Source organism: Gopherus flavomarginatus, chromosome 1 (assembly GCF_025201925.1).
Source record: "Gopherus flavomarginatus isolate rGopFla2 chromosome 1, rGopFla2.mat.asm, whole genome shotgun sequence".
NCBI classification, from domain to species: Eukaryota; Metazoa; Chordata; order Testudines; family Testudinidae; genus Gopherus; species Gopherus flavomarginatus.
The window spans coordinates 119318942-119895657 of NC_066617.1; the positions used below are offsets into that span (position 1 = coordinate 119318942).

At 44.5% G+C, this 576716-nt stretch overlaps 11 protein-coding genes, 1 long non-coding RNA gene and 2 pseudogenes across 40 annotated transcripts in view; 7 read left to right on the forward strand and 7 right to left on the reverse strand.

Moving 5' to 3' along the window:
- PEX26 (peroxisomal biogenesis factor 26) overlaps positions 1 to 7070 on the forward strand; it is a 14226-nt gene extending 7156 nt beyond the window's left edge. Inside the window, exons 3-5 of the mRNA XM_050937366.1 lie at positions 1 to 202; positions 1993 to 2139; positions 3032 to 7070. The exon at positions 1 to 202 is cut by the window's left edge and continues 112 nt beyond it. Of these exons, the coding sequence (XP_050793323.1) occupies positions 1 to 202; positions 1993 to 2139; positions 3032 to 3135 (453 nt within the window). The 3' untranslated portion in view covers positions 3136 to 7070. The remainder of the gene's footprint in view (positions 203 to 1992; positions 2140 to 3031) is intronic.
- Positions 7071 to 19731: 12661 nt separating this feature from the next.
- Positions 19732 to 22483, forward strand: LOC127043226 (tubulin alpha-8 chain-like). The gene is made up of 5 exons (XM_050937057.1): positions 19732 to 19802; positions 19910 to 20132; positions 20223 to 20371; positions 20795 to 21475; positions 21983 to 22483. Exons 1-5 carry the CDS (start codon positions 19758 to 19760, stop codon positions 22274 to 22276), a joined length of 1392 nt encoding a protein of 463 aa, XP_050793014.1. The 5' UTR covers positions 19732 to 19757; the 3' UTR covers positions 22277 to 22483.
- Positions 22484 to 31489: 9006 nt separating this feature from the next.
- LOC127043224 (tubulin alpha-8 chain) lies at positions 31490 to 42497 on the forward strand. Of its 3 annotated transcripts, none has more exons than XM_050937054.1 (5): positions 31490 to 31733; positions 37256 to 37478; positions 39271 to 39419; positions 39963 to 40643; positions 41724 to 42497. In XM_050937054.1, exons 1-5 carry the CDS (start codon positions 31725 to 31727, stop codon positions 42015 to 42017), a joined length of 1356 nt encoding a protein of 451 aa, XP_050793011.1. In that variant the 5' UTR covers positions 31490 to 31724; the 3' UTR covers positions 42018 to 42497. The 3 variants fall into 3 exon arrangements, with proteins under 3 accessions (XP_050793011.1, XP_050793013.1, XP_050793012.1); XM_050937056.1 differs by having other exon boundaries at positions 31490 to 31727; XM_050937055.1 differs by lacking the exon at positions 31490 to 31733 and adding an exon at positions 32221 to 32302.
- Positions 42498 to 51183: 8686 nt separating this feature from the next.
- On the forward strand, positions 51184 to 82122 carry USP18 (ubiquitin specific peptidase 18). 2 transcript variants are annotated; one of them, XM_050967859.1, is made up of 11 exons: positions 51184 to 51283; positions 58645 to 58860; positions 60434 to 60530; positions 64799 to 64944; positions 66713 to 66792; positions 70848 to 70994; positions 73103 to 73198; positions 74024 to 74194; positions 75356 to 75487; positions 77984 to 78033; positions 78537 to 82122. In XM_050967859.1, the coding sequence occupies exons 2-11, from the start codon at positions 58698 to 58700 to the stop codon at positions 78583 to 78585; spliced, it is 1131 nt and encodes a 376-aa protein (XP_050823816.1). In that variant the 5' UTR covers positions 51184 to 51283; positions 58645 to 58697; the 3' UTR covers positions 78586 to 82122. The 2 variants fall into 2 exon arrangements, with proteins under 2 accessions (XP_050823816.1, XP_050823827.1); XM_050967870.1 differs by lacking the exon at positions 75356 to 75487.
- Positions 60606 to 63657, reverse strand: LOC127058235 (uncharacterized). The gene is made up of 3 exons (XR_007776319.1): positions 63591 to 63657; positions 63085 to 63244; positions 60606 to 60692 (listed from the first exon to the last, which is right to left on the reverse strand). It is a non-coding gene; the product is annotated as an uncharacterized LOC127058235 (long non-coding RNA).
- A 12-nt stretch (positions 82123 to 82134) lies between the features above and the next one.
- Positions 82135 to 95853, reverse strand: LOC127058876 (prostaglandin-E(2) 9-reductase-like). Of its 3 annotated transcripts, XM_050969330.1 has the most exons (10): positions 95773 to 95853; positions 94318 to 94469; positions 91321 to 91488; positions 90387 to 90503; positions 89508 to 89585; positions 86406 to 86528; positions 85427 to 85536; positions 84954 to 85119; positions 83722 to 83804; positions 82135 to 83246 (listed from the first exon to the last, which is right to left on the reverse strand). In XM_050969330.1, exons 2-10 carry the CDS (start codon positions 94402 to 94404, stop codon positions 83204 to 83206), a joined length of 975 nt encoding a protein of 324 aa, XP_050825287.1. In that variant the 5' UTR covers positions 94405 to 94469; positions 95773 to 95853; the 3' UTR covers positions 82135 to 83203. The 3 variants fall into 3 exon arrangements, with proteins under 3 accessions (XP_050825287.1, XP_050825279.1, XP_050825296.1); XM_050969322.1 differs by lacking the exon at positions 95773 to 95853 and having other exon boundaries at positions 94318 to 94677; XM_050969339.1 differs by lacking the exons at positions 90387 to 90503; positions 95773 to 95853 and having other exon boundaries at positions 94318 to 94677.
- Positions 95854 to 100867: 5014 nt separating this feature from the next.
- LOC127058850 (aldo-keto reductase family 1 member C3-like) lies at positions 100868 to 303426 on the reverse strand. Of its 8 annotated transcripts, none has more exons than XM_050969224.1 (11): positions 303316 to 303426; positions 151368 to 151508; positions 146224 to 146391; positions 144720 to 144836; positions 144011 to 144044; positions 143443 to 143510; positions 140620 to 140742; positions 138984 to 139093; positions 103434 to 103599; positions 102437 to 102519; positions 100868 to 101157 (listed from the first exon to the last, which is right to left on the reverse strand). In XM_050969224.1, exons 1-11 carry the CDS (start codon positions 303322 to 303324, stop codon positions 101118 to 101120), a joined length of 1059 nt encoding a protein of 352 aa, XP_050825181.1. In that variant the 5' UTR covers positions 303325 to 303426; the 3' UTR covers positions 100868 to 101117. The 8 variants fall into 8 exon arrangements, with proteins under 8 accessions (XP_050825181.1, XP_050825191.1, XP_050825250.1 ...); XM_050969234.1 differs by lacking the exon at positions 303316 to 303426 and adding an exon at positions 158770 to 158880; XM_050969293.1 differs by lacking the exons at positions 144011 to 144044; positions 144720 to 144836; positions 146224 to 146391; positions 151368 to 151508; positions 303316 to 303426 and adding exons at positions 286673 to 286706; positions 287510 to 287626; positions 289016 to 289179; positions 293224 to 293347.
- Positions 175439 to 347473, forward strand: LOC127058943 (aldo-keto reductase family 1 member B1-like). Of its 3 annotated transcripts, none has more exons than XM_050969470.1 (10): positions 175439 to 175626; positions 179663 to 179830; positions 181175 to 181291; positions 182065 to 182142; positions 182860 to 182982; positions 184780 to 184886; positions 185727 to 185808; positions 186283 to 186312; positions 189435 to 189517; positions 347381 to 347473. In XM_050969470.1, exons 1-10 carry the CDS (start codon positions 175561 to 175563, stop codon positions 347382 to 347384), a joined length of 858 nt encoding a protein of 285 aa, XP_050825427.1. In that variant the 5' UTR covers positions 175439 to 175560; the 3' UTR covers positions 347385 to 347473. The 3 variants fall into 3 exon arrangements, with proteins under 3 accessions (XP_050825427.1, XP_050825417.1, XP_050825407.1); XM_050969460.1 differs by lacking the exon at positions 347381 to 347473 and adding an exon at positions 212352 to 212453; XM_050969450.1 differs by lacking the exon at positions 347381 to 347473 and adding an exon at positions 190510 to 190549 and having other exon boundaries at positions 186283 to 186366.
- On the reverse strand, positions 196446 to 355478 carry LOC127058826 (perilipin-3-like; annotated as a pseudogene).
- LOC127058910 (aldo-keto reductase family 1 member B1-like) lies at positions 209217 to 381061 on the reverse strand. 7 transcript variants are annotated; one of them, XM_050969395.1, is made up of 10 exons: positions 380896 to 381060; positions 376077 to 376244; positions 371406 to 371522; positions 369726 to 369803; positions 368525 to 368647; positions 365259 to 365365; positions 365003 to 365084; positions 364513 to 364596; positions 363534 to 363616; positions 209217 to 209786 (listed from the first exon to the last, which is right to left on the reverse strand). In XM_050969395.1, the coding sequence occupies exons 1-10, from the start codon at positions 380959 to 380961 to the stop codon at positions 209744 to 209746; spliced, it is 951 nt and encodes a 316-aa protein (XP_050825352.1). In that variant the 5' UTR covers positions 380962 to 381060; the 3' UTR covers positions 209217 to 209743. The 7 variants fall into 7 exon arrangements, with proteins under 7 accessions (XP_050825352.1, XP_050825334.1, XP_050825363.1 ...); XM_050969377.1 differs by lacking the exons at positions 363534 to 363616; positions 364513 to 364596; positions 365003 to 365084; ... (4 more) ...; positions 376077 to 376244; positions 380896 to 381060 and adding exons at positions 211503 to 211585; positions 212460 to 212543; positions 212947 to 213028; ... (4 more) ...; positions 228359 to 228526; positions 233017 to 233268; XM_050969386.1 differs by lacking the exon at positions 209217 to 209786 and adding an exon at positions 361661 to 361812 and having other exon boundaries at positions 380896 to 381059.
- LOC127058892 (estradiol 17 beta-dehydrogenase 5-like) lies at positions 255050 to 419593 on the reverse strand. Of its 3 annotated transcripts, none has more exons than XM_050969361.1 (9): positions 419409 to 419593; positions 417369 to 417536; positions 416667 to 416783; positions 414698 to 414775; positions 412764 to 412886; positions 411038 to 411147; positions 410634 to 410799; positions 408901 to 408983; positions 255050 to 255340 (listed from the first exon to the last, which is right to left on the reverse strand). In XM_050969361.1, exons 1-9 carry the CDS (start codon positions 419493 to 419495, stop codon positions 255301 to 255303), a joined length of 972 nt encoding a protein of 323 aa, XP_050825318.1. In that variant the 5' UTR covers positions 419496 to 419593; the 3' UTR covers positions 255050 to 255300. The 3 variants fall into 3 exon arrangements, with proteins under 3 accessions (XP_050825318.1, XP_050825325.1, XP_050825309.1); XM_050969368.1 differs by lacking the exons at positions 408901 to 408983; positions 410634 to 410799; positions 411038 to 411147; ... (3 more) ...; positions 417369 to 417536; positions 419409 to 419593 and adding exons at positions 256654 to 256736; positions 258368 to 258533; positions 258772 to 258881; ... (3 more) ...; positions 265144 to 265311; positions 267203 to 267358; XM_050969352.1 differs by lacking the exon at positions 255050 to 255340 and adding an exon at positions 407323 to 407613 and having other exon boundaries at positions 419409 to 419592.
- On the forward strand, positions 317913 to 338220 carry LOC127058958 (aldo-keto reductase family 1 member B1-like; annotated as a pseudogene).
- LOC127058825 (perilipin-3-like) lies at positions 349314 to 355472 on the reverse strand. Its single transcript, XM_050969102.1, has 7 exons — positions 355047 to 355472; positions 353177 to 353372; positions 352287 to 352369; positions 351666 to 351915; positions 350917 to 351104; positions 349759 to 349887; positions 349314 to 349664 (listed from the first exon to the last, which is right to left on the reverse strand). The coding sequence occupies exons 1-7, from the start codon at positions 355104 to 355106 to the stop codon at positions 349314 to 349316; spliced, it is 1257 nt and encodes a 418-aa protein (XP_050825059.1). The 5' UTR covers positions 355107 to 355472.
- Positions 419594 to 439060: 19467 nt separating the features above from the next.
- Positions 439061 to 467781, forward strand: BPGM (bisphosphoglycerate mutase). 7 transcript variants are annotated; one of them, XR_007776511.1, is made up of 6 exons: positions 439061 to 439110; positions 444818 to 444913; positions 445779 to 445971; positions 447974 to 448625; positions 463344 to 463579; positions 465714 to 467781. XR_007776511.1 is itself a non-coding variant. In XM_050969528.1 (5 exons), the coding sequence occupies exons 3-4, from the start codon at positions 448025 to 448027 to the stop codon at positions 463523 to 463525; spliced, it is 783 nt and encodes a 260-aa protein (XP_050825485.1). In that variant the 5' UTR covers positions 439061 to 439110; positions 444818 to 444913; positions 447974 to 448024; the 3' UTR covers positions 463526 to 463553; positions 465714 to 467781. The 7 variants fall into 7 exon arrangements, 2 of the variants coding, with proteins under 2 accessions (XP_050825485.1, XP_050825497.1); XR_007776509.1 differs by lacking the exon at positions 445779 to 445971; XR_007776510.1 differs by lacking the exon at positions 445779 to 445971 and having other exon boundaries at positions 466576 to 467781.
- The last annotated feature ends 108935 nt before the right edge of the window (positions 467782 to 576716 follow it).

The following is a 576716-nucleotide window of genomic DNA, read 5'->3' on the forward strand; positions in this document are numbered from 1 at the left end:
TTGCATCTGTTGCATGTGTTGCTTCCCCTTGGACAATTTGTGGAGGCAGAGGAGCTGGTACAGGGCTGTGACGCTCTCAACAAAGAGCAACAACTTGAGGCCCTGAGGACCATTAATGAGAGGAGGTATCAGTGGGTGCAACAGGAAGAGACGCAGTCAGCCCCCGAAGAGCAACCAGCCACAGCGAGGGAGAAGCTGTTAAGTAGGTGCTCTCTCTAACCCTCACAATCCTGCTTTCCTCTTCCAAGGCGTAGAAGAAGGAGCCACTGAACTTGGGCCAAATCACTCTTTATTTGTATTTAGACTTATGTTAAGTGTTTTACCTACCTGCTCTTGGTGCTTTCACTATAGTTAAAACTCACAATGTCAACATGCAGCTCAACACATACCATCTACTGATTGCCTCTCCCTCTCACATAACGACTACACTACAGGGTTATGCTAGCATAGCTACAGCTCCATGTCAATGTTTTGCTAGTTTCCATAGTGTAGACATGGCCTTAGTGTGCTGGCTTAGTGGGTATTAACTGTTAACTAACAATATTGCCAGGGGATGTTCCTTCTGACCTCTTACATGGCATGTGCATAAACAAATGCTCTTGCTCAATATGAGTTGCAAAGACAGTTTATCTTTCACATTAGAAAATTGCCTTAGTCTTTGCCAGTTTTTAAAATATACTACAGAAGAAATATGTAAAAACATGCAATTAAAACTTAAGACAGATGACATTTCCTCTAAAGGCTTATGTAGCTGCCAGTGTGAACTTTCTACTATCCTCCCCATGAATAATTTTCTTGTATTCTCATTTTTTGAGCCCATGTAGTAGAATATATGGGTGGGAATTAAGCACTTATTAGACCTAAGAATTCCCAATTAATCCAGGTATTCTTGTCTCCAGGGGGCTCCAGCACCTGGCTAGGGCATCCCTCCCTTATGGGACACTAATATTGATAATTGTATAAAGTTCTTTGGGTACAAGCTTCCTCTTCAGTAACAACTACCATAAAGCTTTTAGAAAGAAAGCAAGCAAGCAGGAAAAGAAAGCAACACACCTCTGTTAATAGCGGTCCAATTAGGAAGTCATGTGGATTGCAGGAGCCAATGTGATGTTACATCCTTGCTAATAGCAGACAGGCCAGGAGTGCTTGAGGAGCCCAGGGATGAACACAGCATTCCTCCTTCTAATAGCTGCCCGGTCATGGGGTGCATCACTCACCAGCGGGCTGGCACGTCCTCCTGGCCACTCTGGAAATTAGCTGGAGGCCATCACCCCCATTCATGGCTTGCACATCATCACTCTGTCTCCACATCTGCCAGTGGTCACTCTTACAGCCTCAGGAACCACAGCACCCTCTTCGTGACTTGACCGTCCAGCTGTGTCACTATCCGTGTTCCCCCCTTCTAGGGGTTAGTATCTCAGTCCACCCACTACTCCTGGCCCAACCCAGGGAGTTTACAGATAGCAGCCTCTTGCTGCAACTCTTTTTAATTTCTCCCAATGCTGTTAAGTTTCCCTGGGCTACTTCCCTGTAGCCCCAGCACCTTCTTCTCCCTAACTTCAGGGCATACAACCACGCAGCTCCAGCAGCTAATCAGGAGCTCATTCTTGCTCCCCTTCTCTGTGAGTAATTGCTCTGTCCAAAGTGCCATAGGTCTTTTTGCCTACTAGAGACACAGTCCTCACTCCTTGAGCTCCCAGCAGCAGCTTATTCTACTCTGCCCTGCAGCTCCTTTTATGTGAGCTTGCTTGGCCCTGATTGGTTGTTCCCTGCAACTCCTCCCTGATTGGCTGCACTCACACAGCCTCTCTGGACCACTCGGAGGACTCACCTCCCACTGCTTGCTGCTGCAGTTAACCCTTCCTTGTCCAGTGTGGGGCAGACACCCTATCACATGCTCCATTGAGATAGCTTTTGGAACCCAGCAGCTTTTCTATGCCGTCTTATTTTCCTTGCCCCTTCCTTTAACCACCTCTTGTACTTGTATTCCAGGCTCTGTGTCCCGAAAGTTATTGACCATATTAACAGTGCTGCGTAGAGCACTGGGATCCATGTCAAGCCACTTCTGTTCCAGCCCTTACAAAAAGATGCTCTTGGCTGCTCTCATAGTATGCCTTGTGGTGGTGAGACTAGACCCGGGTATGTGTTTAAGGCTTCTGAATGTTATTTGTTATCTGTCTTATGGTTATGAACAAGAAACCGGGAATTGCTAGGGTTGGGCTTGGAAAAGGAACATTTATTCAAGCCTCTCCCTTTAGGAGTTACTGTGAGATATGGTACAGGAGTGGTAGGTGTGCGGGATCTCACAGCTACTATTATTTCCAGCTTTTTCCACTAAAAGGTCACTGAAGGGAGATGTGTAGGACAGCTGGCTGTAAATAAACCTATAGCTACTGCATCCGTGGCCTTTCCTAACGAAAGGTACTGTCAGAAAGTGTTCTGAAGCACAGGCTGTGGGCAGTTCGCAGCTATCCAGTGCCAGACTCTGCCTCTGTCAGAGAAAGATGCTGCAAAAGTGTTGGCTGTGGGAAATACAGAGTGGTAAGAATGGTTGTGACTGGTGAACTTTAGAAAAGTAATTTAGCTCTAACCTCAGCCTTGATCCACTTAAGCTACAAGCCAACCCAAAACTACCCTAAAAGGCACTCATTAGCATTCAGAAAGTCTGTGGACATAGATCCCCGCCTCCCTTTTGTAAGGAGAGTTTCCAGTGTTTCTGCTAGTCCTAAGAATCTTCATTACTGAGGTACATGCTCAGTACCCCCCTACAGAGGGGACTTTTGAATCTTCAGTGCTGTTCTGTCAATCAGCCTTTGGAGGGTGAAGCATAGGTCACTGGGGAGGAGAGCAGCACCCTCTTCTCTATGCCCTGCAGCTTCTGCTAGGTGAGAGTCTGAGCACTCACCTCGGCAGGAATAAAGAGAAAACAAAGCTGATGGCTTCCCTTAACCCGAGTGGGGATCAGCTCCTTCTGAGTTTATAAAGAGAAGGGTAGCAAACATTAATGACATACTTTCGTTTTATTTTACAGCTGCTCCCACATCCCTGCCCTTCCTTTACAGGCTGGTCCAGCTCTGCCATCAGGCATGGATGGCTGTATTTTCTCCGTTCTATAGGCCTCCAGTTCAAGATTAAGTGGCTTTACGATGTGTTGCAAATCTTTTGTCTCTGTTGCTGTGCAAGTGGCAGTTTGTCTTGAGGATTTTAATCAGGCTCTACAAGGACTCCTGAGACCAATGTACTAATTCAAATGACCACACATGGGCTCCCATGCAGTGACATCTTCCTCTTTTGTCAGACTAAGAACCTGGCCTAGTGCTGTCTGGATTTTGAAACTGTCTCTGCTACTTGTCTCCCTGCTATGGAGCTCTGCAGCACAGCACTAACCCTGGAGGAATGTGCACATACAGATTTTTAGCCCTCCTTCTCTAACCCATGTCTTATTTAGATGTCCCCTGAAAGTGGTTGCTTGTGGTGTGGGTCCCAAGTGAGAGTCTGTAGCCAATGGCAAAGAACAATGACAGGCATTCTGAGAGACTGTTCCATCCTTGCAAATGTTTTTGAAGTTGTCCAAGAAGTGGGAGTGGAATTTCAGAGGGTATGGTTATGAAAGATCTCAGAGTACCAGGTCTACACGGAACCCTAGGAGCCAAAAAACTGTCCTGCCTTGGCACCCTTTAAATGCCCAGTTTCTGCAGCATCTGATTTGCGCCAAATATGTGAAACACTGTAAAATATTGCAAACTGAAATTGGAGCCCATTCTGTTCTGAGGGCCAGAGTTTCTGTTGTGACCCTGATGTGTCTTGGCATAGTCGTTCTCACTTTGGATTTAACAATCGTGGCTAGGCAAGCATATCAAGGTGATGGGATTCATTAGAAAGATGGATCCGTCAGCCCATTCTGTTGCCTGTCTGCATTGAGCACAAGCAATTATAGACCTTTCTGTCTTTCAGAAGATCATGAATACTAAATATTTGACACTGGATAAGTTAAAATAGGGGACAGCAGAGAAATGGAGATGGTGAGAGGCAAGAGCCAACAGAGTTGCTCTTGTTAATCTTAATATGCGTCGTATTTATTGAGTCTGACCTGCCGCATTACTTGAATTGTCATGTAGTTTCACTGCATACTTTGTGTCTGTATATCTTCCGTTGACATGCTTTCTATTTACATATTTAGATTTAAATATACAAGACTCCTAGCCACATGCCTAGACCTCCCAACAAGTATTTAGAATCACAATCCACAGAGTAATCATCCAGCAGCAAAACTGCACTCTTTCATACCAAGAGTAAATTAACAGGCCTCAAAATACATTTCCCCCTCTATCCAAAACCCTAGACCCCAGTCCTCCCCAAAAGCTCTAGCACATAGTGTTCTGATGGTCAACAGATCAAAGCTACTTCAGACTAGTGGTTGGGGGAGCGACTTCCAGGGTCAAAGGGCCCTCCTGGATAATACTTTGCAGCAGTTCCTGCCCCCATACCAAGTTGGCTTCACAGCTCAAGTGTCCTAGCTGGTTGTAGCTTTAACGGTATAAAACAGGGAGATACGTGATTATTCAGGTAGACAAGACCCAAACCACACCCTGAACTCCTCACCTCCCTGATAACTAAGAGGCATTCAGTGCAGATCCTTGTGCAATGTCCTATAACATGAGTCCTCTACAAAACATCCCACACGGCCTTCTGCCTTTGCAGTAACCATAGAAATAGCTGTGGGAGCTATTTCTAATCCTTCAAAAATGGCAGCAGCACACAGGTATCACAACAGCTGGCTGCATGCACTACAATGGTTTGTTAGCGGTTCCTCCTCTTAAGAGAGTCTGAGATTCCGTCTTCACTGCTAAACAACGCATCTGTTTTTCTGTGGCATAACTAACATGAACTATCCTGTGAAATCCTAGTGGAGACAAGGCTCTGTCGTGTTATTGAGAGGTAAACCAGGCAAGGTCAATGATGCAATGGGGGTTGGTAATATGAACAACTTTGCCTACCTCTCACTCAGAAGAAAGTACAGGAAGCTTGTTTCCATTAGGATATTACAGCGAGATAACTATTGTGCATTTATCTTTGCTGTGGAAAAACGTGTAGGCAGTTAAAACAAAGCCTTGAAGACCTTACACATGTTATTGTTTACATGCATCTGTAATGCACCTATTGCCATCATATCTCCATGAGCTCAGTCACAGATTCATCATTTCAAAGACTTTCAGCATAAAATAATCATATCCAGACTCTAAGGAGAAAGGCTCTGGGCTTGTCTACGTCGTGTGGCAATGGGGCCGTGATTTCTAAAATGTACTAGCTTGCACATTAATTGGTCTGTGTATTCCCTTCTGGTATGCACTAAAAGTTCCCTACCATGCTTTAACATAGTTCTGTTTCCAATAGTACTACGTTAAAGTGCACCAAGGAACTTCTGGTACACACCAGCAGGGACTACATGGTCTGATAAGTGTGCAACATGTTAGTGAACTTTAGAAATCATACTCCTGTAGAGTGCACTGCCAGACAACTTAGACAAGTCCTCTCTGTAACTCTTCTAAGAATGACTAGTTTGTACTTCCCAGTCTCATTGCAGGAGCTAGCTATGTACATACCTTTATGATCTAGTTACAGTGGTATCTGAGGGTGTCAAATTCTGCTTACTAATCATGTAGTCTGTCTTTCCGCCATTAATTAGGTGCCAGTTCGCATTTCCTCTGGCTCATTGTTGCAAATTTCTGTTTGTAGCCATGCTTGTGTATTGGGATCTTGTTCTGTGAGGAGCATACATGATGCTCTCGATTTCTGCTTAGAGGTTGCTTGATAATGTCTTAACTGTTCATTTCCATGGATCTTTTTAATATGTGTGAGTGATGCATAGATTAGCCACCTCAAATGTCTCCTAGTAATTTTGTATTTTAATTTGAATGTTTTTCATTGTGTTTAGCACAAAGTGAGACAAAGGATGGTGGAAACAGAAAAATATCACTTATGCAATTCTAATGGTTTTATTCATTTAATTTTAAATACTTAAGTAATAATTTTTATTCTGAAACTTATGTAGTCTCTTATTGTGATGCTCAATCGGGCTGGTCACAAAACAGTCTTTCATAACACTAGCATATACTATTGATAGGGAAACCCTGCCCTTGACCCTACTTACCCAAGGCCCCAGGCTTTTTGCTGAGAATAGAGTAAGAGTAGGCCCAAAAGCCTTTAGCTAAGAGCAAGAGTTTTAACTTTTGCTAAACTTGTTTTTCTGTACCAAGGGCATGCTGAGGCAGAAAGATGTGGTCAGGGCCCCAAAAAGAGGAACTAGAATTGGATAAAGGGGAACCAGAATATCTGTTAAGTTACAACAGCTGAGCCTGCTGTCAGGAGTACAGAAAAGGTGCTGGAATGGTCAAACCGCAGACTTGACTGGCAAAGACAATAACAGGAAAAACGATAGATAGAGAATTAATTGGTCAGCTTGCTTATCATCAGCATTATATTCCAAATAAGGCAAATAACATATATAACCAGCGTGCTACGTTTTGCGGTTTTAACCTTTATAAGCTTGGTAAAATTTGTAATATGTAGAGCAGCCAGCCTCTTGCTGTCTCTCCCTGCATATATGCTTGTATGAAATAAAAGAGCCTTGGGCTGTCTGATCTAAATTCAACGGTGTGGTTGATTTTCCACAACATTATTAAAAATATTTACATTTAGTGCATTGAATTCTTTGGAAATATGTTTCACTGCAAACAGCGGCCCTGATTCTGCAAGCATATGCTTTAATTAGATGAGTAGTACCATTCAGTTCTATGGGACTAATTACCCAATTAAATCTACTCATAAGCTGTGACCCTGCAAACACGAATGCATGTATTTTCATATAATGGATCAGAGTATTGAATATTTTTTTGCATATCTTCCCAGATGCTTTCAATTAAAGATGCAACATATATTGTTCATATGTTAAACTTTTTAATATGAAGCAGTATTTGTCTATTCATGATTTATATATGTTTGTATATACTTAACTGGCCAAGAATTTACAGAAACATGCAACAAGGAGTAAAGTATTCAATAATTCTTCATCTGTAGTTTCATTATTTTCCCCTATCCCTTACCACAATCAAAGAGCTTGTTTACCTTATGGGAAGATGCCACCATACATACCGTCTGTAGATGTGATAATTCTGCCACCAAACCCTTGCTGTAGGGGGGAGGGTGTCATAGTATAATTCCCAATTCTGAACCTTAGCGTCCAAAATATGGGTACTAGCATGAATTTCCCTAAGCTTAATTACCAGCTTAGATTCTGTAGTGCTGCCACCAATCAGGACTTAGAGTAGAGTGCCTGATAAACTCTGGTCTCCCCCAAAACCTTCCCTGGGGACCCCCAAGACCCAAATTCCTTGAGTCTCACAACAAAGGGGAATAAACCATTTTCCTTCCCCTTCCTCCCAGCTCCTTTCTGCCCTGGGTACACTAGGAGATCACCGTGATTCAGACTCCTTGAATCACCACAGAGAGAGGAATGATACCCCCCCTTTTCCCTTCACCCAGAGGCAATACAGATTCAAGCTGCGTGAATCTAAAACAAAGGGATTCCCCCTTCTCCCCTCCCTCCTGGTTAAGTACAGACTCAATTCCTTTGATCCTTAACTAGGAGAAAAAAATCAAACAGGTCTTAAAAAGCAAAACTTTTAATAAAAGAATAAAGAAAATCACTGTAAATTCAAGATGGAATATTACAGGGTCTATCAGCTTCTAGAAATTGGAGAAAAAGCCGCCTCCAGCAGAAATACAATTTAAAATACTTCCAGCCATATACACATTTGCAAATAAAGAAAAATAAAAAGACTATACCGTCTTTCTACCTTTATACTTACAAAATTGGAATAGAAGATTAGAGAGCCTGTAGGTACGTGTGGTCACTCTCAGAGCCCAGAGAGAACAAAGCAAAACCTAAAAAACACAAACAAAGGCTTCCCTCCGCGGAGATTTGAAAGTATCTTGTCTCCTGATTGGTCCCCTGGTCAGGTGGTTGGTTCCCTGTTTGTTAACCCTTTACGGGTAAAAGAGGCGTTAACCCTTAACTATCTGTTTATGACAGAGGGGTGTTTGCACTTTTTGCTGAGTATCTCCAGGCATAGGAGCTGGAGATGATTCTGCTGCTGTCTGACTTCCTGTTGTAGGAGGCTGAAGATATTGACACACATTCCCTACAGGGAATTGAAAAATGCCAGGGGAGAAGTACAGCAGCATCTGTACTCAACTGCTTTGAAGTGGAGCCTTTGGAGAGCAGGCTGTAGCCAGGACCGGCTCTAGGTTTTTTGCTGCCCCAAGCAAAAAAATTTTTTGGGTCTCCCTTGCACTCCCCTGCTGGCCCAGCCCTGGGTTCTCCCCCGCTGCCGCCCCAGCGCTGGGCTCTCCCCTCCCTGCCACCACCAGTGCCCTTCCCCCACCCCCTTGCTGCCTCAGCCCTGGGTTCTCCTCCCCCCACATCCCGTGCTGCCCCAGCACTGGGCTCTCTCATCCCTGCCACCACCAGTGCCCTTCCCCCACCCCCCTGCTGCCCCAGCCCTGGGTTCTCCTCCCCCCACATCCCCTGCTGCCCCAGCACTGGGCTCTCCCCTTCCCCCGCCTCCAGTGCCTTCCTCTCACCCCCCTGCCACCCCAGCCCTGGGCTCTCCCCTCAACCTGCACCCTCCTGCTGTCCCAGCCCTGGGTCACTGGTAACTTGCTCCCAGGGCAGGTCATTCAGCAGGAATTTTGGATGTGCACAGAACATACACAGGATTGGTTCCCATATGGTTACAGAACTGCAGTAAAGTGGAATTTTCAGCTTGTGTGATTGGAGGATATCTGGATGCATATTATAAGACTGTCCTCTATAAATGAGGAAAAGTTGAGGTGCCTTTATTATTCTTTTGTTCCACTCTTTCTTTCTATGGGGAATTTGCCAATGCAATATCACTGTCTTCCTTTTAAACAAATACATTTTAAAAAAGGCAATAACTGTTGAAAATAGCAATTCCAGTCCTAAAAACCACTGGGAAGCATTTCTTGCTCGATTTCATCCTACTTTTTCTACAGCAAGTTACAGTGGCTCAGTATATTTGATTTGGGAGAAATGAAGTAACAGCCACCTGAATTGAGCTTGACCACTCCTGAATTTTGAGGGTGTTCAAATCTGGAAGGCAGGTGCTAGATTCCCTTTCTGAATATTAGCTATATCTGGAAGGGAAAAGTCAATTTCTGCTTCCATGGCTCAGAAGTGGAAATGGTCCTAAGTGCCTGGTACTGTATCTAAAGCTGCCCAGGTCCAGAGCCACCCCTCCCTTACTTTTCATTTTAAATTCTAGTGGGATCCATGTACCTCTCTTGCTAGGCTTCAGATAGGAGGGGCACTGTCCATTTAGTCCACCCAATTCCTTCTTTGGGGACTGCGAGGTGAGGTCACACCAGTATTACATATTCAGTCTGAGGAAGTCTTCTGAACGGGATATCTGGGGCAAAGCCTATTCCTTGAGCACACTTGTTCCCCATTCACAATGCCACCCCTTTTTGACTCTCAGCAAGCTGCAGCATGGCTCAGATATCTCACGGTCTACCCCTCCCTTTCCTGTTGATAGCTGCCAAAGGATTGCTGGGAAATGTAGTTCTTTCCCTGCTCCAGGCAGGGCTCTATAGGCAGGGAGCTAGGCAAGGAAGTACAGCTCCCAGGGTCCTGTGGATTGTCAGCTCCCATGCTGGATCCCCAGCTGCTCCATGGCTCTGCTCTTGAAGGGTTGTGAGAAGGGAGGATGTGAGTGGGGAGGAGAAAAAAAAAAAAGGATAGACTGAATGCCACCCCCTGCAAATGTGTCGCCCCAAGCACCTGCTTGTTTTGCTGGTGCCTAGAGCTGGGAGGAGGATGAAGCTTGGTGACTTTTTGTTGTGCACAGGTGATCAAATAATCTACCACTGAGATCTCTTGATACATTTCTCCTTCCCTTCACTGACACATTTCAATCAATAGAATTTACAACACGCTAAATAACTCAATTACCATCATTCCCCTCCAGTTACCTCTGATGTTACATAGGCCCAGATCCTCAAAGGTATTTAGGTACCTAGCACTCATGAAATATCTGGACCTCAGAGCTTGTCTACTTGGCATTTTACAGCACTGCAACTTTCTCGCTCAGGGGTCTGAAAAAACACCCCCCTGAGCGCTGTAAGTTTCAGTGCTGTAATGTGCTAGTATAGACAGCGCTAGTAGCTGCAACTACACAAGCCACGTTGCCAGTGAAAACGGGCCGATACACAACATAAAAATGACCTCAGCAGTTGACATTGCCCTGACTATAATTATAATAATTAGATATAACAGTTAATAATTTTGCTTAATTACAAACAGATTTCTTTATGTGCAGCATATTCACCACTTAATGAGTTTTAACTATATTTAAAGTTAGTAACAAGTGGGGCTGTCAGTTAACTCATGCACTTGACTCAAAAAAATTAATCGTGATTAACTCCACTGTTAATAGAATACCAACTGAAATTTCATGCAGTAATAGTGCAAGAGTTAAGCACAGGAATGAAAGATACATTAAATTGAAGGGAAACTAAGGGGGAAGTTTATGGGAAGACTACAGTTTCCCAGCTCACAATTTGACCAGAGGCATGACTTTTTTGTAAGTGGTGACCATCCGGATTTCCAGCTGAAGTAAAGAGTTGCTGTGGGTGGTTAGCCCCTCTGACAATCATATCCCAAGATACCAAGGTATTCTTCTGACAAGTGTTGTGAAATCTTTAAGAGCCTCATTTCTCTGTCTATTTTTAATGCCTTCTTTTCTAGTGCCATCCGAAGGTAACACTCGTAGTTTTCTATGAATGTAGCAGTAACACAAGTTAAACTCAAGCTAATTGATACTCCGTGTTCACACCCATGCATGAAAAAATTTACAAAATTACCCAATTCACTTCATGGTTTGATGCCTTTGCTTTTCACTTGATTAATTGATAATCACAATTGAGGGCAGTGGAAATAAACCAGAAAAAAAAGTTCCTGATGGATTTTGTAACATACAGTCGACAAAGTTTATATTTTTGTTGGTGCTTAGACTTATCAGCTGTTTTCCTAAGTCCTGCAATACAAAAGCCAGAAAATATCCCAGTATTAATGAATCCTTTAAAAATAGAATGTGTCTACAGAACAAAGAGTTTTAAGATCCAGTGCAGATATCAACCTATCTTTCACTGATTACAAAAAAAAAAAAAAAATAAAAAAAAATACTGCTTCAATGCTTTCAGCTTTATGACTAAGGCTGCGATTTAGTCACGGTATTTTTAGTAAAAGTCATGGACAGGTCACAGACAATAAAAAAAAAGTCACGGTCCGTGACCAGTCCATGATTTATACAATAAATAACCTTGACTGACTCTTGGGGGGGCCACTGTTAGGTGAGGGGGGGTGCCCCAGGGGCCTGCTCCTGAGGGGGTGGCAGTGGCACCAGCTGCCTGGAACTGCTGGAGCACAGTCTGCTCTGGCCACTCCAAGGACTGCTGCTGGGGGTCATCGCTGGGGGCCACTGGAGGAGCGGCTGCTCTGGCTGCCCCGGGGTTCGCTTCTTGGGCTATTCCTGGGGCTGTTTGAGCAGCTGGCCCTGAAACCAGCTGCTTTAGCAGCCCTCGGATCAGCCACACTGGCTGCTCCAGAAGTTATGGAAAGTTACAGAATCCATGACTTCTGCAACCTCCATGACAGACACGGTGCCCTATTCATGACTGATTGGTATTCTACAGCTCATGATCCTGAGTGCAGAACAGAGAGTCTGGGTTTTCCAGGGATATTCAGCAAAAGCATCAAAACACCATTGGCCAGATTTTGATTTTGGTTACACAGCTGCAAATCTGGATTACCTCCATTGCCTTCAGTGGAGTTGCTCTGGCTTTACAATGGTGTGATTGAGATCAGAATCTGGCCCCAGTTGTCCAATGATGATTTTTAAACAAATTAACTCCAGTAAAGTAAGATCACTCCAGAAATAACATTTTAGTTTTCAACAGAATTCAGTGAGGTTCTCGCTTGGTTACAGATTCTTCAGTAAAAGAAAATATTCCTGAAGGCGGGTTCCTTTCCAAATGTTCTAGCAAGGATAAAGTTGTACACAATGGAAAACTGAATATATTTATAGGCTTTACAAATAACTTGGTAATCCATAGGTGCTGAGAAGGAATCCCACACCTTTTGCCTATATCTTCTGTGTCTTTTTTCAGTCATGCTGCTTGATGTATCAGCTTGACTTTTTGAAACCAACACAACCATTTTAGAGAACAAATCAGTCAGGAAGCCAGTTTACAGAAATGACTACTAATTTTGGGGGTCCACTTCGAATATTAAGTGCCTGATTTTCAGAGATACTGAGCACTTTCAGCTGCCATTGACTTGGCAGTTGTGGATGCTTATGTCTGAAAATCAATCCCTGTTTCTCAAGTTGGGCACCCAAGAGATCCAAATTAGTGGACACTTCTTTACTCATTTCAACTCTGAGGAAGAGAACCATTTCAAAGAATGAAGATGAATGGAAAACACCTCTCTAATGGTGCTTGTGGTCAGAATACTATTAAAGATATAGAATAAAGTGAAAATAATACTATTTTATCTTTTAGTTAAAGTTGAATAGTAATAATATTATTTTATGTTTATCTAGTTCCTTTAAAGCACTGTGGGATACATGGACTGTAGATTGGGCTGCTCGCCATCAAAAAGGTATAAAGTAGAGCTGACCAGAGAATGGCAATTCTGTCTTGCAAAAACTTTTGGGGTTTCAAAATTTGTTTTCATTCTTAATTGGAACGAGAACAAAAACCTTTCAAAAGTTTTCATGAAACAGAATAGTGTTGAAATGTCCATTTTCCGATTGAAAAGGTCAGGTTTCCAGTTCAGGTCTCTCTCTCTCTCCACCCTGGACCTCAGAATCCTTCCTGATGAAAAAATTGTTGAAATCAATACATTTCCAGGAAATGTTTCAGTTTTGATGAAACAACATATTCTGATGAAGTATATTTAGTTGAAAATCTTCCAACCGGCTCTAGTATAAAGGATTCGTTGGAAGGAAAATTTAGTCAAGAATGAATGCAGGGTACGGGGGTGGGGAATAAGTGTGGGGGATTCCTGGAGAGAGAGAATGAAATTTGGGGTGTATCTGGTTACAGGGAGGTGGTTGTGTGTGTGTGCGTGTGAGAGGGGTGGTTAGTGATGCAAATAGGTAAGGGGTGGTGGAAAGTGAAGGTTGCCTTGGGGAGATTGTGACCTCCTCTCGGCACTGTGATGCTGTAGGGCACCAGCTGGTGTGGGATGCATGGCATGGGCTCCCTCCTACCAAGCTGCTTAGAGTGATACAGCAGTGGAAACATCACTATCCAAAGCTGCTGCTTCTCCTCATCCAAAAGGGAAGTCAGCACCACTAGAGGCACTATGGTAAGGATGAATGCAGCAACTTCCCATTCAAGGAGGGAACAAGGTATTCTGGGAACCTGAGGACACGACATTGTATTCTCTCTACTGCCTGCTCTAGAGCTGGGCAAGAGGGAGAGGCTCGTGGTTGCTTTTTGCTTCAGTGTTTTGAATCTGGGATGGGGAAGGAAGGGGGTGAATGGGACCAGAGATTGATGTCTTTGATTGATAGACTATAAGGTCTGCAAAGACCTAGTAATTCACCTTGAGTAAACCTTTTAGAAAAATATCCAGCCTTGATTTAAAGACTTCGAGTGAGGGAGAATGTACTACACCTCTGGCGAAGGTCTTCCAATGTTTAATGACCCTCATTTAACAACTTATGCCTTATTTCCAGTATGAATTCTCCTAGCTTCAGGTTCCAGCAATTTTATCTTGTTACGCTTTTGACAGCTAGATTGAAGAATCCTCTGGTTAGTATCAGATACCTTCTTCCTGTGTAGGTACTTAGAGGCCATGATCAAGTTGCCACTGTAAGGTGTGTCCTCCAGTCCTGGAATAATTCTTGCAGCTCTTTACTAAATCCTCTGCAATGCTTCAATAATTGGACCAAGTCTGGCATACACAGGGTTTGGATGCCCCTGGCCCCAGACCCTGTGATGCACTAGGTGGGGGCTTTTTATTCTGCTCCATCTCATAACAGGAGAACTGAAATGCTGGATTTGAGAAACTAACCCTCACACGCGCAAAGGGGATGAAGAGGCAGATATTATTTGAGGAGGAACTACTACTTCCTTTTCCACCCCCCTCTCCCTCCAACACACACTTAAAAACATGCTGGCAAGGTTTGCATTTTTAACTGAGGCGTGAAATTTTTTTAACTTAATAAAATTTTAAAAGTACACTGTACCCTCAATATATCCAGATGACACATGATGAAATGCCTGTAATCTAGAAAATGACAATGTTAAGTACATTTGGATTATTACAGGGTATGTGTACATGTCACTTTTTTATTCAATCCATAACAACTTCAAGCAATACCAAGGTAATAAATACATACAGATTAAAACTGACAAAATTACATCTGATTAAGGAGAAAAAAACTATATTTCTAAATTGTATTGTTATTTTTGGCAATACAGAGGGAAATCCAGGAGAGTGGTGAGACAGTTCAGTGTGCAGAGAAATAGTTCATGGACATGTACAGTCTACATTTTCAGAAGGGGTTAGTGATGTTGGGTCCTCAACATGAGACATCACCAAGTCCGAGTCTCAGAAAGGGCTAAATACTCACCCACAGAAAAATCAAGCTCATTAAAGGGTCTTAGTTTGTAACTCCAACAGTAGAGGCATCCAAAATCATTAGCCACTTTTGAAAATTTACATCATATTAGAAGATGTGAGCACCCATTCAATGGTGCCCATAGTCCTAGTTATGACATCATACCCCTGCTGATCATCAGTGGTTTGTGTCACAGACCCCTGACCTCACTGACAGGACAAGGGAGAGACTCTTGCTATTTATCAGAGAAAGCACATGAGATTTATGATTCTGTGTCTTTACTTTAGTAGCATAGAATGATTCTCATAATAGGAATTTAGAAACAACACAAAACTATGAGAAATGTAAAAGAGGTCATAATTTCTGGAACATAATTAACAAACTATTTTTTTCTGATTATTTTTAACTTAACTTCTCATTTATGTCCCGTTCATCCTTCTGATTCTCATCTAAACTAAAATCCCTTTACACTGTGCTGGCAGTATAAAGCAGCCTTAAAGTGGGTGTAAACATCATTTATTCCCACTTTAAGGCTGTTTTACTCTGCCACAGTGGGGTAAAAGGGGTTTAGTTTAAATGAGAATCATGCCCAGTCTGAGTGTGAGAAGGGTAGAAACCCCTCCAAAACATAGTGTGAAAGAGAAATGGGCAAAAGACCTGATTCAAAGCCTACTGAAATAAATGGAAGCACTCCCATTTCAATAAGCACAATTGAATTAGCCATTATTCCATGGAAATGCTCATGCTTACAATTAGCAATAGCATATTCTGTCCATAGGCCTCCTGAAGGACTATGATGGGAAGAAAACATTTCCAATTAATTCCCTTTCATTTTGGTCCCTACAAATATATTTAAATTCTCTCCTAGTACAGGGCTTTGCTCTGGAGATCCATCCCCCACCACACACAGCTTCATGTCTACTTAGATGGACCTAACAACATGTGCAGACTTTTGGTAGTGAGTACATATGAAAAACAAGAAGGTGGCTGCTACCTGGAAGATAAGACTCTACCTCAGTACAGATGAAGCCTAAACCAGACTGTGCTCTAAATGTCTACAAACTGTATAGGGTCTGGTCTTCTAGTACTGCAGTGCAGGTACAGTTAATAAGAGCAAATGTGAACCCCAGACTGTTAGACAGGGAATTCAATATACAAGTTTGAAGTAGGGTCAGGATTTAAATATCCTACAGAGATCAGTTTACTATGCCTGGGACTCCGAGGAAGGTCCACTCTCTTCATTGTTAAAGGAACAGTAACTTATTTTAAAGCCATTTACTTTGAAACCCCCCATTTCAAATCTGTTGCTTCTCTTGGCATTTCTCCTGTGTCAGTCAGAGCATTTCCAAATTGCCACAAGTGTAGCGAAGAAATGGGTTTTATGCAGATCTGCTCTGCCATAGGGAGCTGATTCAAAAGGTAGAGATAAGATATTCACTAGAAAGAAACAAGATCTGATTAGGGGAAAAGGAGGCAGATCTGCAGCCTTTATGAGGCACAAGTCCTATTATGAAATGAATAACTCTCCAGAACAAGTGCCCTGCTGTGTGAGAAGATATAGAAAGGTTGATTACCAGGAAACAGCTCTTGTCTTCATCTGAACTGGGTAGAGGTTTGTTTTTTTTTTTTTTGATGAATGAGCTGGCATATTCAACTTACCCCTCTCCCCTGATATAATGTGACCCGATATAACATGAATTCGGACATAACACGGTAAAGCAGTGCTCGGGGAGGGCAGGGGGCGGGGGCTGTGCGCTTCAGCGGATCAAAGCAAGTTCAATATAACGTGATTTCACCTATAACACGGTAAGATTTTTTGGCGCCCAAGGACAGCGTTATATCGGGGTAGAGGTGTATTTACAGCACTGTGCTCATTATAACAGCAGGAGAAGACATGGGCCAGAAAACAGAATGAAATCCTACCTCATCTGACTCTTTCACTCACTAAAAAACAAAAACAAAAATCTTATTTGTGTTTAAATAAAATAGAACATGGCTTCACTCCTAGCTTTGGGTTTGGTTCTTGAAAACCTGAGACATGGTCAATAAGGTTTTATAAAATCAAATCCACCCCTGGTTTGGGCATCTTTAATTAGCAGGGAGGCTGAGATGGTTCTTCAAAACCTTGAGAATACACAGCGTGTTTTTGTTTTTGTCTCCAGAAACACATTCCAAAGTATAATGGTCAGGATCTCTGTGCTGTGGAGAGGGATGAGAAAAAGAAACTCTTCTTGACAACCATTCAGCACATTTGTAACATAGAATCCTTAGGAGAGCATGGTTGAGCCAGCCATGTCTGATTCCATTTGTTTTATAACCTGAACATGACTGAGCCAGGTCAGCATTCAGATAGGAAGGTTCCAAGGAAAATGGAGTCTGTGGAAGACATGCACATCTTTTGAGTATCAAATTGTTGCTTATAGACTACAGCCTGTACCAATGGGAGAAAACCCGAGTTTCTGTTAACTCAGTAGATAGCCTTACTTCTTTTCAGTTCAGAGATCTGGGTTCCAGGTCTTGCTGGAATGGATTTCTTAGAAATAAGGATCATCTTTCATTTAATGTTTAATTTAAAAACAAATCCTGAGCCCAGAATGTGCCACACTATTGGGTGTGCAAGCCTCAAAAGCCTATAGCCAGCCTATCCTGGGGGAAAGATGACATAATCCATAAATGGGGGCTGAGGGTGCCCTAGATATATACTGAACATACCCTGTACAGTCCTTTGTGAATTGTCCCTCCATGCTAGAGCCATGAGTATGAAGGATAGGAAGACACTTTCCTTGTTATCTCATAGGTGACATGCAGGGTCTCTTGCTCTTTCCTTTGGAGTAGTTAGTAGTGGCCACTGCTAGATAAGAAGCTAAATGATGGTCCACTGGTCTGATCCATTATGGTAATCCCTGTATTCCTATTTCTGCTACATGAAGAGGAAGGTAATTGAGAAAGAAGTAGTGATACAATTCAATATACCTCAGAATTCTTTGATCTGTATCAGTCTGGTGTCATACCAGGTTATAGATCTGGAACTGGATTGCTATTGATGGGAGACAGTCTCCTTCTAGTAATGAACAAGAGTAAGATGTCCATACAGATTCTATTAACTCTCTGTAAATAGATTCTGATGCCATTGATGATGAGGTACTGTTGCTTCAGGTAGAACTGCAGGCTCTTAGCATAATCGTTCTACAGTGGGTTTGCTCCTTTCTCTGGTCCCAGAGAGTAATGCTGGGCTCTTAAGTGTGGCTTTGCTCTGAGAGTCATTCTAAAACAGACAGCATGAGCTTCATGTTGGTTGTTTCATATAAAATTTGCTTAATTTACAAATAAAAAGATGTTTCTTCTAATTGCCAGCCCTGCAAACTCAATATGGAAATTGACAGACAAGCTGGGTTCTATCTTTCCTGCACAGCATTACAAGTAACAAAGGTTCTTTTTTTAGATCAAATTATGCTTTCACTGATATCCCAGTGAATTTAGTGGAGTTGCACAGGGGTATATAAGGTTTAATTTGAAGGCATGTCACATAGCTGTCACAGCACAAGAAAGAACCCACCTTGATTATCAGATCTCAGGCTGAATTTTCAGGGCTGGTAGTTGGGGGGAAAATCCCCCCACCGTCAATCATTTCATTTGTAAGATTAGCAAATTTAAACAGACAGCAACATGGAGCTGAGGATGATATTTTTCCAGACTGAATTTCAGAGCAGAGATGCACTGAGACCAGTTCCAATCTGTTCAAGGCTTTTATCTTCAAAGAGTGCCTCTCAGCTTATATAATAAAAGGGCAGTTAATGGCTTGTCTTCACTGCAAAGTTAACTTGAGTTATAACTGGAGTGTGGTTGTACTTTTAGCTCAACTTGGTTCGTCTGTCAGGGAGTATAGGCGAAAGCTTGAGTTAGCACAACTCATCCATGACTGCTCTGCTGTGGGAACCCAGGCTAGCGCCACTTGAATTCCCCCATGTGCACAAGCAGGACAGAGAAGTTCTACCATAATTAACTGAGAAACAAATCATATTACACCACAGCTTGCAGCATTGTAAAGAACCATGTGATAGCCCCCAGAAGTTTTAATGCCATACGAGTGAGTGGAGCATCAGCATGGACACAAGAGATTGAGTGTTGTGTGACAGTGTGGCTGCTCTCATTTGAGCTAGCTTAACTCCAGAGGAGTAATTCGAGTGTAGATAATGCAAGTTCACGCTGCAGTGAAGACATAACCTAGGACTGACTGGGAAGTGCTTGCTAAAATATCTTATGTTTGAATATACCTCATCCAGCAGCAGTGCTCACCCAAAGGGCTTTTTATAATTCATACTCTTTGGTGGTCTATAGTGCAACATTCGGGGCAAGAGACATTTATTTTGTTTGGCATTTAATTATTTTTGTTGTGTGTTTTAGTTTTATGTAATTATAGTGCCTTGCTGACATGGCAATAACCACTTTGGAAATTAGTTAAATATATATACGTGCTTGCTCAAAATATGCTTCAATGACACTGACTGCACAGCCATGTCTAAATGGGCAGGGTGCACACCTGTAAATGTGTGAGTATGAGCGCTCAGGAGATTAGTTTCACATGTGAAAGATCTTAAGTGCCAAGAGAATGAGGCTGAGTCAACAACTCCTTGAGCTGGGCACTGATGAAAGCAGTTTTTCCCATCCTCCAGTCCAGCCTCCTAGTTGAGGGCTAAGGGCTCAGAAGACACCTCACCCCTGTTGAGTTATATATAGTTAGAAAATGCTGCATGCTGTGTCAGGTCCCAGCCAAGAATAAAAATAAATGGATCTTGCACATGCTGTTCATTTGGGATCTGTCACAGTGTATACATGTTTATGTGCATATATGTATGCGTATACATGAGGGCATGTATTTGGTGTACACAGGTTTGTGCATGAGTGCCTGAAAATCTCCATTTTTCTTTGTGATTTGCTGTTTAAGTCCTTGTGTAGCTCTGCAGAAAAATACATTCACCATCCTATTTGTAAATAAGAGCTGGAACTTCTACTACGGGCAGAGAACAGAGGCTAGGCCCCATTTCCATGGATCCATGTTGGGTATGTGAGGTTGGAGACTTCAAACCAGAGGTTGGTTTGGGATTTCTGAATGCAGCTATGACACATATGTGACTATCAGGAGGGAGAAGGGTTGATGTGTATTAATTCTTCTGACTTGTGCTCTGTTCTCCCTACAGCGTGAGTGCATCTCTGTTCACGTTGGCCAGGCTGGAGTTCAGATTGGCAATGCATGCTGGGAACTTTTCTGTCTGGAACATGGCATTCAGCCAGATGGCACCTTCAAGAATCAGTCCAACAAGGTCAACGATGATGATTCCTTCGCCACATTTTTCAGAGAGACAGGCACAGGAAAGCATGTGCCACGGGCTATTATGGTAGACTTGGAGCAAACTGTAGTAGGTCAGTATAGAATTAACAATGGAAAATGGAAAAGATCCTACTCTTATGCGGGTCAGGGTTGGGGTCTTATGGTTTCTCTTTCTTGGACAGATGAAGTGCGGACTGGCACTTACCGTCAGCTTTTCCATCCAGAACAGCTAATCACTGGAAAGGAAGATGCAGCTAATAACTATGCCCGTGGTCACTATACCATTGGCAAAGACAGAATTGACTTGGCATTAGATCGTATCCGTAAACTGGTAAGTGATAGTACATCAGAAACAAGATTTGGGGCTGGTGGCATGAGTAGGTGAATAGGACATATATGTCAATTGGCAGCTCTTGTTTCGCTCCCAGTAGGGTCATTGGTTCAGAGTAGATACTGATTTTTATTGTAGGTCAGTTCCCAGATGGATGGAAGACTCAGACAGAAGCCTAAAATGTAGGTTCCTGCAGCTTAAATACTTCACATTTATCACTGTAACAGCAAACCAGTAGTGATATCAGTCGAGCCCACACCATTATGTGAGAGGTTGTTATTGAGTCTTTTCCCAGGAAGACCTGGGCTGATCTCTGTGCTGTGTTTTGATGTGTACAAATGTCACAGCTTCAATCTCAGGATGCGCTCATGGAAGTCTCAGAGATTTAGACTGATTCCTTTTGTTCTCTGTTTGGCTTTTCAGACCGATGCCTGTTCTGGGCTACAGGGATTCCTGATTTTCCACAGCTTTGGTGGGGGCACTGGCTCTGGCTTTACCTCCTTGTTGATGGAACGCCTCTCCCTGGATTATGGCAAGAAGTCCAAACTGGAGTTTGCCATCTACCCAGCCCCTCAAGTCTCCACTGCCGTAGTGGAGCCGTACAACTCCATCCTGACCACTCACACCACCCTGGAGCATTCAGACTGTGCCTTCATGGTGGACAACGAGGCCATCTATGACATCTGCCGTCGCAACCTGGACATTGAGCGCCCCACTTACACCAACCTTAATCGTCTCATCAGCCAGATAGTCTCATCAATCACTGCCTCTCTGCGCTTCGATGGTGCCCTCAATGTGGATCTGACAGAGTTTCAGACCAACCTGGTGCCCTACCCTCGCATCCACTTCCCCTTGGTGACATATGCACCCATCATCTCCTCTGAGAGAGCCTACCACGAGCAGCTGTCAGTGGCGGAAATCACCAGTTCCTGCTTTGAACCCAACAACCAGATGGTGAAGTGTGATCCCCGTCATGGAAAATACATGGCCTGCTGCATGTTGTACCGCGGTGACGTGGTCCCCAAAGATGTCAACGTAGCTATTGCTGCCATCAAGACCAAGAGAACTATCCAGTTTGTGGACTGGTGTCCAACAGGCTTCAAGGTAAGAGGGACAAAGACACATTGGCACTGTATATTAAAGGGACATAGTCAAGTAGTCCAGCCCAAACTGTGATTTCAACTCTTGAACATTTTTCATTTGTGAGAAAAGGGAATGCTTAGAAGTGTGTGCGTGTGTGTGTGTGTGTGCATGTGTGCGTGTGTGTGCATGTGTGCGTGTGTGTATAATCTTCAGTTACTACTTTGGAGAATGAACATGCTACTTACACAGCCTCTTAAGCAGTCTCTGCGCTCCCTGATCTCCTATCCAGTTTTGGTTGCTCTCCCTTGTTCTCATGGATTATAGCTGAGAAATGAATAGTTCCACATGGATGACTTTTGCCATTATGGTAATTTAATAGTGTGGTTTCAGCCTCCTAATCTCTCTCTTTCCAACCATGTATGAGGCTACTCTGACTTTTCCACCATGTTTATTTGACTTTTGTTTTCTCTCTGGATCCTCTTTTCTCCCTCATTCTTTTTCCTCCCTCTTTCTTGTTCTTATTACTAGGTTGGAATCAATTACCAGCCTCCCACAATAACACCCGGAGGAGACCTGGCCCAAGTGGAACGTGCCGTCTGCATGCTAAGCAACACCACAGCCATCGCTGAGGCCTGGGCGAGACTGGACCGCAAGTTTGATCTGATGTATGCCAAGAGGGCATTTGTGCACTGGTATGTTGGTGAAGGCATGGAGGAAGGGGAGTTTGCAGAGGCCCGAGAGGACTTGTCTGCACTGGAGAAGGACTACGAGGAAGTGGGAACGAACTCATTTGGAGAAGAAAATGACGGGGAGGAATTTTAAATACATTTTGCCCCTTGCTGCATGCAGGATTGTCTTTGTGACTTTTTACTGCCTGTGTCTTCATTCCTGTTTGTTTTATACACACAACAATTCCCATAGACTGAATATTATGAGGTCCATGTTCCAAGAATGCTCTTTCCTACTCCTCAAATCACGGGACAATGATCATATGAGATATGTCCACCTGCTCCTAAGTCATAATTCCTAGGAAGACAACAAACCTTAGATATCCTGCCAATGCATCCTGGGAGAAAATTTCTTTTTGAGCCGAGTCCCACTGTATTATAATGTAATATTTACTATAATTTATTCATCTAAGGATTCACTCATGCATCTCCAATATCATTTGACAAGTTTTATTTGTAATATTTGCTTTAAAATGCTCTATACAGTTGCGGCAGTGAGACTTTGAAAAGACAAAGGATTGCTGTTGCAGGAACCAATGTTACTGAGCAGCAATGCTTATCCATAGGTTCAAATTAGTTGGAAGATAAGTCAATAAAGCCTTACTAGTTTACAATACTATGAGATCCCTCAGACTATTTCCTGCTCTTTCAAACATTTGATGTAGGACTCCCTGTTGTAGCTTTCTGAAAACTGTGTAAATGCCTCAGACAGGGCTTTTGCAAATGACAAAGGGGCTGATTGCTCCTTTATATTAAGTTCCCTTTATACTGTCTTTGTGCTGTAAAGGGCCTTAAAGTTAGATTTACCCTTCCTTTTGGATCCCTTATCACACTAGAGCATATAAAGTGGCCTTAATATAAACAAGACTCATGCCCAGAATTTTTAAATGTTCATGTGCTCATTATTATTAACATTAAAAAAATACATCTATGACACTAGTCTTCATTCATGATCACTTATATGCAAAATAATAGAAGCTGTTTAACCTGATGGAGTCAAACCAAGATGGCGTTTACAAAAGGAAAGTCACACTTCTCTAACCTAAGCGGATTATCTGAAAAAGTTGGCATAGTAAATAAACAACTATTAAAACAAATAAATAATCAAGTTTTAAACAAGACATTGCCACTTCCCTCATGATCAACTGATGGGAAACAGAGATGTAGAGAGAGATTAATACTGAGAGGCTTCTGGATATATTTTTAGAAATCATGCACAGAAACGTTAAGAACATTAAGGTTGCAAAGTCAACCACTCAAAAGTTAAGAAATGCCATAATTAAGATGGTCTGTGCTACATTAATTCATCCCCCACCCCTTGTGCATATGCATTAAGATATTGTCTTTAATTACATGATCGCATCCTATTTTTCCCACCGAACTCCTGCCTCATTCAGTGCACAGGACGGACAGTGCTCACTTAATGAGCAGCTATTTGATATTTTGTTTTCTCCTAATTCTTTAATGTGTGGCCCCTGGCCATATTTACTTCACAATATTAAATCCTGTTCTTATGACAGAATTATTCATTTCTTCATGGGCTTTCCTTATGCACTTATCATTGTAGTATCAGAGTGCTTCACATATATTAAATTAAATTATTTTCACAACAACTATGTGAGCTGAAGGGATGGCATCATCCCCATTTTACAGATAAGAAACTGAGGCACAGAGTGATTAGGTCAAAAGTTTCCACCAAGTTTGAGATGAACAGGACCTGATTCTTCAGAGGACTTATTATACAGACCTTTCTGTGTTCAAAGCATAGCTCCCACTGACTTCAGTTGTATCTTTGAATGCTCAGCACACCTGCAAATCAGACCTCAGGATGTCAAGTTGGGCACCCTGAAAATGAGGAACACACAGTTAGTGGCCACCTGTGAAAAGTTTGGCTTAAGTGAATTGCCCAGAGTCACATAGGAACTTTGTGGTAGAGATATAATCCAATTCTACAGGGCAGCATTCAACTGTCTTAACCATGAAACTGTTCTTTCTCTTCCTGCAGTTCCTTGTCTCATTCACTACAGACCTTCCAACTCTTGCAACAAACGAGGAAGGGTCCCATAGACAAAGTGTCCTTTACTATACAACCCTGATTCATCCCCAGAGCAGTTCTATCCTTCAGTACACTGAATGAGGGAGAAGATTTCATGCCCTGGTTAATAGGCCAAACATAATAAGCTGGAAAGCTTGATGTGGACCCCGGGCCACTAGTTGCCCATCCCTGATTCAGGGCTTGTCTCTACTTACTGGGGATTGATGCTGTGGCGATCGATCCACCAGGGGTTGATTTAATGGGTCTAGTGAAGACCTGCTAAATTGACTGCTGATTGCTCTCCCATCAACTCCGGTATTCCACTGGAATGAGAAGCATAACATAAGTTGAAGGGAGAGTTTCTTCCATCGACCCAGTGTGGTGAAGACACTCCTATAAATCGACCTAAGGTCCGTCGACTCCAGCTATGTTATTCACGTAACCCCGTAGTGTAGACTTGCCCTTAGATGATTGATCTACAAGAGAATGGCATGCATCTGGGACAACAGAGAAGTATCAGCCTTTCATGAGATAAAGATGTAGTTTACCAGTGCCATCATGCTAGCATATTATAATCCCGCAACCAAAAGTAAAGTGAAAGTTCAGTAGGTTTAGAGGCTATATTGGGCCAAGATCAGGAGGACAGTACTTAAAAGCCTGTATGTTGTACAAGCAAGGTACTTTCAAATTCAGAGGTCTGATACTCCCAAACAGAGAAAAAGGTTTTAGCTGTTGTGTGGGTGTCTGGACAAATATGTCTCTATGAGACTGAATTTGGTTTTATTACACATAGTAAATCACTCAAGATTATATTCCACCAAAATCAAAATCCTTGCCAGAAGTGACAGATGGGAATTAAGGTTGTTACAATATTGATTAAAAATTTTATTCCAACAAAGTATATGCATCAGTGCAGCTGGTGCATTATCAAGACTATCTCCTAGAGCATATAAGATTTGTAATCCGGCAGGAGAATATGTCTATTTTATAGTTTACACTGTTGTTCCCCACATTTTTCCTCCTTAAGGGGTAGAAGCAGCTTCTGAAAGAGATCCAGACATTATCCACCTTAGACACATTTAGGTGTCATTAAAGTGAATTTGTATAGTGGTGCCCAAAGATCTTTACAAACAGACATTGAAAATTAGGACACGAAGAGCTACCGGTGCTGTGTGGATGAAACCACACTGGAGAATGTTAATGGCCAGTGTAGACACAGAAGCAGAACCCACGTCTGCTGCATGTCCATCCTGCCAATTACTGTGCCTTTGGCCAAGGCCAAATTTTATATCCAGTACAGAAATATCATTAATACCCTGTTGCCATGGTGGGCCATTTGTTGGTTCTTGTTGATTATTGTTCCCAGTGGCAGGAAGTGTCCTTAGTGAAAAGGTTACACCATCACCATTCTTAATAACTTTGAGAACATAGTGGAAACATATGAGATATCTAAACTCTTTTTCAGTGACAATGATTCTCAATTTTTGTCCAAGGAATTTTGGTATTTGTTACTGGATAATAGTATTTTGCAAGCCAATGGGAAGGATGAATGTCAAAATAGAACACTTTGCCGCATACTTAGAATAGTGCTTAAAAAAAGATAGAAAACATGAATTCTCACATTTTTTGGCATATCATAATGCATCCTATATGATCATTGAGAAAAACCCAGCAGGGCTACCCTTTGTTAGGAGGTTCCATACAAAAACACCAAAAGTCTGAACAGTTTTAACAGAATAGACTGTATAGAACAAGAAAGAGACTACAAGAGAAACAACAGTGGAAATGTTGAGACCAAGAATACATTAATCATAGATGAAAACTGTCATAGTACCTGGTATGTAACTGCAACTGAGAGAGCCAATCTCAGGTCAGCAGGGACGGCTTTAGACCAATTCACCCGATTCCCCTGAATCGGGCCGTGCGCCCAAGCCCCAGTATGGTGTACTGGCAAGAGTCAGTGTGCCGCACTGGGGTGGCCCGGCTTCCCCAGGGGGCAATTTAAAGGGCCTGGGGCTCCTGGCAGAGGCTGGATGGTGCCCCACTGCTTCCCCAGGGCTCCCTTGGCTATTTAAAGGGCCAGGGTGGTAGAAGCAGGGGAGCCCCAGGCCCTTTAAATAGCCCCCAGAGCCCTGGGGTAGCCGGGGGGGGGGCTCCAGCTGCATCTGCCGCCCTGGTCCTTTAAATAGCCTCTGGAGCCCCACCACTTCCCTAGGGCTCCCTTGGCTATTTTAAGGGCTGGGGCGTCAGGGCCACCCAGAGGATTCAGGGGGCCTGGGGCAAAGCAATTTTGGGGGCCTCTTCCATAAAAAAAAGTTGCAATGCCATAGAATACTATATTCTAGTGGGGGCCCCTGTGGGACCCAGGGCCTGGGGCAAATTGCCCCACTTGCTCCCCCCGGGTGGCCCTGTGGGGCAGTAGAAGCAGGGGAGCCCTGGGCCCTTTAAATAGCTCTCAGAGCCCTGGAGTAGCGGGGGGCTCCAGCTGCCTCTGCCACCCCAGTCCTTTAAATAGCTGCGGGATGCCTGCTGCTTCCCCAGGCTCCGGTGGCTATTTACAGGGCTGGGGCAGTGGAAGCAAGGGAGCCCTGGGCCCTTTAAATAGCCCCCGAGCCCCGGGCTGCTGCTGCTACCCTAGTGGGGGAGGGAGGAAGAGGGAGCACTTACTGTACAAGGTGGGCTGTACCCCCTGCCCACAGCCAGCCCCTGCTGCACCCCCTGCTCGCACCAGCCCCGCACCCCCTGCCCACAACCAGCCCCTGTGTCCAGCCAGCCTTGCACCCCCCTTTTTTCACATTTTTTTTAGTCATCCCTGCTGGGGCCCTGCTGAAAATGTTCCAGTTGGGCCCCGCACTTCCTAAAGCCGTCTCTGCAGGTCAGACTGTCAGAAAACAGGGCAGACACCCCACACTGCTGGTGTATTCTGTAATTAGATTTCATCAAACCAGTAATAAACATGCACTCCTGAACTATGTATTAGTTCCACAATGAAGCCACAGACAATCCCCTTAAGCTCTCCAGGCCCTTTTTACCACCCAGACAAACTGGGCTTTATACTGAAAGGTTATTAAAACTGAAATCACCACACACTAGGTTCTTCCAAACCCAAAGGATCGGTCACTTACTGCAGGTCAATGGATGCTTTGGATCCCACACCAAAAACAACACTGATAGCTGATAAATTTTTAGTTTACTAAAGAAATTGGTTAAGAAAAAGAAATGAGAGTAATTCAAAGGTTAAAGCAGGTAATGTTCATAACAGGTGAGTCAAAGATTGTAAGTCCAAAATGATAGCAGAGATGGGTTTCTGCTTAGGTCTCCATAAATGTCTCAGGACTGCCCAAAATGGCTTTGGGGACCTCTACTTGTATCTGGGACACCCTCTGACAGCACTGAAATAGATCAGAGATCTAAAGGATCATTTCCAGGATCCAGTATTTTATAGATCCTTCCCACAGAAGATAAGCCTAAAATAGTTAGGCAGGTGTTCCTAGCACAGCATGGGCTCTTGTTTTGTTGACTCAGCACAGACAAAGTTTGCGGATATCCCATTGTCCTAGACAATGACCCATGCTTTGAAGTTAACAACCTTCTCATCTAAAGTTCTAAGGTTCAATTGTGGTTGGTGGGGCATCCAGTTACAGAGACATGCAAAGGGAGGAGGTGTTGCCTTATATATTAAAAATGTATACACTTAGACTGAGGTTGAGATAGAAATAAGAGACAGACTTATTGAAAGTCTACGGGTAAGGATAAAAGGGGTAAAAAACAAGGGGGATGTCATGATAGGGGTCTACTACAGAACACCAAACCAGGAAGAAGAGGTGGATGAGGCTTTTTTTAAACAACTAACAAAATCATCCAAAGCACAGGACTTGGGGGTGATGGGGGACTTAAACTACCCAGACATCTGTTGGGAAAATAACACAGCAAGGCACAGATTATCCAGCAAGTTCTTGGAATGTATTAGAGACAATTTTTTATTTCAGAAGGTGGAAAAAGCTACTGGGGGGAAGCTGTTCTAGGTTTGATTTTGACAAATAGGGAGGAACTGGTTGAGAATTTGAAAGTGGAAGGCAACTTGGGTGAAAGTGATAATGAAATAGTAGAGTTCATGATTCTAAGAAATAGTAGGAGGGAGAACACAATAAAGACAATGGATTTCAAGAAGGCAGACTTTAGCAAACTCACATAGGTAGGTAAAATCCCTTGAGAAGCAAGTCTAAGGGGAAAAACAATTGAAGATAGTTGGCAGTTTTCCAAAGAGACATTATTAAGGGCACAAGAGCAAACTATCCCACTGCATAGGAAAGATAGGAGATATGGCAAGAGACCACCCTGGCTTACCCAGGAGATCTTCAATGATCTAAAACTCAAAAAACAGTCCTACAAAAAGTGGAAACTCAGTCAAATTACAAAGGATGAATATAAATAAATAACACAAGTATGTAGGGACAAAATTAAAAAAGCCAAGCCACAAAACTAGATCAAACTAGCTAGGGACACAAAAGGAAACAAGAAAACATTCTACAAACACATTAGAAGCAAGAGAAAGACCAAGGACAGAATTACTGTTACTCAGTGAGGGGGGGAAGACAATAACAGAAAATGTGGAAATGGCGGAGTGCTTAATGACGTCTTTGTTTCAGTTTTCACCAAGAAGGTTAGTGGCGATTGGACATCTAACATAGTGAATGCCAGTGAAAATGAGGTAGGATCAGAGTCTAGAAGAGGGAAAGAACAAGTCAAGAATTACTTAGACAAGTTAGATGTCTTTAAACCACCAAGGCCTGATGAAATGCATCCTAGAATACTCAAGAAGCTGACTGAGGAGATATCTGAGCCATTATCTTTGAAAAGTCATGGAAGACAGGAGACATTCCAGAAGACTGGAAAAGGGCAAATATAGCGCCCATCTATAAAAAGGAAAATAAGGACAACCCAGGAAATTACAGACCAGTCAGCTTAACTTCTGTACCCAGAAAGATAATGGAGCAAATAATTAAGCAATCAGTTTGCAAACACCTAGAAGATAATAAGGTGATAAATAACAGTCAGCAGGGATTTGTCAAGATCAAATCATGTCAAACCAACCTGACAGCTTTCTTTGACAGGATAACAAGCCTTGTGGATGGGGGGAAGCAGCAGATGTGATATATCTTGACTTTAGTAAGGCTTTTGATACTGTTTTGCATGATCTTCTCATAAACTAAGGAAATACAACCTAGATGTGGCTACTACAAGATGGGTGTATAACTGGTTGGAAAATCATTCCCAGAGAGTAGTTATCAGTGGTTCACAGTCATGCTGGAAGAACATAAGAAGTGGGGTCCTGCAGGGATCGGTTCTGGGTCTGGTTCTGTTCAATATCTTCATCAATGATTTAGATAATGGCATAGAGAGTACACTTACACAGTTTGCGGACAATACCAAGCTGGGAGGAGTTGCAAGTGCTTTGAAGGATAGGATTAAAATTCAAAATGATCCGGACAAACTGGAGAAATAGTCTGAAGTAAATAGGATGAAATTCAATAAGGACAAATGCAAAGTACTCCACTTAGGAAGGAACAATCAGTTGCATACATACAAAATGGGAAATGACTGCTTAGGAAGGAGTACTGCGGAAAGGGATCTGGGGGCATAGTGGGTCACAAGCTAAATATGAGTCAACAGTGTAATGCTGTTGGAAAAAAACAAACATGATTCTGGGATGTATTAGCAGGAGTGTTGTAAGCAAGACATAAGAAGTAATTCTTCCACTCTACTCCGCGCTGATTAGGCCTCAGCTGGAGTATTGTGTCCAGTTCTGGGTGTGACATTTCAGGAAAGATGTGGACAAATTGGAGAAAGTCCAGAGAAGAGCAACAAAAAATGATTAAAGGTCTAGAAAACATGACCTATGAGGGAAGAGTGAATTTTTGTTTTTAGTTTGGAGAAGAGACAACTGAGAGGGGGACATGATAACTGTTTTCAAGCACATAAAAGGTTGTTACAAGGAGAAGGGAGAAAAATTGTTCTTCTTATCCTCTAAGGATAGGACAAGAAGCAATGGGCTTTAATTGCAGCACAGGCGGTTTAGGTTGTACATTAGGAAAAACTTCCTGTCAGAGTGGTTAAGCACTGGAATGAATTGCCTAGGGAGGTTGTGGAATCTCCATCATTGGGGATTTTTAAGAGCAGGTTGGACAGGTATACTTAGTCCTGCTTTGAGTGCAGGGGACTGGACTAGATAACCTCTCAAGTTCCCTTCCAGTTCTGTGATTCTATAACACATTTAGTTACAAACATCCAGATAATTAGTTTTCCTGAACAATGTGACATCAAGTAAACTCTTATCCCAACACATATTAAGGTTAATTAAGAACAAAGATAGCAATCGCACGAAACAGGCGAAGACAAAAACATCATCATTTCACTAGCTTTCATGTGTTTAAAGCAATTGTAATTACTGGGCACATGCCAAGTACAGGTAATACGATAACATCCCCTTTTGTTCTGTTCTAACAAGTCACTTGGTACATTTAATTCTTCCTTGAGGGTGTGACCTTAGCTGGCTAGCTGTCAGCTGTCAGTGCCACAGCAAGTTAGAGCTAGAATTCTTGAGACCAACCAAGTTGCATTGGATCAAGAACACCAGAACTAACTATTCTTCAGCCATTGCATTAAAGCCTTATTGTTTGCTGGAAAAACATGGGAATCAAGTAGCTTTAAAAAAATGGACAGAAAGAAAATCTCATATGGAATTCTTCCTTTGTAAAAGCATTTGTTGAACCAGAGATATTACTCTCCATAGTCAAACCAGGGGAAGGAGGCTTGGAAGCTTATGTAGAGTTCCAAAATGTAGACTGTATGTACCAGAAACAAAAGGGAACTGATCAAAATGAAATCCTCTCAAATATCTAAAAAATTATGAGTGGAATTAAAGGAAGATATAGTTAGATGCTGGGTGCCAGCACAGGCTCAATAATTTACTAACTGATATTGGGTGAAGGTAGTCTACTAAAGTTTAGGAAATATGTATTTAAATGGTTATTGTTTAAATGTCATGTTAAATCTAAACAGTATGGTTCTAAAGAAAGGAGGGAATGTAGACTCTTCTGATTCTAAGGAGTTAACTGTGCTGTACTGCTTGTAACTTGAGCTCTGACACTGAGACAGGTGTCCTCTTTCCTAAGCTCAGCCTGGAATAGAAACAGCAGACAGTAAAGCAGTAACTGGAAGCAAGACAAGTATCTTTGTCTGTACATCTGCCCATCCATCCACTCCTTTGCTATAAACACTGCAATGAGAAGTGATTTCTCTCTCTCTATTTGGGCAGATCAGTTGGACTGTGGCCCTCATGTTGCAGGGCACTGCTGATGTTCCAGCTGCCTGCATATCCAGAGAGACGCAGTAAAAGTAAATCAGAACATGAGAGGAGAGGCAGATGGGAGAAAGGACAGAAGGGAAGCCATAGAGGGGACTGGGCAGCAGCTAAGATCACTCTGTGATACAGCACTCTTTAAAAATGGTAAATGTACGTATTCTCTCTCTCAATTTTTTGTTCTATTTCCCTGTCCCTCTTTTTCCCATTCATTTGTTCTTTCACACTTGCTTGTTTGCAGGCACTGGAGGGTAGGAATGCTTCTCATGTTCATGTAGCGGTTATTTGTGAAGGAATATGGAATTTGGATTGTAATTGAATACTGTGGTGTATGGTTTGAATTGTTAGAGTGTGTGTGTGTTTGGGGGCGGGCATTAATGGTTAGTGGGTGTGGAATATGGGCAGATTCTGGATACACTCAGATGTAGTGTGTATGTAGGGATTGTAGTGAAAGAATATGGGATACTTGGGGTAGGGATGGATTTTTGTGTGTGTGTGTGTTAGTTAGTAAGGAGCTGGTGATGTAATAGGGCAGAGGTGGGAGGATTGTGACCTATTCCCTACCCTGCACTGTGACACTGAAGGATAGCAGCAGGTGTTTGGTGCATGGCTCAGGCCTCTTCCTATCTAACAGCTCAGAGTGATACAACCGTGGAGAGAGCAGTATCAAAGGCTGCTACTGCTGACTGAGACAGGAAGCAAACACCACTGGCGACAGTATGGTAAGGGGGGACTATGGGAACGCCACACTCATCAAGGAAACAGGAGGATTCTAGGGGTGGGCAGAGTCAGGAAGATCTGCGATCTGCCCTATTGTGGAGCTTGATGAGGGTAGGAGGATTCAGATTGTTTTCTGCTTCAGTGTCTGGATTCAAGGCGGGGAGAGGGGGGATGAAACTAGAGATGGATGCCACTGGACTTGGTCAGGACTTCCTTGTGCCACATTGGATGGGCAGGGTGATCCTGGCCCCAACCTTGCAATATGGCACGCTTTTTGCTGCTGAGTGAGTTCTACATCTGGGCATTTTATTCTGCTCCATCCCTTCAGAGGCAGATTGAAACCCTTAAGCCTTGGAACTTGCCCTAATATGGTGAACCTGCTTCTGTAGGAGGGCAAGTGGAAGAAGAGGAAATCTGAGGATGGATGAACCCTTCCTATTCAATCCCTTTTCCTTGCAAACAGCTATGCTAGCAGACTAGTAAGACAAAAAGACTAGGAAATCCAGATGACATGAAAGTAACCATGACAAATAAATTTTGGCTTCATTCATCTTCTGTGTATATGGACATACATGCTACTTTTTCCACAATCCATCACTTCAATCATCACAAACGCAATTCAACCAGACTAAAAATAAAGAAATTTGCACCCGATTAATCCAGAGAGCTGGCATTTGGACTCTACAATCTTAAAATATGTGAGCATTCCCCCATCACCATGGGTCCAAGGCAACTTCAAGGGTGCCCACAGCTCCAATTATGGCATCAGACCTGTGGTGATCATCAATGGTTTGTGTCACAGAACGCTGACATCACTAAGTAAAGGGGAACATGTGAGATTCAGAATGCATCAGATTCAGGCTGGGAAAAACATACTGAGGCAAATTCAGCTTTGGTAGAACTCCAGTTAAATCAATGGCATTACAATGAAGATTTTAATTTGGTTCTGTACCTCTTAACTATTCTGTGGCTTCTGTTTGTGATCCTGTGTCTTTATTTTAGTAGCATAGAGTGGGTCTGATATTGAACAGTATGAGATTTGATAGTTGCATATTATTTGTAAAAGCAGCAAAGAGTCTTGTGGCACCTTATAGACTAACAGACGTTTTGGAGCATGAGCTTTCGTGGGTGAATACCCACTTCGTTGGATGCATGTAGTGGAAATTTCCAGGGGCATGTATATATATGCAAGCAAGAAGCAGGCTAGAGATAATGAGGTTAGTTCAATCAGAGAGGATGAGGCCCTCTTCCAGCAGCTGAGGTGTGAAAACTAAGGGAGGAGAAACTGGTTTTGTAGTTGGCAAGCCATTCACAGTCTTTGTTTAATCCTGAGCTGATGGTGTCAAATTTGCAGATGAACTGAAGCTCAGCAGTTTCTCTTTGAAGTCTGGTCCTGAAGATTTTTTTGCTGCAGGATGGCCACCTCAAGATCTGCTATTGTGTGGCCAGGGAGGTTGAAGTGTTCTCCTACAGGTTTTTGTATATTGCCATTCCTAATATCTGATTTGTGTCCATTTATCCTTTTCCGTAGAGACTGTCCAGTTTGGCCGATGTACATAGCAGAGGGGCATTGCTGGCATGTGATGGTGTATATTACATTGGTGGATGTGCAGGTGAATGAACCGGTGATGGTGTGGCTGATCTGGTTAGGTCCTGTGATGGTATCGTTGGTGTAGATATGTGGGCAGAGTTGGCATCGAGGTTTGTTGCATGGATTGGTTCCTGAATTAGAGTTACTATGGTGCGGTGTGCAGTTACTGGTGAGAATATGCTTCAGGTTGGCAGGTTGTCTGTGGGCGAGGACTGGCCTGCCACCCAAGGCCTGTGAAAGTGTGGGATCTTTGTCCAGGATGGGTTGTAGATCCCTGATGATGTGTTGGAGGGGTTTTAGCGGGGGGACTGTATGTGATGGCCAATGGAGTCCTGTTGGTTTCTTTCTTGAGTTTGTCTTGCACTAGGAGGCTTCTGGGTACACGTATGGCTCTGTTGATCTGTTTCCTTATTTCCTCGTGCGGGTATTGTAGTTTTGAGAATGCTTGGTGGAGAATGCTTGGTGGTCTCTGTCTGAGGAGTTAGAGCAGATGCGGTTGTACCTCAGTGCTTGGCTGTAGACAATGGATCATGTGGTGTGCCCGGGATGGAAGCTGGAGGCATGAAGGTAGACATAGCTGTTGGTAGGTTTTCAGTATAGGGTGGTGTTAATGTGATCATCACTTATTTGCACCGTGGTGTCTAGGAAGTGGACCTCTCATGTAGATTGGTCCAGGCTAAGATTGATGGTGGGGTTGAAGCTGTTGAAATCGTGGTAGAATTTTTCCAGAGTCTCCTTCCCATGGGTCCAGTTGGCATTGAGATTTGTTGCATGGATTGGTTCCTGAGTTAGAGTTACTATTGTGCGGTGTGCAGTTACTGGTGAGAATATGCTTCAGGTTGGCAGGTTGTCTGTGGGCAAGGACTGGCCTGCCACCCAAGGCCTGTGAAAGTGTGGGATCAGTGTCCAGGATGGGTTGTAGAGTCCTCTAAAGTCAAAAGAAATCATTTTAGAAATATACTTAACAAAATACTTATTTTTGTGAGTGTTTTTAATTAACTTAACCCTCCCCACCAACTATGATGTTCCTCCCTCTACACTTGTAGGTGTTTGAATGTTCCTTTTAAAATGGGAAATAAACAAGGCATTTAATTATTGGGAGTTTCTTGAAAAATTATTAAAATCTCTCAGGGCTTCTTATAAATTCACCTGCAAATCCCACCTCATCTTGCATACCAATCTATGGCCGGAAAAGGGTTTTATTTTGGTCCTGAGAATTTTTTTATTCTCCACTTGTACAGAGCTAGGCTCTGGAGACCACTCCCACCACACCTGGATGCACACATGTGCAGGCTCCTCATCTACTTAGGTGGACCTAACCTTACAACTGGGCTTGCTGCAGCAAGTACATCTCAGAAATAACAGTACAGATACAGCTAGAGGATTTAAATCTACCTCAGTACAGTTAAGACCTACACCAGCTTGTGCTCCACATGACTGCAAACACGACAGGGTCTGCTTTTATCAAAGAGCAGTGTGGCTAGAAGGCCTGATCCAAAGCCTACTGAAGTCAATAGGAGTCTTTCCACTGACTTGGGCTTTGTATCAGATCCACAGTTAGTAAGAGCAAATATGAGCCCCAGACTCTTAGAAAAGAGATTTGAAATATGAGTTGAGAAAAGGGTCAGGATTTAAATATCCTATCAGGATCAATTTACAATGCTAGGGACTCTGAGGAAATACTATGCTTTTCACTGTTAAAGCTATAGTGACCTATTTTAAAGCAGTTTACTTTGAAAACCGTGGTTTCAAATCTCCTGTTTCTATTGACATTTTTGTCCTTTCGTGTTAGAGCATTTCCAAACTGTAGCTGGTCTGAGGTTGAACTGGGATTGGTGCAGATCACCTCTGACACTGGGAGTCACCAGTGCAGGCTGGCTGAGAGGAAGAGCTGAGATATTCACAGGAAATGGTCAGAGTTTCAAATCAGAGGGACTGAGAACTCTGAACTCTGAACAGTGGGGAGGGGAGCAGATCTGTGGTCTCTATTAGTCATAAATCAAGCCATGAAACTACTAAGTCTCTCAGAGCAATCGCCCAAGTGTGTGAAGAAATGGAAAGGTTTAAAAGGTTGACTCACCTGTAGCTTCTCGAGGAACAGTGGCTCTGTGGTGGGTTTGCTGCTTTGTCTTAGCGGGTTATGCTGGGCTTTTAAATGTGGTTCTGTTCTGCAAGTCGCTCCGTAAGAGCTGTATCAAGGGCTCAGCATGCTTCTTGTCTTTTTTGATTCAACAACATATTTGCCTAGTTTACAAGGAAAGAGCCCCCCCCCCCCGAGCATCTGTGGCACATCCCAGGGCTGTCTCCCTCCCCCCCCCCCGCAAGATTTAGTCAGGGGTATACAGTACAAGTAGGTCACATGAATTTTTGTTTACTGCCTGTGACCTATCCATGACTTTTACTAAAAATATCTGTGACTAAAATGTAGCCTTAATTATATCCAATAGCAGTGCTTTCCTAGATGGACCTTTGAAATACATTCTTCTGTGCAGACCATTGGGGCAAGAAACATCTGTTTTGTTTAGCATGTAATAGCTATTTTTATTTTTTGTTTTACTGTTCTCTAATTAAAGTGTCTGTCTGCTATTGTAATAACTATGTTCATAATTAAATATTTAAGCCTGTGTTCACAATATGATGTGATGATGCCAATGGATGAGCCATGTGTAAACATGCAGGGTATAAGTCCATGGGTATGTAGGAACTCTCAGGAATATTTGTTTCACATTTGGAGAGTCACAAGACTTTTCTTGATGTCAGCTCTTCTCAGTCTCCAGCCCAGCCTGCCATAAGAGGGTTAAGGGATCAGAAGACACTGCACCCCTCTTGAGTTACATATGGTTGGAAAATGCCACACCGCTGTGTCAGGTCCCAGCTAGGAATAAAAATAAATGGATTTAGCACATGCTCCTCAGCTGGACTTTATCATAGTCTGGATAGGAGCAAGATAGCATACGGTGTACATGTATGTATTTCTATGTTTGTATGTGTATACATGTATATGAGGGCATGTATCTGGTGTGCACAGGCATGAGTGCATGCCTGCAAATTTCAAGTTTTCTTTGTGTTTTACTGTTTATTTCCTTGCATAGCTCTGCAGCAAAACACTTTAACCTTTGTATTTGTAAACAGCCTTTGCAACTTTTACTGCTGGCAGAGAACAGTGGCTAAGTCCCAGTTCCATGGGTCCTTGGAAGTACACTGCTTCTTGTTGTGTATATGATGTTAGGGAATGCAAACCAACTCAGGTGGAGGTTGCTTTCAGAGATCTGAATAATAATGTACCAGACACTAATAACTATTAAGAAGCAGAAGGAGGAGCAATGTGCTTTGGTTCTCCTGACATTTCCTCTTCTCTCTACAGCGTGAGTGCATCTCTATTCATGTTGGCCAGGCTGGAGTTCAGATTGGCAATGCATGCTGGGAACTCTTCTGTCTGGAACATGGCATTCAGCCAGATGGCACCTTCAAGAATCAGCCCAACAAAGTCAACAACGATGACTCCTTTAATACATTTTTCAGTGAAACAGTCACAGAAAAGCATGTGCCACGGGCTGTCATGGTGGACTTGGAACCGACAGTAGTAGGTCAGTACAGAATTAACACTGGAAAATTGAGAAGAGCCTTCTGTGTGTCTTCTGTGTGTCAGTGTTGTGTTTCTCCAGTCTCCAGTGTATCACGGGAACAACTCCGTTTTTGTATCTTGGTCTAATCACTAGGCTGCGATAAAATTAGTCAACCTAACACTTTTAGTGCCCGATTCTATTCGTAACTCCATTATCTCAATAAGGAGAAGATACCTACAGGATAGTTAGGGTAGAAACTTCAGCTAGACTAAACTTTGATAATGGTGCTACTACCTTTCAACATCCTGGATCAATAAGGTGCCATGCTTAAATAGCTATCCACTTAGTTTTACATCTGCTCTTCATAAGAGTGTCTAAGTCTTTGATTTTGTTTGTGATATTTTTCATTGCTGTCTAGGTGTTGCTTTCTTCCTACTCAGATCAAAGACAGGAGAATGAAGTGGTGGGTTTCCTGAGAATTTCCCACCCCTTTTTAGGGGGGAACCCTCATTTTATTCCTGCAAATCTCGCTGTTTTCTGATGGCTTGTCCTCAGAACAGACAGGTGATTTCTTCTCTGTCTGGGTACAACTTCCATAAATTGATGAACTGCTAAAACAAAGTGACTGGCTTAGAAAACAGCCTTCATTTCTCCCTCCAGAAAGTAGAGCACCTCATCTTTGTGAGACACAGCTTTTTTCTGGGATTCCCTCCAAGACCTTTTCCACTCCAGAACACCTTGTTCAGTTCTAGGAGAACATTTCATCCAGTTTGACTCTGGATTTCATTACTCAGGCTCCTTTATTTGGCATACAGCAAAGCTATGCTAAGTTGATCAGACTCAAGCATCGGGGTGGGTATAGGGCCTACCACACATCCAAAGTTACACAGGCCAATGGTTCTCCCAGGGGTATGCATACCCCTGGGCATACACAGAGGTCTTCTAGGGTGTAACTTAACTCATCTAAATATTTGCCTAGTTTTACAACAGGCTACAAAAACAGTACTGAAGTCGGTACAAATTAAAATTTCATACAGACAGACTGGTTTATACTACTCTATATACTATACATTGAAATGTAAGTACAATATTTATATTCCAACTAATTTATTTTATAATTATATGATAAAAATGAGAAACTAAGCCATTTTTCAGTAATAGTGTGCTGGGACACTTTTGTATTTTATGTCTGATTTTGTAAGCAAGTAGTTTTTAGGTGAGGTGAAACCTGGGGGTATGTGAGACAAATCAGCCTCCTGAAAGGGGTACACTAGTCTGGAAAGGCTGAAAGCCACTGATACAGACAACCCTCTTCCTTTACATACATTTACACACTGCACTTGCTGTACATTAAATCATACATTTTTTAATTGGAATGGTTACTCTGCAGGAACCAAACCCTGTACAGCATGATCTGTCCATGTGCTGTTCACCTGGAACCCGATCTTTACATTCCAAGTTTATCTTGTCCATAGTTCATAGCATCAAGGTGTTGCTGCTCATCTTAGCAAGCACAGACATCCTGACTCCAGCAAACTGTTTGTCAAGCCCTTATTTACAACTTAACTTTCCATTCTTCTTCCCAATTATGCCCACTAAGAAATGAGCCAAATTACTTACGTAAAGACAGACCTACACTTTCTACCAGTGTCCTGAAAGAGAATAAGACCCACGTTTGTTTCCAACACTCAAGTTTTCCTTGCCTCACATTATACAGCACAACCAGTTAGCAATCATAGGGGTGTTCAACAGAACTCATCTACATTGGAGTGTGTCCACTCCAGGTCTCTCATAGTTTCTCTTTCTTGGACAGATGAAGTGCGGGCCGGTGCTTACCGTCAGCTTTTCCATCCAGAACAGCTGATCACTGGAAAGGAGGATGCAGCTAATAACTATGCCCGTGGTCACTACACCATTGGTAAAGAAAGTATTGATCTGGTGCTTGATCGAATCCGTAAGCTGGTAAGTGCCAGTACTTTTGAAATAGGACTTGAGGTTGTTGTGAAGGAAAGGGAACAGATAGCTCCTTTTGCTCCTGATAGTGTACTTTGTTCAGAGCTGAGACCGTCAGATCCATGGGGATTCCATTATTGATCCAAGTGAGAAAAGGGTCTGTAGATCTGACAGTCAGACAGATGTCTTGAAAGGTGTTCTTGGGATTAAAACCTTCAACTTTATTGTGGTAACAGCAAGCCAAGACTGATATTTCCTGGTATGTGAGGAGTTAGCTAAATATCTGTTCACTTTGTTTTAGTAAACCTAGATTCTAGAGGTATGAATTTCATCAAGTTAAATTCCATACACAGAGTCTGATTTATATTTCATGGATTGGGCTGTTGAAGGAGAGCATAGAAGAGAGCATTAACAAGTCTTTTCCCAGGAAGACCTGGGCTGATCTCTGTGTTGTGTTTTGGATACAGATGTCACAGCTTCAATCTCAGGATGCGCTCATGGAAGTCTCAGAGATTTAGACTGATTCCTTTTGTTCTCTGTTTGGCTTTTCAGACCGATGCCTGTTCTGGACTACAGGGATTCCTGATTTTCCACAGCTTTGGTGGGGGCACTGGCTCTGGCTTTACCTCCTTGTTGATGGAACGTCTTTCCCTGGATTATGGCAAGAAGTCCAAACTGGAGTTTGCCATCTACCCAGCCCCTCAAGTCTCCACTGCCGTAGTGGAGCCGTACAACTCCATCCTGACCACTCACACCACCCTGGAGCATTCAGACTGTGCCTTCATGGTGGACAACGAGGCCATCTATGACATCTGCCGTCGCAACCTGGACATTGAGCGCCCCACTTACACCAACCTTAATCGTCTCATCAGCCAGATAGTCTCATCAATCACTGCCTCTTTGCGCTTCGATGGTGCCCTCAATGTGGATCTGACAGAGTTTCAGACCAACCTGGTGCCCTACCCTCGCATCCACTTCCCCTTGGTGACATATGCACCCATCATCTCCTCTGAGAGAGCCTACCACGAGCAGCTGTCAGTGGCGGAAATCACCAGTTCCTGCTTTGAACCCAACAACCAGATGGTGAAGTGTGATCCCCGTCATGGAAAATACATGGCCTGCTGCATGTTGTACCGCGGTGACGTGGTCCCCAAAGATGTCAACGTAGCTATTGCTGCCATCAAGACCAAGAGAACTATCCAGTTTGTAGACTGGTGTCCAACAGGCTTCAAGGTAAGAGGGACAAAGACACACTGGCACTGTATATTAAAGGGACATTGTCAAGTTGTCCAGCCCAAATTGCGATTTTAACTCTTGAATGTTTTCCATTTGTGAGAAAAGGGAACTGTTAGAAGTAAGTGTGTGTGTGTGTGTGTGTGTGTGTGTGTAATCTTCAGTTAGTCCTATGGAAGATGGATGTGTCCTATTTACATATCCTACTTACATAGCCTCTTAAGGACTCACCTAGCTGGCTGGCTGGAAAAAAATCCACTCTATAAGAGTTAAAGTGTTTAGCAGATGGAGAGACTGTTTCTCTAGGCTATCAATGTTTAATTAAAAGCAAAAAAATCAGAGATATATAGCACTTATATTTCATTTACCAGATTTTTTTTTGAGAGCCTCCAGTTTCATCAGTTATCACACAAGTGATTATGCTCCCCCTGCTGGCTACACAGCAGCATGGACAGACTTGGTTTCCAGAGCAATTCTGACAATAGTAGTAATGAAAAAAAAAAACCACACAAAAAAATCTATTTTTCTCATACCTATTAATGGGCTCTGAATTTGAAGATTTGTAGATGGAAAACACTTACTGTATTAGTTCATATGGAATAGCTGTGGGCTCAGAAAGCAGCAGCAGTTTAAAAAAAGCAAGTAAGATGCTGGTGTGCATTAAAAATGGAGAAAAATAATATGGATGATTATAATAAGATTCATTTGAACTCCTTCATTTGGGGTCCTGTCTCCATTTTTGGTTAATCTCCCTTGTTCTTATGTGTTATAGCTGAGAATGGGGTAGTCCAGAAAAAGGCAATATGGATGACGTTTGCCATTAGGGTAATTTCAATACTGTGGTTTGAGATCCCTATCACCTAGGGTAACCAGACAGCAAGTGTGAAAAATCGGGATGGGGGGGGGGCGCAATAGAAGCCAATATAAGAAAAAGACCCAAAAATCGGGACTGTCTCTATAAAATCGGGACATCTGGTCACCCTACCATACCCTGTCTTCCCAATCCATTTATTTTATTTTTGTTGTCTCTCTTGATCCCTCTTTTATCTTTTTGTCCTCCATCTTTAATCTTATTTCCAGGTTGGCATCAATTACCAGCCTCCTACAGTAGTTCCTGGGGGAGACCTGGCCCAGGTGCAACGTGCTGTCTGCATGCTAAGCAACACCACAGCCATCGCTGAGGCCTGGGCCAGGCTGGACCACAAGTTTGATCTGATGTATGCCAAGAGGGCATTTGTGCACTGGTATGTTGGTGAAGGCATGGAGGAAGGGGAGTTTGCAGAGGCCCGAGAGGACTTGGCTGCACTGGAGAAGGACTACGAGGAAGTGGGAACTGACTCATTTGAAGAAGAAAATGATGGGGAGGAATTTTAAAATACACTTTGTTATTCAATAGCACCGGATTGTCTCTGTCTCTCTTTACTGCATGTGTCTGCATTCCTGTCTGGTACCTTCTCCAAGTGTGTAATATATAGAGAATGAAGATCAGAAAAGCCCTCAAAACACAGGAAAGGTATCACATTTGGTATGACCACCTAATCCTAATAATGCATGATCCTCATTCAATACAAGGGAATGTAACAAGCAGTAGATTCTCTGCCAGTTCACCTTGAGAGAATTTTCTTTTCCAATCCCAAATGTAATTAGCAATTTGACCTTCTGCATACAAGCTAAAGTCACGAAAACTGAGCATCTAATTCCAGTTTTACAAGTCTTTATTTCATAGAGTCACAAGAAAAATATCATAGACCTCACATTTGACCTACCTCTACCTTTTGCTCCTGGGGATATCAGGGAATAATGTAAATGGATAACTGAGTCCTCCTTTTCTCTATGGGACACGCTGTCTCATCGATCTCCACCTGAGGGATCCAAATGGGACGTGTCTGTTCTTTTGTCCTGTGAAACATCCATTTCTGATATATGTGTGGAATTTCCTTAGAAATGTGATAGCAATAGGAAACTGTGCATATTTTTTTGTAAAAGTTTGTACTTCCTTGTGAAAGAAAGAATCAGTTGTTGCTGGTTACAAAAATCGCTAATAAAACTGCAGCAGACAAAAAGAGATTTTTTTTTCTTTATGTTTACATGAAATCATCTCTGGTCTGTCCATGGTCCTTGCTCCATGTGAAGAGCTCCTTCTCTGAGGGTGATATCCTTGCTGCATCCAGAAGGCCTCTGTTCTGTCTGTGGCATCCTTGATCTAGTGGAGGACGGTGATATTTGAAAGTGGGTTTGCAACATAGGCATTAAATGTACATCTAAAGATACTTTACAGTGGTGCATAAAGATCACAGTTTATCTGATTCACAATCTGCCAGGCAGTGCCAATAATTCCTGTCAAGGAAACCTCCTTTGCACACCTTTGTCTAGAGGACCGCTGCTTTGCCTGAAGCTTTCATTGCTCTCTATTGCTATCCTGTGAAAACGTGATGCACTATTTTTATTTCATTAGGTTTCTTTTTTGTAGTAATGTGTCTCAAAAAGCAGAGTGAGCACAGTTATTTATTGATTTATTTTGCACCAGGTATGTAAAAAATTAAATGTAATGCACCCACATTAAATCAATGTTAAGGTTCCACAGTGCAAAGTCCAAAGAAATGCAAAAAGTAAGTTCCCACTGCAACATTAACTTATACTTGTTGCACATTACGTGTATTTTATCATATACACTTAATTACATAAGCTGTAATATACTAAGCAACATATGTCAGGATTAGCATTTCAGTTAAATAAAACATTTGAAGTTGATGGGACATAGGCACATTGCTTAAGTGCTTTCCTGAATAGGGATGGACTTAAGCTTAAATACTGTCCTGAATTGAAGCCTAAAACAGGAATGTAAAATATTACATGTGAAACACAGCTGAACTCATGTAGCTGTTGCAAATTGTAACTTGTTCCTCTCCTGGCTTTTTGATTTCAATTATCAAACCCTTCCTTTGTATTTTGAAGAACATTCTGCACTTAATTTCCTAGCTTAGATTTTTGTCTTTTTAAAGAAAGGGTCAGGATGGGAAATGAGATAGAACAAGAAGAGAAGAAATGGAAAAAAAAATTGACAAAAATCCCCTTTGTCAGCCCAAATTTTGACTCAGTTATGTGTCAAATTATAAAAAGGTCTACGGGAGAAGCATAAGCTAGTGGCTTTTTACATATATGGAAAAGTGTGCAAAATGTAGGCAAAAAATCCATGAAAGTGCAATGAGTCTCTAGAAATGTGAAGGTGTAAACGGAGTAAAATCTCCAAAGCATGTCCAGCAGCATAGCGCCCCTGCTGACCTTCTGAGGCACCGGGCCCAATTGCCATTTATTTGCAATTGAGTTGAGTGCCTAACTCCCTTACTGCTTTTGAAAAAAATCCCATCCAAGCTAAGGGCCAGATTCTGAACCACTTACTTAAAGGCTATGTCTACAGTACACACCACTTCTTGTGGCGCATAGGATGAAGCATAGCTACACCTGGCAGTGAAAAGCAAGCTATGTCCATACTGTGGCATGCAGCTACACATCAGCGAAAGGCACTGGCAATGGTGAGGCAACAGGGAGCTGCCACAGCCTTCCCATGCTGCTGGAGTCTTTTCCTGTGGTGGGGAAAGGCACCAGCAGCTGGGAGGCAGAGGGACACTACATGACTAAAAATAGCAGCGTAGACATAGAGATACAGCTTGGGTGAGTAGAAAGCAATGTAGGGTATGTACTCGGGTACCTACACACACCTTTCGGGCATGTCTGTATTCTACTCACCTAAGCCATGCTTCATGTCTCTTAAACTCATGTTAGGAGGGCTACCCAACTACATACTCGACATGCCACCGAAAGAAGTGTGCAACATAGATGTAGCCATAGAGTAGCACCTTACACCACAAGAAGGACTAATGATTTCAACAGGACTACTAATGGATTAAGATACTATTCAATGTAAAGGTATCAGAATCTGTCCCTGAATGAGGCAAACCCAGACTGAAACTAGACACAGAAGAGAAAGGAGGGGCAAAAGTTAAAACAAAAATGTGCCAAATTACATTGTAAGCTAGTCACGCAAGTTTTCATATTTATAAATAGAAGTGGAGGTAGGTCCATAAGGGAGCAGTAGACAGCACAAGAAGGATACTAGCATATTAGCATGCTGGAATGTAGGTCCAGGCTACAGAGAAGAGCTTGAGAAAGGAAAAAAAAAAGGTACAACAGCAAGTTTACCAATTCTGAGGCCTTGTCTACACTACCAGGGTAAGTCGATATAAGTTACGCTACTCCAGGTACGTGAATAACATAGCTGGAGTTGACGTAACTTAGGTCGACTTACCACATGGCTGTCGACTTATCCTACTCCTCTCATTCTGGTGGAGTACTGGAGTTGACCGGAGAGCACTCTTCACTAGACCTGCTAAATCGACCCCCACTGCATCGATCACAGCAGCATCGATCCCCTGTGAGTGTAGACATGGCCTGAGTAATTGCTGCACTTATAACTCATTTCTAAAAAAGTAACAAAACAACATTTTACAAAAAGAGAGAGAGAGAGAGAGAGAGAGAGAGAAATCACACAACAGACAAGCCATACAACAGAATATAGGAACTACCATTCTATATCAGACCAATGGTCCATCTAATCTAGGAGCCTGTTTCTGACTGGCCAGTAACAAGTGCTAGAGATCATTGAGCTGGGCTTCCCTGGCTCAACTACAGTTGCCTCAGCTGGGCTCCACTTCCGGCAAAGGCCTGGTGGGCTGGTTCCCTGTGATCATGTATGCTACCTTCAATTTAGCTTTCTTTATTAATTAATTAACAACTAATTATAATATTGTTCTACCTTTCTCAGATTCACTGGGTTTGGTGCAAATACAACCCCCTGCCTGGACTCTGCCCAACTCCTTAGTTGGGCTTTCTCTAGTGGGGTGTGTTTGGTTTCCCTCAGTATGAGCAGCTTGTGGGGGAGCTGTTCCTTTCAAGAAACTGAAAGCACAGCTCCTGCAGCTGTTCTCCCTTCTCTCAGGCAGACATGAGAATATCCCGATGGAAAAATTCTGCAGATGTTAATAGAAGACAGGAACCTTTTAGCACTGGATCTAAACCACTGCTGAGTAGAGAACTCCAGCACAGTTCTAGCCTAATTTGAAGCCCCAGGAAGAGATAGGAGCTGTCACCTGTGGCTCAAAAGGCATGGCCTTCTGCTCACACCTGGAGGAGACCCTGCTGAAACTTGTGTCCATCTGCTGTCCCTCTGAAGCTCCAGAATGCTCTCCATTGCCACTGCTGCTGCTTCCACTGAAGGGAGTTGGCCGCTAGGCAACTACATCCGTGCTAACAGAATTCTGTAACAGGAGGAGAATTCTATACAACTCTGTTAGAGGGACTGTTTTTGCCTAGTAGCTGGCTTTCTTCAGCGGAGGCAGCAAAAGTAATGATGGCAGTGGAGAACTCATCACTTCCTTTTAAAACCCTATGCATACCTCCTTCCTTCCTATGCCTTCACTTAAATACCTATAAGAGGATTTACATATATATTAGCTTTTGAAAATTTAGGCTTAAATTACTTGGCCAATGTCACCAAGGGAATCTTTTCTAGGAATAAAATCTATGTCTCCAGTTTCATAGGTATGTACTGTGCTTAATCCACTACTAGAGCATTTTTTCCCTACCTATAATATATAACAAAGAGATTTCCTAATACAGGAAACCAGCCTTGCTCATTATTCATGATTAACATATACATCAAGTATTTTTTCTGCACATGTCTAATGTGAGCAATTTAAAAGATTATTTCCCTCTGAAGTACAAAACAAGCAAAAAAAAAAAAAAAGTAATCTGATGCCTCAATTGCATTTCCAGGCAGCTTGACACTCATTTAGCTGTTGCACCAACATCTAGTGTTATGTAGCTGCTATGGCACTGTGACAGAGTACACTCCTGTCTCCATACTCTACAAGCTATTGTAAAAATCTTTGTACAAAGTATGCCTTGTGAGGTCTCATTTGAAAACTTATAATTTGCTGATCAGTATTGTCTTGGTAACATATGGGGCAACATTGTATGTGAAGTTATAAGATCCTCCTGTATGGTGTTAACACATGTTTCAAATCCCACCACCCTGTCCAAACAGAAGTTGGCAAATAGGTCTGTCCTAAACAAAGGAATGTGTGCTCTGCTTAATTTGCATTTAAGAAGTAAGCAAAGTAATCAGGCAGGGAAGGAAACAAAGAAAGCTCAAACAGGTGAGAAAAAGCGAGCAGGGCATATCCTTCCACATAGACTCTTTGTCTCCTAGTGCCCATCAAAAAATGTTTCAAGAGAGGGACTGAAACTATAAAAAGAAGGGACAAACACCCTGAGGCATCCCTCCTCCTGCCTATGACATTTACTGCACCTGAAGCACAAAGGACTCCAGGAGAGGGATTCCTGACCTAGAGGGTTTGGTCAATACAACTGCTGAAAGTATGTGGTAAAGGACTTTGCTTGAATCTGATATAGTTTGTTAAGTAAACATCTTATTTTTCTTGTAATCATTTCTGATTTTTATGGCTCATTTCTTGTACTCACATAAAATCTCTTTCTTTGTAGTTAATAAACTTGTTTTATTGTTTTATCTAATCCAGTGTGTTTCAACTGAAGTGTCTGAATAACTATTTGAGATAATAAAATACATATTATTCCCTTCAAGGAATAATGGACTTGAAGTATTTTGTACTGTCTAGGAAAGGGCTGGGAAGCACAGAACATACATTTCTGGGGGGAAATCAGGGACTGGGGTTGTGCTGAGGTTACCCTGCAGTATAACCAAGTCTGGTGAGAGCCGGAATGTAACCCAAGTGCGACTGGCCGGCTGCAGTTACAGACAGACACTCAGGGTTTGACTTGCATGCTGGAAGTCTATTTGTGAGCAGCCCAGGGAGGAACTCCTTCAGCAAAGCATTATAAGGCACCCAAAAGTTGCAGGGTAGGGGTGACACAGCTGCTCATCAGTTTGGATTGTACCCTGGTATGTCACAAGCACCTCCTGCTACAGTTTCCAAGCAGGTTTCTGTAGCTGAACTTGAACTAGATGGTGTGAATTAACCTTTGAGTTCTCACAAAAGACTGCTTGATGTCTTGTCTGCTTCAAACGCTTTCTAAATTATCTAAGGTCATTTTAGTTGCTCTGGTTCTACACATTCTGTCCTCACTGACAATTCAGAGACTGAGGTGAGGGATGGATGAGAAAGAAAAAAAATTCCTTGTCTGGCGGTCTTCTTACCTCCACCAGAGTTAGCAGCTGCCTAAATCCTTTGGTCTATAGTCTCAAGCCCACGTAGATATTTTAATGATCATGACAGTGGAAAGATAATTGCCTTGAAATGGAAGGCATTTTCAATACAGGTCTTCCAAAAAGATTCTAATCCTAAGCTTCCACAATTTCCATACTATTAGGATATCATCACTTAAACATTCTGGACTGTCTGTGAGTACTATTAGGGTTACAGCCACAGCTATCTCCCATCCTAAAACACATTTATATGGATACTATATTGAAAAATGTATTGATAAACTGTAACAACTAATGGGGAATGTTTCTACTTTGTAAATGGGCTATTACAGTCCTTGCAACAGTTTCTTTTCTAAATGGCAGTAAAAGATAGTAAGTCATAACACCCCGCCTAATGAGTTCCCACTTCAAGATAGTACAGGTCTGTTAATTCAGTACACCCTAGCACTTCTAACAATATCTCTAGGACTAGCCTACTGATGTGCTTATTAAAGGATTGAACTAGTAGGGGGATAGGGGCAGGAAGGGGGGAGGAAAGCGATCTTTTACAGAATTTAACCGCCACTTAATTTATGGGTCCTTACAGACCTTGGTAGAAAGCCTTCCTAATCATTTCCCTAATATGGAGGATAGGTCTGTGACATTCTATACCTTGGGGGAACATCCTGTAACACCCATATTCCTCATTTTTATATAATAGTGATCTTACATATCAAGCATGCTTTGTAAGGTATCAGGGGAAAGCTTATGATCTTCTGAAAGTCATTTCTCTATCCATATATGCGTATCATTAATGCATATGAAGTTATGAGAATTGTGTTGTATGGTGGTCACTAAAACATGCTGTAAGTTGGGGAATCAGCCAGATATTAGCTCCCCAGAGGCAACAGCAAAGAAAGTAACCATCACTGGGCGGGGTATCAATCAACCCATCAACAACAACTGTCCAGCAAGGGAGCTACAATACAATGACTCACCTGCATGACACCACACCAGGGGAACTGCTCAACCTTGCCTGGAGACTCAGCAATGCCCCCAGATATTCCTGGACTTGTGCTTCCCAAGCACACGGGACTGAGGTTATAAAACAGACACAGTGGCCACATGCAGGGTCTTTTCTCCTTCACCTATCTACACTGCAAGCAACAAAGACCCTGAGAAGACATTAGACTCCAACAGAGGAGACTGGCCCAGATTTAAGGGACAAATATGTATATCAAGGACTGCAATATCCAGTAGGGTGAGAAAAACTGCTTAGTCTAGATGTTGCCCAGTTTAATAGGGTTGAGAGTTTAGACTGCATGCATATTTTTATATATATATATATATATATATATATATATATGCACGCAGTCTAAACTCTCAACCCTATTAAACTGGGCAACATCTAGACTAAACATCTGGACTATATATATATATATATATATATATATATATATATATATAAAACTAACTCTGACTTTTTGCCCTCACTTAACATCACTTAAAATCTACTTTTTGTAGTCAAATTTGTTTTACTGTTTATCTTCACCAGTGAGTTTGTATGAAGTGTGTGGCAGATCTGCTCAAGTTTTTCAAATGCTGGTGTATATCCACTTTCCATCGAAGTGGTAAACCAATTAATAAATCTGCATTGCTTGTCTTGAGCAGTGCAAGACCGTATATTCCTGAGGTACAGTTCTGGGAGCTGGGGGGATATGGCTCTGGTGCCTTTCTCGGTGTGATTCATGAGTGGTTCTGGGAGCATTCATGCAATATAGCTGGGTGTGGGGCTTCACTTACTGTTGTGCTGACAGATCACAGTACCTGGAGAGACTTGCTGATTGTCACTAGCAAAGCATTGTGAGAGACAGCCCAGGCTGGAGAGATTTAAGGGAGCACAATGGTCCCACAGTCCCAGGATCCCGTCACAAGGTCCACCAATGGCTACTAGCCAAGATGGTCAGGGACACAACCCCATGCTCTGGGTGTCCCAAAATTCCAACTGTAGAAGCTGGGAATGGATGATGGGATGGATCTTCAAAATTGCCCTGTTCTGTTCATTCCCTCTGAAGCATCTGGCCACTGTCAGAAGACAGGATACTGGGCTAGATGGACCATTGGTCTGACCCTGTATGGCTATTCTTACGTTATTGATTGGAATGTCTACAGCAACTGCTTCTTTGACAGAATTTCTTGTTAGAAGACATGCAGTCCTGTTAGAGTAAATCTAGTGAGGGGATGGATTAGCAGGCAGAGGGCAGATGAGGTCGTCAAAAGTAATCAATTTTTTCACTTGCCTGTGCAATTCATCACACGGCCGTCACTGCTATAAGATAAAAAATTAAACCAACCACTAAATAATGCTGATTGAGAAACAAGTCTCAAAAGCAGAAGACAGCTTAAAGAATGCAGACATAAACATCACTGGATGGAGACATCCCCACTCCTCAAACTGTGGGTGGAAGAGAATGCTGTGAAATGATATCCTCAGAGGAGCAGAATTGCAGTACAGGAATCATCCCTTCTCTAGTAAACACCTTTTCCAATCTAAAATGTCAGGGAAATATATCACACACCTTTGACAACACCCTCCACCCGGTAATCCATCTTCCTGGAACACAAAACTTTTCAACCCCTAACCTTCTTGGAACAGCCACCTTTAAAAAAACTAGATAGCTTGCTACAGGAAAGGATTTCCTCTTTCACCCACAAATGGCAAGCATCCTGTCCCCTTCATATACCATTACCTGAGAGTATGCAGAGTTATACAGCCCTATTGGTCCCAGAATATTGGAGATACAAGGTGGGTGAGGTTCTATCTCACCCACCTGTCTCTCTAAATGCCTTAGAGTGTTGTTTTTTTTAATCTAACTGCATTTCAAAGCAGAGGGATTTTCAGGGATCACTGACTCTATGCTAGTGCCTCAGCAGAGTCCAGAAGTTCTCTTTTCTGTATTCCTGCTTTTTGCTCCTGACTCCTTCCCTTCACCCTCATATCTGTGCTGGGATTCTTCCCCTAAGCAAGAGAGTGTTGTGTGAAACAGTGGGATACCTTAAAGAAGCGGGCCAGTGTTCCACTAAAACTTATAATGTAAAAGCTAAACTCTGAGCTGATTCACTGCACTCCGCTAGCTTGTGTGTCCTCCTGGTTGAAGAGGGAGGAGCAGCCTCCTCCCTGTCTATATAAGACCGTAGCAGCTCTTCAGTTTCACTTTCTATGCTTTCAACGTGTTCAGCGGGAAATCAAAACTAAACCAAAGGCTGTGTGCGGTGCCGCCCCCTGAGGCTGCACGGCAGAACATATCACCGGCAGACTCTGGGAGATCTTCGTTGAGATCGGAGCTCTGTCTAATTCAGGGAACTGAAGAGAAGCAGAAAGCAGTCCACCGGTCTCTCCTTTCTCCCCAAAGCTGCAGTAAGTACCACCCTTTTCACTCAGTTCATATAATCGATTTTGCATGGCTGGACTTTTGTTTTTAGCGGCAGTTTCTGGAGAAACGCATGGCTTTAAACCTTCATCTCTATGTTGTCAGCTCACCTCTAGTCCAGGTCAATACAAATTGACATAAGTTGGTGGCAGTCTCAGATAAAAGACCAAGCACTTAAAGAATATGGAAATGTATCTACCTTCTCATCGCTGTCAGTATTCTCTGGGAGTCAGGGTTTAGGCACCCTGGCAAGGGAGCCAGCAAAGTTTGCACTGCAGGTGGCTGTGCCATACTCCTTCACTAGAATAGGGGTGTTAGAGCCAGCAATCCTGCAGGTTCCACACCCCCAAAGAAACTTTATTTAAAAAATAAACTACAAATACAAACTACCAAACTGATATGTTAATGGTTTTCAGGGGACACAGAATTATTAAGATCTATTAGTGGTATTTCTGTTTTTACTACAGCACTGGGGCAAATTACATTGTAATTAATAGAAAAGTTTTCTTTCAAATTCCCATATCATTCTGTAACCATTATAAAAGTAGATTTTTGAGCAGTCTCTTAATGAAGTTTCACATGAACTAAACATTTTTGCCCTAGCAAACCTGGGTTCCCGCAGAACCCAGAAGATAATCTTTTTATGGGGAACAGAGATGGGTCAAGGATACTAGGAAAGACATTGAAAAAGTCTCTGTCTCATAGGTACTGGAATAAAGGGTGCTGCAGCACCCCTGGCTTGAAGTGGTTTCCATTATATACAGGGTTTACAGTTTCATTCAATGGCTCCTAGCACCCCCACTATACACATTTTTCCAGCACCCCTGTGGTTCTTCACCAAATCAGATTAGGAAATGTCTCTTATGAAATTAAGAGAATAGCATATTAAATGCAACCCCCCCCAAAAAAAAACTATATGCAACATTATGGGTTCACTTTCTTTTGAACTAGAGAGAGAGAAATCTGTAAATCATATACTATTCAAGAATAAAACATTCTATATAGTGCAGCATAAACATTAAGTAAACAAACCTCACAACATGTCGGTGACGTCGATAATGTTCTCTCTCTTTTACAGATGAGACATAGAAAAGTTAAATGACTTGTCCAAGATCACGGCCAATAAGTGACAACTGTGGTTAGAACTTGTGTTCCTAACTCCTAGACCTGGAGTTCAGTTCTTAAATCCTGCTGCTTCTCTCACTGGACAATGGCAAATATATTTTTTCCCCTCAAAAGCATGGTTATATTTTGATGTCGACAGAATCATGATTCTCATTTAATAGTCTTTAAGGTCTATGTAAAAATTAAGATGGATCTGAGAAATCTGTATGCTTTATCCATTTATGATTTAGAAAGAAAATAAGTAGTTCCTGTATCAGTGTTGTGACTATTACTTCTTTAAAAACTTTCTAATTTGACTCAGTTAGGCACAGTTAGCCTGAAAAACAACACATTTTGAAAGGAGACATTTAGAAGCACTTGTGTTAAACCATTTCTCCACCTCTTGTAAAGCAGAACCAGGATTTCCTGTATTTAGGAAGGTAAACAGTAATATAGAAATTCTGAGATTTCCTTGTACGAACATTGAAGACAAAATGTGAATATCAGATCACTGGTATTTAGATGAATATGATTTTCAGGGCAAATGTAAATTTAACTCACATTTAGTGCAATGTTTATGAAATATTAAAGAGGCATATGAGAAGATTAAATTTCCCCTTAAAAAGTAGGCAGATTTATTTAGATGGATATTGCTAACACATTGTGTACATAAATCCGCATACTATATCAAAATTGTCTAATTGCTAAAAGCCTGGTCAAAATTATCCCTTTGAACCTCAGTTTGAAAAGCTATTGAAGCCAGTAAAACATATTGTGATTTTGAAATGAAACTCTACATTGATTAATAGATTCCAAGGCCTGAAGGGACCATTGTGGTCATCTAGTCTGATGCCCTGTACAACACAGGCCATAGAACTTGCCCAAAATAATTCCTAGATGATATCTCCTAGAAAAACATCCAATCTTGATTTAAAAATTGTCATTGATGAAGAATCCACTACAACCCTTGGTAAATTGTTACAGTGGTTAATTACTTTCACTATTAAAAGTGTATGCTTTATTTCCAGCATGAATTTGCCTAGCTTCAATTTCTAGCCATTGGATCGTGTTCTGCTAATCTCTAATAGATTGCAGAGCCCATTATTTGTTCCCCATGTAGGCTATAATCAAGTCACCCCTTAACCGTCTCTTTGTTAAGCTAAATAAATTCAGCTCCTTGAATCTATCACTATAAAACACGTTTTCTAACCCTTTAATCATTCTTGTGGCTCTTCTCTGAACCCTCTCCAATTTATAAATGTCCTTCTTGAACTTTGGTCACCAGAACTGGATATAGTATTCCAATAGCGGTTTCACCAGTGCCAAATACAGAGGTTAAATAACCTCTCTACTCGAGATTGCCTTGTTTATGCATCCAAGCATTGCATTAGCTCAGTGGTTCTCAAACTTTTGCACTGGTGACCCCTTTCACACAGCAAGACTCTGAGTGCAACCCCTCTTATAAATTAAAAACACATTTTTTATATTTAATACTATTATAAATGCTGGAAGCAAAGTATGGTTTGAGGGTAGAGGCTGACACATCACAACCCCCCCAGGTAATAACCTCATGACCCTCTGAGTGGTCACGACCCCCAGTTTGAGAACCCCTGCTAGCTCTTTTGGCCACAGCATCGCTCTAGGAGCTCACATTCAGCTGATTAACCACGATGACTCCCAATTTCTTTTTCAGTCACAGCTTCCCAGGATAGAGTCCTCCATCGTATACGTATGGCCTACATTCTTTGTTCCTAGATGTATTCATTTACATTAGCCATATTAAAATGCTTATTGTTTGCTTGTGCCCAGTTTACCAATCAATCCAGATCGTTCCAGTGACAGGTCCTCTTCATTATTTACCACTTTTCCAATTTGTGTGTCATCTGCAAACTTTATCAGTGATGATTTTTTTTTCTTTCCGGTCATTAACAAAAATGTTAAATAGCATAACGCCAAGAACCAATCCCTGGGGATGCTATTAGAGACACACCCACTCAGTGATGATTCCCCGTTTACAATTACACTGAGGCTTATCAGTTAGCCAGCTTTTATTCCATGTAATGTGTTAATATTAATTTGATATCTTTCTAGTTTTTAAATCAAATATTCAGTACCAGGTAAAATGCCTTACAGAAGTCTAAGTATATTATAATCAATGCTCTTGCCTTTATTCACCAAACTTGTAATCTCATCAAAAAAAGATACCAAGTTAAACAGGATCTATTTCCTGTAAATGCATGTTGATTGGCTTTAATTATATTACTTACCTTTAATTCTTTACTAAACAAGTTCTGTACCAGCGCTCCATTATCTTTTCCTGGATTGATATCGGTGTGACAGGCCTATAATTACATGTCACCCTGTTAACCCTTTTTAAATAATCACACAATATTACCTTTTGTCCAGTCTTCTGGAATTTCCCTTGTATTCCAAGACTGTGTGGAGTGTTTTGAGCCTGATGAGTTATCCCTGAGCCTGAATGTTCTGAGCCGGATGAGTCCTAAGTATTCAGCCAATCCACCAGCAAAGACCTAACCAGATGACCGCCAAGGCAATATATAGACTCTGAGTGATAGGAGCCACCTCAGCCAGCTCAGCATCACTACCTGGTTGTGGATACTCCCAGATGCTTGGTAGTTCAGTCATCTGTTCGAGCTCTAGCCTGTATCTGTGTCTGCTCCAGCCATGGCTGGATGGCCTTACAAATACTTATAAAAAAATCAGCATTAACAATTGAGTGAACTCCTCAGCCCAGTTCTTTACAAACTCTTGGATGCAAGTCATCTGAACCTTCTGATTTAAAAAATATGTAATTTTAGTAGTTTGTGTTTATCACCCTCCTGAGATACTAGTGGCATGGAACCATCCATAATGTTATCATTTGTTTTTTTCCCTAATACAGAACAGAAATATTTATTGAACACTTCTGCCTTTTATGTATTATTGATAATTCTACCATTTCCATCTAATAATGGACTAACACTATTGTCAGGACTGTTTTTGCTCCTAATATACTTTAAAAAAATCTCCTTTTAATTGCCCTTAACGCTGCTGGCTATAGATTTCTCCTGGGGTCTCTTTGCTTTCCTTATCAATTTTCTACAGTTCCTAGCTTCTGATTTCTATTCGCTATTATCAACTTCCCCTTTCTTCCATATGTTATATATGTATATTTTATAGCTGCCTTCACTTCCCCTCTAAATCAGTTTTTTTTAAAAAAACCCAATACATTGATTGTGGCTTTTTGGGCATCTAGTAAAGAGTTCTTAAAGCATTTCTCAATTGTTATTCATATTTTTCTGATTAAATTCTTCCTTCTAGCTGATGTGGCTCATAATTGTTTTCAGCTCTATGAAATTGGCCCTTATAAAGTACCAAGTATACATATATCACTGGTTTGGACTTTATTTTGTTTACACATTGTAAATATGATCAAATCTTGATCACCTGTACTCAAGTAAACATTACTTTTTAGTTCTGTGATCAGTTCATCTTTATCTGTCAAGATAAGGTCTAACAGAGTTGCTGCATGTTGGATACAACCCTTTGAGTTAGGAAACTATCATCCAACTCCATGTCAAACTGTCTCATCAATTCAGTTAGCTTCATGCCTTTTTGGCTGTGCTCTTTCAAACACAACTCAACTACTGAAGATAAATGTTAAGACTGGAAGATGATAGCTATTGTATTGCTAGCACACTGTTGTCATTACATAGATTATATTTCTAATTTTCTTCTTTCCTTCTCTATGTTGGTGACTTATGAATCCTTTCAGAGTCTGTAATGGCCTCACACTAATTTTTCCGTGGTGTTTAACACTTAATACATTGAGCATTCTTTTTTCTCTTCTCCAATCTCTCCTCTCTCTCTAAGGGCATTTATTTCCTTTTCTGATTATGCCTCTATCTCATTCTCCTCTCTCTCTTCTCTATCTCTCCCTTCCACCTCTGGCTTCTCTTTCCCCCCAACCTTTGCTAGTCTCTCTCTGTTTTTCACCTTACATTATAAACAATTTTAGTCCTTACCATTTTTCTTCCCCTTCCCTTTGTTCACCCCACTTTTCTAACTCTGCGTCTTAAACCCTTCTTCTGTTAACTCTCTTGCTGTCTCCCTCTTCCTTAGTCTTTCTTGCGTCCTCTTCTTCTTTCAAGCACTGCCCTTTCCCCATCTTTCCTCTGTCTTCTCCTTACACAATCAATATTCCTCCCTTTTCTCAAGTGCTCCCTTTCAGCTATGGCCACTTCAGAGTTGTAACAGATTTAAAAATCCTCTTCATCTCCTTTACCCTCTGAATTGTGATTAAAGTTCTCCCCTCTTAGCTGAAATTGGCCTAAAGACTTCCATCTCTGGCTGTGTCTAGCTCACGCCACCATCTTGGGCAGTGTCCAGTCCTTATGCCTAGCCCAGCTAAAGTTCTGTCTCTACTAGAGATTTGAATTTAGATATATCCAAAAGGTATTTAGATACCCAGACATATTTAACAGTGAAGCTAGAGCCCTATGAAGGACCTTAAACTCCCTCTTTCTTGTGAATGGGTAGGATTTAATGTGAGAACTCATCTATACTAATGAAATTTGCATCAGTATACTATAGCTATTCTGATGCAAGTTTCCCTAGTACAGATAAGCCCTAAGATTAAATCCTATCCATTCGCAAGAGAGAGGAAGTTTAAGGTTGCTCAAGCTTCTCTTAGGGCTAGGTTTCAAATTGGCTTAGGTGTATAAGTATCTTTGAAAATCTGGCCTTTAGCATTTTAGTCCCACTATTGATGGTATTCTCCCAGTTTAGCACTCAGACTCCAGCCACGCAGCGAATCATTTTGCTCCAGTGTTTGCTACTAGCTGGCTCCTGTGGCTATGGTATCCTGGATATTGTTATGTAGTTCTAGCTGCCAGTTACTCTGGACACTCTGGTTATATTAGTACCAGTTCTTGCCTCCTCAGGATACTGCAGTCAATTTCTGCTATTGGTGCTTTTTAAATTGCTCCTTCCTATTAAGTTGTAACATTTTTTTACATTGTGACTGTTCAGAGATTGATATTTGAGTTTGGTTATACAGATATGCTACTGGATGAACAGTCTAGGGCATCACATTGCTTTGCAGCTTTATCGTGGTGATTTTTTGAAAGCCCACCAGTGTATGCTAAAGGTCCCATTCTTCAAGGTAATGACATTCTCAGCACTCCATGACCTGCATGAGAGTTGTAATAGTTCTCTTGCTAAGCTGTTAAGGCTGGAATTTTCCAAGGAGGATGAAGAAGGCAAGTAAGTACCTAACTTCTTAGGCTCCTTTGAAAATCCCCACCCCATGTTCTACAAGAGAGATGAGTAGCATTTAAAAAATAGTTTCAAAGACAGGAAAAACAACCATCAGATACCTAAATGAGACACCACTGAGATTTGTGCCTGCAAGAGGAGGCAACTCTTCTGAAAATTTACCTAATTATTTATTGTATTTTCCTTTTGTGCTGGATTAAAGAAAACATTATTTTTAACAACCACATCAGCGTCCTGTTAAAAGAGTTTGTTTTGTTGCAACACTTTTTGTTCCAAAGATGTCTGCGCCTTCATTCACCCAGCCTTCCTGAAATGGAGTGGTCACAGTTCTCTCACTAAGTGGTGCTGCAATTGCAGGATTGAGTATCTACTCTATTGTAGAGAAAATGTTGAAGTTGTACTAATTTTTTATTACACTAGGTGCCAGTACAACAGTTGAGGCTTCCCCACCCTTGATATCAAGAGTATGTTTTTCAGCTTTTTCATTGTTTGAGAATGATCAGACTAGCCTGGTTTCCTGATCAGATAAAAACATTTGAGGCAAATAAAAAGAAGTTCAAAGATTTTTGGCAATTAAATTATCGTAACTCCATCAGTGTGGCTATAAACTAATAGTCTGATACTACTGTGGCATACCAGACAAGGCCAGCCAGCCAGACTAAATGGATCCTGAACATTTCTCTCAGTTTTCCTTTGTGTCTAAAGAGACTTAGTGTTGATGAAAGATGCCTAACAGACAGCCCTGCAGACCAGGATCTTTAATTTAGCCACAAAACAAGTACAGGATGTGCAGTGGAAGTGTGATCTCCACTTATACTGCCCTGCAAATATTCTTCTGGGGTGCCAACATGTAATGATGTTAATCATGTTTATTTTACTAATATTCTTCATTGTGAAAACTGTTCTGCATTTGTATAATAAATACTAAGATGAATCTCACTTTACTATATTCTGCCCATCTTTCCAGTCTCTCTAGGTCCTTTTGTATTACTGTAGTCCTTGTGTTGTGTTGTGCTGTTGATGGGCCAGGGATTTGGCTGCCCAGAGAAAAGCAGAAAGTCAGAGCCGGCACTAAATCAGAGCATGAGGAAGGCGGAAGATGGAGAAGAGGGCAGAGAGGAAGCTGTGGAAAGAGGTGACAAGCAGCTAAGAGCGCTTTGTGGTGTGGCAGACTTAAACAATGGTAATTGTTTTTACTCTCCTTCCCCCCACTTTTTTCTGTCTAATTCACTCCATGTTGTTCCTGCTCCCTTCTCACTTCATTCTCTCTCTTCTCTCTCTCCTATTCTTTTTCTCTTTGCTAAAAGTCACACATGGAGGAGTCGTACAAATCAGATATTGAACAAACTCATCTGACTTTGCCAAGTGAAAGCTTTGTGCTTTAGGAAAAGGGCTAAATGAGGATGCCAACAGTTTACTTCCCTTTAAAACCCTAAACTGAGCAGATTTTCTTTCTAGTTGAGGATGGTTGGATGTTGGTTGCATCTTCCTCCACACTACATCAAAGTTGCTCGTGGGTTTGTTGAAGGGTCACTTCTAGGTCATGGAACCTAATCACCAAGTTACATCACTGGACTAGCCTCCCAAAAGCTTTCTTCACTTTTTTAAAGGCAGATACTGTTGTATCCCATGCAGTTACCTTTTCTCACCCACTACATTCACCTTTCCATTGTGGGCTTTTTTTCACTGCAGTGTTAACTCAAGTTATCTGTACTCCAGTTACCTCCTCTCAAGTTAGCTTAGCTTGAGAGAGAAAGGTCACAGTGGAAAACATTCCGGCTGCATTAGCAACACAGTAGTCAAGTCCCAGCTGCAATAATAGCGCCATCAGCAGCAGCACTTGAGTTTTAACCCAGGCCCTTTGATGAGCCTGCTAGCTGAAATTTAAAGCACCACTCAACTCGAGCTAGAGATTTGTGTGTGTGGATGGGAGTCCAGTTACAGGCAACAGCTCAAAGTAACACTGCAGTGACGACAAAGCCTGTGAGTGTCTGCCTCTGGTGTAAGCTGATTACCTTGATAGGGACAACACATCTCACCTCTACCCATTTTACTTCACTTCCCTTGAAAACAGAAGCTTTTGTTTCTCATACACCTCTAAGTGAAAATTACTTTTCTTTACCTCCTCCCCTTTAACTTTGTCTCTTTCTTTGAGATTGGGCAAATTGGTTAAAATACTGGAGATAGATTGTCAGACCTGAACAGGAACCCTGAATCTATGTCCTTGAACTGGCGTGACAGGGTCTGAAATATGGACCCTAAGCCAGATCTGAATTTTGTGATTAGGGCCTAGCTCCATAGAAGTCTGAATAAACTCTCTCATCCAGACAACCCTCACATATTTGGGGGAATGAGTTTCAAGGTCAGACTAACCTAGATCCAGGTTTTGCAGCCTGAGCTTGTTTTTGGAGGCACCCTCCCAACTCTCTCCAGCTGTCAGAGGCAAACCAATGCTAAGATTTTAAAGGGGTGTAAGATAGGGTTGCCAACCCTTGAGGATTGGCCTGGAGTTTTCAGGAATGAAAGGTAAGCTTTAAAGATTATGTCATGTGCGAAAATCTCCAGGAATATATCCAACCAAAATTGGCAACCCTAGTAAGAGTAGATTTGACCCTTCTGTCATCCTGGTGAAGATGCTGGGCCTATATGTTAAATAGGCTGAAAGTGGCCAAAGAGAAATTTGCCATCTTCTCACCATCCCTTACTCTCCCTGCCTCCATGTGAGCTTTAAGCCCCACTTCCTCTTGTCCCTACAGGAGCCATTGGGCTGTACAATATGGGACTGAGCTGCTGCCTGAATTCTCTGCTTCAGGTGTTCTTCATGAACACACACTTCACCGTGATACTACGAAGGTAAGAGATGCACAGGAGCAGTGCCCATTCCCTGAGGTCAGACTGCCAGTGTTACCTTCACTGCCTCACCTCTGTTTTCAAGTGGGAATGTCCATCCAAAGGAATGGATTATCAGGAGATGCCAGGTGCTTCCCAAATTCCCTGAGGCAGAAGACTAGGGCTCTGCAAAACACAGCAGTTTTGATTCATGAGGGCTCATAAGAGACTGAAAATAGGCCATATTTGCACATTTGTATAATTTAATCCGAGTGGGATATTTGAGATAATATATATACTGATCTAAGTATTATATTTTTCCATAACTAGGGTGACCAGATAGCAAGTATAAAAAATCAGGATAGGGGGTGGGGGATAATAGGTGCCTATATAAGAAAAAGTCCCCAAAATTAGGACTGTCCCTATAAAATCAGGACAGCTGGTCACCCTATCCATAACAGCACATCATTTTATTCTAGTTATATCCATGGAGAATAATCCCTGTGCCACAATATAAACCATTCACTTCACAACTATAGACATTCCACAGCTATAGGCCCAAAGCGCACAGCCTCACGCCTGCCTGGGATAGATGTTTGTTTGGGTGGACAGACAGCATGTTGTGTCCCCTCGCTTTGCTTGAATGTGTTTTGCCCCTATATTGTGCTGCACAGAACTGGTGAGACAGGGCAGATTTGGACCCTGTACCTTTCTGCTGATCACAGTGACAGCTATTTCAATTTGTTTCCAGTTTGTTCAGCTCACTATAGTTTATTTTGTTAAAGTGAATAGTCTCTGTATATTCCCCACTATCTCCATATTTACCAGAGGAAAGATAGACTCACTGACATGCTGTAGAAAGTTCACAGCGCCAACAGTGCCAGCCTATGGCAGGTCCTCTCCCCATTGAGGACACGGTCCTGCCCTTCAACACCCGCAAACCAGAGGTTTCTAGGGATAGCTCAGTGGTTTGCGCATTGGCCTGCTAAACCCAGCATGGTGAGTTCAGTCCTCTGGGGCAAAATCAGTATTTGGTCCTGCTAGTGAAGGCAGGGGGCTGGACTCAATGACCTTTCAGGGTCCCTTCCAGTTCTATGAGATAGGTATATCTTCATATATTATACACAGAGATTTTGGGGACTGGGCCCTTGAATAGGCAAGGTCTTTTCCCAGCTGGCTTCTCACTCTTGTAAAAGCTCCTGTTGTTGCAACATCCTCCCAGAGTGGATAGGGGTGCTCAGACCTGCCTTCTCCAGCAGGCTCCAGTCCAGGGCCCAATAGTAGGCAGCTGCATTCAGCACCCTGGGGTGCTAAGCAGCTACCCCCAGACCACTTCCTACCCAACTCTCCTTTAGCTTGCAGGAATAAATCACTCCAATCCAGTCTCTGACCTGCACACTCAGTCACCAGCCTCTTCTCTCCTCTCTGCAGGTTTGCACAGGGCTGTGAGGTCAGGTCCCAAGCAGTGAGCTCCGGGACAGTATTTTTCCCCTCTAAACAGCCATTTTCTCCCTTCCACTGCCTGCTTCTGAGGCTCTGCCACTGTCCCTTTTAAAGGCTTGCCTCCAGCTTGTGCAGGCATTGCAGGTGTGGCTGGGCAGGGCCACCAGAGCTGTTCTTTAACCCCTTGCTCTCCAGCATGGGGTTTGTATTCCCCATCATACACACCCAGGAGGAAAGAGACAGGATTGCAGTGCTGCAGAGATGTGGAGAGAGAGGACTTGCCAGTACTGCTGGAGTCCTGAGTGGGGCGTGGCCTCATCTGGAAGAGGTGTGGCCTCTCAAGATTTAAAGGCCCTGGGTCACCAGTTGTGGCTGGGAGATCTAGGGCCTTTAAATCAACCAGGGGCTCCTAGCTGAAGAGGTGGCTGGGAGCCCCCCGGGGCTCAGTGGCAAATTAAAGGGCCTGGGGCTCTGGCTGCCAGGGGGAACCCTGAGCTTTGCGGGGCTGGGGCAGGGATTTAAAGGCCCAGAGCTCTTGCCGCTGAGGGGAGCTCTGAGCCCTTTAAATCCCAGCTGCGGTTGGGATTCAAAGGGCTCTGGGCTGCCCACAGCCGCAGGGAGCTATAAGCCCTTTAAATCCTGGCCTCAGCCCAGCCGCTGGAGCCGCGGCCGAGATTCAAAGGGCTCTCGGCTGCCTGCGGCCGTGGGCAGCTCTGAGCCCTTTCAATCCCCGCCGTGGAAGCCGGTGTGGTCCAGCACGGCGTACTGGCTCTTGCCGCTACGCCGTACCTGACCAGACCGGCTTACTTTCACCTCTGCATAGAGGTGTCACTGATGTCTGCTTGCTAGGCTTGGTATGAGGAGTGGGAAAATGAGCAGTGGAGGGGAGGGAAGTAATCCTCCCCCCATAGCCACAGGACAGCTCCAGAGCCATTATGGCAGACCTCAGGCAAAGAGATGGTGGGGGAGGGACAGGCCCATGTTTCAGCTGGCCCCCTCCCCCTCCCTGGTGTTAAAGTAGAATGAGCCAGCAGAGGGAGCTCTTACTGCATCAACCAGGGAGGAGGGGGGCTCTGCTTACCCAGACTAGGGGGAGTTGAAGGGGGGCTGGGTGGATGTGGAGGGAGCTGCTTACCAGTCCAAGAAGAATAAAGAGAGCTCCCCTCTGCTTCCAGAAGAGAAGAGGGACCTGTGCTGACTTTGAACCCCTGCTCTTTCCCCACCTGCTGCTGAGGACCGGATTTCCAGTTAGGCACAGTAGACACGTGCCTGGGGCGCTGATGTTCTAGGGGTGCCTAAAAGTTAAAAGCGGGTTAAAAGTTAAAAAGTTAATATATTCAGCTCCCCTGTGGGCTCCTGGCATGGGTTGGTGGCTGCTGAGCATGTGGGGCTGGAGCAGGGTGAGCGTCCAAGTCAGCCCGTGTGGGGGTGCTGTGAGCCGTGGCTGGGCCAGGTGGCTGCTGAAGGTGCTGGGAGTGTCCCAGTGCCTTCCCAATCTCGGCCGCCTTGCTGCCTCCACCCTGTGCCGGGGAGGAAGGGTGTGGCTAGCACCCCATTCACTTGCACAGGCAGAGCCGGAGCGTGGCTGCTGCGCTGGGCTGCGGGAGATATGGAAGGCACAGTTCCCCCCTTGCACCTCACCTGGGGTGGCTCAGGCTGGGAGCGTCATCTGTAGCGGAGGGTCCCATGCATTCCTAGGGAGGCTGTGTTTATATTTCTTTTGGTTTCGTTTTTTACGGAAAACACAAAGGTCGTCAGTAGGCGGCAGGGGGTGGGGGAGGGGCACTGAAATGCTGTGCCTAGGGGCACATAAGGTGTAAATCCGGCGCTGCTGCTGCCACAGAACTGAGTGCCACACAGAGTACATACCCTCCAGGGGTCCCTTCAAACCCTGTGCCATCTTGCATAGTGTAAGTAATTTGAGAGTAGATAACTTGAGCTAACACTGCAATGAAGAAAAGCCCACAGTGGAAGATCTTAATACCAGAGGGACCATTGTGTGTTGGGCCCAGTCTGCAAGATGCTGAGTGCCCTCAATTCCCCTTGAAGTAAGAGAAGCTAAGGATGCTCAGTGCATCACAGGATTGAGCCCAAACATATCACTGGATGTGCATCTGGGTCTCCAGGGCTGAAATACAACCACAAAACTCCTTCTTAGGTTCTAAAATGTGCTCCGGCCAGCCTCCTCCCTTCCCTTAATCCTAGTTTGTCCTTTGTTACCATTTCCTTCACCCCATTTCTCCTCCCAGCACCCTATTTCTAACCAAGAGCAGGAAAGTGCACCTGTTGAAATTCGCTATTTCTACCACTCAATAGAAGGCTGATTTTCAGTCATGTTAAGGCCTCTTTCCACAGCTTTGGCAAAATAATTTCCTGGGCAGGGCACCTTTCCAGCTAGGGGAGAGTTGAAATAAGGGCTTTATACCAACCCTGTTCGTAGCACACAGCATCATGGGCAGGGTTTTTGGTGTGTTGGGGCAGAATGGAGTGGGTGAAGGGCAGGAAGAGGTATATATGTCTGGAGCCCACTGTGCTCCAGCTAGTCTTTGTTTCCCAGGGTGGCTTAAATGCTTTTCTGGCCCATTCATTCTGCCCCAAATGCAGGGATGAAGAAACTTAGAATCAAGGCCTCTCTCTTTAAAATATGCTACCTGCCCCACTGATTGAAGTAGTGCAGCTGCCTCCTGCTGGCAAGTCTTCTTTCTTTACTCCTTTATAGTAGGCATATAGGTAATGGTTGCCTCTTCAACTGCTGTCTGTGTCGTTTACTCTGCCCCTTTGGTTATGATGCCTAGTACTTTGTACCTGGGATGCTTGCTCACTGCTCCTGTTGTGTTTTCTATTCACAGGATCAAAGTGCCGACAGTAGATACAGAACAAAAGAAGAGTGTCCCATACCAAATGCTCTTGCTGTTGGAACAGATGCAGCGTAGCAAACAGAGAGCCGTGTATCCCCATCAACTTGTCCGCTGTCTCACTTTGCACAATTTGAAACGTAAGCAGTAACCAGCCAGCCCCCGTCTGCTGAATAGGGGAAGTCATCAAGCGCTAATAAGCTCAGTGTGTCCTCTGACTCACCTCCTCATGTGTTCTAGGAATTGGAGAAATGGTGGCCAGAGCTATGCTGGCTGCAGCAGCCTGCCCGCTGGGGAAGGGCAGCTGGACTTATTTCCAGATCAGGCGAGACCGACAGCCGTGGAGAGTGACCTCACTTTTGGCCAGGGGCTGCGATGGCTGCACATATTCTATAGGAGCAGAATGTTTTGCTGTAGGTGGAGGCAGGCACTTTGGTTCTAGACAGAGGTGTGAAATGCTTTGGGAGTAGAGGGAGCCAGATTACTGCTTGACATATCAGCATGATCATAGAGGGGAAGCTGCACTCTCTCTCTCTCTTATTCGAAAATAAGGCCATGTCTACACTAGCATGTATGTTGGCAAAACTTTTGTCTCTCAGGGGTATGAAAAAAACCACCCCCTAAGCGACAGAATTTTTGCTGGCATAAGTGCTTGTGTGCTGAGTTCTTTGCTGATGGGAGATGCTCTCCCACCAACATAGCTGCAGCCACTTGTTGAGCTGGTTTTAGTATATCGATGGGAGAGCGCTCTCCTATCGGCACAATGCAACTAGACGAGCGCTCTTACAGCGGTACAGCTTAACAAGACACTGTTAAGAGAGCTACAGTACAGATATACCAGCAAATTCAGACAAGGTATAGGCAGGAAGGTAAGCAGTTGAGTGGGCCTACTTACATCAGAGCTAAATGTGTCCCTTTGAGATTGAGTTGCCTACATTTAGCCTTCTCTGTTCCAATGAAAGAGAGATGGCCCAATAAATCTCATGGAGTTCTACAATGTGGCCCACATTCTCTCTTGTCTTTAATATGGAGGAATGGTGCATAGGCACAATAGACTCTAGCCTACAATGCTCTGTCTGGATCCGGCTGGACTACTAAATCCTGGAACCTGTCAACTCTATGGGTTGTACCTCCATAGTAGAGGCATGGCTGGCTGTAATCTTCTTAGTGGTATGCAAATTAAGGAGCAGATCCTTGTGCAAGAACACAGCCTAAGTATCTGCACTGGGCATTGGGCAGACTTGCAGGGAGATTGAAGGCAAAAACACTGTGCCGCAGGCTGTGGAGCCATTCCACAAAGCTGCCCCTAATGCACAGGTAGCCTCCATGGAACAGGGCTCTGTGCTTCACAGTATGTGTGCACTCTCTGCCTAATTCCTAAATTTTACACCCCCGTTCCAGCTTGAGCAGTGGAGCTAACAGGTTCTACTCCATGGAGAAGGGCACAGGATTTTTCCTTAAGTGTGGTTCTCAGGCATCTTCTCAATGGACTCTTTTAAGCAAGCCCTGCAGAAAACTATCTTCCACGCATCTAGGTTTGTAAATGTGCCATTTGGGCCCAGTGAGAACTCCAACTGTAAGATTCCTGCATTGTACTTGACTCCTTGAGCTGGCAAGGAGTGCTGTGGTAGCAATGTGTTCAGCCCCTGGGTTGGAAGGAGGTGCCTTATATTGTTCTGTAATGAGACGCAGAGATTGTTCAAGAGCAACATTGACTGGACTCCAGGTGAAACTCCACACTTTCCTCAGAGGTCAGACAGATGCTTGGCATGGTAGGAGGTTGTTGAGGCTGGGGAGGACTGCAGATGAGAAAGTAGATGGAAACCTCAGGTCTCTGAGAGGGGCTCCAAGGAATGAAATGTACTGTTTGCAATGCTAATGTTGGTTGTAATGTCTCTGTTTGTCCAGTGTTTGTCCAGTATGATGCTGCTCAACTCTTCCTGAGCCTCTGGAACCTAATTAAGAGTCAGATCACAGACGGGCAGCTGGTAAGTGCTCTGACTGAAAAAAGGAATGTGCCACTGGCACCCTAGAGATTCCACAGCTTTCCCTGTTCACTAACCTTGGTTCTCTGTGAGATTACATTAGTCACCTCCATCCACCTCATCTGGCATGCTGCTACCAAGCAATCCTGCCTCTCACCTCCCAGCCACAAGGAATCTTGCAGTCATGGGCTTTGGCAATTCAAGTCTCAATTAAAATGTATCTGTACATCTTTCAGACCACACCAAGGTGGTAATTCCCTTTGTGGGAGAGACTGCTTGTTAACAGGAAAAAACACATTCCTTTTGCAAAATTGGTTTTGGTTAACTCATGTTTCTTCCTACCTCAAATGTACATAAATATTGTTCACTGCTATCTTTAAACAGCCCCCACCTCTTGCATTAATGTCTGTCAACTGTCTCTAATATTCAGTAATGTTTTACATGTTATCTGGATGGTAGTTCCCCCCATCGGAGGCTCCTAGGCTAACAGTAAACAGTAATGCTGACTTTCCTCCACACCAGTAGCACAGTTTGTTCATGCAGGTTCAATACAAAACTGTACATATAAGTGTCTCACAGTTAAGGCCCTATTGCTACCGTAGCCTATGTAATCTCCCATGGTGTTTATATCAATGGTTCTCATCCTTTCCAGACTAACATACCCCTTTCAAGAGTCTGATTTGTCTTGCGTACCCCCAAGTTTCACCTCACTTAAAAATTATTTGCTTACAAAATCAGACATAAACATACAAAAGTGTCACAGCACACTATTACTGAAAACTTACTTACTGGCTCCTTTTTACCATATAATTATAAAATAAATCAATTGGAATATAAATATTGTACTTACATTTCAGTGTATAGTATATAGAGCAGTATAAGTCATTGTTTGTGTGAAATGTTACTTTGCACTGACTTCACTAGTGCTTTTTATGTAGCCTGTTGTAAAACTAGGCAAATATCTGGATGAGTTGATGTACCCCCTGGAAGACCTTTGTGTACCCCTGGCTGAGAACCACTGATTTATATTGCCCTCATTTAAATGCTGCAAGGTACTCTCTGTCTAGGCAGATGAAAGATCTGGTTTCAAGTCTTAAAGAAGTGACTCTGCATTAAGTGTCCAATACAGCCACTGTCACACCTGCCCAGGGAAAAGCATCAGCTGGGTGGTTCATCTCCATGGGCGGCAGGCTTGTATAATTTTTGGTGGTGCCCAAGTGGATCCGTCCCATCCATAGGATGCCTACCCCTATCTTGTGCTTCAGGGGGACTTGGGGTCCAGGGTGGCCTGGGAGGTTAGCGGGGTCCCTGGTGCCAACAGCAGAGAGCAACCCTCTCTGCCCAGCCTCTTCCCACACCGCCCCCACTCCACCTCTTCCCCGAAGCCCCTGCCCCTGAGCAATGCCGGGAGCTGGCAAGGTTGAGCGGAGTGGGCTGGGGCCAGGTCACTCGCTGCTGCCAATGCCAGGCCCCCCACTAACGCCCCAGGCTGCCCTGGCCCCCATCACTCCCTGAAGCACAAGGTAGGGGTAGGCACCACCATGTTGTGCGACAAAAACTTGACAACATTACTGGATTTAGTGATGGACAATGCGGGCAGGTGGGTATTATGTCATTCAATCATTCAACCCATAAAGTTGCACACATTTTGCCACACTGAAAAAAACCAAAAACAGTAACCTAGCTCATAATAAGAATAATAAATTCAACTCATATAATTAATGAAAAATGTGTGTATACTGTATATGAGATTATATGAGAAATGAAAATGAGCTTGCTTTGGGATTTTACAAGGTACTTATATCATTTAAACACATTTGGTACCTTGAATAATGATAATACTTCTTGCAAATCACATAAATAGGGAACCCATGGTCCTCTTCCCTCAACCCATTGCAAAGGCACAGGTGTTATTGCTGGCTGCCCTAGGGCTGCAGAAAACCATATAGGCAAAACATATGGAAAGAAGAGGATCAATGTATACAGAGGGCTGAAGGAAACTCCCATAGTGCATTAATTAACACTTAATAAATACATCAAAATTAAATACATTACAGAGATAAGAACCTGTAATGACAGACTTCACTTCATGAGAAGCTCCAGAGCAAGAAGACACCGAGGGAGTAATGGTAGGGGCAATCCTAGGGAGACCAAAGGGGCTGGTAGAGGGAGCAGATAGAGAACAAGGGTAGAGGCAGAGTCACCACAGGGTTAACCCAGTCTTCTGCCTCTCCCTTGTGGGTGGAAACACTGATCACTATCACTATAGGAGGGAACAATAGAATGGAATGCCCAGAAGAATGAATGACTTGAGGACAATTTCCTGAAGGGACCCTTACCCTTGCAGAGCTTTTCTGGCTCCAACATTTACATTTCTATACAGGGTGGTTTGGCCCAATGAAATAAAAATCTGCACATCTTCCATGTGTTTTTGGATCAATGGAAAAAAACAGGTTCAATTCATGTGACTTTTAAAATTGCCTATGAAAATATAAATGGACTTCTTGGCAAAAAAATTGTTAAGTTTTCTTACCGGAAAAGTCACAAACTGTCTGGAAAGGAAGAGTAGACTGAATTACTTGCCTCAGTGAAATTAAATATCTAGAGAATTGCTGCGCCTGTGATGATGATGACCAGGGCTTGCTCACCTGTGGCTACCCCTCTCCATGCTGTGGAGGCACAGCCAGGCAGGCTGCCTCTGCAAGCAGGCACCCTGCCTCAGGTGCAGCTCCCGTGGGCCCTGCTGGCTAAAAGACTGGGAGCCTCCCGGCCAATGGAATGGGCTGGGCTTGGGGGCAGAAGGCAAAGGGGGAGATTGAAGGGAGCTTTGGAGGAGGGAAGGCAGTGGGGGAGGGGAGTGGTCTGGCACAAAGAGGGGGGCTCTCTGGAGAGGAGTGACAGGGGCACAGGGGTCATTGGGAGTCTCTCGTGGGGGCAGAGGGTTGTGTGGGTCTCTGTGGGGTAGGGGGCCGTGATGGACGGAGCCAGCCGCAGCCCGGTCTGCTCTGTGGGGGGTGTTGCTATAGTCCCCTCAGGAAGCCCCCTCTGTCTTGTGTATTTTATGCCAGCCCCGGGGTGCCCATCGTTGCTCCTTTCCCCTGCCCATGGCTTCATCTGTCTGTCCTCACAACCCCCAGCTGTATCTGTGTGTCTGTCCCCACAACCCCTGGCTGTGTCCGTGTGTCTGTTTGCCCCCACAATCCCTGGCTGTGTCCTTGTGTCTGTCTGCCTCCAAAACCCCCCGGGCTATGTCTGTGTGTCTGTCTGTCCCCACAACCCCCGGCTGTGTCCGTGTGTCTGTCTGCCCCCACAACCCCCAGCTGTGTCTGTCTGCCCCCACAACCTCCTGGGCTATGTCTGTGTGTCTGTCTGTCCCCATGACCCCTGGCTGTATCTGTCTCTCCCACAACCCCTAGCTGTGTCCGTGTGTCTGTCTGTCCCCATGACCCCTGGCTGTATCTGTCTCTCCCACAACCCCTAGCTGTGTCCGTGTGTCTGTCTGTCCCCATGACCCCTGGCTGTATTTCTCTCTCCCACAACCCCCCGCTGTGTCCGTGTGTCTGTCTGTCCCCATAAACCCCGGCTGTGTCCTTGTGTCTGTCTGTCCCCACAACCCCCCGCTGTGTCCGTGTGTCTGTCTGTCCCCATAACCCCTGGCCCACCGGCTGTGACTGTGTGTCAGTCTGACTCCTGCTGTTCACTCTCTGCCCAGGGCTGAGAGCCGCTGCCTGTGGCTCCCTCCCCCTCTGCTGTGGAGATGTGGCCAGGCAGCTCTGGCACCGCTCCCTGCAGCTCCCATTGGCTGGGATTCCCAGCCAATGGGCTGTGAGCCGGGTCAGTACTGGGGCCTCTCCGGGGATGGGGGAGCTGCCACTGAGGTGAGAGTGCCCCACATTGCCAATCCCTGGCGCGGGGACCCCCTAAGCACGGGGCGTGGGGCCCAAACATTGGTGGAGCTGGGCCCACCTTCAGGAATTCTGGTGGAGCATGGGCACCACGGGCCCATATAACTCGCCACTTATGTTCATATCCATTTCTTGTTCTTTTCTACTCTTCAGGCTGACAGGTTGACCATGCTGTACACTATCAGGGTGCAGGAGTATCTGGTTTGTCAGAAGTGCTCCTTTGAAACAAAGAGGGACAGCAACATGTTAACCCTCCCACTCCCAATGTTTAATTCCTGTTCTCAGCGACTGAAGACACTGGTAGGTTCAACACTCCAACACTCCGCACTTAATAGGAAGGAAGAGTCCACTCCGTAAGGCACAGGCGTCAACTTCCGGTGCCTCTCCTCCTAGGGGCTGTAGCCAGTGTCTGTGCAAGGGATACTGACCCTTCAAGTGATGTAAAACTCTGTTTATCCCAGGTGGATTTACAGGTGGAAGATTAAGCTCTTGAGGCTCCTTTCTGAAAAGCGTAGGGGAAAATTCTGGTGTCCTGGCTAGGATTCCCCTCTCTGGGTAAAACACCTCCTCTAAAAGCTCTCTGTGCTTATCAGAACTTAGATGCAGAAATACTGCAATTGCCTACAGAGTCCTTGTACTATTAATACTGCAGTACAGTGTTTAGTGATGCTCAGATGCTACAGTGACGAGGGGGTCGTATAAAACGTTTAGATAGATAGATGCTATGTTGTTCAATGATATTTGGATTCAAAGGGCCTGATTCTCATTTACACTAAGGCTCCTTTGCACTTCTGTAGCAGTGTGCATTTAAGGGATCTTAAAGAGGTTGTAAATTACATTTACACTTCAACACCTTTTTCCTGAATCAACAGTCCTCCTTATCTCTTCAAATGGTGCAGTTGTCCCAGGGACCAAAGAAAGGGGGGACACCAGTTGAGATGAATCCAAAGATTTGCTTCTTAAAACAGGAATTTTGGTAGGAGTTCTGATACAGCAGAATCACAACATACATGTGTGTGTGTGTGTGTGTGCGCATAGCCCCTTGTGGGCTAGGAGGGGTAGTAGCAGGACTTGAGCTGCACCGGAATACTCCAGAATGCCATTCCAGCATGCCGGAAGGGTGTTCCCATACTATTTCTTTAAAGACTCCAACACTGGATGGTAGGTAAAGTGGGGATTATGAGCATTTTGCCACTGACTTCAGAGGGATCGTGATGAAGCCGTAGGGCGAAGGGGAAGATTTAGAAGGCCAAGATTTTCAAAAGTGAGTAGTGATTTTGTGCCCCTCAGTTTCTGGGAACCCAACTTGAGAGTCCTGAAAGGCACCTGATTTTCAGAGGATGAGTGCTCAGCACTTTCCCAAAATCAGCCCCCTTTGAGGCTTCTCCAACTGGGCCCACAAAAATGAAGGCATCCAAAACCACTAATCATTTTTTAAAATGTAGGCCAAAATGTCCACAAATGCAGTTTCATGCTCTTAGGCCATGGCTACACTGGCGCTTTACAGTGCTGCAACTTTCGCGCTCAGGTGTGTGAAAAAACACCCCCCTGAGCGCTGCAAGATACAGCGCTGTAAAGCCTCAGTGTAATCAGTGCCGCAGCGCTGGGAGCGCGGCTCCCAGCGCTGCAAGCTACACCCGTAAGGGATGTGGTTTATGTGCAGCGCTGGGAGAGCTCTCTCCCAGCTCTGGCGCTCTGACCACACTCACACTTCAAAGTGCTGCTGCGGCAGCGCTTTGAAATGTCAAGTGTAGCCATACCCTTAGTGTAGGGTTGCACATTCCATTGTGCTTGACCCACAGCCTTTCTAACAGAACACTCCTTAAACAATGTGCTGGCGTCTGTAAGAACAATGTTTTGCTTAAGTTACGCCCTTCGTTCCTCTGCTGGAAAAGAAAATGAAACCAGGTTGTTGGGATTTGAACTAAACAGAAAGCGTAACTGGAGCTCTGTCTTGGCCTGTGTAGACTAGGAGACTTTTTTTTTTTTTTAAATGAAGTAAGGTAACTTGATGTGGCTAATATGACTTGAAACACCACCTAACACCGTACACACAGTTTAACTCTTTAAAATTGTGTTAGCTTGTAACCTAAGAGGGAGTCTAAAATTACAGTACAACAATATGACAAATAGAGGGAAGCAGGAGAGGCAAAAATTAAACTTTTAATGCGAAAAAGAAGCAAAGGGGGAAAAAAGCCTTTAAAACCAGCCAACATGCCTTTTGGGTCTCCTTTATTCACAATAAAGCAACAACAAAACCAATTGATTTTCCTTTGCTAGACACCTGAAATACAATACCTTCTGAAGGTTTGCCTTGAAACTGCAGCCTTTGAAATGAAGCAGAAATAGACATGTAACTTCTCAGAAGAGTTCTATTTGGCTGATAGAATTCTTCTCTGTGTTTCTAGGAGGATTCCCTGTGTTGCTTTTTCCAGCCTGAACTGCTGACTGACAACAACATGTGTCTCTGTGAACAGTGTGAAAGGAAAACACCATGTCTGCAAGTAAGTGAGTGTTTCCCTAATTCTGCCTAGACATGGAATTGCCATTGGGGTGGGAGTGCTGTCACTGCAGGCGTATAGCAGTGCAGTGAGGCTTAATTGGCAAGACAAGTTATATTAATGTTGCCAAAATAAAAGAGAAAGACCCCTCAAATATCTGTCAGGATGAGTATAACCCATCCAAGTTAGGATAGTACCACCCAAAGTCTCCTTTGCAGGCCATTGCCCAATAGGGACATTCCCTATCTCTCACCCATCCTGCATTTTGTAGGAAAGCCACACTATTCTTGCCAGCATCCCACCATACTGCACTGGGCAATTCCCATGCCTGCCTGTGCCTGCTGTGATCCCTCTAACAGATACTCTCCTCCATCCCCTCCTGTGTCCTTGTGTAATAGGCAGAGGGAGCAGATACATGAATAGTACATGCTTCAGGGTAAGGATAGTAGACAGAAAGCGAAGTAATGCACAAAATGACACCTTAAGGCTGAGCCTCTGAATCACACCAAAGATGAGAAACTTGGTGATCATGGCTCCATTATGTGTATGCATAATCCAATGTGTGTGTGTGCGCGCGCCCCCAAACAACTGTGCCTGTATTTCTGACCTACAGCTCTTCATGCTGTTCCAGTTCTAGGAATAAAATGTGGACAAGTGCCTTATATATATGCCTGAAGCTGAACTGTGGTCTTCTAAAGTGACAGGTTGGGGGAATTAATCCACTGTTCCACTAACCATTCTCCACCCTAATTGCAGTCACACTGATCTCAGCATCTTCATCCATTCTTGATTCTTTAGTTTTCAGTTCAAGTGTTTATTGCTTTGCAGGGCATGAGGCTAGCATGTCTGCCACACACCCTTACCCTTCACCTAAAGCGCTTCTACTACAGGAAATCTTCCTGGACTCAGAAGATTAGCTACTGTCTGCCTTTTCCACAAAGCCTTGATTTCAACCAGATCCTGACACAAGAGCAATGTCACCCAGATGCCAAAGAGAAGGTGAGACATTCTCATCCGTTGCACTTCAGGGAAGCAGATTTCCTTCTCTTCTATTCACTCAGTTCTCACAGGAAGAGACTTGCAGGTCAAACAGACATTACCCTCAATGTTCTCCATCTTTCTAATAGAGTTATGCCCTGGGCTTTAGCTATACCTGATGGTGTTCTACACCTGTGATTTTAACCCTTTGCACTATGCAACTTTTGTGCTTAGACTTTGCTAAACCAGCAAACCAAGACAGTTGCTACCAGGGCCATCTACCACACCGACCTGACTCAGAAACTTATACCTTCCTTTTTCTGAGACCAGGTTGCACGGCTGTCTCAGTACTGCCTTGTTTCCAGCTTGCTACAGAAAAAATCAAGGCACACTCCCCTTATGTCTTATTTAATCACAATGGTGTCTGAGAAACAAATCCTGCCTTGGCCTGCATCCCGCTCCCCAACTTTATCAGTACTGAAGCCTCAATGAGCAGCAGAGCTGATGTTTCACTGTGTGGGAGGCCAGGGTTTGAGGCATCCACTCACAGCAACCTGTACACTGGTGCATGCCATGGAACTGTGTTTAGCAGGGATCCATCTATGCCACTGTAGGAGGGTTTCATCTCAACAGGACAGGGACAGAGCTGGTGGATATATGTGTCTATGTGGAGCTGCTGGTCAAACTTCCTGCACCCCTCAAGTCATGAGGGAACAGCAAGGCCTTGAGGTTGCAGTCCTAGCTGCTGACCGGTTTTGTTGCTGTTCCATAGTTTGGTTTGGAAAGGAAAGTTTCCTTTCTCCCCACCACCTAGTCTCCAGGATACTTCCTTGCTCACAACCGTTTTTTTCAGATTGTGTGGAGGAACCAGGATTTGGCTGTAAGCACAACAGGAAAATCTAATCGAGTTGGTGGTATTTATGAAGCATTTAGAGCCTTGGTATCCAGGTGCCTGTTTGGGAGAACTGAATAGTTAGGAAGAATACCCGTTACACAAATCTGAAGAAAATGATCTTTATCATGCAGACAGGGCCATCATCGTCTTATCGCCTTACTTGACCGGGGAGAATATTTCACCTTCTCCTGAAGGAAATGGACTTCTGTTATGGGTGTTTGTCTCTGCTCATCAGCCAGAATTCGGTCTCAGCTGCCTTGACAGTATCTCTTTGTGGCTCATTTTAGGCAGACTGGCAGTATGATCTGTTTGGTGTTGTTGCTCACTCCGGATTAGCCAGCTTTGGTCACTATTGCGCCTACATTCGGAGTCTCACAGAAGGCAAATGGTACTGCTTCAATGATTCCAGTGTCTGTCAGGTGAGGAAACCAGACCCACAACTCTTCTGTTTTCTCTGCTGTGCATTCTTTTGATCTCTAGCTATGCCTACAAAAAAAAAGCACCTCTAACTCAAATTGATGTGTGTGACTGGACTGGTGCTGAGATCATTTCTCCATCCCATTCCCTTATGCTACAAATGTTGGTGGATGATTTGGTGCCAGTGAAGAAGAGGGACCAGCCACAAGAAGTGTCATGCTTTCCTCTGAGCTACTGCAGAGAATTCTTTCCCAGGGGTCTGGCTGTTGAGTCTTGCCCACATTCTCAGGGTCTAACTCAGGGGTCTCAAACACGCGTCCCGCAGGGTTATTTTCTGTGGTCTGCAAGCTCCTCGTGCCCCCCCGCCCACTGCCCTCCCCCAGCGTTTACCTAGAGCGGCTCTGGCCTGACGTGCACCAGTCAGGGCAGGGTCCCTGCCTGCCTGCCTGCCTGCCTGCCTGCCCTGTCCCCACGCTGCTCCGGGAAGCGGCTGGAACCTGGAGAAGGAGGGGCACAGGGGTGTGTGTGGTTGTTGCTTCAGGCACCGCCCCCAGCAGTTCCCATTGGTCGTGGTTCCCTGTTCCCAGCCAATGGGAGCTGCTGGGGGTGGTGCTTGAAGCAACAGCCACACACACCCCTGCACCCTCCTTCCCCAGGTTCCAGCAGCTTCCTGGAGCAGTGCGGGGGCAGGGCAGGCAGGAAGCCTGCCCTGCCCCTGGTGTGTGTCGGGCCGGGGCCCACCCCCTAACTCCTCCTGCAGCTGAACCTCCTGCTGCACCCATCTGGCACCCTGACCCCCTGCCCTGAATCCCCTGTGGCATCCTGCACCCCTCCTGCACCCCAACCCCCTGCCACACCCTGCACCCTGACCCCCTGCCTCACCCCTGCTGCACCCCAACTCCCTGCCCTGAGCCTCTACCACACCCCACATCCCTCCTTCACCCCCTGGGGGCAGGGAGGGGGTGGAGTTGCGGTGGGGATTTCAGGGAAGGGCTTGGAATGAGGGTAGGGAAGGGGTGGGGAGATGTTATACTAATTACATTAGACCAGTAAAAACCAGCAAGATCTTATTAAAGGGGACAAGACAAAGATGCCACATTTATTATAACAATTTGATTTATGACTAATAACTAATATCTTAATTCTTATACACACACACACACACACACACACACACACACACACACACACACACACACACACACACACACACACATTATACCTAATACCTACACACACACACACACACACACACACACACACATTCATCAGGTGTTCTGCAGCTGCTGCATAGTTACCAGTCCTGAAGATAGCTTAAGTTCATAGCTTGATTTTGCAGCTTGGGTTCGTAGCTTGTGGAAGCTAACTGGCCAGGAAAGCCGGGCACAAGGCTGAGCTGGATCTCTGTTGGGCAGGCACCGATGTTCTTCCATGTTGGCAGCAGAATGTTACCCAGAGTCTCTCATCTCACCCTTCTTTTTTATAGGCTTTTAGTTTGGATTCAAAGTCTGTAGGTCTTGCTGTGTCACGCTGCCTCTGGGTTTAGACTGATCACCCATCAATTGCAGGCATGACTTTCAGCCTTGAACCTGGCTTTGATCTTCCTTCGGTTGTTCTGTTGTCCTTTTCTTTTTAGGGTGGATGCTTCTTACTTTGTTTAGGGCTGTTGTCTAGGTCTTCAGCCGTTGGTATTTGAACTTTATCTCATCAGGACAGGCTGGGGCTGGAGGTTGATTCCGTCATTCATACATACCTCATTCACACATCTAAACTAAACTAATAAGATTACAGCAGGGTTTGCAAAAATGAAGGTTGGAGGAAGCTTTTACAAAATGGAGTGAGTGTTTTAAAATGGGGTTTGAATTACAATATGGCAAACAGTGAACAGAAGTTACAATGTAGGCAAGTGTAGTGAATGGTGAACAGAAGTTACATTAACAATTAAAAACAATTTCATTTATCAATTCTACAAAGAGGTGGGGCAGGGGCGAGGCCTCATGGAAGGTGTGGAGTGGGGGCAGGGCTGAGGGCAGCGAGGGGGAGGTGTCAGTAAATGCGGCTCTCGGGCCAATATACTAGTCCTCATGTGGCCCTCGTGGTCATTTGAGTTTGAGACCCCTGGTTTAACTGATTTCCATATTAGGGGTTGGGCAGGAATCCCCTCCCTCCCCTCAAGTCAGATTGGCAGAGCCCCTGGGTTTTTTCTCCTTCCTCTGCAGCATGGGGCACAGGCCACTGGATGGTTTGAATTAGAGTAAATGATGGATTCTCTGTAACTTGAAGCCTTTAAACATGATTTGAGGACTTCAGTAACTGAACCAGTGGTTATGGGTCTATTATAGGAGTGGGGAGATGAGGTTCTGTGACCTGCAATGTACAGGAGGTCAGACTAATGATCACAATTGTCCTGTCTGACCTTAAATTGGAGAGTCTATGATGTGTCTAACCAGCATTCGAGAGTTCTTACCAGCACTCTATGTATTTTTGATTCACTGCAGGTATTGTGGGATGATGTCAAATGTACCTATGGAAATTCACATACCCACTGGTAAGGGGGTGTATCTTTATTTTATCTGATGCTGCTCTGGAGTAAGGAATGGGGTTGGTGGTATGGAAAACAATCTGAATTGTCTTTGTCTGAGGACACAACATCTCACATTATGGCCATGTTAATACACTATTACTTGGCTGTAGTAATACTGGACAGCTATAACTGTGTGAGCAAAAGCCATCTTTCATTGTTCACCCCGCATTACGGCCCAACCCATAAAGAGAGTGAGGCGCTAAACACTTGAGGACCCTGTCAATCAGAGTCTCTCTTGCTCCTCCCTCTGCACTGATAAATCATAAGAGAGCAAAAGGTTAAGCAAATCCATCCTGCCAATATAGCACCTTTACTCAGTCACCGTTACAGTGCTATCTGGGGCGCAAGGGAAGGATGAGGTCACCTGACCTTGTGGTAGGACAACTGAAAAAAAGCTAACCCTGGAGAGCATGTCTAACTACAACCCGCCTCATACACACATTTGTTTTGCTCTTTTCTTCTGCTAGGGGTGAAACTGCCTATCTCCTGGTTTACATGAGAAAGAATCCCCAGTAGCCTCATCCAGGCCTGCTTCAGGGACCTGGGGGCTCTACGTGGGCCCCACCCTATTTATGGAATCTGACAGCCGTGCTCCAAGAAGACTATCAACAAATCCATCAGTACAGCAGAATAGGAGACGTGAACTCAGTTCAGCAGCGACACGTCACTGTGTATAGTGTGTGTATGGGGAAATGGAAAGGTTCTGTGGGGGAATGTGACCACCCCCTGTGTTGTCTCAGCCTCTGCCTCCTGGAACTTGATATATATCAGACAACAGAGAAGAGCAACCACTTCCCTCTCCTGCTCTCTGTCCCGTGGGCCCACAGAGCTTGCAAACATCCTCCCTGCCTGAACAATCCTCAGTCAACTTAGTAAGTGTTCAAATCAAGACCAACAAAAGGAGAAACACAGTTGGGATGCTCCTCAATGCGCCATCAGGGTGGGTGGCACCAGGGTGGGATGGTGGTTGGGGCTGGATCACCTCAGTTAACAAGAAGTTGGAGAATTATCAGTCACTTTTTGTGGGGGGAGGGAGGTAAATGACATGCCCAAATTGCCTTCCCCTTGATATGCACATTGGAGGTTGCTGCTATTTCAATGCACCCCCAGCAGCAGCAAGCTGCTGTTGCGGATGCACTGAAGCAGCAGCAACAGGGTCTGTTCCCACTCTCCCCCCCCCAGCCTGCTCCTCTCACTCACCCCTGGGGTTCTCGGGCTGGATGGGACCCCAGGGTGTGGCTTCCTGATCTCTAGGGTGACCAGACAGCAAGTATGAAAAATCGGGATGGGGTGGGAGGTAATAGGTGCCTTTATAACACAAAGCCCCAAATGTTGGGACTGACCCTATAAAACTGGGACATCTGGTCACCCTACTGATCTTGAAGATGTCCCCCTGACTTGCCCCCGGGGGTGGTCTACAAAGCAGGCAGCAGGAAGTGCTGGGGCTCCAGCAGCAGGGAAGGAGCAGCAGCCCCATGTAGCGGGGCGGGTGTGGGTGGGTGGGAAGGGGAGAGCTCAGCCAGATGCCCTGATGCATCCTCCCTTTCTGCACTGCACAGACACACAGCCAGGGGAAGCCGCTGCCTCTCACTGCTGGGTGTCCCAGTGAAAATGGGGTCTGAGAAATCTGGGGGACCTCTATGCTGCCCCCTCCCAAGCAGTGCCTCTGCTCCCCTCCCCCAGATTGCCATTGTCATTTTCTGGTGGCTGCTGCACAGAAATTGTCATTCTCACTCATGCCTGCTGCTGCCAATGACTGTATTCTGCAGACTGCCTCTCAACCACGCTTCCTACTGCCTTCTAGGCTGTGCAGGAGGGAGTGGGTCTATGAAGAAAAGCATCTTAATCAGCAGAAAAAATCTTTATACTATGCCACATATTTATGACCTCCTTGTGCCATTGGTTCAGCTTGCACATTTGGCTCCAACTTCAGCATCACGCAGCTGGAGGGAGGACTTGGGAATTAGGAAGGAAGAGGATTGAACATCAGTGACAAATAAAGATCAGAAGTACACATATTTATAAAGTCTCATCATCGGGTACACTAGGTTTCACGTTTTCTCAGTAGGGAAAGTTATAATTTTGGATTAAGACCACATTTTACAGTGCCCATGTGCAGCTAGTCCTGGGGAAAGAGACAGTGACATTGGGCGGTGCTGAAGAGAATGCTTACTGTACCTAGACTAGATCATCCTGGAATATCTGCACTGGCGTCCACTTCATACCTGATAAAAATGAGTTTAGTACCAACTGAATAACAACAGAAGCTGTATGTGTTCTGTCTTTATGGTTATCTTGAAGAAATTCCCAAGATAATGCCTATAAGTGATAGATTTTTTTATGTAGATTTTAAATGGGCTTTTGGGAGGGGGAGAGGGAAAGGGGAAGTAAAAGAGCTAGAGTGTAACTGAGAGACTGATTATAGTTAATTAGCAGGTAATTACACCATTGTTTGCACAAATCTATTTTATTCTGTTCTGCATTTTATTTGAAACTTATATTAATAGCTTTAATTTATTGCCGAAGTTGCATTGGTTGGCTCAGTATAAACTAAAATATATAAATACAGGGCAACCTATTTTGGTGCTTAATATTCCTAAAACAGTATCCAATAACACATTACTGAGAAGCATTTAATCATATAGATTAAGCATCTGTTCAGTCAATTATCATGCAAAAGATTATAAACTGTGACACAAACATATAATTTTTATATTATTGTGAATAAAATGTGTGGCAGTGTCCCTTGAAAATAAGGTTTATCCATATTTTCACACAGTCATCTCTTATTTCTCTAAAACCTAGTTGACAGCTTACTGCTTGGATTCTGTTAAAGTGTATTCTCTGATGGACTATGAAGCAGAGGCGAATCAAGCCCAACTTGGACCTGGTTTAACCAAATGTTTGCCCTTCTCCCCAACTTCCTTTACACCCCACCCCATCTCTCATTGACAATCATTTCTTCCCTTCTGGTCACCCTTCCCGAGACACATTTCCACCTGAATCAAGCAGTCTCTTCTCCACTCCCAGAGCAATTGAGCTGCCCTCATTTTCTCCCATGGCCTGATATCTGGGGATATATCTAGATCATTTAACAAAACTCTGCCGTTAACTCCCCCCGCCCCTCAATTTACCACCACTAGTTTCATATGTGTATGGAAAACACAGAGCTGTGGTCAATTCACTGTGGAATTAGAATGTTAAGATACTAGGCCCAGTTCCTTTCACTTACATGATTTTCACACCAGCACAACTCCTTTGGCTTCAGTGGAGTGACTCCTTCCTTACACTGGTGTAAGTGGAGAATGAGGCCCAGTATATTTTTGTGTGGAGGGCAATTGCATCATGAAACCCACAGAGCTATGTTAATGGTGCAATTGAAACTGGACAGAAGTTTAGAAATTCAGTATTTTACTCACAGCAGTAAGTTTTTCTTTACATTCTCATGCTGAGCACTTTGATGTACTATGGGGTACATAATGCAATACAAAGGCAGTGCCACTGTCCATCACTGTGGATGCACAGATGTAGTATTTTGTATTACTGGACTGCAAATATGTTGTGTGTTGTTATATATTGAAAAGCCGTATTATGATGCATAGGCTAAGAAGCCTGGAATTGTTGTGGCATCTCTGACTATAAAACTTTTGACCTGTGATTAAAATCCCATCCTGAATGCGGCATTAGCACATGAACACATCAGTCTCACAAAACATAGTTCTAAAGAATTAGGAGCAAAATCAAAGAAACTCCTCTCATTAAAGACACGAAACATGTAAGACCTCAGCGATTTCATCTCTCCACAGCAAAACTAGTCATGGCTACACTGGCACTTTACAGCGCTGCAACTTTCGCGCTCACGGGTGTGAAAAAAACACCCCCCCGAGCGCTGCAAGATACAGCGCTGTAAAGCCTCACTGTAATCAGTGCCGCAGTGCTAGGATTGCGGCTCCCAGCGCTGCAAGCTACACCCGTAGAGGATGTGGAGTACGTGCAGCGCTGGGAGAGCTCTCTCCCAGTGCTGGCACTGCGACCACACTCAAAACTTCAAAGCGCTGCCCATACCCTAAATTTCATCTTAACAGGTCAGAGGTCTGGTATATAGAGAACAGGTGCCTGTGCCTCACTATACTACTTATCTTTCAAGTCCACTTTCCTGTCAGACTTTCCTGGAAGCCGCCAGAGGGCAGCAGCGCCAACCACCTGCTTCCCTGAGAATTGCAGATTGCTATAAACCCAGTGTGACCAATGCCATTCTTTTCAGCATATAAAAGAAATGGAGGAAAAGCGAAAGGAACGGGTGTATTGAGAATTTTTATTATTATGATGGTGTCAAATGAAATATGCTAAACAAGTCTCCAAATGGAGCTCAGAGCTTCCATTCTTCATTTAGTTTGATAGATACGGTAACATATTTGTTGTGAGGGCAGGACTGTGTTAAGTGAAAATTTGTGCCTGATGAGCTCAGTGATAGTATTGAGATGCTAGCTGACACCAAACCTGAGCATCCTCCACTCCCATGGGAGTGCGCCAGGACTGAGCTATAAATGAGTACCTGATGTTTGAGAGACAAGGTGGGGGTGTGTGAGGTCATATCTTTTATAGGACCAACTTCTGTTGGTGAAAGAGACAAGCTTACACAGAGCTCTCCTTCAGGTTGTGTAGGCTGTGTGTAACTCAAAAACTTGCCTCATTGGCTTACAGAAACTGACCCAATAAAAGATAATACCTCACCCAACTTGTCTACCTAAAATCATGGAATGAACAAAGCTATACCACCACCTAATGTTTGGTTAGTCACTATATTTTACACACTAGTTTGGCTGAGATTTTCAAGAGGCACAGTGCATTCCCAGGGATTAAGTTCTAGCAGCTCAGACAAAATATTTATGAAAGATCAGGGGCAGGAACTGATTATATACAAAACATGCCTTTTCCCTCTCAGCATTATCAAAAGAAAGAAGACAAGTCATTGTAAGGATGAGATTTAGCTGCTTACTGTCTAGGTTAAATTACACAGTAGACAAGTTGATGGAAACGGTGTTATAAATGGTATTTTTCCTCTAGATTTGGCCCTAGGTATAGAGCATTATTAGTATTTGTTAACAACATAGGAATTGCAAATGAATCCTCTTTAATAGTCATCAGCAAATGGATACTCAGGATGGTCCAAAAATCTAAAAAACAAAATGCAGATAACAGCTGTTTAATTTCCATGGAATATTCCCATGCAAACTGCAGGTAGGTAAGATGTGGCTTTCATATTTGCATTATGCAAATTATGCAACACATGATAATCATCAAGGATTATTTACTGTCCGTATAAGAGGATATAACCGGAATTAATAGGATGATTGAGACAGGTCTGATTGCCAGGAAAAGCTTCTTGCCAGCAAGATCTTTTCAGCATCCAAAGCAATTACTGAGAGCTACTCCAAGAACTTTCTAGTCTGTGCTGTCTAGAGAGCAAAGAACTGACAGTGAGCCTTAGATTCCAAATTTCCACTGCCTGCTGCATTGCAGATTCTACAGGAAGGTATCAAACCTGACTGTGCTGCAAGACTAGCACAATCTGTCTTTTGTCAGGCTGTATTGCCCACAGTTGATTTCTACACACTTAAAAATTCTTAAAACCCAAGTACTGCAACTCACTCTTGACACGGGTCATAGCGAAGGTTTTGGTTCAGGCTATCAATGGCTTTCATGTCCTCCTCTGTCAACTGGAAGTCAAACACCTATCAGAGAAAAAAATGCTAATCGTCAGATTTGCCTATGGGATGGACCAAATTGGCCCTTCATAAAGCAGGAAGCGATTTCATTCCTTCTAACATGCTAGTCATTTAGAGTGTCAGTCACTGAAATAATAATACCTATTTCTTATATGGCATTTTTCATCAGTAGATTTCAAAGCACTTCCCAATCTTTATTGTGTTTATACTCACAATACCTCTAGGAGGTAGAGAAGCATCTCTTTCATCATCCCCATTTGTAATGGAAAACAACACTCAGGCAGAGAGAGAGTAACTGACTTGCCGAAGGTCACACAGGAAGTTCATGGCAGAGTAGGGAATGGAACCTGGGATTTCCACAGCCTAGTCCAGTGCCCCAATTACTGCACCAACCTCCCTCTCCCAAATGCAACCTAGTAGAGGATGATTTTAATCCACTAACCTCTGGGTTATGGGCCCAGCACATTGCTGCTGCATGTGTATCAAAGGCCAGATACTGAAGTCCTCACCCAATCATTACGTACTGAGGACTATGTGAGTTTTGCCCAAGTCAGGATTAAGTACAATTGAGCAACTGAGCAGAAACTGAGTAAAGACCTCAGAATTTGGCTCTAGATTAGCAGAGAAATTCTGAACAAAACCTCTCTGCATGAATTAATTTGAGTTGCTTATAGCTTCACTTGGTAATGAGAAACATTTACAGCATAACACCTTGGTCTTTCTCCGACAAATCTCTCTGAAATGTCGCTTTATAACTATGCAACCTTTATATTGCAGTAGGACCTAGTAGCCTTAACCACCCTGGGCTCGAATTGTGTGAGGGACTGTAGAAACACAGGGCAAATGACAGTCCCTGTCCTAAGGAGCTTGGCTATATGCAGGTGGAAGGTGCATGGAGGTGCTGTCTAGGGCGACCATATGTCCTGATTTTATAGGGACAGTCCCGTTTTTTGGGTCTTCTTCTTATATAGGCTCTTATTACCCCCACCTCCTGTCCCAATTTTTCACATTTGCCATCTAGTCACCCTAGTGCCGTCAGTCCTCAACTTGAGGTGCCATGTCCACGTAGGGCAGAAGCTATCAGTGGTATTTTACATCCACTATTTGCAAACTTCTGAGTGTTTCTAATGGTATTTCTCCTTTCCACTGCTTTACCTTAAAGTTGTCTTCAATATGCTTTCTGGTGAAGCTCTTGGCAAGGACTACCACACCACGCTGCAGCTGGTAGCGCAGGGCTACTAGAGCTGGGCTTCGGTTGTATTTTTTGGCCAGAGCATTCAGTATTGGATCCTCCAGCAGAAGTGGAGAGCTTTGATCCACCCTGCAAGGAAATACAGACACAGAGTGAGCGTATCTGATCTCAGGATCAGTGAGAGCTGAGCCTGTTGGAGGCGATACTTGTTTATCATCAGATATTTAGCAAACATATTGGGCCTGATTCTCCACTGCCTGTCTCCTTGTGTGGTCATTTATATCTGTACCAAATGGGCACAAAACACAGCCATGCCAGTTTGGTAGCATGCTGTGCCCACTTTCCACCCATGTAAATGACCACACAAGATCAAGGCAGTGGAGAATCAAATGCAATCTTTCAGTAATGAGACACTACAGTTAGCTTCTTTCCTTACCATCTCTCATCTCTGTGAGATCCCAAGGCACTAAAAGCCACCAGGACAATATTTTTGGATTTGCAGAATTCCAGCAATTTCCTTTGGTTGAGGTAAGGATGACATTCAACCTGAAGCATTAGAAAAATGGAGATTTCCGATTGTACAAACAGTGACAGTCACACAACTCCTCTCCCAATTATCTATTATCATCGGCTTCATTTATCTAAGTGTTTATAATATGCCTTTCACCAGAGCATATAGGTGCATTTCTACTTTAAGAAGATAAATTATATTAAACTATTAAATAACTTCCTTTGAAATAAAATACAATCCTTTAGGTGACCTTGCAAATTTTAAATATTAATGTTACAAAGGACATACTGGACTCCTTACCTAAAGGCCAATCTATAAAATATATCTGGGCCAGAAGGGTAAAAACTCAAATACTTCTGATCATCTAATATCATCATTATCTCTATACTACATGTAAAAAATGGCCTTCAGTGCTGTGTCTGTAGTTAAAGGTAGGCACATTTATTGGTGCCTGTAACTGCACGTACTGAGAAATCTAAATACCTGACTGCACCTGCAAATCAGCTTGGTATTTAAAAGGGTACTGCTGTAGGCAAAAAGAAATGTGCCCGCAGTTAAGCAGTTGAAATATAATTGCACACTTAATATTGGAAGCCTCACAAGAGCATAAGTATTTTCCAGAGGAGAAAGCCACCAAGACAGGAGTAGATTTTCTTATACTTTCCCTTAAAATACAGTCTGATTTCTATGGAATTTCATTACTAGCTGAATCAGTGTTTCCAGGAGAAAGGAGAAACACAGCAAAGTGCAGAGTGACCTGGCTTTGCCTCACTTGGCTTCGGTTGCCTTCTAGCCCTTCTCTCTCTCACAGGCTCTGCTGCATGACTCTTGTTTTTAAGTTCTCTTTATGGAATCACAATGAACCTTTCTGGGCCTTCATTTTAGCCAAAGCTCAGAGTGTTACCTGGTTGCAGACAGGTTTGTACTTGAGTCCAGGTTTGTTCAGGATCATCTCCAGCTGTCTGCGGTTGAAGTTGGACACTCCAATGGACTTCACCAAGCCTGCATCTTTACATGCCTCCATGGCCTGGGAAAGAAAATATAGTCAGGTCCATTGTCACTGGTGCCAGGGCCGGATCCAGGCACCAGCTCAGCAAGCAGGTGCTTGGGGCGGCCAAGGGGAAGGGGTGGCACGTCGGGCTCTTCAGTGGCGGGTCCCTCAGTCCCTCTCAGAGGGAAGGACCTGCCGCAGAATTGCTGCCGAAGAAGAAAGAGGCGTGGTGGAGCTGCCGCCGATTGCGATCGTGACTTTTTTTTTTCCCTGCTGCTTGGGGCGGCAAAAACCCTGGTGCTGGCCCTGACTGGTGCCTATAGCACTGGTGTCTGCACAATGCAGCTTGCAGGACTGGTGCCTACTAGCATATACTAGAGACTGCTTTCGTCTTTTGCTGTCATTGCGTTACTTCCCTACAGAGATCTATTAGTGCACTCAATATTGCCAACCCCAGGTGTTCAAAAAGCCTGAATCAGGCCCTAAAATATCATGAAACTGGTTAAAAAACCATGAGACTTAAAAAAGGAGGGGCTCTTTTTCTTTACCTTCTGGTTTTTGAACCTTTAGGGTTTACCTGAGTCATGTTAGGAAGCTTCTTTCCAAACCCATGGGGGTCTAGAAAGTTACTTGTTTTGTTTAAATGAACTCTGATATTCGCAATAATAACAGCCTTCCAGGAGTTGTGCTTTAAGAAAAATAGCAAATATCACAAGACTCACAATAAAACTGTGAGACTTGGGAAAACTGGGCACTTCCGTTCTGACCTAGAACCCCCCTGTATCATCAGTCCTGGATACTGCTGGGAGACATTTTTCAGACAAATAGTTTACTCGACAAAAAATATGGTTTCAGTCCGCCCAAAACTATTCAAGAGTTGGACATAAATACTTTTGGCAATTCATAAAATAGGCAGATGAGGAGAAGGAATTGGTGATTATGATGGTGCGGCCATTAGGGTTACTACCTTAGAAATGCAAAAAACCCAGCACAACACCCCCTGCCCCCAAAGCAGCTTTGCAGCTCTCCCAAACAGCCACTCATAGTATCTAGAGAGATAATACATATAGATGAGATTGATAACATTGCATGTCTCCTCACTCTTTCGTAACTGAAACCCTCTCTCGCACATACATGCACTGCGCTTGTGTGGTGGTGGGCACTGGGCAGATAGCTGTTGTATTTTCGACAGTTTTGATCTCTTATTGCTTAAACTGTGCAAGAGGGGAACACTGAAGTATCTTTAGCTGGACGCAGAAATTTTTAACACTAGATATTCCAGTGTATTATGATGATAATGCAAATCTTTAGACCCATGTAAAAAAACCTGGCAGATTAAATATTTTTTCTGGAAACTGGCAAATCCATAAAAAAACTGGTCAGGTCGGCCAAACACCTGTCAAGTGTTAACTCAAGCAACCACCCCCTTAATAAAGTTTAGCCCACTGGTTAGAGAACTCATCAGGGATGTGGGAGACCGAGGGAGAATCCTCATTCTGGAACAGACCAAAACGGACTTTTTCAATTCACAGAAAGTTCTGGAAAGCTTCAGATTCAGTTCAACCTGAACCATTTATTTTTATTTTTTTTTAAATTTTCCAAACTAAAAGATCAGTCATTTACCTAGCTCTAGTCCTAGGCCTCTTATGTGATTACAACGTGAGTTTTGATGAACTATGGTTTGCCTGAACAATGGAAAGTAACTGGGAAAGGGCCCAAGGATTGAACTCCCTAATGTATAGGTGGTGCACATGCCCCCTTTACAGCAAGAAAACAGGTACAAAGAAATAGGAGAGAAAAAAGCTAATAAAATCTAGGTTGATTCTTCCTCCATTTTCTTTCTCCTCTCTCCCCTCCTTTCCTCCAAGAGGTTTCCATGGCAGCCTGAGACCATGTAACTTTTTGTGCCAGGTATAACTATGTCAGTTAGCAGGTTTTTTGTTTGTTTTGTTTTGTTTTAAATCAAAACATTTGTACCAGTAAACCCCAGGTGTGGATGCTGTTATACTTATGTAAGGGTGCTTAATACTGGCATAGCTTCTTTCCCCCAGAAGGGAGATACACAGTAACATTTGTGTTTAGAGAAGCTCTTTGTTTCTTTTAGAAAAATAGCATCAGGAGGGACTCTCACAACACACCAGACGGCTGGTCTACAATGCAGGGGTGGGAATCTATCTAAGATATGCAACTTCAGCTACGTGAATAGCATAGCTGAAGTCGAAGTATCTTAGATCGATTTACCTGTCGTCCTCACGGCGCGGGATCGACAGCCACAGCTTCCCCTGTCGACTCCGCTACCACTGTTCAGGCTGGTGGAGTTCCAAAGTCGACGGGAGCGCTTTCGGGGATCGATATATCACGTCTAGATGAGACGCGATATATCGATCCCCGAGAAATCGATTGCTACCTGCCGATACGGAAAGAACTGCCTTGTATCTTAACATAGCCTTACAAAAGGGGTAGTCAATTATTTTTTGTCAAGGTTCAAATTTCTTGGTCAAGGTATAGGCAAGGTCCAGACTCCAGAGAAACATTTTTCACTTTGCAATAACAACAATGATAATAAGTAAATAAAAAGATTTCAGGGTCTGTTCAAAAGCATCTGGGGCCTGGTTTTGGCCCTTGGCCAGCCTACTGCCTGCCCCTGCTTTACAATTTTCCATGTGCCCATTCTCCCAGGTGAGTAACATTTTTCTGCAGGTGAGTAGGATCATAGGAACTGCCATACTGGAGCAAACCAGTGGGCCATTTTGTCCTGTTCCAAGAGTGACCTCTACCAGCTGCTTTAGAGGAAGATACAAGAAATCCACAACTGGACAGCTATGAAATAACCCACCTCCAAGAAAAATTTCTGCCTAAACCCCTCTTAGAATTTGGCTTATGACTTGAAATATAGATCTGATTTTTGTTTTCTTTCGTACAATCATGAGTATGTAGATTTTGTGCCTGGTCTGGTAAATTTTCATGACAGTTTTGCAAAGGTGTTTTCATGTTATATTTGTACGTGATACCCACCTCCCAAGTGGCACACAGGTCTACGTTATCAAAAATCAATTTTCCATTTCCATCCACTGGGAATAAATCATCTCCAGACTTAAAAACAAAAGAAACAATATAATCAGATAAACCTCCCCTTCGGTATGGCACTTGACGTGAATTGCTTTCTGGAGAAATTCTGGAAATATATTAAACTATTGTGACATGTCAGTAACTCAGTATTCACAGCACATTTAACTTTTATTTTTAAGTGCAAGATTCTTTCTGACACCTGATGGATGTTCAGTCCCTCAGTTCTCTTGATTACCTCTGCATCCCTAACATAAATGATAGCCCATTTTACATCTGATCTGGAAGAAATATACGTAGGGAAATTGTTTGGTATTGTAAAGCCCCTGGTTCCTTACAGCAATGTCTCTGAGGGTACGTCTACACTACAGGATAAATTCGAATTAGCTAAAACCGATTTTATAAAACAGATATTATAAAGTCGATTGTGCGCGTCCACGCTAGGCACATTAATTCGGTGGTGTGCGTCCGTGGTCGCATCGATTTCTGGAGCGGTGCATTGTGGGTAGCTAGTGTAAAAGAATGAGGCCAATAATGTCGATTTGCATCCACACTAACCCTAAATCGATATAGTAATATTGATTTTAGCGTTACTCCTCTCGTTTTGTAGGAGTACAGAAATCGATTTAAAGAGCCCTTTAAATCAATTTAAAGTGCATGGTAGTGTGGACGGGTGCAGCTTTAAATCGATTTAATGCTGTTAAAATCGATTTAACTGCGTAGTGTGGACCAGGCCTGAATCAAGCAGTTAACTTACAGTCTATCTTAAAGCAAAAGGGGAACTGTGGGGACAAGATTCTCCTCTGTTCAGACAGAACTTTTTTTTACCTTTAAAGATAGGGGTGTATGAATAATATAGAGATCAATGTAGTCAAACTGCAGGCTCTTCAGTGACTTTTCCAGGGCTGAGGAGACCATCTCAGGAGCGTTAAAGGTGCTCCAAAGCTGTAGAAAGTGAAAAGAGAACAATTGCCACCAGAATTGTATGTTCACAAGGCTGATTCCCTAAATAAGTTTATTCTGCTATATCTCAAGCATGAAATGTCAGTGTATATACAGTATATTATGCATTATTTTATCAAAATTTTAATTTTAATAATATACGAAGTCTAAGGGTGCCCGGCATTTAATTAATGTTGCATCATCATGCCTTGCAGCATTAAAAAGTGAACATTCATGCAGGGACTCTGTCTTGTAGGGGCACCATGAGGGTAGAAAATGGAAACAACTAATGTGTCTTTCAAAAATCAATTTATCCCAGTCTGGGACCACAAATAATGAACCAAAGGTAATTATATGGCTATTGCATATATAGTTATAGTTGGAGGAGTTAAGATCATTTAGATGCCTAACCTGTGTATTTCTATAGTTTAACATATTTGAATTTCTTTCAAGTATAACCTTACATCTCTATCACCTGGTCTGTAATGATTGGTTTGGGAAAATTACAGCCTCCCTGTAATACTTTTAGCCTTAAGTTACTAACACGTACTCACCCTTAACTTCAGTTCAATGTAGTTTTTATCTGGTAACTGTAACTAGGCACCAGGTCTGCTAACGCTCCAGCTGGTACTAGTGCATATAATCCTTTCCCCCACAGGATTAGCACCTGGTAACAGGTGGAGTGTTTCAGGCAAATCCTGTCAGCCTGCTACAACTTGTACTTACTCCCTTCACTGAAGTCACTGTTTTCTTGCTGCTGAAAAGCAGCACAGAAAGAAGCAGAGAGCAAGTGATGGGATTCAGAACAAAACCCACTTACCTTTCCTGTGTAAAATATGTTTTCTCTTTTGACTGTTCCATCTGCAATCTTCTCGCGAATGGCTCGCCCAACCTCCTTCTCATTCTCATATAAATAGGCTCCATCTATATGGCGGTAGCCAACTTCAATAGCCACCTTTACAGCCTCCTCACACTTACTTTTTGGAACCTATGAATTAAAAACAGAAAGAAGAAAAAGCCTCAATATGTCTGGCTCAGGGACGATATTTTAAAGTGTGGTTCCAGTATGAAAAGAGACTGCAAAAATGTCACCTTCTTACTCAGACACTTTCTCTGTGTGTATTCACACTCACCTCTGCTTACTTCAGTGAAAAAAGTAAATTTTCCATCATGGAAAAGTCCTATAGAATTTAATAGACAATGACCATAGTTCTACAGAATTTTTAAACCAATCTACAGGTTCTATAGAACAGATGTAATTCTCAAATAAAATCTCACATTGGTTTAAAAATTCTTCAGAAAAGCGATCAATTTCTATTACATTCAATAAGCTTTTAGACTCCATATAAAGAACACTATTTAATTGCTATAAAATCTTATTACTTTCATCCCTATTAATTTCTATAGGGCTATAGGCCAATCTATTAAAGATAATGGGATGGCACAGGTGTCACTGAGAGCAGAACTTGACTTTCATAACCCTTTTACTGATGATGATACACAAGAAGAAAAGAACACAGCTTGCCTCTCAGGTTGAATGTCAATTTTGCAGCCCTAGCAGTCAGAAAATACATTTTTTTTAGTAGTAAATTGAACACATTTAATCCTGAAATCACTTGAAAGACAATAATATGGAACCACACTATAACTTTTACAGAGTCCCTTTTCAGACTAGAATCATACTTTTAGTCATTAATCATCTTAAAGTGATGGAGGAAGTTCTGCCCTAATTTACACCAGTGCAACCTCCATTGATTTCAGTAACCTTTGATACATCAGAGAGTGTTACAAGTTAATTCACTGGAATGTTGATAATCTGCACAATGAGTCAGTGTATAGAGTCCGTAATAATCTGAGTTAGTGAGAGTTCTGCCTGAAGGACTGAATAACAATTGAGTGAGGAGCTAAAGGTTTAACCCACGCAGCCCTCTGACTAGATGGACTTTTCAAATAAGATAAAGTGTCTGAGATTTTTGTGGAGCAGGTGTTGCAAGCTCAGAAAGAGCTGTCTCCGCTCCCTGATTGGTCCCTCCCCTGCAGCTGCAGCTGCCAGATCCTGCCCACCCAGGTCCCTGCTCCCAGCCCTGGGGAGGAGGAGAGGCAGGGAGGTGTTGACTAACAGCTGGCATCATGTCCTGAACCTATGCCAGCCATACTGCCACTGTGACAGGGAGCAACACTGCCCCCCACCTCGAGCACGAGACCACAGGTGCCCCCTCTAGCACTGCCCAAATACCCTCTCCAGTACACACACCCTTCTAGTACCCCCCAAATACCCGCTCCAGCATACCACTCCCAGTGCACAGACCCCTCCACCAAAATCCAAAACTCTCCTCCCACACACCCCAAGTATCTCCTCCCAGTCAGAGATGCTGGAACAATTTGTATAGTGGGGGTGCTGAGAGCCATTGAATCAAACTGTAATCTGGCATATAGTGGAAGCCCCTTCAAACCAGGGGGCACAGCAGCACCCCCAGCACCCATAGTTCCAGCTCCTATGCTCCCAGTACACACATCTCGCTAGCACCCCCCAAATACCCGATCACAGTACACTCATATCCCTCCAGCACTCCCCAACTGTACCCTCCTGCAGCTCCCTCACTCCCTAGGCCGTGTCCTCCTTTTGGGAAACTGAAAGATGGTAACCCTGTACATGAGTGAGTGTAACATTAAATGGATTCTGCATGGACTCTGATTTGGGTCTTGACGGGTGACTTTGGGCAAGTTCTCTTCTTCAGTTTCCCAATGTATAGAATTAGGGTAGTGATACTTACCTTCCATTGCAAAGTGCTTGGGATCTATGGGTGAGAGAGCTGTATGTACTGTACGTACAACATAGTGATTTTTAGTCACTATTAATTTGGGTGGACTCTGAACCAGTAACAAAGAGATAAAAGGTTTTGTATCCCATTACCTAAGTCCCCTATTCTTTTCAAGGTCAGTCTTTGTTTGCTCACTCCATGAAGCAAATACAGTTTTGAATGGTGTCAGCACATTTATTGTTTATCTGGCACAGAACATGTATTTACATGTAGCTACACAGTCAGAGAGAGAGAGGAGGAGAGAGAAGAAAAATAACAGATGGTGCTGGCAGACTGTAAGTAGTGTTGAAAGCACATGTCTTGACTGAGGTGTATAACATTTTAAATGGCCCAGAGAGGATGACACAAAATTACTCAGAGTAACCAGGTGAAAAAACAATGGAGCATAAATTAAAGCTCTGAAAAATGTGTAGACATGCCTTTAAGCACTGCATGTGGAATTCAGGTGTGGAATGGGCTCCCAAAAACAGCAGTAGGAGCTGCAGTTGTGAACATATTTTTAGAGTCAGACAGGCACTTAGAAGATATAACACAATAGAGAACAAGCTGTGAACAAATAGCTGGATGAACAAAGATAAACTGTGTGGCCTCCTTTTTCCAGATATTGAAGTATAGAAATCCTTCACCCATATATAAAAACTACCCAGTATAGAACAATTGCCAGTTAAATGAGGGAAGAACTGGAATAGCAAAGGAAGCAGCAGGTCAGGACTGAGGTGTATTGCAGAGAGGCATGTGGGCCCATGAATGGAACAGCTAACCAGACTGCATGTCAGAGCTGAAGTTCATTGCAGACCCTGCATGGGGCCCATAGTTGGAACTGCAGAAAGTGCTGCATGCTGGGATGGAGAGCTCTGTGGAGGAAACTGTACAGTGCCTACCCTCACTCTCTAGATCTTAGTGCTGTCAGTTGCTCATTTTCATGCATAGCACCAAACTTCATACAACAAACACAAACTTCCTATTGTATAAAAATCTGTAAAAGTTTTACTCACTGTATCAGGGGCGTAGGTACCAAATCCGATCACAGGAATTCTGTATCCATCATTCATTTCCATAGAGGTATCTTTGCAGAGCTCCATTGTCTCCACTGAACGGTTTATGCCAGTTCTTTCTTGAAGTTTGAAATGTTGCTACACGTCTGCCCCTGACGAAATGCTATTTTTATTTACTCAGGCGTGGAGACTGAGGGAGTAATCAAGCCTATAACTGCAGTGTCCAAATGGGTAAAAAATCCAACACAGCAAACCAGCTGGGAGATGTTCAGCATTGCTTAATACAAGGCTCAAAGATTAGTCAGTTTTTGTAATGCACACACTCAAAGGTGGTGGTGGTAGGGAGCTGATATTTAATCCGATCACTGCTGAAAAAGAGCTGAAAAGAGGAATTAAGGTCTCCTCTTTCCTAAAGCTGGAAAGGGGACAAACAACTCGCTTTGAAATTCAGTCTCTCTTTGGCACTGAAGTTATTTATCACATCACTGAGAAAATATGACCCCAAGCTGGGACATTAACACACACGTTCCCCTAGCTATTCTCCTTACAGTTTTCACTGATAAAGGAAGTAATCCCAGGCTAGTATTCCATGCCTGGAAGAGAAGAATGAGATCCTCACCTTACTCCAACTCCTTTGTGATGGATTGAAGACCCAGAGTGGTGTAAAGTGGCCCTGTGTCTTCAATGGGTTCTTTCTGGGTGAGGATTGCCCTGGCACAGCCCTAAACTGTGCTCTGAGCACCCCTAACAGGTCATACTGTAGAGCAGTGGTCCCCAATGTGGTGCCTGTGGGCACCATGGTGCCCACCAGGGCATCTATGTGCACCCGCATACTGTCCGGCGGATGAGTATCTGCCGAAATGTTGCTGAGAAGCAGTGTCATCTGGAGCCATCGCCTCTGAAAGGTCGCTGATTTTCTGTGGCATTTCAGCGGTGATGCCTCTGGATGATGCTGCTTGTTGGCAGCATTTTGGCAGCGACGCCTCTGGATGACGCTTCTTGTTGGCGGCATTTTGGCGGCGATGCCTATTGACGCTGCCCTTCTCGGTAGCATTTTGGTGGATGCTCATCCGCCAGCCACGGTCCTCGCTGGCTTGTCGTCTGGCACCCGCCAGACGAAAAAGGTTGGGGACCGCTGCTGTAGAGGCAAGCTGGGAGAGGGAGAGGTGTGTAAGGGGCAGGGTTTTAGTCTCTGGTGCTGTGGCTCACTGAACAGCCCAAGGAGGCTGTTGTAACTTAGTGAGGCCTCTAGGGCTGCCTAATATACAACAGTGACCTGTCCAGACCCCAGAACCGCCTAGGATTAAAAGGATGGAAAAGGGGTTTAAAGCCACTTTAGCCTTCTCCTTTACCCTGAGCTTCTGTAGCACAGAATGCTACCTAAGGTGCATAACGGAGTCACAGGAAAACAAAGAAACAGAATAGCTATATTCTTAGCAATATTTTCCACACTACCTTTCTGAAAAGCTCTCCTCGTGCAGCGTATTTCAATGGATGGTTTTTTTCTTTATAGAATTACAGAAGTGTAGAGCAAGAAGGGACCTCAAGAAGCCATTTAGTCCGTCCTTGTGCTCCGAGGCAGGATTAAATACACCTAGACCATCAGTGATGCTCTTAGAATTTCAGTGGAGTTAAAAGTTCATTTTCTCCCCCAAAACCTCGTACATCCAGCTTTCAAGTGTTGTCTGTATGATCATCAACCTTTACACTGCCTCTGCTGAGTAGGAACATAAGCTGATAGGCTGTGAGAAGAGAATGACTGTTAGTGTCTTGGAAGGATAATTGCCCCGAGCCAGCAATTTTTGTTGTTTGCTGAAATGTCTGCATGCTTAAATCATTGCCTTCAGAGAACAACATACATTGTGTGCTGTCAGTGGATCATTGCAGGAATTATCGGAGAAAACATCACGGGTCATTCCCAAGTGTATGAGTCATGGTCTTTGCCTTCCCATTTGCAGCATTTTCCTTAGTGTGCTTTGTTTAAGAGTAACAACAAGCACAAAGTTACACACTGGGGGTTTCTGCTGTCTCAGAAAAGGAACTGAGCATGAAGCAAAAGAAGCCCTTTAATTTTGTCTCATGACCATCTCTGAGTTGCTCAGCTGCTGTCTGCTATGACTCACAGACATTAGAGATCGAAAAGACCTACTAGGTGATCCACATCATGATGCCTGGTACAGGGCTGAGCACATTACTGGTACTTCAACAATAATAATCCGGCCCATTTCCCAGCAAACGCGGGATTATTCCCTGGAGAGCATGTGTCTGAGAGAATTCAAATAACTCCCAATTTATCTTCTTCATGCAAAGAATGGGGAGCTGCATTATAAGAGAAAGTTCCACTCTGTTGTGTTCGGGGCTTTCCCTTTTCCCTCTCCCCTGGTTCTTGTCTTGCAGACAGAAAGCAGAAGACTGGAAGTTCGAAGTGCAGGCAATGTGATGTTTATTGGGGTTAGTTTCAAGCAAGCATATCCATAGCTTTGATGTCGCAGAGCCTTTACCCATTCCCCATTCCCACCTCCTCCTAGCAAGCCCATATATACCTGCAGTGTACGCCCCTGGTCCCACCCCTTACAATTTATGGTCATGTTTCATTTTGGACGGTCGTGAGTCTGGGGGCTTGGTAACACCTCTTTTGTATCCCCTGGGAGGAGTAAGGAGTGAGATTGTGTCCTGGCCAAGGCCAGGCCTTTCTTTGGCTTTTAGTGTGTCTTATGCCTCCCCCTCTATTTCCCCTTGTCCCTCCTAACTGGTTGCTTGACCTTGGCTTGAGAGAGAAGCCAGGCAGCCTTCCAGTGTATGCCCATATATTACACTCCCACAATACCCAGTAACACTTTAGCGCTGTTCCTTATCTTCCTCACTGTACTAACTAACCCATCTGGGAAGCAACACACAGTGTCTTTGTTCATTGTTCACACATGAGTTAATCACCAACCAGTTCTCTGAGCCTCCCAAAAATATTTGAGATCATAAAATTTCAAGTCTTAATTCGTAATGGGGGGAACTTCATGGTACAGAAAAATACAGTGACAAAAATCTGCATAACCCTTGGGTTTGATTAATACAATGTGGATGAAACTAAAACACTTTCTCTAGTCTGTGTTTAGTACATGAATGATGCAGGATGATAAAATGAAAATTTCTTCATGAAAATGCCCCAGCATCCTTCTTGGTTGTCTCAAGGGATTGTGATGTGCTTCCTTCTTGAAAGAAGGAAAACCCCAATAACGGAGTGTGTGCAGTTAGGAAAGAGTGAAAAAGATTTGGATCTGATTTATGACAGAGTAGACAGGGCTACACCCAGAGAGGCTTTTCCTCTTAGAATGGAGTATTGAAGGGGCTCAAGCACATTAAAATCAAGGAAAGGCTTCCACTGACGTCAGTGGACTTTTGGATCAGGTCTTGAGAGCTGAGCTCTCCCTGGGATCATTCCATCTGTTTTATTAACGCAGAGAGTTAAGTGTGATCCTGTCAAGTGCCCATGTGATTCAAGTGCTGCTTTCAATGCAAGAAAAAAATGTAACATGGGAGGTTTTTTTAAGGTAACAATGTTACCTAACTTCACAGTTCTTATTAAAAGCTTTGGGCCGGGATGATCAACAAGATCTGCAGTCCAAACTCAGCCCTTGACAAGAAGCCAGCACAGGCCTCAGGTGAGCTAAGCTTAGGTGGCTGAGTTTGGGGGTTATCGATGTTACCATTTGATACTTCAGTCACAATCTTCCTCCTAATAAATTCCCCTTACCTTTTATGGGAGCAGGATTGGGCATCTGTATGGAAAAGTTGTCTGGGTGATAGAGAAGGAGAAACCAAATGTAATGAGGCAGGTCTAAGTTCTTGAGATCTTGTGTAATAGATGGGCTCTGAGCAGAGGAATAGTTAATCAGGCCATTAATGTTAGCAATAATGACTAAAAATGCTTGATGCATATTGGAGCAAGGTAAGGACTTCAGTAGCTCAGACATAGGTTAGGGGCTTGATACAGGAGTGGGTGGGTGGGTGAGATTCTGTGGCCTGCATTGTGCAGGAGGTCAGACTAGATGATCATAATGGTCCCTTCTGACCTTAAAGTCTATGATTCTATAAAATATTAGTAAGGATATAAGAGTATCAAAAATCAAACCCGAAATTCTATCTCAGACTAACAAAGAGGCCTATATACTAACACCTTACTCCTGCAGCCCAGGTGTGGTGCATTACAGGTAGCTGGGCTCCTTGGAGATTATGGGCCAGATCCACAGCGGGGACAGCTCCATTTATGCAGAGAGTGACTCTCAACATGCATGAGGCAATAGTGGAGCGATGTAACATACCCTATCATGGCTCATTGCTGTATTATATGTATCTCCATCAGGGCCGTCCTTAGGATTTATGGTGTCCTAGGCAGGATTATTAAATTGGTGCCTCTATGCCAGCCTTGCTCTGAACAACACAAACATAAGCTTACAGTATTGGAAAACTTGCCACATGCATGTTATTGAAACCAGTTTAACTTAATGAAGCACACTGTAACGCTGATGGACTAGCACTAAAGAAGTAGCACTATAGAAAAAATTCTGATTTGACAGAATGATGCAAATAATATATATTTTTTAAATCTGTCAACATATTATTGGAAGTTTATATGAAGAGGTATTGAAACAAGGATTTGTTTTTAATTAAAAGCAATCTTTCTGGCTTTTTGGGCTGCAAAGTCAGTAATAATGTCATCGTATGACAAAGAGATGTCTTGTTCAATTGCAAGAACAGCAAGACCAGTCAAGTGTTCCTGACTCATTGTAGAGTGGAGTTAGTTTTTAATGAGCTTTAGTTTTGAGAAACTCTGTTCTCCTGATGCTCCTGCTACAGGAATTGTCAACAGAATACGAGTGGCAAAAGTTTGCTGATACGAATAAACTGTACAATGTCCATCACTGATTTTGCATGTGGCAACATTGATGACAGTTCCTTCCCCCACCCCTTCCCAGAGACCCCAGCAGCCAATCCCCTCCCTCAGACTGTGCTGTATTCAGCTCTCTCTAGGACCCAGCAGCCCTGGTCTTACATGCTCCGCTGCTTCTTGTCTGGCAGAGCGGTGCCCCCAGACCTAGTGGTGCCCTAGGCTGCTGCCTATTCTGCCAATGACTAAGGATGGCCCTGATCTTTATTGGCCACATTATTTGCATTACCTGAAAATATTCTGGGCCAGGTCAGGAGCTGGTTTAAATTAGCATAACGCAAGTGAGTCAAATTCCCTTCTCAGCTACATGCGTGTGACTCAGTGGTGTACTAAGAAGGTGGAAGTAAGAGGAGCATCACATCCCTTGACCTCAATGGAGCTGCGCTGATTTACGCTCACTGGGGAACTGGAATTCTGCATTTAAAGCTAAAGTCTTGACCCTTCTTTGCAGTAGAAGAAAAATCCTAGTGCAAAACAACTGCATATTTTGTTGCACAGGGGAAGCAGGATTCCCACCTGTGACAGGTTACCTGGGGTGCAATCTGGAACTGGGGTACCGCTGAACCTTCTGTCTTACCAGCCTGGGTTCCCTCTCACACTGTGACCCTGTGGCAAGCTGCAAACTCTTCCAGGTACAGCACTAGTAACAATAAGACTATCTGCAGGATGTGTGTGTGTGTGTGTGTGTGAGAGTGAGAGTGAGATTGAATTCATATTCTAACTGTTGTATTTTTGATAAACATAGCTTATTGCCTTTTCTCCTGAAAAAGATCCCGTGCGCTTCTTATAAGCATAACATAGTTCCCAGGAAGCGGCTGCCAGGTACCTGCAGCTCCTAGACTCATGAGCAGCCAGGGAGAGTCCATGTGCTGCCCTCGCACCTGCTGGCACTGCCCCTACAGCTCCCATTGGTTGGGGTTCCCAGACAGTGGGAGCTGCGGAGCCAACCCTTGAAGTGGTGGCAGTGCATGGAGCCTCCCTGGCTGCCCATGCATCTAGGGGCTTCAGGGACATAATGGCCACTTCCAGGAGCCATGCGGAGATAGGGCAGGCAGAGAGCCTACCTTTGTCCCTGGATCCCTGCTGTGCTGTGGACCAGATTTTAATGGCTGGTGCTGACCAGAGCTGCTAGGGTCCCTTTTTGACTGGGCTTTCTAGTCAAAAACCAGACACCTGGCAACCCCTGGCTGATGGCTTGACAAAGATCAGAGAAGAGGTGGAGCTGTTGGATCAGCCACTACATAGATCCACCAGCTGTTTCCTCCTTCATCCCAAGGAGTCCGAGAGCAGCAGTAACAGACACTACTGCAGACTGAAGAGGCTGTTAACAGCATGGAATGGCTTTGCTGCCATTCACCATTCTACGCCCCAACAGAATTCTGGGCAAAGCTAATTGTTGTGTTGCAAAATCCAGGTTTGCATGCTGCTGAGTGATGTCAATGCCCACCAAAGTGGACAGACCCCCTCGTTTTTCAAACCAGCTCAGCCAACCACACTTTGGGGACCTACAGCACCTCACACAGAGCACTTCTAAGGGACCTGGGTCTGCTGGCTCTGAGAATGAAGAAAAGAAACAATTATCAAAGAATAGAGACTAGACTCAATAAGTGCATTACACAGACATCTTTATTTTTTCCCAATTAGCAATGAAGTGCCATTCCATTCAGAGACTGAGTTGTTTAGAATTTCTGTTTAAATGTACAGCGTAGATCTCTTGACATCACCAGCAGAAGGTGGGTTTCCAGAACAGGGTTCTTCTCTAGGACTAATCACAGGAATGGAGCAAGGGATGAAATGTATGAATGATTTTCCTTATGCATGAAATAAAATCAGGAACAATGAAAAAAGATCCTTTCCATTATTCATCCCTAAATGGAAACTGTGGGTGGCCCAAAAATCTAAAAAGAAAGGTGACATTTATGAACAATCCACCCATAACTATATTATTAGGACATCTGAATGCATAATGCAGGGATCTCAAAGAGCACACATGCAACATTTTCTACCTGTCTAAGGGCTTTCTTTCATCTGTACTACCTAAACACGTGAGTGCTCTAATGTACAGTCTCTAGTGAGAAGACATGTTACAGCAACAGGTTGTTGAGTTCAGTGTTAGGGTTGCCAACATTTTACTTGCACAAAACCGAATACCCTTGCCCCGCCTCTGCCTGTGGCTCCTTCGAGGCCATGCCCCTGTCCTACCCTTTCTCTGAGGCCCCACCCCCGCTCACTCTACCCTCCTCTGTCGCTTACTTTCCCCATCCTCACTCACTTGCTTGTTTTCACAGGGCTGGCTTAGAGTGTTGCGGTGTGGGAGAGGGTTAAGGCTCTGGCTGGGATTATGGGTTCTTGGGTGAGGCCAGAAATTAGGAGTTCAGGGTGCAGGAGGGGGTTCTGGGCTGAGGTAGTAGATTGGGATGTGGGAGGGGGTGAGTGCTCCGGTTGGGGGTGCAGAATCTGGGTGGGGTTGGGGATGAGGGGTTTGGTGTACAGGAGGATGCTCCAGGCTCAGTTTGAGTGGCTTGGAGAGCAGAAGAGGGATCAGGGCTAGGGTAGGGGGTCGGGGCGTGATGGAGGGGGTTGGGGTGCAGGCTCCAGGTGGCGCTTACCTCAGGCATCTCCTGGAAGCACTGGCATAGCCCCTCTCTGGCTCCGATGCGGAGGCACGGCCAGGTGGCTCTGACGCTGCGGTGTCTGCAGGCACCCGCATCCTAACAGCTCCTATTGGCCATGGTTCCTGTCCAACGGGTGCTGCGGAGCCAGTGCTTGGGGAATGGGCAGCATGCAGAGCCCCCTGGCTGCCTCTACACGTAGAAGCTGGAGGAGGGACATGCTGCGGCTGCCTTAGCCCTGCTGCACTGCTGATTGGACGTTTAAATGGCTCTGTCAGCAATGGTGACTGGAGCTAGGTGAAAAACCAGACACCTGGCAATTCTATTCAGTGTGGGTGCTGGGTGATGTTGGTAGCCTGTGATCAGACTAAATGATCTGGTCATCCCTTCTGGCCTTAAACTGCATGACTCCATTCCAGTCCTAATAGCTATGATCGTAAGTACATTCTTTGTCATCACTAGGGTCAGTATAACACAAAACCTTATTTCTTTGTGGGGTGACCACTGCTGCCTTTCTTCTGCCTCTCCACAGAGTTCTAAAATACTGCAAAGTATTATGACTTACGGTTCTAAAAGCAAATAGGGACGGTTTTTGTTCATCCCATCAATGGTTTTCATGTCCTCCTCAGAGAGCTGGAAGTCAAAAACCTGACCCAGAAGACAGGATCAAACATTGGGTTATTCCTGCAGGATGCATGTTTGTTGGCAGAACCACAAACCTCATGTTATATGAAGAGGAAATGAAATAGATATATGAATTTGGGCCTGCTCTTTCCACTGTATTTTAGATATTTCAGAGGTGAAGGGTATGTAGCTATGTAACTGTTGTGATTTTATTTTCTGTGAATTTCACCTTTAAATTTGTTTGCAGAGGCAGCTGCCATTCTGGGAAATAAAAGGCATGTTATAGAGGAGATACACACTGTGCTCTCTCATGTAGATGTACTTTCTTGTTTTGTTCTTTCCCTTAATCTAGAATAAATCAGTCAGTCTGATATTCCTTGGGTATGGAAAATAGAACAACTGATCTCTTTGGAAACTAAAATATCTAGGAAAGCTGTTTAAGACCCTGGATTCAACTGGGCAGAGGAGGACATAGCAGAGTTTGGAGAGGGCCCGTGGTCTAGGCAAGAGGCTGAGGGCAGGAAAGGGGCACACTTCTACTGGAAGATCATTTGTCTTTCCAATGCTCAAAGGGGCCTATATTCCCATCTGATACCAAGAGTAGCATTAGTCATTTTGAGAAAGGGCTCCACAAATCAGTAGCTCCCTCAGAATTTTGCCTTTGGGAGACGCAAGGAGGACTCCAGGGTTTTTTCTCCCTCCATATTATTATTTGTTCTCTGGTGGGTGCCAAGTTACACAGTTCAAATGTTAAAGTGGCAAAAGCCTTCTCTAAGACGAGAGAACCTGCCTGAGAACAATCAGACATTGTGTAGCGCAGTTCTCAGGCAGGATCCTGCAGTGCCATACTGTACAAGGGCACAAAAGTTCTCCCTCCTCTACTGTGTCCCATCAAAATCTGGACATCTCATACTCTTTTCTCTGCACTCCTGCTTTACCTGGAAGTTTTCTTCAATACGCTTTCTGGTGAAGCTTTTAAAGAGGACCACGATACCACGCTGCAGCTGGTAGCGCAGGGCTACTAGAGCGGGGCTTTGGTTGTATTTTTTGGCACTTGCATCCAATACTGGGTCCTCCAGCAGAACTGGGGTGCTTTGGTCTATCCTAGAAGGGAAACAGAGAAACAGGGCGCATTTCTGGGATGAGGAATGCAGTCATCTCAGCCTAGTGAGGACAATAGCTGTATAATCTGAAGATAACCTAGCAGGTCTTTTCCAGTTCTCATTTTTATTCTATAACTCTATAAATACCAGATATTTTGAAGACAGAGGGTACTTTCCCCTCCCTCCAACCCATTTTTGAGGTTCTAAACCTGGGAGCCCGGTCCAGTTTCTTTCCTTAACAGTTCTTGTCTCTCTGTGATCCCAGAACAAAATAGGCTTCAAGGAGGATATCCTTGGATTTGCAGAAGGCCAGTAATTTGCCTTGGTTGAGATAAGGGTGACATTCAACCTACAGAATCACCCCCCAACCCAAAATTGAGATTTCAGATCATATAAGCAGCAGTTAGACAAAAGAAACAGCGGATGCTATGTCGAGGGGATACAGAATGTTAAAATATCAAAAGTAAATTTCAATAAAATATCCTTCAATTAAAATACAGCCCAGCAGTGCAAGTGACCATGGGGTGCAGTTTAGCTGATAACAAATCCCCCAAAACAGTTTCTCTAGTAGAGGACAGTGAAGCCAATACATGCTGTGTGGGGATAGGCTTAATAAGGACTTATAAACCGAGGGCCAAATCCTGCCTGCCTTAAGCATGTGTGTTGTCCCCCTTACAGCTCATTAAGTCTTCTATAAGCAGGTTTTGGCCCATCGTGTATTGTTATGCAGCTAGGATATAGATCAATATCATGTCCTGGACCAACACTGCCATTAAAGCCATGGCTATTAGTTATAGTGAGATAATTACGAATAGATGTTCTATGGGTCTTTACTGAGACCAGTTGTAACTGTAGATATGGACGATATGGCACTCTCATTCTAAGCCCTTCGTTTCAGTGGCTGCTAACTTCCCCTCATGTGGTCTCTTGGGATAAAATTTCTCAAGCTTGGTCTCAACTCACAAGTGATTTTTTGAGGAGGAGGAAAGAAATTGAATCAAAATCAGTTTTTGAGTTGTCCAACTATGAAACAACAGTTTTTTCCTCAAGACAAGACATTTTTCTCTTACATATTTTAATACTGAAATTTAAAAGTTTAGATTTACATCTTCAAAATTACCTTCTACCTATATATAATCCTCCATATAGAACTTGTGCTATGCTAAGTTTTAAAAAATATATTACTTGAGAGGTAAAATTTTTCAACTACTGACTATGGGATGTTGTGCATATCCTGTGTTATTTTGCTTATCATATATAACTCAATTCTTTCCCTTTATCCAGCATGTATGGAATACATCTGGGTATCTATGTGAAAAGTAGGCAAAGAGATTAGACAGTCACATTTCTGAGTATGAGTTTGGATAACCTGGTAACAAAACATCCTCACGTTCAAAGCAGAGAAAGGTTGGTGCTCTGAATGTCCATTCCCCTAGCAGGGGAATGAGGTAGCAGGAGAGGAGATCTGGATGTGCAGGAAGCAGCTGGGTCTCTCTTTCTCCTGCCCCTCTCAAACACTGTTTCCTTTATGGGTATTTTCTACTTTATTATTAGTTTCTCCATGAATTTAGTGATGAGCACAAACAAAGCCCTTTTCCAAACTCCATAAAATTACAGTTTCTTTTTTTCAGAACTTGAACCTAAATCTGAATTTGCTAATGGCCCCTGTCTTTAACATCAACTGGTCCTAACACCCAAAAATTCTGAGGAGTTCAATATCAGGGTCTAACTCTTGTGGCTTGTGTCTACTTGAAGTGGAGTAATAAGGAAGTTTCCCTTTTGATTTAAAAGGCTGGACATAAGTTCCTGCTGAGAAAGACATTCTGGAGTGTCTGCTTCCTGTAGCACTGAGGTTCTTCCCCTATAAATGAAACTCTTCTCTGACTACAAGTTCTGAATTTCTTCTAACTCATCAATTTTAGGTCTCCATCCAAAGCTCAGAGTTTTACCTGGTTGAGAACAGGTTTATACTTGAGACCTGGTTTGTTCAGGATCATCTCCAGTTGTCTGATGTTGAAGTTGGACACTCCAATGGACTTCACCAAGCCTGCGTCTTTACATGCCTCCATGGCCTGGGAAAAACAACAATGGCCAGTTCCATTATCACTACTGGTAGGATGATTTCCGTAAGACTAGAAAAATATGCTCAACTGGGTTCACTCCACCAAAATATCATTACACATACAGTAGGGGACATTTGATTTGTTCTAGGACAAAACTCTGATTTAGAGACAGTCATTTTCCAACTGTTCACTTAAGCATCAGATCTCTATCCAATCCACTGAAATAAAGTAATCTTTTCCCCCAGTAGAAAGTAGATAACTTGGCCACTGCTGCTCTCAGTTGTTTTCTCCCTAATTTGTCCCTCACACATACAGAACCTCATAGTGATACTCAATCATTGCTAGTGAACAATGCAGAAATAATGGTACCACATAAGTATGGGATTATGAACACCAGTTTAAGAGTTTTATATAAAAAAAATTGAGTATGAAAATTAAAGGGAAAACACAAAAAATATTGAGGGAGATGGACAGATGCAGTGATCATCATTAGCGTGTCCGTATTTACTGACAGCAGCCATGCTGTGGTGTCTGAGATGCACCAGTGTTTCCATGCTCTGATAATAGATAATGACTGCAGGGTCTCAGATCACAAGCAGTGTTATGATAACAATGGTATGATGCCAAATCCTGTTTACTTTTTTCATTTAATATAAAAAGCTTGCTAGAGTCCACTGAAGGGAAGGCACATATCAGAGGGGAAGTTTTAGCTTTTCCCTTTTAAATGAGGGAGTTTAGTTAATGCTCATGAAAATGAGTAACCGACAGCACTAATTAGAACCTGGGATAATGTGAGCAGACACTATGCTAACTTCTCCAAAGCTCTACCAATGCACCTTGATTCTGACCTGATGCCCCTTTGTATTTCATTTCTGGCCTCTCTTGATATAGAAGCATCAATAGAATTAAACTGACTGATGGATTTTGTAATGTGGGTAAGCGTGGACAGACTTTGAACCTCGCTCTTCAGTGCTGACTGGGTGGCCCACTAATAAGCTGCAATGCCGAGCCACTCAAAGAGCATTAGCTAAAGAATTAGGGATCTGATGGAGTCCTCGTCTTGACTGACTCTACGGCAGAATATTTCATCCTGTCTCTGTGGAAAATATCACCTGTAAAGCCCAGACTACAGTTCTGTCCCTGATAATGCCTGTGGCAATATCCCTGTCCTAAGACCAGGGAAGGCCAAAGCATCTCAAAGTGAGGTTCTGCTCTACAAAGTGATTTTTTTTTAAACAGAAAGGGCACGTGAGATTTCATGCTTGTTGTCCCTCAGTGATTTCCCCCTCAAATCTGCTTAGTTCACACTTAAAAATATATTCACTTAACTAGCTGCCCTGAACACTCATTGAGGGTCTGGGCTATGCACATTTATTGTTCTGGTTTAATTCTATCAGTCTGACACTGATGGAGTAACCTACCCTAGTATGATGGGGCAGCTCCTGCAGCAGTCAAGAAAAGGTTAAAGAGGTCCTAGGCACAACCCATCAAATGCATGAGGCTTGTCAAGGCTGGAGAAGGGTAGGACCTTAAAAGGGAGGATACTGGCTCAGTCTGGGTGGGAATCTTGTGTGAGCAGAGCTAGAGCTCCCCAGGAGACAGGGGTTCTTTCCTGAGGAAACTGCGTGAGCACACTGGCCCTCTGAGGAAGTAGAGGGACTGGCTTTTCTATACATTCTCCTTTGCCCTCTAAAAAGGTCATATGACTGAAAGACCCCAGAAGTCTGAGCACTCTCCAAGTAACAGTCTGCTGGCTGACTAAGGAGACTAGATTGGCTCTTAATTAACACTGTGTTATTCATATCACTCACCTTCCAAGTTTGACGGAGATCTATAACATCGAAAATGAATTTTCCATTTTCATCCTTTTTGCAATGTATCTGTCCCAGGCTAAAAATAAAAGGAAAATCCCCCTTGGTCATGATACTTTTTACACAAGTGAATTTTAACTATTTTGTGGCCAAGGAACGCGTTTTAAGGAGAAGGAGTGAGCGAGGGAAGGTATTGAACTCTAAAGCTGGATAAAAGCTATAGAATGGTTTTATCTAAAATGTGGAAATGGCAGAAGTGCTAATTGACTTTTTTGTTTCAGTTTTCACTGAAAAGGTTAGTACTGATTGGACCTCTACCCATGAAAATGAGGTAGGATCGGGGTGCCAGAACAGAAGGGGCCAGGCGGCCATGGCTCCCCCCCTACTTTCTTACCAGTCATAAGGGTGAGTGACAGGAGGCAGAAAGGAGCGAGAAGGGAACGGGGTCTTGGGGGGAAAAAGCACCATGGGAGTGGGGCCTCTGGGGAAGTGGCATCAATGTGGGAGCGGGGTCTTTGGGGAATAGGCAGTTTGATGGCAGTGGCTCAGGGAGAAGGGGTGGCATCAGGGCCGAGGCTTGGGGAAAAGGAGTGGTGTGGGGCCTTGGTTTGGGTGCCTGTGCCCCCTCATCCTTTTAGGGTACTTCCGCCACTCCTGCATAGGATATGAGGGTAAAATAGGGAAAGAACAAGTTAAAAATTACTTAGATAAGTTAGATGTCTTGAGTCATCAGGGCCTGATGACTGAGAAGATCTCTGAACACTTAGCAATTGTCTTTGAAAAATCATGGGAGATGGGAGAGATTCCAGAGGACGGGAAAAGGGCAAATACAGTGCCAATCTATAAAAAAAGAAAGAGGGGAGTGGAAATAATGACAACCCATGGAACTTCCTAACTATCAGGGTGGTTAAGTATTGGAATAAATTGCCTAGGGAGATTGTGGATTCTTCATTATTGGAGATTTTTAGGAGCAGGTTAGACAAAAACCTGCCAGGAATGGTCTAAATCAGTGGTTCTCAACCTATTTACTATTGTAGGCCATATCCAGTACTACCTATATGACCCTGAGGATGTCACATGGGTCACAGCTCTGTGTTGATTGGGCTGCAAGTGGCACATGGGCCACAGGTTGGGAACCACTGGTCTAGATAATGCTTAGTCCTGTCATAAGTGCAGGGGACTGGACTAGATGATCTCTTAAGGTCACTTCTAAGCCTATGATTCTACCTTGAACTGAAATGAATGCCTAGAAACAATTTTGTGTCAATAAGAGGATACCTGTTGATACTGGAAAATTAATTAGCTCAGCTAAACACTACTTTGATAAGAAATTCTGTTTATACACAGTGAAAACAAAGTATGCGTGTCAAAAGCAGTTAGTGCCTAGAGATATTACAGATAAACCATATGTGGTGTCACAGAAAACAGATAGCTTCTCTGACAAAAAGAAAGAAGTTTGAATTAATGAACATGATTAATACATTAAAGAAGTTATAGTTGATGACAAGTGATATCAGTAACCCAAGGTTAGTTTGATAGATTATTGGTGAATTTCCAGAGTAACTAGAGTTAGCTTTTGATCCTGAAGTGTATATTTGAAGTTAGAGAGTTTCCAAGATAGTTTGTAAATTTGCCAGTCCATGCACACACACACACACATATATATGGCATAGTATGAACCCAGGAAGCATATGATGTTTTAACAGCAAGGATTAAAAGCGTAATCTCCTTTGATTGTCAAGACCAAAAATATTTCATTATAGATTGTGCCTCATGCATTAGTTTTTCTTTTGTCTTTTGCCTTCCCCTTGAAGACCCATCATAGGCTACTTCTGCAGGCTGGATGTACGACTAGATGGACTATGGGTCTTTTTCAGAACAGCTCTGCTCTAGACCATGGATATACTCCCAAACATTTGTTTTCCTGTGTATATATTTTAAATAAATGTTTACCTTTAGAGACATGGGATTGTGGATAATGAAGAGATCAAGATAGTCAAACGTAAGTTTCTTCAGTGATTGTTCCAGGCAGCTGCGCACAAGTTCAGGACGGTGAAAGGTACTCCAAAGCTGTAATGATTCAAACACAACTGTTCTTTCTGAAGAAGTACTCTCTTGTCTCTTCTTTCTGTAAAAAGCACTTTTCTAAAATGTCTTAGTTATGTCATACCACTGGCTTTACCTTTTCAGCAGAAGGGTTGTGTTGTGAGATGGCTGTGTGCAAAGATGCACATGAGAGTAAGAAGTGAATGTTTCCTGAAGAGGCAGGGCGAGCGGCTGAAATGCAGCCAGGATGTCAGAAGTGCACTTGTCTGTACAGGAACTCTATGTGAGGCCATTCTCAAGGTTAAAAGCTTTTGGGCTAAATTTGTTGTCCTTGGTTATTAGGAGTCACTCTATTGTCTGACTTCAGGAGTCGGCCCTGAATGAAGTAGCTGTGTTAGCTTTGCTTTCACAGAGATAGAGATGAGCGTTGTGCTCAAACCTGTAACTTGTTTTAGAATGTCGTTTCCCAGTTCTGTGAATAATACTCTCCTAAAGGCAATCCTTTTAATATTGGCCTTGACATTGGCAACATTCTTCATAAATTAGACAAAATAACTAGCTGAGGAAGCAGTACGATAAAAATACCAGTGTTAAAACAAAACCTACTTACCTTTCCTGTATAAAATATGTCCTCTCTTTTGACTGTTCCATCTGCAATCTTCTCGTGAACGGCTTGCCCAACCTCCTCCTCAATCCCATATATAAAGGCACCATCAATATGGCGGAAGCCAACTTCAATAGCCACCTTTGTAGCCTCCTCACATTTACTTTTTTGAACCTACCGGTTAAGAAGGTATTGTGTCAATCTCTCTGGATTAGGGATATTTTATGCCAGTCATCTAGAGATCCCCATCTGAAAGACCTAATGTGGAGTTTTTAGATTCTGATACCTTCACATTTAGAATCTTTGAATTTATCTTAAAGGAAATTCAAAGATTCTGGGCCTGATCCTCTATTGCCCAGCATCTTGTGTCATCATCTACACCACAGCAAAGTAAATGGAATATAGGTGTAAAAAGCTACTATTCAGACATAGCAGGTTTTTTACTCCCACTGTGCACAGAAGGAAATAACTCCTTGAAATGCAAAGCCACAGATTATCAGACCCATTATTTCAGTTTTCTTTTTACAAGATTTAAAGGACAATCAGTACAGGACCTTGAGACCAGGAGTGAAGAGCTGTAAGAACCAGATATTAACATACACTATGGATTAGAACCCCCAGTCTAGTTGAGCTAAGCTACAATCTATGTATTTAAAATTTTATTTTCATGATTTATACACCAAACTCATGATTTTGTCAAAATTGAATTATGCTGTTGAATTCTTGAGTTTGGCAGGACCGCATTCCTTTCATGAGTAGTTGTAACAAAGGCAGCTATTAAAACTGCTTGGTGAGAACTATGATTTCATGAACCCTTGATGGTTCTTGGGTAATGACTCAGCTTTCTTCCATCTAGTTACATCTTGACTTTATTAAGATTAATAATTGAAAAATATCTGACAACAGCCACGCTTGCTAGAGGAGAACTCTCCGTTGAGGCATGTGTGATTCTCTTTACACAAAGGCCCCTTACACCACTCTGGCAGTGTGATGCGGCCTTAAATTACCCCCACTTTAGAGTGGTGTCTTAGTATAACTGAGAAACAGGCCTGAGTGAACAGATGCAGTTTACACAGACTGCAGTGTTTAGGAAAGTCGTATTTTAGGAGGTGGCCTTTTCTGGGAGGAGTAGAGAGATCATATCAGTCCGGCTAATACTGTGAAAAGATTGGAAGGACTCACTGAGACATAGGCCTCTACGTCATTTAAGCTTTTGAAAATTTTATCCTTATGAACTAAACCCAGTGAGGTAATTCAGGTGTGGTCACAATTTTACAAAACTGGGGACACTAAAACACAAAGAGGCAAGTAAGATGCCCAAAGGTTACATAAGTGACTGAGAGGCAGAATCAGATCTTCTGACTCCAAGTCCCCTGCTCTGGCCACTAGACCCGTCCCCTCCACACTGGGATCAGCAGGTAGCAGGACTATTGAGAAGGGAGAAATAGGAAATGTTCTCATCTTCCTTCCTTCAGCGTAATTCAGTGAGCAGCACTACAAGTAAAAATAACAAACTTCTCTTTAAAGGGAATTGGTTTCCTTTTAGCTCAGGTTGGGACCAAAATGCATTGGCAGAGACATACGGGCAAAAAACTGGGAAAGGGAGTGCTGTAGGTGAGGGCAAAGGTAGTTACAGAGTGGCTCTGGACTGGAGTAGCTGGGTGCTGGAGGTCAAAGAAAGGTGGATTGACAGATGCATGTGGCACTCTAGGTGGTAGGGTGTGCTATAGATCAGGCGCTTTGGCAGCTCTAGGTCATGGAATCGTGCATCAGCACCACATTCGCTCAGATAATAAATAATAAAATAAATAAAATAATAATAAATAATAAAAACCAACAACCTTTTCTTACAGACGATGATATTCTTACATTTATATACCAGTATCATCTTTCACTCTAAACCCCAAAGCACTTTTCAGACATTGACAATAGTTTTATAAACTAATATACCGGGATCTCATCTTGCAGCCCTTCCTGAAGTGTTACGCGCAATAGTTATAGCAGTGCCCAGCAATGTTGATCAACAAAAGGACAAAGAAAGCCATGAAAGGTTTACTTACTGCATCAGGGCAATAGGTACCAAATCCCAGTGCAGGAATTTTGTTCCCATCGTTCATCTTAATACAACGATCTTTGTCAAGCTCCATCTCTTTACAGTATTTCCTTGATTCTTTACTGAACTCTGAAACTTTGCAGCACTGCTGTATGAGCCAGCAAGAGCTTCAGAAAGAAAACAACTGTACAAAGTCGTAATTTACATGCATTTTTTCCAGGGCGTGGATGAGGAGTAGCAGCCAAGTTAGAGGCAGCAGGCATAAGGGAGGGTGGAACGAAAGTGCAAATTCAACACGACAAAGCAAAATCAGGGAACACACTATCATTATCAAACAATGGGTTCAAAGATCGGTCTTTTTCCTCAACTTTATTGACTTAATATTGCTTCCATGTAACACAGAAAAGCATATAAAAGATCTCCCTTCAAATTCACAATCACTCTACAATGGGCACAAAGCATTTCCAGAAAAATAGAATTAGGAAACTTATACCCGTCAACAAAACATTTTAAAACTAACACTTATCACACGTTACTAAATTTTCAAACTCATCAGAAGAAAGAACAATAACAATTAAATCACATGAAAATAGTACAAGAGAATTGCCTACTGTTTAATTGCTCCTATGAATTACAGATTTGAGAGACCTTAATCTACTGGCTCAAAGAATAAAGATAAGAAACTATGTTATCAAAATCAGAAACAAAACATAATACCTGCATTACATAGAGATCTTTATTCTCCCCTCCCCTGATAATCTAGACCCATGCTAGACATTAGTTGTTCTGAATTTCTGTTTAATATGTTGCTTATAGATCTCTTGTGTGCTCTGCGCTCCCAGAGAAAAGAGTATTTCTCTAGGACAAGGGTGGGCAAACTGTGGCCTGCAGGCCAGATCCGGCCCTTCAGGGCATTGTATCTGGCCCTTCGGATTGCCACCTCCATGGTGCCATGGGCCCTGCACTGCTCCCATAAGCAGCCGGCACCACGTCTCTGTGACCCCTGGAGGAGTGGGGGCAGAGGGCTCCATGCGCTGTCTTTGCCTGTAGATACCTCCACCGAAGCTCCCATTGGCCAGGAATGGGGAACCGTAGCCAATGGGAGCTTCAGGGGAGGTACCCACAGGCAATGGCAGCGCACAGAGCCCTCTGTCCCCACTTCCCCAGGGGCCACAGGGACGTGGTGCTGGCTGCTTCCCGGAGCGTTCCCTCTCCACATCCACATGGGGACTGGCCAGGCCAGCCCCACCTCCCTAAACATTCCTCCACAGTTTGGGGACTTCTGAATTAAAGTCTCCTATTTTCTAAAGCTGGAAAGAGGACAAACAACTCACTTTGAAATTCATTCTCTCTTTGGCACTGAAGTTGCTGGGACATTAACACACACATTCTACTAGCTATTCTCCTTATAATTTTCACTGATAAAGGAAGGAGTTCCAGGATAGCACTCTCTGTATTTCAGCAGAGTTAAAAGTAAATTGTCACCCCCAAACCTCATACATCTGGCTTTCAAATGCTGTCTGTATGAACATCAGCCTTCACACTGCCTCTGCTGAGTAGGAACATGAGCCAATAGGCTGTGAGAAGAGAATGACCGTTAGTGTCTCAGAAGGATAATTGCTCCGAGCCAGCAATTTTTTGTTGTTTGCTGAAATGTCTGCATGTTTAAATCATTGCCTCCAGAGAACACCACACACTCATAGACTCATAGACTCTAGGACTGGAGGGGACCTCGAGAGGTCTTCGAGTCCAGTCCCCTGCCCTCATGGCAGGACCAAATACTGTCTAGACCATCCCTAATAGACATTTATCTAACCTACTCTTAAATATCTCCAGAGATGGAGATTCCACAACTTCCCTAGACAATCTATTCCAGTGTTTAACTACCCTGACAGTTAGGAACTTTTTCCTAATGTCCAACCTAAATCTCCCTTGCTGCAGTTTAAGCCCATTGCTTCTTGTTCTATCATTGGAGGCTAAGGTGAACAAGTTTTCTCCCTCCTCCTGATGACATCCTTTTAGATACCTGAAAACTGCTATCATGTCCCCTCTCAGTCGTCTCTTTTCCAAACTAAACAAACCTAATTCCTTCAGCCTTCCTTCATAGGTCATGTTCTCAAGACCTTTAATCATTCTTGTTGCTCTTCTCTGGACCCTCTCCAATTTCTCCACATCTTTCTTGAAATGCGTTACCCAGAACTGGACACAATACTCCAGCTGAGGCCTAACCAGTGCACAGTAAAGCGGAAGAATGACTTCTCGTGTCTTGTTTACAACACACCTGTTAATGCATCCCAGAATAACGTTTGCTTTTTTTGCAACAGTATCACACTGTTGACTCATATTAAGCTTGTGTTCTACTATGACCCCTAAATCTCTTTCTGCCATACTCCTTCCTAGACAGTCTCTTCCCATTCTGTATGTGTGAAACTGATTGTTCCTTCCTAAGTGGAGCATTTGGCATTTTTCTTTATTGAACTTCATCCTGTTTACCTCAGACCATTTCTCCAATTTGTTCAGATCATTTTGAATTTTGACCCTGTCCTCCAAAGCAGTTGCGATCCTTCCCAGTTTGGTATCGTCTGCAAACTTAATAAGCGTACTTTCTATGTCAACATCTAAATCATTGATGAAGATATTGAACAGAGCCGGTCCCAAAACAGACCCCTGCGTAACCCCACTTGTTATGCTTTTCCAGCAGGATTAGGAGCCATTAATAACTACTCTCTGAGTACGGTTATCCAGCCAGTTATGCACTCACCTTATAGTAGCCCCATCTAAATTGTACTTTCCTAGTTTATCTATAAGAATATCATGCGAGACCATATCAAATGCCTTACTAAAGTCTAGGTATATCACATCCACCACTTTTCCCTTATCCACAAGGCTCGTTATCCTATCAAAGAATGCTATCAGATTAGTTTGAAACGATTTGTTCTTTACAAATCCATGCTGGCTATTCCCTATCACCTTACCACCTCCCAAGTGTTTGCAGATGATTTCTTTAATTACTTGCTCCATTATCTTCCCTGGCACAGAAGTTAAACTAACTGGTCTGTAGTTTCCTGGGTTGTTTTTATTTCCCTTTTTATAGATGGGCACTATATTTGCCCTTTTCCAGTCTTCTGGAATCTCCCCAGTCTCCCATGATTTCCCAAAGATAATAGGTAGGGGCTCAGATACCTCCTCTATTAACTCCTTGAGTATTCTAGGATGCATTTCATCAGGCCCTGGTGACTTGCAGGAATCTAACTTTTCTAAGTGATTTTTTTACTTGCTCTTTTTTTATTTTATCTTCTAAACCTACCCTCTTCCCGTAAGCATTCACTATATTGGACATTCCTTCAGACTTCTCAGTGAAGACCGAAACAAAGAAGTCATTAACATCTCTGCCATTTCCAAGTCTCCAGTTACTGTTTCCCCCTCCTCACTGAGCAGTGGGCCTACCCTGTCCTTGGTCTTCCTCTTGCTTCTAATGTATTGATAAAAAGTCTTCTTGTTTCCCTTTATTCCCATAGCTAGTTTGAGCTCATTTTGTGCCTTTGCCTTTCTAATCTTGCCTCTGCATTCCTGTGTTATTTGCCTATATTCATCCTTTGTAATCTGACCTAGTTTCCATTTTTTATGTGACACCTTTTTATTTTGTAGGTCACGCAAGATCTTGTGGTTAAGCCAAGGTGGTCTTTTGCCACATTTTCTATCTTTCCTAACCATTGGAATAACTTGCTTTTGGGCTCTTAATAGCGTCCCTTTGAAAAATTGTCAACTCTCCTCAGTTGTTTTTCCCCTCAGTCTTGATTTCCATGGGACCTTACCTATCAGCTCTCTGAGCTTACCAAAATCCGCCTTCCTGAAATCCATTGTCTCTATTTTGCTGTACTCCCTTCTACTCTTCCTTAGAATTGCAAAATCTATGATTTCATGATCACTTTCACCCAAGCTTCCTTCTACTTTCAAATTCTCAACGAGTTCCTCCCTATTTGTTAAAATCAAGTCTAGAACAGCTTTCCCCATAGTAGCTTTTTCAACTTTCTGAAATAAAAAGTTGTCTGCAATGCAGTCCAGGAACTTACTGGATAGTCTGTGCCCCGCGGAGTTATTTTCCCAACATATATCTGGATAGTTGAAGTCCCCCATCAACACCAAATCTTGGGCTTTGGATGATTTTGTTAGTTGTTTGAAAAAAGACTCATCCACCTCTTCCACCTGATTAGGTGGCCTGTAGTAGACTCCTAGCACGACATCACCCGTGTTTTTTACCCCTTTTAGCCTAACCCAGAGACTCTTAACACTTCCATCTCCTATGACCATCTCCACCTCAGTCCAAGTGTGTACATTTTTAATATATAAGGCAACACCTCCTCCCTTTTTCCCCTGTCTATCCTTCCTGAGCAAACTATACCCATCCACACCAACATTCCAGTCGTGTGTATTATCCCACCAAGTTTCAGTAATGCCAACAATGTCATAGTTGCATTTATTTATTAGCACTTCCAGTTCTTCTTGCTTATTACCCATACTTCTTGCATTTGTATATAGGCATCTAAGATACTGGTTTGATCTTGCCTCCCAGCTTTGCCCTGAACCTCCTTTCTCTCTGCCATTATAGCCCATGCTCCCTCCTGTTTCCGACCCATCTCCCAGGTCTAGTTCCGCACTTACCTGTGGGGTTTGCTCACCTGTCCCCGTCGAACCTAGTTTAAAGCCCTCCTTACTAGGTTAGCCAGTCTGTGCGCAGATAAGGCCTTTCCCCTCCTCAAAAGGTGAAGGCCATCTCTGCCTAGCAGTGCTTCCTCGAATAGCATACCGTGGTTGAGGAAGCCAAAGCCCTCCTGACGACACCATCTTCGCAGCCAGGCATTCACCTCCACGATGCATCTATCTCTGCCTGGGCCCCTACCTTCGACAGGAAGAATCGAAGAGAATACCACCTGTGCTCCAAACTCCTTAACCCGTACTCCCAGAGCCCTGTAGTCACTCTTGATCTGCTCAGTGTCACACCTCACAGTATCATTTGTGCCCACATGGATGAGAAGCATGGAGTAGTAGTCAGAAGGCTGGATAATCCTCAACAATGCCTCTGTAACATCTCAGATATGGGCCCCTGGCAGGCAGCACACCTCCTGGGTTGAACGGTCAGGGCGACAGATGGGTGTCTCTGTCCCCCTCAGCAGAGAGTCTCCAACCACCACTACCCTAAGTTTCTTATTATCAGTGGTGGCAGCAGACCTCCCAGCCTTAGGGGTACGAGCCTTCCCCTCCTTAACTCTTGGCAGTGATTCCTTCTCTCCTGTATCAAGAAGAGCATAACGGTTATCTATTACCACAGCAGGAGGGTTCGCAGCAGGGGTGGAGCACTGCCTGCTGCCAGAAGTAATCAGCTGCCAGTGTCCACCCTGAGCCATCTCCTTCTCCACTGGTGTGTCAGTAGTCCTGTGAACTGGGACAGCTACGTCAGCTGTCCCCACATGGATACTGTCCAGGAATTGCTCATGGATACGGATGTTCCTCAGCCTAGCCACCTTCTCCTGTAGCTCTCCCACTTGCTGCCTGAGAGATTCCACCAGTAGGCACCTTTCACATTGGATGCCACCCCAGCCTGGATATCAGTAAGTGGAAATTGCAAGTTACAGTCTTTGCAAACCCACACCAGAATCTGGGTAAAAGCATCCATGCTTTGGTGCTCGGTCTGGCTACAGGTGCAGGTGGAGGAGACAGAAACAGTGCTGCCACAGGTGTTGCGGGTTCTCCTAACCATCGTAAGCCTCCCTCTGTTAAACTCTCTCAAATTCCCATCTGCAGCTCCCTGTCCGCTCTGCTCTGCTTTAAACAGAAAGGTTTTGGATGTGGCTTGGTTTATAGGTTCAGGGGACCAGTGGGTCACAGATGAGACCGACAATGGACCCCCACTCCCTTCCTACTCCCCTTCCAAACTCTCTTGCGAAACTCCCTGTTAGCAGCTCCTATTTGCTAAGCTCCCTGGTCGCTTGTGCGCAGCTTTATAAAGCCCTGGCCTGAGTGAATGCCCCGCCCACTGGTTAAGGCACTGTGTGCTTTCAGTGGATCATTGCAGGAATTATCTGAGAACACATCCCGGGTCATTCCCAAGTGAAAGAGTCAAGGCCTTTGCCTTTATGTGCTTTGTTTCATGTTAATATAAAAGTAACAAGCACAAGTTACACACTGGGGGGTTCTGCTGTCTCAGAAAAGGAACTGAGCATGAAGCAAAAGAAGGCCTTTAATTTTGTCTCATGACCATCTCTGACTTGTTCAGCTGCTGTTTGCTATGACTCACAGACACTAGAGATGGAAAAGACCTGCTAAGTTATCCGCATCATGATGCCTGGTACAGGACTGAGCACATTATAGGTACTTTAACAATAATAGTCAGGCCCATTTCCCAGCAAACATAGGATTATTCCCTACAAAGCATGTGTCTGAGAGAATTCAAATAACTCCCAATTTATCTTCTTCATGAAAAGATAGACTAAGCAGAACTGGGAGCTGCATTATAAGAGAAAGTTCCGCTCCCGCAGCCCAGTTATAGTTCATCACAGGTAGCCTAGCTTCTTGGAGGTTATTGGCCAGATCCACAGCTAGGGTACGTTGGCACAGCTCCATTTTAGCAGAGAAGTGACCGTCAACATGCCTGTGGCATTAGTGGAGCAATGTAACATACCCTATCAGGGCTCATTGGTGTATTCTATGTATCTCTATTGGCACATTGTCTGCCTTACCTCAAAATATTCTGGGCCAGGTCATGAGCTGGTTTAAATTAGCGTAATGACAGTGAGTCAAATTCCCTTCTCAGCTACACAGGTGTGACTCAGTGGTGTACTAAGAAGATGGAAGTAAGAAGCGTATCACATCCCTTGACCTCAATGGAGCTGCGCTGATTTATGCTCACTGAGGAGCTGGGATTCTGCATTTAAAGCTAAAGTCTTGACCCTTCTTTGCAGTGGAAGAAAAATCCCAGCGCAAAACAACTGCACCCTCTGCATGATGGCTGATGACTTGACCAAGATCAGAGAAGTGGTGGAGCTGTTCGACCAGCCACTACACAGATCCACCAGCTATTTCCTCCTTCACCCCAAGGAGTCAGAGAGCAGCAGTAGCAGACACTATCACAGCCTGAAGAGGTTGTTAACAGCATACAATGGCTTTGCTGCCATTCCCCATTGGTGATAGAATTCTGGGCAAAGCTGGCTGTGGTGTTGCAAGGTCCAACAGTGATTGCTGGGAATTGTAATCTTTGAGTAAAAATGTAAGAGGAAGTGTGAGTGGGTTTGTGTCAAGATTGGGTCAGGGGCTGCTGCAAGAGTTTCTGCAGCGCTAGGATTGATGTTTTAATTAAAAAAACAAAACTCTTGTTGGATTTTACTCTTTTGGTCTTGGCCTCCACAACTGCACACTGGCCTACATAGTGCTCAGGGTGGATTTGGCCCTGAGTAATATTTAAATAATACCTTGCTTGGTGAACAGAGACTGTGTTATGTCTAATTTTTATGAAGTGCTGCCTGGTTTTAGATCTGTGTGAGCTAAGGAATCCACTTTGTGGGATTTTCAGTCTATGGTTTCTGTTATATTCAGGGTCTAAACCTGCAAGCTCCTAAGTCAAGTCAACACCTGCCAAAGTGGACAGACCCCTTTATTTTTCAAACCAGCTCAGCCAACCCCACTTTGGGGACCTATAACACCTCACACAGGGCACTTTTAAGGGGTCTGGGTCTGCTGGCTCTGAGAATGAAGAATAGAGACTGGACTTAATAAATGTGTTACAAAGACACTTATTTTTTCCTCACTAGCAATCAAGTACCATTCCATTCAGACACTGAGTTGTTTTGAATTTCTGTTTTAATGTACAATATAGATCTTTTGATATCATCAGCATTATCTAGGCTTCCAGTACAGCGTGCTTCTCTAGGACTAATCACAGGAATGGGGCAGGGAGATGAAATGTATGTCTGATTTTCCTTTTGTGTGAAATAAAATCAGGAACAATGAAAAGATTCTTTCCATTATTCATCTATGAATGGAAACTGAGGGTGGCCCATAAAACTAAAAAGAAAAAGTAACATTCATGAACTATCCACACTAACTACATTACTAGGACATCTGAGTGCAAAATGCAGGGATCTCAAAGAGTAGAAATGTGATATTTTCTACCTATCTTAGGGTTTTCTATAGGCCCATCACTCTACTATTTTAGCACATGAATACTCTAATATACAGTAGCTATTGAGATGGCATTACATTACAGCAGAGTTTATACTTGATACCTGTGTTTACTTGGAAGTTAGTAAAGATCAAAGAAAACATTGGGTCATAACTATCTGACTGCCTATGGCAGAAGCCTGTTACAAGAGATAATTATTCTCAGTAAACAGGGAGGCTAAAAAAAGTAATAGTGGGCTTTGATGAAGAGGGAAAAATTGTCTTTAAAATGCAGACAGGCCCAAACCTGAGTGTGTTTTGGTTTAGCCCTTTGCAGATGTAAACACCACCCAGATCAAAGAATGTTTAATCTAGACCAGTGGTTCTCAAAGCTGGTCCGTTGCTTGTTCAGGGAAAGCCCCTGGCGTGCCGAGCCGGTTGGTTTATCTGCCACATCTGCAGGTTCGGCCGATGGCAGCTCCCATTGGCTGTGGTTCGCTGCTCCAGGCCAATGGGGGCTGCAGAAAGTGGTGAGGGCCGAGGGATGTGCTGGTTGCCCTTCCCGCGGCCCCCATTGGCCTGGAGTAGCGAACCACGGCCAGTGGGAGCCGTGATCAGCCAAACCTGTGGATGTGGCAGGTAAACAAACTGGCCCAGCCCAGCAGGGGCTTTCTCTGAACAAGCGGCAGACCGGATTTGAGAACCACTGGCCTAGACCCAAACTTCTGCAAAGATTTGGGTTGTTAGGGCTCAGGGAGTTCAGTTCTCAGCTGCACCCAGTGGCACTGTGCACAGGTAGGGGATGGCACAAAGGACTCTTGGGCTAATCTCCAGGGTGCTCTCTGCTAGCTGGGAATTGCTGGAGCGCAGCAGCACTCTGGTTTCACTCTGTCCCGAGAAATGCCTTCAGCGTATCCCCCTATGCCAGGGGTGGCGAACCTGTGGCTCCAGAGCCACACGTGGCTTTTCAGAAGTTAATATATGGCTCCTTGTATAGGCACTGGCTCTGGAAATGGAGCTACAGATGCCAACTTTCCAGTGTGCCGGGGGGGGTGCTCACTGCTCAACCCCTGGCTCTGCCCCCACTCCACCCCCTCTTCTGAGCCTGCAGTGCCCTTGCACCCTCCCACCACCCCAAGCCTCCTGCATGCCAAGAAACTGCTGATCGGCGGGGCTGCCAGTGGGCGAGAGGTGCTGGGGTGGGGGAGCTAATGGGGGGCCTACTGACGTATTATGTATTACTGTGGCTCTTTGGCAATATACCTGTAAATTCTGGCTCCTCAGGGTCAGGAATGAGATAGCATGAGAGGATCTCTGGATGTGCAGGGCAAAGTCAGGCCTCTCTTTCTCCTGCCCCTCTTAAACACCATTTCCTTTAATTTATTTTCTGCTTTATTCTTTCCAAATTTTCGTAAGTTTTTCCATGAATTCAGGGATGGGCACAAACAGGGCCCTTGTTCCATGCTACATAGAACTATGGTTTTTTTTCCAGAACTTGAACCTAAATCTGAATTTGCTAATGGCCCCTGTCTTTAACATTAACTGGTCCTAACACCCAAAAATTCTGAAGAGTTCAATATCAGGGTCTAACTCTTGTGGCTTGTGTCTACTTGAAGTGGAGCAATAAGGAGGTTTCCCTTTTGATTTAAAAGAAAGGCTGGACATTAGCTCCTGAGAAAGACATTCTGGAGTTTCTCCTTCCTTTAAGGTTTTTCCCCCATTTGTGTTTAGAGAAGCTTGTTTCTGTTCGAAAAACAGCAACAGAAGGAACACTTGCAACACATCTTAGCCATCATTTCTGGACAAATAAAGCCCTGCCTTGTATCTTAATATAGCCTTACAATATTCCCTACTCCCATTCTCCCAGGTGAGTAACATTTTTCTATGAATTAGTGGGATCATAGGAACTGTCAAACTGGAGCAAACCAGTGACTCAGTAGTCCTCTTTCCAAGAGTGACCTCTACCAGCTGCTTCAGAGGAAGATACAAGAAACCCACAGTGGACAGCTATGAAATAACCCACCTCCAGGAAAAGTTTTTTCCTAAATCCCTGTTAAGAGTTTCGTTTATGCCCTGAAATATAAATCTCATTATTGTTGTTTTCTCATACACTGCTGGGTATGTTGGTTTCGTGCCTGGCAAGTATGCATGACAGTTTTGCAAATATGTTTTAATGTTATACTCATACATGATACCCACCTCCCAAGTGGCACACAGTATTACATTGTAAAAAATCAATGTTCCTTTTCCATCCTCTGGGAGTAAATAATCTGCAGACTTGAAAACAAAAAAAATTCATTAGATAAACTTCCCTTTGGTATGACACATGACATGAATTACTTTCTGGAGAAATATTGAGCTATTTCAACATGTTGGTAACTTAATATTCACAGCACATTTAACCTTTATTATTAAGTGCAAAGTTCTTTTTGAAACCTGATGACTGTCCAGTCCATCAATTCTCTTGATTATCTCCGCATCTCTAACATAAACAAAAGCGCATTTTACATCTGATCTGGAAGAAATATACATGGGGAAATTGTTTAGTATTGTAAAGCTCCTTGTTCCATATAGCAATGTTTCTGAATCAAGCAGTTGTCATATGGTCTTGTCTTAAAGCAAAAGGGAAACTGTGGGGTCAAGGATTTTGCAATGTTCAGACAGAATTTCTTTTTACCTTTAAAGATAGGGGTGTGTGAATAATATAGAGATCAGTGTAGTCCAACTGCTGGCTCTTCAGTGACTTTTCCAGGGCTGAGGGGACCATCTCAGAAGTGTTAAATGTGCTCCAAAACTGTAAAGAGTTGAGAGAGAAAAAATGCCATCAGATTGGTATGTTAAGAAGGCTAATTCCCTAAATAATTTTATTCTACTATAGCTCAGTCATGAAATATCACTGATACACAGCATAGTATGCATTATTTTATTTACATTTAAATAATAAAAATGACACCTATATACAATGTGTGTAGATGCCTTGACAATTAATGTTGCATCATCATACCCTGCAGCATTAAAAAATGAACATTCATAACATGAGGGTAGAAAATGGAAACATCTACTGTATCTTTCAAAATCAAATTAGTGCAGTCTGGGACCACAAACAATGAACAAACCCTATTTCTATGGCTATTGCATATGGCAATTACAGTTGGAGGAATTAAAATTGTTTAGGTGCCTATCCTGTGCATTTCCATAGCCTAACATATTTGGATTTCTTTGAAGTGTAACCTTAAAACTCTATCACCTGGTCTGTAATGATTGGTTCTGGGATAATTACAGCATCCCTGTAATGCTTTTAGCCTTAAGTTACTAACACGTACTCACCCTTAACTTCAGTTCAATGTAGTTTTTATCTGGTAACTGTATCTAGGCACCAGGCCTGCTAAAGCTCCAGCTGGTACTAATGCATATAACACTTTCCCCACAGGATTAGCACCTGGTAACAGGTGGAGTGTTTCAGGCAAATCCTGTCAGCCTGCTACATCTTGAACTTACCCCCTCACTGAAGCCACTATTTTCTTGCTGCTGAAAAGCAGCACAGACAGAAGCAGAGAGCAAGTGATGGGATTTAGAACAAAACCAACTTACCTTTCCTGGGTAAAATATTTCCCTCTCTTTTGACCATTCCATCTGCAATCTTCTCTCGAATGGCTCACCCAACCTCCTTCTCATTCTCACAGAAATAAGCTCCATCTGTATGACAGTGGCCAACTTCAATAGCCACCTTTACAGCCTCCTCACACTTACTTTTTTGGAAACTACGAATTAAAAACAGAAAGACAAAAAGCATCAATATATCTGGCTCAGGGATGATATTTTAAAGTGTGGTTCCGGTATGAAAAGTGACTGTGTAACAATGTCACCTTCTTACTCTGACACTCACCTCTGCTTACGTTAGTGAAAAAAGTAAAGTTTTCCATTATGGAAAAGTCCTACAGAATTTAATAGACAATGACCATAGTTATACAGAATTTTTAAACCAATCTAAAACAAGTCTATAGAACAAAAGTAATTCTCTAATGAAGTCTCAGGTTGGTTTAAAAATGCTTCAGAAAAGTGATCAATAGTAGAGACTGTCTAGAGAACTCGTTTGAATGTCTATAGAATATTACTTTAATCCCTATCAAATTCTATAGGCCAATCTCTGTCTGACTATTAAAGATATTGGGATGGCTCAGGTGTTATTGAGAGCAGAACTTGGCTTTCACAACCCTTTTACTGACAATGATACCCAAGAAAAGAACACATCTTGCTCTTAGGTGGAAGCTCAATTTTGCAGGGCTATCAGTCAGAATATACATCTTTTCAGTTGCAAACTGAACACATTTATTCTTGAAATCACCTGAAAGACAAATATGGAACTATGTAGTGTGGTTCTAATCTGAAAAGGGACTCTGTAAGAGTTACTAAATCACCAAATTATCCAAAAGTGTGTGTTTGTGTGGGGGGACAAGTTCTGTCCTCATTTACACCAGTGCAACGTCCATTGATTTCAGCAGCTCTTGATGTACAGCAGAGAGTATCACAAGTTGAACCACTGGAGCACTGATAATAAATGAGTCAAGGCCTCAGGTCCTTATTTATCTGAGTCAATGAGAGTTCGGTTATTCAGTCCTTCAAGCAATCGAGTAAGGAGCTCAAGGTTTGACCCACACTGGTTGACTGCAATGCATTTGAAAATGAAGGGCCTGTTCTTGCAAACCTTATTCACACAAGTAATCTTACTGAAGTCCATGCGGCTAGTTGAGCGAGTAAGGACATGAGTGAGTGTGACATCAGAGGGATTCTGCATGGGCTCAAGAGCCTGCCTATTCTGATCTGATTTCAAGATTTGGGTCTTGATAGGTGACTTTGGGCAAGTTCTTTGTTGCTGTTCCCCATGTATAACATTAGGACAGTGATACTTACCTTCCATTGCAAAGTGCTTGGGATCTATGGGTGAGAGCCGTGTGTACTGTAAATACAACATAGTGATTTTTAGTCACTACTAATTTGAGTGGCCTCTGAACCAGTGAATGACAAAGGTACGTCTATACTACGGGATTATTCCGATTTTACATAAACCGGTTTTATAAAACAGATTGTATAAAGTCAAGTGCACGGGCCACACTAAGCACATTAATTCAGCCGTGTGCGTCCATGGTCCGAGGCTAGTGTCGATTTCCGGAGCGTTGCACTGTGGGTAGCTATTCCATAGCTATCCCATAGTTCCCGCAGTCTCCCCTACCACTTAGAATTCTGGGTTGAGAGCCCAGTGGCTGATGGGGGAAAAATCATTGTCGCGGGTGATTCTGGGCAAATGTTGTCAGTCATTCCTTCCTCCGGGAAAGCAACAACAGGCAATCATTTCTCGCCCTTTTTCCCTGAATTGCCCTGGCAGACGCCATAGCATGGCAACCATGGAGCCTGTTCAGCTTTTTTTTTTTACAGTCACTGTATGTGTACTGGATGCCGCTGACAGAGGTGATACTCCAGCGCTACACAGCAGCATTCATTTGCTTTTGAATGATAGCAGAGACGGTTATCAGTCATTCTGTACCATCTGCTGCTATCATGGGTGAGCCTGGCTGAGGTTGGCCGGGGGCGCAAAGGCAAAAATGGGAATGACTCCCCGAGTCAATCCCTCCTTTATGGTTTCTAAAAGTTAGAGTCAGTCCTGCCTAGAATATGGGGCAAGTGTGCTAGAGAACCAGTGTATCAGAGAGCACAGTTGCTCCGTGCCAGATCCCACAGAAATGAGGAGGTGCATGCCATTCATTGGGGGTCCCCTTGCAACAATCTTACCTGTTGCTTCCCTCCTCCCCCAATCTTCCTGGGCTACCGTGGCAGTGTCCCCCCCATTTGTGTCATGAAGTTATAAAGGATGCAGGAATAAGAAACAGTGACTTGTTAGTGAGATAAAATGAGTGGGAGGCAGCCTCCCGCTGCTATGACAGTCCAGGCAAGATATTAAGCGGTGCGGGGCAGAGGAACCCAGCATGCCATTGCTATGATAGTCCAGGCTGGACAGAATCTTTTTTTTACACAGGAAAGGGAGAGGGCTGATGGAGCTCAGCCCTCAGTTGCTATGATGAGAACGGTTACCAGCCGTTCTGTACCATCTACTGGGAATAACCAAGAATCATTCCTATTTTCACCCAGGCGCTGCCGGCCAGCCTCACCTGAAGCCAGCCAGGAGCACTCAAGGGCTGATAACAAGGAAGGCTACCCGTCCTACTGCACCGTCTGCTACCGGGCAGGAGAGAGGCATGTATACTGCTCTTCACTGCTGCAGCATCGCGTCTACCAGCAGCATTCAGTAGACATAGGGTGACATTGAAAGAAGTCAAGAAACGATTTCTTTCCCTTTTCTTTCAAGTGGGGGAGGGGGGAAGGAGTAAATAGTCGAGCTATACACTGAACCACTCTGGACAATGTGTTTGACCCTACAGGCATTGGGAGCTCAGCCAAGAATGCAAATACTTTTTGGCGACTGCTGGGGACGGTGGGATAGCTGGAGTCCTCGGTACCCCCTCCCTCCCTCCATGAGCATCCAATTTGAGTCTCTGGCTTCCCGTTACGCTTGTCACGCAGCACTGTGTAGCCTGTAGATTTTTTTTTCAAATGCTTTGGCATTTCGTCTTCTGTAATGGAGCTTTGATAGAACAAATTTGTTTCCCCATACAGTGATCAGATCCAGTATCTCCCGTACGGTCCATGCTGGAGCTCTTTTTGGATTTGGGACTGCATTGTCACCCGTGCTGATCAGAGCTCAACGCTGGGCAAACAGGAAATGAAAATCAAAATTTCGCGGGGCTTTTCCTGTTTACCTGGCCACTGCATCCAAGTTCAGATTGCTGTCCAGAGCGGTCACAGCGGTGCACTGTGGGATACCGCCTGGAGACCAATACCATCAATTTGCAGTCACACTAACCCTAATCCGATATGGTAATACCGATTTTAGCGCTACTCCTCTCGTTGGAGAGGAGTACAGAAACTGATTTAAAGAGCCCTTTATATCGATATAAAGGGTCTCGTAGTGTGGACAGGTACAGCGTTAAATCAGTTTAATGCTGCTAAAATCGGTTTAAATGCGTAGTGTAGTCCAAGCCAAAGAGATAAAAGGCTTTGTATCCCTTTACCTAAAACACCTATTCCTTTCAAAGTCAGTCTTTGTTTGCTCACCCCATGAAGCAAATATAGTTTTGAATGGTGTCAGCACATTTATTGTTTATCTGGCACAGAAAAGACGGTTACTCACCTTTGTAACTGTTGTTCTTCGAGATGTGTTGCTCACATCCATTCCAGTTAGGTGTGCGCGCCGCGCGTGCACGTTCGTCGGAAACTTTTTACCCTAGCAACTCCAGTGGGCCGGCAGGTCGCCCCCTGGAGTGGCGCCGCCATGGCGCCCAATATATATCCCTGCCGGCCCACCCGCTCCTCAGTTCCTTCTTGCCGGCGACTCCGACAGTGGGGAAGGAGGGCGGGTGTGGAATGGATGTGAGCAACACATCTCGAAGAACAACAGTTACAAAGGTGAGTAACCGTCTTTTCTTCTTCGAGTGATTGCTCACATCCATTCCAGTTAGGTGAATCCCAAGCCATACCTAGGCGGTGGGGTCGGAGTGAGAAGTCGCGGCATGGAGCACAGCAGATCCGAAGGCCGCATCCTCTCTAGACTGCTGGACCAGGGCGTAGTGGGAAGCAAAGGTGTGGACCGATGACCAGGTCGCTGCCCGACAGATCTCCTGGATGGGCACACGGGCGAGGAAAGCCAGCGACGACGCCTGCGCCCTGGTAGAATGCGCAGTCACACGGCCCGTAGGGACGTGGGCCAAGTCATAGCAGGTCCTGATGCAGGACGTTACCCAAGAGGATAGCCTCTGGGAGGAGATAGGAAGCCCTTTCATGCGGTCCGCTACTGCCACGAAAAGCTGGGGGGATTTGCGGAAGGGCTTGGTCCTCTCCACGTAGAACGCGAGAGCCCTACGGACATCAAGCGAGTGGAGCTGCTGCTCCCTGCCTGAGGAGTGAGGTTTCGGGAAAAAAACCGGAAGGAATATCTCTTGGTTGACGTGGAAGGCTGAGACCACCTTGGGGAGAAAAGCAGGGTGTGGTCTCAGCTGCACCTTGTCCTTGTGGAAGACCGTATATGGGGGGTCTACCACAAGAGCCCGGAGTTCCGACACCCGTCTAGCTGAGGTGATAGCTACTAGAAAGGCCGTCTTCCAAGAGAGGTAAAGCAGGGAGCAAGTAGCTAACGGCTCAAAGGGGGGCCCCATGAGTCGGGACAACACCAGGTTAAGATCCCAGGTTGGAGCAGGGGGACGGACGTTAGGGTATAAACGTTCCAGCCCCTTAAGGAATCTAGACACCGTCGGGTGGGAAAAAACAGAGTGACCATCCGCACCCGGGTGAAAGGTGGAGATAGCCGCTAGGTGGACTCGTAACGACGATATGGCCAGTCCTTGCCCTTTGAGGGACCAAATGTAGTCTAAGATGTTGGCTACTGAAACTTCCATAGGGCGGAGATTTCTCTCTACGCACCAATAGGAGAATCGCTTCCATTTGGCCAAATATGTCGCCCTTGTGGACGGCTTTCTGCTGCCCAAGAGCACCTCCCTCACCGGCGTGGAACAGCGCAGCTCAGAGCCAGTCAGCCACGCAGGAGCCACGCCGCTAGGTGCAGCGACTGCAGGTCCGGGTGACAGAGGGTCCCGTGCTCCTGGGTAATCAGGTCCGGATGAAGGGGCAGGGGAACTGGGTCGGCTATGGCCAGGTCCAGCAGCATGGGGTACCAGTGCTGTCTGGGCCACGCCGGGGCTACCATGATCACATGAGCCCTGTCCCTGCGCACCTTCAGAAGGACCCTGTGGACCAACGGGAATGGGGGAAATGCATAGTACAGGTGGGTCGACCACTGGATGAGGAAGGCATCCGCTATCGACCCGGGTTCCCTGCCCTGAAAGGAGCAGAACGCTTGACACTTCCTGTTCCCCTTGGCCGCGAAGAGGTCCACCCGGGGATAACCCCACCTCCGGAAGATGGAGAGGGCGACGTCCGGGCGAAGGGACCACTCGTGTGACAGGAAGGATCTGCTCAATCGATCCGCCAGCGTGTTCCGTACCCCGGGGAGGAAGGAAGCCATGAGGTGAATGGAGTGGGCTACACAAAAGTCCCAGAGTCGTATCGCCTCGTGGCACAGGGAGGAGGATCTGGTGCCGCCCTGCTTGTTGATATAATACATGGTCGTCGTGTTGTCGGTGAACACCGCGACACAACGACCCTGGAGCTGATGACAGAACGTTTGACAAGCAAGACGGACCGCTCTCAACTCCCGCATGTTGATGTGTAGCCCCACCTCCTCCTGGGACCACAGGCCCTGCGTCCTCAGGGTCCCTGCGTGGGCCCCCCAGCCGAGATCGGAGGCATCTGTTGTTAGGGACACCGAGGGCTGAGATGGGTGGAAGGGGAGACCCGCACACAACACTGACTGGTCCAGCCACCAGCCGAGAGAATCTAAGACCCTCTGGGGGATCGTGATTAACATATCTAGTGGCTGTCTTGTCGGCCTGTAATGACTGATGAGCCACAACTGGAGTGGCCTCATGCGGAGCCGAGCGTAATTGGTCACGAAAGTACAGGCCGCCATGTGGCCTAACAGGGTTAGACACGTCCTCACTGACGTCAGGGGGGCTGTCTGTAGTCGTTGCACGATTGCCGACAAGGCCTGGAACCGCTGCAATGGCAGCAAGGCCCTGCCCACAGTGGCGTCCAGGACGGCCCCGATGAATTCCACCCTTTGTGTGGGGGCCAGGGTGGACTTGTCTGTGTTCACCAAGAGGCCCAGGGTGGCGAACATGTCGGTGATCACACGGACATGGTTGCAGACTTGTTGTTCCGACGTGCCCCGAATCAACCAATCGTCTAGATACGGGAACACGTGGATCCGACTGCGCCGAAGCTGCGCCACAACAACTGCCATGCATTTGGTAAACACTCTCGGGGCCGTGGACAAGCCAAATGGGAGGACTGCAAATTGATAATGCAGAGACCCCACAAGGAAGCGAAGGAAACGTCTGTGGGGTGGCCAGATAGCAATGTGGAAATACGCGTCCTGCATGTCGAGGGCGGCGTACCAGTCTCCCGGATCCAGGGATGGGATAATGGTCCCCAAGGAAACCATGCGGAACTTCAACTTCACCAGGTACTTGTTGAGCTCTCGCAGGTCGAGGATGGGCCTGAGGCCTCCCTTGGCCTTGGGGATCAGAAAGTAGCGGGAATAAAACCCCTTGCCTTTCTCGTTCTCCGGTACCGCCTCTATAGCCCCTTTGCGGAGGAGCGTCTGCACCTCCTGCCGAAGGAATTGCTCGTGAGAGGGGTCCCTGAAGAGGGACGAGGAAGGGGGGCGGGGAGGAGGAAATGAAACAAACTGCAGGCGGTATCCCGACTGCACCGTGCGTAAAACCCAGCGGTCTGATGTTATTAGGGACCACGCCGGGAGGAAAAAAGAAAGGCGGTTGGAAAACGGGGGGAAAGGATCCAATGGGGAAACTGTTACTGCGCCCTCGGGCGCACCTTCAAAATGAAGGCTTGGGACCAGGCGGGGGCTTAGAGGAGCCTTGGTTTTGGCCCCCCTGGTTCCCCGAATGCCTGCGCCTTCCGTTCCTGCCGCGGCGCCTGTTAAGGTCCTGCCGCTGGCGGAACTGGAGATACGGCCTTCGCTGTTGTTGCTGTTGCTGCGGCCGGAAGGGTCTGCGCTGCGTCACTGGAGTGTGCATCCCCAGTGACCTCATGATGACGCGGTTGTCTTTTAGATTCTTTAGTCTAGGGTCTGTCTTATCCGAAAACAGCCCTTGGCCTTCAAAAGGAAGGTCCTGTATTGTGTGCTGGAGCTCCGGCGGAAGGCCGGAAACCTGCAGCCAGGAGAGGCGACGCATCGTTACACCCGACGCGAGGGTACGGGCAGCCGAATCCGCAGCGTCCAGAGAGGCTTGCAAGGACGTGCGTGCGACCCTCTTGCCTTCCTCTAAGATGGCCGCAAACTCCTGACGAGCGTCTTGTGGCAACAGCTCCTTGAATTTGTCTGCTGCCACCCAGGAGTTAAAGGCGTATCTACTTAACAGGGCCTGTTGGTTGGAGACCCTGAGTTGCAGCGCCCCCGCCGAGTACACCTTACGGCCGAGGAGGTCCATCCGCCTAGCCTCCCTGGATTTGGGGGCTGGAGCCTCCTGGCCATGACGCTCCTTATCATTGACAGATTGGACCACCAGGGAACACGGAGTCGGGTGTACGTGGAGGTACTCGTAGCCCTTAGAAGGAGCCATGTACTTCCTCTCGACGCCCTTCGCAGTGGGAGGAATGGAGGCCGGAGACTGCCAGATGGTGTTGGCGTTGGCCTGGATGGTCCGTATGAACGGCAGGGCGACCCTGGTGGGAGCGTCTGCGGAGAGGATGGTGACAATAGGGTCCTCTACCTCCGAGACCTCCTCGGCTTGTAGACTCAGGTTTTGGGCTACTCGCCGGAGGAGGTCCTGGTGCGCCCTGAGGTCCAGCGGGGGGGGGGCTGTTGGAGGAGGTCCCAGCCACCGCTTCATCAGGGGAAGAAGATGAGGAGACCCCTGGCAAGAGGGTGTCCAAAGGGGGGTCTCCCTCGGCCCTCGCCTCTGCCTCAGGAGCCAACGTGGAGTCCTGTTGCTTGGATCCTTCCTCCCCATCCGGGGAGGGAGGGGGGCGAGACAACGAGGCCTCAGGTGCCCTGCGCTCTGCAGTCGGCGGTCTAGCAGGGAGCTGTTGGGGGCCCTGGGCCTGATGATACGCCCAGGGTGTCCAGAAACCCCATTGCTGTGGGGCTGCGTCCTGCTGTGGAGGCTCGCTGAACAGCGCCGCCTGCCGGCCGGTGCCCAGCGCGTAGCCACTGTCCGCCAGCGAAGACACGGACGGCTGCCTCGAGGGCCATGGCGGAGCGGACCCTGGATGGTAATGGTCCGCGCGGGCCGGCACGGGTGATCGTCTCGGTGCCGGGGACCGGTGCCGGGAGTCGTAACGGTGCCGGGAGCGGGACCGAGTTCTGCCACGGTGCCGGGATCTGGAGCGGTACCGGGCGTCGCTTCGGTGCCGGGATCGGGACCTGCCACCGGTTCGGTACCGGGAGGTCGACCGGGACCGGGACCTGCCACCAGCTCGGCGCCGGGAGGTCGACCGGTGCGGCGAACGTCTGGATCGGCTCCTGGACTCGCGGTGCCGGTAACGGCGGCTGGAGTCCGACCGCGATCGTCTCGGTGTCGACCGGCGCCGCGAGTGCGACCGGTACCGCTGAGGGGAGCGGTGCCGGGACTGCGAGCGGCGGCGGGATCTGGAGCGACCTTGACGTCGGGACCTGGAGCGAGAACGAGAGTCCCGGGACGGTGCCGACATCATAGGCTTGCCTCTGGACACAACCCGCACCGGAGGTACCGGGGGTGGTAGCTGCGTGGGCTCGGTTAGGGCTATGAGGTCCCGTGCCGAGGCGAAGGCCTCTGGTGTAGATGGCACCACTATCTCAACCCCAGATGTCATGGGGGAGCTTGGCGGCACCGGACTCGACGGACCCGCCGGGCCCGGAGTCGACGGTGCCGGCGGCGCCGCGGCCGATACTGAGGCCGGGCGCTCCACTCGGGTGTGCCTGGCCGGAGTAGTGGACTTCGACGGCCTAGGCTCTGTCCCCGGTGCCGGAGAAGGTCGGTGCCGGGGAGTCTTCTCGGTGCCGGTGCGATCCGGTGCCGGCGCCGACATCACGGCCTGCGAAGCCGCCGGGTCAAGTGCCGCCTCCAGGAGGAGAGTCCGGAGCCTTTGATCCCTCTCCTTCTTAGTCCTTGGCTTAAAAGCCTTGCAGATGCGGCACTTGTCGGATCTATGCGATTCCCCCAGGCACTTCAGGCACGCGTCGTGGGGGTCGCTCGTGGGCATAGGCTTCTTGCAGGCCGCACACTGCTTGAAGCCCGGCGAACCAGGCATGAGCCCGGTGCCGGGTGCCGGGAAGGGCTAAGCCCCCGGCGAAAAACTATTTACAGCTACTTAACACTTAACTACTACTATCTAACTAACAGACTAATTAACAACTACAATAGAGATAACGATAGAAAAACAAGGAGAGCTAGGGACGTGGAGGACAGCTATGCCGCGCTCCACAGTTCCAACGACCGACACGGCGGTAAGAAGGAACTGAGGAGCGGGTGGGCCGGCAGGGATATATATTGGGCGCCATGGCGGCGCCACTCCAGGGGGCGACCTGCCGGCCCACTGGAGTTGCTAGGGTAAAAAGTTTCCGACGAACGTGCACGCGCGGCGCGCACACCTAACTGGAATGGATGTGAGCAATCACTCGAAGAAGAACATGTACTACACAATAAGAGAGTGAGTGAGCTAGCGAAAAAAGGGTGCTGCTGTTAGACTGTAAGAAGTTATTAAGTTACAAATAAGATCTTCTTCTGCCTGCTTACAAAAAGTGTCATCAGCTTAGTATTATTGTTGGAGGGTTCTTCCAGAAATACAGGGTAATGCTGAGGGCACATCTCCTGATTGAGGGGTATAACGTTTTGAATGGCCCAGAGAAAGCAGATGCAACAAAATTGGTTCTTACTCTATTTACCTTGAGCAATGGGCCACAAACTAAAGCTCCGAAAGGATCTGAAAGACGTGGAGACATGCCTTTAAGCACTGCATGTGGAATTCAGGTGTGGAATGGGCTCCCAAAAACAGCAGTAGGAGCTGCAGTTGTGAACATATTTTTAGAGTCAGACAGGCACTTAGAAGATATAACACAACAGAGAACAAGCTGTGAACAAATAGCTGGATGAACAAAGATAAGCTGCGTTGCCTCCTTTTCTTTCCAAATATCGCAGTATAGAAAACCTTCACGTGTGTATAAAAACTACCCGGTATAGAACAATTGGCAGTTAAATGAGGGAAGAACTGGAATAGCAAAGGAAGCAGCAGGTCAGGACTGAGGTGTACTGCAGAGAGGCATGTGGGCCCATGAATGGAACAGCTAACCAGACTGCATCTCAGAGCTGAAGTTCATTGCAGACCTGCATGGGGCCCATAGTTGGAACTGCAGAAAGTGCTGCATGCTGGGATGGAGAGCTCTGTGGAGGAAACTGTACAGTGCCTACCCTCACTCTCTAGATCTTAGTGCTGTCAGTTGCTCATTTTCATGCATAGCACCAAACTTCATACAACAAACACAAACTTCTTATTCTTGAATAATCTGTAAAAGGTGCATAGATACTGAATCTGACCACAGGACTTCTGTGCACATTGTTCATCTCCATGGACATATCTTTGTAGAGCTCCATTGTCTTTCTTGAAGCTTGTAACATTGTTTCACTCCTGCTTGAGCCAGTGAGCAAATACAGCCCTTGAGTATTACTTTTATTTACTGAGGCATGGCGACTGAGGGAGCAGTCAAGCTGCTGCAAGCTGCTGAGTGACATCAATGCCCACCAAAGTGGACAGACGCTATCATTTTTCAAGCTAGCTCAGCCAACCACACTTTGGGGACGTACAGCACCTCACCCAGAGCACTTCTAAGGGGCTTGGGTCTGTTGCCTCTGAGAATGAAGAAAAGAAACAATTATTAGAGAATAGAGACTAGACTCAATAAGTGCATTACACAGACACCTTTATTTTTCCCCATTAGCAATCCAGAACAATTCCATTCAGAGACTGAGTTGTTTTGAATTTCAGTTTAAATGTACAGTGTAGATCTCTTGATATCACAGCAGAAGGTGGGCTTCCAGAACAGGGTGCTTCTCTGGGACTAATCACTGGAATGGGGCAAGGAGATGAAATGTATGTCTGATTCCTCACATGCGAAATAAAATCAGGAACACTGAAAGTATCCTTTCCATTATTCATCTTTAAATGGAAACTGAGGGTGATCCACAAGTCTAAAAAGAAAACAGTTCTTAAATATCCCCATGTGCATTACTAGTTCTTAAATATCCCCAGATGCATTACTAGGCCATCTGAGTGCAAAACATAGGAATCTCAAAGAGAAGACATGCAATGGTATCTATCTGTTTTAAGCTTTTCTTTAGGCCCATCACTGTACTATCTCAGCACATGAATGCGCTAATGTATAGTCTCTACTGAGAGGACATTGCATTACAGCACAGTTTATTATAACTAATACCCATGTTCACCTGGAATTTAATAAATCTTGGAGAAAACATGACAGAATGGTCTCATAACTGTCTGTGACTGCCTATGGCAGAAAGCTGTCACAAAAGATGATTATTCTCAGTAAATAGTGAGGCTAGAACAAATAATAGATGGCTTCTATGAAGTGGGAAAAATTGTCTTTATAATACAGAGAGGCCCAAACTGTAAAGTTAAGTTCCCGATCTGGATCCAAAATTTGGGTGTGTTTTGGTTTAGCCCATTGCAGATGTAAAGGCCACCCAGATCAACGAATGTTTAATCTAGACTCAAACTTCTGCAAAGATCAGGGTTATTTGGATACAGCTGAGAACTGAACTCCTTGCATCCTTCGGCACTATGTAGAGCTCGGGGGGTGGGTGGGGAAGGGAAGAAGGGTGTATCCACAAAAGGACAAATTTGCAACTCTCTGATCCTTGGACTAATTCCTAAGGTGCTCTCTGCTATCTGGGGATTGCTGGAGCACAGCAGCACTCTGGCCACACTCGCTCCTCAGAAGTGCCTTCAGCGAATCCCCTGTGCCAACATCTTGGAGGGTATGGCACAGGACCTTGCTCTGTGGGTTCTTCACCACCAGAGAGATCCCTATGCTGATGCCTCTAGAACACAACAAATACCCTAGAGAGGCCCTGGACTAATCTCAGAGTTTCCAGAATATTGGAAACATTTATAGCCCTTAGGATGATGACACAATGACATTGGCATCCAAGGAAGTTGTTATTTTGCCTTGAGCAAGGCTAAACGAGATAAATGACTACTAGGAATGTGTTGGGATAATAGGCCAAATCCTGTCATTGTGGGGGCCTCGGGCACTGGTGCACCTCAGTCTCTTCTATTCACTGCCTGTGGCACATAATTTTCTAGTCTCCGGTGTGCAATGTTGTTATAGTCTTGTTGGTCACAGGATATTAGAGAGACAAGGTGGGTGAGGTAATATTTTCTATTGAACCAACTTCTGTGGGTCAGAGGGACAGAATCTGGTCTGTAGGGAGCTTGCTTCTGATGAGCTGAACCCCACTCTTCTGGCCTTCAAACACCCCCCCAATCTCATCACCAGAAGCAACCTCCCCACAGACCAGGATACACAAAGTGGCCCCAGACTCTGCGGGATTAACATGCAGTCCTGCCACTGGTACAGGGATCCACCCTCCCCCACCCCCGATACACTTTTCAAGATCCCTGGATCCTACACATACCTATCACAACATGTGGCAAACCTCATCCAGTGCACTAAATGCCCTAATAAGAACTAAATGGGTGAAACCAGACAAACATTAAATTCCCAAATGAAGTCACCCAGGAAAGTGATAATACAAGAACATCTATCACCTGTGGCTGAACACTTAACAAATCTATTAGCCCTCCCTCTCAAAGGAAACCTGCACAACATTTTCAAAATATGAACCTTGGAGCTTAACTTTATAACTTTGTTAATCACTTAAAGTCATGGACTGAAAAGAGACTCTGGATTTATGGATTACAACAATCTGTTTACACTTCCCTGAGTTGCCTTCCCCTCCTTTCTTTCCCCGCTATAAATGGAAGGGTGTTGAAGGGGTGTAACCTTGAATGGCCCCTTGAAATGTGTGATAACTACTTATGTCAAAAAATCTGTTCCACCTTGTATTTATTTGTGACATGTTTCCCAGACATGAAGAAGAACTCTCTGTGTAAGGTTGTTTATCCACAGAAGTTTGTCCAATAAAAGATATTATCTCACTGACATTGTATCCTGGGCTCCTGTGGGCTGTAATGCTTCGGTCTGGTTTTGGTTGTTGGGTTCAGCAAGTGAGTGGTGTGGGTAGCCTGTGATATACAGGAGGTCAGACTAAATGATCTGATCGTCCCTTCTGGGCTCAAAGTCTATGACTCCATTCCAGTCCTAATAGCTATGATCCTAAGTACATCCTTTGTGATCATGAGCATCAGGATAACACAAAACCTTATTTCTTTGTGGGGGGACCACTGCTGCCTTTCTCCACCTCTCCACAGAGTACTAAAATACAAAGTAGCGTGACTCACTGTCTTAAGTTCATATAGCGAAGGTTTTTGTTCAGCCCATCAATGGTTTTCATGTCCTCCTCTAAGAGCTGGAAGTAAAAAACCTGACACAGAAGACAGGATCAAACATTGATTATTCCTGTGGGCATAGCCCTTCTAATAGTGGGATGTATGTGCATTTACAGAAGCACAAGGCCCATGTTAAGTGAAAAGAAATGAAATAGGTATATTAATTTGGGCCTCCTCTTTCCACTGTATTTTATATATTTCAGAGGTGAAGGTTATCTAGCTATGTAACTGTTGTGATTTTATTTTCTGTGTATTTCACCTTTGGACTTTTAGCAGTCTGCTGTCTGTAGAGGCAGCTGCCACTTTGAGATATAAATGGCTGCTTACAGAGGAGATACACACTGTGCTCTCTTACATAGAGGTTCTTTCTTGGTTTGTTTTCACCTTAATCTAGAATAAATCTGTCAGTGTGATATTGTAAGGTTTGTTCCTTGGGTATGGAAAATAGACCAAGGGATGCTATCCCCTGATTTACCTGGGATGTTTCAAATTCTGGACTAAAATGGGCAAGGGAGGACCGATGAGAGTTTGGAGAGGACCCATGGTCTAGGCAAGAGGCTGAGGGCAGGAAAGGGGCATGCTTCTACTGGAAGATCATTTGTCTTTCTAATGCTCAAAGGGGCCTATATTCCCATCTTATATCAAGAGTAGCATTAGTCATTTTGAAAAGGGCTCCACAAATCAGTTGCTCCCTCAAAATGTTTCCTTTGGGAGAGACAAAGAGGACTCCCGAGTTGTCTTCCCCCATATTATTATTTGTTCTCTAGTGGGTGTCAAGTTGCACAGTTCAAATGGTAAAGTGGCAAAAGCCCTTTCTAAGAAGAGAGAACCTGCCTGAGAACCATCAGACATTGTGTAGCACAGTTCTGAGGCAGGATCCTGCAGTGCCATACTGTACAAGGACACAAAAGTTCTCAGTCCTCTATGGTGTCCCATCTAAATCTGCACATCTCAAGGGTGTCTCCCTCATCATCTTCTCTCTCCCCTCCTGTTTTACCTGGAAGTTGTCTTCAATATGCTTTCTGGTGAAGCTCTTAAAGAGGACCACGATACTACGCTGCAGCTGGTAGCGCAGGGCTACTAGAGCAGGGCTTTGGTTGTACTTCTTGGCAATTGCACCCAATACTGGGTCCTCCAGCAGAACTGGGGTGCTTTGGTCTATCCTAGAAGATAAATAGAGAAACAGGGCACATTTCTGGGATGAGGAATGCAGTCATCTCATCCTAGTGAGGACAATGCCTGTACAATCTGAAAATAACCTACTAGGTCTTTTCCAGCTCTTATTTTTATATTATAACTTCATAAATACCAGATACTTTGAAGATGGAAGAAGGGGAAAATACCCTCTAACTCATTTTTGAGGTTCTAAACCTTGGAGCGCAGTCCAGTTTCTTTCCTTACCACATTTTGTCTCTCTGTGAGCCCAGAGCACAATAGGCTTCGAGGAGGATATCCTTGGATTTGCAGAAGGCCAGCAGTTTGCTTTGGTTGAGGTAAGGGTGACATTCAACCTGCAGAATCAACCCGCAACCCAAAATTGGAGACTTCAGATCATATAAGCAGTAGTCAGACAAAAGAAACATTAGACATTATGTCAACGGGGCACAGTATACTGAAATATCAAATATCCTTCAATTAAAATACAGCTTGGCAGTGCAGTTTAGCTGATAAATCCCAAGCAACAGTTTGTCTAGTAAAGGACAGAAGCCAAGTCACATTGTGGGAGGATAGGCTTAATGAGGATTGTCAGAACCAAGTCCTGCTTGTCTTATTCATGTGTCTAGTCCCACTGAAACCTCAGTTTCGATACTAATTTTGGCCCATCATGTATTGTTACATAGCCAGGATATGGATCAGAATCATTGCCTGGACTAACACTGCCATTAAAGCAATGATCATTAGTTGGAGAGAGAGACTGAGTTTGTTACTTATGGATGTTCTGTGGGTCTGTACTGGGGTCAGTTATGGATGAGATGGCACTCTGATTCTAAGCCCTTATTTTCAGTGGCTGATAAGTTCCCCTAAAGTGATCTCCTGGTCCAAATTTCTCATGCTTGGTCTCAACTCTCAAATGATTTTTGAGTTGGGAGAGGGAATTTAAACATCATCAGTTCAGTCATTTTTGAGTTGTCCAACTGTTTTTCACCAGATAAGACATTTTTCCCCTTGCATATTTTAATAATGAAATTTAAAACAGTTTAGATTTAAAAATTTAAAAAGTTACCTCCTACCTATATAGTACCCTCCATACAGAACTTGTTCTATGCCAAGTTTGAAAAAAATTTTGTTGAGAGGCAAAATGACTTTCAAAAGCTGACTATGGGATACTGTGCATATCCTGCGTTATTTTGCTTATCATATATAACTCAGTTCTTCCTCTTTATCCAGCATGTATGGAATACATCTGGGTATCTATGTGAAGGGTAGGAAAATGGATAAGAAAACAACATAATCCATCTGAATCCTCTCTCTCTGAGCCTACTGCCTGAAAGCCACATTTCCAAGTATGAGTTTGGACAACTTGGTAACAAAACATCGTCACATTCCAAGCACAGAAAGGCTGCTGCTATGAAAGTCTATTCCCATAGCGGTGGAATGAGGATCTCTGGATGTACAGAGCTTATCTTTCTCCTGCCTCTCTCAGAGACTGTTTCCTTTATGGGTATTTTCTGCTTCATTCTTTCTTGATATGTATAAGTTTATCATTTCAGTGATGGGCACAAACAAGGCCCTTGTTCCAAACAACATTGAACTATTCTTTTTTTTCAGAACCTGAATCTGAACCTGTAGCTGATAATGGCCCCTGTCTTTAACGTCAGCTCTCGCAACACCCACAAATTCTGAGGAGTTCAGTATCAGGTCTAACTGTTGTGGGTTGTGTCTACTTGAAGTGGAGCAATAAGGAAGTTTCCCTTTTGATTTAAAAGAAAGGATGGACATTAGCTCCCCCCGTAAATGAAACTCTTCACTGACCACAAGTTCTGAATTTCTTCTAACTCAACACTTTTAGGTCTCCATCCAAAGCTCAGCGTTTTACCTGGTTGAGAACAGGTTTGTACTTGAGCCCTGGTTTGTTCAGGATCATCTCCAGCTGTCTGATGTTGAAGTTGGACACTCCAATGGACTTCACCAAGCCTGCGTCTTTACATGCCTCCATGGCCTGGGGAAAACAACAACGGCCAGTTCCATTATCACTATGGGTAGTAGAATTTCTGAGAGACTAGAAAAATTAGACTCAACTGGGCCCACTCAATTTAAAATTATTCCAACAAAATATTACTACACATACAGTAGGGGAAGTTTGATTTGTTCTAGAAAGAAACTCTGATTTAGAGACAATCATTTTCCAACCGTTCACTTAGGCATTAGATCTTGCTCCAAAGTAATCTTTTCCCCCAGTAGAAAGTAGACAGACAATCTGGCCACCACCTCTCTCCATAGCTTCCTCTCTATTTATACTTCATACATAAAGAACTCAATCACTGCTAGTGAACAATACAGAAATAAGGGTATCACCCAAGTATGGGACTATGAATACCAGTTTAAGAGCTTTATGGCACAAAAAAATTCAGAATGAAAATTAAGGAGGAAAAACAAGAAATACTGAAGCAGATGGACAAGTGTAATGGTCACCATTAGAATGTCTATATTTACCGATAGTAGCCGTACTGTGGTGTCTGATGTACACCAGGAAATGACTACAGAATCATAGATCACAAGCACTGCTATGAAAACAGATGTTGTAAGTTCGGTTTACTTTTTACATTTAATAGAAAAAGCTTGCTAGAGTCCACTGAAGGGAAAGCACATATCACAGGAGAAGTTTTAGCTTTTTCTTTTTAAATGAGGGAGTTAAGTCAGTACTCATGAAAATGAGGAACCAATAGCACCAGTTAGAACCAGGGAGAGTGAATAATTAGAACCCCCAAAGCTCTACCAATGCACCTTGATTCTAACCCAATGCCCCTTTGTATTTCATTTCTGGCCTCTCTTGATATAGAAGCACCAATGGTATTAAACTGAGTGATGGACTTTGTAATGTGGGTAAACATGGACAGACTTTGAACCTAGTTCTTCAATGTTGACAGGCTGGCCCACTAAAAAGCTGCAGTGCTGAGCTACTCACAAAGCATAAGCTAAAGAATTAGGGATCTGATGGAGTCCTCAACTTGAATGACTCTAGGGCAGAATATTTCATCCCTCCTCTGTGGAAATCACCACATGTAAAACACAGACTACGATTCTGTCCCTGACAATATCCCTGTCCTAAGACCAGGGAAGGCCAAAGCATCTCTAAGTGCGGTTCTGCTCTACAAAGTGATTCTGTAAAACAGGCATGTGAGGTTTCCTGTTTGTTGTCTCTCAGTAATTTCCCCCTCAGATCTGCTCAGTTTACTAGTGAAAATACATTTCATTTAACTAGCAGCCCTGAACACTCATTGACAGTCTGGTCTATGCACAGTTATTGTGCTGCTTTAACTATATCAGTCTGACACTGATGTAGTAGACCTCTCCTAGTATGATGGGGCAGCTCCCACAGCAGTCAGAAAGGGTTAAAGAGCTTCTCTGGGCACAACCCATCGCACCTATGAAGCTTGTCAAGCCTGGCTAGTGCTTAAAAGGGAGGATACTGGCTCAGTCTGACGAGGAATCTGGTGAAAGCAGAGCTAGAGCTCCCCAGAGGACAGGGGTTGTTTCCTGGGGAAATTGCTTGAGTGCACTGACCTCTTGGGCTCTCTAAGGAAGTAGAGGGACTGGCTTTTCTATACTTCTCTTTTTGGAGCCCTGGGACTTTGCCTTGGTTGCTTGGGCACATAGGGGACAAGAAGTCCAGATCTCCTGCCAAGGGACTGTAAATCTTCACTCTGTGAGAGACTGCAGGAACCTGGCCTTTTTTGAGGGCTGTAGAATTACTGTGCTCTTTTCTTCATTTAGACTATTTTATACCCCTACAACTAAGGGTACAGGCAGAAGACCATACACTGTACTCTGAACCAGATCTATAGTAATGTATTTATCCAGAAAAGGATATTTGAAACAAAATAGAAGCCCCTTCTTGCCCCAGAGGAGTGTCAGAAAGGTGGATACAGTCATGCTGCTATAAAGGAGCCTGTGATGGCATAGTTTATTCTCATACATTTAGGGGAATAAAATACCCCAGTGCAAGGTATCACTGTACTGGTAAAACTGCCTTCACTCTAGGGCTTGCACCAATTCAACTATTTTGTTAAAAAAAATTGCTCCCCCTAAATGAAATAGTTAAAGTGGGATGAAAACTGTATGCAGACCTGGCCGAAATCTGACAATTGAGCTGGACTCTTCTCAACTTGTGCATCATCACTAAGAAGAACAGTTCAACTACACCTCTGCAGCCCCAACGTCTTCAGATGACGCCCTCAGTGACACTTGAGCAACATCATCATTTTATTAACACAGGTGCCACTGGTTTGATTTTAGTAAGAAAATCTGTTGATGATTCACATGAAGGAGCATCACTAGTTGGTGCTGCAGGGCTAACGAGCAAAAAGCAGCCCAAACTTATTTGTGTCGCTAAAGCTGGCAGCAGCGATGCTCAATACACACAAGGGTCAGATCTGTGAAGTGTGAAGGTGTCATTTTTATATACGTAGTTACTTGCTGGTGTGAAGCTGCACTTTATCAATAGGCAGTTCATGACCATATCTTACTAACAATCCCAGCCTCCCACATACATAACAATTACAGTCTCTCTAACCCTCTAAAAAGGTCATAGGACTAAAAAACAGATAGAACTCTGAACACTGTTCCGGTAACCGTCAGCTGGCTACCTAAGGAAACTGGATGGGCTCTTAATTAACACTGTGTCATTCATGTCACTCACCTCCCAAGTTTGACGCAGATCTACAATATCAAAAATGAGTTTTCCGTTTTCATCCATTGGTGATAAATCTGGACCAGGCTTAAAAACAAAAGGAAAATCCCCCTTGGTTGTGATGTTTTTTTACACAAGTGGATTTTAACTATTTTGTGGCCAAGGAAGGAGTTGTAACCAGGAGGAGTGGGGAAGGAGGGAAAGTGTCAAACATTAAAGCTGGTAAAAATAATAGAATGGTTTTATCTAAACCATTTGGATTCCCACAAGCTAAAAATATTTGGATGAGACACTAAGAGCTGGATCATTGCCCAGTCATGAAGAATTTCCCTACCAGAAACATTTGAGAGTTATCTCATTTTATTAATTCCCTTTCTTTAAAGTCCCTAATGGAAGACTCCAGCAGCACCAGAACAAAACTGATATCATTGGAATTAAAACTACCTTGAACTGAACTGAATTTCCTACTTCTCTAGAGGCAGAGCAGCCTCTGTAAATTGTCAAACTGAGCTAGGGAATTTAGCTACATATCACTTTTGAGTAAAAGGCCTATATATGACTGAAATATATAGCGTACCTTGTGTTCCATGAGTAAATTTCACCCTAGATGCCTAGAAATAATTTTGAGTAAATAAGACAATAAATGTTAATATTGGAAAATTAATGAGCTCAGCGAAACACTATTTTCATAAGAAATCGTGTTTATATGCTGTGAAAACAAAGCATGCATGTGGAAAGCAATTAGGGCCTAGAGATAGTACAGATAAATCATGATATGGTGTCACACAAAATGCATCTTTATTGACAAAGAGAAAGAAGCTTGACTTAATGGACTAAAGAGGTTATAATTGATTTCTTGGGCAGGGGGGAGAAGGGTAATCACAGTAACCTCAGATTAGTTTTATAGATTACTGGTGAATTTCCAGAGTAACTAGTTAGCTTTTGATCATTAAGTGTATATTTGAATTTAAAGAGTTTTACAGACAGTTTGTAAGTAAAAGCATAAGACTGTTAACCTACATGATTACTATATATCAACTGAGAATGAGACACAATATAAGTCCCCCTCTCAATTTTCTTTTTTGCATTACAGAGTATGCCTCATGCATTAGTTTTTTTTTTGTCTTTTGCCTTTCCCTCGAGCACCCATCATAGGCTACTTTTGTAGACTGGACATATGACTAGATGGACTACGAGTCTTTTTTTAAAAACAGCTCTGCTTTGGCCTATGGATATACTACCAAACATTTGTTTTCTTGTGTATATTTTGTACAAAAAATGTTTACCTTTAGAGAGACAGGGATATGGATAATGAAGAGATCAAGATAGTCAAATTTAAGTTTCTTCAGCGATTGTTCCAGGCAACTGCGCACAAGTTCAGGACGGTGAAAGGTACTCCCAAGCTGTAATGATTCAGAAACAACTGTTCTTTTTGAAGAAGTTCTCTTTTTTCTCTTCTTTCTGTAAAAACCACTTTTCTAAATTGTCTTATTCATGGCATACCACTGGCTTTACTTTTCTAGCAGAAGGGTTGTGTTGTGCATCTTTGCACGCAACCACCTTACATGAGAGTGAGAAGTGAATGTTTCCTGAAGAAGCAGGGTTAGAGCTGAAACACAGCCAGGATGTGAGAAATGCACTTGCTTAGTACAGCAACCCTATGTGAGGTCACACTCAGGTTTAAAATCTTTCTGGCTAAATTTGTTCTCCTTGGTTATTAGGAGTCACTCTGTTGTCCGAGTTCATTAGGTGGCCCTTGGAAGAATGGAATGGAAGATGTTCCTTGGTATGTGACTGAGTTCTGTACACAGTTCTGGTCTGTCTCTGGGTACCAGGAGATGGGAGTTCATATAAATGCCATTTCTTACAAGATGTCAGTTCTTATGTGGAAAGAATCCCATCCCAAGAACCCTCTTCTACTTTTTTGCCATCTGATCTCCATTTACTACGTGGTTCTACTCTGAAAAGTGACTCTGTAAAAATGAGATTTTGAGGTTAAATATTGACTCTCAGCGATTCAATACAAATGTGCCCCATTTACAAGTAAAAGTATGCTATTCCAATTGACAGCTCCACAAACTCAATCCGGATCAAGCTGGGTTCTTTGCTTCTTGTCCATCACCTCCAGAAATAAAGATGCTGGAGAACAAATTATACGCTCAGTGACACCTTTGCAACCCCAATGTCTAAAAATCTTGCTCTCAGTGATAATCCCTTGCTTTTAATTGGTTTGTAGAAGTGTTATTGATTGGAAATTAGTAAATGTTGTTGATGAGACCCGAGGAGGAATAAAATCCACCTGACTCTCCCTTAGCCATGTTATTTCTATAGAGCTGTAAGGAATGAGAGCTTATTTTTAATTCAACTGAAAACACAGATAGGACTGTGAATGCACACAGGGAACAAGTTGGTTGACTAAGAAGGAGCCATTTTCACACAATCACTTTTCAAAAGAAATCTACACTTTCAAGCAGTGTCACCATTGTGCACAGGAAGCTTAGAAAGGCTCATTGTGGCTTAAAAAAAAGTTCTGTCTGGTGATCTGTACTTTGAGGGGCATGAAGAGGCCATTTTAGCTTCACTTTCACACATGTAGAGGTGAGCCTTGTGCTCAAACCTGTAACTTTGTATAGAAAGCAAATTTCCACATCCGTGAATAATACTCCCCTAAAGGGAATCCTTTCAATACTGGCCTTGAGGAGGTTACACCATTCTTCATAAATTAGAAAAAATAATTAGCACAGGAAGCAGTAGGGTAAAAATACTGGTGTTAAAACAAAACCCACTTACTTTTCCTGTGTAAAACATGTCCTCTCTTTTGACAGTTCCATCTGCAATCTTCTTGTGAACGGCTCGCCCAACCTCCTCCTCAGTCCCATATACAAAGGCTCCATCAATATGGCGGAATCCAACTTCAATAGCCGCCTTTACAGCCTCCTCGCATTTACTTTTCTGAACCTACCGGTTAAGAAGGTGTTGTGTCAGTCTCTCTGGATTAGGGATATTTTATACCAGTCACCTAGAGCTTTGATCACCATCAGAAAGACTTCAAAGTAGAGTGGCACATTTAGAATTTACCTTAAAGGAAATTCAAGGATTCTGGGCCTGATCCTTTGTTGCCCTGCATCTTATGTTATTATTTACACCACAACAAAGTAAATGGAATGTATGTGTAAAAAGCTACTATTCAGACATAGCAGGTATTTTTTGCTCTCACTGTGCACAGGAGTAAATGACTCATTAAAATTCAGGGCAACAGAGAATCATGCCCATTATTTCAGCTTTCCTTTTTACAAGATTCTAAGGACAATTAATACAGGACCCCGAGACCAGGAGCTGTTAGAATCTAATATCAGCATTCACTATGGATTAGAACCCCAAGTCTGGCTGAGCTATTGACTTTTTTTTTTTTAAATATCATGATTTGTAAGTCACACTCATGATTTTGCCAAAACTAATTTATGGTTTTGAACTCTTGGTTTGGCAGGACCACATTCCTTTCATGAGTAGTTGTAACAAAGGCAGCTATTAGAACTGTTTGGTGAGAACTATGATTTTATGAACCCTTGTTGGTTCTTGACAATGACTCAGCTTTCTTCCAGCTAGGTCCATATTGACTCTGTTAAGACTAATGAGTAAAAAAAGTCCGACAATAGCCCTGCTTCCTAGCAGATATATCAGATGTGATAAAGAAAAAAAATAATGATAAGCAAGACCTAAGGGAAGGGCAAATGAACTTCTTGGGGAGTCCTAGAGAAGGGCAAAGAAAGCCAGTTCCTACATTGGTTTCTGATTTCCTATTTGCCTTTTTTAAAATTTAATTTTCAAGCTTCATCTAGGAATTTGTTGAACAATTTCTCTCCCAGTATGAAGGAGAATCTAGCCTGTGGGCCTAAATCTGCTCTCATTGAAGTCAATGAAGTTACAATGGCATAAAACCTAGAGTGAAAGGAGAATCAGGCCTTATTAATACAAGTGGGCTTGATTCTCATTACACTAGGCCCCTTTGTGATGGGTTCAGTCACAGAGATCCGCTTGGGACTGTCACCTGACGTGCTGAAATTACCTCTCAGCCCATTTTCCCTGCTAGCTTCGGACTCCAGAACCCTGCCTTGTTGAGCCAGACATGCTAGCCAGCGGCAACACAGACCCAGGGTCTGGGCCAGGCCCCCTGTCATAAACAGATAGCTAAGGGTTAATGTCTCTTTCACCTGGAAAGAAGTAATCTGAACCACCTGACCAGAGGACCAATCAGGAAACAAGACTTTTTCAAATCGGGGTGGAGGGTTGTTGTGTGTCGAAGTCTTGGTCTGTCTGCCTATCCCTCTCAGCTTTGGAAGGATTTTCTATTTCCTGCTTTCTAATCTTCTGTTTCCAAGTTGTAAGTACAAAATATAGTAAGGCAGTGAGGTTTCTATTGTTTTTCTTTTGTATTTACATTAATATAGTTGCTGGAGTGCTTTGATTTGTATTCTTTTTAAATAAGGCTGTTTATTCAATATTCTTTTAAGCAATTGACCCTGTATTTGTCACCTTAATACAAAGAAACCATTTTTATGTATTTTTCTTTCTTTTTATATAAAGCTTTCTTTTTAAGACCTGTTGGAGTTTTTCTTTACTGGGAAACTTCAGGGAAATTGAGTCTGTACTCACCAGGGAATTGGTGGGAGGAAGAAGTCAGGGGGGAGGTCTGTGTGTGTTAAATTAACTAGCCTGAATTTGCATTCCCTCTGGGTGAAGAGGGAGGTAATTCTGTTTTCCAGGACTGGGAACGGGTGGGGGAGTCCCTCTGTTTAGACTCACGGAGTTTGCTTCTGTGTAGCTCTCCAGGAGCACCTGGAGGGGGGAAGGGAAAAAGGATTATTTCCCTTTGTTGTGAGACTCAAGAGATTTGGGTCTTGGGGTCCCCAGGGAAGGTTTTTGTGGGGACCAGAGTGCCCCAAAAACACTCTAATTTTTTGGGTGGTGGCAGCCGTACAGGTCCAAGCTGGTAACTAAGCTTGGAGGTTTTCATGCTAACCGCCATATTTTGGACGCTAAGGTCCAAATCTGGGACTAGGTTATTTTGACACCCCCAAAGCTGCAGACTTTAACTAAAAACAGCTCAGCAGATTACCTGTCTCTAGCACCCAGACACCCAGATCCCAATTGGATCCAAACCCCAAATAAATCCATTTTGCTCTGTATAAAGCTTATCTAGCGTAAGTTTGCAAATTGTTCGCACTCTGTATCACTGATGGAGAGATAGGCACAGCTGTTTGCTCCCCCAGGTATTAATCATTTACTCTGGGTTTATTAATAAACAAAAGTGATTTTATTAAGTATTAAGTATTATTAAGTATTAAGGATTTAAGTGATTTCAAGTAACAACAGAAAGAACAAAGTAAGTCACCAAGCAAAATAAAGTTTAAGCCTAATACATTAGGAAACTGATTACAGGTAATATCTCACCCTCTGAGATGTTCCAACAAGCTTCTTTCACAGACTAGACTCCTTCCTAGTCTGGGCCCAATCCTTTCCCCTGGGAGAGTCCTTGTTAGTTCCAGCAGACATCTCAGGTGGTAAGCAGGGGTTTCTCATGACTGCCCCCCCCTTAGTCCTGCTCTACCCCCTTTTATAGCTTTTGCACAAGTGGGAATATTTTGTCTCTCTTGGTCCCCACTCCTCCTTCTAAATGGAAAAGTATCAGATTTAAGATGGATTTCATTATAAGGTGACACGGTCACATGTCACTGTAAGACCCCCTAGTCCCCACTGTCTGGCCCATATGTACACAGGAAGGCTTTCAAGTAACTAAGGCCATTTACAACTGATTAACAATGATTTCTGGTCAATGGGAGCCATCAAGATTCTAAACCTCCATTAATGACCCACACTTTGCATAATTACAGTAGGACCTCATAGTTATACTTCATATTTTTAACTTCAATGCAGGAATGATACTTGCATACAAATAAAAATATATTCAGTAGGTTATAACTTTTGTAATGATACCTTACAAAAGACCTTTTGCGTAACGCATATTCCAGTTACATCATATTCACACCCATAAGCATATTTCCAGAAAACATATGGAGTGCAACATCACACTCTTTACATCACTCTGGCAGTCAGAGATGATGCATAAATCTGAGTGGGCACAAGTTAAAGTTTTCGGGGGAGGGGTTACATCTGATCAACCCACATGTCACCTCTGGCCTGAGGAAAAGCAGCAGAGCCAGGAGCACCAGGGCAACAGTGAGCGAGCACCCTGGGGAGTATCTCATGGCAGCCGGGCTCTGCACCACATCGTTGGGCTCATTTGGGAGGTCAGCTTGGATCTGTTGCACCCTTCCTGCCCGGGGAGCCCCTGGCTGTGCATAGGTGGCCCGCTCAGGGAGAAGGGCAGGGAGGGCTGCTGGGCAGCCAGATAGTGCCCCAGTTCCCACAGTGTGGAGAGTCAAGGGCTTGAGCTGGCCAGGTGGTTCCCACCAGCTTCCAATACACTAGTTCCTGGCAGGAAGCAGGCGACGGTTCTCAAATCCCATGCATTACCTCTGCTGAGTGGAGTGGAGGTCCTAAGGTGCCTTAGTATAACTGAGAGACAGGCCTGAGCGAACAGCTGCAGTCTACATAGATTGTAGTGTGTAGGAAAGTCATATTTTAGGAGGTGGCCTTTTTGGGGTGGGGGGAGGAAGAGGAGAGAGATTATATCACTCCTGCTGATTAGAGGGACTCACTGGAAAGAGCTGAGACACTGAGCTCTACAGAAAACATCTGTGCTTCACCTTTATTCCTAGGACACTATACATGTCATGGTGCCACGAGGCTGATACGTACCAGGTAGAAGGAAAGAGATCCACATGCAGCTGTCCTCTTCAGAGGGGCCTTTACTTTTTGTTTTTTTAAACACAGTATTTAGTCAGGCTTAATAGGAATAAGGAGCAAACAATAAGTAAAGACTTTAAAAAATGTAATAAATTGCACATTTTAGCACCTTCCATCTGAGAATCGAAATGCAATTTTACGAACTCAGAGTAAAATCTTCAAAAGCAGTGCCATTTCCAAGTGCCTTTTCCAAGTGCCTTTCAATGAGATGTAGGCTTCTAAGTCTTTTAGGTGCTTTTGAAAATGTTATCCTTATGAGCTAAATCCAGTGAGGTAATTCAGGTGTGATCACAATTTTACAAAACTGGGGACACTAAAACACAGAGAGGCAAGTAAGATGCCCAAAAGTTACATAAGTGACTCAGAGGCAGAATCAGATCTTCTGACTCCAAGTCCCCTGCTCTGACCGCTAGACCCGTCCCCTCCACAATGGGATCAGCAGGTAGCAGGACTGTTGAGAAGGGAGAAATAGGAAATGTTCTCATCTTCCTTCCCTCAGTGTAATTCAGTGAGCAGCACTACAAGTAAAAATAACTAACTTCTCTTTAAAGGAAATTGGTTTCCATTTAGCTGAGGTTCGGATCAAAATGCATTGGCAGAGACACACGGGCTGAAAACTGGAAAAGGGAGTGCTGTCAGGGCAAAGATGCATGGGTAGTTACATAGTGGCTCTGGACTAGCATATCTGGGTGCTGGAGGTCAAGACAGAGGTCAATTGACAGATGCATGTGGGGGTTCAAGGTGTGAGTGGTTGGGGTTGCTATTGATCAGATGTTTTCGCAAAGCTAGGTCAAGGAGTCATGAATCAGCATGAGATTCACTCAAATAATAAAAAACAAAAACCATTTCTCACAGAATGATGATATTCTTACACCTCTATACAGGCACCATGTTTCACTCAAACTCCCAAAGCACTTTCCAGACACTGTCAATAGTTTTATAAACTAGATATACAGCGATCTCATCTTGCAGATCTTTCTGGAGTGCTACAGGCAATGGTTATAGTAGTGCCCAGCAATGTTAATCAACAGGTTACGGACAAAGAAAGCCACAAAAGATTTACTTACTGCATCAGGGGAATAGGTACCAAATCCCACTGCAGGAATTTTGTTCCCATCGTTCATCTTAATACAGTAGTCTTTGTCAAACTCCATCTCTTTACAGTATTTCCTCAATTCTTTTCTGAATGCTGAAATTTTGCAGCACTGCTGTATGGGTCAGTGAGAGTTTCAGAAAGAAAACACAGTATGAATTTCTATTTTAATTGTATTTTTCTACGAGGTATACTAAAAGGAATAGCCAAGTTTTGTCCAGCAGGCATAAAGGGAAAAGAAGTATAAATGCAAAATGACAAAGTTCTCAGAAAAACACACTATCATTATCAACAGGTTCAAAGATCGGTCTCTTTCCTCAAACTTTATTGACTTAATACTGCTTCCATGTGACATAGAAGAAACGTGTACAAAAGATCTCCCTTCAAATTCAGCAGTCACTCGATAATGGGGGCAAAGCATTTCCAGCAAAATATAATTAAGAAAAGTGGTATAAGCTTTAACAAAGCATTTTAGAACTAACACTTATCACGTTACTAAATTTTCACACTCAGAAGAAGCAAATAAAAATTAAATTATCTGAAAATAGTACAAGAGAATTGCCTACTGTTTAATTGCTCCTATGAATTACAAATCTGAGCAGCCCTAATCTACTGGCATGAGAACATAGATAAGAAACTTTTATCAAAATCAGAAACAAGACCCAACTGTATTACAAAGAGACCTTCATTCCTTCCCAATAATCTAGAACCATGATAGAGAAGTCGTTCTGAATTTCTATTTAAAATGTACAGTGTAGAGCTCTTGATATCACCAGTGTGCTCTGGGCTCCCAGAGCAGTATGTTCTTCTTGGAATAACTCCAGTAATGCAACAAGGCGAAGAATAGGATAGGAATAGTGAAAGGATCCTTTTTATATACATCTTTAAATGAATGCTTGGGGTGGACCACAAATCTAAAGAAAATAGTTTTAATAAAATATCCACATGCAACTGTATGGCTGGAACAATGGAATACACACTGCAGGCCTCTCAAAGAGCAGATGTGCAATGCTTTCTACTAAAGTTTTTTAAATACAGCCCATGACCATAGCATTCAGTTGCACAGCCAGGCCACTCAGGATATGTCTGCAAAACTTGCAGGAATCTCAGAGCCTGGGTCTTCAGACAAGGGCTGGGTGCTAAAAACAGCAACATAGACATTATGGCTTGGGCTGGAGCTCGGGCCGGAGCTGGGGCCTCAGGGGCTGAGCCTGAACGTCTACACGACTGTTTTTAGCACGGTAGCACAAACGGGAGCCTCTGGACCCAGACTCAGACTCACTGCTGTGGGTTTTAAAAGTAAATGTAAATGTACCCTTCCCCACTGAACTGGGAGTGACAATAAACCCCAGCTACTTGGCAGGGACTGTTGCAAAAGCACCTGTGAGCTGCTCCACTCCTGAGATACCTCCCATCTACAGACATCCATTGGTACAGCCTGGCTGCTTACTCTTCTTCTCCATAAATGGGAATGAAGACAAACTCTTGGTAGCTGGCAGGGGCAGTTGCAGAAGCATACTTGGCAACATTTTCCTTCCCCGTTATCCATTTGCCACTCCCCTGGGGCTTTCATTTAATCATTTTTGTTGCTCTCCTCAGGATTTTCTCCAATTTGTCTACATCCTTCCTGAAGTGTGGTGTCCAGAACTGGACACAATACTCAAGCTGAGGTCTTATCAGTACTGAGCAGAGTAGAAGAATTACTTCTTGTGTCTTGCTTACAACACTCCTGCTGATGAATCCCAGAATGTTTGCTTTTTTTGGCAACAGTATAATATTGTTTACCCATATTTAGTTTGTGATCCACTATAATCCCCAGATCCTTTTCTGCAGTACTCCTTCCTAGGCAGTCATTTCCCATTTTGTACTTGTGCAATGGATTATTGGAGTACTTCCCAAGTGTAGTATTTTCCATCTGTCCTAATTGGATTTCATTCTATTTAATTCAGACCATTTCTCCAGTTTGTCAAGATTGTTTTGATTTTTATTCCTGTCTTCCAAAGTGCTTGCAACCCCTCCCAGCTTGGTATCATTCACAAATTTTATACATGTACCCTCTATACCATTATTCAATTCATTTACAAAGATATTGATTAGAACCAGAGAAGGACAGATCCTTGCAAGACCCCACTCAATATGCCCTTCCAGCTCAATTGTGAGCCATTGATAGGGGAAGCAGCAGCAGTTACCTGCTAGGCTTATTACTCTGTCAAAGAAAGCTATAGCTTGGTTTGACATGATTTGTTTCTGACAAATCTAAATTGACTGTTACTTATTACCTTCTAGGTGCTTACAGATTGTTTGATTATTTGCTCTATTATCTTTCTCAGGACCTCAGTTAAGAGGAGTGATAATTCCCTGGATTGTTTGTGTTTGCCTTTTTATAGGTAGGAACTATATTTGCCCTTTTTTCCTGACCTCAGGTATCTCTTTTGTCCTCCATGAGTTCTCAAAGATAATCGCTAATGGCTCAGAGATCTCTTCAGTCAGTTCCTTAAGTATTTTAGGATGTACTTCATCAAGCCCTGTGACTTGAAGATATCTAAATTGTCAAAAATAACAGGGGTTCTTGTGGCACCTTGGAGACTAACAAATTTATTTAAGCATAAGCTTCTGTGGGCTAAAACCCATTTCATCAGCTGCATGCAGTGGAAAATACAGTAGGAAGATATATATACACACACTTTCCCAACAATTGACAAGAAGGGCCATCCTGATTATCATTACAAAAGTTTTTTTGCCCCTCCTGGAGACAATAGCCCACCTTAACTGATTACACTCATTATAGTTGGTATGGCAACACCCATTTTTTCATGTTTTCTGTGTGTATGTATAGAGAGAGAGAGAGAGAGAAATTCAGAACAACTTCTCTATCATGGTTCTAGATTATTGGAAAGGAATGAAGGTCTCTTTGTAATGCAGTTATTGAGTCTGCGCTCTTTTTTCCCCCTCAGACTTCCTTCCCACAGGCTCTTAACTAACAATTTTCTGAGTATTAAACTCAGCCTTCTTGAAGACCTTTGTCTTTATTCTGCTGTTTTCCCCTGCTACTATTCCTTAGAATCATTAACTCTACCATTTCATGCTACTGTAACCCAAGTTGCCTTTCACCTTTAATTACTTCCTCCCACTTTGTCAGCATCAAATCCAAAATAGCCTCTCCCCTAGTCTCTCCACCTTCTGTAATAATGAGTTGTCTCCATTGCATACCAGGAACTTGCTGAATAATTTATGCCCTGCTGTATTATTTTCCGAACAGATGTCTGGTAGCTGAAGTCCCCATCACGACTCAATTCCTGTGTTTTGGATGATTTTATTAGTTTTTTTTAAAAAGTCTCATCCACCCCTTTTTCCTGGTTATCTGGTCTATAGTAGACTGCTACCATGACATCACCCTTTCCCCCCTCTTTATCCTTATTCTGAGACTAGCAAGAGGTCTGCCTCCCACTTTTGTCTCAACCTCAGTGGAAATATATACATCTTTGATATACAAGGCAACGTCTCTTCCCCTTTTTCCCAGCCTGTCCTTCCTGAACAAGCTGTACCCTTCTATGCCAATATTACACAGTCATGTGAATCATTTCACTACGTTTCTGTGATACCAGTTAGGCCAACTTTGTCGGGCCCTACCAAATTCATGGTCCATTTTGGTCAATTTCGCAGTCCCAGGATTTAAAAATAGCAAATTTCATGATTTGAGCTACTTAAATCTGAATGTTCATGGTGTTGTAATTGTAGGGGTTCTGACCCAAAAAGGAGTTGTGGGGGTGGGAGGTGGGGTCACAAGGTTATTGTAGGGGACGTTGCGGTACTGCTACCCTTACTTCTATGCTGCTGCTGGCAGCGGCACTGCCTTCAGAGCTGGACAGCACTGGCTGTTGGCTGGGCGCCCAGCTCTGAAGGCAGAGCCACCGCCATCTGCAGCGCAGAAGAAAGCATGGCATGATATGGTGTTGCTACCCTTACTTCTGCTTTGCTGCTGGTGGGATGCTGTCACACAGCTGCCACTTTCCAGCCACCCAGCACTGAAGGTAATGCAAAAGTAAGGATGGCCATTCTGCACCCCCCCTAAAATAACCCTGTGACCTCTCCCTGCAACTCCATTTTGGGTCAGGATCCCCAACTTGAAAAACTCTGGTCTCCCCCATGAAATATGTATCATATAGAGTAAAAGCACATAAGACCAGATTTTGCTGGAGGGGGACCAGATTTCACAACGTGACACTTTTTTCATGGCCATCAATTTGTGATTATTCACTAGTATTTCTACTTCTTCCTGTTTATTCCTTGTACTTCCTGCATTAGTATACAGACATCCAAGATGTTTATTAGATTTATCCACTGTATTTTCTTGTCTCGACTTTGTCCATGCTACAATTTTCAATGTTCCCCCCCACATTCTGACCTTTCACCCAGGTTTCCATTATTTTGGACTCACCTGTGGGCTTTTGGCTCCTGCCCAGATCTAGTTTAAAGCCACCTCACTAGGTTTGTACACCTCCGAGCATGCCATTCAGGCATGCAGATAGATGCCTCCATCCTCATTAGAAGGGAGTCACTAGCCACCACCACCGTTTGATTTCTCTGGGGAGTGGTGGTGCGTTCTGCCAGCCCCGGGGGGCGGGTACATTGTTTCCTTGTACTCCTCGGTCTTCTTTTATCCAGCTGTTGTCTTCTCTAATACTTTTGTGTTTGCATGGCACCTAGTGCAATGGGGTTCTATTTCATGACAAGGGCTCCTAGGCACAATGGTAATATAACTAATAAATAAAATAAAGCCTCCTGTATAGTCTTTGCTGAGATATTACATTGCAGCAGAGTTTATAAGCAATACCTTTATTCACTTGGTTGACAGTTATATTTTGTTTATTTTACTTCCATTACATAAAGCTTATATATAAACAAACATTTATAAACATTATATAAAGCTGAACTGGGTCATACCCATAACTGTGTGTAGGTACAGAAAGTAGAAGGATTTTACAGGGGATGTTTATTCTTAGTAAACATTGAACCTAGAATAATGGATTTTGATGCAGCTGGACTTATTTAGGTTTAACACACATATGGTTCCAACTCTAAATTCAACTCCATATTTGGATCCAAACTTCTCCAGAAATTGGGAATTTGTTTCTACCATTTGTAGACAAAAAGGCCAGTTGACAATTTTGAAGCTAGAAGCAAACTTCCTCACAGGAACATTAGTATGCAGAAGATTCAATTCTGTGCTGTGCCCAGTAGCTGCTGAGCAATGCTAAGGGAAGGAATTACACAGGAGCTTACATGTTACATATGCTATGTAAAAGTTATGTGTTAGATCCAGAGTAACTCAGTTGCAGTCATTTACTGTGGATTTATGCTAGAGTAATGTAGAGCAGAATTTGATTTATTTAACTCAATCCTGCCACACAGTGGACAACTGAATAGATGACTTGCAAAGTCCTATTCCAACCTTAATTATACTCTTAGGTATATTTGTTTGCACTAGAGTATTCACCATGAAGAGTTTTCCCTACTGGTAACACCTATGAGAGTCTTTAGGATAGTTAATTTATTAACTTTCTTCTCTGTTGTAACAGGAAATTTCACCTGAATCAAAAGCTACCTTGAACTGAGCTTTCTGCTTCTCCAGATATTAGTTATTGCAAATTTTCAAACCAAGTTAGAAAATTCATCGCTACAAGGAATTGTGCAAAAAAAAGTTTTGTATAAGATATTTGGAGAGGCAATGAGGAATGCAAGCCATGAAACAATGACAATTAGGTTTTTTTCTATCACCACCTTTTAATTTAGGAATAAAAACGTAAGTGAGAACAGTTTCCCCTTCTATTTTACTGCACTCATGATATTGTGTGAGAAAAACTGCTTTCGTTTTTTTTTTTTTTTTTTATTATTTGAGTGAATCTCATGCTGACTCATGATAGTGTGAGAAAGTTCAAAATGTTTGGAACCTTAGGATCTGTATTAAAGCCCAAAGAAGTCAATGAAAATAATTCCATTGATCCCAATGGGTTTGGATCAGGCCCTTAGTGGATGGCTTAAAGGAATATAATTGCCAGCATAATATAAAGAACAGGTAGCATCTATTGTTTTAATAGCAATAGATAATATACAAAGCTATTACTTCAGATGAATCAGACTATAAACAGATCAACTGTGACAGGAAGAATTTCCCCTCAAAATATTGTATTGTACTATATACATTAGTTCTTCCATTCGTTAGCGTTCCCCGAAGTAGTCATCATAGGCTAATTCTTCAAGAAGAAAGTTAGACTTTGTTTCCTGCAGTATGTTTTAGGATATAAATATTTACTGTGAGAGAACAGGGAGTATGAATAATGAGGAGATCAATATAGTCAAACTTAAATTTCTGCAATGATTGTTCCAGGACTTCCAGACTAGCTCAGGGTGGTTAAAAGTTTGTCAAATCTGTAAGAATTAAGAAACAAAATAGAACAGATATGATGACATTCTTTCTCCAAGGCTGAATATCTAAGGACTGGTTTTCTAAAATATCTTTGTAATGAAATGCCATCTTCTTTGCCTATTTATCAAAAGGGTCATATTGTGAGTTGTTGTATGCAACACTGTATGTAAACTAATGTACAAAGATAATAGGCTTGCTAAATACTAGGACAAACAGCATTAATGACATTCTTCACTGCCCAAGTATAAAATGGAGTCCACATAACAATGTACTTAGTTTGTCCACAACTATGCCATTAGTTACTTATATGGCTGACATCACTTTGGTATTGAAGCACCTCTCAGGCATTTATCCTCACAAAACCTCACAGGATGCACGTCACCTACTTTTCCTGCAATGGAGCCTCTTCTTTGATTACGGGACGTCATCACTTTGACCAAAAAGGTAGCCTGTCAACACTACTGCTTAAGTAGGTGGTGTCACCTTTGATTGAAAGGATGTATTTTCTCCTACCAGGGTCTGACTGTGATGCATTTCTGACATTCACAGTCCTGCTAAACCCAGGAAGCATAGACCCAGAAGTGAAACTGTTTTTGCTGCATGGCAGTGTCACAGGATCAGTGCAAAGGACAGATAGCTAGCTGCATCTTTTTCAATATGAGATACAATGGGATTGTGTTTGATTGGTAACATTTGAAGATGATGATCTAAAAGAGCTGTCATTGATATGAATCGGACAAATAGCATGATTTGTGTGGAATAAAGCCACAAAACCACACATCTGCAGTTACAGGACATCTCCTTGAGGCTATATGTTCAGGGGGAAAGGAATTTTCACAGACAAATATATTCATGCTCTCACCCAGACCAAGGAATGAAGCCATTCAGACAGCAAGACCTTCAATAAAACAAACAGAAAAGGCCAAAAGCAGAGGTATAGAAGACTTACTGCTGGCATTGATAATCTTTCTATTCCCTCTCTTGCTCTTGAGATTTCTGAGTCTCACTGAAGAGAAGAAGAAGTGCTGAGGTAGAAACAGCAAACCATGCTAATTCCATTGCTTGATCTCTGGCTGACTCACCCTCAGGTTTCAGATGTTCTTCAGTTCCAAGAAAACAGGAAAGTTATTTTGGCATTAGTGGGAGTCAGTATTGGGTAACTCAATACGTTATAGCAGCTTAATATCACTTGGACATTAATGTTTATTTCAGGCTTAAGTTTGGCTTATGCAGTCTGTACCCAGTAAAAAAATCCCACCCAAAATCACACTATCAACTTTAATTAATGAGAAAGATATCTTGTAGAGTTTCTTTTTTGGTGATTAATAAATTTAACTGATTCTGAAATTAAACAGAGGCAAACTTGTCAAGTGATTTGCATTGTGGGCATTCACCCAAGAATGCTGCACAGAAGAGACATTAAAAAGGACGATTACACTCAGTGAAAAGACCGTTTACACTAAACACCACCGAACTTGGTGAATAACATTAGGGCATAACACTGTTAACAATTTGAACAACAACTACTGATCACAAGAACTCTTTGGGTCTAGATGGATTCTACTGCCTGTGACCCCACATATTCTTGCAGAAGAGCCATAGCAGGGATTCTAAAGTCTTTAAGGCTCATGGTTCTCAATTGTCGTTATTATTATTCTGACCCTGTGAGGTGAGGCTCTCTTTGGCCCTTAACTGGGTTCTCCAGAGCTTTCCCATAGCTCTCTCTTTTTGGGCTGCTCTTCATAGGGTGTTTCTTACTGATCTCCCCTCTTCAGAGGTGAGAGGATTCTTATCCTGGCCTAAGCCAAGCCATTCCTTCCCCAGGCTGAATTTCAGAACCCCCCCTGTCCTTTCAGGGCCAGAGAAGATGGCTCCCTCCAAATTCCATTCCTAAAGCAATCTGACTGGCTAAGAGGGACTGGGCTCTTCAGCAAAGCCTACTCTGAATCAAAGCTGCAGCAGTGCAGTGCCTTGCTGAAAAAAAAGACAGTCCTGGCCTCTTGTACAAGACCATTTTCTTTGTTTGATGGCACATTTCTTGCCCGCAAGCCCAATGGAGAAGCCTGCTGCATTTCCACCGTATTCAAATAGGAGCCTCAAACAGGTTTCAGAAGAGATTTTCTGAGGTAAAGCTTTTTCAGAAAAGGAATTAAAATGCAGACTCCTCAGAGAGTCCAATGTGACACAGAAATGTTTGGTACCATATTAAGTTTGGAGTCTCAGTCAATCTTTAGAAAGAATTTGAGGTAAATTTGTTCATAAGAAGCACAGACTCCACAGAAAGTCTAGTCAAAACCCATAATTGTTAAATTAGAAACTTAAAATAGGCCTTAAAAAGGGATTCTCTGAGGTAATTGGTTTTAGACTAGGAATTGAATGCTGGCACTTGCAAAGGCTTTCAGGGTGAGAGTGGCCTGCTGTATGCACAGATTGGGTCTCCGCATACATTTGGTTCCTTGGGGGAATATTTGAAACAAATTCCCTGGAGCACTTCAGTAGAGAGAAAGTGAATGCTTTCAAAGGACAGAGCCAGGCAATCATTAAGGGGCTGGCCACTAAACTGGGAGGTGCACATTAGCCAGTCAGCACATTAGCTACTGGCTGAAGCATGGCACACTGTTATGCTACATTTGTTCCTCGGAGGCACATGAGGGAAAGGAGGAGGGCTATGCTGTCCTCGGCTTAGAAATGGAGTAGACAATACATGGTGTATGAACCAAAGAGGATTGTCCTTAGCTTCACTGAATCACAGCAAATGCTCATCCTAAAAGTCTTCATGCACCTCTGTGAAAAGCCAAGGGGTGATTTTGAGAGGATGATCCACACAACCGCTCAATTCCTGTCAGCTTCCAATCTATCCTGGATTTACTTGTTCTTGATATGTCTCTAGAAGGATCCAAGACACCTTGAACCTCACCAAATCTGTTGCCTCGCAAAGGTCCCAGGATTTTAATGAGGAGAGCAACATATCTCCTTCCCCATGGACAGATGCATCCAAACTCAAATAGTGCTGATGGGGGATTGATGTCCCTCAGCCTACATGAGAGCTCTCAGGGTGGATAATACTGCATACCAGAATGACAAACATTTACTTAAGCCCTGAGCATGATGTGAGTCTGTGACTCTAAGCTGCAATTTACAGCCTTGGTAGCAATGTTTTCTGACACTTTCTGCAAACTCAGTATCTTATTCCTGACAGGACAGTTTGAGAGTGAAACCACTGAATCTGGATTCATCTCTGTTGAGAGGCAAAAAAACCCAAAAACTAATAATATTCACAGTGTCGGCGACTCTAACCCAGACAGCAAAGTTTGTTGTCTGACCGCGAGAGAGAAAGGCAACACCAGCAAGGTCCGATCAAAAGCTCTTTATTGACAAGTGCACGCATCAGTAGAAAGCGGCTCGTCTCCAGTGAGAACCAGCCTCTCTCTTTACATCTTAGCATAAGCCTATATAGACAGTTCCGTCGCATCACAAACAGGGCCAGTGCAAGGATATTTTGCACCCTAGGCGAAACTTCCATCTTGCGCCCCCTCCCCCCACAAAAAAAAATCACGTACATTATACACAATACGCGGTCACGAAATTGTGCCCCAGACCCTTTTTTTTTTTTTTAATCTGCCATGAGGCTGCATCAACTGTAAATGAAAAAAAATGAAATTTTATTCCTATCAGTCCTTTTTCTTATTCACTATTAAAAGTAAAGGATAGAGAATGCATGTCACTTACTATAATTAACTATTTGAATTTCATCAACTGTTTGATGTAAATATTGATTAAGAGATCAAGATAACTTTCCCTTAAAATTAAGCAATGTTGATTGTAATCAGAAATACACCTTTTTTAGTCACGTATATGTCCTTCCTTCATATCAAAATCTGACTGGGAGCGCTGCGGAACCCATTTTGCCTAACTCGCCATGCACCTCCAAATGATTAAAAACATCAAATGGTACAAACTCAATTTGAATGAAAAATTCCATTTTCTAACTAAATAGGTCACACACACTCAAATGGTTGCCAAGTGCTCTCTGTGGTGGTATGTTCATCTGCTCTAAATGCCTACTAACTTCCCTGTGAAAATAATCTTTGACTTTGATCCAATGAAAGTAGGATGGAAAAGCTCCCCCCGCAGAAGTCCTAAGACATGATGGCTGGATACATAAACAGACACCTGTCCCTCACAGGCACTACCTCATAAAAGACGGTTACTCACCTTTGTAACTGTTGTTCTTCGAGATGTGTTGCTCACATCCATTCCAGTTAGGTGTGCGCGCCGCGCGTGCACGTTCGTCGGAAACTTTTTACCCTAGCAACTCCAGTGGGCCGGCAGGTCGCCCCCTGGAGTGGCGCCGCCATGGCGCCCAATATATATCCCTGCTGGCCCACCCGCTCCTCGGTTCCTTCTTGCCGGCTACTCCGACAGTGGGGAAGGAGGGCGGGTGTGGAATGGATGTGAGCAACACATCTCGAAGAACAACAGTTACAAAGGTGAGTAACCGTCTTTTCTTCTTCGAGTGATTGCTCACATCCATTCCAGTTAGGTGAATCCCAAGCCATACCTAGGCGGTGGGGTCGGAGTGAGAAGTAGCGGCATGGAGCACTGCAGATCCGAAGGCCGCGTCCTCTCTGGACTGCTGGACCAGGGCGTAGTGGGAAGCAAAAGTGTGGACCGATGACCAGGTCGCTGCCCGACAGATTTCCTGGATGGGCACACGGGCGAGGAAAGCCAGCGACGACGCCTGCGCCCTGGTAGAATGCGCAGTCACACGGCCCGTAGGGACATGGGCCAAGTCATAGCAGGTCCTGATGCAGGACGTTACCCAAGAGGACAACCTCTGGGAGGAGATAGGAAGCCCTTTCATGCGGTCCGCTACTGCCACGAAAAGCTGGGGGGGATTTGCGGAAGGGCTTGGTCCTCTCCACGTAGAACGCGAGAGCCCTACGGACATCAAGCGAGTGGAGCTGCTGCTCCCTGCCTGAGGAGTGAGGTTTCGGGAAAAAAAACCGGGAGGAATATCTCTTGGTTGACGTGGAAGGCTGAGACCACCTTGGGGAGAAAAGCAGGGTGTGGTCTCAGCTGCACCTTGTCCTTGTGGAAGACCGTATATGGGGGGTCTACCACAAGAGCCCGGAGTTCCGACACCCGTCTAGCTGAGGTGATAGCTACTAGAAAGGCCATCTTCCAAGAGAGGTAAAGCAGGGAGCAAGTAGCTAACGGCTCAAAGGGGGGCCCCCATGAGCCGGGACAACACCAGGTTAGAGCAGGGGGACGGACGTTAGGGTATAAACGTTCCAGCCCCTTAAGGAATCTAGACGCCGTCGGGTGAGAAAAAACAGAGCGACCATCCGCACCCGGGTGAAAGGTGGAGATAGCTGCTAGGTGGACTCGCAACGACGATATGGCCAGACCTTGCCCTTTGAGGGACCAAATGTAGTCTAAGATGTCGGCTACCGAAACTCCAATAGGGCGGAGATTTCTCTCCACGCACCAACAGGAGAAGCGCTTCCATTTGGCCAAATATGTCGCTCTTGTGGACGGCTTCCTGCTGCCCAAGAGCACCTCCCTCACCGGCGTGGAACAGCGCAGCTCAGAGCCAGTCAGCCACGCAGGAGCCACGCCGCTAGGTGCAGCGACTGCAGGTCCGGGTGACAGAGGGTCCCGTGCTCCTGGGTAATCAGGTCCGGATGAAGGGGCAGGGGAACTGGGTCGGCTATGGTCAGGTCCAGCAGCATGGAGTACCAGTGCTGTCTGGGCCATGCCGGGGCTACCATGATCACGTGAGCCCTGTCCCTGCGCACCTTCAGAAGGACCCTGTGGACCAAAGGGAATGGGGGAAACGCATAGTACAGGTGGGTCGACCACTGGATGAGGAAGGCATCCGCTATCGACCCGGGCTCCCTGCCCTGAAAGGAGCAGAACGCTTGGCACTTCCTGTTTCCCTTGGACGCGAAGAGGTCCACACGGGGATAACCCCACCTCCGGAAGATGGAGAGGGCGACGTCTGGGCGAAGGGACCACTCGTGGGACAGGAAGGATCTGCTCAATCGATCCGCCAGCGTGTTCCGTACTCCGGGGAGGAAGGAAGCCATGAGGTGAATGGAGTGGGCTACACAAAAGTCCCAGAGTCGTATCGCCTCGTGGCACAGGGAGGAGGATCTGGTGCCGCCCTGCTTGTTGATATAATACATGGTCGTCGTGTTGTCGGTGAACACCGCGACACAGCGACCCTGAAGCTGATGACAGAACGTTTGACAAGCAAGACGGACCGCTCTCAACTCCCGCATGTTGATGTGTAGCCCCACCTCCTCCTGGGACCACAGGCCCTGCGTCCTCAGGGTCCCTAGGTGGGCCCCCCAGCCGAGATCTGAGGCATCCGTTGTTAGGGACACCGAGGGCTGAGATGGGTGGAAGGGGAGACCCGCACATAACACTGCCTGGTCTAGCCACCAGCCGAGAGAATCTAAGACCCTCTGGGGGATTGTGATTAACATATCTAGCGGCTGTCTTGTCAGCCTGTAATGACTGATGAGCCACAACTGGAGAGGCCTCATGCGGAGCCGAGCGTAATCGGTCACAAAAGTACAAGCCGCCATGTGGCCTAACAGGGTTAGACATGTCCTCACTGACGTTAAGGGGGCTGTCCGCAGCCGTTGCACGATCGCCGACAAGGCCTGGAACCGCTGCAATGGCAGCAAGGCCCTGCCTACAGTGGCGTCCAGGACGGCCCCGATGAATTCCACCCTTTGTGTGGGAACCAGGGTGGACTTGTCTGTGTTTACCAAGAGGCCCAGAGTGGCGAACATGTCGGTGATCACGCGGACATGGCTGCAGACTTGTTGTTCCGACGTGCCCCGAATCAACCAATCGTCCAGATACGGAAACACGTGGATACGACTGCGCCGAAGCTGCGCCACCACAACTGCCATGCATTTCGTAAACACCCTCGGGGCCGTGGACAAGCCAAATGGGAGGACTGCAAATTGATAATGAAGAGACCCCACAACGAAGCGAAGGAAACGTCTGTGACGTGGCCAGATGGCAATGTCGAGGGCGGCGTACCAGTCTCCCGGATCCAGGGATGGGATAATGGTCCCCAAGGATACCATGCGGAACTTCAACTTCACCAGGTACTTGTTGAGCTCTCGCAGGTCGAGGATAGGCCTGAGGCCCCCCTTGGCCTTGGGGATCAGGAAGTAGCGGGAATAAAACCCCTTGCCTTTCTCGTTCTCCGGCACCGCCTCTATAGCTCCTTTGCCGAGGAGCGTCTGCACCTCCTGCCGAAGGAATTGCTCGTGAGAGGGGTCCCTGAAGAGGGACGAGGAAGGGGGGCGGGGAGGAGGAAATGAAACAAACTGCAGGCGGTATCCCGACTGCACCGTGCGTAAGACCCAGCGGTCTGATGTTATTAGGGACCACGCTGGGAGGAAAAACGAAAGGCGGTTGGAAAACGGGGGGGAAGGATCCATTGGGGAAACTGTTACTGCGCCCTCGGGCACACCTTCAAAATGAAGGCTTAGGTCCAGGCGGGGGCTTAGAGGAGCCTTGGTTCTGCCCCCCTTGGTTCCCCGAGTGCCTGCGCCTTCCGTTCCTGCCGCGGCGCCTGTTAAGGTCCTGCCGCTGGCGGAACTGGGAATACGGCCTGCGCTGTTGTTGTTGTTGCTGCGGCCGGAAGGGTCTGCGTTGCGTCACTGGTGTGTGCATCCCAAGTGACCGCATGATAACTCGGTTGTCTTTCAGACTCTTGAGTCTGGGGTCTGTCTTGTCCGAGAATAAGCCTTGGCCTTCGAAAGGAAGGTCCTGTATAGTGTGCTGGAGCTCCGGCGGAAGGCCAGAAACCTGCAGCCAGGAGAGGCGACGCATTGTTACCCCCGACGCGAGGGTACGGGCAGCCGAGTCCGCAGCGTCCAAAGAGGCTTGCAAGGACGTGCGTGCGACCTTCTTGCCTTCCTCCAAGATGGCCGTAAACTCTTGGCGAGCATCTTGTGGCAGCAGCTCCTTGAATTTATCTGCTGCCACCCAGGAGTTGAAGGCGTATCTGCTCAGCAGGGCCTGCTGGTTGGAGACCCTGAGCTGCAGCGCCCCAGCCGAGTACACCTTACGGCCGAGGAGGTCCATCCGCCTGGCCTCCCTGGATTTGGGGGCTGGAGCCTCCTGGCCGTGACGCTCTTTATCGTTTACTGATTGGACCACCAGGGAACACGGAGTCGGGTGCACGTGGAGGTACTCGTAGCCCTTAGAAGGAGCCATGTACTTCCTCTCGACGCCCTTCGCAGTGGGAAGAATGGAGGCCGGAGACTGCCAGATGGTGTTGGCGTTGGCCTGGATGGTTCGTACGAACGGCAGGGCGACTCTGGTGGGAGCGTCTGCCGAGAGGATGGTCACAATTGGATCCTCTATCTCCGAGACCTCCTCGGCTTGCAGACTCAGATTTTGAGCTACTCGCCTGAGGAGGTCCTGGTGCGCCCTGAGGTCCAGCGGGGGGGGGGGGGGGGTTGGAGGAGGTCCCAGCCACCGCTTCATCCGGGGAGGAGGATGAGGAGACCCCCGGCAAGAGAGTGTCTAACGGCGGGTCTCCTTCGGCCCTCGCCTCTACCTCAGGAGCCAAAGCAGAGTCTTGATGCTTGGACCCTTCCTCCCCGTCCGGGGAGGGAGGGGGGCGAGACAACGAGGCTTCAGGTGCCCTGCGCTCCGCAGTCGCCGGCCTAGCAGGGAGCTGTTGGGGGCCCTGGGCCTGATGATATGCCCAGGGTGTCCAGAATCCCCATTGTTGCGGGCCTTGGTCCTGCTGTGGCGGATCGCTGAACAGCGCCGCCTGCCGGTCGGTTCCCAGCGCATACCCACTGTCCGTTAGCGAAGATACGGACGGCTGTCTAGAGGGCCATGGCGGGGCGGACCCTGGATGGTAAGGGTCTGCGCGGGCCGGCACGGACGATCTTCTCGGTGCCGGGGACCGGTGCCGGGAGTCATATCGGTGCCGGGACCGGGACCGGGTTCTGTCACGGTGCCGGGATCTGGACCGGTACCGGGCGCCGCTTCGGTGCCGGGATCGGGACCTGCCACCAGCTCGGTGCCGGGAGGTCGACCGGGACCGGGACCTGCCACCAGCTCGGTGCCGGGAGGTCGACCGGTGCGGCGAATGATGTCTGGATCGGCTCCTGGAATCGCGGTGCCGGTATCGGCGGCTGGAGACTGACCGCGATCGTCTTGATGTCGACCGGCGCCGCGAGTGCGACCGGTACCGCTGAGGGGAGCGGTGCCGGGACTGCGAGCGGCGGCGGGATCTGGAGCGACCGTGGCGTCGGGACCTGGATCGAGAACGTGAGTCCCGAGACGGTGCCGACATCATAGGCTTGCCTCTGGATACGACCCGCACCGGAGGTACCGTGGGTGGCAGCTGAGTGGGCTCAGTCATGGCTATGAGGTCCCGTGCCGAGGCGAAGGTCTCTGGTGTGGATGGCACCACTATCTCAACCCCAGATGTCATGGGGGAGCTTGGCGGCACCGGACTCGACGGACCCGCCGGGCCCGGAGTCGACGGTGCCGGCGGCGCCGCGGCCGATGTTGTGGCCGGGCGCTCCAGTCGGGTCTGCCTGGCCGGAGTAATAGACTTCGACGGCCTAGGCTCTGTCCCCGGTGCCGGAGAAGGTCGGTGCCGGGGAGTCTTCTCGGTGCCGGTGCGATCCGGTGCCGGCGCCGAGATCACGGCCTGCGAAGCCGCCGGGTCAAGTGCCGCCTCCATAAGGAGAGTCCGGAGCCTTTGATCCCTCTCCTTCTTTGTCCTTGGCTTAAAAGCCTTGCAGATGCGGCACTTGTCGGATCTGTGCGATTCCCCCAGGCACTTCAGGCACGCGTCGTGGGGATCGCTGGTAGGCATGGGCTTCTTGCAGGCCGCACACTGCTTGAAGCCCGGCGAACCAGGCATGAGCCCGGTGCCGGGAAGGGCTAAGCCCCCGGCGAAGAACTATTTACAAACTACTTAACTACTACTATCTACACTTAACAATCTAATTAACAACTACAATAGTGCTAGAGATAACGATAGAGAACAAGGAGAGCTAGGGACGTGGAGGACAGCTATGCCGCGCTCCACAGTTCCAACGACCGACACGGCGGTAAGAAGGAACTGAGGAGCGGGTGGGCCGGCAGGGATATATATTGGGCGCCATGGCGGCGCCACTCCAGGGGGCGACCTGCCGGCCCACTGGAGTTGCTAGGGTAAAAAGTTTCCGACGAACGTGCACGTGCGGCGCGCACACCTAACTGGAATGGATGTGAGCAATCACTCGAAGAAGAACATGCCAGTTTTGCTCAGGACAGAACATCACAGAGGAATATTATGCATTCAGTGGTCTCTACACTGGCCAAGCAACAGCACGACAACTAACCTAACCAGTCCATCCAACTTTTTGACTGCTTCTTGGGCACTGGTGAGGGGTAACGGTGCCAGACTGAGCCCGGTGATGGGTGCAGTACAAGTCTACAAACTGAGGCAAGGTGCTGGGCCTGGAGTCCTGCTGAGACTGCTGTCCTGCACCAAGTGGAGCACAGCCTCCATGAGGAGAGAACTCAAATAAATATCACGCTCCTTCTGCATGATTCCCCCAAGCACTTCTTCAGGCAGCTGCTATGGGGGTCACTCACAGGCTTGGGCCTGTCTGTTGCAGGCAAAACACAGCAGCAGGGCATAAAACTCAGACAGGGCTGCCCAGAGGACTCAGGGGGCCTTGGGCAAAGCAAAATTGGGGGCTCCTTCCATAAAACATTTGCAATACTATAGTAACATGTATTAGGAAATGTTACATTCAAAAATTATTTCACTAGTTATTTTTTACTTGTAATAATTTGAAAATACACTAAATACATTATTTAAAAACATTAAAAGCTGTAATGGTCTGTATACATTTGCAATTACATAATGGGCAGATGATGGGTGATTGTGATGGTTGGTACCAGTGGGCTGTCGCTGCCTGGGGGTGGTGCTGCTGTTGCCCAGGGCTGGGTGGGGAGCTGGGCTCTGGGTTCAGGGGTGCCTAGCTCACTGGGGCTGGGCTCAGGGATGTGGGGAAATGGGGTCAGGGTGGTATCCAGCTCAGAGGGGCTGGGCTTAGAGCTGGGAGTCAGGGCTGTGGGGGGGGATGGGGTTGAGGGGGGTGCCTGGGGGCACTGGGGCAGCTCAGCTCTGCAGGCTGCTGTTCTCTCCAGCCGCCCACACACAAGGGGAGCAGGAGCACAGGCGCCTGAGGCCGAGCTATGGGGAAGCACTTGCTTACCTTGCCCAGCATATGAGCGTCAGGGTCCTCTTTCTTCCGCCACTCCACCAGACCGCCGCTGAGGCTGTTTTCTTCTCCTGCCTCTCGCTGGGCTGATGTGGAGGCTGAGCCAGTGGGCAGCCGCCGCTTTCCTCCAGAAGCCCTTGTGTCGCGCCGTCGCAGGGCTCCTGCCACGTGCGCTAAGCAGAGCTGCGCAGCTCTGCCCAGCCGCCGCCACCTCCCGCCAGCAATGAGAAAAATTGCATAGGCTGGAGCCCCTGCTCTGGGAGGGAGAGGGATTCTGATTTCTGAGCCTCTGCTGGCAGCCCAGGGACTCCCCTGGGTCAGCGCGCCACCGGCAGCCTGACCCCCTGGGCTGCAGGCTGCTGCTGCGGCGCCCTGACCCGGGGGGACCCCCTAGGCTGCCGGCTGCAGCTCAGACTCCCTCTCTGTCCCAGCAGCAGTGGCTGCTCAACCATTTAAAAAAAATTGGGGGGCGCTTTTTGGTGCCCCCAAATCTCGGCGCCCTAGGCAACTGCCTAGTCCGCCTAAATGGTTGTACCGCCCTGATCATAAAGTATTTAACTGAGCAACCCACCCCCTTCTTCTAACAACTAGAAACTAGACACCTTTAGTACACATGCATGCCTAAAGTTAGAAATGTAGGGGAGTTAAAAACAAAGAACAAAACCAGGAGTGAAAACAAGGAGGCTGGGAAGCTAGGGCTCTCATCAGTTCTTCAAAAGATCTGCTCCTAACACAGCACATCTGGTACTATGCCAGGAATGCAGCCTCTCCCTTATCTCACTTTTTTCCCCAGCGCTTGTGAAACATGCTGCTTCTCAGTGTTTTTCCCACTCAGGGATTACACAAAAACCTCTAATAGCCTGACTTTGGTCAGGTTGTCATACCTTGCTTTTGTCTGTTATATTTTTATTCAGGCCTAACAACAGCGTACGTATTTTCTGAATACCAGTCATGGATTAACAGAGAAAATACCTGATAAATTTGTTTTTTCCCCTTCCTAGGAGACTGAACATACTTTGTTTGATTTATAATGGAAGAGAACAGCCAGATTTACAAACAAAGACTCAGCACAAATAAGACAGTGTTCTTAGATCCACCACAATGGGTACAGAGAGGGCATTTGATCATCTCAAAGTGTGAGTCAAATATCTGCATCAGATTAGTATTATATTACTATATGCAGCCAGGAAGTTAAAGAGCACCAAATGCTCACCTTCCTTGTTTAAAATGGTGATGGTGACAGCTGACAGGCAGGTTATGATATGGCTTCCAACATTGCTAACAGCTGAGGGCCTGAATTGGTGCTGGCAATAGTCAGAATTTTTTCAAAAAATTCTGAATGTAGATGGATCTACGTTCTCCAGCAGGACAAATAATTTTGTATCTGTTTTTGGTACTGCAATATATTTGGGTTACATGGGTGAGTTTCTTAGGGGTAAGATACTCTTAAGTAGAGCTGGGTGAATATTTGATGAATTTGTTTTTCATTGAAAAGTGCATTTTTTGAGACCCAAACTGTTTGTTGAATCCAGGTCAAATTCAGTGAATAGTTTCAGTTGAAAATTCTCTCTCATTTGGAACATTTTATTTTGACTTTTTTTATTTGAAATGCTTTGATTTAAAAATTTGACTATTTTTTAAAAAGTGCACACACAAAAAAGGTGAAACACCTCAAACTGCCTAATTCAAAGAAAAACTCAAAAAAAAATAGTGTTGAGCTGACAAAACACATTTTGGTGAACTCAGAATGAATCAAAAACTGAATGGACTTTAATGTTTTGGTCAATTCCAGATTTGAATTTTTGATTTGAAGAGAAGTTTTGAAAAAAGTTTTCCATTCTAATACAAAAATCCATTATTTGCTAAACTCTATTCCTGATAGAGTAGAACCTCAGAGTTATGAACTCTGAGAACAGAGGTTGTTCATAACTCTAAAGTGTTCGTAACTCTGAACAAAGTGTTATGGTTGTTCTTTCAAAAGTTTACAACTGAACATTGATTTAATACAGCTTCGAAACTTTACTATGCAGAAGAAAAATGCTGCTTTTAACCATCTTAATTTAAATGAAATAAGCACAGAAACTGTTTCTTTACCTTGTCAAATCTTTCTTTAAAAATTTCCCTTTTTTTAAGTAGTTTATATTTAACAGAGTCCTGTACTGCATTTGCCTTTTTTCTTCCTGTCTCTGCTGCTGACTGATCGCATACTTCCTGTTCCAAAGTGTGGTTGACTGGTCAGCTTGTAACTCTGGTGTTCATAGCTCTGAGGTTCTGGCCAAATTGCGGCTCCTTTACAGTTCAAGTGTGGCTTGCAGAGCCTCCCCCTCCCCGATACCTCCTGTTCTCCCCCTCACTACACACACTTGGGCAGGTGAAGCTCAGGGCTTCTTCCCTGCGGTGGGGTGATGGGGCTAGAGGCTTCTGCCAGAGACTAGTGGTGCCTGCTGAGAGTGGGGCGGGAACACAATTTAAAGCCCCCCCCCCCCAAACAGCTTGACTTATCTCTAAGCACACCCTCCCTTTTACCCTCAGCATCTCTCCCTGCAGCTCCCAGCTGTTTGCTGTTGCCTCTCCCTCTGGCTGCAGCTCCCAGTTTGCTGCCTCCAGCAGCTGCCACACAGGGAGGGGACCCGGCAGCACCATGTGACTGAAGGGGGCCAGTAAACCCTTGCAAAAATCTAGGGGGGCGGCACTTGACCCCACATGCTCCCACCATGTGTTGCCTCAGGCTCCTGCCCAGGGGAAAGGGGTGCCTCAAGGCTTCAGCCCTGTGAGAGATGTCTGCCACGGCTCCGGGCTTAAGCTCTGGGCCTCGGCAGGAGCACCGTGGCTCTCAAACTTCTGAAGCTTGTTGTATGTGGCTCGGAGGATCAGTAAGTTTGGCCACCCTAGTATAGTAACTCCTTGTGGAAGAGCAGAGAAGTGAGGGGTTAGGGGCAAGAGAGCGGAAAAGTGCAGAGGAAGATAAGGTAACTGGAAAAGGGGAAGTAATGCAATATGGATTTCCCAAAGGTAGATCATGCCAGACTAATCTGATTGCCTTGAGGAAAAAAGATTTTTTTTTAAGATAAGAGAAATGCAGTAGATTCAATATACTTGGAGTTCAGTAAAGCATTTGACATGGTAGCACCTGGGAAACTGAGTTAAATTAGACAAGTTAGGGATTAGGACAAGAATTGTAAGCAACTGGCTAAAGGGGAGAAGGCAATGGATTGTGCTAAAGGGTGACATATCAAACTGGAGGGAGATTCCTAGTGGAGTTCCTTAAGGATTGGACCTTGGTACAAAAAGTAGGAGTGTGCTAATGAAATTTGCTCATAATACGAAGTTGGGAGGCATCTATCATCAATAGAGAAAAGGATCTTAATATTATACAGAAATCTGGATGAAACTGTAGACTGGATTGACAGAAAAGAGATGAAATTCCAGCAGAACAAATGTTAGGTCATGTACCTAGGATCTAATAAGAAGAGTTTCTGCTTTAAGCCAGGGGCTTGTCAGTTGGAAGCAACAGAAGACGAGAGAGACCTGGTTGTGTTTGTTACTCACAAGAGGACTATGAACTATTAATGTGATGTACAAAGGAGGCAAATGCAATTCTAGGATGTATCAAGCCGGGAATTTCCAGCAGAGCTAGAGAAGTATTAATGCCATTGTGTAAGGATGGGTAAGATCTCATTTGCAATACTGTGTGCAAGTCTCATTACTCATGTTTGAAAAAGATGAATTCAAACCGGAAAGGTACAGAGAAGAGCTATAGGATGATCAGGGGTGCGGAAGGCCTATCTTATGATAGGAGTCTGGAAGAGCTTGGCTTGTTTAGCTTACCAAAAAGAAGGCTGGAAGGGTATATAATTGCTTTAAACACCATAGAATCAGATTATTAGGGTTGAAAGGGATCTCAGGTGATGTAGACCAACCCCCTGCTCAAAGCAGGGCCAATCCCCAAATGGCCCCCTCAAGGATTGAGCTCACAATCCTGGGTTTAGCAGGCCAATGCTCGCACCACTGAGCTATCCCTCCCCTGAGGGTGAAGGGCTATTTAAGATAAAGAATTGTTGGCACAAGAACAAATTCAGTCTGGAACTCCTCCTCTGAAGTTTTCTAACCATCAGAGGAGTGAAGTTCTGGAACAGCTTCCCAATAGGAATTGTGGGGACAAACAATTTTATTTGTTTTGAGAGAAAACTGGATAAATGCATGTGGGATTGTATGATGGGTTGCATGTGATGGTGAGGGACAGGGCTCAGCAGCCCTGGGGACTCTCTTCCAGTTTATGTCTCTTGTTCCTAAAGATTATGCTTTGCCAGTCACCCACAGGGGTTAGGAAGGGACTCCCTCCCTTCAATGTATTCTGTCTTTCCTCTGAAGCATCAGAGATGGCCATGGCTGGAGACTGGCACACCCTGTATAGAATCCTATGATTTGAGGCAGCACTGAGCACACTCTCTCACCTGCTCAGTTGGCTGGTTCTTGTTCACATACTCATAATGCAATCAGTTAGGTTCTATGGGGTCAGGTGGAATTCCTCCCCAGATAATATTTGCAAGGACTTTGGGGATTTTTGCCTTCCTCTGCAGCACGAGGAGTGGGTCGCTTGCTGGGAATATCTGGGCATCTCACTTAATCATTTCTTTGCCATTACAGAGACCTTTTGCAGCACTGTCCCTCCTACTCTTAGCCTTCTAATCTCATAACAATTTAGTCTCCTGTGGGCTGTAATACTTCAGTCTAATTTTGGTTGCTGGGTTTGGTGTGAGTACACTGGGTGGTGTTTGTGGCCTGTGCTATACAGGTGGTCAGATTAGGTGATCTGGTGGTTCCTTCTAGCTTTTAACTCTGACTTGAGCTCTGTGCAACTAACATCATAAGCAAGGCCATAGTGGGTCTGACCAGTAGTCCATCTAGCCTGATATTCTGTCTTCCAACAGTGGCCAATGCCAGATGTTTCAGAGGGAATGAATAGAACAGGGCAGTTACTGAGTGAGCCAGCCCCCTTTGCCCAGTCATAGCTAGCAGGAATCAGAGGTTTAGGAATACCCGAAGCATGGGGTTGCATCCCTGACCATCTTTGCTAATGCCATTGATGGACCTCTCCTCAGTGAGTTTATCCAATTCTTTTTTGAACCCAGTTATATTTTTAGTCTTCACAAAATCCCCTAGAAATGAGTTCCACAGGTTGACTGTGCATTGTGTTTAGTACTTCCTCTGTTTTGTTGAAACTTCATGCCTATAAGTTTCATTAGGTGACCCCTCATTCTTGTGTTGTGGAGAAAAAGTGTTTACCCCTTCACATCATTCATGATAAACTCCTGTTAGTCTTCTCTTTTCTAAAGATGAAGAGTCCCATGAAAGCTCATGCTCCAATACATCTGTTGGACTATAAGGTGCCACAGGACTGCTGCTTTTACAGTCCCAATCTTCTTAACCTCTTCTCATATGGTAGCTGTTCCATATCCCTGATCACTTTTGTTGCCATTCTTTCTACTCCCCTCCCCTCATTCTAATATAGTTTTTGGAGATGGGAAGACCAGAACTGCATGCAGTGTTTAAGGTGTGGGCATACCATGGATTTATATAGTGGCATTATGATATCTCCTGTCTTATCTAGCCCTTGCCTAATGGTTCCTAAAATTCTGTTCTTTGACTGCCACTGCACAGCAAGCAGATGTTTCCAAATAATTATCCACAACAACTCTCAAATCTTTCTTCAGTAGTAGATCTCATAATTTTGTATGTATAGTTGGGATTATATTTTCCCTTGTGCATTACTTGGCATTTATCATCACTGAAATTCATTTGCCATTTTGTTGCCCATTTCCCCACTTTTGAGAGAGCCCTTTATAACTCTTCACAGTCAGCTTTGGACTTCACTATCTTCAGTAATTTTGTATGACTTGCAACTTCCCCACATCACCATTTATCCCCTTTTCCAGATCATTTATGAATATGTTGAACACTGATCCCACTACTGATTCTTGGGGGACGCTGCTATTTACCTCTCCATTGTGAAAACGGACCATTTATTTATTCCTACCCTTTGTTTCCTGTCTGTTAATCAGTTACTGATCCATGACAAGACCTTCCCTCTTATTACTGCTCACTTTGCTTAAGAGACTTTGGTGAGGGACCATGTCAAAGGCTTTCTGCAAGTCAAATACACTATATCCACTGGATCACCTTGGCCCACTTGCTTATTAACATCCAAAGAATTCTAATCATACAAGGACACATACAAAACCTGCTGCAAACTGTAATTCTACAGGGCTTTGTAATTCTCCAAAGAGGAAGATGGACAAAGCAAAACCTCCACCTTCTGAGGCTTCAGTCTCCCTTCCTACTCCTATCTGCAGCCAATCACCAGAAAGCAGGTGGATGAAGAACCTCTTTAAGGCTTTTGCCAGGGTGCTGCCCATTCTTTTACAGTGGGGCATTCCAAAGGGAATTAGGACAGACAAGCCATGACAACCTACGTGGAACTGACCACAAAAGCAGAGATGCCTATCCTGGGATTAGGAACCTGGCAGGTAATGATGACACCCAACTACCCCAGTATTGAACATGTGCTTTTAGCAAAGCTAGTTTGTAACCTGTATGACACTATGAAAGTGCTACAGGTCATCAAGCCTGCTGCAGCGATCTCTCCAAGAGAGTGCAACTCCTACCTGGGAGCTTATGGGCTCTTGAAATTCTGCAGGTGTGACTGTTCAGTTACAGCTTTAAGCACTTGTCAAATCTTCTGAGTGAATATGTAGTGTTTGTGTGGAGATTTGCAGTTCTGATGTCCCTGAAAACTGTTTAATGTGTTATTTTCTTATACTCAATGCTCATCTGGTGGAATGAATTTAAGTATCATCTACTGTGATTAAAAATCAAAGTGGATTTACCAATGGAACTTTGTACTAACTACCATAGTTATGCATGGTACTTGCTAAACAAAACAGCTAGTACAAGTTCCTGGCCTGAGGATCTCACATTGCTGATTTGGGGTGTGGGAGAAGGGTTTGAGAGTCTATTTTGATTAATTTCCAAGTAGTAAAATGGACAAGTCTCCTAAAAATCTGCAACCTTAAAAGATGAAAGTTGTTCAGCCACATGTTCTATTAAAGCTCTGTAAAATATTACATTCTTTCCATATTTCCTCTTCAGGCACTGCTGATTCTCAATGTTTATATACTTTCCAGTTGTCATTCTCTGTGTGGGTCTAATCACAAAAGGTGCTAAGTGCCTTCAGCTCCCATTGACTCCAACGCTAATTGTGCATGCCTAGTACTTCTCAGGATGAGGCCCCTTAAATCATGTTACAATCCCATGCTTGTAATATGAGTTATCAGTGATGATTTGTGAAATCTTTGAATGAACCTGATAAGTGGGTCAGGCTGACTGGAAAGATGTTGGGATGCAATAAGCCCCTGGCACCTGCAAAAAAGCTTATCTAAATGCAATGAAAAATTCAAAGTTTGTTTCCACAAAAATCACTAGGGTTATTTTGTCAAGATTATTCAGTATTAATGTTCCCACAGCAACCTCAACTGTATCTGCATTACAACAGGATCTTTCTTTACAGTCACACTGTACTCAAATTGAAATGCTAAATACAATATACAGTAAATACAATGTAAATATAATACAAGGGATTATTCTCTGAATGTCTCATATTGCAGAGTTGTGTAACTATGGAACAAGTTGCCAAACCTGTCTCTCTCCTTGCACCACCAGCCAACACAATGGGAAGGATCACATGTGTTTTGTTTCTTCAGAAAAAAGCTTTGTCTTTCACACTACACTTTTGTACAGCAGCTCCTAGATACTGTACAGCATATTGTATAGCAGTGGATCTCAAACTTTCACACTGGTGACCCCTTTCACATAGCAAGCCTCTGAGTGACCCCCCCCCCCCAAACACCTATAAATTAAAAAAAACACTTTAACATATTAAATACTATTATAAATGCTGGAGGCAAAGCAGAGTTTGGGGTGGAGGTTGACAGCTCACCCCCCGCCATGTAATAACTTCATAACCCCAAGGAATCCCAGCTTCCAGTTTGAGAACCCCATTGTATAGCAACTGACTGGGACAGGGGCACTCACCTCCTGACTGCCTCCTGTCAGCTGGGTGTGGCACTTCAGTCTCTTTTTCCTGCTGCTCCTGGCACCCTCTGTAGGTTGCCAACCTTGCTAGGCAAGCCTTCAGTGGCTCAGCTCTCTGGCTAAGTACCACAGTCAAATGGACGAACTCCCTCCAGAGTAGCAAAGAGTTCAACACTATCAACTCTCACCAGGGTCTTCAGTCATTCTCCAGACCCTTTTTAATCCTGCCCTTCACTAGGGTTTAGGCCATTTGCCACTGGCAGGACCTAGGCCCACTCACTACTCCAGGGCCAAACTCAAAGACCCTATAAACAGCACCTACATACCCCACCTCCTTTAATTCCTTCAATTAATTCCCTGGGCCTCTTCCCACCTGGTCTCTTTACTGCCATCCATTACCTTAGGGCTAGAGTTCACAGGTCCTCTCACCCCCAGGTTTGGGGAACACAGCCCATCAAGCTCCCTCTGGCCCCAGCCATGAACTAACTTATTCAGCCCCTGCAGCTCCTTTTATCTGAGACTGCTGGGTTCTGATTGGCTGCTTCTAGGCAGCCTCTCTAGGCAGCTCTGGGGGAGTCACCTTAGCTGCTCCTTCCTGAAGTGGGGTGGTGGTAGAATTTAGGGGCCTCCAGCAGGGGGCCACAAAGAGACTGGTACATCCTGGAATGCTTTTACATACGCCAGCTAGCTTTCCCATGCTGCTGAAGGAACTGCAGTTATTGAATCTTATACAAAAAATGAGATGAATTCAGACTGCAAGCAAGAGTCATATGAAAAGTAGACATTCACCAGAAGGGATAACCAGTTCCTGCTTATTTTTTACCCCAGGCAAGAAGCCAGGTAGGGTTTTTTTTAGAGTAACAGAATTTAAGGCCAGAATGGACCACCAGATCAAAGGCCTGAATGTCAAAGGCCACCGACATCACCCAGCACCCCAACCAAGCAGCCTTTGATCTGCAGGACTCAGAACTATGTGCTTAAAAAAAAAGTGATCAGTGATTACATTGTTCATCTTATAATGCATTAAATGTAGGAATGTGTAGTTCTGCTTTTGCTGCAAGTTCTTATTTGAGATGCCTCTCCTCTTTCCACTTGACTTGGTATAAGGTTGTCAAACAAATTTTCACAGTTCTTTTCCAGCCAAGAAAGTTATGTGGTTCATATTGATAATGAATCCTAAACTACGTGCCTTATCCAGAGAGTGGCACTTTCTATAATGTTTTGCATTGTATCGACATATGCCTTCTGTCCCATCTCCTCAATAGCAGGCTTGTTTATGTCCAGGAGTCAAGAGGATTTCCAGTGATTATGTCTTTCCTTGTGTTTCCCAATACCCCACCTTAAACCTGGTTTCTCCTCTTTTTCTCTCTTGGCAAATTATAACAATTCCAGGTGTTGATTCCAAGTAACTCAACATTGATTCCCATGGTCAGTTTAGCAGAGCTCTTCAAAGGTTATCCTGTCAATTTCTCACTCTCAGAATGACTGTGGCTAAAAAGGAAATGTTAAGCAGTGAATGAAGGTTTCCAACAGGGATGTGGAGAATCAATCCCCTGGAGGGCACTCCTAATGAGACAGTAACTTTCAGTCAGAGAGGACTGGAGAAGTCTTGTATCATGTTTTCCTTCCTCCATGCTCTCAATCTGATGTCTCCAGGAACATTGTAGGGAATGGGCTAAAGAATTCTTGCAAAGTTTCCATGTACAGATCTTGGAGTCCGTTATTGTGTTTTCAAAGCAAATGTTGAGCAATATGATTACCATATCTTACTTTGACTCCCATTCCTTGAGATATGCCCCTTTCTTGCCCACCTTCTTGATCTACATCAGGGGTAAGCAATTTATGGCACGCGTGCCGAAGGCGGAACACGAGCTGATTTTCAGTGGCACTCACACTGCCTGTGTCATGGCCACCAATCCGGGGGGCTCTGCATTTTAATTTAATTTTAAATGAAGGTTCTTAAACAATTAAAAAACTTTGTTTATTTTATATACAACAATAGTTTAGTTATATATTATAGACTTATAGAAAGAGACCTTCTAAAAAAGTTAAAATGTATTACTGGCACGGAAAACCTTAAATTAGAGTGAATAAATGAAGACTCGGCACACCACTTCTGAAAGGTTGCCGACCCGTGATCTACATGATTGGCCATCTTGGCAGATTTCACCCTATATAGGTGCATATGGCACAGTACAGTCTTGTATCTATCTTGTCCTACCAGTCTATGGTATTTCTTGTGTGCCTATTACCATAGTCTTTGAGTGCCAATCACAGGTGGCTTAAGAGTCAAGGTTGTCACTGGTTGTTTTGTTCCATAAACCACAGGGAAAATGGGAATCAAACCAGGATCACTCAAATACTACTGGATTAATACTACCTGATTTTAGGGGAGGATGAACCATTATCACACTGGAAAGCTGGAAATATTTTTCAGATATTTAAATTTCTGGCTCTCTCTTTTCATTTCAGTCCCCCATTGGGAAAGTGAGAGAGGCTGTGAAGTTTGCCATTGATGTTGGATACCGCCAGTTCGACTGTGCTCATGTGTACCAGAATGAGAATGAAATAGGGGGTGCGATCCAAGAGAAAATTGAGGAGGGGGTTGTGACACGGGAGGAGCTCTTTGTCGTCAGTAAGGTACAGCTTTGACTTACCTGAGTCTAAGTATGGGGTCAGGTTGATGACTGGCAGGAAAAGAGACAAAGATCACACAAGGCAAAAGGCAGGCTCCATGGAGTAAAGCTAATTGGGAACTTAACTCCTTAATACTCTACCCGCTATTTATTAATTTTGTTTTCTTTATTCCACTAGTCAAGTAAAGGGGGTGGAGGGAAGGAAAAAAGAAACTTAAAAAACCATGGCTGATTAGAATGCACTTTTCAGTGTACTCCTCTTTTGCCAGCAACAGAGCAGGAACTCAGCCTCTGCTTTCAGTGACTCTAAGGATGAAAGCATGGCTACACTATTCTTGCTCATTCCTCCTGCAGGATTGAATATATTCACTCTTGTATGTTAGGTTTTCTCTCCGGCAGCAACAAGGGTAAGAAAAAGAAATAGTTTTCTACCTACTGGAAAACTTGTGAGTGGGTCTTCACTAATCTTGCATTTTTGCATTATTTTAATTGCTGTCTTAACTGGTGTCATTTTACTATATCTTAATCTGGCAGAATCCTAATTTAGTCAAGTGTACTGCAAGTTATAAAATTAACTGCAAGAAAATACTCATCAAGTCCACCTCCCCTGTAGATGAAAGGCATAATATTCCCAGACATGCCTCTGGTAGGTGTGACATGCTCCTGTCCTGCTGGGGATATTTCATACTGTCATTTGCCTGTGAACAAGGCCAGTGCAACCATTTAGGTGACCTAGGCAGTCGCCTACGGCATTAGGATTTGGGGGGCGCCATTTTCTTTGGCAGCGACCGCGGTCGCTGGATCTTCGGCTGTCCCGGTTGCCACCGGCATTTAGGCAGAGGGAGCTGGGGCAGGGGAATACAGGGTGGGCCACCTGCAGCAGGTAAGGAGGGGCGTCACGCAGGGGAACTCCCCACCCCAGCCTACCCCTGCCCCGGCTCCTCCCCGAGCACGCTGTGGCTGCTTCACTTCTCCCGCCTCCCAGGCTTGCGGCGCCTAAGCTGGTTGGCACCGCAAGCCTGGGAGGTGGGAGAAGTGAAGCAGCCACGGCATGCTTGGGGAGGAGGCGGGGCAGGGTGAGCTGCTTCAGCAATGGCGTGCTCATGCGCAGAACAGGGGTGAGCTGGGGTGGGGGGGTGCCTCAGGGCCGAGGGTGGGGGATGAGGAGAAGCCGCCGGGAGGGGCGCCTCAGGGCGGAGGAGGGGAGCTGCTGCGGGGAGGGGGGGCTCAGGGCGGGGGCTTGGGGACGGGGGAGGGCACAAGGTGGAAGTTTCGTCTAGGGTGCGAAATATCCTTGCACCGGCCCTGCCTATGAAGTCAATTATCATGCTTAGTTTTCTCTCTCTAGCTGTGGTGCACATTTCATGAGAAATCCCTGGTGAAGGGAGCATGCCAGAAGACACTTGCTGCACTGAAATTGGATTATTTGGACCACTACCTGATGCACTGGCCGATGGGATTCAAGGTACTGTGACTTTAACTCCTCCAAGCCTTTCTGTCAGGGCCCTAGGGAGACATTTTCCTCTTCTTAGCAGTCACGCCATAGTTATCTTCTAACCAGGCATGGAAGACTAGACTTTCTTCAGAGTGTATTGGTGCCACTCCCGGTATCCTCTGGAAAGTAGTGCTTCCCTTGACTGGTAAGGCAGTAGCTATCTTGCAAGGTCATTCTTATGGTACATCTATGCCGCAGCTGTGCCGCTGTGGCACTGTAATGTAGTCTTTTTGTCATTCTTCTTTTCTTTCTTTTTTGCTTCTACAGCATTTCCAGCCCTTCTGGATTAGAGAGTAATTGATCCAAATCAAATCCAGGTCTCTTGGCTCATAATATCTAGGCATTTGGCTGTGTACACTATTCTACAGTATTCCTGTCTGATGATGTCTATGTACTAAATTCTTATCTCTCTCTGTCTTTACTGGGAAGATAGCTAAGTCCTCAGCTTCCTACTGCAGAGACTGTTCTGTCAACCTCCATAGAGCTCCTACAAGCTGACAGAAGCACTGATAAGCTTCTGTCTTTCCTCTGTTTGGAGTTGCAAGTCACACTGATTGGCATGGTGCCAGTCTGCTCATAAACTAATTACTTTAGTAAGAATTACTCTTTTTTTCCTTCTTTTTGCCCCCAAAAGCTCAAGTCAGGACACCCTGTATAAATCTACCTTCACTCACTTGCAGATTTAAAAAAAATAATAATTCACCATGGAGGATATCTTTGAACTATCTGTCTTATAATGACAGGCTGGAGAAGAACTGTTTCCTACAGATGAGAATGGCATGATCATTCCAAGTGACACTGATTTTCTGGATACATGGGAGGTGGGTTCACTGATTAATTGAGATTCCCTTTGTTTCTGTCAGAAATGCTATTGGATGAGAGTGGCAACAGGAACTGTGTGTGCTCAACAGTGCTAGGCCAAGCCTTCAGAGAGAGGAGAATGAGATAGTAGTCACCAGTTAGAAGGACTACTTGGAAATCTTGTCCTTTTCTCCATTCTATCAGATGGGAAATGAATCAAGTCTTATTGATGACTTATAGGAATAGAAAGGAAACTGCAGGCTGATACTAATGATAACAAGCACAAAAAGAAAACTGTTCTTAAATGAGAATGAGTTGTCTCTGCCTCCTAAGAGGAGGATGTAGTGGGCTATTTTTTTGTGTATCCCCTTTCTCAGCTAGACTCAGGGACCTGCAAATCATGATGTATTTGGCAGGTCCAACTACCTGGTTTATCATTTGATTTTGTGGAAACAAGATAGGCAAGTTAACAATAAGACCATCAATACTTGGTGCCATATATGTCTACATGGAGAAACTGACTTGCATAACTTTTCTGGGATAATTTTGAAAGAAAAGTGACATTATTCCAGAATTATTACTTTGCTTTGTAAGCAGACTAATTATTCTGGAATAAAATGACTTTTATTCTGGAATAGTGTGTTCACATAGTTATTCCAGAATAGCTATGTCAGTCTATTTCCCTGTATAGATAAGCCCTTAGTTATATAGAATGTCTGATTCTCTTGTATCCTTAGGCTATGGAAGAGCTGGTGGATGCAGGATTGGCAAAATCCATTGGAATCTCCAACTTTAACTGTGAACAGATAAAGAGGCTCTTGAACAAACCTGATTTAAAATACAAACCAGTGAATAACCAGGTAGATTGCTTACAGACTTGTTAGTATTGGCAAAACACCTGTCTGAAGGAAGCTGCAGGTAGATGATGTGACTTGCATGTGTGTCTGTGTATGTTTGGGAAGGGTGTAATTGGTTAATGGATAGAATGACCATTTAATGAGTTTTTCTAAATTCAGACATTTAACATTTTTTTGTTCTGAGTTGAAATTTCAAAATTGCTCACAGAATAAAATTTCTGAAAAAAAATTAGTTTCAGGTGAATTGAGACGGTTTCTATTTTGATTTTTTTATGTATTTTTAATTTTGTTTGTATTTTATATTTTATATTATACATTGGTAATTGTTTTTTAAAATTGATATTCTAATTGCTAAGTAGTATTCTAATTGTTAATTTGCTTGGTAATTGGTATTCTAATTAGTTTAGTAACTGGTACTCTCTGTGATTCTAACTGATAATTTGTAATTGTTATTCTAATTGGCAACTGATCTGGTAACTGGTATAATATAAAAATAAAACATATAAAATTGTAAAATAAAATTTTTTGAAACAAAAAGTCATTCTGAAACAAAAAATTGAAATGTTCCATGGTGATAAGATCAAAATGGAAACCAAACATTTCAACCTTATTAAAAATAAAGAACACACGATTAGTGACTACCTGTGAAAAGCTGGTTTAGTTGCCCAAAATCACAGTCAATCTGTGTCATATTACCGAGTGGAAGCAAGCTTAGCACAAGACTGTGCTTAATTAGCAATGAGATCACAAGGAACTAAAAGTACAAACCAATCCAGTTCATTCAAGTCAGTTCTTTAAGTACTCCTTGCAGAAGGAGTGCCTTTAGAGAATTTAAAGTACAGTAGAACCTCAAAGATATGAACATCAGAGTTATGGAGTTACTAGTCAACCGGCCACGCTGTGAAACTGGAAGTCATCAATTAGGCAGCAGTGGAGCCAAAAAAAACACAACTCCCCCTGCCCAAACACCAGCAAATACTGCACTGCCTCAGGGCTTTAGCCCTGGGGCTCACGGCTTCAGCCACTTGGGGGAGGGGAGAGGACAGGAGTTGGGGCTGCAACCGCAGGGTATGGGGGAGGGTAGCACCGGGGCTCAAGGCTTTAGACTGGAGGGGAGCACACGGGCTTGGGGCTTCAGCCCTGTGACTCCGTTCCCAGCTTCATCCCTGTGCAGGTCACCGGGGCTCTAGCTATAAGGGGAGTGCCAGTTTCAGCCCCAGTGTTTGCTCCCCATAGCTAAAGCCCCGATGCCCAGCAACTCCTGTGGGGCTGAAGTTGGGAATGCAGCCACAGGACTGAAGCCCTGATCCCTGATGCCCCCTGCGAGGCTGAAGCTGGGAACAGAGTGGTGGGACTGAAGTCTCAAGCCTCAGTGCTCCTCCGAAGTCTAAATCCCTGAGCCCTGATGTTTCCAGAGGGCAGAAGCCCTGAGCCCCCTGCCAAGAGCCCTAGCAGACCCTAGGGTCAGAAGACCTGACCCACCTCCCAACCCTGCAGCTGCAGCCCCAACTCCCCCATGACTGAAGTCTGTAATATTTTGTTCAGAGTTATGGACCTTTTCAGAATTATCGACCTTTTCAGAGTTATGGCCAGCCTCCATTCCTGAGTTGTCTGTAACTCCAAGGTTCTACTATATATTGACTAGTTCCAAAAGAAGCTATCTTCTGGAGGTTAGTGGGGATGTATTCTATGGAGAAGCTTGTGCTATTATATATCTTTCAGTAAATCACCACAATGTCTGTACTGTGAAGAACAATAGTACAGTCTGCCCCTGCATAAACTTAATTAGCGTTCTTGTAGATTGAGAGACACCCATACCTTCCTCAAGAAGAGCTGGTTAAGTATTGCCAGTCCCAAGGGATGGCTGTCACTGCATACTGTCCTCTTGGAGCTCCCAACTGGCCTTGGTAAGAACGTTTTCTATATCTTGTTTTCTTTTTAGGTGTGAGTTCAATGAACTAATATTCATATATTACTGTAGGTGGATGAAATACAAAAATGAAAAAAAAGATAAATTATTATAGATTACAAAACCTCAAAATTCCTCTTAAATCTGCACAATTACATAGAAACCATTATTCTCTTATTCAATTAATGGATTAATGTGTGGGACTCAAGCTGACTGTATATATGTATTTTAACAGAAAAACAAGCAATCAATTTGTGAACTGGTGAAGCAAATTCTTAGTTGAATTCTGATCAATTTATTTTAACATTTAACTTAATGAAAGATTACAAAATCATAATAAAATTACAAAATCATAATTAAAAATCTGTCATGAAAACATCAGTTTCATGCATTCACTGTAACAAAGATATGGTGAGCTTGAGACAGATTGTCTCTAGTTCTAATTTTCAAAACCCTCTGGATTACCTCAGAGACATTCACTCTCCATCCATTACCTGCCAGGGAAACTCTGATCATGAAGGATGAAACTCTTGTCAGCCAGAGGGAAGATATTCTCGGTGCTAAATCCTAGACGATAGAACATCGTATTGGAGTATATTGGAATGAGCTATATCTAACTTCTACACAAAACTCAGCTATTTCCAAATCCCTATTCATGATAAAATAATGTGAAGAATGATGTTTAGAGGGGAAAGGAGCAGTGTGAGTGGGTGAATTAAAGTATGCCGTAAATTCTTTTGTTCCAAAATTACCAATTATCTTATGAACCCTATAATGTTTAGTAGTCAAAAAACACAATAATCTTTTCCATAAAAGTGTCTGCTCTTTATTTTTGTAGGCCCAAGTCTGAGGACTTTTTCCTCTTGGATGACCCCAAGATTAAGGAAATTGCAGCTAAGCACAGAAAAACCTCAGCTCAGGTACAGACTCACTGTACAACATTTTTTTCCTTTCTAAAATGTCATCCTCTTGTGCTGGCTAACATCTTTCACAAAGGAATTGCACCCAATTCTGCCCCCTGTTATGTTTCCTTTGTAGTGTGATGCTTTTAATATTTTGTTTTTAATCTGACTGCATTACAGAAGGGATAGGGAAAGATTACTGACCACTAAAGTGTGTGTAATTGAGGGCATTAGCTGGAAAGGGGTAGCTACATCATTCATATGCATCACCATTAGTCAACCTCAAATTTTCAGTCAATCGCAGTCACTACTTCCCATCTTGGTCTCACGAATACTAGTAATAAATGAGTATGTGCAAAAATTAGTTTGGCTTTCCTACATTGCTTCCTCCTGTGGTAACTCTTTGATCTAGGGGATTTATTCACTATGGAATGTGAAAGTAGGCAAGGCATTGTGTTCTGAATTTGCCACATTTCTGATTTGTTGCTGTAGGTTCTGATCCAGTTCCACATCCAAAGAAACGTGAGTGTAATTCCCAAGTCTGTCACTCCACATCGTATTGAGGAGAATTTTAAGGTAATGTTGCAAATAAGATACTTATAGGTCCCGTTGCAAGTTTATACAGGAAACCTGCTTTACCTTACCAATATCACTGTTTTCCCTTATACTTAGAACAGGAAATAACTGGGGTCTCTCAGATATGACTGTACGATAACATGGTAAATGCTGAAGCTGTTTTTGAAAAGGTGACCACTCAGCTTACTTCATCAGAACAACCAGCAAATGAATAAATGTGAAACCAAATCCTCCCTCTGGATGAGGTGACCTAACAGTTTGATTTAAAATTCTATTAGTGAGCTGCCTGTTTACGTATACTACTTTCTTTCAAAATATGGTCTCTTTCTCTCCATCATGTTGTCAGGTCAATGCTAGAACATTCCAAAACACTTGAATCCCTTCGTTTAATGTACATGATTTCCCCCTACTCAGTTGATTCTTCTAGGCTCCAATAACTGTATAACAACTAAGAATTTGGAGACAATTAAAATACGTTAAATAGAATTCTCATTGACACCATCACCTCTTTGAGGTAACACCCACATATTTGAAGCTAAGTGAGTCACTCAGACCTATAACAATTCTGAAGTACTAACACAGGCTACACTGTGGTTACCACTAATGAAGGGCCAAACCCTGAAGTACTTATACTGAAGTAAATATCCCACTGAATAGACTCATAGACTCTAGGACTGGAAGGGACCTCGAGAGGTCATCGAGTCCAGTCCCCTGCCCTCATGGCAGGACCAAATACTGTCTAGACCATCCCTAATAGACATTTATCTAACCTACTCTTAAATATCTCCAGAGATGGAGATTCCACAACTTCCCTAGGCAATCTATTCCAGTGTTTAACTACCCTGACAGTTAGGAACTTTTTCCTAATGTCCAACCTAAATCTCCCTTGCTGCAGTTTAAGTCCATTGCTTCTTGTTCTATCATTGGAGGCTAAGGTAAACAAGTTTTCTCCCTCCTCCTGATGACACCCTTTTAGATACCTGAAAACTGCTATCATGTCCCCTCTCAGTCTTCTCTTTTCCAAACTAAACAAACCCAATTCCTTCAGCCTTCCTTCATAGGTCATGTTCTCAAGACCTTTAATCATTCTCGTTGCTCTTCTCTGGACCCTCTCCAATTTCTCCACATCTTTCTTGAAATGCGGTGCCCAGAACTGGACACAATATTCCAGTTGAGGCCTAACCAGCGCAGAGTAAAGCAGAAGAATGACTTCTCGTGTCTTGTTTACAACACACCTGTTAATGCATCCCAGAATCACATTTGCTTTTTTTGCAACAGTATCACACTGTTGACTCCTATTAAGCTTGTGGTCCACTATGACCCCTAGATCTCTTTCTGCCATACTCCTTCCTAGATAGTCTCTTCCCATTCTGTATGTGTGAAACTGATTGTTCCTTCCTAAGAAAACTGAACAGTGGACCTCTAACAAAATGTCATATTTAAAGCCACTGAAATCCCATACTAGCATTCACTAGAATACTAGTCAGCTTGTACCCCTTTGCAGGATTGTGATTTATATGGGGTTTATCATGTTAAAATAGCTTTTAATATGTAGATGTCAAGCTACTAAGAGCTAAACATGTGTTAGCAAATTAAAATAGATTTACAGCTCCAAAATATATAGGATTCAGATTTCTCGACTTTTACTACTCATCTGACTAAAAGATGTTCAGTGTAAAATGCACTTTGCATTTATCTTTATTGAACTTCATCCTGTTTACCTCGGACCATTTCTCCAATTTGTCCAGATCGTTTTGAATTTTGACCCTGTCCTCCAAAGCAGTTGCAATCCCTCCCAGTTTGGTATCGTCCGCAAACTTAATAAGCGTACTTTCTATGCCAACATCTAAATCGTTGATGAAGATATTGAAGAGAGCCCGTCCCAAAACAGACCCCTGTGGAACCCCAATTGTTATATCTTTCCAGCAGGATTGGGAGCCATTAATAACTACTCTCTGAGTACGGTTATCCAGCCAGTTATGCACCCACCTTATAGTAGCCCCATCTAAATTGTACTTTCCTAGTTTATCTATAAGAATATCATGTGAGACCGTATCAAATGCCTTACTAAAGTCTAGGTATATCACATCCACCACTTCTCCCTTATCCACAAGGCTCATTATCCTATCAAAAAATGCTATCAGATTAGTTTGACACGATTTGTTCTTTACAAATCCATGCTGGCTATTCCCTATCACCTTACCACCTTCCAAGTGTTTGCAGATGATTTCTTTAATTATCTGCTCCATTATCTTCCCTGGCACAGAAGTTAAACTAACTGGTCTGTAGTTTCCTGGGTTGTTTTTATTTCCCTTTTTATAGATGGGCACTATATTTGCCCCCTTCCAGTCTTCTGGAATCTCCCCAGTCTCCCATGATTTCCCAAAGATAATAGCTAGAGGCTCAGATACCTCCTCTATTAACTCCTTGAGTATTCTAGAATACATGAGAGATGGCCTGAGTAATGGTTTGGAGGAGCAGGCCATGCAAACATATGTTTCCTTCCTCTGAATTAGCCCTCATTTGTAAACATTTGAAAGTCTAACCGAACTATCTCTTTCAGCAAAATAAAATAAAAATTGATCTTGTCAGTGAGTTGAGTGGTTAGTGACATCCTAAATTATAATGTAAGAACCCAGCGGGTAGAATCATGCTGTACTGTATTGTAGAGTAGTTTTCATAATTCAAGGCCAAAATTGGAAACATGGTACCAATAATTAAGCATATAAATTAAGTGACCTGATACTCACAGGTGCTGAGCACTTGCAGAGACATCACAGGTTCCTTTGATTAAATTAGGAGTTGCAACTGTGAAAATCAGGCCACTTAATTTATATGCCTGGCTTTAGGTACCCCACATTTGAAATTTTGGTCCACATATTTTATTACCCACTCCGTAACGTGAGCATTCATTGTAACATTTTCTCATGAAGTTGTGTTCCTTCTGTCACCTAAACAACTATAATGCATTCCTCCTCATCTCTGCAGTATCCTTACCTGGAAGCCACTTAAACTTACCTCTTGTACATCTTCTTTTGTGTGTTTGTCTCTCTCGCTCTCCTTTTAAGGTGTTTGACTTTGAATTAACTAAAGAGGAGATGGAAACCATCCTCAGCTTTAAGAGGAGATGTAGGATCTGTCCCATAAACATGTGAGTGTCTCTTCTTATCTAGCAGAATGCGTGGCAAATCCACATTTACTGTAGAACATTTATATCCTCATTTTTTAAATGGTGAGTAGGAAACTGAACAGTGGACCTCTAACAAAATGTCATATTTAAAGCCACTGAAATCCCATACTAGCATTCACTAGAATACTAGTCAGCTTGTACCCCTTTGCAGAATTGTGATTTATATGGGGTTTATCACGTTAAAATAGCTTTTAATATGTAGATGTCAAGCTACTAAGAGCTAAACATGTGTTAGCAAATTAAAATAGATTTACAGCTCCAAAATATATAGGATTCAGATTTCTCGACTTTTACTACTCATCTGACTAAAAGATGTTCAGTGTAAAATTACAATTCAGAACTTAATGTTCTACTAAATTAGCTAATCATTGTAAAGTAAGTCTAAAAAAGAGAGGTCATGTATTACCTATACAGAGATTATTAATGTAGTGTCTGTATTGTAGAGTGGTTGGACCCTGACATTTGAGATCTATTCCTAGCTCTGCTATTTATTCTCTTTCCCCAATGTAACAATCTGTGAAGTGACCACTACAGACATACTGTACCTCACAAATGTGTGGCTTAATATTGCAAAGAAATTTGGTAGCCCTGGATAAGGTGTGCTAGATAAGTGAAACATATATTCCTTCTGACATCAAGATCATAATGTAAAATCTGAAACAGTTACAAATCTACAGGGGAAACCTACCTTTTGAATGACAGGAGGTCAAGCCTGCCTATTTAAATTGCAGAATACCCAAATCCTCTATTGATTACAAAAAGCAGAGAGTTAACATGAGTTATCCTGTGTAAGTTAGGACAGTGAGGGAGGCTGGATAAATACTTTAAATGGCCACTATAATTAGAGATTATGCACATTTCAAACTACTCTCTTTAACCTCAAGACTGCATCAATGCTGACCCTTGTAGTGTTCTCTGTAAGGACTCTGGAATAACTCTCTCTCTTTCTCTAGGTGCACAAACCACAAGGACTATCCTTTCAGAGAAGATTAAACCTGGCATTGTCTTGATATTCTTCAGGGTTTAGAATGATTGCATTCTGCTAATCCTTTAGTCTGGTTAGCTGAACTGATGAGCATGTTCACGTGCACGATACAATTATGGCATCATTTAATCACTAGTGTAAATGTATTATGTACTGCCTGCTGGCAGGGGAGATTCTACAAGAAGCTTGAAGAACAAAGTCTGAAGACAGTCCAATTTGCTGCCCTTACGTCTACTATTACTACTGTAGTCCTTTAGCTGTGTGAGATTTTGTTTTTGCAATATAAATGCATGTTTTCATCTTTAGTAAAGTTTATTCCACAGGCTTTTAGTAATGAGACAGGTAAACAAGTTTTAGTAATCCTTGACCTACAGTTCTTGTGAACAAGTTTCTAGCAATTAAACTAAACAATATTTGTGTAGCCGTATCAACAGAATGCTCATGGCATTTGGTCTCATTTCGTATTATAGTAGCAGAATCTAGTCCACTAGCATTAAGACACCTAGTCCAGCATTAAAACCTAATTTAATCTAAGAAGATACGTTGACACCTAAATACATAGGCATAAAACAGCTCGTTTAGTTTTAAGAAGCCTTCATGAGATAAGTGGATGTAGATTCTTTGTTGCTATTACTTGATTTAATGCAAAGGAGCAGAACAGTTAGTCTGACCTAAACAGCTTAAAATCTATCTTACTGTGCATTTATACCTAGGACCCTACCAAATTCACGGCCACGACATGTCACAGTCTGTGAAATCTGGTCTTTTGTTTGCTTTTATGCTATATCATACAGATTTCATGGGGGAGACCTGTGTTTCTCAAATTGTGGGTACTGACCGGAAAGAGTTGCAGGGGGCGGTGGTGAGGTCACAAGATTATTTTAAGGGGGTTGTGGTATTGCCACCCTTACTTCTGCGCTGCTGCCTGCATAGCTGGGTGGCCGGAGAGCGGCGGCTACTGACTGAGGGCCTCGCTCTGCAGGCAGCAGCACAGAAGTAAGGGTGGCAATACCATACCAGGCCACCCTTATGTTGGTGTCACTAGGCATAAATCTAGGCCTCAGTGAACCAAAGCTCCTCGATGTTGAACTCTACTTGATCTAGAAAGCTAGCAGCTGTGAAATTAAATGTGTAACAGTAAGTTATCAGTTGCAGCACAGCTAAAACCAATCTAAAGCAGTGGTGATAAGGCCTGTGCACCTTTAGCAGAAGGAAAACTTACTAACGAGCTGCTGCGGCCAAGATTACTTAAGGCACCTGCGGTTACGTAACTGCTACAGGGGGAGGAAGGAGGATGGGGGGGGGGAGAGAAGAAAGAGAAAAAAAAACTTATAAAAAGGGAAAAGCCGCTTGTGTAGGGATGCATGATTTGAGGCGTTTGTCTCCTTGAACCACTTTGAGATCTTAAATAAGCTTTGCTTGCTTCTCCACCCTGGTGTGTGTTCATTGGCGCTTCGCACTCTGGGCAACAAACCACTGTTGCTTGCCTTGGGCACCCTCTGTGCCTGCAATACTTACTTCTGTACTGCTGCTGGTGGTGGCTCCGCCTTCAGAGCTGGGCTCCCAGCCAGCAGTTGCTGCTCTCCAGGTGTCCAGCTCTGAAGGCAGAGCCCCTGCCACCAGCAGTGCAGAAATAAAGGTAGTAGTATTGCAACTGCCCCCCTGCCCCCACACAAGACTCCTTTTTGGGGCAGGACTCCTACAATTACACCACTGTGACATTTCAGATTTAAATAGCTGAAATCATGAAATTTATGATTTTTTAAATCCTACAACTGAAATTGACCAAAATGGCCCATGAATTTGGTAGGGCCCTAGTTACATGGCATCTAATGGAATGAATCTCCCCCCAAGCTCAGACATGTGCTGCTACACTAGTGCTACTGCTGAATCCCCAGAGGCTGTGGCTGAAGACAGAATGAGTAGTGTTTTAAGATAATACAGCTTCCCATACAATAGTGCTGCACTTTATACAAAATGTGTTCTAAGTGCATCTATTGTTAGGGAACATGGGACTGCTTAAGCTTAAAGAAATAGCCACTGTTGAAGTAGTTTCCTGCATTTCCTGATGAGCTAGCTGTGTTTGTTTTAATCTTCTCACTTTGTAACCCTCTCCCAGTCAGGCCATAGTCTGATGGAGGAGAACAGCTGTTTTGAACTGTGAGCTGAATCAGAAATAGACACCAAGCAAGAGTGGATAAACAGGATCTGTGTTTGTTGGGGTGGGAGGGGAAGGTTATGGAAGCTAAACAGGAAACCACCCAAGTATATTCCTTCCCCTTTACTGAGTCCTGTTATTTAGTGCAGCTTGTGCTTTCCTAGAGGTCTACAGCCTCTACAACTGGTGAGGTGCTACTATTAACTTTATTAGTCAAAATTCCTTGCTACTGAACTCAAACTGATGATTGAAGTTTGAATGTTGCCCTGGGTCCCCTGACAGTATAAGACGACAAAGTTGATGAGTGTGTGATTAGAATACAGTAACTCCTCACTTAGCATTAGAGTTATAGTCCTGAAAAATGTAACTTTATGCAAAATGTTAAGTGAATCCAATTTCCCCCTAAGAATTAATGTAAATGGGAGTAGGGGGTTAGGTTCCATGGAATTTTTTTTGCCAGACAAAAGACATTTATATACATATACAGTCTAAGATTTAAACAGTTTAATATTGTACACAGCAATGAATGATTGTGAAGCTTGGTTGAGGTGGTGAAGTCAGAGGATGGGATATTTCCTAGGGTTGCCTTGCTGCTAAATGATGGACTAGCACTCAGCTGAGCCCTCAAGGGTTAATACATAGTTATTAATGTAACCTCACACTCTACAAGGCAGGAGGGAGGAAACACAATAGATGCCGGGCAGTAGCTGCAAACACTTCACTGCAAAAACTGAATAGGAGGAGCCCACGCTATCCAGTGGGAGTGCACCACTCCCTCCTCCTGACAACACATGCACAGCTGCTGACTTTCCAAAGTGCTGAGGAGTAGGTGCACGAGTGAGAGAGACGTGCATTGCCCTTTGAAGTAGGGTTAGCATACTTCAAGTACGCTGCCTTTTTAAGCAGATCAGCCAGTTCAGAAAGGAAGCAACAGCTTCCAGCAAGTGCACTCCTTTCTGTTTCCCTCCTCTGCTTTGTGGAAAGGAGGTATGGAGCAGGGGGACAGTGTGATATCAGCACCCTCTCCCCCACAAGCAGGAAGCTCCTGGTAGCAGCTTCAAGGCAGAGGGCAGAGCAGGAGCAGCATGGTTGTGTAGGGAGGGACAGCTGAACTGCTGCTGGGCAGCTGCTGAGCCACATACCTTACAGGGAGTTTACGGGAGCTGATGGGGATGGGGACTACTGGCCCTGCTTGGTTCTAATCCCCACAAGGAGGGGCTGCTCTTCCAGAGAATCCTGCAAGCAATGGACAAAATAGGCAGCTGCCAAATGATATTGTAAGGGAGCATTGCACAGCTTTAGACATGCTTGTTCCCTAATAGCAACACAACAAAACAATGTTAACTAGGACCACATTAAGTAAGGCATTACTGTACAGGGCTAGGAGGTAGGCTGCTTGGCTCTAACAGACTTTGTGTTACCTTTACCAGGTGACTTTCTGCACTGCAATTTCCTTATCTGTAAAAAAGAGAAAAAATAGTGACCTGTGGAAGAGGCTCTTTGTATTTTGTAAGATAACTTTGCATTTTCTAGACCACCACCTGCACAAGTATCAGCCAATTGCACTTCATTCCATGTGAACAGAAAGCACTGGCCTGAGAGGCAAAACGGTTATGTTGCGGTAGCACACAATTACAATATGACCCCTGGATAGTTTAGGTCCTGTACCCTTTACTGGAAAAAGATTGGGACAATAGAAAGTTCTGAAACATGACATCACAGCTGTAATTAAAAAGCTGTTTCAGTTAGTGCATTGTCTACTATTCATACTGAAGTTCCCAAAAGCAGCAGACATAGTGGGACTCATGCTTTGGTAGATCTTTAGACCAGTAGCAGGCAATACGGAGTGGACAGGAGTAAGAGAACATTAGTTCAAAGAATAGTAAATAGATGCAGGACTCATTATACAAGCTAGAAGTTTGTACACAAGATTAACAACCAGCATGTATACTGATATACATTTCTTGCAAGGTAGTAGAGCCACACATGCTTTGAATTTATTTTAAGCCCTGTTTTACGAAACCAGAAGCTCTTCCTGCAGTGCTATGTACTGTTTGGAGATTTTCAAGTTAGCTATATTTGATGTTGAGGCTAAGGGCCCCTCTGGTCTGACACTTGATACGGACATTAGAGGGAAATAATGTCTATCTAACCCTCAAAAGAAGTTTAGAACCCTCAAGCCCCAGGGATGAGGATCTTTACTGGTCCCAACTAAACTAAAAAGAATTCTGGAATGCTATGTGGAGACACCATTTTCCTTAAGATCCTGATGAAAGATGTGAGTAAAGGAAGGATAGGTGGTTGTTGATATAGTCTACCACCTTTTCTTAATGGTATCAGGTTGCCAAGAGTGGTTGTTGGTTCTCCAGCACTGGAAATTTTTAGAGAGAGATGCTCATTCACCTACAGCTATTGGACTTCCTGGAATGCATTTCTGTGTTACAGGAGATAGAGGGGCAGAAGGGTTACACTAGTGCTGAGTTGGCAGCAACAAGGGCCGGGTTCAGTATCCAGGGGTTCCGTTTCAGTAACACAATGCATAACCGGCTCGAGCCCCCACCCAGTGACCTGGGACACTCATATACCACACCCCCCTGGGCGCCTCTAGGAGGCAATACTTCCCCTCTCGCAAGCACGGAGTCTGAGTGTAGCAAAATCCTTTTAATAAAGGAAGGAATCAATGCGGCATCCCACTGGAGAAACACCACAAACAGGGTTATAACACAAACCATAAACAAAAAACCCACCTCCAAGTACGTTTGGCACTGTCCTTTTTCCCTTTAGGGTTTTAAGTCCAATCACCCCAAAGTCCAACAACCCAAAAGTCTCTGGTCAATGCCACCCCAGAGTTCGAGAGTTTATCTGTAGAGGTCCCTCCCCCCAGCCTGGGTAGAAAGGGGCACCTTACGTGGTCCGGGGCCAACTGCCCTGCCTCTCCGTGGGTTCTGCTTCTGCCTTCTCCACGAACTGCTCCGCTTTACCAGCCGCTCCACTCTGCTCCTCCAGCCGTCCTCAGAAACTGCTCCGCTCCACCAGCTGCTCTGCTCCATGAGCTGCTCTGCAAACTGCTCGGCTCCGCTCGCTCCGTGGGCTGCTCCACCCGTCCCACAGCTACTCCGCTCTGCCAGCCGCGCTGCTGCCACCAGCTGTCCCGTGATCCGCTCCAGCCGTCCCCGCAACTGCTCCACTCCGCCAGCTGCTCTGTTCCACAGTATATCTTCAGGCTCCCCCACTAGTTAGCACAGTACTCAGTGCTCTCAGATCAGTTATTTCAGCTCTTTAGTGATTTCCACTCTTAGTGATCTCAGCTCTTAGTGGGGGAGCCCCAGTGCTAGTGCACCATTAGCCCAAAGTGAATTCAGCTCAGTAACCTGTATTTAGATTCTTGAGGGAATAAAAAAAATCAACTCTGACATTCCACAGTGAAGAGAGGAGGGGGTGCAACTGGTGCTTCTGGCTCCACAAGGAGACTGCACCACCAGGTACAGATACCTGTCCCCAGCCTCTCTCAATTCACTGGGGTTTTGGAACCCATGTCCCTTGTCTAGCAAGTACCACCCAACTGAGGGTGAGTCATTTGTCACCAAGCAGTCCCACAGCTCAGCAGTCTGGGATAGGGTAGGCGTGCCTATGCAAATACACTCTCTGACATTCTTTCCACCAGATGTCAGGGTAGAGCTTATCCTGACTGCTTACACTAGAAAGGCTAAAAGTTAAAGCAATTCAAGAACAAGCTAGAAGACAGGTTTGTATGAAATATACTTTTATTTTACAAGAGACAAAAGTTCTCTACTACAGCAATTTGAGGAGAAGTGACAAGGGAATATGAGCGAGCCAGTTACCAAAACAAGTGTAAAAGTAGTCACCAGTACACTGGTTACAGTCATCTGAGTAACAGTGTGTTTATGCACCCCGCCCCCCACCCATGGCCTTTCTAGTGCATGTGTATGTCAATGGACTTGTTCAGCAAGCCACATGAGACACCTAGAGCTGAAGGTGTATTTAGTACCATTTCTCCCTGCTTTAAGGAGGAAGTCTTAGAGGTCTAGCAAGAACTTCTCCAAGTTGGAGAAGTCTACCTCACTTGTGGCAAAAAAACAACAGCTTTCACCAGAAGTAATCTAGTTCTCAGCCACTACTTGAAGATTGTGGGGAGTATTCTAGATGTAGGTTGTTGAGTTCCTGGAGTGCAGTATGCAGCTTATGTATTGTTTTACATTCATACTTCACCCTCATTTTAAAGAGATACTGCTGGTGACGACATTGTTAATTTAGAAAGCAAAATCAATTATTGTTTTTATCTTAGCTCAGCCCCAGGTAGCATGCAGCCCTTGCAAGATGTGAGATTGAGTTCTACCCTATGCTATCCGGGGAGAAAGTACCTCTCGAGGATTGTGGTGAAGAACGTTTGAGCCAGGAGCTGCAAGTAGCTTCATTTCCCTACATGAACAAGCAATTCAATCTAATGTCAGGAGGTGGCTGCACAAAGGTTTAAGCTTTCAGACCTTATTTGTTAATCACTATAAAAGTGTAAAGGAAAATTCGGTCCTTTACAAGTGAGTTGCAGTAAGTTTGACAGAACCGATTATGGAAGCCAGTTAGTCTTCCCCACCCTCATTCTGATGGTTCCATGGCTTCTTCTGGAATTTTACCAGACAGCATGAAGGGTCCCACTAGCCAGGACAGAGGAGTGTTGTGCACTATGTACTCTAGCAGCTCATCCATGTAGCCCTGGGCTTTGGTGACCTGTTTGCGGCTCTGGGTCAGGATTCTGCTGGAGAGGTCTTGGAAGGAGTGGACTGTGGAGAAAGAAGCCTGGAGCTCTTTTGTGCTGTGGTGAACCTGCTGCACCTTATCCTGGATGTTGGAGGGGAAGCCTTGGATGCTTGACATTAGGGTCAGGCAGGTTGCCTGCAGCTGCTGTATAATGCTCTGAAACATTGTCAGAGCATGAGACTCCAGTTGCTGAAAGGAAACAAGTTACTAGTGAGATAGAAGATGCCTCTTGAGATTGGGCTGTGGCATTTCTGGCTAAGCTGGTTCCTGGCTAATTAGATACCTCAGCTTGTACCAAGTCTGTGTCCTCACTCCCTCCTGTCTGCCTCTTGCTCCAGTCCAGCCACATTTGGTGGAGCTTCTCTTGGCCATCTTGAAGCTTCTGATCCACTCCTTGCTTCATGTATTCAATCTGGAGGAGCAAGGAGAAAAGGAGTCTTACCACAATACTTCTGTAGCACCTTTTATACATCACAAGCATTTTTGAGCATCTGTGAGATGTTAGGGCTTCCTCCATACCAGTGATGACTGGACTATATTTCAGTATGTTTGGCACATATGCCAAAGACATACACAGACAGTGCTCCATAGCCAAGAGGAAATGATCTTCCCCTCCCCCTGCACTGAGTCACTCACTTGCAACACCTTTCTTCAGAGATCTCCCTTTCAGAGACTGAGTTGGCCAGGTGTTGCTTAGCTTGTGAAGTTTGATGGAACCAAGGTATTTTGGCAGTTGGAGTTGACTGCTTGCCTACACCAGAGGTGGGAAAACTATGGCCCACATTCAGCCTATGGGACCCTCCTGCTGGGACCCTGAGCTCCTGATCTGGGAGGCTAGCCCCCGGCCACTCCTCTGCTGCCTCAGCTCACTGTGCCACCAGTGCAACGCTCTGGGCTGCGAGCTCTTGCTGGGCAGCACAGCTGCAAAGCCACGGTCTGAGCTGGTTCTCTGGGCTGCACAGTGGCATGGCTGGCTGTCCTGGTGCTCCAGGCATCATGGTAAGGGGGCAGGAAGGGTGTGGATGGATAGAGGCCAGGGGAGTTCAGGGTGGGGGTCAGGAGTGGGGATAGTGTCAGGGTGGTCAGAGGGTGGGGAACAGAGGGATTGAATGGAGGCAAGGGTTCTGGGGTGCAGTCAGGAATGAGAGGGGGTTGGATGGGGAAGCAGGGGGCAGAGGTTCTCAGTGGCAGTGAGGGAGAAGGGGTCCTGGTCACACCTCGCTGTTTGGGGAGGCATAGCCTCCCCTAACTGGCCTTCCATACAATTTCAGAAACCCAATGTGGCCCTCAGGCCAAAAAGTTAGAGACTATCTTAGGAAGCAGCTATTTCCAGTGGAACCTGGGTAGTCAGGGAGAACAGGAGAGCCTAGACACCTGTAGAGAAGACACTTTGGTCTTAGTCTGTTCAGCCCAAATCAGCTCCAGAATAGAATGCTGCAGAGAAAGTGCCTACCAGATCAATGGTTTGGTGAAGCTGGGAGAGAGTCTCTTGGATACTCTGTCTGGTATTATTAATCTTGGCTAGAGAATGCTGGTAGGCACGGTGGCGGAGTTTGCTTGACAGGGAGCCTAATGCACAAAGTAACTTTGAGGCTGGAGAGGAGCCACTCCATCCTCCTCTATAGATGTTGCAAGTTCAGCTGAAGGAAATAAATGAGGTTTGACAAAAAACAAAACACTACACATTATGCCATCCTCCCTTTTGCCATCCCGCTAGACTATAGCTCCTTTCACTATTTTGTTGGATTCATTATGTCAGGAAGTTGCTAGATGTGTCACACGCAATAGTAACCATAGCTATTCTTATGTGGAAATTGCCTTTTCAGACACATTTGATAGCTGCACTAAGAAGAGTTAGAAGTATCCAAACACCTTTAACTCATTCCCCTTCATCACTCTCTACCTCAAGAGCCCAATACATCTCATTGTCTGGCTAGATAAGCCTCAGGATACAAGTGACATTCTAACCATCTTGATCTACTTTCCAGTAGCCTGTGAACTGTGCAGCACTGTTCAGCTACCTTTGATGGTACAGGAAAAGCAGATGTCCAAATGAATGCAAGACAGGTGGAGCATAATATTTGGCTCCAGCTTTGCATGCCATAAGGTGAAGAGGGCCTTCTTGAAAATAAAAGAACCAAGACCTCTAATGAAAGGAACCAGCATCTCAGTTCTGACCTAGTTCCTCATCTGTTATGGGGAGATATTGATCCAACAGCTCCTCTGATTTCTCCAGCACTGCTTCCACACCACTCACAGCCATCTGGCCCATTCTTGAGCCCATGACTGTGTTCACACTGTGGGTCATAACTGACTTGGTGGACTCCACACTCTCTTGCACAGCATCTCTGATCACATCAACTATGCTGGAGAATCTGCAGCCAGCTTCCACCATGGATGGCACCAGCTCCTTGGTGTCTGAAGCAGTCTATAGAGGCGACAGCAGAAGACATTTGGCAATTCTTCTTCTTCATGTATTGTTTATACAATTCTCTGCTTGCGATCCAGAGGTCTCTCCCCCCTCCCCTTCCTCATATTCTACATAGCGTTCCTAAAGAAGAACGACGATACCACCATCTAGTTGAGCACTATTTACTAGACTTTAGTCACCCTCCATTCCTATGTAGAATGAGGTAAAAATAGGAGATTTGTTGCCTGAGTAGCTCCTTTACATGACTCAACCACTTTCCTGAACCAGAGCCTGTTCATGAGGCTGCATCCAGAGCTCTGGACTGGTCCAGTTCTTACCCATTGGGTTTATGTGACTACAACCTTCTCTAGAGAAAAGCAGAATAAGTTTACCTTATCTGCTGTAATTTGAAGGCTTGGCAGCTTTTCTTCCAGTGTGTCCAGTCCCTTAACAGCATATTCACTTGCTGCTGCAACTACAGAGAAAGGAAAGTTTAGTCCCCTACAAGTCAAACTCAGTTTGATCAACTAAAGGGTAAGGTCACTGCTATATGACAAGTTCAGACAGATCTTCTCCAAGGGTAGTAAGCTACTGGAGAAAATGTATGTAGGATTATGATGGAGACTCCATCCCTGGGAATTTAAGTCAAGATTGGATTTTTTTTCCTAAGACATATGCTATAGTTCAGCCTTAGCTATTGACCTTTATTTCAGGGAAGTCCTGCATTATTTTTATGGCTTGTACCAGAGCAGTCCTTTCTAGCAACTAAATCCACCCCTGCATGAACCTTGATGTTTAGAAGGACCTGACTTTCAGGTATTCAGCACTTCTGAAAAAGAAAGTGAGCCCCTTAAATCTAAGCATGAGCACCCAGGAGTCACACCTGATTCCTTAGTTCTAAAAGGCCATTGGAATTTAACAGGTGTCACACTCAAGATGATTACACACATAATGTAATCAAGGGATTGGATTAGTCAAGTTGTCTGTGCACCAGAGACTGAAGACAGTCTTGCAGTCACTGAAGTTATTTGGCAAGGACTTCTCTGCCTGTGAGAAAATGTGCAGGAACCTTAGATAAAAGAGGTAGGTGCTCAACAAGGTAGGGTCTCTGGACTGTAGTTCTATCAAGGAGTAAGGAAAGCAGGCATAAATGCAAGATACAGGCTTTCAAAAAGAAAAACACAAGACATGGGACTACGAGTCATTGCACTCTATGTCTGCACTTGAGATGGAGACACTTATGTTCATTCATAAAACCACCGGCAAGCCCAGCTTACTCACTCTGTGGTTCAAACGAAGTCAGAATTGGCTGTGCCCTGCTGGCTGCAGCATCACTAATGGTCTTCACTCCTTTCTCTGCCACATCACACAAGGACTTTAGGTAGGGGTGGCTCTCCTTGGTGGAGGCGTAGGCAGTTGCAGCCATGTCATAGGCAGAGCTGACCAAGGGCAGACTGGCCACCTGCCTCAAGAGATTCTGCAGGCAAGAAAGTGAGAGAAATTCGTGAAAGAGCCATTGTACTGGAAAGCCTACAGAGGCAGGAAAGTCAGTTAGCACCTTGCAGGTATTTCCCAGTCATGAACCTTTCCTCCCACACTAATTCAAAGGCTCTCAAGTTCTCAACAGTCTGAAGGGTTACAGAGTCAAATGGTCCTCTAACTACTATGGGATGCTGTATTAACTAGCTGAAAGCTCCAAGTGTGTCTTACTCACATCCTCTTTGAGAGGAGACCTATTATTGCAACTGAAGAGCGATTAGTTATCTAGAAGGTTTATTCAGATTGAGAGATCAGTTCCCAGAGTAGCTTTCAGCTAGGTCAAGCTTGGCATGTTTTAAGAAAGTTTCATTAGTGCTGAAGAAAGCCAATCACACTGTCTCCTTCATATGATGGGAAACAGTTGCCATGAATATTCAGCTCTGGAGTCACTCGACTCCAGACTATGAAGAATTGCTAGAACACAGGAAAGACCATTGGTTTGATCCAGTATGGCCAAATCTAGCCCAGTATATGGTTTTCCAATCATGGCCAATGCCAGATGCTTCAGGAGGGAATCAAGTGATCCATCCCCTAGTGTTTAGCCTGACTGCCAGAAACTGGGAGTAAACACACCCAGAGCATGAGGTTGCATCCCCTGGCCATGTTGGCTAGTAGCCAGTAATGGACCTCTCCCCCATGAACTTATTATACTTATGGCCTTCACAACATCCCATAGCAATGAGTTCCACAGGTTTACTGTGTGTTGTGTGAAGTAGTTCCTTTTCTTTTAAGCCTGCTGCCTATTAGTTTCACTGGGTGACCCCTGGTTCTTGGGTCATGTTTACTCTTTCACAACACTTCCCTATTCACTTTCTCTACACCATTAATGATTTTAGAGACCTCCTCTTAGTAATCTCTTTTCTAAGATAAGCCACCCCAGTCTTTTTAATCTTGCCTCATATGGAACAGCTTCCATAGCCCTAATCATTTTTGGTGCCTTTCTCTATACTTTTTTCAGTTCTAATAATCCTCTTTTGATATGGGGCAACCAGAACTGTGTGTGGTAGTATTATAGATTTATATAGGGGCATGATATTTTTCTGTCTTATTACCTACCCATTTCCTAATGATTCCCAACATAGTTAGCTTTTTAAATGGCTACTGCACATTGAGCAGATGTTTTCGGAGAACTATCCACATTGACTTCAAGAAGTTTCTTTTATGAAAACGGCTAATTTAGATTCTATCACTTTGTGTGGTTGGGATTATGCTTTCTCAATGTGCATTAACTTGCATTTAACAACATCATCATCTGCCATTTTGTTGCTGAGTCACACACTTTTCTGAGATCCCTTAATTCTTTTCAGTCAGCTTTGGACTTCACTATTTGTAACTTAATGTAGTTGAATGGGACTCAGTCGCCTCACTTCCTACCTGTACTTTGCCAGCTTCCATCCTCACTTCCTTACTAGGAGATAAAGGGGATTTTCTAATAGATCCTTTCCCAGGGGATGTCTCTGTCCAAATCATGTACTCCTCTGCACCCGATAGCTTTCCCAACCCCCACACTTAGTTTAAAAACACCCCTACAAGTTTTTTCCATTTAGTAGAATAGCTTTGAGACAGTGATAGGGGAGAGTCAGTATATCACCCTCTTAATACATATACCTACCTGTTGCTCCTGTTCCTGGTTCTCTAGGGAAGAATCATTTATTTGCTTCTCAGAAGACATAGCAGAGTCAGAGACAGCTAAAAGGCAAGAGAGGTGGAGCAGTTACAGGTCAAGAGCACAAACTCATTTGACTAACATTGCAGCTTAACAACAGTCACATGAATCATAGCTTAAGACCTACAAATATCTAGTTTTACTAATTTGTACCTCTCTGAGAAATAGTCTGTAAGTTATATCTCATATGATGAAGGATTAAGAGGATCTCAGAGCAGTCACATTTGAGAGGAGTTCTATCTTACATACCAGGCAGGAAAAGAAAAAAAAAGCCAAAGCTACCAGCTATAGATCACAGTAAAGAAGCCCCAACTTGATACCTCCTTTCTCTCCCCTATCAGGAGAGAAGTAAGGGGAAAAAAACATACCCACAAACCAGAAATACAAACCCCATCACTCATACATTTTGAAAAGTAGCATTTTATGCAAGTTACTATATGTTTGAAACTAATAAAACATAAAGAAAACAATCAAAGTGTTTTTATTTACTATCATCTCATCTACAGTAATTATTTACCTGGCTTGATCAGCTGTACTTGATATTCTAGTAAGTACACACATCCACCCTCTCACCTTTTACGTACCTGTGGTGATGTCTTTGGGGAAGAAGGTGGTCAGGAGCCGAAGACAGACAGTTCAGCAAACCTGTGAGAAAGAAGTACTCTCTGGTGTGACCAATGAGGATAGAATGCATGTGGGACAACATGCAGAGATTCTTGAGAAAGTGAATAATTGTACACATATGATTGCAATTGACCCCTTTGGTTAATTTCTTAGTAGTTCAAGATGAACTCTCCTGTGAGCAGTTTGGTCCAGATCTACAGAGGTATTTAGGCTCTTAATACCCATTGCTTTCAATCAAAGTTAGGAGTCTAAATAACTTTGAGGAGTTAGGGCTTACAGCTCTGTGCAAGTGTTTCTTATTAACAGAGCAGGCAGTGAGATAGCCAATTTGCATGGACTCACTTTGGGTAGTTTAAAAGCTACAAGTGTATTATTGTGGATTTTTTAACTTATTCGCTGTAGGGTAATATTATAAGTAGTATAAATGAGAATCAGAAATCTGGGTCCTTAGTAACTTTCCCTTCCCATCATCTTACTGCCTAATGAGCATCAGGGTTGGGACAATCTTTGCCTGTAACTCATCCTAAAATATAGTTTGCTACCAGAAACCATCTCATGGTATAACTTGTCATTTTTATTAGTTATTGCATAACTGGGTAGGACAGCAAAGAGCAGGAGAGACATGGACAGAACAAAAGAGCTAGAGGTTCTTTAGTTTGTTCTTTGTCCATGTAGCAACATCTTTTCTCTTCATTCTCCATCCTTTATTATTATTTGTATTGTAGTGCCTGGGAACCCCTGCCATGCACCAAGACCCCACTGCGCTAGGTGCTGTACAAGCAGAAAACAAAAGACAGTCCCTGCCCCAAGAGGGTAACAGTCAAAGACAAGAGACAACCGATGGAGCTGGACAGATGGGAGAGTACAGAAAACATTATATTTGTCAGCATGATAAGCTTGTGGTCTCAACAGAGCTAAACACTGAAGTTTTTTGTAGGCCTGCACCTTTTGAAATTCAGCTAGCCCAGGGCAAATCTCTCCGCTACACAAAGAGGTCCCTGATGTGCACTGATCTGTCCATGTTGCCTCCAAAGGAATGGGGACGCTTTCCTGCAAATGGTGCTCCCTGTAGGACGATATCCTTATGTATCCTTGGTCATTGTGTATCAGTACCCTGATTTCTTTGCCTAACCCTGTATTTCCTTGTGACAGATCCTTCTCCTGAGCTCACCTGCTTCTAAAGAGTCCTCATCCTGCATTCCTCTCAGGAGGGCAACTCACCCATATGCAATCTCCCAGGCAGCTCATTATGGATTGGGACTGTTTATGTACAGATCTTATGACCATGCCTCAGTTAAAAGTTCAGCAGATGGCCTCTAAGGAATCCAGTAGATATGTTGGGAGTGAAGTGATATCAGGGAGATGTGATGCTGACACAAAGTTTGGCAAAATTATGCTCAGCTGGTTCTCTTTATTACTAGGCAGCAGAATGCCCCTTTTTGAATCATTTGAGCTCCAACCTAAGGCTCCCTCACCTCCAGTCTGGTGGAAATGGAAGTATAACTGTGGGTCACTATGACCCCTGAGGGGTCAGAGGGCTCACTCTATGCCAGTACCGATCCCCTCACCTCCCATTTACCCTTGTAGCAGATCCCTGGAGTGTAGCCCCTCCTGAATCTTTTTATTACTTTGTCCTGACTGTGTTGATGGAGTCCATCTATGTGCTCTTCTTTTCCTGAGACTAGAGCCTTCATCACTTCTCAGCCACGGGGAAAGGTAGAGAGATCCGGGAAGCCAAATTTAGACTGCTGGATAAAAGATTAAAGTCCAGGACCTCTATGGTAGCATTCTCTGAAATGGTTCCAGCTCCACCTGCAGGGCCAGGCAGTCAGAACTGTAAGATCTCACTGCATGGTTGAGATTGTGTAGAGAGGAAGGTGTTAGGTTTAGTAGGGGTTGAGGAAGCTTTTGGGAAAGGAAGAAGCTATACAGGAAGGACCAGAATTGCTGGCATATTAAATTAAAAAGGTTATAGAGGAGTTTTTAAACTCTGGCTATGGGAAAGCCAACAGGCTTAGAGGAGCACACTGTTTGGACAAATACATCACTTAGGGGAGGCTCTATTAATGGGGATTTTTGATATCCTAGTAAAGAGGAGAGGCTAGACCTTGGTAAAGTACAAGTAGAAGCTGAATATAAATAATCAAAGAAAAGAGTGTCCCCTTTAATTACATTGCATGAAGGCAGACAACTAAATATGGACAAATTTAATAAGTGCTTGTATACAAATGCTAGACATTTAAATACTAAGATGGGTGAACTTGAATGAGGATACTGATAAAATAGACATCACACAAACTTGGTGGAACGATAATAATCAATGGGGGATGGTAGCATCGGCATAAGATATTATAGCAGTGGTTCTCAACCCATTTACTATTGTTGGCCACCATACTACCTGTATGGCCCTGAGGATGTCACATGGGCCAGGGCTGTGTGCTGATTTGGCCACAGGCTGAGAACCACTGCTATATAGGAATGATAAAGTAGGTTGTGCTGCTTGGGGAGTGCCACTACATGTGAAAGAAAGCATAGAGTCAACTATACTAACAAGCTTAAATGAATTAAACAATACCACATGACCACAATAGTGATTGTAAGAATTCAAGGAGATTAGAGGCTACAAAAATAGAAAACTCAATAATGGGGCATTTCAATTATCCCCATATTGATGGGGTAATGTGTCACCTCAGGACAGGATGTAGAGAAAATTTATAGACAGCATGAATGACTGCTTCTTAGAGTAGCTAGTCCTAGAACCCACAAGGGGAGAGGAAATTCTTGATTTAATCTTAAATGGGGCACAGGATCTGGTCAAAGAAGTGAATATAGCTGACAGCTCAGCAATAGTGACCATAATATAATTAAACCCCCCCCCACCCCCATAGCCTTTAGCTTCAAGAATAGAAACTACACAAAAATGAAGCTAGTTAAATGGAAATTAAAAGGAACAGTCAAACGAGTGATGTTTTTAGAAAGTGTCCATGCAGCTTGCAGGCATGGAAACTTTTAAAAAACATCATAGAGACTCAAAATTAAACAAAAACCGCCCAGTAATTGGACCCCCTCCCAAAAAAATCCACCATGGTTAAATACAGTAAAAGGCTATTAAGAGGCAAAATGGCATCCTTTAAAAATAAATAAAATCCTACTGAGGAAAATAGAAAGGAGCATAAACTCTGACAAGTCAAGTATCATTAGGCAGGCCAAAGGAGAAGATGGAAAGACAGCTGGCAAGACACACAAATTAAACAAAAAAGAATTTTAAGTACATCAGAAGCAAGACGCCTGCCAAACAATCGAGGACCTAAAGGAGCACTCAAGGAAGACAAGGCCGATGTGAAGAATTTAAATGAATTCTTTGCATCAGTCTTCACTGCACATGTATGGAAATTTTCATCACATTCATGAGCGATTCTTAGGTGACAAATCTGAGGAACTGTCCCAGATTGTGATGTCACTAGAGGGGCTTTTGGAACAAATTGATATTACTGTTTAGTTTTAAGTCACCAGGACTAGATGGTATTCACTCACGGGTTCAGAAGGAACTCAAATATGAAATTGGAGTCATGGGATAAGAGGGAAAGTCCTCTCATGGATCAGTAATAGGCTAAGAATTAGAAAACAAAGGGTAGAAATAAACAGTCAATTTTCACAATGGAGAGCAGGAAATAGCAGGGTCCCCCCCCCCCCCCAAGAATCTTTACTGGAACCAGTGCAGTTCAACATATTCACAAATCATCTGGAGAAAAGCATAAAACAGTGAGGTGGCAAAATTGTGGAAGATAAACAAAATTACTCAAGATAATGAAAAAAGCTGACTGAAGTGTTACAAAGAGATCGCACAAAAGTGGTGACTGGGCAACAAAATGGTAGATGAAATTCAAAGTTGATAAACGCAAAGAAATGCACATTGGAAAATGTAATTTCAACTATACACACAAAATGATGGGGTCTAAATTAGCTGTTAAAGACAGATTCTGGAGTCATCGTGGATGGTTGTCTGAAAACATCTGCTCAATGTGCATTGACAGTAAAAACAGGCTAACAGGCAAGGAATCATTAGGAAAGGGACAGAGAAGATTTATTGGAAAAGATACAAAGAAGGGCAATAAAAATGATTAGGGGCATGGAACAGATTCCATATGAGGAGAGATTAAGAAGACTGGGACTGTTCAACTTAGAAAAGAGACAACTAAGGAGATGACAGAGGTCTATATAATCATGAATGGTGTGTAGAAAATCATTTATCCCTTCACATAACACAACCACCAAGGGTCACCCCATGAAACTAATAGGCAGCTGGTTTAAAAAGAAACAAAAAGGAAGTACTTCTCCACACACTTCAATCAGCCTGGGGAAATTGTGAAGGCCATAAGTATAACTGGGTTCAAAAAGAAATTAGATAAGTTCATGGAGGTAGGTCCATCAATGGCTCTTAGCCAAAATGGTCAGGGATGCAACCCCAATCTCTGGGTGTCCTTAAGCCTCTGACTGCCAGAAGCTGGTCTGGACCACTTGAAATTGCTGTGTTCTGTTCATTCCCTCTGAAGCATCCAGCAGTGGTCACTGTTAGAAGACAGGATACTGGGCTAAATGGACCATTGGTCTGACCCACTATGGCCATTCTTCTCTTCTGGAAACCCAATTTTCTGTCAAAAATAATTTGCCAGACCATTTTTGACTAGCCCCAGTGCCAAGTGCTGCAATTATACCACATATTAAGCTCTGTATTGGCACTAATCCCTTCAGTCATTACTAATGTGTGCTAAAAATACCTTCATTGTGAGGATCCTAAAATGCGCCCTGAAGTATAAATGCAGCCGATGAATTTCAAAGTATAGGAAAATGCATATCATTGAAGTGATGGCTTTATGGTTATTGCAATTCTTTATCTGATTTGCTGATTCTTAATGTAGGTTTTAGTTTGATTATTTAAGAAAGGCTGAAGATTGCTTTTTGTAGCTCAGTAAGCCTTTGGCGTAACCTTTGTACTGGCCATCCTAATGAGGAATGTTACTACTATAAATTTAGACAATAAACCTAGGTAGACTTCCGTTTGAAGTTCCTCTGCAGGAATGCCCCTTGAACTCATAAAAAAATATGCTACACCTTGAATAAGACTGACCTATTGCATTGTTGTTCCCTTTGTTGCCAATTTTACTAGAAACAGCAAATAGCTACATTTTAAAAAGTTCCCCCATATAAACAAAATACAACTGCATTTGAGCATCACCAGGCACAAGTACATTAACTGTTTGGTCAGTCAGGATTTTACACAGTATTCATGTGTTTTTGCATCAGTACCACAAAAGCTGCAGATCCTTTAAGGATAGCAGGTTCTGCATAACAAGTTAGTATGAAAGTGATCTGAGCTTTCTGTGATTAGACACTAAGAATGATTTTCTATTCTCTTGTTTGAGGGCTGGAGACAGCTGCACACAAAGGAGCAGCTGCAGAACTATGGTCATGGCAGTGGTGAAATAATCTCATTACACGTAGTAACTAGACAATGTTTTATTACAACAAAAGAACAGTTTTATATTGCCAAAAAAGCTCCATAGTTTGGGAAACCTGTACAGGTAGCAAATGTCCATACTCAGAAGTCAACTGGCATTTCAACCTGGAGTGAAAGGCAAAGGAGTGTTCCAAAAACAGGAATTTAACAGACAAGGCTTCAGAATTGGCTCTTCCCTTCCAGCTGGGAGCAGAGACTAATCTCAAATCACGTTACAACTTGCTGTGAAACAGCAGGAACAGAATTTGAATGACTGTATTTTCCAATCCCAGCCAGCCATCTTGGCAAAAACCACTCCCACGTAATAAGGAGATCAGAATTATATTCAGTGTTTTGTTCTTCAGACTCCTTATAAAATTTCCTTTGAGCACATACACTGTACTTCTATTTTGGCTACAGAAGGATAGCTGCAGTGTGAAAGAGAGCTATTGGGACAAATGAACAAGTCAGAGGTAACAGCAAACGGGAACCACTGCTAGGGGTCAGGAAGCATGGCAAGACACCACCAGCTTTAATACTCAGCTTTGAAAGGATAGTCCTTGTGATTTGTGCACCTGAGGAAAAGAAAAAAAAAGGTTATTCTGAAATCGGAATTAAATATGACTCATGGTGGCATTGGTGCTTCTTTTGGACCGACAAGGGTCTGAAAGGTACAAGCAGTCCGCACAGGCATTAAGTTCCGACCAGCCTCAAACATATCCAGTGTATACACAAACTTCCCCAATCCCTTTGCATTTAGACATTGAGATGTCACAGGCAGGGAGATCTGAATGCTTTTTAGATTAAGTGTTTACTTTTGTGCTGCGTCATTCAAATGCTAAGTTTTCAGATTTTTGAACAATCAGTTTTGATGTCTGAGTTTGATATTGCAAGGAGCTACAATCTGTATAGAAGTATTAATACTTCATACTAAATATGTCAAACTTCAACACTCAATATCCCTAATGAGATCATGTCCATATTTTAAAGATGGTGGGGGAAAAAAGGAAAAAAAAAGTCTGTCAGAGAGATCAAGTGAGTTGTATGTGATAAATAAGCTGGATAGCCAGGCTCAGGATTTGGAAATTTAACTCCTAATATTGTATTAATTTCTCCATATTGCGGTCTCTGATTTCATACAGACAAATGCAAGATTGCTTGCTAAATTTGTTACTGTGTTAGAATTCTATTTACAAAAAACCCAAAGGACCCCAAAAGACTTCCACTCAGTTTTGAAAAATTTAAACTTATTTACATCATTTACCTGTTCTTCAGATGGGACATTAGTAATAAGAATCTGAGCTATTTTAAATTCACCCAAGGCAAGCCCCCCCAACCCCCCCCCCCCACTATTGTTTAGGCTGAGACAACTTTACTCAGAGCTCTGTTTGACACTTGATTTGAAACAGGTTTACTGTCCATTTAGGACAGCACCCTTTAACACTCAGTTCCAGAAATCATTTCAGAGTGTGACAGAAGAGTGAGAGAGTACTCTCTGATTCTGGGATTGCTTAAAGTCTGAGACTTCCCACTCCAAAACCAGACCTAGTTGAAAACAAACTAAACAAAATCCCCCACTACACCCCAGCAACAGATAATCACAACTGCCTGATTTCCTCTCACCCATCAAGCAAAAGGGAACAAAGGGATAATTTTGAAACATCATGATGCGCGGGGCCATGTTCAGGCACAGCTAAGTAGGAATGCAGATCTACTTGGACAGAAGAAAACATGTTAAAAATCAATTTAAAATGATTTCGTTTTATAATGGGGACTGAAAAACTCAACTGACAGCACAGAAGCTGATCAACGCATCTCAAGTTTTAGGGATTCCAAGGGCAATTTAATTCCTCAAGTCTCCACTGGAATTAAGTATTCGGCATGCTAACAAACTCCAGAGAGGCAGGTATCTGCATTCTACTGACAAAGCGTGTGGCAGATCCTTAAAAGGTTCGACCAATATCACAGATACAGTCCCATGTCAGGGCTAGCTTTAGAACTAGATACTAAGAACTCCTGTGTTTAGGCTCTTACTTCTTGATAAATAAGTGAGAGTTTAAAATCAAATGTAGGTATTGAAAATAAGGCCACATATTCACCACTGAAGATGTTAAAACCCTTCCTGAAAAGAGATTTTTGGACAGCTTTTAGGTAAATTTCAGTTTGCAGGGTTTTTTTTTTTTTAAATCAATCAATCAATCAATCTCACACACACAAAAATAATTCCCAGATATTGTTTTCAAGTAACCTGCATAGAATTGCACTTAGTGTTTTCAAACATTGTCACCTACATGGTGAATGCACAGGCTCTCCAGTTCCTATTAAAGCTGAGGATGGTTTCCATCTCCTCTTTAGTCAATTCAAAGTCAAACACCTGATGAGAAAACATTTAGTTAGCTTTTCAAGCAGCACAGTCAAGACTTGATGATCAAACATTCACAAGACTGAAAGAAAGGTTCATAAACACTCCCAATTTGACCTAAAATCGGCTTTGTACAACTAAAGTATTTCCCTTTGGACAGCTGCAGTCTACTGGTAGAGAAAGGTGTAAGCTGAAGTGACAGACCCGTCAGCTATACGGAAAGCTTTTGTGAACTGTTATAATCAAGACAGTTAGCTACACATTCATCCTGCATTTTTGTTCATATTCATTGACATCTAATGCCTCCTAGTGTGGGTAATACATTTTACTGGCCTGTTAAGAATACAATGCTGGAAAATTGCAGTGTTCCACTTAATCCAATGTGTGTGTTCTCACAACTTGTTTAATTTAGAAAATAATCAAAATGTTTTTAATTGACTGGTAATTCATTGAAGTACCACTGAATTAAGAACAATTATATGACAAATTGTGTGTGTGAGTGAGAGAGAGATATCAGAGACTGGATCTGAGTATAGGAAAGCTATTTTCTTGACACTGCTTTGTATACACAGTGTTTTAGTGGCACATGACTCCACTCAGGTATTAGGCAAGCTTTACTTGCTGGTTTGTTCAGCACACAAGAGAAAGGACCATGAACAGTCACTTGGTGCATTTATTTTTAAGCCAGTTCGGCTCACTTTTGCCCTTAATCCCAAGTGTTAGTTTAACCTTCATTATACTGTATGTAAAGGTACTAAAAAACCTTCCACCTTTTCAGGATAACCTGGGAAGAGTGAGAAAGTCTAGCTACCTTCCACATAAGAAGTTTGGACTCCATCTAGTTACTACACTTCAAAGCCAACCTGAATGTTATTTGCAATCTTACCTTAAAGTTCTCTTCAATACGATGTGGTGTAACAGACTTGGGAATCACAATCACATTTCTCTGGATATGAAACCGGATCAGAACCTACATAAACAGATCAGCAGTGTTACTTGCAAGTCATTCATCACCAGTAAGAGACCAAAACCTCTCTGTTCTAAACAAACGGTACTATTAGAGCTAAGATTCAAGACACACTAAGATGCAGTTCATCAGAACCACTCCACTAACGCACCTCTTTTCATCATTGCAGTACTTAAGGCCAAGCTGACACTTATTGAACCACAAGGAGCTGAACAGCAGTGGCCAGGTGAAAGCTGATGTTTCCCTTTCCTCTGTTATCCAAATACCTGGTGATCACTAATTCCTTACCCTTACAAGGAGATTTAAGAAATGGAATCAGATTGCAAAGGATGCAGAGTCTACACAAGATTAGAATGCTGAAACAACAGATATAATGCAGCGACCTCACTTTGCTGGGTACAGATACCTGTGCTGGGGTTTTGTTGTGCTTGGCTGCAATCTCCTTAATCTTGGGGTCATCCAAGAGGGAAGGGTCCTCTGGTTTAGCCCTGTAAAAACAAGACATAGAAAGTTAATGGTGGCAAGTTTTCATAAGATGACTCTACATACTAACAGAAACACCTACCCATTACAACTGCGTTACTTGCTCAACATGCCTCAGAGTTTCAAGTTCAACATTCACATTGTCATGATCAGGCAAGTCAGGCTGCCAAGCATTCTTACCATGGCCTGTCAGGAGATCCGAGGGGACTGTATGCGGTCACAGAGATCCCTTTGGATTGGCAATATGTAATCAGCTTCTCCTGGGTAAGGTATGGGTGGCACTCAATCTGTGAGCACAAGATACAAATTTACTCAGAGGCAGACTGCACTAATGCTGCTATGTTCCAGGGATCATTTCCTATTCCACTTACATGAAATATCTTTGGTAGGTTGACAAGTTTGACCAATTATGCACCCTGTGTATGTTACACAACTTTGACTTGTTTGGTATTCTATGAAATTTTCTTGTTTTTGTGTTACATCTGTTGGGTTTCAGTTATTACAGGATATTGCAAGGCAGAGGAGGGGATGGGGAGAACATACCTTAATGAAAACATAAGTATCAACTTTGGTCTCCAAAGATTTACAAAAATAGTCGCCTCAGAATTAGACAACTGAAGTAGTACAATAAAGTTCATATCCGAACGTATAGCATAAACTCAGAATAATCTAGCTGAAGCGAAATTCAAATGAGTAGGGCTATTTCTTCCAATTTAAAGTCTTCTTGTTTAGCTTCCCTAATTAAGGATACAAATATTTTGGAAACTACTGTAGCATCAATACTATGAACTGTAGTATTCCAGACCATTACTTCAGAATAACGTAACACTGTTTTCATGTTAAACGGGAAGGTACATTTCAATCAATTAATTTAAAGGGAAGTTTCAATACTGGTTTCTGCTGTACATGAATGCTCTTGTTGAAAGTGGCCCTATTCAACCAAAATGTAAATACTGAACACAATTTTACACATTAGATCATTATGGAACTTTTTCTAGACAATACATGTGTCTGCCTACCATTAGTTTTAATGGGATCATCATCTGCATACCAGGCAGAGCAGAGGAAAGACTACAGAACCCTTAATGTTGGGTCCACATTCCGGTAAGCTACTGCAGTACAACCCACAGTACAACCAGGATTATCACAAAGTCATGGGGCACTGGCTCAGTTTGGACAATTGAGGCTTTGGATAATGGAAGGGATTTTCAAGGTACCTACACACTGGGGAGCATAACCTTGTTTAACTGGGCCCATCCTGTTTCAAGGTACCTACACACTGGGGAGCATAACCTTGTTTAACTGGGCCCATCCTGTCTGTCAATCAAACCATCTGGATTGCTGCTTTCAGACTGAAGCCCTTGAAGTCATGCTGCTGACAGGTGGACCAAGACACTGCACTGAACGTGATGGGTTGCAGCCTGCAGTTTTATTTATGGTTCTAGCTGCATTACTGTTAGGAGATGATCATGTGGCAGTTTCCCAAAACTCCTAATATAGTTTGGAATAATAGTCAATGCACAGCTCACGGCTGGGTTCAGCTGGACATATGCTGCATGGCTATTTTGTTTCCTCAGCACGCAGAAATCCAGCTGCTTGTACAGTATATAACAAAAATGCCCCTTTCCACTGTCTGGAACTGTGGCCACTGGGAGCAGTCATACCTGCCGACTCTTAGGTAAACAAAGCATCTCACGACCTGCCAGGGGCTTACCCTGAACAAGCTGTGAACCAAGTTTGGGAACCCCTGGCCTAAAAGGATATATAGAAACTACTTTAAACTGCTACCCCCTGTATAAGGGAATGAGCGAGTATTTGGGTTAAAGGAAAAGACCTTCCATCAAAGATTAAAAAATTAGGATTTGTTTCCAAAATGAACTGCAGAGGGAATGGTTCAAGTGTGTTTACAGAAGAATGTTTGAAAATATCTGCAAATAACTGAGTGGGACTTTCATCCTCTAGATTGTATGGATCATTGGGCTATGCATGCACTACACATCTATTCTTGGGAACAGACACCCATTAGAATTTATTTCTGGCTCGTGCTAAACAGGTTTCCAGTTTGTCTTGTAAAGTAACTTGCTCCAGAAAAATGTTGTTATGTAGGCCAAGGGGTATCAACACCCAATTGCTGTACTTCTTAATCAAATGAAAATATGAACAGAGGCAGCATTTGATATGGAGCTTTTTTGCCTTTGCCATGTGGCAGTCTAAGGAATAAATGAATCCACACCATCAGTCTCCCTTTCAGTCAAATACAGTATTCCTCTGGCCTTCCCCTCCCCACCACTAAGTTCTATGCTACAGAAATTCCAACTTACATTTCCCCTGCCACCCCCGCCCCAAAAGAGAGCTATTCTAAAGTATTTCGTATGTAACTAGAAATATGCAAAGAATATTAGTCTTGGCTCTGTTAGCGGGACAGGAGCTCTAATTTATGAGCAGAAGACAAAAAATCCCAAATGCTAAATAACAAAGTTGTTTTTACAATGAAAAACTTGAACTTGCCAACTTGACCAGCCAACCTACTTCTATCTTGGATTGTTTGAAAGAAAATTAACTTAACTGAATTGGTTAGATACACTTTCAACATCCAAAGGAAGGAGGCACATATTGATTTTGAAATATTACTATTACTAACAAGATACTGTACAGGAATGAGGTTCATATATTCTCCATTTTCACTTAGGCATTCAAGTAACCCTCCCTTTTGTTCCTTTGCTAAGAGAACCATTATTGAACTTGGATCGTTTACACGATGGTACCAGGGAAAGGTAATAACCACAATCTATTTATTTTGTATTTGAGATTTTAAAAACAGACCAGTCAAGCAATTCAGTTATTTTTCCTATCACAGCCATTACTTAACCCCCTGCACCATACTGTAGCTGTTGCTAGTAGCTGAAGTATAGGCAAGATGTTTCTGTAATTAACACTTGTATTCTCTCACATACGGCTTAAGCCTGGCAACAGCCTCTGAAGTCAATGGGAATGGAAGGTTCTCAGCCCCTTGCAGAATGGTGCTCTTAGCTTTCTTAGAGGTTGTCTACACGGCAGCAGTGCAGACTACAGGGGGTGTAAATTGTACAGCATGCTAAAGTGCTGCGTTTTAACTGCCCTGGGTAGATCCTGGTGGCGAGAACTGAAAAGGTACCGAGTTCGCATTGAGGTAGTCCCATTTCAAGCAGGACTACATTAACATGAACTAGGCACACGTCCCCACTCTGTGGCCTGGTCCACACTACGCAGTTAAATCGATTTTAACAGCGTTAAATCGATTTAACGCTGTACCCGTCCACACTACAATGCACTTCATATCGATTTAAAGGGCTCTTGAAATCAATTTCTGTACTCCACCCTGACGAGAGGAGTAACGCTAAAATCGATATTAACATATTGATTTAGGGTTAGTGTGGCCACAAATCGAAGTTATTGGCCTCTGGGCGGTTTCCCACAGTGCACCACTGGCCGCTCTGGACAGGAATTTGAATTCTAATGCACTGGCCAGGTATACAGGAAAAGCCCCGTGAACTTTTGAATTGCATTTCCTGTTTGGCCAGTGTGGAGCTCTCATCAGCACAGGTGACCATGCAGAGCTCATCAGCACAGGTAACAATGCAGTCTCCTGAGAACAGAAGAAGAGCACCAGCATGGACTGCACGAGAGGTACTGGATCTGATTCCTATATAGGGAGAGGATTCAGTGCTAACAGAACTCCGTTCCAAAAGACGAAATGAAAAAAATATTTGAAAAAATTTCCAAGGCGATGATGGGAAAAGGCCACACCAGAGACTCAGTGCAGAGTGAAAGTGAAGGAGCTCAGACAAGCCTACCAGAAAACCAAAGCAGCAAATGGAAGATCCGGGTCAGGGCCAAAAACATGCCGCTTCTACACTGAGCTGCATACAATTTTAGGGGGCTGCGCCACCACTACCCCCCCCCCCCCCCGGTCTGTGGATTCTGAGGTGGGGGTTATAATCTCAACCATGGATGACGATTCAGTGGAGGGGGAAGATGATGAGGAGGAAGAGCTTGCAGAGAGCACACAGCACTCCATTCTCCCCAGCAGCCAGGAGCTTTTTGTGACCCAGACGGAATTACCCTCCCAGCCCTCCCAAGCCACTAGCCCAGACAGTGAAGCCATGGAAGCAACCTCTGGTGAGTGTACCTTTGTAAATATAAAACATGGTTTAAAAACAAGCGTTTTTTAATGATTGATTTGCCATGAGGGCTTGTGATGCATAAGCAGGTAGTAAAGTTACTGGAAAAGTTTGTTAACATGTCTGGGGATGGAGCGGAAATCCTCCAGGGACAGTTCCATGAAGCGCTCCTGGAGGTACTCCAAAAGCCTTTGCAGAAGGTTTCTGGGCAAGGCAGCCTTGTTCTGTCCACCATGGTAGGACACTTTACCACGCCATGCATGTAGTAAGTAATCAGGTATCATTGCATGATAAAGCCTAGCTGCGTATGGTCCCAGTGATTGCAGAAACATCCGTTCTTTATCTCGCTCTGTTATCCTCAGCAGAGTGATATCATTCATGGTAACCAGGTTGAAATTAAGGAATTTAATTAAGGGGACAGAGAGGTGGGGGAGGGGAGAAAGGATAGCGCTGAGCTTTTTAGCATTTGGCCAGCAGGAATCTTCCCAGCTACTAGCCATGCGGTTGGGGGGGGGGGGGGGGGGGAGGGGGAGAGAAAGGGGGGTGATTAGCAGTGATCTTCCATGATACCAGCCATGCAGTGGGGGGAGGGGTAAAGCAATTCTAGAGAATTGGATTGGGGATGGGAGGGGTTGGTGTCTGCTGCTCCTTGTTAACAGGAAAGAAGCAGCACAGGGAGAAGCTATATGCCTTACCATGACAGCCTGCAAGCTGAATTGTGATGCCCGGACCTGTGTCGGTGTTGCTCTGTTACACCAGAGCCGCAGGCACTCAATACTAAAAGATTCCAAATGCGACCTTGTAGTGAAATCACATGTGCTATGTAAGGTGAATAGTGTTATTCACTGTGAAAGAGTATAACCATTTTTCTGTAAAATGTATCTTTTATAATCCTTCTATCACTATTTTCCCCCACTCATGCAGCTGCACATTTTTCAAGCCTCCCTACTCCATCCCGAAGGCTAGCTCAGATAAGGCGGAGGAAGAAGAGGACACGAGATGAAATGTTCTCAGAAATCATGGAAGTAACCTGCAATGAAAGAGCTCATCTGAGGGAGTGGAAGGACGTAGTAGCAAAGTACAGCAAAGATGCCAGTGAACATGAGGACAGGAGGGACGCTTGGGATGAGAGGTGTAGGCAGGAAGATCAACGGTGGCAGGCTGCAACGCTGGAGCTGCTGTGTGATCAAACTGACATCCTCCGACGTCTGGTAGAACTTCAGGAGGAGCAGCGGGGTCACAGAGTGCCGCTGCAGCCCATGTTTAACCACCCTCAGTACCCACCATGTTCCATGTCTTCCTCACCCAGATGTGTAAGAACGTGTGGGGGAAGGCTTTGTGCACCAGCCCACTCCACCCCCGTGGACAGTCCAACCAAAAGGCTGGTCATTACATTGACATGTGCTTAATGGCCTTTTCCTTCCCTCCTCCCAAACCACTCCCAGGATACCTTGTTATTTCTCTTCCTCTTCTTATAAAAGCATGTAATTTAAACGAAAGGGAAGGGGGGGGGGGGTTACTTACAGGGAATGACTTTTAATAAAGAATACATGCTTTTTAAACTATAGTGACTTTACTTCCATAAGCAAGCTGTAATCGAAGGGGAGGGTGGACTGTTTACAGGAGGAGTCAATAAAGGATGGGGAGGTTCATGAAGGGGAAACAAACACAGCAGTCACACCATACTGTGGCCCATGATGAAACTTGTTTTCAAGGCTTCTCTGATGTGCACCGCTTCCTGGTGAGCTCTTCTAATCGCCCTGGTCACTGGCTGCGTGTAATCAGCGGCCAGGTGATTTGCCTCAGCCTCCCACAAAGGTCTCCCCCTTACTTTCACAGAGACTGTGGAGCACACAGCAAGCAGCAATAACAAAAGGGGACATTGGTTTGGCTGAGGTCTGAGTGAGTGAGTAATGGTCGCCAGTGAGCCTTTAAACGGCCAAATGCACATTCTACCACCATTCTGCACTTGCTCAGCCTGTAATTGAACAGCTCCTGACCACTGTCCAGACTGCCTGTGTATGGCTTCATGAGCCATGGCATCAAGGGGTAGGCTGGGTCACCCAGGATAACTACAGGCATTTCAACATACCCAACTGTTATTTTCTGGTCTGGGAAGTAAGTCCCTTGCTGAAGCCGTTTAAACAGAACAGTACTTCTGAAGACATGAGCGTCATGAACCCTTCCTGGCCATCCTACGTGTATGTTGGTGAAATGTCCCTTGTGATCCACCAGTGCTTGCAGCACTACTGAAGAGTACCCCTTGTGGTTTATGTACTGGGTGCTCTGGTGCTAAGATAGGGATATGGGTTCCATCTATCGCCCCTTCCCCACAGTTAGGGAATCCCATTGCAGCAAAGCCATCCACTATGACCTGCACATTTCCCAGAGTCACAACCTTTCGTAGCAGCAGCTTCATGATTGCTTCGGCTACTTGCAACACAGCAGCCCCCACAGTAGATTTTCCCACTTCAAATTGATTCCCGACTGACCGGTAGCAGTCTGGCATTGCAAGCTTCCAGAGGGCTATTGCCACTTGCTTCTCAACTGTGAGGGCTGCTCTCATCTTGGTATTATGGCGTTTCAGGGCAGGGGAAAGCAAGTCAAAGTTCAAAGAAAGTGCACTTACACATGCAAAAGTTGCGCAGCCACTGCGAATCGTCCCATACCAACAAAACTATGCTGTCCCACCAGTCTGTGCTTGTTTCCCGGGACCAAAAATCGGTGTTCAGTGGGTAGAATCTCCCCCATTACCAGCAGGAGCTCCAAAGTGCAGGGGCCCGCGGTTAGGGAGAAATCAGTGTCCATGTCCTCATTACTCTCGTCACGGCGCTGCTGTAGCTGCCTCCTTCTCGCCTGCCTTTGCAGTTCATGGTTCACCATAGACTGCACGAGAATGCGCGAGGTGTTTACAACGTCCACGATTGTGCTATTGATCTGAGCAGGGTCCATGCTTGCTGTGCTATGGCGTTTGCTTTCAGTTCACCCATGAAAAAAGGTGCGAAATGGTTGTTGTCTGCTGCTTTCAGGAAGGGAGGGGTGAGGCTGTACCCAGAACCACCTGTGACAGTGATTTCTGCCCCATCAGGCACTGGGATCTCAACCCAGAATTCCAAGGGGCGGGGGAGACTGCGGCAACTGTGGGATAGCTACGGAATAGCTACCCACAGTGCAACGCTCCGGAAATCGATGCTAGCCTTGGACCATGGACACACACCGTCGAATTAATGTGCCTAGTGTGGACGCGTACAACTGACTTTATAATATCTGTTTTATAAAACCGGTTTAAGTTAATCCAAAATTATCCTGTAGTGTAGACGTACCCTGTGTCTCAGCTTCCCCACTGTAAAATGAAGATGATACTTATCTCCGTTGTAAAGCATTTAGTTCTTTTCAATCAGGAAGATACGTAGCTCTAACAGTGATTATTAACATTCACTCCCTCAGCTGCCCCTTCAGAATTCTAGAAGGGCTGAAAATGCATTCTGTGCCTACTCTGCCTGCTCCCTACCTCCCCACTGTAAAAGAACTGACATGATCAGATCCTCATGATCTCAGAGACATCGAGCTGTTGCCTTTAAGCAGCTTACCTGGTTGTTGGCAGGCCTGTATTTTAACCCAGGCTTGTTCAAGAGTCTCTCAATCTGTTTGTGGTTAAAGTTGGAGATTCCAATGGCTTTCACCAGTCCTGCATCCACCAGCTCTTCCATAGCCTAAGGGGACAAGAGAATCTGAGTCTATGTAATCAGATACACAAGGTACGGCCTACATAAGGCATTCTTGCTGCCAACATGGTATATTTCTTTGATGATAACCAGTGATAGGACACTTGGTTGGACTCATCATTATGTTCTGGAGTCCACCAGGGAAAATGAATGCAGAGAGAACAGTGTTTTTCACCCTCTTCTCGGAGATTTCTTTTCTGGCTATGAGGTTTTTATGCATTTTTATTCATCATAAGAGTGAGTTTGAAGAGACCTGGGTCAGAGAGTCCATTATTCTGCCAGTGTTGGGTTATCCTCAATATTGTGGGTAGTATTTAAACCAGGGGTCAGCAACCTTTCAGAAGCAGTTTGCCAAATCTTCATTTATTCACTCTAATTTAAGGTTTTGCATGCCAGTAACACATTAACATTGTTAGAAGGTCTCTTTCTGTAAGTCTATAATAGATAAGTAAACTATTATTGTATATAAAATAAACAAGGTTTTTAAAATGTTTAAGGAGCTTCATTTAAAGTTAAATTAAAATGCAGAGCCCCCTGGACCAGTGGCCAGGACGCAGGCAGTGTGAGAGTGCCGCTGAAAATCAGCTCAGGTGCTGCCTTTGGCATACGTACCATAGGTTGCTTACCCCTTATCTAAACCTACAATTCTCCTTTTACTTCTGCAAGTAATAAGCAGAGCTGAGAATTTTCAACAAAATGCTAAAATTTCAGTGAATTTACTTTGACTATGTCTTGACACACTGTATGTTTGTCAGTATTCTAGCAAAGCAGTTTTTCTAGCCAGAAATTTAAGTTTGAATCTGAGGGAACTTAAAATTTAACTCACAGAAAATGTGAATGTAAGTTACCCAAGGCAGCCAGTCATGGAACAAAAGTATCATCTGACTTGCATAAATATACAGTGCAAATTTGGGAATATTTACATAGAATTCTAAGTGATGTGCAAACCAAGAATGAAGGTATTTACAAATAATTTTGAATGAATTATGAATTTTTCACAGAAATCAAATAAAATAGATAATCTAATCAGAGCCAAAATGAATCTCAAACTGCAATAAGACTCACCTCCCAAGTGTCCAGAATATCTGTGTCACTGGGCAAGACCATGCCTCTCTCATCCGCGGGAAACAGCTCCTCTCCAGCCTGGCAATGCAAGGCAGAAAGTCTCAAATCGTTCTCTACTGAATTTTCTGCTGAAAGACTAGAATTCTTGGGAAGTCAGACTGAACTCAGATTCTGTATAGTAGCTCGAACTCTTAGGGCAGAAGAAGAGGAATAGTAACTCCTATTTAAGTAGTTAACTTACTCATTCCAGCAAGGTCTCCCTTCCTCATGCTACACATGCATCATTCCAGCCACAGAATCCACCCCAATAAATATGGCTAATTCTGTGGCTGGTCTGCAGTTCAGTGACAGATCCAGCAAAATAGAACAGTGACCCACCATAGTACAAGTGCACCTGGGTTACAGGTTTATTACTTACGGGTGTAGCAAAGCACAGTTTTTACACATTGTCCCATCATGTACATAATGGGACATTTCTTTACTAACCCAGATTTATATTTGACTCCATCTGCTGCATGAGTGATGGTGTGCTGTTGCAGGTCTTTAGTGGGAGACTATGTCTAGATTGCAGGGAATGGAAGAAAGACCATGGAACAGACTGTGTGCATAAGTTACTGTCTATGCTCTTGCTATTATGAAAAGCTCCCTTTCCTAGGCTCCTTTACAGCCTGCCTGCAGTACTGTGATACCAGCACAGCCTCACTTCATCTGCTTTGTCCACCTTAAAGATACTGGAGAGTGCATTTGGGAGTCGCACAGAATACCAAGGAGAAGGTATTTTTAATCAGGCTCTAAACGGAAAAGAGCCAAGACAAAAAAGAGTCAAAGTGAGACATCACCTGCTTCAACCGTATCTTAAATCTGCATAGGGGCTTTACAATGAAAGTTGCCACTTCTGAATGCCAGGGAATACAGAACAAGGCTCTTATGGCAGATGGTAACTACAACTTTGTAGTGTGCTTAGGGATTCCAAGGGCAGCAGGTGGGTGTCAGAGAAAAGAGAAATTAAGAATTTATTTCACTGCCTGCTGCTTAAGTAAGGCCATGTCTACACCACCGGTAGATCAGTGGGGTTCGATTTAGCAGGTCTACTGAAGAACGCTCTCCACCGGAATGAGAGGAGTAAGGTAAGTCGATGGGATATGCAGTGTAGACACTGCAGTAAGTCGACCTAAGTTACGTTGACTCCAGCTATGTTATTCATGTACCTGGAGTAGCGTTACTTAGGTCGACTTACCCCAGTAGTGCAGACAAGGCCTAAGAGTGCTACTAGCAACAAAGAACAGACTTATTGTTAAGAAGCAAGAGATACAGCTGTCTGTCCCATAAAGAGACAGACAAACCAGTACACAAGGAATTGGTAATCAAATGGTTAAAAAGGTATAAACTGCCCTGTCAAATGGGATACCTGGATTTGATCCAAGATTCATCTCTTCTTGGATCAACAGGGGCCAGGAATGTGGCAGAAGCAGCATGCTCAGCTTCAGGGATGAAAGCCTTGTTTGCACACTCATTCAGTAAAGCTGAATAAGCAGCACAAGAAGAGTGATGCTGAGATACCCTCAAGGAGGATACCTCCAGGGTAAGAGGATTGGGGCTGTAACAGGATAGCTTATCAGGAGGACAGTGCTTCTCCAGAATCTGTCAGGAAAAAGCAAAAAAGTATTAAAACACTACAGTACCTTAAATCCTAAAGGCCAGTGAATGAGATACAGATCCAGGTAATTCAGTTTCAACGCATCAAGAGTTTTCTGGCATGCTCCCTTCACCAGAGATTTCTCATGGAATGTGGACCACAGCTACAAAAGGAAAAGCAAACAAAACAGTGACCTCACAAGCAAATGCTCTTACAAAGCTCTCCCGAACAGGACAAAGGGTACATCTTCACTACCGGCTGTATCGGTGGGTAGCAATTGATTTCTTGGGGATCGATATATCACGTCTAGATGAGACGCGATGTATCGATCCCCGAATGGCTCCTGTCGACTCTGGAACTCAAACAATGCGAACAGTGGTAGCGGAGACGACAGGGGGAGCCACGGACATTGATCCCGTGCAGTGAGGATGGTAGGTAACTCGATCTAAGATATATGCAACTTCAGCTATGTGAATAACATAGCTGAAGTTGCGTATATCTTAGATCGATCCCCTCCCCTAGCATAGACCAGCCCTTAGTCATCTCACACCTACAAGAAGCAGGTTTGGGAATATTACTACCCTCATTTACAGGCTCAATCTGTGAGCAGAGACAGAGGGAGAGGTTCTTGATGCTAGTATTTTCAGTAGCAGTTTACTTGATAAAATTGGGTTCTGACAGATTAAGATGGTAAAACAATTCCACCAGTTAAGGCACCAACAAAAAGCCACTTATTGCAAGACATAGTATTGGGAAAGAGAAAACTAAGCACTACAGAGTAATGAAGCTTTTCAGCCATCTGTATCCAGAAGCAGGGAGATGGGAAAAACCTCCTGCATGAGTTTGACTAGCATTCTGATTGGATCACCTAATTTAAGAGCCTAGATAAAGAACGGTTTCAAACACAAACCCATACAATGCAAAAAGGTTATTTGGGCCCCCATGTTTCTGAATTGTCACATGGATCTGGATTAAAAAAAAAGTACTTAGCCACTTTAGTCACATCTTAGGCTCCACTGGGAACCAGGAAACTCCTGCCAAACCCAGCAGGCACCTAAACTCAATTGGCACCTACCTTCTCAGGGTAAAAGTTCCTGAAGTGGCTAAGTTTCTGCCTCTGGGCATGCTCACTGCTGCCCCCCATCCTGCATCTGGCTGTCTAAGTCCCAGAGCAATGCACAAGCCAGGGGAAGATAGCAGTTTGTCCGCCAAAGTCACATTCGGGGCCCAATCCAGCAGGCATGTTCAGAAGCCCACTACCAGACCATGTATAATTCAAAATCTCACCAAGGGGCCCTCACCTGGGATGTGGAGGACCCAGGTTCAATTCTCCCTTCAGACAGAGGGGAAGAAAGGATTTGAAGAGATGTCTTACCTTTCAGGAGAGTGCTCTAACCACTGAGCTTTGGGAATATTCTGGTGTGGGTCTCCAATCCTTAAGGAAGCTACTCCACTCCAGATAAATGAGAGGCGTTCACTCACTACCAAGTACAATCATCTTCTGTGGGAGTTATGGGTCCTCAGGTGGCTAATAAGACCCATCCTTGAACCACAAGTTCTATTACACTGAAGGCAGATGTTTGCAGGCTCAGCAGGAGGGCCACTCACCATGACTGGAGACCAGTCTCTCCTTCCTCCTGCACCTCTTGTCCTCTTCAGCTTGTCAGTGAGCAAGTTCAAAATGCAGGCGACCATCACGTAGGACTTCAGTCCATATTAAGCCACCCCGGGCAAGTGTCTCCCAAGTGTCAACGTCAATATTACACTTTTTTATGTTGTCCTTCAGCAAGTCCTTATAACGCTTCTGTTGTCCACCCGCACTACGGTGCCCTTCTTTCAGCTGAGAGAATAGGTCCTGTTTTGGGAGGCGATTATCTGGCATCTGGACAACGTGACCAGTCCAGCAGAATTGCTGATGGATGATCATTGCCTCGATACTCCTAGTCTTTGTGCCTCTTCCAGAACACTAATATCGGTGCACATGTCTTCCCATTTGATCTTCAGAATCCTACAAAGGCAGCGTTGATGGTGCCTCTCAAGGACTTTCTAGTGTTGTCTATAGATTGTCCAAGTTTTGGACCCATACAGCAGTGTTGGGAGAATGGCTCGATATGCAAGAAGCTTGGTGTCTGTTTGAATGTCATGATCTTCAAAAACCCTGTGCTGTAAACCAGAAAAAGGTGCATTGGCACAGTTTAGGCGATTTTGAATTTCTGCATCAATATCTGCTTTTGATGAAAGATGACTTCCAAGGTAGCAGAAATGATCAACATTCTCCAGTACCACTCCATTGATTTTGATAGATGGGGCATGTAATACCTCATTTGGAGAGGGCTGATTGAGCACTTTAGTCTTCTTGATATTAAGAGTGAAACCATGTCACGTGTAAGCATTGGCAGACACATTCAAGATAGTTTGAAGATCTCTCTCAGAGTGGGCAAAGATTGCCTTGTCATCAGCATACTGAACAGTTTTCCATCCATTCTGTAATGGATTTCAATGCAAGCTGTAAACTTCCAGCAATTAGGTAAAGCACGATGGCAATAAAAACTGCAAACATGGCTGGAGCAATCATACAGTCCTGTCTGATTCCTGTTTGTACTCTGAAAGGTTCATTCTGGGAGCTAGTGCTGCTCAGAACAGTCACTTTCATGTTAGCCTGAAGCAATTTTAGGACATGGATGTATTTATTGGGACATCCAATCTTAGAAAGTACAGTCCAGAGGGCACACTATTCACTGAATCAAAGGCTTTAGTTAGATCAATAAAGCCATGTACAGTGGTTGGTTTTGCTCCCAACTCTTTTCTTGCAGCTGCCATGCTGTGAAGATCATATCCACAGTTCCATGACATGGTCAGAAACCACTCGGTGACTCTGGTAAAATTTCTTCTTACAGGGGCAGAAGGCGGGTTGCAAGGACCTGCACCAGAACTTCTCCTGTAATGGCTAGGAGGGAGATACCACGATAATTTCCAAACACCGTTTTATCCCCTTTCTTGAAGGCAATCTCCTCCTTATTCAGATTTTAAGGATAAGCGGGTAAAGCTGCCAAATTAGCTCTGGTCCATCATCTTTAAAGATTTCAGTGGGGATCCCATCTAGACCTTCTGCCTTCTTGTTCTTCATCTGCTTGGTGGCATTGTGTACCTCATACAAATTGGGAGGGTCTCCAAGCTCATCCCTAAATGGTCGTTGAGGGATTTGCTCAAGGACTCCATCTGCAACCACAGAATTATGGTTAATGAGATCTTCAACATGTTCTTTCCAGCGCGAACTGATGGCTTCGTTGTCCTTCAAAAGTGTGATTCCATCCTTAGAGCGAAGGGGATTCATACCATGGCAAATTAGCCCATATGTAGCCTTGGTGGCACTAAAGAAACAGATGTATTGTGCATATCTGCGAGATGTTGAGTTCTTGTGCTTTCTCAGTCCACCATTTGTTCTTGAGCTCTCCAGTTTTATATTGGACTTTTGCCCTCGCCATGACATGAGCTTCTCTTTATATTACAATTTATGTCCAGATAAATAATGGAAAAGCAATTGGAGCAGAACTACTGGATGCTGGGTCTCCCAAGTGGGCATCCTAATGACCATGCTACAGAGTCATTCTTATGTGCACGCAAAAGAATCCCATAGCTCAAAGGTTAGCCCACCCTCCTGAGAGGTGGGAGAGCCCTCTTTGAATCCTCTTATCCTCTGCCTGTGGGGGAGAATTGAACCCACTGGACTAGTGATCATACAGTGGATAGCATCACCACTTTGTGTGGTGTTAGGCACCCACCTGATCATTCTCACAAGAAGCAGTTTACCTGCCTAAGGTGCTTGACATTAAGAGAGCAGTTCTTATTTGTCAATCACTAGCAGAGACTGGTGCCTATTTCAGAGAGAGGGGTGGGGCTTGGCAGACATCTCCCAAACAACATCTCCCATTGGTTAGGTTAAACGGCTCCCCACCTAGCAGGCTGGCTTTTGTGAATCACATTCTTAACTGTCCCATCTCTCTCCATTCATTGTACAGGAGCCCAAGCACTTCACTCAGACTTTGGGAATTGCAGCATGCTCCTGTGATTTTCTAGGTGCCCAAAAGTTAAGTGTTGCAATAATGAAACACCTTTCTGAATATAGGCCACAATCTCAGCAAGCCACAACCTGGTCCTCCTTCCAGCAGCAGAAATGGAAAGAGACACAAATGGTAGCTTGCTGCATTGGCCCCATTCTGGAAGTTGCACTGAAAGTGGGGCGGGGGTGGGTTAGGTATCTTGTAGCCCCTAACACCCACCCATGATTCAAGGAGTTCAGTAACTCAGTGAGAGGTTAGGAATCTATTACAGGAGTGAGTGGGTGAAGTTCTGTGGCCTGCAAGATGCAGGAGATCAGACTAGATGATCACGATGGTCCCTTCTAGGTCTTAGGTCCAGCTCTAGGTTCTACATTACAAGCTCAGCATGCCAGGCAAAAACAGTGGTCCCTTCCTCAATCACTGGAAGGGCACAGTATTCCCACCTCCATTGCTAGTATGTTCACTAGACAAGAGCCACTCCAAACAGGAGAGGATCCAAGATGTCTTTTATTCTCCCTGTGCACGACCTTTATACCCATCCCACATGAACATGTGAATCAGGAAACACAACAAGGGTGAAATGTACCACCTCTTGAATTGCTTTAGAACCACAGAGTCAGATTTTCCTCCAACACCTGGGGTTCACTGAGTCGGCCCCATGACCTTGATCATCCTGCCAGAGCCATACCTTACTGACGACAAAGAGGTCCTCTCGTTTCACAACCCCTTCTTTGATTTTTTGCTGGATCCCATCCCCTACTTCATTCTCATTCTGGTACACGTAGGCACAGTCAAAGTGGCGGTATCCAATGTCAATGGCAGCCTTCACGGCATCCTTTACTTTTCCTGGGGGAGACTAATCAAAATAATAAATTAAAAAACACACAGACACGACTCTAAAATATCCCATTTCCCAGGTGCCTAGAGGCTCAGAAACCCCAATAAAGTTTATTTCTCCTATAGTGTTCACCTCCCAGGCATCTGGGCACCTTGCAATCATAAGGAAAAAGGCCCCTCTGTGGTTGTCTAGTAATTGTTATTGTCTGACTTAATGGCAGCATCCATCAATGCATCTAGCAATCCATCCTGCATCTCACTTGGATAGTTTAGCAAAACAAAGCTGCCTCACACCATGACCCTACTCTGGATAGCTGTCAATGAGCTATTTCTATGTGAGAGGGCTTTTTGGCAACACCCTTCGAGTGGTCCTGGGAAAAGAGCTATCCTGGGAACTAGCTGTCAAGGCTTATTCCCCACTCTGGCACTTCGAGTGCAGAAGGTGAGGGCCTGCAAGGATTCTAAAAATTATTACTGGCCACTCCAGGCTTGTATTAAACTCCCAAGGTTACAGCTTCTCTCTGACCTTGCATGGTTAGATGTTGCCACCACTCAAGTGCAAAAAACTCTTTTGGAACCCAGGAAGGCGCACTTGGGAATTCCCTCCTGTGGGGTACCTTCAAGCCCTTTCACCCACAGGGAAGAGCTTAGAAAGAATACAAAGGAAATCAGCTGTTGCCAACAGCTAATTAAACAAATGCACAAACCTCTTAGGGACACAAAAATTCAGTCCTGTTCTTGAAAAAGGTAAATCTTATTTAGAACAAAAAGAAAATACATCTGGAACTTAGGCTTTTTGCTAGGTTTTAAAAACTGATGATTTTTCATACCTGGCCCAAAGCTTTACACAGTATAGTTCCAGCTCTGTCTCTGCTCTGTCCCCTCTCTCCAGAGAACAGAAAGACAAGGGAAATCCTCCCCCTCCCCCATATTTAAAAAAGCTCTAGCCTTCCCATTGGCTCTTTTGGCCACTCCCTTTTACCTATGGGCTTTACTTCCTTTATCTGTGAAGGGTTAGAGAACAGCTACTAACCGGGATTTTATAGCTAACTGGCTGGCTGGATGTCCATAAAAGGGAGCTCCTCCCCCACACCCTGCCTTCATTTATCACATTAGCAGAAGAAGAATCCCATCTGACCCTACGAAAGGCAGTGTGCTGCATTGGGAAAGGCAAGGGACGGAGTCAGATGACCTAAGTTCCGTGTGATGTGGGGCAGATGACTTGACCTCTGTCCCTCATCTGTAAAGTGAGGATACTAATAACCACCTTCTTTGTAAACGTTTTTCAACTCGACAGACAAGAAGCGCTACAGAAGGGCTACGTATTAATGATTATACAGGGAAGCATCCCACAGGAGGGGAGGCTGGGGAGATGCAGAAGCTTCCCGATCACTAAAAGTGTGCAATCACCACTTTGAAAAGAGAATAGGTAGCCAGAAGTAATATGGCAGATAGACTGCTGAGGGGAGGAAGATTTCAAATGTTATATAAAGCATGGTCAAAAGAAAAAAAGAGGGCTTTTACAGCAAGGATTCTTAGAGGTAGCCTCCTCACCTCAGAATGCACTCATCTCACAGTACAGCAGGGGAGTCACTTAAGTATCAATGACCAGTCCTACTGTCTTGAATCCCTGCACTTTGGGCATGCAGGTGAGATTGGTCTTCTCAGGGGAAGCATTAAGTATTTTCCTGCCAACCATGGGAAGTAATCCTATGACAGCTGAACGGTTGCAAACCAGGAACTTGCCACAGTACCAGAGCTGCAGCTTTGTCCCTCAGGGCACATGACTAGACAACAAGATGTAGACCAGTCCACTGACTGACATCTATGAACCAATATTAGATTTCAGAGTTTGCAGTGTGTATTAGACAAAAGAATTAGAAGAACATTTTGCTCAAGCAAAAAAAAAATTAAAAAAAATCAGAGAGCGTCTGCATTTTCAGGTATTGCATACATCCAGCTGTTGCTGCTGATTGCTATTTGATTTTGTTCCAATTCTGCTGGTCCAAAGTTGCTTGAAATACTAAAGTTGGCCTAAAACACTGGCTTGCTGCTCTCAAAAGGTAAAAATAAGCAGACACTGGATTTCAGGTTTTGCTATGGTATATCCTGCCACCCAGCACTTGGGGCCTGCATAAGGTAAGTGCTCTATGAAGGATCAGTATGTGATCCTTGGCCTGTAAGAGGCCAGTGGGAAAGAAGTGGGGAGAAAGAGACCTTAAGGAAATTATTTATATGAACACACAGCACATAGGCACTGACTTCAGCTCCCACCAGTGGGTGCTCAAATCCCCCTCCCCTCCACCCCTGCTCCTTCCAGCTCTTCCCCAAAGTCCCTGCCCCAACTCCTCCCCCTCCCTGCCCCTATTCTGACTCCTTCCCCAAATCCCTGCCCCAGCCCTGCCTCCTCTTCTGAGCATGCCATGTTACCATTCCTCCCCCTCCCTCCCAGTTTGGCAGGGCAGGGCAGGAAGCTGAGCAGAGAAGTGAGGACATGGCACACCCAGGACAGGAAGAGGTGGGGTGGGGGGAGGGGAGTTTGGCTGCTCGTGGGTGCTCAGCACCACTAATTTTTCCCTGTGGGTGCTCCAGCCCCAGAGCACCCATGGGGTCTGCGCCTATGACTCAGTAGCCATTATGACATTGTTCAGCAAGTCACCTATTCTATTCCACTGTAGCATGCTGTTTGAAATAGCATTTTACAGGATCGTATGAGACACTGTCAGCTTTGTGGGACCATATAATGCTGAGCTCTGTCATAAGACATACTTACAAAGGGATACACTTCCAAGTTGCAAGTCAGGTTGGAGTTTGGGCTATGAACCCCTCCTTCCTAGGCATCAGAGCCCAGACTCTAGCCTGAGCTGCAACTTCAATGAATTAGCCCTGCTACCTCATGTCAGTCAACCCAGCCTGGCAGGCTCACTACTGCAGGCTACCTAGACACACCTTACTTTACAGATGCCAAGCAGATTACAATTTTGGATCACCACCCTGCATTAACTTAGTATTGGAACCAGCATATTAAGCACTGGATTGCAAAACCATTGCACAAAGTTGACATAGAAAAGTGCTTTTAAAAGTGTAAAAATAGCTCTGTTTACTTATAAATCTGTTTGGAACATAATGATTTCACAGATAGAGAGCATGAGTAAGTTTAATGACATTTTAACAAGATCCACTGTCACAAATTTGCCATCTCTCAAATAATAACTGCAATATCGCTTTGCACTTCAGTAGGACTTTCTAAGAAAGGATGCTCTTTACGAATATTAATCCTCTCAACACCCTTGTAAAATAGGTCAGTAATATCCCTGTTTTACAGACAAAAAAAGCAAGGCATGAATATTTTCCTCAAAGTCACATACAAGTCTGAAGTCAGAATTAGGAACAGAACCCAGAAATCTAAACTCCTGGCTGTATTAACTAAAATTATAGTTCTTTCAGTCCCCTTCCCCCCCTCCCATTATATGTGTTGCTAGTTATGAATCACCAATCACACACTGTACAGTACAAAAAACAGAAAGTCCCTGCCCTGAGCTTTCTAGAAACTACTCTTGTATGTTATTTCACTATTAAAGTGATACAGACAAACTTCATGAGACTTAAGGTGATATTCTTTTAAAACACAAGTAATAAAAAAAATCTAGGCCAATAAAAAACTTTAAAGAAAAGGCTAAAAAAATCCAGCTGTTTTGAAACAAAAGGTTCTCTTGCAGTATCTGAAACCCAAACATTGCAGAAGGGCCTAAAAGTGAAACTGACTCCTTTGGTTTTTAATCCAATCAGAGAGAAGTAGTAAACGGAAACTTGGGCACTGACAAGGAAAATGCGTTTTTAAAATGCAATTTTTTTAAATAGAGGCAGTTTTATCTGTAACAGAGGCAAAGAAATTAGGCCAGAATACACTATTTTTAAATTGACAGTACCTCTTTAAATACACCAAATTCCTAGTCAAATTCTGGAGTGCAAGAAGCCTTTACACTCCTCTCTCCCCCCCCCCCGAAAAAAATGCATAAATTACACCCGACGCATTATGTGCCCAACAACTTTGAATAGCTACTCTCAGACGCAGCAAAGGCTGGATATGGAAGCATGACACACAGCAACAGTGTTACATAAGGGCCAACAGCGATTCCAGGGGTGAGTACACTGAGCGCATACAGATACCCCCCCACCCCGCATCCCAAGCCTTGCGGACGCATCAGGGGACAGGACGCTTTCCGCGGGGTGGGGGGGAAACAAATCTTGCCAGCAAGAAAACCAAATCGTTTGCAAGGGAACTACCCGGTGCTCAGCAAGAGCCGGGGGCGGCCAGAGCTGCCTGCCCTGTAACAAGAAGCCAAGCCGAGGCCGGCAGTTTTGGGCACACACTTTGCAAAGGGAGGACCAGATACAAACAGATCAGCAGTTCTGGAGGCAGCGATGAGGAACGGATGCAGTGTGCACCCGAGCGCAGGCGGCCGCTCGGTACCATGTCCTAGATCCCACTTGCTGCAATTACGGTACCTTCCAGGTGCCAAGCCCCAGGATGGGCATCTTTGCCTTAGTGTTCAGCTCCACGTAGGTCCCCATGACTCCCGCTCTTCAGCCTTCCCCGGATCAGGGCCCGGGAAGAAAAACAGCAGCAGCCGCCCTCTTTATAGAGACTGGCCCCGCCCCTGCAGCTGGTCTCTGAGTAGCGGCTGCGGTGGGCGGAGAGAGCAGAGATTGGGAAGGGGTCCGGGTGGGGGAACGCGGTGCAGAGCAGCAGCCGAGCCTACCGCCGCCCGTGCACGATAGGCTGGGCAGGCTGTGGGCATGCGTTTCCTTGTAGCATTAGCTGCAGGTGTTGCACAGACCTTGCCTAAGTTGCCTGCAGCCTCCCCACTGTTGCACGGGCCAGCTCTCCTGTTGGAATTTTCTGCAAAGAGTGACACAGAGGAGCTTGCAGATTCCTTCCTCCCCCAGTTTACCCAAACCTCAAGGGCAGCCAATGCGGGCTATTTTCTGCTGAGGACAGAGCTTTCACGTACCAGCAAAGGCCATACAGTGCAGTGTTGCTGCTGCTCCTGTCCTAAACAGACCCTTGCTTCATTAGACCCTTACAGATTCATTCAAATGTGGAAATAAGTGGAACTCACTATCTTTTTTTCTTCCAAGTACACTTCACTTCAATTCATTGGGCAGCTACACATTTTCTTAACTATGCACACAGGAACTGCTTTTAATGTCAACAGGACTCTATTTTAATACATTTAAGTCACACCTGCACTTTGCCAGGTCATCCTTATTATCATCTTGCTTTCCCCAGGACTATTCAGTTCTGCTAGAACTGAAGTAAATGTCTCATGATCTGCAAAAAACAGAGATGAATGCCATTAAAAGTTTTCATATAATGCATTGACTCTAGGTCTAATCAGGTTTCCCCATTCAGTAACAGGGGATGTTAACTAGCAACGCATCTGTTGGAAAAGAAATACAGCAAAACAGGCATAGCCACAGGTTACCCAGGCCCACCTAAATTTGAACAGGGAACACCTGGCAGCCTGCGTCCTTCCATCCCCGCCAATGACTTTCAGTTCACCTGCAGGTGAGTTGGGTGGGAGCGGCATGGAGCCCTCCTAGCAGGCAGCGGCACGGCACGGCACAGCAGGAGGGGCCAAGCCCCCTGGCTGGAGGAAGCCCCACCTGTCCCTCTCTCTCCCCACCCCCCGGCTCGCTAGTGCACTCCACTCGCCTGGGCTGCTCCACAGCTGTCCTCGGGACTGCAGTCATTGTGTCACCACCACCCTCACTGTATGGGGAGCCACCAAGTAAGTGGCACCGAAAGTTTGATACTCTCCACTCTCACCCTGCAAAATGGTCAGTGCTGCAATGTAATTTGAGATGTAGATTTCTCCTTGTAGGTTCCCAAAGTTTGCAAAATATCAAGAAAAAGTGGCTGGTTTTTGTTTTGGGTGGTGGTGGGTTAATTTGTCTTTCCTCCCCGCCCCCATACAGCAGCACATGGCAGAGGAAAGCCTTGGACACACACGTGCCTGGCCTATTCCTACCTGCCCCCTTCCCTGCTTCCATGCTGTTATTGATATAAACTGGGACCATATAGAACATGGTTTGCAACCAAGGGCCTGTAGTGGCACCAAATCTTATGTAAATGGGGTCATATAAGATGTCTAAGACCAGGTTATGGGTTACTGGTTATGATTATGCTGTCTGTATGTCTGTATCATTTTGTAGTTGAAGTTATGAGTATTGGCTGTATACTGTCTGTATTTCAAATTTGTGCTGTATTTCTGGGAAAAATCCCAGACAAATGGGTGTTAGCTCTGCCTAGCCCGCTTGATGGCCCATTAAGGCCCATCAGCTACACAATTGACCCATTGAGAGAAGGCAGATACGCCTTGTAACTCAGCAGGGTGTGCAGGAACTTGCCCATGTGACTGCAGACTCCATTTTGCTGTAATTTTCCACAGTAAGAAGAAAGATGTGTTCTTACACCTGGAAGAGCCTACATAAGGCTGATGCCTCATCTCCATCTTGTCTTCAGTCCTGCTTCTTACCTCTGGAGGGACTTTGCTACAAACTGAAGCTCTGAACAAAGGACTGACTGACCCATCCTAGCGGGGATGTACTCCAGAGACTTGATTTGAACCTGCACTTTACTCCATCTCTGCTACAAGCCTGGACTAAGAACTTTGCCATTACTGCATGTAATTGATTCCATTTAAGCAATTCTAGCTCTCATCTCTACATTTTTCCCTTTATGAATAAACCTTTAGATTTTAGATTCTAAAGGATTGGCAACAGCATGATTTGTGGGTAAGATTTGATGTGTATATTGACCTGGGTCTGGGGCTTGATTCTTTGGGATCGAGAGAACCTTTTTCTTTTATTGGGGTGTTGGTTTTCATAACCATTCTTCCTCAGGATGAGTGGGACTGGTGGTGATACTGGGAGACTGGAGTGTCTAAGGAAATTGCTTGTGTGACTTGTGGTTAGCCAGTGGGGTGAAACCGAAGTCATTTTTGTCTGGCTGGTTTGGTTTGCCTTAGAGGTGGAAAAACCCCAGCCTAGGGCTGTAACTGCCCTGTTTGAGCAATTGATCCTGAATTGGCACTCTCAGTTGGGTCCCGCCAGAACCTCATTGTCACACATGCTCATCTCTGCCTGGATCCCTTCCCTTCCCCTGGCTGCCAGCCCCCTACCTACAGGCCAGTGCTGTAGCTAGGAGTGGAAATTCCCCACCCACACGAAAGTTAGGGCCCACCCAAATTTCCAGTCCTAGCTTTGCCACTGCACCAAAACATAACATGTCTAATAAGTTCTTGTAATGTATTAGGAATAGGGTGACCAGACAGCAAGTATGAAAAATCAGGACAGTGCGTGGAGGGGTAATAGGAGCCCATATCAGAAAAAGACCCCAGAATTGGGACTGTCTGTATAAAACTGGGACATCAGAGGGATAACTGGGTTAGTCTGGATCTGTAAAAAGCAACAAAGAGTCCTGTGGCACCTTAAAGACTAACTCTTTGTTGCTTTTTACTGGTCACCCTAATTAGGAATAACTTTTTGTTGCAGAAAGTGCAGGAAGTAACGAGAGGGACAGCCATTTTAGACCTGATTCTGTCTAACAGGGAGGAATTGCTAGTGAATCTAAAGGTGGAAAGCAACTTGGGTGAAAGTGACCATGAAATGACAAATTTCATTATTTCTAAGGAAAGGGAGGAGTGAGAGCAGTAGAATAAGGGCGGCTTTAGGAAGTGCGGGGCCCAATTCAAACATTTTTGGCCGGGCCCCAGCAGGGATGATTAAAAAAAAAAAACATGTAAAAAAAGCCTTTCATTTCTTAGCAACCGGTTCCCTATAAAAAGTTCTGATTTAAGGGATGTGCCACAGTATGTATTTTTTGTACCAATAGAGTTACCACACGTTCATATTTTTAATTTTAAAAATTCCTTCCGGATGGCAATTGAAGAACCAAAAACCCTGACATGTCTGGGAAAACACAGATGTATGTTAAGCCTACCAAAAGTTTTTTAAAAAAGATGGGCCTGAACTAGAAATGAGCTCCGTTTCACACGTGTGGGTCTCCGTTACTCCCTGGGGGTGTGCTAAGGTGACCAGATGTCCTGATTTTATAGGGACAGTCCTGATTTTTGGGTCTTTTTCTTATATAGGATCCTATTACCCTCCACCCCCTGTCCTGATTTTTCACACTTGCTGTCTGGTTACCCTAATGGTGTGCACATGTGTGGGTCCCAGCTGCTCCCTGCCCCCCTCATTGAAGGAAGTGTGCAGGCTTACTGCCCCGGGAACTGCAGTGGACATGGGGCTGGCTGGAGGCAGGGCAGGGACTGACTGGAGGTAGGATCTGGCTGCAGGCAGGGCAAGGGGTGCGGGGCTGGTTGGAGACAGGGGTGTGTGGGGTGGGCTGGCTGGCTTCTGGCAGGGCCACAGGGGCATGTGGCATGGGTTGGCAGGGCTGGAGGCAGAGCAGTGCGGGACTGCCTGGCTTCAGGCATGGGGTGTGGCAAGGGTTGGCTGGAGACAGGCTGGCTGCGGGCATGGGGTGAGGACTGGCTGCAGAGAGGCTGGTGCAGGCAGGGCAGGGGATGCGGGGCTGGTGCGGGTAGGGGGTGCAGCAGTGGCTGGCTGCAGGCAAGGGGTGCAGGTACAGGGGGTACAGCCCATCCTGTATGGTGAATTCCTCCTCCTCCACCAGGGTAGCAGCAGCAGCCCGGGGCTCAGGGGCTATTTAAAAGGCCTGGGGCTCCCCTGCTTCTACCACCCTGACCATTTAAATAGCTGTGGGAGCCCTGGGGAAGTGGAGGCGCTCCAGCACTATTTAAAGGGCTGGGGCAGTAGAAGCAACAAGCGTCCCAGACTTTTTAAATAGCCCCACAGCCCTATCCCAAGGCTCCAGCAGTGGAGCCCCAGGCCCTTTAAATTGCCTCTTGGGGAAGCCGGACCACCCTGGTACAGCGCACCGGCTCTTGCCAGTACCCTGTACCGGGGCTTGGGCATGGGGTCCTCTCTAGGGGCGGGGCCAGATTCAGGGGAATTGGTTGAATTGGCCTAAAGCCGGCCCTGAACAATGAAGTTTAAAAAAAAACCCTCCGCAGACTTTATCAAGGTTACAGAACTGGTAGGCAAGGTCCCATGGGAACAAAATCTAAGGGAAAGGAGTGCAGGAGAACCGGCAGTTTCTCAAGGAGACAATTTTAAGGGCACAACATCAAAGTATCCCAACACAAAGGAAAGATAGGAAGTATAATAAGAGGCCAATATGACTCCATCAGGAGCTTTTTAACGATCTGAAAATCCTAAAAGAATCTTACAGAAAGTGGAAACATAGACAAATTGCTAAGGAAGAGTACCAAAGCATAGCACAAGTTTGTAGGAACAAAATCAGAAAGGCTAACTCACAAAATGAGCTACACCTAGCAAGAGGCATTAAAGGCAATAAGAAGAGATTCTTTAAATACATTAGAAGCAAGAGAAAAAGAATGACAGTGTTTGTCCTCTGCTTAGTGGGGAAGGAGACCTAATAACATCAAGAAGCTGAGGTGTTAAAAGCCTATTTTGCTTCAGTCTTCACTAAAAAGGTTATGTGAAAGTAGAATGAATTATATTGTGAAAATAGAAAGGATTAAAGAAATGTTGTCTGTATCTTTAAGCAAAGATGTTGGAATGTTGCAACCAGGTGTCAGGAATACAGACATTAACATAGAACAATTGCACCGTTTAAGGGCAATTGGTGAAGCATTAGCCTTAGATCGATAACAGTTAGTAAAGAAATAGGATATGCATGCTGTGCCCCAGGTGAATTTTACTGTTTTGATATCTTTGTCCCTTTGTCTAATTCCCGCTCTTTTATCTCTATAAATAAGACTGTTTGAGCCTTGCATGGGCGCTCACATATTCTGAATGTTATTGGCAGAGCACTGTGCTAATAAAACAGAGTGGTCTGACAAATTGCGAGTCCTGATTCTAACTTTGACAATTTGGAGGTTCCACCGAGATGGCAACCGTCTTCACTGGGGCTGTGTGATTCCTGACTGTTTTTGTGGGATGACCGTGGCAGCCAGCACCTGGGCATTTGGCCCAAGCGGTCCCCCACTAGAGCGGAAAGGCGCACAGCCACAGTGAGGTCTACGCCATCGAACCTGTTGGTTCCCACTCTGTTCTGGTAGGGATCCCGGGATCTGACATCAGGAATCTGGTCAGGTAATTATTTCTGTGTTTTATCCGGACTGAGGACTGTCCTGTCTCTGTGTCTATCTGTCCTCTTGTGGAGTGTTTGAGTCTGGGTGCCATCTCTGTCTGGGGATCGGCCGACCAAGGGGTTCCTGTCCCCGCGGTCTGAGTGAGTGGAATCTGCACAATTGCAGCCGCACCGCACTTTGGGTAAAACCCTTGGTGTGAAAGCAAGGGCAATTGAGGCAGTAGCCTGTGGGCTCCTTTTGTGTGTTGCACTGGGCATTGCTCTGACGAACCCGAATTTCCTTCTTGTGTGATTGGTGTGTGAAGTCCTCCTGTATGGGTAACCAGACGTCTAAGTCGGGACAGTTCCCTAAATGAACGCCGGCTCATTTTATGTATTTAGGATGGGTCCGGATTCCTGTAAAAAGGGTCCAGACTCCTGTAAATTTCTGGGAAAATGGTCTAGGCTAACTCAGGGGGATCCCAAAACTCAGTAGCCACTGTTAAAATCTTGGAACAAAGACTGAGTGGACATCTTAAAAGACAAACTCGGCCAACCTAAAACTAAATTTGCTAAAGGAGAGGTTAATTGTTTCATGCAGTGGTGGCAAGAGGCAAATCATAGGTGGACAAAATCAAAACTGGCCTCTCTCACTTATTCAAATAATAAGTTAAAAGCTTTATTAAAAGCCTCCTCTCCCACCACTAGACCGAGCGCTCCCCTTTACCCCGTTCTCCAAACCCCGGATCGATCCAAACCCTTTCATACTCCCATCTCATTGTAAAAAGGACAAAAAGTCCCTTGTTCTGTTCCCCTTTGTTGTCTGCCTCAGAAACTGATTGTTTATAGTGTCCCACTACCAATTCAGCAAGAGGGGGGACTCCTCAACTAGCCCCCACCCTTCCTGGTCCCTTTCCTTGAACATTTCTTTCAAAATTGTGAAATGACCACAATATCACTCACAAATGGTTCATTGAAAAAAGCAGGATCGGGCCCAGACAAGCAGGCAAACAACAGATAAAGAAACAGGTTGAAAGCCCTAAGGGAATAGTGTCAGGAGTAAGAAAAATAGTAAGTGCAGGCATGAACCCCTGGAACAATACTTAAAATAGTGAAATCTGAGGTGATAAAGGTGTCATTTTGGGACATAAACAAGTGATTTAAGGAAAGAGAGTAAAAGTTAACTCTATAGAGGCTGGAGAGAATTAAGCAGTTAAATTTTGTGGAAAATGTTAAAAAGGACCATGTTAAAGAGAGAGAATTCTTGGTTTCTTTGCAGCCATTCTGAAGGGAAAATGGGCCCTTTTCCAGAAGAGTGCCTGTAAATAATCCATATATATATATATATATATACAGCTATGCAAAAACAAAGCAGTGTAAAAAAAATGTTAAGGAAAAGAAAATGTGTATGTATCTATTTGTGAAAATATGTAAAGTTCTAAGAATCTAAACCAACACATCTGGTTTGTAAAACTCCTGTTTTGTAAGTGTAAGATAAATTGATTTTGATTTTGTTTTTAATGCCACTACAAATTCATTTGACTCTAATTCAAAGTTGCAAAACTGACAGACCTTTTTGCAAGACACAGGTAATTAGTGTTGTTTGGCTTTGGGATTTAGCATTTAACCCTTAAGGGGTAACTTGATTCTTTACAAAAATTAAAATGTTTTTAAATAAATGGCTGCAATAGGGCAGTCAAAATCAGGAGAATAGGTAGAGATTCTAGAGTCTGTTTGTTTGGTTTGGTTTTTTTTTTGTAACAATAGCAGATAAGAGCTGTAATGAAAGGATAAGAAATTAACAGTGACCTTCTGAAGCAACAGCAGAGGTGAGGTGCACAAAACAAAAAGAAGCAATGTTAAAGACACTGAGCCTTAAAATGGCTCTGTGTAATCAGACTGTCACTTTGATAAGGATACATGAAAACTCTGTAAGAACAAAAGAAACAGTTACACCTTATGTAAAAATTGATATGGCTAATGTTTTTGAAAAGTTATAGTATAGAAAGAATGTGCATTTTCCCTAGGACATGTGTAGTGTATATTGTAGAAAGGGATGTAAAAAAAAAAAAATGCAAATGAAACATGCTGCTGAATTAAAATCCTATTAGGGCTTCAAAAAGAGCCGCAATAGGCTGTGTTTTCTTTTTCAGATCCCTGTGTGTTAAGACAGAGTCTCTGAGCTCTGCTGATGGCTTTGAATCCAAAAGCCTAGCCTGTGTTGATGCAAGTTATCTAACTGATAAAGAAAGGTGAGAACTGCCAGCACAAAAGAAGCTGCAAATAAAGAACATAGACTGCCTACATAAAAGGCATGGTATAACAAGATACCTTTTATAGATTTGATGCTAATATTAAACATTAAAATAACTTTAATGTTAGTAAGTACCCCTGTAACAACTTGTAGTGTGTATCATTTTTGAAAAAAATCCTTTAAAGTAATATGGTACTGATGCTTCTCAGCTATTACCTGTAAATAAACTTAAAGCTTAACACAGCAGGAAAAACATTACAAACTTGGTCTGCTATATAAAAGGCAAAACTTAAGGTACACCACCTCATGAATTTAATAACTAAACAGTGGAATAATTTTTGCATAACCCTTAAAATGTAGAAGCCATTAAAACCTGGCCTGCCTATAGAAAAAAAAAAAAAAACAACAGGAAAATATGGGGTAATTCCTCTGTTTTGCCTGCAGTCAGGAAGGGTATTTGTAAAAGAATGGAATCTTTAAGCAATAATCAATGCCACCCCAAAAGGAGTAGAAAAAATGTTCTTTTTGTATTTCAGATAATCCAAAGTACTGTATAATGGACTATGTGTATGTGTTAATTCTTGGGGAAAAGTGTTTAAAAAGTGTTAGCAACCCACCAGAAGACAAATGTAAATGTAATGTAAGTACTGTGTTTACCAATAATCACATTTACTATTTGCCACAACAACAACAACAAAAGAGTCTCAGCTTACTGTAAGCACTGATTTAGCTGAGTTCTCTATCAATCTTGGCATTGAATGGCAAACAGTTACCAATCATCTGTTAAAAGGTAAAAAGGTAACATGGTTCCTAAAAAAAAAAAAAATAATAATAATAATAATAATAATAAAAACAAAAATGTGGAAAACTGGACTATTCATATTATACACGCAAATGGGGACATGTTAAGAACTGGTATAACATATTTTCTGGATGGTCTCCCACAACTACTGGCATACTAATGTTACTACCCCTAATTGTTTTTGGTTTTAAATTGTATGTGTTTAATTGAAATGTTTAAAATGTGCTGGTGGATAAAACAAATGTATGTAAAGCTAAAGCCACAGGCCCAAATCACCTCCCAGTATTTTCTATTACGTGGACTAAATAAGAAGTGACACTGGTGATTAATAATCTTAGTGTCAAAAGGGGGATATGTAGGAGCAGGATTTTATAATGTCCCATAAGAATTAAAGTATAATTTGATTTCATCCTGCTAGCCACCTTTTTTTTAAATAGCAGAAAGAACTGACCCCCTGGGACTACAAGATTCTGTTTTCCCATATGCATTACAAATTGGGCCCCTTCTAACTCTTTGTTTTAAAATTTAAAATAGTATTTAAAATAGTAAGAGACAGGATTCTCTGTTGTGTCTAGGTTAAGTAAATTAGAAAAACATTGAAGGCCTGGGTCTCAATGTAAATTGTCTTAGTTATCAATTGTAAAACTTAGCAAGGTTTAATTTGCAATGCTTTTTTTGTTCTATATAAAATACTACTGTTTGTATTCTCAATCTATTTGTGCGAATGAGGAATGTATGCATCAGGAAAAGACAAGGTGTGAAGGCCATTGTTACAGCCAGAGTCAAGGGACAGCTGTTAAACTGTCTGGCATCTCAGAGTGGATACATGCTTTGCAGTGTAAGAATGCACCACCCCCAGTGAACCAACCACCACCTCAGGACCACGCAGAGTCAATTTTTTTTGACTCCAGAAGAAGACGTAGAGGAACAGCCTGCAATACCGTACAATCTACGCTCTCATAAGGGTTGCCAGAAGCAGATGACTACATAAAGCAAGGCCCAAGAAGAAGCAGTAGTGAGCCGAGCGCCTGCTGCCTGGTGGACATAAAACTGTGACTGCAGTTCCCTCAGTTGAGGTTGTCAGAACCAGAAGGGCCCTGCCTCCAACATGCGTCTCTGGTGGTGCCTGTTCTTCGGCTGCTGGTATCTTAAGGTCTGGGGAGTCCACAATGACAATTCTTTTATCCAGCAGCAAGTGTGGATAGCTCAGACCCTTATTATTTCTAAATGCTGGGTCTGCAGCCACATCCCAGCCCACTCTCAAACTGGTGTTCCTGTCCTGGCTATCCCACTCAATTCCCTAGACCTCACTGGAGGACCTTGTCCGTTTAACACAATATGGAACAGTCATGACACCTGGAAGAGGCTATTGGCAGTTCCTTTATCCCCCTTGGGGGAGCAATACACCAGGCCAAAAAAAAAAAAAAGGCTCCTAAGTAGTTAAATAATGGCAAATAAAACCAGAGAAAGTTTAAGAGCCCTGGCCAAAGAAACAGGGGCGATCGGACAGGTGGCCCTCCAGAACCGTCAGGCATTGGACATAGTGCTGGCGGCCAAAGGAGGGACCTGTGCTCTCACTGGAAAACAATGTTGTGTATTTATACAATACCAATGAGGTAATAGATCGCTATAGCCACTTAGAACAAATCGCATATCTTCCTCATGAAGAGCTGAGTTCTTTATGGAAGTGGCTTAGTAAAATGTTCAATTTCTCTGGCATAGGAAACTGGTTGTTTCAGGGAGCCCTAACTATCCTGTTTGGAATCTTAGTGATTTTTGTATGCTTTCAGTTAATCTTCTGTTGTATCCAGAATTGTGTCACCGAGATGGCTGCCCCAAAACAGAGTGCTAATATGATGATTTTGAATATCACTGATGAACAAAGAGATAAGGAACGGTTAATTTGTGGAACCCAGTAATTGTTGGTCCTGGCGTGCGCTTGACCAAAAGGAGGGATTGTGAAAGTAGAATGAATTATATTGTGAAAATAGAAAGGATTAAAGAAATGTTGTCTGTATCTTTAAGCAAAGATGTTGGAATGTTGCAACCAGGTGTCAGGAATACAGACATTAACATAGAACAATTGCACCGTTTAAGGGCAATTGGTGAAGCTTTAGCCTTAGATCGATAACAGTTAGTAAGGAAATAGGATATGCATGCTGTGCCCCAGGTGAATTTTACTGTTTTGATATCTTTGTCCCTTTGTCTAATTCCCGCTCTTTTATCTGTATAAATAAGACTGTTTGAGCCTTGCATGGGCGCTCACATATTCTGAATGTTATTGGCAGAGCGCTGTGCTAATAAAACAGAGTGGTCTGACAAATTGTGAGTCCTGATTCTAACTTTGACAATTTGGAGGTTCCACCGAGATGGCAACCGTCTTCACTGGGGCTGTGTGATTCCTGACTGTTTTTGTGGGATGACCGTGGCAGCCAGCACCTGGGCGTTTGGCCCAAGCGTTCCCCCACTAGAGCGGAAAGGCGCACAGCCACAGTGAGGTCTACGCCATCGAACCTGTTGGTTCCCACTCTGTTCTGGTAGGGATCCCGGGATCTGACATCAGGAATCTGGTCAGGTAATTATTTCTGTGTTTTATCCGGACTGAGGACTGTCCTGTCTCTGTGTCTATCTGTCCTCTTGTGGAGTGTTTGAGTCTGGGTGCCGTCTCTGTCTGGGGATCGGCCGACCAAGGGGTTCCTGTCCCCGCGGTCTGAGTGAGTGGAATCTGCACAACTGCAGCCGCACCGCACTTTGGGTAAAACCCTTGGTGTGAAAGCAAGGGCAATTGAGGCAGTAGCCTGTGGGCTCCTTTTGTGTGTTGCACTGGGCATTGCTCTGACGAACCCGAATTTCCTTCTTGTGTGATTGGTGTGTGAAGTCCTCCTGTATGGGTAACCAGACGTCTAAGTCGGGACAGTTCCCTAAATGAACGCCGGCTCATTTTATGTATTTAGGATGGGTCCGGACTCCTGTAAAAATAATGTAAATAGTCCTATTGTACTTAAGAAACTAGCTAAAGCAATCTCAAAACTGTTAGCAATTATCTCTGAGAGCTACTGGGGGATTGGTGAAGTCCCAGAAGACTGGAAAAGGACAATGTTTAAAAAGAGGAACAAAAAGGACCTGGGGAATTATAGACCAGTCAGTCTAACTTTGATACCTGGAAATATATTGGAATAAATTAAGCAATCAGTTTGTATGCACTTGGAGGATAATGGGGTTATAAGGAATAGCCAGCATGGATTTGTCAAGAAGAAAAATCATGCCAAACCAACCTAATTTCCTTCTTTGACATGGTTACTGGCCTAGTGTGTAATTTTAGTAAGGCTTTTGACGCAGTCCCAGATGACATTCTCATAAGCAAGCTGGGGAAATGTGGTCTAGATGGAATTACTATAAGGTGGGTGCACAACTGATTGAAAGACTGTATTCAAAGCATAGTTATTAATGGTTTGCTATTAAACTGGGAGGGCTTATTTAGAGGGGCCTCACAGGAGTCAGTCCTGAGCCCAGTACTATTCAATATTTTCATTAATTAGTTGGACAATGGAGTGTAGAGTGCCTATAAAATTTGCAGATGGCACAAAGCTGGAAGGGGTTGCAAGCACTTTGGAAGACAGGATTATAATTCAAAATAACTTTGACAAATTGGAGAACTGGTCTAAATTCATCATGAAATTCAATTGAAAAAAGTGCAATATACTTTACTTAGGAAGGAAAAATCAAATGCATAATTACTAAATGGGGAATAACTGACTAGGTAGTCATACAGCTGAAAAGGATCTGGGGTTATAGAGGGTCACAAACTGAACGAGTGAACACTGATGCAGCTGTGAAAAAAGCTAATATCATTCTGGGGTGTATTAACAGGAGTGTTGTATATAAGACAAGGGAGGTAATAGGCACTCGTGCAGCCTCACCTGGAGTACCGTGTCCAATTCTAGGTCCACGCTGTAGGAAATATGTGGACAAACTGGAGAATCCAGAGGAGAGCAACTAAAATGATAAAAGGGTTAGAAAACCTGACCTATAACAAAAGATTAAAAAACTAGGCATTGTTAGTGTTGAGAAAAGAAGACCGAGGCGGGACCTGATAAGTCTTCAAATGTGTTAAAGGCTGTTATAAAGAGGATATTGACCAATTGTTCTCCATGGCCACTGGAGGTTGGAGAAGAAGTAATGGGCTTAATCTGCAGCAGGGGAGATTTAGGTTTGATATTAGGAAAATTTTTCCAACTATTAGGGTGGTTAAGCTCTGGAATAGGCATCCAAGGGAGGTTGTGGAATTCCATCACTGGGAGTTTGTAAGAACAGGTTGGACAAACATCCATCAGGGATGCTCTAGGGTTACTTGGTTCTGCAACAGCAAAAGGGCTGGACATGATGATCTCTCAATGGCCCTTCCAGCCTGACATTTCTGATTTTTGGAACAGCAACTGCTAAAGTCAAGTCAGATTTGCAGCAGAGTCTAAAAGACAGGATTTGGACGTCAGAATGATGTGACTTTAAGGTCCAATATCTTGCTAATCACTAGGGCTAGAAAGATGAGATTTCTTTGTTAGAGAAAAGTCATTCTTCCTCTTTCGTTTCCCTGTGTGGAGCCTCACATTGCTGTCAGTGATAGCCTCAAGCAGTCTTTGTGCTCCCTGAGCATAAGAACAGGGATTACATCTGCCTACAAAGCAGGGCTGTGTAGAGGCTGAAAGGCAGGCTGTCTCCTTACACCCTCACACGAAGATAAATCCAGTCTGACCCATTTGTTTTTCTTCCATTTTTCAATATTTTCCTCTGCAGCCTGCTCATTTTCTCACGTCAACATTCATAGAACCAAGTGACCTTTCCATTATGAGTTTTCTCTTAGGAAAGATATCTCCATCTTTTGAAAAGGGCTTCCTTTTCATGCAGGAAATCTGGGAGTTTAATTTCACACTTTCTAGAGTGAAAAATCCATCTGCTCCCTGAGCACAAACTGTCTATCAGCCATTTGTCTGTCGTTAAGGACTAGCTGTGCTTGTTATTCAACTGATCCTTGGAACAAGAAAAATTACTGTTTACCTAACTGGCTCAAATCCAGGCAACTTGTGAGGAAAATTTGGTAACATCATCAACCACTAAGATACATAAATTGCGTCCTTCAGAAAAGCTCCAAGGTTCCTTTATAATGTAGTACAAGACGGATGAGGAGCAATGCTCATGCAGCTGTTTAATGGTAAAGTCACTTTGAAAGGTGACTGTAAAAGTGGTGTCATGGGGTTCCATGTTTGTCTCAGTGACTCCAGATTAAACAATTATAATACACACTGAAGTACTGTCAGTTTGGTCTCTGAATATACCTGGATTTTAAAATGATCAACCTGGTAATACAGTAGGAAACTTCCCAGCTACTAAAACCTGCTAGGCCAGATGAAGTAATAGGGGAAAAAATACATAGGTTAAAAGGCATCATGGTCACAGTCTTATTACCTACAACAACAGGGAGAAGACATCTGATACTAGAAGACTCTTTAGTCTAGCAGACAAAGGCATAATAAGATCCAGTGGCTGGAAGTTGGAATCTGTAACGTTCACACTGGAACTAATTACATTTTTAACTGGAAGTGTAGCTAAACAAAACTTACCAAGGGATGTGGTGGATTCTCCATCACTTGAAGTCTTTAAATCAGAGCAAGATGACTTTCCAAAAGAGATCTAGTAATTGAACTAGAGCATGATGGGGTAAGTTCAGCAATAGACTGCGTGAAATCTCTGGCCTGCAGTATGCAGGAGGAAAGACTTAGAGCCATGGCTACACTAGGAGCACTTTTGGTATTAGAATACTGGTGGTATACTACCAGCAAAGCACTGCTAGTGTGGATGTAGCTATAACGGCAAAGCTGTACTTTACATCAGGAGAGTAAAACCACCCTCCATGAGCAAAACAAGCTATACTGATAAAAGCATAGCTTTCCTGGCAGGGCCGGCTCTGGCTTTTTTGCTGCCCCAAGCAAAACAAAAAGCGGGGGGGAGGGGGGCTGTGAGGCTGGCAGAGCAGAAAAGCAGGGGATAAAAAAACCAAAAAAACACTGCGCAGCTGGAGCGGCAAAGCAGGGGGAAGGGAAAAAAAAACAACTAGTGGTGTGGCCGGAGCAGCTATGCGCGGGGGGCGGGGGGATACGGCGTGGCTGGAGCAGCAAAGCTGGGCAGGGGAACAAAACAAAAATGGTGCTTCTGGAGCGGCAAAGTGGGGGGAACACGGTGCGGCTGGAGCAGCAAAGGGGGGGGAACATGGCGCGTCTGGAGCAGCAAAGCGGGGGGGGAACACAGTGCGGCTGGAGCGGCAAAGCAGGGGGGGATACGGTGCGGCTGGAGCAGCAAAGCGGGGGAAGAGGGAAGAAACAACAACGCAGCTGGCAAAGCAGGGACAAAAACAAACCAAAACAACCCTACAGGGCAGCTGGAGCCAGGCTGCAGGGGGACTCCCTGTGCTCCCTGTGGGTGGCCAGCGCTTCAGTGGGGCGCTCACCACGCGGTCCCAACCGCTGCGTTGCCTGCCAGGAGGGCTCCACACTGCTCCAGTTAGCAGGGAGGGAAGGACGCGGGCTGCCCTGCCGAGTTTGCTGCAGGGCACTCCCTCCTCCGCCCCCTACAGGACGGCCAGAGCAGCGAACAAAAAAAACAAAACAAACGAACAAAACAGTGGCCACGCCGCCCTAGGTTTGGACGGAATGCCACTCTGTAAAATCTGCCGCCTCAAGCACGAGCTTGCCCAGCTGGTGCCTGGAGCTGGCCCTGTTTCCTGGTATAATCTGCATCTCCCCTAGAGACTTCTACTGGCATAGCTATGTCAGTCAGGAATCTCACCTCTTAACATCTCTGATTGACATAGCTATGCTGGCAGAAGTCTGTAGTCTAGGCATAGTCTAGATGATCACAATGGTTAGATCTAAATATCAAGTCTTTGGCAACAGTAAACTGAATTTTAATCCATGATGCAGGCCTCCAGTTCCCTCCTTTAGAATCTTTTTAAAAACAAAGGACTGACTAGATACCCTATGCCAGATTCAGAATCTAAAATTTTGTTCCTGACTCCATCGGAAAACGTAGGCATCTCTGCACAGAGGAAGGGTAATCTGGATAAACGCCAGCGTGAACAAACATCAGTGTCTCAGTTCTGCTTTACTCCTGGGGGTATTCTGCACCACTGCACAATGGAGAACTGGTCTAAATTCAACATGAAATTTAATAAAAAAGTGCAATATACTTTACTTAGGAAGGAAAAATCAAATGCATAATTACAAAATGGGGAATAACTGGCTAGGTAGTCATATAGCTGTTTGAAGAGGGCCTCATCCTCCCTGATTGAACTAACCTCGTTATCTCTAGCTTGCTTCTTCCTTCCATATATATACCTACCCCTGGAAATTTCCATTACATGCATCCTACGAAGTGCGTATTCACCCATGAAAGCTCATGCTCCAATACGTCTGTTAGTCTACAAGATGCCACAGGACTCTTTGCGGATTGTACAGGACCGGCTCTACAGTTTTCGCCGCCCCAAGCAGCGCACTGAATTGCCGCCACGGATGGCGGGGGCAGTCTGTGTGCCCTTAGGGCGGCAGACGCATTTCCGCGGCAGCGGCAATTCGGCGGCAGCTTCTGTGTTTAGCTGAATCCGCCGAAGACAGCTAAATATAGAAGCTGCTGCCGAACTGCCACCACTGCGGAAACCCAAGTGCCGCCCTAAGGGCACACGGACTGCCCCCGCCATCCGCAGCAGCAATTTGGCACGCTGCTGGGGGCAAAACAACAGGGACTGCCGCCCCTTGAAAATTCCCGCCCCAAGCACCAGCTTGGAATGCCGGTGCCTGGAGCCGGCCCTGGGCTTATATAGCTGAAAAGGATCTGGGGTTATACAGGGTGTGCGTGCAGAATTTCCTTTCCCCTACAGAAATCGGCTGCAGTGCTGCTCGCTGCCACTAGGGGCTGCTGAATTCGGCAGAGTCCAGCTTGCACATAGAAGACACTGCCAGGGGGAGGGGGACGGGGAGGGAGCTCGAGGGTTCCTGGCAGCTGCAGTTCCCTGCACGCCCTGAGGGAAGGAGACAGCGGTGCACTGGAAACTCCGTGCAAACCTGACCAAGCATCAGGCTGTTTCTCCCTCTAGATCCCTGGGCTTGGGGGCGGAGAGGGGGAGGTGGACAGATGATTTCACAAAGATTTCACAAGCTGTAAGGCTCATCTTGAGGAGGCTGGAGACCAGCAGGCATTTTCCCAAGGGTATCACTTGGCAGAGATTGATGTAAATTGGGAGCTTCTGATATGGTCCCCATTATTTCTTAGGCTAACAGTTCTCAAAGACATAGTTCTCCACTTCTAGCCATTTCACTCTCTGCCCCTTGCCACAACAAGGAAGAAAGTCCACTTTACAATCAATCAGGGCCGGCTCTAACTATTTCGCCGCCCCAAGCACGGCGGCACGCCGTGGGGGGTGGGGGCGCTCTGCTGCTTGCCGGTCCCGTGGCTCCAGTGGACCTCCCGCGGCTCCGGTGGACCTCCCGCAGGTGTGCCTGCGGATGCTCCACCGGAGCTGCGGGACCATCGCACCCTCCGCAGGGACGCCTGCGAGAGGTCCACCGGAGTCGCCTGCCACCCTCCCAGCGACCTGCAGAGAGCCCTCCGCGGCATGCCGCCACAAGCATGTGCTTGGCGTGCTGGGGCCTGGAGCCGGCCCTGCAATCAATGGCAGTGGCAAGATTTTGCAGAAAAAAGTAAATTTTTATGGACTAAGGGCTAGATTTACAAAGGTATTTAAGCATCTAAAGATGCAGATAGGCACCTAGAGGTATTTCCAAAAGCACCTAAGCAGCTTAGGCACCTAACTCCTATTGAAAGTCTTGGGGGCTAGGCACTTAACTCATGTAGGCCTATTTGTAGACACGCCCCCCCAGATGTTTATCTGCAACTTTAGGTGCCTAAATACTTTTGTAAATCTGGCCCTAAAATCCTGATTCAGCAAAGCACTTGAACAGATGCTTAACTTGGTTGTCCCATTGACTTCAAGTTAAGCACATTCTTAAATGCTTTGCTTCATCAAAGCCTGCAGGCCAACTATGGGTCTTATCAAAACTAATGAGAGTTGTGCCATGGACTTTAATGGTAGTTGGCTTTGATCCTAAATCCAAGACAAAAACAAAACTGTTTATTTTAAAAGCAAAGTGACGTCAGTATAGTTAACTCTCGCTGGATGTACAGACACAAAGTATGTAAATACAAAGAAATGAATTGTTAAGGACATCATAAATCTTGCACTGCTCACACAACAAATAGTCCTCTTATGTATAAAGAAATGCATATGTGATCAAAGCACAACAAATCTAACTCTGACCATGGATTGTTGAGGGTTTTATGTATTGTTTTTGCTATCTTAATTTCAGTAGCTAAATATTTTCTTTTACATGGTACTGTTAAAAGAGAACTGATGGCAGAACTTTTTGAAAAGTACTTATGCTTGCTGTTCTTTGAGGAGAGCGCTCGTAATTTATTTTAATAGGAAGATTGTACAACATTATAGATTTTTCGGAAAACTTGCCCTTGGCATGGTTATATTCCTGGCCAGCCCCCAGAGTGGAGGAAGCAAGGTATAGGACTGATGCCAAAATGGAGGAGGTAAAATGAGTCTGAGTTAAAGATCTTATGATAAAAGTTGACTTTTGAGCATTACCATTTTAAAATGCAACATTATCATATAATCAGGTTTGTCATTTTTCTCCAGTTCAAAGTTAGTTCATAATAGGTGTACAATGCTATGAGATATGAATGGCAGTATTTTACCCCAACGTGTTGCTCACTGCATGCAATCCTCAAATCTGGCCAGGTTTTGTTTGGTGCAAATCCCAGGGAAGAGGGACAGTGATGGTTGACACAGCCACCACTCTCCCCGCAATCCTGGGACCAGCTGAGCTGCTCTAATTTGTGCTGGGCTGCAATGACTCCAAGGGACTATTCCAGCAGCAGGAAATTGCCAGTGTAGTACTGCTTTGGCTGTGCTCAACTACCCTGGCTGCCCCCTGAAGTGGTGTTCTCTATCCTTGGTGGCATGCTGGGGTGTTAGCAAGGAGCTGTTGTGCTGGCTCTATACTACCCATGGATTCTGCCAGGGTGGGGCTTCCCGATCTCTAGGGTGACCAGACAGCAAGTATGAAAAATCAGGACTGGGGGTGGGGGGTAATAGGTTCCTATATAAGACAAAGCCCCAAATATTGGGACTGTCCTTATAAAATAGGACATCTGGTCACCCTACCAAAGGAATCCTCCAGTGGCAGGCTAAACCCACTGTGAGGCTACTCCATCTGATGGACCAGTTCAACCCAGCTGCATGGGAGCGAGGAGCTGGTTCTCTTTTTACAGGTGAAAGTGACTTTGTGTAGTGAGGAGAATCAGTTCCCTAATTTTGAGGATCTATTTCCACTTTGTGCAGATAGCACTGTGTTCCTGCTGATGATACTGCATGACCTCTAGTGGCAGTAGAGGCAAATTACTGAATGATTTTGCTAACACGAAATAAAAACAATATGCCCCGTAAGCAATTATTAAGTGTGACCTGGAAATAATTTTTTTCAAAGAGGCTATTGTGTATTAGGTTTGAAAAATGGAAATGAATACATCTTTGAAAGATCTTAAACAGAAGACAAAATAAAAGGCAAGAAACCATTGTTAAATTCTGATGGATTATTTTTGTTTATTTCAGATAAATCTGAGTTTACAAAAGTCTGTGTTTCAAACATCATTGTTTTCAGGGTACCTTTTGGTGTGTAATGTATTTTTTCATCAGATTTGGTTGCAAATATTGTATGATATTCTGATGGGAAATGCCCGCGTCCCTCTGGTGGAAAGACTAATGAGTGTTCCTGCACTCAGTCAGCACCAATTAAGAGCACTTGCAGAACATTCACGACCTGGAGAAGGAGAACGTCAAGGATGAGACTAGCCACAGAGCAGAAGGGTACAAGAAAATTTGTCTAGGAACAGGAGAGCTGCTAGTGAGTGAGCTCCAGTAACAAAGGGAGCTCAGCCAGGCAGTTGCTAACCTTTTCCTTCAACTGCCCACCATCTGAGGCAGGCAGATGCTACTTTGCTTGATATGAGCGAAAACCCGGGAGGGCTGCTTCCAGCCAGTGACCTATGGTCAGGGCCGTCCTTAGGATTTATGGTGCCCTTGGCAGGATTGTTAAACTGGTGCCCCTGTGCCTGACTTGATCTGAGCAACACAAACATAAGCTTATAGTATTGGAAAACTTGCCACATGCATGTTATTAAAACCAGTTTAACTTAATTAAGCACACTGTAATGCTGATGGACTAGCACTAAAGAAGTAGCACTATAGAAAAAATTCTGATTTGACAGAATGATGCAAATAATACATTTTTTTAATTTGTCAACAAATTATTAGAAATTTATATGAAGAGGTATTGAAACAAGGATTTGTTTTTAATTAAAAGCAATCTTTCTGGCTTTTTGGGCTGCAAAATCAGTAATAATGTCATCATATGACAAAGACAAAGTGATGTTTTGTTAGATTGCAATCAAGTGTTCCTGACTCATTGTAGAGCGGAGATAGTTTTTAATGAGCTTTAGTTTTGAGAAACTCTGTTCTCCTGATGCTCCTGCTACAGGAATTGTCAGCAGAATACGAGTGGCAGTGTGTGTGTGTGTGTGTGTGTGTGTGTGTGTGTGTGTGTGTGTGTGTGTGTGTGTGTGTGTGTGAACAAGTTTGCTGGTATGAATAAACTGTACAATGTCCATCACTGATTTTGCATGTGGCAACATTGATGACAGTTCCTTCCCCCATCCCTTCCCAGAGACCCCAGCAGCCAATCCCCTCCCTCAGACTGTGCTGCATTCGGCTCTCTCTAGGACCCAGCAGCCCTGCTCTTACATGCTCCACTGCTTCCCGTCTGTCTGGCAGAGTGGTGCCCCAAGACCTAGTGGTGCCCTAGGTGGCTGCCTATTCTGCCAATGGCTAAGGATGACCCTGATCTCTATTGGCCACATTGTTTGCATTACCTGAAAATATTCTGGGCCAGGTCAGGAGCTGGTTTAAATTAGCATAACGCAAGTGAGTCAAATTCCCTTCTCAGCTACATGGGTGTGACACAGTGGTGTACTAAGAAGATGGAAGTAAGAGGAGCATCACATCCCCTGCCCTCAATGGAGCTGCGCTGATTTACGCTCACTGGGGAACTGGAATTCTGCATTTAAAGCTAAAATCTTGACCCTTCTTTGCAGTGGAAGAAAAATCCTAGTGCAAAACAACTGCATATTTTGTTGCGCAGGGGAAGCAGGATTCCCAATTGTGACGGGTTACCTGGGGTGCAATCTGGAACTGGGATACCGCTGAACCTTCTATCTTACCAGCCTGGGTTCCCTTTCACACTGTGACCCTGTGACAATCTGCAAACTCCTCCAGGTACTGCACTGGTAGCAATAAGACTATCTGCAGGACGTGTGGGTGTGAGTGTGAGAGTGAGAGCAAGATTGAATTCATATTCTAACTGTTGTATTTTCGATAAACATAGCTTATTGCCTTTTCCCCTGAAAAAGATCCCGTGTGCTTCCTATAAGCATAACATAGATCCCAGGAAGCGGCTGCCAGGTACCTGCAGCTCCTAGACTCGTGAGCAGTCAGGGAGAGTCCATGTGCTGCCCTTGCACCTGCTGGCACTGCCCCCACAGCTCCCATTTGTTGGGGCTGCAGGGACCTGATGGCTGCTTCCAGGAGCCATGCGGTGATAGGGCAGGCAGGGAGCCTGCCTTAGTCCCCGGATCCCCGCTGTGCTGTGGACCAGACTTTTAATGGCTGGTGCTAACCAGAGCCACTAGGGTCCCTTTTTGACTGGGCTTTCCAGTCAAAAACCAGACACCTGGCAACCCCTAGCTGATGGCTTGACAAAGATCAGCCACTACACAGATCCACCAGCTGTTTCCTCCTTCATCCCAGGAGTCTGAGAACAGCAGTAACAGACACTACTGCAGACTGAAGAGGCTGTTAACAGCATGGAATGGCTTTGCTGCCATTCACCATTCTACGCCCCAACAGAATTCTGGGCAAAGCTAGTTGTTGTGTTGCGAAATCCAGGTTTGCATACTGCTGAGTGACGTCAATGCCCACCAAAGTGGACAGATTTTTCGAATCAGCTCAGCCTACCCCACTTTGGGGACCTACAGCACCTCCCACAGAGCACTTCTAAGGGGCTTGGGTCTGCTGGCTCTAAGAATGAAGAAAAGAAACAATTATCAAAGAATAGAGACTAGACTCAATAAGTGCATTACACAGACATTTTTATTTTTTCCCAATTAGCAATGAAATGCCATTCCATTCAGAGACTGAGTTGTTTAGAATTTCTGTTTAAATGTACAGTGCAGATCTCTTGACATCACCAGCAGAAGGTGGGTTTCCAAAACAGGGTTCTTCTCTAGGACTAATCACAGGAATGGGGCAAGGAGATAAAATGTATGAATGATTTTCCTTATGCATGAAATAAAATCAGGAACAATGAAAAAAGATCCTTTCCATTATTCATCCGTAACTGGAAACTGTGGGTGGCCCAAATATCTAAAAAGAAAGGTAACATTTATGAACAATCCACCCGTAACTATATTATTAGGACATCTGAATGCAAAATGCAAGGATCTCAAAGAGCACACATGCAACATTTTCTACCTGTCTAAGGGCTTTCTTTCATCTCTGTACTACCTAAACACGTGAGTGCTCTAATGTACAGTCTCTAGTGAGAAGACAGTACGTTACAGCAACAGGTTGTTGGATTCAGTGTTAGGGTTGCCAACTTTTTACTTGCATAAAACCGAACACCCTTGCCCTGCCTCTGCCCGCCCCTCCTTCGAGGCCATGCCCCCGTCCCACCCTTTCTCTGAGGCCCCACCCCCACTCACTCTACCCCCTCTGTTGCTTGCTCTCCCCATCCTCACTCACTCACTTGTTTTCACAGGGCTGTCTTAGAGTGCTGGGATGTGGGAGAGGGTTAGGGCTCTGGCTGAGAGTGTGAATTCTTGGGTGAGGCCAGAAATTAGGAGTTCAGGGTGCAGGAGGGGGCTCTGGGCTGAGGCAGTAGGTTGGGATGTGGGAGGGGGTGAGTGCTCCAGCTGGGGGTGCAGGCTCTGGGGTGGGGCTGGGGATGAGGGGTTTGGTGTACAGAAGGGTGCTCCAGGCTCGGATTGAGGGGCTTGGAGAGCAGGAGGGGGATCAGGGCTAGGGCAGGGGGTCGGGGCATGATGTGGTGGTTGGGGTGCAGGCTCCAGGTGGCACTTACCTCAGGCAGCTCCCGGAAGCAGTGGCATAGCCCCTCTCCGGCTCCTATGCATGGCCAGGTGGCTCTGCACGCTGCCCTGTCTGCAGACACCTCCCCCACAGCTCCTATTGGCCATGATTCCTGGCCAATGGGAGCTGTGGAGCCAGTGCTTGGAGCAGGGGCAGCATGCAGAGCCCCCTGGCTGCCTCTACACGTAGGAGCCAGAGGAGGGAAATGCTGCGGCTTCCAGGAGCTGCATGGAGCCACGGCAGGCAGGGTGCCTGCCTTAGCTCTGCTGCACTGCTGACTGGACTTTTAAACAGCCCTGTCAGTAATGGTAACTGGAGCCAGGTGAAAAACCAAACACCTGGCAACCCTATTCAGTGTGGGTGCTGGGTGGTGTTGGTAGCCTGTGATCAGACTAAATGATCTGGTCGTCCCTTCTGGCCTTAAACTGCATGACTCCATTCCAGTCCTAATAGCTATGATCGTAAGTACATCCTTTGTCATCACTAGGGTCAGTATAACACAAAACCTTATTTCTTTGTGGGGTGACCACTGCTGCCTTTCTTCTGCCTCTCCACAGAGTTCTAAAATACTGAAAAGTATTATGACTTACGGTTCTAAAAGCAAAAAGGAACGGTTTTTGTTCATCCCATCAATGGTTTTCATGTCCTCCTCAGAGAGCTGAAAGTTAAAAACCTGACCCAGAAGACAGGATCAAACATTGGGTTATTCCTGCAGGATGCATGTTTGTTGACAGAACCACAAGCCTCATGTTATATGAAAAGGAAATGAAATAGATATATGAATTTGGGCCTGCTCTTTCCACTGTATGTTAGATATTTCAGAGGTGAAGGGTATGTAGCTATGTAACTGTTGTGATTTTATTTTCTGTGAATTTCACCTTTAAACTTCTAGGAATCTGCTGTTTGCAGAGGCAGCTGCCATTTTGGGAGATAAAGGGCATGTTATAGAGCAGATACACACCGTGCTCTCTCATGTAGATGTACTTCCTTGTTTTGTTCTTTCCCTTAATCTAGAAGAAATCAGTCAGTCTGATATTCCTTGGGTATGGAAAATAGAACAACTGATCTCTTTGGAAACTAAAGAATCTAGGAAAGCTGTTTAAGACCCTGGACTCAACTGGGCAGGGGAGGACATAGCAGAGTTTGGAGAGGACCCGTGGTCTAGGCAAGAGGCTGAGGGCAGGAAAGGGGCACACTCCTACTGGAAGATCATTTGTCTTTCCAATGCTCAAAGGGGCCTATATTCCCATCTGATGCCAAGAGTAGCATTAGTTATTTTGGAAAGGGCTCCACAAATCAGTAGCTCCCTCAGAATTTTGTCTTTGGGAGACACAAGGAGGACTCCAGGGTTTTTTCTCCCCATATTATTATTTGTTCTCTAGTGGCTGCCAAGTTACACAGTTCAAATGGTAAAATGGCAAAAGCCTTCTCTAAGAAGAGAGAACCTGCCTGAGAACTATCAGACACAGTGTAGCGCAGTTCTCAGGCAGGATCCTGCAGTGCCATACTATCAGGGTCGGCTCTGGCTTTTCTGCTGCCCCAAGCGCAAAAAAAAACACCTGCACTGGGGCCGGAGGGGAACAAACCTGCAGCTCGGCTGGAGTGGCAAAGGGGCGGGAGGGAACAAACCAGCCAGCTGACACAGCAAAGGCGGGAGCGGGCAACCTGTGGGTGGGGCGTGAAACCTGCCGGCTGGTCGGAGCAGCGAAGTGGGGGAGGCATGAAACAAACCGCCCGGCCGAAGCAGTGAAGGGAAGAAAAACAAAAAACCAAAAAGGAAAAAAAGGAACCTGTGGGGCGGCGGGTGCAGGGGCCTCCGAGCCCTGCAGACCCCGGGCAGCAGAGTGCACACCCCAACTAGCGGGGGGCGCGGCCAGGGCTCCCTTAAGTGGGGCACTCGCCATGCGGCCCCTCCCACCGCGCCTCCTGCTGGGAGGGCTCCACGCCGCTCCGGTCGGCAGGCAGGGAAGGATGCAGGCTGCCGTGCCGGGCTTGCTGCAGACCTGGCACCACTCCCAGCACCTCCCCTCCTCCGCGCCACCGCCCCCTACAGGGCGGCAGGAGCAGCAAACCAAAAAGAAAATAACCTGCGGGGCGGAGGAAGCGGCGAAGCGCAAACAAAAAGAAAAAAGGATTGGGCGGAGCGCTGCCCCTTGGAATCTGCCACCCCAAGCACCAGCTTGCTCGGCTGGTGCCTGGAGCTGGCCCTGCATACTGTACATGGGCACAAAAGTTCTCAGCCCTCTACAGTGTCCCATCTAAATCTGCACATCTCATCCTCTTCTCTCTGCACTCCTGTTTTACCTGGAAGTTTTCTTCGGTATGCTTTCTGGTGAAGCTCTTAGAGAGGACCACGATACCACGCTGCAGCTGGTAGCGCAGGGCTACTAGAGCGGGGCTTCGGTTGTATTTTTTGGCAATTGCACCCAATACTGGGTCCTCCAGCAGAACTGGGGTGCTTTGGTCTATCCTAGAAGGGAAACAGAGAAACAGGGAGCATTTCTGGGATAAGGAATGCAATCATCTCAGCCTAGTGAGGACAATACCTGTATAATCTCAAGATAATCTACTAGGTCTTTTCCAGCTCTCATTTTTATTCTATAACTCTATAAATACCAAATATTTTGAAGACAGAGGGTACTTTCCCCTCCCTCCAACCCATTTTTGAGGTTCTAAACCTGGGAGCCCGGTCCAGTTTCTTTCCTTACCAGGTCTTGTCTCTCTGTGATCCCAGAGCAAAATAGGCTTCAAGGAGGATATCCTTGGATTTGCAGAAGGCCAGTAATTTGCCTTGGTTGAGGTAAGGGTGACATTCAACCTGCAGAATCACCCCCCAATCCAAAATTGAGATTTCAGGTCATATAAGCAGCAGCAGTTAGACAAAAGAAACAGCGGATGCTATGTTGAGGGGATACAGAATGTTAAAATATCAAAAGTAAATTTCAATAAAATATCCTTCAATTAAAATACAGCCCGGCAGTGCAAGTGATCATGGGGTTCAGTTTAGCTGATAACAAATCCCCCAAAACAGTTTCTCTAGTAGAGGACAGTGAAGCCAATACATGGTGTGTGGGGACAGGCTTAATAAGGATTTATACACCGAGGGTCAAATCCTGCCTGCCTTAAGCATGTGTGTTGTCCCCCTTACAGCTCATTAAGTCTTCTACAAGCAGGTTTTGGCCCATTGTGTACTGTTATGCAGCTAGGATATGGATCAATATCATGTCCTGGACCAACACTGTCATTAAAGCCATGGCTATTAGTTATAGTGAGATAATTACTAATAGATGTTCTATGGGTCTTTGCTGGGACCAGTTGTAACTGTAGATATGGACGATATGGCACTCTCATTTTAAGCCCTTAGTTTCAGTGGCTGCTAACTTCCCCTCATGTGGTCTCTTGGTCTAAAATTTCTCAAGCTTGGTCTCAACTCACAAGTGATTTTTTGAGGAGGAGGGAAGAAATTGAATCAAAATCAGTTTTCGAGTTGTCCAACTATGAAACAACAGTTTTTTCCTCAAGACAAGACATTTTTCTCTTACATATTTTAATATTGAAATGTAGAAGTTTAGATTTACAACGTCAAAATTACCTTCTACCTATATATAATCCTCCATATAGAACTTGTGCTATGCTAAGTTTAAAAAAAAATTACTTGAGAGGTAAAATTACTTTCAACTACTGACTATGGGATGTTGTGCATATCCTGTGTTATTTTGCTTATCATATATAACTCAATTCTTTCCCTTTATCCAGCATGTATGGAATACATCTGGGTATCTGTGTGAAACGTAGGCAAATAGGTTAGACAGTCACATTTCTGAGTATGAGTTTGGATAACCTGGTAACAAAACATCCTCACGTTCCAAGCAGAGAAAGGCTGGTGCTCTGAAAGTCCATTCCCCTAGCAGGGGAATGAGGTAGCAGGAGAGGAGATCTAGATATACAGGGAAGCAGCTGGGTCTCTCTTTCTCCTGTCCCTCTCAAACACTGTTTCCTTTACGGGTATTTTCTACTTTATTTTTTTATTTTCATTCGTTTTTCCATAAATTTAGGGATGGGCACAAACAAGCCCTTGTTCCAAGCCCCATAGAATTATGGTGGTTTTTTTTTCAGAACTTGAACCTGAATCTATAGCTGCTAATGGCCCCTGTCTTTAACGTCAGCTGTTGCAACACCCACAAATTCTGAGGAGTTCAGTATCAGGGTCTAACTGTTGTGGGTTGTGTCTATTTGAAGTGGAGCAATAAGGAAGTTTCCCTTTTGATTTAAAAGGCCGGACATAAGTTCCTGCTGAGAAAGACATTCTGGAGTTTCTGCTTCCTGTAAGCACTGAGGTTCTTCCCCTATAAACGAAACTCTTCTCTGACTACAAGTTCTGAATTTCTTTCAGCTCAACAATTTTAGGTCTCCATCCAAAGCTCAGAGTTTTACCTGGTTGAGAACAGGTTTGTACTTGAGCCCTGGTTTGTTCAGGATCATCTCCAGCTGTCTGATGTTGAAGTTGGACACTCCAATGGACTTCACCAATCTTGCGTCTTTACATGCCTCCATGGCCTGGGAAACACAACAATGGCCAGTTCCATTATCACTACTGGTAAGATGATTTCCATAAGACTAGAAAATATATGCTCAACTGGGCTCACTCCATATAAAATTATTCCACCAAAATATCATTACACATACAGTAGGCGACATTTGATTTGTTCTAGAACAAAACTCTGATTTAGAGACAGTCATTTTCCAACTGTTCACTTAAGCATCAGATCTCCATCCAATCCACTGAAATAAAGTCATCTTTTCCCCCAGTAGAAAGTAGACAACTTGGCTACTGCCTCTCTCAGTCGTTTTCTCCCTAATTTGTCGCTCACACATACAGAACCTCAAAGACATAGTGATACCCAATCATTGCTAGTGAACAATACAGAAGTAAGGGTACCACATAAGTATGGGACTACGAACACCAGTTTAAGAGTTTCATATAAAAAAAATTGAGTATGAAAATTATAGGGAAAACACAAGAAATATTGAGGGAGATGGACAGATGCAGTGATCACCATTAGCATGTCTGTATTTACCGACAGTAGCCATGCTATGGTGTCTCAAATGCGCCAGTGTTTCCATGCCCTGATAATATGAAATGACTGCAGGGTCTCAGATCACAAGCAGTGTTATGATAACAATGATATGATGCCAAATCCTGTTTACTTTTTACATTTAATGGAAAAAGCTTGCTAGAGTTCACTGAAGGGAAGGCACATATCAGAGGGGAAGTTTTAGCTTTTTCCTTTTAAACGAGGGACTTTAGTTAATGCTCATGAAAATGAGGAACCGACAGCACTAATTAGAACCTAGGATAATGTGAGCAGACACTATGCTAACTTCTCCAAAGCTCTACCAATGCACCTTGACTCTGACCTGATGCCCCTTTGTATTTCATTTCTGGCCTCTCTTGATATAGAAGCATCAATGGAATTAAACTGACTGATGGATTTTGTAATGTGGGTAAGCGTGGACAGACTTTGAACCTAGCTCTTCAGTGCTGACTGGCTGGCCCACTAATAAGCTGCAGTGCCGAGCCGCTCAAAGAGCATTAGCTAAAGAATTAGGGATCTGATGGAGTCCTCATCTTGGATAACTCTAGGGCAGAATATTTCATCCCGCCTCTGTGGAAAACATCACCTGTAAAGCCCAGACTACAGTTCTGTCCCTGATAATGCCTGTGGCAATATCCGTGTCCTAAGACCAGGGAAGGCCAAAGCATCTCAAAGTGAGGTTCTGCTCTACAAAGTGATTTTTTTTTAAACAGAAAGGGCACGTGAGATTTCATGTTTGTTGTCCCTCAGTGATTTCCCCCTCAGACCTGCTTAGTTCACACTTAAAAAATATATTCACTTAACTAGCTGCCCTGAACACTCATTGAGGGTCTGGGCTATGCACAGTTATTGTTCTGGTTTAATTCTATCAGTCTGACACTGATTGAGTAACCTACCCTAGTATGATGGGGCAGCTCCTGCAGCAGTCAAGAAAGGGTTAAAGAGGTCCTCTGGGCACAACCCACCAAATGCATGTGGCTTGTCAAGGCTGGAGCAGGGTAGGACCTTAAAAGGGAGGATACTGGCTCAGTCTGGGTGGGAATCTGGTGTGAGCAAAGCTAGAGCTCCCCAGGAAACAGGGGTTGTTTCCTGGGGAAACTGTGTGAGCACACGGGCCCCCTGAGGAAGCAGAGGGACTGGCTTTCCTATACTTTTCTATGCATTCTCCTTTGCCCTCTAAAAAGGTCATATGACTGAAAAACCCCAGAAGTTTGAGCACTCTCTGGATAACAGTCTGCTGGCTGACTAAGGAGACTGGATTGGCTCTTAATTAACATTGTGTTATTCATGTCACTCACCTCCCAAGTCTGACGCAGATCTACAACATCGAAAATGAATTTTCCATTTTCATCCTTTGGCCATGTATCTGTCCCAGGCTAAAAATAAAAGGAAAATCCCCCTTGGTCATTAAAATTTTTTGCACAAGTGTATTTTGACTACTTTGTGGCCAAGGAACGAGTTGTAAGGAGAAGGAGTGAGTGAGGGAAGGTGTTGAAGTCTAAAGCTGGATAAAAGCTATGGAATGATTTTATATAAAATGTGGAAATGGCAGAAGTGCTAATTGACTTTTTTGTTTCAGTTTTCACTGAAAAGGTTAGTACTGATTGGACCTCTACCCGTGAAAATGAGGTAGGATCGGGGTGCCAGAACAGGAGGGGTCAGGCGGCCATGGCTCCCCCCTGCACTTTCTTACTAGTCACAAGGGCGAGTGACAGGAGGCAGAAAGGAGCGAGAAGGGAACGGGGTCTTGGGGGGAAGAAGTGCCATGGGAGTGGGGCCTCTGGGGAAGTGGCATCAATGTGGGAGCGGGGTCTTTGGGGGAATAGGAAGTTTCAGTGCAGTGGCTCAGGGAGAAGGAGTTGCATCAGGGCTGAGGCTTGGGGAAAAGGGGTGGTGTGGGGCCTCGGTTCTGGCGCCTGTGCCTCCCCATCCTTTTAGGGTACTTCTGCCACTCCTGCATAGGATATGAGGGTAAAATAGGGAAAGAACAAGTTTAAAATTACTTAGATAAGTTAGATGTCTTTGAGTCCCCAGGGCCTGATGACTGAGGAGATCTCTGAACAATTAGCAATTGTCTTTGAAAAATCATGGCAGATGGGAGAGATTCCAGAGGACTGGAAAAGGGCAAATACAGTGCCAATCTATTAAAAAAAAAAGGTGGGGTGTGTGTGGGGGGAAATAATGACAACTCAGGGAACTTCCTAACTATCAGGGTGGTTAAGCATTGGAATAAATTGCCTAGGGAGATTGTGGATTCTTCATTATTGGAGATTTGTAGGAGCAGGTTAGACAAACACCTGCCAGGAATGGTCTAAATCAGTGGTTCTCACCCTATTTACTATTGTGGGCCGTATTCAGTACTACCTGTATGACCGTGAGGATGTCACATGGGCCACAGCTCTGTGTTGATTGGGCTGCAAGTGGCATGTGGGCCACAGGTTGGGAACCACTCGTCTAGATAATGCTTGGTCCTGTCATAAGTGCAAGGGACTGGACTAGATGATGTCTTAAGGTCCCTTCCACACCTATGATTCTACCTTGAACCGAAATGAATGCCTAGAAACAATTTTGTGTCAATAAGAGCATACCTGTTGATACTGGAAAATTAATTAGCTCAGCTAAACACTACTTTGATAAGAAATTCTGTTTATACACAGTGAAAACAAAGCATGTGTGTCAAAAGCAGTTAGTGCCTAGAGATATTACAGATAAACCATATGTGGTGTCACAGAAAACAGATAGCTTCTCTGACAAAAAGAAAGAAGTTTGAATTAATGAACATGATTAATACGTTAAAGAAGTTATAGCTGATGACAAGTGATATCAGTAACCCAAGGTTAGTTTTATAGATTATTGGTGAATTTCCAGAGTAACTGGAGTTAGCTTTAGATCATGAAGTGTATATTTGAATTTAGAGAATTTCCCAGATAGTTTGTAAATTTGCCTTCCTCCCCCCCCACCCCCAAACAAACACTTTAGTGGTATAGCGTGAACCCAGGAAGCATATGATGTTTTAATAGCAAGGATTAAAAGCATAACCTATGTGCTGAATATATTTTGATTGTCAAGGCCAAAAATATTTCATTATAGACTGTGCCTCATGCATTAGTTTTTCTTTTGTCTTTTGCCTTCCCCTTGAACACCCATCATAGGCTCCTTTTGCAGGCTGGACGTATGACTAGATGGACTGTGGGTCTTTTTCAGAACAGCTCTGCTCTGGCCCATGTATATACTCCCAAACATTTGCTTTTCTGTGTATATTTTAAAAATAAATGTTTACCTTTAAAGACATGGGGTTGTGGATAATGAAGAGATCAAGATAGTCAAACTTAAGTTTCTTCAGTGATTGTTCCAGGCAGCTGCGCACAAGTTCAGGACGGTGAAAGGTACTCCAAAGCTGTAATGATTCAAACACAACTGTTCTTTCTGAAGAAGTCCTCTCTTGTCTCTTCTTTCTGTAAAAACCACTTTTCTAAAATGTCTTAGTCATGTCATACCACTGGCTTTACCTTTTCAGCAGAAGGGTTGTGTTGTGAGATGGCTGTGTGCAAAGATGCACATGAGAGTAAGAAGTGAATGTTTCCTGAAGAAGCAGGGCAAGCGGCTGAAATGCAGCCAGGACGTCAGAAGTGCACTTGGTCTGCACAGGAATTCTACGTGAGGCCATTCTCAAGATTAAAATCTTTTGGGCTAAATTTGTTGTCCTTGGTTATTAGGAGTCACTCTGTTGTCTGACTTCAGGAGTCGGCCCTGAATGAAGTAGCTGTGTTAGCTTTGCTTTCACAGAGATAGAGATGAGCCTTGTGCTCAAACCTGTAAGTTGTTATAGAATGTCGTTTCCCAGTTCTGTGAATAATATTCCCCTAAAGGCAATCCTTTTAATATTGGCCTTGACATTGGCAACATTCTTCATAAATTAGACAAAATAACTAGCTGAGGAAGCAGTATGATAAAAATACTGGCGTTAAAACAAAACCTACTTACCTTTCCTGTATAAAATATGTCCTCTCTTTTGACTGTTCCATCTGCAATCTTCTCGTGAACGGCTCGCCCAACTTCCTCCTCAGTCCCATATACAAAGGCTCCATCAATATGTCGGAAGCCAACTTCAATAGCCACCTTTATATCCTCCTCACATTTACTTTTTAGAACCTACCAGTTAAGAAGGTGTCGTGTCAGTCTCTCTGGATTAGGGATATTTTATGCTAGTCATCTAGAGATTTGATCCCCATCTGAAAGACCTAATGTGGAGTTTTTAGATTCTGATACCTTCACATTTAGAATCTTTGAATTTATCCTAAAGGAAATTCAAAGATTCTAGGCCTGATCCTCTGTTGCCCAGCATCTTGTGTCATCATCTACACCACAGCAAAGTAAATGGAATGTAGGTGTAAAAAGCTACTATTCAGACACAGCAGGTTTTTTACTCCCACTGTGCACAGAAGGAAATAACTCCTTGAAATGCAAAGCCACAGATTATCAGACCCATTTTTTCGGTTTTCTTTTTACAAGATTTAAAGGACAATCAGTACAGGAGCCTGGGACCAGGAGTGAAGAGCTGTAAGAACCAGATATTAACATACACTATGCATTGGAACACCAGTCTAGTTGAGCTAAGCTACAACCTATTTATTTTAAATTTTTTTTTCATGATTTATACGCCAAACTCATGATTTTGTCCAAACTGAATTATGCTTTTGAATTCTTGAGTTTGGCAGGACCACACTCCTTTCATGAGTAGTTGTAACAAAGGCAGCTATTAAAACTGCTTGGTGAGAACTATGATTTCATGAACCCTTGATGGTTCTTGGGTAGTGACATAGCTTTCTTCCATCTAGTTACATCTTGACTTTATTAAGATTAATAATTGAAAAATATCTGACAACAGCCACGTTTCCTAGAGGAGAACTCTCTGTTGAGGCATGTGTGATTCTCTTTACACAAAGGCCCCTTTACACCACTCTGGCAGTGTGATGCGGCCTTAAATTACCCCCACTTTAGAGTGGTGTCTTAGTATAACTGAGAAACAGGCCTGAGTGAACAGATGCAGTTTACACAGACTGCAGTGTTTAGAAAAGTCATATTTTAGGAGGTGGCCTCTTCTGGGAGGAGTAGAGAGATCATATCAGTCCGGCTAATACTGTGCAAAGATTGGAAGGACTCACTGAGACATAGGCCTCTACGTCATTTAAGCTTTTGAAAATTTTATCCTCATGAACTAAACCCAGTGAGGTAATTCAGGTGTGGTCACAATTTTACAAAACTGGGGACACTAAAACACAAAGAGGCAAGTAAGATGCCCAAAGGTTACATAAGTGACTGAGAGGCAGAATCAGATCTTCTGACTCCAAGTCCCCTGCTCTGGCCACTAGATCCGTCCCCTCCACACTGGAATCAGCAGATAGCAGAACTGTTGAGAAGGGAGAAATAGGAAATGTTCTCATCTTCCTTCCCTCAGTGTAATTCAGTGAGCAGCACTACAAGTAAAAATAACAAACTTCTCTTTAAAGGGAATTGGTTTCCATTTAGCTCAGGTTGGGACCAAAATGCATTGGCAAAGACATGCGGGCCAAAAACTGGGAAAGGGAGTGATGTAGGTGAGGGCAAAGGTAGTTACATAGTGGCTCTGGACTAGAGTAGCTGGGTGCTGGAGGTCAAAGAAAGGTGGATTGACAGATGCATGTGGCACTCTAGGTGGTAGGGTGTGCTATAGATCAGGTGTTTTGGCAGCTCTTGGTCATGGAATCGTGCATCAGCACCACATTCACTCAGATAATAAATAATAAAATAAATAAAATAATAATAAATAATAAAAACCAACAACCTTTTCTTACAGACGATGATATTCTTACATTTATATACCAGTATCATCTTTCACTCTAAACCCCAAAGCACTTTTCTGACATTGTCAATAGTTTTATAAACTAATATACAGGGATCTCATCTTGCATCCCTTTCTGGAGTGCTACGGGCAATGGTTATAGCAGTGCCCAGCAATGTTGATCAACAAAAGGACAAAGAAAGCCATGAAAGATTTACTTACTGCATCAGAGCAATAGGTACCAAATCCCAGTGCAGGAATTTTTTTCCCATCGTTCATCTTAATACAACGATCTTTGTCAAGCTCCATCTCTTTACAGTATTTCCTTGATTCTTTACTGAACACTGAAAGTTTGCAGCACTGCTGTATGAGCCAGCAAGAGCTTCAGAAAGAAAACAACTGTACGAAGTCCTCATTTATATGCATTTTTTTCCAGGGCGTGGATGAGGAGTAGCAGCCAAGTTAGAGGCAGCAGGCATGAGGGAGGGTGGAACAAAAGTGCAAATTCAGCATGACAAAGCAAAATCAGAAAACACACTATCATTATCAAACAATGGGTTCAAAGATCGGTCTTTTTCCTCAACTTTATTGACTTAATATTGCTTCCATGTAACACAGAAAAGCATATAAAAGATCTCCCTTCAAATTCACAATCACTCTACAATGGGCACAAAGCATTTCCAGAAAAATAGAATTAGGAAACTTATACCCGTTAACAAAACATTTTAAAACTAACACTCATCACACATTATTAAATTTTCAAACTCATCAGAAGAAAACAACAATTAAATCACATGAAAATAGTACAAGAGAATTGCCTACTGTTTAATTGTTCCTATGAATTATAGATTTGAGCGGCCTTGATCTACTGGTTCAAAGAAGAAAGATAAGAAACTGTGTTATCAAAATCAGAAACAAAACATAACAACTGCATTACATAGAGACCTTTATTCTCCCCTCCCCTGATAATCTAGACCCATGCTAGACAGTAGCTGTTCTGAATTTCTGTTTAACATGTTGTGTGTAGATCTCTTGTGCGCTCTGCGCTCCCAGAGAAAAGAGTATTTCTCTAGGACAGGGGTGGGCAAACTATGGCCCGTAGGCCAGATACAGCTCTTCAGGGCATTGTATCTGGCCCGTTGGATTGCCACCCCCATGGTGCCACGGGCCCTGCACCGCTCCCAGAAGCAGCCAGCACCACGTTTCTGTGGCCCCTGCAGGAGTTGGGACTGAGGGCGCCATGCGCTGTTTCTGCCTGTAGATACCTCCACCGAAGCTCCCATTGGCCAGGAATGAGGAACCGCAGCCAATGGGAGCTTCAGGGGAGGTACCCACAGGTGAGGGCAGCGCGCGGAGCCCTCTGTCCCCACTTCCCCAGGGGCCACAGGGACGTGGTGCTGGCCGCTTCCCAGAGCGTTCCCTCTCCACATCCACATGGGGACTGGCCAGGCCAGCCCCTGCTCCCTAAACATTCCTCCACAGTTTGGGGACTCTCATAGACTCATAGACTCATAGGTCAGAAGGGACCAATCTGATCATCTAGTCTGACCTCCTGCACAAGGCAGGCCACAGAACCCCACCCATCCAATTTTATAACAACCCCTATCCCAGGACCGAGTTATTGAAATCCTCAAAAATGGTTTGAAGACCTCAAGCTGCAGGGAAATCACCAGCAAGCGACCCGTGCCCCACGCTGCAGGGGAAGGCGAAAAACGTCTGAATTAAGGTCTCCTCTTTTCTAAAGCTGGAAAGGGGACAAACAACTCACTTTGAAATTCATTCTCTCTTTGGCACTGAAGTTGCTGAGACATTAACACACACATTCTCCTAGCTATTCTCCTTATAGTTTTCACCGATAAAGGAAGGAGTTCCAGGATAGCACTCTCTGTATTTCAGCAAAGTTAAAAGTAAATTGTCACCCCCAAACCTCATACATCTGGCTTTCAAATGCTGTCTGTATGAACATCAACCTTCACACTGCCTCTGCTGAGTAGGAACATGAGCCAATAGGCTGTGAGAAGAGAATGACTGTTAGTGTCTCGGAAGGATAATTGCCCCGAGCCAGCAATTTTTGTTGTTTGCTGCAATGTTTGCATGTTGAAATCATTGCTTCCAGAGAACAACATACACTGTGTGCTTTCAGTGGATCATTGCAGGAATTATCTGAGAACACATCCCGGCTCATTCCCAAGTGAAAGAGTCATGGCCTTTGCCTTTGTGTGCTTTGCTTCATGTTAATATAAAAGTAACAACAAGCACAAGTTACACACTGGGGGTTTCTGCTGTCTCAGAAAAGGAACTGAGCATGAAGCAAAAGAAGCCCTTTAATTTTGTCTCATGCTGTTTGCTATGACTCACAGACATTAGAGATGGAAAAGACCTGCTAAGTTATCCACATCATGATGCCTGGTACAGGACTGAGCACATTATAGGTACTTTAACAATAATAGTCCAGCCCATTTCCCAGCAAACACAGGATTATTCCCTACAAAGCATGTGTCTGAGAGAATTCAAATAACTCCCAATTTATCTTCTTCATGAAAAGATAGACTAAGCAGAACTGGGAGCTGCATTATAAGAGAAAGTTCCGCTCCCGCAGCTCAGTTATGGTTCATCATAGGTAGCTGGGCTTCTTGGAGGTTATTGGCCAGATCCACAGCTAGGGTACGTTGGCACAGCTCCATTTTAGCAGAGAAGTGACCGTCAATATGCCTGTGGCATTAGTGGAGCAATGTAACATACCCTATCAGGGCTCATTGGTGTATTCTGTGTATCTCTGTTGGCACATTGTCTGCCTTACCTCAAAATATTCTGGGCCAGGTCATGAGCTGGTTTAAATTAGCATAATGACAGTGAGTCAAATTCCCTTCTCAGCTACACAGGTGTGACTCAGTGGTGTACTAAGAAGATGGAAGTAAGAGGCGCATCACATCCCTTGACCTCAATGGAGCTGCGCTGATTTATGCTCACTGAGGAGCTGGGATTCTGCATTTAAAGCTGAAGTCTTGACCCTTCTTTGCAGTGGAAGAAAAATCCCAGCGCAAAACAACTGCACCCCCTACATGATGGCTGATGGCTTGACCAAGATCAGAGAAGAGGTGGAGCTGTTGGACCAGCCACTACACAGATCTACCAGCTGTTTCCTCCTTCACCCCAAGGAGTCAGAGAGCAGCAGTAGCAGACACTGTCACAGACTGAAGAGGTTGTTAACAGCATGCAATGGCTTTGCTGCCATTCCCCATTAGTGATAGAATTCTGGGCAAAGTTGGCTGTGGTGTTGCAAGGTCCAATAGTGATTGCTGAGAACTGTAGTCTTTGAGTTAAAAAATGTAAGAGGAAGTGTGAGTGGGTTTGTGTCAAGACTGGGTCAGGGGCTGCTGGAAGTGTTTCTGCAGTGCTAGAATTGATGTTTTAAGAAAAACAACACCACCACCTCTTACTGGATTTTACTCTTTTGGTCTTGGCCTCCACAACTGCACACTGGCCTACATAGTGCTCAGGGTGGATTTGGCCCTGAGTAATATTTAAATAGTACCTTGCTTGGTGAACAGAGACTGTGTTATGCCTAATTTTTATGAAGTGTTGCCTGTTTTTAGATCTGTGTGAGCTAAGGAATCCACTTTGTGGGATTTTTAGTCTATGGTTTCTGTTATATTCAGGGTCTAATCCTGCAAGCTGCTAAATCAAGTCAATGCCTGCCAAAGTGGACAGACCCCCTCATTTTTCAAACCCACTCAGCCAGCCCCACTTTGGGGACCTATAACACCTCACAGAGGGCACTTCTAAGGGGCCTGGGTCTGCTGGCTCTGAGAATGAAGAATAGAGACTGGACTTAATAAATGTGTTACAAAGACACTTATTTTTCCCTCACTAGCAATCAAGTACCATTCCATTCAGACACTGAGTTGTTTTGAAGCTCTGTTTTAATGTACAATATAGATCTCTTGATATCACCAGCATTATCTGGGCTTCCAGAACAGCGTGCTTCTCTAGGACTAATCGCAGAAATGGGGCAGGAAGATGAAATGTATGTCTGATTTTCCTTATATGTGAAATAAAATCAGGAACAATGAAAAGATTCTTTCCATTATTCATCTATGAATGGAAACTGAGGGTGGCCCAAAAATCTAAAAAGAAAAAGTAACTTTCATGAACTATCCACACTAACTACATTACTAGGACATCTGAGTGCAAAATGCAGGGATCTCAAAGAGTAGAAATGTGATATTTTCTACCTATCTTAGGGTTTTCTATAGGCCCATCACTCTACTATTTCAGCACATGAATACTCTAATATACAGTAGCTATTGAGATGGCATTACATTACAGCAGAGTTTATACTTAATACCTGTGTTTACTTGGAAGTTAGTAAAGGTCAGAGAAAACATTGGGTCATAACTGTCTGACTGCCTATGGCAGAAGGCTGTTACAAGAGATAATTATTCTCAGTAAACAGGGAGGCTAAAACAAGTAATAGTGGGCTTTGATGAAGAGGGAAAAATTGTCTTTAAAATGCAGACAGGCCCAAACCTGAGTGTGTTTTGGTTTAGCCCTTTGCAGATGTAAACACCACCCAGATCAAAGAATGTTTAATCTAGACCAGTGGTTCTCAAAGCTGGTCCGCTGCTTGTTCAGGGAAAACCTCTGGCATGCCAAGGCGGTTGGTTTATCTGCCACATCCGCAGGTTTGGCCGATGGCGGCTCCCATTGGCTATGGTTCACCGCTCCAGGCGAATGGGGGCTGCAGAAAGTGGTGAGGGCCGAGGGATGTGCTGGCTGCCCTTCCTGCAGCCCTCATTTGCCTGGAGTAGCGAACCGCGGCCAGTGGGAGTCGCGATCAGCCAAACCTGTGGATGCGGCAGGTAAACAAACTGGCCCAGCCCACCAGGGGCTTTCCCTGAACAAGCGGCAGACTGGATTTGAGAACCACTGGCCTAGACCCAAACTTCTGCAAAGATTTGGGTTGTTAGGGCTCAGGGAGTTCAGTTCTCAGCTGCACCCAGTGGCACTGTGCACAGGTAGGGGTATGGCACAAAGGACTCTTGGGCTAATCTCCAGGGTACTCTCTGCTAGCTGGGAATTGCTGGAGCACAGCAGCACTCTGGTTTCACTCTGTCCCGAGAAATGCCTTCAGCGTATCCCCCTATGCCAGGGGTGGCGAACCTGTGGCTCCAGAGCCACACGTGGCTCTTCAGAAGTTAATATGTGGCTCCTTGTATAGGCACTGGCTCTGGAAATGGAGCTACAGATGCCAACTTTCCAGTGTGCCAGGGGGGTCCTCACTGCTCAACCCCTGGCTCTGCCCCTACTCCACCCCCTCTTCTGAGCCTGCCATGCCCTTGCTCCCCCCACCCCAAGCCTCCTGCATGCCAAGAAACCGCTGATCGGCGGGGCTGCCAGTGGGCGAGAGGTGCTGGGGTGGGGGAGCTAATGGGGGGCCTACTGACGTATTACTGTAGCTCTTGGGCAATGTACATGTAAATTCTGGCTCCTCAGGGTCAGGAATGAGATAACATGAGAGGATCTCTGGATGTGCAGGGAAAATCCGGGCCTCTCTTTCTCCTGCCCCTCTCAAACACCGTTTTTTTAAATTTATTTTCTGCTTTATTCTTTCCAAATTTTTGTAAGTTTTTCCATGAATTCAGGGATGGGCACAAACAGGGCCCTTGTTCCATGCTACATAGAACTATGGTTTTTTTTCCAGAACTTGAACCTAAATCTGAATTTGCTAATGGCCCCTGTCTTTAACGTCAACTGGTCCTAACACCCAAAAATTCTGAAGAGTTCAATATCAGGGTCTAACTCTTGTGGTTTGTGTCTACTTGAAGTGGAGCAATAAGGAGGTTTCCCTTTTGATTTAAAAGAAAGGCTGGACATTAGCTCCTGAGAAAGACATTCTGGAGTTTCTCCTTCCTTTAAGGTTTTTCCCCCATTTGTGTTTAGAGAAGTTTGTTTCTGTTCGAAAAACAGCAACAGAAGGAACACCTGCAACACATCTTAGCCATCATTTCTGGACAAATAAAGCCCTGCCTTGTATCTTAATATAGTCTTACAATATTCCTTGCTCCTATTCTCCCAGGTGAGTAACATTTTTCTGTGAATTAGTGGGATCATAGGAACCGCCAAACTGGAGCAAACCAGTGGCCCAATGAGTCCTCTTTCCAAGAGTGACCTCTACCAGCTGCTTCAGAGGAAGATACAAGAAACCCACAGTGGACAGCTATGAAATAACCCACCTCCAGGAAAAGTTTTTTCCTAAATCCCTATTAGAGTTTGGTTTATGCCCTGAAATATAAATCTCATTATTGTTGTTTTCTCATACACTCCTGGGTATGTTGGTTTCATGCCTGGCAAGTATGCATGACAGTTTTGCAAATGTGTTTTAATGTTATACTCATACATGATACCCACCTCCCAAGTGGCACACAGGTCTACACTGTAAAAAATCAATTTTCCTTTCCCTTCCTCTGGGAGGAAATAATCTGTAGACTTGAAAACAAAAAAAATTCATTAGATAAACTTCCCTTTGGAATGACACATGATATGAATTACTTTCTGGAGAAATATTGAGCTATTTCGACATGTTGGTAACTCAATATTCACAGCAGATCCAGACAAACAGGGCTACCCTTCTGATACTTTATTATTAAGGGCAAAGTTCTTTTTGAAACCTGATGAATGTCCAGTCCATCAGTTCTCTTGATTATCTCCGCATCTCTAAGATAAACAAAAGCGCATTTACATCTGATCTGGAAGAAATATACATGGGGAAATTGTTTAGTATTGTAAAGCTCCTTGTTCCTTATAACAATGTTTCTGAATCAAGCAGTTGTCATATGGTCTTGTCTTAAAGCAAAAGGGGGAAGTGTGGGGACAAGGATTTTGCAATGTTCAGATAGAACTCCTTTTTACCTTTAAAGATATGGGTGTATGAATAATATAGAGATCAATGTAGTCAAACTGCAGGCTCTTCAGTGACTTTTCCAGGGCTGAGGGGACCATTTCAGGAGTGGTAAATGGGCTCCAAAGCTGTAAAGAGTGGAGAGAGAGAACAAATGCCATCAGATTTGTATGTTGAGAAGGCTAATTCCTAAATAATTTTACTCTAATATAGCTCAGGCATGAAATGTCACCGATATACAGCACAGTATGCATTATTTTATTTACATTTAAATAATAAAAATGATACCTATATACAATGTGTATAGATGCCTTGACAAATAATGTTGCATCATCATACCCTGCAGCATTAAACAATGAACATTCATAACATGAGGGTAGAAAATGGAAACATCTACTGTATCTTTCAAAATCAAATTAGTGCAGTCTGGGGCCACAAATAATGAACTAATCCTATTTCTATGGTTATTGCATACATAATTATGGTTGGAGAAATTAAAATTGTTTAGGTGCCTAACCTGTGCATTTCCATAGCCTAACATATTTGGATTTCTTTGAAGTGTAACCTTAAATCTCTATCACCTGATCTGTAATGATTGGTTTTGGGATAATTACAGCATCCCTGTAATGCTTTTAGCCTTAAGTTACTAACACGTACTCACCCTTAACTTCAGTTCAATGTAGTTTTTATCTGGTAACTGTATCTGGGCACCAAGCCTGCTAAAGCTCCAGCTGGTGCTAATGTATATAACACTTTCCCCACAGGATTAGCACCTGGTAACAAGAAGGGTGTTTCAGGCAAATCCTGTCAGCCTGCTACAACTTGTACTTACCCCCTCACTGAAGTCACTGTTTTCTTGCTGCTGAAAAGCAGCACAGAAAGAAGCAGAGAGCAAGTGATGGGATTTAGAACAAAACCAACTTACCTTTCCTGGGTAAAATATTTCCCTCTCTTTTGGCCATTCCATCTGCAATCTTCTCTCGAATGGCTCACCCAACCTCCTTCTCATTCTCACAGAAATAAGCTCCATCTGTATGGCAGTGGCCAACTTCAATAGCCACCTTTACAGCCTCCTCACACTTACTTTTTTGGAACCTATGAATTAAAAACAGAAAGACAAAAAGCATCAACATGTCTGGCTCAGGGATGATATTTTAAAGTGTGGTTCTGGTATGAAAAGTGACTGCGTAAAAATGTCACCTTCTTACTCTGACACTCACCTCTGCTTACGTTAGTGAAAAAAGTAAGGTTTTCCATTATGGAAAAGTCCTACAGAATTTAATAGACAATGACCATAGTTCTACAGAATTTTTAAACCAATCTAAAAAAAGTCTATAGAGCAGTAGTAATTCTCTAATGAAGTCTCAGATTGGTTTAAAAATGCTTCAGAAAAGTGATCAATAGTAGAGACTGTATAGAGAACTCGTTTGAATGTCTATAGAATATTACTTTTATCCCTATCAAATTCTATAGGCCAATCTCTGTCTGACTATTAAAGATAATGGGATGGCTCAGGTGTTACTGAGAGCAGAACTTGGCTTTCACAACCCTTTTACTGACGATGATACCCAAGAAAAGAACACAGCTTGCTCTTAGGTGGAAGCTTAATTTTGCAGGGCTAGCAGTCAGAAAATACATCTTTTCAGTTGTAAACTGAACACATTTATTCTTGAAATCACCTGAAAGACAAATACGGAACTAGGTAGTGTGGTTCTAATCTGAAAACGGACTCTGTAAGAGTTACTAAATCACCAAATTATCCAAAAGTGTGTGTGGGGGGGACAAGTTCTGTCCTCATTTACACCAGTGCAACCTCCATTGATTTCAGCAGCTCTTGATGTACAGCAGAGAGTATCACAAGTTGAACCACTGGAGCACTGATAATAAATGAGTCAAGGCCTCAGGTCCTTATTTATCTGAGTCAATGAGAGTTCGGTTATTCAGTCCTTCAAGCAATCGAGTAAGGAGCTCAAGGTTTGACCCACACTGGTTGACTGCAATGCATTTGAAAATGAAGGGCCTGTTCTTGCAAACCTTATTCACACAAGTAATCTTACTGAAGTCCATGCGGCTAGTTGAGCGAGTAAGGACATGAGTGAGCGTGACATCAGAGGGATTCTGCATGGGCTCAAGAGCCTGCCTATGCTGATCTGATTTCAAGATTTGGGTCTTGATGGGTGACCTTGGGCAAGTTCTTTATTGCTGTTCCCCATGTATAACATTAGGATAGTGACACTTACCTTCCATTGCAAAGTGCTTGGGATCAATGGGTGAGAGCTGTGTGTACTGTAAGTACAACATAGTGATTTTTAGTTACTACTAATCTGAGTGGCCTCTGAACCAGTGAATGACGAAGAGATAAAAGGCTTTGTATCCCATTACCTAAGTCCTCTATTCCTTTCAAGGTCAGTCTTTGTTTGCTCACCCCATGAAGCAAATATAGTTTTGAATGATGTCAGCACATTTATTGTTTATCTGGCACAGAACACGTACTACACAATAAGAGAGTGAATGAGCTAGTGAAAAAAGGGCACTGCTGTTAGACTGTAAGTAGTTATTAAGTTGCCAATAAGATCACCTAGTTCTTCTGCCTGCTTACAAAAAGTGTCATCAGCTTAGTATTATCGTTGGAGGGTTCTTCCAGAAATACAGGGTAATGCTGAGGGCACATTTCCTGATTGAGGGGTCTAACATTTCGAATGGCCCAGGGAAAGCAGATGCAACAAAATTGCTCAAGGTAAATAGGGTAAGAAACAATGGGCCACGAACTAAAGCTCCGAAAGGATCTGAAAGACGTGGAGACACGCCTTTAAGCACAGCATGTGGAATTCAGGTGTGGAATGGTCTCCCAAAAACAGCAGTAGGAGCTGGAGTTGTGAACATATTTTTAGAGTCAGACAGGCACTTAGAAGATATAACACAACAGAGAACAAGCTGTGAACAAATAGCTGGATGAACAAAGATAAGCTGCGTTGCCTCCTTTTCTTTACAAATATCGCAGTATAGAAAACCTTCACGTGTGTATAAAAACTACCCGGTATAGAACAATTGCCAGTTAAATGAGGGAAGAACTGGAATAGCAAAGGAAGCAGCAGGTCAGGACTGAGGCGTATTGCAGAGAGGCATGTGGGCCCATGAATGGAACAGCTAACCAGACTGCATGTCAAAGCTGAAGTTCATTGCAGACCTGCATGGGGCCCATAGTTGGAACTGCAGAAAGTGCTGCATGCTGGGATGGAGAGTTCTGTGGAGGAAACTGTACAGTGCCTACTCTCACTCTCTAGATCTTAGTGCTGTCAGTTGCTCATTTTCATGCATAGCACCAAACTTCATACAACAAACACAAACTTCCTATTCTGGAATAATCTGTAAAAGGTGCATAGATACTGAATCTGACCACAGGACTTCTGTGCCCATTGTTCATCTCCATGGACATATCTTTGTAGAGCTCCATTGTCTTTCTTGAAGCTTGTAACATTGCTTCACTCCTGCTTGAGCCAGTGAGCAAATACAGCTCTTGAGTATTACTTTTATTTACTGAGGCCTGGCGACTGAGGGAGCAGTCAAGCTGCTGCAAGCTGCTGAGTGACATCAATGCCCACCAAATTGGACAGACCCTACCATTTTTCAAGCTAGCTCAGCCAACCACACTTTGGGGACGTACAGCACCTCACCCAGAGCACTTCTAAGGGGCTTGGGTCTGCTGCCTCTGAGAATGAAGAAAAGAAACAATTATTAGAGAATAGAGACTAGACTCAATAAGTGCATTACACAGACACCTTTATTTTTTCCCCATTAGCAATCCAGAACAATTCCATTCAGAGACTGAGTTGTTTTGAATTTCAGTTTAAATGTACAGTGTAGATCTCTTGATATCACCAGCAGAAGGTGGGCTTCCAGAACAGGGTGCTTCTCTGGGACTAATCACTGGAATGGGGCAAGGAGATGAAATGTATGTCTGATTCCTCACATGCGAAATAAAATCAGGAACACTGAAAGTATCCTTTCCATTATTCATCTTTAAATGGAAACTGAGGGTGATCCACAAGTCTAAAAAGAAAACAGTTCTTAAATATCCCCATGTAATTGCATTACTAGGCCATCTGAGTGCAAAACACAGGAATCTCAAAGAGAAGACATGGAATGGTATCTATTTATTTTAGGGTTTTCTTTAGGCTCATCACTGTACTATCTCAGCACGAGTGCGCTGATGTATAGTCTCTACTGAGAGGACACTGCATTACAGCACAGTTTATTATAACTAATACCCGTGTTCACCTGGAATTTAATAAAGCTTGGAGAAAACATGACAGAATGGTCTCATAACTGTCTGTGACTGCCTATGGCAGAAGGTTGTTACAAAAGATGATTATTCTCAGTAAATAGTGAGGCTAGAACAAATAATAGTTGGCTTTTAAGAAGCGGGAAAAATTGTCTTTATAATACAGAGAGGCCGAAACTGTAAAGTTAAGTTCCCGATCTGGATCCAAAATTTGGGTGTGTTTTGGTTTAGCCCATTGCAGATGTAAAGGCCACCCAGATCAACGAATGTTTAATCTAGACCCAAACTTCTGCAAAGATCAGGGTTATTTGGGTACAGCTGAGAACTGAACTCCTTGCACCCTTCGGCACTATGCAGAGCTGGGGGGTGGGTGGGGGAGGGAAGAAGAGTGTATCCACAAAAGGACAAATTTGCAACTCTCTGATCCTTGAACTAATTCCTAAGGTGCTCTCTGCTATCTGGGGATTGCTGGAGCACAGCAGCACTCTGGCCACACTCGCTCCTCAGAAGTGCCTTCAGCGAATCCCCTGTGCCAACATCTTGGAGGGTATGGCACAGGACCTTGCTCTGTGGGTTCTTCAGCACCAGAGAGATTCCTATGCTGATGCCTCTAGAACACAACAAATACCCTAGAGGGGCCCTGGACTAATCCCAGAGTTTCCAGAACATTGGAAACATTTATAGCCCTTAGGAGGATGACACAATGACATTGGCATCCAAGGGAAGTTGTTATTTTGCCTTGAAACTGAGCAAGGCTAAACGAGATAAATGACTACTAGGAATGTGTTGGGATAATGGGCCAAATGCTGTCATTGTGGGGGCCTCGGGCACTGGTGCACCTCAGTCTCTCATATTCACTGCCTGTGGCACATAGTTTTCTAGTCTCCTGTGTGCAATGTTGTTACAGTCTTGTCGGTCACAGGATATTAGAGAGACAAAGTGGGTGAGGTAATATTTTCTATTGAACCAACTTCTGTGGGTCAGAGGGACAGAATCTGGTCTGTAGGCAGCTTGCTTCTGATGAGCTGAACTCCTCTCTTCTGGCCTCCAAACACGCCCCCTAATCTCATCACCAGAAGCAACTCCCAACAGACCAGGAAAAAGAAACTCAAAGTGGCACCAGACCCTGCCGGATTAACATGCAATCCTGCCACTGGTACAGGGATCCACCCTCCCCCACCCCCAATGCACTTTTCAAGATCCCTGGATCCTACACATGCCTATCACAACATGTGGTAAACCTCATCCAGTGCACTAAATGACCTAGTAAGAACTATATGGGTGAAACCAGACAATCACTAAATTCCCAGATGAAGTCACCCAGGAAAGAGATAATACAAAAACACCCTATCACCTGTGGCTGAACACTTAACAAACCTATCAGTCCTCATCCTCAAAAGAAACCTGCATAATAATTTCGAAATATGAACCTTGGAGCTTAACTTCATAACTTTGTTAGTCACTTAAAATCATGGACTGAAAAGAGACTCTGGATTTATGGATTACAATAATCTGTTTACACTTCCCTCAGCTGCCTTCCCCTCTTTTCTTTCCCCCTATGAATGGAAGGGTGTTGAAGGGGTGTAACCTTGAATGGCCCCTTGAAATGTGTGTTAACTACTTACGTCAAAAAATCTGTTCCACCTTGTATTTAGTTGTGATTTGTTTCCCAGATATGAAGAAAAGCTCTCTGTGTAAGCTTGTTTATCAACAGAAGTTGGTCCAATAAAAGATATTATCTCACCGACTTTGTATCCTGGGCTCCTGTGGGCTGTAATGCTTTGGTCTGATTTTGGTTGTTGGGTTCAGCAAGTGGGTGGTGTGGATAGCCTGTGATATACAGGAAGTCAGACTAAATGGTCATCCCTTCTGGGCTTAAAGTCTATGACTCCATTCCAGTTCTAATAGCTATGATCCTAAGTACATCCTTTGTGATCACGAGGATCAGGATAACTCAAAACCTTATTTCTTTGTGGGGGGACCACTGCTGCCTTTCTCCCACCTCTCCACAGAGTACTAAAATACAAGGTAGCGTGACTCACTGTATTAAGTGCAGGTAGCAAAGGTTTTTGTTCAGCCCATCAATGGTTTTCATGTCCTCCTCTAAGAGCTGGAAGTAAAAAACCTGACACAGAAGACAGGATCAAACACTGATTATTCCTGCGGGCATAGCCCTTCTAATAGTGGGATGTATGTGCATTTACAGAAGCACAAGGCCCATGTAAAGTGAAAAGAAATGAAATAGGTATATTAATCTGAGCCTCCTCTTTCCACTGTATTTTATATATTTCAGAGGTGAAGGTTATCTAGCTATGTAACTGTTGTGATTTTATTTTCTGTGTATTTCACCTTTGAACTTTTAGCAATCTGCTGTCTGTAGAGGCAGCTGCCACTTTGAGATATAAATGGCTGCTTACAGAGGAGATACACACTGTGCTGTCTTACACAGAGGTTCTTTCTTGGTTTGTCTTCACCTTAATCTAGAATAAATCCGTCAGTGTGATATTGTAAGGTTTGTTCCTTGGGTATGGAAAATAGATCAAGGGAGGCTATACCCTGATTTACCTGGGATGTATCAAATTCTGGACTAAAATGGGCAGGGGAGGACAGATGAGAGTTTGAAGAGGACCCACCGTCTAGGCAAGAGGCTGAGGGCAGGAAAGGGGCACGCTCCTACTGGAAGATCATTTGTCTTTCTAATGCTCAGAGGGGCCTATATTCCCATCTTATATCAAGAGTAACATTAGTCATTTTGGAAAGGGCTCCACAAATCAGTTGCTCCCTCAAAATATTTCCTTTGGGAGAGACAAGGAGGACTCCCGGGTTTTCTTCCCCCATATTATTATTTGTTCTCTAGTAGGTGCCAAGTTACACAGTTCAAACAGTAAAGTGGCAAAAGCCTTCTCTAAGAAGAGAGAACCTGCCTCAGGCAGGATCCTGGAGTGCCATACTGTACAAGGACACAAAAGTTCTCAGCCCTCTATGGTGTCCCATCTAAATCTGCACATCTCAGGGGTGTCTCCCTCATCATCTTCTCTCTCCCCTCCTGTTTTACCTGGAAGTTTTCTTCAATACGCTTTCTGGTGAAGCTCTTAAAGAGGACCACGAGACCAGGCTGCAGCTGGTAGTGCAGGGCTACTAGAGTGGGGCTTCGGTTGTACTTTTTGGCAATTGCACCCATTACTGGGTCCTCCAGCAGAAATGGGGTGCTTTGGTCTAGCCTACGAGGAAAATAGAGAAACAGGGAGCATTTCTGGGATGAGGAATGCAGTCATCTCAGTCTAGTGAGGACAATGCCTGTACAATCTGAAAATAACCTACTGGATCTTCTCCAGCTCTCATTTTTATTCTATAACTTTAGAAATACCAGATACTTTGAAGATGGAAGGGGGGGAAAATACCCTCTAACCCATTTTTGAGGTTCTAAACCTGGGAGCACAGTCCAGTTTCTTTCCTTACCACATCTTGTCTCTCTGTGAGCCCAGAGCACAATAGGCTTCGAGGAGGATATCCTTGGATTTGCAGAAGGCCAGCAGTTTGCTTTGGTTGAAGTAAGGGTGACATTCAACCTGCAGAATCAACCCGCAACCCAAAATTAAGACTTCAGATCATATAAGCAGCAGTCAGACAAAAGAAACATTAGACATTATGTCAACAGGGCACAGTATAGTAAAATATCAAATATCCTTCAATTAAAGTACAGCCTGGCAGTGCAGTTTAGCTGATAAATCCCAAGCAACAGTTTGTCTAGTAAAGGACAGAAGCCAAGCCACGTTGTGGGAGAATAGGCTTAATAAGGATTGTCAGAACCAAGTCCTGCTTGTCTTACTCATGTGTCTAGTCCCACTGAAACCTCAGTTTCGATACTAATTTTGGCCCATCGTGTATTGTTACATAGCTAGGACATGGATCAGAATCATTGCCTGGACTAACACTGCCATTAAAGCAATGACCATTAGTTGGAGAGAGAGAGACTGAGTTTGTTACTTATGGATGTTCTGTGGGTCTGTACTGGGGTCAGTTATGGATGAGATGGCACTCTGATTCTAAGCCCTTATTTTCAATGGCTGAGAAGTTTCCCAAAGAGATCTCCTGGTCCAAATTTCTCATGCTTGGTCTCAACTCTCAAATGATTTTTGAGTTGGGAGAGGGAATTTAAACATCATCAGTTCAGTCATTTTTGAGTTGTCCAACTGTTTTTCACCAGATAAGACATTTTTCCCCGTGCATATTTTAATAATGAAATTTAAAACAGTTTAGATTTAAAAATTTAAAGTTACCTCCTACCTATATAGTATCCTCCATACAGAACTTGTTCTATGCCAAGTTTGAAAAAAAAATTTGTTGAGAGGCAAAATGACTTTCAAAAACTGACTATGGGATACTGTGCATATCCTGCGTTATTTTGTTTATCATTTATAACTTAGTTCTTCCTCTTTATCCAGCATGTATGGAATACATCTAGGTATCTATGTGAAGGGTAGGAAAATGGATAAGAAAACAACATAATCCATCTGAATCCTCTCTCTCTGAGCCTACTGCCTGAAAGCCACATTTCCAAGTATGAGTTTGGACAACTTGGTAACAAAACATCCTCACGTTCCAAGCACAGAAAGGCTGCTGCTATGAAAGTCTATTCCCATAGCGGTGGAATGAGGATCTCTGGATGTACAGAGCTTATCTTTCTCCTGCCTCTCTCAGAGACTGTTTCCTTTATGGGTATTTTCTGCTTCATTCTTTCTTGATATGTATAAGTTTATCATTTCAGTGATGGGCACAAACAAGGCCCTTGTTCCAAACAACATTGAACTATTCTTTTTTTTCAGAACCTGAATCTGAACCTGTAGCTGATAATGGCCCCTGTCTTTAACATCAGCAACACCCACAAATTCTGAGGAGTTCAGTATCAGGGTCTAACTGTTGTGGCTTTTGTCTACTTGAAGTGGAGCAATAAGGAAGTTTCCCTTTTGATTTAAAAGAAAGGATGGACATTAGCTCCCCCCGTAAATGAAACTCTTCACTGACCACAAGATCTGAATTTCTTCTAACTCAACACTTTTAGGTCTCTACCCAAAGGTCAGCGTTTTACTTGGTTGAGAACAGGTTTGTACTTGAGCCCTGGTTTGTTCAGGATCATCTCCAGCTGTCTGATGTTGAAGTTGGACACTCCAATGGACTTCACCAAGCCTGCGTCTTTACATGCCTCCATGGCCTGGGAAACACAACAATGGCCAGTTCCATTATCACTATGGGTAAAAGTATAATTTCTGAGAGACTACAAAAATTAGACTCAACTGGGCCCACTCTATATAAAATTAGTCCAACAAAATATTACTACACATACAGTAGGGGAAGTTAGATTTGTTCTAGAAAGAAACTCTGATTTAGAGACAATCATTTTCCAACCGTTCACTTAGGCATTAGATCTCGCTCCAAAGTAATCTTTTCCCCCAGTAGAAAGTAGACAGACAATCTGGCCACCACCTCTCTCCATAGCTTCATCTCTATTTATTCTTCATACATAAAGAATTCAGAGACATAGCAATAGCCAATCACTGCTAGTGAACAATACAGAAATAAGGGTATCACATAAGTATGGGACTATGAACACCAGTTTAAAAGCTCTATAGCACAAAAAAATTCAGAATGAAAATTAAGGGGGAAACACAAGAAATGCTGAAGGAGATGGACAAGTGTAGTGGTCACCATTAGAATGTCTGTATTTACTGATAGTAGCCGTACTGTGGTATCTGATGTACACCAGGAAATGACTACATAATCTCAGATCAGAAGCAGTGCTATAAAAACAGATATTGTAAATTCGGTTTACTTTTTACATTTAATAGAAAAAGCTTGCTAGAGTCCACTGAAGGGAAAGCACATATCACAGGAGAAGTTTTAGCTTTTTCTTCTTAAATGAGGGAGTTAAGTTAGTACTCATGAAAATGAGGAACCAATAGCACCAGTTAGAACCAGGGAGAGTGGATAATTAGAACCCCCAAAGCTCTACCAATGCACCTCGATTCTAACCTAATGCCCCTTTGTATTTCATTTCTGGTCTCTCTTGATATAGAAGCACCAATGGTAATAAACTGAGTGGTGGACTTTGTAATGTGGGTAAACATGGATAGACTTTGAACCTAGTTCTTCAATGTTGACAGGCTGGCCCACTAATAAGCTGCAATGCTGACCTACTCACAAAGCATAAGCTAAAGAATTAGGGATCTTATGGAGTCCTCATCTTGAATGACTCTAGGGCAGAATATTTCATCCCTCCTCTGTGGAAATCACCACATGTAAAGCCCAGACTACGATTCTGTCCCTGACAATATCCCTGTCCTAAGACCAGGGAAGGCCAAAGCATCTCTAAGTGCGGTTCTGCTCTACAAAGTGAATCTGTAAAAAAGGCATGTGAGGTTTCCTGTTTGTTGTCTCTCACTCAGTGATTTCCCCCTCAGATCTGCTCAGTTTACTAGTGAAAATACATTTCATTTAACTTGCAGCTCTGAACACTCATTGAAGGTCTGGTCTATGCACAATTATTGTGCTGCTTTAACTATATCAGTCTGACTCTCCTAGTATGATGGGGAAGCTCCCACAGCAGTCAGAAAGGGTTAAAGAGCTTCTCTGGGCACAATCCATCGCACCTATGAAGTTTGTCAAGCCTGGCTAATGGCAAGTATTTAAAAGAGAGGATACTGGTTTAGTCTAAGGAGGAATCTGGTGAAAGCAGAGCTAGAGCTCCCCAGAGGACAGGGGTTGTTTCCTGGGGAAATTGCTTGAGTGCACTGACCTCTTGGGCCCTCTAAGGAAGTAGAGGGACTGGCTTTTCTATACTTCTCTTTTTGGAGCCCTGGGACTTTGCCTTGGTTGCTTGGGCACATAGGGGACAAGAAGTCCAGGTCTCTTGCCAAGGGACTGTAAATCTTCACTCTGTGAGAGACTGCAGGAACCTGGCCTTTTTTGAGGGCTGTAGACTTACTGTGCGCTTTTCTTCATTTAGACTATTTTATACCCCTACAACTAAGGGTACAGGCAGAAGACCATACACCGCACTCTGAACCAGATCTATAGTAATGTATTTATCTAGAAAAGGATATTTGAGACAAGAGAGATGCTCCTTCTTGCTGAAGGGGGTGTCAGAAAGTTATAATTTTTCCCAGTGGGTACAATCATGCTGCTATAAAGAAGCCTGTAATGGTATAGTTTATTCTCATACATTTAGGGGAATAAAATACCCCAGTGCAAGGTACCACTGTACTGGTAAAACTGCCTTCACTCAAGGACTTGCACCAATTCAACTATTTTGTTAAAAAAAAATTGCCCCCCCTAAATGAAATAGTTAAAGTGGGATGAAAACTGTATGCAGACCTGGCCGAAATCTGACAATTGAGCTGGACTCATCTCATCTTGTGCATCATCACTACGAAGAACAGTTCAACTACACCTCTGCAGCCCCAACGTCTTCAGATGACGCCCTCAGTGACACTTGAGCAACATCATCATTTTATTAACACAGGTGCCACTGGTTTGATTTTAGTAGGAAAATCTGTTGATGATTCACAAGAAGGAGCATCACTAGTTGGTGCTGCAAGGCTAACTGGAGCAAAAAGCAGCCCAAACTTATTTGTGTCGCTAAAGCTGGCAGCAGCGATGCTCAATACACACAAGGGTCAGATCTGTTAAGTGTGAAGGTGTAATTTTTATATACGTAGTTACTTTCTGGTGTGAAGTTGCACTTTATCAATAGGCAGTTCATGACCATATCTTACTAACAATCCCAGCCTCCCACATACATAACAATTACAGTCTCTCTAACCCTCTAAAAAGGTCATAGGACTAAAAAACAGATAGAACTCTGAACACTGTCCCGGTAACAGTCAGCTGGCTACCTAAGGAAACTGGATGGGGTTTTAATTAACACTGTGTCATTCATGTCACTCACCTCCCAAGTTTGACGCAGATCTACAATATCAAAAATGAGTTTTCCTTTTCATCCATTGGTGATAAATCTGGAGCAGGCTTAAAAACAAGGAAAATCCCCCTTGGTCGTGATTTTTTTTACACAAGTGGATTTTAACTATTTTGTGGCCAAGGAAGGAGTTGTAACCAGGAGTAGTGGGGAAGGAGGGAAAGTGTCAAACATTAAAGCTGGTAAAAATAATAGAATGGTTTTATCTAAACCATTTGGATTCCCACAAGCTAAAAATATTTGGATGAGAAACTGAGAGCTGGATCATTGCCCAGTCATGAAGAATTTCCCTACCAGTAACATTTGAGAACTATCTTATTTTATTAATTCCCTTTCTTTTAAGTCCCTAATGGAAGACTCCAGCAGCACCAGAACAAAACTGATATCATTTGAATTAAAACTACCTTGAACTGAACTGAATTTCCTACTTCTCTAGAGGCAGAGCAGCCTCTGTAAATTGTCAAACTGAGCTAGGGAATTTAGCTACATATCACTTTTGAGTAAAAGGCCTATATATGACTGAGATATATAGCGTACCTTGTGTTCCATGAGTAAATTTCACCCTAGATGCCTAGGAATAATTTTGAGTTAATAAGACAATAAATGTTAATACTGGAAAATTAATGAGCTCAGCGAAACACTATTTTCATAAGAAATCGTGTTTATACGCTGTAAAAACAAAGCATGCATGTGGAAAGCAATTAGGGCCTACAGATAGTACAGATAAATCATGACATGGTGTCAGACAAAATGACATCTTCACTGACAAAGTAAAGAGGTTATAGTTGATTAGACTTCTCCCTCCCACCCACCAAAGAAATCACAGTAACCTCAGATTAGGTTTATAGATTACTGGTGAATTTTCAGAGTAACTCGTTAGCTTTTGATCATTAAGTGTATATTTGAATTTAAAGAGTTTTCCAGACAGTTTGAAAGTTTGTCAGTGCACTAAGATATATATAATCCTTGCTATTAAAACATCATATGCTACCTGGGTTCACTCTATGCTGTTATATATATATATATAACAGCATAGAGTGAACCCAGGTAGCATATGATGTTTTAATAGCAAGGATTAAAAGAATAAAACTGTTAACCTACATGATTACTATATATCAACTGCTAATGAGACACAATATGAACACCACTCCGCCCCCCAAAAATTTGCATTATAGCGTGTGCCTCATGCATTAGTTTTTTTTCTTTTTTTGTCTTTTGCCTTTCCCTCGAGCATCCATCATAGGCTACTTTTGTAGGCTGGACATATGACTAGATGAACTACGAGTCTTTTTTCAAAAACAGCTCTGCTTTGGCCTATGCATATACTACCAAACATTTGTTTTCTTGTGTATATTTTGTACATAAAATGTTTACCTTTAGAGAGACAGGGATATGGATAATGAAGAGATCAAGATAGTCAAATTTAAGTTTCTTCAGCAATTGTTCCAGGCAGCTGCGCACAAGTTCAGGACGGTGAAAAGTACTCCCAAGCTGCAATGGTTCAAAAACAACTGTTCTTTCTGAAGAAGTTCTCTTTTTTCTCGTCTTTCTGTAAAAACCACTTTTCTAAATTGTCTTATTCATGGCATACCACTGGCTTTACTTTTCTAGCAGAAGGGTTGTGTTGTGCATCTTTGCACACAACCACCTCACATGAGAGTGAGATGTGAATGTTTCCTGAAGAAGCAGAGTTAGGGCTGAAACACAGCCAGGATGTGAGAAATGCACTTGCTCAGTACAGGAACCCTATGTGAGGCCACACTCAGGTTTAAAATCTTTCTGGCTAAATTTGTTCTCCTTGGTTATTAGGAGTCACTCTGTTGTCCGAGTTCATTAGGTGGCCCTTGGAAGAATGGAATGGAAGATATTCCTTGGTATGTGACTGAGTTCTGTACACAGTTCTGGTCTGTCTCTGGGTACCAGGAGGTGGGAGTTCATACAAATGCCATTTCTTACAAGATGTCAGTTCTTATGTGGAAAGAATCCCACTCCAAGAACCCCCTTCTACTTTTTTTGCCATCTGATCTCCATTTACTACGTGGTTCTACTCTGAAAAGTGACTCAGTAAAAATGAGATTTTGAGGTTAAATATTGACTCTTAGCGATTCAATACAAATGTGCCCCATTTACAAGTAAAAGTATGCTTTTCCAATTGACAGCTCCACAAACTCAATCTGGATCAAGCTGGGTTCTTTGCTTCTTGTCCATCACCTCCAGAAATAAAGATGCTAGAGAACCAATTATACGCTCAGTGACACCTTTGCAACCCTAATGTCTAAAAATCTTGCTCTCAGTGATAATCTCTTGCTTTTAATTGGTTTGTAGAAGTGCTATTGATTGGAAATTAGTAAATGTTGTTGATGAGACCCGAGGAGGAATAAAATCCACCTGACTCTCCCTTAGCCATGTTGTTTCTATAGAGCTGAAAGGAATGAGAGCTTATTTTTAATTCCACTGAAAACACAGATAGGACTGTGAATGCACACAGGGAACAAGTTGGTTGACTAAGAAGGTGCCATTTTCACACAATCACTTTTCAAAAGAAATCTACACTTTCAAGCAGTGTCACCATTGTGCACAGGAAGCTTAGAAAGGCTCATTGTGGCTTAAAAAAAAAGTTCTGTCTGGTGATCTGTACTTTGCGGGGCATGAAGAGGCCATTTTAGCTTCACTTTCACACATGTAGAGATGAGCCTTGTGCTCAAACCTGTAACTTTGTATAGAAAGCAATTTTCCACATCCGTGAATAATATTCCCCTAAAGGGAATCCTTTCAATACTGGCCTTGAGGAGATTACACCATTCTTTATAAATTAGAAAAAATAATTAGCACAGGAAGCAGTAGGGTAAAAATACTGGTGTTAAAACAAAACCCACTTACTTTTCCTGTGTAAAATATGTCCTCTCTTTTGACAGTTCCATCTGCAATCTTCTCGCGAATGGCTTGCCCAACCTCCTCCTCAGTCCCATATACAAAGGCTCCATTAATATGGCGGAAGCCAACTTCAATAGCCGCCTTTACAGCCTCCTCGCATTTACTTTTCTCTGAACCTATCGGTTAAGAAGGTGTCGTGTCAATCTCTCTGGATTAGGGATATTTTATACCAGTCACCTAGAGCTTTGATCACCATCAGAAAGACTTCAAAGTAGAGTGGCACATTTAGAATTTACCTTAAAGGAAATTCAAGAATTCTAGGTCCGATCCTTTGTTGCCCTGCATCTTATGTTATTATTTACACCACAACAAAGTAAATGGAACGTAGGTGTAAAAAGCTACTATTCAGACATAGCAGGTATTTCTTGCTCTCACTGTGCACAGGAGTAAATGACTCATTAAAATTCAGGGCAACAGAGAATCAGGCCCATTATTTCAGCTTTCCTTTTTACAAGATTCAAAGGACAATTAATACAGGACCCCGAAAACAGGAGCTGTTAGAATCTAATATTAGCATTCACTGTGGATTAGAACCCCAAGTCTGGCTGAGCTATTGACTTTTTTTTTTTAATATCATGATTTGTAAGTCAAACTCATGATTTTGCCAAAACTAATTTATGGTTTTGAACTCTTGGTTTGGCAGGACCACATTCCTTTCATGAATAGTTGTAACAAAGGCAGCTATTAGAACTGTTTGGCGAGAACTATGATTTTATGAACCCTTGCTGGTTCTTGACAATGACTCAGCTTTCTTCCAGCTAGGTCCATATTGACTCTGCTGAGATTAATGATTAAAAAAAGTCTGACAATAGCCCTGCTTCCTAGCAGATAAATCAGATAAAGAAAAAGATAATGATAAGCAAGACTTAAAGGAGGGGCAAATGAACTTCTTGGGGAGTACTAGAGAAGGGCAAAGAAGACCAGTTCCTAAATTGGTTTCAGATTTCCTATTTGCCTTTTTTAAAATTTAATTTTCAAGCTTCATCTAGGAATTTGTTGAACAATTTCTCTCCCAATATGAAAGAGAATCTATCCTGTGGGCCTAAATCTGCTCTCATTGAAGTCAATGAAGTTACAATGGCATAAAACCTAGAGTGAAAGGAGAATCAGGCCTTATAAATACAAGTGGGCTTGATTCTCATTACACTAAGGCCCCTTTGTGATGGGTTCAGTCACAGAGATCCGCTTGGACTGTCACCTGACGTGCTGAAATTACCTCTCAGCCCATTTTCCCTGTCAGCTTGGGACTCCAGAACCCTGCCTTGTTGAGCCAGACATGCTAGCCTACGGCAACACAGACCCAGGGTCTGGGCCATGCCCCCAAAGCTGCAGACTTTAACTAAAAACAGCTCAGCAGATTACCTGTCTCCAGCACCCAGACCCCAATTGGATCCAAACCCCAAATAAATCCGTTTTGCTCTGTATAAAGCTTATTTAGGGTAAGTTTGCAAATTGTTCACACTCTGTATCACTGACGGAGAGATAGGCACAGCTGTTTGCTCCCCCAGGTATTAATCACTTACTCTGGGTTTATTAATAAACAAAAGTGATTTTATTAAGTATAAAGTGTAGGATTTAAGTGGTTTCAAGTAATAACAGAAAGAACAAAGTAAGTCACCAAGCAAAATAAAGTCTAAGCCTAATACATTAAGAAACTGATTACAGGTAATATCTCACCCTCAGAAATGTTCCAACAAGCTTCTTTCACAGACTAGACTCCTTCCTAGTCTGGGCCCAATCCTTTCCCCTGGGAGAGTCCTTGTTAGTTCCAGCAGACATCTCAGGTGGTAAGCAGGGGTTTTCTCAAGACTGGCCCCCCCTTTGTCCTGCTCCACCCCCTTTTATAGCTTTTGCACAAGGTGGGAATATTTTGTCTCTTTGGGTCCCCACCCCTCCTTCTAAATGGAAAAGTATCAGATTTAAGATGGATTTCAGTATCAGGTGACACGGTGACATGTCACTGTAAGACCCTCTAGTCCCCATTGTCTGGCCCACATGTACACAGGAAGACTTTCAAGTAACCAAGGCCATTTACAACTCGTTATTTCTGGTCAATGGGAGCCATCAAGATTCTAAACCACCATTAATGACCCACACTTTGCATAATAACAATAGGACCTCAGAGTTATACTTCATATTTCTAGCTTCAGATACAGGAATGATACTTGCATACAAATAGAAATATATTCAGTAGGTTATAACTTTTGTAATGATACCTTACAAGAGACCTTTTGCATAACGCATATTCCAGTTACATCATATTCACACTCATAAGCATATTTCCATAAAACATATGGAGTGCAACATCACACTCTTTACATCACTCTGGCAGTCAGAGATGATTCATAACTCTGGGTGGGCACAAGTTAAAGTTTTGAGGGGAGGGGTTGCATTTGATTGACCCATGTGTCACCTCTGGGCTGAGGAAAAGCAGCAGAGCCAGAAGCACCAGGGCAACAGTGAGCGAGCACCCTGGGGAGTATCTCATGGCAGCTGGGCTCTGCACCGCATTGCTGGGCTCATTTGGGAGGTCAGCTCGGATCTGTTCCACCCTTCCTGCCCGGGGAGCCCCTGGCTGTGCATAGGTGGCCCGGCTCAGGGAGAAGGGCAGGGAGGGCTGCTGGGCAGCCAGACAGTGCCCCAGCTCCCACAGTGCGGAGAGTCAAGGGTTTGAGCTGGCCAGGTGGTTCCCACCAGCTTCCAATCCACTAGTTCCTGGCAGGAAGCAGCTGATGGTTCTCAAATCCCATGCATCACCTCTGCTGAGTGCAGTGGGGGTCCTAAGGTGCCTTAGTATCACTGAGAAACAGGCCTGAGTGAACAGCTGCAGTCAACACAGACTGTAGTGTGTAGGAAAGTCATATTTTAGGAGACGGCCTTTTCGGGGGGGAGGAAGAGGAGAGAGATCATATCACTCCTGCTGAATAGAGGGACTCACTGGAAAGAGCTGAGACACTGAGCTCTACAGAAAACATCTATGCTTCCCCTTTATTCCTAGGACACTATACATGCCATGGTGCCACGAGGCTGATACGTACCAGGTAGAAGGAAAGAGATCCACATGCAGCTGTCCTCTTCAGAGGGGCCTTTACTTTTTATTTTTTTAAACACAGTATTTAGTCAGGCTTAATTCTCCCCAAGTCATGGATAGTAATAAGGAGCGAAAAATAAGTAAAGACTTAAAAAAATGTAATAAATTGCACATTTTAGCACCTTCCATCTGAGAATCGAAATGCAATTTTACGAACTCAGAGTAAAATCTTCAAAAGCAGTGCCATTTCCAAGTGCCTTTCAATGAGATGTAGGCTTTTAAGTCTTTTAGGTGTTTTTGAAAATGTTATCCTTATGAGCTAAATCCAGTGAGGCAATTCAGGTATTATCAGAATTTTACAAAACTGAGGACACTAAAACACAAAGAGGCAAGTAAGATGCCCAAAAGTTACATAAGTGACTCAGAGGCAGAATCAGATCTTCTGACTCCAAGTCCCCTGCTCTGACCGCTAGACTCGTCCCCTCCACAATGGGATGAGCAGGTAGCAGGACTGTTGAGAAGGGAGAAATAGGAAATGTTCTCATCTTCCTTCCCTCAGTGTAATTCAGTGAGCAGCACTACAAGTAAAAATAACTAACTTCTCTTTAAAAGAAATTGGTTTCCATTTAGTTGAGGTTCGGATCAAAATGCATTGGTAGAGACATACGGGCTGAAAACTGGAAAAGGGAGTGCTGTCAGGGCAAAGATGCATGGGTAGTGACATAGTGGCTCTGGACTAGCATATCTGGGTGCTGGAGGTTAGGACAGAGGTCAATTGACAGATGCATGTGGGGGTTCAAGGTGTGAGTGGTTGGCATTGCTATCGATCAGATGTTTTGGCAAAGCTAGGTCAAGGAGTCATGAATCAGCATGAGATTCACTCAAATAATAAAAAACAAAAACCATTTCTCACAGAATAATGATATTCTTACACTTCTATACAGGCATCATGTTTCTCTCAAACTCCCAAAGCACTTTCCAGACACTGTCAAGAGTTTTATAAACTAGATATACAGCGATCTCATCTTGCAGATCTTTCTGGAGCGCTACAGGCAATGGTTATAGTAGTGCCCAGCAATATTAATCAACAGGTTACGGACAAAGAAAGCCACGAAAGATTTACTTACTGCATCAGGGGAATAGGTACCAAATCCCACTGCAGGAATTTTGTTCCCATCGTTCATCTTAATACAGTAGTCTTTGTCAAACTCCATCTCTTTACAGTATCTCCTCAATTCTTTTCTGAATGCTGAAATTTTGCACCACTGCTGCATGGGCCAGTGAGAGTTTCAGAAAGAAAACACAGTATGAATTTCTATTTTAATTGTACTTTTCTATGAAGTGTACTAAAAGGAATAGCCAAGTTTTGTCCAGCAGGCATAAAGGGAAAAAAATATAAATGCAAACTGACAAAGTTCTCAGAATAACACACTATCATTATCAACAGGTTCAAAGATCGGTCTCTTTCCTCAAACTTTATTGACTTAATACTGCTTCCATGTGTCATAACCTTAGTCCCAGATTTGGACCTTAGCGTCCAAAATATGGGGGTTAGCATGAAAACCTCCAAGCTTAGTTACCAGCTTGGACCTGGTACTTGCTGCCACCACCCAAAAAATTAGAGTGTTTTGGGGCACTCTGGTCCCCCTGAAAAAACCTTCCCTGGGGACCCCAAGACCCAAATCCCTTGAGTCTCACAACAAAGGGAAATAATCCTTTTTCCCTTCCCCCCTCCAGGTGCTCCTGGAGAGATACACAGACACAAGCTCTGTGAATCCAAACAGAGTGACTCCCCCTCTCCGTTCCCAGTCCTGGAAATCAAAAGCACTTTCCTATTCCCCCAGAGGGAATGCAAAATCAGGCTAGCAAATTCAACACACACAGATTTCCCCCTGATTTCTTCCTCCCACCAATTCCCTGGTGAGTACAGACTTAATTTTCCTGAAATTTCCCAGAAAAGAAAACTCCAACAGGTCTTAAAAGAGAGCTTTATATAAAAAAGAACGAAAAAAATACATACAAATGGTCTCTTTGTATTAAGATGACAAAATACAGGGTCAATTTCTTAAAAGAATATTGAATAAACAGCCTTATTCAAAAAGAATACAAATCAAAGCACTCCAGCACTTATATTCATGCAAATACCAAAGAAAAGAAACCATATAACTTACTATCTGATCTCTTTGTCCTTACACTTAGAAACAGAAGACTAGAAAGTAGAAAATACTTCTCAAAAGCTCAGAGAAAGCAGGCAGACAGACAAAGACTCAGACACAAACTTCCCTCCACCCAGAGTTGAAAAAATCCGGTTTCCTGATTGGTCCTCTGGTCAGGTGCTTCAGGTGAAAGAGACATTAACCCTTAGCTATCTGTTTATGACACGCCCCCCAAATTGCAGACAGTGGGGAAGCTCACTGGCGGCGATTTCCTTCTAGAACTTTAAAATAAACAGATTAATACAACACATGCACCTTTACATATACCCCTAAGTATATAACTAACAGACTTTTACATTTTAAGAACACTTTTTAACTACTGAATTTTTGGAAACTTTTACGGGAGAGTGCATTAGCTACTTTGTTAGAAGCTTCTGTGATGTGCTGAATTTTAAAATCAAAATCTTGGAGAGCTAAACTCCAACGAAGAAGTTTCTTGTTGTTCCCCTTGGCAGTATGAAGCCACTTTAGTGCAGCATGGTCAGTTTGTAGTTGGAACCGCCGTCCCCAAACATATGGGCGTAGCTTTTCCAGGGCGTACACAATGGCATAGCATTCCTTTTCACTGACTGACCAGTGACTTTTCCTTGCAGACAGTTTCTTGCTGAGAAACACGACAGGATGGAAGTTGTGATCTGTTGCTTCCTGCATGAGCACTGCTCCTATACCACGCTCAGATGCATCTGTGGTTACTAGGAATGGCTTGTCAAAGTCTGGGGCCCTGAGCACAGGGTTAGACATGAGCATCGCCTTAAGCTGGGTAAAGGCCTTTTGACACTCATCAGTTCACTTAACGGCATTTGGCTGGGTCTTTTTGGTCAGGTCGGTTAATGGGGCAGCGATTTGGCTGTAGTGTGGTACAAATCGCCTGTAGTATCCGGCCAAGCCTAAGAAGGATTGGACCTGTTTTTTTGACCTTGGGACAGGCCACTTTTGGATAGCATCCACCTTGGCCTGTAGGGGGTTTATGGTTCCTCGACCCACCTGGTGCCCCAGGTAAGTCACTCTGTTTTGGCCTATTTGACACTTTTTGGCCTTAACAGTTAGTTCGGCCTGCCTGATGCGCTCAAAGACCTTTTCCAGGTGTAGTAGGTGTTCGGGCCAGGAGTCTGAAAAAATGGCCACATTATCGAGGTAGGCAACTGCAAATTCTCCCAGTCCAGCTAGTAGACCATCTACCAGCCTCTGGAAGGTGGCGGGTGCATTTCGAAGGCCGAAAGGAAGGACATTGAATTCATACACCCCCGTATGGGTGACGAAGGCTGACCTCTCCTTGGCAGGTTCATCTAGCGGTACTTGCCAGTACCCCTTGGTTAAGTCTATTGTAGAGATGAACTGGGCACGTCCCAACTTCTCCAATAGCTCATCGGTACGTGGCATTGGATAGTTGTCCGGACGAGTTACAGCATTTAGCTTACGGTAGTCCACGCAAAAGCGTATTTCCCCATCTGGTTTGGGTACCAGAACCACTGGAGATGCCCATGCACTGGTAGATGAGCGGATTATACCCATTTGTAGCATATTGTGGATCTTCCGTTCTATAGCAGCTTGGGCATGAGGAGACACTCGGTAGGGTGGGGTTCTGATTGGGTGAGCATTACCTGTATCAATGGAGTGGTATGCCCGTTCAGTCCGTCCTGGGGTGGCTGAGAACAATGGGGCGAAGCTAGTGCACAGCTCCTTGATTTGTCGCCGCTGCAGACGTTCCAGGGTGGTTGAGAGGTTCACCTCTTCCACGCCACCGTCTTTTTTCCCGTCGTAGTAGACACTGTCAGGCCACTCAGCATCATCTCCCTGGACTGTAAACTGACAAACCTGTAAGTCTGTGGAATAGAAAGGCTTGAGAGAATTAACATGGTACACTTTAGGCTTTAGTGAGGAATTGGGAAATGCTATGAGGTAGTTTACAGCTAAACGTGTACAAAAGATCTCCCTTCAAATTCAGCAGTCACTCTATAATGGGGGCAAAGCATTTCCAGCAAAATATAATTAAGAAAATTGGTATAACCTTTAACAAAGCATTTTAGAACTAACACTTATCACGTTACTAAATTTTCACACTCAGAAGGAGCAAATAAAAATTAAATTATCTGAAAATAGTACAAGAGAATTGCCTACTGTTTAATTGCTCCTATGAATTACAAATTTGAGCAGCCCTAAGCTACTGGCATGGGAACATAGATAAGAAACTTTTATCAAAATCAGAAACAAGACCCAACTGCATTACAAAGAGACCTTCATTCTTTCCCAGTAATCTAGAACCATAATAGAGAACTTGTTCTGAATTTCTATTTAAAATGTACAGTGTAGAGCTCTTGATATCACCAGTGTGCTCTGGGCTCCCAGAGCAGTATGTTCTTCTTGAAATAAGTCCAGTAATGCAACAAGGCAAAGAATAGGATAGGAATAGTGAAAGGATCCTTTTTAATATACATCTTTAAACGAATACTTGGGGTGGACCACAAATCTAAAGAAAATAGTTTTAATAAAATATCCACATGCAACTGTATGGCTAGAACAATGGAATACACACTGCAGGCCTATCAAAGAGCAGACGTGCAATGCTTTCTACTAAATTTTTTTAAATACAGCCCATGACCATAGCATTCAGTTGCACAGCCAGGCCACTCAGGATATGTCTGCAGAACTTGCAGGAATCTCAGAGCCTGGGTCTACAGACAAGGGCTGAGTGTTAAAAACAGCAACATAGACATTATGGCTTGGGCTGGAGCTCGGGCCGGAGCTCGGGCCTCAGGCTGAGCCTCAACGTCTACACGACTGTTTTCAGCACGGTAGCACAAACGTCAGCCTCTGGACCCAGACTCAGACTCAATGCTGTGGGTTTTAAAAGTAAGTGTAAATGTAACCTTACTCTTCCCCCCTGAACTGGGAGTGACAATGAACCCCAGCTACCTAGCAGGGACTGTTGCAAAAGCACCTGTGAGCTGCTCCATTCCTGAGATACCTCCCATCTACAGACATCCATTGGTACAGCCTGGCTGCTTACTCTTCTTCTCCATAAATGGGAATGAAGACAAACTCTTGGTAGCTGGCAGGGGCAGTTGCAGAAGCATACTTGGCAATATTTTCCCTCCCCATTGTCCATTTGCCACTCCCCCGGGGCTTTCATTTAATCCTTTTTGTTGCTCTCCTCAGGATTTTCTCCAATTTGTCCACATCCCTCCTGAAGTGTGGTGTCCAGAACTGGACACAATACTCAAGCTGAGGTCTTATCAGTACTGAGCAGAGTAGAAGAATTACTTCTTGTGTCTTGCTTACAACACTCCTGCTGATGAATCCCAGAATGTTTGCTTTTTTTGGCAACAATATTATATTGTTTACCCATATTTAGTTTGTGATCCACTATAATCCCTAGATCCTTTTCTGCAGTACTCCTTCCTAGGCAGTCATTTCCCATTTTGTACTTGTGCAATGGATTATTCCTTCCCAAGTGTAGTACTTTCCATCTGTCCTAATTGGATTTCATTCTATTTAATTCAGACCATTTCTCCAGTTTGTCAAGATTGTTTTGATTTTTATTCCTGTCTTCCAAAGTGCTTGCAACCTCTCCCAGCTTGGTATCATTCACAAATTTTATACATGTACCCTCTATGCCATTATTCAATTCATTTACAAAGATATTGATTAGAACCAGACCCAGGACAGATCCTTGCAAGACCCCACTCAATATGCCCTTCCAGCTCAATTGTGAGCCACTGATAGGGGAAGCAGCAGCAGTTATCTGCAAGGCTTATTACTCTGTCAAAGAAGGCTATAGCTTGGTTTGACATGATTTGTTTCTGACAAGTCTAAATTGACTGTTACTTATTACCTTCTAGGTGCTTACAGATTGTTTGATTATTTGCTCTATTATCTTTCCCAGGACCCCAGTTAAGAGGAGTGATAATTCCCTGGATTGTCTGTGTTTGCCTTTTTATAGATAGGAACTATATTTGCCCTTTTTTCCTGACCTCAGGTATCTCTTTTGTCCTCCATGAGTTCTCAAAGATAATCGCTAATGGCTCAGAGATCTCTTCAGTCAGTTCCTTAAGTATTTTAGGATGTACTTCATCAAGCCCTGAGACTTGAAGACATCTAACTTGTCAAAAAGAACAGAGGTACTTGTGGCACCTTAGAGACTAACAAATTTATTTAAGCATAAGCTTTTGTGCGCTAAAACCCACTTCATCAGCTGCATGCAGTGGAAAATACAGTAGGAAGACATATATACACACACTTTCCCAACAATTGACAGAAGGGCCATCCTGATTATCATTACAAAAGTTTTTTTGCCCCTCCTGCAGACAATAGCCCGCCTTAACTGATTACACTCATTATAGTTGGTATGGCAACACCCATTTTTTCATGTTTTCTGTGTGTATGTATAGAGAGAGAGAGAGAGAGAAATTCAGAACAACTTCTCTATCATGGTTCTAGATTATTGGAAAGGAATGAAGGTCTCTTTGTAATGCAGTTATTGAGTCTGCGCTCTTTTTTCCCCCTCAGACTTCCTTCCCACAGGCTCTTAACTAACAATTTTCTGAGTATTAAACTCAGCCTTCTTGAAGACCTTTGTCTTTATTCTGCTGTTTTCCCCTGCTACTATTCCTTAGAATCATTAACTCTACCATTTCATGCTACTGTCACCCAAGTTGCCTTTCACCTTTAATTACTTCCTCTCACTTTGTCAGCATCAAATCCAAAATAGCCTCTCCCCTAGTCTCTCCACCTTCTGTAATAATGAGTTGTCTCCATTGCATACCAGGAACTTGCTGAATAATTTATGCCCTGCTGTATTATTTTACAAACAGATGTCTGGTAGCTGAAGTCCCCATCACGACTCAATTCCTGTGTTTTGGATGATTTTATTAGTTTTTTTTTTAAAAGTCTCATCCACCCCTTTTTTCTAGTTATCTGGTCTATAGTAGACCCCTACCATAACATCACCCTTTCCCCCCTCTTTTATCCTTATCCTGAGACTAGCAAGAGGTCTGCCTCCCACTTTTGTCTCAACCTCAGTGGAAATATATACATCTTTGATATACAAGGCAACGTCTCTTCCCCTTTTTCCCAGCCTGTCCTTCCTGAACAAGCTGTACCCTTCTATGCCAATATTACACAGTCATGTGAATCATTTCACTACGTTTCTGTGATACCAATTAGGACAACTTTGTCGGGCCCTACCAAATTCATGGTCCATTTTATTCAATTTCATAGTCATAGGATTTAAAAATAGCAAATTTCATGATTTGAGCTACTTAAATCTGGATGTTCATGGTGTTGTAATTGTAGGGGTCCTGACCCAAAAAGGAGTTGTGGGGGTGGGAGGTGGGGTCACAAGGTTATTGTAGGGGAGGTTGCGATACTGCTACCCTTACTTCTATGCTGCTGCTGGCAGCGGCCCTGCCTTCAGAGCTGGACAGCTGGAGAGCAGTGGCTGTTGGCTGGGAGCCCAGCTCTGAAGGCACAGCCACCGCTATCTGCAGCGCAGAAGAAAGCATGGCATGATATGGTGTTGCTACCCTTACTTCTGCTTTGCTGCTGGTGGGATGCTGTCACACAGCTGCCACCCAGCACTGAAGGCAGTACAGAAGTAAGGATGGCAATTCTGCACCCCCCCTAAAATAACCCTGTGACCCCTCCCTGCAACTCCCTTTTGGGTCAGGATCCCCAACTTGAGAAACTCTGGTCTCCCCCATGAAATATGTATCGTATAGGGTAAAAGCACATAAGACCAGATTTTGCTGGAGGGGGACCAGATTTCACAACGCGACACTTTTTTCATGGCCATCAATTTGGTAGGGCCCTAGGTATTTGTGATTATTCACTAGTATTTCTACTTCCTCCTGTTTATTCCTTGTACTTCCTGCATTAGTATACAGACATCCAAGATGTTTATTAGATTTATCCACTGTATTTTCTTGTCTTGACTTTGTCCATGCTACAATTTTCAGTGTTCCCCCCACATTCTGACCTTTCACCCAGGTCTCCATTAGTTTGGACTCACCTGTGGGCTTTTGCCTCCTGCCCAGACCTAGTTTAAAGCCACCTCACTAGGTTTGTACACCTCCGAGCATGCCATTCAGGCATGCAGATGGATGCCTCCATCCCCATTAGAAGAGAGTCACTAGCCACCACCACCGTTTGATTTCTCTGGGGAGTGGTGGTGCGATTCTCTCAGCCCGGGGGGCGGGTACATTGTTTCCTTGTACTCCCTGGTCTTCTTTTATCCAGCTGTTGTCTTCTCTTATACTTTTTTTTGTGTTTGCATGGCACCTAGTGCAATGGGGTTCTATTTCATGACAAGGGCTCCTAGGCACAATGGTAATATATCTAATAAATAAAATAAAGCCTCCTGTATAGTCTTTGCTGAGATATTACATTGCAGCAGAGTTTATAAGCAATACCTTTATTCACTTGGTTGACATTTATATTTTGTTTATTTTACTTCCATTATATAAAGCTTATATATAAACAAACATTTATAAACATTATATAAAGCTGAATTGGGTCATACCCATAACTGTCTGTAGGCACAGAAAGTAGAAGGATGTTACAGGGGATGTTTATTCTTAGTAAACATTGAACCTAGAATAATGGATTTTGATGCAGCTGGACTTATTTAGGTTTAACACACACCTAGTTCAAACTCTCAATTCAACTCCATATTTGGATCCAAACTTCTCCAGAAATTGGGAATTTGTTTCTACCATTTGTAGACAAAAAGGCCAGTTGACAATTTTGAAGCTAGAAGCAAACTTCCTCACCGGAACATTAGTATGCAGAAGATTCAATTCTGCGCTGTGTCCAGTAGCTGCTGAGCAATGCTAAGGGAAGGAATTACACAGGAGCTTACATATTACATATGCTATGTAAAAGTTATATGTTTAGATCCAGAGTAACTCAGTTGCAGTCATTTACTGTGGATTTATGCTAGAGTAATGTAGAGCAGAATTTGATTTATTTAACTCAATCCTGCCACACAGTGGACAACTGAATAGATGACTTGCAAAGTCCTATTCCAACCCTAATTATACTCTTAGGTATATTTGTTTGCACTAGGGTATTCATCATGAAGAGTTTTCCCTACTGGTAACACCTATGAGAGTCTTTAGGATAGTTAATTTATTATTAACTTTGTTCTCTGTTGCAAAAGGAAATTTCACCTGAATCAAAAGCTACCTTGAACTGAACTTTCTGCTTCTCCAGATACTAGTTATTGCAAGTTTTCAAACCGAGTTAGAAAATTCATCTATACAAGGAATTGTGCAAAAAATAGTTTTGGATAAGACATTTGGAGAGGCAATGAGGAATGCAAGCCATAAAACAATGACAATTAGGTTTTTTTCTATTATCTTTTAATTTAGGAATAAAAACATAAGTGAGAATAATTTCCCCTTATATTTTACTGCAGTCATGATATTGTGTGAGAAAAACTGCTTTTGGATTTTGAGTGAAACATGATGCCTGTTTATAAGTGTAAGAATATCATCATTCTATTATTTGAGTGAATCTCATGTTGACTCATGATAGTGTGAGAAAGTTTAATATATTTGGAACCTTAGGGTTTGTATTAAAGCCCAAAGAAGTCAGTCAATGAACATAATTCCATTGATCCCACTGGGCTTTGGATCAGGCCCTTAGTGGATGGCTTAAAGGAATATAATTGCCAGCATAATATAAAGAACAGGTAGCATCTATTGTTTTAATAGCAATAGATAATCTACAAGGCTATTACTTCAGATGAATCAGAATATAGAATATAGAATATAGATCATCAAACGTGACAGGAAGAATTTCCCCTCAAAATATTGTATTGTACTATATACATTAGTTTTTCCATTTGTTAGCGTTCCCTGAAGTAGTCATCATAGGCTAATTCTTCAAGAAGAAAGTTAGGCTTTGTTTCCTGCGGTATGTTTTAGGATATAAATATTTATTGTGAGAGAACAGGGAGTATGGATAATGAGGAGATCAATATAGTCAAACTTAAATTTCTGCAGTGATTGTTCCTGGACTTCCAGACTAGCTCAGGGTGGTTAAAAGTATGTCAAATCTATAAGAATTAAGAAACAAAATAGAACAGACATGATAACATTCCTTTCTCCAAGGCTGAATATCTAAGGACTGGTTTTCTAAAATATCTTTGTAATGAAACGCCATCTTCTTTGCCTATTTATCAAAAGGGTCATACTGTGAGGTGTTGTATGCAACACTGTATGTAAACTAGTGTACAAAGATAATAGGCTTGCTAAATACTAGGACAAACAGCATTAATGACATTCTTCACTGCTTAAGTATAAAATGGAGTCCACATAACAATGTACTTAGTTTGTCTACAACTGTGCCATTAGTTACTTATATGGCTGACATCACTTTGTTATTGAAGCACCTCCCAGGCATTTATCCTCACAAAACCTCACAGGATGCACTTCACCTACTTTTCCTGCAATGGAGCCTCTTCTCTGGATTACGGACGTCATCATTTTTACCAATAAGGTAGCCTGTCAACACTACTGCTTAAGTAGGTGGTGTCACCTTTGATTGAAAGGATGTATTTTCTCCTACCAGGGTCTGACTGTGATGCATTTCTGACATTCACCATCCTGCTAAACCCAGGAAGCATAGACCCAGAAGTGAAACTGTTTTTCTGCATGGCAGTGTCACAGGATCAGCGCAAAGGACAGATAGCTAGCTGCATCTTTTTCAATGTGAGATACGATGGGATTGTGTTTGATTGGTAACATTTGAAGATGATCTAAAAGAGCTGTCATTGATATGAGTCGGACAAGTAGCATGATTTGTGTGGAATAAACCCACAAAACCGCACATCTGCAGTTACAGGACATCTCCTTGAGGCAATATGTTCAGGGGGAAAGGAATTTTCACAGACAAATATATTCACGCTCTCGCCCAGACCAAGGAATGAAGCCATTCAGACAGCAAGACGTTCAAAGAACAAACAGAAAAGGCCAAAAGCAGAGGTATAGAAGACTTACTGCTGGCATTGGTAACCTTTCTATTCCCTCTCTTGCTCTTGAGATTTCTGAGTCTCACTGAAGAGAAGAAGAAGTGCTGAGGTAGAAACAGCAAACCATGCTAATTCCATTGCTTGATCTCTGGCTGACTCACCCTCAGGTTTCAGATGTTCTTCAGTTCCAAGAAAACAGGGAAGAGTTATTTTGGCATTAGTGGGAGTCAGTATTGGGTAATTCAATACGTTATAGCAGCTTAATATCACTTGGACATTAATGTTTATTTCAGGCTGAAGTTTGGCTTATGCAGTCTGAACCCAGTGTGGCAAACTCAGGACACTTAGCTACCAGGAGAGGGGTAGTAATTAGTCCCAGAAGGCTTAACCATGGAGGAATAAGGTTCAGCTAGAACAGAGGTTACCAGGGAGCTAATTAGTTTCAGCTGGCCCCAATGGCTGGAGACCTTTCTAAACCCTCCCTGGCAGGAAGCAAGGGGTGGGGGGGGGGTGGGGTGGAGAGAAGTAGAGTAGCTGCCAGTGAGTAGGGGCAGCTGAACTCTGAAACTTTTCTTGCAAGGCAGATTTCCTCTCCTTCTGGGGAGAGTGCAAACAGAGAAAGGGCCTGACTGAGAGGGGATCAGCAAGACCCTGTGCGACTGTGAAGGGCTTTTGCTTTGCCCAAGCCTGTGTCTCCAAGGTTAAGAAGGACTGAGCTAGCAGAGGAGAGGCAGGTACTTTGCCACACGTGGTGTCAGGAGTTGGATGTACTAGTGAGTGAGGTTTGGTGGCAAGCCATCACAGGGTAAGGTAAAAAAAAAAATTCTGGGAAAAATGGAGGATGTACTGAAGGCGTTGATGCAGGCCACCACGGCTCAACAAGAGGCTACCTGAGTACAGGTGGCGGCCCAGCGAGAGTCCGTACGGGTACAACAGGAGACCAACCAGCTGCTGATTAGCCAGGCGGCCCAAGATCGAGCCACCCTGACCGAGGTAGTGAACCAGTTGAAGGCCCTGACCACGATGACGCATGAGGCCAAGGGGGCCTGGCCGCTATGGGCGAGCAACTACTTACAGAAGATGACAACAGATGACGATATAGAGGCATAACTCCTTGTGTTCGAGAGGACGGCACTGCGGGAGGCCTGGCCCCAAGACCAGTGGGCAGGTCTGCTGGCTCCATTCCTGTGTGGGGAGGCCCAGAAAGCCTACTTCGACTTGACCGCAGAAGCAGCTATGGATTACCCTCGGCTGAAGGAAGAAATCCTGGCAAGGGCAGGCGTGACGCCAGCCATAAGGGCCCAGCGCTTCCACAAGTGGAAGTACCGGGAGGACAAACCACTGAGGTCCCAGCTATTTGATTTGATACACCTTGCGCGGAAGTGTCTCCGCCCCGAGGCCCATGGGCCAGAGAAGGTAGTAGAAACCCTGGTATGGGACAGGTACATGAGAGGGTTGCCGCCGGACATACGGGGGTGGGTCCGCCAAAAATGATCCCTCCTCTTATGACGATCCAGTTGCTCTCATGGAGAGGCACTTAGCAGCCCAAGAACTCTCTCAGACCACCGGGGGAGGAAGGCGCCAGTATCGGAGACAAGCCTCTGCGCCGAGGCCCCGGTTTGCCCTAGCTCCAGGCCAGAAAATGGAGGGGAGGCAGGAGGCGGAAGAGCCGCCAGCAGTCCCGGAGAGACTGGAGGACTGGGGAAGAAAAGCTCAGGGCATAAATCCCAGCAGCCCGAAAAATAGGGGGCTGCCCCGAGGGGGGTACCGATGTTATGCCTGTGGTGAATTAGGGCATATTGCTGCCCAATGCCCTAATCTAGGAGAGCCCATGCAGTGTGAACTGGGAGATATAGGGGGACCATGCGAGCTAATAAGTCTAGTCGGGGTTGCGATGGTCCCCCATAGGTACACTAGGCCCGTTAAGCTGAATGGTATAGAGACCACAGCATTAATAGACTCGGGAAGTGCAGTCACACTGGTCTCAGGGAAGCTGGTCAGGCCGGGCCAACTATCCCAGGCCAAGCGCTCGGGAATAGCCTGTGTCCATGGGGATATCAGCTATTACCTGACCGTCCCCATACGCATAGAAGTTCTTGGGAACCCCGCTGAGTTGACAGTGGAAGTCGTTCCGAAACTCCCTTACCCTGTCCTTATCGGACGAGACTTCCCGGGGTTTGATGGCCTACTCCCTGGGATGAGGGGGAAAGAAAGAAGGACCCTGGGACCCAAAGGGTGGCCCAGATTGAGGACCCTCTCCCCGCCTTCCACGAGTTTAGCCAGGATGTGTTCTTCCCACCGGGGAAGTCCAGGAAGACTCGGAGGGAATGGCGGGCCGATAAAAGGAGGGGGACAAGGATCCTGACCCGGTACCCAACACCTACACTGGCAGGGGAAAGAGGGGACTCAGTTGACAGCGAGACGGGATCGGCCGACTACAACCCAATTGCTGGACCGGGTCCCCCAGGCGCTGTCCCTGAGGGGGAGAAGGAGGTAGACCCCCCCCGAAATAGGGCCAATAGGGACCGCACGCGGGACTTTTGGTCAGGATCAGGCTGATGATCCCATATACCACAACATTTTTAAGGAAGTAGTCGAGGTAAATGGGGTCCCAGTGGAGGGGAGAACTAAGGGCCCAGGGCCGTATTATATGATTTAAAAAGATCTGCTGTATAGAGTAGTCCGCGTCCAAGAGCAAGTCATCGAACAATTCTTGGTCCCTCGGAAGCATCAAAAAGCGGTAATGGATCTGGCCCACAGTCATCTATTTGGGGCCCACCTAGGGATGGATAAGACCCTCAATCGGATTCTACAGAGGTTTTTTTGGCCTGGTATTTATGCAGCCATCTGGCGATATTGTTCCTCCTGTCCGGAGTGCCAAATACATGGGCCCCAACCATACTTAAGGGCCCCTCTGGTACCTCTGCCAATTATTGAGGTTCCATTCGAGCGAATAGCTATGGACATAGTGGGGCCATTGGAGAAGCCGGCCCGGGGCCAGCAGTACATCCTGCTAGTACTAGATTATGCCACCCGATACCCCGAGGCCATCCCCCTACGGAATGCCATGTCCAAGACCATAGCCAAAGAGTTAGTCCAGATATTCTCCAGAGTAGGGATACCTAAGGAGATCCTGACGGACCAAGGGACCCCCTTTGTTTCTAAACTGATGATGGACTTGTGTACCATGCTCCACATACGGACCCTCAGAACGTCGGTCTACCATCCCCAGACCGATGGCCTTGTTGAACGTTTTAATAGGACGTTGAAGAACCTGTTACGGAAGGTGATTAGCCGCGACGGAAAAGACTGGGATGCCCTGCTGCCTTATGTACTGTTTGCTGTATGGGAAGTTCCTCAGGCTTCCACTGGATTCTCCCCCTTCGAGCTGTTATATGGTCGACACCCCAGGGGCATACTGAACCTGGCTAAGGAAGACTGGGAAGAACAGCCGAACCCGGGGAGAAACATTGTGGAACATGTGCTGCAAATGAAAGACCGAATAGCCCGAGTCACCCCCCTTGTGTGCGAACACATGGAGAAGGCCCAAGGGACGCAACGGACATACTACAATCGTCAAGCACAGTCTCGGAAGTTCCAGGTGGGGGACCAGGTGATGGTGCTCGTGCTCATACCCACGGCGGAGATCAAGCTCCTGGCCAGATGGCAGGGGCCCTATGAGGTAATCGAAGCTGTAGGAGAAGTTGACTATAAAGTCCGGCAGCCAGGTCGCCGGAAGCTGGAGCAGATCTACCATATAAATCTGCTGAAACCTTGGCAGGATAGAGAAGCTCTGGTAGCTGCGCTGGGGGCACCATCTCCTAAAGGCGATCAGCCCAACCTGGTAGGAATATCCCCGGAGCTGACCCGGAACAACGATCAGAAGTGATCAGCCTGATCAAATGCAACCAAGATGTGTTCTCGGAAAAGCCAGGCAGGACTACTGAGGTTCACCATCACATCTTCACAGAACCTGGAGTGAAGATGCACATCAAGCCATACCGGATCCTGGAGGCCAAGAGAGAAGAGATTACAAAAGAGGTCAGGAAGATGCTGGCCTTAGGAGTCATTGAAGAGTCTCATAGTCAATGGTCCAGTCCCATGGTTTTAGTGCCTAAGCCAGATGGCAGTATGAGGTTCTGCAATGACTTCCGCAAGCTAAACGAGATGTCCCGATTTGACGCCTACCCTTTACCCCGGATAGATGAGCTGATTGACAGACTGGGAAAAGCCCGTTTCATGTCTACCCTTGATCTTACTAAGGGCTATTGGCAGATCCCCCTGGCTAAAGCTGACAAGGAGAAGATGGCCTTTGCATCCCCAGAACGACTATATCAGTACACTGTTCTTCCCTTTGGGTTGCATGGGGCCCCCGCTACCTTCCAGCAACTGATGGACAAACTGTTACGGTCCCATGGGGAGTACGCTGCTGCCTATCTTGATGACGTCATCATATATAGCCCCGACTGGGAGACGCACCTAAGAAAGGTAGAGGCAGTCCTGGATACCCTGAGAAAGGCCGGACTGACTGCAAATCCCTCCAAATGTTCAATCGGCTTAGCTGAGGCCAAATATCTTGGATATATAGTGGGGAGGGGCGTGGTGCAGCCCCAACTCAACAAGCTAGACGCCATACAGAAGTGGCCCCGACCACTCCGGAAAAAACAGGTCCGAGCATTCCTGGGACTCGTGGGGTAATATAGACATTTCATTCTCCACTTCGTCACCAGGGCATGCCCATTAACGGACCCGACCAGGGCTTGGGGCCCAGACATAGTAAAATGGTCTGCTGCAGCCGAAGCCGCTTTTGCAGATCTGCGAACGGCCCTCTGCACAGACCCCGTACTGATAGCCCCAGACTGGAGGGAAGAGTTTATCCTACAAACAGATGCCTCTGAAGTAGGGCTGGGGGCGGTGCTTTCACAAATGGTCGGAGATGACGAACACCCCGTCCTCTTCCTCAGTAGAAAGCTCCTGCCTAGGGAACGGAAGTACGCCATAGTGGAAAAGGAATGCTTGGCAGTAAAATGGGCCGTTGAAAGCCTCCGCTACTATCTACTGGGACGGAGGTTTACCCTGGTCACGGACCATGCCCCGTTGCAGTGGATGCAGCAAAACAAGGCCAAAATGCGAGAATAACGAGATGGTTCCTATCGCTTCAACCCTTCCACTTCACGGTGCGACACAGGTCGGGAACCCAACATGGCAATGTGGATGGCCTGTTGAGGGTGCACTGCTTTCCGACCCAAGTAGCCCAACCCCGTAGTGTTGAGCGAGAGGGGGGGTATGTGGCAAACTCAGCACACTTAGCTACCAGGAGAGGGGTAGTAATTAGTCCCAGAAGGCTTAACCATGGAGGAATAAGGTTCAGCTGGAAGAGAGGTTACCAGGCAGCTAATTAGTTTCAGCTGGCCCCAATGGCTGGAGACCTTTCTAAACCCTCCCTGGCAGGGAAGCAAGGCGGGGAGGAGAGAAGTAGAGTAGCTGCCAGCGAGTAGGGGCAGCTGAACTCTGAAACTTTTCTTGCAAGGCAGATTTCCTCTCCTTCTGGGGAGAGTGCAAACAGAGCAAGGGCCTGACTGAGAATGGATCAGTCAGACCCTGGGCGACTGTGAAGGGCTTTTGCTTTGCCCAAGCCTGTGTCTCCAAGGCTAAGAAGAACTGAGCTAGCAGAGGAGAGGCAGGTACTTTGCCACACCAGTAAAAAAAAATCTCATCCAAAAATCACACTATCAACTTTAATTAATGAGAAAAATATCTTGTGGTGTTTCTTTTTGGGTGATTAATAAATTTAACTGATTCTGAAATTAAACAGAGTCAAACTTGTCAAGTGATTTGCCTTGTGGGCATTCACCCAAGAATGATACACAGAAGAGACATTAAAAAGGACCTTTACACTCAGTGAAAAGACATAGGTGAATGAGACTGTTTACACTAAACACCACCAAACTTGGTGAATAACATTAGGGCATAACACTGTTAACAATTTGAACAACAACAACTACTGATCACAAGAACTCTTTGTGTCTAGATGGATTCTACTGCCTGTGGCCCCACATATTCTTGCAGAAGAGCCATAGCAGGGATTCTAAAGTCTTTAAGGCTCATGGTTCTCAACTGTAGTTATTATCATTCTGACCCTGTGAGGTGAGGCTCTCTTTGGCCCTTAACTGGGGTTCTCCAGAGCTTTCCCATAGCTCTCCCTTTTTGGGCTGCTCTTCATAGGGCGTTTCTTGCTGATCTCCCCTCTTCAAGGTGAGAGGATTCTTATCCTGGCCTAAGCCAAGCCATTCCTTCCCCAGGCTGAATTTCAGAAACCCACCTCTGTCCTTTCACGGCCAGAGAAGATGGCTCCCTCCAAATTCCATTCCTAAGACAATCTGACTGGCTAAGAGGAACTTGGCTCTTCAGCAAAGCCTCCTCTGAATCAAAGCTGCAGCTGTGCAGTGCCTTGCTGAGAAAAAAGACAGTCCTGGCCTCTTGTACAAGACCATTTTCTTTGTTTGATGGCACATTTCTTGCCCGCAAGCCCAATGGAGAAGCCTGCTGCATTTCCACCATGTTCAAATAGGAGCCTCAAACAGGCTTCAGAAGAGATTTTCTGAGGTAAAGCTTTTTCAGAAAAGGAATTAAAATGCACAGACTCCTCAGAGGGTCCAATGTGACACAGAAATGTTTGGTACCATATTAAATTTGGAAAGAATTTGAGGTAAATTTGTTATAATAAGCACAGACTCCACAGAATGTCCAGCCAAAACCCATAATTGTTACATTAGGAACTTAAAATAGGCCCTAAAAAGGGGATTCTCTGAGGTAATTGGTTTTAGAATAGGAGTTGAATACTGGCACTTGCAAAGGCTTTCAGGGTGAGAGTGGCCTGCTGTGTGCACAGATTGGCTCTCCGCATATGTTTGGTTCCTTGGGGGAATATTTGAAACAAATTCCCTGGAGCACTTCAGTGGAGAGAAAGTGAATGCCTTCAAAGGACAGAGCCAGGCAATCATTAAGGGGCTGGCCACTAAACTGGGAGGTGCACATTAGCTGGTCAGCACATTAGCTACTGGCTGAAGCATGGCACACTGTTATGCTACATTTGTTCCTCTGAGGCACATGAAGGAAAGGAGGAGGGCTATGCTGTCCTCGGCTTAGAAATGGAGTAGACAATACACAGTCTATGAACCAAAGAGGACTGTCCTTAGCTCTACTGAATCACAGCAAATGCTCACCCTAAAAGTCTTCATGCACCTCTGTGAAAAGCCAAGGGGTGATTTTGAGAGGATGACCCACACAACCTCTCAATTCCTGTCAGCTTCCAATCTATCCTGGATTTACTTGTCCCTGGTATGTCTCTAGAAGGATCCAAGACACCTTGAACCTCACCAAATCTGTTGCCTCGCAAAGGTCTCAAGATTTTCATGAGGAGAGCAATGTATCTTCTTCCCCATGGACAGATGCGTCCAAACTCAAATAGTGCTGATGGTAGGCTGAGGGACATCAATCCCCATGAGAGCTCTCAGGGTGGATAATACTCCATACCAGAATGACAAACACATTTACTTAAGCTCTGAGCATGATATGAGTCTGTGACTCTAAGCTGCAATTTACAGCCTTGGTAGCAATGTTTTCTGACACTTCCTGCAAACTCAGTCTCTTATTCCTGACAGGACAGTTTGAGAGTGAAACCACTGAATCTGGATTCATCTCTGTTGAGAGGCAAAAAACCTAAAAACTACTAATATTCACAGTGTCGGGGACTCTAACCCAGATGGCAAAGTTCGTTGTCTGACCGCGAGAGAGACAGGCAACACCAGCAAGGTCCGATCAAAAGCTCTTTATTGAGAAGTGCACGCATCAATAGAGAGCAGCTCGTCTTCAGCGAGAACCAGCCTCTCTCCTTACATCTTAGTATAACCCTATATAGACAGTTCCGTCGCGTCATAAATTATTCACTTGAGCAACTCACCCCCTTCTTCTAACAACTAGAAACTAGACACCTTTAGTACACATGCATGCCTAAAGTTAGAAATGTAGGGGAGTTAAAAAACAAACAAAGAACAAAACCAGGGAGTGAAAACAAGGAGGCTGGGAAGCTAGGCCTCTTATCAGTTCTTGAAGGATCTGCTCCTAACATAGCACATCTGGTACTATGCCAGGAATGCAGCCTCTCCTTTATCTCACTTTTTCCCAGCGCTTGTGAGACATGCTGCTTCTTAGTGTTTTTCCACTCAGGGATTACACAAAAACCTCTATTAGCCTGACTTTGGTCAGGTTGGCATATCTGCTTTTGTCTGCTATAACTTTATTCAGGCTTAACAACAGCGTACATATTTTCTGAACACCAGCCATGGATTAACAGAGAAAATACCTTGATAAATTTGTTTTTTCCCCTTCCTAGGAGACTGAACATACTGAACACAAATCTGGCTGTTCTCTTCCATTATAAATCAAACAAAGACTCAGCACAAATAAAAGATAGTGTTCGTAGATCCACCACAATGGGTATTGAGAAGACCAAATGCCCTCTAAGTGTGAGTCAAATATCTGCATCAGATTAGTATTATATTACTATATGCAGCCAGGAAGTTAAAGAGCACCAAATACTCTCCTTCCTTGTTTAAAATGGTGATGGTGACAGCTGACAGGCGGGTTATGATATGGCTTCCAATATTGCTAACAGTGAGGGCCTGAATTGGTGCTGGCAATAGTAGGAATTTTTTGAAAAAATTCTGAATGTAGATGGATCTATATTCTCCAGCAGGACGAATAACTTTGTATCTGTTTTTGGTACTGCAATATATTTGGGTTACATGGGTGAGTTTCTTAGGGGTAAGATACTCTTAAGTAGAGCTGGGTGAATATTTGATGAATTTGTTTTTCATTGAAAAGTGCATTTTTTGAGACCCAAAACTGTTTGTGGAATCCAGGTCAAATTCAGTGAATGGTTTCAGTTGAAAATTCTCTCTCATTTTGAACATTTTATTTTGACTTTTTTTATTTGAAATGCTTTGATTTAAAAATTTGACTATTTTTTAAAAAGTGCACACACGAAAAAGGTGAAACACCTCAAACTGCCTAATTCAAAGAAAATCTAAAAAAAAAAAAATCGTGTTGAGGTGATGGAAAACATTTTGGTGAACTCAGAATGAATCAAAAACTGAATGGACTTTCATGTTTTTGTCAATTCCAGATTTGAATTTATGATTTGAAGAGAAGTTTTGAAAAAAGTTTTCCATTCTAATAAAAAAATCCACTATTTGCTAAACTCTATTCCTAATAGAGTAGAACCTCAGAGTTATGAACTCCTCGAGAACAGAGGTTGTTCATAACTCTGAAATCTTCGTAACTCTGAACAAAATGTTATGGTTGTTCTTTCAAAAGTTTACAACTGAACATTGATTTAATACAACTTTGAAACTTTATTATGCAGAAGAAAAATGCTGCTTTTAACCATCTTAATTTAAATGAAATAAGCACAGAAACTGTTTCCTTACCTTGTCAAATCTTTCTTCAAAAATTTCCCTTTTTTTAGTAGTTTATATTTAACAGAGTTCTGTACTGTATTTGCCTTTTTTCTTCCTGTCTCTGCTGCTGCCTGATCGCACACTTCCTGTTCCAAAGTGTGGTTGACTGGTCAGCTTGTAACTCTGGTGTTCATAGCTCTGAGGTTCTGGCCAAACTGCGGCTCTTTTACAGTTCAAGTGTGGCTTGCAGAGCCTCCCCCGCCCCAGTACCTCCTGTTCTCCCCCCCCCACCCCACCCCCCATACACACACTTGGGTAGGTGAAGCTCAGGGCTTCTTCCCTGCGGTGGGCTGATGGGGCTAGAGGCTTCCGCCAGAGACTAGTGGTGCCTGCTGAGAGTGGGGTGGGAGCACAATTTAAAGCCCCCCCTCAAACAGCTTGACTTATCTCCAAAAACACCCCCCCTTTTGCCCTCAGTATCTCTCCCTGCAGCTCCCATCTGTTTGCTGTTGCTTCTCCCTATGGCTGCAGCTCCCAGTTTGCTGCCTCCAGCAGCTGCCACACAGGGAGGGGACCCGGCAGCACCATGTGACTGAAGAGGGTCATTAAACCCTGGCAACAATCTAGGGGGCAGCACTTGACCCCACATGCTCCCACCATGTGTTGCCTCAGGCTTCTGCCCAGGGGAGAGGGGTGCCTCAAGGCTTCAGCCCTGTCATAAACAGATAAGTAAGAGTTAATAGAACAGAAGTGCTTCATGTCTCTTTTGCCTGTAAAGGGTTAATAAGTCCAGTGAGCCTGGCTGTCACCTGACCAATCAGGGGACAGGATATTTTCAAATCTTGAGGGAGGGAAGTTGTGTGTGTGCTGTTAGTTTTTGGTGGTTGTTCACTCTGGGGCTCAGAGGGATCAGACGTGCAAACAGGTTTCTCTCTAATCTCTCTGATACAGGTTCTTATAGATTCAAAACAGCGAGTACTAGGTAGATAAAGCAAGTTAGGCTTATGGTTGTTTTCTTTATTTGCAAATGTGTATTTGGCTGGGGGGATTTTAATTTGTACTTGTATACTTAGATGCTGGGAATACCCTCCCAGCCTATAGCTGAAAGACCCTGTAACATATTCCAGCTTAAATTTACAAAGATAATTTTTACTGGTTTTTCTTTTTTTAATTAAAAGCTTTTCTTGTTTAAGAACCTGCTTGTTTTTTTTATTCTGGTGAGACCCCAGGGGACTGGGTCTGGAGCCACCAGGGAATTGGTGGGGAGAAAGGAGGGAAGGGGGAGAGAAAGGTTAATTTTCTCTCTGTTAAGATTACTTTCTCTCTCAGGGAGAGTCTGGGAGGGGGAGAGAGAAGGAGAGGGGAAGGTGGATTTTCCTCTCTGTTATAAGATTCAAGGAGTTTGAATCACAGTGATCTTCCAGGGTAACCCAGGGAGGGGAAGTCTGGGAGAGGCAACGGTGAGGGAAAGGGTTTACTTTCCTTGTGTTAAGATCCAGAGGGACTGGGTCTTGGGGGTCCCCGGGCAAGGTTTTTGGAGGACCAGAGTGTATCAGGCACTGGAATTCCTGGTTGGTGGCAGCGCTACAAGTACTAAGCTAGTAATTGAGCTTAGAGGAATTCATGCTGGTACCCCATCTTTTGGATGCTAAGGTTCAGAGTGGGGAATTATACCATGACAAGCCCTGTGGGAGATGTCTGCCACGGCTCGGGGCTTAAGCTCTGGGCCTCGGCAGGAGCACCATGGCTCTCAAACTTCTGAAGCTTGTTGTATGTGGCTCGGAGGATTAGTAAGTTTGGCGACCCTACTATAGTAACTCCTTGTGGAAGAGCAGAGAAGTGAGGGGTTGGGGGCAAGAGGGCGGAAAAGTGCAGAGGAAGATAAAGTAACCGGAAAAGGGGAAGTAATGCAATATGGATTTCCCAAAGGTAGATCATGCCAGACTAATCTGAGTGCCTTGAGAAAAAAAAGAAGATTTTTTTTTTAAGATAAGAGAAATGCAGTAGATTCAATATACTTGGAGTTCAGTAAAGCATTTGACATGGTAGCACATGGGAAATTGAGTTAAATTAGAGAAGTTAGGGATTAGGACAAGAATTGTAAGCAACTCGCTAAAGGGGAAAAGGTAATGGATTGTGCTGAAAGGTGATGTATCAAACTGGAGGGTGATTCCTAGCGGAGTTCCTTAAGGATTGGACCTTGGTACAAAAAGTAGGAGTGTGGCTAATGAAATTTGCTTATAATACAAAGTTGGGAGGCATCTATTACCAATAGAGGAAAGGATCTTAATATTATACAGAAATCTGGATGAAAATGTAGACTGGATTGACAGAAAAGAGATGAAATTCCAGCAGAACTAGTGTTAGGTCATGTACCTAGGATCTAATAAGAAGAGTTTCTACTTTAAGCCAAGGTCTTGTCAGTTGGAAGCAACAGAAGACGAGAGAGACCTAGTTGTGTTTGTCACTCACAAGAGGACTATGAACTATTAATGTGATGTGCAAAGGAGGCAATTGCAATTCTAGGATGTATCAAGCAGGGTATTTCCAGCAGAGCTAGAGAAGTATTAATGCCATTGTGTAAGGATGGGTAAGATCTCATTTGGAATACTGTGTGCAAGTCTCATTACTCATGTTTGAAAAAGATGAATTCAAACTGGAAACATACAGAGAAGAGCTACAGGATAATCAGGAGTGCGGAGGGCCTATCTTATGATAGGAGTCTGGAAGAGCTTGGCTTGTTTAACTTACCAAAAAGAAGGCTGGAAGGGTATATAATTGCTTTAAACATCATAGAATCAGATTATTAGGGTTGGAAGGGACCTCAGGAGATCTAGTCCAACCCCCTGCTCAAAGGAGGACCAATCCCTAAATGGCCCTCTCAAGGATTGAGCTCACAATCCTGGGTTTAGCAGGCCAATGCTCGCACCACCGAGCTATCCCTCCCCTGAGGGTGAAGGGCTATTTAAGCTAAAAAATTGTTGGCACAAGAACAAATTCAGTCTGGAACTCCTCCTCTGAAGTTTTCTAACCATCAGAGGAGTGAAGTTCTGGAACAGCTTCCCAATAGGAATTGTGGGGACAAACAATTTTATTTGTTTTGAGAGAAAACTGGATAAATGCATGTGGGATTGTATGATGGGTTGCATGTGATGGTGAGGGACAGGGCTCAGCAGCCCTGGGGACACTCTTCCAGTTAATGTCTTTTGTTCCTAAAGATTATGCTTTGCCAGTCACCCACAGGGGTTAGGAAGGGACTCCCTCCCTTCAATGTATTCTGTCTCTTTCCTCTGAAGCATCAGAGATGGCCATGGCTGGAGACTGGCCCATCCTGTGTAGTATCCTATGATTTGAGGCAACACTGAGCACACTCTCTCACCTGCTCAGTTGGCTGGTTCTTGTTCACATACTCAGAACCTAACTGATTGCATTATATGGGGTCAGGTGGAATTCCTCCCTCCCAGGTAATATTGGCAATGACCTTGGGGATTTTTGCCTTCCTCTGCAGCATGGGGAGTGGGTCACTTGCTGGGATTATCTGGGCATCTCACTTAATCATTTCTTTGCCATTACAGAGACCTTTGGCAGCACAGTCCCTCCTACTCTTAGCTTTCTATTCTCATAACAATTTAGTCTCCTGTGGGCTGTAATACTTCAGTCTAATTTTGGTTGCTGGGTTTGGTGTGAGTACACTGGGTGGTGTTTGTGGCCTGTGCTATACCGGTGGTCAGATTAGGTGATCTGATGGTTCCTTCTAGCTTTAAACTCTGACTTGAGCTCTGTGCAACTAACAACAACAACGTAAGGAAGGCCATAGTGGGTCTGACCAGTAGTCCATCTAGCCTGATATTCTGTCTTCCAACAGTGGCCAATGCCAGATGTTTCAGAGGGAATGAATAGAACAGGGCAGTTACTGAGTGAGCCAGCCCCCTTTGCCCAGTCATAGCTAGCAGGAATCAGAGGTTTAGGAATACCCAAAGCATGGGGTTGCATCCCTGACCATCTTTGCTAATGCCATTGATGGACTTCTCCTCAGTGAGTTTATCCAGTTCTTTTTTGAACCCAGTTATACGTTTAGTCTTCACAAAGTCCCCTAGAAATGAGTTCCACAGGTTGACTGTGCATTGTGTTTAGTACTTCCTCTGCTTTGTTGAAACCTGATGCCTATAAACTTCATTAGGTGACCCCTCATTCTTGTGTTGTGGAGAAAAAGTGTTTACCCCTTCACATCATTCATGATATCCCCCTGTAAGTCTTCTCTTTTCTAAAGATGAAGAGTCCCACAAAAGCTCATGCTCCAAAACATCTGTTAGTCTGTAAGGTGCCACAAGACTCTTTGCTGCTTTTACAGTCCCAATCTTCTTAACCTTCTCATGTGGTAGCTGTTCCGTACCCCTGATCACTTTTGTTGCCATTCTTTCTACTCCCCTCCCCCAATTCTAATATAGTTTTTGGAGATGGGAAGACCAGAACTGCATGCAGTGTTTAAGGTGTGGGCATACCATGCATTTATATAGTGGCATTATGATATCTCCTGTCTTATCTAGCCCTTGCCTAATGTTCCTAACATTCTGTTCTTTGACTGCCACTGCACAGCGAGCAGATGTTTTCAAATAATTATCCACAACGACTCTCAAATCTTTCTTCAGTAGTAGACCTCATAATTTTGTATATATAGTTGGGATTATATTTTCCATTGTACATTACTTTGCATTTATCACCACTGAAATTCATTTGCCATTTTGTTGCCCATTTCCCCACTTTTGAGAGATCCCTTTGTAACTCTTCACAGTCAGCTTTGGACTTCACTATCTTCAGTAATTTTGTATCACTGTTTATCCCCTTTTCCAGACCATTTATGAATATGTTGAACAGCGATCCCACTACTGATTCTTGGGGGACCCTGCTATTTACCTCTCCATTGTGAAAACGGACTATTTATTCCTACCCTTTGTTTCCTGTCTGTTAATCAGTTACTGATCCATGACAAGACCTTCCCTCTTATTCCATTACTGCTCACTTTGCTTAAGAGACTTTGGTGAGGGATCACGTCAAAGGCTTTCTGCAAGTCAAATACACTATATCCACTGGATCACCTTTGCCCACTTGCTTATTAACATCCTCAAAGAATTCAAATCATACAAGGACACATACAAAACCTGCTGCAGACTGTAATTCTACAGGGCTTTGTAATTCTCCGAAGAGGAAGAAGGACAAAGCGAAACCTCCACCTTCTGAGGCTTCAGTCTCTCTTCCTACTCCTATCTGCAGCCAATCACCAGAAAGCAGGTGGATCAAGAACCTCTTTAAGGCTTTTGCCAGGGTGCTGCCCATTCTTTTACAGTGGGGCATTCCGAAGGGAATTAGGACAGACAAGCCATGACAACCTACGTGGAACTGACCACAAAAGCAAAGATGCCCATCCTGGGACTAGGAACCTGGCAGGTAATGATGACACCCAACTACCCCAGTATTGAACATGTGCTTTTAGCAAAGCTAGTTTGTAACCTGTATGACACTATGAAAGTGCTACAGGTCATCAAACCTGTTGCAGCGATCTCTCCAAGAGAGTGCAACTCCTACCTGGGAGCTTATGGGCTCTTGAAATTCTGCAGGTGTGACTGTTCAGTTACAGCTTTAAGCACTTGTCAAATCTTCTGAGTGAATATGTGATGTTTGTGTGGAGATATGCAGTTTTGATGTCCCTGAAAACTGTTTAACGTGATATTTTCTTATACTCAATGCTCATCTGGTGGAATGAATTTAAGTATCATCTACTGTGATTAAAAATCAAAGTGGATGTACAAATGGAACTTTGTACTAACTACTCAGATGGTCATAGTTATGCATGGTACCTGCTAAACAAACAGCTAGTACAAGTTCCTGGCCTGAGGATCTCACATTGCTGATTTTGGGTGTGGGAGAAGGATTTTAGAGAATATTTTGATTAATTTCCAAGTAGTAAAATGGACAAGTCTCCCAAAAATCTGCAACATTAAAAGATGAAAGTTGTTCAGCCACATGTTTTATTAAAGCTCTGTAAAATATTACATTCTTTCCACATTTCCTCTTCAGGCACTGCTGATTCTCAATGTTTATATACTTTCCAATTGTCATTCTCTGTGTGGGTCTAATCACAAAAGGTGCTAAGTGCCTTCAGCTCCCATTGACTCCAATGCTAACTGTGCATGCCTAGTACTTCTCAGGATGAGGCCCCTTAAATCATGTTACAATCCCATGCTTGTAATATGAGTTATCAGTGATGACTTGTGAAATCTTTGAATGAACCTGATAAGTGGGTCAGACTGACTGGAAAGATTTTGGGATGTAATAAGCCCCTGGCACCTGCAAAAGAAACTTATCTAAATGCAATGAAAAATTCAATGTTTATTTCCACAAAAGTCACTAGGGTTATTTTGTCAAGATTATTCAGTATTAATGTTCCCACAGCAACCTCAACTATATCTGCATTACAACAGGATCTTTCTTTACAGTCACACCGTACTCAAATTGAAATGCTATTCAGTAAATACAATGTAAATATAATACAAGGGATTATTCTCTAAATGTCTCATATTGCAGAGTTGTGTAACTATGGAGCAAGTTGCTAAACCTGTCTCTCTCCCTGCTCCACCAGCCAACACAATGGGAAGGATCACATGTGTTTTGTTTCTTCACAAAAAAGCTTTGTCTTTCACACTACACTTTTGTACAGCAGCTCCTAGATACTGTACAGCATATTGTATAGCTGTGGATCTCAAACTTTCATACTGGTGACCCCATTCACATAGCAAGCCTCTGAGTGACCCCCCCACACCTATGAATTAAAAAAACACTTTAACATATTAAATACTATTATAAATGCTGGAGGCAAAGCAGGGTTTGGGGTGGAGGTTGACAGCTCACCCCCCGCCATGTAATAACTTCATAACCCCCAGGAATCCCAGCTTCCAGTTTGAGAACCCCATTGTATGGCAACTGACTGGGACAGGGGCACTCACCTCCTGACTGCCTCCTGTCAGCTGGGTGTGGCACTTCAGTCTCTTTTTCCTGCTGCTCCTGGCACCCTCTGTAGGTTGCCAACCTTGCTAGTCAAGCCTTCAGTGGCTCAGCTCTCTGGCTAAGTACCACAGTCAAATGGACGAACTCCCTCCAGAGTAGCAAAGAGTTCAACACTATCAATTCTCATCAGGGTCTTCAGCTATGTCTCCAGGCCCTTTTTAATCCTGCCCTTCACTAGGGTTTAGGCCATTTGCCACTGGCAGGACCTAGGCCCACTCACTACTCCAGGGCCAAACTCCAAGACCATATGAACAGCAGCTACATACCCCACCTCCTTTAATTCCTTCAATTAATTCCCTGGGCCTCTTCCCACCTGGTCTCTTTACTGCCATCCATTACTTTAGGGCTAGAGTTCACAGGTCCTCTCACCCCCAGGTTTGGGGAATACAGCCCATCAAGTTCCCTTAGGACAGAGCTCCCTCTGGCCCCAGCCATGAACTAACTTATTCAGCCTCCGCAGCTCCTTTTATCTGAGACTGCTGGGTTCTGATTGGCTGCTTCTAGGCAGCCTCTCTAGGCAGCTCTGGGGGAGTCACCTTTGCTGCTCCTTCCTGAAGTGGGGTGGTGGTAGAATTGAGGGGCCTCCAGCAAGGGGCCACAAAGAGACTGGTACATCCTGGAATGCTTTTACATACGCCAGCTAGCTTTCCCATGCTGCTGAAGGAACTGCAGTTATTGAATCTTATACAAAAAATGAGATGAATTCAGACTGCAAGAGTCATACAAAAAGTAGACATTCACCAGAAGGGATAACCAGTTCCTGCTTAATTTTTACCCCAGACAAGAAGCCAGGTAGGGTTTTTTTTAGAGTAACAGAATTTAAGGCCAGAAGGGACCACCAGATCAAAGGCCTGCATGTCAAAGGCCACCAGCATCACCCAGCACCCCAACCAAGCAGCCTTTGATCTGCAGGACTCAGAACTATGTGCTTAAAAAAAAAGTGATCAGTGATTAAATTGTTTATCTTATAAAGCATTAAATGTAGGAATGTGTAGTTCTGCTTTTGCTGCAAATTCTTACTTGAGATGCCTCTCCTCTTTCCACTTGACTTGGTATGAGGTTGTCAAACAAATTTTCACTGTTCTTTTCCCGCCAAGAAAGTTACGTGGTTCATATTGATAATGAATCCTAAACTACGTGCCTTATCCAGAGAGTGGCACTTTCTATAATGTTTTGCATTGTATCGACATATGCCTTCTGTCCCATCTCCTCAACAGCAGGCTTGTTTATGTCCAGGAGTCAAGAGGATTTGCAGTGATTATGTCTTTCCTCGTGTTTCCCAATACCCCACCTTAAACCTGGTTTCTCCTCTTCTTCTCTCTTGGCAAATTATAACAATTCCAGGTGTTGATTCCAAGTAACTCAACATTGATTCCCATGGTCAGTTTAGCAGAGCTCTTCAGAGGTTATCCTGTCAATTTCTCACTGTCAGAATGACTGTGGCTAAAAAGGAAATGTTAAGCAGTGAATGAAGGTTTCCAACAGGGATGTGGAGAATCAATCCCCTGGAGGGCACTCCTAATGAGATAGTAACTTTCAGTCAGAGAGGACTGGAGAAGTCTTGTATCATGTTTTCCTTCCTCCATGCTCTCAGTCTGATGTCTCCAGGAACATTGTAGGGAATGGGCTAAAGAATTCTTGCAAAGTTTCCATGTACAGATCTTGGAGTCCGTTATTGCATTTTCAAAGCAAATGTTGAGCAATATGATTACCATATCTTACTTTGACTCCCATTCCTTGAGATATGCCCCTTTCTTGCCCACCTTCTTGATCTACATCAGGGGTAGTCAATCTATGGCATGCATGGTGAAGGTGGCACACGAGCTGATTTTCAGTGGCACTCACACTGCCTGTGTCATGGACACCGATCCGGGGGGCTCTGCATTTTAATTTAATTTTAAATGAAGGTTCTTAAACAATTAAAAAACTTTGTTTATTTTATATACAACAAAAGTTTAGTTATATATTATAGACTTATAGAAAGAGACCTTCTAAAAAAGTTAAAATGTATTACTGGCACGCAAAAACCTTAAATTAGAGTGAATAAATGAAGACTCGGCACACCACTTCCGAAAGGTTGCCGACCCTATCATAACCTTAGTCCCAGATTTGGACCTTAGTGTCCAAAATATGGGGGTTAGCATGAAAACCTCCAAGCTTAGTTACCAGCTTGGACCTGGTACTTGCTGCCACCACCCAAAAAATTAGAGTGTTTTGGGGCACTCTGGTCCCCCTGAAAAACCTTCCCTGGGGACCCCAAGACCCAAATCCCTTGAGTCTCACAACAAAGGGAAATAATCCTTTTTCCCTTCCCCCCTTCAGGTGCTCCTGGAGAGATACACAGACACCAGCTCTGTGAATCCAAACAGAGTGACTCCCCCTCTCCGTTCCCAGTCCTGGAAACAAAAAGTACTTTCCTCTTCACCCAGAGGGAATGCAAAATCAGGCTAGCAAATTCAACACACACAGATCTCCCCCTGATTTCTTCCTCCCACCAATTCCCTGGTGAGTACAGACTCAATTTCCCTGAAGTAAAGAAAAACTCCAACAGGTCTTAAAAGAAAGCTTTATATAAAAAGAAAGAAAAAATACATACAAATGGTCTCTCTGTATTAAGGTGACACAATACAGGGTCAATTGCTTAAAAGAATATTGAATAAAGAGCCTTATTCAAAAAGAATACAAATCAAAGCACTCCAGCACTTATATTCATGCAAATACCAAAGAAAAGAAACCATATAACTTACTATCTGATCTCTTTGTCCTTACACTTAGAAACAGAAGATTATAAAGCAGAACTACTTCTCCAAAGCTCAGAGAAAGCAGGCAGACAGAAAACAAAAACCTTAGACACAAAATTCCCTCCACCCAAAGTTGAAAAAATCCGGTTTCCTGATTGGTCCTTTGGTCAGGTGCTTCAGGTGAAAGAGACATTAACCCTTAGCTATCTGTTTATGACAGACCCGTGATCTACATGATTGGCCATCTTGGCCGATTTCACCCTAAATAGGTGCATATGGCACGGTACAGTCTTGTATCTATTTTGTCCTACCAGTCTATGGTATTTCTTGTGTGCCTATTACCATAGTCTGTGAGTGCCAATCACAGGTGGCTTAAGAGTCAAGGTTGTCACTAATTGTTTTGTTCCATAAACCACAGGGAAAATGGGAATCAAACCAGGATCACTCAAATACTACTGGATTAATACTACCTGATTTTAGGCGAGGATGAACCATTATCACACTGGAAAGCTGGAAATATTTTTCAGATATTTAAATTTCTGGCTCTCTCTTTTCATTTCAGTCCCCCATTGGGAAAGTGAGAGAGGCTGTGAAGTTTGCCATTGATGTTGGATACCGCCAGTTCGACTGTGCTCTTGTGTACCAGAATGAGAATGAAATAGGGGATGCGATCCAAGAGAAAATTGAGGAGGGGGTTTTGACATGGGAGGTGCTCCTTGTCGTCAGTAAGGTACAGCTTTGACTTACCTGAGTCTAAGTATGGGGTCAGGTTGATGACTGGCAGGAAAAGAGACAAAGATCACATAAGGCAAAAGGCAGGCTCCATGGAGTAAAGCTAATCGGGAAATTAACCCCTTAATACTGTACCCACTATTTATTAATTTTGTTTTCTTTATTCCAATAGTCAAGTAAAGGGGGTGGAGGGAAGGAAAAAAGAAACTCTTAAAAAAACATGGCTGATTAGAATGCACTTTTCAGTGTACTCCTCTTTTGCCAGCAATAGAGCAGGAACTCAGCCTCTGATCTGAGTGACTCTAAGGAAGAAAGCATGGCTACACTATTTTTGCTCATTCCTGCTGCAGGATTGAATATATTCACTCTTGTATGTTAGGTTTTCTTCCCGGCAGCAAAAAGGGTAAGAAAAAGAAATAGTTCTCTACCTACTGGAAAACTTGTGAGTGGGTCTTCACTAATCTTGCATTTTTGCATTATTTTCTTTAATTGCTGTCTTAACTGGTGACATTTTACCATATCTTAATCTGGCAGAATCCTAATTTAGTCAAGTGTACTGCCAGTTATAAAATTAACTGCAAGAAAATACCCATCAAGTCCACCTCCCCTGTAGATGAAAGGCATAATATTCCCAGACATGCCTCTGGTAGGTGTGACATGCTCCTGTCCTGCTGGGGATATTTCATACTGTCATTTGCCTGTGAACAAGGCCAGTGCAACCATTTAGGCGACCTAGGCAGTCGCCTAGGGCATTAGGATTTGGGGGGCGCCATTTTCTTCGGCAGCGACCGCGGCGGCTGGATCTTTGGCTGTCCCGGTTGCTGCCGGCATTTAGGCAGAGGGAACTGGGGCAGAGGAGCGCAGGGAGGGCCGCCTGCAACAGGTAAGGGGGGGGCGTCACACAGGGGAACTCTCCACCCCAGCTCACCCCTGCCCGGCTCCTCCCTGAGCACGCCGTGGCTGCTTCACTTCTCCCGCCTCTCAGGCTTGCGGCGCCTAAGCTGGTTGGCGCCGCAAGCCGGGGAGGCGGGAGAAGTGAAGCAACCACGGCGTGCTTGGGGAGGAGGCGGGGCACGGTGAGCTGCGTCAGCCATGGCGTGCTCATGCGCAGAACAGGGGTGAGCTGGGGTGGGGGGGGTGCCTCAGGGCTGAGGGTGGGGGATGGGGAGAAGCCAGGGGGGGCGCCTCAGGGCGGAGGAGGGGAGCTGCTGCGGGGAGGGGGGATCAGGGCATGGGCTTTGGGATGGGGGAGGGCATAAGGTGGAAGTTTCGCCTAGGGTGCGAAATATCCTTGCACCGGCCCTGCCTGTGAAGTCAATTGTCATGCTTAGTTTTCTCTCTCTAGCTGTGTGCACATTTCATGAGAAATCCCTGGTGAAGGGAGCATGCCAGAAGACGCTTGCTGCACTGAAATTGGATTATCTGGACCTCTACCTGATGCACTGGCCGATGGGATTCAAGGTACTGTGACTTTAACTCCTCCAAGCCTTTCTGTCAGGGCCCTAGGGAGACAATTTCCTCTTCTTAGCAGTCACGCCATAGTTATCTTCTAACCAGGCATGGAAGACTAGACTTTCTTCAGAGTGTATTGGTGCCACTCCTGGTATCCTCTGGAAAGTAGTGCTGCCCTTGACTGGTAAGGCAGTAGCTATCTTGCAAGGTCATACTTATGGTACATCTATGCCGCAGCTGTGCCGCTGTGGCACTGTAATGTAGTCTTTTTGTCATTCTTCTTTTCTTTCTTTTTTGCTTCTACAGCATTTCCAGCCCTTCTGGATTAGAGAGTAATTGATCCAAATCAAATCCAGGTCTCTTGTACTAAATTCTTATCTCTCTCTGTCTTTACTGGGAAGATAGCTCAGTCCTCAGCTTCCTACTGCAGAGACTGTTCTGTTAACCTCCATAGAGCTCCTACAAGCTGACAGAAGCACTGATAAGCTTCTGTCCTTCCTCTGTTTGGAGTTGCAAGTCACACTGATTGGCATGGTGCCAGTCTGCTCATAAAAAGACGGTTACTCACCTTTGTAACTGTTGTTCTTCGAGATGTGTTGCTCACATCCATTCCAGTTAGGTGTGCGCGCCGCGCGTGCACGTTCGTCGGAAACTTTTTACCCTAGCAACTCCAGTGGGCCGGCAGGTCGCCCCCTGGAGTGGCGCCGCCATGGCGCCCAATATATATCCCTGCCGGCCCACCCGCTCCTCAGTTCCTTCTTGCCGGCGACTCCGACAGTGGGGAAGGAGGGCGGGTGTGGAATGGATGTGAGCAACACATCTCGAAGAACAACAGTTACAAAGGTGAGTAACCGTCTTTTCTTCTTCGAGTGATTGCTCACATCCATTCCAGTTAGGTGAATCCCAAGCCATACCTAGGCGGTGGGGTCGGAGCGAGAAGTCGCGGCATGGAGCACTGCAGATCCGAAGGCCGCATCCTCTCTAGACTGCTGGACCAGGGCGTAGTGGGAAGCAAAGGTGTGGACCGATGACCAGGTCGCTGCCCGACAGATTTCCTGGATGGGCACGCGGGCGAGGAAAGCCAGCGACGACGCCTGCGCCCTGGTAGAATGCGCAGTCACACGGCCCGTAGGGACGTGGGCCAAGTCATAGCAGGTCCTGATGCAGGACGTTACCCAAGAGGATAACCTCTGGGAGGAGATAGGAAGCCCTTTCATGCGGTCCGCTACTGCCACGAAAAGCTGGGGGGATTTGCGGAAGGGCTTGGTCCTCTCCACGTAGAACGCGAGAGCCCTACGGACATCAAGCGAGTGGAGCTGCTGCTCCCTGCCTGAGGAGTGAGGTTTCGGGAAAAAAACCGGGAGGAATATCTCTTGGTTGACGTGGAAGGCTGAGACCACCTTGGGGAGAAAAGCAGGGTGTGGTCTCAGCTGCACCTTGTCCTTGTGGAAGACCGTGTATGGGGGGTCTACCACAAGAGCCCGGAGTTCCGACACCCGTCTAGCTGAGGTGATAGCTACTAGAAAGGCCGTCTTCCAAGAGAGGTAAAGCAGGGAGCAAGTAGCTAACGGCTCAAAGGGGGGCCCCATGAGTCGGGACAACACCAGGTTAAGATCCCAGGTTGGAGCAGGGGGACGGACGTTAGGGTATAAACGTTCCAGCCCCTTAAGGAATCTAGACACCGTCGGGTGGGAAAAAACAGAGTTACCATCCGCACCCGGGTGAAAGGTGGAGATAGCCGCTAGGTGGACTCGTAACGACGATATGGCCAGACCTTGCCCTTTGAGGGACCAAATGTAGTCTAAGATGTTGGCTACTGAAACTTCCATAGGGCGGAGATTTCTCTCCACGCACCAATAGGAGAAGCGCTTCCATTTGGCCAAATATGTCGCTCTTGTGGACGGCTTTCTGCTGCCCAAGAGCACTTCCCTCACCGGCGTGGAACAGCGCAGCTCAGAGCCAGTCAGCCACGCAGGAGCCACGCCGCTAGGTGCAGCGACTGCAGGTCCGGGTGACAGAGGGTCCCGTGCTCCTGGGTAATCAGGTCCGGATGAAGGGGCAGGGGAACTGGGTCGGCTATGGCCAGGTCCAGCAGCATGGGGTACCAGTGCTGTCTGGGCCACGCCGGGGCTACCATGATCACATGAGCCCTGTCCCTGCGCACCTTCAGAAGGACCCTGTGGACCAACGGGAATGGGGGAAATGCATAGTACAGGTGGGTCGACCACTGGATGAGGAAGGCATCCGCTATCGACCCGGGTTCCCTGCCCTGAAAGGAGCAGAACGCTTGGCACTTCCTGTTCCCCTTGGCCGCGAAGAGGTCCACCCGGGGATAACCCCACCTCCGGAAGATGGAGAGGGCGACGTCCGGGCGAAGGGACCACTCGTGTGACAGGAAGGATCTGCTCAATCGATCCGCCAGCGTGTTCCGTACTCCGGGGAGGAAGGAAGCCATGAGGTGAATGGAGTGGGCTACACAAAAGTCCCAGAGTCGTATCGCCTCGTGGCACAGGGAGGAGGATCTGGTGCCGCCCTGCTTGTTGATATAATACATGGTCGTCGTGTTGTCGGTGAACACCGCGACACAACGACCCTGGAGCTGATGACAGAACGTTTGACAAGCAAGACGGACCGCTCTCAACTCCCGCATGTTGATGTGTAGCCGCACCTCCTCCTGGGACCACAGGCCCTGCGTCCTCAGGGTCCCTGCGTGGGCCCCCCAGCCGAGATCTGAGGCATCTGTTGTTAGGGACACCGAGGGCTGAGATGGGTGGAAGGGGAGACCCGCACACAACACTGACTGGTCCAGCCACCAGCCGAGAGAATCTAAGACCCTCTGGGGGATCGTGATTAACATATCTAGTGGCTGTCTTGTCGGCCTGTAATGACTGATGAGCCACAGCTGGAGTGGCCTCATGCGGAGCCGAGCGTAATTGGTCACGAAAGTACAGGCCGCCATGTGGCCTAACAGGGTTAGACACGTCCTCACTGACGTCAGGGGGGCTGTCTGTAGTCGTTGCACGATTGCCGACAAGGCCTGGAACCGCTGCAATGGCAGCAAGGCCCTGCCCACAGTGGCGTCCAGGACGGCCCCGATGAATTCCACCCTTTGTGTGGGGGCCAGGGTGGACTTGTCTGTGTTCACCAAGAGGCCCAGAGTGGCGAACATGTCGGTGATCACACGGACATGGCTGCAGACTTGTTGTTCCGACGTGCCCCGAATCAACCAATCGTCCAGATACGGGAACACGTGGATACGACTGCGCCGAAGCTGCGCCACAACAACTGCCATGCATTTCGTAAACACTCTCGGGGCCGTGGACAAGCCAAATGGGAGGACTGCAAATTGGTAATGCAGAGACCCCACAACGAAGCGAAGGAAACGTCTGTGGGGTGGCCAGATAGCAATGTGGAAATACGCGTCCTGCATGTCGAGGGCGGCGTACCAGTCTCCCGGATCCAGGGATGGGATAATGGTCCCCAAGGAAACCATGCGGAACTTCAACTTCACCAGGTACTTGTTGAGCTCTCGCAGGTCGAGGATGGGCCTGAGGTCTCCCTTGGCCTTGGGGATCAGAAAGTAGCGGGAATAAAACCCCTTGCCTTTCTCGTTCTCCGGCACCGCCTCTATAGCTCCTTTGCGGAGGAGCGTCTGCACCTCCTGCCGAAGGAATTGCTCGTGAGAGGGGTCCCTGAAGAGGGACGAGGAAGGGGGGCGGGGAGGAGGAAATGAAACAAACTGCAGGCGGTATCCCGACTGCACCGTGCGTAAGACCCAGCGGTCTGATGTTATTAGGGACCACGCCGGGAGGAAAAAAGAAAGGCGGTTGGAAAACGGGGGGAAAGGATCCAATGGGGAAACTGTTACTGCGCCCTCGGGCGCACCTTCAAAATGAAGGCTTGGGACCAGGCGGGGGCTTAGAGGAGCCTTGGTTTTGGCCCCCTTGGTTCCCCGAGTGCCTGCGCCTTCCGTTCCTGCCGCGGCGCCTGTTAAGGTCCTGCCGCTGGCGGAACTGGAGATACGGCCTGCGCTGTTGTTGCTGTTGCTGCGGCCGGAAGGGTCTGCGCTGCGTCACTGGAGTGTGCATCCCCAGTGACCTCATGATGACGCGGTTGTCTTTTAGATTCTTTAGTCTAGGGTCTGTCTTATCCGAAAACAGCCCTTGGCCTTCAAAAGGAAGGTCCTGTATTGTGTGCTGGAGCTCCGGCGGAAGGCCGGAAACCTGCAGCCAGGAGAGGCGACGCATTGTTACACCCGACGCGAGGGTACGGGCAGCCGAATCCGCAGCGTCCAGAGAGGCTTGCAAGGACGTGCGTGCGACCTTCTTGCCTTCCTCTAAGATGGCCGCAAACTCCTGACGAGCGTCTTGTGGCAACAGCTCCTTGAATTTGTCTGCTGCCACCCAGGAGTTAAAGGCGTATCTACTTAACAGGGCCTGTTGGTTGGAGACCCTGAGTTGCAGCGCCCCCGCCGAGTACACCTTACGGCCGAGGAGGTCCATCCGCCTAGCCTCCCTGGATTTGGGGGCCGGAGCCTCCTGACCATGACGCTCCTTATCATTGACGGATTGGACCACCAGGGAACACGGAGTCGGGTGTACGTGGAGGTACTCGTAGCCCTTAGAAGGAGCCATGTACTTCCTCTCGACGCCCTTCGCAGTGGGAGGAATGGAGGCCGGGGACTGCCAGATGGTGGTGGCGTTGGCCTGGATGGTCCGTATGAACGGCAGGGCGACCCTGGTGGGAGCGTCTGCGGAGAGGATGGTGACAATAGGGTCCTCTACCTCCGAGACCTCCTCGGCTTGTAGACTCAGGTTTTGGGCTACTCGCCGGAGGAGGTCCTGGTGCGCCCTGAGGTCCAGCGGGGGGGGGCTGTTGGAGGAGGTCCCAGCCACCGCTTCATCAGGGGAAGAAGATGAGGAGACCCCCGGCAAGAAGGTGTCTAAAGGGGGGTCTCCCTCGGCCCTCGCCTCTGCCTCAGGAGCCAAAGTGGAGTCCTGTTGCTTGGATCCTTCCTCCCCATCCGGGGAGGGAGGGGGGCGAGACAACGAGGCCTCAGGTGCCCTGCGCTCTGCAGTCGCCGGCCTAGCAGGGAGCTGTTGGGGGCCCTGGGCCTGATGATACGCCCAGGGTGTCCAGAAACCCCATTGCTGTGGGGCTGCGTCCTGCTGTGGAGGCTCGCTGAACAGCGCCGCCTGCCGGTCGGTGCCCAGCGCGTACCCACTGTCCGCCAGCGAAGACACGGACGGCTGCCTCGAGGGCCATGGCGGAGCGGACCCTGGATGGTAATGGTCCGCGCGGGCCGGCACGGGCGATCTTCTCGGTGCCGGGGACCGGTGCCGGGAGTCGTAACGGTGCCGGGAGCGGGACCGAGTTCTGCCACGGTGCCGGGATCTGGATCGGTACCGGGCGCCGCTTCGGTGCCGGGATCGGGACCTGCCACCGGTTCGGTACCGGGAGGTCGACCGGGACCGGGACCTGCCACCAGCTCGGCGCCGGGAGGTCGACCGGTGCGGCGAACGTCTGGATCGGCTCCTGGACTCGCGGTGCCGGTAACGACGGCTGGACTCTGACCGCGACCGTCTCGATGTCGACCGGCGCCGCGAGTACGACCGGTACCGCTGAGGGGAGCGGTGCCGGGACTGCGAGCGGCGGCGGGATCTGGAGCGACCTTGACGTCGGGACCTGGAGCGAGAACGAGAGTCCCGGGACGGTGCCGACATCATAGGCTTGCCTCTGGACACAACCCGCACCGGAGGTACCGGGGGTGGTAGCTGAGTGGGCTCGGTCATGGCTATGAGGTCCCGTGCCGAGGCGAAGGTCTCTGGTGTAGATGGCACCACTATCTCGACCCCAGATGTCATGGGGGAGCTTGGCGGCACCGGACTCGACGGACCCGCCGGGCCCGGAGTCGACGGTGCCGGCGGCGCCGCGGCCGATGCTGAGGCCGGGCGCTCCACTCGGGTGTGCCTGGCCGGAGTAGTGGACTTCGACGGCCTAGGCTCTGTCCCCGGTGCCGGAGAAGGTCGGTGCCGGGGAGTCTTCTCGGTGCCGGTGCGATCCGGTGCCGGCGCCGACATCACGGCCTGCGAAGCCGCCGGGTCAAGTGCCGCCTCCAGGAGGAGAGTCCGGAGCCTTTGATCCCTCTCCTTCTTAGTCCTTGGCTTAAAAGCCTTGCAGATGCGGCACTTGTCGGATCTATGCGATTCCCCCAGGCACTTCAGGCACGCGTCGTGGGGGTCGCTCGTGGGCATAGGCTTCTTGCAGGCCGCACACTGCTTGAAGCCCGGCGAACCAGGCATGAGCCCGGTGCCGGGTGCCGGGAAGGGCTAAGCCCCCGGCGAAAAACTATTTACAACTACTTAACACTTAACTACTACTATCTAACTAACAGTCTAATTAACAACTACAATAGAGATAACGATAGAAAAACAAGGAGAGCTAGGGACGTGGAGGACAGCTATGCCGCGCTCCACAGTTCCAACGACCGACACGGCGGTAAGAAGGAACTGAGGAGCGGGTGGGCCGGCAGGGATATATATTGGGCGCCATGGCGGCGCCACTCCAGGGGGCGACCTGCCGGCCCACTGGAGTTGCTAGGGTAAAAAGTTTCCGACGAACGTGCACGCGCGGCGCGCACACCTAACTGGAATGGATGTGAGCAATCACTCGAAGAAGAACTAATTACTTTAGTAAGAATTACTCTGTTTTTCCTTCTTTTTGCCCCCAAAAGCTCAAGTCAGGACACCCTGTATACATCCACCTTCACTCACTAGGAGATTTAAAAAAAATAATAATTCAGCATGGAGGATATCTTTAAACTATCTCTCTTACAATGACAGGCTGGAGAAGAACTGTTTCCTACAGATGAGAATGGCATGATCATTCCAAGTGACACTGATTTTCTGGACACATGGGAAGTGGGTTTACTGATTAATTGAGATTCCCTTTGTTTCTGTCAGAAATGCTATTGGATGAGAGTGGCAACAGAAACTGTGTGTGCTCAACAGTGCTAGGCCAAGCCTTCCGGAGAGAGGAGAATGAGATAGTAGTCACCAGTTAGAAGGACTACTTGGAAATCTTGTCCTTTTCTCCATTCTATCAGATGGGAAATGAATCAAGTCTTATTGATGACTTATAGGAATAGAAAGGAAACTGCAGGCTGATACTAATGATAACAAGCACAAAAAGAAAACTGTTCTTAAAAGAGAATGAGTTGTCTCTGCCTCCTAAGAGGAGGATGCAGTGGGCTATTTTTTTGTGTATCCCCTTTCTCAGCTAGACTCAGGTCCAACTACCTGGTTTATCATTTGGTTTTGTGGAAACAAAATAGGCAAGTTAACAATAAGACCACCAATACTTTGTGCCAATAGTTTGTGCCATATATGTCTACATGGAGAAACTGACTTGTATAACTTTTCTGGGATAATTTTGAAAGAAAAGTGACATTATTCCAGAATTATTACTTTGCTTTGTAAGAAGACTAATTATTCTGGAATAAAATGACTTATTCTGAAATAGTGTGTTCACATAGTTATTCCAGAATAGCTATGTCAGTCTATTTCCCTGTATAGATAAGCCCTTAGTTATACAGAATGTCTGATTCTCTTGTATCCTTAAGCTATGGAAGAGCTGGTGGATGCAGGATTGGCAAAATCCATTGGAATCTCCAACTTTAACTGTGAACAGATAAAGAGGCTCTTGAACAAACCTGATTTAAAATACAAACCAGTGAATAACCAGGTAGACTGCTTACAGATTTGTTAATGTTGGCAGAACACTTGTCTGAAGGAAGCTGCAGGTAGATGATGTGACTTGCATGTGTGTCTGTGTATGTTTAGGAAGGGTGTAATTGGTTAATGGACAGAATGACCATTGAATGAGTTTTTCTTTGTTTCATATAACTAGAGTTGTATAACTTGGAATTTCCATCCTGTGGGAAATTCAGACATTGAACATTTTTTTGTTCTGAGTTGAAATTTCAAAATTGCTCACAGAATAAAATTTCTGAAAAAAAATTAGTTGAATTGAGACAGTTTCTATTTTGATTTTTTATGTATTTTTAATTTTGTTTGTATTTTATATTTTATATTATACATTGGTAATTGTTTTTTAAAATTGATATTCTAATTGCTAAGTAGTATTCTAATTGTTAATTTGCTTGGTAATTGGTATTCTAATTAGTTTAGTAACTGGTACTCTCTGTGATTCTAACTGATAATTTGTAATTGTTATTCTAATTGGCAACTGATCTGGTAACTGGTATAATATAAAAATAAAACATATAAAATTGTAAAATAAAATTTTTTGAAACAAAAAGTCATTCTGAAACAAAAAATTGAAATGTTCCATGGTGATAAGATCAAAATGGAAACCAAACATTTCAACCTTATTAAAAATAAAGAACACACGATTAGTGACTACCTGTGAAAAGCTGGTTTAGTTGCCCAAAATCACAGTCAATCTGTGTCATATTACCGAGTGGAAGCAAGCTTAGCACAAGACTGTGCTTAATTAGCAATGAGATCACGAGGAACTAAAAGTACAAACCAATCCAGTTCATTCAAGTCAGTTCTTTAAGTACTCCTTGCAGAAGGAGTGCCTTTAGAGAATTTAAAGTACAGTAGAACCTCAAAGATATGAACATCAGAGTTATGGAGTTACTAGTCAACCGGCCACGCTGTGAAACAGGATGTCATCAATTAGGCAGCAATGGAGCCAAAAAAAACACAACCCCCCCCCCCCCGCCCAAACAGCAGCAAATACTGCACTGCCTTGGGGGATGGGAGAGAACGGGAGTTGGGGCTGCAGCCGCAGGGTGTTGGGGAGGGTAGCTGGGGATTTCTGACCCTCGGGAGCACTGGGGCTCAGGGCTTTAGACTGGAGGGGAGCACTGGTGCTTGGGGCTTCAGCCCTGCGACTCCGTTCTCAGCTTCATCCCTGTGCAGGTCACCGGGGCTCTTGCTATAAGGGGAGTGCCAGTTTCAGCCCCAGTGTTTGCCCCCCATATCTAAAGCCCTGATGCCCAGCAACTCCTGTGGGGCTGAAGCTGGGAATGCAGCCACAGGACTGAAGCCCTGATCCCTGATGCCCCCTGCGAGGCTGAAGCTGGGAACAGAGTGGTAGGACTGAAGTCTCAAGCCTCAGTGCTCCTCCGAAGTCTAAATCCCTGAGCCCTGATGTTTCCAGAGGGCAGAAGCCCTGAGCCCCCTGCTAAGAGCCCTAGCGGAGCCTAGGGTCAGAAACCCTGACCCACCTCCCAGCCCTGTAGCTGCAGCCCCAACTCCCCCGTGACTGAAGTCTGTAATGTTTTGTTCAGAGTTATGGACCTTTTCAGAGTTATGGCCAGCCCCCATATGGCCTCCATTCTTGAGTTATGGCCTCCATTCCTGAGTTGTCTGTAACTCCAAGGTTCTACTATATATTGACTAGTTCCAAAAGAAGCTATCTTCTGGAGGTTAGTGGGGATGTATTCTATGGAGAAGCTTGTGCTATTATATATCTTTCAGTAAATCACCACAATGTTTGTACTGTGAAGAACAATAGTACAGTCTGCCCCTGCGTAAACTTAATTAGTGTTCTTGTAGATTGAGAGCCACCCATACCTTCCTCAGGAAGAGCTGGTTAAGTATTGCCAGTCCCAAGGGATGGCTGTCACTGCATACTGTCCTCTTGGAGCTCCCAACTGGCCTTGGTAAGAATGTTCTCTATATCTTGTTTTCTTTTTAGGTCTGAGTTCAATGAACTAATAAACATATATTACTGTAGACGGATGAAATTAAAAAATGAAAAAAAAGATAAATTATTATAGATTACAAAACCTCAAAATTCCTCTTAAATCTGCACAATTACATAGAAACCATTATTCTCTTATTCAATTAATGGATTAATGTGTGGGACTCAAGCTGACTGGATTTATGTATTTTAATAGAAAAACAAGCAATCAATTTGTGAACTGGTGAAGCAAATTCTTAGTTGAATTCTGATCAATTTATTTTAACATTTAACAACTTAATGAAAGATTACAAAATCATAATAAAATTACAAAATCATAATTAAAAATCTGTCATGAAAACATGAGTTTCATGCATTCACTGTAACAAAGATATGGTGAGCTTGAGACAGATTGTCTCTAGTTCTAATTTTCAAAACCCTCTGGATTACCTCAGAGACATTCACTCTCCATCCATTACCTGCCAGGGAAACTCTGATCATGAAGGATGAAACTCTTGTCAGCCAGAGGGAAGATATTCTCGGTGCTAAATCCTAGACGATAGAACATCGTACTGGAGTATATTGGAATGAGCTATATCTAACTTCTACACAAAACTCAGCTATTTCCAAATCCCTATTCATGATAAAATAATGTGAAGAATGATGTTTAGAGGGGAAAGGAGCAGTGTGAGTGGGTGAATTAAAGTATGCCGTAAATTCTTTTGTTCCAAAATTACCAATTATCTTATGAGCCCTATTATGTTTAGTGGTCGAAAAACACAATAATCTTTTCCATAAAAGTGTCTACTCTTTATTTTTGTAGGCCCAAGTCTGAGGACTTTTCCCTCTTGGATGACCCCAAGATTAAGGAAATTGCAGCTAAGCACAGAAAAACCTCAGCTCAGGAACAGACTCAGTGTAAAACATTTTTTTCCTTTCTAAAATGTCATCCTCTTGTGCTGGCTAACATCTTTCACAAAGGAATTGCACCCAATTCTGCCCCCTGTTATGTTTCCTTTGTAGTGTGATGCTTTAAATATATTGTTTTTAATCTGATTGCATTACAGAAGGGATAGGGAAAGATTACTGACCACTAAACTGTGTGAAATTGAGGGCATTAGCTGGAAAGGGGTAGCTACATCATTCATATGCATCACCATTAGTCAACCTCAAATTTTCAGTCAATCGCAATCACTACTTGCCATCTTGGTCTCATGAATACTAGTAGTAAGTGAGTATGTGCAAAAATTAGTTTGGCTTTGCTACATTGCTTTCTCCTGTGGTAACTCTTTGATCTAGGGGATTTATTCACTATGGAATGTGAAAGTAGGCAAGGCATTGTCTTCTGAATTTGCCACATTTCTGATTTGTTGCTGTAGGTTCTGATCCGGTTCCACATCCAAAGAAACGTGAGAGTAATTCCCAAGTCTGTCACTCACTCCACATCGTATTGAGGAGAATTTTAAGGTAATGTTGTGAATAAGATATTTACAGGTCCCATTGCAAGTTTATACAGGAAACCTGCTTTACCTTACCAATATCACTGTTTTCCCTTATACTTAGAACAGGAAATAACTGGGGTCTCTCAGATATGACTATATGATAACATGGTAAATGCTGAAGTTCTTTTGAAAAGGCGACCACTCAGCTTACTTCATTAGAACAACCAGCAAATGAATAAATGTGAAACCAAATCCTCCCTATGGATGAGGTGACCTAACAGTTTGATTTAAAATTCTATTAGTGAGCTGTCTGTTTACGTATACTACTTTCTTTCAAAATATGGTCGTTTTCTCTCCATCATGATGTCAGGTCAATGCTAGACCATTCCAAAACACCTGAATCCCTTTGTTTAATGTACATGATTTCCCCCTACTCAGTTGATTCTTCTAGGCTCCAATAACTGTATAACAACTAAGAATTTGGAGACAATTAAAATACAGTAAATGGAATTCTCATTGACACCATCACCTCTTTGAGGTAACACCCACATATTTGAAGCTAAGTGAGTCACTCAGACCTACAACAATTCTGAAGTACTAACACAGGCTACACTGTGGTTACCACTAATGAAGGGCCAAAGCCTGCAGTATTTATACTGAAGTAAATATCCCACTGAATACATGAGAGATGGCCTGAGTAATGGTTTGGAGGAGCAGGCCATGCAAACATATGTTTCCTTCCTCTGAATTATCCCTCATTTCTAAACGTTTGAAAGTCTAACTGAACTATCTCTTTCAGCAAAATAAAATAAAAATTGATCTTGTCAGTGAATTGAGTGGTTAGTGACATCCTAAATTATAAGGTAAGAACCCAGCGGGTAGAATCATGCTGTACTGTATTGTAGAGTAGTTTTCATAATTCAAGGCCAAAATTTGAAACATGGTACCAATAATTAAGCATATAAATTAAGTGACCTGATACTCACAGGTCCCTTTGATTAAATTAGAAATTGCAACTGTGAAAATCAGACCATTTAATTTATATGCCTGGCTTTAGGTACCCCACATTTGAAATTTTGGTCCACATATTTTATTACCCACTCAGTAACATGGGCATTCATTGTAACATTTTCTCATGAAGTTGTGTTCCTTCTGTCACCTAAACAACTATAATGCATTCCTCCTCATCTCTGCAGTATCCTTACCTGGAAGCCACTTAAACTTACCTTTTGTACATCTTCTTTTGTGTGTTTGTCTTTCTCGCTCTCCTTTTAAGGTGTTTGACTTTGAATTAACTAAAGAGGAGATGGAAGCCATCCTCAGCTTTAAGAGGAGATGTAGGATCTGTCCTATAAGCATGTGAGTGTCTCTTCTTATCTAGCAGAATGTGTGGCAAATCCACATTTACTGTAGAACATTTATATCCTCATTTTTAAAATGGTGAGTAGGAAACTGAACAATGAACCTCTAACAAAATGTCATATTTAAAGCCACTGAAATCCCATACTAGCATTCACTAGAATACTAGTCAGCTTGTACCCCTTTGCAGAATTGTGATTTATATGGGGTTTATCATGTTAAAATAGCTTTTAATATGTAGATGTCAAGCTACTATGAGCTAAACGTGTTAGCAAATTAAAATAGATTTACAGCTCCAAAATATATAGGATTCAGATTTCTCGACTTTTACTACTCATCTGACTAAAAGATGTTCAGTGTAAAATTACAGTTCAGAACTTAATGTTCTACTAAATTAGCTAATCCTTGTAAAGTAAGTCTAGAAAAGAGAGGTCATGTATTACCTATACCGAGATTATTAATGTAGTGTCTGTATTGTAGAGTGGTTGGATCCTGACATTTGAGATCTGTTTCTAGCTCTGCTATTTATTCTCTTTCCCCAATGTAACAATCTGTGAAGTGACCACTACAGACATACTACCTTTTGAAGGAGAAGTTTCAAGCCTGCCTATTTAAATTGCAGAATACCCAAATCCTCTATTGATTACAAAAAGCAGATAGTTAATATAAATTATCCTGTTTATTTAGGACAGTGAGGGAGGCTGGATAAACACTTTAAATGGCCACTATAATTAGAGATTATGCACATTTCAAACTACTCTCTTTAACCTCAAGACTGCATCAATGCTGACCCTTGTAGTATTCTCTGTAAGGACTCTGGAATAACTCTCTCCCTTTCTCTAGGTGCACAAATCACAAGGACTATCCTTTCAGAGAAGATTAAACCTGGCATTGTCTTGACATTCTTCAGGGTTTAGAATGATTGCATTCTGCTGATCCTTTAGTCTGGTTAGCTGAACTGATGAGCATGTTCACGTGCACGATACAATTATGGCATCATTTAATCACTAGTGTAAATGTATTATGTACTGTCTGCTAGCAGGGGAGATTCTACAAGAAGCTTGAAGAACAAAGTCTGAAGACAGTCCAATTTGCTGCCCTTATGTCTACTATTACTACTGTAGTCCTTTAGCTGTGTGAGATTTTGTTTTTGCAATATAAATGCATGTTTTCACCATTAGTAAAATTTATTCCACAGGCTGTTAGTAATGAGACAGATGAACAAGTTTTAATAATCCTTGACCTACAGTTCTTGTGAACAAGTTTCTAGCAATTAAACTAAACAATATTTTTGTAGCCATATTAACAGAATGCTTATGGCATTTGGACTCATTTCGTATTATAGTAGCAGAATCTAGTCCACTAGCATTAAGACATCCAGTCCAGCATTAAAACCTAATTTAATCTAAGAAGATACGTTGACACCTAAATACATAGGCATAAAACAGCTCATTTAGTTTTAAGAAGCCTTCATGAGATAAGTGGATGTAGATTCTTTGTTGCTATTACTTGATTTAATGCAAGGGAGCAGAACAGTTAGTCTGACCTAAACAGCTTAAAATCTATCTGACTGTGCATTTATACCTAGGGCCCTACCAAATTCAGGGCCACGACATGTCACAGTCCGTGAAATCTGGTCTTTTGTTTGCTTTTATGCTATATCATACAGATTCCAGGGGGGAGACCTGTGTTTCTCAAATTGTGGGTACTGACCAGAAAGAGAGTTGCGGGGGGTGGTGGGGGTGGTGTCACAAGATTATTTTAAGGGGGTTGTGGTATTGCCACCCTTACTTCTGCGCTGCTGCCTGCATAGCTGGGCGGCCAGAGAGCAGCGGCTACTGACTGAGGGCCCAGCTCTGCAGGGAGCAGCACAGAAGTAAGGGTGGCAATACCATACCAGGCTATCCTTACTTTTGTGCTGCTGCTGGTGGCAGGGGTTCCGCCTTCAGAGCTGGGCTCCCGGCCAACAGCTGCTGCTCTCCAGGTGCCCAGCTCTGAAGGCAGAGCCCCTGCCACCAGCAGTGCAGAAATAAAGGTAGCAGTATTGCAACTGCCCCCCCCCCGCCACCCTCCCCAACACTCCTTTTTCGGGCAGGACTCCTACAATTACACCACTGTGACATTTCAGATTTAAATAGCTGAAATCATGAAATTTATGATTTTTTAAATCCTGCAACTGAAATTGACCAAAATGGCCCATGAATTTGGTAGGGCCCTAGTTACATGGCATCTAATGGAATGAATCTCCCCCCAAGCTAAGACATGTGCTGCTACACTAGTGCTACTGCTGAATCCCCAGAGGCTGTGGCTGAAGACAGAATGAGTAGTATTTTAAGATAATACAGCTTCCCGTACAATAGTGCTGCACTTTATACAAAATGTGTTCTAAGTGCATCTATTGTTAGGGAACATGGGACTGCTTAAGCTTAAAGAAATAGCCACTGTTGAAGTAGTTTCCTGCATTTCCTGATGAGCTAGCTGTGTTTGTTTTAATCTTCTCACTTTGTAACCCTCTCCCAGTCAGGCCATAGTCTGATGGAGGAGAACAGCTGTTTTGAACTGTGAGCTGAATCAGAAATAGACACTGAGCAAGAGTGGATAAACAGGGTCTGTGTTTGTTGAGGTGGGAGTGGGGGGAAGGTTATGGAAGCTAAACAGGAAACCACCTCAAGAATATTCCTTCCCCTTTACTGAGTCCTGTTATTTAGTGCAGCTTGTGCTTTCCTAGAGGTCTACAGCCTCCACAACTGGTGAGGTGCTACTATTAACTTTATTAGTCAAAATTCCTTGCTACTGAACTCAAACTGATAATTGAAGCTTGAATGGTGCCCTGGGTCCCCTGACAGTATAGTAAGAAGACAAAGTTGATGAGTGTGTGATTAGAATACAGTAACTCCTCACTTAGCATTGGAGATATAGTCCTGAAAAAAAGACGGTTACTCACCTTTGTAACTGTTGTTCTTCGAGATGTGTTGCTCACATCCATTCCAGTTAGGTGTGCGCGCCGCGCGTGCACGTTCGTCGGAAACTTTTTACCCTAGCAACTCCACTGGGCCGGCAGGTCGCCCCCTGGAGTGGCGCCGCCATGGCGCCCAATATATATCCCTGCCGGCCCACCCGCTCCTCAGTTCCTTCTTGCCGGCTACTCCGACAGTGGAGAAGGAGGGCGGGTGTGGAATGGATGTGAGCAACACATCTCGAAGAACAACAGTTACAAAGGTGAGTAACCGTCTTTTCTTCTTCGAGTGATTGCTCACATCCATTCCAGTTAGGTGAATCCCAAGCCATACCTAGGCGGTGGGGTCGGAGCGAGAAGTCGCGGCATGGAGCACTGCAGATCCGAAGGCCGCATCCTCTCTTGACTGCTGGACCAGGGCGTAGTGGGAAGCAAAGGTGTGGACCGATGACCAGGTCGCTGCCCGACAGATTTCCTGGATGGGCACACGGGCGAGGAAAGCCAGCGACGACGCCTGCGCCCTGGTAGAATGCGCAGTCACACGGCCCGTAGGGACATGGGCCAAGTCATAGCAGGTCCTGATGCAGGACGTTACCCAAGAGGACAACCTCTGGGAGGAGATAGGAAGCCCTTTCATGCGGTCCGCTACTGCCACGAAAAGCTGGGGGGATTTGCGGAAGGGCTTGGTCCTCTCCACGTAGAACGCGAGAGCCCTACGGACATCAAGCGAGTGGAGCTGCTGCTCCCTGCCTGAGGAGTGAGGTTTCGGGAAAAAAACCGGGAGGAATATCTCTTGGTTGACGTGGAAGGCTGAGACCACCTTGGGGAGAAAAGCAGGGTGTGGTCTCAGCTGCACCTTGTTCTTGTGGAAGACCGTATATGGGGGGTCTACCACAAGAGCCCGGAGTTCCGACACCCGTCTAGCTGAGGTGATAGCTACTAGAAAGGCCGTCTTCCAAGAGAGGTAAAGCAGGGAGCAAGTAGCTAACGGCTCAAAGGGGGGCCCCATGAGCCGGGACAACACCAGGTTAAGATCCCAGGTTGGAGCAGGGGGACGGACGTTAGGGTATAAACGTTCCAGCCCCTTAAGGAATCTAGACACCGTCGGGTGAGAAAAAACAGAGCGACCATCCGCACCCGGGTGAAAGGTGGAGATAGCTGCTAGGTGGACTCGCAACGACGATATGGCCAGACCTTGCCCTTTGAGGGACCAAATGTAGTCTAAGATGTCGGCTACCGAAACTCCAATAGGGCGGAGATTTCTCTCCACGCACCAACAGGAGAAGCGCTTCCATTTGGCCAAATATGTCGCTCTTGTGGACGGCTTCCTGCTGCCCAAGAGCACCTCCCTCACCGGCGTGGAACAGCGCAGCTCAGAGCCAGTCAGCCACGCAGGAGCCACGCCGCTAGGTGCAGTGACTGCAGGTCAGGGTGACAGAGGGTCCCGTGCTCCTGGGTAATCAGGTCCGGATGAAGGGGCAGGGGAACTGGGTCGGCTATGGTCAGGTCCAGCAGCATGGAGTACCAGTGCTGTCTGGGCCATGCCGGGGCTACCATGATCACGTGAGCCCTGTCCCTGCACACCTTCAGAAGGACCCTGTGGACCAAAGGGAATGGGGGAAACGCATAGTACAGGTGGGTCGACCACTGGATGAGGAAGGCATCCGCTATCGACCCGGGCTCCCTGCCCTGAAAGGAGCAGAACGCTTGGCACTTCCTGTTTCCCTTGGACGCGAAGAGGTCCACACGGGGATAACCCCACCTCCGGAAGATGGAGAGGGCGACGTCTGGGCGAAGGGACCACTCGTGGGACAGGAAGGATCTGCTCAATCGATCCGCCAGCGTGTTCCGTACTCCGGGGAGGAAGGAAGCCATGAGGTGAATGGAGTGGGCTACACAAAAGTCCCAGAGTCGTATCGCCTCGTGGCACAGGGAGGAGGATCTGGTGCCGCCCTGCTTGTTGATATAATACATGGTCGTCGTGTTGTCGGTGAACACCGCGACACAGCGACCCTGAAGCTGATGACAGAACGTTTGACAAGCAAGACGGACCGCTCTCAACTCCCGCATGTTGATGTGTAGCCCCACCTCCTCCTGGGACCACAGGCCCTGCGTCCTCAGGGTCCCTAGGTGGGCCCCCCAGCCGAGATCTGAGGCATCCGTTGTTAGGGACACCAAGGGCTGAGATGGGTGGAAGGGGAGACCCGCACATAACACTGCCTGGTCTAGCCACCAGCCGAGAGAATCTAAGACCCTCTGGGGGATTGTGATTAACATATCTAGCGGCTGTCTTGTCGGCCTGTAATGACTGATGAGCCACAACTGGAGAGGCCTCCTGCGGAGCCGAGCGTAATCGGTCACAAAAGTACAAGCCGCCATGTGGCCTAACAGGGTTAGACATGTCCTCACTGACGTTAAGGGGGCTGTCCGCAGCCGTTGCACGATCGCCGACAAGGCCTGGAACCGCTGCAATGGCAGCAAGGCCCTGCCTACAGTGGCGTCCAGGACGGCCCCGATGAATTCCACCCTTTGTGTGGGAACCAGGGTGGACTTGTCTGTGTTTACCAAGAGGCCCAGAGTGGCGAACATGTCGGTGATCACGCGGACATGGCTGCAGACTTGTTGTTCCGACGTGCCCCGAATCAACCAATAGTCCAGATACGGAAACAAGTGGATACGACTGCGCCGAAGCTGCGCCACCACAACTGCCATGCATTTCGTAAACACCCTCGGGGCCGTGGACAAGCCAAATGGGAGGACTGCAAATTGATAATGAAGAGACCCCACAACGAAGCGAAGGAAACGTCTGTGACGTGGCCAGATGGCAATGTGAAAATACGCGTCCTGCATGTCGAGGGCGGCGTACCAGTCTCCCGGATCCAGGGATGGGATAATGGTCCCCAAGGATACCATGCGGAACTTCAACTTCACCAGGTACTTGTTGAGCTCTCGCAGGTCGAGGATAGGCCTGAGGCCCCCCTTGGCCTTGGGGGATCAGGAAGTAGCGGGAATAAAACCCCTTGCCTTTTTCGTTCTCCGGCACCGCCTCTATAGCTCCTTTGCCGAGGAGCGTCTGCACCTCCTGCCGAAGGAATTGCTCGTGAGAGGGGTCCCTGAAGAGGGACGAGGAAGGGGGGCGGGGAGGAGGAAATGAAACAAACTGCAGGCGGTATCCCGACTGCACTGTGCGTAAGACCCAGCAGTCTGATGTTATTAGGGACCACGCTGGGAGGAAAAACGAAAGGCGGTTGGAAAACGGGGGGGAAGGATCCATTGGGGAAACTGTTACTGCGCCCTCGGGCGCACCTTCAAAATGAAGGCTTAGGTCCAGGCGGGGGCTTAGAGGAGCCTTGGTTCTGCCCCCCTTGGTTCCCCGAGTGCCTGCGCCTTCCGTTCCTGCCGCGGCGCCTGTTAAGGTCCTGCCGCTGGCGGAACTGGGAATACGGCCTGCGCTGTTGTTGTTGTTGCTGCGGCCGGAAGGGTCTGCGTTGCGTCACTGGTGTGTGCATCCCGAGTGACCGCATGATAACTCGGTTGTCTTTCAGACTCTTGAGTCTGGGGTCTGTCTTGTCCGAGAATAAGCCTTGGCCTTCGAAAGGAAGGTCCTGTATAGTGTGCTGGAGCTCCGGCGGAAGGCCAGAAACCTGCAGCCAGGAGAGGCGACGCATTGTTACCCCCGACGCGAGGGTACGGGCAGCCGAGTCCGCAGCGTCCAAAGAGGCTTGCAAGGACGTGCGTGCGACCTTCTTGCCTTCCTCCAAGATGGCCGTAAACTCTTGGCGAGCATCTTGTGGCAGCAGCTCCTTGAATTTATCTGCTGCCACCCAGGAGTTGAAGGCGTATCTGCTCAGCAGGGCCTGCTGGTTGGAGACCCTGAGCTGCAGCGCCCCAGCCGAGTACACCTTACGGCCGAGGAGGTCCATCCGCCTGGCCTCCCTGGATTTGGGGGCTGGAGCCTCCTGGCCGTGACGCTCTTTATTGTTTACCGATTGGACCACCAGGGAACACGGAGTCGGGTGCACGTGGAGGTACTCGTAGCCCTTAGAAGGAGCCATGTACTTCCTCTCGACGCCCTTCGCAGTGGGAGGAATGGAGGCCGGAGACTGCCAGATGGTGTTGGCGTTGGCCTGGATGGTTCGTACGAACGGCAGGGCGACTCTGGTGGGAGCGTCTGCCGAGAGGATGGTCACAATTGGATCCTCTATCTCCGAGACCTCCTCGGCTTGCAGACTCAGATTTTGAGCTACTCGCCTGAGGAGGTCCTGGTGCGCCCTGAGGTCCAGCGGGGGGGGGCTGTTGGAGGAGGTCCCAGCCACCGCTTCATCCGGGGAGGAGGATGAGGAGACCCCCGGCAAGAGAGTGTCTAACGGCGGGTCTCCTTCGGCCCTCGCCTCTACCTCAGGAGCCAAAGCGGAGTCTTGATGCTTGGACCCTTCCTCCCCATCCGGGGAGGGAGGGGGGCGAGACAACGAGGCTTCAGGTGCCCTGCGCTCCGCAGTCGCCGGCCTAGCAGGGAGCTGTTGGGGGCCCTGGGCCTGATGATATGCCCAGGGTGTCCAGAATCCCCATTGTTGCGGGCCTTGGTCCTGCTGTGGCGGATCGCTGAACAGCGCCGCCTGCCGGTCGGTGCCCAGCGCATACCCACTGTCCGTTAGCAAAGATACGGACGGCTGTCTAGAGGGCCATGGCGGGGCGGACCCTGGATGGCAAGGGTCTGCGCGGGCCGGCACGGACGCTCTTCTTGGTGCCGGGGACCGGTGCCGGGAGTCATATCGGTGCCGGGACCGGGACCGGGACCGGGTTCTGTCACGGTGCCGGGATCTGGACCGGTACCGGGCGCCGCTTCGGTGCCGGGATCGGGACCTGCCACCAGCTCGGTGCCGGGAGGTCGACCGGGACCGGGACCTGCCACCAGCTCGGTGCCGGGAGGTCGACCGGTGCGGCGAATGATGTCTGGATCGGCTCCTGGAATCGCGGTGCCGGTATCGGCGGCTGGAGACCGACCGCGATCGTCTTGATGTCGACCGGCGCCGCGAGTGCGACCGGTACCGCTGAGGGGAGCGGTGCCGGGACTGCGAGCGGCGGCGGGATCTGGAGCGACCGTGGCGTCGGGACCTGGATCGAGAACGTGAGTCCCGAGACGGTGCCGACATCATAGGCTTGCCTCTGGACACGACCCGCACCGGAGGTACCGGGGGTGGCAGCTGAGTGGGCTCAGTCATGGCTATGAGGTCCCGTGCCGAGGCGAAGGTCTCTGGTGTGGATGGCACCACTATCTCAACCCCAGATGTCATGGGGGAGCTTGGCGGCACCGGACTCGACGGACCCGCCGGGCCCGGAGTCGACGGTGCCGGCGGCGCCGCGGCCGATGTTGTGGCCGGGCGCTCCAGTCGGGTCTGCCTGGCCGGAGTAATAGACTTCGACGGCCTAGGCTCTGTCCCCGGTGCCGGAGAAGGTCGGTGCCAGGGAGTCTTCTCGGTGCCGGTGCGATCCGGTGCCGGCGCCGAGATCACGGCCTGCGAAGCCGCCGGGTCAAGTGCCGCCTCCATAAGGAGAGTCCGGAGCCTTTGATCCCTCTCCTTCTTTGTCCTTGGCTTAAAAGCCTTGCAGATGCGGCACTTGTCGGATCTGTGCGATTCCCCCAGGCACTTCAGGCACGCGTCGTGGGGATCGCTGGTAGGCATGGGCTTCTTGCAGGCCGCACACTGCTTGAAGCCCGGCGAACCAGGCATGAGCCCGGTGCCGGGTGCTGGGAAGGGCTAAGCCCCCGGCGAAGAACTATTTACAAACTACTTAACTACTACTATCTACACTTAACAATCTAATTAACAACTACAATAGTGCTAGAGATAACGATAGAGAACAAGGAGAGCTAGGGACGTGGAGGACAGCTATGCCGCACTCCACAGTTCCAACGACCGACACGGCGGTAAGAAGGAACTGAGGAGCGGGTGGGCCGGCAGGGATATATATTGGGCGCCATGGCGGCGCCACTCCAGGGGGCGACCTGCCGGCCCACTGGAGTTGCTAGGGTAAAAAGTTTCCGACGAACGTGCACGCACAGCGCGCACACCTAACTGGAATGGATGTGAGCAATCACTCGAAGAAGAATGCAACTTTATGCAAAATGTTAAGTGAATCCAATTTCCCCCTAAGAATTAATGTAAATGGGAGTAGGGGGTTAGGTTCCATGGAATTTTTTTTCCCAGACAAAAGACATTTATATACATATACAGTCTAAGTTTTAAACAGTTTAATATTGTACACAGCAATGAATGACTGTGAAGCTTGGTTGAGGTGGTGAAGTCAGAGGGTGGGATATTTCCTAGGGAATGCCTTGCTGCTAAATGATGGACTAGCACACAGCTGAGCCCTCAAGGGTTAATACATACTTATTAATGTAACCTCACACTCTACAAGGCAGGAGGGAGGAAACACAATAGATGCCGGGCAGTAGCTGCAAACACTTCACTGCAAAAACCGAATATGATGAGCCCATGCTATCCAGTGGGAGTGCACCACTCCCTCCTCCTGACAGCACATACACCGCTGCTGACTTTCGAAAGTGCAGAGGAGTAGGTGCATGAGAGAGAGAGAGAGAGAGAGAGAGAGAGACGTGCGTTGCCCCTTGAAGTAGGGTTAGCATACTTGAAGTACGTTGCCTTTTTAAGCAGATCAGCCAATTCAGAAAGGAAGCAACAGCTTCCAGCAAGTGCCCTCCTTTCTGTCCCCCTCCTCTGCTTTGTGGAGTGGGGGTATGGAGCAGGGGGACATTGTGATATCAGCACCCTCTCCCCCACAAGCAGGAAGCTCCTGGTAGCAGCTTCAAGGCAGAGCAGAAACAGCATGGTAGGGTGGGGAGGGACAGCTGAACTGCTGCTGAGCCACATACCTTACAGGGAATTTAGGGGAGCTGATGGGGGATGCTGGCCCCGCTTGGTTCTAATCCCCACAAGGAGGGGCTGCTCTTCCAGAGAATCCTGCAAGCAGTGGACGAAACAGGCAGCTGCCAAATGATATTGTAAGGGAGCATTGCACAGCTTTAAACATGCTTGTTCCCTAACAGCACCACAACAAAACAATGTTAACTGGGACCACGTTAAGTGAGGCATTACTGTACAGGACTAGGAGGTAGGCTGCTTGGCTCTAACACACTTTGTGTTACCTTTACCAGGTGACTTTCTGCACTGCAATTTCCTTATCTGTAAAAGGAGAAAAAATAGTGACCTGTAGAAGAGGCTCTTTGTATTTTGTAAGATAACTTTGCATTTTCTAGACCACCACCTGCACAAGTATCAGCAATTGCATTTCATTCCATGTGAACAGAAAGCACTGGCCGGAGAGGCAAAATGGTTATGTTGCAGTAGCACACAATTACAACATGACCCCTGGATATTCTAGATCCTGTAACCTTTATTGGAAAAAGATTGGGAAGATGACATGATTCATAACTTTATATCACAGCTGCAATTAAAAAGCTGTTTTAGTTAGTGCATGGTCTACTATTCATACTGAAGTTCCCAAAAGCAGCAGACATAGTGGGACTCATGCTTTGGGAGATCTTTAGACCAGTAGCAGGCAATACGGAGTGGACAGGAGTAAGAACATTAATTCAAAGAATAGTAAATAGATGCAGGACTCATTATACAAGCTAGAAGTTTGTCCACAAGATTATTAACCAGCATGTATACTGTTATACATTTCATGCAAGGTAGTAGAGCCACACATGCTTTGAATTTATTTTAAGCCCTGTTTTATGAAACCAGAAGCTCTTCCTGCAGTGCTACGTACTGTTTGGAGATTTTCAAGTTAGCTATATTTGATGTTGAGGCTAAAGGCACCCTCTGGTCTGACACTTGATATGGACGTTAGAGGGAAATAATGTTTATCTAACCCTCCAAAGAAGTTTAGAACCCTCAAGCCCCAGGGATGAGGATCTTTACTGGTCCCAACTAAATTAAAATAATTCTGGAATGCTATGTGGAGACACCATTTTCCTTAAGATCCTGATGAAAGATGTGAGTAAAGGAAGGATAGGTGGCTGTTGGTATGGTCTACCACCTTTTCTTAATGGTATCAGGTTGCCAAGAGTAGTTGCTGGTTCTCCAGCACTGGAAATTTTTAAAAAGAGATGCTCATTCACCTACAGCTATTGGACTTCCTGGAATGCATTTCTGTGTTACAGGAGATAACTTTTAGCCTTTCTAGTGTTAAAGCAAATCAAGAACAAGCTAGGAGACAGGTTTGTATGCAATATACTTTTATTTTACAAGAGACAAAAGTTCTCTACTACAGCAATTTGAGGAGAAGTGACAAGGGAATATGAGTGAGCCAGTTACCAAAACAAGTGTAAAGGTAGTCACCAGTACGCTGGTTACAGTCATCTGAACAACAGTGTGTGTATATACCCCCCCACCCCATGGCCTTTCTAGTGCATGTGTATGTCAATGGACTTGTTCAGGAAGCCACATGAGACACCTAGAGCTGAAGGTGTATTTAGTACCATTTCTCACTGCTTTAAGGAGGAAGTCTTAGAGGTCTAGCAAGAACTTCTCCAAGTTGGAGAAGTCTACTTCTGGTGAAAGCTGTTTTTTTTTTGCCACAGGTGAGGTAATCTAGTTCTCAGCCACTACTTGAAGATTGTGGAGAGTATTCTAGATGTAGGTTGTTGAGTTCCTGGAGTGCAGTATGCAGTTCATGTATTGTTTTACATTCATATTTCACCCTCATTTTAAAGAGATACTGCTGGTGACGACATTGATTTTGCTTCCTAAATAGCAATCATTGTTTTTATCTTAGCTCAGCCCCAGGTAGCATGCAGCCCATGCAAGATGTGAGATTGAGTTCTACCCTATACTATCTGGGGAGAAAGTGCCTCTCTAGGATTGTGGTGAAGAACGTTTGAGCCAGGAGCTGCAAGCAGCTTCATTTCCCTACAAGAATAAGCAATTCAATCTAATGGCAGGAGGTGGCTGCACAAAGGTTTAAGCTTTCAGACCTTATTTGTTAATCACTATAAAAGTGTAAAGGAAAATTCGGTCCTTTACAAGTGAGTTGCAGTAAGTTTGACAGAGCCGATTATGGAGGCCAGTTAATCTTCCGCACCCTCATTCTGATGGTTCCATGGCTTCTTCTGGAATTTTACCAGACAGCATGAAGGGTCCCACTAGCCAGGACAGAGGAGTGTTGTGCACTATGTACTCTAGCAGCTCATCCATGTAGCCCTGGGCTTTGGTGATCTGTTTGCGGCTCTGGGTCAGGATTCTGCTGGAGAGGTCTTGGAAGGAGTGGACTGTGGAGAAAGATGCCTGGAGCTCTTTTGTGCTGTGGCGAACCTGCTGCACCTTATCCTGGATGTTGGAGGGGAAGCCTTGGATGCTTGACATTAGGGTCAGGCAGGTTGCCTGCAGCTGCTGTATAATGCTCTGAAACATTGTCAGAGCATGAGACTCCAGTTGCTGAAAGGAAACAAGTTACTAGTGAGGTAGAAGACAACTCTTGAAATAGGCAGAAATGCCACAGCCCAAAGCTGGATCCTGGCTAATTAGATACCTCAGCTTGTACCAAGTCTGTGTCCTCACTCCCTTCTGTCTGCCTCTTGCTCCAGTCCAGCCACATTTGGTAGAGCTTCTCGTGGCCATCTTGAAGCTTCTGATCCACTCCTTGCTTCATGTATTCAATCTGGAGGAGCAAGGAGAAAAGGAGTCTTACCACAACACTTCTGTAGCACCTTTTATACATCACAAGCATTTTTGATTATCTATGAGATGCTGGGGCTTCCTCCATACCAGTGATGACTGGACTATAAATATGCCAAAGACATGCACAGACAGTGCTCCATAGCCAAGAGGAAATTACCTTCCCCTCCCCCTGCACTGAGTCACTCACTTGCAACACCTTTCTTCAGAGATCTCCCTTTCAGAGACTGATTTGGCCAGGTGTTGCTTAGCTTGTGAAGTTTGATGGAATCAAGGTATTTTGGCAGTTGGAGTTGACTGCTTGCCTAGACCAGAGGTGGGAAAACTATGGCCCACATTCAGCCTATGGGACCCTCCTGCTGGGACCCTGAGCTCCTGACCTGGGAAGCTAGCCCCCAGCCACTCCTCAGCTGCCTCAGCCACCAGTGCAATGCTCTGGGCTGTGAGCTCTTGCTGGGCAGCACAGCTGCAAAGCCACAGTCTGAGCTGGTGCTCTGGGCTGCACAGTGGCATGGCTGGCTGTCCTGGTGCTCTAGGCATCATGGTAAGGGGGCAGGAAGGGTGTGGATGGATAGAGGCCAGGGGAGTTCAGGGTGGGAGTCAGGAGTGGGGATAGCGTCAGGGTGGGGAACAGGGATTGAATGGGGGCAGGGGTTCTGAGGTGCAGTCAGGAATGAGAGGGGGTTGGATGGGGAAGCAGGGGGCAGAGGTTCTCAGTGGCAGTGAGGGAGAAGGGGTCCTGGTCACACCTTGCTGTTTGGGGAGGCATAGCCTCCCCTAACTGGCCCTCCATACAAATTTCAGAAACCCAATGTGGCCCTCAGGCCAAAAAGTTTGCCTGGCCTGGCCTAGACCCAAGTTAGAGACTAGCTTAGGAAGCAGCTATTTCCAGTGGAACCTGGGTAGTCAGGGAGAACAGGAGAGCCTAGACACCTGTAGAGAAGACACTTTGGTCTTAGTCTGTTCAGCCCAAATCAGCTCCAGAATAGAATGCTGCAGAGAAAGTGCCTACCAGATCAATGGATTGATGAAGCTGGGAGAGAGTCTCTTGGATACTCTGCCTGGTATTTTTAATCTTGGCTAGAGAATGCTGGTAGGCACGGTGGCGGAGTTTGCTTGACAGGGAGCCTAAGTGCACAAAGTAACTTTGAGGCTGGAGAGGAGCCACTCCATCCTCCTCTATAGATGTTGCAAGTTCAGCTGAAGGAAATAAATGAGGTTTGACAAAAAACAAAAACAAAACACTACACATTATGCCATCCTCCCTTTTGCCATCCTGCTAGACTATAGCTCCTTTCACTATTTTGTTGGATTCATTATGTCAGGAAGTTGCTAGATGTGTCACAAGCAATAGTAACCATAGCTATTCTTATGTGGAAATTGCCTTTTCAGACACATTTGATAGCTGCACTAAGAAGAGTTAGAAGTATCCAAACACCTTTAACTCATTCCCCTTCATCACTCTCTACCCCAAGAGCCCAATACATCTCATTGTCTGGCTAGATAAGCCTCAGGATACAAGTGACATTCTAACCATCTTCATCTACTTTCCAGTAGCCTGCGAACTGTGCAGCACTGTTCAGCTACCTTTGATGGTACAGGAAAAGCAGATGTCTAAACGAAGGACCAGGTGAGCGAATGCAAGACAGGTGGAGCATAATATTTGGCTCCAGCTTTGCATGGTCATAAGGTGAAGAGGGTTCTTTTATTTTCAAGAAGGCCAAGACCTCTAATGAAAGGAACCAGCATCTCAGTTCTGACCTAGTTCCTCATCTGTTATGGGGAGATATTGATCTATCAGCTCCTCTGATTTCTCCAGCACTGCTTCCACACCACTCACAGCCATCTGGCCCATTCTTGAGCCCATGACTGTGTTCACACTGTGAGTCATAACTGACTTGGTGGACTCCACACTCTCTTGCACAGCATCTCTGGTCACATCTACTAAGCTGGAGAATCTGCAGCCAGCTTCCACTTTGGATGGCACCAGCTCCTTGGTGTCTGAAGCAGCCTACAGAGGCGACAGCAGAAGACATTTGGTAATTATTCTTCTTCATGTATTGTTTATACAATTCTCTGCTTTAGATCCAGATGTCTCCCTCCCTCCCCTTCCTCAAATTTTACATAGCGTTCCTAAAGAAGAACCACGATACCACCATCTAGTGGAGTACTATTTACTAAGCTTTAGCCACCCTCCATTCCTATGTAGAATGAGGTAAAAATAGGAGATTTGTTGCCTGAGTAGCTCCTTTACATGACTCAACCACTTTCCTGAACCAGAGCCTGTTCATGAGGCTGCCTCCAGAGCTCTGGACTGGTCCAGTTCTTACCCACTGGGTTTGTGACTACAACCTTCTCTAGAGAAAAGGAAAATAAGTTTACCTTATCTGCTGTAATTTGAAGGCTTGGCAGCTTTTCTTCCAGTGTGCCTAGTCCCTTAACAGCATATTCATTTGCTGCTGCAACTACAGAGAAAGGAAGTTTAGTCCCCTACAAGTCAAACTCAATTTGATCAACTAAAGGGTAAGGTCACTGCTATTTGACAAATTCAGACAGATCTTCTCCAAGGGTAGTAAGCTACTGGAGAAAACGTATGTAGGATTATGATGGAGACCCCATCCCTGGGAATTTAAGTCAAGATTGGATTTTCTTCCTAAGACATATGCTTTAGTTCAGCCTTAGCTATTGGCCTTTATTTCAGGGAAGCCCTGCATTATTTTTATGGCCTGTGCCACAGCAGTCCTTTCTAGCAACTAAATCCACCCCTGCATGAACCTTGATATTTAGAGGGACCCGACTTTCAGGAATTCAGCACTTCTGGAAAAAAATGAGCCCCTTAAATCTAAGCATAAGCACCAGGAGTCACACCTGATTCCTTAAATTCCAATAGCCTTTTAGAACTAACAGGTGTCGCACTCAAGATGATTACCCACATAAAGTAATCAATCTATGGATTGGATTAGTCAAGTTGTCTGTGCACCAGAGACTGAGGACAGTCTTGCAGTCACTGAAGTTATTTGGCAAGGACTTCTCTGCCTGTGAGAAAATGACCAAGTCTCAAAATGTGCAGAAACCTTAAATGAAAAAAGATAGGTGCTCAGCAAGGTAGGGTCTCTGGACTGTAGTTCTATCAAGGAGTAAGGAAAAGTGCAAGATACAGGCCATCAAAAAGAAACGAGACATGGGACTGTGAGCCATTGCACTCTGTCTGTGCTTGGGATGGAGACACTTACGTTCATTCATAAAACCACCTGCAAGCCCAGCTTACTCACTCTGTGGTTCAAATGAAGTCAGAATTGGCTGTGCCCTGCTGGCTGCAGCCTCACTAATGGTCTTCACTCCTTTCTCTGCCACATCACACAAGGACTTTAGGTAGGGGTGGCTCTCCTTGGTGGAGGTGTAGGCAGTTACAGCCATGTCATAGGCAGAGCTGACCAAGGGCAGACTGGCCACCCGCCTCAAGAGATTCTGCAGGCAAGAAAGTGAGAGAAATTTGTGAAAGAGCCATTATCCTGGAAAGCCTACAGAGGCAGGAAAGTCAGTTAGCACCTTGCAGGTATTTCCTAGTCATGAACCTTTCCTCCCACACTAATTCAAAGGCTCTCAAGTTCTCAACAGTCTGAAGGGTTACAGAGTCAAATGGTCCTCTAATTACTATGGGATGTTGTATTAACTAGCTGAAAGCTCGATGTGAGTAAGACACACTTGCTCTTTGAGAGGAGACCTATTATTGCAACTGAAGAGTTATTAGTTATCTGGAAGGTTTATTCAGGTTTAGAGATCAGTTCCCAGAGTAGCTTTCAGCTAGGTCAAGCTTGGCATGTTTTAAGAAAGTTTCATTAGTGCTGAAGAAAGCCAATCACACTGTCTCCTTCATATGATGGGAAACAGTCGCCACGAATATTCAGCTCTGGAGTCACTCGACTCCAGACTATGAAGAATTGCTAGGACACAGGAAAGACCATTGGTTTGATCCAGTATGGCCAAATCTAGCCCAGTATATGGTCTTCCAGTCATGGCCAATGCCAGATGCTTCAGGAGGGAATCAAGTGATCCATCCCCTAGTGTTTACTCCCAGTTTCTGGCAGCCAGGCTAGAGACACCCAGAGCATGAGGTTGCATCCCCTGGCCATGTTGGCTAATAGCCGGTAATGGACCTCTCCCCCATGAGCTTATTATACTTATGGCCTTCACAACATCCCATAGCAATGAGTTCCACAGGTTTACTGTGTGTTGTGTGAAGTAGTTCCTTTTCTTTTAAGCCTGCTGCCTATTAGTTTCACTGGGTGACCCCTGGTTCTTGGGTCATGTTTACTCTTTCACAACACTTCCCTATTCACTTTCTCTACACCATTAGTGATTTTAGAGACCTCCTCTTAGCAATCTCCTTTCTAAGATAAGCCACCCCAGTCTTTTTAATCTTGCCTCATATGGAACAGCTTCCATAGCCCTAATCATTTTTGGTGCCCTTTTCTCTGTACTTTTTTTCAGTTCTAATAATCCTCTTTTGATATGGGGCAACCAGAACTGTGTGTGGTAGTATTATACATTTATATAGGGGCATGATATTTTTCTGTCTTATTACCTACCCATTTCCTAATGATTCCCAACATAGTTAGCTTTTTAAATGGCTACTGCACATTGAGCAGATGTTTTTGGAGAACTATCCACATTGACTTCAAGAAGTTTCTTTTATGAAAACGGCTAATTTAGATTCTATCACTTTGTGTGGTTGGGATTGTGTTTTCTCAATGTGCATTAACTTGCATTTATCAGCATCATCTGTCATTTTCTTGCCTAGTCACACACTTTTCTGAGATCCCTTAATTCTTTTCAGTCAGCTTTGGACTTCACTATTTGTAACTTGATGTAGTTGAATGGGACTCAGTCGCCTCACTTCCTACCTGTACTTTGCCAGCTTCCATCCTCACCTCCTTACTAGGAGGTGAAGGGGATTTTCTAATAGATCCTTTCCCAGGGGATGTCTCTGTCCAAATCATGTACTCCTCTGCACCCGATAGCTTTCCCAACCCCCACACTTAGTTTAAAAACACCCCTACAAGTTTTTTCCATTTAGTAGAATAGCTTTGAGACAGTGATAGGGGAGAGTCAGTATATCACCCTCTTAATACATGTACCTACCTGTTGCTCCTGTTCCTGGTTCTCTAGGGAAGAATCATTTATTTGCTTCTCAGAAGACATAGCAGAGTCAGCGAGAACTGAAAGGCAAGAGAGGTGGAGCAGTTAACGGTCAAGAGCACAAACTCATTTGACTAACATTGCAGCTTAACAACAGTCACATCAATCATAGCTTAAGACCTACAAATATCTAGTTTTACTAATTTGTACCTCTCTGAGAAATAGTCTGTAAGTTATATCTCATATGATGCAGGATTCAGAGGATCTCTGAGCAGTCACATTTGAGAGGAGTTCTATCTTACATACCAGGCAGGAAAAGAAAAAAAGCCAAAGCTACCAGCTATAGATCACAGCAAAGAAGCCCCAACTTGATACCTCCTTTCTCTCCCCTATCAGGAGAGAAATAGAGAAGGAAGGGGGAAAAAAAAACACCCACAAACCAGAATTACAAACCCCATCACTCATACATTTTAAAAAGTAGCATTTTATGCAAATTACTATATATTTGAAACTAATAAAACATAAAGAAAACAATCAAAGTGTTTTTATTTACTATCATCTCATCTACAGTAATTATTTACCTGGCTTCATCAGCTGTACTTGATATTCTAGTAAGTACACACATCCACTCTCTCACCTTTTACGTACCTGTGGTGATGTCTTTGGGGAAGAAGGTGGTCAGGAGCTGAAGACAGACAGTTCAGCAAACCCATGAGAAAGAAGTACTCTCTGGTGTGACCAATGAGGATAGAATGCATGTGGGACAACATGCAGGGGTTCTTGGGAAAGTGAATAATTGTACACATATGATTGCAATTGACCCCTTTGGTTGATTTCTTAGTAGTTCAAGATGAACTCTCCTGTGAGCAGTTTGGTCCAGAGCTACAGAGGTATTTAGGCTCTTAATACCCATTGCTTTCAATCAAAGTTAGGAGTCTAAATAACTTTGAGGAGTTAGGGCTTACAACTCTGTGCAAGTGTTTCTTATTAACGTAAAGCAGGCAGTGAGATAGCCAATCTGCATGGACTCACTTTGGGTAATTTAAAAGCTACAAGTGTATTATTGTGGATTTTTTAACTTATTTGCTATAGGGTAATATTATAAGTAGTATAAATGAGAATCAGAAATCTGGGTCCCTTAGTAACTTTCCCTTCCCATCATCTTACTGCCTAATGAGCAGCAGGGTAGGGAGAATCTTTGCCTGTAACTCATCCTAAAATATAGCTTGCTACCAGAAACCATCTCATGCTATAACTTGTCATTTTTTATTAGTTATTGCATAACTGGGTAGGACAGCAAAGGGCAGGAGAGACATGGACAGAACAAAAGAGCTAGAGGTTCTTTAGTTTGTTCTTCGTCCATGTAGCAACATCTTTTCTCTTCATTCTCCATCCTTTATTATTTGTATTGTAGTGCCTGGGAACCCCTGCCATGGACCAAGACCCCACTGCACTAGGTGCTGTACAAGCAGAAAACAAAAGGAAGTCCCTGCCCCAAGGAGCTAACAGTCAAAGTAAAAGACAAGAGACAACTGATGGAGATGGACAGATGGGGGAGTACAGGAAACAATATTATATTTGTCAGCATGATAAGCTGTGGTCTCAACAGAGCTAAACACTGAAGTTTTTTGTAGGCTCGCACCTTTTGAAATTCAGCTAGCCCAGGGCAAATCTCTCCACTACACAAAGAGGTCCCTGATGTGCTCTGATCTGTCCATGTTGCCTCCAAAGGAATGGGGACACTTTCCTGCAAATGGTGCTCCCTGTAGGACGATATCCTTACATATCCTTGGTCATTGTGTATCAGTACCCAGATTTCTTTGCCTAACCCTGTTTCCTTGTGACAGATCCTTCTCCTGAGCTCAGTCCTCATCCTGCATGCCTCTCAGGAGGGCAACTCACCCATATGCAATCTCCCAGGCAGCTCATTATGGATTGGGGCTGTTTACGTACAGATCTTACGATCATGCCTCAGTTAAAAGTTCAGCAGATGGCCTCTAAGGAATCCAGTAGATATGTTGGGAGTGAAGTGATATCAGGGAGATGTGATGCTGACACAAAGTTTGGCAAAATTGTGCTCAGCTGGTTCTCTCTATTACCAGGCAGCAGAATGCCCCTTTTTGAATCATTTGAGCTCCAGCCTAAGGCTCTCCCACCTCCAGTCTGGTGGAAATGGAAGTATAACTGTGGGTCACTATGACCCAGGACCCCTGAGGGTTCAGAGGGCTCACTCTATGCCAGTACCAATCCCCTCACCTCCCATTTACCCTTGTAGCAGATCCCCGGAGTGTAGCCCCTCCTGAACCTTTTTATTACTTTGTCATGGCTGTGTTGATGGAATCCACCTATGTGCTCTTCCTTTCCTGAGACTAGAGCCTTCTTCAACTCTCAGCCACAGGGAAAGGTAGAGAGATCCTGGAAGCCAAATTTAGACTGCTGGATAAAAGATTAAAGTCCAGGACCTCTATGGTACCATTCTCTGAAATGGTTCCAGCTCCACCTGCAGGGCCAGGCAGGCAGAACTGCAGGATCTCACTGCATGGTTGAGATTGTGTAGAGAGGAAGGTGTTAGGTTTAGGAGGGGTTGGGACAGCTTTTGAGAAAGGAAGAACCTATACAGGAACAACCAGAATTGCTGGCATATTAAATTAAAAATGTTATAGAGGAGTTTTTAAACTCTGGCTATGGGAAAGCCAACAGGCTTAGAGGAGCACACTGTTTGGACAGATACATCCCTTAGGGGAGGCTCTATTAATGGAGATTTTTGATATCCTAGTAAAGAGGAGAGGCTAGACCTTGGTAAAGTACAAGTAGAAGCTGAATATAAATAATCAAAGAAAAGAGAGTGTCCCCTTTAATTACATTGCATGAAGGCAGACAACTAAATATGGACAAATTTAATAAGTGCTTGTATACAAATGCTAGACATTTAAATACTAAGATGGGTGAACCTGAGTGAGGATACTGATAAAACAGACATCACACAAACTTGGTGGAACAATGATAATCAATGGGGGACAGTAGCATCCACATAAGGTATTATAGCAGTGGTTCTCAACCCATTTACTATTGTTGGTCACCATAGTACCTGTATGGCCCTGAGGCTGTCACATAGGCCACGGCTGTGTGCTGATTTGGCCACAGGATGAGAACCACTGCTATATAGCAATAATGAAGTAGGTTGTGCTGCTTGGGGAGTGCCACTACATGTGAAAAAAAGCATAGAGTCAACTATACTAACAAGCTTAAATGAATCAAATGATACAATCACTATTGTGGTCATATGGTAAGTATTCAAGGAGATTAGAGGCTACAAAAATAGAAAACTCAATAATGGGGCATTTCAATTATCCTCATATTGATGGGTTAATGTGTCACCTCAAGACAGGATGCAGAGAAAATTTCTAGACAGCATGAATGACTGCTTCTTAGAGTAGCTAGTCCTAGAACCCACAAGGGGAGAGGAAATTCTTGATTTAATTTTAAATGGACCACAGGATCTGGTCAAAGAAGTGAATATAGCTGACAGCTCAGCAATAGTGACCATAATATAATTAAGCCCCCCCTCCCCCATAGCCTTTAGCTTCAAAAATAGGAACTACACAAAAATGAAGCTAGTTAAATGGAAATTAAAAGGAACAGTCAAACGAGTGATGTTTTTAGAAAGTGTCCATGCAGCTTGCAGGCATGGAAACTTTTAAAACACACCATAGAGACTCAAAATTAAACAAAAACGCCACAGTAACTGGACCCCCTCCCCAAAAAAATCCACCATGGTTAAATACAGTAAAAGGCTATTAAGAGGCAAAATGGCATCCTTTAAAAATCAGTAAAATCCTACTGAGGAAAATAGAAAGAAGCATAAACTCTGACAAGTCAAGTATCATTAGGCAGGCCAAAGGAGAAGATGGAAAGACAGCTGGCAAGTCACACAAATTAAACAAAAAAGAATTTTAAGTACATCAGAAGCAAGACGCCTGCCAAACAATCAATCAGTGGGGCCACTGGACAATCGAGGACCTAAAGGAGCACTCAAGGAAGACAAGGCCGATGTGAAGAATGTAAATGAATTCTTTGCATCAGTCTTCACTGCACCTGAATGTGATGAAAATTTCCATACATGAGCAATTCTTAGGTGACAAATCTGAGGAATTGTCCCAGATTGTGATGTCACTAGAGGGGCTTTTGGAACAAATTTATATTACTGTTTAGTTTTAAGTCACCAGGACTAGATGGTATTCACTCACGGGTTCAGAAGGAACTCAAATATGAAATTGCAGTCATGGGATAAGAGGGAAAGTCCTCTCATGGATCAGTAATAGGCTAAGAATTAGAAAACAAAGGGTAGAAATAAACAGTCAATTTTCACAATGGAGAGCGGGAAATAGCAGGGCCCCCCCCCCCCCCAAGAATCTTTACTGGAACCACTGCAGTTCCACATATTCACAAATGATCTGGAGAAAAGCATAAAACAGTGAGGTGGCAAAATTGTGGAAGAAAAAAAGTTACTCAAGATAATGAAAAAAGCTGACTGAAGTGTTACAAAGAGATCGCACAAAAGTGGTGACTGGGCAACAAAATGCTAGATGAAATTCAAAGTTGATAAATGCAAAGAAATGCACATCGGGAAATGTAATTTCAACTATATACACAAAATGATGGGTCTAAGTTAGGTGTTAAAGACAGATTTTGGAGTCATTGTGGATGGTTGTCTGGAAACATCTGCTCAATGTGCATTGACAGTAAAAACAGGCTAACAGGCAAGGAATCATTAGGAAAGGGATAGATAAGATTTATTGGAAAAGACACAGAGAAGGGCAATAAAAATGGTTAAGGGCATGGAAGACATTCCGTATGAGGAGAGATTAAGAAGACTGGGACTGTTCAACTTAGACAAGAGACAACTAAGGAGATGACAGAGGTCTATATAATCATGAATGGTGTGTAGAAAATCATTTATCCCTTCACATAACACCACCAAGGGTCACCCCATGAAACTAATAGGCAGCTGGTTTAAAAAGAAACTAAAGGAAGTACTTCTCCACACACTTCAATCAGCCTGGGGAAATTGTGAAGGCCATAAGTATAACTGGGTCCAAAAAGAAATTAGATAAGTTCATGGAGGGTAGGTCCATCAATGGCTCTTAGCCAAAATGGTCAGGGATGCAACCCCAATCTGAGTGTCCTTAAGCCTCTGACTGCCAGAAGCTGGTCTGGACCACTTGAAATTGCTGTGTTCTGTTCATTCCCTCTGAAGCATCCAGCAGTGGTCACTGTTAGAAGACAGGATACTGGGCTAAATGGACCATTGGCCATAGTGGGTCAGACCATTCTTCTCTTCTAAAAACCCAATTTTCTGCAAAAAATAATTTGCCAGATCATTTTTGCCCCAGTGCCAAGTGCTGCAATTAAACCACATATTAAGCTCTGTATTGGCACTAGTCCCTTCAGTCATTACTAATGTGTGCTAAAAATACCTTCGTTGTGAGGATCCTAAAATGCAGCCTGAAGTATAAATGCAGCCGATGAATTTCAAAGTATAGGAAAAAGCATATCATTGAAGTGGTGGCTTTATGGTTATTGCAATTCTTTATCTGATTTGCTGATTCTTAATGTAGGTTTTAGTTTGGATTATTTAAGAAAGGCTGAAGACTGTTTTTTGTAGCTCAGTAAGCCTTTGGTGTAACCTTTGTACTGGCCATCCTAATGAGGAATGTTACTACTATAAATTTAGACAATCAAATGGAAGTCTACCTAGGTTTAAGTTGCTCTGCAGGAATGCCCCTTGAACTCAAAAAATATGCTACACCTTGAATAAGACTGACCTATTGCATTGTTGTTCCCTTTGTTGCCAATTTTACTAGAAACAGCAAATAGCTACATTTTAAAAAGTTCCCCCATATAAACAAAATACAACTGCATTTGAGCATCACCAGGCACAAGTACATTAACTGTTTGCTCAGTCAGGATTTTACACCGTATTCATGTGTTTTTGCATCAGTACCACAAAAGCTGCAGATCCTTTAAGGATAGCAGGTTCTGCATAAGCAGTTAGTATGAAAGTGATCTGAGCTTTCTGTGATTAGACACTAAGAATGATTTTCTATTCTCTTGTTTGAGGGCTGGAGATAGCTGCACACAAAGGGGCAGCTGCAGAACTATGGTCATGGCAGTGCTGAAATAATCTCATTACACGTAATAACTAGACAATGTTTTATTACAAGAGAAGAATAGTTTTATATTGCCAAAAAACTCCATAGTTTGGGAAAGCTGCACAGGTAGCAAATGTCCATACTCAGAAGTCAACTGGCACTTCAACCTGGAGTGAAAGGTAAAGGAGTGTTCTCCAAAAACACACAATTTAACACACAAGGCTTCAGAACTGGCTCTTCCCTTCCAGCTGGGAGCAGAGACTAATCTCAAATCACGTTACAACCTGCTGTGAAACAGTAGGAACAGAATTTGAATTACTGTATTTCCCAATCCCAGCCAGCCATCTTGGCAAAAACCACTCCCACGTAATAAGGAGATCAGAATTATATTCAGTGTTTTGTTCTTCAGACTCCTTATAAAGTTTCCTTTGAGCACATCATCTGTAGCCAAAATAGAAGTACAGTGTGATAGCTGCAGTGTGAAAGAGCTACTGGGACAAATGAACAAGTCAGAAGTAACAGCAGACGGGAACCACTGCCAGGGGTCAGGAAGCATGGCAAGACACCACCAGCTTTAATACTCAGCTTTGAAAGGATAGTCCTTGTGATTTGCGCACCTGAGGAAAAGAAAAAAAGGATATTCTGAAATCAGAATTAAATATGACTCATGTTGGCATTAGAGCTTCTTTTGGACCGACAAGGGTCTGAAAGGTACAAGCAGTCTGCACAGGCATTAAGTTCCGACCAGCCTCAAACATATCCAGTTTATACACAAACTTCCCCAATCCCTTTTCATTTAGACATTGAGAAGTCACAGGCAGGGAGATCTGAATGCTTTTTAGATTAAGTGTTTACTTTTGTGCTGTGTCATTCAAATGGTAAGTTTTCGGAGTTTTGAACAATCAGTTTTGATGTCTGAGTTTCATATTGCAAGGTGCTACGATCTGTATAGAAGTATTAATACTTCATACTAAATATGTCAAACTTCAACACTCAATATCCCTAATGAGATCATGTCCATATTTTAAAGATGGTGGGGGAAAAAAGAAAAAAAAAAAGTCTGTCAGAGAGATCAGTTGAGTTGTATGTGATAAATAAGCTGGATAGCCAGGCTCGGGATTTGGAAATTTAACTCCTAACATTGTGTTAATTTCTCCATATTGCGGTCTCTGATTTCATACAGACAAATGCAAGATTGCTTGCTAAATTTGTTACTGTGTTAGAATTCTATTTACAAAAAACCCAAAAGACCTCAAAAGACTTTCACTCAGTTTTGAAAATTTAAACTTATTTACATCATTTACTTGTTCTTCAGATGGGACATTAGTAATAAGAATCTGAGCTATTTTAAATTCACCCAAGGCAAAATCCCCCCCGCCCCACTATTTTTAGGCTGAGACAACTTTACTCAGAGCTCTGTTTGACACTTGATTTGAAACAGGTTTACTGTTCATTTAGGAGAGCACCCTTTAACACGCTCAGTTCCAGAAATCATTTCAGAGTGTGACAGAAGAGTGAGAGAGTACTCTCTGATTCTGGGATTGCTTAAAGTCTGAGACTTGCACTCCAAAACCAGACCTAGTTGAAAACAAACTAAACAAAATCCCCCACTACACCCCAGCAACAGATAATCACAACTGCCTGATTTCCTCTCATCCATCTAGCAAAAGGCAACAAAGGGATAATTTTGAAACATCATGATGCGTGGGGCCATGTTCAGGCACAGCTAAGTAGGAATGCAGATCTACTTGGACAGAAGAGAACATGTTACGGGTTTCATCTTGGCAGGTGTTAAAAATCAATTTAAAATGATTTCATTTTATAATGGGGACTGAAAAACTAAACTGACAGCAAAGAAGCTGATCAATGCATCTCAAGATTTAGGACTTCCAAGAGCAATTGAATTCCTCAAGTCTCCATTGGAATTAAGTATTCGGCATGCTAACAAACTCCAGAGGCAGGTATCTGCATTCTACTGACAAAGCGTGTGGCAGATCGTTAAAAGGTTCGACCAATATCACAGATTGAGTCCCACATCAGGGCTAGCTTTAGAACTAGATACTAAGAACTCCTGTGTTTAGGCTCTCTCTTATTTATCAAGAAGTAAGAGTTTAAAATCAAATGTAGGTATTGAAAATAAGGCCACATGTTCACCACTGTGAAGAGGTTAAAAACCCTTCCTGAAAAGAGATTTTTGGACAGCTTTTAGGTAAATTTCAGTTTGCAGGGGTTTTTTTTTTTTAAAATCAATCTCACACACACAAAAATAATTCCCGGATATTGTTTTCAAGCAATCTGCATAGAATAGCACTCAGTGTTTTCAAACATTGTCACCTACATGGTGAATGCACAGGCTCTCCAGTTCCTATTAAAGCTGAGGATGGTTTCCATCTCCTCTTTAGTCAATTCAAAGTCAAACACCTGACAAGAAAACATTTAGTTAGCTTTTCAAGCAGCATAGTCAAGACTTGGGTGATCAAACATTCACAAGACTGAAAGAAAGGTTCATAAACACTCCCAATTTGACGTAAAATCGGCTTTGTACAACTAAAGTATTTCCCTTTGGACAGCTGCAGTCTACTGGTAGAGAAAGGTGTAAGCTGAAGTGACAGACCCATCAGCTACACTGAAAGCTTTTGTGAACTGTTATAATAAAAAGACAGTTAGCTACACATTTATCCTGCATTTTTGTTCATATTCACTGACATCTAATGCCTCCGAATGTGGGTAATACATTTTACCGGCCTGTTAAGAATACAATGCTGGAAAATTGCAGCGTTCCACTTAATCCAATGTGTGTGTTCTCACAACTTGTGTAATTTGAATGTTTTAATTTAGGAAATAATCAAAATGTTTTTAATTGACTGGTAATTCAGTGAAGTACCACTGAATTAAGAACAATTATATGACAAATTGTGTGTGTGTGAGTGAGAGAGAGATATCAGAGACTGGATCTGAGTATAGGAAAGCTATTTTCGTGACACTGCTTTGTATACACAGTGTTTTAGTGGCACATGACTCCACTCAGGTACTAGGCAAGCTTTACTTGCTGGTTTGTTCAGCACACAAGAGAAAGGACCGTGAACAGTAACTTTGTGCATTTAATTTTAAGCCAGTTCAGCTCACTTTTGCCCTTAATCCCAAGTGTTAGTTTAACCTTCATTATACTGTATGTAAAGGTACTAAAGAACCTTCCACCTTCTTTTCAGGGTAACCTGGGAAGAGTGAGAAAGTCTGGCTACCTTCCACATAAGAAGTTTGGACTCCATCTAGTTACTACACTTCAAAGCCAACCTGAATGTTATTTGCAATCTTACCTTAAAGTTCTCTTCAATACGATGTGGTGTAACAGACTTGGGAATCACAATCACATTTCTCTGGATATGAAACCGGATCAGAACCTACATAAACAGATCAGCAGTGTTACTTGCAAGTCATTCATCACCAGTAAGAGACCAAAACCTCTCTGTTCTAAACTAACAGTACTATTAGAGCTAAGATTCAAGACACACTAAGATGCAGTTCATCAGAACCACTCCACTTCTAACGCACCTCTTTTCATCACTGCAGTACTTAAGGCCAAGCTGACATTTATTGAACCACAAGGAGTTGAACAGCAGTGGCTAGGTGAAAGCTGATGTTTCCCTTTCCTCTGTTATCCAAATACCTGGTGATCACTAATTCCTTACCCTTATAAGGAGATTTAAGAAATGGAATCAGATTGCAAAGGATGCACAGTCTATACAAGATTAGAATGCTGAAACAACAGATATAATGCAGCGACCTCACTTTGCTGGGTACAGATACCTGTGCTGGGGTTTTGTTGTGCTTGGCTGCAATCTCCTTAATCTTGGGGTCATCCAAGAGGGAAGGGTCCTCTGGTTTAGCCCTGTAAAAACAAGAGTAGAAAGTTAATGGTGGCAAGTTTTCATAAGATGACTCTACATACTAGCAGAAACATGTACCCATTACAACTGCATTACTTGCTCAACATGCCTCAGAGTTTCAAGTTCAACATTCACATTGACTTGCCTGATCATGACAGGCTGCCAAGCATTCTTACCATGGCCTGTCGGGAGATCCGAGGGGACTGTATGCGGTCACAGAGATCCCTTTGGATTGGCAATACGTAATCAGCTTCTCCTGGGTAAGGTATGGGTGGCACTCAATCTGTGAGCACAAGGACACACATTTACTCAGAGGCAGACTGCACTAATGCTGCTATGTTCCAGGGATCATCTCCTATTCCACTTACAGGAAATATCTTTGGTAGGTTGGCAAGTTATGACTAATTATGCACTCTGCGTATGTTACACAACTTTGACTTGTTTGGTATTCTATGAAATTTTCTTGTTTTTGTGTTACATCTGTTGGGTTTCAGTATTACAGGATATTGCAAGGCAGGGGAGGGGATGGGGAGAACATACCTTACTTATGTTTTCATCATCAACTTTGGTCTCCAAACATTTACAAAATAGTCAGCCTCAGAATTAGGCAACTGAAGCAGTACAATAAAGTTCATATCCGAACGTATAGCATAAACTCAGAATAATCTAGCTGAAGCGAAATTCAGATGAGTAGGGCTATTTCTTCCAATTTAAAGTCTTCTTGTTTAGCTTTCCTAATTAAAGATACAAATATTTTGGAAACTACTATGGCATCAATACTATGAACTGTAGTATTCCAGACCATTACTTTCAGAATAACATAACATAACACTGTTTTCATGTTAAACGGGAAGGTACATTTCAATCAATTAATTTAAAGGGAAGTTTCAATACTGGTTTCTGCTGTACATGAGTGCTCTTGTTGAAAGTGGCCCATTCAACCAAAATGTAAATACTGAACACAATTTTACACATTAGATTATGGAACTTTTTCCAGACAATACATGTGTCTGCCTACCATTAGTTTTAATGGGATCATCATCTGCACACCAGGCAGAGCAGAGGAAAGACTACAGCACCCTTAATGTTGGGCCCACATTCTGGTAAGCTACTGTAGCATAACCCACAGTAAAATCAGGATTATCACAAAGTCATGGGGCACTGGCTCAGTCTGGACAATTGAGGCTTTGGATAATGGAAGGGATTTTCAAGGTACCTACACATTGGGGAGCATAACCTTGTTTAACTGAGCCCATCCTGTCTGTCAATCAAACCATCTGGATTGCTGCTTTCAGACTGAAGGCCTTGAAATCTCATGCCGCTGACAGGTGGACCAAGACACCGCACTGCACGTGATGGGTTGCAGACTGCAGTTTTATTTATGGTTCTAGCTGCATTGCTGTTAAGAGATGATCATGTGGCAGTTTCCCAAAACTCCTAATATAGTTTGGAATAATAGTCAATGCACAGCTCACGGCTGGGTTCAGCTGGATAAAGGCTGCATGGCTATTTTGTTTCCTCAGCACGCAGAAATTCAGCTGCTTGTACAGCAAACACAAAAATGCCCCTTTCCACTGTCTGGAACTGTGGCCACTGGGAGCAGCCATACCTGCGGACGCTCAGACAAACAAAGCATCTCACGACGTGCCAGGGGCTTACCCTGAACAAGCCGTGAACCAAGTTTGGGAACCCCTGGCCTAATAGAATATATAGAAGCTACTTTAAACAACTGCTACCCCCTGTATAAGGGAATGAGCGAGTATTTGGGTTAAAGGAAAAGACCTTCCATCAAACGTTAAAAAATTAGGATTTTTCCAAAATGAATTGCAGATGGAATGGTTCATGTGTGTTTACAGAAGAATGTTTGAAAATATCTGCAAATATCTGAGTGAGACTTTCATCCTCTAGATTGTATGGATCATTGGGCTATGCATACACTACACACCTATTCTTGGGAACAGACTCCCATTAGAATTATTTCTGGCTCGTGCTAAGCAAGTTTCCAGTTTGTCTTGAAAAGTAACTTGCTCCAGAAAATGTTGTTATGTAGGCCAAGGGGTATCAACACCCAATTGCTGTACTTAATCAAATGAAAATATGAACAGAGGTAGCATTTGATATGGAGCTTTTTTGCCTTTGCCATGTGGCAGTCTAAGGAATAAATGAATCCACACCATCAGTCTCCCTTTCAGTCAAATACAGTATTCCTCTGGCCTTCCCCCTCCCCACCACTAAGTTCTATGCTACAGAAATTCCAACTTACATTTCCCCTGCCAACCCAGCCCCCCAAAAGAGAGCTATTCTAAAGTATTTCGTATGGAACTAGAAATATGCAAAGAATATTAGTCTTGGCTCTGTTAGCTGGACAGGAGCTCTAATTTATGAGCAGAAGACAAAAAACCCAAATGCTAAATAACCAAGTTGCTTTTACAATGAAAAACTTGAACTAGCTAACTTGACCAGCCAACCTACTTCTATCTTGGATTGTTTGAAAGAAAATTAATTTAACTGAATTGGTTAGATACACTTTCAACATCCAAAGGAAGGAGGCACACATTGATTTTGAAATATTACTATTATTAACAAGATACTGTACAGGAATGAGGTTCAGATATTCTCCATTTTCACTTAGGCATTGAAGTAACCCTCTCTTTTGTTCCTTTGCTAAGAGAACCAGTATAGAACTTGGATCATTTACACGATGGTACCAGGGAAAGGTAATAACCACAATCTACCTATTTTGTATTCAAGATTTAAAAAAACAACAAAAAAAAACAGACCAGTCAAGCAATTCAGTTATTTTTCCTATCACAGCCATTACTTAACCCCCCTGCACCATACTGTAGCTGTTGCTAGTAGCTAAAGTATAGGCAAGATGTTTCTGTTATTAACACTTGTATTCTCTCACATATGGCTTAAGCCTGGCAACAGCCTCTAAAGTCAATGGGAATGGAAGGTTCTCAGCCCCTTGCAGAATGGTGCTTTTAGCTTTCTTAGAGGTTGTCTACATGGCAGCAGTGCAGTGCAGACTACAGGGGGTGTAAATTGTACAGCATGCTAAAGTGCTGCGTTTTAACTGCCCTGGGTAGATCCTGGTGGCGAGAACTGAAAGGGTACCGAGTTCGCATTGAGGTAGTCCCATTTCAAGCAGGACTACATTAACATGAACTAGGCACACGTCCCCTAGACTCTGTCTCAGCTTCCCCACTGAGAAATGAAGATGATACTTACCTCTGTTGTAAAGCATTTAGTTCTTTTCAATCAGGAAAATATGTAGCTCTTACAGTAATTACCATTCACTCCCTCCGCTGCCCCTTCAGAATTCTAGAAGGGCTGAAAATGCATTCTGTGCCTACTCCCTACCTCCCCACTGTAAAAGAACTGATATGATCAGATCCTCACGATCTCAGAGACATCGAGCTGTTGCCTTTAAGCAGCTTACCTGGTTGTTGGCAGGCCTGTATTTTAACCCAGGCTTGTTCAAGATTCTCTCGATCAGTTTGTGGTTAAAGTTGGAGATTCCAATGGCTTTCACCAGTCCTGCATCCACCAGCTCTTCCATAGCCTAAGGGGACAAGAGAATCTGAGTCTATGTAATCAGATACACAAAGTACGTCCTACATAAGGCATTCTTGCTGCCAACATGGTATATTTCTTTGATGATAACCAGTGATAGGACACTTGGTTGGACTCATCACTATGTTCTGGAGTCCACCAGGGAAAACAGATAGAGAGAATAGTGTTTCACCCTTTTCTCTGAGATTTCTTTTCTGGCTGTGAGAAGTTTATGCATTTTTATTCATCAGAAGGATGAATTTGAAGAGACCTGGGTCAGAGAGTCCATTATTCTGCCAGTGTTGGGTTATCCTCAATATTGTGGGTAGTATTTAAACCAGGGGTCGGCAACCTTTCAGAAGCAGTTTGCCAAATCTTCATTTACTCACTCTAATTTAAGGTTTCGCATGCCAGTAATACATTTTAACATTGTTAGAAGGTCTCTTTCTGTAAGTCTATAATAGATAAGTGAACTATTATTGTATATAAAATAAACAAGGTTTTTAAAATGTTTAAGGAGCTTCATTTAAAGTTAAATTAAAATGCAGAGTCCCCCGGACCAGTGGCCAGGACCCAGGCAGTGTGAGTGCCGCTGAAAAGCAGCTCAGGTGCCGCCTTTGGCATACATACCATAGGTTGCCTACCCCTTATCTAAACCTACAATTCTCCTTTTACTTCTGCAAGTAATAAGCAGAGCTGAGAATTTTCAACAAAATGCTAAAATTTCAGTGAATTTACTTTGACTATGTCTTGACACACTGTATGTTTGTCAGTATTCTAGCAAAGCAGCTTTTCTAGCCGGAATTTTAAGTTTGAATCTGAAGGAACTTAAAATTTAACTCACAGGAAATGTGAATGTAAGTTACCCAAGGCAGCCAGTCAGGGAACAAAAGTATCATCTAACCTGCATAAATATACAGTGCAAATTTGGGAATATTTACATAGAATTCTAAGTGATGGGCAAACCAAGAATGAAGGTATTTACAAATAATTTGAATGAATTATGAATTCTTTTCAGAGAAATCAAATATAAAATAGATAATCTAATCACAGAGCCAAAATGAATCTCAAACTGCAATAAGACTCACCTCCCAAGTGTCCAGAATATCTGTGTCACTGGGCAAGACCATGCCTCTCTCATCCACGGGAAACAGCTCCTCTCCAGCCTGGCAATGCAAGGCAGAAAGTCTGAATTGTTCTCTATTGAATTTTCTGCTGAAAGACTAGAATTCTTGGGAAGTCAAACTGAACTCCGATTCTGTATAGTAGCTCGAACTCTTAGGGCAGAAAAAGAGGAATAGTAACTCCTATTTAAGTAGTTACCTTACTCATTCCGGCAAGGTCTCCCTTCCTCATGCTACACATGCATCATTCCAGCCACAGAATCCACCCCAAAAAATATGGTTAATTCTGTGGCTGGTCTGCAGTTCAGTGACAGATCCAGCAAAATAGAACAGTGACCCACCATAGTACATGTGCACCTGGGTTACAGGTTTATTACTTACAAGTGCAGCAAAGCACACAGTTTTTACACATTGTCCCATTATGCACATAATGGGACATTTCTTAACTAACCCAGATTTATATTTGACTCCATCTGTTGGATCAGTGATGGTGTGCTGTTGCAGGCCTTTAGTGGGAGACTGTCTAGATTGCAGGGAATGGAAGAAAGACAATGGAACAGACTGTGTGCATAAGTTACTGTCTACACTCTTGCTATTATGAAAAGCTCCCTTTCCTAGGCTCCTTTACAGCCTGCCTGCAGTACTGTGATACCAGCACAGCCTCACTTCATCTGCTTTGTCCACCTTAAAAGCTACTGGAGAGTGCATTTGGGAGTCGCACAGAATACCAAGGAGAAGGTATTTTTAATCAGGCTCTAACAGAAAAGAGCCAAGACAAAAGAGTCAAAGTGAGACATCACCTGCTTCAACCGTATCTTTAATCTGCATAGGGGCTTTACAATGAGAGTTGCCACTTCTGAATGCCAGGGAATACAGAACAACAAGGCTCTTATGGCAGATGGTAACTACAACTCTGTACTGTGCTTAGGGATTCCAAGGGCAGCAGGTGGGTGTCAGAGAAAAGAGAAATTAAGAATTTATTTCACTGCCTGCTGCTTAAGTAAGGCCATCTCTACACCACCAGTAGATCAGTGGGGTTCGATTTAGCGGGTCTACTGAAGAGCGCTCTCCACCGGAATGAGAGGAGTAAGGTAAGTCGATGGGATACGCAGTGTAGACACCGCAGTAAGTTGACCTAAGTTACATTGACTCCAGCTACGTTATTCATGTACCTGGAGTAGCGTTACTTAGGTCGACTTACCCCAGTAGTGCAGACAAGGCCTAAGAGTGCTACTAGCAACAAAGAACAGACTTATTGTTAAGAAGCAAGAGATACAGCTGTCTGTCCCATAAAGAGGAAGACAAACCAGTACAGAAGGAATTGGTAATCAAATGGTTAAAAGGTATAAACTGCCCTGTCAAATGGGATACCTGGATTTGATCCGAGATTCATCTCTTCTTGGATCAACAGGGGCAAGGAACGTGCTAGAAGCCAGCATGCTCAGCTTCAGGGATGAAAGCCTTGTTCACACTCATTCAGTAAAGCTGAATAAGCAGCACAAGAAGAGTGATGCTGAGATATCCTCAAGGAGGATACCTCCAGGGTAAGAGGGTTGGGGTGGTAACAGGATAGCTTATCAGGAGGACAGTGCTTCTCCAGAATCTGTCAGGAAAAAGCAAAAAAGTATTACAACACTACAGTACCTTAAATCCCAAAGGCCAGTGAATGAGATACAGATCCAGGTAATTCAGTTTCAATGCATCAAGAGTTTTCTGGCATGCTCCCTTCACCAGAGATTTCTCATGGAATGTGGACCACAGCTACAAAAGGAAAAGCAAACAAAGCAGTGACCTCACAAGCAAATGCTCTTACAAAGCTCTCACGAACAGGACAAAGGGTACGTATTCACTACCGGCCGAATCGGTGGGTAGCAATTGATTTCTTGGGGATCGATACATCGCATCTCATCTAGATGCGATGTATCGATCCCCGAACGCGCCTGTTGACTCCGGAACTCCAACAACGCGAACGGCGGTAGCGGAGTCAACAGGGGGAGCCACGGACGTTGATCCCATGCCGTGAGGACAGTAGATAACTCGATCGAAGATATATGCAACTTCAGCTATGTTATTCACATAGCTGAAGTTGCGTATCTTAGATCGATCCCCTCCCTGGTGCAGGCCAGCCCTTACTCATCTCACACCTACAAGAAGCAGGTTTGGGAATATTACCACCCCCATTTACAGGCTCAATCTGTGAGCCGAGACAGAGGGAGAGGTTCTTGATGCTAGTATTTTCAGTAGCAGTTTACTTCATAAAATTGGGTTCTGACAGATTAAGATGGTAAAACAATTCCACCAGTTAAGGCACCAACAAAAAGCCACTTATTGCAAGACATAGTATTGGGAAAGAGAAAAACTAAGCACTACAGAGTAATGAAGCTTTCCAGCCATCTGTATCCAGAAGCAGGGAGATGGGAAAAACCTCCTGCATGAGTTTGGCTAGCCTTCTGATTTGATCACCTAATTTAAGAGCCTAGATAAAGAACGGTTTCAAACAAACACATACAATGCAAAAAAGTTATTTGGGCCCCCATGTTTTTGAATTGTCACATGGATCTGGATTTAAAAAAGTACTTAGGCACTTTAGTCACATCTTAGGCTCCACTGGGAACCAGGAAACTCCAGCAGGCACCTATACTCAATTGGCACCTACATTCTCAGGGTAGAAGTTCCTGAAGTGTCTAAGTTTCTGCCTCTGGGCATGCTCACTGCTGCCCCCCATCCTGCATCTGGATGTCTAAGTCCCAGAGCAATGCACAAGCCAGGGGAAGATAGCAGTTTGTCCGCCAAAGTCACATGCGGGGCCCAATCCGGCAGGCATGTTCAGAGGCCCACTACCAGACCACGTATAATTCAAAATCTCACCAAGGGGCCCTCACCTGGGATGTGGAGGACCCAGGTTCAATTCTCCCTTCAGACAGAGGGGAAGAAAGGATTTGAAGAGATGTCTTACCTTTCAGGAGAGTGCTCTAACCACCGAGCTTTGGGATATTCTGGTGTGGGTCTCCAATCCTTAAGGAAGCTACTCCACTCCAGATAAATGATAGGCGATCACTCATTACCGAGTACAATCATCTTCCATGGGAGTTATGGGTCCTCAGGTGGCTAATAAGACCAATCCTTGAACCACAAGTTCTATTACACTGAGTGCAGATGTTTGCAGGCTCAGCAGGAGGACCGCTCACTATGACTGGAGACCAGTCTCTCCTTCCTCCTGCACCTCTTGTCCTCTTCAGCTTGTCAGCGAGCAAGTTCAAAATGCAGGCGACCATCACGTAGGACTTCAGTCCTTATTAAGCCACCCTGGGCAAGTGTCTCCCAAGTGTCAATATTACACTTTTTTAGGTTGTCCTTCAGCAAGTCCTTCTAATGCTTCTGTTGTCCACTCACATTACGGTGCCCTTCTTTCAGCTGAGAAAATAGGTCCTGTTTTGGGAGGCGATTGTCCAGATGCCAGACAATGTGATCAGTCCAGCAGAATTGCTGATGGATGATCATTGCCTCGATAATCCTAGTCTTTGCCTCTTCCAGAACACTAATATTGGTGCGCATGTCTTCCCACTTGATCTTCAGAATCCTACAAAGGCAGCGTTGATGGTGCCTCTCAAGGACTTTCTAGTGTTGTCTATAGGTTGTCCAAGTTTTGGACCCATACAGCAGTGTTGGGAGAAAGGCTCGATAAGCAAGCAGCTTGGTGTCTGTTCGAATGTCATGATTTTCAAAAATCCTGCACTGTAAACGAGAAAAAGGTGCATTGGCACAGTTTAGGCGATTTTGAATTTCTGCATCAATATCTGCTTTTGATGAAAGAGGACTTCCAAGGTAGCAGAAATGATCAACATTCTCCAGTACCACTCCATTGATTTTGATAGATGGGGCATGTAATACCTCATTTGGAGAGGACTGATTGAGCACTTTAGTCTTCTTGATATTAAGAGTGAAACCATGTCATGCGTAAGCATTGGCAGACACATTCAAGATAGTTTGAAGATCTCTCTCAGAGTGGGCAAAGATTGCCTTGTCATCAGCATACCGAACAGCTTTCCATCCATTCTGTAATGGATTTCAACACAAGCTGTAAACTTCCAGCAATTAGGTAAAGAATGATGGCAATAAAAACTGCAAACATGGCTGGAGCAATCATACAGTCCTGTCTGATTCCTGTTTGTACTTTGAAAGGTTCATTCTGGGAGCTAGTGCTGCTCAGAACAGTCTCTCTCATGTTAGCCTGAAGCAATTTTAGGACATGGATGTCCTGATAAATATCTCAAATCTTAGAAAGTACCGTCCAGAGGGCACGTTATTCACTGAATCAAAGGCTTTAGTTAGATCAATAAAAGCCATGTACAGTGGTTGGTTTTGCTCCCGACTCTTTTCTTGCAGCTGCCATGCTGTGAAGATCATATCCACAGTTCCATGACATGGTCAGAAACCACTCGGTGACTCTGGTAAAATTTCTTCTTACAGGGGCAGAAGGCGGGTTGCAAGGACCTGCACCAGAACTTCTCCTGTAATGGCTAGGAGGGAGATACCACAATCATTTCCACAAACCATTTTATCCCCTGTCTTGAAGGCAATCTCCTCCTTATCCAGATTTTAAGGATAAGCAGGTAAAGCTGCCAAATTAGCTCTGGTCCATCATCTTTAAAGACTTCAGTGGGGATCCCATCTAGACCCTCTGCCTTCTTGTTCTTCATCTGCTTGGTGGCATTGTGTACCTCATACAAATTGGGAGGGTCTCCGAGCTCATCCCTAAATGGTTGTTGAGGGATTTGCTCAAGGACTCCATCTGCAACCACAGAATTACGGTTAAGATCTTCAACATGTTCTTTCCAGCGAGAACTGATGGCTTCGTTGTCCTTTCAAAAGTGAGATTCCATCCTTAGAGCGAAAGGGATTCATACCATGGCAAATTAGCCCGTACGTAGCCTTGGTGGCACTAAAGAAACCAGATGTATTGTGCATATCTGCGAGATGTTGAGTTCTTGTGCTTTCTCAGTCCACCATTTGTTCTTGAGCTCTCCAGTTTTACATTGGACTTTTGCCCTCGCCATGACATGAGCTTCTCTCTTTATATTACAAATTATGTCCAGATAAATAATGGAAAAGCAATTGGAGCAGAACTACTGGATGCTGGGTCTCCCAAGTGGGCATCCTAATGACCATGCTACAGAGTCACTTAGATGCACACAAAGACGTCCCATAGCTCAAAGGTTAGCCCACCCTCCTGAGAGGTGGGAGAGCCCTCTTTGAATCCTCTTATCCTCTGCCTGTGGGGGAGAATTGAACCCACTGGACTAGCAAGCATACAGTGGATAGCATCACCACTGTGTGTGGTGTTAGGCACCCACCTGATTCATTCTCACAAGAAGCAGTTTACCTGCCTAAGGTGCTTGACACTAAGAGAGCAGTTCCTATTTGTCAATCACTAGCAGAGACTGGTGCCTATTTCAGAGAGAGGGGTGGGGCTCAGCAGACATCTCCCAAACAACATCCCCCATTGGTTTGGTTAAATGGCTCCCCACCTAGCAGTCTGGCTTTTGAGAATCACATTCTTAGCTGTCCCATCTCTCCCCATTCATTGTACAGGAGCCCCGGCACTTCACTCAGACTTTGGGAATTGCAGTGTGCTCCTGTGATTTTCTAGGTGCCCAAAAGTTAAGTGTTGTAATAATGAAATACCTTTCTGAATACAGGCCACAATCTCAGCAAGCCACAACCTGGTCCTCCTTCCAGCAGCAGAAATGGAAAGAGATCCAGAATGGGGCCAATGCAGCAAGCTACCATTTGCAAGTTGCACTGGAAGTGGGGGGGGGAGGGACCTTGTAGCCCGTAACACCCACCCATGATTCAAGGACTTCAGTAACTCAGCAAGAGGTTAGGAATCTATTACAGGAGTGAGTGGGTGAAGTTCTGTGGCCTGCAAGATACAGGAGATCAGACTAGATGATCATGATGGTCCCTTCTAGTACCTAGGTACAGCTCTAGGTTCTACATTACAAGCTCAGCATGCCAGGCAAAAACAGTGGTCCCTTCCTCAATCACTGGAAGGGCACAGTATTCCCACCTCCATTGCTAGAATGTTCACTAGAGAAGAGCCACTCCAAACAGGAGAGGATCCAAGATGTCTTTTATTCTCCCTGTGCATGACCTTTATACCCATCCCACATGAACATGTGAATCAGGAAATACAACAAGGGTGAAATGTACCACGTCTTGAATTGCTTTATAACCACGGAGTCAGATTTTCCTCCAACACCTGGGGTTCATGGAGTCGGCCCCATGACCTTGATCTTCCTGCCAGAGCCCTACCTTACTGACGACAAAGAGGTCCTCTCGTTTCACAACCCCTTCTTTGATTTTTTGCTGGATCCCATCCCCTACTTCATTCTCATTCTGGTACACGTAGGCACAGTCAAAGTGGCGGTATCCAGTGTCAATGGCAGCCTTCACTGCATCATTTACTTTTCCTGGGGGAGACTAATCAAAATAATAAATTAAAAAACACACAGACACGACTCTAAAATATCCCATTTCCCAGGTGCCTAGAGGCTCAGAAACCCCAATAAAGTTTATTTCTTTTATAGTGTTCACCTCCCAGGCATCTGGGCACCTTGCAATCATAAGGAAAAATGCCCCTCTGTGGTTGTCTAGTAATTGTTATTGTCTGACTTAATGGCAGCGTCCAACAATGCATCTAGCAATCCATCCTGCATCTCACTTGGATAGTTTAGCAAAACAAAGCTGCCTCACACCATGACCCTACTCTGGATAGCTGTCAATGAGCTATTTCTATGTGAGAGGGCTCTTTGGCAACACCCTTCGAGTGGTCCTGGGAAAAGAGCTATCCTGGGAACTAGCTGTCAAGGCTTATTCCCCACTCTGGCACTTCGAGTGCAGAAGGTGAGGGCCTGCAAGGATTCTAAAAATTAATACTGGCCACTCCAAGCTTGTATTAAACTCCCAAGGTTACAGCTTCTCTCTGACCTTGCATGGTTAGATGCTGCCACCACCCAAGTGCAAAAAACTTTTGGAACCCAGGAAGGAGCACCTGGGAATTCCCTCCTGTGGGATACCTTCAAGCCCTTTCACCCACAGGGAAGAGCTTAGAAAGAATACAAAGGAAATCAGCTGTTGCCACCAGCTAATTAAACAAATGCACAAACCTCTTAGGGATGCAAAAATTCAGTCCTGTTCTTGAAAAAGGTAAATTTTATTTAGAACAAAAAGAAAATACATCTGGAACTTAGGCTTTTTGCTAGGTTTTAAAAAACAATTACAAGGATTAAGCATCAAGATAGCTTCTTGAGGTCCAGCTTAAAGGTTACAAGCAACACAAAAGCACTTGGGGTTAGCACAGAGGAATTCACAAGCCATAAAGAAATGAGAGATAAACCTAACCATGTCTTCCTAGACATTCCCTGATCTACTTACATATCTGGGGTTTTAAATTATTAGTTTCTAGGTATGATCTGATGATTTTTCATACCTGGCCCAAAGCTTTACACAGTATAGTTCCAGCTCTGTCTCTGCTCTGTCCCCTCTCTCCAGAGAACAGAAAGACAGGGGAAATTCTCCCCCACCCCCCCATATTTAAAAAAGCTCTAGCCTTCCCATTGGCTCTTTTGGCCACTCCCTTTTACCTATGGGCTTTACTTCCTTTATTGTGAAGGGTTAGAGAACAGCTACTAACTGGGATTTTATAGCTAACTGGCTGGCTGAGTGTCCATAAAAGGGAGCTCCTCCCCCACCCTCCATCTTCATTTATCACATTAGCAGAAGCAGCATCCCATCTGAGCCTATGAAAGGCAGTGTGGTGCACTGGGAAAGGCAAGGGACAGAGTCAGCTGACCTAAGTTCAGTGTGATGTGGGGCAGATGACTTGACCTCTGTCCCTCATTTTCCTCATCTGTAAAGTGAGGATACTAATAACCACCTTCTTCGTAAAAGTTTTTCAACTCGACAGACAAGAAGTGCTATAGAAGGGCTATGAATAATGATCATACAGGGAAGCATCCCACAAGAGGGGAGGCTGGGGAGATGCAGAAGCTTCCGAATCACTTAAAATGTGCAATCACCACTCTGAAAAGAGAATAGGTAGCCAGAAGTAATATGGCAGATACAGACTGCTGAGGGGAGGAAGATTTCAAATGTTACATAAAGCATGGTCAAAAGAAAAAAAATGAGGGCTTTTACAGCAAGGATTCTTAGAGCGAGCCTCCTCACCTCAGAATGCACTCATCTCACAGTACAGCAGGGGAGTCACTTAAGTATCAATGACTAGTCCTACTGTCTTGAACCCCTGCACTTTGGGCATGCAGGTGAGATTGGTCTTCTCAGGGGAAGCATTAAGCATTTTCCTGCCAACCATGGGAAGTGATCCTACGACAGCTGAACTGTTGCAAACCAGGAACTTGCCACAGTACCAGAGTTGCAGCTTTGTCCCTCAGGGCACATGACTAGACAACAAGATGTAGACCAGTCCACTATGAACCAATATTAGACTTCAGAGTCTGCAGTGTGTATTAGACAAAAGAATTAGAAGGAGAACATTTTGCTCACGCAAAAAAAAAAAAGTAAATCAGAGAGCGTCTGCATTTTCAGGTATTGCATACATCCAGCTGTTGCTGCTGATTGCTATTTGATTTTGTTCCAATTCTGCTGGTCAAAAGTTGCTTGAAATACCAAAGTTGGCCTAAAACACTGGCTTGCTGCTCTCAAAAGGTAAAAATAAGCAGACACTGGATTTCAGGTTTTGCTATGGTATATCCTGCCACCCAGCACTTGGGGCCTGCATAAGGTAAGTGCTCTATGAAGGATCAGTATGTGATCCTTGGCCTGTAAGCGGCCAGTGAGAAAGAAGTGGGGAGAAAGAGACCTTAAGGAAATTATTTATATGAACACACAGCACATAGGCACTGACTTCAGCTCCCACCGGTGGGTGCTCAAATCCCCCTCCCCCGCTCCTTCCAACTCTTCCCCAAATCCCTGCCCCAGCCCTGCCTCCTCTTCCAAGCATGCCATGTTCCCATTCCTCCCCCTCCCTCTCAGTATGGCATGGCAGGGCAGGAAGCTGGGCAGAGAAGTGAGGACATGGCACACCCAGGACAGGAAGAGGTGGGGTGGGGGGAGGGGAGTTTGGCTGCTCGTGGGTGCTCAGCACCACTAATTTTTCCCTGTGGGTGCTCCAGCCCCAGAGCACCCATGGGGTCTGCGCCTATGACTCAGTAGCCATTATGACATATTGTTCAGCAAGTCACCTATTCTATTCCACTGTAGCATGCTGTTTGAAATAGCATTTTACAGGATCGTATGAGACACTGTCAGCTTTGTGGGACCATATAATGCTGAGCTCTGTCATAAGACATACTTACAAAGGGATACACTTCGAAGTTGCAAGTCAGGTTGGAGTCTGGGCTATGAACCCCGCACTTCCTAGGCATCAGAGCCCAGACTCTAGCCTGAGCTGCAACTTCAATGCATTAGCCCTGCTCCTCCGTATCAGTCAACCCAGCCTGGCAGGCTCACTACTGCAGGCTACCTAGACACACCTTACTTTACAGATGCCAAACAGATTACAATTTTGGATCACCACCCTGCATTAACTTAGTATTGAAACCAGCATATCAAGCAATGGATAGCAAAACCATTGCACAAAGTTGACATAGAAAAGTGCTTTTAAGAATGTAAAAGTAGCTCTGTTTACCTATAAATCTGTTTGGAACATATAATGTTTCACAGATAGAGAGCATGAGTAAGTTTAATGACATTTTAACAAGATCCACTGTCACAAATTTACTGTCTCTCTAACAATAACTGCAATATTGCTTTGCACTTCAGTAGGACTTTCTAAGAAGGGTTGCTCTTTATGAATATTAATCCTCTCAACACCATTGTAAATTAGGTCAGTAATATCCCTGTTTTACAGACAAAAAAAAGCAAGGCATGAATATTTTCCTCAAAGTCACATACAAGTCTGAAGTCAGAATTAGGAACAGAACCCAGAAATCTGAACTCCTGGCTGTATTAACTAAAATTATAATTCTTTCAGTCCCCTTTCCCCCCGCTCCCCATTGTATGTGTTGCTAGTTATGAATCATCAATCACATGCTGTACAGTACAAAAAACACAAAGTCCCTGCCCTGAGCTTTCTAGAAACTACTCTTGTATGTTATTTCACTATTAAAGTGATACAGACAAACTTCATGAGACTTAAGGTGATATTCTTTTAAAACACAAGTAATAAAAAAATCTAAGGCCAATAGAAAACTTTTTAAAGAAAAGGCTAAAAAAATCCAGCTGTTTTGAAACAAAGGGTTCTCTTGCAGTGTCTGAAACCCAAACATTGCAGAAAGGCCTAAAAGTGAAACTGACTCCTTTGGTTTTTAATCCAACCAGAGAGAAGTAGTAAACGGAAACTTGGGCAGCGACAAGGAAAATGCGTTTTTAAAATGCAATTTTTTAAACAGAGGAAGTTTTAACTGTAAGAGGGGCAAAGAAATTAGGCCAGAATACACTATTTTTAAATTGACAGTGCCTCTTTAAATAGGCCAATTTCCTAGTCAAATTTCTGAGTGCAAGAAGCCTTTATACTCCTGCCTCTCCCCTCCCCCCGAAAAAATGCATAAATTACACCAGACGCATCATGTGCCCAACAACTTTGAATAGCTACTCTCAGACGCAGCAAAGGCTGGATATGGAAGCATGACACACAGCAACAGTGTTACATAAGGGCCAACAGCGATTCCAGGGGTGAGCACACTGAGCGCATACAGATACCGCCCCCCCCCGCGCCGCATCCCAAGCCTTGCAGGCGCAGCAGGGGACAGGACGCTTTCCATGGGGGAGAGGGGAGGAACAAATCTTGCCAGCAAGAAAACCAGATCGTTTGCAAAGGAACTACCCGGTGCTCAGCAAGAGCCGGGGGCGGCCAGAGCTGCCTGCCCTGTAACAAGAAGCCAAGCCGAGGCCGGCAGTTTTGGGCACACACTTTGCAAAGGGAGGACCAGATACAAACAGATCAGCAGTTCTGGAGGCAGCGATGAGGAACGGATGCAGTGTGCACCCGAGCGCAGGCGCCGGTGGCCGCTCGGTACCATGTCCTAGATCCCACTTGCTGCAATTACGGTACCTTCCAGGTGCCAAGCCCCAGGATGGGCATCTTTGCCTTAGTGTTCAGCTCCACGTAGGTCCCCATGACTCCCGCTCTTCGGCCCTCCCCGGTTCAGGGCCCGGGGAGAAAAACAGCAGCAGCCGCCCTCTTTATAGAGACTGGCCCCGCCCCTGCAGCTGGTCTCTGAGTAGCGGCTGCGGTGGGCTGGGAGAGCAGAGATTGGGAAGGTGTCCGGGTGGGGGAACGCGCTACAGAGGAGCAGCCGAGTCTACCGCCAGCCGTGCACGATGGGCTGGGCAGGCTGTGGGCATGCGTTTCCTTGTAGCATTAGCTGCAGGTGCTGCACAGATCTTGCCTAAGTTGCCTGCAGCCGCCCCTCTGTTGCACGGGCCAGCTCTCCTGTTGGAATTTTCTGCAAAGAGTGACACAGAGGAGCTTGCAGATTCCTTCCTCCTCCAGTTTACCCAAACCTCAAGGGCAGCCAGTGCGGGCTATTTTCTGCTGAGGACAGAGCTTTCAGGGACCAGCAAAGGCCAGGCAGTGTGTGACTCCAGTTTTCCATTCTGGAGGGCAAAGAGAGAAGTGTGTGTAGCCACCTACAAAAAAGTTGGGTGGGATCAGAAGTGAGCATGCTCCAATCCCAGCAGCAACATTGAGGGCAGGCAGCATCAACGTGGGGGGTGGGATCTCTGTCCCCTAGCGCTATACAGATAAAATACAAATGAAGTGGAAACTGGAATGCGATGCATCATTCATATTCTGCACTATGGGATGGAGAGAGGGAGATCTGTTCCTGGCTAGCTAACCTCTTCTTATCTCCCATTCATTTTTCTTCTGAGACCTACATTTTCAGAAGGGCCCTCTCATTTTAGGAAACTCAATTTTGGAGGACCCAGTTGTAGGAATCTCAGACTCTCAAATTAAGACCCCCAAATTAGGGGGCATTTTTGAAAATTTGAGTCTGGTAGAGGCAGCGGCTAGCCTGCTGCTCCTTCACTCGCTATTTTTGTGCTGTCCAGTTGCAATTGCAATGAAATGTAGCTGGTGCTTCTGAAATTACATTGCTCTGGATTGAATTTTATCTTTTTAAAATTTGTAACAAATCCATGACCACCCAGAATTCCTTATTTGTCACTGTGCTGCACAGCTTGGTCAGTCAGAACTTCAAGGCAACAGACTGCAAGAGGAGGTGATCAGGCCACTAATATTTTCTGGGCAGCGTGAAAGGTCATTGCCCAGGCTGATTGAACCCACCAGTCCAAGTTGGGTGTCCAGTGCTGTAAACATTTCAGTGCAGCTCACAAACCTGTTTTGTACAGGAGGAATCCCACACCTGACAAGCAGCCTGACACAATTTGTCCCTTTCTTTTCATCTTCCTCATTACCACAGCCCTAATGTGACTTTTTCATAGTAGCTAGTACAGTTGACTAAGGAAAGTGTGCAGGGGTGGCAGGTTTGTATAATTTTTGGTGGTGCCCAGAACAGGTCCAAGTCCCCCACCCCCCACACTTGCCTAAGGCGCTGGGGGTTTCGGTGTGGGTGGGGTGTGGGCTCTTGGAGTTTGGTTGCTGGGTGCAGGCTCTGGGCTGGGGTAGGGGGTAGGGGTGCAGGAGGGCGTGTGGGGTGCAGGCTCTAGCAGGGAGTTTGGGTGCGGGAGGGGGTTCGGGCTCTAGAAGGGAGTTTGGGTGCAAGAGGGGTGAGGGATCGGGCTCTGGGAGGGAGTTTGGGTGTGGGGTGTGGGCTCTGGGCTGGGGGTTGGGGTGCAGGTGAGGGTGCAGTGTTCAGGGTCTAGGTAGGAGTTTGGGTGTGAGGTTGTGGGCTCTGGGATGGGACAGGGGGTTGGGGTGCAGGAGAGGGTGAGGGGTGTGGCGCTTACCTTGGACGGCTCCCAAAAGTGACCCATATACCCCTCTGGCAGTGGCTCCTAGGCGGGGAGGCTGGGGGATCTCCACATGTCACTGCCTGCAAGCACTGCCCCAACAGCTCCCATTGGCCAAAGGGAGCTGCGGAGTTGGCACTCAGAATGGAGGCAGCATGCGTAGACCACCCTCGTCCCCGGGGCCGCAGGGATGTTCTGGCCGCTTTGGGGAGTGGCGTGGAGCAAGGGCGGTCAGGAAGCTGCCTTAGCCCCACTGTGCTGCTGCTGGTGGTGGCAGTGGCCCCCGGGCCCTTTTAAATCACCCGGGGGCGGCAAGCGGGGCTCAGAGGTGCTCCGGGGCAGGTGCGTGGGGGCAGCAGGTGGGGCCAAGGGAGAGACCCGGCCCCAAACATTGGTGGAGCTGGGTCCCCATGGCCCTGAATATTCCTGGAGCACAGACACGAGGGTCCCATATTACTCACCGCCCCTGAAAGTGTGGGATCTGGGGTGGGAGGTTGAGAGGGAAGATTTCATGAAAAGAATCTATAAAGCGAGGCCCACAATATGATTTTTTGAAATATGTGCACACAGTTCTGTAAGAGTCACTTTAAGAAAAAAGGTGAGATTCTTTAACAGCACTGAGCACTGGCCTTGCTCTGCTCCCACTGAAGTGAATGTTGACATGAGGAGCAGAGTTTGGTCTACTCTGAATGCCTTCCAAAATCCTACCCAAAGGTATGCTTCACCACTGCATTACTCCCTGGTTTTGCTGTTGTGATGCCATTAATTTTAATGGAGTTACACTGGTATTAAACTGGAGTGATGCAATGATGAATCCGGCCCTAAGACTGCTATAACCTCCCACTTCCATCCTCACAGACACTTATTTTCTCATTCATTGAATGCCAAGTTAGTGCAGGGTACACTTCTCTACCACTTAGACCCTATTTCTGACCATTTTACACCTGGCACATAACCACATTCTACACCTGGTGCATTCAGTTTACATGACGGTTGAATTTGGCTCCTTTTTAACGTAGTCATAAACTGAAAGGCACAGCCCAGTTGTGCAAACAAAGATGATAACTTTTGTTCCACTCTCAGACTCATGCAATTCTGTTTATGCTTGAAATGAACGATTTAAAAATCAAGCAGGTAATCGCTAATGTCAAGTTTCATTTGCAATGTTTTAATAACCTTCAGAACTTTCCTGAGGATTTCATTTCTTATCAAAACGCTGACTCACTCTGTGTAATTTTTTTCATGTTTGTACAGTGCTTTGACCATGTAAAGCAAAGTGCTAAATATTATTTATATGTGGCTAAATGTTGAAAGGTTTTGAGCACCTGCAATTCACTATTAGTATGTCTTGAAATTCAGCCCATATCTCATCACCCTTTCAACCAAAGGTCCCACAGTACTTCACAAGTTAGGGACCCAACCTGGCACCTTTGAAGTCATTGGGAGCTATGCCATTGACTTCAAATACTTGAAATACTGTTATGGCAGGAGCCACTCTACGACACGCATTGTCTTCCAAGTCCATTTTCTTAGTATGTGAGTAAGTGTCCTGCAGTATTGTCATAGTGTTTCTTTGTGGGGGAACTACTATAGGGCACAGGAGAACTTTTCTCTGCCTAAATCTCTCTAAGTAGAGTTCGTTCTTGAGGAAGACTTGCTCCCCAGGAATGAGGCTTTGGCATTTGGGCTGCGATGCCTGAAAAAGGAGTTTGCTTGTGTGTCATTTGTGATCATTTTTGTTTAAGGACATATAGAGAAAGGAAGATAAAAAAGTTGCAGTAACGCTACACCCAGACTCTATGTCCTCCAGTGGGAGGCTGGTCTGCAAAGCCCAGGCATCTGCTACTGCTTTGTAGAGGGGTGACAACATATGCAAAAAACACGATACAATAGTTTAGGGCAGGAATTAAGAAGACTTCTGTACGCACTGAAACTTGGAAGCAGACTATGATTATCCAAACTGGAATTTGCCCAGGCTGCTAGGATTAATCTCTCTGACTCAGGCGAAATGTGCCATAAAAAAGTCAGTGCCTACACAGGGCGCCTGTTCCAGCTCCCAGAAAAGTCAATAGGAGCAGGATCTGTCCCCTGGGGCTTAATCATGCACCACTGAATTCAATGGGAGTTTTGTCATTGACTTCAGTGGATGGCAACATCAGACCCAAGGTGAGGATCTTGGTTTTTCCATATAAACTGAGAGACTAAGTCTGGCCTATCCATAAGCAAAGTACCTCTTAACGCCATCCCCAGTGTTGGGAGCAAACGCATATTTAGGCCTGACAGAAGCCTGCAGTGGATTTTAAGAGTCTGTTTTGATAATATTTAATAACTTAAGCATAAGTAGAACTGTGTATGTGTAAGAAATTGCAGATTAATCATGTTTGTGAGACCAAGAAAAGAGAAAGTAACAAAAAAGATAGAAAAGATCTGTCTGAACTAACACTAAACCTGTACTGACTGGGCAGGAGGGGGGATAGTTAACATAGAAATGAGAGACTAAGACATAGGTATAAGAAAAGGTAACAAAACGTTTTTTATATACACCTCTACCTCGATAGAACATGACCCGATATAACACAAATTCAGATATAACGCAGTAAAGCAGTGCTCCGGGGGGGCAGGGCTGTGCCCTCCGGCAGATCAAAGCAAGTTCAATATAACAAGTTTCACCTCTAACAGGGTAAGATTTTTTGGCTCCCGAGGACAGCATTATATCGAGGTAGAGGTGTATGTTTGTGTTACAAAGGGAGATTGAAGCTGTATTGTCTGGTGCTGGAGGTGACTGTGATGAGATCATCCTAACGAGATTCCTCTTGTAAGTAATTGATTACTACTTGCTAAATGTTTTGCCTTAATAAATATTTGTTAGCTCCATCTGTTGGGTAAGTGAATCTCAATTCAATACCAGAGTATTTCTGAGTAGTAAAGAGGAAGGAATGGCACATATTGAAACACTCCTTGCAGCATCTGTGTCTTAGTTACATGTATGCATGGCAAATTTTAATTAAATTTAGGTACACCATTTTAAAATTAGAAGATCACAATTAAAAAAAAATCTGTATGTTCGTCTGCGTTGTTTTAAATCCCAAACTGGACTTGCTTTTAGCCATCATTGCGGGCTGGTAACTTGGACCATCTTAAAACACCTGCCACAGTGAGATCCGTCATTCAAAGTAAGGAGTGAAACATGCATATTTTATTATTTACAGTATGTTCAAATAATCTAAAGTACACCTATTTTCAACAAAAATATGACCATGGATATGATGTAATAAACGCTGTAAAATGATTCCATTTCTCACACACCATTGTAAAAAACCAGAACGACCACAGAATCCACATTTCACCGCATTACTACATTATGTAAACTTAGCCAGCAGCAGCTTAGAGAGGTTTTACTGCTTTTTCATTCTCTCAGAATTTCTTCATCTAAAAATACTTAATTGTACATAATCTACAAAGATTATGTAGTCTTCTCTTGGTGTCTCTCCTCTGCCCAAATACCCGCCCTCTTTGCAGTTGCATATTCTTTGCCCCTGCTTGTCATGGAGATGAACTGGGAGTGAACAAACTATTTACATTTTTGTTTTAGTTTTCATCCTCCCGTTGTGTCATTGCCACCAGATATTTCCTCTACATCTCCCAATGACATATTCCCATGGGATCCTGTGGACAGTTGTATAACATGGTGTTGTACACTTTCACTGGCTAGATTCCCTCTCTAGAGATTCACCTCTAACCAGTCTTCCCCTCTTTCAGGGCTGATTCACTGCCCACTATAGTCAATGGAAGGAGTCCCACTGATTCAATGAGCACTGGATGTTGTGTTCACCCCCACACGAGGCAAAGCAGGTTAAATTAGGTTAATTAACCTGATAGGCTGCCCCTTGGGGGGGGCAGCCAAGTCTTGAAAGGCCGATTGATGATGAAGTCCCGCTGAGAAGGAACAGGTGGGGCTGGAGGTGTATTTGAGGCTATGATGTTAAGTAGTTTGCAGTTACTCTCTGGGAAGAGGGAGTTTGAGCTGGTACTCCGGGGGCGGGGGCTGTCATAAACAGATAGCTAAGGGTTAATGTTCTTTTACCTGTAAAGGGGTAACACCAGTAACCTAAAACACCTGACCAGAGGACCAATCAGGAAACAAGACTTTTTCAAATCTGGGTGGAGGGAAGTTTTGGTGTGTGAATTCCTTGTTCTTTGTCTTGGGTCTGACCCTCTCGGCTATGAGAGTGATTTTTTTATCTCCAGCTTTCTAATCTTCTGTTTCCCAGTTGTAAGTACAAAGAGATAAAACAGTAGGTTTATATTGTTTTTTTTTTTTTGTATTTACATGTGTGTAGTCGCTGGAATGTGTTAAATTGTATTCTTTGTGGATAAGGCTGTTTATTCATATTTCTTTTAAGCAATTGACCCTGTATTTGTCACCTTAATACAGAGAGACCATGTTTATGTATTTTTCTTTCTTCTTATAAAGCTTTCTTTTTTAGACCTGTTGGAGTTTTTCTTTAGTGGGAATTCCAGGGAATTAAGTCTGCAACTCACCAGGGAATTGGTGGGAGGAAGAAGTCAAGGGGAAAATCTCTTTGTGTTAGATTTACTAAGCCTGACTTTGCATACCCTCTGGGTGAAGAGGGAAGTACTTGTATTTCCAGGACTGGAAACGGGGAGGGTGGACTCCCTCTGCTTAGATTCACGGAGCTTGCTTCTGTGTATCTCTCCAGGAACCCAGGGAAGGAACACCTGGAAGGGAGAAGGGGGGGGAAATGGTTTATTCCCCTTTGTTGTAAGACTCAAGGAATTTGGGTCTTGGGGTCCCCAGGGAAGGTTTTGGGGGGACCAGAGTGCCCCAAAACACTCTAATTTTTTGGCTGGTGGCAGCTTTACCAGGTCCAAGCTGGTAACTAAGCTTGGAGGTTTTCATGCTAACACCCATATTTTGGACGCTAAGGTCCAAATCTGGGAAATATGTTATGACAGGGGCGGGGCAGAAACTGTACGAAGGAGTCCCAGGAAAGAGTAACAGAGTCTGAGAGAAAGCAGACCACAGTTGCTATCATATGGTTCCTGGACTGGAACCCAGAATAGAGGGCAGGCCTGGATTCCCCTATCAGCCACTGGGGGAAGTGCTGCAGACTAGACAGTGGAGCAGAAGACTGCCTGGGACAGTTGTCTGCTAGGACTTTGATACCTCAGAAGGAGAGGAATATAGTGACTTAGCTGGAGGGCCAAGTCCTGAAGAGAGAGTATGTTGGGTCACAGAGAGAGAGGTGGCAGAGGAGGTGAATGAGTGTCTGAACAGGGGGTGCCAGACCTGGAAGGAACTAATCCCAAGAGCTGCCAGGAAGACATGGCCTAAGGGGGAGTGGAGCCCTGTGACAGTTGGATTGGGCCCTCAATCCACTCCACTAAATAAACTGTTAGAGATAAAGTTTGTAAACTGTCAGTGCAATGGGCCACAATACACATTCCTCCTTCCTAGTCCAAGCACCTTCTCATTCCCTCCCACCCAAACCAAGCAACATCCACACTGGGTATTCCCCTGCCCAACATCCCCTTGCTCGTTCAGGTAGACACCCTCCCAATTCTTCCCCACAGGATGTCTGTCACCACAAGTGCTGGCCCTGGGTGCCAACAGGTATTCTTGGTGAATGGTTCTGGTTGCAGGTGAGCGCTAGTGTTGAGGATCGTGGCTGCGGGTGCCTGGGAGTGCTCCTGGGTAGGAGGAGGTGGATGGTGGTTCTGGGACTCAGAACCTTTGCAATTTCTTTCTGATCATTGCTTCAGGACCAGTGCTTGCAAAAGTCTGAAGACAAAGGCATTTGTACTAGTCCTGCCAAAGAGTTTCTCTGCCTTGGTAAGTCACCAAATATTGGACCTTGAAACATGAATATCAACACACTTATTAGATCAGCATGTTTTAGTGTTTCGGTTGTTGAATGTCAATTATGGAAAGTGCACATATTTTCACAAAACTTACATAAAAGTTAGAATTTGTCCCCTGCTTGAGATTCTCTTTCAGCAAAGTCTGAGAGCCTATTTCAATTCTATGTTGCTGCTGCTCCTGTCCTAAACAGATCCTAGCTTCATTAGACCCTTACAGATTCATTCAAATGTGGAAATAAGTGGAACTCACTATCTTTTTTTCTTCCAAGTACACTTCACTTCAATTCATTGGGCAGCTACACATTTTCTTAAATGTGGACACAGGAACTGCTTTTAATGTCAACAGGACTCTATCTTAATACATTTAAGTGACACCTGCACTTTGCCAGGTCATCCTTATTATCATCTTGCTTTCCACATGACTATTCAGTTCTGCTAGAACTGAAGTAAATAGTCTCATGATCTGCAAAAAACAGAGATGAATGCCATTAAAAGTTTTCATATAATGCATTGACTCTAGGTCTAATCAGGTGTCCCCATTCAGTAACAGGGGATGTTAACTACCGACGCATCTGTTGGAAAAGGAATACAGCAAAACAGGCATAGCCACAGGGCATCCAGGTCCACCCAAATTTGAGCAGGGAACACCTGGCAGCCTGCGTCCTTCCATCCCCACCAATGACTTTCAGTTCACCTGCAGGTGAGTTGGGTGGGAGCGGCATGGAGCCCTCCCAGCAGGCAGCGGCACAGCACAGCAGGAGGGGCCAAGCCCCCTGGCTGGAGGAAGCCCCGTCTGTCCCTCTCCCCTTTATTCCTCCCCCCGCCCCGCTCGCGCACTCCACTCGCCTGGGCTGCTCCACAGCTGTCCTCGGGACTGCAGTCATTGTGTCACCACCACCCTCACTGTAGGGGGAGCCACCAAGTAAGCTCCACTCTCCACTCTCACCCTGCAAAATGGTCAGTGCTGCAATGTAATTTGAGATGTAGATTTCTCCTTGTAGGTTCCCAAAGTTTGCAAAATATCAAGAAAAAGTGGCTGGTTTTTGTTTTGGGTGGTGGTGGGTTAATTTGCCTTCCCTCCCCGCCCCCATACAGCAGCACATGGCAGAGGAAAGCCTTGGACACACACGTGCCTGGCCTATTCCTACCTGCCCCCTTCCCTGCTTCCATGCTGTGACGTTATTGATATAAACTGGGACCATATAGAACATGGTTTGCAACCAAGGGCCTGTAGTGGCACCAAATCTTATGTAAAGGGGGTCATATAAGATGTCTAAGACCAGGTTATGGGTTGCTGGTTATGATTATGCTGTCTGTATGTCTGTATCATTTTGTAGTTGAAGTTATGAGTATTGGCTGTATACTGTCTGTATTTCAAATTTGTGCTGTATTTCTGGGAGAAATCCCAGACAAGTGGGTGTTAGCTCTGCCTAGCCTGCTTGATGGCCCATTAAGGACCATCAGCTACACAATTGACCCATTGAGAGGAGGCAGATATGCCTTGTAACTCAGCAGGGTGTGCAGAAACTTGCCCATGTGACTGCAGACTCCATTTTGCTGTAATTTTCCACAGTAAGAACAAAGAAGTGTTCTTACACCTGGAAGAGCCTATATAAGGCTGATGCCTCATCTCCATCTTGTCTTCAGTCCTGCTTCTTACCTCTGGAGGGACTTTGCTACAAACTGAAGCTCTGAAGAAAGGACTGATTGACCCATCCTAGCGGGGATGTACTCCAGAGACTTGATTTGAACCTGCACTTTACTCTATCACTGCTACAAGCCTGAACTAAGAACTTTGCCATTACTGTATGTAATTGATTCCATTTAACCAATTCTAGCTCTCATCTCTACCCTTTTCCCTTTATGAATAAACCTTTAGATTTTAGATTCTAAAGGATTGGCAACAGCGTGATTTGTGGGTAAGATCTGATGTGTATATTGACCTGGGTCTGGGGCTTGATTCTTTGGGATCGAGAGAAGCTTTTTCTTTTATTGGGGTGTTGGTTTTCATAACCATTCTTCCCCAGGATGAGTGGGACTGGTGGTGATACTGGGAGACTGGAGTGTCTAAGGAAATTGCTTGTGTGACTTGTGGTTAGCCAGTGGGGTTAAACCAAAGTCATTTTTGTCTGGCTGGTTTGGTTTGCCTTAGAGGTGGAAAAACCCCAGCCTAGGGCTGTAACTGCCCTGTTTGAGCAATTGATCCTGAATTGGCACTCTCAGTTGGGTTCCGACAGAACCTCATTGTCACACATGCTCACCTCTGCCTGGATCCCTTCCCTTCCCCTGGCCGCCAGCCGCCTACCTACAGGCCAGTGCTGTAGCTAGGAGTGGAAATTTGGATGGTAGGCACAGCCTGTCATTTCCTGCCCACACGAAAGTTAGGGCCCACCCAAATTTCCAGTCCTAGCTATGCCACTGCACCAAAACATAAAATTTCTAATAAGTTCTTGTAATGTATTAGGAATAGGGTGACCAGACAGCAAGTATGAAAAATCAGGACAGTGCATGGGGGGTAATAGGAGCCTATATCAGAAAAAGACCCAAAAATTGGGACTCTCTATAAAACTGGGACATCAAAGGGTTAGCTGGGTTAGTCTGGATCTGTAAAAAGCAACAAAGAGTCCTGTGGCACCTTAAAGACTAACTCTTTGTTGCTTTTTACTGGTCACCCTAATTAGGAATAACTTTTTGTTGCAGAAAGTGCAGGAAGTAACGAGAGGGACAGCCATTTTAGACTTGATTCTGTCTAAGAGGGAGGAATTGCTAGTGAATCTAAAGGTGGAAAGCAATTTGGGTGAGAGTGACCATGAAATGACAAATTTCATTATTTCTAAGGAAAGGGAGGAGTGAGAGCAGTAGAATAAGGCCGGCTTTAGGAAGTGCGGGGCCCAATTCAAACATTTTTGGCAGGGCCCCGGCAGGGATGACTAAAAAAAAAACATGTAAAAAAAACCCTTTCTTTTCTTAGCAACCGGTTCTCTATAAAAAGTTCTGATTTAAGGGATGTGCCACAGTATGTATTTTTTGTACCAATAGGGTTACCACACGTTCATATTTTTAATTTTAAAAATTCCTTCCGGATGGTAATTTAAGAACCAAAAACCCTGACATGTCCGGGAAAACACAGATGTATGTTAACCCTACCTAAAGTTTTTTTAAAAAGATGGGCCTGAACTAGAAATGAGCTCCGTTTCACACGTGTGGGTCTCCGTTACTCCCTGGGGGTATGCTAAGGTGACCAGATGTCCTGATTTTATAGGGACAGTCCTGATTTTTGGGTCTTTTTCTTATATAGGATCCTATTACCCCCCACCCCCTGTCCTGATTTTTCACACTTGCTGTCTGGTCACCCTAGTGGTGTGCACATGTGTGGGTCCCAGCTGCTCCCTGCCCCCCTCATTGAAGGAAGTGTGCAGGCTTACTGCCCTGGGAACTGCAGTGGACATGGGGCTGGCTGGAGGCAGGGCAGGGACTGACTGGAGGTAGGATCTGGCTGCAGGCAGGGCAAGAGGTGCGGGGCTGGTTGGAGACAGGGGTGTGTGGGGTGGGCTGGCTGGCTTCTGGCAGGGCCACAGAGGCGTGTGGCATGGGTTGGCAGGGCTGGAGGCAGAGGAGTGCAGGACTGGCTGGCTTCAGGCATGGGGGTGCGGCAAGGGTTGGCTGGAGACAGGCTGGCTGCGGGCATGGGGTGAGGACTGGCTGCAGAGAGGCTGGTGCAGGCAGGGCAGGGGGTGCGGGGCTGGTGCGGGCAGGGAGTGCAGCAGGGGCTGGCTGCAGGCAGGGGGTGCAGGTACAGGGGGTACAGCCCATCCTGTATGGTGAGTTCCCCCTCCTCCACCGGGGTAGCAGCAGCAGCCCGGGGCTCAGGGGCTATTTAAAGGGCCTGGGGCTCCCCTGCTTCTACCGCCCTTACCATTTAAATAGCTGTGGGAGCCCTGGGGAAGCGGCGGGGCGCCAGCACTATTTAAAGGGCTGGGGCAGTAGAAGCAACGAGCGTCCCAGACTTTTTAAAGAGCCCCACAGCCCTATCCCAAGGCTCCAGCAGTGGAGCCCCAGTCCCTTTAAATCCCCCTTGGGGAAGCCAGACCACCCTGGTACAGCGCACCAGCTCTTGCCAGTACCCTGTACTGGGGCTTGGGCATGGGGTCCTCTCTAGGGGCGGGGCCAGATTCAGGGGAATTGGTTGAATTGGCCTAAAGCCGGCCCTGAACAATGAAGTTTAAAAAAAAAACCCTCCCCAGACTTTATCAAGGTTACAGAACTGGTAGGCAAGGTCCCATGGGAACAAAATCTAAGGGAAAGGAGTGCAGGAGAACTGGCAGTTTCTCAAGGAGACAATTTCAAGGGCACAATATCAAACTATCCCAACACAAAGGAAAGATAGGAAGTATAATAAGAGGCCAATATGACTCCATCAGGAGCTTTTTAACGATCTGAAAATCCTAAAAGAATCTTACAGAAAGTGGAAACATAGACAAATTGCTAAGGAAGAGTACAAAAGAATAGCACAAGTGTGTAGGAACAAAATCAGAAAGGCTAACTCACAAAATGAGGTACACCTAGCAAGAGGCATTAAAGGCAATAAGAAGAGATTCTTTAAATACATTAGAAGCAAGAGAAAAAGAATGACAGTGTTTGTCCTCTGCTTAGTGGGGAAGGAGACCTAATAACATCAAGAAGCTGAGGTGTTAAAAGCCTATTTTGCTTCAGTCTTCACTAAAAAGGTTAATGGTGACAAAGAGCCCTGTGGCACCTTATAGACTAACAGACGTATTGGAGCATAAGCTTTTGTAGGTAAATACTCACTTTGTCAGACGCATGTGGTGGAAATTTCCAGAGGCAGGTATAAATATGCAGGCAAGAATCAGTCTAGAGATAACAAGGTTAGTTCAATCAGGGAGGATGAGGCCCTCTTCTAGCAGCACACCTCAACTGCTAGAAGAGGGACTCATCCTCCCCGATTGAACTAACCTTGTTATGTCTAGACTGATTCTTGCCTGCATATTTATACCTGCCTCTGGAAATTTCCACCACATGCATCTGACGAAGTGGGTATTCACCCACGAAAGCTTATGCTCCAAAACATCTGTTAGTCCATAAGGTGCCACAGAACTCTTTGTCGCTTTTTACAGATCCAGACGAGCACGGCTACACCTCTGATATTAAGAAGTTTAATGGTGACCAGATACTCAACACAGTTAATATTAACAACAAGTGGGAAGGAACACAAGCTAAAATAGGGAAAGAATAGGTGAGAGAATATTTAGATGTATTCAAATTGGCAGGACCTGATGAAATTAATCCTATGGTACTTAAGAGGTACATCAATGAGGAGGTTAACTGTAAAGAAATAAGAAGTGATGGAATGGACAAGACAGAGTCTGTCTGGGCAAAAATCACACTGGGAAAGAAAGCTACTAGAGCCTCCCCTGAAATAGTGGTTGGGGTGTGCTACAGACCGCCGAGATCTGATTTGGATATGGATAGAGACCTCTTTAATGTTTTTAAGGAAATAAACAATAATGGGAAATGTGTGATCATGGGAGACTTTAACTTCCCAGATATAGACTGGAGTACAAGTGCTAGCAAGAATAGTAGGATTTTTCTAGATGTGATAGCTGATTTTTCTGGATGTGATAGCTGATGGATTCCTTCACCAAGTAGTTGAAGAACCGACAAGAGGGGATGCCATTTTAGATTTGGTTTTGGTGAGCAGTGAGGACCTCATAGAAGAAATGGTTGTAGGGGACAACCTTGGTTCGAGTGATCATGAGCTAATTCAGTTCAAACTAGATGGAAGGATAAACAAAAATAGATCTGGGACTAGGGTTTTTTATTTCAAAAGGGCTAACTTTAAAGAATTAAGGAAATTAGTTAGGGAAGTGGATTGGACTGAAGAACTTGTGGATCTAAATGCGGAAGAGGCCTGGAATTACTTTAAGTCGCAGCTGCAGAAACTATCGGAAGCCTGCATGCCAAGAAAGGGGAAAAAAACCATAGGCAGGAGTTGTAGACCAAGCTGGATGAGCAAGCATCTCAGAGAGGTGATTAAGAAAAAGCAGAAAGCCTACAAGCAGTGGAAGACAGGTAGGATTAGCAAGGAAAGCTATCTTAGTGAGGTCAGAACATGTAGGGATAAAGTGAGAAAGGCTAAAAGCCAAGTAGAGTTGAACCTTGCAAAGGGAATTAAAACCAATAGTAAAAGGTTCTATAGCCATATAAATAAGAAGAAAACAAAGAAAGAAGAAAGTGGGACCGCTACACACTGAGGATGGAAAGGAGGTTAAGGATAACCTAGGCATGGCCCAATATCTAAATAAGTACTTTGCCTCAGTCTTTAATAAGGCTAATGGGGAGCTTGGGGGCAATGGAAGGATGACAAACGGGAATGAGGATATGGAGGTGGATATTACCACATCTGAGGTAGAAGCCATACTTGAACAGCTTAATGGGACAAAATCGGAGGGCCCGGACAATCTTCATCCGAGAATATTAACGGAACTGGCGCATGAAATTGCAAGCCCGTTAGCGAGAATTTTTAATGAATCAGTAAACTCAGGGGTTGTACCGTACGACTGGAGAATTGCTAACGTAGTTCCTATCTTTAAGAAAGGGAGAAAGAGTGATCCGAGTAACTATAGGCCTGTTAGTTTGACATCTGTAGTATGTAAGGTCTTGGAAAAAATTTTGAAGGAGAAAGTAGTTAAGGACATTGAGGTCAATGGTAATTGGGACAAAGTACAGCATGGTTTTACTAAAGGTAGATCGTGCCAAACCAACCTGATCTCCTTCTTTAAGAAGGTGACAGACTATTTAGACAAAGGAAATGCGGTAGACCTAATTTACCTCGATTTCAGTAAGGCATTTGACACGGTTCCACATGTGGAATTATTAGTCAAATTGGAAAAGATGGGGATCAATATGAGAATTGAAATGTGGATAAGGAACTGGTTAAAGGGGAGACTCCAACGGGTCGTACTGAAGGGTGAACTGTCAGGCTGGAAGGAGGTTACTAGTGGAGTTCCTCAAGGATCGGTTCTGGGACCAATCTTATTTAACCTTTTTATTACTGATCTTGGCACAAAAAGCGGGAATGTGCTAATAAAGTTCGCGGATGACACAAAGCTGGGGGGTATTGCTAACACGGAGAAGGACCGGGATATCATACAGGAAGATCTGGACGACCTTGTAAACTGGAGTAATAGTAATAGGATTAAATTTAATAGTGAAAAGTGCAAGGTCATGCACTTAGGGATTAATAATAAGAACTTTAGATATAGATTGGGGACGCATCAGCTGGAAGCAACTGAGGAGGAGAAGGACCTTGGGGTATTGGTAGATCACAGGATGACTATGAGCTGCCAATGTGACATGGCCGTTAAAAAAGCTAATGCAGTTTTAGGATGCATCAGGCGAGGTATTTCCAGCAAAGATAAGGAGGTGTTAGCACCGTTATATAAGGCGCTGGTGAGACCCCACCTGGAATACTGTGTGTAGTTATGGTCTCCCATGTTTAAGAAGGATGAATTCAAACTGGAACAGGTTCAGAGACGGGCTACTAGGATGATCCGAGGAATGGAAAACCTGTCATATGAAAGGAGACTCAAAGAGCTTGGCTTGTTTAGTCTAGCCAAAAGAAGGCTGAGGGGGGATATGCTTGCTCTTTATAAATATATCAGAGGGATTAATATTAGGGAGGGAGAGGAATTATTTAAGCTTAGTACCAATGTAGATACAAGAACGAATGGGTATAAACTGGACACTAGGAAGTTTAGACTTGAAATTAGACGAAGGTTTCTAACAATTAGAGGAGTGAAGTTCTGGAACAGCCTTCCAAGGGGAGTAGTGGGGGCAAAAGACATATCTGGCTTTAAGATTAAGCTTGATAAGTTTATGGAAGGGATGGTATGATGGGAGAGCCTAATTTTGGCAATTGATCTTTGATTATTGCCAGATAAGTATGCCCAGTGGTTGGTGATGGGATGTTGGATGGGATGGGATCTGAGTTACTGCAGAGAATTCTTTTCTGAGTGCTGGCTGGTGAGTCTTGCCCACATGCTCAGGGTTTAGCTGATCGCCATATTTGGGGTCAGGAAGGAATTTTCCTCCAGGGCAGATTGGCAGAGGCCCTGGAGGTTTTTCGCTTTCCCCTGCAGCGTGGGGCATGGGTCACTTGCTGGTGGACTCTCTGCAGCTTGAGGTCTTCAAACCACAATTTGAAGACTTCAATAACTCAGGCATAGGTTAGGGGTTTGTTATAGAAGTGGATGGGTAGGGTTCTGTGGCCTGCTTTGTGCATGGGGTCGGACTAGATGATCACATTGGTCCCTTCTGACCCTAGAATCTATGAATCTATGAATCTAAGAAACTAGCTAAAGCAATCTCAAAACTGTTAGCAATTATCTCTGAGAGCTACTGGGGGATTGGTGAAGTCCCAGAAGACTGGAAAAGGGCAATGTTTAAAAAGAGGAACAAAAAGGACCTGGGGAATTATAGACCAGTCAGTCTAACTTTGATACCTGGAAATATATTGGAACAAATTAAACAATCAGTTTGTATGCACTTGGAGGATAATGGGGTTATAAGGAATAGCCAGCAAGGATTTGTCAAGAAGAAAAATCATGCCAAACCAACCTAATTTCCTTCTTTGACATGGTTACTGGCCTAGTGTGTAATTTTAGTAAGGCTTTTGACGCAGTCCCAGATGACATTCTCATAAGCAAGCTGGGGAAATGTGGTCTAGATGGAATTACTATAAGGTGGGTGCACAACTGGTTGAAAGACTGTATTCAAAGCATAGTTACTAATGGTTTGTTATTAAACTGGGAGGGCTTATTTAGAGGGGCCTCACAGGAGTCAGTCCTGAGCCCAGTACTATTCAATATTTTCATTAATTAGTTGGACAATGGAGTGTAGAGTATGCCTATAAAATTTGCAGATGGCACAAAACTGGAAGGGGTTGCAAGCACTTTGGAAGACAGGATTATAATTCAAAATAACTTTGACAAATTGGAGAACTAGTCTAAATTCAACATGAAATTCAATTGAAAAAAGTGCAATATACTTTATTTAGGAAGGAAAAATCAAATGCATAATTACAAAATGGGGAATAACAGACTAGGTAGTCATACAGCTGAAAAGGATCTGGGGTTATAGTGGGTCACAAACTGAACGAGTGAACACTGATGCAGCTGTGAAAAAAGCTAATATCATTCTGGGGTGTATTAACAGGAGTGTTATATAGAAGACAAGGGAGGTAACAGGCACTCGTGCAGCCTCACCTGGAGTACCGTGTCCAATTCTAGGTCCACGCTGTAGGAAAGATGTGGACAAACTGGAGAATCCAGAGGAGAGCAACTAAAATGAGAAAAGAGTTAGAAAACCTGACCTATGACAAAAGATTAAAAAACTGGGCATTGTTAGTGTTGAGAAAAGAAGACCGAGGCGGGACCTGGTAAGTCTTCAAATGTGTTAAAGGCTGTTATAAAGAGGATATTGACCAATTGTTCTCCATGGCCACTGGAGGTTGGAGAAGAAGTAATGGGCTTAATCTGCAGCAGGGGAGATTTAGGTTTGATATTAGGAAAATTTTTCCAACTATTAGGGTGGTTAAGCTCTGGAATAGGCTTCCAAGGGAGGTTGTGGAATTCCATCACTGGGAGTTTGTAAGAACAGGTTGGACAAACATCCATCAGGGATGCTCTAGGGTTACTTGGTTCTGCAACAGCAAAAGGGCTGGACATGATGATCTCTCAATGGCCCTTCCAGCCTGACATTTCTGATTTTTGGAACAGCAACTGCTAAAGTCAAGTCAGATTTGCAGCAGAGTCTAAAAGACAGGATTTGGACGTCATAATGATGTGACTTTAAGGTCCAATATCTTGCTAATCACTAGGGCTAGAAAGATGAGATTTCTTTGTTAGAGAAAAGTCATTCTTCCTCTTTCATTTCCCTGTGTGGAGCCTCACATTGCTGCTGGTGATAGCCTCAAGCAGTCTTTGTGCTCCCTGAGCATAAGAACAGGGATTACATCTGCCTACAAAGCAGGGTTGTGTAGAGGCTGAAAGGCAGGCTGTCTCCTTACACCCTCACACGAGGATAAATCCAGTCTGACCCATTTGTTTTTCTTCCATTTTTCAATATTTTCCTCTGCAGCCTGCTCATTCTCTCACATCAACATTCTTAGAACCAAGTGACCTTTCCATTATGAGTTTTCTCTTAGCAAAGATATCTCCATCTTTTTAAAAGGGCTTCCTTTTCATGCAGGAAATCTGGGAGTTTAATTTCACACTTTCTAGAGTGAAAAATCCCTCTGCTCCCTGAGAACAAACTGTCTATCAGCCATTTGTCCTTTGGTAAGGACTAGCTGTGCTTGTTATTCAACTGGTCCTTGGAACAAGAAAAATTACTGTTTACGTAACTGGCTCAAATCCAGGCAATTTGTGAGGAAAAGTTGGTAACATCATCAACCACTAAGATACATAAATTGTGTCCTTCAGAAAAGCTCCAAGGTTCCTTTATAATGTAGTACAAGACGGATGAGGAGCAATGCTCATGTAGCTGTTTAATGGTAAAGTCACTCTGAAAGGTGACTGTAAAAGTGGTGTCATGGGGTTCCATGTTTGTCTCAGTGACTCCAGATTAAACAATTATAATACACACTGAAGTACTGTCAGTTTGGTCTCTGAATATACCTGGATTTTAAAATGATCAACCTGGTAATACAGTAGGAAACTTCCCAGCTACTAAAACCTGCTAGGCCAGATGAAGTAATAGGGGAAAAAATACATAGGTTACAAGGCATCATGGTCACAGTCTTATTACCTACAACAACAGGGAGAAGACATCTGATACTAGAAGACTCTTTAGTCTAGCAGACAAAGGCATAACAAGATCCAGTGGCTGGAAGTTGGAATCTGTAACGTTCACACTGGAACTAATTACATTTTTAACTGGAAGTGTAGCTAATCAAAACTTACCAAGGGATGTGGTGGATTCTCCATCACTTGAAGTCTTTAAATCAGAACAGGATGACTTTCCAAAAGAGATCTAGTAATTGAACTAGAGCATGATGGGCTAAGTTCAGCAATAGACAGCGTGAAATCTCTGGCCTGCAGTATGCAGGAGGACAGACTTAGAGCCATGGCTACAGTAGGAGCACTTTTGGTATTAGAATACTGGTGGTATACTACCAGCAAAGCACTGCTAGTGTGGATGTAGCTATAACGGCAAAGCTGTACTTTACATCAGGAGAGTAAAACCACCCTCCATGAGTAAAACAAGCTATACTGATAAAAGCACAGCTTTCCTGGCAGAGACGGATCTGGCTTTTTAGCTGCCCCAAGCAAAACAAAAAGTTGTGGGGGGGGAGCTGTGAGGCTGGCGGAGCGGAACACCAGGGGGAAAAAAAACCAAAAAAACATGGCGCAGCTGGAGCTGCAAAGCAGGGGGAAGGGAAAAAAAACAACCTGTGGTGTGGCTGGATCAGCAAAGCTGGGGGGGGAACAAAACAAAAATGGCACGTCTGGAGTGGCAAAGTGTGGGGGGGGGACATGGTGCGGCTGGAGCGGCACAGGGGGGGCAACCTGGTGCGGCTGGAGCAGCAAAGCGGGGGGGAACACAGTGCGGCTGGAGCAGCAAAGCGGGGGAAGGGGGGAGAAACAATGGCTCGGCCGGCAAAGCAGGGGAATAAACAAACCAAAACAACCCTATAGGGCAGCTGGAGCCAGGGTGCAGGGGGACTCCCTGTGCTGCAGATTGCGCGCTCGGTCTAGTGGAGGAGAGGGGGAGGGAGCAGGGGGGAGAAAGAGAAGGTTGGTGGCCAGCGCTTCGGCGGGCGCTCACCACATGGCCCCAACCGCCGCACCGCCTGCCAGGAGGGCTCCGCGCCACTCCAGTTGGTGGGGAGGGAAGGATGCTGCAGTTTGCGGCAGGGCACTCCCCTCCTCCGCCCCCTACAGGACGGCCAGAGCAGTGAACAAAAAAAACAAAACAAACAAACAAAACAGCAGCCACGCCGCCCTAGGTTTGGGCGGAATGCCACCCTGTAGAATCTGCTGCCTCAAGCACGAGCTTGCCCAGCTGGTGCCTGGAGCCGGCCCTGTTTCCTGGTATAATCTGCATCTCCACTAGAGACTTCTACTGGCATAGCTATGTCAGTCAGGAATCTCACCTCTTAACATCTCTGATTGACATAGCTATGCTGGCAGAAGTCTGTAGTGTAGGCATAGTCTAGATGATCACAATGGTTAGGTCTAAATATCAAGTCTTTGGTAACAGTAAAATGAATTTTAATCCATGATGCAGGCCTCCAGTTCCCTCCTTTAGAATCTTTTTAAAAACAAAGGACTGACTAGATACCCTATGCCAGATACAGAATCTAAAATTTTGTTCCTGACTCCATCAGAAAACGTAGGCATCTCTGCACAGAGGAAGGGTAATCTGGATAAATGCCAGCGTGAACAAACATCTGTGTCTCAGTTTTGCTTTACTCCTGAGGGTATTCTGCACCACTGCACAATGGAGAACTGATCTAAATTCAACATGAAATTTAATAAAAAAGTGCAATATACTTTACTTAGGAAGGAAAAATCAAATGCATAATTACAAAATGGGGAATAACTGGCTAGGTAGTCATATAGCTGCTAGAAGAGGGCCTCATCCTCCCTGATTGAACTAACCTCATTATCTCTAGCCTGCTTCTTGCTTCCATATCTATACCTGCCCCTGGAAATTTCCACTACATGCATCCTACGAAGTGGGTATTCACCCATGAAAGCTCATGCTCCAATACGTCTGTTAGTCTATAAGGTACTACAGGACTCTTTATGGTTTATACAGGACCGGCTCTACAGTGCACTGAATTGCCACCACGGATGGCAGGGGCAGTTCGTGTGCCCTTAGGGCGGCAGGTGCGTTTCCGAGGCAGCGGCAATTCGGCGGCAGCTTCTGTGTTTAGCTGAATCCACCGCAGACAGCTAAATATTGAAGCTGCTGCCGAATTGCCACCATTGCAGAAACCCAAGTGCTGCCCTAAGGGCACACGGACTGCCCCCGCCGTCCGCAGCAGCAATTTGGCATGCTGCTGGGGGTAAAACAGGGACTGCTGCCCCTTGAAAATTCCCGCCCGAAGCACCAGCTTGGAATGCTGGTGCCTGGAGCTGGCCCTGGGCTTATATAGCTGCAAAGGATCTGGGGTTATAGCGGGTGTGCGTGCCGAATTTCCTTTCCCCTACAGAAATCGGCTGCAGTGCTGCTCGCTGCCACTAGGGGCTGCTGAATTCGGCAGAGTCCAGCTTGCACATAGGAGACACTGCCAGGGGGAGTGGGAGGGAGCTCGAGGGTTCCTGGCAGCTGCAGTTCCCTGCACGCCCTGAGGGAAGGAGACAGCGGTGCACTGCAAACTCCGTGCAAACCTGGGACCAAGCATCAGACTGTTTCTCCCTCTAGATCCCTGGGCTTGGGGGCGGGGAAGGGGAGGTGGACAGATGATTTCACAAAAATTTCACAAGCTGTAAGGTCCATCTTGAGGAGTCTGGAGACCAGCAGGCATTTTCCCAAGGGTATCACTTGGCAGAGATTAATGTAAATTGGGAGCTTCTGATATGGTCCCCATTATTTCTTAGGCTAACAGTTGTCAAAGACATAGTTCTCCACTTCTAGCTATTTCACTCTCTGCAGCTTGCCACAACAAGGAATAAAGTTCCACTTTACAATCAATCAGGGCTGGCTCTAATCATTTCGCTACCCCAAGCACGGCGGCATGCCGCGGGGGGTGCTTTGCCGCTAGCCTGTCCCGTGGCTCCAGTGGACCTCCCGCAGCTCCGGTGAACCTCCCGCAGGCGTCCCTGCGGAGGGTCCGACCTCTGGTCCCACGGCTCTGGTGGACCTCCCGCAGGCGTGCCTGCAGATGCTCCACCGGAGCTGCGGGACCAGCGGACCCTCCGCAGGGACGCCTGCGGGAGGTCCACCGGAGTCGCCTGCCACCCTCCCGGTGACCTGCAGAGAGCCCTCCGTGGCATGCTGCCACAAGCATGCCCTTGGCACGCTGGGGCCTGGAGCCGGCCCTGCAATCAATGGCAGTGGCAAGATTTTGCAGAAAAAATTAAATTTTTATGGACTAAGGGCTAGATTTACAAAGGTATTTAAGCATCTAAAGATGCAGATAGGCACCTAGAGGTATTTCCAAAAGCACCTAAGCAGCTTAGGCACCTAACTCCTATTGAAAGTCTTGGGGGCTAGGCACTTAACTCATGTAGGCCTATTTGTAAACACCCCCCCAGATGTTTATCTGTAACTTTAGGTGCCTAAATACTTTTGTAAATCTGGCCCTAAAATCCTGATTCAGCAAAGCACTTGATCAGATGCTTAACTTGGTTGTCCCATTGACTTCAAATTAAGCACATTCTTAAATGCTTTGCTTCATCAAGGCCTACAGGCCAACTATGGGTCTTATCAAAACTAATGAGAGTTGTGCCATTGCCTTTAATGGTACTTGGCTTTGATCCTAAATCCAAGACAAAAGCAAAACTGTTTATTTTAAAAGCAAAGTGACGTCAGTATAGTTAACTCTCGCTGGATATACAGACACAAAGTATGTAAATACAAAGAAATGAATTGTTAAGGGCATCATAAATCTTGCACTGCTCACACAACAAATAGTCCTCTTATGTGTAAAGAAATGCACACCAAACCTAACTCTGACCATGGATTGTTGAGGGTTTTATGTATTGTTTTTGCTATCTTAATTTCAGTAGCTAAATATTTTCTTTTACATGGTACTGTTAAAAGAGAACTGATGGCAGAACTTTTTGAAAAGTACTTATGCTTGCTGTTCTTTGAGGAGAGCGCTCATATTTTATTTTAATAGGAAGATTGTACAACATTATAGATTTTTCGGAAAACTTGCCCTTGGCTTGGTTATATTCCTGGCCAGCCCCCAGAGTGGAGGAAACATAGGAAGCAAGGTATAGGACTGATGCCAAAATGGAGAAGGTAAAATGAGTCTGAGTTAATGATCTTATGATAAAAGTTGACTTTTGAGCATTACCATTTTAAAATGCAACATTATCATATAATCAGGTTTGTCATTTTTCTCCAGTTCAAAGTTAGTTCATAATGGGTGTACAGTGCTATGAGATATGAATGGCAGCATTTTACCCCAACGTGTTGCTCACTGCATGCAATCCTCAAATCTGGCCAGGTTTTGTTTGATGCAAATCCCAGGGAAGAGGGACAGAGATGGTTGACACAGCCACCACTCTCCCCGCAATCCTGGGACCAGCTGAGCTGCTCTAATTTGTGCTGGGCTGCAATGACTCCAAGGGGCTAGTCCAGCAGCAGGGAACTGCCAGAGTGTAGTAGTGCTTTGGCTGTGCTCAGCTACCCTGGCTGCCCCCTGAAGTGGTGTTCTCTATCCTTGGTGGCATGCTGGGGTGTTAGCAAGGAGCTGTTGTGCTGGCTCTACACTACCCATGGATTCTGCCAGGGTGGGGCTTCCTGATCTCTAGGGTGACCAGACAGCAAGTATGAAAAATCGGGACTGGGGGTGGGGGGTAATAGGTTCCTATATAAGACAAAGCCCCAAATATTGGGACTGTCTCTATAAAATTGGGACATCTGGTCACCCTACCAAAAGAATCCTCCAGTGGCAGGCTAAACCCACTGTGAGGCTACTCCATCTGATGGACCAGTTCAACCCAGCTGCATGGGAGCGAGAAGCTGGCTCTCTTTTTACAGGTGAAAGTGACTTTGTGTAGTGAGGAGAATCAGTTCCCTAATTTTGAGGATCTTACAGACTATTTCCACTTTGTGCAGATAGCACTGTGTTCCTGCTGATGGTACTGCATGACCTCTAGTGGCAGTAGAGGCAAATTACTGAATGATTTTGCTAACATGAAATACAAACAATATGCCCCGTAAGCAATTATTAGGTGTGACCTGGAAATAAGTTTTTTCAAAGAGACTATTGTGTATTAGGTTTGAAAAATGGAAATGAATACATCTTTGAAAGATCTTAAACAGAAGGCAAAATAAAAGGCAAGAAACCACTGTTAAATTCTGATGGATTATTTAATTTCAGATAAATCTGAGTTTACAAAAGTCCGTGTTTCAAACATCATTGTTTTCAGGGTACCTTTTGGTGTGTAATGTATTTTTTCATCAGATTTGGTTGCAAATATTGTATGATATTCTGATGGGAAATGCCCGCGTCCCTCTGGTGGAAAGACTAATGAGCGTTCCTGCACTCAGTCAGCACCAATTAAGAGCACTTGCAGAACATTCTTCACCTGGAGAAGGAGAACGTCAAGGATGAGACTAGCCACAGAGCAGAAGGGTACAAGAGAATTTTTCTAGGAACAGGAGAGCTGCTAGTGAGCGAGCTCCAGTAACAAAGGGAGCTCAGCCAGGCAGTTGCTAACCTTTTCCTTCAACTGCCCACCATCTGAGGCAGGCAGATGCTACTTTGCTTGATATGAGCGAAAACCCTGGAGGGCTGCTTCCAGCCAGTGACTTATGGTCAGGGCCGTCCTTAGGATTTATGGTGCCCTAAGCAGGATTATTAAACTGGTGCCCCTGTGCCTGACTTGATCTGAGCAACACAAACATAAGCTTACAGTATTGGAAAACTTGCCACATGCATGTTATTAAAACCAGTTTAACTTAATTAAGCACATTGTAACGCTGATGGACTAGCACTAAAGAAGTAGCACTATAGAAGAAAATTGATTTGACAGAAAGATACAAATAATATATATATATTTTTAATTTGTCAACAAATTATTAGAAATTTATATGAAGAGGTATTGAAACAAGGATTTGTTTTTAATTAAAAGCAATCTTTCTGGCTTTTTGGGCTGCAAAATCAGTAATAATGTCATCGTATGACAAAGACAAAGTGATGTCTTGTTCGATTGCAAGAATAACAAGACCAGTCAAGTGTTCCTGACTCATTGTAGAGCGGAGATAGTTTTTAATGAGCTTTAGTTCTGAGAAACTCTGTTCTCCTGATGCTCCTGCTACAGGAATTGTCAGCAGAATACGAGTGGTTATATATCTATATCTATATCTATATCTATATATATATATGTCAACAAGTTTGCTGGTATGAATAAACTGTACAATGTCCATCACTGATTTTGCATGTGGCAACATTGATGACAGTTCCTTCCCCCACCCCTTCCCAGAGACCCCAGCAGCCAATCCCCTCCCTCAGACTGTGCTGCATTCGGCTCTCTCTAGGACCCAGCAGCCCTGCTCTTACGTGCTCCACTGCTTCCCATCTGTCTGGCAGAGCGGTACCCCAAGACCTAGTGGTGCCCTAGGCAGCTGCCTATTCTGCCAATGGCTAAGGACAGCCCTGATCTCTATTGGCCACAGTTTGCATTACCTGAAAATATTCTGAGCCAGGTCAGGAGCTGGTTTAAATTAGCATAACGCAAGTGAGTCAAATTCCCTTCTCAGCTACATGTGTGTGACTCAGTGGTGTACTAAGAAAGTGGAAGTAAGAGGAGCATCACATCCCTTGACCTCAATGGAGCTGCGCTGATTTACACTCACTGGGGAACTGGAATTCTGCATTTAAAGCTAAAGTCTTGACCCTTCTTTGCAGTGGAAGAAAAGTCCTAGTGCAAAACAACTGCATATTTTGCTGTGCAGGGCAAGCAGGATTCCCAACTGTGACGGGTTACCTGGGGAGCAGTCTGGAACTGGGATACTGCTGAACCTTCTGTCTTACCAGCCTGGGTTCCCTCTCACACTGTGACCCTGTGACAAGCTGCAAACTCTTCAGGTACTGCACTGGTAACAATAAGACTATCTGCAGGATGTGTGTGTGTGTGTGTGTGTGTGAGAGTGAGATTGAATTCATATTCTAACTGTTGTATTTTCGATAAACATAGCTTATTGCCTTTTCTCCTGAAAAAGATCCCGTGTGTTTCCTATAAGCATAACATAGATCCCAGGAAGCGGCTGCCAGGTACCTGCATCTCCTAGACTCGTGAGCAGTCAGGGAGAGTCCATGTGCTACCCTTGCACTTGCTGGCACTGCCCCCACAGCTCCCATTGGTTGGGGCTGCAGGGACCTGATGGCTACTTCCAGGAGCCATGCGGAGATAGGGCAGGCAGGGAGCCTGCCTTAGTCCCTGGATCCCTGCTGTGCTGTGGACCAGATTTTAATGGCTGGTGCTGACCAGAGCCGCTAGGGTCCCTTTTTGACTGGGCTTTCCAGTCAAAAACCAGACACCTGGCAAGCCCTGGCTGATGGCTTGACAAATATCAGAGAAGAGGTGGAGCTGTTGAATCAGCCACTACACAGATCCACCAGCTGTTTCCTCCTTCATCCCAAGGAATCCGAGAGCAGCAGTAACAGACACTACTGCAGACTGAAGAGGCTGTTAACAGCATGCAATGGCTTTGCTGCCATTCATCATTCTACGCCCCAACAGAATTCTGGGCAAAGCTAATTGTTGTATTGCGAAATCCAGGTTTGCATGCTGCTGAGTGACGTCAACGCCCGCCAAAGTGGACAGACCCCCTCATTTTTCGAACCAGCTCAGCCAACCCCACTTTGGGGACCTACAGCACCTCACACAGAGCACTTCTAAGGGGCCTGGGTCTGCTGGCTCTAAGAATGAAGAAAAGAAACAATTATCAAAGAACAGAGACTGGACTCAATAAGTGCATTACACAGACACCTTTATTCTTTCCCAATTAGCAATGAAGTGCCATTCCATTCAGAGACTGAGTTGTTTAGAATTTCTGTTTAAATGTACAGCGTAGATCTCTTGCCATCACCAGCAGAAGGTGGGTTTCCAAAACAGGGTTCTTCTCTAGGACTAATCACAGGAATGGGGCAAGGGGATGAAATGTATGAATGATTTTCCTTATGCATGAAATAAAATCAGGAACAATGAAAAAAGATCCTTTCCATTATTCATCCCTAAATGGAAACTGTGGATGGCCCAAAAATCTAAAAAGAAAGGTGACATTTATGAACAATCCACCCATAACTATATTATTAGGACATCTGAATGCAAAATGCAGGGATCTCAAAGAGCACACATGCAACATTTTCTACCTGTCTAAGGGCTTTCTTTCATCTGTACTACCTAAACATGTGAGTGCTCTAATGTACAGTCTCTACTGAGATGACAGTACATTACAGCAACAGGTTGTTGGGTTCAGTGTTAGGGTTGCCAACTTTTTACTTGCACAAAACCGAACGCCCTTGCCCTGCCTCTGCCTGCCCCTCCTTCGAGGCCATGCCCCTGTCCCACCCTTTCTCTGAGCCCCCCCCCCCCGTTGCTTACTCTCCCCATCCTCACTCACTCGTTTTCACAGGGCTGTCTTAGAGTGCTGGGGTGTGGGAGAGGGTTAGGGCTCTGGCTGGGGGTGTGGGTTCTCGGGTAAGACCATAAATTAGGAGTTCAGGGTGCAGGAGGGTGCCTTCTGCTGAGGCAGTAGGTTGGGATGTGGGAGGGGGTGAGTGCTCCGGCTGGGGATGCAGGCTTTGGGGTGGAGCTGGGGATGAGGGGTTTGGTGTACAGGAGGGTGCTCCAGGCTCGGATTGAGGGGCTTGGAGAGCAGGAGGCGGATCAGGGCTAGGGCAGGGGGTCGGGGCATGATGAGGGGGTTGGGGTGCAGGCTCCAGGTGTCACTTACCTCATGCAGCTCCCGGAAGCAGTGGCATAGCCCCTCTCCGGCTCCTATGCCTGGCCAGGTGGCTCTGCGCACTGCCCTGTCTGCAGACAACGCCCCCACAGTTCCTATTGGCCATGGTTCCTGGCCAATGGGAGCTGTGGAGCCAGTGCTTGGGGCAGGGGCAGCATGCAGAGCCCCCGGCTGCCTCTACACGTAGGAGCCGGAGGAGGGAAATGCTGCGGCTTCCGGGAGCTGCATGGAGCCACAGCAGGCAGGGTGCCGCCTTAGCCCTGCTGCACTGCTGATTGGACTTTTAAACGGCCCTGTCAGCAATGCTGACTGGAGCCAAATCAGAAACCAGAAACCTGGCAACTCTATTCAGTATGGGTGCTGGGTGGTGTTGGTAGCCTGTGATCAGACTAGATGATCTGGTCGTCCCTTCTGGCTTAAACTGCATGACTCCATTCCAGTCCTAACAGCTATGATCGTAAGTACATCCTTTGTCATTACTAGGGTCAGTATAACACAAAACCTTATTTCTTTGTGGGGTGACCACTGCTGCCTTTCTTCTGCCTCTCCACAGAGTTCTAAAATACAACCAAGTATTATGACTTACTGTTCATAATGCAGATAGGAACGGTTTTTGTTCATCCCATCAATGGTTTTCATGTCCTCCTCAGAGAGCTGGAAGTCAAAAACCTGACCCAGAAGACAGGATCAAACATTGGGTTATTCCTGCAGGATGCATGTTTATTGACAGAACCACAAGCCTCATGTTATATGAAAAGGAAATGAAATAGATATATGAATTTGGGCCTGCTCTTTCCACTGTATTTTAGATATTTCAGAGGTGAAGGTTATGTAGCTATGTAACTGTTGTGATTTTATTTTCTGTGAATTTCACCTTTAAACTTCTAGGAATCTGCTGTTTGCAGAGGCAGCTGCCATTTTGGGAAATAAAGGGCATGTTATAGAGGAGATACACACCTTGTTCTCTCATGTAGATGTACTTCCTTGTTTTGTTCTTTCCCTTAATCTAGAAGAAATCAGTCAGTCTGATATTCCTTGGGTATGGAAAATAGAACAACTGATCTCTTTGGAAACTAAAGTATCTAGGAAAGCTGTTTAAGACCCTGGACTCAAATGGGCAGGGGAGGACATAGCAGAGTTTGGAGAGGACCCGTGGTCTAGGCAAGAGGCTGAGGGCAGGAAAGGGGCACACTTTTACTGGAAGATCATTTGTCTTTCCAATGCTCAAAGGGGCCTATATTCCTATCTGATGCCAAGAGTAGCATTAGTCATTTTGGGAAAGGGCTCCACAAATCAGTAGCTCCCTCAGAATTTTGCCTTTGGGAGACACAAGGAGGACTCCAGGGTTTTTTCTCCCCATATTATTATTTGTTCTCTAGTGGGTGCCAAGTTACACAGTTCAAATGGTAAAAGCCTTCTCGAAGAAGAGAGAACCTGCCTGAGAACAATCAGACACAGTGTAGCGCAGTTCTCAGGCAGGATCCTGCAGTGCCATACTGTCAGGGTCGGCTCTGGCTTTTCTGCTGCCCCAAGCGCAAAAAAAAAACACCTGCACGGGGGCCGGAGGGGAACAAACCTGCAGCTCGGCTGGAGTGGCGAAGGGGCGGGAGGGAACAAACCTGCCAGCCAGCCGAAACAGCAAACGGGGGAGCGAGAAACCTGCCGTCTGGTCAGAGCAACCTGGGGGTGGGGCGTGAAACCTGCCGGCCGGTCGGAGCAGCGAAGCGGGGGAGGCGCAAAACAAACCGCCCGGCCGGAGCGGCGAAGGGAAGAAAAACAAAAAACCAAAAAGGAAAAAAAGGAACCTGTGGGGTGGCGGGTGCAGGGGCCTCCCAGCCCTGCAGACCCCGGGCAGCGGAGTGCACACCCCAACTAGCGGGGGGCGCGGCCAGGGCTCCCTTAAGTGGGGCGCTCGCCATGCAGCCCCTCCCACCGTGCCTCCTGCTGGGAGGGCTCCACGCCGCTCCGGTCGGCAGGCAGGGAAGGATGCAGGCTGCCGTGCCGGGCTTGCTGCAGACCTGGCACCACTCCCAGCACCTCCCCTCCTCCGCGCCACCGCCCCCTACAGGGCGGCAGGAGCAGCAAACCAAAAAGAAAAAAACCTGCGGGGTGGAGGAAGCGGCGAAGCGCAAACAAATAGAAAAAAGGATTGGGCGGAGTGCTGCCCCTTGGAATCTGCCACCCCAAGCACCAGCTTGCTCGGCTGGTGCCTGGAGCTGGCCCTGCATACTGTACATGGGCACAAAAGTTCTCAGCCCTCTACAGTGTCCCATCTAAATCTGCACATCTCATCCTCTTCTCTCTGCACTCCTGTTTTACCTGGAAGTTTTCTTCAATACGCTTTCTGGTGAAGCTCTTAAAGAGGACCACGATACCACGCTGCAGCTGGTAGCGCAGGGCTACTAGAGCGGGGCTTCGGCTGTATTTTTTGGCAATTGCACCCAATACTGGATCCTCCAGCAGAACTGGGGTGCTTTGGTCTATCCTACAAGGGAAACAGAGAAACAGGGAGTATTTCTGGGATGAGGAATGCAGTCATCTCAGCCTAGTGAGGACAATACCTGTATAATCTGAAGATAACCTACTAGGTCTTTTCCAGCTCTCATTTTTATTCTATAACTCTATAAATACCAAATATTTTGAAGACAGAGGGTACTTTCCCCTCCCTCCAATCCATTTTTGAGGTTCTAAACCTGGGAGCCCAGTCCAGTTTCTTTCCTTACCAGGTCTTGTCTCTCTGTGTTCCCAGAACACTATAGGCTTCAAGGAGGATATCCTTGGATTTGCAGAAGGCCAGTAATTTGCCTTGGTTGAGGTAAGGGTGACATTCAACCTGCAGAATCACACCCCAACCCAAAATTCAGATTTCAGATCATATAAGCAGCAGCAGTTAGACAAAAGAAACAGCGGATGCTATGTTGAGGGAATACAGAATGTTAAAATGTCAGAAGTAAATTTCAATAAAATATCCTTCAATTAAAATACAGCCTGGCAGTGCAAGTGACCATGGGGCGCAGTTTAGCTGATAACAAATCCCCCAAAACAGTTTATCTAGTCGAGGACAGTGAAGCCAATACATGGTATGTGAGGACAGGCTTAATAAGGACTTATAAACTGAGGGTCAAATCCTGTCTGCCTTAAGCATGTGTGTTGTCCCCTGACAGCTCATTAAGTCTTCTACAAGCAGGTTTTGGCCCATTGTGTACTGTTGTGCAGCTAGGATATGGATCAATATCATGTCCTGGACCAACACTGTCATTAAAGCCATGGCTATTAGTTATAGTGAGATAATTACGAATAGATGTTCTATGGGTCTTTGCTGGGACCAGTTGTAACTGTAGATATGGACGATATGGCACTCTCATTTTAAGCCCTTAGTTTCAGTGGCTGCTAACTTCCCCTCATGTGGTCTCTTGGTCTAAAATTTCTCAAGCTTGGTCTCAACTCACAAGTGATTTTTTGAGGAGGAGGGAAGAAATTGAATCAAAATCAGTTTTCGAGTTGTCCAACTATGAAACAACAGTTTTTTCCTCAAGACAAGACATTTTTCTCTTACATATTTTAATACTGAAATGTAGAAGTTTAGATTTACAACGTCAAAATTACCTTCTACCTATATATAATCCTCCATATAGAACTTGTGCTATGCTAAGTTTAAAAAAAAAATTACTTGAGAGGTAAAATTACTTTCAACTACTGACTATGGGATGTTGTGCATATCCTGTGTTATTTTGCTTATCATATATAACTCAATTCTTTCCCTTTATCCCTTTATGGAATACATCTGGGTATCTATGTGAAAGGTAGGCAAATAGGTTAGACAGTCACATTTCTGAGTATGAGTTTGGATAACCTGGTAACAAAACATCCTCACGTTCCAAGCAGAGAAAGGCTGGTGCTCTGAAAGTCCATTCCCCTAGCAGGGGAATGAGGTAGCAGGAGAGGAGATCTAGATATACAGGGAAGCAGCTGGGTCTCTCTTTCTCCTGTCCCTCTCAAACACTGTTTCCTTTACGGGTATTTTCTACTTTATTTTTTTTTTATTTTCATTCGTTTTTCCATAAATTTAGGGATGGGCACAAACAAGCCCTTGTTCCAAGCCCCAAAGAATTATGGTGGGTTTTTTATTCAGAACCTGTACCTGAATCTATAGCTGCTAATGGCCCCTGTCTTTAACGTCAGCTGTTGCAACACCCACAAATTCTGAGGAGTTCAGTATCAGGGTCTAACTGTTGTGGGTTGTGTCTACGTGAAGTGGAGCAATAAGGAAGTTTCCCTTTTGATTTAAAAGGCCGGACATAAGTTCCTGCTGAGAAAGACATTCTGGAGTTTCTGCTTCCTGTAGCACTGAGGTTCTTCCCCTATAAACGAAACTCTTCACTGACCACAAGTTCTGAATTTCTTCTAACTCAACACTTTTAGGTCTCTACCCAAAGCTCAGCATTTTACCTGGTTGAGAACAGGTTTGTACTTGAGCCCTGGTTTGTTCAGGATCATCTCCAGCTGTCTGATGTTGAAGTTGGACACTCCAATGGACTTCACCAACCCTGCGTCTTTACATGCCTCCATGGCCTGGGAAACACAACAATGGCCAGTTCCATTATCACTACTTGTAGTATAATTTCCATGAGACTAGAAAAATTATGCTCAGCTGGGCTCACTCCATGTAAAATTATTCCACCAAAATATCATAACACATACAGTAGGAGACATTTGATTTGTTCTAGAACAAAACTCTGATCCAACTCTTCACTTAGGCATCAGATCTCCATCCAATCCACTGAAATAAATCATCTTTTCCCCCAGTAGAAAGTAGACAATCTGGCCAATGTCTCTCCCAGTTGTTTTCTCCCTAATTTGTCGCTCACACATACAGAAACTCAAAGACATAGCGATACCCAAACACTGCTAGTGAATAATACAAAAATAAGGGTACCACATAAGTATGGGAATGTTAACACCAGTTTAAGAGCTCTAAGGCAAAAAATAAAATAATTAAGTATGAAAATTAAATACTGAAGGAGATGGACAAGTGCAGTGATCACCATTAGCGTGTCTGTATTTACCAACAGTAGCCATGCTGTGGTGTCTGAGATGTGCCAGTGTTTCCCTGCACTGAACAAAGGAAATGACTGCAGGGTCTCGGATCACAAGCAGTGCTATGATAACAATGATATGGTGCCAAGTTCTGTTTACTTTTTCCTTTTAATAGAAAAAGCTTGCTAGAGTCCACTGAAGGGAAGGCACATATCAGAGGGGAAGTTTTAGCTTTTTCCTTTTAAATGAGGGAGTTTAGTTAATGCTCATGAAAATGAGGAACTGAAAGCACTAATTACAACCTGGGATAATGTGAGCAGACACTATGCTAACTTCTCCAAAACTCTACTAGTGCACCTTGATTGTGACCTGATGGCTCTTTGTATTTCATTTCTGGCCTCTCTTGATATATAAACACCAATGGAATTAAACTGACAGATGGATTTCGTAATGTGAGTAAGCGTGGACAGACTTTGAACCTAGCTCTTCAGTGTTGACAGGCTGGCTCACTAATAAGCTGCAATGCCAAGCTACTCAAAGAGCATTAGCTAAAGAATTAGGGATCTGATGGAGTCCTCGTCTTGTCTGACTCTCGGGCAAAATATTTCATCCCATTCCCTCATCTGTGGAAAACATCACCTGTAAAACCCAGACTACAACTCTGTCCCTGAAAATGCCTTTGGCAATATCCCTGTCCTAAGACCAGGGAAGGCCAAAGCATCTCAAAATGAGGTTGTGCTCTACAAAGTGATTCTGTTTAAAAAAAAAAGAAAAAAAGACATGAGATTTCATGTTTGTTGTCCCTCAGTGATTTCCCCCTCAAATCTGCTCAGTTCACACTTAAAAATCTATTTTACTTAACTAGCTGCCCTGAACACTCATTGAGGGTCTGGGCTATGCACAGTTATTGTTCTGGTTTAATTCTATCAGTCTGACACTGATGGAGTAACCTACCCTAGTAGGATGGGGCAGCTCCTGCAGCAGTCAAGAAAGGGTTAAAGAGGTCCTCTGGGCACAACTATCTACATGCATGAGGCTTGTCAAGGCTGGAGTAGGTTAGGACCTTAAAACGGAGGATACTGGCTCAGTCTGGGTGGGAATCTGGTGTGAGCAGAGCTAGAGCTCCCCAGGAGACAGGGGTTGTTTCCTGGGGAAACTGCGTGAGCACACTGGCCCCCTGAGGAGGTAAAGGGACTGGCTTTTCTATACATTCTCCTTTGCCCTCTAAAAAGGTCATATGACAGAAAAACCCCAGAAGTCTGAGCACTCTCCGGGTAACAGTCTGCTGGCTGACTAAGGAGACCGGATGGGCTCTTAATTAACACTGTGTTATTCATGTCACTCACCTCCCAAGTCTGACGCAGATCTACAACATCGAAAATGAATTTTCCATTTTCATCCTTTGGCAATGTATCTGTCCCAGGCTGAAAATAAAAGGAAAATCCCCCTTGGTCATGATACTTCTTACACAAGTGGATTTTAACTATTTTGTGGCCAAGGAATGAGTTGTAAGGAGAAGGAGTGAGTGAGGGAAGGTGTTGAAGTCTAAAGCTGGATAAAAGCTATAGAATGATTTTATCTAAAATATGGAAATGGCAGAAGTGCTAATTGACTTTTTTGTTTCAGTATTTACTGAAAAGGTTAGTACTAATTGGACCTCTACCCGTGAAAATGAGGTAGGATCGCGATGCCAGAACAGGTGTGGTCAGGCGGCCATGGCACACACCCCCCCCCCACTTTTCTTACCAGTCACAAGGGCGAGTGACAGGAGGCAGAAAGAAGCGAGAAGGGAACGGGGTCTTGAGGGGAAAAAGCGCCATGGGAGTGGAGCCTCTGGGGAAGTGGCATCAATGTGGGAGCGGGGTCTTTGAGGCAATAGGCAGTTTGAGGGCGGTGGCTCAGGGAGAAGGGGTGTCATCAGGGCTGAGGCTTGGGGAAAAGGGGTGGTGTGAGGCCTCGGTTCGAGCTTCTGTGCCCCCCCCCATCCTTTTAGGGTACTTCCACCACTCCTGCATAGGATATGAGGGTAAAATAGGGAAAGAACAAGTTAAAAATTACTTAGATAAGTTAGATGTCTTGAGTCACCAAGGCCTGATGACTGAGGAGATATCTGAACAATTAGCAATTGTCTTTGAAAAATCATGGGAGATGGGAGAGATTCCAGAGGACTGGAAAAGGGCAAATACAGTGCCAATCTATTAAAAAAAAGGGGAATAATGACAACCCAGGGAACTTCCTAACTATCAGGGTGGTTAAGTATTAGAATAAATTGCCTAGGGATATTGTGGATTCTTCATCATTGGAGATTTTTAGGAGCAGGTTAGACAAACACCTGCCAGGAATTTTCTAAATCAGTGGTTCTCAACCTATTTACTATTGTAGGCCATATCCAGTACTACCTGGATGACCCTGAGGATGTCACATGGGCCACAGCTCTGTGTTGATTGGGCTGCAAGTGGCACATGGGCCACAGGTTGGGAACCACTGGTCTAGATAATGCTTGGTCCTGTCATAAGTGCAGGGGACTGGACTAGATGATGTCTTAAGGTCCCTTCCACACCTATGATTCTACCTTGAACTGAAATGAATGCCTAGAAATAATTTTGTGTCAATAAGAGGATACCTGTTGATACTGGAAAATTAATTAGCTCAGCTAAACACTACTTTGATAAGAAATTCTGTTTATATGCAGTGAAAACAAAGCATGCATGTCAAAAGCAGTTAGCGCCCAGAGATATTACAGATAAACCATAAGTGGTGTCACAGAAAACTGATAGCTTCTCTGACAAAAAGAAAGAAGTTTGAATTAATGAACACGATTAATACGTTAAAGAAGTTATAGCTGATGACAAGTGATATCAGTAACCCAAAGTTAGTTTTATAGATTATTGGTGAATTTCCAGAGTAACTAGAGTTAGCTTTTGATCATGAAGTGCATATTTGAATTTAGAGAGTTTCCCAGATAGTTTGTAAATTTGCCAGTACACACACACACACACACACACATATTTTAGTGGCATAGCGTGAACCCAGGAAGCATATGATGTTTTAACAGCAACGATTAAAAGCATAACCTATGTGCTGAATATATTTTGATTGTCAAGGCCAAAAATATTTCATTATAGACTGTGCCTCATGCATTAGTTTTTCTTTTGTCTTTTGCCTTCCCCTTCAACACCCATCATAGGCTACTTCTGCAGGCTGGACGTACGACTAGATGGACTATGGGTCTTTTTCAGAACAGCTCTGCTCTGGCCCATGGATATACTCCCAAACATTTGTTTTCCTGTGTATATATTTTAAATAAATGTTTACCTTTAGAGACATGGGGTTGTGGATGATGAAGAGATCAAGATAGTCAAACTTAAGTTTCTTCAGTGATTGTTCCAGGCAGCTGCGCACAAGTTCAGGACGGTGAAAGGTACTCCAAAGCTGTAATGATTCAAACACAACTATTCTTTCTGAAGAAGTCCTCTCTTGTCTCTTCTTTCTGTAAAAACCACTTTTCTAAAATGTCTTAGTCATGTCATACCACTGGCTTTACCTTTTCAGCAGAAAGGTTGTGTTGTGAGCTGGTTGTATGCAAAGATGCATGAGAGTAAGAAGTGAATGTTTCCTGAAGAAGCAGGGCGAGTGGTTGAAATGCAGTCAGGATGTCAGAAGTGCACTTGGTCTGCACAGGAACTGTATGTGAGGCCATTCTCAAGGTTAAAATCTTTAGGGCTAAATTTGTTGTCCTTGGTTATTAGGAGTCACTCTGTTGTCTGACTGCAGGAGTCGGCCCTGAATGAAGCAGCTGTGTTAGCTTTGCTTTCACAGAGATAGAGATGAGCGTTGTGCTCAAACCTGTAACTTGTTATAGAATGTCGTTTCCCAGTTCTGTGAATAATACTCCCCTAAAGGCAATCCTTTTAATATTGGCCTTGACATTGGCAACATTCTTCATAAATTAGACAAAATAATTAGCTGAGGAAGCAGTATGATAAAAATACCGGTGTTAAAACAAAACCTACTTACCTTTCCTGTATAAAATATGTCCTCTCTTTTGACTGTTCCATCTGCAATCTTCTCGTGAACGGCTCGCCCAACCTCCTCCTCAATCCCATATACAAAGGCTCCATCAATATGGCGGAAGCCAACTTCAATAGCCACCTTTGTAGCCTCCTCACATTTACTTTTTTGAACCTACCAATTAAGAAGGTGTAGTGTCAATCTCTCTGCATTAGGGATATTTTATGCCAGTCATCTAGAGATTTGATCCCCATCTGAAAGACCTAATTTGGAGTCTTTAGATTCTGATACCTTCACATTTAGAATCTTTGAATTTATCTTAAAGGAAATTCAAAGATTCTGGGCCTGATCCTCTGTTGCCCAGCGTCTTGTGTCATCATCTACACCACAGCAAAGTAAATGGAATGTAGGTGTAAAAAGCTACTATTCAGACATAGCAGGTTTTTTACTCCCACTGTGCACAGAAGGAAATAACTCCTTGATATGCAAAGCAACAGATTATCAGACCCATTATTTCGGTTTTCCTTTTACAAGATTTAAAGGACAATCAGTACAGGACCCTTAGACCAGGAGTGAAGAGCTGTAAGAACCAGATATTAACATACACTATGGATTAGAACCCTCACTCTAGTTGAGCTAAGCTACAACCTATTTATTTTAATTTTTTTTTCATGATTTATACGCCAAACTCATGATTTTGTCCAAACTGAATTATGCTTTTGAATTCTTGAGTTTGGCAGGACCGCATTCCTTTCATGAGTAGTTGTAACAAAGGCAGCTATTAAAACTGCTTGGTGAGAACTATGATTTCATGAACCCTTGATGGTTCTTGGGTAATGACTCAGCTTTCTTCCATCTAGTTACATCTTGACTTTATTAAGATTAATAATTGAAAAATATCTGACAACAGCCACGCTTCCTAGAGGAGAACTCTCTATTGAGGTATGTGTGATTCTCTTTACACAAAGGCCCCTTTACACCACTATGGCAGTGTGATGCAGCCTTAAATTACCCCCACTTTAGAGTGGTGTCTTAGTATAACTGAGAAACAGGCCTGAGCGAACAGATGCAGTTTACACAGACTGCAGTGTTTAGAAAAGTCGTATTTTAGGAGGTGGCCTTTTCTGGGAGGAGTAGAGAGATCATATCAGTCCGGCTAATACTGTGCAAAGATTGGAAGGACTCACTGAGACATAGGCCTCTACGTCATTTAAGCTTTTGAAAATTTTATCCTTATGAACTAAACCCAGTGAGGTAATTCAGGTATTATCACAATTTTACAAAACTGGGGACACTAAAACACAAAGAGGCAAGTAAGATGCCCAAAGGTTACATAAGTGACTGAGAGGCAGAATCAGATCTTCTGACTCCAAGTCCCCTGCTCTGGCCACTAGACTCGTCCCCTCCACACTGGAATCAGCAGGTAGCAGGACTGTTGAGAAGGGAGAAAAAGGAAAATGTTCTCATCTTCCTTCCCTCAGTGTAATTCAGTGAGCAGCACTACAAGGGCTAAAAATAATAAACTTCTCTTTAAAGGAAATTGGTTTCCATTTAGCTCAGGTTGGGACCAAAATGCATTGGCAGAGACATATGGGCCAAAAACTGGGAAAGGGAGCGCTGTAGGTCAGGGCACAGGTGCAAAGGTAGTTACATAGTGGCTCTAGACTAGAGTAGCTGGGTGCTGGAGGTCAAAGAGAGGTGGACTGACAGATGCATGTGGGGCTCTAGGTGGTAGGGTGTGCTATAGATCAGGTGTTTTGGCAGCTCTAGGTCATGGAATCGTGCATCAGCACCACATTCACTCAAACAATAAAAACCAACAACCTTTTCTTACAGACAATGATATTCTTACATTTATATACTAGTATCATCTTTCACTCTAAACTCTAAAGCACTTTTCAGACATTATCAGTAGTTTTATAAAGTAATATACAGGGATCTCCCTTTGCATCCCTTTCTGGAGTGCTATGGGCAATGGTTATAGCAGTACCCAGCAATGTTAATCAACAGGTTAAGGACAAAGAAAGCCATGAAAGATTTACTTACTGCATCAGGGCAATAGGTACCAAATCCCAGTGCAGGAATTTTGTTCCCATCGTTCATCTTAATACAACGATCTTTGTCAAGCTCCATCTCTTTACAGTATTTCCTTGATTCTTTACTGAACTCTGAAACTTTGCAGCACTGCTGTATGAGCCAGCAAGAGCTTCAGAAAGGAAACAACTGTACGAAGTCGTAATTTATATGCATTTTTTCCAGGGCGTGGATAAGGAGTAGCAGCCAAGTTAGAGGCAGCAGGCATAAGGGAGGGAGGAACAAAAGTGCAAATTCAACATGACAAAGCAAAATCAGAAAACAATCTACCATTATCAAACAATGGGTGCAAAGATCGGTCTTTTTCCTCAACTTTATTGACTTACTTAATATTGCTTCCATGTGACACAGAAAAGAAACATGTAAAAGATCTCCCTTCGAATTCACAGTCACTGTACAATGGGCACAAAGCATTTCCACAAAAATAGAATTAGGAAACTTATACCCTTTAACAAAACATTTTGAAACTAACACATCACACGTTATTAAATTTTCAAACTCACCAGAAAAAAAAAACAACAATAATTAAATCACATGAAAATAGTACAAGAGAATTGCCTACTGTTTAATTGCCCCTATGAATTACACATTTGAGTGCTCTGATCTACTGGCTCAAAGAATAAAGATCAGAAACTTTGTTATCAAAATCAGAAACAAAACATAATACCTGCATTACACAGAGACCTTTATTCTCCCCTCACCCGATAATCTAGAACCATGCTAGAGATTAGTTGTTCTGAATTTCTGTTTAACATGTTTTGTGTAGATCTCTTGTGTGCTCTGCGCTCCCAAAGGAGAGTATTTCTCTAGGACAGGGGTGGGCAAACTACAGCCTGTAGGGCAGATCCGGCCCCTCAGGGCGTTGTATCTGGCCCGTGGGATTGCCACCCCCAAGGCACTGCGGGCCCCGCACTGCTCCCAGAAGCAGCCAGCACCGCGTCCCTGTGGCCCCTGGAGGAGAGGGGGCAGAGGGCGCCATGCACTGTCCTTGCCTGTAGGTACCTCCACTGATGCTCCCATTGGCCAGGAATGGGGAACTGCAGTCAATGGGAGCTTCAGGGGAGGTACTCACAGGCAAGGACAGTGAGCGGAGCCATCTGTCCGCACTTTCACAGGGGCCACAGGGACGTGGTGCTGGCCGCTTCCCGGAACGTTCCCTCTCCACCTCCACATGGAGACTGGCCAGGCCAGCCTCACTTCCCTAAACATTCCTCCACAGTTTGGGGACTTCTGAATTAAGATCTCCTCTTTTCTAAAGCTGGAAATGGGACAAACAACTCACTTTGAAATTCATTCTCTCTTTGGCACTGAAGTTGCTGGGACATTAACACACACATTCCCCTAGCTATTCTCCTTATAGCTTTCCTCTGATAAAGGAAGGAGTTCCAGGATAGCACTCTCTGTGTTCCAGCAGAGGTAAAAATAAATTGTCACCCCCAAACCTCATACATCTGGCTTTCAAATGCTGTCTGTATGAACATCAGCCTTCCCACTGCCTCTGCTGAGTAGGAACATGAGCCAATAGGCTGTGAGAAGAGAATGACTGTTAGTGTCTCAGAAGGATAATTGCCCCGAGCCAGCAGTTTTTGTTGTTTCCTGAAATGTCTGCATGTTTAAATCATTGCCTTCAGAGAACACCACACACTGTGTGCTGTCAGTGGATCATTGCAGGAATTATCTGAGAACACATCCCCGGTCATTCCCAAGTGTGAGAGTCATGGCCTTTGCCTTTGTGTGCTTTGTTTCACTTTAATATAAAAGTAACAACAAGCACAAAGTTACACACTGGGGGTTTCTGCTATCTCAGAAAAGGAACTGAGCATGAAGCAAAAGAAGCCCTTTAATTTTGTCTCATGACCATCTCTGACTTGTTCAGCTGCTGTCTGCTATGACTCATAGACATTAGAGATCGAAAAGACCTGCTAGGTGATCCACATCATGATGCCTGGTACAGGGCTGAGCACATTACTGGTACTTCAACAATAATAATCTGGCCCATTTCCCAGCAAACGTGGGATTATTCCCTGGAGAGCATGTGTCTGAGAGAATTCAAATAACTCCCAATTTATCTTCTTAATGCAAAGATAGACTAAGAGTGGGGAGCTGCATTATAAAAGAAAGGTCCACTCTGTCGTGTTAGGGGCTTTCCCTTCGCCCTCTCCCCTGGTTCTTGTCTTGCAGACAGAAAGCAGAAGACCGGAAGTCCAAAGTGCAGGCAATGTGATGTTTATTGGGGTTAGTTTCAAGCAAGCATATCCATAGCTTTGATGTCGCAGAGCCTTCACCCATTCCCCATTCCCACCTCCTCCTAGCAGGCCGAAATATACCTGCAGTGTACGCTCCTGGTCCCACCCCTTACAATTTATGGTCATGTTTCATTTTGTAGGGTCTTGAGTCTGGGGGCTTGGTAACACCTCTTTTGTATCCCCTGGGAGGGGTAAGGAGTGAGATTGTGTCCTGGCCAAGGCCAGGCCTTTCTTTGGCTTTTAGTGTGTCTTATGCCTCCCACTCTCTCTCCCCTTTGTCCCTCCTAACTGGTTGCTTGACTTTGGCTTGAGAGAGGAGTCAGGCAGCCTTCCAGTGTATGCCCATATATTACACTCCCACAATACCCAGTAACACTTTAGCGCTGTTCCTTATCTTCCTCATTGTACTAACTAACCCATCTGGCTAGGCAGAAGCAACACACAGTGTCTTTGTTCATTGTTCACACATATTAGTAAGGATATAAGAGTATCAAAAATCAAACCCGAAATTCTATCTCAGGCTAACAAACAGGCCTATATACTAACAACTCACTCCTGCAGCCCAGGTGTGGTGCATCACAGGTAGCTGGGTTCCTTGGAGATTAGGGCCAGATCCACTTTAGCAGAGAGTGACTCTCAACATGCCTGAGGCAATAGTGGAGCAATGTAACATACCCTATCATGGCTCATTGCTGTATTCTATGTATCTTATGGTGTTTCCTGAGAAGAACCACTAGGGGCTAGAGACTGTACACTGGGCTCTAAAAAGGCCCAGGACTGAGCAGAACAGTACAGTTTTACTGGGAACAGTGCAGTTGTCCTGGAGTGAGGCTCCTGTAGGGAACCTGGGGCAAGACACTCAGAGTCACTATGGTTTGAGCCCAAGCTGAGATTTGGCTGACTTCAGATATTAGCACATAAGAAGTGCAAGATGCATTTTAGATGTACTCAACATTTTAGTGGGTTAAACAATCTTTGCTTACTAAGTTTTCTCCCTAGAATTACCCAGGTCCACTGACTGACAATGAAGGTCTGTTGGTACCTGAATTCATCTCCCTTACATGGCTCCCATCACTGTTGTGTCTGGACTAAATCTGGCCAAAATTTCCCCATCAGAATGTTGTGTTTATTTTTAAACGGAAAATAGCTTTTTGATTAAACAGATAATTTGAAAAATCTGCTTTCATCTAAAATTTCTGGGTTTTTGGTAAAAATTTGGAAACATTTAAATGAAATTTGATTTAAGTGAAATGTTAGTTTACATTGATTTTTCATGGAGAAAAAATAATTTCTCAACCAGATCTAATCTAGACACATCAAGTATTTAAAAAGATATAACTGTCTGTCTCAGCCCGTAGCATGCATTTGTGTGAGTTTGAAGCACTTATTGACAGTAGTGATGCTGGAACAATTTGTATAGTAGGGGTGCTGAAAGCCATTGAACCAAAGTGAAAACTTTGTATATGATGGAAAGGACTTCAAGCCAGAGGGTGCTGCCATACCCCCAGAATCCCTGCACCTGTGATTGAGAGGGCTAAGTTAAAAAATGGGGTTTTTATTTAGTTCTGGAAGTGGTCTGGCCCATGGTCATTATCTCCTCCAGGAATGAGTTCTACAGTTTAGGTTCATCTGCTGTGAAAGTTCTGTCTCCTATAGTCACAAAGCCTCCCCAGTTTCATTGTGCTGATGGAACATAGCTATTATGGAAGCTCATGATAGATGGTCACCTCATGGGCCAATCCCATGGAAGGCTTTGAATAGTAAGACAGACCTTGAACTGTGCTCTGCATTCAATGAGGAATCGGAAAAGAGAGCAGAGCACTGGAATGAAGTGTTCATGCTGATAGTGTTGCGAAACAGATGGGCTGATGTGTTTGGTATCAGAAGCCTTTTTTGGGAGTGCAGTTTCATGTCTAAATATAAATTGCGACAATCAAGATTAGAGGTTGCTACATGTATCACTGCGGGCAGGAATGTATCTGATAAGATGAAGTACAATCTTCAAGCCCATTGCTGGTGGAAGTGGGGCTTTTGTTTTGGGTTTGTTGCTGCTGTTTTGCCTTTTTGAGTATTCTGTAGCCTTGAAGTCCCCTAAGCCCTCAAAGGCTGCAGAGAGCAATTTCCTAGTTCAGGTAAGACAGTGGAATTCATTTCTAGAACCCCCTGTGCAAGGGCACTGGAACAATTTGTGTAGTGGGGGTGCTCAGAGCCATTGAACCAAACTGTAAACCCTGTATATAATGGAAACCACTTCAAGCCAGAGGGGTGCAGCAGCACCCCTAGTTCCAGCACCTGTGCTCCCAGGGAGCCTGAAACATGCCAAACAAACGATCATCAGATTAATCAGGATTCCACTGTGGTATACTATAGTAGTAGTGCTGTAGTGTTACACTATTTTTAAAGCACTCTCATGTTGTCATCCTCATTTCTGTTATTTAGAAACAGACTTAGTTAAATTGGTGCAACTCTTTTGTGTAGACAAGTGTTTCAGCTTGAGTGTTTTGCTTAAATCTATTCCTTACATATTTATGCTAAGGCTATGTAAGGCACCCTTAAACCAAAACAAGAGTGCCACACAAAGAGGTTGTAACAATTTAACGACATATGTTTCTAAACAGTTGTCATCATATTAGTTCCACTTTCTTGTGCAGTGATGGCATGCGATTAGTTGCTGGAAGAGGGGAGTAAGGCAGGATCTATCAGGCCTTTGATCAGTCCAGAAACAAACATTCTGAACATAAACAAGAGAGCTGGGCAAATTGGGGAGTCTCATGATCACTTAACATCTTCATTTAATGTCTCCTGGCCAAGCACTGTGAGCAAAACAAGTCCTGCAGAACTAGCATGTGTGCATCAGATGCCTTATCTTGTTTCTTAATTGCTTCTGTGGAAGGGTAGGCTGTATACCAAGGTGATAGGTATCTGATGAACACAATGTAAATTGAAATGCAACAATAACATCTGGCCAACCCTGCAAACTGCCTTGGACTCTAAATGGAAAGTGTGTTCATCCCAGACGTATATTCATGCACAGTGCAGGTCTAATGATGTGCACACAACATAAAAAAAAATTTCTGTTGCATGTGCTCAGCTGCAGTTTTCCAAGGCTCATCACTCTATGAAAAACAAACTGATGTCTTTCAGGCTAAAGCAAAGACCTTTGCCCTCAGTGAAGCATATTTTCATGCCCAGCTTCAGTCTGTTCTTAGAAACTTTACAAAGGGGAAAAAGATTTTCGCTCTTATTGAACACAAAAATGTTAAATATTTTGCTCTATCTTAAAAAAATAATCTGGGTCATAGGTACATACAAAAAGTATCAGCCCAAAAGGTGAATGTTTGAGAAATTGTGCAAACAGATGGTTATAATGGAAGCTGTTTTGCAGCCTTAACTATAATATACAGTGACCAAGGGTCTACTGTAAAACTAGAGGGAAAAGTTGGCACTGGCATACATATGAACCAGCATTTTAGTGTGTGGTTATGTAATTATTTGCCACTTTGTGGTGATGCCTCTTGTTGTATCATCTTCAGTAGACTTTATGTGGCCGAGGAAGAAGTCCCAGATTTCTGTGAATTGTCTAGTTTATCCTGTTGGGTGGCATTTAGACATTGGTGAGTTTTCTCACTCATGTAGCCATTGTACATGCAAGGGTGTGGCCTTCCCATGTCTGATCACAGGCTGGCATACAAGCATTGGCATCGTCTCCCATTTCTCCAGAGGGTCTGAAACATAAGGATCCTCAGAGAGACAGGATAGGCTACATTTTATTGGTATTGCACTAAAGGAAACCTTAGTGTATATAGTTATATGGTCCTCATTTACATTACAATACAGTAGCTCATCTTCCAGAAATGAATTGAGTGTTTAAAACCAGATTATGGGATTTCTGCAAATATTTTCTTACTAATGGCAAAACCATCCTAGATAGATTTTGCTATCAGACAGATCCATTGGGTTGATCTCAATTCGACATCTTATCTGGTGTATCCTGAGGCGAGTGACTTGTGACTGGGAATCTCTAGGATTCTCTCACACTTGAGCTAAGTGTTAATAACCGTAATAGTTAGCATTTATGACACTTATGAAGTTACAACAGTATAAAACTAGTTTGAGGAGGATCAGGTCTGTGTTTAACATACAGTTGTAACAGGTAGAAAAGCATGTGCATATGCAAGACACAGTAATCAGCCCCTTGCTGTCTACTTGTGTTTCTGAAATCAGGCTGTCTCTACTACAGGGGTTGTGTCAGAGCACTGTCATAGGAAAACTCATTGACATGCAAGGTCAACTTCTGTGCTTTTGACCACATTCAGGGGAAAATATTGTAATAAATCCATGGACAGTACTATTTGTACTTGCCAGAAAGTTCACATTTAACCCAATTTCCACTTTTTGTCATAATATTAATGTAAGCAAACTTTTAAATAACTCTTTCCATAATGGATCACTATTTTGTGGCGGAGAGAGATGAGTGCAGACAAGCCCCTATTTTGTCCTTTGTGGGTTCCCCTTCTGCCGCCCCGTCACCAAATTTCATCAGAGTTCTCTTTTCTGCCTTTGTTTTTATTTGCCCAGATTCTAGCATTAGAGCACAGCAACAATATATCAGTATTATCCAGTCTGTTTTTTACTGACTTATCATGTCTAGACTCAACACTACCCCCTCCCTTTCGTTGCTCAGAGAAGCCCCTTTTAAGCTTATCAAGCCTCTGACAGTCTTTACTGACGTGTGGATGTTTTTCAGAGAAAAAAAGTTGTCAAAAACAACTGAAATAAATTCATTCTCAGTGTTGTGACACTGGAAATATAGAGATGCAAAACAATAAATGTTAAAAAAAAAAGTTAACAACTCTGACTCTTCAAAATGTTTCCATTTCTGGTTCAAAAAAATTGGTGGTAAATGTTGGTTTTCCTGAATTAATTCACTTTTCCATAGTGTTGGACTACAGTATCTCTTATTTTATACTGACTGTCTTGCAGTTGCTTTGGAATCTAATATCTAAGCATATAGGCCCTGATTCAGGAAAGCATTTAAGCACGTGCTTAAATCTCACTGAGGTCAATGCTTAAAGTTCAGCTTGCGTCTAAATGCTTTCTGGAATGATGGTCTTATTCCACACACATCACTCTACTATCTGAGTCCCTGTTACCTGCATTATATACAGGTATTTATTTGTCATGGCTCCAGTTCTGCATTCTTTCACCACACTGGCAACTTTGTGCACAAGGAATGTAAGTTTTGCCCCATGTGTCTATTTTTTGCACGGGGTATGCAGAAACGGAATCCTATTCAAGTTAAGGTTTCAGACGAATACTGTGATGCAGCAGGACAGTGATCTTATTGGGTGCTGGGAAGTAGGCGGGCACAAGCCCCAGGATCAGAGCCTTATTCCCTGTAGACTAAGGAGAGGTTACTACAGGTTAATTAGAGCACCTGGAGCCGGTTAAGACCCTGCCCAAGACCTAATGAAAACCCCTGCTTCAGTCAGACAGGAGGAGGGAAGGACAGCTGACCCTGGTTTGGAGATGTGCTGGTGTTGACCAGAGGATTAGTGTACCAAGGAAAGGGAAACTGCCCAGGGAGGACAGAGGGACTCTCCCAGCATAGAGGACTGAGAGAAACCCTGCTCAGGGCGGACAGAGGGACTCCCCCAATATAGAGGACCTAGAGAAACCCTGCTCAAGGGGAAAGAGGGTAAGAAGCCTGTGAAACTGAAAATGCTGGGACCAGAGTAGGGGGCAAACCTGGGGCCCTTTGCTTTTCTCTCCTCCACCAGGGCACTTGTGGAGCCCAAGAATAGGGGCGGGGCGGTGCCCTGACCCACCACACCAAGGAAAAGCATGGGACCCACCACAATAGCATTGACCATTTACCACAATATGTAGCGATGTCATGGATATTTTCTAGGGGACTTTTTCACAGCAGAATGAAGTTTTCATGGTAACTTTAGAACTACCTCTCTCTCACCAATAGAAGTTGGTCCAATAAAAGATATTACCTCACCCACTTTGTTTCTCTAATATCCTGGGGCCGAAACAGCTGCAACAACACTACATACTTGTCCAAGTTTTACAAATATATGCTCTGAAATCTGCCTCGATAAAATATTAAGGATGTTTTAAATAAATCAGAAAATCCCTACTCTCGTGTTTAAATGGCAAGAACAATTTAGCTAGATTCCCATTTATTTGAAATTTTCTTTTGGAAGCTCTCAGACTTGAAATATGTCTCAACTGCATTAACTAAGGTTTTAAAAATGATCAGATTTTTTTTTAAATCAAAGCATAACTTTAGTTAAACTGATGCCTTGTGCCAAAATGTATTTATACTGCCTGACAAAAAATACCTGTGGCATGCATAAAATAGGTTGAAGGATGACCTCCTTCCATGAGTGCATGATGCAATGAATTTATATTATATTTATAGGAATAATTGTGAAACTAGTACTCGATTTTAACGTTTGGATTCAGGAACATACCTGATTTAAGACATGGGTGTTTCTGGGGCTTAGCTGTTATAATCAATAAGACCATTAGTCTCATATTGCACAGACAAATTCTGCTCTTAGTTACGTTGATGTAAATCTGGAAATACTACTCTGAAATCAGTGTAGCCCACGAAACCTTATGCTCAAATAAATTTGTTAGTCTCTAAGATGCCACAAATACCCCTGTTCTTTTTACTGAAATCAGTGGAATTCCCAATTGTTTACACCAGGTTAACTGAAAGAAGAATTTAGCCAGCGGTGGGTAGAACCTAGCTTTACTCAAATCAGTGGGAGCTTTGCCGTTGACTTCAACAGGGACAAGGTTTCACCCTGTGTGTATTGTTTAGAGATTAGCTCAGATGGCCAAATCAGCATCTGGGTCAAGACTATTAATCTGCTGAAGGTCGGAATTGCAAGAACCTGGAGTTTTAGCCCCAGAGATGGGGGCTCACCACTGAAATTCAATTCCAGATTTGGGTTCAGATTCTAACATGTACATGCAAATATAAGTGGTGATTGGATGTGGGGTCTCACTGCATGTATCTATTTTTTACTTAGTCTACTGTTTGGTAGAAGAGACGATGCAATGAAATTTATATTGTTGCCTACAAATATTAGAGCTGCAATCCTGCTAACAAATGCAGGACTGGTTTGACAGTTTACTCACTCGCTTTTTGTTTTGTTTCAAATGAGATTGGCCTGATTTTAACCTCACACTTAAAGGAATTTTTAAAAAATAGTTGTCACAAGGTGCTGCAGTCACTGCTGGAACATCTCCTACTGGCTGCATGTAGGGATTAGCTCTGCCAGACCACTGCCCCTTCCTGTGGTTGCACTCCATCACTCTGACTTAGAGTTTCAGGACTCAACTGTTCCTGCTTTCTGGCTTGGCCCTCTGGCCAGGTCACTGTACTTTTCCCCTTCTAGGGTGTGTGCACATCTATGCCCTGGTCTACATTGCGAGTTTAGGTCGAATTTAGCAGCATTAGATGGATTTAACTCTGCACCCATCCACACAATGAAGCCATTTTTGTCGACTTAAAGGGCTCTTAAAATTGATTTCTGTACTCCTCCCCGACGAGGGGATAAGTGCTGAAATCAACCCTACTGGGTTGAATTTGGGGTAGTGTGGACGCAATTCGATGGTATTGGCCTCCAGGAGTTATCCCAGAGTGCTCCATTGTGACCACTCTGGACAGCACTCTCAACTCAGATGCACTGGCCAGATAGACAGGAAAAGCCCTGGGAACTTTTGAATTTCATTTCCTGTTTTGCCAGCATGGCGAGCTGATCAGCACAGGTGACCATGGAGTCCCAGAATCACAAAAGAGCTCCAGCATGGACCGAATGGGAAGTACTGGATCTGATCACTGTATGGGGAGACGAATCCATGCTATCAGAACTCCGTTCTAAAAGACGAAATGATTAAGCACAGCCAGACACCAGGGCAGTTAGAAGAGTGCAGCTGGGCGTGCTGCACATCAGAGAAGCTTTGAAAACCAGTTTCATGATTGGCCAGGCTATGGTGTGAAAGTTCTGTTTGTTTCTCCTTGATGAAAACCTGCCACCTTGGTTCACTCTACTTCCCTGTAAGCCACGTGCCCTCCGCTCCACCCTTTGATCTCCGCTTGCAGATGCAATAGAGTCATTGTTTCAAATTCATGCATTCTTTATTAATTCATCACACAAATGAGGGGATAACTGCCAAGATAGCCCGGGAGGGGTGGGGGAGGAGGGAAACACAGGAGTGCGGTAGTTGTAGGGGAAACCCCTAGAATGGCATGCAGCTCATCATTTCTGTGGGATATCTAGGGTTCTGACCTGGAGCTGCCGTTTGCCTCTCTGGTTCTTTAGTAGGCTTGCCTGATATTCCAGGCAGGACTGAATCTCCATTAGTTGAAACTTAAAGAAGGGAATGACCTGGAGTCACTCCCATTTATGTCTAGGCGCCCCTGACCGACCTCACCGAGGCCAGCCAGGAGGAACCAGGAGACAGCAGCAGACGGTACAATACAGCTGCTAACCGTCTTTGCTAACTTGCAAAGGCAAGGAGTTGCTGCTGTGTAGCACTTTAGTATTGTGTCTGCCAGCAGCTCCCAGGAGACGTAAGGTGACAGTGAGCTGAGTGGGCTCCATGCTTGCCAAGGTATGTCGTCTGCACAGGTAACCCAGGAAAAAAGGTGAGAAATGATTGTTTGTCATTGCTTTCACGGGGGAGAGGGCAGACAACATGTACCCAGAACCACCTGTGACAATGTTTTTGCCCCATCAGGCACTGGGAGCTCAACCCAGAATTCCAATAGGTGGCAGAGGCTGCGGGAACTGTGGGATAGCTATCCACAGTGCAATGCTCCAAAAGTCGACACTAGCCTTGGTACTGTGGACACACTCCACTGACTTAATGGTCTTAAGTGGGGACACACAATCGACTGTATCAAATCGATTTCTAAAAAATCGACATATTACATTGACCTAATTTCATAGTGTTCTCTCAGGACCCACTGTCCGAGGCAGCTATTCTCTCACTGTGCCTTAATGGTGCAGCTTCCCCAGGGGAACCCAGGTCTGCCCTCTACACTGGGTTCCAGCCCAGGGACCCTACAACTGGCAGTCAAGGTTGTCAAAGTCCTATCCTTACTGCTGTATCCCTGGGCTGCTTCCTATCTTACCCTGCCAGTGACTGAGGACTGGTCTACACTACGGGGGAAAATCGATCTCAGATACGCAACTTCAGCTACGTGAATAACGTAGATGAAGTCGAAGTATCTAAGATCGAATTACTCACCATCCTCACGGCGTGGGATCGATGTCCGCGGCTCCCCATGTTGACTCCACAACTCCGTTCGGGTTGGAGTTCCGGAATCGATATAAGCACGTTTGGGGATCGATATATCGCGTCTAGATGAGACGCGATATATCGATCCCCGAGCAATCGATTGCTACCCGCCGATACGGCAGGTAGTGAAGACGTAGCCTAAGCCTGCCTCTTTCTCTGCAGCCCTCTTCTACTCTCAGCCAGTGGGCTTTATATAGGCCTCCATTCCTTTCCAGCTGTGCTTCCTCTTTAATTAACCTTCATTATTCCCTGGCTCCTCCTCCAGGTGAAGCCAAGGTGGCTAATTGGTCCACCTAGACACTTGAACCCCTTTGGGCCTTGTGTGGGCTGAGCACCCCATCCCAGTCTAGTATATTTTATTGCCTTCTGAATGGATTTATTGTATTGTTTTGTTTGAGGCATAAAGCAAGTCTGTTAAAGTTGTTGACACCACATTTGTTATCATTATTTATTACACCAGCATGATCAAAGTCCCATTGTGCTAGATACTCTGCAAACACAGACTGAAAGATGGCCCTTGTCCTGAAGATCATACCCTCTAACTAATGCAACACAATGGGAAAGCCGGTGGTGTGCAGAGACCACTGCCTATCTTGCTGACCAGTATTGTCTGACTAGTAGCTGTGAGCCTATGCTGTCACAATTTGTGCAATTTGTAGTGTTGTGTGAATGGTTTCAAAGAACTGTGGCAGCTGAGCTTGTAATTTACCAGCTGTGCAGTCTCCCTCATACAGCCAATGACACTATAGCATGCAAATAAGCTGTAGAGTGAGGGTGCAATTGTTTGCATTACCTCTGATATCACAATGGTGTAGGACTCTTGGCCTGGCATAGGTAGATGCCTTGCTGCTGCATTGGTGTCATTTGTAAAGTCAAAATAGCTGAGAACTTAAAAATTGGACAGTAATAGACTGCACGTCCCAGTGATGATTGAACCTGGTGATATTCTGAACAAAAAGAGCGTTCAGCCATGCTTGTAGTTGCTCCCATCGTTTCATGCTGACTTAACAGATGTTCTAGGCTTCAGAGTGACACACAGAGTGACAAACCTGGAATCTTATAATATAGATTGTTTCCTTATACTCCTCCCTATCTGTTGATATCCATCCATCTGTTATCTCTTGTCATCTCTTGTTTTATATTTAGATTATAAGCCCCTCAGGGTAGGGACTGCCTTTTTGTTCTGTTTGTACAGTACCTGGCACAATGGGGTTTTGGTCCATGACCAGGGTTCCTAGAGGCTATGGTAATAAAATAATTAATAATAATTAATAATTAATTTAATATGTGGATGTAACAAACAGTCAGAGGAAGAACTGAGGCAGATCCAGGTGCTATGACAATATATACCAGCTGAGGATCTGTGCCCACAGAAAGGAGGTGCATTTGCATAGGTCAGCTGTGTGCTCAGCTGGATGAGTGGATTTGGAAGAAGACAGTGATGCTTTAGTCTAGTTTGGGAACAGCGTTCTGGAAGAAAATCATGAAGGTGCTTGTGAGAAAAATGAACAAATGGGTGATTTAGGCTGGTATCACTAGTGGGGCAGAGAGGTGATGTAATAAGATACAAGAGTGCATAAATAGGGAGGTGCAAAGGTGTGCAGGGACTTAAACGTAAGGGCAAGAAACTTGTATTGGATGTGGGAGAGAAGAGGAACCAGTGGAAGTGGATAAGGTCAGAATGATGGGGCAGGGAGATGATCTTAGCCACTAGTATTTTCAATGGAGGTGAGGGAAGTGAAGGGGGTGTCAGGAAGTCTGGATAATAGGTGATTATAGTAAGAAGGAGGAGATGACAGTGGCTTGGTTGAGAGTTTTAGCAGTTTGGGCAGAGAGAAAAGGCTGGGTCTTAAAGATGTTGTTGAGGAAAAACTGCCAAATGTGGGACACTGCTTGGATGTGTAGTCCAGCAAGAGATGGAGTCAAAGGACCTGTCTACACAGTGAGTTAGGGCGCAGCAAGCTAGGGTGTGAATCTGCAGTGCACCAGCATTGAATGCAGCAATGTCCTGTGTGGACACTGCGACAGAGCAGTGACAGTTCCAGAGTGCGTCTGGCTTACTACTGCTTGAAAGCTTTGAATGGCAAGCCATATTCCAGGACTTTCAGTGCACTGCACCAGTGTCCACACAGGATGTTACTGCATGGAAAGTAACTGCAGATTCATACTCTGGCACGCAACATAGTACGGTGTTGTGTAGACAAGCCTGAAGAGAATGCCTTGGTCATGGGTCTGAGTGACAGGGAGGATGGGAGTGTTTAACTGTGTCTGAGGGAAATGTAGTGGGTTTGGGAGTGAAGACCAGGACGTGGTGGCAAAAAAATCCAAGAGATGTCAGAATGAGAAGGACCCAGAGGCAGGATTTTGGCAAAGAAAGCCCCTTTTAAATCGAAAACTCTGTAATGATGACTGTTCATGTGTTAAAAATAGTTTGGGTATCTAGGTACAGTGCGTTCCAAAAATAACAGAAAATATCAAGGGGGTAGAGGTTAGTCAGCAGAGAATGATGAATATTTTGACAAATGTGAACAATGTACCACTTATTCTATTATTTTCCTCCTAATTTTATTTCCTTCTATTTGTACTTTGCTTCATTCTTCTCTTACTACTCTTATTTATAATATGATTGCATCGGTATCTGCATGAAACATGCTCTGATGAGAAAAGGACATTCCTAAATCATTTGTACCCTAGAAATTCCAAGTGAGAGAAGCTGTTATGTCCTGGAAAGGTTCCAGTTTGGAGACCTGGGGGCAGAACAGTCTAGCTGTTCTGAGAGATAATGGCCACCAACTGAGTGGGTGGAGCAAGGGTAAAGAATGGCAATACGGGCCAGATCCTTGTGCAGGTAAAACTCAAATTGAAGTAAATTGGTTATTTTTATTATGTTAATGAAATTATTTGTTAAAAAGCCTGGTAATATGCACTGATAACAGTTTTATATTTAATGCGTGAATAGGTCCTGAGTAATGGAATGAGTTAATGTCTGTCTAGTTGAGATTATGATTGTATATGGCATATAATGGTTGTTTTCAATTGTTTATGTAGTCAGTGGTGGCAGTATATCCCATACAGAGTATAAACACAACCTCTTGTATAGATCCAGCCTCTAGTGTATTTCTTCTTGCAAAGTGAACTGAGCAACTTGAAAGGTGCACTGCCATAGTAAAAATCAAAGTGCTAATATGTCTGTGCACCACTGTCCTCTCTGAGATGGATTCAGAACTGCTTGGCTTTTGTCATAGGCCCTATCCTTCTCCATGGTTAATGGAGAGTCAAGTGGGGTAGCTGAAGAGGTGTATGGAGAATGCACATCTTACTACCTCCAGTTGAGCGGAAATTAGTCAGAAAAGGTAGAACAGCAGGAAGCTTTATTATCCTGTATTTCCAGCTCTTGGAACCAGCCAAACAAGGGGGAGTACCCGGTACAGTGGCTTCATTGGAGTCATGCTGCCATGCAGCCAAGGGGGTAAGGGATTGCTGGAGGCCAGAGTTGGTGCTGAGGCACAAGGACTTCAGGCAGATGGCTCTCGTCTCCCATGGATGTGTACAGATGCCCTGGCATTTGCCAGATTTGGGGATGAGGCCCCAATGTCTTTTCCAAGGAAAGGTTTGTATAAAACCATACTTGTGATGTGAAAATATGGACGTGATCTCAGTGAGGATTCTAGTGGAAGTTTCCTCCCCCTGATTTGTGTCGTGTGGGTTTTTGCACAGGATGGGATGATTGGGACCCAGAAGTTGGATCTGTTTTCTTTCTATCACTTCTCTGCTCATACTCAGGGATATTCCCTTGACATGCATCCCTCGCTATCTTTAACTGGCAGTAGGACATGTATTAACGCTTTGATACAGCAGAGAGATCTGTGTGAGCAAACTTGGGTTCCCCATAGAGCACCACTGCCAGGCCCAAGGTCAGTCCATGTGGAACTGACTGAAATCTGGGCCTAGATATGTGCATAAATGGGTCTGCTCACCATGCCTACATTCCGTTGTTTTTATTTGGGAGGTGTAATGTCTTTTTTTTTTTTTAACATTCTTATTGCAGTTACGGGATGTAAATCACACTCATCAGCATCCAGCTGGAAGGAGAGAAGAGGCTGGTGTTGATTTGCATTCATTGAGTTGTTCCCTGGAAGGGTTATGATTTCTTTTCTCCTTTCAGGTTGGTTGTTTGTTGCAAGATAAGGTATGATTGTGCCATTTAGACATGATCCTGCATTAGGGGTTGTGCAAAGTAGCCCTGCCCCACTGGCAGTACTGGAAACATTCTCCCCAAGAGAGACAGAATGCCTCCCAGAGCTCCCCAGTGTACAGTGGGAATGAACACACTGCAATACCCCTTTAGGAGGCGTAGGATGCTCCCCATCTCAAGGAGGCTGGCCAGCTCCACTGGCTGGCATGAAAGTGGAGGGTGGGGTTATGGCGCTGTCTCTTTGGAATGCTGTGCTCCCCCAGGGAGTAGTTAGGGGATGATTCATGTGCTTCCCTGAGACTGCATTTCTACCCTGTCCTTAGGCAGACTACCTAAAATGGGGAGAGGCTCTTTACTCCCTTCCTCTTCTACCTCTCCCTTCACCCTCCCCCGTCCTCGCCCTGGCAGCACAGACATATAAGGGCCAGTGGGGGATCTAGCCCTTAAAAATATCAAAAAATAACCCCATCTTTTCTTCTGAGCCCACATTAGTCCCCACACCCCCTTTATTTGGCTGGCCCCAGATCTCTTTCTGAAGCTTCTTGCCCTGCTTTGATCATTAGGAATCTGAACTTTCTCTTTTTCAGTTTCACACATTTTTATTTAGCCTGGGATATATCCAGCATCACTTTTATCTCTCTTGTGCCTCTATGTCCTTAGTTTACAACAGACCCAGCCAACCTACAGCTCTTGAGGCTTTAAAATGTGGCCATTCAAAGGCTTCTGTCTTAAGAAGAAAATGTGCATTTGTTTCCAAATGGAAAATGTGTCCTGCAGGTTTTAACGGGCAGTGTTTGAATCAGGCCTACTATTGCTATGGAGACGAGGAAGGAGGCACCATCTTCCTGACAGCCTCCCAGAGTCCCTGCTGTTCCTTCCTTGCTCCAGCTGCTCCATTTGTTTGTTTGTTTGATTCTGAATCAACAGTGCCTCATGGATACGAACGAACGGAGCTAAGATGGTGTAACTGGTAACTTTCCGAACCACTGTTGCCAATTCTGGAGATTTTGGTCTCTGCTGGAGCCAGTCTCCCATGACAAGAAGCTCCAGCCCTCAAGCAAATGTGAGCTCTGCTTTGGGAAAACTCCCTCTATTCTGCTGCCTTCCCCAATTCCTAGCCTGAACTTCCTGGGCAAGAATAGCCAACTAGAGATTCTGCAAGGAAGCCCTCAGAGCTTTCACTCTGTCCTTGTTCCCCACAGCAGAGGAGTGTGTGTTTGGTACCCAATACACGCAGAAAAGATCTCAGCAGCTAAGGATAGTTGGCTCCATTTTCCCTATCTCCTGTGAAAAATGGGTAGATCTCCTCCTCTCCCTTCCTCTCCAATCTATCCCTGCAACTCCAGCCCTGGGGTCGGTTGGGATAATCTCTGGAGCTGTAGGAGGGGCAGAGGTAGGGGCAGATGTGGGATGCACAATTAATTACTAGTCTGAGGGGTACAGAATGAATGACTTTGAATTTTGGGGTTTGCGGGGAAGCTGGAAGCTTGACATCATCAAACAGCATTTCATACAAACCTATGTTGATTTTAGCTGGGGCTTCTGAAGCAGGGGCCATGTGAGAGAGATGTCAAAACTCTGACTGCCCCCCACACATTAGGAGTGGATGGGGGGGTTCAAAAACCAAAAGACAGACCAGAACACACAATATCATTTTGGGGCCAATCTCATGCATTTTGGGGCGGTCTGACTCATGGCTTTTGAACTCTTGGGATTGGCAATACTGCAGATTCAACTGGAAATTAACAAATGGGTGGGTGAGAAGAGTAAACAACTCCAAAAGTCATATTAAGAGGCTAATAAGGCAAGACAAATTTTGTATTGGGGCTATAGGATAATTAATTAAAATATTCAGTGTGGCCTCCTCATTCTTTTGAAATAATATTTTGGCTCTCAGGCTGAAACCACTGGTCTACGTAATGTCTGTAATTTATTGATGCTATGCCCTTCTTTGCCCTCTGCTTTTCTGCATCAGGCGCTTAGTTCTAGGAGAATATTTTTTGCTGCTGATCCTTCCTTTCTCTTTAGTAGGGGTGTGTCAAGGTCTCCTTCCCACTTTGAACTTTAGTGTCCAGAAAGTGGGGACCTGCATGTACCCCTCTAAACTTAATTCCTAGCTTAGATCTGATAATGCTGCCACCAACCAAAATATAGTGTTTGGTACACTTTCTGTCCCCCAAAAACCTTCCCTGGGGAGCCCTGAGATATACACTGATCCAAACTTCTTGATTCCTAAAACAGAGAGGAACTAACCTTTTCCCCCCATCTTGCCCCCTCCCAGACTTTACCTGAGAGAGGCACTGATCCAAACTCCTTGGATCCTAAAACAGAGAGGAATTAACCTTTCCCTCCCCCCTCCTAGACTTTCCCTGAGAGGTACACTGATCCAAACTCCTTGGATCCTAAAACAGAGAGGAATTAACCTTTTCCTCCCCCTTCTCTCCCCCCACCACTCCCTGGTGAGTTCAGACCCAGTCCCCTTGGGTCTTACACAAGGACAAAATCAATCAGGTTCTTAAAAATAAAAGCTTTTAATTAAAGAAAGAAAAAGTAAAAAATTCTCTGTAAAATCAAGATGGAAGAATGTTTACAGGGTATCAGCTTTACATAGACCAGAGAGACTCCCTCCCCCCTAGCCTAAGTATAAGTTACAGCAAACAGAGGTAAAATATCCTTCCAGCAAAATACACATTTGCAAATCAAGAAAACAAATATAAAGACTAATTTGCCTTTTATTTAGTACTTACTAATTAGAACATGAGAGTCTGTTTCAGAAAGATTGGAGAAACCTGGTTGCATGTCTGGCTCCTCTTAATCCCAAGAGAGAACAAAGAACAACCCAAAAAGCACAAAACAAAGACTTCCCTCCACCAAGATTTGAAAGTATTTTGTCCCCCGAATGGGTCCTCTGGTCAGGTGTCAGCCAGGTTCACTGAGCTTGTTAACCGTTTACAGGTAAAAGAGACATTAACCTTTAACTATCTGTTTATGACAGGTGTCTCTGTGTGTTTTTAAACCTGTGACTTGTTGCCAATATTTTACCAAGGATTCCCCACCAAAATCCCTCCTTTGCCTGTGATAAACCCCTTGTACTGGGGTGAGTATGCTTGCAGGGAGGAGGGGTAAGAAACTGGGAAATCTTACTTGGGCTTCCTCTGTAAACAAAAGCTCTTTCTCCTAACTAGGAAGGAGACAACACAGAGAGATGAAGTGATTTTGCATTTGGTTCTTGAAAAGTATGGGGAGTGCACTGTGCTGAATTTGTGTACTTTCAAACGTTGCAGGTGGGTGTATAGACACGTTGGCGGGGCCCTGGAGCTATCCTCTTCCTGGAAAAAGTTTACCTGGTGCAATTTGGCATATTCCAAAAGCAAAAAATGTGTTTTACAGAAATCGCTTTTGTGCCAGCCCGAGGGACAGGATGTGGCAGGCAGCTGGTGTCCCAGCGTCCAGAGACAGGGGGTGGCAATGGTTCCATCGCAGAGCGGGCAATCACCCCGACTCCCCACGTCACACGAGAGCAGAGTTTTCACAATGGGATCCCAGAGCTCCCGCCAACAGCACGTCCCAGAAAACAAAACCCGGCTTGATCCCATAGCAGCCAGTAAACCAAATCCGATTGGCTTTCGATTACGTTTATCTGGTCCACCAGCCAATCAAACTCTCTTCCGGCCATAGCATGACAGAAATTAGAGCCGGAAAAGACCGATGAGGTCACCTAGTCCAGTCCTAGGCCCGGCTCTGATAGGGAGCGGCCCGGCTATTTAATGAGTGACAGCTCAACACCCCGCTCACACGGCGCTCTTTAGGAGCCGGTTTGAACCTGTTAGCGTGAGGCTGCTGCACTGATATTGCTGGGTGGTTTCACTCTTCTGCTCTCTGCCAGGTAACACTGTTTTGATTGGGAGAAGGGTTAATTAACACAGCCAGCGAGAGGGGGTTGCACTGGTAAACCCAGGGGGGTGAATTGCTCATGCAGAGGAGGGATTTGCTGGCACAGTCGAGGCTGGTGGAAATGCAACGCCCCAGCGCCCCCAATCCAGCTCTGCCAATGCACCTCCGTATTCCTGGGCTCTTCGCGCTCCGAGCGGCTTGCCCCGAGCCGGCTGGCCATGCGGAGTACAAGCGGAGCGTGCGCTGGTGACGCCAGCCTGCGGGGAGGGAGGATGGTTTGTAGGTTCTCTCCATTTGTGATGTGAGTCAGGATTTGAGGTCAGCTGTACTGAGGCACGCTGGCCCATCGGACAGAAGTGGTAATTCTTAGCGCTACTGATCTCTCTCTATAGCCGCATGAAGGCCACTTGGGACAACTTAATTTCCTCCACGGCTGTTACTACCCTGGAGGGTGTGTGTGTGTGTGTGTGTGTGTATTACAAATGTGAGCTGTGCAGTGTAAATGATGGGGCAGGGGGATTATTGCTTGGGAAAATAGCATTTTTTTAAAAGTTTCTTTGCTAAGTGAGCAATTTCTGAGGTGCTGTGCAGTAATGCCTTTATGAACGGGGAGTGTTTTCAAAAGAAACAGATATGTCATTCAGAACTTATTTTTTTTTCTTTTCAGAGGTGCTCAGAGCCATAATGTCATCTGGTCAGAGTGGGATAGGGTGACCAGATAGCAAGGGTGAAAAATTGGGACAGGAGTGTGTGTGGAGGGGAAGGGAGGGGAGAGGAATAGACATCTATATAAGAAAAAGCTGCAAATATCGGGACTGTCCTTATAAAATCAAGACAACTGGTCACCCTAGAGTGGGAGCTGCAGGCAGGACCGTCCTTAGGCATAAGCAACATAGGCAGCTGCGTATGGCACCTGAAAATTTGGGGCACCACTGGGTCTTAGTGTCCACCCTGTTGTTTTCCTATCCCTGTTGTGACCCTTCCTGCAGGCTCCCACAGATGGCTGCTCTAGCCTGGTGAGTCTTCCTTGGGAGGGAATCTAGTAGTTAAAAGTGAAAAAACCTCCAGCCTGCCAGACCTATTAGCACAACATTGAAACTGTGTTAAAGAGACATTCACGGGGTAATAAAGCCATTTAACAGGCATTTGCCAACCCCAAGGTATATACTGACAGGTTTCAGAGTGGTAGTCCTGTTAGTCTGTATCAGCAAAAACAAGGACAAGCCCTTGTGTCACCTCAAAGACAAATTATTTGGGCATAAGCTTTTGTGGACTAGAACCCATTTCATCAGATGTCCACGAAAGCTTATGCCCAAATAAATTTTTATACTGTCAGTTTCTGACTTTACTGACAAAAATAGTTGTGCATTAATGTAATATTTACACAGAACATGTCAGTCTACAGGACCTTAGTTTAAAATTTGCTTTAAAAGTATTTCATTAGTGAGCTGGTGAAGATTATAAAATCACATTTCTAAAAAATGCTTGCATAGAGTTTTAGATGCACAATCATCTTTAGCCTTAAATGTGTGGATCTTCAGACGTACAGTTTTTTAAATAAATCCTTCAAAAGACCTCCCTTATCTAAAATACACATTTTAATTACTATACTTTAAAAAAAAAAAGTGCTTCCAAGTCTTCCTGTGTCCTTTCTGTCCATCCCTTCACCACCTCTCCCCCCACTCCCCACTGAAGAGAGCCCTTAAAGGGACAACAGTCCTTCCCTTCCAGATAGCTGGACAAAGAGTTTCCCTTTCTTTACTTCTGACTATCCGACGAACTAGTTTTAAAAGAACCCTCCAACCTTTAGTAAGACAAAATCCTTGTTATACCTAAAATCTTTGGAAATATATTTTTTTAAAGTTGGTGAAATTTCATAACCATGTGTCTTGTTATGGAGATCACACAAAGTAAATTACTGTTCCCTTTTTCTAAAAGCAATGAACATTGTTATGAAAACACTAAACCTCTCTGATTAAATTAAAAGAATGTCTTTGTTTCAGTGAGTTAAATATGTAGTAATCTGGAACGCTGGCTTAAGGTTTGAGTACATTTAAAATATAAATTCAGTTTAGAAATACTGATTAAGAAAATGTAAAACAGAGAAGAGCTGCATCATGTATTCCATTATATGTAATGTTGTATTCAGCAGGACAGCTGACTCACCCTTACTATGAAGTTTTTGCAAATAAATCTCTGACAAACTTCAGGGCATATCAAAAAAACCTGTGACTGACATTTTTTATTCCCAAATTTTAGTGCTTTTAATTAGGTACTTTCTTCATGTCCATTCTGCATGAGGGAGAGGGCATGGAAGTCTCTGCGGGGAACTGTGACTCTCCGCCACCATGAGGCAGGCCGGGCATCTCATTATCCTTCGCTGTCAAGTTCCTCCTCTCCCCCTCCCCCACCAGGCTGTGAGCTTGGGCTGCCATCCGGCATAGGGGCACCAGTTTAATAATACTGCGTAGGGCCCCATAAATCCTAAGGACGGCCCTGGCTGCAGGTGCTCAGCACCTCTGAAAATTGGGCCTCGAGACAGCATTGTATTCAAGGCTGTGCCAGTCTGAGATGTTGCCATGTACAACAGTTACCTTTCGCTTCATTGTGAGGCACAGCCAAATATGCTGTTCTACGGTAGCCTTCATAAGAACAGCAGAATCAGGCCTAAAGTCCTTTGACTTCAGTGGGACTGGTGTGTGCGTCAGGTCTGAGATTGAAACCTGAGCACTTTGTGATGAGAACATTCTTAACTAATCAAAGTGATGTTGAAAATAGGCTGAAAAGGTGGAGTTGGACATGAAACTATCCATGAATACTTGAAAGGTGCCATATCCAAAGAGGAAAGAATCTATTCGGTGTGGCACTATAGGGTATCAATAACAAGACATTATGAGGGGGGGAGGGGGATTTTCAGTAGATATCAGGAACAATTTTTTTATCAGACTGAGATCATAGGGAAAGTGATGGAAGTGCTATGGCTTGAGTCACTTAAAACCTAACTGAGCAAAGCCCTGGCCCTGTGGACAGGCAAAGGATAAAATTTTTCAAAAGTGTTAAAGTCCTATTCTCGAAAGTGACTTAAGCATTTATGCACCTTGTAAATCTCTGTCTAAGGGGTTAGGTAGGTTTGGGCACCTAACTAACTTATGCAGAAATTTTCAAAGGTGCATGAGTGAGTTGTATGGCCAAATCCACCTAACTCCTTTGATTGAGATTTACAAGATGCCTAACTGCCTAAATCACTTTTGAAAATAGGATTTAGGCTCCCTTTGTTGCTTAGGTACATTTGTTAAATCATCCAAGGTAACATTTTTCAAGTCTGTGGTCCCCCCCCCCGACCCTTCTGACTTTTATGACCGTCAATTCTGAAGCTTTCAAATTCAGCTACTTTTTAAAAAAAATCTTAATTCTGATAAAAGATCATCCAGTTCACTGATGCTGAAAAATGTATAACTTCACTTGTGACAAATGGTAGTGTTCTGTATTTAGATACTAAATATACCTATGTACTTACAGAAATACAAAACTGATCTGAAAGTATTGGAAAAGTCCACTGTGGCTTAATAGAGAATGTGTGTTCTTTTGTGTTTCTATTACTTCCTAGAAGAGATACCATGGCCCTTTTAAAATAAGGGAATAAGGAGAGAACACAGCTTTGGAAAGCTTAAAAATGCAGTTTAATTTTATTTGTTTCAAATAAAGGGCCTGATTCACCTTTGTCCTTCACCTTGTGTTCAGTGTATCTAAAATGCTACCAAATCGGAATGGCAACACTGATGAGCCCATTTGACCCAAATGTGTTCAAATCTCTGCAGTGGGAGGACTGTGCAAAATAAAAAATAAATATAAAAAAAGGGAGATATCTGTCTCCTAGAACTGGAAGGGACCTTGAAAGGTCATCAAGTCCAGTCTCCTGCCTTCACTAGCAGGATCAAGTACTGATTTTTGCCCCAGATCCCTAAATGGCCTCCTCGAGGACTGAGCTCCCAAGCCTGAGTTTAGCAGGCCAATGCTCAAACCACTGACCTATCCCTCTCCCCATGGCAAAATGTTATGTAGGCAAAATCCTGTATTTGTTCATGTAATCAGATAACTGCAGGTGCAGGATGCTTCCTGAGCAAGCGCAATTTCCTGATTTTTCTCTAACCAGTGCAGAGTTTTGTCTCCACTGATGAGTATAAGTACTCTGCAATGCACAAACCATTGACTTTTATTCTGTTTATAGCAACTGGGATATTTTGCATGTGAGTGGTTTCTAAATGAACAGCATGTAGCTGGGCACAGAGGCAGCTGATCTCTTCTTCACTTTCTGTCACTTTTCCCAGCCTTCTTCCCTACAGGTGACACTGCCTACTTCACCCAGGGAGACAGGGTCAGTGTCTCCCAGAGTAGAAGCCAATCAGTAACTTCCATCTCTCTGAACCCACATGTAAGGATGTCAGGGATCTTGCTCTAGAGAGCTAGAGTCATCAATTTCTTGCTCAGCCCCAGCAGGTGGGGTTCAGAGGCTTGGGTTTTGGTTCCTCTTTCTCCTTCACTTCCCATATATCGGTTTCTTCTAATTATGAATTGTTGACTGTTCCTCTGTTATCTTGTCTCTACATTCTATTCCTGCTGCTGTAACTTTGCTTCATTCCATGTTTGCTTCTGATCTATAGTACTGTAACCTCCTGCTCCTGCTCTGCAATGCACCTCTTTTCCCTCATCCCCTGCCTCCAGGCTACAACTACATGACTCCCAAGATCATATTTATTTTCACTGCTCCAGCCACATCACTTCTCTTCTCAAATCCTTCACTAGCTTCTGTTCTTCAGCACTAACTTCAGGCTTCTCAGATCTGAGTCCCCACTCTTGTCACAGCTGTTTAAGTCTAGTGTAACTTCATTGGCTTCACTGTGTGTAGCAGATTGGAACAACAGACATCTCATCTCATCTGTAAGATACAGCTCCATCCTTACATCTATACCCTAATACAACTCTCATCTTGACCTCAATTGCTGCTTAAACTCCTCCACATTTCCTACCGAGCCTCTTCCCCTGGCGCTGGGCTTTGTGCCTTCTACCAGGCTGCCCCCTTCACTTGGACAAACTCCACAAGTCCAACCCACTTCTTCAGTGAAGTCTTTCTACATTGGCAGTATTCCCTTTATTATTGTTGTTTCCTGCCTGTATCATATTTGTCTGTAAGCTCTTCAAGACATAGACTGTGCTGCCTAAACAAGTCTCTGCAGAAGTGTGGTTAGTGGCTTCTTGGAATATCTGGGAGGCAAGCAGATTTCTGTCTTCTAAAGTGCCTGATCTGTATCTCTCACAGCTGGGTGGTGATTCCCAACCCAGGCTGACAGATTCACAGTAGGTCAGCTCAAGCAAGCATGCTAAAATACGAATGTGGATGTTGCGGCACTGGTGAAGGCTTGGGCTAATTACCAAAACTTGGGTCCAGGAGATTATGTGGGACTGAACTTGAGTAGCTAGCCTGAGCTGTAACATCCACAGTGCTATTCTCAGCGCACTGTCTCAAGCGGAGCTTGTGTGGGTCTATCTGCCTGGTCTGGAAGGCAGGCACCCAGCTGCCATGTAGACCTACCCAAAGAGGCAGGGTTGGTGGCTCACTTTGTTGACAGCATTGGCATGACTAGTTGTCGGTGTAGTTCCTTCCTGTGGCAAGACTCTAACTGCCTTTTCTTTTCCTGCAGATAGCTTCATACTGAGGCCATGATGTTCTTTTGACAGCAGCTCAAGTCTCTGTGTCTGGGGGTGTGTGCCAGTGGAATGCATTTGCAATAGTTCAGGTGAGGAATTACTTCCATATGTCACTCTAGTTTTTTTTAAGGTTATTTCAGTATTGTGCTGATACTTAAGGAGACACATTTCCACCACCCCCCCCAAATATAATTACGAGACTAGTGTATATAACTTACTGAAATCCATAGTTATGCCCAAGACGAATTTACTTCTAGGTGGATTCATCTTTTTTTTCCCTCCCCTGCCATCCCTTAGTGACTTGTGTTGGGCTCCCGTGGTGCCCAGTTCAGAACTGACATAAGGGGGTGCAACTTTCTTGCCTTTCTGGTCACATCCGGTCTGAATTTGGACTTGTAAATCAGTTGACCAGTTCCTGTGGATGATACAGTCCTTTGATCTCAACAATAAACGTTCAATATCTAGAAAATGAACCTTCTCATAAAGAGCCCATGGTTTATACAGGTTATAGTGCTATAGGAACTTGCATGGTATCTTGTTGTGGGCAGCATATTTTTAAAGTCTCTGTAGGAGGAGACCACTGAAAGAGAAGCACTTCTTTCCTTTTTCCTCCAGAGGGAGAAATGCTTTGTGGCATTTTTTTCTTAGAACACTAGGCTCTCAAAGAGATGGCTTAATACTGTAAGCATCTTGCTTGCAATTTATGGAGTCACAAGTTTCAGCCCCATCAGGGTTGACTTGAACTTTCTGTAGTACACACCTGATTTCTATGAATTTAGGGGGTGTGTAGAGTAGGACATGTGTCAATGAGAGTCAGAACTAAGTTCTCCTAATTCTTCATGGAGACTAAAGATCTGTGGCCCTTTTTCTGTAAAAGCAGATGTTTTACTCTGTGACCTTCATCTTTTGTTTTCCCCTCCCACTTGTCCATCTGGTTTCCATTCTTTGTTGAAGAGGTCTGCAGGTTTCCTGTAAAATGCTTTGGGACCCTGTGGAAGCCTGCCTGGAGCTGAATGGCCAATGCCAAGAGCTTAACATCAGATAGTGGGTTACTACTGAGGAGCACCTCTCCTGTGGCAGCCTCACCAGCACCCTTCCTGAGAGGGAGCAGGCAAGCAGCCTTCACTGACTTGCTGGCTCCCAACTGGTCAGTGTCTCCTCCTGGCTCTTCTAGTCCCCCACAGCAACTAGTTTTGTTGGTAACCTGGCCTGTGTGGGTTTTCCTTGAGCTGAGAGGTGTCTGGATGCTGATGTATTCAGCTGGGTGCAGAGAGAGCCCGATAGACCCCATTGCAGATGCTTTGGAAACATAAGGTAAAATTGTAAGATCTTTAGGACTGAGACTTTCTTGTTCTGTTTGTACAGCACCTAGCACAGTGAGGTCCTGATCCATGACTGGGGCTTGTATTGCTATAGCAGCTACGAATAGTAACCAAACTGAACTGTGTAGCTGGAAGAAGTGCTTCATGGTACCATTGTGTTATGTCTGTAAACTCTGTTCCATGAGGATGGTTGAGAATTCTAGCACACCGTTCAGTGTGATCGCACTGTTGTAGTCAGCGGCATCAAAACACTGATTCCATTTGGTCATTTAGCCCATCTGAATAGCTGATGATGACTTAGTCTGCAAAGCTGATGTGTTTTGTGCTGTTCAGAAGGCAGTGGAATGCATGGTCCCTGGCCCACACCATTCATAATGTAAGGTCAAAAATGGCTGGAGACTTTTGGGGTTCCCAGCCTGAGAGACTTAGGGGCTGAGCCCCCAAAATTCCAGTCGGTGTTCATGAAAGTTGCAGATGTTCAGCACCTTTGAAAATCAGGTCCCAGGTATCTCAAGCTGGGCACCCACAAATCTATGGCCACTCTGGAAAAATATTAGCTGAACAGCACAATCCATCTCCCACTGAAGATAAGACACCTGTTGATAAGGCAACAGATAAACAAAAAGAAAATGTGCTGTGTTTTGATAGCTTTCCTCTGGATGATGCTGTTAAAATTTAGTAACTCCAAATTTGCCTGATGCTGTACAAGAAATAATAGAATATCAGGGTCGGAAGGGACCTCAGGAGGTCATCTAGTCCAATCCCCTGTTCAAAGCAGGACCAATCCCCAAACAGATTTTTGTCCCAGATCCTAAATGGCTCCTTCAAGGATTGAACTCAACGCTGGGTTTAGCAGGCCAATGCTCAAAATGCGGAAGTGCTGTGGTCCCTGCATGAACATCTTGTAGTCTAATCCGTGAACACAAAGGAAATGCAATTTACTTGGAAATCAAGAGGAAGGAATAACCAGTGTCTTCTGTGGGCTTGCTTGCTTATTTATTTATTTATTTATTTATTTATTTATTTTAAATAGGCTCACTGATTATGTGCATCCTAGAATGGCCTTAAGGTGCTCATCTGCCAAGAATGTGGCTGGATGAGTGGGAGGGGATGATTTTCATGTGTACGTCCACACTACCCGCCGAATTGGCAGATAGCAATCGATCTATTTATCATATCTCGTCTTGACATGATAAATTGATTCCCTGAATGCTCTGCTGTCAACTCCAGAACTCCACTAAAGCAAGAAGCGGAGTTGACGGGGGAAGCCGCAGCCATCGATCCTACGCTGTGAGTATGGGAGGGAAGGTGATCTAAGATGTCAACTTCAGCTATGCTATTCTCGTAGCTGAAGTTGCATATCTTAGATCATTTCTCCCCCCCTCCCAAGTGTGGACCAGGCCTAAGGGGAGTTGTGGACAAAGTTTACTGGAATGGGAGGAGAGTGAACATAGACTGGCATAATGGTCAGAATGAAGATTGTCTGGGGAACTGTAATGGAACACTATCAGGCCTGTAGACCAAGGTTGCACTGTACAAGGACTTGAGGGAAGCCTGGATGTCGGATCTGATTGTATCTCTGCTGCTTTAATTAGTGTAGCAGCATGACCTAAGTGGGCTAAAAATTACAGGTTGGGTGAAAGAAGTGAACACTAAGGGAAGGTGGTGGTCACTTGTTATGTAGTGGGGAGGAAAAGAATGCAGAGGCTAGTAATTATCACAGAGGACACAAAAGAACTTCCTTCAGTGGACACAACACTTAAAGTACATATGACTTAATTTTACCTTACTCTTTAGTGACATACTCATTTCATATCTCTTGTCTAGATGGATCAACATTAAATACTAGACTATAAGTGGAGTGAAGCCAGAATCAAAATGACTAAGTGCAAACTTGTTCTGTTAAGGCATGGGGAAGGAGCCTGGAACAAAGAGAACCGCTTTTGCAGCTGGGTGGATCAGAAGCTGAGCAGCGATGGGATAAAGGAAGCTCGGAACTGTGGGAAACACCTCAAAGCACTAGGTTTTCAGTTTGACCATGTGTTTACATCCATCCTAAGCCGTTCTATTCAGACTGCTTGGCTGGTGTTAGAAGAGATGGGGCAAGAATGGGTTCCCACCCAAAGCTCATGGCGTCTGAACGAACGCCACTACGGTGCACTGATAGGTCTCAACAGAGCCGAAATGGCTCTGAACCATGGTGAAGAGCAAGTGAAAATATGGAGAAGAAGCTATGATGTTACTCCACCTCCCATAACTGAATCTCATCCTTACTACAAAGAGATCTATAATGATCGCAGATATAAATGCTGTGATGTGTCACAGGACAAACTCCCAAAGGCTGAAAGCTTAAAAGAAGTTCTGGAGAGACTCCTTCCCTATTGGAATGAAAAGATAGCACCAGAACTGAAAAGCGGCAAAATGGTCCTCGTATCTGCTCATGGAAACAGCACTAGGGCACTGCTCAAGCATCTGGAAGGTAAAGATCTTCACAATCTTTCTGCTTTAGTAGTAATAGTAACCAGGCTTCTGTTTTGTTTAAAAAGTGGTAGTCTTTGCTGATCCAACCCTGGTTTTGCATTTTGATACATAGAGCCAGTTTTGCCACACTTGCAACTGTACACTGTCTTAAATGGCAAACAACATTTGATCCCATAAGAGAGTTCTTTTGGGAGCTTTAATATCTGTGGTGTCGAAGGACTAAATAATAGGTTGGTCTCTTGAACAAAAATCGGATGGGAGGAAGGCAGTGCAACACAATGTTTGCTTTATTTCTTCATCTTCTAAGTGATTAGATTTACAACAGTGTAAAAAAGGAGGTGTCAAGGTCTTATTCCCACTTTGAACTTTAGTGTCCAGAAAGTGGGGACCTGCATGTACCCCTCTAAGCTTCATTCCTAGCTGAGACCTGATAATGCTGCCACCAACCAAAATATAGTGTTTGGTACACTTTCTGTCCCCTAAAAACCTTCCCTGGGGAGCCCAAGACCCATATCCCTTGGGTCTTAAAACAGAGAAATAAACCATTCCCCCTGCCAGACTTACCCTGAGAAGTACACTGATCCAAACTCCTTGGATCCTATAACAGAGGAATTAACCCCAAACCCCCCCCGCTCCCTCCACCACTCCCTGGTGAGTTCAGACTCAATCCCCTTGTTTTACACAAGGAGAAAAATCAATCAGGTTCTGAAAAGAGAGCTTTTAATTAAAGAGGTTTTTTTTATTTTTTTAATCTCTGTAAAATCAAGATGGAAAATGTTTACAGGGTCTCAGCTTTACATAGGCTGAGGGGAGGGAGTCCCTCTGGTCTAAGTATAAGTTACAGCAAACAGAGGTAAAATATCCTTCCAGCAAAATACACATTTGCAAATAAAGAGAACAAACAAAAAGACTATTCCGCCTTCTAGCTATTACTTACTATTTTGAACTAGAGACTGTTTCAGAAAGATTGGAGAAACCTGGTTGCACGACTGGCTCCTCTTAATCCCAAGAGAGAACAAAGAACAACCCAAAAAGCACAAACAAAGACTTCCCTCCACCAAGATTTGAAAGTATCTTGTCCCCCGATTGGTCCTTTGGTCAGGTGTCAGGCAGGTTCACTGAGCTTCTTAACCCTTTACAGGTAAGACATTAACCCTTAACGATCTGTTTATGACAGGAGGGTAACCAATCCAGCTTCGGCAGAGTTAATAGACACCAATGTGACCAAGATCAGAATCTGGCCCTCTGTTTTGTTTTTCTCCTCTGTCCCCTATTTTACTGCAATGATTGATACAAACAGATTTTATACTGTTTTTCCACTCACCGTATCGTTAAAGTGCCTGGCTATAAGTGTGAGGGGAATACTTATCTGTTACTGTGATGTATATCTTCTTTTAAGAGTAATTGCTCATGACACATCACTGATAAGTCAGTGTTGTATTGACATACTGTGTCGGGTAGATGCTTGTTAAAACATTCATCTGTACATATACTATCCTTTCCCAGTGAACAGCTAAACTTGCATTCCTGGACCTTGCAGAGGTTTACTGATTCCTTTAGGGGCTGAGGAGGTGTGAGCTGGGACAGACCAGGACCAATTTTGGAACAGGCCTTTTTTATACAGACGTGGGTCCAAGTTTAGGTCCTCCAGAAACTATCACAATCCACCTTCCTGTTCAGTTACAGATGTAGGTCCTGGTCACAGAATGACTCAAATTTTTTTTTTAACCATGATTTTGTAATCTGCTAGAGGTGTAGTCACCTCTGCTGGTTGCAAGTAGATAGAAGCACTGTGTTACACTAACTTGTATCATCCGGTCCATGTTTGTGCATGTCTGCACCTAACTGCACTGCCCAATATCACTTTCTTTCTAGGACAGTCTAGGCAAGTATTCTCACCAAAGTGTGCAGAGAACATACACTCCCTGCTCTCTGGATACCATGCTAGGTGTGTTCTGGAAAGTACTTCACAGAGCTGGGAAGAAGATTGCCAAACCAGTTATACTCACATGGTATGGATGTCTTGTGCCCACAAAAAAAGTGCACTGAATCAGTTAGTTACAGGAAAACAGCCATGTGCCAGCCAAACCCACTGGCAAGGGGGATATACTGCTAGGTGAGCACAGTTCCTGCGTAACTTTTAACCACACTGTATGCAGACACAAACTGTGTTCAGAGCCAGCTATGTCAGTGATTAACCCTGCAGACTATAGAGTGAGTTTGTAACCAGAGTCTGTCCTGCACCAACTGGATCTTGGTACAGGTGTAGAAGGAGAGTTAGATCTGGTTACAGCTCCCTGATTATGAAGCTAAAACTGTCCAATCCTCAGCATAAGTTACATTAGCCTAGGGACTGCTGTAAGCATAAATCAGATGTGTATGGTCCATAAGGCACCATATGTACTACAGCAGAGAAATAACACAGCCGAGCAGAGTTGCACCCTTCTGGTCACACCCCAACATGCCACTTTCTTTTCTGATCTAATACTCAATCTATACTTGAACAAAACTCCCATTGAAGTTAAATGTGGCCATGGAGGAGGACTTGCCCTCTGAGGTGCTGACCCTTTCCTGAAAGGTGTTGAGCCCCTTGTTCTCACTGGCTGGAGTCTTGCCTGAGTAGATCCTGATTCTGCTGTCTTTTTAAGTCGCGGATGAATTTGTGTGGCCCAACAATTTTGAGTGGCCACTGTCTTTGGGTGACCAACTTGGGATATCTTGGACCTGACTCTTTTCAGAGGTTCCAAACACCTGTGGTTCCCATTAACTCAGCTGGAGTTGTGGGTTCTTGGCACGTCTGAAAATCAGGCTCACGATGTCTGAACCTAGGTATTAAAAATCTGTGGCTGCTTCTGAATGTTTTGGTTATATTGACTGCTTTATCTTTTGAGACTCCAGCTGAATATACCTTGATTTTAAGCCAAGAGGCTTTGAACGGAAGTAAGTACTAAAAGATTTTCCTTTCTTAGGTTAAGACAGGTAAAATAAGTTAATCATTTTAGAGAAACTTTCAGCAAAAGACTTTCCTAAAGAGGTTTCGCTGACTCAAACGTGTCTCTCTTTCCTTTTTAAAAAAAAAACAAACAAACACAGCTGCTTCTAAATCCAGGCCAAGTAGTTCCTTGGACATGAGCATTGCCCTCATTATGGTTAATTACAACAAAGCTTGAAAGGCTCAGGCTTGCTAACTACATTACAAAAAAACCTGCTCTGGAGCGGCAGACTTTCCTGGCTGACAAGGCTTAGCTGGATGTGTTGAGATTTCCATGGAAGATGGCTTTTTAAAAGCCAACAGCCAAGCAATTCTGCTGAAAACAATATTTAACACAGATTGGGGGAGACACTCCCTCTCCTTTCTCTCCCCCCCTGCATTTGGAGGTGAAACAAACCCCTGCACAGAGAGATGATTAGTGTTTAATGATGCATAATTCCTCAGCACAGGAGTGAATTTCATCCAAACTAAATTGTTTAAAAGCTCTCATTTCTACAGCATCAACTCTTCAATAACTCCTTCAGGCCCAATTTTATCCTCAGTGCAATTCTCCTGAAGTCAGTGACAGATAAATATGGCTCTGTGATTTGTGTGATCCTGCCCATTAATGCAAAGTGGGATATAAAATTGTCCTCCAAGAGCATGTGCTGTTTTTGCCCTGGTCAGGTAATCTGTGATAGTGGTAGATTCCTTTAGAACTACTTAAGGGAGATTTCCTGATGCTCTTGGTGCAGCTAGGTGTCGGCTCCCACTGAATGTCAGTAAGTCTTGGGTGTCCAACTTCTATTTATGCTTTTGAAAATCTTCCCCCTTAAATTCCTTTTTCCCTCTCTGTTTTGTGCTTGCTGGTTGAAGCTTCTTGCAGCACCCTGGCTGCCTGTAACTGTGTATATCTACATTGTGGTTTTGAGAAGGAGGGGTGGGGGGAATAAAAATAGAAATTAATGAAAAGGACATACAGCGTGACCCGATCACATGCATTTAAGGGCCAGAGATGGTGATGCTAAGATTTTAGTAGCAGTACAGCAGTCTGACTTCAAAGGCTGGATTCCCTTCATTGCTTAAGTGTGAAGCTGGGGTGCACACAGGAGAGCCCCTTAAATACTTCTGCAAAGGAACCTGCTGCATTTTTCCTGGCAACTGGGGCTTCAGACTTTGAGGACCTTCTCTAAGAGCCCCCACCATGGAAACGCTCCCAGGTGTAGTGCTCACTACTGTGAGTAGTCTTACAATATAATTTCAAGGGGACAACTTGCAGAGGGGCTTGTGGAAAAGAGACTGCAGCCCCAGGCTGTTAACTTTGCCGTGCAAGCCTTACATAAGGAACCTTCTACATCCCTTCCCAGCGGATGCTCTTTCCTCCCTGTGGGCTCACTGAGTGCTCCTTCTGGATACAGGTGCTGCAGGACCAATTGAGTTTCCCTTCCGTGTGGTTGAGAGGGGAGAGCCATGTATGCTTCTGGGAGGTACTTTTCTCTTTGCTCTCCACTGAAATGCAGCCTCCTCTGGTGTAAAAAGTCGCTGTTTAACAGTATTGTACAATTGCCAGGATAGGCAATGAAGAAAAATACTGTATCCTGTTGAAACTGCAGGCATGACACAAAGCAGGCTGGGTTGCCCACTGTCAGACTGGGTAGGAAAATCAAGCTCTTGGGCTGGGCTATCACCAAGAGAGGACAACAACTTACCAGAGTCTGAAGCAGTGCTTCTCATTTGGCAGGCAGGCAGCGTAGCACCTCCCTTTGTCGTCTTCTATGCTCAGGACACGATGCTAATGAGGCTGACGTATGTGTGAGAAGGGCACATGTGCAGGGAATGATCTGTGTGTGAACCCTGGCATGACAGTGTTGGAGGCTAACAAGTGAGCCAGCCCTCTGATCACTTAGGGTATGTCTACACAGCAAAGAAAAACCCAGGGCTGGCCCATGCCAGCCAGCTCAGGCTTACAGCAGTCAGGGACTGTTTCATTGCTGTGTAGACTTCCAGCTCAGGCTTGAGCCTGGGCTCTAGGACTTGGCGGAATGGGAGGGGCCCAGAACTTGGGCTTTAGACTTCTGGGCTCAGGCTACACAGCAATGGGACAGCCACACAGCCTGAGCGCCTTGAGCCTGAATTTGCTGGCATGAGCTAGTGGTGGGTTCTTATTTGCTATGTAAATGTACCCTTAGGCACCATAAGTTCCTCTGGAGAAAGCTAATTAATCACATTCCCCAATCAGTCTGGGGACTGATTAACCAATTAACTATCAGCTGAATGGGAGGTGGAAGGAGATGACTGGGATAGGAGAGCTCAGTATGCTCTGAGATCCCAAGGGAGGAAATTTGTTTCTCCACCTCTGTAGGAAAGGGTGAGAAACCACTGTAAATACTTTCCTGCACAAGATGTATTCAGGTTGGTGAGACAATAAATGTGAAGGTGCTATGCACTGGAGAGTGAGTGGTTTCTAAGCATCAGAGGGTGAGGACCGAGCATGCTTTCTTACACTTGGCTCTGGGCCCCTCCCTGGCTAGTTTATAATTGTCATTGTTGGTCAATGGCGGATTGAGACTGCTTAGTTTGGCCTGCAGGAGAAAATTTTAGAGGCAGAATATAGTTTCCTTAGAGGATTTTGCCAGGACCTTGGCTTAACACCTCACCATGTGCTGGTACTATGATGGGTTCTTTGACCACCATATGTGGTCAAGACATCAATGTCACGGTTCATCTGAAAGGTAGCACTGCTATCCCAGCACAATGATGGCTTGGAGGGAAGACATGACCCTATTAAAAAAAAAAATCTTATGGGTGACAGGAGTGAGAGACCTATTTCTAATACTCCTGAGGGAATTTTGCGCCACTGCACATGCACAGAATTTGTCCCCTGCAGATTTCTTTGCTTCCCTGCAGAAAAATGACTTTTTGACAGGGAAGCAAAGGGAAGACATGTGAGTGGTTATGCAACCCTCCCCAGCAGTATGTTTCAGGTGCCCAGGGCAGCTGGCAGAGAGGTAAATCACCGGGGGGGCAGGAGGTGGACTAGAGAAGACCTGTCTGGTGGCTCCTACCCTGTGCTGGGCTCAGCTGCTAGTCCCGGCTGGGCTGGAAAGGGTAGGACTTCCTCTTCCCCTGTACGGCATGTGGGGCTGTGTCAGACCCATGCCCAGATTTCTCCCCCGGCTCTAGGAGGAGCAAACTCTCCCTCCTCCCCCCCCCCCCCAGCTTCCTGCCCGCATTGCTCCTTGAGCTGCAGCGGGAGGGATCCCTGTACAGGGAGCTGCTCCCTCTTCCACCCAACCCTCATGCATCCAGACCCCCTCATACCCAGACTATTCTGCCGAGCCTTACTCCCCTCACTGCACCCAGAGCCACCCCCCCAACAAGCCCCACTCTCCCAGCATCTGGACCCCCTGCAAAGTCCCATAATGGTTGCACCCAGAACCCCCCTAACAAGCCCCTGTGTACCTAGATTCCCTCTCTACCCAGATCCCCCACCGAGCCTCCTGTACCCAGATTGTCCCACACAGAACCTTCTCGCCTCACACCTTGATCCCCCCCCACACTAAGCCCTTCCACACTTGGATCCTGCTGGGCTGAGCCTGCCTGCTCATACGTGGTGCACCTGGCACAGATGGGCAGGGCCCTGAGGTATGTCTTTGCTCTGGCTGGGGGTTGGGTGCAGCTTTACTGCTGAGTCTGTGTCCTGGCGGTGTGGGGAAAGCTGCACAGTGATCTCCTACCTCTGTGTGGCCTGTGCTCCCCAGTGCCATACTGGAACATCCACACTTATTTGACAAATACAATTTGCAGAATTTTAAAATATTTTATGCAGAATTTTTAATTTTTTGGCACGGAATGCCCTCATGAGTGTTCTATGTAATTTACCACATTAATGTAAATATGTCCTTTATTTTGCCTCCTCAGTTTCACTAAAGCAATCTGAGTACTGTAAAGATTAGTAGCCAGATTCTGCTGCTATACCTATGTAAATCCAGACTTTTTAATGGAGTTCTCTGTAGGGGGCCAGATTTGGATCTTAATTACACATTGGAATCTCATTTAATAATCTAAACATCCTTGGCCAAATTCTGCACAAGCCATTAATGGTGTTGCAACTGTGTGCAGGCTGTCAGGGAATTTGATTAGTACTGTGCAAAATACTGTACATTCTGTCTGAAGAATCATGTCCCGAAGATACAGTTTGGGTGCAAGGACTGCTTAATTGGGGCAGATATTTGGTGTGGCTTGTGTTTTGTTTTGCTGTAACCATAGAGATGGAAGGAAAGGAAAAGCTTGTAAACAGTAAGACAATGACCTCATAGGGGTTCTGAAATACATAGGTTGCTTATTAAAAGCAGATGAGACAAGCTGGACTGACTCTTGAAAATGAGTCACTTTAGAAAGCCAGTGCAATCAGATGCCCATCTACAATATTTTCTTAAACAGAAATGTTTCAGAGCAGTAATTTGTATGGGTTACCCATTAAACAAAAGTTAGTGCAACTCCTGTTCCAATAGTGATTTCTGTTTATCCAGCAAGTGCTGTGTCCTTGTTCCCTTGCGGAGGGAATCCTCAGATGCTGCAATTACATCACTCTGACAACACAAGGTTGCCTAAAGGGTCTGGACCAGAGGCTGGAATCTGGCTCCAGGGGTGTCCTTAAGCCTGCAGAGTGACATGTACTACAAAGGGGTATATATCTTATAGGAACAAACCTCAAACAAAGGTTTATTTCTAGGACATTGAAGGAGGATAATGGCATAAGAAACCTTTAACACTTGTGCAGTCCAGTGGGTTTCAGTGGATCAAATTTGGTAGCATAAATGTGCTTGGAAATTAGTTCTGATACAACATTGCAATAACTTCAGACCTTCTCTTTACAAAGTAAGGATTACTTACTTCACCTGCTCCTGAAATGGGTGCTGCCATCACTGAGGTGGAATGTGGTATCTGTTAAACAGGTACCAAAAACATCACACCACTGTGGGACAGGAAGTAGAAAATAGAATGCCCACTTGCAACTTCAGGAGAATTTTAGGTAGGCAGAATGCAAATATTTGGGTTAGACTCTCCCCAAGACACATGTGCTGTATTGTAGGGATGTAAATACCATTAAAGTTAACCGTTTAAGCAATTATATTTTAAATGCTTAACAGATTAAAGGGCCGGCTGGAGCTGCTCGGGCCAGCTGGCGTGGGGGTTAAGGGTTAAGGTCGGTTAACTGGTAAGACTAATGCTTTCTGGTTAACATTTTACATCTCTAATTTGCAAATGACCATGAGTAGGCAAAACTTTACTCTTAAGACTCCTGAAAGACCACATCTCTAGTAATACTGTACCCACTAACACTATGCTGGGACGCTGGCTTGGTATTAACTCTGAGGAATGAGTCCTACCTACTGAATCATAAGTATTGTTTCCTGCAGCACCTAGATATTCTTGGAGGGCCAGTGTTCAACTACTGACCTTATCTTACCCTGCTTAGATGGGGGGAGAGAGGATGGGATCTCAACATGGACTGGTATGGATGCAGAAGTGCAGTGAAAGGTCACTTGGCTTGTGTTACTGTGTGTGAAGTAACTGGATAGCAGCTTTAGCTGACACTTATGCTAGTCAAGTGGCACGTTTCCAGTGTCCTGATTGCTGTTCAATGTCTTAGCCAGGCTGGCTGGCTGGAAGTGCTCTTGGATTTTCTATGCAGTTTTCAGCATGCAACTGAAATGGATGCCCAATGTGCTTAATAAATATCTTTATTCTGAGTAAAAGGCTCCCATGTGCAAATACTCTCATTGTGGTAAAAGTAACCAAGCAGGTGTGAAGCACCTCTCTTGGATTTCTTCCTTCACCTCTCATCTTTGGCTGTGATCTTGTCGGGTGGCACATAATCTAAACAGTCTGGGCATTTCTTAGGCTGTGGAGTAGACATAGCTTCTGTCAGCAAAACTTGTGTCCACTCGTGTGAATATTCCACCCACCTGAGTGTTGCAAGTTACACCAACATAAGCACTTGGGTGCACAGGGAAAGCTGCTCCTGCTGACATAGCTTTTGCTGCTTGCTGGAGGTGGGCTTTTTATGTCAATGAGAGCTCCCGTCAGCATAGTGTGTCTTCACCAGATGTGCTGTAGCTGTATCAGTACTGAATAATGGCTGAATTTTGGAGCGGGGGACACAGCAATTCCTCACTTGTAGAAGGCCAAATTCTCCATGTTTGTAAGGAAGTCAGTTAATCTGCACATGTTTATAATCTATAAACCAAATTCACCCCAATGTAAAGTGCTTAAGGATCCTTTAGCATGAGTGCCATGTGAATTTTTGAAATCATTAGCATTACAAACACACATCCTTGAATACAAGACACATGTCCTACAGCCTTTATTTAAATGAAGAGTACAGCAGCCCAGAGTTGTAGAATTACTATGCAGAAAGTTTATTGACTTAAGAGTATGCTCTTGGAATATAGTAGTCTCTTTTGAGGTCCTTGGAGCTGTTGTTATAGGATAGTGAGTGAAGCTGTCAAACTTTGGTGCTTGCATTTTGCAAGGATTTATGTGAACATCTCTCCAGCTGCATATGTCCTCCTGAATTTTGGGGTTTAAACCCAAATCAGTCATTTGCAGCAATAGTCTTGCTTCAGTTCACACTGAAACCACAATGAGATTTGCTCATGAGATCTGTGAACTTTACTTTTTGTTTAGCTTTTTTTAATTAAAGGAGTGTACAGTTGTGAAGCGATATAATTATCCTGTTAGGATTAATCTGCCATCCTGTTCCCATGGTCAAAGGAATTTTATTGTTTAACTGCTCTGAAAGTCTCTCAAACAATGGAGAGCTTTAAATGAAGTTAAACCTTTTATTAAAGCAACTGATCAAGTTGTGATCAGTGTTTTTCTTGCACTCATGGTAACAGTGCTGCTATGAATGTCGTGATTGTTTATATGTTGGTCATTCCCTTCCACTTAATGGGAAAATCATTTGTCGATTTATACCCCTTTGCCTCTGTGAGAACTGTCTGTTTTCTTAGCTGCTCACCTGTACTTTGCCTCTTGTCCCTTTGTCCATTTGGCATGTTAGTCTGTTTAGAAAGTTGGTTGTGTTTATTTTCTGAACTTGTATTACTTCAGGCTACCTAGCTTTCCAATTACAATCTGCTTCTGTAACCCCCTTTCCTAAAGGGGATCCAAGACATTATCATCAACTTTCTCTCTTGCACAGATGTTTGTGGGGTGGAAACCTATGTGTAGACATGGGGCAAAATTTTCACAAGTACGTATACGATTACTTATTCATATAGGAGCCAAAGGCTATGCCTACACTTGAAGCTGAAGGTGCAAATTTCCAGCTCTAAAAATAGCATAAAACAACTAGTCCCTTCAACTGCTCACCCAGCAGTGGCTGCACTCTGTTTTTAATGCACTAGCTTGAGCAGAGCTAGTGTGGGTATGTCTCCAGGAGTTGGAATTTACACCTTCCAGCTCAAAAGTGTAGACACTGAAAGTCAAGGGGACTTAGGCTCCAAAATCACTCAGATGCTTTTGAAAATTTTACTCATTATGTAGAAGCAACCCACAATGACTCTCTGACTACATTTAAATACTGGTTTTGAGCTATCTGTTTGGTATGTGTGGGCCCGTGTATGTTTTGGGAAGGACTGATTGAGGGTTTATTCTAGTGATTTATGTGACCAGTACAATACAGCTTTATTGTGTAGTCTGTCTTATAGAATATCAATCCCCAAAATGCTTCAGAATTAAAAACAGGTGGACTTCAATAAAGGTAGGAGAGAGAAATGGCCATCTTTTGTAGAGTCAACCAGGTAGAAAGAGAGAGGGGAGAACTGCTCCAGATGGTGGCAGCTGCAGAAAAGACCCATCACTGATTGTCTGTGGCAATCTGCACAGACACAGGGAGACAGAAATAACTCTCCCTTTATTCTAGCAATTTTCTCACTGTTGATCTGGTGGCAGTGGGAGCAGTAATGGTGGGTGGGCACAAGTGTTCTTACTACCATGTTGTCTAGGTCTGGCACAAAAGTCTGCACCTGGCGTACACTAAAGTTAGGATGACCCAGCTACAGTGCTCAGGGTGTGACCACTCTCCCCCTCCCCCCACCCGATGGATGTAGTTAAGCTGACCTAACTCCAGGTATAGACAACACTAGGTCAACAGAAGAATTCTTCCATAGGCCTAGCTACTGCCTCTCAGGGAGGTGGATTACCTTTGCTGGTGGGAGAATCCCTCCCCTTGATGTTGTTAGTTTCTACACCGAACCACTGCAGTGGCACTGGTGCAGCTATGCTGCTGTAGCGTTTCAAGAGTAGACAAGCCCTGGTACTGGTAGCACTGTATCAGTGGAGGCCAAGGGTATGGCTACAGCTGCACTGCTATCACTCCTACACTAGCACTTTACAGCGCTGCAACTTTCGCGCTCAGGGGTGTGAAAAAACAAGATACAGTGCTGTAAAGCCTCAGTGTAATCAGTGCTGACGCTCCAGCGCTGCAAGCAACACCCATAAGGGATGTGGTTTACGTGCAGCGCTGGGAGAGCTCTCTCCCAGCGCTGGCGCTCTGACTACACTCACACTTCAAAGCGCTGCCGTGGCAGCGCTTTGAAATTTCAAGTGTAGCCATACCCATACCAGCAGTGCTTACTGGAGGGGTTCTCCCATCAGCATAGATAATCTGTCTCTCTGAGAGGCAGTAGTTAGGTTGATGGAAGAATTTTTCTGTCAGTATAGTGCTGTCTGAGGTGGGGTGGGGTGTCTGCTTGGGGTGTGGATTTTTCACAGTCCTGGGACCTATGCCACTGTAAGGTCCCAGTGTAGGTCTGCCCTAATAGCAGGAGAAATAAACCTTGTCTATAAAGACAGACTTAAGAGAGAAGCTGGAGCATTCAGGGTTTTAAAAACAGGGAGGGTAATCTTGAATTGTCCCTTTGAAAGGACTGACAAATTGGTTGTGTGGCAGAGGTTGTTTCATACTGCAGTCATGCCTTTGGGCACCAATTAAAGATCAGTGCCCTGCCCTGCTATGCACTGTGCAGACATGCTGTGGAAGGTAGGGGAGGGAAGTCCCTGCCCAAAACAGTCTCCTTCAAGAAAGATGTGTGTTCTGCTGGCAGATTTTCTTCCCTGCCTCACTTATGTGGCCCAAAGGGAGAAGAAACTGGTTTCATTTCCTCTGCTGGGAATTCCCCCATTGACATCTCTGATGGGTTGGATCACAGAAACCCTCCTGGGAGCTGCCACCGGTGTGTCAAGACTACCTCTGCTCCTGTTTTCCCTGCCAGCTCAGGACTCCAGCACCCTGTCTTGCTGAGCCAGACACTCCCATCTGCTCCAACAAAGACACAGGGTCTGAATTACTTGCCCCAAAGCTGCAGGTTTACCTGAAAACAGCTAACAGAACTGTGCTTGTCTTTAGCACTCAGATGCCCAACTTCCAATGGGGTCTAAACCCAAATAAATCCGTTTTATCCTGTAGAAAGCTTATGCAGGGTAAACTCCATAAATTGTTCGCCCTCTGACACTGATAGGGGAGCAAACAACTGTGCATCTCTAAGTATTAATACATACTCGAGTTAATTAATAAGTAAAAAGTAATTTTATTTAATACAGAAAGTTAGGATTTAAGTGGTTCCAAGTAATAACAGACAGAACAAAGTAAGTCACCAAGCAAAATAAAACAAAACGTGCAAATCTATGTCTAATTAAACTAAATACAGGTAATCTCACTCTGAGATACTTCAGTAAGTTTTGTGGGTTTTTTTGAGGGTTTTTTTCCCCTCAGACTGGACACCCACCAGGCCTGGGCACAATTACTTCCCATGGTACAGCTCTTGTTCCAGCTCAGGTGGTAGCTAGGGTATTCTTCATGATGGTACTCTTCTGCCTTTGTTCTCTTCTACCCCTTTATATATCTTTTGCATAAGGTGGGAATCCTTTTGTCCCTCTGAGTTCCCACCCCCTCCTCAACTGAAAGACACCAGGTTAAAGATGGATTCCAGTTCAGGTGACATGATCACATCACTGCAAGATTTCATTACCCACGTGCCAGCACACAGGTATACAGGAAGACTTACAGGTAAAACTGCCATTTGCAGACAGTGGTTCTAGTTAATGGGAGTCATCAAGATTCCAAACCACCATTAATGGCCCACACTTTACATAATTACAATAGGCCCTCAGTTATACTTCATATTTCTAGTTTCAGATACAAAAGTGGTACATTTATACAAATAGGATGATTACACTCAGTAGATAAGCTTGGTAGTGATATCTTACAAGAGACCCCTTTTGCATGAAGCATATCTCAGTTACATATATTCACTTATTCTTATAAAACCATATAGACTGCACAATGTCACAACATCCTGTTCAGGTCAGCCAAAACTGCAAACCAGCATGTTACTGCTCTGCCTCAATATGAGTGTTCTTTGGGGCTGCTAAGCTACGTATCAGCTCCCCAACGCACCAGCTTGTCTGCCTTGCCTAGCAAATTCTTCAGGATGCTGCCAGTCCACACCTTGCCTTGCAGGTAACAATCAGTGAACCCAAGTTCCCCAGAGCCGTCTCTCTGCAATGTCCAGTCCCTCTCCCTAGACACTCACAAGAAGGTATTGCATTTATTGCCTCCAAAGAGGGCCCATCAGCCTGTCGGGTGAGCTGGAGACATACACTGAAGTGAAGTGCAACAGCACCGTGAGAGGGCTTTGTAAGAAAACAAGAATAACTTTATTGACAAAGAACAATGTTTCAGTGACTTCAAGACTGAAAGAGAGGAAAGGTTACAAGAAACAAAACATGATTTCTAGTGACTTAAAGTTTACTTCAGCAAGTAACAGTCTTTGTCCAAGTAGGTTTCTCACCTGTAGTCAGCCTCCAGAGACTTCAGTCCCCTTGAGTGAAGGTTCCACCTTTCTTACATTTCAAGAGTTCTGGCTCCTTGTGTCTCTCAGGTGATGAATGCCAAAAGGGCTTTCTGTTCCTGTTTATATTTCCCAACAGCCATTATCTCTGTTTCAAGAGGCAGGCAGGCTTCCTGGAGGTACAGCATCCCCTGTTGTGATCATTAGTGGGAAATCTCTCCTGCACTGGCTAGTTTTGATGGCTTTGTTTACCTTCTATGTAAGTGTACTTTCATTGTTTCTGGCCTCACCTTGCTCAGTTTACACTGGAGATGCAGGCAAAACATTTTTGTCTGGGAAAGGCTGGACTTAAGCACTGTGTGCTGAACACACTTTAGGAACATAGTTCCAGCGCATCTCTATAATTCCTTATACACTGCCTGCACATAAATCACGCAATAATATTCATGCCCAGCTTCTTACCAGTTTGCATATGACATCCTACACAGTGCCTCCAGCCTGATGTGAGTTAGGGTATGGTGTGCACTTTGCCAGTTGGCATTTAGGGACTCTTGGGGTCACAGAAGGGAAGTTCCCAGTGTGCATCTAGCTGGCTCCCATGCCGCCCCTCCATGTCCTGTTCCAGCTGACTGAGAGTCTCCTCGGGACTGTTGCCAGTTTTCATAAGTTAGTGCTAACCTGCACTGGGGCTAGGATTGAGCCTGACAGATAATCAGGAAGCCATAACAGTCCCTGCGCCTCAACTCCTTGCTTAGCTGAACAGATTGCTGCTGCAGCAGAGAGTGTGAACCAATGTCTTTAGAGATACATGGGGGCAATCTTAAGGCAGGAGGTTGCCTTGTGCTGGGTTTAATTGTGTGGCATTTTTTGTTCTTTTTTGCAGACATCTCTGACGAGGATATTGTTAATGTTACCCTCCCAACTGGTGTGCCTGTGCTTCTTGAACTCGATGAGAATCTGCGTCCTCTTAGCCGTCACCAGTTTCTAGGTGATCAAGAAGCTATCCAAGCTGCCATCAGAAAAGTGGAAGATCAAGGGAAAGTCAAACCTGTTGAGAAGAAATAATGCTTCCGGATGCTGCCCCCACTCCCTTGTGTGTGTGGTAATAAGTAGTGCTTTGTGAGTGTTAAGTTGCACTTTGAGCTTGTTAATTTTAAATATTAATTAGGAGTGCTAGTTATGCATTAGGTTAGTACACCAGCCTTTCACCTTTGGAGGCTAGAGTTCAAATCCCAATGTGGGTTACAGGTGAAAAGGCAGCGGCTGATTTCATCCTAAGCGGTAGTAAGGAAAACATAAAATTGTTAGTTTGCCACAAATCTTTGCTCAAGAAAGGCCCAAGCAAGCAATATTGTAGGGTATATTACAGGTCAGGATTAAGAACTATTGGCAGAGCTCTGTGAGGAAAGCTTGCACTGCAGAACACCTGGCTCCTAATAACATTTGAAGTCCCTCGCTTTCACAAGTACTAAATGCTCCCAGTTTGCAAAAAGTATGTATTTGGTAGTAAAGTGCCAGTTAGATTGTTCTTTACTGGAAGTCCTCTTAAGAAGCCTGCCCGTGGCACTAGCGTATACATTACAGGCAGTTCTCTGTTCATCTTATTGCAGGTGTGCTTGAGAATGCTCTTTTGCTAGCAGCTTACTTTTTTGTGTTTCAAAAATATCTTGTGGCTTGACTCTTCCAAGGCTAATTCTTGCTCCAGAAAAAGTGCAGTCCTACTATCCACACAGTGGAGTGAGGTGTGCTTGGAAGAAGTTGTCTCTCTATCGTTCCCCCTTTGCCTTGCTTTCAAAACCAGTCTTTAGGGCTTAATTCTGCTAGGCTGCACTAGTGATAAGTGAAGGATGGCCCAGTGGTTGGGGCACTGACCTGGGACAAGGTAAACCCAGGTTCAACTCCCTGCTCTACCACAGACTTTTTTTTGTGACCTTGGACAAGTCACTTAGCCTCTCTGAGTATGTTGACACAGCCCACAGCAGTGAACTTCTGGGTCAACAGACAGGTTTGTGGGGCTCATGCTAGTGCTCTAAAAATAGCTCTGTAGAGAGCACTTGGACAGGATGGCTTGGGCTCTGAAGCCTTGGGAGAGGGGTTAGAGCATTAGTGTAAGCCTCACTAGATTGAGTCTGTCGACTCAGGCTGGGAAGCTTGCTTCTGTAGGCTGTGTAAACGTACCCTTAGTGCCTCAGTTCCTGTCTGTGAAATGGGGCTCCCAGAGAGGAGACAGGCACCCTGTGATAAAACCACCCATTGAAATGACACTCCTGCAGCCAGGTTGCTCAGGGGAAATGTACACATGCATGCAAACCTAGTGGAATTTCACTGATGTAACTCAGCAGACTTTAGCCCTCAAAACACAGAGCACAAAGAGGTTAGTGCATGAATAGAACTTCAGACTTGTCATGGACTTAGCCCTTAATTAGAACAGGAATCAGGATAGGTTTCAAGCACTTAACAGAATCTACAGGCTTGATCCCATTCCCATTAAAGTCACTGATAACACCGACTTGACTTTGAATAGGGCCTGATCCAAACCTTTGAAATTCCCCACTTCCACCACTCTGTGGCGCTCCAGATAAGGGCTAGAGAAGAGTGGTCTCCACTGAACTCTACGAACATTTTTGTAAGCGAGATTCCCATGCCGGTCCCAAAATTAACTCCTTGCAAGAGCAGTACTGGAGTGATTGTAATAGTGAGTAGTATATGTATGTGCAGTGCCACTCCAAGAAATAAATACAGCTGTTTCATCATGTGATCCTGTAAACAGTAGAGAGTTAAAATTTACTCCAGAGTTTGTTCCTGTGAACCTCTTATCACAACTGCCTACTACAGTGTGTGGTCTTTCAGGTATCTAAAAGGGTGTCATCAGGAGGAGGGAGAAAACTTGTTCACCTTAGCCTCCAATGATAGAACAAGAAGCAATGGGCTTAAACTGCAGCAAGGGAGATTTAGGTTGGACATTAGGAAAAAGTTCCTAACTGTCAGGGTAGTTAAACACTGGAATAGATTGCCTAGGGAAGTTGTGGAATCTCCATCTCTGGAGATATTTAAGAGTAGGTTAGATAAATGTCATCAGGGATGGTCTAGACAGTATTTGGTCCTGCCATGAGGGCAGGGGACTGGACTCGATGACCTCTCGAGGTCCCTTCCAGTCCTAGAGTCTATGAGTCTTAATTTCCTTTCTAAAAACAACCCAAAAAACCTCAACTTGAGTGTGTGTTTTTTTTGTTTTGTTTTTGTTTTTTTACAGGCACTCTTGTCAGGAAATTCCACTTTATGAGGCCTTACTCTCATTTCTCTTGCACTGGTGTAAAACTGCTGTAGTTTAAATCTGAATCCATCCCAGTAATTGAACTCTTTCAGTGGTCCCAATTCTGCCCTCTGATGCACAGAGCTCCCACTGATTTCAATGGAAATTGCATGTGCCTATCTGAAGGCAGAATTTGGCCCTTTGTATGTTCAGTGCAGCCAGGCTGTGACTGCTGAGGGAACAACTATGAATTCCCTGAGTGCAATGCCTGTAAAAATCTCACATAGAGCTGTTTGCAGTGAGTGGCTTGTTTGTTTGGATTTTTATAGGTTCAAGAAAACGATTGCCCCCTGGCGAGTTGAGCAGCCTTGCACTTCTGTAGCACTCTGACTTTCAGAGTGTAGTAGTAGCTTACACTAACACAAGCTGATCGTAACAGACATATTGCTGGGTATCTTTCCTTGACATGAATGGTATTTGGACACTTGGGATTTTTGGTTATGTTGCACTAGCAAAAGGGGGCTGGTGGCAGTCTCTCCTGGTGTTTTTTCTTTTCTTTTTTTTTAAGGTAAAGTTTCTCTTTCTAAAATACAAAGTCATAGTTTATTTTAATCCTCAAATGTATTGTGCACTAGATGATAACCTCTTTGCAATCACCTATACTTGTGACATTGAAGCAACCTACAGCCTGGTATATGGGGTTTTTTTTGTATATATTCATCTGTATATGGTGTTTGAGTCAAAAATGATCTCCTCCTCCACAGTAGCATCAGTACGTTGGCTGCCGATCAGTGAACGTTCACTTTCCAGAGCCATACTGAAGAGCCCCATCACTAACATGGCTTTCTCTTTGGTGTGACAGCTGACGCTAGCACTGGTGAAGATGTTCATGAACAGCACTACTGCAGACTTCAGCAGGAGTGGAGTCCCTCATCTGTGTGGTTTGAGATGTTCTTAGATGCCTGAATGTGGTGGGGGAGGAGAGTGAAAAGAAATATAGGAAATCTAGTATTTTTTATAGAGTATAATTAGTATAGTTTTGCAACTAAGGCTACCAGCACCACATGCTGTTCTCCGCTATATACACGTAACTCCCATTGACCACACTGGGATTCATGGATGTGTAGCTGAGGCCAGCGCATGGTTTTCAGCTGGTTACCATACTGCAATGCCAAAGCAGTGCAACATAGGAATTTTTTGGAACTTGAGATGCTGCAGATACAGTGTAATGCTTAAATGCTGATAAATAAGCCAAACTGCACAGGCATTTCACATAACGCACAGGCAGGGCTAGATAGCCGTGTCTCGTGCTCTCCCGCAGAAGGGAAAGGAGCACTGATCTTAAGAACACCTGACCTTTAAGTAGATGGGTTGGAGGGAAAGTGCTGAGTAAATGTTCAGAAGCCCTAGGTTCAGCAGCCAGTCGAGTGGGGCAAATCAAAAATAGTTTCAAATGGAACTGGTTTTTTGCAATTCTCTTAACTCATGTGGCAGTGGGAGTGCAGCAGGAAGTTGGACTGCAGTTGTTTGGGCTGAGACTCTATTTGATGACAAAGCAGCTCACCAAGGTTCAATACCCATGCTCTTCAGCATTGCCAGTGCAGGGAGCAACAGACTGAGACCTTCATCTTCTCCTGGGGGCTATAAAATGCCCCTCAATAGGGATCAGAATTGGAGGCCCAAGCCAGGAGTTCCAGTGCTGGTAAGTGGTCAGGTCTCTTGGCATCCCTTGTAACTATATTATTGACACACAATGGGAAGGGGAGGTGTACTTGAGGACAGAAGCCAGCATTTATGGGGAAGGGGGCCTGATCTACAGGCTCTCTTATCTTACAGCAAAGAGATGGATGAGAAGCAGGCCAGTGACCCTTCTCAATCCATGATTAGAAGATGCTCAGAGCTCCAGAAATAATACAGCATTTCCACAGCTGGTGACATAGGCATGGTTGGTTTGCTTATGTGTTTGAAATATGTGGTTTGTTGTGTGATCCTGTTTGAGAACACTTGTAAATATTTACTTGTAGAGCTGGCAAGTTCTTTAAAATTCAATAAACCACCTGAAATGCAACTTTAAAATGGTTTGGCTTCACCTTTTTCCCTTATTCGTCTATTCTTCCCACAGATCTGAAAACGATGGGTTTTCGCAAGTTGGAAATCTTATGGCAGCATAGCTGCATCAGTACAGCTGTGCCACTGTTAGGTCTGTAGTGTAGGCCTGGCCTTCATCATCATCACCAGGACCTACCACTTTTTCCGTTTAAAGATGCCAAAGTGCTTATGTCATGGTATAATCCCCGACTCTGAACCTTAGCGTCCAAAAGATGGGGTACCAGCATGAATTCCTCTAAGCTCAATTACCAGCTTAGTACTTGTAGCACTGCCACCAACCAGGAATTCCAGTGCCTGGTACACTCTGGTCCCCCCCAAAACCTTGCCTGGGGACCCCCAAGACCCAGTCCCTCTGGATCTTAACACAAGGAAAGTAAACCCTTTCCCTCACCGTTGCCTCTCCTAGGCTTCCCCTCCCTGGGTTACCCTGGAAGATCACTGTGATTCAAACTCCTTGAATCTTAAAACAGAGAGGAAAATGCACCTTCCCCCCTCCTTCTCTCTCCCCCTCCCAGACTCTCCGAGAGGGAGGGGGGGAGAGAGAGAGAGAAAATAACCTCTCGCTCCTCCTTTCTCCCCACCAATTCCCTGGTGGATCCAGACCCAGTCCCCTGGGGTCTCACCAGAATAAAAAAACAATCAGGTTCTTAAACAAGAAAAGCTTTTAATTAAAGAAAAAAACAGTAAAAATTATCTTTGTAAATTTAAGATGGAATATGTTGCAGGGTCTTTCAGCTATAGACACTGGCAATACCCTCCCAGCCTAAGTATTCAAGTACAAATTAAAATCCTTCCAGCCAAATACACATTTGAACTCCTTCCAGCCAAATACACGTTTGCAAATAAAGAAAACAAACATAACCTAACTCGCCTATGTACCTAGTACTTACTATTTTGGACATATAAGAGACTGTATCGGAGAGATTGGAGAGAAACCTGGTTGCATGCCTGGTCCCTCTGAGCCCCCAGAGTGAACAACAACCAACCACTAACAGCACACACAAACTTCCCTCCCTCAAGACTTGAAAGTATCCTGTCCCCTGATGGGTCCTCTGGGCAGGTGACAGCTGGCTCACTGATCTTGTTAACCCTTTCCAGGCAAAAGAGATATGAAGTACTGTTCTATTAATTCTTACTTATCTGTTTATGACACGCCCCCCAAATCGCTGACAGGCTGGAACCATACTGGCAGTGATTTCTCCCAGAACTTTAGAATAAACAGATCAATAAACACATGCACCCTTACATATGCTACTAATTATGTACAATTACAAGATTCTCCACATTGTAACCAGTTGATTCTGGGAAACTGACGGGAGAGTGCATCACTTCCTTGATCTGTTGCCGCTGCAGACATTTCCAGGTTGTGGAGAGGGTCACCTCTCCCACACCACCGTTACTTTTCCCTTTATCGTAGACACTGTGAGGCCGCTCAGCATCTCCTCCCTGGGCTGTAAACTGACAAACCTGTAAGTCTCTGGAATAAAAGGGCTTGAGAGAATTAACGTGGTACACTCTGGGCTTTAGGGAGGAATTGGGAAATGCTATGAGGTAGTTAACAGCTCCCAGATGCTCTTGGACCATGAATGGCCCTTCCCATGATGCTTCCATCTAAAGAGTGTCGGAGGGTGTTTTGTAGGTTGCTTACAAAGTCCAAAATGTTAGTTCCTAGAGAGGGTGTAAACCCCTCCCAATGCTGCTTCACCAACTGTAATGGCCCTTTAACCTTGTGGCCATACACAAGCTCAAATGGTGAAAACCCTAAACTGGGATGTGGTACAGCCCTGTAGGCAAAGAGCAACTGCTGCGACACTAGGTCCCAGTCATTGGAGTGTTCATTGACGAATTTACGTATCATGGCCCCCCAAAGTTCCATTAAACTTTTCCACTAGGCCATTGGTTTGATGGTGGTACGGGGTGGCAACCAAGTGATTCACCCCATGAGTTCCCCACAGATCTTTCATGGTCCCTGCCAGGAAATTTGTCCCTGAATCCGTAAGGATATCGGAGGGCCAACCTACCCTTGCAAAAATGTCTATTAGGGCCTGGCACACAGTTTTAGCCCTGGTGTTGCTTAGAGCTACTGCTTCCGGCTATCGAGTAGCAAAGTCCACGAAAGTCAGTATGTACTGCTTTCCTCTGGGGGTCTTTTTTGGGAAAGGACCCAGAATAAAGAAGGGGAGGGATAGCTCAGTGGTTTGAGCATTGGCCTGCTAAACCCAGGGTTGTGGGTTCAATCCTTGAGAGGGCCACTTGGGGATCTGGGGCAAAACTCAGTACTTGGTCCTGCTACTGAAGGCAGAAGGCTGGACTCAATGACCTTTCAAAGTCCCTTCCAGTCCTAGAAAATAGGATATCTCCATTATAAAAGAATATCCACAGCTACTCACTGAAATGGGACCTCTATTATGGGGAGTGGTTGGAGAGGGGCCTTGACCTGGTCTTGGGGCTTTCCCACTCTTTGGCACACCTCACAAGACCAGACATACTTGGCAACATCCTTGCCCATCCCCTCCCAGTGGAAGGACTTCCCCAACCTGTCTTTGGTTCTGTTCACCCCAGCATAGCCACTGGGATGATCATGGGCTAAGCTTAAGAGCTTCCCCCAGTACTTAGTTGGAACCACCAACTGTTTTTGCAGATGCCAGTCTTCCCGGTGTCCACCAGAAAGAGTCTCCTTATATAAAAGCCCTCGTTCTATAACAAACCGGGATGGGTTAGAAGAGCTGAGAGGCGGTGGGGTGCTCCGTGCTGCCGCCCAAGCTTTCTGAAGGCTGTCATCTGCTTCCTGCTCAGTCTGGAACTGTTTTCTGGAGGCTGTAGACACCAGTTCTTTCTTAGATTGTGGATTTGGGCTTGGTCCTTCAAGAAGCGATGTAGGTGATGGGGTTGTTTTCGTGGCTGGTGAACTGCTCTCCACTGGTGCACCAGGTGGTATTTCAGGCTCTGGCTGAGCCTCTTGGGTATGGTTGTTTGCCGCTTCTGCCAGTTCAGGCTCGCTGGTGCCCTCTGGCGTTTGCGTTTGCAAGCGCTGGCGTCAGTGCTGGCAATGGTTCTGGTGCTGGTTGTGTTTCCAGGTCCGGGTCTGGGACTGGAAGTACTGTGGCTGTTGCAGTCATTGGCAGGGGATCCGGGTCCACTACCTCTGTCTGGGTCTCTGGTAACACAGACAGGGCCCCTGTGGACAGCTCAGGAACAGGGATGGGTCTGGAAGCTTGCCTGGCTTGGCTGCGTGTAACCATTCCCACCCTCTTGGCCCACTTTACCTGGTTGGCCAAGTCTTCCCCCAGTAGCATGGGGATGTGATAATTGTCGTAGACTGCAAAAGTCCACATTCTTGATCAGCCTTTGTATTGGACAGGCAGTTTAGCTGTAGGCAAGTCTACAGCTTGTGACATGAAGGGGTAAATTGTCACTTGGGCCTTTGGGTTGATGAATTTGGGGTCCACTAAGGATTGGTGGATAGCTGACACTTGTGCCCCTGTGTCTCTCCACGTGATAACCTTCTTTCCACCCACTCTCAAAATTTCCTTTCGCTCCGAGGGTATTTGAGAGGCATCTGGGCCTGGGGATCTTTGGAGTGATGGAGATATAATGAACTGCACTTGGTTGGGGCTCTTGGGGCAGTTGGCCTTTATATGTCCCAAGTCATTACACTTGAAGCATCGCCCAGCTGACTGGTCACTGGGCCGAGGTGGGTTACTGGAGATTGGCTAGGTGAGAGAATAGGGAGTCGGCAGCTTTCCTGGGGTTGCAGGTGGGGTCTTGGGTTGCCCTCGGTGATAGGGTTTATTGTCGGTGTGCCCCCTGTGGTATTTGCTCCCCTTGATAGTAGCTCTTTTCTTTTCTGCCACTTCCACCCATCTGGCTCCAATCTCCCCCGCCTCAGTTACAGTTTTGGGCTTTCCATCTAGGATGTACCTTTCTATTTCCTCAGGAACACCTTCTAAGAACTGCTCCAATTGTATTAGGAGGTGCATGTCGTCCAGAGATTTAACATTGGCTCCTGATATCCAGGCATTATAATTCTTTCCAATGTGGTAGGCGTGTCGGGTGAATGACACATCTGGTTTCCACCTTAGGGCTCTGAACCTCCGACGGGCATGCTCAGGTGTTAGCCGCATTCTGATTCTGGCCTTGGTTTGAAAAAGTTTATAATGGTTCATGTTCTCCTTAGGCATTTCAGCCGCCACCTCTGCTAGGGGTCCACTGAGCAGTGGCCTCAGCTCTATCATGTACTGGTCTTCAGAGATGCTGTACCCATGGCAGGTCCTTTCAAAATTTTCTAGGAAGGCCTCAGTGTCATCACCTGCTTTGTAGTTGGGAAACTTCCTGGCATGTGGAACAACAACTGGCGAAGGGTTGTTAGGGTTGGCTGTGTTATTCAGCTTAGCCTGTGCTAATTCCAGTTCATGCTTTCTCTCTTTTTGCCTCTCTTCCCTCTCTCTTTCTTTTATCTCCAGCCCTCCCCTGTGGGCAGCCTCTCTTTCTCGTTCTCTCAGCTCCATCTCTTTTTGTTTTATTTCTAGTTCTTGTAGTTTCTTTTCCATGTCTCGCCTGTGGTCTGCGTCTTTGCTTTGTGCCTCTGCCTCCAGTTTTGCCTGTTCCTGTTTCAGGGTGTCCTTGGCACTCATGGTTTCTGCTTTCCTGTGTTGGGGCACCCTCTGGTGTTTACTGCTTGAAATGCTGCTTTTCTGTTGCCTTCTTCAGGTTGCTTAGCAACAGAGTCTTTCTTTTAACTCCTACCTAGCTATTCCCGATAGAGTTAGAAAGAAAAAAACCCATTCATTTGCAAATCTGTTTTGCTGGTGTATGGTTACTCACAGCTGGAGTTCCTTTGTTTAACAAAGATCCTTGTTAAACCCTAATGCTTTTGCCTTCAGAGTACCAGAAGGGAGAGACCAAAAAAAACTTGCAGCCCTTTGCTTTTAAAAGCAATCTCCTCTAGCCTGCTTTACACACAGCTTGCAGGGAAAGAGAAAGAAAAAATCCTACTGGCTTTTGCTCCTAAACCCAAACCTCTGTCTGCCTGCAGATAGCTAGCAGGTAGAGAAAAAAAACCTCACTGGCTTTTGGATTCTATCTTATCTATCTATCCCACACGCTGCACACCTTGTCATGGTATAATTCCCCACTCTGAACCTTAGCGTCCAAAAGATGGGGTACCAGCATGAATTCCTCTAAGCTCAATTACCAGCTTAGTACTTGTAGCGCTGCCACTAACCAGGAATTCCAGTGCCTGGTACACTCCGTTCCCCCCCAGAAACCTTGCCCAGGGACCCCCAAGACCCAGACCCTTATCACAAGGAAAGTAAACCCTTTCCCTCACCGTTACCTCTCCCAGGCTTCCCCTCCCTGGGTTACCCTGGAAGATCACTGTGATTCAAACTTCTTGAATCTTAAACAGAGAGGAAAATGCACCTTCCCCCCTCCTTCTCTCTTCCCCCTCCCAGACTCTCCCTGAGAGAGACAGTAATCCTAACACAGAGAGAAATTAGCCTCTCTCCCTCCCCCTTCCCTCCTTTCTCCCCACCAATTCCCTGGTGAATCCAGACCCAGTCCCCTGGGGTCTCACCAGAATAAAAACAACAATCAGGTTCTTAAACAAGAAAAGCTTTTAATTAAAGAAAGAAAAAACAGTAAAAATTATCTTTGTAAATTTAAGATGGAATAGGTACAGGGTCTTTCAGCTATAGACACTGGGAATACCCTCCCAGCCTAAGTATTCAAGTACAAATTAAAATCCTTCCAGCCAAATACACATTTGAACTCCTTCCAACCAAATACACATTTGCAAATAAAGAAAACAAACATAACCTAACTCGCCTTATCTACCTAGTACTTACTATTCTGGACTTCTAAGAGCCTGTATCGGAGAGATTGGAGAGAAACCTGGTTCCACGTCTGGTCCCTCTGAGCCCCCAGAGTGAACAACAACCAAACACTAACAGGACACACAAAAACTTCTCTCCCTCAAGATTTGAAAGTATCCTGTCCCCTGATTGGTCCTCTGGTCAGGTGACAGCAGGCTCTCACTGATCTTGTTAACCCTTTTCAGGCAAAAGAGATATGAAGTACTGTTCTATTAAGTCTTACTTATCTGTTTATGACATACCCCAAGCAGAGTGCCCCCTCCCGCCTCAAATTGGAGAAGTGTCTGACTCCATGGAGTCTGCTCGACACATGGCTGTTGCTATTGATTTTACATAGATGGCACTCAGGTACCATGGTGAAGGGTGGCTGCATAAATCTGTAAGGTAGAAAACCCAGAAGGCAAAGAAAAGCCTCACAATGTGTCATCTTTAAACAAACAACACAAACCCTTGTGATTTTTAAGCCAATCCTGTAATTTTGGGGGGCCTAACTGTGATGTTTTGAGGATCACCCAGACCAGGAAGCTGTTCTGAAACTGCCTGCCTGTAACCTTGAGGGTTTTTATGCTGTGCTGCTTTGGTTCCGTTCCCTGATGCCAGTAGCCTGCCTACAAGCACAATGTCTCACTTTGGCTTCCACCAGCACTGTTACTCCAAAGGGTGACACCAACTACCTTTCCATTCTTAAGCTCCCCAAATCCATGCTCCTTGAGTTCTTAGGCTGAGCATCTGGTACTTATCTCCCTCTTGTTCGTCAGCCCCAGAGGTGTGAAACCTGGCCCCTCACCCCCACTTATCGGTTCACTTTGGCCCACATACTCAACACAGTATTGTCCAGACTAGACACAGATTCATAACCACAGTCCACATACATATCTCATGATGACTTCAATTCAGAAGATTACAAGCTTTCATAAAAGAACTTGATATAGGCAGGGCCGGCGCTACCATTTAGGCAGCCTAGGCAATCGCCTAGGGCGCCAGAATAAATGGTGGGCGCCGTTTTGCCAGAGGGGGCGGCAGGCGGCTCCGGTGGAGCTGCCGCAGTGGTGCCTGCGGAGGGTCCGGTGCTCCGCAGTTCCGGTGGAGCTGCTGCAGTGGTGCCTGTGAACGGTCGGCTCCTCACGCGGCTCCGGTCAACCGCCCACAGGCACCACTGCGGCAGCTCCACCGGAGCCGCGGAGCACCGGACCCTCCGCAGGCACCACTGCGGCAGCTCCACCAGAGCCGTGGGACCAGCGCGCGGGGCAGCGAAATTGCCGTCCGCCTAGGGCGCTCAAACCCCTAGCGCCGGTCCTGGATATAGGTTTATCGTACAGTAGGAATGTACATGGTGGATTCTCTGTAACTAAGTCTTTAAACCATGATTTGAGGACTTCAGTAACTCAGCCAGACGTTAGGGATCTATTATGGGGAGTAGGTTCCGTGGCCTGCAATGTGCAGGAGGTCAGACTAGATGAGCATATTGGTCCCTTCTGACCTTAAAGTCTAGGAGTCTATAATCCAGTATGCAATCAGGTGGGCTAACTGCTCATTGTCTGTTCTCCCCTTGGGGTATCTGGACCCTGATTGTCATGCTGAGTCATGATTTTTTTGTCCAGTTAGGGTTGGTCATGCCACTACCCAAGTGAAAGGTGCCCTGGGATTTCAGGAGTACAGGTGCTCAAGAACTCTATAGAACTCTTCTGAAAGCTGGCACCAACAGCAGTGATCCTTAGCCAATGCACAGCATGGTACTAATTTGGATTTAAAGGGAAGAACACCTCCTGGGGCATCAACAGCATAATTTCCTGTATTACTTAGAATGAAAGAACATCTGAGCGCTGGCTTGGCCTGACCCTGCCCAGTTTTAGATCTAAAAGGTTACGGAGCAAGGGCAACTGACTGCAGCCACTCTTAACAAGGGCTGGAAAAAAAATCCATTCAGCAGGGTGACTAGGAGTGGGTTTTTTTTAATGAAAGCTAGCCCTCATGGCTGTGAAGGGAACTTCAAATGCACATCGGCAGCCAGAATGCTGCAGTGCTGCTGCTTCTCAAAGCTACCCTAAGATGAAGCAAAATGAAAACCGACCAGAGTCTTGACAGTCTTCAGTGCTGGTTTCTTCCCCATATCCATCCACACCCAGTTTCCTCTGGCAGCAATGTAACTGACAAACATCAGGACATGCAGTGGTGTTGTAGCCATGTTGGGCCCAGGATATTAGAGACAAAGGTGGGTGAGGTAATATGTTTTATTGGACTGATTTCTGTTGGTGAGACTGACCAGCTTTCCTGCTTACACAGAGATTTTTGGGTCTGGGAAACACTCAGGGTGTCAAAGCTAAATACAAGGTGGGACAGCTTATTTAGCATAAGTAGTTAACACATTTCAAGAGACCATTCACAGTGAAGTGGCCAGTAAACATCTCTCCAATCATAGGGGGGAAAGGAGAGAGAGAAAAAAAACCCGGGGGGGAGGGATTTAGTGGGTTATAGATTGTTGTAGTAAGCCATAAATCAAGTGCCTCTCTCCAGTCCATGATTTTAGTGTCAAGCAAAGTTATGAATTTAAGTTCCAATTCATCGTTTGAAAGTGTGCAGGTTTCCTTTGAGGACGAGGACTGACAGGTCATATATAGAGTGTTTGCTTTGTGAAGTGTTCACGCACAGGTGATAGGGTGTTTTTGTCTAATATCATTTTTCTGGGATAGTTCATTTGTACCACGGTTTCACACACATAGTTATTGGGGCATTTAGTGCCCTGGATGAGGTACACAATGTATGTAGGACCCATGGAACTTGAAAGGTGTGTTGTGTGTGGTGTTGATCTTTGTAGCAGTGGAGATAGGTCTGCAGGTTTTGCATCTGTTGTTCTGGCAGGGTCTAGTGTCACTTTCAATTGGTGTGTCCTGCTCTGTGGGGAGCTGTCTTCTGATGATGAGATTGGGGGCTGTTTGACTGGAGAGGTGTTAACTGCTTGCTTCACTTTGCCTCTCTAAGCATCAGGACAGTTTAGCTGCTACTTGTGAAAGTTCTGAGCAACAGCAGAGAGAGGCACTGGGGAGGGGGATTCAAATGGAGGCTCCAGAAAGCCTGGGATAGTGGAAACTGCCCCCTTGAAACAGGCAGAAGGCTGAGGGATGAGAATGCAGGCTGCTCCCGAAATCATAGCTGCTAGGAGGCCCTAGGGTGGGAGAGGCAGAACAGAGAAATTGGCCTTGTCCTTTCTAGCAGCCACTGCATACAGGGGCTTCAAATTTATCCAACACATAGCTGGAGGCTGATGGGAAAGATGGAGCCCTGAGCAAGGTCCACAAGGCCCTGTACCCTTCCCCATTCTTCTAAGATGTTCTAACTTACATATCGGTGCCTAAAGCCCCTTGGGGCTATTCCAGCAGCCAAGAATAGCAGACCTCAGTTGTGGCCTGGCCATGCCCCCTTCTCCTTGGCCATGACCCCATGCTGGGGCTGTCGGGTGCTTTGCAATACAGCCATTATGCCACCTGTACACTGTCTAGGAATATTCCCTGGCTAACTTATTCTGCTAGAGAACTGTAGAGGGACTATAGAGTAATGGCATAGAAGATCCCATGGCAACAGCCAGAGGGTATCTGTAACAGGATGGCTAATCCCATAAACTGGAAAGCCTGGGGCTAAGCCTGCCCTGATTACAGGATGAGTCACACCTGGGTTGAATCAGGTGCTCCTAGGATAAAAAGAGCAGGAAGGTGTAGTGGTAGTGGTAAGCATAGGAAACTGTAGCTGCTAAGAAGATACCTGCAGGGTCTTGAGTCAGTAGGAGAGGAAAAGCTGAAGAAGCATGAGAAAGCTCTGGGAGATGCCCTGTGGAAGAAACTGTGAAACCACCTGATCAACATCCTAAGAAACTGTGAAAGCAGAGGAGAGACTAAAAGCCAGTTGGGATGAAGACTGTGTAAGTTTGTGGTGTCTTGGGTTAAATCAGGAGAGAAACACTGAACTGCTTGTGTCCTAGAGGGCCAGTATGCATTGGAGGACTAAAGTGGGATCCTATATGGTGGCTGTCTGAACCACCTTTAACTGTGACCCTTTTAAAGGGCTGAGGAGGGGGAAACAGAGGCTGCATGCTACAGAGTGACTTCTGGCCCAAAGGGGTGCCTAGGAGGTGGCAACTATGTTCTAGTATCTCAAAGGAGAGTGCATGGCACTTACCCAGCCTGCAGGTCACTGAAGATATGTCTATAATGCAATTGCAATGTGGGTCTCAAAGCCTCAGCCAATTGACTTGGGCTTGTGGAGCTAAAAATAGCAGCCTAGACATTCCCACTCAGCCTGGAGCCCAGGCATTGAAACTAGGTGAGGGTCTCAGAGCCTGGCCTCTAGCCTGAGTGGGAATGTCTAGGCTGCTATTTTTAGCCCTGCAAGCCTGAGTCAGTTGCCTGGGTCTTTGAGACTCAGGCCTTGGCTACACTGGTGCTTTACAGTGCTGCAACTTTCTTGCTCAGGTGTGGAAAAACACCCCCCTGAGCTCAGCAAGTTACAGCACCATAAAGTGCCAGTGTAAACAGTGCCGCCTCCCCCCCCCCCACACACGCTGCAAGCTAATCCCCACGGGGAGGTGGAGTACCTGCAGTGCTGGGAGAGCTCTCTCCCAGCGCTGGTGCCGTGACCACACTTGCACTTCAAAGCACTGCTGCAGGAACGCTCACGCTGTACAGCTGCAAGTGCAGCCATACCCTCCGTGCTGTAGTTGTTTGTTGTTGCAGTATAGACATTGCCACAGTGACCCCTGCCTTACAGCATATTTACGTGGGAGAGGAATCGTAGAAGCCTCCTGGCCTGTCCCAAATGGGAATAGGCCCTGGATGCTGCAGCTCCTCTGTCAGGATAAAAAGAGCCACAGTAGATCCAAGCTGCTCCCTGGCATGTGCTTAGTGATAACAAAGATGCTATTACCCCCCTCCCCACCATTCATTTTCCCCAGCACCATCCTGCCCATCACTTCAGCTGAGCTTCAGCCATTTATTCCCCCCCCCCCCCCCCCCCCCCGGCACCAGGTGATAACAAGCTGCTCCCTGGAGGATCAGATACACACCAGGTGCGTAAGATTCCACTTCTAGGGAAGTAGCATGAGTTCTGGTGAGTGCAAACCTCTAGGTTTAAATTGTTTTGTGGGGTAACAATCATACTGCCTGGCAGTGCTTTAGTGCTACCTTAGAAATCCCCTCCAGTCACAGGAGCAAGCAGAACAGCAGGGAAATGACTTAACCATGTTCATTATGGTAGTGCCTAAGGATCAGTCAAGCAGGGGGCTCTGTTGGGCTAGGGGCTGTGCAGATCCAGAGTAGCACACAGACCCTGCCTGGAAGAGTTTACAATCTAAATCAGACATTGGCAAACTACAGCCTGTGGGCCACATCTGGCCCATGGGGTCATCCTGCCAGGACCGAGCTCCTGGCCTGGGAGGCTCACCCCTGTCCCCTCCCCACTGTTCCCTCTCCCCTGCAGCCTCAGTTCACTCGCTTGCTCTGGCACAATGCTCTGGGTGGTGGGACTGTGAGTTCCTGGGGCAGCTGCAGAGCTTTGCCTGACCTGGTCTCTGTGCTGTATGGTGGTGGTGGCATGGCCTGGCTCCGGTGCCACTGGGCAGTGGTGCTCCAGGCAGCACAGTAAGGGGGCAGGGAGCAGAGGGGGTTGGATAGAGGGCAGGGGAGTTTGGGGTGGTGGGCAGGGGTATGGATGGGGGCAGGGATCCTGGGGGGGGCAGTCAGGAAATGGGGGGGTTGGATGGGGTGGCAGGGGGCAGGCAGGGATTCTGGGGAGAGGGAGAAGGGATGGTTGGATGGGGCAGGGTTGTCAGGGGGGCATCAGGAATGAGAGGGGTTTGATGGAGTGGCAGGGGTCTTGGGGCAGTCAGGGGATGGAGTGGGTGTGTGTGGATGGGGCAGATAAGAGATGGGAGCTGGGCCACAACCCCCTCCCCTAACTGGCCCTCCATAAAATTTACAAAACCCGATGTGGCCCTCAAGCCAAAAAGTTTGCCTGCCCCTGAATCTAAATAGACAATGCTGAGATTCCTACTCCTATTAGAGCTAAAATGGATGTGCTCTTGTGTTAATAAAATGGTGATTCTCAAACTGTGGGTTGGGACCCCAAAGTGGGTTGTGAGCCCTCTTTTAATGGGGTCACGGGGTTGGTGTTTGACTTGCTGGAGTCTGAGACCTGCTGCTGGGGACCAAAGCTGAAGCCTGAGGTCCCCAGGTCTGGGTGTGGGGCTCAGGTTACAGGCCCCCTGCATGGGGCTGAAGCCTTTTGGCTTTGGTCCCTCCACCCAGGAGACAGGGCTTGGGTTTTGGCTTTGCCCCTACATGGTGGCAGGTCTCAGGCTTTGGTCCCCTTGGGGTTGTATAGCAATTTTTGTTGTCGGAAGGGGATTGCGGTGCAATGAAGTTTGAGAACCCCTGATTTAAAACAACACCCATCCTCTGCCACTGCTGGACAACCTTACAAATACAAGGCTGCTCAATATGCATGAGATCACTGTGTAAAATGGAAAGCAGTTAAACAAAAAAGCATGCTTGCCTAACAGATGTTTGTCATGCTCCAACAGCTTTTTATGGTGCCCCGTAAGCAGCACTCTAATTAAAATTCAGATGCCACTGCTATTCTAATGTGTAGTTCTCTCTACCCACTGCATCCTCTTCAGATTGCAGCATGCATGCTGGGGGAGGAGTGGATAAGCTAGGTGGAAGATATGGCACATAATCTCTAAAAATACTGTGACCACTTTTACCAGAACTGAGACTGTGGTTCACTATTTGGTTCTGAAACTTTGCAACCACACTGTCTTGCAGAAATGCAACTGAACAACAGGTGGAGCAAAAGCATTATGATTGGTTCACTCAGCAAACTAAAAGCATAATTTTTACTCTTCTGTGTATGTTGGAAGAGCAGTTATGTTCCAGTCCTCCTCTACCTCCAAAGAAATATCTGTGTTCTGGTACGTAACAATGCTCTGTAGTGTCACAAGTCACGTGAAGATGACTTATATTCAGCCTCAGAATCTATGGATTTGTAAGAAAGACCTAAATAATTAACACACAACATGTAGCCTCTTTCCAAATGTACCACCAACTTTGCAAGTCAAGACCAGATAATTACAGGAGCAATATCTCTACCATTTCCTGGAAGGCTGGATGGTTTGAAATTGTTTATCCAGGGTCAACAGTCAAGGCAGGGTCACATACCTGCTTTTATCTGTGTGTGAGTGGATGGAATTAAATAAAACTGCAGGTGTTGTGGGACAGCCTTGGAGTGTCAGCCTTGGAGTGTGAGCCTAGGAGCAGATGCCTTCAACAAGATCAAATGAATCAAACCAGACTTGGCATGTTGCAGGAAACATTCACAGGAGCAGGCTTTGATTTGCTACCATAGTTGTTACAGGTAGTGGTGTAAGGGAGGAATTGAGGTCTATGGTTTGAGAGAAGACTGGGGGTCAGGAGAGCTGGTTGTATAAAACTAACAGGGTTGGGGTCATACAGCTATTGAGCTCGTTTGTGTACCCCAGATGTCATAAGATCTCTTAATGCTCCAGCTGCAAGTGTGGCTGACTTTTGTTTAAATAAGATATTTTACACACATTGCCACCTAGTGGCTGAGCAGTATATTACAGTTTAGCATTCCTTTAGTGGGAGGTGGGATTGTTTAAGCTAGAGCTGGGGGTGCTGAGAAGCATTTGGGTTAGAGGAACACATTTGTCAATGATACCTAGCTAACTCTGCCTGTTGTAGGAAAGGATGGGACAAAATACTTGTTGCATTAGAGGGACTGCACAGATAGAGGTAGGGGTGTGTGTGTAATATGTATATAAAATAAAAACTGGTGTTTGGGTACCTATCCAGAGACATTTTGGGCCTAGCTTTGAGACACTAAGCACCCACATCTCCAACTGAAGTCAGTGGGAGCCACAGGTTCTCAGCACCTCTGAAAATTAGGTCCAATACATTTCAGGTTGGGCACTTCAAAAATGTGCGTCTAATGTGGCTGCTTTTTTTCTTCAATTTTTGCTTCTGGTGACTCATCCAAGGTGTGTGTGAGCCTCTAGCAGAGGTTGGTGGAAACAGAACTAGGGATATCTGATTCCCAGTCCTCTGCTGTAAATGCAAAACAATATTATCTCTGATTAAATATACCCATCTGAAACCTTCTGCTCAGTGTGGTGTGAAACTCATGAGTTTCAGTTCCTCGGGTTTTCAGTAAACTTCTTGATGAGTTTTAGTGCATGAGAGGAATGCTTTTCAGGTGTATGCAAGAAGAGAAATTTTAGCTGTAGTGAAATGTACTACTATGCTGGTTGTTAGAATAACCATTAACACTGAACTTATGTCAGAAAACTAGAGACATAAACTGTCTTATGGAGACTGTGACACTAAACCAAAGCCTTAGGAGAATCTTTCACATGGAAACTTGCCATTTTCTTCTGATGCTGGAAATTTCATATCCAGTGATTCCTATGTCACATGATGAGCTCTGGCTCAAATGATTTCACCACCTGGAAGCCAGGAATGTTCTCCATCTTCCATGAAGAAGCTATAAATCCATCTCACAAGCAGCCTCTGTACGAGTTGCCTAAGATCTGAGAGAGAGACAGACGGCCTCTTGGCCAGAAAGTAAATATCAGTGACAAACCAGGCACATACACAGATTTAGTAAGAACAATATAATATAAGGTCACGGGTTTGCTGTTTTACCTTCTATGACTTCAGTGTTGCCTGCTCTTATCAAGGAAAATGGATTTTGTGTTGCCAGTCCCTCTCTGCATTTCACCTTGAGATGATCAAAATGGCCAATTGATATCAGACTTGGCCTAATATGGTGCTAATGACATTGTCTTGTACAGGGAATGAATTAAAGTTGTCCATAATGCAGTAGACCATGTCAAAAATGGAGGCATTTACTCACCAGAGTGAGTAGCATGATAAATACCAAGATGGATAGATAATATAGTCTGACTCCATACAGGGTAAGATTCCAAATTTCACTCTGAATTTTCTTGTTTATGCCACTGAGTTTGATTGTATTGAATTTCTTATACCAAAGCTCTCTGCAACTTAAGTTACAATTGCAGCACTTCTGTTTTGTTTCTTAGCTTGTTGAAGTTCTGTGCTGATCAACTAAAATAATAAGGAGCAGGTGCTGGTGGCAAAGTTTGCATTTTTGGCTGAAAAGAACATACAAATTATACATGCATTCTAAAGGGGCATTGTTTGTTTAATATTCTGTACTATGTTCTATGGAACTGAAATTTCATGTAAATCAGTCTGGCAAGTTTCTCTCTCCATCAACAAATGTCAGAATCAATAATTCTGACAGGTTTGACCCTCAAATTACTAAGAGGAAATGCTTTTAAAAAAAAATAGGGATTTCCCACAATGAATTAGCTGGAATGTATGCATTATTGAAATGCTCTTCTAGGACAGTCTTCTGTGACCTTTTTTTATAGATCTTCAAAAGCACTCTGTGTACAGCAGCTCTTCTGGCACAAATAGCCAGATTTTTCAAAGGAACTTCTCACCAATGAGAGGAAGGGTGCAGTAGTGGTTAGGATGCTTGCCTGGGGCTTGGGAGATGTGGGTTTAATTTCCTGCCCCATCACTATGTCCTGTGTGACCCTGGGCAAATGACAAAAGGGATTTAAGCAACCTGTCACTTACTGGAATTAACAATCTTGAGCTAGGTGCCCAGGCTCCCTATACAATGGATGGGGAGAGTTAAATGCCTACAAAAGGATTTACAGATGCCATATATTGATGCTGGGAGCTATCTAAACTAGCCAATAGGAAATGTTGGAGAGAAGTGTGGCCTAAGCCCTGTCCCTCAAAAGGAGTTAGGCACTGGCTGGAGGAAAACACTCCTTCCCCACTCAGCAGTCACAGATGTGAACCCTCTCCTGGAATTAAGTGCTTAAGTGTGTCCATCCCTTACAACCCTTAACCCAGAAGTTAGAGCACTCACCCAGGATGTGGGAGACCTGAGTTCAAATCCTCATGCTGCCTGCTATAGAGCAGGGACTAGAAGTTGGGTCTCTTCACCTCCCAGAAGAGTGCCCTACCCACTGTGATGTGGGTATTCTGGAGTAGTGCTCACACAATCTCTCATGTTGGAGCTGTTTCATTGTGTATAAATACTTAAATATTCATTGGGCCAGAGAGAGTTAGACTGGCCCTGTGGCTCATATTTTTTTATCTTTACAGAATCACATCTCCCCCTCTTTAATTCCAGTCAAAATAGAAACTGAAAACATTCAAATCATTTAAATTGGGAGTCTGCCTAAAAAATGTTTGTATCCAAACTTCCAAAAGCTTCAAGTACTCTTTGCCAGGTATCCCAAGTATGAAGAAGTACTCAGTTACCACTTTAGCTTTCTATAACTGAACCTACTTTCCTTCAGGTTGTTCACATGTCTCCATCTTTCCTCCCACCCCCCCTCTATTTTTAGAAGATTTTTGATCTAAAATTTTTTCCTTGGCAGCATCTTGTCTAGGTATGGTATATGAAAAGCAGTTTTTTCAGACTCTGGAAAACAGAAATGTTATGGCTCTATTTAAGTAGACTGAGTGTATGTCACAAAATATAATAAAACAATATTTAGGATTTATTATGCAACACTAAAACTGCAGCAATATTGTTCAAATCAACATTAATCACTTGACAGCCCTAGTATATAAAAATTTTTTATTCGTGTGACTAATTGCTATTAATATACCATTTAAATATTTTTGGATGTTTTCTACATTTTCAAACTGATTTCAGTTACAACACCGAAGACAAAGTGTAGTGTTCACTTTATATTTTTGATTATGAATATCTGCACTGTAAACAAATATTTCAATTCACCTAATAAAGTACTGTAGTGCAATCTCTGTCATGAAAGTTTAACTTAAAAATGTAGAATTATGGTTTTTAAAAAAACAAAACCTTCATTTGAAAACAAAACAATTTAAAGATATAGGACTGAGTGGACTTGTAGGCTTCAATCACTCAGACAAACAAGTTTGTTTACATTTGCAGGAGATAACACTGCCTGCTTCTTGTTTACAATGTCATCTGAAAGTGAGAACACGTGTTCACATGGCACTGTTGTAGCTGACATTCCAAGATATTTACATGTCAGATGCACTAAAGATTCGTATGCCCCTTAATGCTTTAACCACCATTCCAGAAGACATGTGTCCATGCTGAAGATAGGTTTGGCTTGATAACAATCCAAAGCTGTGTGGACTGACACATGCTCATTTTCATCATCTGAGTCGGATGCCTCCAGCAGAAGGTTGGTGTGTGTTTTTTTTTGTTTTGTTTTTTTTTTTTCCCCTTTTTTTGGTGGTTTGGGGTCTGTAGTTTCAACATCAGTGTGTTGCTCTTTTAAGACTTCTAAAAGCAGGCTATATGCCTCATCCCTCTCAAGTTTGTGAAGGTACTTCTTCAGAGTCTTGGATCAAGTTCTGTAGCTATCTTTAGAAATTTCTCATTAATATCATCTTTGCATTTGTCAAATTTGCAGTGAAAGTTTTTTTAAAAGGAACAACATGTGCTGGGTCATCCGACTATGATGCTATAACATGAAATGTATGGCAGACGGTGGGTAAAACAGCAGGCAATATAAAATTCTCCCTCAAGGAGCTCAGTCACAAATCTAATTAATGCACTGTTTTTAACAAGAGTCGTCAGCATGGAAACATTCCCTGGAAATGATGGCCAAAGCCTGAAGAGGTATATGAATCTTTAGCACTTCTTGCATGCAAATATCTTGCAATGCCAGCTACAACAGTACCATGTGAATGCTTGTCATCACTTTCAGGTGATGTAGTTAAGAAGTGGGCAGCATCCATCTCCTATAAATGTAAACAAACTTGTTGGTCTTAACAATTGGCTAACCAAGAAGTAGGATTGAATGGACTTGTAGGCTCTAGAGTTCTACATTGTTTTGTTTTTGAGTGCAGTTATGTAACCAAGAAACCCCCTATATTTGTAAGTTGCACTTCATGATAGAGATTGCACTACATTACTTGTATGAGATGAATTGAAAAATACTATTTTTGTTCTTACAGTGCAAATATTTGTAATAAAAAAGGGACCACAATACGCTTTGTATTCTGTTTGTAATTGAAATCGATATAACTAAATATTTTTTGATACACTAATTTTTGAGTTAATTGCATGAGTTAACTGTGCTTAATCAATAACCCTAATGTATACCCATCTATTCAGGAGAAAAGTTTGTCATGAGAATCAAAAATTGTAATGAAAACCTATGTTTCAGATTAGTTTAGTTTAAAAACCAGCAATGCCAAAATAGATAGATCTGGCTCAAATTTTTAAATGGCATATTTTTGTAACAGGAGACAGTAGATGTGTCCCTATTCTAGTTTCCTTTTTTAAAATAAAAGGTAAACATTCAGAAAGTCATCTCCAGTTTGTAAGAAGTGCACACATAATACACATGAAAAAGAGCTGTAACTTTTTGTGCACTCTATTTGGAATATAGGAACAAGTAATGACGCTTTGAAAAGAAACTTGCCACTGTACAAACCCAAAACAGCACAGCTGGACCTTATTTGAGCAGAGTAGGCTCTCAGTACAATTGATCCTTTGCTTTTTTGCAGCCGAAGTGCAGAGTAAATAAGTTATCAGTTAAAGGCACTATAAAGTAGTGAAATCACATTTACATGCTGGACTTGTGCCATGCCGCCAAGGGCTTAACACACTTCTTGTGATTGGTCAGCTCAAAAACCATTTCCTTGTGTGTAGTGAGAAGAAGCTTTCTAATTATCTTCACCTCTGGGTTAGATTAAGAGGGCAGAAACTGCACCATGTAAGGGTCTAAAAGATGACAACTCTGTTGGACTACAGCAAAACAGGTTGTTTACTAATCCCCATTAAACAATGTGCTCATTTGTCAAACAATGTTCAGCCTTAATTTTTAAATCAATAATGTTTATAATAAGGGATAAACGTGAATTTATAACTTCTAAAAATAAACAATGAGATCTTGGCATTTATGTACAAATTTAGTTAGAAACGTTTTGGTTTTTTTGAGAAAATTCACTTGCAGGGTAAGAAAAGTTAAATATAATATCACAGACCGAAAAGGAGGAACATAAAGCAGCTGTAGAAACTCTTCACATGCAGTGGAAACAGAACAGTACAGCATGTGTACAGAAAAACATATAGAAGCTGTAGAATACAGTACAGGTTAACACGGTTTGTTTGAGGAACATAGTTCTCAGAGCAGAACTTCAGAGGGAGAAAATACAAATGTAACTCATAGGGGCCTATTCTAAATGCAATTTTTTTTTTCCTCTGTGAAATGTTCACACTTCAGAAGGAAATGAAGGCAAATTTTGGTCAATAAGACAATAGTCCTTATCAATGGCTTTAAAATACTCTAAGAGAGATGGTAGCTTTGAAGTTTTAAGAGGTGAGAGACATGGAAAAATAGAGGCCACAAATAATAATAATTACTGGCAACAAAACATGACACAGGAAAATTAGTAATTTTATCATTAACCTTTCAAAACCCTTAATTACATAATATATAGGACAACCTGGAACCTATCTTTGGGGATAAATAAATGATCTACCTTTTATAAGGATAACACTAAAGAGGTTCAAAATAATATCAGTAAGATAAAAGGTTTATTTAAATTTAATGAATTACCTCACTCACTATTTATACTACTAGTTGATTGTGAGGGGTTAGATCACAGAAAGCCCCTTGGGAACTGCCAACTGATGTGCCAAGACTATTTCTGCCCCTGCTTTCCCTGCCAGCTTGGGATTCCAGCACCCTGTCTTGTTGAGCCAGACGTGCCAGTCTGCTCCAGCACAGACCCATAGTCTGAACCACGTGCCCCAAAGCTGCAGACTTAACTGAAAGCAACTTACAGAAGTGTTCCTGTCTTTAACACTCAGATGCCCAATTCCCAATGAGGTGTAAACCCCAAATCCATTTTACCCTGTGTAAAGCTTATACAGGGTAAACTCATAAACTGTTCACCCTCTATAACACTGACAGAGAAATGCACAGCTGTTTGCCCTCCCCCCCACGTATTAATACATACTTTGGATTTTTTAATAAGTAAAAAGTGACATTAAATACAGAATGTAGGATTTAAGTGGTTCCAAGTAGTGACAGACAGAACAAATTACCAAGAAAAATAAAATAGAACACACAAGTTTATATCTAAGAAAACTGAATACAGATAAAAACCTCACCCAGTAAGCTTCTTTTTACAGACTAGATGACTCCTAGTCTGGGTCCAGCAATCACTCTCACAGTCTGTAGTTACAGTCCTTTGTTCCGGTTTCTTTCGGGTATCCTTGAGGGTGGAGAGGCTATCTTTTTAGCCTGCTGAAGACCAAATTCAGGGGTATCTCAGAGGTTTAAGTAGATTTCCTTTTGTGGGGGGGGCAACTCCCTCCTCTCTCCTATGCAAAGTCCAGCTCCAAGATGGAGTTTTAGAATCACATGGGCAAGTCGCATGTCCATGCTTGACTGAGTTTCTTACCAGCCAAGCAACATTTCTGGGAAAGCTCTGATGTGGTTTGGCATCTTGGAGTTCATTGTTGGCTTAAGCGGTTCTTGTTGGGGCACTTGATTTGCACATTCCTTTCTCAAGAAGCTGACCTAAGGCTAATTAGAAATCAAGCAAGTTTATAGCCAATATTCCAAATTTCAAGTGCAAAAATGATACATGCATACAAAGAAAAGGATATTAGACGTTACATAGCATATGTAGCATAAAACATTCCAGTTATATCATGCATTCATAAGCATATTCCCATGAAGCCTTATGGAGTACACAGTCACAGTAATATCTTTGGGAGACAAGCTTTCAAGCTAGAGTGAGGTTTTTCTTCAGGTCTCCGTATAGCTTGAAAACTTCTCTCACTAACAGAAGTTGGTCCAATCAAAGATATTACATGTACAGGTCTCTCACCTCTCAAAACACGACTGGATTATTATAAAAATGTACATAAGAAATTATGGTGTGCACAGGAAAAACATGGTGTTACGAATCCCTTTTTTAGTATGTTATTAAAAGGGAAACACAACCTCCAATAATTCAATTTATTCAGAAAAAAATATTTTCTGAATAAAACCAGTGGTCTTGTTGTTTTACAAGTTATTTAAATTTTAACAGCAGCCTCTCTTAAAATTCACTTGTAACCAACATTGGCAGAGCAACAGTGTGAAGCTGACATCTATCTGTTAAATTTCATAATAAAAAGGACATCTTCCTTAAATCCCCAAACAGATTATAGTTTTTGATCTCTCTCCTGTTAAATTCTTCATGGTTTAGAAATCATTAGATCACCATCTATTCAAAGGACATCTATTTTCTCTCTTAAAATTTCATGACATCACAGTTACAAATCATGTCAGGCATCTTTTAGATCTCCCTGTTGTTCAACGCCCCACACCCGCCTCCCAAGCATAAAAGCATACAAACACCAAATACACACTGGAACTAATTCTTTCCACATACTCATTAGAGGATGAAATTTGGCTACAGGGCTCAGCTCCTCAAAAGTATTTAGGCACCAGTTCTGTACTATAAGATGTCTCTTATTTAAATAAAAAAAATGCCTGTCCCTTATTACTATAAATTGATATGGCTGTATTTTATCTGGAATCCCCTCCTTCCCCTTTTGCAGGTAGCTCTACGCATCTTGAAGGATGAAGCAGCTGGAGTTCATTTTTTGCTGCTTCGTTCCTTGAAGTTATTAGTGGTCCCCCTAGGAGGCTGGGCTATAGGGGATGCAACCAATCAGGAGTGCCCTTTCTACAGCTGATGGAGCCTGGGCTGAGCCAGCCATGGGATCAGGCTGCAAAGTGCTGGAGCTGCTGCCCAGTGGGAAGGAGCAAAGGCCAGCTGGGCGGGTTTCTGGGTCCTGGTGTCAGATGGACTAAGAGCACCCTCACCCCAAAACATTCCCTCCCTCTGTCCTTTCCCCCCACTGAGAGACACTCCCCTGTCGCTGGCAGTATGTGAGCTCTATCCCATATTTTTGAAATGCAATTTTGGCAGCCCTAGTAGGGGTACCTAATAACTGCCATTGATTTCAATGAGAATTAGGTACCTAAGGGTAGGCCCAACTCCCTATTGTATGTTTACAAATAAACTGTGTCACAGCCCTGGTGAGGCTCCCTCTGCTGGACACTCACCAGGCTGCTCTCTTTGCGTTCCAAGCTGATGCTTCTTGAACTTGTAGGGTGCAGCCCTGACTCTTTGTGGGGATTCTCTGGCTCACTTCCTTGACCTAGAGGTGGGCTCTGCGTGTTACCCCTTCCTGGAAATGTGACCATATGGCTCAGCAGCCCTGGGCCTCCAGGACCAATGCTGACCTGTCAGATTTCCCAGTAGCTTAACCACACCCTTTTCCAGTGTTGCAACCTCATCGACGCTCTGGGTTTACTGTTACCTCTTCACGGCCATGAGAGTTTGAAAAGCAAATAGACTTGCAGGCTTTGTAAGGGTTCTCAAAAACCAATCTCTTTACTTTAGCTAGCACAAGAAATAGACTGATCTAGACAATAAGCATAATCGTGCCTCGGTTTCCTCACACTCCTGAGCACTCATTAGTATAGGTGCAAATCCATGATTTTCCCCACCACATATAGCTTCCACTCTGAATTGTCTAGTCTTTCTCTCCCCTGGGCAGCCAGTTTCCTTCTTCCTTGCCTGCTCCCACAGTTAAACTGGTCTCCTGCATGATGAAAACAAATTGTACTCTCCTGCCCAGGCTTTCTGTGAGTCTGCTCTGAGTTCTACCTTCCTCTCAGGGTATGTGGGTTTTGAGACCCAGGCTTAACATGGGATGTTTTCATTCTCCTGTATTGGGATTTTCCACTCTCTAAACTCCAGCCTCTTCAGACAAACTTGGTTGAACTGGTTTTCCTAAGCTTAACAATCCTATTATCGCAACGTGCTTGTATTTGAATAGGTGACCCTTAAAGGTCTAATGATCCACCAAGTCTGGAAGAGTCTGCCGTGACAGCAAATTTCGCATACAGTGATGAACGATTTCCTAAGATCAACCAGAGTTCGTAAGTTGTACATAAATTCCCCAAATTGTCACAGATTCCCAAAAAGGGATACCGTGGAGCCAAATCTATATTCTGATCAGTTTTGTGAGGTATTTATTAGGGGTGTCAATTAATTGCAGTTAACTCACACCATTAACTCAAAAACATGAATCGCACTTATTACAATAGAATACCAATTGAAGCTCATTAAATATTTTTGGATGGTTTTTCTACATTTTCAATATTGATTTCAATTACAACACAGAATACAAAGTGCACAGTGCTCACTTTATATTTTATTACAAATATGTGCACTGTAAAAATAAACAAAATAATTAGTATTTTTCAATTCCTCATACAAGTACTGAAGTACAATCTCTTTACTGGGAAAGTGTAACTTAAAAATGCAGATTTTTTTTTTTGGTTACATAACTGCACTCAAAAACAAAACTGTGTAAAACTTTAGAGCCTACAAGTCCACTCGGTCCTACTTATTCTGCCAATAGCTAAGACAAACAAGATTGTTTACATTTACTGGAGATACTGCTGCCTGCTTCTTCTTTACAGTGGCACCTGAAAGTGAGAACAGGCATTTGCATGGCACTTTTGTAGCCAGTACTGCAAGGTATTTACGTGCCAGATTTGCTAAATATTCGTATGCCCCTTCATGCTTCGGTCACCATTCCAGAGGACATGCTTCCATGCTGATGATGCTTGTTTAAAAAAATAATGCGTCAATTAAGTTTGTACGCCTTCTGGGCAGGGGGATTGTAGGTCTCTTGCTCTGTTCTACTGGCATTCTGCCATATATTTAATGTTATAGCAATTTTGGATAATAACGCATCACATATTCATTTTAAGAACAATTTCACAGCAGATTTGACAAAACGCAAAGACAGTACTGATGTAGCTATTTTTAGAAATCTCACAGCATTCGACCCAAAATTTAAGAATGTGCAGTGCCTTCCAAAATCTAAGAGGGATGAGGCATGGAGCATGCTTTTAGAAGTCTTAAAAGAGCAACAATCTGATGCGGACTACAGTACCCAAACCATCAAAAAAGACAATCAACATTCTGTCGGTGGCATCTGACTCATGATGATGAAAATGAACATGTCAGTCTGCACTGCTTTGGATTGTTATCAAGCAGAACCATGATCAGCATGGACGCATGTCCTCTGGAATGGTGGTTGAAGCATCAAGGGACATATGAATCTTTAGGGCCTCTGGCACTTAAATATCTTGCAATGCCAGCTGTAATAGTGCCATACAAACGCCTGTTCTCACTTTCAGGTGATGTTGTAAACAAGAGGCAGGCAGCATTATCTCCTGCAAATTCAGCAAAGAATCCTGTGGCACCTTATAGACTAACAGATGTTTTGGAGCATGAGCTTTCATCGGTGAATACCCACTTTGTCGGATGCATATAGTGGAAATTTCCAGGGGCAGGTATACATATGCAAGCAAGAAGCAAGCTAGAGATAACGAGTTTAGTTCAGTCAGAGAGGATGAGGCCCTGTTCTAGCAGTTGAGGTGTGAAAACCAAGGGAGGAGAAACTGGTTTTGTAGTTGGCAAGCCATTCACAGTCTTTGTTTGATCCTGAGCTGATGGTGTCAAATTTGCAGATGAATTGAAGCTCAGCAGTTTCTCTTTGAAGTCTGGTCCTGAAGTTTTTTTGCTGCAGGATGGCCACCTTAAGATCTGCTGGTGTGTGGCCAGGGAGGTTGAGGTGTTCTCCTACAGGTTATTGTATATTGCCATTCCTAATATCTGATTTGTGTCCATTTATCCTTTTCCGTAGAGACTGTCCAGTTTGGCTGATGTACATAGCAGAGGGGCATTGCTGGCATATGATGGGGGGAGGGATAGCTCAGTGGTTTAAGCATTGCCCTGCTAAACCCAGGGTTGTGAGTTCAATCCTTGAGGGGGCCATTTGAGGATTGTTCCTGCCTTGAGCAGGGGGTTGGACTAGATGATCTCTTGAGGTCCCTTCCAACTCTGATATTCTATGAAATATGTGATATGAAATATATTACATTGGTGGACGTGCAGGTGAATGAACCGGTGATGGTGTGGCTGATCTGGTTAGGTCCTGTAATGGTGTCGCTGGTGTAGAAATGTGGGCAGAGTTGGCATCGAGGTTTGTTGCATGGTTTGGTTCCTGAGCTAGAGTTACTATGGTGCCGTGTGCAGTTACTGGTGAGAATATGCTTCAGGTTGGCAGGTTGTCTGTGGGAGAGGACTAGCCTGCCACCCAGGGTCTGTGAAAGTGTGGAATCATTGTCCAGGATGGGTTGTAGATCCCTGATGATGCGTTGGAGGGGTTTTAACTGGGGACTGTATGTGATGGCCAGTGGAGTCCTGTTGGTTTCTTTCTTGGGTTTGTCTTGCAGTAGGAGGCTTCTGGGTACACGTCTGGCTCTGTTTTTCTGTTTCCTTATTTCCTCGTGCGGGTATTGTAGTTTTGAGAATGCTTGGTGGAGATTTTGTAGGTGTTGGTCTCTGTCTGTGGGGTTAGAGCAGATGCGGTTGTACCTCAGTGCTTGGCTGTAGACAATGGATCATGTGGTGTGCCCGGGATGGAAGCTGGAGGCATGAAGGTAGGCATAGCGGTCGGTAGGTTTTCGGTATAGAGTGGTGTTAATGTGACCATCGCTTATTTGCACCGTGGTGTCTAGGAAGTGGACCTCCCGTATAGATTGGTCCAGGCTGAGGTTGATGGTGGGGTGGAAGCTGTTGAAATTGTGGTGGAGTTTTTCCATAGTCTCCTTCCCATGGGTCCAGATGATGAAGATGTCATCAATGTAGCGTAGGTTAAGAAGGGGTGTGAGTGGACGAGAGCTGAGGAAGCGTTGTTCCAGGTCGGCCATAAAAATATTGGCATATTGTGGGGCCATGCGGGTGCCCATAGCAGTGCCACTGATCTGGAGATATAGGTTATCATCAAATTTGAAATAGTTGAGCTCTGCGCTTTTATCCTCACACACAACAGCCAGTTGTGCTGTGGCATCATCAGGGATACTGTTCCTGACAGCTTGTATTCCATCTGTGTGTGGGATGTTTGTGCAGAGAGCCTCTACATCCATGGTGGCTAGGATGGTGTTTTCTGGAAGGTCACCAATGCCTTGTAGTTTCCTCAGGAAATCAGTGGTATCACGGAGGTAGCTGGGAGTACTGGTGGCATAGAGTCTGAGTAGAGTCTACATATCCAGACAGTCCTTCAGTGAGAGTGCCAATGCCCGAGATGATGGGGCATCCAGGATTTCTGGATTTGTGGATCCTGCAAATTGTAACCAATCTTGTTTGTATGAGTGATTGGCTGCCCATGAAGTAGGACTGAGTGGACTTGTAGGCTCTAAAGTTCTACACTGTTTTGTTTTTGAATGCAGGGGTTTTATTGTACATAATTCTACATTTGTAAGTTCAATCTTCATGATAAAGAGATTGCATTACAGGACAATATGCAAAAATATTTAAATAAATGGTATTCTATTGTTTAATAGCAATTAATTTTTTAATTGCTTGACAGCCCTAATATTTATGCTTAAAAATAGAAGTCAATGGTATAAAACAAATGTATAACAACGTCGAGCTTCTTCAAAACTATAAACTCTCTAGTTCAGGTTCTCGTTTTTAAGAGTTAGAACATAATTTTTACTCCGTAAAACTGAAAACTCTGACTCCTCATCTTTAACTATGGTCTTGCTTTTGATCCAATATTCATAGCCAATCTCTAATCTAAAAATGTATGTGCCAAGTTCAGAGACAGTATTAACAGGTGCTCCTTCCATGTAAGTCTCTAGGCCAAATTCAGCAGCCATATAAGTGGCAGTGTAAAATACACACCAAGTACAAGTAGATCAGTGAGCTGGTTTACATGGCAGAGTAGTGCAACTTGCACCAATTTGGCATACACAATGTGCTAACAAGTGTAACTTAGTGTGCACTAAGGGAGTTGAAGACAGAAAAACAGCTAACAGAAGCTTTTACAGATTTACTTTATCTTCCACCCTCCTGTTTGCTTTTCCAGCTACTCCTACCTTCCCGTCTGCACTCATAAAGCTCAAATCCAAAGGCCTGATTTTGACTTCATTGCAAATTTATTTAGTCAGAAGTTACTTGGACTTGCTTTGTCATAAATGAGGTCAAATCTATCCTGAAGTGTTTTATGCATGTGGAACAACTTTAGTCTGAACATGATATGCTAGATTTTCCAAAGCATTTCTATTAAAAAGCTAATAATTCAGTAGAGCAGAAACTGAATCGAATAGGTAAGAAATTGAAAACATACCTGATCCTTCCTGTTTGTTTTCCAGCAGAGAAGTATTATCTGTAACCCCTTTAGTGTATATTATGGTGTGAATATCAGATTCCTTGGGGTTTTTTAGAGCCTAGGGTCCCATCTACAGCCCTTATTACTTTAGCTTATTCTTTCCGCAGATGCTTCATGGAAAAAGCTTATCAGGCAAAACTTTGATACTGAGTAACCCCTCCTTCTTTTCCGTCTCAATTTTAGTGTCTTCATTTTGTTTTTCTGGTACTCCTGTAAAATAATTTATCACAAATAGCAGTACATGGACACTCGGCACACAACATAGTTCCCATAGTTTAAGGTAGAAATACTTTAGCAGCAGAACCAATTTAATTGTAATGGGGAAATGCTACACATTGCTGTCACACATAGATTTGATCCATGCTGTGTAATGAATTATTTTCATAGCCCTGTCCTGCCAAGGTGCTCAGGTCTCTAATCATGATGAGACTTGAGTGTGCTCAGCACCTTGGAAGATCAGGCTCTTAGTTAATTGTGTCACACAAGGCATGGCAGTTGGAGTAAATGTCATTTGATAATACTGTCAGGATTCAGGGTTAAGGTCTCAAGACAAAGATGAGCCAATTTTAGTTAATCCAGAGAGAGAGTCAATTACAGAAATATTTGTGGTGGTGTATTAAATATTCCTGCTATCTATGGGCTTTATATGGGCAAGCGACCAGGGAGCTTTGCAGCCAGGGGCTGCTAACAGGGAGTTTCGCAAGGGAGTTTGGAAGGGGAGTGGGAAGGGAGCGGGGGTCCCTTGTCGGTTCCATCTGCGCCCCTTTAGTCCCCTTAAAACCTATAAACCAAACTACATTCAAAACTTCTTGCTTTAAACAACCCTTCCATTAACTAGGAGACAATGCAGGCAGAAGCCCAGCAGCAGAGTGGGGGCTATCCAGTTTATTGCGCTGAGTGTAGCATGTATGATTACCTGCCCTGTGGGCGGGTGGCGTATGTGTGTAGTTAGTGCAAGGAGCTCCTGGCCCTCAGAGAGCACGTACGGACTTTGGAGGCCAGAGTGGAAGAACTGGAGGAGCTACGAGAGGCAGAGACGTATGTTGACGAGGCTTTCCGGGACACTGTAGAATTGTCCCACCTCCGGTCAGACAGCCCCTGTGCTGTTGAGGAGGATGAAAGGCCAAGGGAAGCAGAGCAGTCAATGGGAGCAGAGGGAAACCTTCCCATAGTTGGGACCCTCCTTCCAGATAGTAATGCGGTTGCCTCTCGCACTGAGGTTACCTCTCCGGGGGAGGGAACTCCAGTTTCTAGGAAAAGGTAGGTGTTAGTAATGGGAGATTCGATCATTAGAAATGTAGATAGCTGGGTTTGTGATGACCGGGAGAACCGTATGGTGACTTGCCTGCCTGATGCGTAGGTTGTGGATCTCTTGAGGCATCTAGAAAGACTTATGTGTAGTGCTGGGGAGAAGACAGTGGTAGTGGTACATGTAGGTACCAATGACGTAGGGAAGGGTAGGAGAGATGTCCTGGAGGCCAAATTTAGGCTGCTAGGGAAGAGACTGAAATCCAGGACCTCTATGGTGGCGTTCTCAGAAATGCTTCCAGTTCCATGTGCAAGTCCAAGTAGGCAGGCAGAGCTTCAGAGTCTCAACGCATGGATGAGACGATGGTGTAGAGAGGAGGGGTTTACGTTCATTAGGAACTGGGGAAACTTTTGGGATGTGAGGAGCCTATACAGGAGAGATGGGCTCCACCTAAACCAAAGTGGAACTGGACTGCTGGCACTAAACATTAAAAAAGTTGTAGAGCAGTTTTTAAACTAGAAGATTGGGGGGGGGGGGGAAAGCCGACTGCTGCAGAGGAGCATGTGGATCGGACACAGACTTCTCTTAGGGGAGAGTCTGATGATAGGGAATCTCCAGGCTATAGTCAGGAGCAGAGTATGAAAGAGGATAATGTAAGGGGCAGATCAGATGATAAACAGTCACATAAAAAAGAATCTGGCACATCAGAAAAGGGCAGACAAATAAACAGGGACAAGTTTTTAAAGGGCTTGTACACAAATGCTAGAAGTCTAAATAATAAGATGGGTGAACTAGAGTGCCTCGTGATAAAGGAGGATATTGATATAATAGGCATCACAGAAACCTGGTGGACTGAGGACAATCAATGGGACACAATCATTCCGGAGTACAAAATATATCGGAAGGACAGAACAGGTCATGCGGGGGGGGGGGGGGGGAATGGCACTATATGTGAAAGAAAATGTAGATTCAAACGAAGTAAAAATCTTAAGCGAATCCACATGTTCCATAGAATCGCTATGGATAGAAATTTCATGCTCTAATAAAAATATAACATTAGGGATCTATTATTGACCACCTGACCAGGACAGTAATAGTGATGATGAAATGCTAAGGGAAATTAGAGAGGTTATCAAAATTAAGAACCCAATAATAGTGGGGGATTTCAATTATCCCCATATTGACTGAGAACATTTCACTTCAGGACGAAATGCAGAGATAAAATTTCTCAATACTTTAAATGATTGCTTCATGGAGCAGCTGGTACGGGAAACCACAAGGGGAGAGGGCAACTCTAGATTTAATCCTGAGTGGAGCGCAGGAGCTGATCCAAGAGATAACTATAGCAGGACCGCTTGGAAATAGTGACTGTAATACAATAGCATTCAACATCCCTGTGGTGGGAAGAACATCTCAGCAGCCCAACACTGTGGCATTTAATTTCAAAAGGGGGAACTATGCAAAAATGAGAGGGTTAGCTAAACAGAAGTTAAAAGGTACAGTGACTAAAGTGAAATCCCTGCAAGCTGCATGGGTGCTTTTTAAAGACATCATAATAGAGGCCCAACTTCAATGTATACCCCAAATTAAGAAACACAGTAAAAGAATGAAAAAGAGGCACCGTGGCTTAACAACCATGTAAATGAAGCAGTGAGAGATAAAGACTTCCTTTAAAAAATGGAAGTCAAATCCTAGTGAGGCAAATAGAAAGGAGCATAAACACTGCCAAATTAAGTGTAAGAGTATAATAAGAAAAAACAAAGAGGAGTTTGAAGAACGGCTAGCCAAAAACTCCAAAGGTGGTAAAATGTTTTTAAGTACATCAGAAACAGGAAGCCTGCTAAACAACCAGTGTGGCCCCTTGATGATCGAAATACAAAAGGAGCGCTTAAAGACTATAAAGTCATTGCGGAGAAACTAAATGGATTCTTTGCTTCAGTCTTCACGGCTGAGGATGTTAGGGAGATTCCCAAAGCTGAGCCAGCTTTTGTAGGTGACAAATCTGAGGAACTGTCACAGATTGAAGTGTCACTAGAGGAGGTTTTGGAATTAATTGATAAACTCAACATTAACAAGTCATCGGGACCAGATGGTATTCACCCAAGAGTTCTGAAAGAACTCAAATGGGAAGTTGCAGAACTGTTAACTAAGGTTTGTAACCTGTCTTTTAAATCGGCTTCTGTACCCAATGACTGGAAATTAGCTAATATAATGCCAATATTTAAAAAGGGCTCTAGAGGTGATCCTGGCAATTACAGACCGGTAAGTCTAACATCAGTGCCGGGCAAATTAGTCGAAACAATAGTTAAGCATGAAATTGTCAGACACATAGAAATACATAAACTGTTGAGCAATAGTCAACATGGTTTCTGTAAAGGGAAATCGTGTCTTACTAATCTATTAGAGTTCTTTGAAGTGGTCAACAAACATGTGGACAAGGGGGATCCAGTGGACATAGTGTACTTAGATTTCCAGACAGCCTTTGACAAGGTCCCTCACCAAAGGCTGTTACGTAAATTAAGCTGTCATGGGATAAAAGGGAAGGTCCTTTCATGGATTGAGAACTGGTTAAAGACAGGGAACAAAGGGTAGGAATTAATGGTGAAGTCTCAGAATGGAGATGGGTAACTAGTGGTGTTCCCCAACTGTCAGTACTAGGACCAATCCTATTCAATTTATTCATAAATGATCTGGAGAAAGGGGTAAACAGTGAGGTGGCAAGTTTGCAGATGATACTAAACTGCTCAAGATAGTTAAGACCAAGCAGATCTTTTGAAGTAACTTCAAAAGATCTGCTTACTAAACTAAGTGATTGGGCAACAAAATGGCAAATGAAATTTAATGTGGATAAATGTAAAGTAATACACATTGGAAAAAATAACCGCAACTATACATACAATATGATGAGGGCTAATTTAGCTACAACGAGTCAGGAAAAAGATCTTGGAGTCATCGTGGACAGTTCTTTGAAGATGTCCACGCAGTGTGCAGAAGTGGTCAAAAAAGCAAACAGGATGTTAGGAATCATTGAAAAGGGGATAGAGAATAAGACTGAGAATATATTATTGCCCTTATATAAATCCTTGATACGCCCACATCTCGAATACTGTGTACAGATGTGGTCTTCTCAGCTCAAAAAAGATATACTGGCACTAGAAAAGGTTCAGAAAAGGGCAACTAAAATGATTAGGGGTTTGGAGAGGGTCCCATATGAGGAAAGATTAAAGAGGCTAGGCCTCTTCAGCTTGGAAAAGAGGAGACTAAGGGGGGATATGATAGAGGTACATAAAATCATGAGTGTTGTGGAGAAAGTGGATAAGGAAAAGTTCTTTACATATTTCCATAATACAAGAACTAGGGGTCACCAAATGAAATTAATAGGCAGCAGGCTTAAAACAAATAAAAGGAAGTTCTTCACGTAGTGCACAGTCAACTTGTGGAACTCCTTACCTGAGGAGGTTGTGAAGGCTAGGACTATAACAGCATTTAAAAGAGAACCTCTATGAATTTATCCAGTTAAGTCCATAAATGGCTACTAGCCGGAATGGTTTCCCTAGCCTCTCTTTGTCAGAGGATGGAAATGGATGGCAGGAGAGAGATCACTTGATCATTACCTGTTAGGTTCACTCCCTCTGGGGCACCTGGCATTGGCCACTGTCGGTAGACAGATACTGGGCTAGATGGACCTTTGGTCTGACCTGTTACAGCCGTTCTTATGTTCTATACTTCAGTTTTATGGAGCTTTGCAATTGGGGTTTTATGTTGGTATCCCATGCCAAGATTTAAAAAAAATGGGTGCCTAAAATTAGGCTCAAATGGCCTGATCTTTCAAGGGTTGAGCACACTGACTTCTGTAGGAGCTGCTGGAAGCTCATGGCTTATAAAACTCAGACCACTTAATTAGGCATCCCAATGTGGATGCTGTGCTCCACAGAGACACTCAGAGATAGCAGGAGTAGGGGCTGGTAAGAGGTTCCATCATTATTCAGCTCCTGTAGCCAACAGCCAAATCCTAATGGATATTACACTTCCACTGGCATCCAAATAGGTTCTGGATGAGTAAGAAATACAGGATTCAACACTTGGATGCTGTGATGGGTGCCCATCCCACACAAGCCCACAGTGAGTTAATATGCCAATTAACCTTATATGCTGCATTGGAGAGAACCAGGGATTGATAGGGTCTAATGGCAGATAAAACCCCAAGAGCGATGGAGGGAAGAAGCTGGGATAGGACTACAGAGCTAGGAAGTCAGAGTAGTAGGGGGCTTTAGGGAGGAGGTCTGCAGTCACTTCCTAGTGCAGGGGTGGGCAAACTGTGGCCCTGGGGCTGCATTCGGCCCCTTAGATGTTTTAATCTGGCCCTCAAGCTCCAGCTGGGGAGCAGGGTCTGGGGCTTGCCCCGCTCTGCGCATGCTGGAGCTCCCAGAAGCAGCAGCATGTGCCCCTTTTGCCTCCTATGCAAAGGGACAGTCAGGGGGTGCCACACATTGCCCCTGCAGTTCCTATTGGCCAGCAATCATGGCCAATGGGAGCTGCATGGGCAGTGCCTGTGGACGGGGCAGCGTGCAGAGTCACCTGGCCACGCCTCCGCATAGGAGCCAGAGAGAGGACATGCCATTGATTCTGGGAGTTGCTTGAGGTAAGTACTGCCTGGAGCCTACACCCCTGATCCCTTCCTATGCCCCTGCCCCAGCTCTTCTCCCTCTTCCACCCTTGGTCCCAGCCTGGGGCACCTTCTTGCACCCCCAGCCCCTCATCCCTAGCCCCAACCCAGAATCTGCACCACCAGCTGAAGCTTTTACCCCCACCTGCACCTCAACCCCCAATTTTGTGAGTGTTCATGGCTCGCCATACAATTTCTGTACCCAGATGTGGCCCTCAGACCAAAATGTTTGCCCACCCCTGCCCCAGAAGGAAAGGGAGTTGGCTAGGGACAAGAAGGGAGCCTAGAGGAAGAGGAGGGAATTTGATAAGTGGGGTGAAGTACCCATGGAGAGTAGAGGAAGCTCTGTGGGCAAGCCCAGACGTAGGCAGGCAAATAGAGAGGTGGGGTAGGAAAGAGCCCAGGGTAACAGCACCAGGGTCTGACACTGAGTAGATCTACGCTGCTAGTTCTAGGGTCCCTGCGCTGGAACCTAGAGTAGCCAGCTCAGATTCCCTTACCAGCCACAGGGAAAGTGGTGCTGGACCTAGATTTGGAACAAAAGACTGCCTGAGATGATATATGTTCAGCTTGTCCCATGCGATGATTTTTTTGTGGTTACCTTGAAAGGGGAAGACTATATAGTGACCTGGCTGAAGGGCAGAGTCACTAAGGGGGAGCATCTTGAGTCATCAGGGGGTAGGTGGGGCCTCAGCCTGAGCAACTGACACAAGGGGGTGCCAGATGGGATCAGATCTAATTCTTAGACCCAGCCACAAGGAGGCACACCTGTGGTAAGGTGGGACCCCTTCACATACACCCTCTTGTTATCTGGGGGCCCAATTCTCTTGTGATTGAAGTAAATGGCAGACTTGCCTTTGAGGTCAGAGTAACAGGCTTGGGCCCTTCCTGTACATTTTACAGACTGCACTAGTGAATTAGCACCTTTGAAAAATGTAACCTTTCCCCATTAACAAATTGTCTTACAAAGAGATGAGCGGTTAAAGGGAGTTGTTGTGGATGGACAAATGGTTGAGAACTGGACACTATGGGGCATAAATGAAGAAATAATTTAAAATTCTGTCCTGTAATCTGAGTCCAGTGATGGAACTATGAGTAGTAAACTGGAGGTTTCCAGTGTGCAGCACCTGTCCCTACCCTAATCCTTTCTCTGTTTCAACTAGTTTTGTGCACTTATTTAATACTGACATTTTGTAGAAAATGAAGATTATTTCAATGTTAAAACAAGGTAATTCACTGCACAGAAATATTAGTTAAGATATCCACTGCAACCAGGGCCGGCTCTAGGCACCAGCAAACCAAGCATGTGCATGGGGCGGCACATTTTCAGGGGCAGCATTCAGGTTTGTTTGTTTTTGCTTCAGGAGACAAAAGTCTAGAGCTGGCCCTGGCAGCAGCAGCGCGTTGTGTGCAGGGGGCGCCCTGGGGCCGCTGTGGTTCATGCCACGGAGGAGCAGTGCCTGCACCTTATGGCTGGGCTGGGCAGGGTCTGAGTGGGTGACACTTGGGCTGGGGGCTACCCCAAGGGGCACATGGAGCCGCGTGCATGTGCCGCAGGGTGGTTGTCCCCCCAGCGCCACAGCCGGGGATGGGTGAAGCAGCAGGATGGCCAGAAGCAACAGCAGCAATGGGGCCATAGAGGCGGAGGTGCTGCCGTGCGGGGCTCATGTCCCGCTCTCTGAGGCTCTGCTACCTCTGGGGCTACCCTGCCCCAGCCCCCTGCTGGGTAAGTCCCCCCCCACCCGGATCTGCCCTCCTGGGTCCCAGCCAGTCCTGGAGGCAGAAGCCCTGGCTGGAAGGACCCTGGGCTGAGACATGGCCCGGGAGCCCTGCTGCTTACCCAGACCCTGCCAGCGCTGGACTGACTGGAGGTGAGGGGGGAGTGGGTGGAGTCAGCACTAGGGGGGAAGCCCAGGGCTGGGGCGGCCGGGGGTGCGAGTGGGGGGTGCGAGAGCCCAGGGCTGGCGTGGCAAGAGGTGCGGGTGGGGGAGGGCATTGGTGTGGGGGGGTGAGAGCCCAGGGCTGGAGGTGGGGGGCAACCAACATGTTTTCTTGCTTGGGGCAGCAAAATACTTAGAACCGGCCCTGACTGCAACGTTTTACACCTGTATTATAATGATATCACATGCTGACAATCTGTATCATTGCATATGCAAAATGCTATGCACATATCATACAAATTAACTACTGTGCTTTACTATAGATGAACATATACTTTTGTATGGCTGCATAGCTGTTGTGTGATTGGTTGCTGAGATGCTATTGTGGTGTATACAACAGAATGGGGTAGAGGGTGGGGATCATAACTCTGCTTTCCAGGTTATTCAAATCTCTATCTTAATTGTACAGTGATTTAGGCCCTGCTCTTGCAATGAGCTTGACTGAGACAGCCCTTCTGCAACTTCTTGTAATGTTCTGGCACCAAGTACTGTTTTTTTTGTTTTGTTTTGCATTGCATGATTATTTGTAGCCAACAATCCTTTCCCTGATTGCATAATTTGGGCTAGGATTTGGAAGGACTCTTTGTGGTAACAATGCAACAAGCAGCATTCTGAGTCTGTAAGCCAGATAGAGAAGAATCTACCCCAGCATCCAGCCACCATAAAGAATTCCTCCAGTGCTTAGTGCACGGGTGTCCTGCCTTGCCTTGATCACGAGGCATATTATATAAGAAGCAAATCAGTCAGCGGGATTAAGGCTCAGCAGACTTTACTGGTGATTTACGTGGCATCTAGTAGAAATGCATCACAGGTGACCACAGACAATTCTTCAATGTAACTGCTTAAGAATTCAGTTAAACAGAACTAGCAAGACCACTTGGACTAGCCCCATTTGATAACTTCCAGGACTGCTGCATGCCTCAGGATTATTTTAGCAAAAGTCTTTGTAACGTTATCGGATTTGTGAGTCACTAGTTGATGCTGTTGCAGATAGTTGTGTACGTTTCGTTGAACTGGACATGTAGGTAGTGTAGATCCTGAGAAATGTTTTAGTGGAGATGCAGTCCTTTTTGCATATTCCCAATAAATTTTTTTTCTCAGAGTGAGACTCTGACTAAAAACTGTTACTTAGTTGCAGAGCTGCTTGCTTGCATGTATATTACATGTAGACAACAAAAAACAGATGGTGCTATCCACTAAGATTTACCCCTGACTTTAACGGCTGTAAAGTAGGAATAATTCCATGAAATCAATGGAATTGCACCATTGTAAAACCAGTGCAAGTGAGAGGAGAGTCAGGTTCTTAGTTTTTTCTCTTCAAAGTCATATGCTTTACTAAATGTTTTCCCACCTAGAGCAATCTCAAGCAGATCCTACTAGAGTTGGGATCAGTGGAAAGGTAATCGCTCTTGCTTTCTCCAAAGCGAGATATTTTCTAGAATGATTGGTACAAAAACTGAAATCCAAATGACAGGAAAAAACCCTCAGAATCCACGTAATTATCCTCCAGAAAATGCACACATGAATTTCTGATTGAAGGACAACAAGCTCAAAGGAAATTGTCAGGACAGACACATTTTTAGTTTGAATTTGAAAATGTAACAGGAAATTAAAATAAGATGGGAAGTTCTATGACCAATACCCATGAAGAATCATTTGACCACTGTCTAGATCTCAGCTGTACAACAAAACTAAGCAAACCACCAAGAAATATCTATTTGTTATGCTTTTATGTGGGGGTGTCATATTTCCCAAGCTCAAACCACTTTAAGTAAATAAAGCTGACTACAGGAAATGAGTGCATTATGATTTTCATTGATGTACTTGTAACTAAAATATATGCACTTTGTCAGCATTAAAACATTGCCTTTTCTTTGCAATCAATCTAACAGGATACATCTGACAATAAAAGGTCCAATCCTGCTCCCAGTGAAGCCAATAGCAACCCTCTTATTTTATATTAAGACCAGGATCTGTGGTTACTGGTGATTGAATAGCTCCAGATATATTTGTGTTGATGCAAGACATTTTAATCACAAAGGTCAGTCCTGACAGCATCTGAATTCTGCTCCTTTGTGTCTACACTCTATACCCCTTACTGACTTTGGTGAGCAGTTGCTCACAAAAATAGTCCCATTGGTGCCAGTGGGACTACTTCTTGTGAGTAACTGCTTACCTGCTGGAATAAAAGGTTCATAATCCAGGCCTATAATAATTTTACTAGTCTTGATCCTACTGACCCTCTGTGTGCTGAACTCTCCTTGAGAATGTACTCTAATATATTCTCATCTGCACAGTAATACAAAATGATGTACATGTGAGTCCGTAACTATAGAAAAAAGCGCAATGCAAACAAAAACCACTACTTACTTTGATGTATTTACATATGCTCGTTGGAAGAGCTGTAGTGCAAATAATATAATTCCAGATTTACAATATTTAATGCTTTATTATCAGAATAATATTTCCAGTTACCCAGCTGCTGCGGAAAACCCTCATTCTGAATATATAGTTCTCAGGGCATTAATATTATTCTTACTATTGTATTAAGACAAGTAGTTTTGCATAAAATTGAACATTCTCCTCTCCTCCACCCCCCCAAAAAACCTATCCAGTTAATCATTAGCTGACTCTCTAAGGGGTATTTTTTCCACCCTGTAGGCTGCGGACAAGCATGAGAAATTTCAACACAATTGTAATGCTTGTTTTTGTTTTGGAAAGGCACCAATTATAGGACTTTAACCTAGAAGTGCCATCTCTGCCATTACTGTAACAACCAACCGTTTCCCCTCCCCTTGTGCCTTTCTGCCCCAATTAGGGTCAACAGGGAAGCTGTGCTGAAGCCCTACTCATGTAAAAGAGGGAGGCAGCTGGCAAGGTCGTCACTTTGGAACTTTCTCCCCATTTGCCACCCCCCTTGATCCTCAATTATTCTATTTTATTGTCCTTCAGGGCAGGCTAAGAGGCCCGTTTGTCTTCCTTAGCTGCAATGGAATGAGAGTGGGGCTCTTACAGGTCTATCTATACACTTTGCTTTTTGCTGCTGGCTTATTATTGATGGTTGTGGATATGTTTGAAGGGGATTTGCTACAGGGTTGTGTATATCTCAGGGTTGCATATTAAAGAATTGTCAAGGTGTGCCTAGAGCAAGACTTAGTGGTTCCTTCCCTCCTCCTGCCCCCCCCTCCACCATACATCTAAATAAATAAACTGAACAAACCAGTTATTTCATAAGTGCATCCTGCCAGGATGCAATAAAATATTCTACAGCCTGAAGTGGCCAACATGCAGGAGCGGCTCTGTGTATTTTGCCGCCCCAAGCACAGTCAGGCTGCTTTCGGCGGCATGCTTGTGAGAGGTCCGCTGGTAATGCGGATTCAGCAGCATGCCTGCGGGAGGCCTGCCAGTCTTACACCTTCGGTTTACCTGCTGACGAATAGCTGCCGAAACCGCAGGGCCAACAGACCTCCCGCAGGCATGCTGCTGAAGGCAGCCTGACTGCCGCCCTCATGGCGACCAGCAGGTGGCCCCCCCGCGGCTTTCTGCACAGGCACGTGCTTGGTGCGCTGGTGCCTGGAGCCACCCCTGCCGCATGGTTTAGCATTCAAGGGTCTTCTGAAAAGCACTAAGGCTGGACCCTCAAAGGTATTGAGTACCAGAGGGGGAGCCATGTTAGTCTGGATCTGTAAAAGCAGCAAAGAATCCTGTGGCACCTTAGAGACTAACAGATGTTTTGGAGTATGAGCTTTCGTGGGTGAATACCCACTTCCTCAGATGCATGTAGTGGAAAGGTATTGAGACTCCTAACTGCCATTTAGTGGAAGTTAGGTGCCTAAACACCTTTGAGAGCTGGGACAAAGCACCCTCACATCCATCCACTGAGCACCTCCCACAGCTGGGACCTAAATAAAGATTATCCTTATTTGCGAGGATGGGATTTCAACAAAAAGTGAATTGGAAATGTCTCTAGGTACGTGCTGTAGCATTATCTACTAGGCTAGAAGAGAATCTAGTCGCGGTCCTGTCTGTGGTCTCTGAAAGGCAGGCTGCTTCAGGAAGAGCAAGTCTGTTCTCCAGCCTTTTTTGTATGTTGGAAGTCTCCGATCTAAATACTCAACAAGCCCAGATCTGCTTAGATCTATACAAATCTGAGGACAGCAGGTATATTTCAAACAGATAGTATATACAAACTATTGCCTGGGGCTGGTGAACTTCCCCTCCTCCCCAAAGTGTTTTGGGGGGAACTGGTTTTCATTGAAAGAATATTTTCATTGGTGGGGTGGGGAGAATCAATCACTTTTCCACTTTTTCCATGGGCTTTCAATTTCATTTCAAACTTTTTTTGGTAAAAATACTTATTTTCAAAAAAAAAATCCTCATTGAAAGTGGTTTTCAAAAACTGAGTTTTTCAGTTTTGTCAAAAAAATAAGCTTTTTTTTCAGGAAATTTAGACAAAGAGGAAAACACTTTAAAAACAGCCATACTGAATCAGACCAAGGGTCCATCCAGCCCAGTATCCTGTCTTCCAACAGTGGCCAATGCCAGGTGTCCCAGAGGGAATGAACAGAACAGGTAATCATCAAGTGATCCATCTCCTGTTGCTCATTCCCAGCTTCTGGCGAACAGTTTAGGGACACCATCCCTGCCTATCCTGGTTAATAGTCATTGATGGACCTATCCTCCATGAATTTATCTAGTTCTTTTTTGAACCCTGTTATAGTCTTGGCCTTCACAACATCCTCTGGCAAGACGTTCCACAGGTTGACTGTGCGCTGTGTGAAAAAATACTTCCTTTTGTGTGTTTTAAACCTGCTGCCTATTAATTTCATTTGGTGGCCCCTAGTTCTTGTGTTATGAGAAGAAGTAAATAACACCTCCTTCCTTACTTTCTCCACACCAGTCATGATTTTATAGACTTCTATCCTATCCCCCCTTAGTCGTCTCTTTTCCAAGCTGAAAAATCACAGGTGTATTAATCTCTCCTCATACGGCAGCCATTCCATACCTCTAATAATTTTTGTTGTCCTTTTCTGAACCTTTTCTAAGCCCAATATAACTTTTTTGGGATGGGGCAACCACATCTGCACGCGGTATTCAAGATGTGGGCATACCATGGATTTATATAGAGGCAATAAGATAACAAGACAGAAAATATCAATCTCTTTCTTAATGATTCCCAACATTCTGTTCACTTTTTTGACTGCCACTGCACATTGAGTGGATGTTTTCAGAAAACTATGCACAATGGCTCCAAGATCTTTCTTGAGTGGTAATTTAGACCCCATTATTTTATATGTATAGTTGGGATTAAGTTTTCCAATGTGCATTACTTTGCATTTAGCAACACTGAATTTCATCTGCCATTTTGTTGCCCAGTCACTCAATTTTGAGAGATCCTTTTGTAGCTCTTTGCAGTCTGCTTGAGACTTAAATATCTTGAGTAGTTTCGTATTGTCTGTAAATTTTGCCACCTCCCTGTTTACCACTTTTTCTAGATCATTTATGAATATATTGAATAGAACTGGTCCCAGTACAGACCCCTGGGGGACACCACTATTTACCTCTCTCCATTCTGAAAATTGACCATTTATTCCTACCCTTTATTTCCTATCTTTATCCAGTTACCAATCTATGAGGGGACTTTCACTCTTATCTCATGACTGCTTACTTTGCTTAAGAGCCATTGATGAGGGACCTTGTCAAAGGCTTTCTGAAAATCTAAATACACGATAGCCACTGGATCCCCTTTGTACACATGCTTTCTGACCTCCTCAAAGAATTCTAGTAGAGGCGAGGAGAAATGAGGCATGATGACTCTTCCCCAACAAATTATGTTAATCTATGTGTCTGACAATTTTGTTCTTCACTATAGTTTCAACCAGTTTGCCCAGTACTGAAGTCAGGCTTACTGGCCTATAATTGCCACGGTCTCCTCCAGAGCCCTTTTTAAAAAGAGACATCACATTAGCTATCCTCCAGTCACTTGGTATAGAAGCTTATTTAAATGATAGGTTACAGATGACAGTTAGTAGTCTTGCAATTTCGCATTTGAATTCCTTCAGAACTCTTGGGTGAATGCCATCTGGTCATGGTGACTTATTACTTTTAAGTTCATCAATTTGTTCCAAAAGCACCTGTAATGACACCTCATTCTGGGACAGTTCCTCAGATCTGTCACCTAAAAAAAATGGCTCAGGTTTGGGAATCTCCCTTACATCCTCAACTGTGAAGACCAATGCAAAGAATTCATTTAGTTTCTCTGCAATGGCTTTATTATCCTTGACTGCTCCTTTAGCATCTCAATTGTTCAGTGGCCTCACTGGTTGTTTCATCAGGCTTCCTGCTTCTGATGTACTTAAAATTTTTTTGCTATTACTTTTTGAGTCTTCAGCTAGCTGTTCTTCAAATTCTCTTTTGGCCTTCCTAATTATATTTTTACACTTCATTTGCCAGAGTTTATGCTCCTTTCTATTTTCCTCACTTACTAGTTAAATTGACCCCAAAAGAAACAAGTTCTACAATTTCCTTTTAATTTGCAGCTTTCCCTGGATCTTAATTTATCCATCCTAGGATGTACTTACACATCTGCTTCTCCAGTATATAAATTTGTCAAGCTACTTTGGTAAATGTCATTCCTTAACGTTTCCATTTGTCATCTGCTAGGTAGAAAGACATAATTTCAGGAAAATGTTGCCGAATGACTTTCAATGATAAAATTGAAGTTTTTATGGGGCTCATAAATGTCATGTGAGACTCTTCCAACAAGGAACGTTTGAACTGAATTGTCTTTTCTTTCCTGAAAAGTACAGTGTATAAAGCAGGCCTGCACAACATATGGCTCACTGTGCGGCCCGCGGCGGGGAATCAAAGGGCTCTGGGCTGCCCGCAGTGGCGGGGAGCCCCGAGCCCTTTAAATCCCACCCGCAGCTGGGATTCAAAAGGCTCTGGGCTGCCCGCAGCGGTAGGGAGCCCCGAGCCCTTTAAATCTCAGCCGTGGCCGGGATTCAAAGGGCTCTGGGCTGCCTGCAGAGATTCCCGCTGTGGCTGAGATTTCAAGGGCTCAGGGCTCCCTGCTGCCACGGGCAGCCCAAAGCCCTTTGAATCCTGGCGGCGGCTGAGATTTAAAGGGCTCAGGGCTCCCCGTGGCTGTGGGCAGCCCAGAGTCCTTTGAATCCCATCCGCAGCTCTTGCGGATGGGCTGGGGCTGGGATTTAAAGGGCTTGGGCTCCCCTCAGTGGCAGGAGCTCTAGGCCCTTTAAATCCCTGCCCCAGGCCCGCAAAGCTCCAGGTTCCCCCAGCCGCAGGAGTCCGGACCCTTTAATTTGCCCCTGAGGGCTCCCAGCCATCTCTTCAGCTGGGAGCCCCTGGTTGATTTAAAATCAAGTATCACCTCCCCACCCCCAACCTTCATTTTTGGCCCACAGCTGTTTTGGTGGCAGCGCTGGGGAAGGAGGGTTTGTTTCTGCAGGGCTGAGTGGTGCTGGGGCGGGATGTTTCCGTGGGGCTGGGAGGTCCTGGGCGGGAGGGGTGTTTCCGCGGGGCCGGGGGGTTTCGGCCCTCAGCTGTTTTCTTTGGAGTAATGTGGCCCTCGCCACTTTACGAGTTGTGCAGGCCTGGTATAAAGTGTTGTGATGGGATCCGCAGGGTGCAACCTGGAAGTGGGGTACTGCTGTGCCCCTTAACTCTCCAGTCTGGGCTGTCTCTCACAATGCTTTGCTAGTGGCAAGCAGCAAACCCTTCCAGGAGCCATTATCACTCAGCACAACAGCATGTGGAACCCCACACTCAGCTAGATTGCACGAATGCTCCCTGAGCCACTCATGAATCACACAGGAAAAAGCACCAGAAAATCTTCCAAGCCTTCAGCTTTGCACCCCAGAACTGTACCTTCTTGGTCTGGTCAGAAGCCTGACCAGTATACATTTATTACCCAGTTCACCCTTCTCTCAATGTGGAGAGGACATATGCTGTAAACTGAGCTGAGATTTCCCAAGTACTTTAAGCAAAACACATTGTTTTAGGTAAAATATAGAACAAATGTATTAACTATAGAAGGATAGATTTATTTGGTAACTACCACTTAGAAATAAAAAGGTAATCGCGCAGTAAACCTTATTAGACTAGGCAGTATTTAGATCAAGCAGTTTTTCCCATTGCACTCGATGTTGTAGGTGTTATAGTTCTTAATACACAGGCTTGTCTTTTAAGCCTGGGACCAGTCTCATCAGTTCAAGTCTTTGTCTTCCCAGTGTTCTTGTTGCTTCCAGCGTAGGTGGTGGAGGAGAAAGGGGATAGTGGCATCATGCTTTTGCCTATTTTATGTCTTCAGTTTATGTGCTTGTCTCTGCTGCTGCCTGATTGGGTACTTCTGGTTCCAAATGAGGTGTGTGGTTGATTGGTCAGTTTGTAATTCTGGTGTTCATAGCTCTGAGGTTCTACTGTAAAGCCCTCAAAGCTTAGGAAATATCATAGGTATGGTTGCCTTTATAACTTTAATTGGGTCCCCTTGTGCATGTGTGGATGATAATATCTTTAATTACATATTATTCTTTCCCCCACAAACAACACCCCCGCCTCGCCTATTAGTAGTACAAGGAGAATGATATTGAAACTGGCAAATCATGTGGATGAACAAATGGCTCTAAGTTACTCCACCTTTGCTGCTGCCAATGTGGGGACAGTAAAAATATATCTGAAAGTACCAAAAACATGCTTGAAAGCTAGCAGGGTATAATTAATGCATATTCACTCTAATATTGCTATGGACAGAAGAGGGTAAGTGACCCCCAACACAATCTGAACAGCTGCTCTTGCTGCATTTAAGAATTTATATTAATCTTTTGGAGTGGGGAATGTTATAGTCACAGGGCCTATTTCTTTGTGCTCTGACTAGCAACAAACACATGAGACATGTGGGCATACAACAAAGCCAGGCACTGGTATTGACAACTGCAGTTGCCAGACAGCCTGCAGGAATGTTCACCTCCCAATCGGTAATCTGTATATTGAGGAATCCTTTGGGTTCTCAAGTTCTTCCATGTAGTATCTTACGTGCATCAGTGTCTCAAAAATCAATGTCTAAACGCTATCCCATTCTTCTCAGCACTTCTGGTGTCATCTCCAAAAGCAGTAATACAGCAGCCAAGACCCTTAAATGTTTACCTTATGACAGATACTGCATCTTGTAGATGAACATGTCTACAGAATATTCTTTGAGCTGTAATCAAGTCCTTCAAATAATGAGGGGAGCGGAGAGAGGTCTAAAACACTACAATGGCATTGCTGCCGTTCTGGGAGCTGACAGAGCAGCCAGAGTGATATATTTCGAAGAGGTATTTTTTCATTTTAACCAGGGCTGTTGCAACCTATTAGGTGACCCAGGCGATCGCCTAGGATGCTAGGTTTTGGGGGGAGGCATTTTCTTCAGCGGCGACCATGGCGGCCAGATCTTTGGCCGCCCTCGTCGCCACCAGGATTTAGGCGAAGGGAGCTGAGGCAGTGGGGCACGGGGAGGGCTGTCTGCAGCAAGTAAGGGGATGGGGCGGCTCGCAAGGGAACTCCCCGCCCCAGCTCGCCCCTGCTCCGCCTCCTCCCCGAGCACACCATGACTGCTTCACTTCTCCCGCCTCCCAGGCTTGCGGTGCCAATCAAGTGAAGAAGTGAAGCAGCGACGGCGTGAAGGAGAAGGAGACGGAGCAGAGGTGAGCTGGGGCGGGGAGCTGCCACAGGGGGGCACCTCAGGGCGGAGGGGGTGTGTGGAGCTGCCACAGGGGAGGTGCCACTGGCGGGGGTAAGGAGTGGGGCGCTGCTGCAGGGCTCGGGGAGGCGGTGGAGCAGAGGTGAGCTGGGATGGGGAACTGCTGTACTGCTCCTGGGGGTGGCGCCGCAGGATGGGGGGGGCAGGGAGCTGCTGCAGGGAGTGGGGAGGGTGCAAGGTGGAAGTTTTGCCTAGGGCGTGAAACATCCTTGCACTGGCCCTGATTTTAACATAACAGAAAAAACAGTTGTAAACAGTTACTTTAGGACCCAGAGTTCAAACTCTGAAATGTTTATAAAATACTAGAGCATTTGGGGTTGAATGGAACCTTTCTCCATGTTACCTCACCCTGGGGATGCTCAGGAACAAGTTATTCAATGACTAGAACACAGTGTATTCACACACACAATCCAAAAATGCCTACATATATTCCCTTTAAATGGTTGACCAAAAAAAAGCAACACCCACACATTTGGGCTACAACAGTATAAGATGTCTCAGCCCCAAAGTAGAATGTTCTGAGAAAGGTGAGAATTATAGCAAGTGAATGGGGTAAAGAATGGAAGTGCCATCTTAGTATTCACTACTGCTAAACTCTGTGTTTGGGGGGAAAAAAAATCCAAGAGAAACATTTGTTTCTAAGGGGCGCTTTAAACTTTCAAGCAGTCACAGCATTCCTAAGAGCTGTAAACTCAGAGAAATGCAACCTGCTACAATTTCTTCTGAATTTTAAACTGTTTAAAAATACAAATATTGGCTGGGGAATACTCCCTAGTTTTGTTCTAATTTTCAAGAGTTGCTCAGGATACTAACTTGTTGCTTTGAAGCTACTGGCATAAGTCAGACACAAGAATGGGCACTGGCCATATTTTTCATAGGCCTGCAAATAAACTTTATTCCCAGTTCTGAGAATCATTTTACAGTCCTTTGGCACATCATCTATAATCTGGATACCCTCACTTCACTGTAGTTAATAAATTATTGCTCATCCTGACTTAGTTTTGGCTTTAGAGCATTTCTGGGGAAAAGTCACACCATTTTTTAATTTGACATATGCAAACATGAGAATTAACCAGTAAGTATCTAAGTTTGATTTGGTTGGAAGAGTAAGGATGACAGTTTACAGCTGTTCATTGACATTTCTTTTCGATTCTTTTTTAAAGACTACAGGGTTTTTCTAATGAACTTTCCCACAAAAATCTATTTTTGTTTCTAGTTGGGTGGATTTACTTGGTGTGAGAAGCAAAGCAGGGGGAGGGGAAAATAATTTGGTTTGAGTGCTTTAACTGTATACATTACAACCCATCTCTTCTGTTAGTGAAGCAGCCAGAAATATGTTCCTTCTTTTTAAAAGAGGGAACAGAAGGGCACCAGATCACAGCTCTTTAATGCAATAAAACTTCACAGAGGCCAATATGAGGAACTCCATCCTGCTCTGCTGGAAGACCGAGCAGAGAGCCAGACTGCTAGCATTGATCACTCAGGGCCTGATTAAATACCCACTGAAATCCATGAGAGTCTGAAATTTTGATTTGCCCACAGTCTCACATGGGAAATCTGTGGCCAGGCTGAGAATAAATAAAATTCACAATTCCTGCTTCACCATCCTGTCTCTTAAAAACTTAGAGACAACCTCACTCCCACTGCTAGCCTGCTCTTATATTTGTCTTGCACCATTATTTATTCTTTGTATTTTGTCTTTGCCTTTGCAAGACTTTCAGTAAAAGCCATACCTGAAAATAAGAATAAAATACCATTACCTCCTTACTGGGGCCACTTGTGCGAACAAAGGGAGACAGATTTGGTTTTATGGGTCTGATTCATGGAAATCAATGGGACTCTTTCCAGTAATTTCAGTAGCCTGTGAAGAATCAGATTCATAAAAGTAATTAGCCCCCGAACTCCCATTGACTTTAATGGGAGTTAGGACCTAAGTATCTTTGAGTCCCCCACCCTAGGTGTGTTTGGGCCTGATCCTACAACAATGGCAAGAGTAAAGATGACTTGAGCGTGTAAGAGTTTCACCCTTACCTGGCACTCATAGCAGCTGTGTAGTAGTATGTGAGTGTCAGTGTTATCATCCCTTCTCTCAGTTCTCCTGGAGGTTGCCCTACTCTTCTCTAGAAGTGATTTTTTGTCTCTCCTATTGAAGCAGAAACAATCCCAACATCTCTACTACCATGAGGCCTTCTTCCCTGTTGAATGTCCAAGAATCCCTGATGGTCTCCCCTTTCTTCCTGGTACCAGTAGCCATGTGTGAACAGTCTGGCTGCAGTGTACCATAGCACTGTTTGTTCTAAGTTACTGTTTCTGAAACTGGGGTCGCTGCTTGTGTAGATAAAGCCCCTAGCATGCCAGGCTGGTTTGTTTACCTGCCCTGTCCACAGATCCGGCTGTTCGTGGCTCCCACTGGCCGCAGTTCGCTGCTCCAGGCCAGTGGGAGCTGCTGGAAGCGGCACGGGCTGAGGGACTTACTGACCACCGCTTCCAGCAGCCCCCATTGGCCTGCAACGGTGAACCGCGGCCAGTGGGAGCCGCGATCAGCCAGACCTGCGGACGGGGCAGGTAAACAAACTGGCCTGGCCCACCAAGGGCTTTCCCTACACAAGCGGCGACCCCAGTTTGAGAAACACTGCTCTAAGTATGAACGTGGTTTATTATGGAGTGGTGACAAGTTGGTGTGCATATGTAAGCCAGATGTGATGGCTATATAACATAACAGGGACACTTGACTGTAGCGTAAGTGAGTGCCATTTTCTTTGGGTAAAAATGTTCTAATTTTATTTGACACCTCCTGTTATTACTTCTGAGGTTGGCTAAGCTCTTGTCTGTGTGTTCTGAATATGTATGCCGGCAAGACATGTGCCTTATTGACCAATGGGATTTGATGGTTTTTAAATGAAAATATTTTTCTACTTACTTGATCAGTCAGAATTCATCTTGCAAAATTGTTAATTTTTCTTGAATTTCATGGGTTGGAAACACTGGTGATGCAAAGCTGGTTCCATGGATGACTACACCCCTATCCACGTATGTTGTTCTGCTGTCAGCAAACATAAGCAGGGTTGTTGGGCAGTGTTCCTTCTAATTTTTTACATCCATATGCAGAATGAATTTTATGTGCACCAGTATGGAGGTGGTGTGTGGTGAGGGTGCGGGGGAGCTGAGGGCTCTGGGGTGGGGCTGGGGATGAGGGGTTTGGAGTGCAGGCTGCCCTGGGGCTGTGGCAGGGACAGAGGACTTCCCTCCCCAACCCACCATGGCCCTTTCTTGTTTTAGCAGCTCAGGCGGGGCCGGGCTGGGCCGTGCCGGGCCCGGGCCCGGGCCCGGGCCAGGCCAGGCCAGGGAAGAGACGCCTCTCTTGGGCTGTGGCAGTTCCGCTGGGCCAGGGGAGGGGCTCCTCTCCGCAGCAGCTCTGGTGGGCCAGTCCTGGCCTTAGGGTTGACAGCTTTCTACTCGCATAAAACTGAACAGCCTTGCCCCACTCCTTCTCTGAGACCTCACCCCTGTTCATTCCATCCCCCCATCCCTCTGTCACTTGCTTTCCCCACCCTCCCTCACTCGCTCATTTTCACTGGGCTGGCTCAGGGGGCTGAGGTGCGGGAAGGTGTGAGGGCTGGGGGTGCGGGCTCTGGGGTGGGGCCAGAAATGAGGAGTTCAGAGTGTGGGAGGGAGCTCTGGGCTGGGTCAAGGGGTTGGGGTGTGTGAGGGCTCTGGCTGGGGATGCAGACTCTGGGGTGGGGCGGGGAATGAGGGGTTTGGGGTGCAGGAGGGTGCTCTGGGCTGGGACTGAGGGGCTCAGAGGGCAGGAGGGGGTCAGGTGTGCAGTTCCAGCTGGTGCTTACCTCAAGCAGCTCCCAGAAGCAGCAACATGTTCCCCCTCTGGCTCCTACATGGAGGTGCAGCCAGAGGGCTCTGTGCACTGCCTCATCCGCAGGCGCCGCCCCCGCAGTTCCCATTGGCCACGGCTCTCAGCCAATGGGAGCTGCATGGATGGCGCTTGGGGTAGGGGCAGCATGCGGAGCCCCCAGGCTGCTCCTACACATAGGAGCCAGAGGGGGAACATGTTGGCTGCTTCCCAGGAGCCATGCCGTGCGGAGGCTAGCAGGGAGCCTACTAGCCCAGCTGTGCGGCGCCGCTGCCAACCAGACAGTCAATGGACCAGTCAGCGGTGCTGACCGGAGCTGCCAGGATCTCTTTTTGACCAGGTATTCTGGTAGAAAACCAGACACCTGGTAAACTTACCTGGGCTGTGCCAGCCTGGGGGAGGGGCTCCTCTCCCCAGCAGCTTTGGCGGGCTGGGCTTGGGCAGGGAAATTAGTTAGTGAGGAGCCCCCAGAAACTTTTCACATGGCACTCTCCAGGGCTTCCTGCCACCCCTCCCCTGGCCAGCTGCCCCTTGGGACGGTCTTGGGACGGTCACTGAGCAAGTCCCAGGCAAAGCAGAGGGAACACGGGTTGCGGGAAATAGGGTGAAGGTGGGAAGACCCCTAAGGGGAAAGAGCTTGCCACAGGAGTAGCAGCACTGTCTGTCCCAGTGGCACTGTCCACTCAGGTTTGGCCCTGGCGGGGCATGATAAGGTCAAAATTGAGTTAGTGGTGGAGTGACTTGTTGCACAAGTGTCACAGTGCTGCTCAGGTTTGGATGAAGGAGCTGCAGGGCCCAACCTGAGTAAGCAGTGGCGTGGCCAGTGCTGCTGCTCCTCACTGCTGCCACTGGGAGGGCCCAACACTGATGACTTTGGTGCCCCTACCAATGGTATGCATCGTGCATAATGTGTGCACGGCTGCAGGCACCACTGAGGGCTGGGTCAGTTCAGTGTGGGAGCTTGGGAACATTTCAAGTGCTCCAGGAAATATCATTCCAGTGTATGAGAGTCAGTACTGACCATTGTACCAGGAGTGGTGAGGTGCTGCTTTTCAGATTTAAAACAGAGGTCTTGATGGCTCAGCAAAGATTTGTAGTAGCAGGGCTGTTCAGACCAATGTCCTGGTCTGGTCAAATTCAGGTGGTCGGATTGTGCCTACATTCCCCTTGCAGTTTCAGACTGGATACAGTATTCTTCTTGCTCTGTTCTAAATGATCATGTATGCATCTTTGAGGTGGCTGTATTGCACTGGTGGGGAACACAATCCTTATGTACCTCGCAGAGGAGTTGTGAAGATTATTCTTTAATATTTGTAAAGAGCTTTGAGATCCTCAGTTGAAAGTGTGATAGAAGTGAGAATTATTATTCTTTATTTGTTAGAAAGAAGCATCATTACTGCCTAATTCTGCCTCTTGTCTCAGCTGTGTACACCTGCAGGCTCCAGGAGGGAGATTTGGTACAGAAGTGGGTTTTGAGCTGGGGCAGGGGATTGGGGTGTGAGGGGGGGCTCTGGGCTGAGGCAGGGGGTTGGGGTGTGGGGTGCAGGCTCTGGGAGGGCGTTTGGGTGTGGGAGGGGTTTTTGAGCTGAGGTGGGGGTTGGGGTGCAGGAGGAGGCATGGGGTGCAGACTCCAGGAGAGTTTGGATATGGGAGGGGGCTCAGGACTGGGGCAGAGGGTTGAGATGTGGGAGAGGGTACAGGAGGGGTTTCTGACCTGGAGCAGGGTGTGGGGATGTGGGAAGGGGTTTGGGGTGTGGGATCCAGCCAGGCAGCACTTACCTGAGATGGCTCCCGGAAGCAGCTGGCATGTCCAGCTCCAAGGTGCATGAGGTGACCAGGTGGTTCTGTGCGCTGCCCACACTTGCAGGTGCCACTCCCGCGGTTTCCATTGGCAAGGAAGGTCCTAGCAGCTTGACTGCCTCAGGTGGCCTCTTGCTCATGCCCCTGGTTTACTCTAGAACTCAAGTAGTTACTTGTTCCTCAGTGTTTCTGCTTCCATTTCTATAAACTTCCATGATACTGCTATCCATATGCACCATCTAAAAAAAACCAAAACCCAATGACCTCTAAGTTTGCATCTATGACTCATTGTGGGAAAAATCAGTTGCTGGTGCAAATTATAGAATGTGGACATGAAGCTACCTGATATGTGTTAGTGCAGGCAAAATTAGAGATGGCTTTGAAAATCAGGTCTGCCGCTGAAGTCACTAAGCATTCTGTATGCAAAATTTTAGAAGAATGAATGTAGAAAACACAGGAGGGAAAGAGTAAGGGGTGAATTAGCACATCACTTTTCTACAGTTTCTAACTGTCATATGCGGGAATGGTAATAAGGATTGGAAGGCAAAATAGAGGGTAGTTTACTACCCACTTTTTTTTTATTCCAATGGAAATCTGGTAGCTGAATCAATTGAAGATCAGGGAAAGGGAATGGAATGAATAAATGGTTACAGTCTGAAAAATACGGAAGAAAATAATCCTATAAAATGTCCTACTACTTGAGTCTGCCATTCAGTCCAAGGAGTTGATGGGAACCCATGTGAATAATAAACTCATTATTTATGCTTGTTTTTCTGTGGCAAGAGCTTTAATCCTTGCCTTATTGCATAGACTGAAGTCACGGATGTCATGATTGTGTTTAATGAAATGGGTAAACAATAGGTCTGGAGTGATAACTACTTTTGGTAGACTGAAAGCTGTCCTGAAAACTCTTGGCATTGAGTCCATCTGTTTGCCTGCTAGAGATAACCAGGCATTTCCTGCAAAGAATGCAACCAAACCCTTTTAGCAATGCATGGGAAAGCCTGAGTGAACTGAAGAAACTCAAGTGGCTTATGGACACAAGTAATAAAAAAGACAAATTGCAAGGGAGCGGTAATATGTTTTTTCAAAATTCCTTCGGTGGGGAAAGGCAAGATGTTGAAGTGTAGTGACAGCTACAGAACAATTTTACAGAAGTTAGGGGGCTTGTAAGTAGTGTACGGGAGAGCATGTAATTTTGCAAAAGAGACAGTCTGTCAGGATATTTGAAAATGTGTGATCATTTTTGTGAACTGAAATGGACTAGTGTCCCTCTCTGCCACTTACTTTAAAAAAACTGACTCTTTGAAGGTCTCAGTGTGGGGGTTTGCCGCTCCCCTTGAAATACTTAATTTCTAAACCTAACCAAAAGGGGTTGGGTTCTAAAATGGGTGTTAGACCATAACTTGCTCTCCTCACATGCTCTCAGCTCTGTTGGCTCATGTCTTGAGCATCTTTGACTGGGAATGGGAGTACAGAAATAACACGTGAGAAGCTGTCTGTGTGGGATTTTCAGCCTGAATGGAAGTTGATGGGGTGGTTGCATTGAACAAATTGACATGTGGGTTAACATTCCTACTCTTTTTATATATATAAATGTTCAGTAGGATCTTTAAAGATCACAAACTCTGTCTTACAGCTGTGCAAGACAGCAACACAGTGCCCTGTAGCACACTGTAATCCTTCTGACTCACAAGACAGGATGCTACCTGATGAATCACCAGCACTACATCTTCCAGCACCTGGGTTTCCCACCCCAGTACTGATCAATCCTCCCCATACTTAGCTTGTGAGCTTTGATGGGATCAGATGCAGCCAGCAGGGGCGTTTCCGAGGGAGTAGCAGTATCCGGAGATACAAACTCTGGGGGGGGTGGTTGTGGTGGGTGCATTTGGTCCATCTGTGGGTCATTTGTTTGACTGTCTGTATGCAGGCTCTGTAGCTGGGCTGTGGGCCCCTGAGTAAGCTTTGATCAGTGTCTTGCTTAAAGCCACAAAGCTCTAGCCCTTGGAGTGTTGATCAGCCCAGCTGTTTGAAATCTTTCATTAATTGCTCCCTGGCTGGTGGGGGGCAGGCAGAGCTGAGCTATGCAGGGAAGACTTGATATAAAAAGTCATGTGGTAGGTGAACTTGAGAGCCATGAACAGAGCAGCTAACAGGTATTTTGGAAGAGTTAGAGGCTTTTCTTTTAGGTTCAGCACTATGTGGGAGATCAAGATGGCTGGCGATTGTACAGTGGTCGTGACCTGCAATGGATGTGCCCCATTTGTCCGTCATTCCTGAAGACATAAGGGATTTCCTGTGCATGAAGTGCAAACTGGTGGCTGGAGGAACAGATTCTTGGATTGGAGGGGCAAGTTGAAACGTACGCAACCAAGAATCAGAGAAGCTGAGCTGTTCCTAGACAACCAGATTTGGGAAACACCAGTACCTCAGGTTCAAGGAAGAATGGAGCTGGCCACAAAGGAATTGGTAAGAGAGGAAGTTATAGAAGAGGCCTGACCATTTGTAACCACCAGAGAAAAGAGGTAAGAGTGGCATGCTACACCATTGGAGACAGATGAAGATAGACAAACTGTGTGTGGCTACCAGACAGAAGAGAAGCAGAAGGAACTCCACAGCTAAAAGTTTCAAACTAATATCAGGTCTTCACTATGAAAGATCCCTTGGACCCACTGACTCTTGAAAGGGAACGAGGAGATATACAGGACCATGTGTGGCTGGTAGTTTGGCCCAACTTGTATGAAAGTTGACCTTACCCATAAAGAGTTCTCCAATCGTCCAAGGAAGAAAGACCTCCTTGGAGATTCAATACTCAGAAGAATTAAAAGAGCCTGGACAGGCAGATAATGGGGCATTGTTCTACCTTCCTGGAGCAAAGACACAAGACGTCTCAATGAGATTTGATATGCTTCTGAAGTCTATGAGCAGGGATCTATTGGTGATGGTTCATATTGGCACTAATGACACTGTGTCATGAAATATCTTGCAGACAGTAAATGGCAGGGAACTTGGAAGTGTGTTTTGACATTCTTCTTCAGCAATCTTCTCTGAGATCCTTCTTGTTCCACAAGCAAAGGAAGATAGATGGCAGAAGGTTCTGGAAGTGAATCACTGGTTAGTAAGGGCGGAAGGCTTGGTTTTGTGGAACATTGGTCCACCTTCATTGGGGAAAGAGGGCTTCATAGTTTGGATGGCCTCCCCCTCATTAGAAGGGGGGACCAATCTCCTTGGGGACAGGCTGGCTGGAGTATTCATGAGGGGGTTAAACTAATAGCAAAAGGGGAGGGTAAAAAGAGGAAGATATGAGCACTCAGCACAAAATCAAGATGTTGAGAAGAAAATTAATCAAGGAACTGCAAGACACGAAGAGAAGAAATCCTCTAATCTAGGAGCCTGGTAACAAACAAGAGGAATTGGGATTGCTCATTTATGAGCCTCAATTCAATCTAGTTTGTATTACTGAAACCTGGTAGGATCATACACACAATTGGAATGTTAAAATCAATGGTTACAACCTATTTAGGAAAGATCAAGTAGGCAAAGGGGAGGAGAGGGTGGCATTCTGTCAAAAATGGCATTACCTGTTTGAGTCACTGATAACTTAGAAGACAATAATCTTGAATGCTTATGGATCAATGTCCTAGTAGGTAAAGTGCTACAGATCACCAAATCACACTAGGGGACAGGATGACTGCATCCTTACACAGCAATGTTTCTCAAACTGGGCTCGCTGCTTGTGTAGGGAAAGCCCCCGGTGGGCTGGGCTGGTTTGTTTACCTGCCCGGTCAGCAGGTCCGGCGGATCATGGCTCCCACTGGCCGTGGTTAGCTGCTGCAGGCCAATGGGGGCTGCTGAAAGTGGCAGCCAGTAAGTCACTCAGCCCGCTCCACTTCCAGCAGCTCCCGTTGGCCTGGAGCAGCAAATAGGGCTGCCAGAGAGGGGGCGGGGGCAAGTGGGGCATTTTGCCCCAGGCTCTGGGCCCTGCAGGGGCCCCGCGAGCCACTTCGGGTTTTCTTTGACACTTCCACGGCGGGCCCTTCGCTCGCTCCAAGTCTTCGGTGGCGGGTCCTTCAGTGCAGCGGAAGACTCAGAGCAAATGAAGGACCTGCCGCTGAAGTGCTGCCGAAGCCTCCGAGTGCTACCCAGTGATTACAGGCGGTGGGGGAAAAAAAAAGCTACAAACACCGTCACTTGGTCTGCTCTACCGCCACTGCTTCATTCTTCGGCAGCAATTCAGCAGTGGGTTCCTCTTGGAGGGAAGGACACGCTGCCGAATTGCCGCCGAAGACCTGGCCCTGCCCCAGGCCCCCTGAATCCTCTGGGCGGCCCTGGCAGCAAACTGCGTCCAGTGGGAGCTGCGATCAGCCGGACCTGCGGACGGGGCAGGTAAACAAACCGACCCAGCCCACCAAGGGCTTTCCCTACACAAGCGGCGACCCCAGTTTGAGAAACACTGTTATACAGCAATCTACAATGTGTAGGTGAAAAAACTGTGACCAGTAGGGACTTCAGTTTGAATGACACATGTCGGAGACCTCATGCTGCCAATACTAAAACATCCTTGGACTTTCTAAACATAATAGATGACAATTTTCTAACTCAAAAAGTATTGAAGCCAACATGGGAGAATTCCATATTAGACCTCGTCCTTTGGTGGGAGGGATAGCTCAGTGGTTTGAGCAGTGGCCTGCTAAACCCAGGGTTGTGAGTTCAGTTCTTGAGGGGGCCATTTAGGGATATGGGGCAAAAATCTGTTGGATGATTTAATTGAGAATTGGTCCTGCTTTGAGCAGGGGGTTGGAGGTCTCTTCCAACCCTGATATTCTATGAACAGATAAAGAGGAACTGATCACAGAATTGACCGTTAATACTAGTTTAGTTGCAAGTGATTATGACTTGATGACATTTATAATGTGCAAGCAGAATAAAGTCCAAACCAGTTTTTTATGTATAAAAAAATGACCTGTCTCACTTGTTGCTTTAATAGGGCCAGTTTCACAAAGCTGAAAATAATTGAGCCAAATCAACTGACAAAACTGAATTAGAAAAATGTGAATGATCATTGGAAATAATTTAAGAACACCTTACTAGATGCCCAAAAAGCCAAAATTGAGGAAGAAGGCTGTGCTACTTAAAAAACCAACCTGGTTTAAAGTGGAAGTGAAAGCAGCTGTAAAATAAATATATATTAAAAAACGGAAGAAAGAGGAAGCTGATAGTAATGAATATAAATCAGAAGTTAGGAATTGTAGAAAATTGATAAGAGAAGCCAAAGGATACAAGGAAAACTCTATGTCCAGCAGAGTTAAGGACAATAAGAAGGATCACAACCCAACATGGTACAGCTGTAGGTAAATGATCTTCCACTGAAAACTAGTAGTAGGCACTGCCCAGTATATTAAAAAGTAACACAGGTATTTGGATTTTCTCTTTATTATCCTAAAACAGGGGTTCTCAACCTTTTTTTCTTTTTGAGCCTCCCCTCCCCCTGAATATGCTTTAAAGACTACATGGCCTGCTTTTGCCACAACAACTGGTTTTCTACATATCCAGTAGGTTAAAACCCAGGGCCAGCATTAGGGGGTAGCAAGCATGACAATTGCGTGGGGTGCCATGCCACAGGGGGCCCCGCAAACCTAAGTTGCTTGGGTTTGGGCTTCAGCCCTGGTCCCTAGTGCATCTAATGCCAGCCCTGCACTCTGGTTTATTTTGGCAGACCACAGGTTGAGAACCACTGTCCTAAAACACCCACTATTTTATTGTAGTGCAATGGGGGAAAAATAAATGACCTTGTCCAATGGGGACAACAACCAGTTTACATAGTTGAACTTCAGATGCCATAAAATTTTCAAAAATACCCAGGTTTTTTCCATATCTCATTTCTTAGTAGCATGAAACTTCAATCAATTTTGTTTATTCTGTGTACAGCCAGTAAGAGACTGAACTTCATTTCTTGGGTTCAGCCACATGACAAAGGGCTCAGGGTTACAAAAGATTTTACCAGTATTCTGTAGCAGAGGTTAGACTCTGATGACTGCTGATATAGTGATGAGCACCACAGATATATGCATACCAAATAAAGAAATCAACCGTAGCTGAAAGGCCAAGAAGAAGCAAAGTAGCAAGCCTTATTGTACGTTTTTTAAAAAATTGGAATGTCTTCCATTTCAGTGCCATTCTGGTACTTGAGAACCATATGAAAGTACAAATAGCAATGGTAAATAAGTCATTTTTTTCTTCAGTTTTTCACCAGACTTGGATTAAGTTTTGAATTATTTGTTGTTCTTAACCACTAATATTTTCCAGATCCACTCTACTGGTGAGTGTGGTGGTAACTAAGTCGTAATTTTTATTGGAAGGAAGCTACAGTGCTGTCTTTTGGCTTTCTTTATTTGCTTGCTTTTACTCTTTTATTTTTAGCCATATTTTGTATTGCATTTGTTGTTGTTTTTTAAATTGATAGTCTTCTCATATTTTGTGGCATTGATTCTTGGAAGTGGATTTAAAAGCTGGGATTGAGCAACCTATGAAATTTCTGCAGCAGCAGCACACTTTTTCTTGAAAGTCGCTGTTATGCTCTCAGTCCTACATTTGTCAGGCTTTTGTTTAACCACTGTGAAGAATCCACACCCATATGTGTTCATTAGCTGGCTGAGAGAGAGAAAGGAAGATATTGTCAATTTCCATTGCAAGTTTCAGCCCCGATTTTCCCCATGGAGTTCTGGTCCAGAATTTGTCCATTGAGATGACTTGAGATGCAAGTCGCTCAAAGCATTGATTCCATCTTATTGAACAAACTGTGTCAGAGGGAGAAAAATCTGTTTAATACATGCTTCCTTGGCATGATTTCGCTTTCAAGTCAAAGTGCAGAAGAAATGGTTCCTCCTTCTCTCCTCAAAAGTGGAACTTCCCCCTTGAGGCCCAGCACGGGCAAAATGCTGCTATGGATCAGTGACAACTTTTCTGTGCATAAAAAGTCGGGATGTTAAGTCCAATATCTTGCTTCTCCTCCAGGTGATAGAGACAGGGTCTGTATGCTACTTGGGAAGGGGAGATTTCCAGCTTCCCAGTGGGACTCAGCACTCACTTCTGGAAGGTAACAAGATAATGGATTTTAAGGCATGATGATTATGTTTAGAAAATGTTATGGGTCATTTTAGGGGATGGGCTTTGGAGGGAGTAGCTTTTCTGTCTCTCTGAGCCCTATACGGTTGGGGCTTGTAACCAATATCTAGCTTTCTAGCAGGATGGATAGCTTGCAGTGCTTTTCTTTCAAGATCCTGTAAAGCAGAAATTCCAAAAGTTAATTAGGAGGAAGTTCCACTCTCCATCGCAGCTTTTTGCTTCCCACTTCAAGTGGTGAGGCCAAGTGCTCCCATTTGTATCCTACCTCTACTGCATTTGTCTGTGGGGGTGTTTTCACCATAGGGAAGCAAAGAATACTTGATCTGTGGCCAATAGAACCAGGAGCACTTTGACTGACAGGCATTGCAAAAGCCTCCTGTTATTCATATGCGCAGGGCGTGTATGACACAAGTAGCTTCATACAAAAGACAAATCAACAGAAGTCCTTCTCCTGTCTTATTTCCCTCCTCCCTCCTCAACTGGCTTTGTCTTCCTGCGTCCTCTCCCTCTCTGCAGTGTTGCCAGATTTCCTTCATTGACCCCCGTATGACTACTTCTTAAGTTCAAATGGCACAGACCTTTTTAGTCTTGGTTCTGAGAATACTACAAATCCCAACTTAATTGTGTAGGCAACCCTGGAAACGTTTTCAGCAAAGCACTGTAGAAACCTACACAAGAGTCATTTTAGTAGTTGTAATATTGTGATTTCATAGTCCAACACTGTGTCATGTGACCTCTCAGGGTTAGAAACAAGGGCCCTATACCATTATGAAGAGGAGATTGACAGCTTTCCAGTGGGAATAAAGATCTCATTCCTAGCTCTGATGGCTCTAAATATTAGAGCCGGTCAAAAAATCATACTGAAACTATTTTGCCATTTGTTGTCAGTTTTTGAAACTTTCCTTTGTGCATGCACAGGTGCCTCCTCCCCTCCTGCCACAATATTTATGGGATAAATAGTGGAACCGTGCAATATATTGTATTTATCTTGCACCTTTGGCTACCTAACCTGGGAACTAATCCATCTGAGCTGGGACTATTTCTAAAACTCCAAACCTACAAGCAGTTTAAAAAAACAGCAGCCATCATTTAAAATGGACCCCCTTCCTCCAATACACCCAGTTTGCCACAAATGTTTCTGATCTCATCTCTGCAGCAAAACTTATATATGAAATGTGTGTGGGTCCCCAGCAGGGGGAGTTAGTATATCCCTTTTTAAAAAATAAATTGGAGCTATGTGCAATTGGTAGAGCAAGCCATTCTCCAAAACTTCTGTCAAACTTGTCATTTTCAAGTGAATTATACTTTGACTATTTTCATCTGCCTCCTGATTACACAGGGACAATATTAATCCCTGCTTGCCAGTGCCCTGGATAAAAAATGTTGGGTGAAGAGAAGAATTGTCCCATTTCCTTTCAAAATGTGAAGCAAGAACTTTTTCCAGTATGTTGGGCCCTAGGAAGGGTGGCGGAGTACAACTGCCCAGAGAATACTGACACTGCAGTTGCCTGGCATAAAGTAGGTGTCATATTCAGGGTATTTTTTTATTATTAAATGAATATACAAGGGAGTACAGCAGAAATTCTACTTCTTAACCACACTTAGAGGGGTTTAAGTTATTAATGCCAAATACAATAAAAATGTATTCTAATCTTGGTCATGTTTCTGGTTCTCATTTGCTGTCATCTCATATTTCTCTGCTCTTTCTCTTTCCCATTCCTCTGTTTATATTATTATTCTTGTGTCTCTCTGTCTCCAGACTTCCTTGGGCCCCCTCCTTTCCTAAGTTTTCCTTTACTCTGTCCTCCTAGTTTCATTTTATTTTTTCTCTTCTGTATTTCTTCAATTTCTATCACACTATCATTTCGGGATTTTTTTTAACCTTTGCTTCTTTTAATCTGTTTCAGTTGCCTCTTTTCCCCTTCTCTTATCTCAAAGCCCTCTGAATTCAGAGGGTTTTTTGATGGACTTCAGTGGGTTTGGATCACTCCTATAGTCCCTATCATCTTGCCTCTGGCTTTCTGCATAACAAAAGAATAACTTGTAACACATACTACTTTGTGGTAAAGAAGAAGATACACAACACCCTGTTGTCTCCAGGTGCAGTCCAGCACAGGCACATGAGTATAGTATTTGCATACCTCCTGAAAAACAGGTGCTCAAATAATCCATGCTAGTGCTGCATACTCCTGCTTCTACCATGTACTCTGCAAACATGAGACAGTCAAATATAAACTGAAGCTGTCCCTTCTAGCTCTAAAGTATGCTGCAGAGTAGAAGTAGTCTCCAGAGCATTTGGAGGGGAAGATATGGGTATTAAAAAGATAAATTTTGGTGAAAACAAATCTATGCACATTACAGCAAAAGATAAACTCAAATCCTTTCTTTTATTTCCAAAAGAAGATAATTTGAGATTTTTTTAAATTTTTTTCATAAGCTGATTGTAAAATGTCTGTGTGGGTGGGGGGAGGGGAATGGAAAAAATCTAACAATTTGCCGGAAATATTGTTTATTTTGGCAAAACTTGGGAAATGTCTTCCCTTGTTTGTGTGGCAGTCACACGTTTTATCCATCTAATAGCAACCTACGCTAGCATCGTATCATGTCCTTTCATCATGGCAGATTCCCCAGGCATGTTTCAGACCATATATAGGGATCGTTTGCCCACCTCTTGGGTGGAAGGCAGAGGCAGCATGCCATCTAACAGTGCCAACAAGACTACACAATAGACTTTGAGAGGATGTGAAGAATAACTTTTCCTGTTGAAACTACAATGGATATTTAAAGCCAGTTACATGAACATAAAAAATAACTGTGTTGCACCTGTAAGAAAAAACGTTGATGTATTTTTTTTGTACTTGGATTACTGCAAAATAGTTTTCTGTTAAATCTAGTCATGTGCGTCTTTGAACAGTTACAGTCACCTGAAAAGAGAGAACTGACCAGACCTAATACAGTGTGTCTGTTTCACATTCACTGGCATTTCTGGCTGCTTGGCCCCCACTCCTATAAAGGAAATCAGCCACCACAGCATGCCAGTAAATCTGGCCCAACACAGTTGTTTTCCTGAAGTTACAGAAATAAACATAGGGGTGAATAGTTCTATGTGTAGTGGACATTTGCATCGTTTCATTAGCAATAAATGATGCAGCAAGCAGGAACAGTTATAGGAGTCTTTACTGAGCATGCTGAGAGGCCTGAGTTTGCTATCAACATATGCTGCTGCATTTCTATGCATTTTATAGACATGTAGGGCTGGAAGGGACTTTGAGAGCTCAGCCAGTCCAGCCCCCTGTGCTGAGGCAGGACCTAATATACCTAGACCTTCCCTGACAGGTGTTTGACTAACCTGTTCTTACACCCCTCCAAGGATGGAGATTCCACAACCTCTCTCCTAATCTCTAACTTAAATCTCCCTTGCTGCAGATTTAGATGATTAGGTCTTATCCTATCTTTAGTGGGCCAATTGTTTACCATCCTTTTTATAACAACCCTTAACATATTTGAAGACTGTTATCAGATCACCCCCCAAGTCTTATTTTCTCAAGAAATATCATGCTCAGCTTTAACTTCTCCTCATAGGTCAGGATTTTTTTAACAGCTTTTATCATTTTTGTTGCTCTCCTCTGGAGTCTCTGCAGGTTGTGCACATCATTATTATTAAAGAGATTCCCAGAACAGAACACAGTATGCCAGTTTAGGTCTCACCAGTGTCAAGTAAAGCAGGACATTTACCTCCCGTGTCTTACATACAACATTCCTGTTAATACACCTATCATGGAGTTCAGGGTGCAATCCAGAGCAGTGAGGGGTTGCCATCGCTTGTATTATAAACCTGAGTGCTCCCTGCCTTGGGTGTGCATACAGCCTGCAACTGCCTTGCACTTCGTGTTGTGTATGCTGTCCTGCTCTGATTCAACCACTTTGAATCCAACAGCCTGCCAGCAGTTGGCACACACACACACACACTTACTTACTAGGCATGGTTAATGTCAGCAGATAACCCCAGCACACCTCCAGTCCTGAATTTTCCCAAACCCATATGCTCTGCAATGTCCAGCTCTCTCCTGCTCTATTTAGAGAAATAGGAAGATCTGTTTGCTCCTTTAAAGAGACAGAACCCACTATCTTGCCACATTAGCTGGAGTTAACACTTTAATTCAAACACAGCACTGTTGGTTTAACTTAAAAGTAAAACAGGTTTATTAACAAAAGAAGATAGGAATTTAAGAGAGAAAGTTAGAAATGGTTACAAGCAAATAAAAGTGAAAACACATTTAAAGGCAGGGCTTTGGAGCGGAGCGTGGAGCAGCTCCGGAGCAGTGGAGCTGCAGGATTTTGCCTGAAGCGGAGCCGGAGCACAGCTCTAAAGCTCTGTTTAAAGGTCTAAAACGTAATCTAGCAAGGTTCAAGCTTTATTGTTGATGGCTTTTCTCACCTACAGTCTTTCAGCAAGAGGATGGCTGAATCCACCAGGTCAGGACCACCTCCAGAAGCCTAAAAAAGCTGATTTTTTGTCATCTTGGGTGAAAGAGAGATCTTGGAATTTTCTGCCCCCTTTCTTTTGAAATGGATTCTTCCAAAGGTTACCCCTAAAAGTCAAGTTCATTCAAGCTGGCGGTGAAGGAAGCTCCTTGCTTTTCTGCACTTCTGACATTTGCTAAAATGCAAACTCTCTATTTTCTAAAATCTCCTGTCCCTGCTGTCTTGATTACTGTTTATTGCTAATAATGTAAACTGAGGTAAATCCACATTTTTTTGTTTAGGACAGACCTGTTTGCCAACTCCCCCAGACATGCCTGGTTTAAACATGCTTTATTCATAATATTCATAACTCTTAATACACATCACATGCATATATCACACAAGAATATTAATGATCAGAGAGTTATTACTTTTCAAATTGAACCTTACAAGTTGTATTTGGTACAAAAATTATTACAATAAGATGTAGGGTATGAATACCTGGATGCTTTGGGTCACAATACCCCAGAATTATTTTAGCCTTTTTCACAACTGCCTCCCATTGTTGATTCTTATTCAAATTGTAATCCACTAACCCCCCTTCCCCGCCTCAAACCTTTTCAGCACTCTAGCAATGTATTCCCCATTTTGTAGTTGTGCATTTGATATTTTTTCTTCCTAAGCTTAGTATTTTAATGGAGGGTCTACCTCTACACAAGACAGAGTAACTTAATAGAGATCCAAGACTTAATAAAGCCCAGAGGAACTTCATCTTCCGTTACAAAGGAGCAGGCTGGGCCTGTATGAAGGGATGAAGCCAGGAACAGAAGGGGGCTTCGGGAGAAGTAGTCTGCAGTCGTTCTCTGGGGAAAAGGAGATTTGTTTAGAGCTACAGAGTCTGGCAAGAAGTATATGGTCCGTATTATACACACCTTTTAATTAGAAAGGTGCTGTGTGTTTTGTTTTATTCTTAGCCTAGTGCAGTGGTTATCAACCTTTCCAGACTACTGTGCCCCTTTCAGGAATCTGATTTGTCTTGGATACCCCCAGATTTCACTATAGGTGCTGGAACTAAAGGTGCTGGGGGTGCGGTAGCATCCACTGACTTGAAGTGGTTTCCATCATATACAGGGGTTTATAGTTTGGTTCAATGGCTCTGAGCACCCCCACTATACAAATTGTTCCTGCACCCCTGGATTTCACCTCACTTAAAAAACTGCTTGCTTACAAAATCAGACATCAAAATACAAGTGTCACAGCACAGTGTTACTGAAAAATTGCTTACTTTCTCATTTTTACCATATTATAAATTAAGTACAATATTTATATTTCAATTGCATTTTAGTTCATAGTATATAGAGCAGTATAACCAAGTCATTGTCTGTATGAAATGTCAGTTTGTACTGACTTTTGCTAGTGCTCTTTATGTAGCTTGTTATGAAACTAGGCAAATACCTAGATGAGTTGATGTACCCCCTGGAAGACCTTTGTGGACCCCCAGGGGTCCCTTGTCGAGAACCACTGGCCTAGCGGTAGCCGTGATCTGCAGTGATATGTGGAAAATGTGAACTTGTCTGTAGCTGCTGTTACCTTACTGCATATTGTTGTAAGTTCTTTGTGGTAGGTACTGTGTCTTTGTTCTGTGTTTTGTACAGCACCTAGCACAATGGGGTTCTGGTCCAGGACTGGGGAACTTGGGTGCTACTGCAAGACAAACAGAATAATAATAACATTAAAAATCACTATCCTGCAACTAGAGGATCACGAACTGCTGAAAGGTAACACATAATTAGCTTATCCTCCACACACATTAAATGATAATTGAACCAGCACTACCTCACATAGAAATATCAAATGTTTCCTAAGGAGCTCTCGCAGGATGGGATAAATACATTGAAAAATGCAAGAGAAACAAGATCTTTTCAATATTTATAGTGCTGCACTTTAAAAGCAAAATCTGGCCCCTTCTGCATGATATGTTTCCATTTCAAAGCTGTGCGTTAGTGTTTCCATTCAATGGATTGAAAATCCGTTCAGCAGCATTACAGCATGGGGGCAACAAACCCCATTGTTCTCGAAATGAAATATGTGTTTGCTTGTATGTAGGAAACATAACATTTATGGCACATCAGATAGAGGCATGTGTCAGCTTTGTCACGTAAGGATTTACTTGTTCAGTTAAGGTTGCCTTTTAACTCCTAATATCTGAAGCCGCAGCTTTTCTTAGCCCATTTGTTAGAAAGAAGAGCAACACACTTTGGAAAAAAAAAAGAGAGAACAAAACAAAACAGAACTGAGAACAATACTTTTGTCAGAACAGAGACATGTTTAAAGAAATGACCATCCAAAACATATTGGAAAAACCTGGTTAAATAAAGAAAGTAATGGGTGTTCTCATGTCCAGTTCTGCTGCTTTAAAATGACACGGGCAATAGTAGCAGGAGCTTAGCAGTAGTATTTTAGGTCAGGTCACATCATTATGGAGCAGCTGAAACATAAGCTAAACTACAAGATGGGACCAAACTGTAGTGTGGTGCACGGAGCATAGATAAAACAAACTGTCATTAAGTCTCAGTGCAGTCGTTTGCTTTATGGGGTTGGCTGTGAATTTATCTTTTAAAAAAGTACAAACTGTAGCATTCAGTGCTGCTGTGGGGGATTTTTCTTCTTGTCTTTGGCATCTGAGGCAGTAAAGAGCTTAAGGGTTAAACCCAGCTCATTAGTAGCCTGATCCAAAGTCACTGGGAGTCTTTTCATGCCCTACCTCCTCTGGGACTACTTGCATGACACTGAGCAGGAAATGACTTTTCAGTTTTTCTGTGATGTGTGTATCTCTCATTTTGTTGTGTGCTAAGTATGTACTGTCTACTCTTGCCTCCCTGCTAGGAGGCAGGGCTGTGAGGAGGAATGCAAGTGGGTGGATTTTGCTTCCTCTCTCATGAAAAGTTTACATTTGTTCCTTCTTTGTTTCCTTTAATCTACATTATTTCCTCTACAATGAAATACATGTTTTTGCTCGTATGTAGGAAACATAACGTGTATAGCACATCAGATAGATGCATGTATCAGCTTTGTCACATATGGATTTTCTTGTTCAGTTAGGATTGCCTTTTAACTCCTAATATCTGAAGCCACTGCTCTTCTTAGCCCATTTGTTAGAAAGAAGAGCAATAAGCTTTGAATAAAACAAGCTGGCTTCCTTTTCTTGTCGGTAACCAGGAGATCATGCCCTCTTTAGAGCTTCCAAAACAGCTAGTGACTGAACATGCAACTGCATGGAAATATTACTACGAGTGGAAATCCTTTCTGACATCTAAAGAAAATGGTTTCCTCAGATCTTCAGATTGGGAGGAGAACAGAAACCGCTGGAAGCATGTCAGCTGCAATTGCCCACCAAGACTTATGTGCCACATGCTAAATTTCCACGAGTAAGAGAGAGTTGCTAAGCAAAGGAGCTTATAATCTAAATAGAAAACTCAGACAGAGGGAGAGGGAAAAGAAAGATGCACTTCCCTATTTTCCGGATGGGGAACTGAGGCAGAGCGCACGTGTAAATGAATTCTGCAGGGGTGCACAGAAGTCTATGCTGTAGCAAAACCGGGAGTACAACCCAGATCGCCAAAGGCCCATCACAGCGTGGTTAACTATAACACTATCCTTCCTATTTTTGCTGTTAAGCCAGGTTTAGTAATTTTTCAGGTAGCTTTCATACAGGAGGAGAGCTATTGAACTCTCAGTCCAGTACCTATTAGCCAGTGCAAGCTGAGGAGCAGCCAGTGAAAATGTACATAAGCAAATGCGTGGCCTGGGTCAGGTTCTGATCTCAGTTATTTCTGGATTTACATCAGAGAGACCAGAATTTGGGCTCTTCTCTATTGGGAATTATAAAGTGGTTATTTTAATCACATGACTAGAGTTTTAGATAAACATTCAGGAAGTAACCAAGGCATGTCCTCCCAAGTAAAGTGAATCACACACACCATTTAAGGTAAATAAAAGGGGAACAGCTTTATTCCAGCTAGAGGCTCATCCAAAAAGTGTTCCAGCATTTGGCTGCAGGCACCAGGAGTGGGGAATTTAGGCTTGCAAAGCTCCTCCACACACACTAATTCCCTTGCAAAAAATTATGCAGCTTTAATCCTGTACCATAATCTGCCTGGCAATGTGCTACCCTGATGGGTCCTTGCAGTGTGTATGTACACGTGATTTTTAAGGTAGATCCTTTTCCCCCCACTCGCTTACGCTCCAGCTCAGTAAACCACTGAGACACATGCTTAGACTTAAGTGCATCCTTAATGTTATCTCTATTCAGCATAGTGCTTATGCATGTGTTTGTGTCCTGCTAAATCAGAGTTTTAATGAACATACCAGACTTTTCTTTATTATATGTATTATTGAATTTAAAAACTTTTACAAAGTATGCCATGTGATTTATCATGGTACCCCAGCCATGGTGCTGATCCTGTCAATCCGCTGGAGTGCGTGGAGGGGAACTTTGCTTTATCCTGCTAACTAATGTGCTTATTTCATTTCATTCCATCCTCTTGTACTGCCTGATAATCCCCTGCCATCTCTATTGTCCTAGCACTGGCTCTTAACATTACATTCTGGGGGAGATGAAGGGGATGTCTCAAGTATGAGAGAGTTCTGGCAATCAGAAAATGGATTTTAAATATTTTAGTGCCAAAGCTATTTCTGAACACATGCAAATCACTGGCTGTAGAACTCTTCACCAGAAGATGTTGTGAAGGCCAAGACTGTAACAGGGTTCAATAAAGAAATAGATAAGTTCACAGAGGATTGGTGCATCAATGGCTATTTGCCAGGGTGGGCAGGGATGGTGTCCCTAGCCTCTGTTTGCCAAACGCTGGGAATGGGCAATAGGATTGGATCACTCGATGATTGATTACCCGTTCTGTTCATTCCCTCTGGGGCACCTGGCATTGGCCACTGTTGGAAGACAGGATACTGGTCTAGATGGACCTTTGGTCTCACCCAGTATTGGCTGTTCTTACGTTCTGATCTCACGTGGTCTGCTCACACCAAGTCCCAGTTGCGCAAACATTTAAGTGGTTAATTGAGTGATTAATTTAACGTATGTACTTGTTTGCAGAGTCGGGATATGACTCCATAGGTTGGCACCAGAGCTTGTGTTTCCAAGTGTATTCATAGAAAGAGCCAAGCATAATTTGCTGAAAGAAGCTGTAGAATTGTCAGAACCCTGAGTCCTGGTCTGAGCTGCCAACACTCCTTCCTCATTGCCAGGGCCGGCTCTAGGTTTTTTGCCATCCCAAGCAAAAAAAAAAATCTGGCTGCCCCCGCATCCCAGTCCTGGGCTCCTCGCCGCACCCCGGTGCTGCTCCAGCCCTGGGCTCTCCACCCCCACCCACACCCCCTGCTGCCCCAACTCTGGGCTCTCCCCTTCCCCCACCATTGCCCCACACACACACCTCCTGCCTCCCCAGCCCTGGGCTCTCCCCCCGCACCCAACCTGCACCCTCCTTCCGCCGCAGCCCTGGGTCACTGGTAGCTCGCTCCCTGGGCAGGTCATCCAGCGGGAAATTTAGATGTGCACAGAACACACACAGGATTAGTTCCCATATGGTTACAGAACTGCAGTAAAGTGGAATTTTCAGCTTGTGTGATGAGGATATCTGGATGCATATTATAAGACTGTCCTACATAAATGAGGAACAGTTGAGGTGCCTTTATTATTCTTTTGTTCCACTCTTTCTTTCTATGGGGAATTTGCCAATGCAATATCACTGTCTTCCTTTTAAACAAACAAACAAAAAAGGCAATGGCTGTTGAAAATAGCAATTCCAGTCCTAATAACCACTGGGAAGCATTTCTTGCTCAATTTTATCCTACTTTTTCTACAGCAAGTTACAGTGGATCAGTATATTTGATTTGGGAGAAATGAAATAACAGCTGCCCAAACTGAGCTTGAGCACTCCTGAATTTTGAGGTATTCAAATCTGGAAGGCAGGAGCTGGGGGCGGGGCGCTGTGGCTCCGTGGGGGAGTACGGCAGCATGTATGCAGCGGCGTGTCTGGCGCTGCACGGAGCCAGACACGCTGGTCTGAGTGGCACGGTAAGGGGGCTACGGGTTGGAGAAGGGGTAGGCGGTTCCGGGGGGGAGTCAAGGGGCAGGGAGCGGGGGGGGTTGGATGGGGTAGAGGTTCAGGGGGGCAGTCAGGGGCAGAGAAAAGGGAGGGTTAGATGGGTCACGGGTTCGGGGGGCAGTCATGGGACAAGCAGCGGTTGGATAGGCATGGGAGTCACGGGGGTTTGTCAGGGGACAGGTAGGGGTTGGGGTCCTAGGAGGGCAGTTGGGGGGGGTCTCAGGAGGGGGCAGTTGGGGACAAGGAGAAGGGAGGCTTAGATAGGGGGTGGGGTCCCAAGGGGCAGTTAAGGGCAGGGGTCCCGGGAGGGGGCAGTCAGGGCACAGGGAGCAGGGGGTTGGATGGGTTGGGGTTTCTGTGTGGGGCAGTCAGAAGGAGTGGTTGGTGGCAGGGTGGGGCTACCCTCCCCCCCGTGGAGTGTTCTCTTTTTTGAATGTTAAAATACAGTATCCCTGCCATCCACAGGGCAGCTCTCCAGTCACAGCATTCCGCAGCATGAGGTCTCAGCTACCGCACTCCCTCCCGCTTCCTTTCCTGTTGGTAGTGGCCAAGGGAATGCTGGGAAATGTAGTTCTTTTCCTGCTCCAGGGCTGGCTCTGTAGGCAGGGAGCTAACCAAGGAACTACAGCTCCCAGGGCCCCCTGTTGGTTCTCAGCTCCCATACTGGATCCCTGCCCCTCCTGCAAATGGGCTGCCCCAAAGCACCTGCTTGCTTTGCTGGTGCCTACAGCCCTTGTTCATTGCAGTGACAGGTTTGATACTCACGTGGCTCCAAAGCGCAATGAAGATGAAGTATCTTTTTAAAAGTTCTGTCTCTGTTATTTAGAGTGGCTCTGCTCTAGCTAAGGCTGGTTTCTGCTCTCTGTAAACCAGGACTTACTTCATTGAATTCCAAAGAATTACACTGATGTAAAACTGGTGCAAATGAGAGCAGAACTGGTCCCATGAGAGCAGAGCTGAGGGTAGCTTCACTCTGTAGAGGTTTGGGTGACTATTTTCTTCAGTGCTGATTCCCATGCATTGTACTCCAACTCTCCAAATTCCCGGGGAAAGTCTGTTAGAAGTGCCAGGTCAAGTGTTCAAGGCAGGAGAAGCCATAGGTTTTTCAGGGGTTTAGGAGTGCAGTGTTAGATAGCTACCACACGGTCACCATGAGGTGATGGCATTTCAATGGTGGATGAATTGACTGCTTAGAGCTAGATTGGCAACTTGCACTGAATTGCAGCAGATAGTGTAACAATTTGAGCCCAGTTTCCCATTCCTGACCCCTTCTGCTATGCTGTCCACCCCATCCCCACTCCTACCCACCTGCTTCCTGCCCGCTTGCTCAGGAAGAAGAGGAATGGCCCCCTGGCACCTGTTTTCCCCTGTGTTGGGGCTTGCAATAGGGGTGGCTCACATAAAGAGTTTCCTCATGCCCCTGTACTCACTCTCCTGTGTTGTTGCATAGTCTGGTTCATGATTGAACCTTTAACAGTGTGCATCTTTGGTATTCTTTTGAGATAAGAGGTGCTGCATAAATGTTACACATCACTACTGTTGTTGTTACTGCACTTGAATTTGTTTCTGAGCCACAGTATTTATATTGGAATTATTAAGGGACTGACTTGTCTGAGAAGGGATTTTTCCTCTGAACATACATACTATACTGCTATCACTACCACATGTACAGCTACACTGCAGCTAGTGTAGTCTGTTTTTCACTAAGTGCATTGGTGAGCAGCGTTTAAACAAAGGGGGGGAAAGTACTGGCAACAAAGACATGACTTATCATTTGCAACTCTAAAAAGAAGCCTGCAGCTATACGGATCTGGAAATAATATAAACTTAACCCACAGGACTGTTGCATTGGTTTTAGAGGAGCTTACTTTAAAGCTGGTATGTGGAGTCACTAAGAGACTGAGTGGTTGGCAAGGATGCTAACGATTTATGGAATGTGTCTTTGGAAAGGATTAAAGAAAAAACATGTTGCTTCTTACCAGCTTTGAGCTAGGAATATAGCTTTAAGGGTTGAGTGTTAAATTTTAAACATCCAGTATGTAAAGTTTTTAAGGGAATAAACTTTCAATTTTTTCAGTCCAAGTGCTCAGGATCAAATTCACCCCAGACCGGATAGACTAATAATCATTCCCATCTGACGTCCAGGAATAGGTCAGAAGTTAAAGGAGAACTGGTAATTGTGAGCCAGTTCCCAGCTTGCGTAAGTACTATTTGTGAGCTGCCCAAGATAACACAGTCAGCATTTTAGTTCTAAAATGTCCCGGGCCTTGTATAAAGAGGCGGCGGGGGGTGGGGGTGGAGGGACTACACAGAAGCAGTTAAGTTCCTTTTTAAAAACTGCTTGTCTTCTCCCATTGAGACATGAATAAAAATTGAATATTGAGAATTTGGTTAAAACATGCTGACTTTGTAGGGAAGTCCTTAATTTCCTACATTTATTGAACCTGTAACAAAAATGTCTGTCTAGGTAGTCATGCCCTGACACACTGAGATCCCAGTACCTCCCAAGTATTCTACAACAGAAATGCAAGAAACAGCTTGTGTTGCTAAGCAAACAGGATCCTGCATTGTGTACCAAGTTTATAAGCTGCTTTGGCTCTTTGAGTTGTAGTAGTAGAGCCTGAAGATCACAATTGCATGAAGCCCGGTAGTCTGGTCTGTGTCTGATAGGATGGCCAGTCACCAGTGGAAATGGATATTTGTTGCTGACAAGACTACTTGGGAACCTGGTAGCCTTGTGGAGTCCAGAAGGTACACATGACTGCAAGCTAGTTTAATGATCGGAGGGTAGGTGCCCTTGGAAATGGGAGTATCGCAAAGGACACAAATTATGGGAAGTACTTCCCTTTACCTTCCAGCGGCTTCAGTCTTGCCTGGGTTCAGCTATAGCCAGCTGCTCTCCCCCCTGCTGCTGATTTTGGCTGGGCACTGAGAGAGCTGGGCAATGCTGCTGTTACATTTGACATAAAGGTGATGCAGAGCTGTGTCTCAAATCTGTGTGCTGCTTGAGCTCCAGCCTGACCTGTGTGATTAGTCTCCAAATGGCTTCATATAGAGGTCAGATAATATGCAAGAGAGGACTGAGCCTTCTGAGATTCCACAGCCAAAGACTGGTGTTTCTGTTCTCCCAAGCAATTTCTTGGAGGACAGAGAGGAGTATTTGGGGGCTTTGCTGTAATGATATGGGGGGGGCCCATCAGGATGAGCATGCACATACATTCCTTTTGTATGGCCAGGCAGGTGTCACCCACCAGACCATCGAGTTCTGTTTCTGCATAGTGCTCTGCCCTGAAGCCTGCCAGAGCAGAATCTGGGATGCTAGCCCCTGATAAGTAGCATAGGAAACTATTTTTTGCTCGCTGTTTAATTAGCTTGCCTAGAGAAGAGAGCCCCAATAGATTTCATGATTGTTTGCTCTGCCCTGTGGCTCTTTGGAACTTCATGGCAACAGCCCTGGAACTTGGATCCTCCTGTATTTTTTTAAAAAAGGCACAGGGCCCTACAACCTGAACTTAATAAGAATTTCCAATATAGCAGTCCAGCAGTACAACACCTATGAGACACAGCTTTCAGTTCTAATTCTGTCCAGTAGGGGGCAGCACTACACATACACAGCTAGTTTATTACAACAGATGACTATTACTAGCAGTTAACATTCCCCCCAATTGTTTGGAGAACTGTCCTGAAATTTTTATGCTGACTATTATGCATGGACTCCTATACTAGTAGCTGGATCAACTTCTTCTGCAGCAGGGAAAATTGATGGTGGCCTAAAGATCTCTTTGCCTTTAGAAATGTCAGTTACATTTGGGGATCTTCCAAAGGATCGTCTCTCTGACCCTTCCCAGAGGCTGGTCCTATGCAAAGCATGAATGCACTGGCCAGGATGGGTTGAAGGTAGTGGGACCTGAATTAATTTTTTTTCAGATGATCACCCCCAAAGGATTAGGATGGCTTTGTCCAGGTCTAATTTTAAAAGCCTTGGTGCCCTATTATAAATGCTGGCTTTACAACTGTATAACACATGGCACTTCTAATATGCTTTGCAGTTTTAAAAAACATAAATATGTTTCATTCTTCAGAAAATATTCTGTTGTGCTTGCTGACAGTGAATGTGTATTTCAGTACTGTAAGATCAGAGCATATATTTGTAAGTCTTCTAGAAGAGTACAGTTAGAGATGAGCAAACTAACTTTTGTTTTAAAACAACTGTCCAGAACAAAATATTTTTAGGGTCTAAATAAGATAATGCAGGTACCCATTGTGACGGGTTAGATCACAGAACCCACCTTGGGAGCTGCCACCTGATGTGCCACGACTACCTCTGCTCCTGTTTTCCCTGCCAGCTCAGGACTCCAGCACCTTGTCTTGCTGAGCCAGACACTCCCAACTGCTCCAAAACAGACACAGGGTCTGAATTACTTGCCCCAAAGCTGCAGGTTTACCTGAAAGCAGCTAACAGAAATGTGCTTGTCTTTAGCACTCAGATGGCCAATTCTCAGTGGGGTCTAAACCCAAATAAATCCGTTTTACCCTGTATAAAGCGTATACAGGGTAAACTCATAAATTGTTCGCTCTCTATAACACTAATAGAGAGATATGCACAGTTGTTTGCTCCCCCAGGTATTAATACATACTCTGAGTTAATTAATAAGTAAAAAGTGATTTTATTAAATACAGAAAGTAGGATTGAAGTGGTTCCAAGTAATAACAGACAGAACAAAGTTAGTTATCAAGCAAAATAATGTACAAATCTATGTGTAATCAAAATGTACAAATCTATGTGTAATCAAACTGAATACAGATAAGATCCTCACCAGTTCCATATTCTCCCTTTTACAGGCTAATCTCCTTTTAGCCTGGGTCCAGCAATCACTCACACCCCCTTTCACACTGTCCTTTGTTCCCGTTTCTTTCAAGTATCCTGGGGGGTGGAGAAGCTCTCTCTTTAGCCAGCTGAAGACCAAATGGAGGAGTCTCCCAAGGTTTCAATAGACTTTCTCTTGTGGGTGGAGACCCCTTCCAGGAACACTTCTGTTAGCTGCAGCTTTGGGGCAAGTAATTCAGACCCTGGGTCTTTATTGGAGCAGACGGGAGTGTCTGGCTCAGCAAGATAGGGTGCTGGAGCCCCGAACTGGCAGGGAAGGCAGGGGTAAAAGTAGTCTTGGCACATCGGATGGCAGATCCCAAGGGGGGATCTGTGATCCAACCCGTCACTCCCATGTCACACCACTGCAATCTGGGATTTTTCACCCTACCACTTGTACTAATGATACCTAGAAAATTCTATGGGTGGGTTTTAGCAAATATGGTACCTTTTGCTTATTGTTTTCTACAAATCTTTGGTGCTTCCCTGAAGTCAGAGGTAGAATGGCTGGGAACTTTTGACAAAAAGGTTTTGGCAGAAAATGCCGATTTGTCAAAACTGAAACCTTTTCCAGAAACATATCAGTTTTGAGGAAATGTTCATCAGGAAAAGTTTCTCAGGATCCAGGATGGAATTTTTGGTTAAAAGGAGTGAGACACGTACCTCAAAACAGCCAATAGCTTGGTGGTTAGGTCACTCACCTGGGATATGGGAGACCCTGGTACAGGTCCCTGCTCTGAATGAGATGTGTAAATCACTGGGTCTACAATGGTAGACTTGATTGTCCTGGAAGAGGAAGAACTGGGGCTTCAGGTCAGATCAGGGGAACTGGTAAGGGAATGAAAGTGGTTAAAGAAGGGAAAAGATCTGCTTGGGTGGAAGCAGGGAGGGTGAACGTCAAGGAAATGAAGAAGGCCTCAGAAGGTCTGAATTAGCTTCTGACAAATGTAAGTCCTGAGGCTGGAAGCTCTAGAAGGCAGGAAGCTTGCTACTACTATTCATTGGTGAACAGGGGAAAGAGCAACCCAGAGCTGCTTCAGAATGGCAGGAGGACAGAGGCTCCATAGGGGAGGAGCGCTCTGCTACCATCTACTGGTGAACATTGGGTGGGGGAAAAACTGAGCCAGGCATTATTTGCATTTTGTTATGTAAAAATGTTCCATTTTTGGTTAAAATTCATTTTAGTTTTGGGTGAAAGGATAATGAAAAATTATCCTTGTTGGGGAACAAAGGGGCCAAAAATCTGCACCAAATATGCCCCGGTTGAGGGGTTGCCCTAACCTAAACATCCGTCCGGCGTGGTGTGTGGACACAAGTCAGAGAAAGGGCCTCCTATTTTCTGGTGTGAATACTACTCAGGTGGTAAGAGTACTGTTCAAGTTTGCTCTGTAGCAGTGTTTTCCCCAGGAATTGAAATTAGGGGGAGTGTTCAAATTTATGGGGGGGAGGGGACTCAGGGCTGATGAAGGGTGATACCGTGAGAGTGAAGGTGGACTGTATGGCACCATACTAAAAACTGAAAAATGTTTCATAACCATTTCATTAGATTTAATTTATGTTTTAAAATCATCACATAAATTAAAGTTGGCTACTCAAGCCTTCTATGAAGCACTACATCTACATCCTTCTTGGTTTCTTGTTATAATTTTGCACAACTTTGTTAATGAACTTCTTGAATGCAACGCATTGATCTTTGGTGCCTTCTCATGTGTCCAGTACTTCCATTCCTTCAGTTGATGTGCTCATTAGTTCATTCACATGATCAGGCAGAAGGCAACTTCTTTCAGAACACAAAATTCTATTCAATTTTGAAAAACAATGCTCAATGATAGTTTTGGTGACTGTGAGTAGCAAGAGACGAATTCCTACTTCTTTCATCCCAGGAAACATAGCACAAAGATCAGGTTGAGCCACTAGTGATGATAAAAAAAGAAGTTGAAGTCAAATCTTCATTCATCGTATGATATTCCACTCTGTTCAAATTCTGTATTCTGTCCTGAGCACATGGCAGCCCCATTGCTGGTAGTGCCTCACTCCACTCAACTGTTGGTGCTTTATAGAACAGGGACTTGTGAAAGCTACATAGAGGTTGAGTTGAATCTAGAAGTCGCTGTTGTAGATTTTTAAGACTCAAGTCTGTGTACTTTATCAGTTGTCTTAACAAACACTTCTTGTCTCCTTCACTTAAGGATTCAATATAAATGCCTTTGTTAGTCGACTTCTGGACTGAAGTCTTTGCTTCTTCCAGTACTTTTTCAATGGATAGCTCTCTGATTGATCCAAATGTAGATTCTGTTGCTGGACAAACATCTACTACTGTTGTAGCAGATGCTTGGATGGCATTGTTTAATGACCCAAGTGGTTTCAACAGTAGACTTACAAGAGAGAGAATGGCAATAGTCTTCTCTGAATGTAGTGGCAAACGTAATCCACCAGCCTCACTACTTAGATCCATCCCATCTTGGTAGATACTTTCCAAAGCCAGTAATAATGGCTGGAGTAATTTTAAGACAACAGCCAAAGATTGCTCATGAGAAAGCCAGCAGGTTTTCCAAGGTTGGACTAATTTAAACTTCAGTCACAGTGTATCTTCTATGTTTTCCAAGATATTCAGTATTTTTGGACTCTTGCTGAAAAAAGAATATAATGAAGACATTAAATGTATAGCTTTTTAAATCTTTTGAAGAGTCTGCAGCTCATACTAGTGCTGGTTGGAGTAGATGACCTCTGCAGTGAGTATAGAAGAGACTAGGGTACTCCACCATGTCTTCCAGAGAAGTTTGCAGCTCCATCAAATGCACAAGCAGCCATCTGTTTGGGGTCCAACTGACAAACATTTAACTCTTCTAAGATGTGGGATGTCACAGATGCAGCCAATGTGTCTTCTATAACTTGAACATCTAGAAATGCATCTACTGGCCTACCACTGACATCAAGATAACATACACAACGACTTAATACTTGATGCCCATTTCATCAGTGCGTTCATCATCCATGTATGCAAATTTTTTCAATGTGGTGAGAGAGTTCTTCACTTTTTCAACTGTTGAGTCTTTCACTGTTGCACCACATGCTTTTAGCCAGTCAGCTGAGTTTCTTACAGAAAGATAGTGAGCATTTGCTGGTCTTATTTGGAACCAGTGTTCAACTTCAGGATGAACAAGTGATAATGCACTTCACATTGGCCTCCAGTTTGTAGTGTGTGGTATCTCTTGCTTAAATAGAAAGCATGATGCCACAGCCATGTTTGTTCACATGAACTGTGTTGTGTCTCCAGCATTCTTAACAGCCTCATTAACACTCACTGGTGTTGTCCTTGGTCAGTGGAGTCTCAGAGTTCAGAGGTGCTTTCACATGAGTTCACCTCCCAGGTGGGGGGCAAGAAGGCACCTTGCTCGTTCCTCCAACTGCTCACTGTTTGCTCTGGCCACTGTTGTTTGTTGGCCACCGTTCACTCTATCACTTTGTTGCCAATGGCTCTGCGCTGTCACCGTCTGCTGCCACCTGCCACTGTGACCTCTGTGGGTTGATCTCTTGAGTTTCCATCCAGCTGTCGGTGATTTCAGCTGAGCTCTCAGTGGGGGAACCTCACTGCTAGTGCAGACTGGGCCGTCTCTTCCAGGAGCAGCGCCAGGGCTTTTGGCGCCCTAGGTGCAGGGCCGGCTCTAGCCATTTCGCCACCCCAAGCATGGCGGCATGCTGCGGGGGCCGCTCTGCTGCTAGCCAGTCCCGTGGCTCTGGTGGACCTGCCGCAGGCGTCCCTGCAGAGGGTCCACTGGTCCCGCGATGCTCCACCGGAGCCGCGGGACCAGCAGACCCTCCGCAGGGATGCCTGTGGCAGGTCCACCGGAGCAGCCTGCCGTCCGCCCAAATCCTGGCGCCCTAGACAACTGCCTGGGTCACCTAAATGGAAGTGCCAGCCCTGGTCTCTTCTACCGAAACACTGTCATATAGCAGGTCTAACCACTTAGATCTGATTATCAGTGATTTCAGCTGTAGTGGTCACTTAATGAAACAGACTATTTATGGAGCCTAATCAGCTCTGTCTTTAAACAGTGGAGAGGGGCAGTTCAAATAGTACTTGTGATTCAGTCAGACCATCAAGCAAAACACCTGTCCCCACCCTCTCTCTTGATGCCCTCAATCAGCACAGGCTAAGTACAGTTCAACTGCCCTTTACTCCTACAATAAGAATAACATTTCATTCCCTCCCTCCCCCCCACATTCAAGTGATTTATAACCCAATCCCAGCCCAAATCTATCACTTGGGCAACACAGCTCTGTTTGCTGGATACCTAGGTAGATTAGATGTGAATTTAAATACAATCTGGTCCTGGAGCCTTTCCCCCCAGCTCATCACTAGCTGTCAGGGAGAGCTCATTTAGACTTTGCTTACAAATCATCATTTGAAATTATTACATTGGCCAACATCACCGAAACAACAACTGTATAAGGAAGCTAGTCTATGTTCATACTTTTCAAATCTATTATACTTTTTCAGATACATGTATTTTGGCATATACTTATATGCTTTTAAAGTGTGTTTTAATGTTTCAATTTCAATTCAGATTCCAAAAAATCACTGAATTGGCAACACTGCATGTAACTAGTTCACAGAACTGGGGAGGAGGGGTTTGGGGGGGTATAGGGAAATCCCTGCTCTGTAACATTGTTCCGTCTCTGCTGAACATTGTGAAGAGGTGGCTTTACAACAGGGGCTTAATGATCTTTGCTGCAACTGCAGAGGGCAGCAACAGAGCTGAGTCGTCTCTGGTGAGGGGACTACATCTCAGTACCAATAAAACTGAAATCACCTTAGGTAGTGGAGCCTCAGTACCTGACCAGGCAGCACGTCCCTTAGGTGCTAGAGACAGACTTACATGAACTCTGAGACTTCACTAAACAGCACCAACAAACCATGAATGGGGTGTAGCAGAGGGGAAGAGGGGAACGTGACTATTAAAGGTACGTTGCTCATTTTGGGAGTGGAGGAACTAAGTTAAAGGATTACTGCCAAAGATACCACGGGTATGTGCATTTATTTAGCGTATGTATATAGAAAACAGAACAACAAAAAAACTATACAAGGAGAGTAGATGGGTACAATTAGATGAGCAAATCAAGTTTAAAAAAAATCCTCAAAATATTTTTATGGTCTAAATAAGGTAATAAGTGTAGTGGTGTGTCAGGCAATTGCAGGTATAAACTAGGATTTTATTATAGCTTTACTGTGTTTTCCCCCAAGATGATTGTGTCCCTTCTTCTCCTCATAAAGCGTTATACACAAAAACTTAGTGTGCATGTGTAAGTATTGTCTTTAAGAATGTCCCGAAAAGTATTTCATTTACCTGGCTTCTGTGTGGGAGCATGAGTCAATGATATTGGTTAGAATTTTAAAAGGAGCCCCTTGATATCTGAACCCAGCTCTTGTTTCTGCAGATAACACCTGGCAGAGGGTTATGCAAGAACTGAAACTCTGAAACTGATCTGACCTCAGACAGATGTCCATAGCTTTACAGATGAACCATGGCTGGTATGTGTATCTTAAACTAATGATGGCTAAAGTGGTATTGGGGTGAGTTTCAAAAACTTCTTGGGGTTCTGAAAGAATCAGACAAACCCTAATGTTTAGGATTTTTATTCTAACAATATTCATGCTTTCCCAAAAGTTCAATTTAAAATGTTTTACTCTTTGTCTGCCAATCATCTCCCTTCCTTCCACACAGCTGTCTTTGCCTGAGTCAACAAGGCAATTTACCTACAGTAGGAGGGATTTATCTTCCATCCTCCCTTACCAGCTGCTTCTACTGTCCATAGCTGCAATCTCTTTTCCTTAGAAAACTACCCACAACCTGATGCCTCTCGCTGGTGCTGATTGACTTCAGAGAGCCACCCTCACACTGTGTAATCCAGAATGTTTGGCCTGGTGTAACTATAGCTCAAGTCTGTGGTGTTTTACTAATTTGAAAGCATTTTCACGCAGCTTAAAATTGTCACAGCTGGACAGGAGCAATGGCTGGGTCTAAAGGAGACAGTATGATTTAGGAGAAGAGGAGTTCCAAACAGGAAGGGAATCTGGGCGGAAGGAAGATAGAGAGTGAGAGAGACTGCAGACGGTGTGGGCGTTATCCTGAGGAAGTGGATCATAGCCACTGGTATGCTCACAGGCTGTTGGGTGGGGAAGAGGCAAGGGATAGGCTGAAACTTTAGGGCATTTGGTAAATTCTCATCCTAGTGCTTGGTTTGCACTGATTGATCATCTGATGCAGCTGCGGGGATTTTCTTTTGGAGGGATGATGGGCTTTATTTTTAGTGAAGAGGTCAATTTGGAACACAAGAACAGCCATACTGGCTCAGGCCAATGGTCCATCTAGCCCATTATCCTGTCTTCCGACAGTGCCAGATGCTCCAGAGGGAATGAACAGAATAGGGAAATTATTGAGTGATCCATCCTCCTGTTGTCCAGTTCCAGCTTCTGGAATTTAGAGGTTTAGGAACACCCAGAGCATGGGGTTTTCATCTGTGACCATCTTGGCTAATAGCCATTGATGGACCTATCTTCCATGAACTTATCTAATTCTTTTTTGGAACTCCATTTACTTTTGGCCTCCACAACATCTCATGGCAATGAGTTCCACAGGTAGACTGCATTGTGTAAAGAACTTCCTTTTGTTTGTTTTAAACCTGCTGCTTACAATTTCATCACATTTTTGTGTTATATGAAGTGGAGAACAATATTTCCCTATTAACTTTTTCCTCACCATTCATGATTTTCTAGACCTCTTTCATATCCCCATTGAGTCATCTCTTTTCTAAGATGAAAAGTCTCCAACTTCCCTCGTATGGAAGCTGTTTCTCACTCCTGATCATATTTGTTGCCCTTCTCTGTACTTGTTCCAATTCTAATATATCTTGTTTTGCGATGGGGTGACCAGAACTGCATGCAGTATTCAAGGGGTAGGCATACTTGGATTTATATATTGGCATTATGATATTATCTACCCCTTTCCTAATGATTCCTAACCTTCTGTTAGCTTTCTTGACTGCCACTGTGTATATTGAGTAGATGTTTTCAGAGAACTATCCAGGATGACTCCAAGCTCTCTTTCCTAAGTGGAAACAGCTAATTTAGACCCCATCATTTTATATGTATAGTTAGGATTATGTTTTCCAATGTGCAGTACTTTGCACTTATCAACATTGAATTTCATCTGCCATTTTGTCACCGAGTATTGTGCGATCCTTTTATAAATTCTTCATAGTCTGCTCTGGATGTAACTAACTAGAGTAATTTTTATCTGCAAACTTTTGCCGCCTCACTGTTTATGCCTTTTTCTGGATCACTTATGAGTATGTTGAACAGCACTGGTCCCAATACAGATTCTTGGGGGACCCTGCAATTTACCTCTTCTCATTGTGAAAACTGACCATTTATCCTATCCTTCATTTCCTGTCTTATAGCTAGTTACTGATCCCTGAGAGGACCTTCCCTCTTATGCCATGACTGTTTTACTTTGCTTAAGAACACAGGCGCGGGAACTAGCGGCGCTGCAGCACCCTGGTCTCCTGGCTGACAATCCTGCGCCCGGGGTCTCAGTTGCTGGCCCCGTGCCTGGGGACTCGGCTGCCGGCCTCAGATCTGGGAGGGAGGAGAAGTAGATGGGTAATGGGGCCGGATTTCAGCACCCCCACTATTAAAAAATGTTCCAGCGCCACTGCTTAAGAGTCTTTGGTAAGGGACTTTGTCGAAGGCTTTCTGAAAGCCCAGGTACATTATATCTACTGGATCACCCTTGTGCACATGCATGCTGACATCCTGAAAGAATGCTCATAGATTGATCAGTCATAATTTCCTTTACAAAAGCCGTGTTGGCTCTTCCTCAACATACTGTGTTAATCAATGTGCTTGATCATTTTGTTCTTTACTATAGCTTCAACCAATTTGCCTGGTACTGAAGTTAGGCTTACTGGCCTGTAAGTGCCAGGATTTCTTCTGGAGCCTTTTTAGAAAAATTGATGGTACATTAGCTATCTTCCAGTCATCTGGTACAGAGCCTGATTTAAAATAATAGAGGTGAGTTCAAATACAACTTGTGAGGGGAGAAGGGTGGAATGATCAAACGGCGTCAGCTGTTTTTCCTCTGGACTGGTTTGCCTTACCCCCACTGCCACCTTACGACTGCCAGTGAATCCTTGACTTAAAGGGTCACTTCTGTGGCATTGGCTAAATAGGAAATGGATTCACAAGATTCTCTCCATGTTTTCATAAACAGAGCTCTGGTGGCATCCACACACTCCATCCAAGAATGGCTGACTGCATTTGTATTAGAAGGCAAGAACGAAAATCTGCACTGGCGTCACAGGAAATGTTTTGTTTAAAACAGATAAGAATATCCCTACCTTAGTGTGATTCTGTTATGCTGTCTAATCCTGACTGAGGTCTGGCAGTCTCAGTACCAGCCCCCACTTACTAAATTGAGTAAAGACCTGTAATATTTAATCCACTGATAGTCGTTGTCTTCTCCTCCCATAGCTGCGTAATTAAAGATATGAAATTGAACTGGTTGGGTAATATCATTACAGCAGGAAAGTAATACTTAGATTGTCTTGTGTAGTGTGATACGATGTGATTACAAGCACTGTGGTTTATCCTAGCAATCATCATTTGATTTTGGAACAGTCGTGTTTTGTTTTAGGTGGAAATGATTGTGCCTATTAAACTATTTACAGCTGGTACTCTGCTATCTTGATCACTTTTATGAACCATTGGTGTGCACTTGGGTCACATTTTTGCTTTTGTCTGCAATTGTCAGGGCTAGAAACCCCCCACATCCCCCATGAAAACTGAGATTATCATATAATCGCTTGCCTCCAGGAGCTGGAGCTTTAAGAAAAACACTGTTAGTCTTTAAAATCTGTTAGTCTTTAAGGTGCCACCAGACTCCTTGTTGTTTTTGTGGATACAGACTAACACAGCTACCCTCTGATAAGAAAAGCACCAAATATTATGAGATTCGTGATACAATTCCCAAGAGCTGGTGATGCCACATTCTTTATTGCAAAGTACTTTCACTGAAAAGAATAAAGTACAAGTAAGAGAGACCCCTGTAATCAATTTTAAATATAAACTGCTAAAGTTCTAGTTACTTGCTATTGCATTGCCCAAACAGCTAGAATTCATATTTGCCTTTAACTTCTTCTTTTTTTGCAACTATTTTGGTTCTAATTAAAAAAAGATCCTTGGAAATTCAATACCCCATTTTTCTAACTATTTAAATTAAGGCTGGCACTGTAGTTTAATAAATTTAATCAAAACATTTCTTTACACACATGGTGTCCAGGTGGACAGTGAATAATAACTTATACAATAATTACTACATGTCCCTAATTCTAAGACTAAAGTACCTTAGTATTATTACTATTATTTATCATTTTTACTGTGTAGGTGGCAGGAATACTAATATTTTCTGCAGGGAGATGCATGCAAGTGTGAATTGTTTTTATATATCTGAGTAGTAGAGGATGTTATACCCATAAAATAAAAACCAACAGGATCTTTTAAAAGGGGAGAAGGCAAAATGCCGCATTTATTGTGAATACAAAAAGAAGCCCAGTAAAGAAGTAATCATAAATATTCTATTCCATGTACCCACACAAAATACCAAAAGAAGCAAAGCAAGTAGACATTTATATTTACTACATTCCATTCACTTACTTACCAGGGGCGGCTCCAGGCACCAGCACTCTAAGCACGTGCCTGGGGCGGCAAGCCGCGGGGGGTGCTCTGCCGGTCGCCGCTAAGGCGGCAGGCAGGGTGCCTTCGGCAGCTTGCCTGCGGAGGGTCCACTGGTCCTGTGGCTTTGGTGGACGTCCCGCAGGCGTGCCTGCGGAGGGTCCGCTGGCCCCGTGGCTTCAGCGGACCCTCCGTGCTTGGGGCGGCAAAATGTCTAGAGCCACCCCTGTCACTCTCACATACACATACAAGTTCTGCAAAGTTGTTATAGTTACCAGCCTAGAGGTTGCTCCTGCCAAATTACTGACCAGGTAACCTGGGCACGAGAGTGGAGCTGAGTCTTTGTCAGATGCGCATCAGATGGTCCTGGAGGGTGGTTGCAGAACCAGACTCAAAGTCCTCAGTCTTTAGGGTCTGTTTTATAGGAGTTTATTCGTATGCCAGTCTATGGAGGTGGCTTCATCATGCTGTTGCTGAATCAATCAGCAGATGGCACATCCATGATGGCTCCGTGACGAATGCCAGATGTTATCTTGTTCATTGGTTCTCCCGTCCTTGGGGCTGTTGGGTGGATTCCAGTCTGCCCACCGGGGGTCATCTGGTTATCTCCACTTAACGCATTCTTCAGGCAATCGATACTGAAGTTGTAACTCTTAGGCTGGCACTTCTAACCATTCATCTCCTATTTACACACAACATCCATTCACATGCATTCCCTAGCTTTATTTCAACATATATACTTTAACCACTCTTAGGGTGTAACAAAACTGCTTAACCCCCTTACCATATAACATACATAACAAGCAAGATAAAGAATGCGAGAAGGGTGGGAGTCTCTCTGGTGGCTTCATCATACTGTTCTGAGGAACAGTTGTTTCTGTAAGGTCTTATCTTTTCTGAGAGCAGACTCTCTGTCCCAGGATGTGCTGACACAATTAGTAGTTTGGCTTTGTAAACTGCTCACAAGGAGAAGAAGAAAAAGACCTTCTAATTAACACTTCTTTGGGATCTTTAAACTATGGGAGGGGTTACATTCAACCTATCTACCATACATCTCCTTATGGTATTAATACAGAAATCATACAGAATACACAAATCATACAGAAATGCTTTGGTATAGTCCAGTGGTCCCCAACCTTTTTGTTTGGCGGGCGCCAGACGAAGGACCGTGGTGCCAGTTGAGCATCTGCCGAAATGCCGCCAAAATTCGGCGGCATTTCAGCGGAGATGCCTCTTGATGATGCGTGTCGGTGGCAAGAGAAGTCATCGAGAGGCGTTCCTGCCAAAATGCCGCCGAATTTCAGCAGCATTTCAGCGGATGCTCGACTGACGGCCAGGACATGGGTGCATTTAGATGCCCCCGTGAGCACCGCATTGGGGACCCCTAGTATAGTCCAACAAAGAGGGAATTAACAGATTAACAAAGAAACTAACATGTAAAGAAGATGCAATAAGTTTTAGAAAGTACCACTGAAATAGTTGTTATAGATATTACTAGGCTTGTAGTGGCGATTGTTGAAAGTTTCCTGTTTACTTTGTAGAGCTACAGTAAATCAAAGCTAATTGCAAAATACAGGTGCCATAAACAGATAGTTAAGGGTTAATGTCTCTTTTACCTGTAAAGGGTTAAGAAGCTCAGTAAACCTGGCTGACACCTGACCAGAGAACCAATAGGGGGACAAGATACTTTCAAATCTGGTATCTTCCCGGTGGCGGGAAGTCTTTGTTTGTGCTTTTTGTTTGTTTGTTGTTTGCTCTTGGAACTAAGAGGGACCAGAGGTACATCCAGGCTCTCCAAATCTTTCTGAATCAGTCTTTCATGTGTCAAAATTGTAAGTAATAGCCAGGCAAGGCAGATTAGTCTTATGTTTGTTTTCTCAACCTGTGAATGTTTCTTTTTGCTGGAAGGATTTTTACCTCTGTTTGCTGTAACTTTGAATCTAAAGCTAGGGGGGTGGTCCCTCTGGTTTATATGAATCTGAGTACCCTGTAAAGCATTTTCCATCCTGATTTTACAGAGATAACTTTTACCTTTTCTTTCTTTAATTAAAAGCTTTCTTTTTAAGAATCTGATTGATTTTCCTTGTTTTAAGATCCAAGGGGTTTGGATCTGTGAACTCACCAGGGATTGGTGAGGGGGGGAAAGGAGGGTGGATGGTTAATTCCTCCTTGTTTTAAGATCCAAAGAGTTTGGATCTGTGTGAAGCCTCTCAAGGCAACCCAGGGAGGGGAAAGTCTGGGGGGGAAAGGAGGAGGAATGGTTAATTTCTCCTTGTTTTAAGATCCAAGGGGTTTGGATCTGTGTTCCCCAGGAAAGGTTTTGGGGGAACAGAAAGTGTGCCAGACACTAAATTCTGGCTGGTAGCAGCGTTACCAGATCTAAGCTAGTAATTAAGCTTAGAAGTGTTCATGCTGGTCCCCACTTTTGTACTCTAAAGTTCAAAGTGGGGAAAGAACCTTAACAACAGGAAAAAATGAATTTCTAGTATATCATGTGAAAACACTGAGACATAGCAACAAAAGCAAGGAAAATGTGTCTGGGCTGTCTCTAAAATTCACCACCCTTGGACCACCTTCTTTGCAAACAGAAAGAAGAACTACCTAAATTCTAGGTATCCAGGATCTTCCATCTAAACTGTAAAGGAACAAAATCACCGCTTCTTCTTAGCGTCCATGCAATATGCCTCAGTTGGCACGTGACCAGGATTCATTGCCGAGTTTGGTTAATTGGTTGGATCATTAGCTTCCCCAGCTTGGGCTGATTATACTGAGGGGGAGCACTTATTTAACCAAAGAAGTTGGCTTAAGTCTTGAGGGCGACTGCTCATGTCTCTTTTAAGTACCCTTCAAGCCCGGGGTTGTTAACCTGACTGGTGAGTACACTTCTGTAATGGTTTTCAGTTTAATGCTCCTGAGATTTCCCCTCTCTCATCTAAGATACCACTTAGCAACAAGAAGACTATTCTTATCTTTAGCTACAAGAGCTTGATCTTGAGAACTTTAGTGGATTGTTTACTTTTATCCCTTTTCTAATGAATGTAGGGAGCAGCCTCCCTTTGGTTCCCGTCACAGTTTTACTTTTGTTAGCAAGTACTATGGTCTGGGGATTGAGCCCACTGAAGTCAATGGAAAGACTCGCATTGACTTTAATGGGCTTTTTATCAGGCCCCATATATTCTTACCAGTCTACGAGAAATAGGTTACAAAATGATTACAGTGTCAGCAATTGAGACATAGTGGGTGTTGGAGCAGTACAGTCAGGCCTAGTGCTCAGTGCAGTGCAGCTGGGCCAGGAATAGAAGCCAGAGTCAAAAGCGGGTTCAGAACAAAGCATGAGTGGGGCTGGGAGCCAGGGCTGGAGCAGGCTAAGGCCCATCTGTCACCACCATCCGTCAGGGGAGAGTTCCAAGCCATGAGGTGACATTGGGCAGATTGAGCTGCTGTTTCTCCTGTGAGGCTTATATACCTTCTCTGAAAGTCATCAGACCAGCTCCAGCCTAGTGCTGGAATGGCTCATCACCAGATGTGGATTAATCAAGCTTTAGTTGAAGGATGACTTATCACGTCAGATGGTAGGTTACAGTGCTGAATATCGTGGAAAACACAAAACATTCAAAAGTTCTGCTGGTTGAAATTGTGAGGTCAGAGTTTAGAATAATGAGTCATTAGGAAGTGTAAAATGGATGTGTAAGCACTTCTTTTGAAGTAGGGATATTTTTTTTTTTTTGCATAGGCACGTATGAATTGTCATAGTGGATCAGACAAGTGGTTTATCTAGTCTGGTAACTTCTCTGTGACAGTGGCCAGTACCAGACGCATCAGAGGAAGATGCAAGAAACCTTGAAGTTGGCAATTATGAACTAAATTTAGACTAGGCCAATGGTTTTCATATGAAAACGTCCTCTCTCCCACTGCTAATGTGCAGCATCCTGTATACTGCTGCTGTTTTAGGTACTGCATGCTGGGTTACAACGTGAGAGGATTCCGTATTTCTAAAATAAACTGGCTGTTTGTTAAATGAACTGGTTAGTCTGCGGATACAGACTAACACGGCTGCTACTCTGAAACCTGGTTAGAGATACTACAACCTCAGCGAGCACTGTGCCTGCAGACTGAGTTTCTGGTGCCTCCTCCCGACTCTTTTCTCCTACAGCCTGTGCTCCTCCCTCCAAGATTCATGCAAGTTGCTACAGCTGCTGTCTTCACCCACAGAGGATGCTTTAGTTCATGGTGGCATATGTAGGTTACTTACATTATAGCTTTCTCTGAGATGAAAGGTGCTATATAAATGTAAAATATAATTCAGTGTATTCTACTTGGGGCATGATGAATTGGGATGGTTACTTCATTGGGATGTCTCAGGGAACTGATTTAGCCTAAGGATAATGAATAATAATTACTGCTTTATTTGCCATTGTATTAGCACACAATCTGCTCCGAGAGCATGAATTTTGCTGCATAGTACAATGATACTAACCAGATGTCAGAAAAGTTTGAAATTCTAAACTCTAGCCTTTTAACGTGCAATTTGAAAAATCAAAATGATCCCTGTAGCTGGCAGCTTGGGTCGGTGATAGCTGGGTTCAGAATATAAGCCAAATGGTTCTAGTTTATGCAACATGCAGTAGAAAGCCTCTTGGTAATTTGTAATGAGCTGGTGGTGTTTGAAAGTCTTAGAATGGAGTGGTTTTTGTTTTGTTTTTTGTTTTGTTTTTACTTAACAAAAAAAAGCTAAGAAATTAAATGCAAAACCCAGCAATGCAACCTTAAGATAATACAATTATGCACTATTGTGCTTAATCCTGCTCCACAGAAATCAATGGGAGTTTTACAAAGGGTGCAGGATCAAACCCTCCAGAAGCAGGAAATTCTAGTTAATATATGGAATGTGCAAACTTAGCTTTGTCCTATTTAGATCCTCTTATGAGTCATGTAGACAGTGTGAATGCTTTTTTTATGGGCGTGCAAGACAATTCCCTTGTCCTCAGCCCCTTTCCAATGAAACTGATGCCATTTCTCATCATTGCGCCACTGCACAGGGCTATCCTAGGGTTTTGGGATTTTAGAAAGATGGTTCATCCCAAATGTAAAGGACTCTTAACGTGAATGTGGGTGTAATCATCGGGTTCTGCTTTACTCCCTCCACTCCAGCTACAGAAGTGAAGCCTATCTGTCTTTTCTTTCCAATCTAGTGATTGGTTTGGCACTTTGTTTTCAGGATTCTCTTCGCAACAAAAAAAGGCCAAAATAGTATGTGTATTCACATTTCATACAGTATGTGCGTTCACATTTCATACAGTATGTGATATTAGCTTGTGTCATAAAAATACAGTAAAAGATGAAGAAGGATGTTATGTGTGCAGAAAGCAACAGAGTACATTAGCATGTTCGGTTTTTTTATGGAGGTTTTTAATGGCGGGAGGTGCAGGGAGGGGCAGGGCTGGTGCTAGGATTTGGGGGGCAGTATTTTCTTCAGCAGCTACCGTGGCGGCCGGATCTTCGGCCGCCCTGGTTGCTGCCAGCATTTAGGCGGAGGGAGTTGGGGCAGGAGAACGCGGGGAGGGCCGCCTGCAGCAAGTAAGGGGGGAACACGCAAGGGAATTCCCTGCCCCAGCTCACCCCTGCCCCGCCTCCTCCCTGAGCATACCATGGCTGCTTCACTTCTCCCACCTCCCAGGTTTGCGGTGCCAATCAGCTTAGGCGCCGCAAGCCTGGGAGGTGGGAGAAGTGAAGCAGCCATGGTATGCTCAGGGAGGAGGCGAGGCAGGGGTGAGCTGGGGCGAGGGGGGGCCTGCCTCAGGGCGGAGAGCAGGAGCTGCCGTGGGGGGGCGCCTCAGGGCGGAGGGGGGGAGCTGCCACGGGGGGCATCTCAGGGCGGGAGCTCGGGGATGGGGAGGGCGCAAGGTAGAACTTTCACGTAGGGTGCGAAACATCCTAGCACCGGCCCTGGGGAGGGGCAAGAAATAAAGGATGATTTTGTGGCTTAAATCACAGGGTTGGGAGTCAGGAGTTCTGAGCTCTCTGTTTGGATCTGCCACAGATTTTGTGCAAGTCATTTAATTCCCTTGTGCCTCATCTTTCCTATCAGTAATGGGAGGATAATGCATTCCTGTCTCACAGGTGTATGTAGAAATCATTAATGTTTGCAAAACACATTGAGCTCTTTGGCACAATATATTGTAAGTGCAAATACTATAACGGCTGAAACAAAATAGGCATGATCTTGTTCCATATTGTTCTTTACCACCTGCATGTATTAGTCAATTGCTGTGAATAGAAGGAAAAAAACCCATTTTGTTAGATTAACAAGAAATCAGTGGCATATCCATAAGTACAGGAGCAGTCTGAACATATGCAAAAACATTTCTCTAGGAAAAAGATTAAATGAATAACATTCTTACAGGGTTAATTCACTGTGTAAGAATATGAACTGAAATGAAATGTCTCCAGTTCTCTTATGAGAATCTATAGTTTATTATTCTTAACTGCATCAATATGTTGTCAATATTTCAGAGAGTAAGGAGTGCCATAATGGTGTTGGATATATCAGAGAATGTGCTGTGTAAATTACTAAGGGCCTGGCTACACTAAAGCATTTACAACGGTGCAGCTGCACCATTATAAGTTCTTGAATGTAGCCGCTCTCAGGCAACGAGAGAGAGCTCTTCCATTGGCTTAACTACTCCAGCCCCCAGGAGTGGCAGAAGCTATGTGGTGCTTATGTGGGTGTAGCTTATGTCGCTCGTGTGGCTGCTTATGTGGGTGTAGCTTATGTCGTTGCTTGGGCAACGTAAGTTATTCCAACATAAGCTGTCGTGTAGACATAGCCTAACTCTTCAAAAGCATAATTTGAATGTGAGGAATTCAGGAAATAGCAAATGGAAATAAGAAGATACGACCTTACATTTTTATAGCATCTTTCATACTGAATGATCCTAAAGCACTTTGTGGAGTGTACAGATAGGGGTCACTTTATCAGCCACTGAAACCCATCCACTTTCTGGGTTGAAACAAGGTGAATCTGAGCTAACTTGAGAATGAGGCCCACAATATTTTGTATTCAGCTGTCCTGAGTCTCAGTGAGAACAAGAGCAAAGTGAACTGCAATACGCCCAAACGGATCTGACTTGCATCTTGCAGTAGGTTTTTGTGAAACTGCTGCGAGGCAAGAATTTGCTCTGCTTTAACAGAAGTACACTATTAAAGATCAGGCTCAAGCATCTTTGAGCAAAGACGTGATTTTCCTATAGCAGTCATCTGACAACTTGCTATGTGTGCATATGCTTGGCTAATCTCATCTACAAAATTTCTACAACCCCACCACTGGACCCAGTCCTGCAAGGGGGTCAAACTTCTCCCTCAAGGTATATATTGCTTTTACTCTTATTGAAGTCAATGGGCACTCTGCACATTGGCAGGATTAGACCCATGTATCTGCCAATGTAAGGGGATAGCTCAGTGGTTTGAGCATTGGCCTGCTAAACCCAGGGTTATGAATTCAATCCTTCAGGGGGTCATTTCAGAATCTGGGGCAAAAATCTGTCTGAGGATTGGCCCTGCTTTGAGCAGGGGGTTGGATTAGATGACCTCCAGAGGTCCTTTCTAACCCTAATATTCTGTGGTAATATGATGAACAAGGTGGGTGCAATTAGATAGATGGAGCAGATTAACAAAAGGCCTCATGAAAGACAATCTGTGTTTTGTCCTAAGGATGTTGCCTCTTAGGAAATGAAATTTAATGCAGCACACTGTACAGAGTTTCATTTTAACTTGTAAATGGTGTCCAATACTGAAGTCTCTGGCCACATCACTGTCATGCCTGGTGTAATGACCCAGAGGTCCCATTTCTGAATACCTTTCACGAGTCATATAGATCAATGTCAAAATAGAGTCCTATAAAATAAACACTAGCCTCCTACCTCCAAACCCCCTCTAATCAACATGTGATGGCTGAGAAAAGCATAGACAACACACATCCAGCTATCCGCATTCACTATAGTCCTAATTCAAAGCCTCACTGAAGCCAATGTGAATCTCTTTCAATCGAGTTCAGTGGGCTTTGGATCAGGGTCTTTGGCATCAGTACCATCAGCCAAAATCCTGGGGAATCTACCTGTATTAAACCAAAGAAAGTAAGAATGTGTCAAGGAAACACTCGACTCATTTGTTTGCTCTTGTCATTGATTGAAAACTCCATCTTTATAATGGTACCAAGCTTCCCTTACCCCGCCACTGCAAGAAAGTGCTGGCAAAATAACTTGCTTTCTTTGGCTATTCAGCCTGAACAAATGAGTTTTCTTAAGAGCAGATTTAGTTTGTATTCAGCAAGGGAACTATGTATAAATCATCTCACACATTGTCTCCCAGTTCCACTATGAGAGCTGTCCCTCTTGATGCCTGGGTGGGGCCTTTAACTGCACTGCATGGAAGCTACTCTGTTTTAGATGTATTCAGATGGTTTTGTTTTGCGCTCTGTTTTATTGAGTGGTTATAGATTATTCTATAGAAACATCATAGCTCAGATTTATGCTAATGGCTGTTTATTTGCCTCACTTTGCTCAGTGAAAAAGGTAGTGTTTGGATATTGTCTGTCTGTCTTGTTTCTGTCTCTGGGTAGCAATAGGACTGGAGTTCTTAGAAAGCTCTTTTAAGGGAATAAAAACCATGAAAGGCCATCTCACAAATCCACTATTATACCCTGAAAATGTGGTGATGATAAGATCTGTGGGTTTCAAGACACACAAACCTCTAGGACAGAAGTCACCAACCGGTCGATCGCAATCGAGTGGTCAATCCTGGAGCCTCTGCCAGTCGATTGTGATCTCCAGCTGCTAACAGTCCGGCGGTGCAGTGGGGCTAAGGCAGGCTCCCTGTCTGCCCTGGCCACACACTGCTTCCAGAAGCAGCCAACATGCCCCTGAGGCCCCAGGGGAGAGGGGTGAGCAGGGGTCTCCATGCGCTGCTTCTGCATGCAAGCACTGTCCCCGCAGCTCCAATTGGCTGGGAACAGGGAACTGCAGCCAATAGGAACTGCGGGGGTGGTGCCTGCAGAGAGGGGCAGTGTGTGTAGCCATGTGCGATCCCCGCACCAGGGGCCGCAAGGGTGTGATGGCTGCTTCTGGGAGCAGCGTGGGGCCGGAGCAGGCAGGGAGCCTACCTTAGCCCTGCTGTGCTACTGACTGGGAGCTGCCTGAGGTAAGTGCCACCCAGTGGGAGCCCGCACCCCTCCCATCCCTGAGCCCCCTCCCGGAGCCAGCACTACAACCCCTCAGCTGTATCCCCTTCTGCACCCCAACACTCTGCCTTAGCCTAAGCCTCTTCCTGCACCCAAACTCCCTCCCACATCTTGCACCCGTCACCCCCTCCTGCACTCCAACCCCCTGCCCTGGGCTCTGCTCGGAGCCTCCTCCCACACTCTAAACCCCTCGGCCGCAGCCCAGAGCCCGCACCCCAACCCCCTCCCCCATCCAGTGAAAGTGACTGAGGGTGAGGGAGAGTGAGCGACAGAGGAAGGAGGGATGGAGTGGGAGGGGTGGGGCCTCAGGGAAAGGGTGGGGTAGATCCTGGGTTACATTTAAATTCAGAATCTGGTGCACAAAAAGTTGGAGACTACTGCTCTGAGTCTGATGGAACCTATAGATGATGTATGTCTGGGTGTGAACTCAATTAACATATAGGAGCCAATCCTCCCTCTTATGCCCTCCCTCCCTTTACAGATGCAGAAAACTGTTGACGTTGGAGGCAATCTGACTTCTTCTGCACTATGTTTGGTGATAATCTCAACACTTCAGACTCCATAGCCTGTTTACTTGGCCAGTGCACTGTATTAAGATTTGGTTCATACTTTGCATGTACACAGTCGATTTTCTGTTAGGCTCACAAAGCTTTTTAGAACCTTTAACATTAATTCTCATTGGCTCCCTTCTGAGGAAGGAAAAGTAATTTAATGATACCTATTGTATAGATAAACTGAGGTACAGTGGCAGTAGCAGAGCTCGGAATAGAATCCGAGATCTTGTGTATGTAATCCTCATGCCTCCTGGTGGCACCGAGACCACTTAAAGAGAGAATAATGAGTCTGCTTTGGCCTTCCAATGGTCGACTTTCCCACTCCAAACTGGTTAGCAACTCATTGGTACCTGTCTGGAGTGCCAGCTTCCAGATTGCAATAGCCACCCACTTCTCCACTGTCAGGGCAGCTCTCAATCTCGTGTCCTTGTGCCGCAGGGTGGGGCAAGCTCCTCACACAGTCCCATGAAAGTGGCTTTTCTCATCCGAAAGTTCTGTAGCTGCTGCTCGTCATCCCAGACTTGCATGACAATGTGATCCCACCACTCAGTGCTTGTTTCACAAGCCCAAAAGTGGCATTCCGTGGTGGTGAGCATGCCCATGAATGCCACAAGCAAACTCGTGTTGTATGTGTTACTTGACTAGCTATCATAGTTGGAGCCCTCACTGTCACTTTGGATTCTAAGGAGTAACTCGACTGCCAAACGTGACGTGCTAGTGAGAGTCGTCAGCATACTCCTCAGCAGTTCGGGCTCCATTCCCGCAGACCAAAAGGGAAGACAGAGCATGCAGTACAAAAAACTTTGAAAGATGGTGTCATAAACAGATAGTTAAGGGTTAATGTCTCTTTTACCTGTAAAGGGTTAACAAACAGGGAACCAAACACCTGACCAGGGTACCAATCAGGAGACAAGATACTTTCAAATCTTGGTGGAGGGAAGACTTTGTTTGTGTTTTTTGGGTTTTGCTTTGTTCTCTCTGGGCTCTGAGAGTGACCACACATACCTACAGGCTCTCTAATCTTCTATTCCAATTTTGTGAGTACAAAGGTAGAAAGGCGGTATAGTCTTTTTATTTGTTTTCCTTTATTTGCAAATGTGTAGTTTGCTGGAAGTATTTTAAATTGTATTTTGCTCGGGGGGAGGCTTCTTTCTCCAATTTCTATAAGCTGACAGACCCTGTAACTTTTTACCATCTAAATTGCAGAGATAAACTTTTACCTTTTTCCTTTCTTTTTCTTAAAAGCTTTGCTTTAAGACCTGTCTGATTTTTTTTCTCCTAGTTAAAGCTCAAAGGAACTGAGTCTGTACACACCAGGGAATTGGTGGGGAGAAGGGAAAGAGAGCAGGGGGGAGAAGGGAAAAGTGAATTTCCTCTTTGTTTTAGATTCACGGAGTTTGAATCTGGATTGCCTCTGGGTGAAGGGAAAAGAGGAGGGGGGAAGGTATCATTCCTCTCTGTGTGGTGATTCAAGAAGTTTGAATCACGGTGATCTCCTAGTGTACCCAGGGTGGAAAGGAGCTGGGAGGAAGAAAGGAGGGGGAAGGGAAATGGTTTATTCCCCTTTGTTGTGAGACTCGAGGAATTTGGGTCTTGGGGTCCCCAGGGAAGGTTTTGGGGGAGACGAAAGTTTATCAGGCACTCTACTCTAAGTCCTTATTGGTGGCAGCACTACAGGATCTAAGCTGGTAATTAAGCTTAGGGGAATTCATGCTAGTACCCATATTTTGGACGTTAAGGTTCAGAAATGGGAATTATATTATGACAGATGGCGCCAAATGTGGGCGGAAGCACATGCATCACGGGACATTGGGATAGGACCCAGAATGCCCCGCTCCCCCCGCCCCCTTCCATTCTGGGCCTGTGGCTTGTGGGAAGAGGTGCTCTGTGGGATAGCTGCCCATAATGCACTGCTCCCAATGCTGCTGCAAATGTGGCCATGCCAGTGCGCTTGAAGCTGTCAGTGTGGACAGACTGCAGTGCTTTCCCTACTGCACTCTCCGAAAGCTGGTTTAACTCACAGTGCTCTGCATCTGCAAGTGTAGCCATGCCCTAAGAGCCACGTGGCTTTTAGCTCATGCAGTAGAGGCTCGTACACTAAGCTCCAGTAGTCCTAGGTTTGATCCCACCCACCACGGACCGGGGTCTGTCGGCGTCAAATGCACACTAGCCTTTTTGGGCAAATCTCCCATCAGTGCAGTCATTCTTCCACATGATCACAACCAACTTCATTAGTAACTCCCTGTGCATACCCAGAGTTCACTGACTCTACTGACAAAGACAAGCTTTTACTACTTTTTATTCCTATTAGTTTGCAGAAGCCACCACAACTGGAAGGGATGGGCCTTTTTCATCTTGTTAATCATGACCAGTAGTGTGTAGAGTACAGTACATCCAGGTAGCTTGGCTATAAATAACAGTGTACATGGTGAGGCACTGCCTCAGTGAGTAGAGTACAATAAAGAGCCCTGTAGTGGGGTGGTGACCCACTCCAACCCTGACAGGGTTGGAACCAGCCCTGGGAGAGGGCTGGCAGGCTGGGAGAATAGCCAAGGCTGAGTGGGGAAAAAGCCGCAGATGTGGCCTGCCCCAAATAGACTCAGCTGGCCCTATGGAAGGACTGCTGGGCTGAAGCAGTCACACTCTCTCTCTCTGTGGTCAGAGGGAGAAGGGCCTGGCTGCAGGAAGCTTAACTAGGTACCTGGAGGGGAGCAGGGCTGGGGACAGGCCAAGGGAGCTGGAGAGGCTCTGGCCTAGGAAAGCCCCAGGCTGCAGGCCTGGTGAGGCCTTTTAGGTACTGGGTTGCAGGGGCAGCCCATGGGTAGACAGAGGCAGCAGGTCCAAACCCCTTTGCCTGTGATAAGTGGCTGATACACTGCAGTCTGCCCCAGTGAACGGGAGCTAAGTGATGACTGGAAGTAGCCAAAACTGAGGTGAAGTGGGGATAGTGGGTAGGGGTTCCCCTGGGAGGGGGAGACCCAGAACTGGTGGAGGGCGTTACTGCTATGGGGCAGCACCCCAGATAAAGGGGCACTGGGGTCCAGGGGAGAGACACGAGGGGCCAGAGGACAGGCAGATCACTGGCCTGCAGAGGGCACTCTGGAGCTGGGATGAGCTAATTCCCGGAAGTCACCAGCAGGAGGCGCTGCAGGGGTGAGTCTGCACCTCTACAAGCCCTATACACCTGAACCCTGCAAGGCTGTTTACATGCCCAGGCAGTGCTTCCCACATCTACACTGCTATTTTTAGCAGCGTTGTGTCCCTCCGCCTCCCTGCTGCCAGAACCTTTCCTCACTGCCTCCCCACTTTCAGGCCCTTTCACTGCCATGTGTAGCTCCATGCGGCAGCTTGGATGCAGCATGCCTTTCACTGCAGTATATAGCTACACATACTCTCCATGCTTCTGCCAGCATTGGCAAGTGTAGACATGCTCATAGTTACACCTGTGCAACCCCAGTGAAGACACCTGGATAGAGGGCCTCTAAGCTGGCCTGCAGAACCTGTGTTGCTGGAGATGATGCATGAGAGGGAAAGAACCCAGCTTGACTGTAGATCTCAAGCCAAGTTTTGCAGAGCTGGCTGGTGCGAGTGCAGGGTGGGGAAATCTTACTTTGGTAAACTGAGTGCATTTGATCAGGAGTCAAAGTCCTGTGATGCTGTTTACACAGGATAGAACCACACTTCTTGTGTGGCCAAAACTATGGCTCTGTGGGGCTTTGGACCAGGGTGGAGGGAATCTCTAGGTTGTTGGAGTAGGAAAGCATGTCTGTTGCTCCAGCAGTGGTGGAGGGATGCCTTCAGGAGAGCTGCAATATCCTGCACTACTTCTCCAGTGCTCCTCTGCTGGTGCTGTCAGTGGCTACATTCATTTCCCTTGCTGTGCCTAAATACTCCTCCTCCTTTGGGCTAGTAAGCATTGCTAGTGATGCTAGCTAGCCCCCACCCTTAACGTAGCCAAGTACAGGCTTCCTGGTGTGCATGCAAGGGGGAGGAGCTCCTTCTGAGCTCTCCCACACCCCTGCTACATCATCGTAGGATAAGCCATGATTCGGCCTTTGGTGTATTATTAATTAATCCTGCCTAGTAACACAGGGTATGATATGTCTGCTAATGTCTCCTGTCTCCCTGCCCCCTATGCTTAGACTCTCATCCTGCTATGAAAGTAACTTGCCAGGCCATTGAGGCATTGAATAAACTGTATGTAAAAACATCAGCCTCTTCCAAAGCTGACTCATCCTAGGGGAACCCAGCTCCTGGGAGTAACAAAAACTCCTTTATATGGAAGAAAGGCTTGAGCTGGCATACATTAATTAGGAAACGTACAACACGAAACGAGCGAAGAATTAAACCACTTAATTTACAAGATTGGTAAACAATTTTGTCATTCTGTGTACTACTTTCTTCAAATACTGACAGTTGGTAAACTGCATTACAAAAGCATTCTCAGAGACCTGTCCAAACAATGTAACATTTCTGACTTTAACAGTTTTGCATTTTTTTTATCTGCCCACTCAGCACCTTTGCTCCTTGAAAGTTTTCAAGACCATCAGTGATGGAATGTATTGAACCGCAAGGTTAGAAAAGATGCTGGAAATAGACATTTATATTGATATAAATCATTGAGAATGAAACCGAATAGGATTTACATCGCAGCATGTTTTAAAGTCAGTCCAGTAACTCACATTTCTGATTTTAATCAAACTGAAAAGTTCTTTGGATCTCCGGTTAAACTGTTTAGTGCGTGGATTACCTCATGCTATTTTCATGGCTAGTTTGTCAGACTAAGACAAAGCCCACCAGTCACCTCTGCCCAAATTGACTGGAACACCTAGCCCTGGTGCAGTGTTTGTATGGATGTGCCCCACCCCCAACCATTTCTACATACCTTATTGGGGGATGTACAAGGCAAAAGAGACTCTGCTTAGTATTCTACAAGCAGGGGTGGCTACAGGCACCAGCATGCCAAGTGCGTGCTTGGGGTGGCAAGCCACAGGGGGCACTCTGCTGGTCACTGCGAGAGTGGCAGGCAGGCTGCCTTCGATGGCATGCCTGCAGAGTGTCCGCTGGTCCCGCGGCTTTGGCGGACCTCCCACAGGTGTGCCGCTGAATTCGTGAGACTGGGGACCTCCCGCAGGCACGCCTGCCTGCCGTGCTTGGGGCAGCAAAATACCCAGAGCCTCCCTGTCTACAAGGGAAGAGTATAAAAGCCGGCTCAACCAGTGCTTTGCATCTTGTGTTGTCATTTAAACCAGTGCAAAGTGAGGGCCTAACAGGCCCATTTGGCTTTGGTGGCATTTTGCACTCTTGTTGCAGTGTTGTAAATGACCGCACGAGCTGAACTCCTTTTGAAAAGATCTCGGGAACTCCTTAAATCATTAAATGAATTTATTTGTAATCCAATATTTTTTCAGTTCTATAATAGTTTTGAGTTTTTTTTTAAACAATTTAAAAAAATTAACAAAAATATTGGACAGGAAAAAGTGTTTGAGACAAGTAAAATGGATCATCTTTGTACAACATATCCAGAGGTGCTTGCATACTGCTTATAGTCCAGGGCCAGACAACTGTCTGGATTATCAACTTCAACATAAATACACTCAGCTGACTCTTCTGTAACCGTCTCTCCACTTTGGACATATTGCACTTGTAGGGCTTCTAATCCCCTTTCCTATTTATAACATAACCCATCCCCATCCCTTTGCCAGACTAATTCTGTTGGGCTGCCCTCTCTCCATAGTGTTTTCAGGCTTTAGATTCAAAAGAAGAGCTGACTAAAAACTTTTATTTTTTTTCCAATGAGAGTATAGGAGGGAAGGAACGTATCCTTCATGAAAACCTTTCCTGTTTTTTAGAAAGCTCTGTTCAAAACTCAGAGTCCCTTTTTCATGCTGAACGTCTGCATCTTTGTCACCTTTACCAACATACTTCAATCTCTCTCTCTTTTTGTTTTAAATGATGGCATTTAGAGCTAAGATACAGTGGTGAGGAGTGTGGTATAAATACTGAGTGTCTATTGTCTTTATAATAGCAGTGCTCAAATTGAACCCACCGCGGTATAGGCTTATTGCTGTACTTTGAATATAAATTGGCAGAAAGACATCTAAACTGGAACGTAGACGCTCATGCTATATTACGATGGAATATTACATTTTGCCATCCTAAATAAGTTCTGCATGATCATTTGGATAAGTTGTTTTTTCCCCTTTATCCTAAACAAGGGGTCAGCAACCTATGGCCCAAGAGCCAATTTTTAATGGCACGCTGGAGCCTGCCCGGACTCCAGCATGCCATTAAAAATCCTGCCCAGCCTCGCCCGCTCTTCTCTGCCCTCTGCTCCCCCCCCCAAGGGGCAGGGAGCAGAAGCATAGCCGTGCGCACGGGGTGGGCAAATGGCCCTACTCTCCGGGCACGGCAAGCCGCGGGGTCTGCGCTCAGGGGCCGGAGCGCCGGCCGAGCGCAGCAAGTTGCTGGCCCCTCCCCCGCCTTCTCCTCTCCCCTGGAGCCCTACCACCGCGTGCAGGGCTCTGGGGGTCGGGGCTGTGCGCTCCCACGGGGCAGCGTTTGGCTCCACGGGGAGGCAGACACGCTTCCGGCACAGCTGGAGCTCTGCTGCCGCCTCGCGCAGTGCTCTGAGGCCTGGGGCTGTGCTCTCCCGCAGGGCAGCGTGTCTGGCTCTGCGTGGAGCCTCAAGGAAAGGCCCCAGGGCTGGGGGCGTTGGATAAGGGGTGGGGGCGGACAGGGAGCGGGGTGGGTTGCATGGGGAGGTGGCGTCCAGGGGGGGTGTTAGGGGCAGGGGTCTCTGGAGGGGGCAGTCAGGGAGCAGGGTGGGTTGGATGGGGCATGGGAGTCCTGGGGTTTGTGAGGGGGCAGGGGGTGGATAGGGGTCAGAGGAGTCAGGGGACTGGGAGCAAGGACGGTCGTGAGGGGGCAGTTAGGGTGGGGGGGTCTCTGAAGGGGGTGCTCAGGGGACAAGGAGCTGGGGGGGTTGGATGAGTTGGGAGTTCTGGAGGTCCTGTCAGGAGGCAGAAGTGTGGAGAGGGGTTAGCGCAGGCAGGGAGTTGGGGGGGTTGGATGGGTCTGGAGTTCTGGGTATCCTGTCAGGGGGCGGGGAGTGGTTGGATGGGGCATGGGAGTCCCGGGGGTCTGGCTGGGGATGGGGGTGTGGATAAGGGTTGGGGCAGTCAGGGGACAGGTAGGGGATAGGGTCCAGTCCAATGACAAGGAACAGGGAGGCTTAGATAGGGGGTGAGGTCCTGGGGGGCAGGGGTCCCAGGACGGGGTAGTCAGGGGACAAGGAGCAGTGGAGTAGAGAGTTCTTAGGGGGGCAGTCACCCAGCCCTCTCTCCTGAGCCCTGACCCCCCCACACACACACACACACACCACACCCTCTGCCCTGAGGCCCCCCCCCAAGGTCCCTGCCCTGAGCCCTGTAGCTCCCTCATACACACCCAGCCCTCTGTTTGACTCCTTCATCCCCCTCCAACCCTAGCCCTGACACCGGCACCCCCACACACACCCAGCCCCCCTCTGCCCTGATACCTACACCCCCCACATACCCAGCCCTCTGCTCCCAGCCCTCTGGGTCCCCGCCCCGCACAGCCTGCTGCTGGTCTTGGGTTCTGGCTGACGGACCCTTGCCAGCCAGGGTCCCGGCCGCAGGCCTAGCTCAGCCCGCTGCCAACCTAGGTGAACAGCACCCCAGACCAGCAGTGGGCCGAGTGGACCGGCAGCGTAAGATCAACATTTTAATTTCATTTTAAATGAAGCTTCTTAAACATTTTGAAAACCTTGTTTGTTTTACAATACAACACTAGTTTAGTTATATAATATATAGACTTATAGAGAGAGACCTTCTAAAAAACATTAACTTGTATTACCGGCACGAGAAACCATAAATTAGAGTGAATAAATGAAGACTCGGCACACCGCTTCCGAAAGGTTGCCGACCTCTGTCCTAAACTGTTTGTATGGCATGGCTGAATTGTTATAGAGCTGTCATTTCCCATCACTTGGGGGCGGGAGGAACGATTCCTATTCAGAGAGAAAACATGATTTAAGTGACCTCTCTGGGTATGTCTACATGGCCGTGTAAGCGCAGCGTCTGTAGGACTTGCAGGGGTGGAATTTCTAAGCCCATGCCTGAGTGTACACACTGATTAGTGACCCTGAGTTTACTATTCCTGGAACCAGATCTCTCACCTGTGCGCATGTGTCCATATTGCACTACGCAGATCTGAGTCAAACCAGCCTATCTCAGGCTTCCAAGCACCCTGCCCAGCTGTAACTGCTCCAGCCCTTGGTTCATGGTGCACAGTGGGAAAACTTGACTGTGCTAACAGAGTTTGGTTGCTTAATGAGGGGGACTTGCTAACAAAAATGGAGCATAATTGTGCTCAGTGTATCTTCGTTAGCTTTGTGGAGGGAGGCTATTGAATAAGGCTTTCAGTGTATCTGGGGTGCTCTGAAGAAAGGAGGCTACCTAATAGCAAAGGTGGCTTGTATGGCTTTCACTGCAGTACATAAAAGCACTTTGGCATTCTTTGGATGAAAGGTTGTGTTAAAAAATTTTTTATGAGTTTATTGTTATCGCTACAGTACTGTACTGTATCGCAGGAAACTAATTCTTGGGAGTCTCAGCAATATGTCTCTTGATAACTGTATCTTTTGGGGGGAAATGTGCCTTTGATCAATACCTTGCACATTGTGAGACAAATTCTCCTCTCGTTACACTGCAGCCACTCCATTGCAGTCAGTTGGCTTGCAGTTAGAATTTGGTATCTTTCTTCCAACTGCTTACACATTGAACTATATTTATCTAAGGCTGAAATTACACTTCTGTGAACCAACTTGATCTCCTGTACCCTGTGGGGCTCACACTGAGAGAGGCTAGGTAGTATTGCCATGGTGTGGGTTCTGTTCTGGGCTCTACCAATAACTCACTGAGTGTCCCTCCTTCAGGAAGTTGCTTCATTCCCTCTCTTGGTAAAACAGGGATAAGACGACCTGCCCATGTAAAGGGCTGTGAGATTTACAGATGCAAAGTATTTATTATTGGCCAGATGTTCCAAATAAGGGTGCCTAAAGTTATGTACCTAAATCCAAAAACTTGGTCCAGTTGTCCCAGACTCAGCCAAAAGTATAATAATAGCCAATATTATAAAAAGGTGAGTACTTAAAGTTAGGCACCTAGACAAACTGATTTTCAGAGGCGTTGAGCATCTGTGGGTCATCTCACTATCAAATCGATGGGAGTTGTGGTGCTCTGTTCCTTTCAAAACCATGCCATTGAGATGCCTAACTTTAGAGACATTTTTGAAAATACTGACTATTATCATTATTTTGGTGGAAATTAGGCTAACTGACTGGCTTCTTTCCTCCCCCAACTGATGTTTATAAAATAAGCAAGCGGATTTCCCCCTGCCATGTTTTATAAATAATTTTAGAATTATTGAAATATCATCGATACCTATTTGAGATACATACATCACATTCTGATTCCTGGAGGGGAGCAAAATGCCAGATGTTAGTCATTTGAGCCAGATTCTGATGTCCTTGCTCATGTGAAGTACTATCTTATTCCATACTCAGTGCCATTGAAGTGGATGAGATTATCTGTGGACGAACATGAGGAAGAGTATAAGAAATCTGGCCCTTTCTCTTTTTAGTGTAAATGGCAAAAGTAAACATGGTTGTTTTCTCATTAATACAGTCATCATACAGCATTAAACGGGCTTCAATAAAGATTAATCAGCATTTTATATTATTCATTAGGCATGTGCATTCATTAGTTCTTTCTTCACAAAATAAACACAGGAGTGCCCAGCATGAGGAGAAATTCTGAGAACAAGAACTCACATTATACAAAGGTACCATGATAAATGTCTCCTGTGGCATAATTCTAACTCTTACCATCTGTGATTCCCCGTTGCCAAAGCAACTTAAAGTAAATATTAAAAATAGTCCAAAACCAGGAAAAGCACAGCAGGGAACGTCTGTCCTGAAAGAAAACAAGCCCTCAACGTGACCAACCATTGGTAGGAAAAAGGGCTGATCAGTTCAGGAGCTTTAGTCTGAAGACAGATCAGTATGAAGGGTGGGGTTGCGGGGGGTGTGGAATCCCCAATGCAATGTTTATAACTGGTTGTAGATGGGCTACCAAAACATTATCAGATGGTCTGTGCTGTACTTGTCATCTGTTTTCAACTTTGTGCTTGACAAGTAAATTTACTTATACAGATTAGCTTGTAGGATGTATATTTTACATTTTCTACAAATCTGTTTTTGATTTTTGTAGGGCTGTGGAAGAATGACGCCATATTTCCAGTATCTGTGTTTGAGCAGAGTTATAGTGATATTCATATCCTAGAAGGCTGTTTAAAACAATGTTAAATGGAGTGTTTAGTTCAAAGAGAAAATTGAAATGGGAGGTGCAGTTTCAAACTAGACCATCAGGGGAGTTGTTTATTGTGGCTCCTGTCTTGGAAATATGGGAGTTGGGAGGGAGGCAGCAGGAAAAACTGTCCTGGGAAGACGAAAAAAAAGAAGTGAGAGACAGAATGTGAAGAGGGCATAAAGATGGGTAAAGACTAATGAATGTATGGAGAAGTAGGAGGACAGCTCCCTTTTAATCAGTACATTTAGCCAGAGAATCCCAATCCAAAGGTGTTTCTGGGTAAATAAAGGCTTGGAAAAGCTCTGCACGGAGAGCCCTGCCCAGGGAAATTAAGGACAATCCAGGAATTTTTACTCTAAGTTACTTCCTTAGTCCAACTGCAATAAAGTTCTGTTCAGCTTCCTGAGTGTTTCTGTTCCTATATAGTCCTCATAATTTTCCACATACATTCGTATGGCAACAATTGCAAAGTTAATTTATGATACCAGATTTAAAAACAAACATAGGTTTAGTTAGAACTTAGGTGTGTATTAGGCAAGGACTGGGCACCCTAGGTTTAATCACTGCTACATAAAATTCCTCCAAATACTGCATGCAGCGCATGTTGCTGTGTAAAATATATGCCTTGTGGTTTGCTCCACAATGGTGACATACACAATACAAACCATAGAAGACAGCTAAATACAGGCACTTGACTTGTGGGGAAGTTCTGGCCAGCCAAAAATGTAGCTCTTGGGTGTTGAGTCATGGGAGCACTGATGTTTTTTGAGGCTCGGCAGTAACCGAAAAATCTCACCCTGATCTAAGAAACAAAACTGCCTCTTCCTTATTTGTGTGTTTTGACCTGCTGTGACTGAATGCACCCCTATAGTCACACCCTGCACGCTATTGCAGTAATCTTTGTACAAAATATTCATTGTGAGGGATCATTTAAAAGGTAATAACTCGCTGTTCAATAATATCATGGTGAAGTGGGTGTCACAACATTATATGTACAGGTATAAACCTAAACTGAAATTAGGACTGAAATATGTTTACCAGACCAGTCTGGCTAAATCAGCTTCTCAAAGACTAAGGACAAGTTGTTGCCTCTAGCTAGGTGTCACCAAAGCTGATGGTCCATCACCTACCAAGTGGCCATTCTTTGGCAAGGAAGGGGAGCAGGAACACACAGATCTGCATCTTAGGCTAGCAAACAACAGCATGGAACCTCTTTCACTGCAGGACTCCTTGTCTTCATCTTCACAGTGGGATGAACTTTATCTAGGGGTAACCATCAAGAAAATGCATTTCAAAGGGCGGGGGGAGACTGGACTATGAAAGTGAGGGACAAAACACCCCAAGGTATCGCTCCCTATTAATCATTTTCTCTTCCACACAAGAAGACAAAAGAAAGAGCCATTGGATTTTGGGAGCAGATCCTGGATTGAGAATTTGGCCAGTAGTGTTACTGGGAACATGTGATAAGAGACTTCACCTTGAAACACATCTCGTTTAAATTTTAGTACTAGGAAGCATTTTATCTTTCTCTTGTAACTGTTTCTGACTTTAATGTCTTATATTTGTACTCACTTAAAATCTCTCTCTTTGTAGTTAAATAAACTTGTTTTATTCTTTAATCAAAACTAGCCCAGTGTTGTGGTTAAACTAGGTGGTGTGGTAACTCCATTTAAAATAGCAAACTGTTGTATATTGTTCCCTTGTAGGGGCAATGGGCCTAAAATAGCTGAAATTTCCAGGAAAGTGCTGGACTATGCAGAACGCAAGTTTTTTGGGGGGAGAAATCCAGGACTGGGAGTGTGTTGGGGTTACCCTGCAAGTGGTAACCAAGACTGGTGGAAGCCAGAGTGTGATTGGAATGTTGCCAGCAGGCTGCAGCTATACATAGACACTCAGGGTGTGACCTGAATGCTGTTTGTGAGAGGCCTAGTTTGGGTGCTACAGCAGCAAAGCATGGTTGCAGGGCTGGTGGTGACACAACCCCTCGCTGGTTTGGATTGCACCCTAGAATGTCATACCTTCTCCTCACTGAGGTAGGTCCTTCTCTATTTGCTATCCCCGACCACTGGATCTAAGATGTATGCTGTAGAAATTGAAGATCAAAAAGATCTCTAAAGTCTTAGCTAGTTCAGTCTACCCTTCCTGAGGGATGACTGTGCTCTGAAATAACATATCTGATGGTTCACCCAGGTAAATATCAAGCAAAAGGGCTACATCATATCCCTTGGGAGACTATTCTGCAGTCTGATAGTCCTCACTGTACCCTGCACCTACATTTTCCTTTGCTTAGGATTATTTGGGAATCTGGGTTGAAACTTGGAATTCTCCAGCATTACTAGAGGAAGGAAGAAGGGGAGCTTTTCCAGAATGGCTGGCAGCAAGCCAGATGCTTAAGAGTCCTTCAGGAATCTGTACTTGGAAATGACAGAGAAAAATTAACTTTGATCAATAGAAAATTGATACTGCATATCTATCTCTCTAACCCTACCTAGCTAGATATGATAGATACATGCAAAGTGCAGTGACTGCACATTATGGAGCATAGATAGTGTGTTCAGTACTGTACAAAACACTGAAGATAACATGTTCCCTGCCCTAATAAGTTTACAATCTAAATAGACAACCCAAATCAGATAGAAAATGCACTGGGGGCCTGACAGGAAGAAGTTCAGTCTAAGAGAGTGTTGTCTTTTTTTACATAATGGTGATGACCTAATTTTTACTTGGAGGAACTGAATTTACGCTGATGTGTTGTCAGTGTTTGTATGAGTCTGTGATTTTGTGTGCAGTACATAGTCTCTAATCAAAAAGACTGAAAGTTTGACTAGATAATAGTATTTGGAAAAACAAAAAATAATTTCATTGTGTTGCTGAATAAAAGCATGGACCTAACTGACAACATATTGCTGTGCAAAGGCCCTCTAAATCCTGCGGAGAAGCAATCTGATACCTGTACAGAGCTAGTTGTGATTTCCCACCCTTCACCCTCCCCTCCATTTGAACCTAGAGGGAAACAAATGACAGCAGCAGCCAGTGTAGGTATTGCTAGAATCACAGCTAATGGTCCATAGGGGGAGTGATCTTCATGCCATTAGGAGTCTCCATCTACACATAAAAAGGGAAAGGATCCCCTGTAGTGGTGTCGTGGCAAGTACGTAACTTTATGTGCTGGATATTGAAGTTTTGGGTCTATGATGAGAACTAAGTGACAACACATTAGGTTTAAGTTTTGTTAGAAAGCTTTGCATGGAAAAAAAGCTTTGCAAAGATATACAGACTTTTCAGGTGCAAGATCCTGAAGCAAAACTCTGCCTTTGAACATCGCTGGATACAGTGTGTGGTTCTAAAACTGGTAGCTAGCTCCTAAATCCATCTATATAACAGACTAAGCGAAAACCACAGATCTGAATGTCCACTGCTCTCCAAATTTAAAGCCCATAAAGATCTAGATCAGGATTTTGAGGCTTGAATCAATTTCTGCTTTCAAGCAAACCTGAGCCCAGTTTTGTTCAAACATACATGCAGTTTTGAGCAAACCTAAATCAATGTATAGTTTTGCATTCAGATTATATGGAATGTATTGTTTCATGTGTCATTGACATAAAACCATATAGAATTTAGCTGTATTGACTGAATTTTGGTTTTGGCACCCTCTTTTAGTTTTTGTCAATCTAGAGTATACATGACCCATTAAATTAGAGATGAAAAACACTGATGACCATTATCAAACTCCTAAGCCATCTTGCCCCAGAGGACATCCTTCTCTGGCTACGCCATGCCGTTCTCGTTCCCCTGATCTGTCGTGTTTAGCCTACACACAGTAGTTTCACACTTACTGTTCAAAATCCCATGAATCTGAAGAGTTTATGATTGAATATCCTTTTATCTGGTTGAGAACTTTAAAAGCTATAGTGAGATTGTGTGGTAAAGTTAATAGTCTTCTGCTAATTCTCACTCTAATAGTAAAATTACGGTGTTTGTCATGACTGCATATCCATAGTACCTTAGAAAACTAGGGATACTTTTACACTCGTTCTCTCCTAATTTTTAATTTATTGTTGCTTACTAAAATGCAAGATTTATCAGGGAGATAACCTTCTATTTGAAACCCAAGGTTCTTTAAAACAACTAAATACTGTGCTGAGTCTTTTCTGTGTCCAGAAGAAGAAAAAGGTTAAAAGGCTGTTCATTCATGGGGGAAATATTTTTTGCAAGAACATTTAAAACTATTTTCATTTCAGAGTGTACTAACTTTTCACTTTTTTCAAAATGTTTTGTGATGTTTTTTATACTTTAAAAATATTTTGATTGAAAACGTTATTGAAATTTCTAATAGTAAAACCCCCAGTTTTGGGTAATTTTTTTTTTGCTGGTTTAAAATGAAAGAGGGCACAATATTTTTCGTGAAAGGATGTCTACAATTTTTTGCAAAAAAAAAAATCGTAGGCCGTTTTTGACAAACCTTTCTGTTCTTAAAATTTTGATCCTCTCTGATATATACATTTATGTCTGTTACCTTGATCAATAATTGTATTTATTTAAGTTTCCTGCTCATTGCAAGAACTGGCTGCCCCCTTTAAGGGTAGTCTGTCTCAGCCTTGCCTTTGACTTAGCCTCTTTCCCCCTAGCTGATCTTGATTGGATGACTTAATTACAATTGGTGATCCCAGCTGTGAAAGGGTCAGAGAGGAGAACTCAGTCAAGAGGGGAGCCTTGAGAGGAGAGGTTGGGAGTGCTTGGTGAAGGCAGGCTGAGTGTACAAGGATTAGGTTAGGCTCCTGTAGGAGGCTCTGAAGTAGGGACTATGGAAGGTAGGGAGTTCCCTGGGAGGAACTGCTGGAGCCTCTGGGGAGAAGAGGCAGAGGGAAAACCTGCTGGGAGGTCATCTGAGGAAGAGGCCTGGGTGGCAGTGCTTAACTTAAGAAGCATAGAAGGAACTGTGCAGGGAATAGAGGCCAAGAGAAGGGAACTACAGCATAACCGATGATGGGTGAGTCCATGATGGGTGGAAGTACCATTTGTTTGGATTTTCAGTTGGGCTTCTGTTATACTAGAAGGGGACTGAACCTGGCTATGGAATAGATAGAGACAGGCCAAGTCACTTCATACCTTTGTGTCTCAGTTTCCCCATCTATAAAATGGGGATAATGATACTGAAGTCCTTTGTAAAGTGCTTTGAGATCTACTGATGGAAAAGGATAAATAAAAGCTCCATGGTATTGTATATAGCTAACATGGTGATATTTTTCAGACATCAATCAACGATGGACAAGCTTGGAACGTTTCTGGTTTGGGTAAGCAATAACTCTCAGATATTTATCACTTAATAATTAGAGGCATTGGGTTTGATTCTACATTGCCTTGTGCCTTTCATCACGTTTTTTGTGAAAAGAAGTGTGTGTAAAACACCACTCAGCTAGATTGGTAGCATTTTGCATAGCTGTAAGGGCCCACTGAAGTCAATGGGAATCTTTCTGAAGGTTTTGGGTTCTGTCCCAGTGGTGTGTCTATGCTGCTATAGAATCGTTAGGCTGATGGCTGACTGTATTACTTGAACTCCAGATACTCAGGACAAGTTTTATTCAGTTGAGAGCAGTGTCCCTGGCCTACAAATAAGGGCTCACTATACCAGCTAGAGTAGACTTGCCTTAGCTTATCTGGCAGATCTTGTGTTTCTGGATTTCTATTGCCGATGCTATGTGTGAGCGGTTCTGCTGATGGCTAATCTAACTATAAGTGTGCAGCATATGGATGCCTTGCAGATTGGTGGATAGTACGATTTGCTCTCTCATGGCTGTCCCACAGACTCGAGTCCTACCATAACCGACAAGGAAGGTGAACTTCCTTTCAGTTAAGCAGT

Coding starts and splice junctions, on each gene's coding strand:
- LOC127043226 (XM_050937057.1), top strand. CDS start 19,758: ATGGATCCATGTTGGGTATGTGAGGTTGGAGACTTCAAACCAGAG. Junction 19,803..19,909: donor TTGGAGACTTCAAACCAGAG/GTTGGTTTGGGA, acceptor TTCTCCCTACAG/CGTGAGTGCATCTCTGTTCA. Junction 21,476..21,982: donor GGTGTCCAACAGGCTTCAAG/GTAAGAGGGACA, acceptor TCTTATTACTAG/GTTGGAATCAATTACCAGCC.
- LOC127043224 (XM_050937054.1), top strand. Junction 37,479..39,270: donor CTTGGAACCGACAGTAGTAG/GTCAGTACAGAA, acceptor TTTCTTGGACAG/ATGAAGTGCGGGCCGGTGCT. Junction 40,644..41,723: donor GGTGTCCAACAGGCTTCAAG/GTAAGAGGGACA, acceptor TCTTATTTCCAG/GTTGGCATCAATTACCAGCC.
- USP18 (XM_050967859.1), top strand. CDS start 58,698: ATGGGCCAGGGATTTGGCTGCCCAGAGAAAAGCAGAAAGTCAGAGCCG. Junction 60,531..64,798: donor TTCACCGTGATACTACGAAG/GTAAGAGATGCA, acceptor TTCTATTCACAG/GATCAAAGTGCCGACAGTAG. Junction 70,995..73,102: donor CTCAGCGACTGAAGACACTG/GTAGGTTCAACA, acceptor CTGTGTTTCTAG/GAGGATTCCCTGTGTTGCTT.
- LOC127058876 (XM_050969330.1), bottom strand. CDS start 94,404: ATGGAGCTCTGCAAAGATACCTCTATGGAAATGAATGATGGATACAGA. Junction 90,504..91,320: donor ACATATTTTACACAGGAAAG/GTAAGTGGGTTT, acceptor CACTTTCTACAG/CTTTGGAGCACCTTTAACGC. Junction 83,247..83,721: donor CGCTATGACCCGTGTCAAGA/GTGAGTTGCAGT, acceptor TTTGTTTTTTAG/ATTTTTGGACCATCCTGAGT.
- LOC127058943 (XM_050969450.1), top strand. CDS start 175,561: ATGACAACCTACGTGGAACTGACCACAAAAGCAGAGATGCCTATCCTG. Junction 185,809..186,282: donor ACAGAAAAACCTCAGCTCAG/GTACAGACTCAC, acceptor TTGTTGCTGTAG/GTTCTGATCCAGTTCCACAT. Junction 189,518..190,509: donor AGGATCTGTCCCATAAACAT/GTGAGTGTCTCT, acceptor CTCTTTCTCTAG/GTGCACAAACCACAAGGACT.
- LOC127058850 (XM_050969224.1), bottom strand. Junction 144,837..146,223: donor ACATGTTTTACACAGGAAAA/GTAAGTGGGTTT, acceptor GAATCATTACAG/CTTGGGAGTACCTTTCACCG. Junction 102,520..103,433: donor GTATTGAAGAAAACTTCCAG/GTAAAGCAGGAG, acceptor CTTCTGGGTCAG/GTTTTTGACTTCCAGCTCTC.
- LOC127058825 (XM_050969102.1), bottom strand. CDS start 355,106: ATGTCTTCTGAGAAGCAAATAAATGATTCTTCCCTAGAGAACCAGGAA. Junction 353,373..355,046: donor ACCAGGAACAGGAGCAACAG/GTAGGTACATGT, acceptor TCTTGCCTGCAG/AATCTCTTGAGGCGGGTGGC. Junction 351,916..352,286: donor TTCAAATTACAGCAGATAAG/GTAAACTTATTT, acceptor TCGCCTCTGTAG/GCTGCTTCAGACACCAAGGA.
- LOC127058910 (XM_050969395.1), bottom strand. CDS start 380,961: ATGGGGACCTACGTGGAGCTGAACACTAAGGCAAAGATGCCCATCCTG. Junction 365,085..365,258: donor GGATCTCCCGACAGGCCATG/GTAAGAATGCTT, acceptor TTGTTTTTACAG/GGCTAAACCAGAGGACCCTT. Junction 209,787..363,533: donor AGAGCCTGTGCATTCACCAT/GTAGGTGACAAT, acceptor TCTTTTCCTCAG/GTGCACAAATCACAAGGACT.
- LOC127058892 (XM_050969361.1), bottom strand. CDS start 419,495: ATGGAGCTTGACAAAGATCGTTGTATTAAGATGAACGATGGGAACAAA. Junction 416,784..417,368: donor ACATATTTTATACAGGAAAG/GTAAGTAGGTTT, acceptor GAATCATTACAG/CTTTGGAGTACCTTTCACCG. Junction 414,776..416,666: donor ACAACCCCATGTCTCTAAAG/GTAAACATTTAT, acceptor TTTTATTTTCAG/CCTGGGACAGATACATTGCC.
- BPGM (XM_050969528.1), top strand. CDS start 448,025: ATGACTAAGTGCAAACTTGTTCTGTTAAGGCATGGGGAAGGAGCCTGG. Junction 448,626..463,343: donor ACTGCTCAAGCATCTGGAAG/GTAAAGATCTTC, acceptor TCTTTTTTGCAG/ACATCTCTGACGAGGATATT.